Below are 559,813 nucleotides of genomic sequence, written 5' to 3' on the forward strand. Positions count from 1 at the left end.
TTGACACAAAATTAAAAAAGAAGGAAAATGACCTTGAAATGGTTTTCTTAAAAATCTTAGTGTTTAGTTTTAAGATCTTCATTCAACTATTAAGAATATGCAGAAGTTTCTTTGTGTGTATATTTTATAATTTTTGGAAAAGCAATACATGCCCATGGTAAAAAAAAAAAAAAAAAAAAAAAAAAAAAAAGTATTTAAAGGTATATACGGTGTGAACTAAATCTTTTCTGGAGCCTTCAACTTTTCAGTCCCCCTTCTCAGAGAGCAGTATTTTATCTACCGAAAAGAAAGCAAAGTGCAAAACAGTGCCTCTAATATGCCATCATTTATGTTTTTAAAATATGTGTATGTGTGTATATGTCCTGCTTGTAAACTCAAAAACATCTCTAGAGAAACAGGTACAAGTTTCTCTGAAAAGAAGAATGGAACACCAGAAGGCAAGAGGGAAGTAGACTGACCAGTCAGTGGATTCCTTCTTTATTTTTAAATTTTATATCACATGCAGCTGCCAATTTAAAATGCCCATGATATATCTTGGAGGCTGTTCTATATCCACACATAGTTCTGTTTTATACTTTTTTCTTTCTTTCTTTCTTTTTCTGAGACAGACTCTTGCTTTGTCACCCAGGTTGGAGTACACAATCTTGGCTCACTGCAAACTCTGCCTCCCAGGCTCAAGCGATTCTCCTGCCTCAGCCTCTTAAGTAGCTGGGATTACAGGTACCCACCACCATGCCCTGCTAATTTTGTTATTTTTAGTTGGGACAGGGTTTCACCACATTGGCCAGGAAGGTCTTGAACTCCTGACCTCAAGTGATCCACCCACCTTGGCCTCCCAAAGTGCTAGGATTACAGGCATGAGCCACTGCGCCTGGCCTATCTTATATGCTTTTTAATAATAAAAAGGTTCTTTATCTACTTAAAATTATATAGACTCAGTCTTACCCAAAATATTAATAATATTGCTAAGAACAGGCTCTGGAACTAAGCAGATCTGAGTTTAAATCCAGGCTCCCTCTCTCACTATGATACAACCATGGACAAGTTACTTCACTTCCTTCTTTTTATCTGTACATGCATATAATAATAGTCTTTGGGGCTCCTGTGAGGATCTGATGAGCAAAATATGCAAAGAGCCTAATTCTATGCCAGACACAAAGTAACCACTCAGTGAAGTTCAGATTTCTGTCTTTCCTGGATTTTTGGTAATTTGAAAAACTGGATTAATACCTAAAATATAAAGACAAAAGTGTGTTGTTTTTATTAGTATTGTCATTGTTATGTGTAGTAGACTTTTGCTCTGAAAAAATAAATACTGAAGGGTTAGTATTAAATTGTGTGAAATCTAGGATCATGTACCTTTTGAAAAGCAGCTTGTTTTATTTATAAAACACAAAGAATGGGAAAATGAGGAGAAATGAAAGAAGAAAGCATGAAGAAATTATCTAGTTTTATTGCCAGCTAAGCTACCGAATTTGAATAGTTTAGGCCAAAAATAAGGAGGCTATTTGAGACCTTAAACTCTATTGCCACAACTATCAAGAAATCATTGTAGGCTGGGTGCAGTGGCACACGCCTGTAATCCCAGCACTTTGGGAGGCTAAGGCAGGCAGATCACTTGAGGCCAGGAGTTTGATAACAGCCTGGGAAACATGGCAAAACTCCATCCCTACTACAAATCCAAAAATTAGTCGAGCATGGCGGCACACACCTGTAATCCCAGCTACTTGGGAAGCTGAGGCACAAGAATCACCTGAACCCAGGAGGCAGAGATTGCAGTGAGCTGAGATAGTGACACTGCACTTTATCCAGCCTGGGCAGCACAGCAAGACTGTGTCTCAAAAAAAAAAAAAAAAAAAAAAAAAAAAGAATGACTGTTTTCAGATTTGAGCCCCAGCTGAGGTCCAAGGGGAGTGGGTGGCTGTCAGGGGCAGGGCAGGGGGACAGTCAGGGAGCTGGAAGAACACTCAAGAGAGAGCAGGTTGATGGGATATGGCTTTATTCAGCAGCTGTTTCACAGTGTCAGTGTTGCATTTATACACCTCACAAACAATAGTGGCTTAGAGCCAGGTAACGAGCCTCCCCATGTTATGACTACATAGCTAAGATTATAATGCACGGAATTGTGCACTTGTGCTTCAATACCACTGAGTCATACAGGATGTTTACCTCAGCCTGTGCCTGCCTGGCTGCAGCGCAGCCATGTTCCTTACAATTGTAGAACACTGTGCTCTCTGTTACTATTTGCAATGGATTGAATTGTGTCCCCCCTCAAATTTGGAGGCAGGGCCTTTATGGGAGTACTTAAGGTTAAATAAGGTCATAAGGTCATAAATACTAAAGGTTAAATAAGGTCCAATAGAACTTGTGTCCTTATTAGAAGAGGAAGAGACACCAGGATTCTCTCTCTTTCTCTCTCATGGAAGTTTCCATGAGGATATAGCAAGAAGGCAGCTGTCTATAAGCCAGGAAGAGAGCTCTCACTAGAAACTGAATTTTCAGGCACCCTGATCATCGACTTATAGCTTCCAGAACTGTAAGAAAATAAACATCTGTTATTTAAGCCACCCAGTCTGAGCTATTTTTTTTATGGTAGCCTGAACAGACTAATGTACTACTAAAGGATTTTCCCCTTTATCAGGACAACCAGAAAATGTGCTGTTGCTTTTGTTAATATATATGCCCTGTCTTCAATTAAAATTTTTTCTAAGACCAAAAAAAAGATATAGACACTTCAATTTCAGAAAACTTTCAAGTTACTAATAACTCTAACAGTTAAAGTGCTATAGCAGTAATTGAATTGCATCACCTCAATTTTGCAAATTAGAAAATTGAGGCCAAAAGAATACAAGTCAGCTCCTTCATGACTGAGCCAGAACTGGGTTTAATCCAAGTGCCCAGAGCTCTTACCATCACGCCCACTGCTTTCAATCCACAACTCTTTTCCATTTCTGAGGCTATGGGGTCAGGTAAAGGAGAAAGGAAGGGAGAATGTCTAAGAAGAAGCCAAGGATTCAGGGACTCTGTCTTCTCTGAATCAAAAACAAGGCCTTCCAAAGAAGTCTTTATTCTCTCTTATTTAAGAATAATGGATTTTACTCAGTGAAATGAGTGACAGACCATAGCCTACATTCCTTAAACAGTAACAGTCTAGATGGAATGATCAGCTCTCTAAAAGACTTAAAGATGGGAAGAAGTCTAATATTTAAAGTTGGGGTTGATAAATAAGATTTTTAAAAAGAATATATCACCATCCTTAAAAGTAAAATATATATATGATGGTCTTAAATTTCTCCTTATACTTCTATCTATCTACTTATCTATTTATAGAGACACATACATACCCCCACAGCATGATGAAGATTAAGATTCCTGTGACGAAGACTGTTGCCTATACAATATCCATTCTGCCATTCTTCCCAGATAACGAACCCCCTATTTTGTTGATTGCATATACATTCCCAGGTTTAAATCTATATTTCCTTTCCCAGGCAGATGTCCCAACTTGCAGATACAGTTGGGTGAGGTTTCCAAGAAAGCTAAAATTGCTGACGCAGCAGACAGGTTTGCCTTTTGCCTGCACTTCCCTCCTTCCTGTTGCTGGGAATATGGACATGATGGCTGGATCACATCAGCCATTTTCTTGTCATGAGGTGACCCTGAGGATGTAAGCTATAAGTTAGGGCTCAGAGAGGAGAAATAATGAAGGAGTCAAGATCCTTATGACAGTGGGGCCATCAGTGGAGCCCTGGATTGACTAAATCAACTTATTTTACATGAGAGAAAAATGTATCTATTTTTTGAGCCTCAATTATTTTGGATTTTTATCATATAGTAGTCACTGGAATGTATGCTGCATGAGGGTAGAAACTGGTATTGAAGCATTCAGGAAACGTTGAATGAATGCAGCCTAACACAATGCCTAAATGATCACGGTGTTTTTCGTAATACTACAAAAAGTAACCTGGAAACATTCTGGAGTTTATTGAAATGCTAAATAAGTGTTAATAAAATATTAAAGTAAGCAAACATAAAACAGCTGGGACCTTGGCAAAGAGTTGTATATGAAGAGTTATCCAATCTAAGCTAAAAATAGTGTGGTCTCTCTCGGAAGGACAGAGGCTGGTTCCAGCTGGGGTAAACTGTTTACAATGACCTTGGACACACACACACACACACACACACACACACACACACACAAATTGAGATATTACCTGCTCCTTACCTAACCATATATGATTATGACATTGTAAAATATTTCATCCCACCTGTGAAGCTTTCTAAACTATAAACAACTAAGCATATAAAAAATAAACCACACTCTTGACCTAGATTTTGAGCATCTTGAAGTAATGTCCAAGTGTAATTTGTTTGTGTCTCCAGCACCCACAAAGTGAAGAATACCCAGTATATAGTAAACACTGCACACATGTTTGACAACTTGAGCTGAACTGGAAAATTAGCAAAAAGGAACATGCTCCTTAGATTCTCCTGGTCCCCTGCCCTTGCTCCACACCCCTTCCTGCACCATACTTTTCCAAGTGGGGTCCAAGTTTGCTAGGGGTATGGATAGAATTGGAGTTAAGAATTGCCTGAAAGGGCCGGGCATGGTGGCTCATGCCTGTAATCACAGCACTTTGGGAGGCTGAGGCAGGCGGAATACTTGAAGTCAGGAGTCTGAGATTAGCCTGGCCAACATGGTGAAACGCTGTCTCTACTAAAAATACAAAAATTAGCCAGGCATGGTGGCAGGTACCTGTAATCCCAGCTACTCGGGAGGAGGCTGAGGCAAGAGAATCACCTGAACCTGGGAGGCAGAGGGTGCAGTGAGCTAAGATTGCGCCACCGCACTCCAGCCTGGGTGACGGAGTGAGACTTTGTCTCAAAAAAAAAAAAAAAAAGACTCTTTTTACTGTCTACTACCTGTTCTTATCATCATTTAGGAGTACTTGGTATTTCCCAACTGAGACAGAAACCGTTTTTCATAAACATTCATTACACCTCAGAATTGTGTAACTTGTAAACTTGGCCAACTCTGTGGAAGGCCTAATAATGTAGGCGGACGTGGCTAGATGTCAGGTTTCTATAAGGATCTACGATTATATTTAAATTGTTTTGTTTTAGAACTGCTATGGTGACCTCATAACTGCAAATATTTACCAACCCACATCATTTTTAAAACTAGTTTATCTTTCCCATGAAGAGAGACCGGAAGTAAAATAATTGTAATATGTGGTATTTCCACACAGGTCAATCATTATCCTAGGTAAATCGACAGGTTGCTATGTTTAAGGCTGCCTATGGTAGTTATGGGAAATAATTCCAGGAAGGGATGGATAATTTCATTGTTCCTTTCAGCTCTGCACAGCATTGTGCTAGGGACCTCGTAAGCCTTTAACCAGCATTTGCTGGAGAATAATGTAATCATCATCCAAGAACTTTAAGCACTATCTTCAAATATATGATGGAAACTTGGACTGATGCACTTTAGAGGCCCTTAAACCTCTGAGAGTCTATAATTATGAGCTAATTGTCTACATTTCTCATTTCATATCATTCATCACTTATTATTTTAGTTATAATTTCTTGTTAAAAACTTTAGAATCTGTGATAATGTAAAATGGTGCAGCTGATATGGAAAATAGGACAGCAATTCCTTAAAAAATTTAACACAGAATTACCATATCATCTTGCAAGTCCACTTTTGGGTATATATCTAAAAGAATTAAAAGCAGGAATTCAAACAGATATTTGTACACTCTTGTTTACAGCGATGTTACTCTTATAGCCAAAAGGTAAAAGTGTCCATTGGCAGATGCTATGGTCTGAATATTTCTGTCCCCCCAAAATTCATATGTTGAAATTTAATCATCAATGTGATCATATTAAGAGGTGGGGCCTTTGGGAAGTAATTAGGTCATGAATGAGATGATTGCCTTCATAAAAGAGGCTGGAGAGACAGATCTCTTACCCCTCCCACCACCCTTGCTATGTTGAGGACATAGCAAGAAGTCAACATCTATGAACCAGAAAATAGGACCTCACCAGACACCAAACCTGCTACTGATGTTTAAATTATGGACTCTCCAGCCTCTAAAACAGTGAGAAATAGATTTGTGTTGTTTATAAGGTACCAAGTTTATCAGAGTTTGTTATAACAGCCTGAACCAACTAAGACAATAGATGAACACATAAACAGTATGTAGTATATGCATACAATGGAATATTGTTCTTTCCTAAAGAGGAGGGATATTCTTACATGGATGGACTTTGAAGACATTATGCTAAGTAAAGTAAACCAGGCACAAAAGGACAAATGCCATCTGATTCCACTTATAAGAGGTACATCAAGTAGTCAAATTGATACAGACGGAAGATAGAATGGTGGTTACCAGGAGTAAGGGGAAGTGGGGAATGGAGTGTTATTGTATGATAGGCATGGAGTTTCAGTTTAGGAAGATGAAGTTCTGGAAATAGATGGTGTTGATTGTATAACAATGTGCATGTACTCGACATCACGGAAGTGTCTGCTTAAAAATGGTAAATTGTATGGTATGTATATTTTACCACAATAAAATTAGAATCTTAACTAGAGTATTAGTTTAGGACACACATTTACTGCACTTCTATGTAGAAGGAGAGAAAAAAATATATGAGTGATTGTTATAATCTGATCATAGTAGAAAATGCTGGGCGAGGTGGCTCACACCTGTAATCCCAGCACTTTGGGAAGCTGAGGCAGGTGGATCATGAGGTCAAGAGATCAAGACCTTCCTGGCCAACATGGTGAAACCCCATCTCGACTAAAAATACAAAAATTAGCTGGGTGTGGTGGCATGTACCTGTAGTCCCAGCTACTCGGGAGGCTGAGGCAGGAGAATTGCTTGAACCCGGGAGATGAAGGTTGCAGTGAGCCAAGATTGAGCCACTGCACTCCAGCCTGGTGACAGAGTGAGACTCCATCTCCAAAAAAATGCATTTAGTCTTTTCCTCTTTTTCTGGAAAGACAGCAACTAACAGCATGGTGTTTAGAGTCAGAGACCTGGGATTGAACCCAGGCCTTGTGCTCTTTAACTTGTGTGATGGAAAGCGTGTGACATCTATTTATCTACTTTCAGCTCTTGGGTAGGATTAATATTTTAGGTGATGCTGCACATGTGCTGACAGCTCCCTGGCTCCCTACATGACTGGATAGACAGGTGCCTCTTCTGTAGGCTCAACTCAGCCAAACAACATGAGGTGTGACGTATTGACTCTTTCAAATCCCAATCCTGATAACATCTCCCCCAAAGTATTGTTGTGAGGATTAAATGGGGCAGGTATCACGTGTAATTGTAAGCCCTCAATTGTAAGCCCTATTATTTTACTTGTGTGCATTCTAACTTGGCTCAAGTATTAAAATTACTTCTTCATGGCAGAAAATTAAACCCTCCAGTTCCCATTTCATTTTTTTTTTTTTTTTTTTTAAGATGGAGTCTCACTGTGTTACCCAGGCTGGAGTGCAGTGGCATGATCTTGGCTCACTGAAACCTCCACCTCCCAGGTTCAAGCGATTCTCCTGCCTCAGCCTCCTGAGTAGCTGGGATCATAGGTGTGTGCCACTACACCCGGCTTATTTTTGTATTTTTAGTAGAGACGGAGTTCCACCATGTTGGCCAGGCTGGTCTCAAACTCCTGACCTCAAATGATCCCCCTGCCTTGGCCTCCCAAAGTACTGGGATTACAGAAGTGAGCCACTGCACCTGGCCTCATTTCACTCTTGATTCTCTCTCTTAACCTCTTTTACTATCACCAATAAATAAGGATTTCTCAATGCTGTTAGCACTTCACTAATTTTTTTCCTGATATACTTCCTAAAAGAATTGAGAATTATGATGAAGCCCATCAACATTTTAAGTTGCCCTCTAAACTTTTCTCTTAAATTTAAATAGCTGCAAATGACATAATTTCAAGTTTATTGAAAATTAATGTCATTTTAAAACTAAAAATATTTGGTCACTCTTAAATGTATCGTATGGATTCTAAAAACAATAGCCTTTTGGTACTCATCATTATTGTATTAGTTATCTGCTACTGTGTAACAAATTGTCCTTAAGCTTCACAGCTGAAAACAACTATTTATTATCTCACAGTTTCTCTGCGCAGATAAAAGTCTCTCACAAGACTGCAATTAGGGGGCCAACCAGGGCTGCAGTCACATCTGAAGACTTGACTAGAAAGGATCTACTCCCAAGCTTCTTCATGTAACTGTTGGCAGGATTCAGTCTCTTGTGGACTGTAGGGCAGAGGGCCTCTGTTTCTTGCTGGCTAATGGCTAGTGACCTCCCTCAGTTCCATGTCACATGAGGCTCTCCATAGGGTAGTTCATAATATGGTAACTGGCTTTCCTCAGAGCAAGCAGAAGAGAGAGAGAGAGCAAAAGAGGAGAGCAACACAGAAATCATAGTGCTTTGGTAACCTAATCTTGGAAGACTCATCCCATGACTTTTGCTGTATTCGCTTTGTTAATTCATATGCAGCACGAGCGAGGACCAGCAAGGGAGGAGGGCTTACAGAGACAAGACAAAAGCAACAAGCTGTTCATTGGCAGAGGTGTTTCCAGGAAGGAGCCTGGTCTGTGGAGACGTGGGGGCATGAACCAGTGCCAGGCTCCAGCCAGCAGAGATAGCATTTATTTGCAGCTCTTTCAAGGCTAACAGATAGCAGAGAAGCTGGGAACTAAAGAGGGAGTTATTTTCCCAGCTCTTTGGTATTTTATTTCATTTTTTTTCCTTCTTCACTCTCCTTCACATCTGGAAGAGGGAGGAAGAGGTGAAATTGAAGGAGGCAAGGGGATCTCCCCTCTCATTACAAAGGCTGAGGATTCAGGAAAAGCTGATGGGAATAATGCTATGGAATTCATGCAAAGGCAGGTTACAGTAGGTCATTCCTTTCAGACCATGAGGAGTGATTATAAATCTTGGCAGAGGCTATTGAGTTGGTCTGCCCAACACCCCTGACTTCTCTGGAAGCTAACATCTGCTCCATCTACCCCTCACTACACAGGCCTGTGCTTAGGACCGAGCCTCTTCTAATACCTCTATCTAGATGCCACGTGGTCCCAGGATTACATGTCACCCAAGCCACATTCGTCAGAGTTAGTCCCTGGGACTTTTCTAGTTATCTTCTACTTTGTTGTTGTTTGAGACATGGTCTTTCTCTGTCGCCCAGGTTGGAATGCAGTGGCACAATCTCAGTTCATTGCAACCTCTGCCTCCTGGGTTTGAGCAATTCTCCTGACTCAGCCTCCTGAGTAGCTGGGATTAAAGGCTCACACCATCACACTTGGCTACTTTTTGTATTTTTAATATGGATAGGTTTCTGCCTTGTTGGCCAGGCTGGTCTCGAACTCCTGGCCACATGTGATCTACCTACCTTGGCCTCCCAAGGTGCTGGGATTACATGTGTGAGCCACCACACCCAGGCCTTATTATCTTGTACTTTGATGAGAAACTAGCCTGAAAGAATACTCCAAAAATGATAGTTTTAGGATCACCAGAGTATGTACCTTATAAAAGTGCTGTACTATAGTGGAGGTTGTCCCGTCTCTCTTAAATGGACTAAAGGCACCTCTCCAGGAGAGTTGAGATGTACTAAAATCCACCTCCTCATAGTTTAAAAATTTCTGAAGACCATAGGATTTCAGAAATTGCAAATCAAAATAAGCCTAGACTACAACAGTAAAGAAATTGGCTATGTTTGAAAGAAAGAATCCCAGTGCAACAGAAGGCAGGAAATAGATGCTAGATTTTAAATATTCATAAATGTTAAGACTTTGATTTACAGTGTAAGGTAATCTCTTTTACAGATAAAAGTTTCTGTTCTTTCCAAAAAGAGCTTGGAGTGCTATGAATCACACAAACGTATTAGAAGCCTCTTGAATTAGAAATGGTATTCACAGAACTCAGGGCACAAGAATGAGATTTGTATATTCCAAAGACGATGAAACTGAAATTAGAAAGTTTTAATTGGTAAAATGCATAATACACAAGGAACTGGAAGTTGAATAGTTCACCTGAAATTATTTTTAATCCAGAAAGGGTAACTATAAATGCATTCATATGAAGCTAAAAGTGGTGTAAATTAAACTTTTAAAAACAATGTATTTTTTTCTGAAATTAGTTGTAAGCTCAGAAAAAAATGAAATACAACAGGCTATAGGAGAAGAATAAGAACTTCAAAAGGACTTCAAAGATAGGAAATAGGCAAGAAACTTCAAAGAAAGAAAGGGGAAAAAATGGCAGTTTTAAATCCTGTCTAACAGCAAAGACTCTGGTTTTACAAGGATGGGGATTGAACCAACTACTCTTTCTAAGTAAAAGAATAATTTATGAATATTAGTTTCTTTAAAAAAATCTAAATTTGGGTATTTTTATATTAAACACATTTAAAATGTTTAAAGGGATACCATATTCTACAATGAATCAGGGAGATTTAATTTTACCTTAATTTTAAAGGAATATAGTTTTATTATTGGTTTTCTCAGTAATGATAAGCACAGTTACTAAAGAATATAAAACTGGTAATTGAGGCATAGAATGGCTTTGTTGTTTGTTTTTTCATTTTGATTTGTTTTAGAGTCTCACTCTGTTGCCCAGGCTGGAGTACAGTGGTGCCATCTCAGCTCACTGCAAACTCCATCTCTTGGGCTCAAGTGATCCTCCCACCTCAACCTCCTGAGTAGCTGGGATTACAAGCGTGTGCCACCATACCTGGCTAGCATTTTGTGTTGTTATTATTATTATTATTATTATTTTGTAGAGACAGGATTTCGCCATGTTACCCAGGCTGGTCTTGAACTCCTGGACCAAAGTGATCCTCCCACCTCAGACTCCCAACGTGTTGAGATGATAAGCATGAGCCACTGTGCCTGGCCAAGCATGTTTGACTGCATAAGTAAATTTGGAATTGTGTACTAAAATTAAATAGTCACATTTATGTAAATACAATTTTTTTAAGAAATGTATGTCATTTCAAATGGAAGGTATTATGCTGGAAGTATATAGGCACATGTATATTTTGTGAGTTGGTTTTAGCAAGTGTTAGGAAAGTAGAAAATTTCCTGAATCTATAGACCACTTTGATACTGAGTAAAATTGTAATGTTTAGAATTTGACACTTTTTTTTGATATGAGTGATTATATCACTCAGGGATACAGAGAGAAAAAGATATTTATATTAAGGTTTGCTCATGAGATTGTGGAGGCTGGCAACTCTAAAATATGTAGGGTAGGCTAGAAACTCAGTCAGGATTTCTATGTTACAGTCTTGAGTCTTATTTGGGAAACTCCAATCTTTACTCTAAGGCCTTCAACTGATCAGATGATGCCCATCTACATTATGGAGGGTAATCCTTGTTATTTAAAGTCAACTGGGCTGGGTGCAGTGGCTCGTGCCTGTAATCCCAGCACTTTGAGAAGCCAAGGTGGGAGGATCACTTAAGGCCAGGAGTTTGAGACCAGCCTGGCAACATAGTGAAACCCTTTCTTAATATAGGTTTGGCTCTGTGTCCCTACCCAAATCTCATCTTGAATTGTAATCCAAATTGTAATCCCCATGTATTGAGGGAGGGACCTGGTAGGAGGTGATTGGATCATGGGGGCATTTCCCCCATGCTTTTCTCATGAGAGTGACTGAGTTCTCAGGAGATCTGATGGTTTTAGAAGTGGCAATTTTCCTGTGCTCTCTCTCCTGCTACCATGGGAAGACGTGCCTTGCTTCCCCTTTGCCTTCCACCACGATTTTAAGTTTCCTGAGGCCTACTCAGCCATGTGGAACTGTGAGTCAAGTAAACCTCTTTCCTTAATAGTTACTCAGACTCTGGTAGTATCTTTTTGTTATTGTTGTTTAGATGGAGTCTTGCTTTGTTGCCGGGCTGGAATGCAGTGGCTCAATCTTGGCTCACTGCAAACTCCGCCTCCTGGGTTCAAGCGATTCTACTGTTTCAGCCTCTAGAGTAGCTGGGATTACAGGCACCCACCACCATGCCTGGCTAATTTTTGTATTTTTAGTAGAGACGAGGTTTTGCTATGTTGGCCAGGCTGGCCTCAAACTCCTGACCTCAGGCGATCCACCCACCTCAGCCTCCCAAAGTTTTGGGATTACAGGCATGAGCCACTGTGCCTGACCAACTCTGGTAGTATCTTTATAGCAGACTGAAAATGGACTAATACATGTCTCTACAAAAAATTTAAAAATTAGCTGAGTGTAATGACATGTGCCTGTAGTCCTAACTACTCAGGAAGCTGAGGTGAGAGGATCACTTGAGCCCAGGAGTTTAAGGCTACCATGAGCTATGATCACGCCATTGCACTCCAGCCTTGGTGGCAGAAAGAGACCCTGACTCTAAAACAAATAATAAAATAATAAAGTCAACGGGTTATAAATATTGATCACTATAAAATATCTTCACAGCTACATCTAGACTAGTGAAACAACTGGGCATCATAGTCTGGCCATATTGACACATAAAATTAACTATCACAGTTATCCATTTAATTCCTTAATTTAGATAAAATCTGATTTGAAAAAGTTTCTTGGTTGATTTTTGGAGGTTTCGGTTCACAAACCACTAAAATAATAAATATTTATATTTATTCAAAGGCCTTTTCTTAAGTGGAATGCTATACTAGAGATTAAAATTACCTGTAAGTAAAATAAAGGTAGTAGAAATATATATGACATTTTGGCCCATACATCAAAAGAGGATTTTAAACAATCTCAAGGGTAGCTGATATTTATGTGCATTAATATTTCCTATTTATATGGAATTCCAAATACCAATATCATCTTTGATGTCCTACTGGAAAATGAAAGACTGTAAGAGATATTGGGTCAATATATTAATAATTGGGAGAACTGTTTGGATTTATACAAAGCAAACTTTAGAAAATAATAACACATACCCTACTATTATCTAAACTTGATAGAGGGATGTTTTGCCTTTTAAAAGAAGAAAAATTAGTAACTCAGAAAAAAGAGCAAAGTCAATGTAAAAGCTTTGATAACTGGCCAATATTTTGTAAAATTAAAATATTAACAAATATTTAAATGTATCTTTATATATTTATAAACATGTGGGAATTGTGGGAGCTACAATTCAAGATGAGGTTTGGGTGGGGACACAGCCAAACCATATCCCCTTATGTCTGTCTTCTTTCACTTTTGTCCTAACACTACCAGAATTTAGATAATAGGAGAAAGGATAACATTGTTTAGCCAGAACTTATCTTGCTTTTATAATTATACAGTAAGACATTGAAAATGGACTAGGTGATAGTAAGATGACATCCATCAAATCATAGAGTGACAATTTAAGGTTATGCAGAACCTTAAATTGCATGAGTTTCTCTATAATCTCAAAATGGAATATGTAGCTATTCCTTTCATTGTATGTGCAGATGTATAAATATATTCACATCCCTTCTAACTCTATCCACTTAAGTGAACCCCAGAGTTTCTGGCTCCCCTGATGGGATGAACCCAAGAGGCAACACTAGTACTTGAAATATGGCTTCTTATGCCAGTCAGTCACTAAAAGGCATGCATCTCCCTAGAAGGCTAGCCGACTTCATGTTTGTGTCAGGGCTAAACTGAGCCTGGAATATCTTCTTGTACCACAAAGCAAGGAAACTTTCAAAGATTAATGCAGTTGTATCGAAAGGAAATGGGTGCTACTTAAAAAAGGGCTTCATTGGACAAAGCTGTGACTTTGAGCATCAAAAAGAGAATCACGGCTGTAGTTGATTAAAATATATCAAATCTGTGAAAGGTCCTAAGTCCATAATAACATGCCAAAAGAGAAAAAGCATTCTCAATGAAAGTGAATGGAGGAGAATGTGGGATTGTTAATGATCATACTGGTCTTATCTACATAGTTGAGAAAGTAGATATAGAAATTAGTAAATATTTAATTTTACCACTTAAAAGATATTTTTGGCCCAGCACCGTGGCTCATGCCTGTAATCCCAGCACTTTGGGAGGCCAAGGCAGACAGATCACTAGATGTCAGGTGTTTGAGACTAGCCTGGCATAGTGAAACCCCGTCTCTACTAAAAATATTAAAATTGGCTGGTGGCCTGTAATCCCAGCACTTTGGCAGGCAGATCATGAGATCAAGAGATTGAGACCATCCTGTCCAACATGTTGAAACCCTGTCTCTACTAAAAATACAAAAATTAGCCAGGTGTGGTGGTGCGTGCCTGTAGTTCCAGCTACTAGGGAGGTTGAAGCAGGAGAATCACTTGAATCCAGGAGGCGGAGGTTGCAGTGAGCCAAGATCGTGCCACTGCACTCCAGCCTGGTGACAGAGTGAGACTCCATCTCAAAACAAACAAAAAAAAATTAGCCGACGTGGTGGCACTGGCCTGTAATTCCAGCTACTCAGGAGGCTGAGGCATGAGAATCACCAAGGAGGCACAGGCTGCAGTGAGCCAAGATCACACCATTGTACTCCAGCCTAAGTAACAGAGAGAGACTCTGTCTCAAAAAAAAAAAAAAAATTCTGACACAAGAGCATTTCAGAAGAAAGAACCTAGTTGATCCTCCTTCCTTCCCTATGTTTTACTCTTTTCATTTCTAGAAGTAAATACATCTAGAATAATTATGAATCCTTTTTGTCCATGTTTTTCTGTACATATATCTATCCATAAATAATACACAGTATTATTTGGTTTGTTTTTAAAATGGACACTGGTCCTTCTGCAACACACTATTTTTCTCTCAGAGTTTTATTTTTTAATACTGATTCATGTTGATATACATATATGCTTCCTTATATGCACAGGGTCATTTCTGGGTCTGTCCCACTGGGCCATATCTCTGTCTCTGCATTAGTATCATTCTGATGTTATAAAACCGTACTTACCTTTGTAAAATGTCTTGATTTATATCTATATTGAATCTTTCCTTCTTTACTCTTTAAATATTATCCTGGCTAGTCTCAATCATTTAGTTTCATATAACATTTAGGATCTACTCATCAAAAGTTTTGAGTTTTAAGTTGATTGGGTTTGAAATGGGTTGAATTTATAAAATAAGGTTGCTATGAATTAATATATTTTAAGGGCCAGGTGCACTGGCTCACACCTGTAATCTCAGCACTTTGGGAGGCCAAGGTGGGAGGATCACTTGGGGCCGGGAATTCGAGACCAGCCTGGTCAATATGGTAAAACCCCATCTCTACAGAAAATATGAGAATTAGCCAGGTGTGAATGGCCTGTGCCTGTAATCGCAGGTACTCAGGAGGCTGAGGCACAAGAATCACTTGAACCCGGGAGGTGGAAGTTGCAATGAGCCAAGATCACATCATTTAGCCTGAGACAGAGCGAGACTCTGTCTCACAGTAGTAATCATAATATATTTTGGTGTTCATTTTTTCATATATGTTTATAGCAAAACTCTCTAACATTTAATGTTCTTTGAAATCTTTCCAGATTTTTTGTTTGTTTTTATAGTGAAAAAATTTAATATATGCAAAAGTAGAGAGATGACTATGATAAACCCCCATAAACTCATAATCTAGGAAAACAATTATCAGTTTGTGGCCAATCCTATTTCATCTACATTTCCATATATTCTACTACCCTCCTGTTTAATTTTGAAGCATACCCAGACATCATATCATCTATAAAAATTTCATCAAATATCTCTAAAAGATAAGGACTCCTTAAAAATATATTCACAATACAATTATTACCACTGAAAAAACCAATAGGCCAGGTGTGGTAGCTGAGGCCTGTAATCCCAGCATTTAGTGAGGCCCAGGCAGGAGGACCACTTGAGCCCAGGATTTTGAGAGCAGACTGGGCAACATAGCAGGGAGCTTGTCTCTATTAACTGGGTGTAGTGGTACATGCCTGTGGTCTCAGTTGCTCAAGAGGCTGAGGTGGAAGAATCCCTTGAACCCTGGAGGTTGAGGCTGCAGTGAGCAGTGTTCATGCAATTGCACTGCAGCCTGTGCAACAGGGCAAGACTTCATCCCCAATTTTTTTTTTTTTGAGATGGAGTCTCACTCTGTCAAGTGCAGTGGTGCTATCTTGGCTCACTGCAACCTCTGCCTCCCAAGCTTCAATGATCCTCTCACCCCAGACTCCGCAGTAGCTGGGACTACAGGCGGGCCTGATCATGCCCAGCTAATGTTTGTATTTTTTGTAGAGACAGAGTTTCACCATGTTGCCCAGGCTGGTCTCGAACTTCTTGTCTCCAGCCATCTGCCCGTCTTGGCCTTGCAAAGTGCTGGGATTACAGGGCTGAGCCACTGTGCCCAGCCTATTATTTTTTTTAATTGACACATAATAATGGTATGTATTTGTAGGGAACCAATCAAAATAATGAACAAATCTATTATCCTCAAAAGTTTCTTCATGCCCCTTTGTCATCTCTCCTTCATGTGCTCCCCTCCTCCTTCCCTAGATAACCACTAATCTGCTTCATTGTAAATTAATTTACATTTTTAAAGATTATTACAGGCCCATCACAGTGGTTCGCACCTGTAATCTGTGGCTTTGGGAGGCCTGGGTGGGAAAATTGCTTGACTCTAGGAGCACAAGACCAAACTGGGCAACAAAGTGAGACCCCGTCTCTACAAAAAATCAAAAGGTTAGTTATCCAGGCACGGTGACCCATGACTGTGGTGCCAGCTACGTGAGAAGCTGAGGTGGGAGGATTCCGTGAGCCCAGGAGAGCCAGGCTACAGTGATGGGGCCCCTGCACTCCAGCCTGGCAACAGACTGAGACCCTGTCTCAAAAAAAAAAAAAAAAAAAACCAAAGAACTTTCTTTCACCTTGTTTTTAGCTTAATTAGCTTAATTGTTTTTACGTGTATCTGCTGTCCATTATTTTTATTGTGTACTCCTTTTTGTTGTATGTGTATACCGCAATTTGTCCATTCAGCCGCCTAATGGTGGACATTTGGGTTGTTTACAGGTTTTGCCTATGACAAAGCTTTGATAAACATTAATATGCAAATATTTGTATCAATCTGTGCTTTCATTTCTCTTAACTAAATACACCAAAGTGATATGAGTCACAGTGGAAATGTGTGTTGAAGTTTTAAAGGAACTGTCACACTGTTTCCAAAGAGTTCTACCATTTTCTGTTCCCACCAGCGGAGTAAGGGAGTTTGTTCCTCCATATCCTCACTAACACTTGGTATGGCCAGTTGTGGTACTTCAGTGTGATTTTTAGTATGTGTTTCCTCAATGGCTACAGATACTGAGCATGTTTTCCTGTGCTTGTTTGTCTCTGGTGAAATATCTGTTAAAATCTTTTGCTCATAATTTACTGGATTTTTTGTTTTCTTATTGTTGAGGTTTGCAAGTTATATATCCTGGATATAAGCCTTTTGTCAGATATGTGATTTGCAAATATTTTCTTCCAGTTTGTGGTTTGTTTCTTCATTCTTTGAATAAGGGTTTCCAAAGAGCAGAAGTTTTTAATTATAATGACATCCAGTCTATCAATTCGTTCTGTTATGGATCATGCTTTTGGTGTCTTATCTAAGAAATCTTTGTCTAATTCAAAATTACAAAGGTATTCTGCTGTTTTTTTGTTTGTTTGTTTTTTAAACGGAGTCTCACTCTGTCACCCAGGCTGGAGTGCAATGGCATGATCTTGGCTCACTACAACCTCCACCTCTGGAATACAAGTGATTCTCCTGTCTCAGCCTCCTGAGTAGCTGGAATTGTAGACACCCGCCACCATGCCCAGCTAATTTTTGTATTTTTAGTAGAGACAGGGTTTCACCATGTTTACCAGACTGGTCTCAAACTCCTGACCTCAGGTGATCCACCCGCCTTGGTCTCCCAAAGTGCTGGGATTACAGACATGAGCTATGATGCCCAGCCTTCTGCTATGTTTTCTTCTAGAACTTTTCTGGTTTTAAGTTTTACATTTAGGACTATGAAAATTTTGAATTAATTTTTTATAATGTGAAAGGTATGGATCAAAGTCCATATTTTTGCACATAAATAGATGATTGTTTTGTATATGGATATCTGTAGTAATCAGATATCCATACACAAAGAGACTATCCTTTCTCTACTGAATTGCTTTTGAAACTTTCCTCAAAGTCAGCCATCTGTATACATGTACTATGTATCTATTTCTGGACTCTGTTTCATTTCTCTATTTATCTGTCTTGATGCCAATATCACACTGTGTTGATTACTACAGCCTTATAGTCTTAAAATAAGTAATGTTTGTCCTCCAACTTTATTTCTATTTTTCACAGTTCTTTCAACTATTCTAGGTCCTTTCCATTTCAATGAATTTTAGAATCAGATTTTCTACTGGAATTATGTCAAACATATAGTTCAAATTCAGGAGAACTGGCATCTTAACAATATTGCATATTTTCATTTATTGAGCTTGCTTTCTTTCTCTCTCTTTCTCTCCTTCCTTCCCTCCTTCCTTCCTTCCTTCCTTCCTTCCTTCCTTCTTTCCTTCACTTCTCCCTCCCTCCCTCCTTCCCTTCCTTCCTTCCTTCCCTTCTTTCTTTCTTTTTTCCTAAGTCTTGCCCTTGCAGTGGCACAATCTTGGCTCACCGAAACCTCTGCTCCCCAGGTTCAAGCAATTCTCGTGTCTCAACCTCCCGAGTAGCTGAGATTACAAGCACGCACCACCACAGCTGGCTACATTTTTGTGTTTTTAGTAGACAGTGTTTCACCATGTTGACCAGGCTGGTCTTGAACTCCTGACCTCAAGTGATCTGCTGGCCTTAGCCTCTCAAAGTGCTGGGATTACAGGTGCGAGCCACTGTGCCTGGCCGACCAAGCTTTTTCATTTTTATACGATGTCTAGGAACTGCATGTATTTTAATTTTGATTAAATCCAATGTATAACATTTGTATACATTTATGCATATTTAAATAACATTTATATATAAATCATAATTTATTTTAGGTCATAACTAAGACACCTTTGCCTAACCCAAGTTCACAAAAATTTTCTCCAATATTTTATTTTAAATTTGCATCTTTTGCTTTAAATTTAGTCCCATGATTCATTTTTAGTTATTTTTGTGTGTGGCATAAGTAAGGATTGAGGTTTATTTTTTGCTTTGTAGGTATCTGGTTATTCAAAAACTGTTTTTGAAAAGACTGCCCTATCTCCATTGAATTACCAAGACACCTTTATTGAAAAAATTTGAACATATCTGTGTGAGCCTATTTATGGACTCTATGCTTATTCATTCTTTTCATATTGTGAGGTTACCAGAGCTTTATAAAAAGCAGTATAAGACCTCCTTTCAAAATCATTTAGCTACTCAAGTCCCTTTGCTTTTCATATATTTTTATATGTATCCATATCCTTTAAAAGTATATTTTAGATGTAGCTTATCAATTTCTACAAAAACAAGCCTGCACAAATTTTGCTTGACATTGCGTTGAACTTTTAGATCATATTTGGGAGATCTAAATTGGGACTTCTTATTAGTCCTGGTATTTTTTATTTTTGGTGATTTTGTAAAATGTTCTACATATACCATCATGTCTACAAATAGAGGCAGTTTTACTTTTTTAGTTCCAATATTTATTATTTTATTACTTTTTCTTGCCTTATTGCACTAGCTAGGACTTGGATACTTTTTTTTTTGAGTAAGTATAATTAACTTTTTATTCTAATTTTTCTCTTAACAAAGTAAAATGTTATATATTAAATAAGACCTTGAAATAGATGAAAGACATTAAAGTGAAACTGTCTAAAGTGAAATAGTACTGAAAACAGCAAGAGAACATTTTATCCAACAACAGTAGAATTATTGGGTGTTGTTGGGTGGAATGTTTTAGAATTGAATAGAATCCAATCCTTTCATTTTCTAGGTGGAGAAACCTGAAGTCATAAGAGAAGAAAGGATTTCTCCAAGGTCTTGCAGTGAATTGGTTCCAAGTCCCAGACTATTCCTTGGGTCGTAACCTAGTTCTGTTCCCTTTCCATTGTGCCAGATTTTGTACTAGCTGTAACAATAAAAAGAACAATACATTTACGCCATCCACTTATGTGTATTCCAAAATTCTCTAATCAAAGGATCAAATGTTTGCTTAATCTCGAAGCCATTATTATTTTAAAAGGTGAAATATTTTATTAAATAAATGCAATTTCTTAAAATATACATCAACATTAGAGAGCTGCATAGAGCTCATTTTAAAAATTAGAGTGTAATATTATAGAACAAATTTTCTTCCTGCCACCTTCAATTATTTATATACATATATATTTTATATATATATATATATATAATATATATATAATTGCATTTTAGGTTCTGGGGTTCATGTGAAGAACATGCAGGATTGTTGCATAGGTACATACATGGCAATGTGGTTTGCTGCCTCCATCCCCATCACCTATATATGACATTTCTCCCCATGTTATCCCTCCCCAACTCCCTACCCACCGCAGTCCCTCCCCTAGTCCCCTACAACAGACCCCAGTGTGTGATGCTCCTCTCCCTGTGTCCATGTGTTCTCATTGTTCAACACCCTCCTATGAGTGAGAACATGTGGTGTTTGATTTTTCTGTGTCAGTTTGCTGAGAATGATGGTTTCCAGGTTCATCCATGTCCCTACGAAGGACACGAACTCATCATTTTTTATGGCTGCATAGTATTCCATGGTGTATATGTGCCACATTTTCCCTGACCAGTCTATCATTGATGGGCATTTGGGTTGGTTCCAGGTCTTTGCTATTGTAAACAGTGCCACAATGAACATATGTGTGCATGTTTCTTTATAATAGAATGATTTATAATCCTTTAGCTATATATCCAGTAATGGGATTGCTAGGTCAAATGGAATTTCTATTTCTAGGTCCTTGAGAAATCGCCACACTGTCTTCCACAATGGTTGAACTAATTTACACTCCCACCAACAGTGTAAAAGTGTTCCTGTCTCTCTACATCCTCTCCAGCATCTGTTGTCTCCAGATTTTTTAATGATCGCCATTCTAACCGGAGTGAGATGGTATCTCAATATGGTTTTGATTTACATTTCTCTAATGACCAGTGATAATGAGCATTTTTTCATATTTTTTGACCTCATATATGTCTTCTTTTGAAAAGTGTCCATTCATATCCTTCACCTGCTTTTGAATGGGTTTGTTTTGTTTTTGTAAATCTGTTTTAGTTTTTTGTAGATTCTGGATATTAGCCCTTTGTCAGATGGGTAGATTGTAAAAATTTTTTCCCATTCTGTTGGTTGCCAGTTCACTCTAATGATTGTTTCTTTTGCTGTACAGAAGCTCTGGAGTTTAATTAGGTCCCATTTGTCTATTTTGGCTTTTGTTGCCAAAGCTTTTGGTGTTTTGGTCATGAAGTCCTTGCCTACGCCTATGTCCTTAATGGTTTTGCCTAGATTTTCTTCCAGGGTTTTTATGGTGTTGGGTCTTATGTTTAAGTCCTTAATCCATCTGGAGTTAATTTTAGTGTAAGGTGTCAGGAAGGGGTCCAGTTTCTGCTTTCTCTACATGGCTAGCCAGTTTTCCCAACACCATTTATTAAACAGGGAATCCTTTCCCCATCGCTTGTTTTTGTCAGGTTTGTCAAAGATCAGATGGTTGTAGATGTGTGGCATTGCCTCCGAGGCCTCTGTTCTATTCCATTGATCTATATCTCTGTTTTGGTACCAGTACCATGCTGTTTTGATTACTGTAGGCTTGTTGTATAGTTTGAAGTCAGATAGCATGATGCCTCCAGCTGTTCTTTTTGTTTAGAATTGACTTGGCTATGCGGGCTCTCTTTTGGTTCCTTATGAAGTTTAAGGTGTTTGTTTCCAGTTCTCTGAATAGGGTCATAGGTAGCTTGATGGGGATAGCATTGAATCTATAAATTACTTTGGGCAGTATGGCCATTTTCACAATACTGATTCTTCCTAACCATGAGCATGGAATGTTTTTCTATCTGTTTCTGTCCTCTCTTATATCCTTGAGCAGTAATTTGTAGTTGAAGAGGTCCTTTACATCCTTTTTTAGCTGTATTCCTAGGCACTTTATTCTCTTTGTAGCAATTGTGAATGGCAGTTCATTCTTGATTTGGCTCTCTTTAAGTCTGTTATTGGTATATAGGAAAGCTTGTGATTTCTGCATATTGATTTTGTATCCTGAGACTTTGCTGAAGTTGTGTATCAGTTTCAGGAGATTTTGGGCTGAGATGATGGGGTTTGTAAGTATACAATCATGTCATCTGCAAATAGAGACAATTTGACTTCCTCCTTTCCTAATTGAATACACTTTATTTCTTTTTCTTGCCTGATTGCTCTGGCTAGAACTTCCGATACTATATTGAATAGGAGTGGTGAGAGAGGGCATCCTTGTCTAGTGCCAGATTTCAAAGGGAATGCTTCCAGTTTTTGCCCATTCAGTATGATACTGGCTGTGGGTTTGTCATAAATAGCTTTTATTATTTTGAGATATGTTCCATCGATACCTAGTTTATTGAGAATTTTTAGCATAAAGGGCTGCTGAATTTTATCAAAGGCCTTCTCTGCATCTATTGAGATAATCATGTGGTTTTTGTCTTTGGCTTTGTTCATGTGGTGAATTACATTTATAGACTTGTGTATGTTGAACCAACCTTGCATCCCCAGGATGAAGCCTACTTGATCGTGATGGATAAGCTTTTTGATGTGCTGTTGCAATCGGTTTGACAGTATTTTACTGAAGATTTTTACATCTATGTTCATCATGGATATTGGCCTGAAGTTTCCTTTTCTTGTTGAGTCTCTGCTGGGTTTTGGTATCAGGATGATGTTCATCTCATAAAATGATTTGGGAAGGATTCCCTCTTTTTGGATTCTTTGGAATAGTTTCAGAAGGAGTGATACCAGCTCCTCTTTGTACGTCTGGTAGAATTCGGCTGTGAACCCATCTGGACCTGGGCTTTTTTTGGTTGGTAGGCTATTAATTGCTACCTTGGCTTGTTACTGGTCTATTCAGGGTTTTGACTTCTTCCTGGTTTAGGCATGGGAGGGTGCAAGTGTCCAGGAATTTATCCATTCCTTCCAGGTTTACTGGTTTATGTGCATAGAGTTGTTTGTAGTAATCTCTGATGGTAGTTTGTATTTCTGTGGAATCAGTGGTGATATCCCCTTTATCGTTTTTTATTGCATCTATTTGATTCTTCTTTCTTTTCTTTTTTATTAATCTGGTTAGTGGTCTATTTTGTTGATCTTTTCAAAAAACCAGCTCCTGGATTTATTAATTTTTTGAAGGGTTTTTTGTGTCTCTATCTCCTTCAGTTCTGCTCCGATCTTAGTTATTTCTTGTCTTCTGCTAGCTTTTGAGATTTTTTGATCTTGCTCCTCTAGCTCTTTCAATTTTGATGATAGGGTGTCGATTTTAGATCTTTCCTTGCTTCTCATGTGGGCAGTTATTGCTATAAATTTTCCTCTAGACACTGCTTTAAATGTGTCCCAGAGATTCTGGTATATTTTGTCGTCATTCTCATTGGTTTCAAAGAACATATTTATTTCTGCCTTCATTTCATTGTTTATCCAGTCAACATTTAAGAGCCAGTTGTTCAGTTTCCATGAAGTTGTGTGGTTCCGAATTAGTTTCTTATTCCTGAGTTCTAATTTGATTGCACTCTGGTCTGAGAGACTGTTTGTTATGATTTGCGTTCTTTTACATTTGCTGAGGAGTGATTTACTGCCAATTATGTGGTCAGTTTTAGAGTAGGTGTGATGTGGTGCTGAGAAGAATATATATTCTGTGGATTTGGGGTGGAGAGTTCTGTAAATGTCTATTAGGTTTGCTTGGTCCAGATCTGAGTTCAAGTCCTGGATATCCTTGTTAATTTTCTGTCTCATTGATCTGTCTAATATTGCCAGTGGAATGTTAAAGTCTCCCACTATTATTAGTCTCTCTCTTTGTAGGTCATTAAAACTTGCTTTATGTATCTGGGTGTTCCTGTATTGGGTGCCTATATATTTAGGATCATTAGCTCTTCTTGTTGCATTGATCCTTTTACCATTATGTAATGCCCTTCTTTGTCTCTTTTGATCTTTGTTGGTTTAAAGTCTATTTTATCAGAGACTAGGATTGCAACTCCTGCTTTTTTTTTGTTCTTCATTTGCTTGGTAAATCTTCCTCCATCCTTTTATTTTGAGCCTATGTGTATTCTTGCATATGAGATGGGTTTCCTGGATACAGCACACCAGTGGGTTTTGACTTTGTATCCAATTTGCCAGTCTGTGTCTTTTGATTGGGGTATTTAGCCCATTTACATTCAAGGTTAATATTGTTATGTATGAATTTGATCCTGTCATTTTGATGCTAGCTGGTTGTTTTGCCCATTAGTTGATGCAATTTCTTCATTGTGTTGTGCTCTTTACCCTATGGTATGTTTTTGGAGTGGCTGGTACTGGTTGTTCCTTCCTATGTTTAGTGCTTCTTTCAGGAGCTCTTATAAGGCAGACCTGGTGGTGATGAAATCTCTGAGCAATTGCTTGTTCATAAAGGATTTTATTTATCCTTTGCTTATGAAGCTTAATTTGGCTGGATATGAAATTCTAGGTCGAAAGTTCTTTTCTTTAAGGATGTTGAATATTGGCCCCCACTCTCTTCTGGCTTATAGGGTTTCTGCCAGGAGATCCGCTGTGAGTCTGATGGGGTTCCCTTTGTGGGTAACCTGACCTTTCTCTCTGGCTGCCCTTAGCATTTTTTCCTTCATTTCAACCCTGGTGAATCTGATGATTATGTGCTTTGGGGTTACTCTTCTTGAGCAATATCTTTGTGGTGTTCTCTGTATTTCCTGGACTTGAATATTGGCCTGCCTTGCTAGGTTGGAGAAGTTTTCTGGATAATATCCTGAAGAATGTTTTCCAGCTTGGATTCATTCTCTCCATCACATTCAGGTACACCTATCAAACTTAGATTAGGTCTTTTCACATAATCCCATATTTCTTGGAGTCTTTGTTAATTTATTTTTTACTCTTTTTTCTCTAATCTTGCCTTCTCATTTTATTTCATCGAGTTGACCTTCAGTCTCTGATATCCTTTCTTCTGCTTGGTTGATTTGGCTACTGAAACTTGTGTATGCTTTGTGAAGTTCTTGTGTTGTGTTTTTCAGCTCCATCAATTCATTTATATTCTTCTCTAAGCTGTTTATTCTCATTAGCATTTCGTGAAACCTTTATTCAAGGTTCTTAGTTTCCTTGCATTGGGTTAGAACATGTTGTTTTAGCTCAGAGAAGTTTGTTATTACCCGCTTTCTGAAGCCTGTTTCTGTCAATTCATTAGACTCATTCTCCATCCAGCCTTGTTCCCTTGCTGATGAGGAATTGTGATCCCTTGGAGGAGGAGACGCATTCTGGTTTTGGGTGTTTTCATCCTTTTTGTGCTGGTTTCTTCCCATCTTTGTGGATTTATCTACCTGTGGTCTTTGTGGTTGGTAACTTTCAGATGGGTTCTCTGAGTGGACGTCCTTTTTGTTGATGATGAAGTTATTTCTTTCTGTTTTTTAGTTTTCCTTCTACCAGTCAGGTCCCTCTGCTGTAGGTGTGCTGGAGGTCCACTCCAGACCCTGCTTGCTTGGGGATCACCTGCAGCAGCTGCAGAAGAGTAAGGGTTGCTGCCAGTTTCTTCTTCTGTTATCTTTGTCCCAGAAGGATACCCACCAGATGTCAGCCTGAGCTCTCCTTTGTGAGGTGTCTCTTTGGATATAGAGGGGTCAGGGAGCTGCTTGGGGAGACAGTCTGTCCCTTATAGGAGCTCAAGTGCTGAGCTGTGAGACCCATTGTTCCATTCAGAGCTGCTGGGCAGGTACGTTTAAGTCTGCTGCAGGGGAGCTCATAACCACCTTTTTTCCCAGGTGCTCTGTCCTAGAAAGGTGGGGTTTTATTTATAAGTTCCTGATGTGCTGCTGCATTTTTTCAGAGATGCCATGCCTAATGAGGAGGTAATCTAGTCTCAGTCTGCCAGGAGAGGCTTTGCTGAGCTGCTATGGGCTCTACCCAGCTGCTGTGTGAACTTCCTTGCAGTTTTGTTTATAGAGGTATAGTTAGAACTGCCTCAGTAATGGCGGTCTGTCTCTGTAATGGCGGACTGCCTCAGTAGTGGCAGACTGCCTCGGTAATGGCGGATGCCCTTCCCTCCACAGAGCCGGATCGTCCCTGGTCCAGCTGTGCTTGCTGTGAAACTCTGAATCCAGAGAGTTTCAGACTGTTGGTCTTTGTGGAGGTGGGACCGGCCGAGCCAGATCACCTGGCTCCCTGTTTCAGCCCCCTTTTTTTTCAGTAGAATGGGCAACTCTGTCTCCCAGGCCTTCCAGGTGCAAGTTGAAATGGCCGCCCAGATTTGTATGAGTTTTTGTGCGGAGACCCACTGCACCAGCTGAAGCAGCTGTGCTGGAGACTTGTGGCACTTTTCTGCCCAGGAATCTCCTGGTCTGTGTGCAGTAAAAATTCATTTGGAAATGTGGTGATCATTCACCCTCTGTGTTCTCACTGGGAACTGCACTACAGAGCTGTTCCTATTCGGCCATCTTGGATTGACCTCAATTTTTTTTTTTTTTCTGAAACTAGGTATAACTTTATCACCCAGTCTGGAATGCAGTAACATCATCATAGCTTACTGCAACCTTGAACTTCTGGGCTCACGTGATCCTCCCACCTTAGCCTCCTGAGTAGATTGGACTACAGGCACATGCCACTGCGCTGCATTTTTTTTTTTTTTTTTAATTTTTTAGAGACAGGGTCTGGCTATGTTTTCCAGGCTGGTCTCAAATTTCTGGCTTCAAGAAATCCTCTTGCCTTGGGCTCCCAATGTGTGACGATTACAGGCATAAGCCACCATGCCCTACCTAAAAGTTATTCATCAGGCTAATATACTATTAAATAAATATATTTGTCCTTGACAAATATACTTGCATAAAGGATAGGAAAATGAGTTTTGAATTTACAATTGAACTTCTTGGAGTTCCACACCCAAGTGTGGCAGCATGGAGAGAGTGACCTTTCTTGCCATCTTTAGCTCTGGAAGAATCTTATAGACATTTTTGGAGACATCCTAGTCTCAGCAGCCAAACTCCATCTATAGCCCACACAAACAGTCTCTGAAAATGGACTTGACAATGCTTGAGCAGTTAATCCCTGGGTCTGGGGTCTCCAGAGGGCAAATTGGAAGAGGGGGATTTTTCTGTGGGCTCATACCTCTGGTTCGCTGAGAAAGGGACATGGGTGAGCCCTCTAAAACATAGGGCCCAAAGGAGGGGCCTCTCTTGTCCAAGCAGTACTGCAGGGCAAACTGAGTCACTCCTACCCTGTTGTATTTCCATCTACAGGCCACTTTCATAATGATTTACCATTGCTGTTTCTTTCCTTGGGGTGATTGACCCTCATAAGATTTCTTTATTAGCCACAAGCTGATTCTCCTGGAGGACTCTTTACTGAGTCTTCCAGATATGCCTAGGCATGGCTTAATTTTCAAAGTAAACACTGTTTAGGCTCTCAATAGAAACACTCACCACATTAAAATAGATAATAATTAGACCGGGTGCGGTAGCTCATACCTGTAATCCCAGCACTTTGGGAGAGTGAGGCAGGCAGATCACAAGGTCCGGAGTTCGAGACCAGCCTGGCCAACATGGGGAAACTCTCTCTCTAGTAAAAATATAAAAATTAGCTGGGCGTGATGGTGAGCACCTGTAATCCCAGCTACTCAGGAGCTTGAGGGAGGAGAACTGCTTGAACCTGGGAGGTGGAGGTTGCAGTGAGCCAAGATCACACCACTACACTCTAGCCTGGGCAACAGAGCAAGACTCCATCTCAAAAAAACAAAAACAAACAAACAAAAGATATTAATTAATACCAACAATTAAAGCCACACCATTCCACTATTTGAGGTTATGCTTTGCAGTTTATTCCAAGTAGACAGGTTTCGGGTATAACTCTATAAGATAGGCTTGGCTAGGCCCAGTGGCTCATGCCTGTAATCCCAGCAGTTTGGGAGGCCGAGGCAGATGGATCACCTGAGGTTAGGAGTTTGAGATCAGCCTGGCCAACATGGCGAAACCCCGTCTCTACTAAAATACAAAAATTACAGGTGGTGCACACCTGTAATCCCAGCTACTCAAGAGGCTGAAGCAGGAGAACTGCTTTAACCTGGGAGTTGGAGATTACAGTGAGCTGAGGAGCTGAGATTTGTGCCACTGCACCTCAGCCTAGGCAAAAGAGTGAGACTCTGTTTCAAAAATAGAAAATTAAAAAGATGATTTGCAAATTAGCTGGGCACGGTGGCGCATGCCTGTAATCCCAGCTACTCAGGAGGCTGAGGCAGGAGAATTGCCTGAATCCAGGAGGCGGAGATTGCGGTGAGCCGAGATCGCGCCATTGCGCTCCAGCCTGGGAAACAAGAGCGAAACTCCGTCTCAAAAAAAAAAAAAAGATGATTTGCATGAAACTATACAAATGTTCTTTGTGGTCACAATGGAAAAACATTTTTCATGTGAAAATGCTGTCTTACATTATTTCTGTTTCCATGATTTTATTTTATTTAAAATTTTTATTATGAAATGTTTCAGATACATACAAGAGTAGAAAGACTTGCATAATGAACATCCATGTACTCATTATAAAAAATCATTAGTTCAGGGCCAATCTTGTTTCATCTGTATTCTCACTCATTCCTGTACCTCCTACAATATTACTTTTAAGCCAATCCCAGAAATAATTTTACTTCATCTATAAGTATTTCTGTATGAAGTCTCTGAAATATGAAGACTCCCTTTTTAATATACACACAATATCATTATTATATCTTTACAAATTAACAATCTTTTAATTTCAACTTTGCCCTCTTCCACCACTGCAATTTATTTGTGCAAGAAAGTGAACCATTTGTCTTGGTTTCCCACAGTCTAGATTTTACTCATTGCATCTCCAGTGTATTTGACCCTGTTTTTATGACTTTAATATTTCCTGAAATTTGTTGTTGAACCTAGGCCTTGGGTTCTAGGGCTTTGATGAGATTCATGTCCACTGATTTGGGGATGACTACCTCATGGTTGGTGGTGTGTTCTTTCATCAGGAGGCATGCAATAATCTGGTTATCTCTCTTTTAATGATATTAGTGACTATTAATGATTGTTATGTAGGCTGGGTACAGTGGCTCATGCTAGTAATCCAAGCACTTTGGGAGGCTGAGGTGGGAGGACTGCTTGAGTCCAGGATTTCTGGACCAGCCTGGGCAACATGATGAAACCCTGTCTCTACCAAAAATACAAAAATTAGCTGGGCATGGTAGTGTGTGTCTGTGGTTCCAGCTATTAGGCTGAGGTGGGATGACTGCTTGAGCCCAGGAGGCGGAGGTTGCAGTAAGGTGAGATGGAGCCACGGCACTCTAACTTGAGCAATAGAGCCAGACCTTGTCTCAAAAAAATTTTAAAAAGTTTGATATCTGAATCCAAATTCATTAAGAGTTACAAAATGGTGATGTTATAATGACATCAGGCTTTTGCATATATTAGCTGGAATATTTCTATTAAGAGAAAGTTCTCTTGTTACAATTTGGCTACCCAGTGATATTTTAGTTCTTTACATATTTCAGTTCAATATAAGAACTGGTATCTTAACTAAATACTTAAAATAGCACATTGGAGCTTCAAAGGATTTTCAGTTGAATCTAATTCAACACTGTGTTTTGTGGATGAAGAAACAGGCCCAGAAAGGTTAAATTGGATTTCTAATTTCTAAAAGCTCATTAGTAGTTATCAGAGTCCCAATGGGGAACAGGTAGGATAATTTGAAGTGGGTTTATTTACAAAAAGACTAATTACAAAGGTGTGGAAGAGTATAAGGAGGCTTTGAGGAATTGTGCAGGAACTTGGGGCTAACAGCTTTATCATTTCTAGGTGCCGATAAACAACAAAGCAAGGGACAGTGATGAGACCCGTAAGAAAGTAAGTCCCATAGGAGCTGCCACCTTGGGAAGACCAATGACCTCCTGTTGAAGAACACAGCCAGCCTGTGGTGACTCATACAGAGTGAGTCCAGGAGATAAATACCCAGTTCCCAGTCTCCTTCCTCCTGCAGATCCCTGCCTGGACTCCGCATTGACCAAATCTAACTGATAAACAGAAAGGAAGGGAGCCCATAGACTTAATTCATGGCCTCCCAAGACAGAGACTCTGGAGGGTATAAATGGAGAGTGGATCTAGAGGGGAAAACTCAGAAACAGATGGCAAAAATTTCAATTCACATTCTTGCTCCTATTCCACCATTCTATCATGCATTCAAATTTGCTTACATTTACAAATCTTATATTTGTAGAAATGATTCATGGCTCAAGATGATGTCATCTTCCTCTGGAGTGAAATTTGTTTCTCAAATGCAGGGAATTACCTTAACACAATTTTAGGGTTTGAGACTTCTTTCTGGGTTACTCACATGTCTAGAAGCAGGATTGCTGTCTATATATGGGCCATTTAACCTATAGTTCCCTCTTACTTGTAGGGTATATTATCTTTAATTTTGTCATTTTAATTTTATTAAGAATTCAGTCCAGATAAACACAGGCACAAAAATCCTCAACAAAATACCAGCAAACTGAATCTAGCAGCACATCAAAAAGATAATTCACTGTGATAAAATAGGCTTTCAACATACACAAATCAATAAATGTGACTCACCACATAAACAGAATTAAAAACAAAAACCGGATGATTATCTCAATGGGTATGGGAAAAGCTTTTGATAAAATCCAACATCCTTCATAATAATATCCCTCAACAAACTAGGCATCAAAGGAATATACCCCAAAATAATAAGAGCCATTTATGACAAACCCACAGCCAATACCATACTGAACAGGCAAAAGCTGAAGACATTCCCCTTAAGAACAGGAACAAGATAAGGATGCCCACTCTCAACACTCCTAGTCCACATAGTACTGGAGGTGCTAGCCAGAGCAATCAGGCAAGAGAAAAAAATAAAAAGCATTCCAATAAGAAAAGGAGTCAGATTATCTCTTCCCTGAAGAGTCTTTTTTTCTCTTTTTTTTTTTGAGACAGAATCTCACTCTTGTCATCCAGGCTGCAGTGCAGTGGCATGATCTTGGCTCTCTGCAATCTCCATCTTGAGTAGCTGGGACTACAGAATACATGTTCAGCTAATTGCTTTTGCATTTTTAGTAGAGATGGGATTTCACTGTGTTGGCCAGGCTGGTCTCTAACTCCTGGCCTCAAGTGATCTGCCCGCCTTGGCCTTCCAAAGTCCTGGGATTACAGGCATGAGCCACTGCACCTCTTCCCCTAAAGAAAGGACTCTATACCTAGAAAATGCTAAAGACTCCACCAAATGGCTCCTAGAATTGATAAACAGTGTCAGTATAGTTTCAGGATACAAAATCAATGTACAAAATCAGTAGCCTTTCTATCTATCAATAACGTTCAAGCTGAGAGCCAGGTCAAGAACGCAGTTCCATTTATAATAGCCGCACACACACACAAAATCTAGGAATACATCTAATCAAGGAAGTGAAAGATCTCTACAAGGAAAATTACAAAACACTGTTGGAAGAAATCATAGATGACACAAACAAATGGAAAAAATTCCATGCTGATGGATTAGAAGAATCAATATTGTTAAAATGGCCATCCTGCCCAAAGCAATCTAAAGATTCAATGGTATTCCTAGAAAACTACCAACATCATTTCCCACAGATTTAGAAAAACTATTCTAAAATTCATATGGAATTAAAAAGGAGCCTGTAGAACCGCAGGAACAAATTAAATCAAACAAAACCCCAAAAGAACTTGAATAGCTAAAGCCAAAGCCAGAGGTATCATATTACCCAACTTCAAAGTATACCATAAGGCAACAGTAACCCAAACAGCATGGTACTGGTACAAAAACAGACACTCAGACCAATGGAACAGAATAGAGAACCCAGAAATAAGCTGCACACCTATAGCCATCAACAAAGTCAACAAAAATAAGCAATGGTAAAGGACTCCCTATTTAATAAATGGTGCTGGCTAGCCATATGCAGAATAAAATTGGACCCCTACTCATCACCATGTACAAAAATTCACTCAAGATGGGTTAAAGATTCAAATGTAAGACCTCAAACCCTAAGAATCCTAGAAGAAAACCTAGGAAATACCATTCTAGACATCAGCCTTGGGAAAGAATTTATGACTTAAATCCTCAAAAGCAATTTGCTGCAAAACCAAAAACTGACAAGTGGGACCTAATCTAAACAGCTTCTGCATAACAAAAGAAACCATAAACAGAGTGTGGTGTTACGATATATATTTGTTTCCATCTGTGGTTTCTGGCCTGTAACTCCCATAACCCTTGTTATAGTCTTTTGTTATAGTGAGTGTGTTAGGCCTCAGAGGCAGGCCTTTGACCTTTTCCTGCTCTCCCTTTACTTGCTAACAGTCCCTCACCTTTCTTTTTCTATTTTTTCAATTCTTTTTTTAAAACTTTATTTATTTATTTATTTATTTAGAGAAAGTCTCGCTCTCTTGCCCAAGCTGGAGTACAGTGGTGTGGTCTTGGCTCACTGCAACCTCTGCCTCTGTTTGTTTGTTTTTTTTTTTTTTTGAGGTGGAGTTTCATTCTTGTTGCACATGCTGGGGTGCAATTTTGCGTTCTCGGCTCACCGCAACCTCTGCCTCCTGGGTTCAAGTGATTCTCCTGCCTATCCTCCCGAGCAGCTGGAATTACAGGTGCCTACCACCATGCCCGGATAATTTTGTATTTTTAGTAGAGATGGGGTTTCACCACGTTGTCCAAGCTGGACTTGAACTCCTGACCTCAGGTGATCTGCCCACATCAGCCTCCCAAAGTGCTGGGATTACAGGTGTGAGCCACTGAGCCCAGCTAATAGCCCTCCCACCTTTCTGATTGTGGGTTTTAAGATGTTCCCAGGAGAGGGTCCCATTGGATACACATGGACATAAAGAGGGGCACAACAGACACTGTGAATGGGAGGGAAGGAGGGAGCAAGGGTTGAAAAACTAACTGTTGAGGGTACTTTCTTTACTACCTGGGTGCAAGATAAATCGTACCCCAAACTTTAGCATCATGCAATATACACACGTAACAAACCTGAACATGAACTCCAGAATCTAGAATAAAACTTGAAATTAGTTAACAAAACACTATTTTGCATAGCTCAGTGATTTTTAGGAACTCATGTGTGCCTTCATAGTGGAAATGACTGTACTCCTCCCAGTGTGTTTTCTTCATATACTTCTTCAAATACCTCCTACATTTCAGAAACTTCTCCAGATTTTCTTCATATCCTTCAACCAAAACAATATGCTGCAACAGCATGAATGTAGAAGCAGAAAATGAGAATCCACTGTCATCGAGTAAGCCAGACCTTAAAAAGATTCGTGAAAATGCACAACGGTGTCACCATTCTGATTTTTTTTGTTTGTTTGTTTTGCAAAATACCGTTATTTTTCATTAAAAAAAATTCATGGCCAGGTGCAGTGGCTCACAGCTGTAATCCCAGCACTTTGGGAAGCTGAATCGGGCATTTTTCACCTGAGGTCAGGAGTTCAAGACCAGACTGACCAACACGGAGAAACCCCATCTCTACTAATAATACAAAAATTAGCTGGGTGTGGTGGCGCATGCCTTTAGTCCCAGCTACTTGGGAGGCTGAGGCAGGAGAATCTCTTAAACCCGGGAGGTGGAGGTTGCGGTGAGCTGAGATCACGTCATTGCACTCCAGCCTGGGCCACAAGAGTGAAACTCCATTTCAAAAAAAAAAAAAACACTTCAGCCTTTCAGCTGCCTAATTCAGATCTACAAAAATCCCACAGCCAAAGGGAACCCTGACTGTAGGTTTACCCTCTGGATTCCTGTCCTTTCTTCCAGAATCATGCCAGCTAATTCCTCATTATCTCATGCTACGGAACATAAATTAGCTAAACTGTGACTTTTAGGTAGAGGGAGAGTCTCCAGACCAGCCAGAAGCAGCATTTCAGCATTGTATTGGGGTTTGGGTGCCTAACATCAGAAACATATTTAAAGTTAATACATTAAAAAAAGCCAACAAAGTCAGTGGCTCATGCCTGTAATCCCAGCTCTTTGGGAGGTCAAGGTGGGTGGATCATGAGGTTAGGAGTTTGAGATCAGCCTGGCCAACATGATGAAACCTCATTTCTACTAAAGATACAAAAAATTAGCTAGGCGTGGGGGTGGATGCCTGAAATCCCAGCTACTCAAGAGGCTGAGGCAGGAGAATCGCTTGAACCCGGGAGGTGGAGGTTGTAGTGAGCCGAGATCATGCCATTGCACTCCAGCTTGGGTGACAGGGGGAGACTTCGTCTCACAAAAAAAAAAAAGGCAGCAAAGTAAAACAAAAAAATAAAAATTGTGCATGAAAATGTCCCCGAAAGGAAGGAAAGCACACGATGAGAGGGTATAAAAAGTTACAGTTTTTAGAAAATAGCTTTGTATATAATCTCAGATTTTGTATTTCTATAGGAAAATTCCACTTGAGCATTTAGGCATTTTAGTTTTCCTCACACGACCCTCATGGATTTCTAGAGTTTATTATTCTTGGTTAGGATGGAGTGGAGGATTATCTTACTCCTACAAGGTTTTGGAGGTTTGACAAGTTGTTGAAAATATCAAAAGGCACATAATTATTAGTAGCTCGCCAACATTGTTTCAGTATAATTACTGATTCACTAACTACCTATTTACTATTGATATTAATTCCAAAAGCCAACAATCTATGTGGGTCACATAGATTTCACTTTAAATGAAGAGCATAAAGTTTCTTACTAGAAATTTACTTCTATTATTTTACACACCTTTAGAAAAATCTAATGTCACATTGATTCGTTGAGGACATAGTTGTGGAGCTAGCTGCTAGGTGTTTTTCCTCATGACTATTTCCTTTCTTCCTTTAATTCTTTTTTTCAAGATGGGTTATCTATGTTGTCCAGGCTGATCTTGAACTCTGGGCTCAAGCGATCATCCTACCTTGAAGAAAATTAAAGAACTCTTTTTTTTTTTTTTTTTGAGATGGAATTTTGCTCTGTCACCCAGGCTGGAGTGCCATCTCGGCTCACTGCAACCTCTGCCTCCCGGGTTGAAGCGATTCTCCTGCCTCAGCCTCCCAAGTAGCTCATGCCTGTAATCCCAGCACTTTTGGGAGGCTGATGCGGGTGGATCACCTGAGGTCAGGGGTTGGGGATCAGCCTGACCAACATGGTGAACCCCCATCTCTACTAAAAATACAAAATTAGCTGGGCATGGTGGCATAGCCAGGTGTGGTGGTGTATGCCCGTAATACCAGCAACTCGGGAGGCTGAGGCAAGAGAATTGCTTGAACCCCCGAGGCAGAGGTTGCAGTGAGCCGAAATTGCACCATTGCAGTCCAGCCTGGACAACAAGAGCGAAATTCCAACTCAAAAAAACAAAAAACAAATACAAAAACAAAAACAAATTCCACAAAAAACTGTCATTCACATTTTCTTCTGCCTTTTTCACAGGACTCATTAGTCTCAATTGCTGGAGACGGGAAGTACAAAACCTGTTTCTTAATTGTAACTTGCGCTGGCTTTCTTAACACTTACAGCATTCTGGGGTTCTCTGGGAACTTACAAATCTATTCTTTGCTCCCCAGATAAGTACGTACTTTTTGATTGCTCTTAAACAATCTGGGTACTGCCCTCCCTGCCCAGCTTGGTGCAGTTTAAAAATAGAATAAATCACGTAATTCCCCTGTTTCATCTTGCTGATAATTTGTGGAGTTGGGTATAGACAACGTCTTCTATCTTACGTATCTGGCACTTGTAGGGGAATTAAGATCCTAATTGAGAATGCTAAGCTCTTCAGCAGTTGGCACTAATCAATTACCCATTACTGATAACGGCAGGAGCCATTGGAAATTTTAAAAAAGGAAAAGTACATGGGACGACGTGATCAATTTAGCCTGCCACTTCTAGAGTGCCACAGTCACTAATCAACAACCCTCTAGTGTAGGCCCTGGCTCTAGGGCGCTATTTGCTACCTCCTGCCTCGCGCAACGTGGGCCTCCCGGAGCCTGTCCTGCCAGCGCCGTGCGCGGTCCCAGTCCACGAGGCCGCCAAGGGCCGGAGGGGGGCGCCATCGCCGCGGGGAACACTGGAAATGCCTCGGGGGCGGACTCCGAGGACTGAGTATTGGCTGGAGAGACTTTTGCGCCACCCAGTAATCGCTTGCGCTCCAAGTCTTCTTAGGTGGGGGCCGGGTGGGTGAGGACGGGGACGCTACGCCACGCGCGGCACTCAGAGAAGGGCTGGGGTCCGGGGGCCACGGCGCGGTCGGTTCCGTCCGGGCTCGAGCTTCCTAGCAGAGCCCTCCCTGGGGGCGGGTCCTGACTCTCGGGGCCGCGTCGAGTGGGTGGCCAGAAGCTGGTGGAGGAGAGGGCTAGCGGCTGCAAGGATCGACGAGACTGGCGCGGGGACGACGCGGCGGAGGCGATCGGAAGAGAAACGAGGCCAGGCGAGGAGGAGGAAATCCAGCCGATGAAGGGGAGCTGCCGCCGAGGAGGGAGGCGGGTCCCTTCGGCTGCCGCTGCTGCTGTTCCGGGACGCCGCCCGGGGAGCCCGCCCGCCCGTAAGGTGCGCGCCAGGTAGCTCCGCACCCAGGGGGCGCCCTTCCTGGCCCCTCCCAGAGCGGCCGGGACGGAAGGAGCTGCGCGGCGCTGTGCGGCGGGTGGCGAGGGCGGGCTGCACCCCGAGCGCGGCGCCCTTGAGCTGCACCGTAGCGCAGGTTTGCGAGCCGACTTGTCAGCCGGCCAAGAAAAGGAAGCTCCGTCCCTTCCCGCTCACCCGGCTTCCCCACCCCTTGTACTCTAAACCCTGCAGCGGGCGAGCGGCGCGGCCACGGAGGCGCCGAGGAGGAGCGAGCCGCCGCCGGGCAGCGGCGTGCCCTCGGGGGAGAGGGCGCCGGAGAGGAGGCGGCGGCGCGGCGGCGAGGGCGCGGCGCGCGATGGCAGCTGCTTAGCCCGGCGGGCGCGGAGCAGCCCCGAGCTGTGGCTGGCCAGGCGGTGCGGTTGGGCAGGGGACGCCGCCGCCGCTGCATCCCGGCCAGGAGAGATGAGCACGGAGGCGGGCGAGGGCATCACTTTCTCCGTGCCACCCTTCGCCCCCTCGGGGTTCTGCACCATCCCCGAGGGCGGCATCTGCAGGAGGGGAGGAGCGGCGGCGGTAGGCGAGGGCGAGGAGCACCAGCTGCCACCGCCGCCGCCGGGCAGCTTCTGGAACGTGGAGAGCGCCGCTGCCCCTGGCATCGGGTGTCCCGCGGCCACCTCCGCGAGCAGTGCCACCCGGTGCCGGGGCAGCTCTGGTGGTGGAGGCAGCCGACGGACCACGGTGGCATATGTGATCAACGAAGCGAGCCAGGGGCAACTGGTGGTGGCCGAGAGCGAGGCCCTGCAGAGCCTGCGGGAGGCGTGCGAGGCGGTGGGCGCCACTTTGGAGACCCTGCATTTTGGGAAACTCGACTTTGGAGAAACCACGGTTCTGGACCGCTTTTACAATGCAGGTGCGTGTGTGACCCCTTTCCCATCCCGCGCGGTCGGGACCCATGTTTAACCTGTCGGTCTTTGGGGCATTTTATTCTTCTGGGCGGGAAGCATTTACTTCTTGCCCCACTTTGGGGGCAGCGAGCGCCGCTGCGTGACTGCTCCTGTCGCTCGCCGCTCCGGGGACAGCTTGTGTGCTTGTGTAAGAGTCTGTGTGTATTTGTGCGACAGACCCATGGATCCACCCACCGCCCAGCGGAGTCCTGGGTCCTTGAGATCAACCTGAAGAACTGTTTTCCAGCAGTGGGAGATGTTTGCCCCAGTCATTCCTTCTCCATTCAGGATCTCTGTTTCGCTTCTGTTAGGTTGGATCCCTGTTTTCCTTCTGCAGATACCTGTGACCGTTTTCGATGAGGTTCTCTTTTTCTCTGTGCAATTTTGAGAGTACAGGAACGATGACATGCCACACAGCCAGCTGCACGCAGAGTGTAACTATTAATTTGCATGCCATGTCGCGATCTTCCCAACTCATTTTACCTTCAATAAGTTTTAGTAGCTTGAATTTCTCATCTCTCACTAACCTGGACTTTCAAGTAATTACAGTGCTTCCAAAGGTAATAACATCACAACTTACACTGAACTTATGTGGTATCTTTGTAAGGAGTTTGGTGAGAGAACCAGGGTCTTTTTTTTAATTACCGCATATACCATGGTGGGCTAGAAAGTTTATTATTTAACATTGTCTAAAACAGCCATATGCTATCCTAGTAACAACATTAGTTTGACCATTAAAGTAATTGCTAGCATGATCCATGAAAGAAATGTATCTTTTCAACCTATCTCAGATTTCAGAAAATGTTAAGGCAGTTCTAGTAACTGAAGCAATTAACTGCCTGTTAGCAAATGTTAGGACTAATACCATGTTATGGAAATTAACCTTTAGCCCCCTGTATATCCTGTGTTGAGAATATATACATGTTTATGTTTACATTTGTGGGTAAAAACCTGGTTCATTGGTTTCAAAACAATACACTTCTTGCATTTGTGATCACATAAAAGGCTTTATTTTCCAATTTTGTTTTCGGTTCTGATTCTCTTCAGCCTCTTCCAAGCACCTGAAGTAGGCTTATGTCAGTCTTGGAATTCAGCCAAAGCTGAATATTTTAAGAACAACAAGAACTTCATGTTAAAGAAGCCAGACTAAATAAACTAGGACTTTCTGGTTCTGGTATTTTTAAAATAGTTTTGGTCTTCATAACTGAGCATGGATATAATATATTATAGCTTGATTCTTTGGGTAGCTTTCTATAAAAGTTACATCAACGTAACTTTTCTAAAAATTATGGCACTCTTATTTTTGGATTATAATTTGGAAGAAGCTTCAAAGAACTAAGATATGAGAGGAAAATACCCAACTGAACACTTGAGCCTATTTTTATTGCACTGATTGGGTGTTTTTTTCTAGGGATCTAGAAAAAAAAATCTTAAACTCTAAGTTAATTTGAAAGAAACTTTCCTAACAAGGCTTACTTTCTGTTACTCTCCAAACACTGCCTCTGGGAAAGGGAGAGAGAATGATTACAAGGGAGCTGACCATTTGAGTGTATTTCATTGAATCCTCCAAACAAGCCTGTGAAGGAAGTACTTACCTTAGGTGGGAAAACCCAGAGAGCCCTACCTGGCCCTGGGATTCATAGGGAGTAAGTGGCCAATGCAGGATTCTGCTTCAGGTAGCTGACCCTAAAAGGTCATGCTTGGGCCCAGTACAGTGGCTCATGCTTGTAATCCCAGCACTTTGGGAGGCCAAGGCGAGTAGATCTCCTGAGGTCAGGAGTTCAAGACCAGCCTGGCCAACATGGTGAAACCCCATCTCTACTTAAAAGACAAAAACTAGCTGGGTGTGGTGGCACATACCTGTAGTCCCGGCTACTTGGGAGGCAGAGGCAGGAGAATCTCTTGAACCTGGGAAGCAGAGGTTACAGTAAGCCAAGATTGTACCACTGCACTCCAGACTGGGTAACAGAGAGAGACTCTTGTCAAAAAAAAAAAAAGGTCGTGTTTGGCCCTTGCTTCCTCCATTTAGGTGGGCTGAGTTACTCTCAGAATCAAGGAAAGCTTACTATCTTGGAATCAGGTGAGTGAGCTGGCAAAGATCTTACCAGGCATTTAGGTACATATGGAATAGTGGAGAGGGCATGCTCTGGGAAGCCTCTTGTTGTTCCTGGGCCAGCCCTGTCCCTTCCTACTGCTTCTTTCAAACTAGACAGGCCTCAGTATAACCCTCTGCCCATCTGGGTGGCATGAACTCCGAGGATGAGTGCCTTCTTATTCAGCATGAAAGCATGAAAATGTGACAGAATGAAGGTGGTGTATCAGTTTCATCCAAACTCTTTTTTTTTTTATCTTATTTTATTTTATTTAGGGACAAGGTCTCACTCTGTTGCCTAGTTTAGAGTGCAGTGGCATGATCATGGTTCACTGCAGCCTGGAACACCCGGGTTCTAGTGATTCTCCTGCCTCAGCCTCCCAAGTAGTTAGGACTACACGCGTGAGCCACCACACTGGGCTAATTTTATTTTACTTTATTTTTTTGTAGAGACGAGGTCTTGCTATGTTGCCCAGACTGGTCTCAAACTTCTGGCCTCAAGCAATCCACCTGCCTTGGCCTCCCAAATTGGGATTACAGGCGTTGAGCCATGCACCCAGCCTCCCTTTGTTTTTCTAAACTAAGGGCTGTGGAGTTTGATGGTAGTAGAACTGATTTTCTTCTGACTTCTAAGACAGCTTGTTCTTCCTCCATCAGGGGTTGACAAACTTCTGTAGAGGTCTAGATACTAAATATTTCAGACTTTGCAATTTTAAAAAAACCTTTATTTCAGAATCAGAGAGTATTTGTGCAGGTTTGTTACAGAGATATAGTGTGTGATGCTGAGGTTTTGGGTATGAATGAATCCGACACCCAGGTGGCGAGCATTGTACCCATAGGTAGTTTTTCAGCCCCCTCTCTTTTCTCCTTCTGGTAGTCTTCCCCGTCGGTTGTTTCTATCTTTAAGTTTACATCTACCTAATGTTTAGCTCCCACTTACAAGTGAGAACATGCAGTATCTGGTTTTGGTGTCTTTTTGGTAGAACGATTTATTTTCCTTTGGGTATATACCTAGTAATGGGATTGCTGGGTCGAACGGTAGTTCAGCTCTTCGGTCTTTGAGAAATCTCCAAATTGCTTTCTATGGTGGCTGGACTAATTTACATTCTCGCCAACAGTGTGTAAGTATTCCCTTTTCTCTGCAGCCTCGCCAACATCTGTTATTTTTTGACTTTTTAACAAAAGCCATTCTGACTGGCGTGAGATATTATCTCATTGTGGTTTTGATTTGCATTTTTCTGCATTAGAAAAATGCAAATCAAATGCTCATGAAAACATGAGCATTTTTTCATGTTTGTTGGCTGCTTGTATGTCTTCTTCTGAGAAGTGTCTGTTCCTATCTTTTATCTGCTTTTTAATGGGGTTGCTCTTTTTGCTTGTTGGTTTGTAAACCTTTCTTAAATGCATAGTTTGTGAATATTTTCTTCCATCCTGAGGGTTGTCTGTTTACTCTCTTGGTAGTGTCTCTTGTGCAGAAGCTCTTTAGTTTAATTAGGTCCCATTTGTCATTTTTGTTTTCGTTGCAATTGCTTTTGAGGACTTAGTAATAAATTCTTTCCCAAGGCTGATGTAGAAAGGTATTTTCCTAGGCTTTCTTCTAGGATTCTTATGGTTTGAGGTCTTACATCTGAATCTTAATCCATCTTGAGTGAATTTTTGTATATGGTGATAGATAGGGGTCCGATTTTATTCTGCATATGGCTAGCCAGCACTCCTTATTGAACAGGGAGTCCTTTCCTCATTGCTTATTTTTGTTGACTTTGTCAAAGATCAGATGGTATTAGGTGTGCAGCCTTATTTCTTGAGGTCTCTTTCACAACTTCTCAGCTCTGCCCTTGTTACTCAAGAGCTTCCATAAACAGGGCCTAAACAAATGATCGTGACTATATTCCAACCAAACTTTATTCACGGACACTGAAATTTGAACTTCATATACTTCATAAAGTATTCTTTCTTGTTTTATAACCATTTTAAAATGTAAAAACCATTCTTAGCTTGCCAGCCATACTCAAAAACAGGTGGCCCGCAGGATTTGGCCCCTGTGCCATGCTGACCTTTGCTCTACACCCACAACCTGTACTTGAAAGATGATTTTTTATGAGGTGGTGGGAAGAACACTGTCCTGCATATTAGATCTGAGTTTTCATCCCAGCTCTGCTGTGAACCATGTAATCGTGAGAACGGCCCTTCATTGCCTCCAATGGTGTTTCTTTGCCTGTAAAATTGATCGGGGTAGAAGTGAAGGGGGAATTGAATACAATTTTTAGGATTCTCTTATTTAATCCTGTGAATTTACGAAGGCAAGGCGGCATGGGATGCAAGCACAAAGCATTAGAGTAGCATTTTCAAGGTTCGGCTTTGGGTCCTGATTCTTTTATAACTTGGAGCAATTCATTTAAGGTCTCAGAAAAGAGTGGAGTGTTGGAATAATTGGTATCTGAGATTCCATCTAGCTCTCAAATTCTGTACTTTAAAATGACAACATTATTAAGACAAATGAATCATTTCAGTTTGTAGAGGTGAAATGAACTGCTTGTATATATCATATTCCTGCCCCTGAGGAGCGCTGAGTTGGTGGGGAGGGCAGACTCAATGTCTTTGCCATAGCAGTGCCTCTGTGCCAGGATGCCCTGGGCTCTCAGGAAACAGCTTCAAAAATCAGACTGAGGGTGGGATGGGTCAAAGGTAGCTTCTTACACTTGTGTTTTGTTTGTTTGCTATTTTCCTTTTTGTGGAAAACGGGGTCTCGCTATATTGCCCAGGCAGGTCTCAATTTCCTGGGCTCAAGCTATCCTCCTGCCTCTGCCTCCCTAAGAGTTGGGATTACAGGCGTGAGCCACCGCACCTGGCAAGGGGTAGCATCTTAAAGGATGTGACACCTGAAGTGAAATGGCAGGGTAAACAAGGACAGCCTAATGAAGATCTCAACGTTTTACATGGGAAACAATGATGTTTGAATAGCTCTGTCTAATGGAGTGAATAAGAACTTAGTCTCAGCTACTTAGGAGGCTGAGGTCGGAGGATCCCTGGAGCCTGGGAGGTTGAGGCTACAGTAAGCCGTGATCATGCCACTGTAGTCCAGCGTGGGTGACAGAATGAGACCCTGTTTCAAAAACAAAAACAAACAAACAAACAAAACTTAAAGTTCGATAACATTTTTAAAAAACTTTCCTGATCTTTATGTACTGGTGCCTTTTTAAAGAAGAGGTTGCAGTTAAAGGTTTTCACTGATTTTTCTCAATCTGATTTCTATTTAACTATATTTTGATTTCTTCTTTGAACTACACTTGTCATTTGCTTTTTCATTTTCTTTCTGAGGTGAAACTAATGCTGTATTAATGCTTTTATGAAAATTCATCTTATTTACATATACAAGAGACTGTCACTCAGAGACAGCAAAGCCAAGCTGACAATACCTCTTCTTAGCCCTCTGCATTATAGGCAGAAAATTCCATAAAAGCTAAGAGATGTCAATACTATCGTGTTGCCCTGTGTAGGTGCACAGATCCCAACTGGGAAGCTCTCCCAAAAAAAATTTTTTTTTGAGACAGAGTGTCACTCTTTTTGTCCAGGCTAGAGTGCAGTGGCTCAGTCTTAGCTCACTGCAACCTCTGCTTCCTGGGTTCAAGTGATTCTCCTGCCTCAGCCTCCTGAGTAGCTGGGATTACAGTGGTGTGCCACCATGTCCAGCTATTTTTTTTTTGTATTATTAGTAGAGACGGGGTTTCACCTTGTTGGCCAGACTCGTCTCGAACTCCTGACCTTGGGTGATCCACCTGCCTCGGCCTCCCAAAGTGCTGGGATTACAGGTGTGACCCACTGCACCCAGACCTAAATTTTTTCTTTTTTTAATAGACATCAATTCTTCCTTATTCTCTCATTTTGCTTATGAAAACACTGAACCTTGAAGAGGTTACATTCATTCACTCAGGTTAAATATTTGAAGGTTCTTGCTTGGAGCACACTTTTCTTAGAAACAGTATTGCACATGGTGGTCAGATTCTGGGACTAGCCTATAAGAAGCCTGGTTAACACAGTGTATGGAACCATTCACCATTTTAAACATTTGGAAAAATTCTGTTTCTGAAACCTAAAACTGGGACTTTTCCTGTATTAGACCAGTGACTTGCTTTCATCCAGCTCTGGGTAGCATCTTGGCCAGATGTAGGAGAAGCATCAGCTTGGAGTGGTGGCGTTGGTGGCACTGTGGTGAGATAGGGGACAAAGGGAAGATCAGGTGGCTGCAGGGAGATGAGGGATGCTGTGTGAGGAGGAGGCAATGCCTGCAGGAGATCTAAGAACACTTTCACCTCCTTCAGGCTTCTTCCCCTTCAACTTCCTGCCAAGGAAGGAGGGACACCCAGGGATGCTGCTGTGCTCAAGGCCACCTCACTCCCTCAGTGGACACAGGGTAGATTGGCTGCCCGCTTCCAATTTCCTTGCCATGAGCCTTCACATCCGCCCGGGCCTTTTAACTTGGCTCACTGCAGATTGCAATCTCTTACTCAGTCTTTCACCCTGTAGCAATTGTTAACAGGAAGGAAGCACATGCTAGTTGAAATTATAAGAACTTAGCTTTTCTATTTTCATCTGTAGTATGTTCCCACTTCACCTGAGCTTGTGACGAAAGTTGCCCATGTGTTAATATGCCACCTTGCTGGAGAGGCATCTGACCTTGCTGGGCTTTGGCTCTAACTTGCATTCAGCAAAGCTTCTTAGGACTTGTAATCTTATTTGGTAAAACAATAAAACAAAACAGAACATAACCTTGTATCCCATCTATCCTAGATGGAGAAGTTCTTGAAAATTTTCCAGCCCACTTCTGCATTTCTACTTTCAATATACTTTCCAAGTATATCATCTCATATATTTTGAAGGAAAGGGTAAAGTCCATTTTTCCTAAATAATGTTTCCCATGAACCAGTTAAAAAAAATTGGAAGATGACATGTGTTTGCCAACATTTAAATTTTTCCAAGTAAGAGTATTATAAGTAGAGAGAGAGAGTGAGGAAAATCGAGAGAGAGAGAGAGAGAGAGAGAAAGAGAAAGAGAGAGAGAGAGAGAGAAAGAGAGAGGAAAATCAACAACCAGCTACCTATTGCCATGGTTTCCTAAAAAGAAGTTTTATGTTAAAAAAAAATTAGGAGGGGACATAACCTTAGAATAAAGGACAGATCTTTGCATACGGAAATGGATGGAAAAACTCATGACATTATTTATTTTTCCCATTTCTCCATGGATGAGTGAAAACTTTATCACACCAGTCAACAGAGTTGTGTTTGAGAGCCTCTGATTGGAACCGCCCTGCAGCCCCTTCCCACCTTTCAGCCACGCGTCATGTGCAAAACGAGCCTTAGTAAAATTATCAAAAGAGCAAACATACATAAGCTCATAAGGGAAAACTCCGGTTAGGAAGGGATTTTAAAACATCCTAGTGGTGTCCAACACATGGTTTTTCTCTGAGCTTTTCACGTTCCCTGGCACATCATTGAGGCAGCTGCCACCCACCCCACACGAACTGACAATGCTGTGCTGCTTCTTGCTTTCTTGGATAATGGGTCAATTAAGGCAAAACTATAATTTTTAAAAAAGAGCTTAAATAGAAAATTGGATCGAAAAAAGCAGAATCAAAAAGAAAACTCCAGAGCACAAAAATAGATTAGTTTTTAGAGGACCGATTTCTTACCCCACATAATCAACTGCATGTTGTCATGACTGGCCCTGCTTCTTAGGCTTCCGGGATCCCATTTCTTTCCGTAAGTTGGTCACCTTTTGTCTACTTGAGACATTTATCAGTTGGTAGTTCACGCTGGCTCCATCTCTAGGTGAAGCCTATGTATTATATAAGGGCAGAACACAGGCTTGTCTCACCAGTGGCCTTAGCTGGAGCCAGCCTTCTGGGAGTTCTCTGTTTACAGGGCAGTTCCCCTCTGGTGGCTATAAGAACTGTGACCTGCTTCCTGTTTCAGACGTCTGGTTAGAGGGCCATTCAGTTCCTGTTTCTGGTTTGCAGGATAAAAGTGGTTCACACCTTCTTTGGGGAGCAGCGGGAGATGGACAAGCACAAAGTTTAGTAAATGTGCAAGTCTCTCCAGCATGAGGTACCAACTGTGCCTATTTTCCAAGTAGTTCCTCCAAGTGGTCCCTTCAAGCATCATCCCAAGCCAGGAAAGTAGAGAGAAAACCACAGGAAAATACACTGTTGGCTGCTGACTCCAGGGCTGACAGTGTGCTGTGCAATGATGTCCCCTCCCAGGAGCCCATTCCAGGGCCTTTTATCACAGTTCCCCTTTCCATTGACCATGGGACCCTCACTGTGGCTGTAGAACATGCTAGCATTTCCTCCACTCCACCTGGGGCAAGATGAGTGTGGGGAATGTGGTGAGGGCGGGCAGTGTTGCAGGAACCCACAGCTCCGTGGTTATCAGAAGAAACTGGGAACCCACAGCTTGAAAGGTATATCTTGAAGACAGCCTCATCTTCCTGTAATTTGGATATAGGTAGGTGGGGAAACTGGCTAGATATAAGAAAGATACCCTTATTTTCAGGGAGTAAAATTAAACTTGAAAATGCTATTAGTGGCATAAAAGGGAAGTAAAGGAAATCAAGGCAAAATGACAAATTAAAAATTCATTGGTGACTCTAATATATTGGTTCCTGTAGTTATTTATGTATTTATTTTTTAAAGACAGTCTCCCTCTGTCACCCAGGCTGGAGTGTCTTGGCATGATTTCAGCTCCAACTGCAACCTCTGCTTTTTCTGGGCTCAAGCAATCCTCCTACTTTGAGTACAGCCAAGCCTGGCCAATTTTTGTATTTTTGTATAGAGATGGGGTTTTACCATGTTGCCCAAGCTGGTCTTGAACTCCTGGACTCAAGCGATCCTTCTGCCTCAGCCTCCCAAAGTGCTGGGATTACAGGCATGGGCCACTGCACCTGGCCTCATTGTTTTAGTGTATTAGTTTTTCTTTTTGGCCAGAGGTATTGACTAGAGACACTGATGGAAGTATGTGCCAGCTTAGTGGAAAAGCAGGAAGGATACGAGACAAAGCTGATTTTCCAAATCTTGTCTAATTGTTCCAAAAATGTAAAGAATTGAGCACTTACATTTTATGTAAATTTTATTTTGGAGTGTTTTTGGTTTTCCAAAGGAAAACAGAAAAACTAAAAGATACATAATTGAAGCTACATTGTGGTAATTTTCTTAGGGGAAACAGGAGAGAGAATTGTAAATATTAAGAGCATCTCCTCTTTAATCACAGTAGAGCAGATCTGTGTAACTTAAATGCCACAGAAGTCACACAGGATGACAGAAAACAGTCCACTATAAGCAGACGTTTTCTGTTACAGTAGTTCATCAACGATGAGGAAAGCAATTGCCTTTGGTATATGATTCATACAGGAAGTAAGTTATATTCCTTTGTACAGGAAATCTATAAAAATGGTTGAGACCAGTTATATTAGTACTTTTCAAGCCTCTCCTATACCTGTGAACTCTTAAGAAACAGAAACATGGAGGAGAGCTGCCCTAGTGAGCATCAGTCAACATTAGGTTATCTGTCCACTGACCCCAAGCCACATAAAAACAAGCCTTGCCTAAGCCAGATAATTCTCTCTCCTTTAAAAAGTTTTGATTACCTCTTTTTCTTTTCTTTTCTTTTTTTTTGAGACAGGGTCTCACTCTGTCTCCCAGGCTGGAATGCAGTGGCTCAATCATAGCTCACTGCAACCTCTAACTCCTGCACTCAAGGGATTTTCCTACCTTAGCCCCCCAAAGTATTGAAATTACAGGCGTGAGCCACCATGCCTGGCCTAATTACTCCTATTTCTTATTTTTAGAAAGTCATCCAAGGCTATTACATATCAAATACACTTTTTTTTTTTCAGTAGAGACAGGGTTTCGCCTTGTTTCCCAGGTTATGGTCTTGAACTGCTGGGCTCAAGCAATTCACTGGCCACTGCCTCCCAAAGTGCTAGGATTATTGGCCTGTGCCACCGTGCCCAGTCATTCCAAATACCTCTTAATGTCACACTCAAGTTTTCTAATATGGTAATTGTGAAAATATCAGCTTAAAGCTGGGGCAACCAGGACAGGAGTGCTATTCATGCTGTCCAGGGGCCATAGCTTTGGCCTCTAGCTAGATATTTCCCAGTTTATAATTTGATCACTCTGAGGTTTAGGCGATTTTATGCAGCTGGGTCAGAATGATAATGTAAATAAATCAGTTGTTCAATGCTACTCCTCTTCCTTTGATTCTCATACTCTTGTACCCAGGAGGCAGAGGTTGCAGTGAGCCAAGATCGTGCCACTGCACTTTAACCTGGTGCAGTGTGAGACTTCGTCTCAAAAAAAAAAAAAGGATCCTATTTCTTTTTTTTTTTAATTTTTTTTTTGAGTCGGAGTTTCGCTCTTGTTACCCAGGCTGGAGTGCAATGGCACAATCTCGGCTCACCGCAACCTCCGCCTCCTGGGTTCAAGCAATTCTCCTGCCTCAGCCTCCCAAGTAGCTGGGACTACAGGCGCACGCCACCATGCCCAGCTAATTTTTTTTTTTTTTGTATTTTTAGTAGAGACGGGGTTTCACCATGTTGACCAGGATGGTCTCGATCTCTTGACCTCGTGATCCACCTGCCTCGGCCTCCCAAAGTGCTGGGATTACAGGCATGAGCCACTGCGCCCAGCATATGATCCTATTTCTTATAAAAGAAGTAGGCCGGGCAGTGTAATTAACTATATCTTACAGTTGGAAAGGCTATGTGAGTGTCCAGATTAAATCAAGGGGTTGAGTAGGAAGTCTTTCAACTTCCAAACGATACAGGTGTTTTGTTTTGCTATTCTGCAATTTCCACCTGCAGTGAAAAACATTTCAAAACATTTTGAAGTACATGTTCTGTTTAAGAGGATCACTTCTCATTTTGGTCCATGATGGCAGTTATTATTGTGAGGAAGAGTCAGAGTAGTGACACAACTTTCTGATCGCCTCTTGCTAGCAGATTTTAGTGACATCTTAATCAGAAAACTGACTTAGGTTTTTCAGTCTGTGTCAACAAGGGAGCCAACTCGATAGTGACTGCCAGTTGTTTGGCCTTAAGCTGTAAGTTGGGCTCTTTTCAAGCAAGTCTTGGGCTATTTTCTGGGCATGATGGTTACATGGACTGCAATAGACCACAATCAGCATTTCTCTCAAATGATCCAGAGAGCTGGGTTTACGGCACAGCCCGGGGACAGTTCTTTTCTTGTTTTCCTGAGACATGCTGGCTCTGGAGTCTGATGCACTTTCCCTTAATGTGATAGCGTATTCCTAGTAATTAAATTTTGTAAGCATTTATTATTAATTGCCTATAATATGCCTCTTACTGAATCAGGATGTATTGAAGAACTAAGCGGAAGAAGGCATACATCTTCAGGAGTATAAAGGTTTATAACATTTCTTTTTCTTCTTTTTTTTTCTTTTTCTTCTTTTTTTTGTTGTTTCTGAAAAACTGTAAAAAGGTTTATAACATATCTATTTGCATGGGAGAAACATTAAAAAATTTATGAAACACTTTAGTCATAAATAAAGTATATAAAAACTTTGACAGACACTTATACATCTGCATACTACCTAAATAAAATAGCTAATAGCAGTTAAACATTTTGACATACTTGTTTTACTTCTCTTTGTATTTTAGAAAAATAAATAATTCTGGACAAAACTAAAAGCTCCTTTCTACGTCATCAATTTCCCTTCCTGGGAAAATGCATTCTTCATGGGAAGCACCATGTTACAATGTTCTAGGGTATAAGTTACAAAAATCTAAAATAATGACTCTCTTCAAATATAAACATATGCCAAATATTGAACTAATTTAGTATTTAATGAGAAAAACCAGAAAGATATTAAAACTGGTTGAAAGGAGAGTTCAAAGAGCAAATATTATATACACACGCACAAAATCAGGAATGGTGAAATGAACTTGCTAATAGATGCAAAATTAGCTGATATTGTGTAAGGCAATTCTATAAGTATAAATGTTGGAGCCATCTATTCTGAAGGGTGGAAATCAATTGTATCTCTACCAAACCATATTCATTTGTATTGCTGTGGACAAGAAATACTTGCTTTACTATCAGTTTGCACAAGGTAATACTTACCCCGACAGCATTGTAAAATGGCCAGATCACTAGGAGGACAATCAAAGGTACACACCCCTTTAAAATAAGGTAATTCCCAGAGGGATTGCTGCACTAAGCCCAGCCTTCCACTGAAAGGATACTCCCAAGTCTTTGACAACTCTTCCCTGCAGAAGGTTGGTCATTCTCAGCAGGCTCTATGCCTGTCTCTCCAAGTGCTCTGAACTCAGCCTGACTTAAAGGACCTATTGCTGTCTCTGCTACTCTGCCATCTGAAGCTGTTCGCCCTGAGAGGATCCCAGAATACCTTGCTTTAACCAGGTTCCTAGTCATGGTTATTTTAGGTCAGGGAAGAACATGTACAAATTGACAATAGGATGTCTGTCAGTCCCCAAGGTTTTGGATGTGAGAAGAGATACAAGCCATATGGCCATAACCAAACCAGGAATATGCCAGTGGGATGCCTGCACTGTCTGGAAACCCAACTTCCTTCTTATTTTAGGAGATTATCATCGTTAATATTGGACTCTCAGTTTAGACTGCTCCAAATAAGCCTATTTTATGGAGGAAAAAGTTTATATATTTTAGAGAGCTAGCACACTGCTGTAAGATTACACAAACTGACCAGCTGCCTATATGACACTCTGGTCTTATAAATTAAAGCAAGACATAAACAAACAGCATGCATTACTGTGCGTTAGGTGTATGTGCTAATCACTCTATATGTGTGACTTTATTTAATGTTTTTTCTTTTTGTTTTTGAGACAGGGTCTCACTCTTGCCCAGACTAAAGTGCAGTTGCATGATCATGGCTCAGTGCAGTCTTGATCTCCCAGGATTAAGTGATCCTCCGACCTCAGCCTCCCGAGTAGCTGGGACTACAGGCATGCACCAGCACACTGGCCTCATTTTTTATGTTTTTATTTTTATCTTTTATTATTTATTTATTTATTTATTTGAGACAGATTCCAGACTGGAGTGCAGTAGTATGATCTTGGCTCACTGCAATCTCTGCCTCCCAGGTTACCATCCCCTGCTAATTTTTTGCAGTTTTAGTAGAGAAAGGATTTCGCCATGTTGACCAGGCTGGTCTCAAATTCCTAGCCTCCAGTGATCTGCCCACCTTGGCCTCCCAAAGTGCTGGGATTACAGGTGTGAGCTGCCATGCCCAGCCTTATTTTTATTTTTTGTAGAGACAACATCTCGCCATGTTACCTAGGCTGGTCTCGAACTCCTGAGGCCAAGTGATCCTCCTGCATCTGCCTCCCAAAGTGCTGCCTTGGCATTACAGGCGTAAGCCCCTGTGCCTGGTCTATTTAATCTTTAAAACAACTTTATGAGGCAGATAGCATCAGTTGATCAGCTTTTTTGTTTGGGGAAACTGAGCCCCTGAAACTATTGTCAACAGTGGTCTCAGTGTCACATAGCTACTGAGGGGCAGAGTCCGATTTTGAACCCAAGTCTGTCAGACTCCAGAATCTATTCACTTAAAACTTATGTTCTCCTGTCTCACAGAAATACATTTTCTATTTGAAAACATTGAAATTATTATTAATACCATGATTACAGGCATCACATCAGCAGATTTTTTTTTTTTTTTTTTTTTTTTTTTTTGGCTACTTAAAATCTGCAAGATTTCTCTCTAAGGTCTATTTAAAATTAGGTTAAAAAGGTGTAATTTCTGCCTTTTATGATTTTACAGTCTACCAGTTGAATTCAGCAATTTAATAAATAATTGTTGGGAGCCTACAACATGTGGGATTATATAGTGAAAAAGTAATGAATAAGTTAAAAAAATCCAAGGGAATATTTTAAGGACTTCATAATGTAGATCATTTCACTGAACTGTACACTTGAGAACAGTTTATTACTGCTATAAAAGATGTGAAAATGTATCAAAAATGAAAATCTTATGCAATAGTATACTATGCATTAGACCCCCCAGTTAATTTTTTTAATGAAATCAGTATCATAATGAAAATTACTTAGATAAATTCCAAGGTTTTATTAAAAACCTTTCAGATCTCATAAATATAGATAAAATATTATTAAATTTTTCTTCCAAGAGGGGTATTAAGATTCTTTAATTAAGAAGAACTTTTTTATATTGACTCTTATGGAAACAGGTAGTTATTGCCTGAGATTTAGAACCTTTTAAAAAATATATTATTTTTCTAGTAGTGGAATTTGAAGTCCCTTGTATTAATCTTTTCAGCTTGTGAAAAAATCGAGGTTGTTTTAGATAGTTAAAATGTGCCAACAATATAATTTCAATTTAGTATTTTTCTGGCCTGTCTTACATAATAAAATTGTGTTGCTTACTTGATGACACGTAGAGTATTTGGTTCTTGGCTGACAGAAAATTGTCAACCTGAATGCCAAGCTCTTGAATGGCTGGGCCAGAATAAGAATATCAAATAAACGAACCAGGTTCCTTTAGATAATAAAGGCAGATGTAGTGGATGCATTGTCAATGCAGAACCATATCTATATTATGATATACATAAAGCATGACTAAGGCAGAAATCTGGGCTACCTCTGAAGGTTCTAAGTAACATTAATGAATGTATGCTTTATATAATATTTCTTTTTTTTTAAATGTATGTAATATTTCTGATCGTTTTTGAGTCACATATGGTTGATGTGTGGTAGTTCTATCATGACATCTCCTAGATTTTTTAGGATATTGGTCTTGGGAAACTAGCTTTGGTTGATCCAGTGAAAATTCGGGTTTCAAATCCAGACAGTAGGATTTAATTTTTCAAAAATAACTCCTCAGTTTGAGGCTGCAGTGAGCTGCAATTGCACCACTGCACTTTAGCCTGGGAAAACAGAGACTCTGTCTCAAAAAATAAAACAACCAAATACCTCCTAGTCAGTTTCCCAGATATGCTGACCTGGTGTTTACTGTATACATAGAGTAAGAAAAGATTTGTAGATACTCTAGAGGAGCCTGGAGTCTGGTTTTAAAACCCGATATATCTCTTAGAATGTGTATATTATTGCAAAGCAGGGTTGGGGCACAAGTTGCTTGGCTTGACCTAGTGAAAGAGAATAAGGTTGTAGCTTGCACATGAGTTATGACAAGAACAGTTGGCTTGACTTTTCTTGCTGAGCAACTCAGTGCTACCAATATTTTATGTGCTTGAATATGCTTGAATTCAGATTTACCTTGGCAGTTGGTAAATATGAAATAAAATTGAAAAGGAAATACTATCCTACTGTTAACAGAGTTCCAGACTCTTCTTTCCCTTATAAAATCAGTTGTGTAGACAACTCATTTAGCCATTAAATATGACATATGAGTGGGTTACCCAAGGGCTGATCCTGCTGTGATAATTAGAACATAGTTTTGCAGATCTGCATTATTTGTTTCCAAAGTCTGAAAGTAAGGGCTGTCAGCATTAAGAAATTTTTGCAGTCACTTAGGACTGTGACTTGATTACCATTTAACTTACAGGACCATTGTGTTAGTGCTTACTCATCCATTCAGCATATATTCAAATAAAGGGCACATTTGTCGCATCAGTGTTAATTTTGATTAATTTATGTCAGATCAAGTTACAAGTGACAAAAATTCTTGCTTAGGAACGTAGTGTGCTTACAAAGTTCATGTTTTAACATCCTTTTGAAGAAATCTAAGATGCAAAGACATACAAATTAAGAAGGCAGGCTGGGTGCAGTGGCTTATGTATGTAATTCCAGCACTTTGGGAGGTAGAGGCGGGAGGATCACATGAGCCCAGGAATTCGAGACCAGACTGGACAACATGGGAGACTGTGTCTCTACACAAAAATTTTAAAACTTAGCTGGGTGAAGCAGTGCACCCCTGCGGTCCCAGCTACTCAGGAGGCTGAGGTGGAAGGATCATATAAGTCCTGGGCAACAGAGTGAGACTCTGTTTACAAAAAAAGAGGTGAATTGCGGGAGCATTTAAAAGTTGCTAATGTTTGAACATTAGCAGTGTTCATTAGTGACAGGGTTAGGGAATGCCTTACCTGGGGTTATGGGAAGTTTAGAAGTTCAGATAGAATCCTTTGGTTCTTGACTGTGTTTGAGGCAACAGAGGGCAGACAAAGGCAAATAACTGCAAGCTAAAGAATTTGTCGGTGTTTGAGATTTGAGCTTAAGTAAACTTCCAGGAATATTAAGGTTAAATTTATAACATCCTCACCTATGGCTTGTTTGGTGCCCATTTGTAAAATCTTTGAGAATGTTAAACCTTAATAGCAGCTGGGTGCAGTGGCTCATGCCCATAATCCCAGCACTTAGGGAGGCAGAGGCTGGTGGATCGCTTGAGCTCAAGGGTTCAGGACCAGACTGGGCAACATGGTGAGACCTCATCTCTACAAAAAATACAAAAATTAGCTGGTCGTGGTGGTACACACCTGAAGTCCCAGGTACTCAGGAGGCTGAGGTGGGATGATCGCTTGAGCCAGAGGCTGCAGTGAGCTGTAATTGCACGACTGCACTCCAGCATGGGTAACAGCAATACCCTGTCTCAAAAAAATAGAAAATAAAACACAACCCCAAAACCTTAAAAACATACAAGTGACACTCTTCTACTTTAGCCAAATTGTGTATACACTTGGAACTAAAATTACGATGTTGATGTATCTCCTTGGTTTGCCTGGAGAGACATTTACACTGCAGGGTGAAATATAAATAAGTAATGAGAAAGTACAGCCTCACAATTTGCAAACTTCATAGAACTCACTTAGACTCTATACTTAGGTTTTATTAAAGAATAGGTTTTTATCATGTTAAATAGATAATGAACATTCTTCTTGATGGATAATCTCTTGATTATTCTGGATTGGATCTTCTTATTACCTGTTTGTAGGCTGCAAGTTAATTTCTAATTTGAAGTAACCCAAGAAGGGCCAGATCTCATCTTCAAGTGATCCCAGAAGGGAACACATTGTACACACAAAAGCTCTTGCCACTGTGTTGTGACATTGCTTGAGAATTTTCAAGCAAAATTGCACTGTGGTATTTGTATATTGTCATGCCTTAATTTTCCCAGGCCACAACTATTTAATAGGTTTGTGTGTTTCTCTAAAAACATCGTTAGACACATTGCCTAAGTTTGCAGACGTGGATGTATGAAGCAATCATGATCTTTCTGTTTTCAGACTGTATGTTCTTTGGGTTATTCTCCTTGGTTTATTATCAGGGGAGTTAGGAGCATGTTAAGGAGCCTTCTGTGCCAGAGGATATGCCACATTAAATTTGAGGTTTTCAGAGAGCATAGAAGAAGAAAAAGGCTGTGATAGGAGAATTCGAGACTCTCATCTGCTTTCAGTTTTCAGTTACCTGGTCTACGTGCTGAAAGCTTAATTTGAGACCTGGACTAGGTTACAAGCTTCTGATGATTTAATATTTAGTCGACGAGAATTACTTTTTCAAGACTTGTCATTGTCCCATTTAGCCACAGCAGAAAGTATTACCCAACTTTAGAGCCATAGTCTATACCTAATCTGTGGTCACCAGGGAAATTTCTTCCTGAATCCAGCATTGCATACTTACAAGCTTGACCTTAGCGTTCTTTTTCTTTTAAGGTACGAATAATCATGGAACTACTTAACCTTCTATTTTTATTCTCTCTTTAAGATCTGAATTTTTTTTTTTTTTTTTACCGCATATTTCTGTTAGCAGCTCCTATCTATTCCCTCTTGAAATGGTCTCTGAAGGCTGTTAAATAAATTCTGATTCGCTTTAAGGATTCAGTATTCAAATCATGCTTGATTCTTTGGGAGATATAAAAAAAAGCTGTTGCTCCATAGAGTTTGCATCATATGTGATATGACTAAGAAGGAACAACGGAAAAAGTCAAGTCCAATTTACACAACAATGAAAAATCTTTTGTTAGAGGGATCTGACAAGCAGCAGTTTCTGGTCCTTTTTTTTTTGTGATGGAGTCTTGCTCTGTCACCGGGCTGGAGTGCAGTGGGGCAATCTCAGCTCACTGCAGTCTTCACCACCTGGGTTCAAGGGATTCACCTGCCTCAGCCTCCCAAGTAGCTGGGACCACAGGCACATGCCACCACACCCAGCTAATCTTTTGTATTTTAGTAGAGACGGGGTTTCACCATGTTGGCCAGAATGGTCTCCTGACCTCGTGATCTGCCCGCCTTGGCCTCTCAAAGTACTGGGATTACAGTCATGAACCACCACGCCTGGCCAGTTTCTGGTCCTTTAAAGAATTATTATAATATAAGTTCCATGTCTCTTTTTCTGTCTTGTTAACGCTGCATTTCTAGTACCTAAAAGAGTACTTGGCACTTGATACAGATTGGTTGATCGAATGAATATCACACTTTTCCCCCAGTGTTGTTTTGATTATTGGTTTTGATGTCTGCTTTTTCTGCTTAAGTGTGAGTTAAGATCACATTTTATGGTTCTTGACATCCCCCCGGTCTTCTGTATGAGTGTGTGACCTGTAGATGACACTTAATGATGTTTATAGAATATAATTCAATGATGTCATCCCTTTCCTGGAGGGGCTCACAGTCTGGTAAGGGAGATCAGCCTATGAACATATTATATATATTGTGTGAATTGTTTGTTGTTGTTGTTTTAAAAAAATTGAGACTGAATCTCACTCTGTCATCCAGGCTGGAGTGCAGTGGTGCAATCACAGCTCACTGCAACCTTAACCTCCTTGGGCTCAGGTGATCCTTCCACTTCAGCCTTCTGAGTAGCTGGGACCACAGGTGTGTGCCACCATGCTGGCTAATTTTTTAATTCTTTTCTTGTAGAGATGAGGTTTTACCATGTTGCCTAGGCTGGTGCTAATTGTTATATTAGAGGACTATGTAAGGTCCTTTGAGAACACAGATCATTGAGGATTCTTCTGGGAGAGAAGGAAGTGGTGGAGGAGGTTGGCTAAGACATTGGACAGGAGATGACATTTGAACTGGGTTTTGTAGGAAAATGGTGAAAGCTAACATTTATTGAGCACTTAATATGTGCCAGGTATTTTATAATAAATCATGGAAATAAATGAGTCTTTCCATAAGGAAGGGGTAGAATAAAGAGAGGGCCTGTGATAGAAGTAGGAAACACTGGCATTTCAAGATGGGTGGCTGGGCACGGTGGCTCATGCCTGTAACGTAATCCCAGCACTTTGGGAGGCTGAGGCAGGTAGATCACCTGAGGTCAGGCATTTGAGACCAGCCTGGCCAACATGGCAAAACTCCATCTCTACTAAAAATAGAAAAGTTAGCTGAGTGTAGTGTCGTGTGCCTGTGGTCCCTGTGGTCCCAGTTACTTGGGGGACTGAGGCATGAGAATCACTTGAACCTGGGAGACAGAGGCTGCAGTGAGCTAAGATTGCGCCACTGCACTGCAGCCTGGGTCAAACAGCCAGACTCTGTTTCAGAAAACAAACAAACAAACAAATAAAAAAACAGAAAAAAAAAGATGGGCAGAGGAAGGCATCATCTAGTGAGAAAGGGAAGATGGTAAGGTGGTACTACAGATGGAAGAAAGTTCAGAGAGGGAGAGAGAAAAGGTATTAGCTCTAAAAGCGATACAAAGAGGGCTTGCCCGAAGGTCAGTGAAGTTGAAAGTTTCAGAGAAATAACTGGACTTGGAGATTAGGAAACCGCTAATAACTTTGCCAGAGTAGTTTCAGGAAAGCAGGTGGCTGTAGATGTCAGGTACAGTGACTTGACTGATTTCTGGAGAACAACAGAAGGCATATAACAGGGAGTGTTATTTAAAGAAATGTGTTCGTGAGGGAAGCAGAAAGAGAAGGCAGTCTCTGGAAGCGGTGCAGGCTACTCCCAAGGTAAGGCACGTGGCCTGGTCCTGCTGGTATTCATGCCTCGGATGGGATGAGGTCAGCTGGCCTTTGTGGGCTCTGGTGTTAAACAGGGTTTCCATGGGAACGTGGAAGGCAAATTCCCAACCGCTGTCTTACAGGAACAACTTCTGGAGCATGACCCTTTGTAAATGTACGTGTTTTCTTGCTAATTTTAATTGGCTGAAAATAGAGTTGTTTTTCCTTCTGAGAATCTCTAACTTAGATAAATTAGAATTCACAGTGATACAGCTTAAGTTGAGAATTCTTGACTGGTTTGAACTCAGTTTACAGAAGCGTAGGACTTCTTTAGGAAGGGAACGTGCCCATCTCTCAGGCCAGAAAAGTCTTCCATACATCTGTCCCCAATGGCCAGATTTCACAGGCTTTTGGAAGCTCAAGAATAAGAACAGGAACCCAAAATGCCTTTCTTGTTTTCTCAACCACTTGAAACACTTAATTGCTCATAATGCTGGCTGCATAACAGTGAACATGATTCATTTTTAAAATGGGATATTTTTTGCTCAGTTTGCCACCTTACTTTGTAAACTTATAGTGGAAACACTTAACGATTTTTTCAAAACTCTGCTTGTTTTTTTGGTTTTCTTCATCTTAAGCTTCCTAACCCCACCTCAGTGCAGGGCTGCTGTTAGTAGATTACCGAAATAAACCCTGGATTAACCTGCATAGTCTCACTACTGTGTGCGCATTCATTCATTTTCATTGTCTGTTCATCCATTCCAAAAAGAAGCCCCCCACAGCCCCCAACCATCCTTTTCTGAATAGGTACTATTGTGTTTACTGGCACATCTGGGAATGAACTCCCTTCTGCCTTATCTGTATACAGAGAGATGTACAGTATTGACTGCTGATTCTGTTGATACCTTCTACAGGGTCTTCTGTGCCATACTTACCACAGTAGGGTAGGAAGGAACACATTGCATACAAACATTTCATATACTCAACATACTAGAGAATTACTTTACTAGGGACTAAGGTCTCTCTCTCTCTTTATTAAAATAATGTGAGACCACAGGCTGAGCATGGTGGCTCATGCCTTTTATCCCAGCACTTTGGGAGGCTGAGGTGGGCAGATCACCTGAGGTCAGGAGTTTGAAACCAGCCTGGCCAACATGGTGAAACCCCCCATTTCTACTAAAAAATACAAAAATTAGCTGGGCATGGTGGTGCAGGCTTTTAGCCCCAGGTACTTGGGAGGCTGAGGCAGGAGAATCACTTGAACCTGGGAAGCAGAGGTTGCAGGAGCTGAGATCGTGCCACTACTCCAGCCTGAGTGACAGAGCAAGATTCTGTCTCAAAAAATAAAAAAATAAGAGAGCATTATAAAGCCAAATATTTTGAAAATCTGTTTTGAAAATCAGCTCTCAGGTTGGAAACACAAATTTTCCAAAAAGAACATATTTTAAAATATCGGGTTGTTGAGATGGAGCTGCTGCAGGGTAGGTGAGACCTAAAGTGGAGCTTAGCCCAGGAGGGTTCTTGGCTTTGCCCAGGAAAGAATTCAAGGACAAGCCAGAGGTAGAAGAAAACAGCTTTATTGACGAGGCAGTGTTACAGCTCTGTGCCTGCTTCTTCAGGGCAGGGCTACTCAGTAGGCAAAGAATAGTAGCTCAGGGGAGCTTTGCAGTCATATTTATACCTCCTTTTAATTGCATGCAGATTAAGGGGTAGTTTATGCAGAAATTTCTAGGGAAGGGGTAGTAACTGTGGGTCACTAGGTCATTGCCATGGAAAGGGGCGGTAACTCCCTGGTATTGCCATGGCAATAGTAAATTGACGTGGCACACTGGTGGGCATGTCATTTTGTTGTTGAAAGCTGCTTCCGCTCTGGCTCTGTTTTAGCCAATCCTCAATCTGGTCCAGTGTCCAAGCCCCACCTCTGGAGTCAAGTCTTGCCTCCTACCTCAGTACAGAATGGTTTTTGATGACAGTAATAATAATGATGATAATAATAATGAGATGCGAGTAGTAAGTTATCTATTTGCAGTAGGGGGAAATCAGCTAGGTTTTATTCCTTTGGTTCACGTGAAATGAAGAAAATGCCCTTTTGGTTATCAGATAACTCCCTAATACGTACGTGTAGCCCAGACCTCAGAGCTGTAGGTTAAGCATCTGCTCTACTCTCCATACTTGTACTTTCACACAGAAATGGGTTCTACTCTCTAGTTCCTAACATCACATTAAATGGCATCTAGTGTTTAAAACCAGAAATGTGCTTTAGATTCCTTTAACATAATAAGGAATTGTACACATATTATAATCATTAACCCTTTGTTTTTAAAAATTTATTATTTCCTTAGTTTTATGCTTATAGTCATAAATGTTTATGTTTTATATTTTGTTTATATCCCTTTAAGGGGATAGTTTTGACTAATTTAAAAATCTGTCAATTAATTCACATAAAAATTAAAAATCTGCACCTAAAGTGCAGATTCTTGCTTCATACATATATCTGAGAAGTATTCATTTGTATTTTATTTTATTTTATTATTTTGAGAGACACAGTCTCGCTGTGTTGCCCAGGCTGGAGTACAGTGGTGCTTTCATAGCTCACTGTGGCCTCAAATTCCTGGGTTTGGTTATCCTGCTTCAGCCTCCCAAAGTGCTGGGATTACAGGTGTGAGCCACGCACCTGGCCTAGATTTTCTTCTATAAAGTTTAATAGATGTTATTTTTATACTTGACTCTTACCTCCATCTTGAATTTATTTTGTTTTGTGATAGAGGAAAAGTAATATGTCTGTATTGGAACGTACCATGATCGATGAGAGGAAACAATTTGTGGGCTAAGTGAAATTATAAAGTTAACATTTCTTTAAATAACACGTAGTATTTGGTCATGGCATGGTCTGAAATATATGTTATTTGTATGAAAAATATTTTCCCTTGCTTTTAAGGATTATACTGAAGATAATCTAATCTTTTCTACTTTTCTTAGAATTGCTATTATAAACATTGCACTGTTCGGTATGTATTGTATTGTACTGTAATATAATTTGCGAAAGGGGTTTAATGTCCTCTTTTACCATATGCCTCAGTTCATCTCTTAGGGGAGAGGTGTCCCCGCATGGGACAGGAAGAGGCAAACTTAGTAGCGGTCATTTAATCACTTTTAGTGTAACATAGGAGTTACTGATGTATAGAGCCGCTGTCTATTTTAAACTTCACTTTTTCCTTCCTTCCTCCCTCTGTCTCTTTTTCCCTTCCTCTCTTCCTCCTTCTCTTGCTCCCTTCCTCCCTTCCTTTTCTCCTTCCTTCCTTCTTCCCTTCTTCTCTTCCTTCAGTGCACTTTGGTTGGGTTGGCCTCGTGTGCCAGACGTTAGGGCTAGAAAGTGAATGTGACATGGACCCTGCCATAGAATACTCAGTGCTGGTGGGCTTCCCTCTTCCGTCTCCTCACTATTTGTTTTTCTGTTTATTTTTGCCCCCAACCCACTTCTGTGTTTTTAAACTTATTTTAAATTCTCTCTTCTTCTCTTCTACTTTTAAATTTATTTTAAAAATGGAGAAATAATTTATATACCATAAAAGTCACCATTTTAAAGGACTTTATACAATTTGGTGGTTTTCAGTAGATTCACAAAGTGTGCAACCATTACCAATATCTAATTCCAAAACATTTTTAGTACCTCAGAAATAAACCCTGTACCCATTTGCTGTTACTCCCCATATCTCCCTTCAGCCAGCCCTTGGCAACCACTAATCAGCTGTCTCCGGGAATTTGCCTATTCTAGATATTTCTTAGAAGTGGGATCGGGCAATATGTGGCATTTTGTGACTGGCTTCTTTCACTCAGTATAATGCTTTCATGCTTCATCCATGTCGTAGCAGGGATCTGTACTTCATTCATTTTTCTGGCTGAATACTATCCCATTGTATGGTACTTGAACATATTTTGTTTATCCATTCATCAGCTGATGGACCTTTGGATTGTTTCCACTTTTTAACTGTCATGAATAAAGTATGAACATCCATGTCAAGTTTTTGGGTGGACATGATTTCAGCTTGCTTAAGTATATATCGAGAAGTGGAATTGCTGGGTCATATGGTAATTCAATTCTTAACCTTTTGAGGGACTAGCAAGCCATTTTTTTTTTTTTTGACACAGAGTTTCACTCTGTCACCCAGGCTGGAGTGCAGTGGCACGATCTTGGCTCACTGCAACCTCTGTCTTCCTGGTTCAAGTGATTCTCCTGCTTTAGCCTCCCAAGTAGATGGGATTATAGGCGCCTGCCACCATGCCTGGCTACTCTTGAATTTTTAGTAGAGATGGGGTTTTACCAAGTTGTCTAGGCTGGTCTCAAACCCCTGACGTCAAGTGATATGCCCACCTCAGCCTCTCAAAGTGCTGGGATTACAGGCATGAGCTACCATGCATGGCCACCAAGCCATTTTCTAAAGTGGCTGTACCATTTTGCAGTACCACCAACAATGAATGGAGGTCCCAGTTTCTCCACATCTTCACCAATGCTTGTTATTATCTTGTCTTTTATTAAGCTATCCTAGTGGGTGTGAAGTGGTATCTTACTGTGGTTTTAATTTGCATTTCCTTAATGTCTAGTGATGCTGACATCTGTTCATGTGTTTATTGGCCATTTGTACATTTTCTTTGAAGTGCTGTCCATTCAGATTCTTTGCTTATTTTTAAATTCGTCATTTTATTCCTGAATTGTAATTGTCTGTACCTATTCTAGATACAAGCCTCTTATCAAATATATGATTTGCAAATATTTTCTATCATCTTGTGGGTTGTTTTTCATTTTCTTGATAATGTCTTTTGAAGGACAAAATGTTTTAATTTGGATGAAGTCCATATTTATCTGTTTTTTCTTTGTTGTTTATACTTTCATTGTCTTACGTAAGAAACTGTTGCCCAATTCAATGTCACAGAGATTTATACCTATGTTTTCTTCTAAGAGTTAGATAGTTTTCCTCTTACAGTTAGGCCATTGCTCCATTTTGAGCTAATTTTTATCTATCATGTGAGGTAGGGGCCAGCTTCATTCTTTTACATGTGGATATCTAATTGTCTCAGCATCATTTGTTGAAAACACCATTCTTTTGCCATTAGATTTTCTTAGCACCCTTGTGAAAAAATCAATTGACCATAAATGTTTGAGTTTATTCCCATGCTCTCCATTTGATCCATTGATCTGTGCTTGTCCTTATGCCAGTACCACATAGTCTTGATTACTTTTGCTTTGTATTAAGTTGTGAAATCAGGAAGTGTGAGGCCTCCAGCTTTGTTCTTTTTCAAGACTGTTTAGGCTATTTTGATTCTCTTGTATTTCCATATGCATTTTAGGCTTGTTAATTTCTGCAAAAAAGGCAGTTAGATCTTCCTCCTATTTTTAACTGTCCCCGATATTCTTTCTTTTCTCATGACATTTTTTTCCCTTTCTGTTTCATTTACATTTCTTGGTTTTCATGACAGCTGGACTCAAGTTTTGCTTCTTACCTATTGAATACTGAACTCATCAGTGAATTGCAGATTGCAGTTTTCAAGGTTTTGGCATTTATTGTCATTTATCACAGCCCAGCAGTAGGTGGATTTCCCTCCTTGCCCTGTTCTCTTCCTTCCTTCTTCTCTCACCCCTCCTTCCTTCTTCCTTCTCTTTCTCCTTCCTTCTTTTCTTCCTTCCTTTCTTTCTATCCTTTCTCCTTTCTGTCTTTGTTCCTTCCCTCCTTTATGTTGTCTTCCTTCCCTCTTTCCCATGGGTTAAGCGCTTATGAATTGCGGGCGTTAGTAGACTCTGACTTTGAAATAAATGAGAATCACTACTTACCTTGTCTACCTATTACCTAAAACTGAAATATTTCAATGTGGAAAGTCAAAATATTTTGGAAAGATTTATTATAGTGATAAACTTGTCCTTTGTGATTTAGTTTCTTATACAAATATATATACATATAAAACAGAACTTTAGAGGTCATATAATTTATTACCTTATCTAATACATAAATCTACCAAGTGGCTTTTAGATGTACTTTTATTATGTTTCTATATTGCCTTGTAAATGTGATAGTGGAAATCTAATGACTACTTCCTACTTTTTATTAGGATATGGTGTAAAAACTCTGCTTTTTGTAAGAAAAAAGTTATAAAAAATTAATTTTCCTGTAATATACTTACTAGTTCATGCTCTTTCTGGAAGTAATTCCTATCTGTAAATATTTCCAGGGTATATTGTTTAGCATCCTCTGTTTTGCAGACTACATTTTAGCATTAAGATATAAGATGAAGAAATGGAGTTTATTATAGATTTAAATTGGTCTTATGTTGATCTGATATGAAAACTTTTCTGAAATGTTACCTTAAATTTGGAGGTCACAGTGACATGCTCTTTGCTGTGTAAATCCTTTAATGACCTCTGTTCCCAACCACAAATTCTGACTTGTTCAGTTTTGTTGAGCCAGATGTCCTTGTACTCGGTACCCTAAAACCCAGTTGTTGGCTGGCATGTCTGGTAATGAAGGGACTATGTCAGAACTTCAGATAACCTACCCCTCTGTTTGTGACCCTGCGTGAATTCAGATAAAGCAAGCATGAAAGTGTAGAACTGGCAGGGCCACAGCCTTGACCTACTTGGCTGTGGGACCAGTGGTGCCCAGCTATTTTGGTTTTTAAATTATGAAGTGTTTCCAGAGGTCATCCTTGTGGGTGGGCATTTCTTTACAGAGTTATTGCTTGGCCTTGTTCTGAAAGAGAAACTAGAGCTGCAATTCGGAAGTTTATTCTGTAGAACAGTTGGTGCAGATTTGCAGGTGTAGTGTTTATACAGTCAGTCCCAACTTCTCCCCAGGGTGGGAAGTGGAAGTTGGCTTGGGTTCTGGCTTTACCTGCAGCTTCCGTGGTTTTAGGCTGTACCAGATAGATTCTTGCACACCTCATGACCTGTGGGGCAGCTGGGATGACTCATGGGGAGTTGGGACAATTTCTTGGAATGTGTATAATCCAAGTAAGTCCACAAATTATGTCTTCCTAGTGAAGGAATGGAAATGTACATTTTATGACAAAACTTAGACTATGGATGTGGGAGACCTATGGTGTTTAATCTTGGCTCTGCCACTTACTATTTCTGTGTTCTTGCTTCTCTGAGCCTTGGTTTTCTCATCTATAAGATGGGGATAAAAGCAGTTACTGCCGGGCAAAGTGGCTCATGCCTGTAATCACAGCTACCTGGGAGGCTGAGGCAGGAAGATGACTTGTGGCCAGGAGTTTGAGACCAGCCTGGGTAACATAATGAGACCCTATCTCTAAAAATAAATAAATTAACTGTGCAGGGTGGTGTGTGCCTGTAGTTCCAGGTACTCAGGAGGCTGAAGTGGGAGGATGACTTGAGTGTAGGAGTTTGAGGTTAAAGTTAGCCATGTTTGCACACTGCACACCAAGCAGGGTAACAGAGCAAGACCCCATTTTAAAAAATTAAAAAAGAAAACAGTTTCTGCTCCATAAGTATAGGCTTATTGAGAAGATTACATGAGATCATGCATGTAAGGAATTTTGCACAGTGCTTGGCAGGTCATAGATTGCTGGCAGAAAAAGGACTTTAGAGTTTGTATAATCCATCATCTCATCTGATACATGAATCTACCAAGAGGCTTTTAGCTGGGCTTTTATTATGTTTCTGTATTGCCTTATACATTTGATTAGAGGGAATCTAATGATGACTTCCTAATTTTTGTTAGGATACTGCATAAAACATTCTCCACTGCTTGGGCATTAATGGCTAGATGGTAGAGGAACATGATGCTAAAAACACACATGGTAACACTGGTCCCCAAAGCAGATAGATGTTCAGAGAGCTGAGAGCTGACCCTGCAGAGTCACTTCTCCCAACTTCTTAAATGCAGTGAGACAAACACATCAATTAGGGTCAGGAAGCTTGCCCTGAGTTTCAGTTCTGCCTCTTACGTAATCTCTCTGCCATGAGAAAGCTAATATCTTAGCATTGTTTTGAGCTTTTACTGAGAAAATGTTTATTAAGAGAGCAGGCACATAGTAGGTGCTTTGCTAGCATTTATATATTCACAGTGTGAACTTGTGATTTTGGGAGGTCTGTGTTCCATTTTTCTGTTGCAGCATAACAAACCACAGAAAAGTGTAGTCTTCAAACAACAACCTGTTATTATCTCTCACAACTTAGTGGGTTGAGTGGGTTCAGCTGTGTGGCTCTTCTGTTTCACATAAACTTGGGTGGGTCTGAAGCCATCTGGGGGTTTGACTAGGCTGGAACGTCCAATAAGGCTAATTCTCATGACTGGAAGTTAGTGTGGGCTGTTGGGCCTCAGTTCTTTTCCATGTGGCCTCTCCGGTTGGACTTCTCACATGGTGTCTGCATTCTGAGAGAGAGCATTCTATGAGTGAGTGTTCCAAGAAGAAGGACATGGAAGCTATCAGTCTGTTGTTTTGATGTAAAAATTCTCAGAACAGTATTTTTTTCTGCATCCTATTGCTAAAAGCAGTTTAGCACCAGCTCAGACTCAAGGGAAGAGGGTAACAGGATGGAAGGGGGCCTTGTGCATGCAGAGGGGTAAGGATTTGATGGGGGCCATCTTTGGAAACATCTACCATAGTCTGAATGTTCTTGCCTATGTCATCTGGGTATGCACATGTACAGGTGGCTGATCAGAAGGGCAGTGGCTTAGTCCATTTTCTGTTGCTTATAACAGGATTTCTGAAACTGAGTAATATATGAGAAATGAAATTTATTTTTTACTGTTCTGGAGGCTAAATCCAAGGTCAAGGGGGTGCATCTGGTGAGAGCTTTCTTGTTGCTGGGGACTCTCTGCAGAGTCCTGAGGCAGTACCGGATATCACGTGGCAAGGGGGCTAGCTTAGGTCTCATTTCCTCTTTAGTCACCAGTCTCACTCCTCTGATAACCTGTTGATGGATTAATTCATTCATGAGAGCAGAGCCATCATGAGCCGGTCACCTCCTAGGTGCCCACCTCTCAATATGCCCGCATTGGGGATTAAATTTCACCATGAGACTTGGAGGGGACACCTTGTTTAAACCACAGCGTAGCTCTCTGACTGCTTTGCATCCATCAGCTAGCCAAGTCCTAGAGGGAAACTGAGGCCTTGAGAACAGTCATCAGATTTTGAAAAAGTAGCAGTTAAAGTTCAAAATAGAAGATACCTGAATAGATTCAGCAGGAATAAGCTTTACGTGAAAATTCTTTTTTCTATCTGTAAATTTTCAGTTTCTATAGATAGGGTGGATAGAAAACATACAGTCTGAATATTGCACCTGAGACGTTTTGCTAACCAGTCAGAAGAGCATATGCTTGGCTTGTAAACTGACCTGTTTGCCCACATCTTTGGGCATAGTGAGATTAAATGGTTGAACAAAGACAAGGCAGCTAAAGATCTACCCTGGCTGATGTTTTAAGTGGAGAAGGCAATGAACAATCTTGTAAAAATCCTGTTTATAGGCTGGGCGCAGTGGCTTATGCCTGTAATTCCAGCACTTTGGGAGGCCAAGGTGGGCAGATCACAAGGTCAGGAGATCGAGAACATCTTGGCCAATATGGTGAAACCCCATCTCTACTAAAAATACAAAAATTAGCTGGGCGTGGTAGTCCCAGCTACTCTGGAGGCTGAGGCAGGAGAATCACTTGAACCCAGGAGGCAGAGGTGGCAGTGAGCCGAGATTATGCCACTGCACTCCAGCCTGGGCGACAAGATTGAAACTCCATCTCAAAAACGAAAAAATTCTGTTTACACATCCAAGACTTCATCTTAGATAACTAGTTATGCAGGAAAGCAGAGATGGTTGCCTTTTAAAAAGATACACTAGGAGTTCAAGGCCAGCCTAGGCAACATAGTGATACACGATCTCTGTTTAAAAAATGCAAAAATTAGCTGGGCATGGTGGCATGCACCTGTGGTCCCAACTATTCGAGAGGCAGAAGTGGGAGGATGGCTTGGGCTTGGGAGGCAGAGGTTGCAGTGAGCCGAGATCTCTGCCACTGTACTCCAGCCCAGGTGACTGAGTGAGCTCCTGTCTCAAAATAAATGAATAAGTAAATAAAATAAAATAAAATAAACATAATGCTGACATGCATCTGGTATATACTGTTTCATTGCATCCTTGGAAATAGGCAGCATTTGCCATTTTTATCTGCTAGCTGTGACGAGGGTAAGGCAATGAAGGGGTGGATTCACAGAGAGTACAAGGGTAGCAACGGTTCTAGAAACCTCCGGGAGACTGGGAGGAGGAAGCGGGAGAGGCCTTTACCCAGGGACAGTGCAGACATTGGCATGTGGTTTATGGACTGGTTTAATTCGCCTGCAACCTGCCTGTCCCTAGAGGAGCTTGCAGCCAGCATTCTAGTTTCCAGATAAAGACAGAGGACAGGAGGTGTACTTGCCCTGGTATAATTTCGCTCGGTGCTTTACCCTGTTTAATTCCACTTGGCTTTAGAAACTCAACTAGGAGTTTATTTTTCTTTTTCACTTTTCTTGATCTAAGCCCTCTTCCTCCCTTACCCTCACACCCTCACTCTCATTTCTGATGCTGCCCATGGCCGAACCAGCTGAGGCACATGAGCCACCTTCTCTCCCTAATCTTTGTCCATGAACACCCCAGGGTCATGTGCAGACACGGGCAGACAGTTCTTGGCTGTGCATCCTATCAGATGTACTGGTTATATTTGGAAAAAACATGGGTTCCTCTACTTGGTGAACAAAACATTTCCAGCTTTAACCATACAAAGTCAGGAGCTCTGTTTTTCTGTGTGCTCGTTCCCATGCCTTCTCCCTTTCCATTTACTTCTCTGTCTCTTCTCTATCTCTTTATTCCAACTTTTCCCTGGCTAGCCCTCAGGATAGATTTCCCCTTTCTTATTTTTATTTTTTGTCACTTACTCCAGACTCACAGCGTTGTTCTCTGCTAAAATTAGAAACAAAAAATATTTGCATGACTTTCTGTGGAGTCATTGATTTTAAATTTTAAAAGGCTACAGAGTTCATTTCAAGATTATGCTGTTTCCTTTTTCTAATGTTTTGTTGGTGAACAGACACTCTACTCATTTTAATTTTCGGCAGGATTGCTGCCTGGTTAGGAGAATGCCCAGTCCTGCCCAAATGTGTTACAACTGCCTTAAACTTTCAACCTTTTCTGCTCTCAAGTCATTCAGTGGCTTTCCCTTCTTCCCTTCCTTCTCCATCGCTTCTCTGTGCTGTCTGAGTAGTTGCTATGAAATTACTTTCTGATAAGTGCAGTTTCCTGCTTAGAGTTCACTGGGCTCCTGACTAGCTACGGGAGGAAACTAAATTTATTAGCACAGCAGCACAACCTGCCGAGGTTTGGCCCCATCTGCCTCATCGCAGCCCCTCTCACAAGGCCTCCTTTCTCTGACCAGCCCCAGCCTCAGGGTTGCCGGTCGTTTCTCTAATAAAGAGGTCAGGATCTCCTCACGCTGGTGCGTATCTGTCCTTCTGTGCTTATTTTCCCATTTTCCCCTTTCAAGGTCTGTGGATTTATGGTGTTGACAGTTGCTGGAACCACTGATCTGGGACTTGGGAGCGATTTCCCCAGGCTCCCGGCTCCTTCCTGGGCTATGTGGCATCTTGCAGGAGAGCTCTGGGAGCCTTCTCTCCTCCACACAGCCCTGCCCAGACACCTAGCGTCTCCTCTTCTGTCTTCCCACAGTGTCTGCTGCATGCATTCTTGCACTCTGGTGGCTGGCCTCCTGGCTGAGACTGTTAGTTTTGTTTTTTTAAGGTTAGGGTCTGTTTTGTTTATTCTCGTGCCCAATAGTGCTCACATGTAATAGGTGCTCTACAAGTGTTTGTCCTATTCAGTTTGGGCTGCCATAATAAACTCCCATAGGCGGGGTGGCATATAAACATCAGAAATGTATTTTCTCACAGTTCCAGAGGCTAGAAAGTCCATGATCAAGGCATCAGCAGATTCAGTGTTTGTGAGGGCCCACTTCCTCATAAACAGCCATCTTCTCTCTGTTACCCCACGTGGCAAAAAAGGAGAGAGATCTCTCCTCTCTGGAGTTTCTCTCTCTCTTTTTTTTTTTTTTTTTTTTTGAGACAGTCTTGCTCTGTTGCCCAGGCTAGAGTACAGTGGCACAATCTCGGCTCACTGCAACCTCCGCCTCGTAGGCTCAAGCTATGCTCATGCCTCAGCCTCCCAAGTAGCTGGGATTACAGGCATGCACCAAGTTGGCCAGGCTGGTCTCGAACTCCTGAACTCAGGTGATCCACCCACCTCGGCCTCTCAAAGTGCTGAGATTACAGGCGTGAACCACTGTGCCTGGCCTGGAGTCTCTTCTAATAAGGGCACTAATCCAATTCATGAGGGCTCCACCCTCTTAACCTAATCACCCCAAAGCCCTTACCTCCTAATATCATCACCTTGGTGGTATGGATTTCAACATATGATTTTTAGGGAACACAAAATTGAGACCTTAGCAGTATTTATTGAATCAATAAATTAACAAATAATGCCTTTAATTACATTCACTGAACATATGTGAGTTAAGGATTTGATCATTTTCATAAATAATACCTCATGTAAGAGCTTTATTCAGAAAATCTATTGTCTTTTGTTATAGTTGTTTCTTATGGTAAAGAGAGAGCTAATTAATAGATAAGATGGCATATGCCTTGAGATTTATGATAGGATTTACTAGTATTAAATGGCTTTATGTTTGTTGTTTCTATAAGGATAAAAATTGTAGCCTGGTGACAATTATATATATAATTGACTGCTGACTAGTCTTTACTATTTAAGCATGAGATTGCATGTTTATACCACCTTATTGCAGTTGGACTATCCTAATTGAAGAAATTAAAAAATAGTCTATATATCACTCTCTACAAGATGACAGAGGACAAATGAACAAATTGAATAGTACAATGTGCATTCTGTCCTGCTTTCTCTGGTGTCTGTAAGAACAGGATTCAAAAATTATTTTCATTTATCTCTTAAACTAATTATGGACACTTACTATGAAAATAGTAGGTAGAACCTATTCTTTGAAAATAGAGGTCTGGGTGTGGTGGCTTACACCTGTAATCCCAGCACTTTGGAAGGCTGAGGTCGGCAGATCGCTTGAGCCCAGGAGTTTGAGACCAGCCTGGGCAATATGGGGAAAACCTCGTCTTTACAAAAAATTGAAAAAATTAGCTGGATGTGGTGGTTTTGCCTGTAGTCCAAGCTACTCAGGAGGCTGAGGTGGGAGGATCACTGGAGCCCAGGAGGTAGAGGTTGCATTGAGCTGTGATCGTGCCACTACACTCCAGCCTGGGTGACAGAATGATACCCTGTCTCAAACTTTTAACTTATATACGTATATAGTTTAAGTATAAAGGTTATTTTAGGAAACTTTCTTCTTCAAAGATTTTCTCAAGATCATGTTATTCTTAGGTTACAGTGTGGGTTTTTGTTACTGACTCTTGCCTTTTTATCCTTAGTGGGACATGGTACATTCATGAATCAACTTCTTGTTCATCTTTGTGCTATTCAGCCTATGTTCAGGTGCATAATACTTAGTCAATAATTTTTTTTTTGAATGAATAAGAAGGCTATATAGAGTACTTTCAGAAGTCTATCCTTTTTTATTTTATTTTGTTTTATTTTGACAGAGTCTTGATCTGTTGCCCGGGCTGGAATGCAGTGGCACAATCTTGGCTCACTGCAACCTTCACCTCCCAAGTTCAAGTGATTCTTGTGCCTCAGTCTCCTAAGTAGGGATTACAGGTGTTCGCCACCACCCTTGGCTAATTTTTTGTATTTTTAATAGAAACAGGGTTTCACCATGTTGTCCAGGCTGGTCTCAAACTCCTGGCCTCAAGTGATCTGCCTGCCTCAGCCTCCCAAAATTCTGGGATTACAGGCATGAGCCGCCATGCCTGGCCAAAAGTCTATACTTAATACCAGTTTGACACATAGAAACATAGGCAGAAACAAGATTCCTACTGCGAATGTAGGATGTGCAAAAACTCAAAATACATTTTAATTTTCTCAGATGGACTAACAGTTTTAATTAAGGCAGAATACACTGAAACCTAGTAATTGATTATTTGTACATTATTAAAGTATAAACAGAGCTGTCACTTATGAATTTGTCGTTTGCTTCCTGCTAGTCTCTATTTTATTGATTTTTCTAATGCACAGGTAAAGGAGGGGTAAAGATGACTTGCTTCTCAAGTCTAAGAGTCTAGATCGGAATTGACTGCCCAAACTGCAAAAATGATTTGGCATGCCACTTGGAAGTGGTTGAGGGGGTGGGCAAGGTTCATGGATTTTTTTTAAAAAATGGGAAACAAAAGGTTTATTTATGAATCTGAAGTCCTGAAAGAATGTCTCTGAGAGCTATAAATGCAGCGTAAACTCAGAGACTCTTTTCATTTTCATTCCATTTTCATCATGTGTGAAGTTATGAGATGTTTAAAAATCTATCATGGGAACATCATAAAGGATAAAAATTAATCAAAATAATGAAAAAGAAAAACTGCAAGGCTTTGTTATGTAACGATTTTTTGTAGTGCTCTAAAATATTACATAAGAACAAACTTTGCAGGGGCAAAGAAGATTACTTTTAAAAGGCATGAAGATTGTTGAACCTTAAATTTTAGTATGATGTGATGACATTGATTTGCAGTGTATCTGAGAGAAAGTAAAATCAAAATAGCATTTGTTCCTAAATTACTAAAGAGCCTAATGTACTCTCAATAGTTTAACAGAAGTTGTGCATTGGGTGCTGGTATTAAAATAAGCTTTAATTATTTACAGAAAGGCTATTTAGTTCTAATACTTTTATATAACTCTCCTGTTACCACTTTGCCACTTTAAATGGTTTTATTTTTGTGTTCCCTAAAATATATTCAGATATTGCACATATGAAAAGAAGTCTCTAAGATCTATAAAATGAGGCTGGGTGTGGTGGCTCACGCCTATAATCCAGCACTTTGGGAGGCTGAGATGGGTGGAACATCTGAGGTCAGGAGTTTGAGACCAGCCTGACCAACATGGTGAAACCCTGTCTCTACTAAAAACAAAAAAAAAGCTGGGCGTGGTGGTGCATGCCTGTAATCCTAGCTACTCAGGAGGCTGAGGCAGGAGAATTGCTTAAACCTGAGAGGTGGAGGTTCCATTGAGCCAAGATTGCACCATTGCACTCCAGCCCAGGTGACAGTGTGAGACTCTGTCTGAATATATATATATATATGTAGAACACAGGCAATACCCTTAAGGAGCTTCTAGTCTAGTTGGGAAGACATAGTCAAAGAGATCATTTCTGACTTAGCCATGTACCATCCATGCCCACTCCATGAAAATGACTTACATTATGCTTTTTTGAGACAGATCTGGCTCTGTCATGCAGGCAGGAGTGCAGAGGCACCATCTCAACTCACTGCAACCTCTGCCTCCCAGCTCAAGTGAGCCTCCCACCTCCGCCTCCTGAGTAGCTAGGACTACAGGCATGCACCACCATGCCCTGCTTATTTTTGTAGTTTTGTTTGTTTGTTTGTTTGTTGGTAGAGACAGGGTTTCACCGTGTTGCCTAGGCTGGTCTTGAACTCCTAGGCTCAAGCGATCTGCCCATTTTGGCCTCCCAAAGTTGACAGTGACTTTCAAGTACACATTTCTAGCCATTCTTCTCTCCTTAGCTCCATTTCTACCTTCCCACCAATCTACTGAGCATATTTTTCAACTTCCAATTCTGATATCATCATTTTTTCCTTTTGACTTACACCCCTTTGCTTACCAGTGATAGTGTTTTCTCTCTAGTCACCCAGACTGCAAACCTCAGTGTCATCTTTGACTCCTTGCTCCTTATTCATCTGTTCATCTAATGAGTACCTTCTGTATACAAGGCACTATTCTAGCCCCTATAGTTACAGTAAGCACTTGTCCAGGGAAATGGTCATTAAAAAGTAGCTTTTCAACTTTACCTTTTTTTCTTTGGAGACAGAGTCTCACTGTCATCCAGGCTGGAATAGAGTGGCAAGATCATGATTCACTGCAGCCTTGACCTCCCAGGCTCTTAGCTGTGACCACAGGTGTGTGCCACCATGCCCAGCTAATTATTTCATTATATTTTTTGTGGAGTCAGAGTCTCTCTGTGTTGCCCAGGCTGGTCTTAAACACTTGGGCTCAAGTAATCTCTGGGACTGCAGGCGTGAGCCACTGCACCATGGCTGCTTTTCAGCTATTGAATTACAAATTACGTGCTCAAAGGGCAGTTTAGAGGGCTGAGAGAGGGGCCTCTTGTCTGAGGGCCTGTGTGAAGAGTTGGAGGCATTTCTTTGGGTGGGGGAAACAGGGAAGAACTGAGTTGTACCTGAGGATCTAGGAGGAAGCCAGGGGGCAGAAGAGAGGAGGTGGATGTGGCTGGAGAGGGAGGCAGGAACACAGTTAAGTAGGGCATTAGAGACTAAAGTGAAGGGTTTTCAGCCTCTTTCTAAGCCATTAAAGGTTTTTTTTTTTTTTTTTTTTTTTAATGCAAGAGAATGCCATTATCAGCTTAGCATTTTTTAAAAGAGCAACATGAATTTTGCGTTGTGAATGGAGTGGAGTGGCATACGTTAGGAGACCAGATGGGCCACATAGATGGAGAGGAGTAAATAGACTCAACAGGAAGTAGAGTTGATGGGACTTCATGATTCAGTGCATTGAGGAGGAGACAGCAGCCTCATATTTCTGGAATGAGCAACTGCGTGAATAGAATAATGGTTTCCCTAACATCCGAAGCATCCAGATCTTGTCAGTGGACCTCAGGAATGTGCCTCAGCCCTGTTTCCTCCTTTCCATCTGCACTGCCATCATTCTTCCCTAGGCTGCTGAGGACCTCCCTTGAGGCGTCCTCTGCAGATTTTCTTCCCTCTAGTCCAGCATGTGGGTATTCTATTCTTCCCAAAGCATTTTTCTGGACATTTTACTGTGCCCTTGCAAAACCTTTGATCAGTCTCCCTTTTCTGCAGATTAAGCATAGGGTGGGGGAGTCCTACAAACCTTCAAACAGGATTTTCTTTCTTTTTTTTTTTTTTTTGAGAGTGGGCTCTCTCTGTTGCCCAGGCTGGAGTGCAGTGATGCGTGCCATCACGGCTTGCTGCAGCCTTGACCTCCCCAGATCCAGTCTTCCACTTGCCTCAGCCTTCCGAGTAGCTAGGACTATAGGCATGCGCCACCATGACTGGTGGTTTTTTTTGTATTTTTGATAGAAACCATGTTGCCCAGTTTGATGTTGAATTCCTGGGCTTAAGTGATTCCCCTGTGTCAGCTTCTCAAAGTGCTAGATTACAGGTGTGAGCCACTGCACCCAGTCTGGGATTTTCTCTTTTTTTTTTTGAGACCAAGTCTTGCTCTGTCACCCAGGCTGGAGAACAGTGGTGTGATCTTGGCTCACTGCAACCTCCGCCTCCCAGGTTCAAGCGATTCTTCTGCCTCAGCCTCCCAAGTAGCTGGGATTACAGGCACCAGCCACCACACCCAGATAACTTTTGCGTTTTAGTAGAGACGGGGTTTCACCATGCTGCCCCAGCTGGTGTTGAACTCTTGAGCTCAAGCGATTCCCTCGTGTCAGCCTCCCAAAGTGCTAGATTACAGGCGTGAGCCTCTGCACCCAGCCTGGGATATTCTAATACTCCCTCTCTTCCACGAAACTGAATGCCTTGCTGCTTCTCACAAGCACCTTTCAGTTTCCTGCATCTCCCTGACATGCACTCATCATTCAGGGCTGCATTCTCCCTTTATGTCAAAGCCCAGTGTGACACTGCTGTTCTCCTTGTGCTGAAGCACCATCTACCCTCAAGAGCATCCTCTTCACCTGTCTTGTGGCATTTGGAGCTTTCAGACAGGCCTTAGCATTATTTATGATGATAAGCTACCTGAGGTCTGATACATCTTTGTATTTCACTCAGACCTAATACAAATGCCTGAATGAGACATGATGGAATATCCATGGAGAGTGAATAAGTATTCAGTGGATACTTTTTCACCTGACCCAAGAATAATTAATTTTCAGGTAACTTAGAGTCCATCAATTCATGCCTTGCTTTTTAAAGTATTTTAACAAGATTATCAAAATACTTTCTGGTCCTTTTAGATTCAGGGAAAAAATACTATCTGTAGAGATTGTCCCCTGTCACCATAGAATTTCCCTTTTTATAATTTATTTTTTATTTTTTTGAGACCGAGTTTTGCTCTTGTTGCCCAGGTGGGAGTGCAATGGTGAGATCTCGGTTCCCTGCAACCTCCGGCTCCCAGGTTCAAGAGATTCTCCTGCCTCAGCCTCCCAAGTAGCTGGGATTATAGGCACGCGCCACCATGCCCAGCTAATTTTGTATTTTTAGTAGAGACGAGGTTTCTCCATGTTGGTCAGGCTGGTCTTGAACTTCTGACATCAGGTGATCCACCTGCCTCGGCCTCCCAAAGTGCTGGGACTACAGGCGTGAGCCACCACGCCTACCCCCTCTTTCTATAATTTGTAACATGGCAAGGCCAAGAGAGATTCATGCCCCATCCGTATCATTCTGCATGCTGTACCCAAGGTGTTTTCATCAACACCATGGGGACCCACACTGTTGCTGCCTAATGCTAGGTTCATATACTTTTGTGGTAAGAGAAAGTAGGGAATTCTTGTATTCACAGGAAAAAAAGCAATTAAAGGCCTGTTATTGTTTAGATCGACAATGCCGATATATTTAATACAGGCTTCCCGTGTTAAAAACAAAAGTACTTAAAGTGTAGACATTCTTTTTTTATAGCATCTGTGGGTCCTAAAGTGTGTCTTAGAAAATGTCACTCAATAAACAGGCAGAGAAATAAATTAATAGTGGTTCCCTATTGGAATAAGTACCAGGAAGGAAAGATAAAGCATTGGAGCGCACAGAGGTAGGTTAGAGCTAGCGATTGCAAATTTGGGGGTGAAGTATGGGGGCAAGAAGTATGAGGTGGTGGTGTTGGCACCAGGCCTGAATGATGTGAAGGAGCCATGCAGAGATCTGAGAGGTGCATGTACCAGGCAGAGGGAGCAGCGTCTGCCTTTACACCTGACCTTTGCACTTGAAGCCTGACCCATTCCTCCTTCCCCTCCAGCCATTGTCCCAGCCACGCTGAATTTCTTACCTTTCACAGCTCTGTGCTTTCGCATAACTGCCTTTGTCTGGAGTGCCCTTCATCTTCTTCCTGGAGTAAAGTCACACTCAGAACCCAGCTAAAGGCTGGGTGCAGTGGCTCACGCTTATAATCCCAGCACTTTGGGAGGCTGAAGTAGGCGGATCACCTGAGGTCAGGAGTTTGAGACCAGCCTGACCAACATGGTGAAACTCGTCTCTACTAAACATACAAAAATTAGCTGGGTATGGTAGAACGTGCCTGTAATCCCAGCTACTTGGGAGGCCAAGGTAGGAGAATCACTTGAACCCAGGAGGTGGAGGTTGCAGTGAGCCGAGATCATGCCATTGGACTCTAGCCTAGAAGACAGAGCAAGACTCCATCTCAAAAAAAAAAAAAAAAAGAACCCAGCTGAAATGGCAGATATGACCCACGTGCCCACCCACCTCCCACCCCTCCTCCTCAGGAAGAGCTGGGCTCTCTGACTGTGTTGCTTCCTCGGTGCCATCCCTGTTTCTAATACAGCCCTTATTTATTTGAATGGTAGGTGGTTTGCTTAAAACTCTCCTCCCCCACTAACTGTAAGTCCTTAAGAACAGGGACTATGACTTGATCATCTCTGTAGTGCCAGGGCCTAGAACCTTGCCTGGGACAGGGTAGGTTCTAATTCATTGTGGAGTACTTGAATGAATGAGGGAGAGAGGGAACAGGGGAAGGAGGCATGGAAGTAGGAATGCAAGGAGGCAGAGAACGAATGTAAACATTTTTCTTAGAACTATGAAGCATGCTGAGAAAAAGGCTCTAGAATGAAAAGTAAACTAAGATGAAAAAAAATACTAGAGATGTTTCTATAAATTTAACTAGAATTCAACTGATTGCTGTGGTCACTGGGATTCTATCAAGCCGTAAATCAAACTGAAAGTTCACCTATGCTTCAAGGGTGGCAATCTTCCGAAAGTAGGAGTGGCTTGGCTTCGTTCTTTCAAGTTCATGTGTTTTTGATATTTTACATGTTTGGTGGCTTTGATTACAAGAATGCAAGCCGAAATCTACTTTCTGTATAACCACATCCCTTTAGCAGCCTGCCTTGGCAAATCATACTTTGGACCAGAAAATTAGAAGCATACCAATGTGCTGTCTTCTTCTTAAGCAGTCTTCACAGTTTTTCTAGGCTGAGGTCACATCTTTAAACTTCATAAAACATTACTGCCTGATTGTTGAGTGGGATGGGAAGGGAGTGTTTAATTCAGCACCTGCAAGCTGCAACTGCCAGCAGACTTCTGCGTTCAGAGGCATTTTGGTGTTTGTGTATGCATAGGATAAAATGAAGAAATAAGCAGGTCTTTATGTATCAGTATGTTCTTTTGTAAAGATCATTACTAGATTTGACCAAAGTCCTCGTAACTATGGTTAACAGTCTATCAGTGCTTTCTGGAGTGTTTCCGTAATGCTAGTAAATTCTAACTCTCATAAATTCCCATGGGCTACAGCAGTGCCATCTGGAATTTAGTTCCTTTTACTAAGCTGTGATTTGAATATCAGAAAGATATTGTCGTAATCCCCAAATAAACACTTAACATGTGTGGGAAGATTCATGATGATGGGCCTTTTGATGACCTAATAAAAAAAGGAAGATGGTGAAATCATAATCCAAAAAAGAAACCAGAGCCCACAGAGAAGCAAAGATGATGAGCAGATTTGTACAGAGAAATCTGCATTAGAGCAAAAGAATGTTGCTCCAGGATGGAGCGGTCAAAAAGTGGGGAAAAAACAACTCACTGGGGTTATAAGTCATGAGAAAATCTGACCTCAGAAGGGTCCGAAAAGAGAAGAACATATTCTCTGGTTAGTCATTCTCACAAGCCGAGTTGAAAAGTTATTTCAGAAAAATTTTCAGAAGAAGCACAGAACTTTTAATATCCTCGAATAGCTAAGTAAGAATATTCGTGGAATACTTTGCATTTTGTAGTTGATCCTTAGGAGCAGGAGACAATTGTGTAAACACACTGCAGGACCAGGACTTAGAATGACTTTCTTCAGAAGGAGGAAGATGAAATGTGTGAGAATGACAGGATTTTCACAAGTTTAAGACCTTTCTCCCTCAATTAAAACCAAGATAAATTGGGGGAAAAGACTGAACTTTTTAAATCTAGATTCAGAAATACTTTAAGAAAGCAAAACATTCTAAATCTATCTAAAGATGCTACATGATCTTGTCAAAAAGGTAATTTGACATTATTTTTTGAGACGGAGTCTTGCTCTGTTGCCAGGCTGGAGTGCAATGGCACGATCTTGGCTCACTGCAACCTCTGCCTCCTGGATTCTAGCAGTTCTGCCTCAGCCTCCCAAGTAGCTGGGACTACAGGTGCGCACCACTGCACCCAGCTAATTTTTGTATTTTTAGTAGAGGCAAGGTTTCACTATGTTGGCCAGGATGGTCTCAATCTCTTGACCTCATGATCCGCCCACCTCAGCCTCCCAAAATTCTGGGATTACAGGTGTGAGCCACCGTGCCTGGCCAACATATTATTTTTAACAACAAAAATACTCAAGTGTGACATGAACAATTCTCCCCTTCACTGTTGAAGAGAACTGTTGGTTCTCAGCAGTCCTGCAAAGCACCTCACTGGCCTGAGAATAAGTATTTATGGTCTTTTAGAGACCTACAGGAAATCTTTTTGAACTAATTTGTATTAACTACTAAAAAACTGGAAGGACAAGGCAGGGAAGCGGGGTGGCTCAAGCCTGTAATCCCAGCACTTTGGGAGACTGAGGTGGGTGAATCACTTGAGGTCAGGAGTTCGAGACCAGCCTGGCCAATATGGTGAAACTCTGTCTCTACTGAAAATACGAAAATTAGCCAGTTATGGTGGTGCATACCTGTATTCCCAGCTACTTGAGAGGCTGAAGCAGGAGAATTGCTCAAACCCAGGAGATAGAGGTTACAATGAGCCAAGATCGTGCCACTGCACTCCAGCCTGAGCAACAGAGTGAGACTCCATCTTAAAAAAAAAAAAACAAAAAACTGGAAGGACAACAGGCCAATGGGATGTGGAGAGAGGGTGACCACACCTTGTATCTAATTTCTGCTTTGATGAGTACCTTGGGCGAGGGCATTTGGATAATGACTGGTTATTTGCAGGTTTATACGTTGGAGGAAGACAAATTTGAAGGCAGCATCAGTAGGTGGTTTACTGATATAGCTGCTCACCATGAACATTAAATACTGGGTGGACGAGTGTTGGAAAGCACAGCCTGCCCCAGGTTCCTCCATGTGCCTCCTTCGTCCCTGGCTGCTGACTTCCAGCCTTATTCATCCTGGCCCTCAGTCATTCAATCGATGTCCATGTGGGCTTGTAGATGTCAGATGAATTAGACTAGTCCCCTACCTGAAAATTCACATTCTGTTTGACAAGACTGATAAATAAACGACAGATTTTAAGTTCGTGGTAATTGCAAACTAGACGTGGTGCTGTGGGTGGCAGGAACTCTCACAGGAGGTGATGTTTGAGCCCTCCCTTTTGGGAGATGAGTGAGCATTCCCTAGGTGCTGATGAGCATTTCATTTTGAAGAAGGTTATCTAGCCATGGGTGTGACAGTGGCCATATTGGAGTCATATTAGACAGCAGCACCTGCCAACAGAGTATCAGAGTATTATGGAGGCATTGTATTTTCACTGGTGACCTTAACACACCCTAATGGAGCCCTAATAATTCCTTTTTTCTTTGTTTTTTGGAGACAGAGTTTCGGTCTGTTGCCAGGCCAGAGTGCAGTGCAGTAGCATGATCTTGGCTCACTGCAACCTCTGCCTCCCAGGTTCAAGTGATTTTCCTACCTCATCCTCCTGAGTAGCTTGGAGTACAGGCTCGTGCCACCATGCCTGGCTAATTTGTATATTTTTAGTAGAGATGGGGTTTCACCACATTGTCCAGGCTGGTCTCAAACTCCTGAGCTCCAGTGGTCCGCCAGCGTCCCTGACATTTTCTTCTCCAGGTTACAACAACTTTGGCCTCTAAAAGTACTGGGATTACAAGCATAAGTCTCTGTGCCTGGCCAGCCCTAATAATTAAGGCAATGTGACTATAACTTTTGAGCATATTAAATAATTTTCTTGTTTGTTCCAGTTTTATTTCTTAACTAAAATCAAGAATTTGTGTATAACTGTATCTGAAAGATGCTGAGTAAAACAACAGCCACTGGCTGATTTTTTTCTCCTTAATTATACAAAATAAGTTGCATATGCATGTATCCAAGAGCCTTAGTCAGGGTTAATCTAGTTAAAGCTATCTAGTTAAAGCTGTTGTAAAATATTTTACACTCATTTCTTAGAAGTTATTCTCTTACCTTTGACCACAATTTCTACAAAACACATACTTCAACTTTTAACTTTTAAACATTTGCCTTCAATTTTTAATTCTTTGTCTCTAAGATATCTTACTGCACCATGCCAACTGTTAAATTCTGTAATTTAATTGTGTATTTATTCTTCAAAAAAACTAATCTTATTGCTATCTTGTAGTCTTTTATATATTTTCTCAGATTTTATTTGCCATAAGACTTTCCTTTGAACATGTTTTGTGAAGAACACTCCCCAAGTTTTTTCAGAATAATTTTTCTTCAACTTTTTTCTGAACAGATACATATTTGTGCGAGCATACACATGTAGACATTTTGGGGGATTTTAACCCATTTATGCCTGAGGTTGCAATTTTTTTTGAATTTTTGCAATCAGACCTTGGCGATGACCTTGAGCAGTAGGATATAAATAACTCCCACATGCCTGGTGTTCCAATAATGGAACACTAGGCATAAATATGAATAGTTACAAGGTTCAAATGTGGCTGTGTAGTGATAAATATTGACATTTTTTCAAGTGCCTCCTTTATCTGAACACATTCAAGAAGCTTGTCAACCAAGATATCCACACCCGATTCAGAAAGGTGGGATTAAGTCAACTGGATAAGGATGTGAAATGGGTAATATTGTACACTCTGTGCCTACATGGACACATTCACAGCTCTACAAATGACTCAAGGAATACTGCTTTATTTAGAATTTCTCACTTTAGGGCAGAAAATGGAAATGTGCTTCCTTTAGAGATTTGGCAGTTTGAAGTTTCTCTCTTAGATCATGGTAATAAACAATAGCCTCCAGAGAACCACCATATATCTGATAGACCTGGGTTTTTAAATTCAGCAACATTTGCCCTGGTGGCTAGAGTTGGCTTCATTGTATGTTAAAAGCATTCCTTTTTACCCTGTTTATGGATTTACAATATGTCTGCTGCTTGGAGATCACTTGACAATAGTCTACACCCTTGCTACTCAAAGTGTGGTGGCTGCGCAGCTGTGTGGGCATCACCTGGGGGCTTCTGAGAAAGGTAATCATCACCCCTGTGTCATGCAGCTCAATGAGAATCTGGTTTTCGACAAGATATCCTGGTGATTCATATACACATTAAATTTGAGAACGCTGGTCTGAACTCACTATTTTTGCCTCATAACCTCTCATTTATTTTTCAATCCATTGTTTTTAATCTGCCAATCTTGTGAAAGACACTCATGACCTGTTAATAGCTAAACATGTACAAGGTTTCTGAGCCTTTTCTGTACGTTTCCATCATATACTATTGTGGTAAGTTTTTGGTTCTGTTGGTTCCCTTTAGAGTTATACTTCGTTTCGCCCCAGAAAATTCTTTTAATGGTCATTGGCTCCCTGTACATTCTTTGGCCAGCGTGTATCCAGACAGCAGACATATTAACAGGACTAGAAGCCCTGCTGCCCTATGAAGGGATTAGAGATGTTGTAACCTGGAGAAGAAAATGTCAGGGATGCCAAGCTTGTTGTTCTTAAATATCTGAAGACTTCTAGAGGAGAAGGAATTTGATTTTTTTTAGTGAAGTTTTAGGAAAGCAGAAAATAGAAGCAATGGGCCAGACCTGGCACCTAACACTTTGGGAGGCCAAGGCAGGAGGATCACTTGAGACCAGGAGTTCAAAACCAGCCTGGGCAACATAGCAAGCCCCTGCCTGTAGAAACATTTAAAAATTAGCTGGGCATGATGGCACATGCCTATAATCCCAGCTGCTGGGGAGACTGAGGTGGGAAAGAAAGAAAGAGAGAGAGAGAGAAGAAGGGAGGGAGGGAGGGAGCAGGGGAGGGAGGGAAAAAAAGAAAGAGGCAAGGGAAGGGCAGGGAAGCAGTGAAAGAGTAGAAGTTAGAGAGAAACAGATTTTACACTTGCATAAAAAATATTTTTAAAGAATTTGAATATTCCGACAAGAAGTGTAGTTCTTCCAACTGTATGTAGCAAATTGACCATTCTTAGAGCACAGAGGGTGTCCAAACCAAGGCCACCAGAGGTACTGAAGAGTAGGGGGTTAGAAAGAGGACTGGAGGATTTCCCCTAATCTTTCTCACTAATCCTCATTGCTTTTTTATTGCAAAAAGGAAAGAATGTCGTGCATACTCAAATTATTTTTTCTCTCTTAAACCATGATTATACATAGATTTTGTCTCCCTTTCATGGGTATTGGAACCCCGCATGGTTTTCTCTGTTGTGCAGCCATAGCTTTCTTCTAGGATATTTATTAGGGTGCATACCACTTTCGATTATGTATCCCGTATTCTTTCCGTGATGTTCAGTGCCTTGCTAGTCATTTTCATTTAAAAAGACCCAAATACCTCCATGGAATGGTACATAGAAATTCCTGGGTCAATAACTAAGTTGTAACTAATAACTCATGGTCAGATATCTTGTTATTATAGGTAAGATTATCTTCTACCTGTATCATTTTTCACAGACCTATAGACACAAATGTATTTGTATTTTCCTGCCTCCCCTCAAAATTTTATGAGATTTATTTCATTTTGTTCCTTTATGTGTAGTTTTTTCATTCTGTAAACCTAGAGAATACTTATTAACTTGAACATTAAAATTAAGCCATAAACCTGCTGTATTTACCAGAGTTGGTATTTGTTCTATTGGGGAAGTCAAGAGTTAAAATATTAAATCATTTTAAGTATCGGATGCTCTTCCAAAACTGCTACCATCCTAGTTCACACATCAGCATTTCGCATCAGGTCCCATGCAGCTGCCTCCTAATTTGTCTTCCTGCTTCTTCCCTTGACCCTGCTTTCAGTCTATGCCTCCTGTACCAACTGACATCCCATAGGCAGATGTTACAGAATCAATCTGGGTTTGAGGGAGAAGCAATGTTAGACATCAAGCTAACGTTAGGATGTGACTTTGGAATGTGACTAAGAAATCTCTGGTCTGGGTGCAGTGGCTCACGCGTGTAATCCCAGCACATTGGGAGGCTGAGGCGGGCAGATCACGAGGTCAGGAGTTTGAGACCAGCCTGGCCAATATGGGGAAACCCCATCTCTACTAAAAATACAAAAATTAGCCAGGGGTGGTGGTGCACCCCTATAGTCCCAGCTACTCAGGAGGTTGAGGTAGGAGAATCGCTTGAACCCTGCCGAGTCTGAGAGGCAGAGGTTACAGTGAGCCAAGCCTGGGCTACAGAGTGAGACTTGGAAGGAAGGGAGGAAGGGAGGAAGGGAGGGAGAGAGGGAGGGAGAGAAGAAGGGAGAGAGGGAGGGAGAGAGGAAGGGAGAGAGGGAGGGAGGGAAGGAAGGAAGGAAGACAGGAAGGAAGGAAGGAAGGAAAGAAGGAAGGAAGGAAGGAAATCTCTGGGTTCTGCTGACTCTCCTTGGAATTATATAGATAAAATTTCTTGCTATCAAAAAAGACATAATCTATGCCTTTATTGAAAATATTGTTGAGTAGCAGATGCAGATGGGAGCTCTTTTTCATGCCCATGGGCCCTTTTTCTCTGTGTGTAGCTGGAAAGCTTTGAACAAACAAGCAGCGGAAGCATGCAGAATGCCTGCAGAAAAATTGAGGCACAGGCAGCTGCACAGAGATTTTATTTTTAGAGTCCACCCTGTGAACAGGATTTTGTGATGTTCATGGGCAGGATGGTAGGTGTGCTGGGAGTCACTGCATTCCTCTACTCCCAGCTCAAAGAAGGGGAGAAAGAGCCATTCAGTGAGGAGACTTCCCAGCATCCTCCTCTCTCCCACAGCAGCCAGAGGCGGGGAGCTGGCCGGCCTTTCCTTTAACTCTTTGAATGCCCAGACGAGACCTCTTTTCTAGGTCACATCAGTGTTCTTGTATTGTCAAAAAGTGTATTCGTGTGTTGAGAGTTGAAAATGCAGGGAAAATTGATTTTCTTCCCAACAATTTGTGTGTTGGTGAAATACATGATTATAATGATATTTATCCCATTTTTAATACTCTGATATAGGAAAGGGAAAAATAGTCATCTTCATCCATTTACCCAGTTTAAAGGAACTTTTCTAAACAGGATACATAATAGATGCAGAAGCTCCAATTAAGTTGCTAAAAAAAAAAAAGCACTTTAATAACTGCCAAGTGTATGCCCACTGCTGCCCCGTCAGCATTCTGAACAGAAAACACTGTGTTCCAGCCAAATACTACTTACACTGGTCTTCATTTTAAGAGCAATTTATTTCCATTAATGTGAAAATGAATATTTGTTGCCAGAATTTCTAAGGAGCATGATAACGGATCAAAACGCTGAAATAAGCAGCCCGTGCTCTGAGGCATGGTTGATGGATGGGTGTCTTTAAATCAGCTTCCAAATCTGTGGTTCTTAGTCTTATTGCAAATTAGCGTCACCTGATTCCAAAAGTCCTGATGGCCACCCTACCCCCCGAGGCCAAGTAAATTAGGATCTCTGGGGTGAGGACTCAGACCTGCTGCTTTTCAAAGCCCCTAGGTGAACACAGTGTGCAGCCAAGGCTGTGGATTATTCTTTAAATGACTAGGCTTTGCAGCTGCACTTCATCGAACCTTGACTTCTCTAATCAGAACTCCTGGTGTGGGGGTTGGTGAGGGATGTGCAAGGTGTGGGTAACTATCCACATTGGAGTGCATGGGGTTGGAGGTTCTACGTTCTGCTGCTGGATTGAGAGCTGCTGATTTCCAACCTGTGGTGGCATGGACTAGATCTTCCCTCCAGCACAATCTCAAGATATCTGTGGGAGCTCTTTGGCTTCCATTAAAGTGTCAGGAGCCTTCCTTATAACCCTGACACAATGAATAAAGACTTTTTTTGGCAGGGGAGAGTCAAAGGTTCTTATATAGAGAGAAATAAAATAAAATATATATGTATTACCTGTGGTTCCACATCCTCACTGGCATTTGATGGTGTCAGTGTTTTGGATTTTAGCCATTCGAATAGGTGTGTGGTGGTATCTCAGTGTTTTAATTTGCAATTCCCTGATGACAGATGATGTTATCTTTTTTCTTTTTTTTTTTTAGGGACAAGGTCTCACTCTGTCACCCAGGATGGAATGTGGTGGCATGATCATAGGTCACTGCAGCCTTCAGTTTTCTGGGCTCAGGTGATCCTTCTACCATGACTCCTGGCCTTAAGTGATCCTCCTGCCTTGACCTCCCAAAGTGCTGGGATTACAAGTATGAGCCACTGTGCCTGGCTCCATGAGCATCTTTTCATATGCTTACTTGCTATCTGTATGTCTTCTTTGATGAGGTATCTGTTCAGGTCTTTGGCCCATTTTTTAATCTCATTGTTTTCTTGTTTTTTAGTTTTTAAGTATTTCTTGTATATTTTAGATAACACTCTTTAACAGATAGGTCTTTTGCCAATATATTCTCTCAGTCTGTGGTTTTTCTTCTCATTCTCTTGACAGACTTGACAGTGTTTTTTGCAGAACAGAAATTTTTAATTTTAATAAAGTCCAGCTTATAATTCTTCTATTATGCCTATGGTATTGTATCCAAAAAGTTATGATACCCATGATAATTTAGATTTTCTTCTACATTATTTTTTGGAGTTTTATAGTTTTTCATTTTACATTTAGGACTATGATCCATTCAAGTTAGTTTTTGTGAAGAATGTAAGGTCTGTATCTTTTTTTTTTTTCATGTAGAGGTTCAGTTGTTCCAGCATCATTTGTTGAAAAGATTATCCTTGTTTCATTATATTACCTCTGCTCCTTTGTCAAAGATCAGTTGACTGTGTTTATATGGATCTATTTCTGGGTCCTCTATTGTGTTCTGATAATTTATTTCTGTAGTCTTTCACCAATACCACGTTGTCTCGTTATATAGCTTTATAGTAAGTTCTGAAATCAGATAACGTCAGTTTGTTCTTCTTCAATATTGTGTTGGATCTTCTGGTCTTTTCCCTCTCCATACAAACTTAAGAATCAGTTTGTCAATATCACCAAAGAACTTGTTGAGATTTTGACTGACATTGCATTGAATATAGAGGTCAAACTGGGAAGAACTGACACCTTGACAACATTAAGTCTTCCTATCTATGAACATGGAATATCTCTCAATTTATTTAGTTCTTTTTTGATTTCTTTTATTAGAATTTTACAGATTTCCTCATATAGTTTTTATCCATATTTTGTTAAGATTTATACCTAACTACTTCATTTTTGGGGGTGCTAATGTAAATGGCATTGTATTTTTAATTTCAAATTCCACTTGTTTATTACAGGAATATAGAAAAGCAATTGTGCATATTAATCCTGAATGCTGAAACCCTGCTATAATTGCTTATTAATTCTAGGAGGGTTTTTGTTGTTGTTGATTCTTTGGGGTTTTCTACATAGATGATCCTGTCATCTGTGAACAAAGACAAGTTTTATTTCTTGTCTCCATCAGTATACTTTTTAATTTTTTCTTATTTTATTTCATTAGCTGCAATTTTCAGTATGATGTTGAAAAGGAGCGGTGAGAGGGGAAATTTTGCCTTGTTCTTCACCTTAGTCGGAAAGCTAGTTTCTTACCATTGAGTATGATGTTAGCTATAGGATTTTATTGTAGGTGTTTGAACACTTTTATTATTTTTATCTGACAGCAAATAATGCACATAATATTCAGGCCTCTCCAGCTGTGAAGTTAGCAATTAGAAGTGGTTGTGATTGATACATTATCTATAATTCAGTTTTGAATTAATAATATATAAACCAATAATTTGAATTTTGCTCCTCTACCAAATGAGCATGTATATTTTTATTTGTATGCATAATAAATTGCATAGGGAAATGCTTAGAGTGAAGTACCAAAATGCTTGGTATCTCCGTGTGTTAACTAATAACAGGTCATTTTAATATGTGTATTTCCTTTATACTGAGGACTACATATACTACATTTTTGAGGGGGTGTCAACCATTAAATTGTTTCTCACTTGCCTGGATATAGTTTCACTATTTCGTAAATTTAGTTCAGAGGCTCACATTGCTAGTGTCATGGTCTATATCGACAACTAAGCCAGCCTTATTGATAGAAAAGCAAGTGCATGTATTATAATGAGATGTGGTGAGAACTACTGGGAATTCAATGTGAAGAAGTAAATAGTATCTCCAGGAGTGAAAAAAATTCACCATCTTAATGTAACCCTTATTTTCAAAACAAGTAAAAAACATAGCTCTTGTACAGAGTAGTAAGATCCAATTAAGTGGCAGAAAATTGCTCCTTTGTTATTTAGCACTCAAGCTCCTTCTCAGAAGTCTGGTTTATTTATGATGACAGGCACAAAGGGAAGATTCGGAGGAATTTAAGAAAATAGCTTGTGTAGTACTTTTTCTAAAAGTAAGCTAACATAAAAACTCACTGGAGAATCCTAGGAAAAATGTCATTTGGTTGATGGTGGGATTATGGATGGTAGAATTTCAGGTGACATTTCTTTATTAAAAAAAATCTTTCTTTTTTTTAATTGTCTCAATCTTGCTCTTAAATAAATCACACAGAGGTAGAAAGAGCTGGGGAGAAGTCTTTTAGATATGGCCACCTGGTTTGAACCAGTTTCCAAAGAGTATTTGGGACTTTTAGTCCAGGACTCAGGGGACTTGTGGTCTGCATTATAAAACCAGCTCTGGCTTGTTGATGTCTAAAAGGAACTTGACCTGACGTGAATATTTTCAGTAAGAAATCATAAGGAAACAGCAGAAACACAAGAAGATGAAGATTAGCCCTTGGAGGAAAATGTAGATTCCAAAAAGAGAAAACCAAGATGAAAGGTGAAAGAGGAACAGGTAAAAAGAAGAGAAAGACACCTCACCTTCCCTTGTCCCCAGCCCCGCTGTGCCCACTCCCACACAAGCACAAAAACATGACCAAAGAAAAGATGAAAAATCACAGCAAGATGAAATGCAATTTACCGGGAGGAGCAAGGGCTGGCGTTTAAAAGCTGTCTGATTCTACTGCATGCCGTTTGTAAAATTTCCCTCATTACCTTGGCCTGGGAGATTTGGAAAAAGCAGCTTTTGTCTGAGAATAATTTGAAGAACACGCAGGGCTGAAGTCTAAATCCTGCAAAAGCCTTGGGGCCAAACCTCCTAGAGTAGCAGCTGCAAAGAGGGGCTCCTACTGAGTTTCTTGGCTGCTGCAGGCCTCTGCTGCCACTGCCCATGGAAGGGACAGCTAATGGTGTGGGAACTGGCCCTGACTCAGGGCGCAACCAGGACACTTTAGAATGAAAGGGGGCATCTACTAGAAATGATAATGGGATCATACACATCACAGGATAACAGACATTCAAGACTGTTTGGAGCAAACCAGAATATGTGTTCAGCTGGACAATTTCTGCACCTTCTAAGAGGCTTGCTGTTAGCTGCCCTGGTCTGACCCCTTCAAGCCCCCATAATAGTGACTGCAAATGTTGGTTGTGTCCATATGGTCTAGGATGTCTCTTGAAGATGCTCTTTAACTAGAAATTCTTTTTTTTTTTTTTGAGACAGAGTTTCACTCTTGTTGTCCAGGCTGGAGTGCAGTGACGCGATCTTGGCTCACTGCAACCTCCGCTTCCCGGGTTCAAGTGACTCTCCTGCCTCAGCATCCCGAGTAGCTGGGATTACAGGCATATGCCACCATGCCCGGCTAATTTTGTATTTTTAGTAGAGACAGGGTTTTTCCATGTAGGTCAGGCTGGTCTTGAACTCCTGATCTCCCAAAGTGCTGGGATTACAGGTGTGAGCCTTTTTTAAGGAACTAAAGTGTCTGTTGAAAAGAATGAAACTCATCTTACTGATTTAATACCTCCTGTTTATTGAATAGGAAAAGTACAGGAAATAGGAAAAATGCCTCTAAGTGATTGATAGTGCCCTGGAGTGGGAGTAAGGGGTGAAGGCCCCTCCTGAACCATGGCTCACTCTCTAGTCATGGCTGATGCTCATTGAGGGCTCTTTGTTGTTAAGCCCTTTCGGTGACAGGGACTATTGTTGTTGTTGGTTGACAGGTGAGGAAATGGGCTCATGGCGTTCAGGGCTGCACAGAGCAAGTGTGGACTTGGGCAGTCTGACACCAGCCAGCTACACCCAGGCGTAGCAGGCAGGAGCTACACCGTGGTCATTTGTAATGCTTGGTCACCACTGACTACTGATAGGCCACATTTACTTCTACGTCCCTTTATTTCTGAATCTCTCTCGGACCCCATTACCTTTTCAGGGGTGCTCCACCAAATCAATTCTCTTTGCTGTACAGTTCAAAATGCCCCATGTCATGTCGTCAGCACACTTAGCATGGTGTGCATTTGTGTTTGTACGTTTATTTGATTGTTTCTTCTCCTGCTAGATCATCAGCTTTCTGAGGGCAAGAACCCTGTGTGTGTGTGTGTGTGTGTGGGTGCGTTTCTGAGGGTTTGGATGACTTTTGTATCCCTTAGACCTGGCACTTAGTAGGGATTTCATGAACACTGGCTGCACTGATGACGGAACTCGTCCCTGCTTTGGAGCTGACACGGCTACAGGTTTCCCAGGTCATCAGCCGTCTGGTCCAAGTACAGCTAGCTGTACATGGTGCCTTGACTGTTCTTACCAGTGTTTTAACTCATTAGCTCTTTCTGTTTCTGATGGTTAATATACATATAGAAGCAAATGCTGCAAATTCAGCTCATATAGCTCTCCTTGAAACGGATGAATTTTGCTAATGCCTTTGGCAGATCTGCATTTTGTGCTCCTCATTGCCTCCAAACACTGTCTGTTGCTGTGGTGATGATCTGTGGACTCTTGGGCTGAGTGCCAGTTGGAAGACTCTTATATTATTATTCAGAAGCCTTTCCCACAGGTTGTCTTCTGTTTGTTTGTGTCTCATTTTAGCAATGTGAATTAGCAGCTGTCTCCTTACCATCAAATCCTTCTCTGCCGGCTATTTCTGTTAAATGGTCAGGTCCCTTGGACTACACAGACAAGCAGGTACACAGCTGTAAGATCTCGAGTAGACAGACCTTTACCAGGAAGAGGGACTGAAACTCCCCTTGGACCAAGGAAGTAGGGGATCTAAGTGATACGTAACAGGAGATGATACATGTCATTGGGCACGGTAGAAGGCATAAAGACATAAGAAAAAGGAAATTTATCTCTCCCTAATAAGAACACTTTTTACTGAAAAGTTTTCCCAAAAAATGATTGTGAAATTTTTTTCTTCCTGTAAACTTCCTGTGGAAAGACCAGCTGGGCAGAGCGATAAGCCATTTCTCATTCAGTGGATGGTGGCGTACATATTCATTCTTAGGTGGTGGAGCAATTTTTCTGGTAAAAAGAAACCCCTATATTATGCAATTGCAGAGCAGCTGGGAATGTCCCTTCTTCCCAGGCCCTGGGTCCTGAAATTCTACTTCTCAAGGCTTACTGTGAGGCTGTTGCCCTGAACTGCCTTCCCTGTTACTCCCATAAGAATGAGTCACTCCTTGTCCTCTGCTCCCATGGGACATTTACATCTATGTCATTTGACTTTGCACTTCTGCCGCTCACATGTCCAGCCATTGCACTTGAAGATTATCAGCCTGTGACAGGCTGGTGCTGATTTCTTTGACCCCTTCACAGTATTTTGCACAGAAGAGACCATCAATGTGTGTTAAAATTAACATGTATGAGAGCCAAATAAAGGGAGTTATTACTTCTACAGTGCTGTGATGGATGGAAACTGAGGCGAAGAAACCAGAGCATCCTCGGCAGTGTGATAAGAAGCCATCAAAGGGTTCCTTGGAGGGACTTAGTATGTGATACCTGGTGGGGGCTGCCCTATCCTTTCCTTTCTGGTCTATTGTCTCTATTCAGCAGGCTTATCTCATTTTCTCCATTGCGGGGCTGGTGAGGGTCTTTCGTTCCTATCTCTGTGTGGCTGGTCTTTTTTTCAACTTTTATTTTAGTTTCAGAGGATACATGTGGAGGTTTGTTACAGGGGTGAGATGAGTGACACTGAGGTTTGGTGTACGAATGATCCCATTACCCAGACGTTAGTGAGCATAACATCCAAAAGGTAGTTTTTCAACCCTCACCCCCTTCCCACCCTCCCGTCTCTAGTATTCCCAATGTCTATTTCTGTTTTTATGTTCAGATGTACTCAATGTTTAACTCTCATTTATAAGTGAGAACATGCAGTATTTGGTTTTCTGTGCTTGCAGTAATTTGCTTAGGATATTGGCCTCCATTGATAGCCCTCTTTTAAAGAGAAATTATATAATCACATTTAAGTTTTTTTATATATATATAAAATTAATTTGTCACATTAAAAAAAATAACACGGCTGGACACAGTGGCTCATATCTGTACCTGTAATCCCAACACTTTGGGAGGCTGAGGTAGGAGGATCACTTGAGCCCAGGGGTTTGAGACCAGCCTGGGCAAATTAGCAAGACACTGTCTCTACCAAAAAAAAAAAAACATGTGTAAAACATTAACTGAGAGTGATGGTGCATGCCTGTAGTCTCAGCTACCTGGGAGGCTGAGGTGGGAGGATGACTTGAGCCCAGGAGTTTAAGGCTGCAGTGAGCTATGATCATACCATTGCACTCCAGCCTGGGTGACAGAGTGAGACTCTGTCTCTAAAACAACAAAAGCATTAGTTTTCCTAAAGAGTATGTGAACTCCTTTACTGATAGATTTAATCACTTGGAAGAAAGAAAGAAAAAAAGAAGTAGACTATTTCATTATAGTCGGCAAAGTCCAGCCACCTGTCAGTCAGCAGTTAAAAGATAAGTTAACAATGAATAGTTTTAATCCTACTCATTCCCTCTAATCATTCTCAAGAAGGAAGTCTCAGCCCCGTTTAAATGGATTGTTGGACTCAAATGGTATGTCAACACATAAGCTAGGAATGAAACTGGCAGAATCATATTTACACATCTGTTATGTCGACAGAATTACAGATACTATTAGAAGAAGTAAATTTGAACAAAAACTGTTGTACATTTTGAGTAGATGAAGTTATTTACTAGGTGTTGAAGTGAGTTCAACATCTCTAAAGGAAGGGCGTGGCATCTTTTAGAGATGTTGAATCCCGACTGTGAGAGTTTTCCATTTGTTGACACATTAAGAATCTTGGAGCACTGTGGAGCTCCCAGGCACTCACCCATGCTTCTTAAATCCAATTCAACTTCAGAGCACAAGGGATGACAGTCATAAATGCAAGGGGAAAACCCTCCACACTGGCTTGCTTACCAGAGTGAGCAGCAATTTCTGCCTATAAGTAGTATGCAACTGGATTTCATTTAATTTTGTTTCTACAGCAGAAAGAAAAAAAACTACTGATTTTCTTTCTGTAACAATAATGGTTTGTGTTTATTGCTTACAATTACATTTCTATGGTATGAGAAATAATGCTTTTTCTGATAAGGAATGCATATATCATGTGGTGCCAGATACTAGCATTCTTTATTTTTTAACATAGGATGAAATTACCATGCTGTTTTATTTTTTTTTTAGAGATAGGTTCAGGCTCTGTCACCTGGATTGGAATACAATGGCACAATCCTAGCTCACTGTAACCTTGAACTCCTGGGCCCAAGCCATCCTCCTGCCTTAGCTCCCAAGTAGTTGGGACTATAGGCACACACCACCACACCCAGCTATTTTTAACACTTTTTATAGAGATGGGGTTTCACTATGTTGCTCAGGCTGGTCTCAAACTCCTGGACTCCAGTGATCCTCTGGCCTCAACCTCCCAAAGTACTGGGAATTACAGACTTGAGCCACCTCACCCTTAAAATAATTCATTTCTTGATATCATCAAATATCCTGTTTTCAAAATTTTAATTCCCTCATAAATGCCATGATTTTTTAAAGTTTGCTTTTGTAGAATCCAACTAAGGTCCATACATTGCAATCAACTATGTCTCTTAAGTCTCTTTTAATATCCAGCTTCTACTTCCATATCTTCTCCTCCCCTGTGATGTGTTTGTTAAGGAATTCAGGTCATTTTTCCTGTAGAATTTTCTAGAGCCTGAGTTTTGCTGTATCACTGTTACACTGCTTTAATAACTATTAATGTTTATGTCAACATAACTCACATAAATGACAGTTATTTCTCTAGCCAGAGTGAGAAAAATCTCCACTTAATCAGAACAACCTCAAATGTGTGTCAAACTACCACAGTTATTTTTGCTACTGAACATCATCAGATAACGTGAAAGTTCTCCCTGTCCTCTTTCTGTTTTCCATTGTAAAGGTATAGGACAATTAGTTAAGAGTAGATCACTCGGCATCCATATCTACAAGGAACAGTTGGATTTTCTTCAAAAATTATCACAAGTCAACTCCTATAACCTTATGTAACTTAAGCAAGTGCCAATTAAATGAGGCAGATTATTGGTTTGGGTTGTGCGGGAGGATGCTCCCATAAGAATCTTACAGTTACAAAGGGCTGCTCTGTGTGCTTGGGGAACTCTGCTGAAGCATAAATGAATGAAGCTTTGATGGTTTAATTAAAACTAAATATGAGAGACCAAAAAAACAAATGACATAGACCTTAACCGCAATAAAACTATAATAAGCTTTACAAAAGCCTGTTCATGTATTCATAAGCAGCCTTTTCAGTATCTAATTAAAATAGATATCTAAATAAAATAATTACTTATGGACTGAAACGTATTATACAAGACGAGTTTATAGAGATCTAAACTTATGCATATAGACTCAAACCCAGCACACCTTCACGAAATAGAACCATTTCAAGGAGAAAAATAGTTTGCCATGGTGATACAGAAATTTTCACCAACAGAGTAGCCTCCTATTTCATTTCTATTTATAATGTAGCATGTCCTCGTCGCATAATAAACCTTACAGTTCATTTTTACTTACATTTCTTACATACTCTTTATAGATCATTGATCTGTTGTATTGCTGTTACTATAACATTAAAACAGAAATTTTTGAATGGATACACAAAGCCTGGAGGACTTTTAGGGCAGAGGATTTTTAGGGTATTATACTATCATAGTCTGTATGATACTATAATTATGATACCGTAGTGGTAGATACATGTCATGATAAATTTATCCAAACCCAAAGAATGTACAGTACCAAGAGTGAACCCTAATGTAAACTATGGACTTTGTTGACTATGATGTGTCAATGTAGGCTCATCAGTTGTAAGGAAATGTACACTCTGGTGGGGGATGTAGACAATGCTGGAGGCTGTGCGTGTGTGAGGGCATCAAGTATCTTTGTACCTTCCTCTCAATTTTGCCCTGAACCTAAAACAGCTTTAAAACAAAGGTGGTTTTTTTTTGTTGTTGTTCTGTTTTTTATTGTTATTGTTGTTGGTTGTTTATTTTTAACTTAAAGACAAAAAAATGTTAAGGCACAGATCAGGCTCTGTTTTAACTTGGAAAGAGAATACACTTTTTTTGGATAGGACCTATTTGTATTTTTCTAATAAGCAAAATTATGTAGGGGACTGCTATGCTTGTACCAGGAAAATATCTCTTTATAAAGTACTTGGTATGTACCAGAAGATATAAATTGTGATTTACCCACTTTCTTTGTGAAGTGATATGAGGTATTCACTTGAAGACTGAACCCAATGACAGTATTTGCAGGGCTCCCTTAGTAGCGCTTACTAAACTGTCATCGAAGTGCTGTGTGCTTGAGGCTGGGCCTGTCGTGGCTCATGCCTGTAATCCCAGTACTTTGGGAGGCCAAGCAAGGAGGATTGGTTGAGTTAAGTAGTTCAAGACCAGCCTGGGCAACACAATGAGACCCCATTTCTACAAAAATTAAGAAAATCAGCTGGGCATAGTGGTGCATGCCTACATTCCCAGGTACTTGAGAGGCTGAGGTGGGAGGATCACTTGAGCCCAGGAGGTCAAGGATACAGTGAGCTGTGATTATGCTACTGTACTCCAGCCTGGGTGACAGAGCAAGACCCTATCTCAAAAAGGAAAAAGTACTATATGCTTGAAACTGGATTTTTTGTTAGTCCAGTCCATTCCATGACCAAGAACATTCATTCATAAGATTGGGATTTTAATGTCTATTTAAGGCTTTTTCCTATGGCCACTAAGGAGAATAAAATTGAAATCTAGTCTAGATGTTTCCTCTTTTCATATTTTTCTTCACCTTTATTGTAGGCAGATAAGAGAAAAATGGTGTTTTTGATTCTTATGAGGCTTACATCTTGCTTCTGTTGCTGAGGTCATAAGCATTGTTACTATCACAAATAGAAGGAATGCTAAAATAAATTCCTTTTAGTGAAAAAGAAGATGAATTGGGGTCACAACCTGCAAAAGCTCAGGTAGTGCTACTTTCAGGCACATTTCCAGTGATGTCACTCAGGCGTGTTTCAGCTCTCCCTGGACAAGGCTTCCCTCTCTGTTGGCTCCCTGGCTCTCTATCAATGAGTCACCACCTGAAATGAAGGAAGATCAGTGTTCTTCCTTTTACCCTATCACTTCCTGGTCTTTGCCATTAACTACTTCTCTCCTTGTTGTTTTTTTTTTTTTTAAGAGGGAGTCTCGCTCTGTCGCCCAGGCTGGAGTGCAGTGCTACGATCTTGGCTCACTGCAATCTCTACCTCCCGGGTTCGAGTGATTCTCCTGCCTCAGCCTCCCTAGCATCTGGGACTACAGGCACCCACGATCATGCCTGCTAATTTTTGTATTTTTATTAGAGACAGGGTTTCACCATATTGGTCAGGCTGGTCTTGAACTTCTGACCTCAAATGATTCACCTGCCTTACCCTCCCAAAATGCTGGATTACAGGCGTGTGCTACCACACCCAGTATTTCCCTCCTTCTTGCCTTTAAAGTATCCCTTTTTCCCCATGGTCAACTTTTCTGTCATAGAACCCAACCCATCTGTTTTATCTAAAAATATAGAGATCGCCTCCATTAATTAGCACCCCCTTTAAAATCTATCTCTTTTCTTTCAGCTTGATTTCAAAAATGTGTAAAATCTTGACACTTTCTAATAATGTCCAAATACACCATTCTAACACCAAAAACCTTTAGATCTTTCTGCCCCATTACAGTACTGCTCTCCTTACTGATTGTAAAAATGCCTACCATGGACCTTGGAAAATGTTAACCACCTTTTGTTCTTCGCCAGTCTTTGGAGAATCCTTTGTGCTCATTCCCTCCATTCTCTCACCTTATATTCAGCACCTTTCATTCTATTGTACTCACCTTTTTTATCGTGCAGCTTCTTTATAATCCTTGTGGTAAGCTAAAATTTGTCCATCACCTCCCCTACCACCCTAATATCTATGTCAAAACTCTGGAAACTGTGCATGCTACCTCATTTGGAAAACGGGTCTTTGCAGATATGATCAAGTGAAGGATCTTGAGATAAGATAATCCTGGATCATCTATCTGGGTGTGTCCTAAATGCCATCACAGTGTCCTTATAAAAGAGGCAGAGGGTGATTTGACACCACATGCATACACACCACAAACCAAGGCATGCTGAAAATGTAGAATCTTGAAGGGGCAAGAAACTGATTCTCTCCTAGAGCCTCTGGAGGTAGCATGGTTCCAGCCCTGTCTACACCTTGAATTTGGACTTCTGGCCTCCAGAACTGTGAAAGAAGACATTTCTGCTGTTTTAAGGCCTCAAGCTTGTAATGATTTGTTACTGGCACAGGAATCTAATACGATTCTCTTTTACCATTCTGGGCAAAATTATTGATCAGATATGAATTAATTTTCACAAGGTGAACATGCCTGAGTAACCAGCACCTAGATCTAGAAGCAGAACTTTACCAGCACCCCAGAAGACCCTTTCAAGCCCCCTTTAGCCATGGTCCACCCTTTCCAAGGTGTGCGCTGTTGTGACTTTTAATATTGCACAATTGCACTGTGCCTAGTCCTTTGTATCTGGATTCCTCCTCTCAACAATGTTTTTGTGAGATTCATTCATGTTGTCACGTGTGGTTGTATATTTTTCATGCTCATTACTATATAGTATCCATTGTCTCTACATAGCATGTTTTTTAATTTCTTCTGCTGTTGATGGTTTACAAATACTGTGGCTATGAACATTCATTACAAGAGCATATATCTGTGTTTCTACTGGGTTCCATACTCTAAGTTGACAACCTCATCTACATTCGCTGTTTCAGTGATCACTCATTGCTGTGACTTTTACATCTTTCTGTTTTTGATCTTTCTGCTGAGATTCAAAAGGACTGCTATCAGTAATATATTCACACCCCACCCCCCAATTTGGTGTGTTCCAATTCAAACTTAAGATCTTATGGAAAAAAAAAAAGAGTTTGGCCCAGTGTGGTGGTTCACGCCTGTTATCCCAGCAATTTGGGAGGTCTAGGCAGGTGGATCATTTGAGCCCAGGAGTTTGAGACCAGCCAGGCCAACAAAGTGAAACCTTGTCTCTACCAAAAAAAAAAAAAAAAAATTAGCCAGGTATGGTGGCATGTAACTGTAGTCTCAGTTACTCACAAGGCTAAGGCAGGAGGATTTGCTTCAGCCCAGGAGTTAGAGGCTGCAGTGAGCCATGATTGCATCACTGCCCTCCAGCCTGGATGACAGAGTGAGACTCTGTCTCAGAAAATACCACAAAACCTCCCTTGCATCTTTTACCATGTTAATGGCAAATCATTATCCTTAATTATCCATGTTCAAAGCAGAATCATCTTTAATTCTTTCTTTGCCTGTATCCACCAAATCCCTGAAGCCTGTTGAGTCTCCCGTATGTTGTCTGTTGATTGAGACACACACACTCTCTCTTGGATGACTCCCACACGATCTCTCAGCCTCCAGTCTGTGTAGTCTATCATTCATCCACAAATTCTAGGTTTATGTTTCCAAAGCAAAGCTTAGATCCTGACATACCTCTTCTCAAAACTCGTGGACATGGATAGATCCATCCATTGATTATAGGATCAAGTCAAAATTCTTTATCTTGGCTTTCTATGTTTTCATAAATTTCCCTTCAACATCATTTCTATGAGAAAATACTCATATAAGGCTTTATCAGGAGGTATTGAGTTGTATAATGGCATTATCTTCAATCATATTTTTATGATACATTGTTCTAAGGGTCTCCTCTGGGTATTTCTTGTCCTGGCTCCATGTGATTACCATTTGTAGTGAGTTTACTGTGCCTAGCACACATGTAATACTTACAACAGTTTTGTGCGGTAAATACCTATGTTGTTATTCCCAATTTATTGTTGAAGAAACAAAAACTCAGAGAATTTGAGGTATTGTCTGACATCATCCATCCAGAAACGTAACTGGGATTCAAACACTAGAAGTCAAAGAACAGCTTGTCTGTTATTTACATGTTCATTACTCTTCTGGAGATGGGAGTGTTTCCCTTCCAGCTCTTCAGCTCTGTGGAGTGCTTTGCTGAGGCTGTGTGTCCTCCTGGCAGAGAGCTGTGGCTCTAGGTCCTGACCTTCTGGTCTGGGCACCTCCGAGGGATGTGTGCTTTCTCTCCCTTCACATTCTCTAAAGCTGAGCTCTTGCAGCTATTGCCTGGGCAAGGAGTCTTCAGTTCTTATAAAACCCATCTTAGTTTTGCACCCCCCTCTGTCTCTGTTTCACTCCTCCTCCCTCTCCCTCTTCTCTCTTTCTCTTCTGTCCCTTCCTCCCCACTGGATTTCTCCCTTTTCTTCTCTTCCCTTTCTTTTTGTAAGTGTAGTGGCTCTCAACTCTTTTTAAGGCCACCCTCTGGAAGTGCAAAATATCCCTCTGATTACCTGCCTACCAGGCCTCACTTTTCAGATCAACAACAACAACAACAACAAAAAGCCAGCAAAACACTTCAGTGTAATAAAATGTCACCAAATAAGAAAATTAGGGCTTGGTTGGGGAGGTTAGGTATAATTTGCTTTAGCAATATAAGAATGATTCATGTTTGAATCACCATGTGTATATTTATTAGAGTTTAGTGATGAGGAAATTATGGGCCAGAATATACGTTGATAGAAATTTGCATCATTTTACATGGCACAATTAAACAAATAACATACAAGAAATTAAAGAGAGGCTGATGAAACTAAAAGAGTAGTCATTTATAGTAGGGATTGCCAAACTGTGACCAATTCAATACTATGATGACAGATGATTCTTATGTCTTTCTTGAAAATTTCAACAATCCTGACTGTATAACAGGAGTTTTGCAGTATCCTGATGTTATCTATCTGTCAAACTTTAGAAACCTGACTTAGAGTCTTTAGGAGATTCTACCAGGACACCCAGGACACAACTTTTAGGTCAAATTTCAGTAAATACCAATTAACATCTTTCTTTGGCTCTTCTCTTCACAAGCAGCAGCAACTCATGTGAGATATTTAACTAACAGACATTATTATGAAGGGAAAATTCAATTTAAAAAAGCCCACAGACTACCAGCCACTGCCGTTTGATGACCAAAATGCAATTAAGCTCAATAGCTTAATGTTGTTACCCTAAACACTTTATTATGCTGTAATAAACCCCTGGTAAGCCTCATTTTATACTCCATTTAACATTAACTCAGTCGGGACAAGGAAACAAATTATACCTTAGGTAAAAATGTAGGAGATGTTTGTGTCTTTGTCTATACTTTTAAATGACTAACTTTCTTAAATTTCTAAATATGACAGTTTTACTCACAGTATTGCAAAAACTCAATTAGATAATTGTTAAGTGCATTTATTCATGAAATACACAATAAGAGGAGTATGATTTGATCCCCAAATCTGTTTTCACATCTCACTTGTGTTCTGAGCTTGTGAATTTCTGTCTCCTGTAAGTTTAGGCTGTGACTCAGTTCAGAGTTAAAAGAGCTTGGACTCTAGAGCTGGATTGCTTGAGTTTGAATTCCGGTGGCAACACTTTCTAGCTGATCTTTGGTAGGCACTTTCTCTGCTTTAGTGTCCTGAAATAATAATATCCATCACAAAAGGGGTATTAGGAAGATTGAGTTAATATTTGAAAAGCATATAGTACCTGACACATAGTAGGTACTGACTATGTGTTTATGAAATGAAATGGATAAACTGTTCCCCCTATAAATGGGGTTCAAGAATTGTGGAGTATCATGTGTTTGTTTAATTTATTATAATTACATAATCATTTGCATTTTTAATATGTCTTAGGATCATTTTACAAGGAAGATAATTTTCACCTATTTATCTTACTACTTCTGGAGGGTACCCAGCAGAGTCAAAAAGTAGCCACAGATAATATTTTTCTTAGTTAGATAATGAAATATAACTGCTTAAAAAGTGCTGTGTTACTGGAAGTCCTAGCGCATATAACAAGGCAAAAACAAACAAAAAACAAAAGGCATACAAATTGGAAAGGAAAAAACAAAATCACTTGTAGTTGCAGATTACATGACTATTCATGTAAAATAATATATATGAAATAAGCTTCAAGAACTTATAACTGAGTTCAGTTAAATTTCAGAATACAAGCTCACCTACAAAAATTATTGTATTTTTAAATACTAGCAATGAGCAATTGCGATTTGAAATTTAAAAAACCATACCATCTACAATAACACCAAAAAAAGGAAACATTTAGGTATAACTTTAACTATGATCCTCCTGTTGAAAATTACAAAATACTAATGAAAAAAATCAAAGAAGACCTAAGTGGAGTAAGTGGAGAGAGATTCCATATTCTTTTATTTATTTATTATTTATTTATTTATGTTTGAGGCAGAGTCTTGCTCTGTTGCCCAGGCTGCAGTGCAGTGATGTGACCTTGGCTCACTGCAGCCTCTGCCTCCAGGTTCAAGTGATCCTTGTCCCTCAGCTTCCCAAGTAGCTAGTATTATAGGCATGCACCATCACACCTGGCTAATTTTTTTTTTTTTTTAAAGATGGGATTTCACCGTGATGGCCAGGCTGGTCTTGAACTCTTGACCTCAGGTGATCCACCCACCTCAGCCTCCCAAAGTGCTAGGATTACAGGCGTGAGCCACACGCCCGGCCTACACCTGGCTAATTTTTGTATTTATAGTAAGACAGGCTTTCACCATGTTGGCCAGGCTGGTTTCGAACTCCTGGCCTTAAGTGATCTGCCTGCCTCAGCCTCCCAAAGTGTTGGGATTACAGGTGAGATATTCTGTATTCATGGATTGAAAAACTCAATATTGTTAAGATGTCAATTCTCCCTAAAGTGATTTTTAGATTCAATACAATTCCAATCAAAATCCCAGGACTTTTTGATAGCTATCAACTGATAGCTATCAACAGCCAGATTATTCTCAAATTTATATAGGAAAGCAAAGAGAATAACTAAAATAGCCAAAACAAATTTGAAAACAGAATAGAGTTGGAAACAGAATAGAGTTGACCTACCTGATTTCAGTAGCTACCATAAAGCTCCAGCAGTCAAGGCAGTGTTGTGTTGACAAAGGATAAATACATAGATTAATGAAATAAAAGACAGTCCAGAAATAAACCCACAAAAGTGTAGCCAGTTAATCTTTGAAAACAATGCAGAGGCAATTCATTGGAGAAAGGAGAGTCTTTACAAGTATGAACCTTGACCCATGCCTCACACCATATATAAAAGTCAACTCTAAATTGTTCATAGACTTAAATTTAACATAAAGCTATAAAACTTCTAGAAGAAACCTTGTAGGAAAACTTTTGTGACCTTGGGTTACACAAAAATTTTTTCAGTACCACACCTGAAGCACAATCCAGTAAAGAAAAAGTTGCTGAACTGGACTTAATTAAATTTAAATACTCTTCTCTTGTTAAAACACACTTAAGGCATAATCTGACAGTATCTGCAAATCGCATATTTGACAGAGGAACAATATTCAGAAAATATAAAGAATATGCAAACCTCAACAATGAGAAAACAAACTCAACACTAATTTTTAAAAGGGAAAAAGCATTGAGTACCTAACCAAATAAGATATACAGATAGCAAATAAGCACATGAAAAGATGCTCAACCGTATTAGTCATTAGGGAAATACAAATTAAAACCATAAAAAGATACTATTGCATACCTATTAGACTGGCTTTAGAAGAAAAACTGACTACCAAGTGCTGACAGAGATGTTGGACAGCTGAAATCCTCCTCATCCTTTGCTGGTGGGAATGCAAAATATTTCAGTCACTTTGGGAGAGCTTGGCATTTTCTTATTAAGGTAAATATACCCTTACCTATGACCTAGTAATCCGACTCCTAGGCCTTTACTCAAGACAAATGATAGCATGTGTCTATATAAAGACTTATACATGAATAGCAACTTTATTCAAAATTGCCCAACCTGGAGACAACCCAAATGTCCTCAAACCTGTGAATGGACATCTGTGTATGAATCTCACATGCATTTTGCTAAGTCAAAGAAGCCAAACCCAAAAGGCTACATACTGTATGATTCCATTTATCTGACATTCTGGTAAAGGTAAAACTTTAGGGACAGTAAACAGATCAGTGGTTGCCAGGGGTTGGGGTTTGGGGAGCAGGGAAGACTAACCTCAAAAGGACAGCATGAGGGAGATTTTTGGGGTGAAAGATCTATTTTGTATCATGACTATGGTGGTATATATGCATTTTTCAAAACCCATTAGACTGTACATCAGAGGCAAAGAGAATGAATTTTGTTCTATGACAATTAAAAAGTAAATTTAGAAAAGAATAGAAATGTCTTAGAACAAGTCACTCATTTGAATTTGAAATAGAAAAAAGTCAACCTTTTTCTGAGTTACCAAACTGTATTACTGTATTTTAAAATTATACCAATAAGCACCTTTCAGTGTTCTTTGTAGCATCCAGAAATGGATCTGTTCCTGCTTAGATGTTCAGAGGTAATGCATATACCTTACTTTACTTGCACCATTTATTGTAAATATCTAGGCTGGGCATGGTGGCTCACACCTGTAATCCCAGCATTTTGGGAGGCCAAGGTGGGCGGATTACCTGAGATCAAGAGTTTGAGACCAGCCTGGCGAAACCCTGTCTCTACTAAAAATAGAAAAATTAGCTGGATGTGGTGGTGTGCACCTGTAATCCCAGCTACTCAGGAGACTGAGGTAGGAGAATCACTTGAACCCAGGAGTCGGAGGTTAGAGTGATCTGAGATTGTGCCACTACCCTCCAGCCTGGGAGACAGAGCAAGACTCCATCTAAAGAAGAAAAAAAAAGTCTAGTTTCTCTTCTTAATCTGAAAACTTTTTACGTCTTTTTATTTTATTTTAGCATCTAATTCCACAAGTCAGTACTCTGGAAAAATTTCTCCCCTCCTTTCATTACTTTAACTTAGCTAGTATTTTTCTTTGCATGTCTCTTATTTTTCATCAGTAAGTGTTTTATTTGGTTTCTTCCAGCCCCACACTACACAGCTTCTTGATTTTAAAGCAATGTGATTGACTGCTGAGTGGCTGGCACCTGTGGGAGGAGGAAGCCGTGTGGGTGCAGGAGGCAGCTGGGCTGTGTGGGTAGGATGCAGTGACTCACTTTTGTCATGTGTTGATTTTTGATGTAGAAATGTTAAGGACCCCAGAAGAAAACTCTTTATTTGTATTAACGGGTCCTTAAGTCATTTTTAGCTTTGAGGTGGGGAAAAAAACGTCTGAAGCTCCTTTGACCTGTCTTTCCATTTCATAAACTTCTTCTGTGTCTTTTACCTCTGTTTCATCTGATTGATTTCTCATTCACCAAAGTTTAATGCTAATTTCATGCTCATTAGACAAGGAGGACTCTGCACCAAACAGCTTCTCAAGCATCTGCAGTATTTTTATGTGCTGCACTTTGCTTTTACATCCCATCACACAGGTCTTGAATGTTGTTCATTTTATATTTTGATAGGTTCCTAAATTGTGAAAGTAATCAATGTTCGTAATAGAAATTGTGGGAAATATAGAAGGCATGAAATACAAAAATAAAATAATCCATAATCCCTGTAACACAGCTACCACCAACAAAAGTTGGTGTCCAACTTTCAGGTATTTCTTATACACATGGATATATACATAGAATGTAAATATCATAATGCACTCATAATGTATACATTATATTTTAATGTATGTTCTATACATAGCAATGTATATATTATATTTTACTTTTTTATTTTTACTTAACATAGTTCGAATTTATCCCTTGTTGCTAAGTGTTCTACTTTTTTGTTTTCCTTTGCTTAAATTATATCCCATTGTTTTAAATTATTAGATACATATATGTCATTATTACATATATACACATATATATAACCATTTTCTTACTGATAGGTATTTAGACATTTTCCATCATTTTATTGTAAAAAATAATATTTCAGTGGACAGACAAGTAAATCTATTCACATTTATAATAATTTTCTCAGTGTGAATTCCAAGGAATGGAATTATTGGGTCAGAGTGTACATAATTTTTAGGTTAAGTCTCCTAGAAAGTTTACACTTGGCTGGGGTGTAGTAGCTCATGCTTGTAATCCCAGTACTTTAGGTGGCTGAGGCAGAAGGATTGCTTGAGGTCAGGAGTTTGAGACCAGCCTGGCAGCATAGTGACATCCTGTGTTTACAAAAAATTTTTAAAACTTAGCCAGGCATGGTGGCACATGCCTGTAGTCCCAGTTACTCAGGGGGCTAAGGCTGAAGGATTGCTTGAGCCCAGGATTTGGGGGCTGTGTATATATAATGAGCCCGATTTTGTCACTGCCCTCTAGTCTGGGCAACAAACTGAGACCCTGTCTGTCTTAAAAAACAAAAAGGAAAAAAAAGAAAGTATACTCTTCCCCCAGCTTGAAAGAGTGTCATTTCTCCGCATTTTCATCAACTCCTTTACTTTGCCCACTTCTCAGGAAAAACAATTGGTATTTCATAGTTGATTTAGTGTGTATTTATTAGAAGCACAATGGAGAAAAATTTCTCATGTTTATTTACAATTTTAAATTTCTGTGAATTTGCTTGCTGTTGTCTGTAGTGTGATTTCTAATGTAATGTTTTTATCATCGCTGAGTTATTTTAAATTAATCATAAGAGATTATAAAGATATTAACATTTCATCTCTCACAAATTGCATACATTTTAAACAAATTATCTTCTTTTAAATGTGTTATATATTAACATTTTCATTGTAATTATGAATGGCTTCTGTTTTATATTTCCCAAATGTTTATTGCAATTACAAAGGAATCTCTTTGTTTTCATAATAATTTTGCATCTTGATGCTTTACTAAATTGTATTACTACTTCTAATAGCTATTCAGCTAAGTCTGTTGGGGTATTTGGTTGACAGCCACAACATCTGCTAATAGAGATAATTGTGTATTTTATTTTCTAGAATTATATCTTCTTACTTTCTAGAAATCTTATTGCAGTGGCTGGGATATTAAGAAAGCCACCATATTGTTTTGGGAATAGTTGACAGCCTTTTGTTTCTGATTTTCATGGGAATACCTAAAAGCACCAAGTTGGAAGTTGTTATGAAATGTATATTATTCTCTATGTTAAGGAAATGCCCTTGTATTTTTAATTTGCAGTTATTATTTTTTAATTTTAAAATTTTATTCTCGTTAGAGATAGGGGTTTTGCTATGTTGCCCAAGCTGGCCTCAAACTCCCAGCCTCAAGTGATACTCTCACCTCAGCCTCCTGAGTAGCTGGAATTACAGGTGCAGGCCACTATGCCTAGCTCAGCAATTATTTTTAATGAGAAATGGATTTAGAATTCTAATTAATGCACTTGGAGCATATTTGGAGAAGCTGATGACTTTTTTCCATTGAGCTATCCTTGCATTCCCCAAATAAATTTTAAACTCATGATCTAGGTTTTATAACACTTGGTACATTTTGTTAGTTTTTCTTTTATAGTTTTGTTTATAGCCATAAAGGAGTTTTAGACTAAATTTTATTTTTGTGACATTGTCAAATTTTGATATCAAATTTCTACTGCCTTGTTACTGGTCATCTTTGAGCCTTGGATGGATTTGCATCTGTGGTTATATTCCCCTTAGTTTTATTTTCTATACATTTTCTCTCTCTCTCTCTCTCTGTCTCTTTTTTATTGATTATACTTACCAAGGACTTACTAGATATTAATTATTTAACTCTAAAACCTAGTTCTGAATTAACTAATAAGCTTACCTATTTTTTTTTAATCTCATTTTACATGTGTTACTGATATTTTTTATCAATCTGCTTTTTAAAAAATTTTCTTATTTGGAGCCTTAGTAACTTTTTTTAATGTTGAAAGTTAAGAGAGAGCATTAGCCCCTGCTTCCCACCATTGCAAATTCTCCTCGGTTTCCAGTAATCATATGATCTCCTCCTTCTTTAAAAAAATGCGGGTTTGGGCCAGGTGTGGTGTCTCACACCTGTAATCTCAGCCTTTTGGAAAGCCAAGGTGGGAGGATTATTTGAGGCCAGGAGTTTGAGGTCAGCCTAGGAAACATAGGAAAACTCCCATCTCTAAAAAAATTTTTTTAAAAAATTAACTGAACATGATGCCACATGCCTGTAGTCCCACTTACTAGGGAGGCTGAGGTGGGAGGATCATTTGAGCCTAGAAGTTCAAGGCTGCAGTAAGCCATGATCATGCCACTGCACTCCAGTCTGGGTGACAGATCAAGATCTTGTCTTTTGAAAGCAGAAAAAGGAGGTTTGTTACATTTTATAAAACCACTTCCAGGTAGAGCTGCAAATTCTAAATTCAGTGATAAATGAAGAGGGAAAATCCCTATCATTTCTTTATTTTCTGTTTTGAGTACTAAGATAATTGAAACCAAAGTGTGCTGATTGGGCATTATTTGGGTGTCATCCTTTGGGGGACTTTGTTTTCTATTTGCAGATATCGCGGTGGTGGAGATGAGTGATGCCTTCCGGCAGCCGTCCTTGTTTTACCACCTCGGGGTGAGAGAAAGTTTCAGCATGGCCAACAACATCATCCTCTACTGTGATACTAACTCGGACTCTCTGCAGTCACTGAAGGTACCTCCCTTGTTTACTGAATGTTCAATTTTAGCATCAGTATTTCAGGGATACTCTTTGCCATCCAAAACATTTTAAGTTGATATTTGTGAAAGGATGTCTATATGTATGGTCAGTATGCACCAATTACTAGTCAACTTGGGAGGTTTATCGAGAATTCACTGTAGAAATTTGATGACACAGGTAGCAAAAAAGTTCACAGTGAGTTCTGAGTTTCAGTTACGGTTGTAGCGGAGGAGACTGTGTTAATAGGAAGTCATCAGTGCAGACGTGGAGAAAGGAGATTGCATAAGGTATGGTCCAGCCTTCATGCTTTGTCACTTTTGGGAGCTTTATGGTGCCCTCTGGTCTCCCAACTAAAAGTACACTTCCTACTTGAAAGTGTTCTAGGCTCGGCACGGTGGCTCTTGCCTGTAATCCCAGCACTTTGGGAGGCCGAGGTGGGAGGATCACCTGAGATCAGGAGTTCGAGACCAGCCTGACCAACATGGAGAAACCCTGTCTCTACTAAACATACAAAAATTAGCCGGGTGTGGTGGTGCATGCCTGTAATCCCAGCTACTTGGGAGGGTGAGGCAGGAGAATCACTTGCACCCAGGAGGTGGAGGTTGCAGTGAGCTGGGCTTGCACCATTGCACTCTAGCCTGGGTAACAAGAGCAAAACTCCATCTCCAAAAAAAAAAAAAAAGTGAAAAAGCAAGTGCTCTGAGAAATTATCTCTGAGTACACCAAAATAGTTGTCATCCTCTTTTACTAGGGTATAATTTAAACTAAGATGGGAGAAGAGGAAGAGAAACTTAACTATGTTTGTCTACAAAATTCAACCTGTCTCATTGTCATTCTGTCCAGTAAATAGGAGCTTACTGCTATAAAGGCATTTCCTCCATCCAAAAAAGTTTGCTAAAATGCTTTTTGCAAGGCCAAGTGATTTTACACTGTGTGATTCTTTGAAAAGCATCCCACAGTTCAGTGAAACACATGCTGAGCTTGCTATCATCCATTTCCTTTGTGAAACTTCCAGCTAGCTTCATGTGGCTTTTTCTCGGCTCTGTCTTCTAGTTCCCAAATCTGAGCCAACCTTGGGACATTGAGCCCTAGAATCCTGAACCATATTTCTAATGACTTAGCAATTGTCATATGAGTATTTCTAACCCAAAATTCATGCAAAAAATATCAGTAATATTTTACTTTTATCTGAGCATTTAAAGCATGTGTGGCTTTCTTTGATTAATCTGTAGAACTTCATTAAGCAAACATACCTACTACAGGCCAGGCATTGTGCCAGGGATTGACAGGCATATCCCTTTCCAGAATAATCTGAAACAGTTCTAAGAGATTTGCCCCTATTTGTTCTCAGTGCTTTTTTACCTAGAGTAATCCTTTATCTGGAGCAATCCTTAAGCCCCTACTTAATTTTCCTACAGATTTACCCCTTTAATTAATGCATCGTAAAATGTTGTAACTCATTTTTAATTAATACATTTTGATTTGCTGCTATTTGCAACCCATGTTAGTACTTGATGAAGGAATTAGATTATTTTATTTAGCTCTTTTCATTTTTCTTTGGGTTAAGTTTATATATATATATATATATATGTATGTGTGTGTGTGTGTGTGTGTGTGTGTGTGTGTGTGTATATATGTATGTATTTAGACAGGGTCTTGCTCTGTCACCGAGGCTGGAGTGCAGTTTCACGATCACAGCTCACTGCAGCTTCGACCTCCTGCATTCAAGTGATCCTCCCTCCTCAGCCTCCTGAGTAGCCAGACTACAGTCACATGCTACCTAACCCAGCTAATTTTTCTCTTTTTTTGTAGAGACGGGCTTTTTCTATGTTGCCCAGGCTGGTCTCAAAGGGCTGGGATTACAGGCATGCGCCACTGCACCTAGACGGATTAAGTTTATTTAAGCGGCACTATTATGTTGGAGATTTTTTACTCTCTAAATTTTTTACTCTTGCTTCTACCAGTATCTAGTGATTTAATTTTATGCCCATTCTTTCCTGGGGAAGTATTTTTAAATGAAATAAACGTACATTTGAGAGAAAGAGATAAAGCTAATCTTACCACAAATATGTCTGGGACAAATAAACTGACTTATTGTTTTAAGCTAGCCTTTGTCTAGGAGTGTTATTGGCATTTGATTGACGTAGTTCTTTAAAAAGTTTAATGATGTCTAAACTGTGCTCATTTATCTTGTACATACTATCTGCTTCGTATTGCACACTCACTATGTGCTAGGTGCCAAGCTCTTTACCTGCGTATATTTTCAAATTTAATTCTTAAAGGAGGGTCTGGGTGTGGTGGCTCATGCCTGTAATCTCAGCACTTTGCAGGGCAGAGGCAGGTGGATCACTTGAGGCCAGGAGTTTGAGACCAGCCTAGCCAAGCTGGTGAAACCCCATCTCTACTAAATACAAAAATTAGCCAGGTGTGGCAGCGCATGCCTGTAATCCGAGCTACTTGGGAGGCTGAGGTATGAGAATCTCTTGAACCCAGGAGGCAGAAGTTGCAGTAAGCCGAGATCGTACCACTGCACTCCAGCCTGGGTGACAGAGCAAGACCCTGTCTCAAAAAAATCCCCAAACAAAGAAAAAGAAGAAGAATAGTTCTTAGAAGAGCTCTATGAGATGCATATTCTATTAGTAGTATTTTAGTATCACAAACTGAAGCTCAAACAAAATCAAGCATTTTCCTAAGATGATATAGCCAGGAAAATTTGGGATGAGGTCTGCCTGACTCCAAAGCCTGTTGCCTTTGACCGCTATGCATTATTACCAGTTACTTCTAGTTAAAATTACATCATACATTCCTGCTGAGTGTGTTCATTTAGAAAAACCTATCAGCTATGCCCCCTAAGTTTTCGTAGGTTACATCTTTTTTTCTTTTCCCTTCCCCCATCTATTAACTTAAACTTTTGCTATTTTCTTAGACTATTCCTAGCCTGGTAGGTCATGTGTCTGGTTGCAGAAGACAGAAATATCTGGGATAGGAAGCATTTTTGGCAGACTAGCAATTTCCTGTGAGTCCTAAGAGTTCCTCAGGTCCTGTGCTACTGAAAAGAGTTGGTGTGTATGTGTATTTTTAGTTTTATTCATTTCTCTGCAATTAGAGATGTAACTCTTATTCCTGCCACTGACGAACAGATAGGAAAACTGCAATGAAATAAGCAGAACGAGAGATATTTAAAATAATATATCATGTAAGGATTAACCAAATAAAAGCAAAGCATCTCTCTGTTTTCACATGGCAAAGACAGAACTAGAATGCTATTCTTGTTGTATGTTTAGTTTCACTTAGGTTAATTCTTTGCCCATCTAGAAAGTACCTCTGCACAAGTTTTATTTTCATCTGCTGTTTGTTGAAGACTGTGGTTTCTCTTTGGCGGCAAATTCTCAGGAAGAAATCGTAGAAAAAAAAAATTTTAAGTTTAAGCTCCTGGAAAAATAATAGGAGCTATAAAAGTAATTTAAAAATCTATGTCTGAAGTATCATTTGAAAGGATATTTAGAATCTAGTCATAGCATTTAATTGTAATAAGATTTATATCCATTGTTTTAAATAACAAGTACATTTTATTGTACTAAGAATGAAAAATTTTAATATTTTTTTCAAGAAAAGATGATCATTACACTTTGAGAGAAGGAAGTTGATTTTTTTCTTTTTTTTTTATTTTATTGCAATGGCACAATCTTGGCTCACTGCAACCTCTGCCTCCAGAGTGGCTGGGTTTATAGGCACATGCCATCACACCTGGCTAATTTTGTATTTTTAGTAGAGATGGGGTTTCACCCTTTGGCCAGGCTGGTCTCAAACTCCTGACCTCAAGTAATCTGCCCACCTCAGCCCCCTAGAGTGCTGGGATCAAAGGTGTGAACCACTGTGCCTGGCCGATACTTTTTCTTTTCTTTAGCATTGTAACAACACTTTTTTTTTTTTTTTTTTACAATTTTCTTAAATAAATCTCATGAGAATTTCTCATGTGCACACTAACGTTTATTGAGAGAATATCTATGCCAAGATGTACGTTGGTTTAAAGTAAGAAATGCTAGTAACAATTCTTTCCTGATTTATTTCGTGCATTATGAAATGATCATACTTCCACTTGGGGTCTGTCAGTAAGTGGTGAGTAAGTCTGGAAACTCTTGGTCAATGAGCTATGGCACAGTTGCATTAAACACCTCTGATGGCTTAGGAGAAATGGACAGCTGTTTTGTGTAGAGTGAGGAAGTTGTTTTAATGAACCATCTCTTATCACTAGAAATTCCTTTATAACACCAGCTCTCAGCTCAGCTTCTTGTGATCCTTTCCCCCACTCCCTTCCTCAGCTCCTTCTCTGTGTTCTGAGCCACTCCCCACTCACTTTAAACAATGCTACTTATAAAGCAAAGCAAAACAAAAACGATGAAACATGATTGCACATGCCAGATAGTCAATAATTAAAAGCTCTTATACTACAGATGGCCAGGTTATGGAGAGTGGGAAACCTACACACTGTTGGTGGGAGAGATACTACCTTCTGAAGAGCAATTTGGGAATATCTAATAATATCAAATGAGCGTATCACCAAAACTTAGTCATTCCAACCCTAAATGTATACTGTAAAAAGTCTCTTGCATGCATAAGGAGATACAATCAAGAATGTTTATGTTAACATTGTTTATAATAGCTCCTCCTCCCAAAGAAATTAATAGATACCTTTAGGTGTAATCTTATTTTTTTTGAAATGGTCTTGCTCTGTTGCCCAGGCTGGGGTGCAGTGGCATGATGTTGGCTTACTGCAACCTCTGCCTCCTGAGTTCAAGCAGTTCTCCTGCCTCAGCCTCCCTAGTAGCTGGGATTACAGGCTCCCGTTACCATGCCCAGCTAATTTTTGTGTTTTAGTAGAGAAAGGATGTTTCACCGTTTTGGCCAGGTTGGTCTCGAACTCCTGATCTCAAGCAGTCCACCCGCCTTGGCTTCCCAAAGTGCTGGGATTACAGGCGTGAACCACCGTGCCCAGCCAACTATAATCATTTAAAGGAATATTATAGAGCATTTAAATCAACTGGTGCTTTAGATATCTATGTCAGTATATCTCAAAACGACAGTGTTAGGGGAAAAAACCAAATTACTTATGTACAGTGTCATACTATCTATACAAAATATAATCACATGCACAAGGATGCTTTTATACACACTTGTGTTATAAATGGATAGGCGTGTATGGGAATTATAAACAACATTCAGAATAGTTACCTCTTAGGGGATAGAAATAGAATAAAATTGGGAAGGGAAGATGGGAGTCTTCAATTATACTATAATGTTCTAAATCTAGGTAGTAGGTCATGAGTGCTAATTTTTATAATTTTTATACACTTGAAATATTTAATAATTAACCTTTTTTTAAAAAAAGGAAAAGGTCGCTGTATTCTTTTATTTTTGTATCCACCAGGATAACACATATGCATTTTGGATATTGGACTCCCAAAATAGTTTTAGTTTCTTTTTTCTATGTTCTGGCTGTGGTTAGAAAACTTCAGATATTTGGATATTTCACTTTCTGCACTCAAATAAGCTTTATTCTCATTTTATCCATTACAGAAGTAATGTTTCTCGATAGATTGATAGGCACATCGGTTATTGGTGATGCAGCTTGTGTTGAAACATAATGATTGTGTTAGATTATTTCTTGTTCAAGAAATTTAGTTGTATTTTTATCTTTAACCATTGGCTGAGAAGTTATTTTACAGATGGGATATTCATGAATAGACTATTCTCTGTGGCAACCTATCTACATGCTTACTCCTTCACTATCTCACTTAATACAGAACACATATATGTGATGCTTGAAACCCTTGCTCTGCTTCAGTGCATCAATTATTTTCTAGATTGGGATCTGACTAGCATGAAATCTTATGTGCACAAACCAAAATTTGTAACACTTCACTAAATTAGCCCTTAAGGCCAGGCACGGTGGCTCACTCTTGTAATCCCAGCACTTTGGGAGGCTGAGGCAGGCAGATCACGAGGTCAAGAGATCGAGACCATCCTGGCCAACATAGTGAAACACTGTCTCTACTAAAATACAGAAATTAGCTGGGTGTGGTGGCACACGCCTGTAGTCCCAGCTGCTTGGGAGGCTGAGGCAGGAGAATCGCTTGAACCTGGGAGACAGAGGTTGCAGTGAGCTGAGATAGTGCCACTGCACTCCAGCCTGGCACCTGGTGAAAGAGCAAGACTCTGCCTAAAGAAAAAAATCAGCCCTTAAAACTCAGCAAATTTTAATAACACTGGAGTTCCTCAAAACATTAAAAATATAATTACCACATGATCTAGCAATTCTACTTCTGGATATATATACCCAAAAGAATTGAAAGCGGGATCTTGAAGAGGTATTTACATACCCATGTTCGTAGTAGCATTATTCTTAGTAACCAAAAGATGGAAGCAACCCACATGTTTTTCAACAGATCACTGTCTGCACAACATGTGGTATATACATATAATGGAATATTATTCAGTCTTAAAAAGATGAATATAGGTGGTGCACGCCTGTAGTCCCAGCTACTTGGGAGGATGAGGTAGGAGAATTGCCTGAGCCTGGGGAGGTTGAGGTTGCAGTAAGCCATGATCGCTTCACTGCACTTCAACCTGGGTGACAAAGCGACAGAGACCACCTGTCTCAAAAAAAAAAAAAAAAAACCCTGTTCAATGCTTTATGTATAAAATGTCATTCATCAGCATTCCAGCCCAGTTCAGAGACAGATATCTACTTACAGCAGAGTTCTTCCACCAAGATATACTTATTTGAATATAAAACAAAATTAATAGGAAAAGCAAAGAAGAGAGGCTAGAATTCCTTTTAGGATTACTTTTCAGCTATGGTATAATTTAACCTGATTTTTGGTACAGGTTGTTTTAATTAACAGGTGCTCATATTCAAGAGAAGGATGTGTTCTTAACCCCTGTCATGAATAAGATAGGTGTTAAAGGACTCTGCACCTGGCAGTGCAGGAATTGAGTTGGAGTTTTTGCTTTGGTTTATTGATACCTCCTCCTGTAAAGTACTGCAAGTAGTCTCATTAACTTACTCCATTTGGCCTTTACATAGGACCCAGTGAGACAGACAAGTTAGATATTATTTGGATTGCAGAGATAGAAGATATTTTCTTTTCTTTTTAATTTCTTTCTTTTTTTTTTTTTCTGGACAAGGTCTGACTTTGTCACCCAGGCTGGAGTGTAGTGGTGCCGTTTTGGCTCAGTGCAGCCTCCACCTCTCAGGTTCAAGCGATCCTCCCACCTCGACCTCCTGAGTAGCTGGGTGTATGGGCACATGTAGCCATACCTGGCTAATTTTTGTATTTTTTGTAGAGATGGGGTTTTGCCCTGTTTCCCAGGCTGCTCTCAAACTCCTGGGCTCCACTGATCTCCCTGCCTCTGCCTCCCAAAGTGCCGTGACTGTAGACATGAGCAACCACTCCTGGCCAGAAGATACTTTCTTTACAGAGGAGAAATAAGTCCAGAGAGATGCAGTGACTTGTTTGGGGCACACACACAGCTAGTGTCGCGGCAGGGATAAACCTTGCCTCGTATTCTTTGACTTGTCATCCCATACTTTCCTCTCTCAGTCCGTCCACAGATTTCACATGTTCTGCAAAAAAGATGATTTTCTAGGACTTTTTTTTTAGATTATTGAGGTCTTTTTCTTTTAAAACTTGAGTTTTATGTCGGCATAACATGTAAACACAAAAGTACTTTGTTTCCTTTCTATCTTTAAAGACTGTCACGGCTCTATGCCACTTATGTTGGATTACTCTTTTTGAGTGTGCTCAGCTTGTTTTATCAGTGTGCAAAAAGGGTAAAGGGGGTGTTTCTCCTTCTCAGCAAGGCCCAAGAGGCCCACACAGCCCATCTGATGGTTCCTTGTTTGCCTTTTTTGACATACTGAAATGAGTTAAGAAGATGGAGCTGAGGAGTATGGGGATTATTCTTTTTCCTGACTTTAATGGAAACTTGCCAAGTTCCACTAGATCTTTTTCTTTCACTTCAAAAAGAAGTTCTTCATTGTTTGTTTGGGTGTAACGTATTCCAGCGTATGGAGTTACTAGAGTTTATTCAACCAGTTTTTAGGTGATGGCCGTTTATGTTGTTCTCAGCCTTTGCTATTACAAACAGTACCCCAATATGTGCTAATAGTTCTTTGAACATATCACTCACCTTAAAAAACACATTGACTACCAGGTGCTCAAGCAACCCTTCTGCCTCAGCCTCCTAAGTAACTGGGATTACAAGTGCACACCACCATCTGGCTCGGAAATGATTTTAATAGAGTTTTATAATTTGCATGCACAATCTGCAAGTGTAATCTGAAATGCATGCATTACAATATATGCATAATCTGAAATGAAGGCAGAGGAGACATATAAGAGGCTTATTATTCCAATGAGCAATTCGTAAGGAAGACATAGCATATTGGCACTAAGCCAGTAGTGGCCATTTGCTTTTCTGTGGAGCCTTCTGCTCACTCAGTACTCACCACTGCTCCTTTCCCTGCCACTTCCATTTCTGTGCCTGGTGCATCAAAACCGAGTCAAGGGTAGAGTATCTCCTATGCTGGGGGAGCATAAGGGCGTCTCTCCTAGCAGCACAAGGACAACACTGACTATGAGAACCCTTTAGGCAAAAGCAAATGATGAACACAGCGTTGGAAGAGATTAGCAATCGCTTAGTCCAGCGACCTTAGTGTCACATGAGAGAGAAGTGTAAATGATGCATGGCTTGCTGAGAGCAGAGCCATATCTTATACATAGCTACTCCTAATTCATAGTCCAATATTTTATACATTCATCAATTTATTCATTTATTCCTGCTTTTGTAGTATCTGCTATATGCCATGACATTTGCTAGACAATCAGTTGGGACACAAATGGGAATAAAATACCTGGTCTTTGCACCGCAGGAAGTCATGATGTAGGGCGAGAGAATCGTAGGAACAAAAATGTGCAATGTAGTAAATGAAATGCTATCAGGAAGGTCTGTATGAGGGTTAATGACAGCACAGATAAAGACAGAATCTACTGTTGGGAAGGTAGGTGTCACAGAACACAGTGAAGGCTAGCTTCATGGAGGACAAGTTTCTTATACATTGCACAGAGGATGCTACACAGAGGGCATTTCCTTGTTACTTAGAGGGGAAGAGAGTAACTTAGAGGGGAAGAGGTAGAGTATCTCGCTTGATAGTCTATCAAGCAAGAGCAGTATTTGCAAGGGTATGGTTTGCTACTCTGGGGAGATGCTCCATAAATCAAGTTTGAAAAATTCTGCATCCGTGTTGCTAACTTTGTGATTATTCAGCGTTTTTCAGCTTCTTTGTTTGTGAACCATTGGTGTGTGTGTGTGCAGTATCAACTCTTTGAAACCCCTGCAGGAAAAGCCACTTTCAGGCTTCCTCCACAATGCCACTCATCTGTCCCTTGATTTCCATTCCTGAGGCTCCCTCATTGACCAAGCGCTTATTATGGTGTCTCTGGACTTCTGCAGTAGCCACCTAAATGCTTTTCCCCCCTCATATACCAAGTACTGGCTAGGCATGGTGGCTCACACCTGTAGTCCTAGCTCTTTGGGAGGCCAAGGCAGGTGGATCGCTGGAGGCCAAGGCAGGCGGATTGCTTGAGTCCAGGAGTTAGAAACAAGCCTGGGAAACATGGTGAAACCCTGTCTCTACCAAAAATACAAAAATTAGCCAGGTGTGGTGGCATGCACCTGTGGTCCCAGCTACTTTGTTTGTATGTGTGGTGGGAGGATTGCTGGAGCCCGAGAAGCTGAGGCTGCAGTGAGCTGTGATCACGCCACTGCACTCTAGCCTGGTAACAGAGCGAGATCCTGTCTCAAAAAAAAAAAAATTAACATTAAGTACTATCATCAAATTAGTCTGTGTAAAACTTTAACAAGGTTTACCTTTTATTTATTTGTCATTGTAAGGTAATGCATTCACCTGCTGCAAATATTTAAAAGTACAAAAGGATATATCGTGAAAATGTATTCTTTCACCTTTATCCTGTAGTCAGCCAACCAACTCCACTGGTAACTACCATTATTAGTTTCTTAGACATCCTACCAGAGAGATTTTATGAATTTACAAATTTGAATTTCATTTTTTTCTCTTTTATACATAAAAGGAGCATAGGATAAAAACTATTCTCTACTTTGCTTTTTTTACTTAGGAGATCTGGGAGATCTTTTTCTTTCACTTCAAAAAGAAGTTCTTCATTGTTTGTTTGGGTGTAACATATTCCAGCGTATGGAGGTACTAGAGTTTATTCAACCAGTTTTTAGGTGATGGCCGTTTATGTTGTTCTCAGCCTTTGCTATTACAAACAGTACCCCAATATGTGCTAATAGTTCTTTGAACATATCACTCACCTTAAAAAACACATTGACTGCCAGGTGCTCACAGAACGCTTTATTGTGGCATTCAAAGCCTTCTTCAATAAGTCCCCAAATAGCTTTCTTATCTATTTGTATGTGTCAAAATGAACTTTCTGCTTTAGCCAAATGACTACATTCAAGGTTTTGTTTTTTCTTCCCCAAATACATCTTTAATTCACCCTTCATAGGTCCCCAAATGAACTGTCTTCTTTAACTCCCTGTGATAATATTTATTGTTCCTTTAATGGGCCTTTGCTTTATCTAGCTCTCCCGCCTGGATCCCCACCTCCAGGCTTTGCCTTTGGGGGTCGCGTCTGTCCTTTACAGCTCAACTTGAGTTCTGTCTTCTCTGCTGAGCTTCCCAGACTTTCTCAATCTACAGAAACATTTTTCTCTGTTAAACCATAGCCCTTGCTGTCTGTATCATTCTTTTTACTTTTAGCAGGTGTGCATATACACACGTGTCCATCCAGACTTACATAAATGTTAAATATGCACATGTCCTTTTTTTATTAGCAAGACTGTGAGATATTGAAGAATATCATTTAGTCTTTTTTTTTTTTTTTTTGAGTCGAGATCACAGTGGTAGTCGTAGCTCACTACGGCTTTGATCTTTGGGGCTCAGGTGATCCTCCTGCCCCAGCCTCCCGAGTAGCTGGGTCTACAGGTGTGTGCCACTGCACCCAGCTAATTTAAAAATTTTTTTCTAGAGACAAAGTCTCACCATGTTGCCTAGGCTGGCCTCAAACTCAAGTGATCCTCCGGCCTTAGCTTCTCAAAGTGCTAAGATTTACAGGTGTGAGCCACGGCACCAGGCATTTTTAGTATTTTACATACATCTTCGTGGCTTTTAGAACTACCCAGTGTAATTCCTTCCTCTGCCAATTTTTGTTTTCTCATCTGCTATCCTTAAACATTCAAAAATCTTACATGCTCCTCTACATGAACGCTCCCGTTGGTCCTTCTTTGCCCTACGTGGATTCAGCACCTGGTCCTGGGCTGATGTTGATGGCCACTCAGCCAGGCCTCGCCTGGCCACACTCTTCCTCCCAGATCTGGCTCCTCACCTCAGCCAGATGGACTCACCCTTGAGGCTCCACAAATGCCTTATTATTTGTTTCCATGGCAACATTCATGCCGTCCTTTCCAATATGCTATTCCCTTTTCCCTTTTCTAAATCATGATTCCCCAACCTCAGTGAAGCCTCGATACGACAGGCTTTTCTAGATTGTCTCTCCAGGGTCTGCAGTCATGGTAAGGTCTAGGAATAACAATACTGATAGCTGGCTTATATTGAGAGCTTTTACGTGTCAGATACTGTATAGCTATGTTATTTGTATGATCTCACTCTTTGCAATCTAGAAGCTAGGCACACTGCACACACTGTGTACTTATCCCATTCTTTTTTTTTTTGAAATGGAGTCTCACTCTATCACCTAGGTTGGAGTGCACTGGCACCATCTTGGCTCACTGCAGCCTCCGCTTCCCAGGTTCAAGTGATTCTCCTCCCTCAGCCTCTCGAGTAGCTGGGATTACAGTCATGTACCACCACGCCTGGCTAATTTTTGTATTTTGAATAGAGACGGGGTTTCACCATATTGGCCAGACTGATCTTGAACTCCTGACCTCAGGTGATCCACCTGCCTCTGCCTCCCAAAGTGCTGTGATTACAGGCATATGCCACCATGCCCAGCCACTTATCCCATTCTGCTTCTTAATAAAAAATATGCAAATTATTTTTATGATTTTTTTTGTCAGATGTTCTGATTATCTGTGTGTGGATTTGCCGGTGGCCAATACCCTTTATTTTTACCTGCTCAGGATATAACATGCTGCTTTTTCCCTCCCAGAGTGTGAGGGAGATTGTGCTTAGGGAAAGCAAACTCGCTTTAACCTCCTCCTAAAGAGATTGTGACTGATCAGGTAATCTGCAGAAATTATTTCTAGGTTATTCAGTTTGGGGATTTTCCATGTTTGTGTTGGGTTTTTTGTTTGTTTGTTTTTTAAACCACGGACAACACTTTTGTGTTCTCCTGTCTCCTCCACAGATTGTAAACTTTTTGGGCTGGGCATGATGGCTCACACCTGTAATCCCAGCATTTTGGGAGGCCAAAGTGGAAGAATTGCTTGAGGAGTTTGAGACCAGTCTCAGCAACATAGAAAGATCCTGTCTCTACAAAAAGAAAAATACTAAAATTAGCTGAATGTGCTGGCATGCACCTGTAGCCCTGTAGTCCTAGCTACTTGGGAGGCTGAGGTGGGAGGATCACTTGAGCCCAGTAGCTCCTGGCTGTAGTGAGCTATGATTGTGCCATTGTACTCCAGCCTGGGCAACAGAGCCAGGCCCTGTCTCTAAAATAGATAGATAGATAGATAGATAGATAGATAGATAGATAGATAGATAGAAAACTTTTCAGATGTAGAAACTAAATCTATACTTTTTGAAATTTCTAATTGCTAATATCATTGTTAATACAAATTTTCCCACATAGTTTTAATAAATGTTGTAGAATTACTGAGTTTTGTATTAACGTGTGCTGTATTTTTTTTCTTGTTTTTCAGGAAATCATTTGCCAGAAGAATACTGTGAGTACTTTACTTAACCTCTGAGAGTTTTAAAAAATATTTTCTTTTCCATTAACTAATCTCCATAAATTATTAATTTCTATCCCTGTTATTCCTCTTTAGATTTTCTGATATATCAATATAAATATGGCTATCAGCCAGGCTCAGTGGCTCACTCTTGTAATCCCAGCACATTGGGAGGCTGAGGCGAGCAGATCACAAGGTCAGGAGTTTGAGACCAGTCTGACCAGTATGTTGAAATCCCGTCTCTAATAAGAAAAAATTAGCCGGGCGCAGTGGCATGCGCCTGTAATCCCAGCTACTCAGGAGGCTGAGGCAAGAGAATCATGTGAACTCGGGGGGTGGTGGTTGCAGTGAGCTGAGAACGTGCCACCGCACTCTAGCCTGGGCGACAGAGCGAGCCTCTGTCTCAAAAAAATAAAAATAGAAATAAGTAAATAAATAGATTATCTTATCTAAGTACTTCATTATAGTGAAACTTTATTTTTCATAATGAGAGATGACACTGATACCTGGCTTTTTCTGTATATAATTATGGTTTGGAAGAAACTTTTCATAGTATATTCAGGCCAGGCATGATGGCTCGTGACTTAATCCCAGCATTTTGGGAGGCAGAGGGAGGTGGATCACCTGAGGTCAGGAGTTCAAGACCAGCCTGGCCAACATGGTGAAACTCCATCTCTATTAAAAATTTAAAAAAAATAGCCTGGTGTGGTGGCATACTCCTGTAATCTCAGCTACTTAGTAGGCTAAGGCAGGAAAATTGCTTGAACCTGGAAGGTGGAGGTTGCAGTGAGCCAAGATCATGTCACTGCACTCCAGTCTGGGTGACAGAATGAGACTGTGTCTCAAAAAAAAAAAATGTTTTTTAGTGTATTCAATGTTGTGGAATTCTGAGTGGCACTAAAGCAGCCTATATCTGCACAGAGATCCACACACATATGTGTGTGTGTATATGTGTCTGTAGTATGTGTAAGTTACACATACACAGATATAGAGATATCTATCATCTATCTTCTACTTGAAGAGATTGATTTAAGTTCCTAAGTATTGTAGTCTGCCTTTGAGACTATGCTACAGAATTCCTACCCTCCACACAGAATTAAACAAATGTGAAAACATGAGAAAAGTAAATTTTAAATTTAAAAAATGCCACATGAAGAAGAAATATAATATAAAGTGGAAACAGCCTTGTTAGGCCAGGGGTTGTGGCCAGTGGTTGTACATTTATTTCAGAAAGTAAGCCAGTTTTTAAAAACCTTTAAGCATGTACCTCTGCAACTCGGAGTGAAGATAATATACAATATATTATAAAAGCCTGCACAAGATTTGATTTAAGATGACAAGATCACAACACTACAATTGGTTGTTTCTCTTTAAATCAGAAATTTTAAACTTTTTTTTTGGTCATGATTACCCAACTCTGAAGTAACTTTAAAACTTATGCTTAAAATTTAACCAGGGCGGAGACATATTTCAGCATAAATAATGTTGCCATTATAAACTGTTATCCTTCCTATCTCAACAGGAAATGAGCAATTATTGCTTCATGCTTCACTGCACTATTTTTAAACCCTGTTTAATTTGTTAAAGGTGTGAAACTGTTTAATTTATCTCACAAATTTGATTGAACAAATATTGATTGGACCTGCAGTGTGCGCCAGGCTTTGGGCTTGCTGCCTCAGGGTTCTCACGGGAGGTTGGAAGTGGAAACAGCCACATGTGTAACTGTAGTGTAGACAGAGTCTAATTGGTAGAAAGTCAGTGTACAAAGAAGAAAAAAAATTGGAAAATGAACATAAGGTGGCGTGCTAAAAAGAGGGTAGCCATTATGTCAGGGTCCTTCAGAGAAGGTAGCATTCCCTGAGACCGGAATGGCAGAAAGAAGGCCATCCTGCCTAGCCCACCTTGGACTTGTGAAGAAGCAGGCCGATAAAAGAACCAAATATTAGCCAGGCACGGTGGCTCATGCCTGTAATCCCAGCATTTTGGTAGGCCGAGACAGGCAGATCACAAGGTCAAGAAATCAAGACCATCCTGGCCAACATGGTGAAACTCCATCTTTACTAAAAATATGAAAAAATTAGCTGGGAATGGTGGCGCGTGCCTGTAGTTCCAGCTACTTGGGAGACTGAGGCAGGAGAATTGCTTGAACCTGGGAGTTGGAGGTTGCATTGAGCCAAGGTCACGCCACTGCCCTCTAGCCTGGCAACAGAGCAAGACTTTGTCTCAAAAAAAAAAAAAAAAAAAAAAGAACCAAATATTGTACACTTTGAAGAAATTGCCCACTGACTTAAGAGAGAGTTGCTGTGTTTCAGGTGCTGAATGTCCTTATAAAAAGCTGAATATTTCAAGCATCTATTTCAATACATTTGAATGCTGAGAGCTTGTCTTTCCAGAAGCTCTTTTCATTTTCAACACACACTTCTGTTTACCTTTATGTAGTTTCTAAAAATTGAAAAACAAAATTGGAGTTTTTTTTTTTTTTTTTTTTTTTAAACAGTGAAAATAATTAATTAGGGGCCAGGGCAGTGGCTCACGCCTGTAATCCCAGCACTTTGGGAGGCTGAGGTAGGAGTTTTGAGGCCAGGAGTTCAAGACCAGTATGGCCAACATGGCAAAACCCCAGCTCTACTGAAAATACAACAATTAGCCAGGTGTGGTGGCATATGCCTGTAATCCTAGTTAGCTGGAAGGCTGAGACACAAGAATCACTTTCACCCAGGCGGAGGCTGCAGTGAGCCGAGATCACGTCACTGCACTCTAGCCTGGGCAACAGAGTGAGACTCTGTCTCAAAAACAACAACAACAACAACAAAAATTAATCAGAATAAGACTAGATTTTGAGCTGTGGGATTTTATAGTATGTTTTGTTATTTTATGACCATGCCTTGGTGTTCTGAAATTTAAGGAAACCAGGTCTTTGAAGCAAGTTTACATATTTTAGAACGAGTACTTTATTAATAAAAGGCAATTGTTCCACTTTGCGTGTCTGTTCTTGATCACAAAAGAGTTGTTTTTATTTACTTTGGATTATCAGCTATTTCAAACTATGGGTTTGGTGGCAATCTGTACACAGAAAATACAATAATAACATTTCTAAGTTACATGTGAACCAACTTGGGAAATAAATGTTCCCCTACTATTAGTTTTCATCATTTTGCAAAAGTGCTTTTCTGGGCAGTTGTATCTGTTGAAAAACACAGTGTCACACTTTTCCCCGACTGCACACTCACTGGGCTGTCTCTTAGCTCGGGCCCACTTGCATCCATGTGGCTTCTGCAGCTTATCACCTGCTTTTTCCTGACATTGGCAATGGGAAATTGAAAAAAAAATGATTGCCTTGGAAACATAGGAAAGAAGCTGGTGCAGTGGCTCACGCCTGTAATCACATCACTTTGGGAGGCCAAGGTGGGCGGATCACGAGGTCAAGAGATCGAGACCATCCTGGCCAACGTGGTGAAACCCCGTCTTTGCTAAAAATACAAAAATTAGCTGGGCGTGGTGGCATGTGCCTGTAGTCCCAACTACTCGGGAGGCTGAGGCAGGAGAATTGCTTGAACCCAGGAGGCAAAAGTTGCAGTGAGCCGAGATCGCCCCACTGTACTCCAGCCTGGCAACAGAGCGAGATTGTCTCAAAAAAAAAAAAAGAAAAGAAAAGAAAAAAAAAGACCATAGGAAGAAACTCCAAAGAATACAATGAACCCTAGAACTTGGGAAAACCCTTAGCATGCTTAGGTATTTTCAGCAAAGATTCTGAAGCCTTATACCATGCAGTTTGTTTCAGGAACTGCTTTTCTCTGCTGTTTGCATACTCATTATTCCCCCTTTACCTCTCCCTGTCTAACACACACCCAGACATCTGATAGTCATTCTCTCCCAGGATTGGTTTCAGGTGAAGTATTCCCCACTGCCCCGTATTTCAATAATAATCTCTGATACACTAATATAGGTAGTAAGGATTCAGAGGATACATAATTTTATCCAGCAGCAAAAGAATAATATTCTAAAACTCCGATACCACTTTTCTGCTTTATTGGCTTTTCGGCTCTTTGTTCTCATTTTGTGACTTGGAGGATTCAGATAATTTTCATTTGCATTTTGAGTTATGGTGCTTACCTACAATAGTATTTGATTCTGTTGTTCTTTTCGGATAGTTCTCATGGTGAAGCTTTAGATGCTTTGGCAAGCAGCCTCTTTGGTACCCTTGCCTTTCTTTTCTACTTCAGCAGTAGCTTGGGTAAAAGAATTAAATGGGCGAATGTGCTGTGGGATCTTGGTAACATTTTAGAAGCAGGACATGTTCACTTTCTCTCTTCCAATTGTTGTTTCCTCTTGAGACAGGAACAATTTAGCATACTTGGTTTTCAAATCCAATCTCACCCTCTGGAAGTTCTTGTTTTAACTGGAAGTGAGGTTTGGTTTCTGCTTCATTACCTGACATTACAAGAAGAGCCTTAAAGGATAATATGTTCATAAATAATTAAGTCTGGCTGTAAGGACATTTGGCACCTCTTGTCTGTTTTCTGTGAACAGTCATTTGGCTCATGCAGGGTTCCCATAAAAGATGACAGAATGTTAGAGGACAGGTGTTGTGTCTGCCTGTAAAGGCCACTCAGGAGGGTGCATAACCCCCTAGTGAGAAGGACATGCCATCTAGAGAAAGTCCCTGGGCTGCTAAACATGTCACAGACCAACTCTAGGACCCCTCTAAGCCATACCTGTCTCCTCACTTTTAAAATGAAGGCCACAGCAGCTTCTTTGATAGGTTGTGACCCACTGACTTATGGCTGTTCACACCCTGGTACATGCACATGGTGAACACGTTTGTACTTATTAAGCGCTAAGGATGAGAGAAATGCTGCATTATTCTCCGTATGCTAATATGGCTAGGAATGAATAATCTGGACTTCTTTTGTTCCCCATAACAGCAGTAGTCGGATTTCCCACATATTTCATTCTAGTTCTCAGCCTCTGCCCTTTTCCTTTTTCTTTTCTTTTATTGAGACGGAGTTTTGCTCTGTTGCCAGGCTGGAGTGTAGTGATGTGATCTCAGCTCACTGCAACTTCCACCTCCCGAGTTCAAGTGATTCTCCTGGTTCAGCCTCCTGAGTAGCTAGGACTACAGGCGCGCACCACCATGCCCAGCTAATTTTTGTATTTTTAGTAGAGACAGGGTTTCACCATATTGGCCAGATGGTCTCGATCTCTTGATCTCGTTATCCACCTGCCTTGGCCTCCCAAAGTGCTGGGATTACAGGTGTGAGCCACCGCACCCGGACACCTTTCTCTTTTTCTACGATTTTTCTCTTAGAGGTCTCTCCCATTTGTTTTGATTCAACCATATCCAGTAGTTCTCAGGTCTGTATTTTGGCTTGAAACTGTTTTATGTTTTAGTCACATATTTCTAGCTCTCTTTTGGACATTTTCATATTAGGTGTCCTGCCCCACCTAAATCCCAACCTCTTTAAAAGTGAATATTTCACTCCATTCCACCCAAATTCAAATCTCAACCTTTTGAAGTTCTTCTCATATTTTAACTAGAGTTTAGATTCTTTGATTTATTACCTGATATACAAGTGTCTCGAGTCGTGTGTTCATAAATAACTTAGTCTGGTTCTGCTTTCTGAATTCTCGCTTTCTATTAATGATACCACTTTGTATAGGTAGCTGTACTTATGACTGTAGAGTAGCCTTTGATGCCTTCCCCTTTCTCAAGCTGCGTAATCATTTACCAGGTCCAGCTGATTCCTTCTTCACGTGGAGCACGTTTCTGTTTCTTTATCACCACCTCTGTCGATCTGGTCATGCTGTGTAGCTACCTACCTCATCTCCTCAAACCTTATTCCTTTTTCTTTTAGTGCATCCTGTTACCTGCTTAGGCTGCCAAAATGCACAATTTTGATTCTGTTTCCTTCCTTCCTTTTCTCCTTCCTTTTTTCCTTCCTTTTTTCCCTCCCTCTCTCCCTCCCTTCCTTCTCCTTTTTCTCTTTTTTTCCTCTCTCTTTCTTTTCAGAGTCTCTCTCTGTCACCCAGGCTGGAGTGCAGTGGCTCGTGTCAGCTCACTGCAAGCGATTCTTGTACCTCAGCCTCCTGAGTAGCTGGGATTACAGGTGTACACCACCACACCTGGCTAATTTTTGTATTTTTAGTAAAGACAGAGTTTCACCATATTGACCAGGCTGGTCTTGAACTCCTGGCTTCAGGCAATCCACTCACCTTGGCTTCCCAAAGTTCTGGGATTACAGTCATGAGCCATCACACTCAACTGATTGTGCTTTCTTTCCCACTGTGGGTCCTTCTGTGATTCTGCATTGTCTAGAATTTACAGTCTAACATCCTTAACTTTGAATTCAGTTCCCTTCCCTGAGCTCTGAGCTTCAGTCAGATTGGCTTACTCAGGGTATCCAACTCATTTTCCCCTTTTTACCCTGCTCTGCTTTTGTTTGCACTAGTTTATCCTCACGTGGGCATCATCCAGGAACCAAGAGAAGGTCGGTAAGCCCAGGTTGTAGTGGGTGACGGGAGAGTGGCAGGGCTGAGGTTAGAGAGGGGCAGGATTTGCATAGTCAGGCCCTTGTACATTGCCTTGCAATTTCTTCTTCCTCCCAAGAGCAACAGATGGGGCTTTAAGCAGCTGCTGGAAGTGATCTGAGGGAGGGTGTTAAAAGATCACTCTGATGGCTGAGTAGAAAGTAAATTGGAGGTCAAGAATGGAAGCAGGGGGACCAGTTAAAGCTGCTGACAGTGGCTCACTCCAGGTACATTGGTGCATAGACTAAAGTCCTGGCAGAGAAGATGGAGGGAAATGGACAAATAGGACATTATGTTTTGGAGGCAGGACAGATAAGATTTCAGTAGGATATGGAAGGGGAAGGGAATGGAAGTATCAAGGATAACTTCTGGGCTTCTAGTTTTAGTAGCAGGGAGTGAGCGAGATCTACTTGCAGCATCATCTCAGATGTAGGAAGCCCTTCAGATGTGAGCTCGTAGCATTCTCATATGTGTATGCTGCGCCCTGTGACCAAATTATAAGTTCCCTGAAGGCTGAAGGCCATGCTTTAAGCCACTTTTTCCAACAGCAATAACATAGTGCCCTAGCCTTGAAAGATGGTGGATATTTAAGTGACAGATAGAAACTGTTGCACACTTGTTTTGGTACCATCTGTAAGTCCTAATTATTTGAAATAAGCAATGAAAGGAATTGGAGAAATTTTCATTTTCGTAGGTTGTACATAAGTAATGAGATTTTCCTATTTCCCTTTGCGTTTGGAATTATTTAAAATGAGTAAGACGGGATTCCGTCTGTGCTGCGGCTCCAGGCCAGCTCCCCACCTCCCAGTCCCTCCTCTCTCCACAGATGTGCACTGGGAACTATACCTTTGTTCCTTACATGATCACTCCACATAACAAGGTCTACTGCTGTGACAGCAGCTTCATGAAGGGGTTGACGGAGCTCATGCAACCGAACTTCGAGCTGCTTCTTGGACCCATCTGCTTACCTCTCGTGGATCGTTTCATTCAACTTTTGAAGGTGGCACAAGCAAGTTCTAGGTAATAATTTAAATGCCTTTTGGTGATGATAATGAAGAATAACACTTTTGGTGATGATAATGAAGTGTTATTCTACTTCTTTATTTGTGCCTCTTATTAGGTGCTCCTGAGATATCAGTATACAGCTAAGAACCAGCGAAAATTGTTTATTATCCTCCAAGTAGATAAAATAGATGCCACATAATACATTTTATTCCCAGAACAACTTGAAATCAGCAAAAAATAAAAAAAATTTAAAGTCTAGTAACTGCTTTATAGTGATGGTAGATCTAAAAATATGTGCAAAGCAAGTACAGAGACATTACTGTGATAAATGTCCGGGGACTTTTAGTGTTAGGGCAAGAACACTTTAACTCTTAACAATTAAGAGTTCCTAGTTAACTTTAATTAACTCTTAACTCTAATTGTTCTTTAAGAACAATTAGTTATGTTAATAAATGATGGGTTAAGTCAGAAAGTTAAGGTTATATTATGTTCAAATCATAGGTACATCACGGCTGGGTGCAGTGGCTTACACCTGTAATCCCAGCATTTTGGGAGGCTGAGGCAGGCAGATCACTTGAGATCAGGAGTTCAGATCAGCCCGGCCAACATGGTGAAACCCTGTCTCCACCAAAAATACAAAAATTAGCCAGGCGTGGTGGCACATGCCTGTAATCCCAGCTACTCTTGGTGCTGAGGCAAGATAATCTCTTGAACCTAGGAGATGGAGGTTGCAGTGAGCCAAGACCACGCCACTGTACTCCAGCCTGGGCGACAGAGTGAGACATTGTCTCAAAAAACAAACAAACAAATCAAAAAATCATAGGTGCGTCTATTCAATTTCTACTGAAAACAGTAAAATGGAAAACAAAGTTTTGGCATTTAAAGTCATATTTTGCAGGAAAATTTATTCATATGGAGTAAATTTACCTTTGATTCTTCCTGACAGCAGAGTATTAAAAGATACATTGGCTTCTAAATTTCTTAATAATGCTAGATTTGTAAGATATTTAGGTAACTGAATGGATTGAAAGCTACAAATGCTTTATAGGTAATGCTGCAAATATCATTCATTTCTTTATAAAATGATTGCTTTTCATTGAAATCATTTCTAATGTCAAACTCTTTGAAATGTATGTGTTTTTTCCAGCCAGTATTTCCGGGAATCTATACTCAATGATATCAGGAAAGCTCGTAATTTATACACTGGTAAAGAATTGGCAGCTGAGTTGGCAAGAATTCGGCAGCGAGTAGATAATATCGAAGTCTTGACAGCAGATATTGTCATAAATCTGTTACTTTCCTACAGAGATATCCAGGTAAGAAGATGTTCAAAGTGAAATCTTTGTCATGTAGCATGTTGGAGGGATAAGGGAGTATTAACCTCAAATTTCGGTTAGCTGGTAAGCAGTTCATGTTACTACACGTAATTTTTTATTGGCTCTCTTAAGCTTTCCATCCTATAATTTTATGATGAATGAAAAAGATTCATGTGAGTTAACCATCAGTGATTGTGAAAGACTTGTATGGTAAAGGTCTGACTTTTTCCTCCAAAATAGCAAAAAGAAAAATCTGCTGGCACAGCGAACCTGCAGACACAGTCCTGTTAGCCTCAGCCACACCTGTCAGTGAAAGCTTTGTTTTGGCAAATAGCAGACATTTTTAGAGCTTTCTGGACATACCTTTAATCCCTTGAAATCGTATTGCTTGAAACTGATAGTGCTGAATCTAACTAGCCTGAAGGAGAAAATATGTGATTGATTACTTATAGAAATAACTTTAAAAATATGTAAGATAAAACATACCAACAGGTTATATCATTTTTTGACATGTCTTAAAATTTTAAAAATGGGGTAAGTAGAATAAAATCCTCTCCAAGTTAGATATTTGCTCTTAGGTTTTAATAGTAAAATATAAGTGACATCTGGTTTCTTCTTTCCATTCCTAGCCTTCAGGTCTGTGTCAGGGCTTCATGTGGTCGAGACAGACTCACATCCATGGAGGGTTGTGGCACATGTGGCTAGAATGCTTACTCATGTGACATGAAACTGTGTTGTTACTTACAACAGAAGTTCAACCAATTGCCTCATGTCCTTGAAATTTTTTATTACCCTGAAATTGTTAGAACACTGCATACCAGGAACCTGGCTCTGTGGAGAAATAAACCATCCATATTTAGGCATAGAGCATTATCAGGCTTGGTGTTTTTGTTTCTTTTGCTTTTTTAGTTTTTGTCCAACACGGTAACTCTATATTTCTAATGTTTTTATATATATGATCTAAACCTCTTAGAAAAAAAGCAACAAAAACTGTTTATTCTAGGTTCTTCAAAGTGTTCTGTGGATTCCAATGTATTTTTAATGTGTTTCTTGAATTCAGATATCTGGTTGTCAAAAGACATGTTATTGTCAGAATTTTCTTCTAATGGTTTAATTCTGTGCTATTCTCATCTCATTTGAAAGGACTATGATTCTATTGTGAAGCTGGTAGAGACTTTAGAAAAACTGCCAACCTTTGATTTGGCCTCCCATCACCATGTGAAGTTTCATTATGCATTTGCACTGAATAGGTAAGAATAAAAAGTTCCCTTTCAGAATGTGATAACATATTACTGTGTAACCTGCAGTTCTTTACAGGGCACGTGTTTACTGCAGCATTACAAGAAGGCCCTATTAAAATGTAGTATTAGCATATCTACTTCAACCCCTTGAAATATAGGAAGCATGCCTTCTCATTTTTTTTCTGATTTATTTTTCAGTAAAAAAGTCTCAGCTGGGCGTGGTGGCTCACGCCAGTGCTTTGGGAGGCCGAGGCGGGTGGATCACTTGAGGTCAGGAGTTTGAGACCAGCCTGGCCAACCAGCCTGGTGAAATCCTGTCTCTACCAAACATACCAAAATTAGCTGGGTTTGGTGGAATGCTCTTGTAATCCTAGCTCTCAAGAGGCTGAGACAGGAGAACTGCTTGAAACAGGGAGGCGGAGATTACAGTGAGCTGAGGTTGCACCACTACACTCCAGCCTGGGGAGCAGAGTGAGACTGTGTCTCAAAAAAAAAAAAAAAAAGTCTCACGCTGTTGGCATATTTAAATTCACAATTTTTCTGCTCTGTCAAAGTTTGTATTTGCCATTCATATTTTTTTAGAATTTTAAAAGTTACATGAATATGATGTTATCTTTAAGCAAATATACTCAACACCAAATGGTCCTTCACACAAAAATTTCCACTAGAGTAAGGATGATTATGTCTAGGTGGACATAGTGTTAGGTATTTAGTACAAAAGGAATTTCATGGACAGAAGATTTGAAGTAGTAGTTAAGAATAGAAATGATACCTTTTTATAACAGTTTTATTGAAATATATTTCACATACCATACAACTTACCCATTTAAAGTGTACAACTTAATAGTTTTTAATATAGTAACAGAGTTATGTGACCATCAAAAAACAATAAATTTTAGAACATTTTCATCACTCCAAAAGGAAACCCTGTACCCATTAGCAGCCACCCTTCCATTTCCCTCCCAAATTCTCCAACTCGAGGCAACCACTAATCTACTTTCAGTCTTTATAGATTTGCCTATTCTGGACGTTTCATATAAATGGAGTCATACAGTATGTGGTCCCTTGTGACTGGCCTCTTTCACTTAGCATAATGTTTTTGAGGTCCAAGAAATGATAACTCTTATAGAATTTTTATCTGGTTTTGTGAATTGTCTACACATACTACTTTAAAACATGCTACATAAAGCAACTTCCTTAGATAATCAGTTAGTCACATATAAAAATCAAGCAGTTCTTGGGTTTGATTTGTTTTTTGGTATCATCTGTGAAGACTTAAACTCTAATCTTGTTTCACCAACTTGAACCTGCATATAGGCTACAGGGAAATTGGAAGGATTGTAGATAAGTAAGTACAAATCCATCACCATTATCAGCACAGAAACTCCTTGTTAGACCCAGTAGACATACAATGGGATTTAAAAAAAAAATTAGGTTTAGGAGAGAGGTTTACAGAGGACTCTCAAAATCGAATTGTTTATATCCTGCCAAATTTTTCTAATGTGAATCAGCATATTAAATAGAGCTTTTTAAAAATCATTGATCTATGTTGCTTCTGAAATGTACATTGAAACAACGTTTTCTATCTTAGGCGAAATCTCCCTGGAGACAGAGTGAAAGCTCTTGATATCATGATTCCCATGGTGCAAAGTGAAGGACAAGTTGCTTCAGATATGTATTGCCTAGTTGGTCGAATCTACAAAGATATGTTTTTGGACTCCAATTTCACAGACACTGAAAGCAGAGACCATGGAGCTTCTTGGTAAGTGTATAGGATATAAATGAGCTACTTAATTGGTAAGTCCATGGCATAAAAAAGTATTTGCAAATGAGAGTGTTAAAGTATTATTATCATCCATAAGATTGTGTATTATGAACTAAATCTTGGATTTGATTTGATTTTATTTTTTTGAGATGGAGTCCTGCTCTGTTGCCCAGGCTGGAGTACAATTGTGTGATCTTGACTCACTGTAACCTCTGCCTTCCAGATTCAAGCGACTCTCCTGCCTTAGCCTCTTGAGTAGCTGGGATTACAGGCGCCTGCCACCACACCCAGGCTAATTTTTGTATTTTTAGTAGAGACGGGGTTTCTCACTGTTGGCCAGGCTGGTCTTGAACTCCTGACCTCAGGTGATCCACCTGCCTCTGCCTTTTAAATTGCTGGGATTACAGGTGTGAGCCACTGTGCCTGGCCGATCTTAGATTTTATAACTTTAGTAAATAATTTGATGAAGTTCATTTAACATGGTAGAGTAAATCGGTATAAATTAGATGAAAAGATAATTTAAGAAATACAGTTTTAAAGATATTTTAAATAAGTAATATAAATAATAAAATATAATTTTGTAGAAAAATTTATGTAAAGACATTTTAAAAGACCTGAATGAAAGGAAAAATATACTGAGTTTGTAGATGAGAAGGCTTGATATTTTAAAGATTTTATTTCCCCCCCAGCAGGGGTTTTCATTTGATTTGACAAACCAATTCCAAAATTTATTTGAAAGAATAAAGGACTGAGAATACACAAAGCAATTCTGGAAAAGGACAAGAGGGAAGGACTTGCTCTACCAGTTAACAAGACTCATTTTAAAGCTGGAATGATTAAGATATTGCAGTATGGCTATAGGCATAGACAAAGCATTGGGATAGAAGAGACAGCCTGGAATGAACTGAGATATACATGAGACTAGATTTATAACAGAATCAGCTTCATGAGCTGTAAAGGAAAGGATGGACTCTGTAGTAATGGTACTGAGAAAATTTCTTTATCTGCTTAGAAAAATAAAATTATATTCCCATTTTAAGCCATGCACACACAAAAAAATGAAATCTAAGTGAATTAAAGACCAAAATGTGAAAATATACTTTAGAAAAAAACTTTTAGAATAAAATGTACAAATTATATATGATTTTGGGATAAGCAAAGATTTCTTTCTTTTTTTCTTTCTTTTCTTTTTTTTTTTTTGAGATGGGGTCTTGCTCTGTCACCCAGGCTGGAGTGCAGTGGCATGATCTCAGCTCACTGCAACCTCTACCTCCTGAGCTCAAGTGATCCTTCCACCTCAGCCTCCTGAATAGCTGGGACCGCAGGTGTGTGCCACCATGCCCAGCTAATTTTTTGTACTCTTGGTAGAGAGAGGGGTTCACCATGTTGCCCTGGCTGGGGCAAAGATTTCTTAAACAAGGTTTAAAAATGCCATGCATCATATAAGATTGGGAAAATGTTCTGCATGAAAATTAGCTTCTGCTCATAGTAGCTTTTAGAAACAGCAGAGCAGATTCTATTGCGCTGATCTTCCTGTTGATAACAATTATAAATGTTGGAAAAAAGTTGGAAAGCACCGAAGAGTGACTAAAAGTAGCCAGAAACTGGAGAGGTTTTCATCCTTGGATGAAGGATGCCACATAGGATAAAATCCACATTCAAATTGCTTTTCTTTTGGGGCATTCCCTGGTCTTCAGGGAGCAGGACAGATAGAACTTTAGCAGGAAATCACAGTCTTTTTTTTTTTTTTTTTTTTTTTTTGAGATGAAGTTTCGCTCTTGTTACCCAGGCTGGAGTGCAATGGCGCGATCTCGGCTCACCGCAACCTCCGCCTTCTGGGTTCAGGCAGTTCTCCTGCCTCAGCCTCCTGAGTAGCTGGGATTACAGGCACGCGCCACCATGCCCAGCTAAATTTTTTGTATTTTTAGTAGAGACGGAGTTTCACCATGTTGACCAGGATGGTCTTGATCTCTTGACCTCGTGATCCACCCACCTCAGCCTCCCAAAGTGCTGGGATTACAGGCTTGAGCCACCGCGCCCGGCCGGAAATCACAGTCTTATTGGCCTGAGAGTGAGTTTGAGGTCCTCCAGTGGACCTGGAAACTGAGTGGGATAAGCCTTTGGTGATTAAGGTGAACCACCAATATTTATTTGCCTTTTATTAAAAAACTAGATACTCTTAAGAGGAGGATAACAAATCCAAGCTCTCTACAGCTTATTATTCAAAATGTCTAATACACCATGAAAAGTACTAAGGAACCTGGGTGTGGTGGCATGTGCCCATTGTTTCAGCTACTCAGAAGGGTGAGATGGGAAGATGGCTTGAGCCCAGGAGTTCAAGACCTGCCTGGACAATATAATAAGACCTGTCTTATTAAAACAAAAAACAGAAAAACCCCAACTACTAAAGAGGTGAAAAAATAGAAATGTGTGATTTATGATTAAGAAAAAAATTAGTCATAGAAATAAACCTATAGATAACACAGAGTTTAGAATTACTAGACAAGGACATAAAAATAACAAGAATAAATACATCAAAGAATCTACTTGAAAAGATTAATATAATGGGTGAAAATATGAGGAATTATAGGAGATATTTGGAAACTGGAAATAACAAATGAGAATTCTAGAACTGAAAAGTACAATATCTGAAGTTGAAATGTCATCAAATCAGATTAACAGCAGATAGGACAGAATATAGTAAAAGAGCAATAAACTTGAAAACAAATTATTTGAAATCATTAAAATTGAAGCAGAGGAAAGAAAAAGAGTAAGCCATTAATAGTTCCAGTGACCTGTGTAATAACATTGAGTATTCTAAACACTTTTTTTAAAGTTTTTTTTTTTTTTTTTTGGAGACAGAGTCTTGCTCTGTCATCCAGGCTGGAATTCAGTGGTGCAATCTCAGCTCACTGCAACCTCTGCCTCCTGGGTTCAAGCGATTCTCGTGCCTCAGCCTCCCAAGTATCTGGATTACAGGCATGCCCCACCATGCCCAGCTACTTTTTTTTTTTTTTTGGGACGGAGTTGAGTTTCGCTCTTGTTACCCAGGCTGGAGTGCAATGGCGCAATCTCGGCTCACCGCAACCTCCGCCTCCTGGGTTCAGGCAATTCTCCTGCCTCAGCCTCCTGAGTAGCTGGGATTACAGGCACGTGCCACCATGCCCAGCTAATTTTTTTATTTTTAGTAGAGATGGGTTTTCCCCATGTTGGCCAGGCTAGTCTCAAACTCCTAACCTTGTGATTTGCCCGCCTTGGCCTCTCAAAATGCTGGGATTACGGGTGTGAGCCTCTGCGCCCAGCCTTGAGTGGTCTAAATACTTTTAATTGGAGTCCCAGAAGGAGAGGAGAGATATAATATTGCAGGGACAATATTTGAAGAATTAGTGATCAAATATTATTCAAATCTGTTCAAACAAACAAACAAAAAACAGCTCACAGATCTAGGAAGCTCAGCAAAACCCAAGAAGCATAAATACAAAGAAATTATCTCTTGGCACATCATAGTAAAATTGGTGAAAAACAGAAATACAAGAAAAGGTCATAAATGCAGCCTAAGAAAGAAGATACATCAGGGGAAAGAATGAGTGCTAACTTATCAGAAGGAAGCCAAAAGATAATGGAATAATGTGAAAGTGCTGAAAGAAAAAAAAAAATCAACTAAGAACTCTCTATCCAGTGATAATGTCTTCAAAAAATGAGGGGTGAAGTAAAGACAATTCTAGATAAATAAAAACTGAGATAATTTGTTGCCAGCAGAACTTCTCTACAAGAAATGTTAAAATCTTTAGGCTGAAGGGAAATGAAACCAAATGAATCTGTAGGAAGGAGCATATAGCACTGGAAATAATAAATATATGAATAAATGTGAAAGATACCATGAACAAAGAAATCACAGACAGGGAGCAATGCATGTAACCAATATAGAATATATATTCAGTGTATATAACTACTCAAACTATCATTAAGAAAAAGAGATTTAAAAAATATGTGTAGGATATGAACAGATTATTCACAAAAATGGAATCACAAATGGCCAATAAACATATTTTTGAAACATATAAAAAGATGATTTTTAGCTAAAACTATGATATACCACTTTACACTATTCAGATTAAAAACTATGATATACCACTTTACACTATTCAGATTAACCAGTATTTATAAATCTGAGAATATCAATTGTTAGCCAGGATGTTAGGGAAATGTGAGCCCTAATGCCTGCTGGTTATGGTATAAATTTCTATATGCGCTTAAATTTGGCATTATCGAGGAAAGCTGAGAACTTCCCTACCCTAGGTCCATTAGATTTATATACCTTAGAGCAAATCTTGAATGTTTCTCTACATAAAAGTTGCAACATTAAAAAAAAAAAAAAAACTTTCAAAAAACTTAAGCAAAGTAAGCAAGTGGCAGAAGGATACAGAGTACAGTATCATTTATAGAATGTTTAAAAACAGTCATAGAGATTTAGTATAAGTATAGATGCACGGATGGGCATCATAAACTCCAAATTCAGTATAATGGTTACCAGTGGGGAGGAAGAAGTAGAAAGAGATCCTGGAGTGATTCACATGCAGTTTCAAGTATATTTAAAATATTTTATTTCTTAAGCTTAGTAGGAAGTATATTGGGGTGCTGCATATATTATTCTTTTGTAGTTCATATTCCTACCACATTCCCAAAATAATCCTTGATTTAAAAAAATATTAAAGGAGACCAACTTAGTTTAGGAGTTCTTGTATGGTAGCCATCATTTTTTTTTTTTTAAGTTTTGAAACAGTTTTTAGCTTTTAGAAATCCTAGATCATTTTCACAGTTTAGAGGGACTGTCTTAGTTCTTTTCTGTGCTTCTAAAACAGAATACAAGAGACTGGGTAATTTGCAATGTATATATATATACTTCTCATAGTCCTGGAGGGTGGGAAGTCCAAGATCAAGGGGCCAGCATCTGTCAAGGGCCTTCTTGTTGCATCAGCCCATGGCAGAAGGGCAAAGAGAGAGCGGGCAAATGGGGGCTGCCACCTTGTGGGCAGGGAAAACGGCAGCAGCACAGTGGAAATTCATAAAGCCCTAACTCCCTGGGACAGAACACCTGGGGGGAAGAAAAGGGGGTTTATGAGTTCGGCTGCTGCAGACTTAAACTTACCAAAATCAGAAGACAGCAACTACAAAGTCGACAGGTGGATAAATCCACAAAGATGGGAAGAAACCAGCGCAAAAAGGATGAAAACACCCGAAACCAGAACGCCTCTCCTCCTACAAGGGATCACAACTCCTCACCAGCAAGGGAACAAGACTGGATGGAGAATGAATGTGATGAAGTGACAGAATCAGCTTTCAGAAAGTGGATAATAAGAAACTTCCGTGAGCTAAAAGAACATGTTCTAACCCAATGCAAAGAAACCAAGAACCTTGAAAAAAGACTTGACGAAATGCTAACGAGAATGGACAACTTAGAGAGGAATATGAGTGAATTGATGGAGCTGAAAAACACAACACGAGAACTTCGCGAAGCATGCACAAGTTTCAACAGCCGAATTGACCAAGCAGAAGAAAGGATATCAGAGGTCGAAGATCAACTCAATGAAATAAAATGAGAAGGCAAGATTAGAGAAAACAGGGTAAAAAGGAATGAACAAAGTCAACAAGAAATATGGGACTATGTGAAAAGACCTAATCTACGTTTGATAGGTGTACCCGAATGTGACGAAGAGAATGCATCCAAGCTGGAAAACACTCTTCAGGATATTATCCAGAAAACTTCTCCAACCTAGCAAGGCAGGCCAATATTCAAGTCCAGGAAATACAGAGAACACCACAAAGATATTACTCTAGAAGAGCAACCCCAAGGCACATAATCGTCAGATTCACCAGGGTTGAAATGAAGGAGAAAATACTAAGGGCAGCCAGAGAGAAAGGTCGGGATACCCACAAAGGGAAGCCCATCAGACTCACAGCAGATCTCTCAGCAGAAACCCTACAAGCCAGAAGAGAGTGGGGGCCGATATTCAACATCCTTAAAGAAAAGAACTTTCAACCCAGAATTTCATATCCAGCCAAACTAAGCTTCATAAGTGAAGGAAAAATAAAATCCTTTGTGAACAAGCAAGTACTCAAGAGATTTCATCACCACCAGACCGGCTTTACAAGAGCACCTGAAGGAGGCACTACACATAGAAAAGAACAACCAGTACCAGCCACTCCAAAAACACATGAAATGGTGAAGAGCATCAACACAATGAAGAATCTGCATCAACCAACGGGCAAAACAGCCAGCTAGCATCAAAATGACAGGATCAAATTCACACATAACAATATTAACCCTAAACGTAAATGGACTAAATGCCCCAATCAAAAGACATAGAGTGGCAAATTGGATAAAAAGCCAAAACCCATCAGTGTGCTGTGTCCAGGAAACCCATCTCACATTCAAGGATACACAAAGGCTCAAAATAAAGGGATGGAGGAAGATTTACCAAGCAAATGGAGAGCAAAAAAAAGCAGGAGTTGCAATTCTCATCTCTGATAAAATAGACTTTAAAGCAACACGTTCCTTATTATTATTTATTTTGTTTTGTTTGAGACAGAGTCTCGTTCTTATTGCCCAGGCTGGAGTGCAATGGCGCCATATCAGCTCACCACAACCTCCACCTCCCAGTTTAAGCAATTCTCCTGCCTCAGCCTCCCAAGTAGCTGGGATTACAGGCATGCACCACCACACCTGGCTAATTTTGTATTTTTAGTAGAGACCAGGTTTCTCCACATTGGTCAGGCTGGTCTCAAACTCCCAACCTCAGGTGATCTGCCAGCCTTGGCCTCTCAAAGTGCTGGGATTACAGGCATGAGCAACCGTGCCCACCCTTTTTTTATTCTTTTTTTTTTGAGACAGAGTCTCACTCTGTTGCCCAGGGTAGAGTGCAGTGGTGTGATTTTGGTTCACTGAAACCTCTGCCTCCCAGGTTCAAAGGATGCTTCTGCCTTAGCCTCCCGAGTAGCTGGGACTATAGGCGTGTGTCACCACACTTGGCTAATTTTTTTGTATTTTTAGTAGAGAAGAGGTTTCAGTATGTTAGCCAGGATGGTCTCAATCTCCTAACCTCATGATCCACCCGCCTGAGCCTCCCAAAGTGCTGGGATTACAGGTGTGAGCCACCACACCCGGTGGGGCACATTCTTTTATAAGAAGCCCAGTCTCTCTATATGGAACCAACTTCTGATATAACAGCATTAATCCTTTCATAGGGATGAGCCCTCATGGCCTTTCATTGGGCTCTACCTCCTAAAACTGTTGCATTGAAAATTAAGCTTCCAACACATGCTTTTGGGGAGAAACGTTCAAACCATAGCAAGAACTGAAAAGTAGGATAATGGCAAGCGGGGAAAACACTTAGGGACAGTCATTTTCTAGATCCTTTAGGGAAGCTTTCGTTTGGACTTTTAAATTTGTACTATAAATTTTTATTATACTGCTAAGAATTTCACAGTTTATTTTAGTCAAATTTATTTTTTAAACTTTTATTTTTTAAAAACAGCATCTCGCTCTGTTGTCTAGGCTGGAATACAGTGGCACAGCCATAGCTTACTGCAGTCTCGAACTCCTGGGCTCAAGCAGTCTTCCTGCCTGCCGAGTAGCTGGGACTACAGGTGCACGCTACAACACCTGGCTAATTTTTTAATTTTTTGCAGAGACATGGTCTTGCTATGTTGGCCGGGTTGGTCTTGATGAACTCCTGGCCTCAAGTGATCCTCCTGCCTCAGCCTCCCAGAATGGTGGGATTATAGGTATAAGCCACTGTACCTGGCCTTAACCAAGTTTTTTTTTCTGCTCTTACAAAAGAGGAATGTAATTCTGCAGCCCTTTTATTACTCTGATGTTTACACTTTAGGAAAATTCTTAATTGTAGGAGAATTCAAATCGGATATTTGAGAAGCATTATGCCTGGTATAAATGCTTTGATATGGTACTGGCAATGAAATGCATAGATAATCCAAAGAGGCCTGGTTTTCTAGGTCAATGGATTGAAATAGAAAACGTCTCCTATGAAGTTAGAGTGCATTGTGTACAAGGACAAGATAGAAGTGTTTTTCCATTTGAAAACAAAATAACTTAGAAGACGGAGAGCTTTCAAGTTCTCATAAAAGTTCAGTTAAGGAGCAGAGTGTTTTCTGGTTTTGTTTTTGTTTCAAAATTCTGGCTCTTTTTTTTTTTTTTTTTTTTTTAATAATTCCCACTTAGCCTAGGAACATTAACTGCCTCTCAAAAGAGCTTTGTGTTCAAGGTCTTCAGGTCAAACTGAAGATGTCAGGATTTTTGTGATTTCATTTTAAGCTATCTATTTATTTTCTGGTAAGAGCAGGAAATGCCGTTAGAGCTCAGAGACTTCCAATGGGTCAGTCTTCAGGAGTTGATCTTGCACATGTCACTTACCGGTTTATTTACTAATGTAAGAATGCCACTTTTACTGTAGAGGACCTATCCATAACCTGCCATTTTTGTCATTATATCCATTTGTCCTATTTAACAATAAAAGGTATTCCCCACTCCCCAGTCTTAAAATGGACACTTTTTCATGCTCTTGTTTATAAAGCTACTTTGGTATTTCTTAGCGTTTTGCCCAGCTTCCACTGTAGTGCAAACATACACTTATTTGTCTTGGCATTGTCTCCAACCTCTCTTTCTGTTAGAGCTGAGAAGGAAAACTGCCCTGTCAAGGTGCTCACAGGGAAGAGGGCTGCTGAGGTTGTCGGGCATCTGGCCACATGTACCCGGGATTACACCTCTCCTTAGTCATGGGTCCCAAAGGGATGTTTCGACTAACTTTTTTTTTTTTTGAGTCATAATCCCCTGGGTTTTCATTTCTCAAATGCAGGTGCTGGGATAAGGAGTGAGGTGTTAGGGCAGGTAGTCAGTCCTTTGGGCTTCTTTCCAGGAACTGAATCATTTTCTGTTGACTTGAATAAACAGTAAGCTACTGACCAAGGAAAGTTTAAGAGCTCCACCTCAGTGGAAAGAGAACCCCAAGCAGTTGTGATTGCAATGGCTCATCGAACTCTTTCTTGCAATTTTCCTTTTTAATAAGGTTAATAAATGTTCCTGCCCCACAGTAAAGGGAGGAAGTTTTACTCTCCTGGGCATATTATCTGATTCAAGTACTGTACATGGCAGCGTTTGACTGCTACAGAGAGCCTCTACTGTGATCCAGTTTCTGATAGCTTTAGTTGAGGGTTCAGAATGTGAAAACAGAAAATAGGGGAAAAAATTGGTTTAGGTGTTTTTTTTTTAGAACAGGATCTTGCTCTGTCATCCAGGCTCAAGTGCAGTGGTACAGTCTTGGCTCACCGCAGCCTTGAACTCCTGGATTCAAGCAGTCCTCCTGTCTCAGCCTACTGAGTAGATGGGACTACAGGCACTGCCACTACACCCAGGTCATTTTTGAATTTTTTGCAGAGACAAGGTTTCCCCATGTTGCCCAGACTGATCTTGAACTCCTGGGCTCCAGCAATGCACCTGCCTCACCTCCCAAAGTGCTGGGATTACAGATGTGAGCCACCGCACCTAACTGGTTTAGATTTTTCTAATTGTGCTGAATTACAGTATATTGTTGAAATAAATGTTGATTCTTGACTCTTATCTGAGACAGAGAGTGAATGGTTTGAATGAATACATCCTAATTTAAGCATTAAAAAAAATAGTCCTCTAACATTTGATGTTTTGCGCTGTCATTTCCTTAGTTATTTTTATTCATCCCAGCTCTTGAGAATGGCTGAAATAATGCAGTTTTTATTTAAAAGGTTGTAGCTTTTTTTTCTCATAGCTTTTCAATATAAAGATTTAAATAAGTGAAAGGCAGCAGTGGTCCCCATCACATGTGCTAGTTAGAGGACGACTTGAGCTGTAGGAGAAGGAGCAAGATGACAGCAGAGAGGGTGAGAAGCTAGGAAGAGAGCCAGATTTCAAACAGTGAGAATTTGTGACTCAAGAGCTGAGACTTACATCCTAAAAAACAGCCACCAAGTTTCTGAAGTGACATACTTAACCCCTGGAGATGATCCAAGGAAGTGTTATTGACAAATCACCCTGCTTTAGAGGACCATGGACGTTCTCATTGCCAGATGACCTCCACAATTTCTTTTTAAAGCCAATCTAAAAAGAAATAAGCATGAAATGGTTATGCCGAATTCCTATGCAGTATGACTTATTTAGAAAATTTTGTTATATGCAGTATTTGTTCACATAGGTAGAAATATTAATAATAATTGACCCTTAGAGTTCACAGTTTCTGTGCATGTTGCTAATGAGGGAGGCTTACAAGAACCTTGTGAAGTGGGCAAGGCTGACATTTTTATTCCTTTTTTTTTTTTTTTAATTGAGATAGGGTCTCACTCTGTCACCCAGTGCAGATCACAGCTCACTGCAGCCCTGAACTCCTGGGCTCTAGTGATCCTCCCACCTCAGCCTCCCAAGTAGCGAGGACCACAGGCATATGCCACCATGCCTGGCTAATTTTTTATTTTTTGTGGAGACAAGGTCTCGCTATGTAGCCCAGGCTAGTCTTGAATTCCTGGAGCAAAGTGATACTTCTGCCCTAGCTTCCCAAAGTGCTGGGATTACAGATGTGAGCCACCACACCTGGCCACTTCTTCCCATTTTGCAACTGACAAAATTGAAATTCAAAGAAGTCAAGTGAATCTTGTGATGCCCTATGGTTAATAAAATTTCAAATCTAATTTTTTCAGATCTAGTGTTGTTTTTACTGTATCCTAGGCCCTCTTTCCTGGAGTTTCCAGGAATAGACATTTCCAAAAATGTCTCGATTTCAGTTTTGTTGAAGAAGTATGAACTAATGGAAGACTGACTAGGGATTAATGTTGACACAATACTTGGAAACAGTGTGATCTTGAGCAAATTACTTAACCTTTAGAAAATTCTATACTCTTGCTTAAAAGAAATTTAACACTTGTTTAGATGAGTTAGAATGCTCTTGGCATATTGCAAGTAACAGAACACCTTACTCCAATAGGTTTAATCATAAGAAAATATATCTCCTAAAACATGAAGTTCAGAAGTAGGACTGGCTCAAGTGTAGCTTGAACCAGCAGCTGAGAGACATCAGCTCAGGTCCTTTCCCTTGCTGTGATCATGGGCGTCTCTGACCTTGGGCTGCCCTACTCAGAGTTGCAAGGTGGCTGTGGCCATTCCAGGATCCATCCAGATTAGCTACGCCAGTGTCGAGGGGAAACGAGGCAATCTTTTCCTGTATTTTTCTCTTAGGACTGAGAAAATATGCTCATAAAAACCTACTCCCGACTTTCTTTACACCTTCATGCTTCTAGTATTTCATCAGCCCTAAACTACACGAATCACTAGCAAAGAGGATGGGATTATTACAACCGGTTTAGACTAATCTCTTTGGGATGAGTGCTTTGTGGTGAGGATTAAGTGAAACAACATATGTTAAAGTCTTGAAATTTAGTAAGCATTTAGTGTTATATCCTTGGTGTATAATGTATCCTTGGTATATAATTTTGTATTTTTTCCACCTTCCCAATTTTCTATTTCTTTACATATTTGTTATATTTATCCATGTCAAAATAGACATTGACTATATTAAATTTCCTTTGTTCTAAAATACTTCTAAAGGTCCTCTTTTATTTCTTTCTGGATCTAGCTAAACATTTTAGCTAGCGAGGGAAAATGTATAGGGTCTATAATTTTTACACAGGCCCTGTCTGAATTTCACGTATCAGGGATATCGTGGGGCCATGTAGGATAGGCAGTACTCAGCTTGAAATCACATTTGGCTTTGGAGAAAATGATTTTCTCATTCTTAAGGGAAGATATGAAGTCATTTTGAGAACTTTGAAAGGAAATTAGGTGCTTGTACTGTATTAGCATAATCATGTCTTTCTTGTTATAATGCCAAAAAAGATCCATAGCCAGGAAATTAAAAGCATTAAGTCTGTTTTTAGCATTAATATGTTCATTTTTCCATAGTAACTTGGGGAAGAACAGTGAGCCTTGCCTTATCAACTAATTTTCTTTTACGTCAGTGACAGTGCTAGTCAAACAGTAATATGTGCCTAATAAAGATTTAGTTTGTACATTATTAATGGGGTTGGCTCTACTTTGGAAGAGTTATATAACAAACTAATCAACAGACAAATAAAGACCAATGTCAATTTTCCATTTGCCAGATTAGCCTTGTTTCCTTTGTCTTGGCTTCAAGTTATCTTTCTGAATGTTCTCTTCATTCTACCACCCTCCTTCCCCCTCTTTCCCCACCTGCAGAGTCTTATCTCACCGTTGTTACAGTAACATTATTTTTGCTTAGTCCTTTATTGTGTCTATTATATGAGTTCCCAAATTTTGGATGATTTTTATTTTTAGAACAGAAAGCCTGAAGAGTTCTTAGTAACTCAGCATGACACCAGCTCATTGGTGACCAGATGTTCATGGTTCCTAAGGGGTCAGTAGTTCCAGGATGACCTAGGAACTTGGGTGAAACACACAACGTGTCTATAGTAGTTGCTTTGTAAACAAGTGCCCTGGAACATCAGTCTCATGCTTTGACCTTGATTAATACCGCATTCAGCAGATGATGAATTGGATGAAGCTGTATTATGGTATGACCAACTCGAGGTCTAAGAATGAGAATTTTTTTTTTTTTTTTGAGACAAGATCTCACTCTGTTGCCCAGGCTGGAGTGCAGTGGTGTGACCATGGCTCACTGCAGCCTCAACCTCCTGGGTTTAAACTATCCACCTGCCTCACCCTCCAAAGTATCCATGACTACTGATGTGTACCACCACACCCAGCTAAGTTTTCAAATTTTTTCTAGAGATGGGGGGGTCTCACTGTGTTGCCCAGGCTGATCTGGAACTCCTGGGCTCAAGTGATCCTTCTTCCCCAGCCTCCCAGAGTACTGGAATTACAGGCATGAGCCACTGCACATGGCCAGGATGAGGGTATTTACTATGTGTCTGTAGAGGTTTCATAATTGACTAACAAACATGGAGCACCTAAGGAGAGGAACTAAGACTTGCTTTATGTAATTCAGTTATTAGAGGAATGAGTGAGAGAACGACATATTTGCCAGGCATCATACTGAAAGGGAAGGAGAATATAGAAGAATAGGAGTGATCTCACATAGTGAACCAAAGCAATTGTTTGCGAATCTGGCTGCAAACATCAGAATTGCTTAGGGAATTTTTCATCAATGTGCAATTCTTTGTCCCTGGAGATTCTGCTTTAGTGGATCCATCCTACAGTATAGATTAATCATAATTGATTAATGTGACTATTCCCCTTGTATGAAATATTTAGATTTTCCCGATATTTGCTGTCGCTCCCTTCCTCCTAAAACTTTACAGTTCTACATAGCCTTAAAGATTATATCTAAACCCCTAGCTCCACCCCTGCTTCCTCTTCAGAGCTCTTCCAAATGTATCTCTTCCCAAAATGTATCTCTTCCCATCTTTCCAGCCTTCTTAGAATACGAGTTTGCATTTTTTTGAAGAATTGGGGCAGTTATTGCAAGAAGAATATGTGTACATGAGTCATAAACATATAAAAACTATTCACCTTTAAGAGTGATCAAATCAGAGCAAGTTAAAATCCTGAGCTATTCTTTTTTGTTGTAATCAATTAGCAAAGATGGAAAGAGATGAAAATAATTTATTTTGGCATCGGTGCACTGTAAAAGTCACTCTCCTACACTGCTTTTGAGAATGTGAATTGGTAAAGACCTTTCTGGAAAGCAGTTTGGCTTTGTGCATCAAGAGCTTTGAAATAATTCGCGTTCTTTGATCCGGTTCTGTCATTGGGAAACTATCCTAAAGAAATGGTAGATATGGAAACAAAGAGCTGCAGTGGCATTCACGACACTGAATTTTATGCTAACAAAAGATTGGAAGAAATCTAAATATCCAAAAATAGAGAAATTATTAAGCAAAAGATAACATTTCCATAGAATGGAATATCATTCATTCAAACTTTGGTGGCAAAATATATATAACATAAAAGTTACGATTTTAACCATTTTAGGTGTACAGTTCAGTGGCATTAAGTACATTCATGTTGTTATGCAACTAGCATCATCATCCATCCACAGAAAATTTTTTTGTCTTGCGCAAATGAAACTCTGTATCTGTTAAACAACTTCCCATTCTCTCCTTCCCCCCAGCTCTGGGCAACCACCATTCCACTTTCTTTCTATAAATCTGTCTGAATTTGACTACTCTAGATACTCATGTAAATGGTATCATATTTGTTTTGGGGTATGTGTGACTGACTTATTTCGCTAAACATAAGGCCCTCAAATCTTCATTCATGTTGTAGCATGTGTCTGAATTTCCTTCCTTTGTCAGGTTGAATAGTGATTTTGTTGTATATATATATATACACCACATTTTGTTTATCCATTCAGCTCTTGATGGACATTTAAATTGTTTCCAACTTTTTTGGCTATTGTAAATGATGCTTCCTTAAACATTGGCATATAAATATCTCTTTAAGATTCTACTTTCAATTATTTTAAGTGTATACCAGAAGAAAATGTGGTTTTGAAAAATGTTTAATAGTAACATCATGATATTTCATCAGTTGAACCACAGATCATAAAAATAGTGTGATTCTCTTTTTTTGGAAAAAAAAAAAAAGTATGCATGTGGTCAAAGGACTGGAAAAACATAGTTAGAATTTGGGATTCTTTTATTTTGTTCCCGAGTTTTCTATTATAACAAGATAGTACACAAATAAGTAGTTTGAATTGGAGGGTTGTACGCCCATCAGCAGATCACAGCTACAGGGTGAGTCAGCATTAGTGTCTTCACATGCTGTACTGCTTTGTTTCTGAGTTATTTTATGAGCGATAATTTCAGAAATATCCCTAGAGATAGAAAACAACATGAAATTCTAATTTAATTACCTTTGTGTCTCATAGAAAGAATCACAACTGTTACATCACAGACAAGGAAAAATAGCAAGAACTTGACTTGAGCTCAGTGACTTCTTTGTTGGAAAGTAGATATTCCAGCTAGAAATAATCAATTCAAGAATATTTCTTTTATTTTTGATTTTTGTTGAACGTCTCAGTACAGATGCCAAAAGTAAAAAGTCTTTCTTTTTTTTCTTTTGCAACAGAGTCTCGCTCTGTTGCCAGGCTGGAGTGCAGTGGGGGCGATCTCGGCTCACTGCAACCTCTGCCTCCTGGGTTCAAGCAATTCTTCTGCCTCAGCCTCCTGAGCAACTGGGACTGCAGGTGTGCACCACCATGCCCAACTACTTTTTGTATTTTTAGTAGAGACAGGGTTTCACCATGTTGGCCAGGATGGTCTCAATCTCTTGACCTTGTGATCCACTCACCTCTGCCTCCCAAAGTGCTGGGATTACAGGTGTGAGCCACTGTGCCCAGCCAAAGTCTTTCTTGTGAAGACTTCATTACTCACTCTATAATCAAGGACTTAACTGCTTTTAAGTTAGTTTGCAATCAGGTAACAAATACAGTACTAATGATAAGACAATCCTTGAACAAAAATCTTTTGCTTTGAAAGCCTGAAAGAGAAGTTTGCATCTTCTAAAGGAAATAATTAATTAATGAAATCAAATTATTTGCTCCTTTTTGGCTGGGTATGGTGGCTCATGCCTGTAATTCCAGCACTTTGGGAGGCCGAGGTGTATGGATCATCAGAGGTCAGGAGTTCAAGACCAGCCTGGCCAATGTGGTGAAACCCCATCTCTACTAAAAATACAAAAATTAGTTGGGCGTGGTGGCATACGTCTGTAGTCCCAGCTACTCGGGAGGTTGAAGCAGGAGAATCGCTTGAACCTGGGAGGCAGCGGTTGCAGTGAGCCAAGATTACGCCATTGCACTCTAGCCTGGGTGACAGAGTAAGACTCCATCTAAAGAAAAAAAAATTATTTGCCCTCTTTCAACAAATGTTTAGTGCTAAAATAAATTAAAAAAAAAAAAAAACAGGAGTGGAAGTAACTTCATATGGTTACTCAAATATAGTCACTAAATTTCTTTTAAGATGTAAATGTCCAGTTTCCTAAAATTTATTTCCTTCTTGAAGTCTTATCTAATTTAGCTTTATGATTTTATTTCTCTATCTTTATCGATAGTTTTGCACTATTAATCATTGTTTATAGATTTCTTTATGTATAGACATATATTGTTCATATTGATGTATTCTCTTGGTAAACTGTGACATTCTCAACAATATAAACCTCTTCTTTGGTGCATTGTTATGGGTGCATTTCAATAGTATTCTCATGTAAGTCTTTTTGAAATATTAGTCTTTTGTGTTATGAGACTGATCAAATATATTTTGTGAAAAACATCATTTTTTTCTTAGAATATATCAATATCCGTTTCTGTTGTATATAGAATACAAGCTTTATCCTTAATATAAAAGCAGTTCTCTTATTTATTTCTCATTTTTATTTTTCCTGTTTCATTCAACTCCCTTTTACTAAAAACAAAAACAAAAAAAATGAGAAAATAATGAGAAATAACTACAAAAATCGTTAGTACAAACCAAAGGGTAGACAGAGCAATACAAAGAAAAGGGCTTAAGCTTGGAATCCAGCAGAACTGGGTAAGGTTCCTGCTTGACTACTTCCACACTGCATAACTTAATATTCCTGTGCTTTAATTTCCTTATTGGTAAGGAATTCCTCCTAAAGAGTTGTCAGAATTAGAAGTATTATGCCTGAAATTTCTCATTCAATGCCTTGTACCTAGTAGGTCCTCAGTAATCAGAGGCAGCTACTATTGATTCTTTTACCCTTTGATGTTGATCACAGCTTTCTTTGACAGAGATTATAATCTATGCTATATTGTATTGTTATTATTGTTAGAAATGCACTGTCCTCATTTGTAGGAAGATTAAATATTCCCACCCGTGACACCAGACTTGATTGATGAGCATTCTCAGCAGAAGCTTTGAGAGCAGTTTTGTGTTTGTACCACATGTACTTTCATGTACTTTTTCCTTGGCCATTCCCCCGAGAAGGCTGCTCCTTCAGGCTGGATCCCAGATGGAAGACAATGTGGAGCAGATCTGAACCACGATGCAGAGTTCAGGACACAGACATGTGGCATGATAAGGAGTCGGAAGCCACTGGGATTTGCAAGTTGTTTGATACTGTGGCACTCTTACCCTAAATGTCTGAGACAGCATCTTCAGTTAAAATGCATATCATCATTATGTTAACATCTACGTTTGTAAAATGAAGTTTGAGTCTTAGAAAACCAACAGAATGATAATATGTATATGAAAATTAACACAAAGAAACTAGAGAATGTAAATATGGCAGTAATAAGGATCGATATGCTTGCTATGACTAAGCTTCAAGCTGGTATGCTATTTAGTAATAGAATAAAAGAAACAATCATATACCAATTCCTCAGAGGAAGCTAAACTCTCCCTAGCTAAACTCTCCCTAGAAATTTAAGGGAATTTCTCATGACAGACCCAGTGTAAATAAAATCTACATGAACAACAATCAATCAATAAAAGCTATATAAATAACATTATCAATATTTTTATTGAAGTCATGTACTCCAATAACATTAAGATGCAACACAGTGAATAATGGAACACAGTGAAAGTGATTCACAATTTACTTGTTTGAGGGTGGTCCAGGGATGTAGTTTCTAGTAATATAGTTTTATCAAGATTAGAATTTAGACCACGAAAGGAAGTTAAAAGATTATTTGCATGTTGTATGAACTGACGTATTTACCAGTGATCTCAGCCTGGTTCTTGGTAGGAAGTAGATGCATTCTTTCTTCATTTCACGAGTATTTCATAATCACCTGCAGTGTGTCAGGTATTCTGATGATTCAAGTACCAGAGAGTGATTGGTCAGCAAGGCTGATAAGGTTCCTGCTCTTACAGAGCTTATATTCTCTTGGAGCAAATAGACAATAAAAAGAAGAATTTCAGATTATTATAAATTCTGGTAACAGATATGGAGCAATTCAGAGTTTCCATTTTTTTCTTGTGTCATGCTTATATGTGATTTGAAGACTTTTTTTCATTTCATCCATGTTGTTATATTTATCGGCATAAAGTTATTCCAAATATCCTTTACTTTGCTTTTAATGCTCATGTCATCTGTACTGATGCCCCTTTTTTTGTTTATGAGGGCTTAGCAGTAATTTTTATCTCTCTCCCTCTCATAAGAACTCTGCCTAGGAGTTTATCAATTTTATTAATCTTCACAAAGAACCACGTTTTGACACTATTTTCTTTATTGCATGTTTGCTTTTTATTTCATTGATTTCAGCTATTTTCTTTATTATGCCCTCCCTTCCACTTTGAAGATGATACGCTGTTTGTTTACTAGATGGAAGCTTGGAGCATTGATTTTTCAAACTTGCTCCTTTTCCATTATCTACATTTAAAGGTGTAATTTGTTCTGCATCCCAGACATTTTATATATTAGACTTCCACTATCTCATATATAACAACATATATATATTGTTCAGTTTAACTACCTTCTAATTTTCAGTATGAGTTCTTCTTTGACCCTTGGGTTATGAAGTGAGTTGCCCAATTTCCAATTATATCTTTCTTTTTTTTGAGACAGAGTCTTGCTCAGCCACCCAGACTGGAGTGCAATGGTGCATTCTCCACTCACTGCAACCTCCACCTCTCAGGTTCAAGAAAGCCTCCAGCCTCAGCCTCCTGAGTAGCTGGGATTACAGGCACATGCTACCATATCCAGCTAAGCTTTTTGTATTTTTAGTAGGGACAGGGTTTTTCCATGTTGGTCAGGCTGGTCTCAAACTCCTGACCACAGGTGATTTGCCTGCCTCGACCTCCCAAAGTGCTGGGATTACAGGCATGAGCCGTGGCGCCTGGCCATATCTTTCTTCATTGTTCTGTGATTTAATTCTATTGTGGTGAGAGAACACATTTTTCATTATTTCAGTCCTTTGAAATGTGTTGAGAAGTACTTTATGGCCCAGAATATGGTACACAGTTGTTAGGTGTATTGTTCCAGATAAGTCAGTTAGATTAACTTGGCTAATAATATCATTCAAATCTATATCCTCACTGATCATTTTTGCTTTATATGTTTTGAAGCCATGCTCTTAGGTACATTTGGGACTATGACATTTTCCTATTGAATTTATCTCTTTACCATCATGAAATGTCCATTTTTTTCTCTTATAATAATTTTTATCTTAAAGTCAATTTTGTCTGATAATATTTAATGATAACATTTAATATTTGGATGATACATCTTTATGGATCATTTCACTTTCAACATACCTCTGTTCTTACACAGGTTAAGTACCTCTTACATAAAATGCTTGGGACCAGAAGTGTTTTGGTTTTTTTATATTTTTGAATTTGGGAATATTTGCATTATAATTGCTAGTTGAGTGTCCCTAATTTGAAAATTGGATATCGGAAATGCTCCAATGAGCATTTCCTTTGAGCATCACGTTGGCACTCAAAAAGTTTTGGATTTTGGAGCATTTTAGATTTCAGGTTTTTTGATTAGGGTTATCAACTTATATTTACAGTGTGCCTTTTTAAAATGAATATAATTGCATTTTTTCCTGTTGTTCAGTCTAATTTGAAAAATCTCTTTTATTAGGAATGATTAGATCATTTACATTTAATGTGGTAACTGATAGTTGGTGTTATATCAATAATATTGACTATTTGTCTTATTTATTTTCTATTTGTCTTATATGTTTTTTGTTCCTTTAGTCCTCCATTCTTGCTTTATTTTTATTAACACTTTCTCTTACATTAGCACTTTAGTAATTGTTTTCATATTATTCTTTGAGTGTTCCCTAGAGATTACAACCTGTATCCTTGACTTTTATAGTCTGCCTTACATTTTGTATTTTACTGCCTCCTGAACAAGGAAAGAAACTTGGAGCAGTTTAAATAATCAATAGATCTTAAATAATTTTTATATCTAATCACATATAACTCTTTCTGATGCTCTTTCTTTCTGCTGTTCAGTGCTTCCAAATGAAATCAATTTTCTTTAGTCTGAAGCACTTATAGTATTTTTTTGTAGTTCAGATCTGCTGGCAACTAGTTCTCCCAGTTTTGATCTGAAACTATCTTTTTTAGACTTTTTTTTTCTTTTATTAATGTAAAGATGTCACTATGTTGTATTCTGGTTTCCATAGTTTGCATGGCAAAGTCTACTGTCAATTTTATTGCTCCTTTGAAAGTAATGTATCTTTTTTCTCTGGCTGATTTTAAAGGATTTTCCTCTGTGTTTTTGGCTTTTGGTTATGTGTTTTGGCATTTAGACTATAATTATCTTATTTTATCCCACTTGAGTTTTCCTGAGCTTCTTGAATCTGTGGGTTGATGTTTTGATCAGTTTTGAAATTTTTTATCCATTATATCTTCACACACTTCTTGTGCTCCATATTCTCTTTCTTCTCTTTCTGGGGCTATAATAATGCATAGGTTAGACCATTTAACGGTGTCTCCTCTGTTTCTTATGCTCTGTTGTGTGTGTGTGTGTGTGTGTTTCTATCTCTCTACTTCAGTTTAGATACCTTCTATTTGCATACATTTTAGTTCACCAAAACTATTTTTCCACTCTGTTGAATTAACTTGTAAGCCCATACATTGAATTCTGGTTTTTCAAGTATTGTATGTTTTGGTGCTAGATTATGTGATTTCTTGATTCTGATTCTCTTTTGAAGTTGTTTATATATTTTATCCATTTTGCTCGTTCTCTATTTTGTTTACCATATTTGTCATAATTATCTTAAAGTCCTTGTCTACAAACTCCAGTATCCGAATTATCTTTAGGTCAGCTTTTCTTGTCTGTGTTCGCTCCTGTTTATTGGTCAAAACTTCCTTGCTCTTTGCATGTCTTGTATTTCTCTATTGTATTGCAGACATTTTGTATTGAAAAATTATTGAGACTTGGAGATGATTTTATTTTCCCTCACAGAGATTCTCCCTGTCCTCTGTTAGCCAGATAGGGTAAGAAGGTAATTACTTCAACAAATGCAGTTGAGTTGGGTTGGGTCTGGGTTTTAGTTTTCATTGACATTGTCTGTTTCTGTTTTGCCTCTGTTTCTTAGCTGTGACCCTCTTGTGCTTCTAATTGATAGGAAGGCAATAAATATTGTGGGAGATTTCATATCTGTCCTTAGAAGTTTTGCATTTAGCGCTTTATTCTCCAAAATTTGGTAATTTTTTTTTTGGCGGGGGACAGAGTCTTTCTCTGTTCCCCATGCAGGAGGGCAGTGGTGCAATCTTGGCTCACTGCACCCTCCATTCCAGAGTTCAAGTGATTCTCCTGCCTCAGCCTCCCGAGTATCTGGGACTACAGGCACATACCACTATGCCTGGCAAATTTTTGTATTTTTAGTAGAGATAGGATTTCACCATGTTGGCCAGGCTGGTCTTGAACTCCTGACCTCAAGTGATCCGCCTACCTTGGCCTCCCAAAGGGCTGAGATTACAGGTGTGAGCCACCGTGCCCAGCCTAAAATGTGGTAAATTTCTTAAAGGGGAGACCTTTTTCCTATAGTTGTTGTAAACTCCTTTCCCTAGTGGGACTTTTCTCCTAAATACTCAGGAAATTTTACTCTGTCATCCCAGCTCTACTCCACCCCACAACCTCCTATACAACTCAACATTCAGTGAATGTCCTGTGAAGAAAACAGCCACACATGCCAGGTGTGGTGGCTCACGCCTGTAATTCAAGCACTTTGGAGGCCAAGGCGGGCGGATCACCTGAGGTCAGGAGTTCAAGACCAGCCAGACCAACATGGTGAAACCCCCGTCTTAAAAAAAAAAAAAGAAAGAAAACGGCCACACATTTGGGGCTCCTTCAGGTTTTTTTTTTTTTTTTTTGAGACGGAGTTTCGCTCTTGATACCCAGGCTGGAGCGCAATGGCGCGATCTCGGCTCACCGCAATCTCCGCCTCCTGGGTTCAGGCAATTCTCCTGCCTCAGCCTCCTGAGTAGCTGGGATTACAGGCACGCGCCACCGTGCCCAGCTAATTTTTTGTATTAGTAGAGACGGGGTTTCACCATGTTGACCAGGATGGTCTCGATCTCTTGACCTCGTGATCCACCCGCCTCGGCCTCCCAAAGTGCTGGGATTACAGGCTTGAGCCACCGCGCCCGGCCTCCTTCAGGTTTTATGCTCTCATGCCAATCCTTGCATTTATCAAGAAATCCACTAGTCTATCTTTTTCCTGGTAAAGTTTAAAATAGGCAGAGTTTCTCTGCCCATGCCAAGCCCAAGCCTAATCTTAGGGTCAGAATCAGCAAATGCTCCCATGAAAGACAACAGCAATTCAGCTTATCTTGGAAGGTCACTTCCCTCTTTGGAGTTTATTTCAGTGATTTTTTTGTTGCTTCCATAGAGCTCCAGTGTCTGTGGACACAGAGCAAAAATGTGTTTTTGATAATATTCTTATTTCCCCCTAGTTACTGAAGCAGGAGTGATGTAGACAACTACATCTTACTTGGAAACACAAGTTTTCCCCCCTCACGTTTAATATTCATCCACAATATAAATGGCTATGTAGCTTCCCAACATTTGTAATATATTTATTCCATATTATACTTTATAGTATTATTGGAAATTTAGAGTAATTTTTCGTCTGATAACAAATGCCCTTGCAATGAAACTTCTGATTACACATTTAATGTTTTTGTTGGTATAAATTTGTAAATATATAATTGTTATGTTAAGAGGTATACATAGTTTTTTAAAAATTTCTATAGTTTTGATATTGGCAAATTTCTGCCAAGAATACTTACTTCTTTGCTTTGGGGGAATTCCCACTTCCTGTAGTGGTATACTAATGATATCAGGATTTTATTTATTTTGTAATATACCTATGTGCTCTTTTAATCTCCAGAAAACATTAAGACTTTTTCAATACAGTACTCAACTTATTATCATGGTTTGAGGGGAGCTCAAGAAAAATGTGAATTATTTGTTTTATTGGTATTTATATTTTCATTTAAAAATTAGTATTTGTATATTATTGGTATTTATATTTTCATTTAAAATGCAAAAATGTATATTGTTTGTGGTAACAGAAAAACAGATATAAACCCAAATATTCATTTAGGTTGTTTTGGCACGTAGGAAGTATTCAGCCAATATTGATTGATTATTGATTCATTTGGATATGTCTTTATTTTTACATCTTCCTTTTCATATGTTTAGGAGAGACATTTCATGTTCTTTGGTTTCAGGGAAAATGAGTGTATTTAATGAAAAATATTCCGTATCTTCATGTGAATTGGTTAGAAAGGGAAGTGTCTACTTATTTCTTCTAAATCCTTTTCTGTTGGGACACTGTACTTGCCTCTGAACAAAGACAAAGAACTTTGAGAGTCATATTAGTCTAAGACTTGTAAGTTGTGACTTGCCTTGATATAGCTTCGAATATCTGTAGTCTGGGTATATATACTTTTTTCATTTTAGGACGGAAACATATACTTCTAGAGAGATTAAAAAATGCCTTTTAATCACCTACAGTGATACAGTGGCCTTTTTTTTTCATATTCCATAGGTGCATAACCATCAGAGCCAACTAGTTAAGATTAATACTTATTTTTGTTTCTATTCAGAGATGCTTATTCTAAAGAGCCAGATCTTAAAAAAAAAAAAAAAGACATGGTCCTCAGTATTCAGAAAAATATACTTTTTCTTTTCATTTGATGTTTAACTTATTTTAAATTATAGAAAATGTTGAGTATATATAAAGGCCAAGAATATATACATATTGTGCCTGTAATATACACTATTGTGCCTTTCACCATATTTACTATTCCTGTTTTTTATTTACACAGTTATGACTTAGGTGAGAATGCTTCTATCTTAGAATTGTAATGTACTTTTTCCCACATAACCATTTTTTGGTATCGTCAAATGGTCATTCATTAGATATTTAGTTCTTATGTTTTCTTCAGCATGATTTTTTTAAAAATAAAAGTTTCATTTTTCATGCATTGGCCTCAGGCAGTTCCTCTTAGTCACGAGGGCATTTATTTTGTTTTTCTCATTTTACATGCCCTTGAGTGAAATTATATTGGATATTGTTGCCTGTTTAATAATGCATGTAAGGAAACCCTTAAATGTATCCTAGGAAGTATTACCTTGAAAATGAAGTAAATATTCAAGCACTGAAGTCCTTTTAAATATTGAAGTGTTTTCAGAGGTTGATACTCAGTTTTGTGCATATTCAGAAAAGACTTTTTATGACTCTCTGAGCCAATTTCATTAGTATGCAGAGGCACAATCTCTGCTTAATTTCATCTTATAATTGACATTATTTCATTTTATATTGTTCTTATGGAATTGATCATTTTAGTATTTTACCTCCTCAATGCTCTGTATATTTTTAAGAGTTTTTAAAAACTACTTTTAAAAATATGTGCAGGGTTCTCATTTTTAAATGTTTATTGCACACACACACACACACACACACACACCCCCCAAATGGTGGCTTCCAAGTAGACTACTACATTTTACTTTGAAACACTAGTTTTCTTTGGACATTTAACATGCTTCTACAACATAAGTGACTACATAGCTTTCTAACATTTGGAGTATATGTTATTTCATATTACACTTTATAATATTATTGGATATTTAGAGTAATTTTTCATCTTGTAACAAATGCCCTTGTAACTAAAATTTCACATTCACATACTTCTGGTTGAAGAGAGGATTTTTTTAAAAAGACTAGGGTTACTAGGTGGAGGGTGAGCTAAGTGGGGGAATGCAACAGAGCTGTGGACAAAGATAAGCAGTTTCTGAAGCGTTAAATCCTAATAGCACACCAGATTCTGGGGTGAAGGCCAGTGCAATATTTTAACTTGCTCAGGCATTGGAGTTATACAAACAGAAGCTATTACACACCCAAGGTTTCATGATTGAGAAAGTTAACTTGTACATTTGTGTTTTTTTATAGGTTCAAAAAGGCATTTGAATCTGAGCCAACACTACAGTCAGGAATTAATTATGCAGTCCTCCTCCTGGCAGCTGGACACCAGTTTGAATCTTCCTTTGAGCTCCGGAAAGTTGGTAATTACAACTTGATATTTTACATAGAAATCAAGAAACTGGACCCAACTCGGTGAAAAGAACAAGAATCATGAACAGATAGATCTTTTGCTTTCTGTCTCTTCGTACTTCCTGAAGAAAAAAAATTAGCTTATAATATCTCCTTGTTTGATGTTTCATACTGTTGTACAGAATCCTGATATTAGGACATAATTCATAAAAGCCCCCCGGTTAATATTCTAGCTCAAACTCATATGAGGATATGGTTCTGCATTCAGCACCCAACTCCCAATAAGGTTAGTGTTTTGTGAGACATCAGGAATATTTCCTATTTTAGATTGTGCTTTCACAGTGCTTTATTCAAAAACCTCTGCTATTTCCTTTATCTGTGTCTTAAGCATACCTGTCCTTATAATTTCACTGGTACTGGGGGAAGAACCTCCCAAAGCCCCAGGAGCAACCAGGTCAAGCAGATGGCAGTCTTGGTAGGAACCAGGCTCCTCAGACCATCTTTGAATCGTAGCCATTGATAGAATGTGCTTTTGTCCCTTTTATGTGTAGACATTGTTTCATCTGCTGCCTTTTCCTGGGAATTTAAAGAAGTTAGGGCATCTCAGTGAACACAATTCAAGTGCTTTTCTTGGTTTTGGCTTTGATCACATTTTTAAAGATTCTAGACACTGGAATCCTATCTATGGGAATCAGATTTTGCTCTGTTGGGTGTCTAACCACCTCCTTTCAGAGAACCTTTCCAACTATTTTAGGAGTTATTACTACAGACATAGAAATATTCAGCCTTATTTTTCACAGGGAAAAAATAACACATTCATATTAGTGAAGCTATGAATTGTAGAAGAAATTTTTTCTTCAAGATAAAAAAAATGTTTTTCTTTTTTTTAGTGACTAGGTCTCACTCTGTCACCCAGGCAGGAGTGCAGTGGTACGATCATAGCTCACTGCAGCCTCAAATTCCTAAGCTCAAGTGATCTTCCCATCTCAGCCTCCCAAGAAGCTGGTACTATAGGTGTGCACCACCACACCTGGCTAATTAAATTTTTTTAAATAGAGACCCTAGGGCCACACTATATTTCCCAGCCTGGTCTTGAACTCGTGGCTTCAAGCAGTTCTCCTGCCACAGCCTCCCAAAGTACTGGTTTTACAGGCGTGAGCCACCACACCTGGCCCACTTTAACTTGAGATTTTTTTTTTTACTTAAAGAGAAATGAATCCTAGACTTAAAAAAAAAAAACATTATTCTGGAAGAGCTTATATCTATATGTAATGTTCTGGAAAATCTTTGAAGCTAAATAAAGTCAGAATATTTATTTGTTTATTTTTTTAAAGACCCAGACTAAAAGAATGATAAAATATTTATTATTGTAGGATAGCTGTGATATTAAAGGCATAAAAATCTGTTTGAAATAATTCTTTATTTTTCTTCTGAGACGGGATCTCACTCTGCTGCTCAGGGTACAGTGGCACAATCACAGCTCACTGCAGGCTTTTGCCATGTTGGCCAAGCTGGTCTTGAACTCCTGGCCTCAAGTGATCTGCCCATCTCAGCCTCCCAAAGTGTTTGGATTATAGGTGTGAGCCACCACTCCTGGCTAAGTGTACAGCAACTCTTAGGAAATATTCTCACCAAAAATGTTTAGCCTGAACCTTAAGATCTAAAGTTTGCTTAATAGAAATTACAAGGTCTAGAGAAATAAGTTAAATAATCCCAAGAAGTCACATCAGACAGATCAGAATGTGAGAACACTAGAGCAGCGGTCCACAACCTTTTTAGCAATAGGGACTGGTTTCGTAGAAGACAATTTTTCCATGGACTGGGGAAGGGGAGTGGTTCGGGGTTGATTCAAGTGCATTACATTTCTTGTGCACTTTATTTCTATGATTACATTGTAATATATAATGAAATAATTATACAACTCTCCATAATTTAGAATCAGTGGGAGCCCTGAGCTTGTTTTCCTGCAACTAGTCAGTCCCATCTGGGGGTGATGGGAGACAGTGACAGATCATCAGGCTTTAGATTCTCGTAAGGAGCACGTAACCTACATCCCTCACATGCACAGTTCACAGTAGTGTTCACGCTTCTATGAGAATCTAATGCTGTCGCTGATCTGACAGGAGGCAGAGCTCAGGTGGTAATAAGAGCAATGGGGAATGGCTATAAGAACAGATGAAGAAGCTTTTCACTTGCCTGCCTGCCACTCACCTCCTGTGTGTGGCCCCATTCCTAACAGGCCACAGACCAGTACCTGTCCGTGGTCCTGGGATTGGGGACTCCTGCACTATAGGACTCCTTGTCTTTTCAAAAAGTCAGTGTCATAAAAACAAATGTGTAGAGGGATTGGTTAGATTAAAAGAGATTTAGAGGCCAAACGCGGTGGCTCACACCTGTAATCCCAGCACTTTGGGAGGCCCAGGTGGGCAGATCACTTGATGTCAGGAGTTAGAGACCAGCCTGGCTAACATGGTGAAACCCCATTTCTACTAAAAGTACAAAAATTAGCCAGGCATGGTGATTCACACCTGTAATCCCAGCTACCTGGGATACTGAGGCAGGAGAATTGCCTGAACCTGGGAGGTGGAGGTTGCAGTGAACAGAGATCATGCCACTGTACTCCAGCCTGGGCAATACAGCAAGATTCTGTCTAAAAAAAAAATTTTAGAGACATTAAAAACTAAATGCAATTAATGTTTCTTGATTGGCTTCTGGTTTGGGAAAAAAAAACTATAAGAGACCTTTGGTAGTCAATCCAAGAATCTGAATCAGGACTAGATATTAGACAATAGCAGTGAATTGTTTTTGTTAGGTGCAGTAATGGAATAAGATATATAGGAAGATTTTTTTAGGTATATGCTATAATATTTCAGAGTGAAATGTCATGATATCTCCAGTTTAATTTGAAATGGTTCAGCAAAAATATTCAGGTAGGTGAAGCAATAGCAAAAATTTTAACGATTGTTGAAAATATGGTCATTCATTTTAGTATTTATTTTGATGTATGTTTGAGATTCTTCATAATTGAAAATTAAAATGAAAAGCATCTATTCTCCACCACTTATGAGGTGTATGGCTTTAGACACGTTGCTAAACCTCTCTGGGATTTGTTTCCATTAGCACAAAAGGGAGATAATCTCTAACTCATTGTGGTGATGTATGGATTGAGAGAGTTACCATTTTCAGTACACACAGTGCTAGGCATCTGAGAATTCAGTAAAGTCTCCCATTTTCCACTTAAAACAGCCTTGAACATAGTAACAGCTGCAAAGTGATAAAACTATGATAAAAACTAAGCTGTTAAAAAATGTAAGTCAACCAATTTTAATGACAGCATTGTCAGCATTTAAATTGCATAAATAGGCAACTGAATCAAATAGTGAACTGGTTGTTAACACACCAATGACATACTGCTCATTGCTTATAAATTCAATCAACATGTTTTTAAATAGAGAAAAATATTGATCTGGAAGGACTTGGTTAAAATGGTACAATTGAACATCACAAATTGTACTTTATTAATTTGTCCCTATGGATCAAGAACCTAAAAAATATTGTAGTTTGGAACCAAGTCTAACAGTACTCCTGAAATTCTATCCTATGGAAAAAAACCCTAAATACAAAACAAATTTTATGCACTAAGATATCTGCGTATCTGTGTTTGTATGAGAGTGAGAAAGAGAAAGTGGGGGGGAGAGAGAGAGAGAGAGAGGACGGACTTATAAAAAATTAGAGCCATGTTCTTAACTCCATACTTAAAAGATGAATGTCTTCATGTAGAAACAAGTTTGTGCAAAGAGCATAAATGCTGATTCACAAAGGAAATACAAATATGGAAAGATAGCCAATCTCAGTGGTTAAGAAAAGGCAATGTTCCTTTTTTCCCCCTGTCATATTGGTAAAGATGAATGCATGTGATAGTCCCCCTCACTGGGAAAGGTGTGGGTAAGAGCTTATTGTCAGATGCCTCCAGTGAAAGTATAAATTGGTACAGCATTTTCTAAGGGCAATTTGACAAAAATGCATCAACACTAAAAATGGGCATGTCTTCTGTCCCTAACAAATCCATGTTTAGAACTTTATTATAAAGAAATAATTGAGCAAATATGCAAAGCTATGTATACAGCAATGTTTAGAGTAATAAAAATGGCCACCCATCTCCATTTGTGTAAATAAATTGTGATACGTCCATAGGTCCCACTCAGGGATCTCCTGGTCCCTGCTCTTCTGGCTTCTGCTAGGAGTGTGGAGACTTCTGGCCTTCTAGGGGGTGGAGACACTGAGTTGTGACTGCATCTCTGGGGCTTGAAGACCCAGACTGAGAGGCCTGGGTTCTGGCCCTTTCACCTGCCAGGTAACTTCAAGCCACATCCATAGGTGTCTGGCCTCACTGCTGTACCAGCTGGTGGCCTGCCAGGACCTCAGACTGGACACCAGGCAGCTGTCCCAGAGCAGTTCCTGATGCAGGCCCAGGAAAGCAGCTGTCAGGAAGGGGACCCGGGAGGCAGCCCTGTCCCCCACACCACCCTCGGATTGGAAAGCCCTTCCTGCAGATGGGGTATGGTTTGGAGCGGCCCCTGTCCAGCCCTGCTTCACCTGGGGGCCAGAGAGGCGTGAGGTGCCATGGCCTGGCTTCTCCCACACGACGCCTTTTGGTTATGTCTCAGCTCTCAGAGGTAACAGCAGACACCAAGTGAGAGAACTGAGTGGCCTCCAGCTCGCTGCTCAGGAGGTGAGGCTTGTTCCAGGCCAGGCGAGTTGCCTGTTTGAGCAGAGTCCCGGTGTCCTTGCATTCAGAGCAGACATGGGTAGTGCCCATACTGCAGTTGGAGGCAGGAAGTCCATCCCCTGCCCCGACACGTGCCCTTGAGGCCTGGCCCCAGCTAGTCATGAAATAAGTGGAGAACACCAGCCTCGAGCCTCACAGTTTTATTTTCTCCTCATTATCCATCCTTCCTTTCAGCACCAGTAAGGAAAAAGAACACCTCTCTTTTCAAAAAAAAAAAAAACCACTAGTTGACGTCAAAAATATACATTCTTTCCAAATGCTGGCTGGGTGTGACGATCATGTGATAAATGCTTGGCAAGGCCAAAACCAAGTATCACCATCACAAAATGAACTTCTGAGGTACAAGAACACATCTGAAATTTTATTTTAAAACTATTATTGGGGTATAGTGGCTCATGCCTGTAATCTCAGAACTTTGGGAGGGCAAGGCAAGAGAGAGGATTGCTTGATCCCAGGAGTTCAAGATGAGCCTGGCCCACAGAGTGAGACCCTGTCTCTACAAAAAAATAAAAAGTAAAAACTACGAAGAAATTTAAAAATTAGCCAGTTGTGGTAGCATCTGTTATCTCAGCTAATGGGGCTGAGTCAGGAGGATCACTTGAGCCCAGGAGTTCACCTGGGCAACATGGTGAAATCTTGTTTCTCCAGGAAAAAAAAAAAGCCCAAAATTAGCTAGGTGTGGTGGCTCATGCCTGTAGTCCCAGCTACTTGGGAGGCTGAGGTGGAAGGGTCATTTGAGCCCAGAAGTTCAAGGCTGCAGTGAGCAGTGGTCATGCCACTGCACTCCAGCCTGGGTGACAGAGTGAGACCTTGTCTCAAAAACAAAAACAAAAAAAAGTTATCTCCAGATAGAAGATCTTGGATGTTGTCCTATGCATGTGTAATTTATTTTCATCTTGTGAAACAGCAGTGGCAAAGCTGTTCTCTCTTTAATTTGCCCTCACAAAATGTGAAGAATTCCCAAATGGACATTTTCCTGAAACACTTGTGGTTTGAGTGGAATTATATGATAAAAAGTAACATGAAAAATTTTAAAGGTTATTTTGTTTCATTCACATATAATTTTCAAAAAGGTAAAATCACGACTCAGCAAATATAAAATGGCACATATAAAATCGTGACTCTCAGCAAATATTAAAATGGACACATAAAACTATTTTATTTAACTCAACTACTATGGAAACTAATAAGATGGAATGTCCAATTCAAAATATATTTATATTCATAGACAACAAAGAAATGTTAAGATTTCTGAGTGTGAAGAAAAAAAAAGCTGGTTTATGTCCAACAGGCCATAAATCTTAAGAATTTATCCGTTCCGCTCTACAGAAGTTTATGTCTCTACTGGACAAAAATCTCCAAGTTAACAAGTCAACTTTTGTAAGTCTGGGATCTTTAATAAGTGGTATATAATGAGATGAACTAGCATTACTTTCCCGAGATGGTCCTTGAGTGGCCTGATGCCCCCATATGATATTGAAATGGTACATCCTACCTTTTTGCCTTATTCCTAAATTTCAGGTGATGTTCCCAACAATTTAATGTGATGGATATTAGTGGCACCAAACAATGCTACAAAGATATAAGCTTTTTAAGCAAACAAATATGAAATGCAAAAATAATACAAGACGCAGTAGATATTTGAAAATCTACTTTATATATTTGAAACTATATAATGAAACATTAAGAACACAGAAGTGCCAAAACAGTGTTGAAAAAGAACAAAGTTGGAGTATTTGTATTACCTGATTTCAAGACTTTTAAGACAGTCACATAACAAGACAGTATTATCTGTCAGTCTATTTCCTTTTTTTCTAGATTTTTAAAAAATTTTTTAGATTTTTTATTTTTTTTATGAGACAGGATCTTGCTATGTTGCCCAGGCCAATCTAGAACACCTGTGCTCGAGCAATCCTCCCACCTCAGCCTTCCAAGGTGCTGGGATCACAGGTGTGAGCCACCACATCCGGCATATATCCTTATTTCTTTAACATTTTATGTATATAACTTTTTGTGTTTAAAATTATTATTATAGCATTTTACTCTTGCAAAATATATATACTGCATATATTTATACTTCAACTGATAGAATTTCAGCATAAAAAATGTGAGATTTCCCTCTTAATTTAATTAAGAATCCATGTTAAAAAGACAAAGAAGGAGGTTACACAACAATGTTTGTATTATCACCTTTTAATTTATGCATATACTGACATATATAAAAGTTCTAGATTTATGTACATTAAGGTGACCATAACAGTTATCCTTGGTTTTCAAATTAAAGGGTAATTTTCACTTTTTTCTGTGTACCTTTCTGGTTAGTCTGACTTAAACTATTTTTTTTTTACCAAATTTTTTATTGTGATAAAATGTACATAACAAAAATTTCCATTTGAAGTACACACTTCAGTGGCATTAAGTACATTCACATTGTTATGCAGGTAACACTACTGTTCATCTCCAGAACCTTTTTATCTTTTCAAATTAAAACTCTGTACCCATTAAACAATCACTCCCCATTCCCTTCTCCCCCCAGTCCCCAGTAACCTCTATTCTACTTTCCACATTTAAGAATGTGTCTGTGCTAGGTACCTCTTGTAAGTGGAATCACTCAACCTTTGTCTTTTTGTGTCTGGCTTATTTAATTTAGCATGTTTTCCAAGTTCATCTGTGGTGTAATTGTATGTATCAGTGTTTCATTCCTTTTTATGACTAATTTCTTTTCACAGTGAACTGAAACCACCTTAATAATCAGCAACTTAACAAAGCTATTTTAATCCAGAAAGAGGAATGAAAGCTTAATTTTGCTTTTTAGTGAAAACCTGGTTCTGCCTGTCTGGGGTGCGTTTGTAACATTCTACTTCCTGTTTGCATTCTAGGGGTGAAGCTAAGTAGCCTTCTTGGTAAAAAGGGAAACCTGGAAAAACTCCAGAGCTACTGGGAAGTTGGATTTTTTCTGGGGGCCAGTGTCCTAGCCAACGACCACATGAGAGTCATTCAAGCATCTGAAAAGCTTTTTAAACTGAAGACACCAGCATGGTAATAATCAGCTATTATATGTTGATACAATTATTTTTAATAAACAGCTCCATATTGGTCGCATATTATATTTATTGAAGTGACAATTAGATGATTTTATTTGCTTATAAAATGAAATGCAGAATATAGAGGAAAATTGTGATATTCACAAAATGTGTTGCATATAAGTTCTGGTGACTTTGGACGTAGGTGATGTCAGCAGGTTCCTGACTTAGCCTTTCCAGCACATTGACCAACCCACTGACCCAGGTTGGCCAGTGTCACTCATGTGAATCATGCAGAAGTCACGCATTTTGCACCTGCAAATATAACTTACATTCAGGGCCTGAGACCACATTTCCGTTTCAGCTCTTAGACCTCTACTCCAAACCTAGGCCCTCCGTTTCCTCTGTGATCTAATCTCATTTAGAATTTTCATTCTTGATTTACTTTTGTTTTTACTTAGGATTTGACTGACACATTTGAGCATTTCCTGTATTTGTGTGTTTTTCTAATTTCAAATAGTTCTTGGAGTGCATCCAAATCTCGTTATCTATGTGGCAATTGGAGAGATAGAAACAAAATTACCTCTGCATTTAGAACCATTTTGCAAAACAATGTTGGCTGGGCATGGTGGCTCACACCTATAATCCTAGCACTTTGGGAGGTCGAGGCAGATGGATCACTTGAAGTCAGGAGTCTGAGACCAGCCTGACCAACATGGTGAAACTCCATCACTACTAAAAATACAAAAATTAACTGGGCATGGTGTCAGGTGCCAGGAGAATCACTTGAACCCGGGAGGCAGAGGTTGCAGTGAGCCAAGATCACGCCACTGCACTTCAGCCTGGGCAACAGAGTGAGACTGTCTCAAAAAAAAGAAAGAAAGAAAGAAAGAAAAACAATTTTAATTAGCATCACATGTAGCGATTGACCATTAGCTGTAAAGACTTTAAAAGGCTAACCATAACATGGTGAAAGCATCTTTCCAGAGGCACTCTGAGCTCAGGCCACTTACTTGGCTGTTTTCGTCACAGAAACCATGTGAGGAAGAGACCACTCAGGCCTTCATGGCTTTTTAAATAATTTTTCTCATGTTCAGGTCTCCTTTAGCCAATCCTCCCCAGGGATCTTTCTAAAGATCACAATGATCTTTCAAAAATGCACATCTGACACTTCCCCTGCACTGAAATCCTTAAATCAATATAGTTTAATTGTTCCTCACAGCGTAAGGGATAAAGTCTGTCATTTTGTCTTAGCAAACAAGATTTGCCCTTAGCCATTAGCCTCAGCTCTTGTCACACCCCTGAGTTTGCACTGCTGTCTCTTCATACCACACTGCCGGTTTCACGCGTGAGTATCTGAGCATGTGCTGAGCATGCCTCTCACAATGGACACATTCCCCGGAGAACACTCATCCATCACACCTGCTCATAAAGCTGACCTTGACCTATAGCCCTTCCTCACACCCAAGTCCCTTCTTTAGTGTTTCTGTCATTCTTTAGTTCTGCCTCTCTTGATACTGAGTGTATGGCTTTTTAAGTTGTCTCTCTGTTTAATCATATCTCCATGGATATTTATTCATGATGTTATAACACCTTTTAATGTTTATCCCCACAGAAATGTACAGCAGCAGGCATGCAGCAAATGATATGAAATAAAGGAACCAATAAATACATGCATGATATTCAGTCACATTTCCTATTTCTTTGCAATGACCATTCCGATGGCAGTATTTTAGGCATCCTGGTTCTGTTAACAAGAAAACAGCCACTATTCTATACAATGGTACTCACAGCTGCAAAACAGTGCCTTAAGGTTCCACTAACTTAATTTTTATGGAATGTTAACTTCCATGTTTATAGTCCACAAAGCGCCTGCATAGCCATTATCGCCTGTAATTATCTCGCTCCTCATTTTTCCTAACTTTTTCCTTTGAGGCACCATCTGTCTTACTAGGTTTGAGGGTATTTGTATAATATATAAGCTGAGTTGCTTCTGAGCTAAATAATGATGTCTTATGAAGGGTCTATTTAGGAAAGCTTCTTCAAAGAAGCATATTTAAAAACAAATGCATTAACTGCTTCCTCAAATAGAATATAGGCATTTTAAAATTCACGTTTTAACCAGATGTATGGCCCTAGTCCAAGTTACCAAGCCCTCTAAGCCTGTTTCCTCATCTCTAAAATAGGGATAAAATAACCTATGTTATTGAATTTTTATGAGATAGAAACGAGATAATGTGTGAAAGCATGACCGGGCACAGCGGCTCACACCTGTAATCCCAGCATTTGGGAGGCCAAGGCAGGTGGATCACTTGAGGTCAGAAATTTGAAACCAGCCTGGCCAAGATGGTGAAACTCTGTCTCTAGTAAAAATTCAAAAAATACCTGGGCATGGTGGTACACACCTGTAGTCCAGCTACTCGGGAGGCTGAGGCAGGAGAATCGCTTGAACCCAGGAGACAGAGGTTGCAGGGAGCCAAGATGGCACCACCGCTCCCCAGTTTCGGTGACAGAGTGAGACTCCATCTCAAAAAAAAAAAAAGAAGTGTGGTCAGGCACAGTGGCTCACACCTGTAATCCCAGCATTTGGGAGGTCAAGGCAGGTGGATCACTTGAGGTCAGGAGTTCGAGATCAACCTGGCCAACAGGGTGAAACTCTATCTCTACTGAAAATACAAAACTTAGCCGGGTGTAGTGGTGCACACCTGTGATCCCAGCTACTCAGGAGGCTGAGGCAGGAGAATAGCTTAAACCCAGGACAGGGAGGTTGCAGTGAGCCGAGATTGTGCCACTGCAGCCACTGCACTCCTGCCTGGGTGACAGAGTGAGACTCCGTCTCAAAAAAGAAAAAGAAAATGTGAAAGCACATGATGTGTAACAAATAATGAATAATGTAATGAATGTGTAACTGTTAATGTCATATATAAATTACATTACAGAATTAGATTGGGATACATGGGAACAGGTGGTTCTAAATTTGTCTGTTATATGTTTTATGTCTTATGTCTTTTACTTCTCAGGTACCTCAAGTCTATTGTAGAGACAATTTTGATATATAAGCATTTTGTGAAACTGACTACTGAACAGCCCGTGGCCAAGCAAGAACTTGTGGACTTTTGGATGGATTTCCTGGTCGAGGCCACAAAGACAGATGTTACTGTGGTTAGGTTTCCAGTGAGTACTCTTCCTTTAAATCTGATTACATTTTTTAATTTAAAGAACATCTTGTACTGTGATTGTAACAGTGCTTAGATGCTGATTTTTGTGCCCTAAGACTGCAGTCACCTGGTTAATATCTTTATTTCCTGCACATTGGTTTGCTTTAGCTTACTTTAAAAAATAATTTCTCAGAATCAGAGAAATATTTTTATGTTTTTGCCCTGGAATTTGGCTGGTTCCTTTTGATAAATGGTGAAGTGTACTTCCTAAGCAATGCAAAGATTATCTCTTGGTTTAGCTTCAGCAAGACTGATGGATGCTTTTCCTTAATCCTGCAGTCGTGTTGGCATGGTCTTCAGTATTATCTCCTGTATTGGGGTGAAAAGTATCAGGCTCACCTGCATTGTTATTCCATCCCCACCATCCGTTACCCAGCTGGGTCAGAGTTAGATGTAATATCCCCAGTCCCTATTTATAACACTTTAGACCATGGGAAATAATGACTTGCAGTTTTTGGTCTGCAACTCATTTTGACTGGTCTCTAGTGGACTTCAGCTATATAGATTTAAATGTATAACATACACACACACACACACACAGACACACACACACACACACACACACTCTTAAAAAAATCTATTGCTCTTCTCAGATGGTGCCATCCCCCTCCTGATAGTTCTTAATACTGTCCAGCATCCAATTCAAGAATTACTGGCAACGGTTGAGCACAGTGGCTCAAGCCTGTAATCCCAGCACTTTGGGAGGCTGAGGCAGGTGGATCACGAGGTCAGGAGTTTGAGACCAGCCTGGCCAACATGGTGAAACCCCGTCTATACTAAAGATACAAAAAATTAGCCAGGCATGATGGCACATGCCTGTAATCCCAGCTACTCAGGAGGCTGAGGCAGGAGAATTGCTTAAAACCCAGGAGGCAGTAAGCCAAGATTGCACCATTGTATGCCAGCCTGGGCGACAGGGTGAGACTCTGTCTCAAAAAAAAAAAAAGAATTACTGGCAATTCACTGTGTGTACAAATTTCTTTCCACATCAAAGTGATGACTGTAAGTCTCTGTTTGAGCTCTCTAATCTCTATCTTCCATTCTCAGAGGCGGTGACAGTTCTGAATTCTTTTTGTGAAATCTTGTTTTCCTGTTCTTGTTGATAGGATCACCTACTTCACTTAATTAAATCTATTGCTGACATGAGCATGCTTTACTCTTGCTTCTAGATGAAGCCTTGAGCTCAGCAGGGTCCTTAATCGAAAGCCTTTTAACTGAAACACTTCACTTTATTTTCTAGCCTAGATAATGTGTAGCCTAGGAAAATACTTATCTTCGAATGAGCTGGCAACTTGCCTCTAGCTGGTGCCCTGAGTAGCAGTAAATGTAGTGAAAGAAGAGAACATAGAATTCTGGTATTTAATTGACTGTTAACTTGATGGACTAGAAAACTGGCTATGAAAGTAAACCATTCAAATTAGTCACTTTCAGCTCATTTAAATTAGTTTAATATGAATTTGTCTTTCATAATATAAATAAAAGTTAATATAAAGAATATTTGACAGAATTTGTCATAATATAAATACAAATAAGTGAATATAAAAAATAAATCAGAAAATATGCAATGAGAAGTTAGGAGAATATAGGTATAATCGCCTGTTGAGAAAGGCATCCTTAAGCAAGAAAGGAACTTGGAAGTCACTAAAAAGTTGATATTTTTGTTTGATTAAAAAAAAAAAAACACCATGAGCATGCCAAATAGAAACTGCTAGAAGGAGAAAATGTTTTATAAAAATTTGCAAAATAGTCAGTTTAGGTAATATGCAAAAAAAATCCTATAAATTGATAAGCAAATAGAAAAAGAAAAAAATAATATGAAGAGATAATTAACTTCTGGTTAGTCAAGAAAATGCAGATTAAATGAGACACTATTTTTTATGTTTTACAGCAGTTGTCACTGGTATGGAGACGAGCATTTTTAGAGCCTGCCGGTGGGCATAGCAATTGCTGAATATTCTGGGATTCTGGGAAATTCTCTGGGAAGGGGATGATAGGATTGTGTAAAGGATCCCGAGGACCTCAGCTTTATTTACAACATTTTATTTCTTTAGAAAACATTTTGAAGCAAATATGAAAGTATGTTAACATTTAGTTATCTGCGAGTGGTAGGCGCATAGGTGTTTGTTATTATCTTGCCGACATGTTTATGGCATATTTGATTTTTCGCAGCAATCCATTTCCTTCTTGAAACTTTGTGGCTTGTTTGGGGTCTTTTTGTGACAAACTCAGCTCTAAATACTATTCCTACATCAGAATTCATAACTCAGGTACTCAAAATTTCTTTTCCATAGTTTGTTGTTACACAGAGGGCAACATTGTACACTTTTGTAGTTCTTCTTGAGTGTTCTTACAGCGACTTCACCTGTGCGATTTACAGAAAATGCCAGTCTACCAAGAAGCTCCAAATTTAATGGAAATTGCTTTAGGATTAACCACTTGAATGTTTTCTTTTCTTTTTTATTTTTTCCGTGTTGGGGTCTTGCCCTGTTGCCAGGCTGGAGTGCAGTGGCATGATCTCGGCTCACTGCAACCTCTGCCTCCTAGGTCCAAGTGATTCTCCTGCTTCAGCCTCCTGAGTAGCTGGGACTATAGGCATGCACCACTATGCCCAGCTAAGTTTTGTATATTTAGTAGAGATGGGGTTTCACCATGTTGGCCAGGATGGTCTCAATCTCTTGACCTCGCGATCCACCCGACTTGGCCTCCCATAGTGCTGGGATTACAGACGAGAACCACCGTGCCTGGCCAGATGTTTTCTTCTATTTAAGTGTATGATGAAGCACTACAGAAACCACAAAGATATTGTTTTAAAAGGTAATGGAAGCCATATGGATCATTTTTAAATCTCAATGTAGATGATAGCATAGCAGAAAAACAGGACCAATATTTGGGTAATAAGTTGTGACCGCTTTTGGAATTTGCCACCCATGCTCTCCCTCATAGAGAAAGGCAGCCTTTTAGTACCTGTGGGGCTCTGTTGGTCACTGCAACTTGTCACATCCTTAGCATCACAACGTCCATGGCTCACACTACAAAGGTTGCAGTAGGTGTTGATTAGGATGACATTATCCTTCTTTTGAAATGCATCTAAATAAAATCCAGGATGGCCTATTTTAGAAAATATTATTTGATTGTTTTTATTTATCTCAATACTATATTCATTCTAATTTCTCCAAGAAATAACTGTGGCTCTGGGCAAAAGAGACTTGAAAGTTTATCTGGGAAATGATTTGAATAGCACCATCATTTATCATTTTGATTTATTCTTTTTTTCTTACCTTTCTTCTTGGTATATTTTCTTTCCTCCTTACATTGAAAAGTCTAGAGACCATGAACTCATTATCTAATGTCAGGAGAGAGGCAGAAGAGAAATATTGTACTTAAAAGGCTGTAGAAACCTAAACATCTGGTTAATATCTATTCTTTATAGGCCTTGCAGTCTTCCTTTTTTATTCAGATACATGAAATTAGCAGTTAATTATAATGTTAGCCTAAAAACAAGAAACTAAAAGTAAGAATATATAAACTCATAAGTGAGTTATATCTAGCGTTAAGGCTTTGGCAAAGTGCCTCCACTTCCTGGTCTTTTTTCCAGCCTTTCTGTGACCTCTGTAATGTGTGCTACAAATTTCTCACATTTTGTCATTTCAAGGGTAAAGCAAAGGGCTCAACAAATTAATTAGACAGTGCTAGCTACAACCTTGTTTTTATTTCCTGTCTCAAGTGAGGGACACATAGTTCAGATTTTATCTATTAGAAATATTGAGATGACAACAAAGACATAATTTTACAAGAGCGGAGCTGGTGCTGTTCTTTTCTACTGTTGAATATAATAGTGTGCCCACATCATTTGGGCACAGGGCATATTCTCACTTGTCAATGAAGAGAGTTGGATGATGTTTTGGGAAACCCACCTTTTATTCTCTATTGTTTTGATTTCATATACACTGCAATACTCAGAAATGAGAGCACCATTTCTGCAAAGTTTAGTTGGAAAGTTGATTTTCATTATTTATTATTCATCATTACCGCTTGTCTCCCTATTGATTAGAATTAAGATTTTGATTCACTGGGTGAGTTTCTTCCTGAGTCAGAATCTGTTCCCTTCTGGACTCTCACTGTGTGTGTATTTGTGGTATAGACCATCTTATTTTCACAGCTAAAGCCTGACTGAGAATTCTTTTAGCCCTTAACAGTTTTAATGCCCAGAGTAAAGAAAAATTGGTTTTTCTAGCTCCCTTTTCCTGGTTACCTGTACCTTAAGTAAATGCACTGTAAGGGTATGTTTAGAGTAAAACAAATATGCCCAGATTCTTGTGCCTTCTTTCTGAGGGTGTGTTTCATGTTTTACTGTATAATGAGTCTGTAATTCCTTATTAATGGAACCTTCTGAAGGGGTTTTCCTCCACTTTTATTTGGAAAACTTGCTTGATTCAAGATTAGTTCTAAAGGTAATCTTCTTGAGTGTTAAACCAGTAGAGTAGAAAGACTATTCCAGTTTCTCTACTATTTAAGTATTGACCTTTATTTTTTTAAACATTCCTAGTGAAGTTTGCCTAGGAAATTTGGGCCAGGAAGATGCCTTTAAGCATCTCTACAAGTAGATAATGAATCGTAGCGCCTTTGAAATCAGGGCATATGTATCATTTTAGTATTATTCAATGGTGAGATATTAGTAATAATAGACTACTTCATGCAGTCCTTTGATGGAGATTCTCAACTCATTTATCACATACCCCTCATAGAACTTTAAAATAGGAGCAAATTTGACTTCTGTTTTTCTCTTACAAGGCTTAATATATCATTATTGAAGATGCCAGTTTTATCCGAAAGACAGTGCAAAAAATGTGTTTATTATTTCATATAGCTAAGTTTGTTTCTTTGGTTTATATATAAAACTCTTTCAGGAATAACCAAAACCATTTCTAAATTTATTTACATGGGTATGAAAACCATACTACTGCATCTGTATGATAAAGCGTGATAGCAGAAAAACTAAAATAAGTATGTGACATTCTATGTATGGACCTTTTCTGTCTGTCTTTGACACATTTATATTTATAGAAATAGCTTATGTAGTACATGATAAAATAGAAGATTTTTTAAAAGTTAATCACTAGTAGATTTCCTGAGGATAGCTGAACCAATATATGGGCTTCAAAAATGTATTTCTAAGTTTATTAGCAATACAAGATGATGCATTATTGAACCTTATGATCATTGATAAATACTGTAAAATGCTTGAAGGATTTATAGGAAAAACAGCAATCAGACAAACTGAAATGGTTTACTCCAGAAACAGATTCAGAGACTCATCCAATAATCCTCTATGTTGGTGCTGAGGGTTACAGCAGTTCTAAGTGGTTTCAATCTGAAGTCACTGATACTAGTTTCTTTGCCTTATCTTTTCAAGGTATTAATATTAGAACCAACCAAAATCTATCAACCTTCTTATTTGTCTATCAACAATGAAGTTGAGGAGAAAACAATATCTATTTGGCACGTGCTTCCTGATGACAAGGTAAATTGTGCAATTATTAACACAAGAGCATTACTAACAAAGGACTTTATACCCTTCTAGCATTTACACATTCCAGCAAATGTCTGTGTGAGTTAAGAAGAAATAGCTCAGCTGTGTGCCTATCTTGGCATAAATGCATTCTGTATTATAAAACTTGTTACATTTGAATTATGAATTTTCATCAATATTAATAAAATATCATTGAACTATTTGGATTTTTATTATAGATGGCATTCTGTTTTGTAAATTCATGCTGGAAGTCATGCACCAAAGAACTAATACTTAAAATACATGATATAAAAGAGGCATATGTTAATTTTAGGAAGCCTGTCAGAATGATGCCACTTTTAATCTTACACTGGCGCTATTATAGTTATCATCGCATCTAGCTGTTTGGTTATCTAAGTAGTTGCTAAATCTCGGATTAGCCACTGACTCAGTGTGCTGTGTACAAAGTGAGGTGGGCTGTGCGACCACTTATTTTGAGAAGGATCTTAAAACAGTCTCACTTCCGCTCATAAGAGTCATGCGGATTAGCCTTTCCACTTCTGTATTCATCTGTTTTAATGCATGTACAAATCATCCTACTATTTTTTAAAAACAGACATTTTCAGGATCTGACTTCAGTTCACAGGATAAACCAACAGAAACAAGAGAAATCTTGTGGAAAAATAGTTCATTTATTTTCTTTCTTGTAATTGTTTTCCAGAATGTCCTTATAATTTTATTTAACCATCATTCATTGACTTACTCATTTAATAAATGTTTATTGAGCACTTACTCTGGTCCAGGAACTACCAGGCATGATGTTAGACGCTCAGGAAACAGCTGTGTCCAAAATAAGTTAAATTCCTGCCTTCATGGTGCTTGCTTTCTACTCAGAGAGGGCAATAAATCAATAAAAAAAAAAAAAAGGTATATTCAATGATGAGAAGGGAAAAATAATGCAGGAAATGGAATCAGGAAGTAAATTTGGGATGGGCTTGCAGGGTTTTTTTTGTTTGTTTGTTTGTTTGTTTTGAGACGGAGTCTTGTTCTGTCGCTCGGGCTGGAGTGCGATGGTGCAATCTTGGCTCGCTGCTACCTCTACCTCCTAGGTTCAAGAGATTCTCTTGCCTCAGCCTCCTGAGTAGGTGGGATTATAGATGCATGCCACCACACTTAGCTAATTTTTATATTTTTAGTAGAGACAGAGTTTCACCATGTCAATCAGGCTGTTCTTGGAACTCTTAACCTCGTGATCTGCCCGCCTTGGCCTCCCAAAGTGCTGGGATTATAGGCTTGAGCCACCACACCCGGCCACAGTTTTTGTTTTACATGTAGACTTGAGTCAATAGACCTGGATTCAAATCCCACCACTGCCCTTGGGCAACTTGGCATCTCCAAGGTATTGTGTCCTCATATGTAGAATGAGATAATAATGTCCACTCAAAGGTTGTTGTGAAGGTTAAATGAAGTAATTTGGTAGAGTGCATTTCACAGAGCCTGGTATGTAATAAATGTTCAATATATCTTAACTACAGTAACAACAAAAAACTATAAATCACTGCAGTGTACATATTATGTGGACTAAATCCTAACTTTGAAACCCCAGAGTTTAACCCTGCTTTGCTCTTTAAATGCCATGAGAGTAATCATTTGGGAGGTTGTTGGTGTTGAATTGGGGTGTACAAACCTGGCTCTGCAGCAGAATTATCTGCAATACCCTGGATTCCAGGAGACCGGCTGAGTTGGAATCCTTTATACTTAGAGCGAAGCTTGGACACATGCATTTTTATGAAGATTTATTCATGATTCTGATGTGCAGCCATGGTTGGCAACAACTTTAATAGGGATATAAACATACTAAATTACTCAACTGTAGTAGCTCAAGAATTATTACATCCTTGGCTTTATTGCTAAGCTGGTTCCTGGGGATGGTGCTTTTCAAGATGTGGTTCCCTGGAACACCAGCACTAGAGTCACCCAGGGAGCTGGTTTAATTAAATTCCATATTCCAGCTGGGCACAGTGGCTCATGCCTGTAATCCCAGCACTTTGGGAGGCTGAGGCGGGCGGATCACTTGAGCTCAAGAGTATGAGACCAGCCTGACCAACACGGTGAAACCCCGTCTCTACTAAAAACACAAAAGTTAGCCGTGCGTGGTGGTGCGTGCCTGTAATCTCAGCTACTTGGGAGGCTGAATCAGGAGAATTACTGAAACCTGGGAGACAGATGTTGCAGTGAGCCGAGATTGTGCCACTGCACTCCATTCTGGGTGACAGACCAAGACTCTGTCTCAAAAATTAAATAAAAATAAAATAAAATAAATTGCAGATTCCTAATCTGCACATCAGACCTACTGAGGACAATTCTATGAGGTAGACTCTCAGACCTCACATATGTGAACCACCATCTGAGGAAGTTCAACAGGAAAACAACACAGCAAGTCCATGATCTAGCAAGAAGGATGTCCCATGCTATGATGTGTCCAAGTCAGCTGGGAGAAATCCTTCCTGGATGTCAATCATGGGCAGGCCCTGTGACCTCTGTCAGAGTGGCAAGAAATCGCTGGTCCCAGTGCTATAGTTTCTTGGAAGGGCAGTGTCTTGTGTTTAAAATGAATAGATACAAGCAGCACCCAGAATGCATGCTATTCATATTTTAATTTGTTCCATGTTTAGATAAAGTTGGTCATGTTAAGTCTTGTAACTTAGTATTTTAGCAGGCACACTAAATGTTGGCAACATAAAATTACATAATAAGCATGGAGAAAACTCTCCAACATTCTCAACACCAAGTCCATCTAGTAGCACTGAGGAATACCCGTAGGATCTTTCAGAACAGTGGTCCTTCTCCAATCCCAGTTTGTGAAACACTGTCCTGGCTAACACTTTTACAAGACAGTTTGGGACTGGCTGCACCTGAATTTTAGAGACCCTCTACTCATAGGTTGTGTTAACTTAAGGATCTTCACCCAGCAAGCCCCAAATTACACATGCCAGTATTTGCCACTATGCGCAGAGTCAGAAGCTTGATTCTTTTTCATTATTAGGAGTGCCAATTGTATGGAGAAACACTTGAAAAAGTTACTTGTGATATTCATTTATTCATAGCAGAAAACTTCCTTGATAAAGGACTTTGAAGACAGCTTTCTGCTAAGACATAGCTTCCCATGAGACCAACTTCGACGAGCGAAGTGATAGAGGGAAGACTTTGAAAGAAGTCATTGCCCTAGCAACCCATCAGCAGCATTTCTAATGTGTTAAAATGCATCATGCTACACCCGAGGAAAGCACTGTGGAGATGATAGTAGGGCCGATTGATCTTCCAGCATTTTTCTGAGTTCTGTGGACTTTGGGCCTGTGCTGGTTCCTATAGAGGACGCTATGGGTTCTTGGTCTGTGGCGTTCAGTGAGGAGGAAGACCAGGGAGACATGGAGTCCTTTGAGAAGGCTTCCTAAAGGAAGTGGAACCTGGACTTCGGCTGTAGGTAGAACTAGAAGAGATGAAGGAACACGAGGAGACAAACTAGATTAAAAGAAGAAGGCAGAATTCCAACCAAGGCACCAAAGTGAAAGCAAGCGTGGGACATTCAGGGGCTGGAGAGCCTGACTCATTCCACAAGGGGAAATGCATTGAGGAGGTGGGAGGTACAGTTGGGTAGACAGGATGACATCAAACTCCAGAGTGCTATGTAAGCTAGGAAGGAGAATTTTAAACATGTCTTGGTAGGAAACAGGACATCGCTGCAGTTTCTGAAAATCTGAGAGCTGGCATGAAGGCAGAACAGAATGTGAGTTATGAACCCAGGGTCAGCATCAAAGTGCATAGGTGCGAAGGTTGACATTAGCTCTTGCGTGCTTTGTGGCCTAGGCATCTGCTTCAACTCTTCAGGCTTTAGTTGCCATATATGTAAGATAAGAATCACAGTATCTCATAGAATTGTGAAGATTAAGTGAGAGGATGAATGGAAATCATTTAGCACAGTGCTAAATGGCTTGGAACAAGCGCTCCATAATGGTTGCTAGTGTAGCTATAAGATTGTTCTGGTCTTGACATTCGATTTCTGAAGTCTTAGGCTCTGGAGGGTCACAGAGAAGACTATTAGAGGAGCTAGCTAGATACAAGGTAGGTAGAGATCCTACAGTGGAATAATATGATTGCGACTGCAAAGGGACAGATGATTTGGAAAGAAAAGTGTATGACTTAATCACGAATTAGGAAGAAGGACTAAAAAGGAGGAGTAAGTGTTTTGATTGCATCAATAAAGGTGGTAGGATTGTTAGAAGGAAAACCTGAGTTGTAGAGGAATTATGAGGAATTTCATTTTGGATGTGTTTCGTGGAAGTTGATGGCAAGACTCCAAGTGGAATCATCCAGTGCCAAAATTGGGAATAATCAATATAACTATCTACATATGTGTTAGTGATATTGCTTTAAAGTGCAATGCAATATTTACATTGTTTTGCATGTATGCGGGTATATGCATACATGTTCTCACAAGCTAAGATATAGTAATCATCTGGTGGAAAGTACAAAACCGAAGAGAAGTTAGGAGACATGAACATCGTGGAGAAGAGAGCAGGACTGGGAGAGGAGATTTTCAAAGGCTTGATTGGAAAGAGTAAGGTTGTCCAAGGACACTTGGAAACAGAGTGGGGCTAAAGGAATTAGCAATTAGCAAGGCCTAGAGAATGAGTGGAGAGCCAGAAGAATTTGGAGACAGAAAAAGAACAGAAAGTAAGCCAGAGATTTTTGGAAAATGAGTACTATTTCCAGCTATTTGATATTGTTTTCTCCTTCCTGGAGGTTTTTTGCTCAGAAAAGTCAGCGTTGTATTAATTCTCTTATGTTTTGTGGCAATTATTGAGACCATTTTTATATTATGCTAAGAAATATTAGGATATATATTAGGATATAAACAAGTGCATTAAATAGGATTACAGATTTAAGTTGTGAACTGTTCATTTTCCGTTTTCATCATCTTTTGATCAGGAAGAATTATATTTATGTTGCCCTAATTTCCTGTAACTTTTAGTGCTAAAAATTCTCCTTATTCAAAAGTTGAACCTTTCTTATATCAGTTTTCATTTTGAATTTATGTCAATTTATTTGCAAACCCTCATTCTATCCATAGTGTATTCATTATCACTACCATTTCCTCTATTTTTTATAATAGAGTTGTAAAATTGGAAGGAGGGCAAGCAATAAAAACAAAAACTTTATTATTACCGTGTTACTTTAAAACAACTATAACTAACAGAGAAGCAATCAGTTTAGTAGATCTTATGCTAAACTAGAAATGGGTTGTTTTTAACTATAGAATATTTACAAATTCTTCCTAAAATTAGAATAGAGAATGTAGCTTTTCATTTATCATGTTTATTTCTTTAGTCACTCCTTCTCTCACTATTTTTATTCTAAAATGTGGAATGAATAACTCTGTGAGCTAGTATATACTTCATAGTTTCAAAACTTTAAGCGTTTTATATACCAATTCCCAGTTCCCAGGGACTCTTAGCCATTGTACATTTGGGGTAAAATTAATTGAAATCCCCTTTTAACAGTTCTCTCTTTGTTGAATGAATCGTTGCTGATTAAAGTAAGTTAGTCCTTGAAGAAAGTCTGCATGTGTACAATAAAAGAAAACCTTAGATTGAGGAGGAGAGAAGTTATTTGCAAAACGTTTTAAATGGTTATTTAGATTTTCTCCCCCTTTTTGGGGTTAAAGTTTGGGCACCCCCGGCCTATCTCGTGAGTTTTCAAGCAAAACAGGGGTCTAGTGGAGGACTCAGTACTGACTCTCCTCCCTCACTCCAGCTCCAGCCAATGGCCACTCACAGAAGGCCCAGGAAACCTATGAGGGAAGATTCTAGATTAAGATGATTTGATGCTCTCATCCACTAAGGATGCTTTCTGCTACAAACTCCCAGCTAAAAAAACAGCCTAAATTAAAGAAATGGTATTTCATATTACAAGAAATTACAGCCCGAGCATAGTGACTCACACCTGTAATCCCAGCACTTTGGGAGGCCAGAGCAGGAGGATTGCTTGAGGCCAGGAGTTCAAGACCAGCCTGAGCAATGTAACAAGACCCCCCCTCCATCTCTACAAAAATTTTTTTTAGAAATTAACCAGGTTTGGTAATATGTGCCTGTAGTCCCAGCTACTTGGGAGGCTGAGGCCGGAGGATCACTTGAGCCTAGGAGATCCAGGCTGCAGTGAGCTATGATTATACCACTACACTCCAGCCTGGACGAAAACATAATCAATTTTGAGGTGGGGTGATTCTGAAGGTGACTTCAGTATCAGAATTCTGAATTCTGGCTTCTCTGCATGCTCTTGGTTTTCCTCTCATGTTCTTAAGTAGCTAGCTAGTCCAAGCATCACCTCACACGGACAGCGTCCCGGGGAGGAGGGCCAAGCCCTCTCCTTCATACCATGCCTAAACCCATCCCCAGCAAGGCAAATGGACTTCCCGTGGCCAGTTTAGACTAATCAATTTCACCATCCATAAACATTGCCACCTGAACCTGGGCAAAATGTATTTTTCGTTAGCAAAGGGGTTGGAGTGAATGATAGTTGCCTAGGGACCTGCCAGTGCCTCCTTCAGTCATTACAGTATTAACTTCCAGCTCCTATTCTGACCCTAACTGGGGTCTGGGATCTGAGGCTAACCAGTTCGTAGAAAATGGTGCTTGTGCTGATTAAATTAGGTTGAGTGTTGGTTTGAGGCCTGCTGAGGCTAATTATCGCTGTAGGGCTGCCTTTGGCCCCGCCCTTTTCCCTGATTCCCAGACAGGTCCCAGGAGCCTTTAAACTACCTGTTGGCTTTGTAGCTCATCAGCGCCTCCTTGTGGTGGGTCCTACAGGTAGGTGGGGACAGAGGCCTCCTTCACCTTCCATCCCAGGGCTTGGGCTTTACATCACTGAAGTGGAACGTTTCCTGGCAGCACTGGCAACCTTTCAGGAACCAAGCATTCTGGAAATGCTCCACTCCTTTCCTACAAAACCAGTCCAGTGAATCTGGAAAATCTCTACTTGGCTGTTCCCAGAAAAGGATTGTTAGAAGATGGGTTTTTACCAGTGCTCTTTTGTTAGTATTTGCCAGTTGCTGTGTTCAGGGGCAGGTTTGCACACTGGCTCAGCTCTGCACTCACTTCCCACTTCTGCTCCTGGACATGATCTTGGAAAGCAGCTCAGCTGCAGGCTCTGAGGATAAGGCTGCATTGTACGAAAGTACAGGTAACAGCTGCAGCTTCAGGGTCATATATATATTTAGAAGTTCACCTAAGACCAACAGGATTTAGAAGCAACTTTCCAAATTACCAGTTGAGGCTCCAGGCTGCTATTTTAATTTCACACCCTCTGTACTCTGGTTCAGAGAGACACCATGTGCCATGAGTACCTCTTTATGGTATCTTCCCTCCTGGACTTCATGCAACAAAATTTGCTCTGTGTTCATTCAGGTCACATCCTCATGACCTGACTGATATGTAGTGAAACTAGCTTTTTAGTAAATTCACATCTGACTTGAGAGGATCTATTTTTATTTTAACTTGCATGGCCCTAGCGAAGAATTATGGGCTATAGATATAAATTGTGGCTTTTGAATTTCTTTAGCTAAAATGAGGGTTCTAAGCCACCTCAGAGCCAGAAGGCTGTGTCTCCCATCTCATTCGCCCAGGCAAGACCTCAGCTTCCTGCCAGCGGATGGATAAGAACTCCTTTTCCTGGTTGTTTGAAATTTATGGAATTGAATTTCAGTGTCAGTTTATTGCTGTACTGTACTTGCTCAACTTAGACACATGGATCAACTACTTTATTTCTGTAAAAACATTTATGCTATTAATTTTATATTGTCATGCAGTTTAAAAGGGAATATGAAATATGATCCATTTTGTAATTTATTTAATTTAGGAACATATGAATTTGATAATTTTAACTTAGCTTTAATAATAAACTCAAGAAATAAATTCCCACATTTTTCTTCACCTTGGGTCTGCAAATCACCTATGTTTATAGTATGACAATCAGATTGTTTATGTTCAAACTTTATTAGCATATTGAAATTTGCATAAATTAGGTAGCAATACCTTGTAGTTATGATGTGCACTGTATACATGAGTGTTCACATACATTCTTTCTGTACAACTTTCTGAAGAAATAGAACTGCCTATTTTGTTGGAAATCTTAACTAAAGATAATGCAGAAATAATTATCTTTAAAACCTTGCTATTATTCAAATTAATGCTTATCTTTCTCAGAAAAGAAATATTTCTCAACAGTAATAACTTCATTACCTTGATCATTGAGTTTTTTTACTTAAAAATTAACACACAACAGTTATTACTAAATAACAAATTTTCGAATTTAATGAGACTAATTCTTTTAGGTTCTTTTGGAAGCTGTTTTATTGAAGTACAGGAATTATGTAGAGTAAACATTGCCTTTATAACTTGAGAATGAATTGTGCTTTCCATCCAGATAATTCTTCCATGAAAAATAGTGTGCCAGGAAAAATGGCTGTGTATATTACTTTAAAAATAATTAAACAAAATTATTGTTGTTATGTTATTTTCCATTTGGATGACTCACTATTTTGTTGTTGTTGTTCTAGAAAGGTATACATGAGTGGAATTTCAGTGCCTCTTCGGTCAGGGGAGTGAGGTAAGTTTCCTCGGTACATTTTGTTTACTTATAAGACATTTTCTGCACTATTCATCGGCTGGTTAGAACTTTTAATCTTGATTTTAAAATACAAAGAATGTCAAGAATCGTTCTGGAAATGCCCAGGCTTCCTCTGTGTCACTATCTCCATTAGGAAAAGATTTGCAACAAAATGTTCACTGCTGGTTGAACTGACTCTGTGCTTGTGACCTACTTAAAATATGGCAACTGTGGGGGTAAATGCGAACTGTGGACCAGAATCAAAATGTAGATAAAACTGAGTCTCGTGGAGGTCCTCTTTAGCTGAGCTGTTGGTTTGTTTAATAGGATGATTTTCTGTCCTTTTGGTTTACCAGGAACTCATCTCCCCTTGCATGGATCCAAAGCACACATGCCATCTACTAGCTTGTGTCCTGCAACTAATTTTATCTTACTTTATTTTATTTTGTGAGACAGAGTTTTGCTCTTGTTGCCCAGGCTGGAGTGCAGTGACCTGATCTTGTTTCACTGCAACCATCACTTCCTGGGTCCAAACAGTTCACCTGCCTCAGCATCCCAAGTAGCTGTGATTACGGGTGCCTACCACGATGCCCAGCTAATTTTTGTATTTTAGAAGAGACAGGGTTTCACCACGCTGGCCAGGCTGGTCTCAAACTCCTTGGCCTCCCAAAGTGCTGCGATTACAGGTGTGAGCCACGCTGCCTGACCCCTCCCACTAATATGAATGACTTCGGATGATAGGGAGTCCATTTAAAAAAAAAAAATTTCCTAAGGTCACTTTCCTGCACTGATCTTGAGATTACAGTGGTGAACTGCAGTTCTGACTACTATCACAATGCCAGTAGCTCAGAAAATGCCATTTCTTAGGATTTAGAAATAAGAATTTTTTTTAAGACTCAAGAGTGAGTGGTGAAGTCTTTAAATAATTGTTGTATTGAAGTTCATGCTAAATCAACTCTTGCAAGTTTCAAACCAAATTAGATGTGCTTACTACTATTTATCCCCACGTCATAGCAATGAGAGATAACAGATTTTTGCAGGCCGGTTATGCAATATCCTGTTGCTTTTGGAATGATAATAGTAATTGGTTTTATTGGAGCATAAATTGGTAGAGCAGTCTGAGTCACTGATAATTGGAGTTCTCCCAGTAAGGCTACCTGTTGCCTCATGAATGATTTGAACAGAAACAAGCAAGATGATGGACTGACTCATTATGCATCTTTCAGTCAATACTTTTCTCAAATAAAGCTGTACTCTCAATATTTAATTTTTAAAGCCAGTTATTAGCAAGACACTCATTATTTATTGCTGAATTTTTAAGCAATCCACTTAAGAAAGTATGGAAAATGTAAATTTTACTTTATCATATCTGTTTTCCAATGAATTAATTTTCTTTAATTAAGTGTGGTAGCTCTACATAGCAGTTGTTGTGATTTATGACCTATACATAGGCTGCTAGTATCTGGTGATTTTTGCTGGCTTATGTACTGAGAAACTTGAGTTGTAGTCTGTAACTTCAAAGAGAGCTCATTTTTCCTGGCCTCCTCCTCCATAAAGAAGAGATGACAAACTATGGAAGAAAATCCAACTAGATCAGCAGCTTGCCTTGCATCTCCTCGGAACATGCACAGCTCGAGTTAGTGGGCATTAACTGAGCACGAGCTGTGTGTCGAATGTTGAGACCTGTTCTGCCGAAGATACAAAAATAACAAGACATCAACTCCTCTCTGAAAGAGCTCACAGCCCAGCCGGGAGAGGAACAGACATGTAACAACTCATGACAATACAGTCTGAGAAGAGCAATGAAAGAAGTATACTCAGAAGACACAGGTGCAAGAGGAAGTCCTTCTGTTTAGGGCAGAAGTAGGGCAGGGAGAAAAGGTAAGGTCTAAACTGGGCCTTAAATCGTGAATAGAGTTTTTTTTAAAAGTAAAAAACGGCATGCATTCCAAATTGAAGGAACAGCAGGCACAAAGGCATAAAATAAGGGTCGACAATCTGTGGCCCGTGGACTACATCTGGTCCCCTACCTGTCTTGTAAATAAAGTTTTATTGAATCACAGCCATGTTCATTCATTTATGCATCATCTCAGGCTGCTTTCATGCTTCAGCGGCAGAATTACGTAGTTTGGCCTGAAAAGCCTAAAGTGTTTTACTATCTGGCCTGTTACAGAAAATGGTTGCCAATACCTGGCATAAAACAGCATGGTCTCATGGGTCCACTCAAAACTGCTTTATATTGCCGTAAAGTCAGCCACCCGCTGAGTCCTAACCAAGTGCGCTTGCACGTAGCTTTACTCCTCTAAAATCTCCATAACAAATGAGGTGCTTTTACTGCATCCACAAATTGCCTGCCTGGCTTTGGAAACATTTCATCGTTCTACAGATTGCATAGGGCCAGAATCACTGAGGTCAGCCAGCCAGTTGGTATTTATGCTTTTCCTCCCAGCACACAGAATAGTGTAGTAGGCAGGATGCCTCTCCCTGCTCTGTTGAAAGGATGTGTGGTTTATGTGTGCTTACAACTCCCTAGAGCACCCTCCTCTGCACACATGAGAAGGACAATACTTCTCAGAAGAGCAAATAATTCTTAGTAGTGTGTTGCGGGAAATATCACTTTTTAAAGTGCTATTTCTAACTTCTTGTTATAAACAACATTGATATCAATGGGACTGAATTTAAAACATATTTCTTTTTCATCATAGGACCATAGAAGAATTGATAGTTTTCTGAGTAATGCTTTTTTGCTTGTTTGTTTCAGCATTTCTAAGTTTGAAGAAAGATGCTGTTTTCTGTATGTGCTCCACAATTCTGATGATTTCCAAATCTATTTCTGTACAGAACTTCATTGTAAAAAGTACGTATTAGTCATTGTGTGTGAAAAAGATTCTTCTTACCTGATGATTATTTTCAACTAATGATTGAACATGTACCTCCTGTGAAGAATTCATGGCTATGTGGTTATATAAATATTTTATTTGGGCTAATATTTTATAATTATGTCATAAATTTAACAGATTTTGGGGCAGTTCTCTTTAATAAGTCAAACTTTATCTTAGTCATAACTTATTTTCCCAGATAAAACATTAACCAAGACTTATTGGTTAATTGTTAAATATTATAACTCATATTTCAAGGGCTCACCTACTATATATGATTACCAGAATTTTCATCCTCAAATTATTTTAAATCATTTCATTATTATCCACAATAGTAGCTCTTTACCTTGGCTTATGTTAGTTAGATTCACCTGGCAAGCTTTAAAAAAATACATGGCCCCCACCTCAGACTAATTACAATGGATGTTCTGGTGAGGGTGAAGCCTGAGTTAAGAGCCAGGGATCTGATCTACACCAATAAAAGAGATCATGCAAAAATCCATGGACTGCATTGTATGTTTATGTTTTTCTCCATTGTATGTTTCTCTTGGGCTAATAATTAAATTCTTCTTACGTCTTTAGAACACTATGATTGACTATGGGAAACTAGAGAAGTGAGTGATAATTTAGAAGCCAAGTGTAGATGAAAGTTAGTTTGGACTCAGAATTTTGCTGCGGATTATTCTTATTTAAATAATTACTATTTGACTTCATTATAAATGACTGATATGCTAACTACAATATACACTCATTCATTTTTATCTTGATGTGAAAAAGAAAAGGGTTTGTTGAATCCACAATTCTTGGCTCGAGCTTTATCTTTATTATCATAAAACATATGGTAAGGGAAAAAGAAAACACTTGGAAATAAGAAAATTCCTAGCTCTTTTATGGACTAATTTTCTACTTACACTTAAATTCTCAAGGCCGTTGACTTGTTTCTATGATAATTGCAGCCAAGATTTATGAAGTGTGTGCTCCAGAACTAATATTTGTTTTACTCTTCAAAGAAACCCTATTAAATGGGTAGTATTAATATCTTTATTGAAAAGAATAAAAAAAGTAGTCTTAGAGAGTGTACCCTAAAATCATGTAGTTAGTAAGCATAAAAATCTGGGATTTGAACCAGGCACAGGAGACTTCAGAATGCTAGTTCCTGAAAATTACACTATGCTACCATCCCACTGTTGAGTGTTAGATTCTGCCTCAAGATGTTCATATTGAAAATTTTTACATTAGTGACTGATGCAAGTCTTTACCCTAGATCTTAAATCATGTCTGTAAGGCCAGATTTTTTTTTTTTAGATCTTTCACTTTATTCTTCCTCTTGGTTGAACTAGCTTTTCTCTCTCACTCGTTGTGCTGTTTAATCATCATGAGCGCATGCTGTTATTTCAGTCAGGCTTGGAAATTTTTTTTCTTGACATGGACCTCCAAGAAATGTGTATAGAGACAGGAAGAGTGAAAAAGTTGGCACCATATAGGAACTCCATAAATAGGGTCCAAATTCCAAGATAGACTTTGTTCATCATCATGTTCTCAATGGCCAGAACAGTTCTTTATCCTAGTAGACACTCAATGAGCATTTGTTGAATGAACGGATGGATGAGTAAGAAAGGTTCTGAGATGTGTTAGGTAGACTTTTCTTGTCAAGCCATAACCTGCTCTTCCCTTGGGCTGGCATCACATAGCATGACCTGCCTGTGGGATCATCAGCCCTTGTTCACAGGGCTTCCTGGCTTTGTCTGTGAACCAACAGCCTCTTCTCTGAATGGACTAGCCATAGCGAGCAGGCTGCCAATCTGTTTCTCACTGTCATGACTTTGCTTGTCTCTGAAATGGTCTCCAGAAAAAACACTTTACAGGAAGAGTTCCTGAAGAAAAATGTATTTGAAGTGAGGCATCAGGTTAGAAATTTCTAGAAAATCCTACAAACCTGTATTTTCTTTTTGAAAAATTATATTTTTCACGTGATCTTGAGAGTGTGTTTATTGCCTGGTTCTAAGAGACTCTCTTAGCTCTCAGTTTTGGTTCTGAAGCCACTTTGAGATGTATTTGCTTGTATTTACTATTGTATGTGTTATGAAGCTCATGTGCTAACTCGTATTGTAGGTTTTTTGAGATGGTGAACACCATTACCGAAGAGAAGGGGAGAAGCACAGAGGAAGGAGACTGTGAAAGTGACTCCTTGGAGGTAATGACTTAGGTGTCCATTTACTTTTACGGGTTCATTTTGAAACAAACTGTTTAAAGCCTTACTGAGGCAGGAGGCAGGGTGGGTTGATGGGTGTGTGAGGGGTAGGAGACTGTCTTTAAGCTTTCCTTTAATGTTAAAAGCACCTTCTGGAATTTCTTTGGTAAAAAAGGGCTAAAAAGTAAACATGGGAGAATTCTTATTCCGCAGCACTGAGCGTTAGCATTTTCCTTACCTGATAGCGAGTAATTATGCTGTATCTACGACAGTGTCAATGCCTGGGCCACGGTGCCCTTACACATTTTCCACTCTCTTCTGAGATATGTACAGTTCAGACAAAGAAGATTCAGTGAAGATTCTGGTTGATAGCACCCTCGTGGCAGGCATTAATATGCTACACAGAGAACCTGAAACCATGGAAGATTAATGGATTTAAGAGAGGAGGGAATAATGATGACTTCAAATGTTGTTCCTCTCAACTGGAATCCTTTTACTAATGTCTAGTGGACACAGAGCACTATGGATAACTACTTTCATATGATTTTTATTTTTATTTTGGTACAGACTTGGTCTAGTTATGTTGCCCAGACTGCTCTTGAATTTCTGGGCTCAAGCAATTCTCCCACCTCAGCCTCCCAAAGCACTGAAATTATAGGCATGAGCCACTGCACCTGACTGTTGGGTACCTACTTTTAGTTTGTGTCCATTTTCTCTGCCATGTCTGCTGTGTGAAGAAGAGCCTTCCTGCACTGCAAGGACCGATGCTGGAGTGTGCCAAGAATGCTGACTCCAGCATCTTCAGTGTCTGAAGGATGACACTTCTTCAGGCTTGACACATGGCCACCATTTTCTCCAAGCCCTTCCCAGTGTTTTACTTGGGAGGGAACTCTGAATCCAAGTATCTTAGTCCATTGGGCTGCTATAACAAAATACCGTAAACAATGTGACTTATAAACAGCAGATGTTTATTTTCTTATAGTTCTGGAGGCTGGGAAGTTCAAGATCAAGGTGCTGGTAGATTCAGTGTCTGGTGAGGGCCTGTTTCTCATAGAAGGTGCCCTCTGGCTGTGTCCTTACATGGTAGAAGAAGCTGGCTAGCTCTCTGTGGTCTCTCTTACAAGGCCACTAAAGTTACTCTACTCTGCCTTCATGACCTAATCGCTTCCCAAAGGCCTCACCTCCTAATAACTATCTCCTTGGGCTTATGATTTCAACATAGGAATTTGGGGAAGACACAAATATTCAGCCCATAGCACCAAGCCACGCTGCTGTATTTTTAATGTTATTATATTTTTAATGTTAAAGTGAAATCGAAGAAACTATAGCTCACCAGTCTAATTGGCACACTTATTTATTAGATCACTTTGATAATGTCATCTCATAAACTTAAATTTTTGCAAAAATCAGTAAGGTAACAGTTGAGAAAAAATTTTAATATAATTGTTTGTTTTTTGAGACCAGCTCTTGCTGTGTTACCTGGGCTGGAGTGCAGTGGCACAATCATGGTTCATTGTAGCCTCCTGACTCCTGGGGTCAAGCAATCCTCCCACTTCAGCCAAAGCATGCCATCACACCCAGCTAACTTTTTTTTTTTTTTTTTTTGGTGGAGACAGGGTCTCACTTTGTCGTTCAGGTTGTTCTTGAACTCCTGGGCTCAAGCGGTCTTCCCACCTCAGCCTCCCAAAGTGCTGAGATTATAGGGATGAGCACACACCTAGCCTATAATAACTAGTTGTTAACTCTGTCTGTAGTTAAGTTCTATGATTATCTGGCAATTGTATCGCTTTGATATTTGTAGTTAAGCCTAAGACTCTTTCATTGAAGTTGTAAAAAGATGACAGACCTAACTTGGAAAAAAGAAAATTTCCTATGCATTAGCTTGCTGTCTATAGATGTAATAGATAATGCTTATTATTTATATGTTTTAGATGTTACAATTTTTTATTTTCTTATTCAAGCAATTGTTAGGAATTAGCTTTCTTGATTCCTGCTTCAGTACTCTTTTGATTATACCTTGTTATCTCTGTTTTTGTGTTAAATTTTGCATCACTTGATAAGCAGCAATTTGCCAAGGTAAAACTTAAAGAAGTTGACAATGAAACAATTCTGTCAATAATATAGAATTGTGAAGGAGATGACTTCATAAAGTCTGCTGCAATGTTACAAATTTATGGCCTTTTCTTAAAAAAGCCAGAGATAGCTAGCCTTTGTTTCATATCCTCCTTTCAGGAACTAAATGCATCTAACTAAACATACACATAGCCAGCCAGGCTGTGGTAACCATATTACAAAAGGTTGGTCTTTATAGCCAATTGAATCAACAGTTCACACGCTCTACTCTGGGAACTACCCTAAAAAACATATGCATAGCTTAATACAGATTTAATTGCCTTAAAATATAGTTCGCTGATGTTTCGAAGCCCCAGGTTCCTATAATGTAAAGGAGAAAAGGGGTGAAGACTTTTCAAAGAGCTAGAGGGGACCCAGTCCTAGATCCCCTATTCTGTATGCAGTAGTATTTGGGGTGAGCTTTGTGAGAGACCCTTCCTAATTAGGCAATTATTATGCAAGCACTGTGAACACTCTCACCAACTGAATAAGGAGAGAGGGAACTGCTAAGGATTCTTCCTAGTAATATCCACAGGGTTTTAGTCAGTCTCTGTCCTCACAAAACACAGCTTATACCATATTGCTGTGTTTCATGAAAGTGCTCCTAACAGCCTTTTCAAGTAAGTACCGGGATTCTATTTTAACGTTAGAAAACATTCTGAGGTCGGGCACAGTGGCTCACGCCTGTAATCCCAGCACATTGGGAGACTGAGGTGGGTGGATTTCTTGAGGCCAGGAGTTCAAGACCAACCTGGCCAGCATGGTGAACCTTGTCTCTACTTAGCTGAGCATGGTGGTGTGCATTTGTAATCCTAGCTACTTGGGAGGCTGAGGCAGGAGAATCACTTGAACCTGGGAGGTAGAGGTTGCAATGAGCTGAGATCACACCACTGCACTCCAGCCTGGGCCACAGAGTGAGACTTGATGTCAAAAAAAGAAAGAAAGAAAGAAAGAAAACATTCTTACATTTCTATCCTTTACATTTCATTAAAATAACGTAAAATTTCTGACACAGAATGGCTTCTACAGTATTCTCAATGGACTTTAGATCCTATAGGAAGAATTCAAGCAGACTGGTTTCAAGAATCTTCGCTTAATTTGCTATTGTGCCAGCTGGTGATATTGCTGATGTTTTCCTGGGTGTTCTGTTAGCATCACATGAATGAATGTGTGTTTACAGGGATGCTCTGGGCTGGAGGATGCTGAGATCCATCATGGCTCTCCCTCTCCCTGAATGTCCTTTCCTAGCCAGGGCACCTTTCCAATATGAATTATTAAACCTTAACTTACATTTTTGCATATTATAACTCTCCTTTATATATTTAGTTACATTTCTTAGATGTTTTCAACATTCTTCATTAAAGTTATTTTATCAGCATCCTGCATACTTGATTAAAATGAATTCTTTAATTTCATTACTATAACCTGAACTCAAACTTCAGCCCATGAATAACAAACTAAAAATAATTCCTCCACTTCCCATTCTTTACAGTGGAAACAAGAAGAATTACTGTAGAGATCATCTTAACACAGTACTTAAGATTTGTATGCAGAATAATTATTTTCTGATGTTTACCTCAATTGAGGGTAGAATTAAAATTGTTTCAATATTATGTGTCAATTATTCCTGAAGCCTTTGGCTACCTTGGCCCAGAACAAAATAAAAATGTTGGAAAGGTCAGATGATGAGGTAATGCTACTTAGTATTTTTAACTTCACTTAGGATGTTGTCAGCAGTCAGCAAACAGTAACTATTAATGTGGTTCTATAAACTACAAATGTGAAACCAATTCCTAGAATTTGAAAAACTTCTTAGAAGCCCAAGGGAAGATCTGCTGCTTTTCGTTCTGATTGGAACAATAAGGTTCATTTGAAGCAGTACTGCTGTGGGAGGGATTCAGCCTCTTTCAGGTCACCAGCCCCTTCTTCCTTCTGACTCAAGCTGGATCTACTAAGAACTCCAGGCTGGGGTCAGGAGCCCTGGGTTCTGGTTTTGACTTTGCCAGCAGTCAGTTTCATAACCCCGGAGAAAGTTCATACTCCTGCTGGGCTAAGATGACTTCATTCCTTAAGTTATAGTTGAAAAGAAGAGTTTTTTCTTGGGGTTGGGGGGTGAGACAGAGTCTCGCTCTGTCACCCAGGCTGGAGTGCAGTGGTGTGATCTTGGCTTCTGCAGCCTCTGCCCTCTGAGTTCAAGCAGTTCTCCCACCTCAGCCTCCTGAATAGCTGGGATTACAGGCACCCACCATCGTGTCCAGCTAATTTTTGTGTTTTTAGTAGAGATGGGGTTTTACCATGTTGTCCAGGCTGGTCTTGAACTTCTGACCTCAGGTGACCCACCCGCCTCAGCATCCCAAAGTGCTGGGATTACAGGCATGAGCCACCACGCTCAACCAATAGCAAGAAGATATTTAACATCCTTTCCTACCTCTAATTTTTAATAATATTCAAGATTGGTATAAATTGTACAAGGTTATTTCAAATATAAGGCAATACCACTTCTCAGAGAAGGACTTTTCTGTCTTTTAACAGAAAGAAAATCAATTTCTTTTGATTCAAGGCTATGTTTTTTGATTCAAGGATGTATTTTGACATGGAAGCATCATGAACCCAAATCTTAAGTAATTTAATATGTCATTATTATAATACATGTATATTGAAATCATCAAACAAGTGATCAGAGTTAACCAGCCTAGGTCTCCATTGTTCTTCCTGCCTTCCATGTCTTCAGTAAGAGTAAAGGCATCTACCCAGTAACCCAAGCCAGATAGCTGAGAAACCTCTACCCAGTCCCCTCGTAATCTCTCAAGCCCGTTCTCTCCTGCGGCCCCTTCATTTCATCTTCTCAGTCACTCCCCTGATCTCAGGTCCTCATCCTCTATCGTAGCCTAACCATGTCTCATGCTTTGTCTCTGTTATCATCAGAGAAATCTCTCATACAGATTTAATCCTGTGACTCCCCAAATTAAAAAACTTTGATGCTCCTTTTTTTTAAATTTTTATTTTATTTTTGATACAGAGTCTCTCTCTGTCATCTAGGCAGGAGAGGAGTGGCGCAATCCCGGCTCACTGCTACCTCTGCCTCCCGGGTTCAAGCGATTCTCCTGCCTCAGCCTCCTGAGTAGCTGGGACTACAGGCATATGCCACCACACCCAGCTAATTTTTTGTATTTTTAGTAGAGATGGAGTTTCACAGTGTTGGCCAGGCTGGCCTTGAACTCCTGACCTCAGGTGATCTGCCCGCCTCGGCCTGCCAAAGTGCTGGGATTACAGACGTGAGCCACCGCACCCAGCCAACGCTACTTTTTGTAGACAGAGGTATTTGCACCGTCCAACGTTCTCACTCCCCTGGCTGTAATTTCCCCTTTCCTTTGACCCTGTGGTCCAGCAGTGCCAAATTCCTTTCTACATTCCAGTCGGCCATGCTTCTCCAGCCTCTGGGCTTGGCATGCAGACACCTAACCTTGCAAGCTTTTCTGCTCTGTCCCACTTCATGACCAGAGCATTATTTTTTCAGATCCAGGTCCTGTGTCCTTTTCTCTTTGAATCATTTCTCAACTCCCCTTCTTGCTTTTATCTGTTCTCGTGTCATTTTGGCCCACTCCTCTGGCCGAGCTCTTCTCAGTGCATTGTAATCTGGTAGCCTGCACTGGACTGGACTGTTAACGTTCCATGGCAGGACGGTGGCTTTATGCCCTTTTTTTTTTCTGAGATGGAGTCTCACTCTGTTGCCAGGCTGGAGTGCAGTGGTGCAATCTTGGCTCACTGCAACCTCCACCTCCCGGGTTCAAGCGATTCTTCTGCTTCAGCCTCCCAGGTAGATGGGACTACAGGCATGCACCACCCCGCCCGGCTAATTTTTGTATTTTTAGTAGAGATGGGGTTTCTCCATATTGGCCAGGCTGGTCTCGAACTTCTGACCTTGTGATCCACCCGCCTCAGCCTCCCAAACTGCTGGGATTACAGATGTGAGCCACCGCACCTGGCCTATGCCCTTTTCAATCACATGACCTCACATGGTGCCAGGTGTCCAAGCAGAAGAGATTCAATCTGAAGGGTTTGAAGCTAGGCAGTGACAAAACCAGAGTTGTTTTAATATTAGGTTGGAGCAATAATGGTGAAAACCACAATTACTTTTGTGTCAACCTAATATCTCAAACTGGGAGGAGAAAGATATGGATGGAAGAAGGCCTTTAATCCATGTGGACTTCTCTGCTTGAGCCCGAGAGGTCAAGTCTGCAGTAAGCTAGGATTGTGCCACTGCAATCCAGCCTTGGCGACAGAGTCAGACCCTATCTAAAACAATTTTTGTTTGACTCAAATATCTGCAGGATGATGAAAGACCTTACTATTTTCTTCTCTGATGATTGGCCTCATATACCTTAGCAATTATAGTTTAAAATTTGTTTCAATCAGTTTGGAATCATCATGTAGCAAACTTTTTTTTTTTAACATCCTATATCTATTTTTGTACAGATATGAAGCTGAATACCCACAGTTACTTCTCTGCCTGAGAAACCACATGACTTATAGTGTCATATGATATGAGTGTCAATTTGTTATTCATTCATTCATTCTGTTGGGAGCGGGGAAAAGTCTTTTTCCTCTACCAACTTACATTCAGTGGTCAGGGGCCTGCAAATTCACTGACAAAAGACAAGCTAAGAGGAGAATAGACAAACTTTATTCTTTCGTTTAGTTTTGTTTTGTTTTTGAGACAGAGTCTCGCGCTTTCCCCCAGGCTGGAGTGCAGTGGTGCGATCTCAGCTCATTGCAGCCTCGATCTCTTGGGCTCAAGTGATGTTCCCACCTTAGCCTCCTGAGTAGCTGGAACTACAGTTGGGCGACACTACACCTGACTAATTTTTGTATTTTTTGTAGACACAGGGTTTCACCACGTTGCCCAAGCTGGTCTTGAACTTATGGCCTCAAGCAATCTGCCCGCCTTGGCCTCCCAAAGTGCTGAGATTACGGGTGTGACCCACTGTGCCTAGCCAAAGCATATTCATGTAGTTAACACTACATCAATCAAAGTGACTTACTCAAAGAATTGGCTCCTTAAACAGCTAGAGTTCATTGTTTATATATCATCTTAGTAAGAAAGAGGGCTAGGACTTTAAGGGAAAGTATATGGTGGGAAAGTAGTGAAGTAACAAGTGGGGAGGTTGTGTTTATACAGTATCTCCTCTAGGTGCAAGTGGTCTGTATCTTCTTTGGCCATTAACCTCCTGGAGAGGAAATACATGACTGATGTATTTTAGAAGGCATTGCTTATGTCAGCAAAAGAAGTGGTTTTTTCCTGCTGCTGCTGTTCGTTCTGATGTTTTCAGCTTAAAATCATCTTCATCCATATCAGTGGGTCCAAGTAGATCTCACTAATGCACTCACATATTTTTCAAACACCTATTGAATGGAAGGCATGATTCCAGGTGTTGGGGAGATGGAGGAGAACAAAATGGAGAAAAATTCCTGCCCGCACTGAGCTTACAGTCTCTCATCTAAGTCCTAACCAGGCCCAATCCCGCTTAGCTTCCGAGATCAGAAGAGATTGGGCGCACAGGGTGGTGTGGCTGTGGACTGAGCTTACTCTCTAATGAGAGACAGGCAATAAACACAAATAAGTAAAATACCGTCTTGTTAGATGGTGATCAGTGTTAAGGAGAATAATAAACCAGGGAAGGGTTTAGAAAGTCACAGTGTAGGCCGGGCACAGTGGCTCACGCCTGTAATCCCAGCACTTTGGGAGGCTGAGGCGGGTGGATCACCAGGTCAAGAGATTGAGACCATCCTGGCCAACATGATGAAACCCCGTCTCTACTAAAAATACAAAAATTAGCCAAGTGTGGTGGCACATGCCTGTAGTCCCAGCTACTCGGGAGGCTGAGGAGGAAGAATCGCTTGAACTCTGGAGGCAGAGGTTGCAGTGAGCCAAGATTGCACTACTGTGCTCCAGCCTGGCAACAGAGCAAGACTCTGTCTCAAAAAAAAGAAAGAAAGAAAGAAAGAAAGTAAGTAAGTAAGTAAGTTACCGTGTAGCAGGGACATGCAATTTCAGACAGGAAGGCCCGAGAGGCTCATTAAGAAGGTAAGATTTAGGCTGGGCATGGTGGCTCACACCTGTAATCCCAGCACTTTGGAGGCTGAGGCGGGTGTATCATTTGAGGTCCGGAGCTCGAGACCAACCTGGCCAACATGGCAAAACCCCATCTCTACTGAAAACACAAAAATTAGCCCAGCATGGTGGCAAATGCCTGTATCCCAGCTACTCGGGAGGCTAAAGCAGGCAAATCGCTTGAACCCAAGGCACTCCAGCCTGGGTGAGAGAATGAGATTCTGTCTCAATAAATAAATAAACAAAAATAAGAAGGTGAGATGTGAGTAAAGATCTGAGAGAGGAGAGATCCATCACACTAGATGTTTGTACCTGCAGTGTTTTGGCATTCTATTAATGTTATTAGTTATTAATGTTTTGGCATTTACATATTAAGAAGGCAATACAGACTGAACACTAACAAAGCTGCCATTTGGGTCTTCGAGGTGATTACTCACCTCGTGGTGAAGCCCCCCTGGAAGTGCATGGCTTTTTATAAGGTGGCTGTTTCACTGTAGGCCCCTTGACGGGGCAAGGACTCAGTGAGTCACCACTTCGTGGTTTGGCCTTGTCAATGATGTCTTCCTACACTGATTCTCTTACCACCACCAGTTTAGATTGTTCTGGGCAGACAGCAATAAAGAGATGATTCTAGAAAAATTCTCATGATTGTCTCAAAATGAAATTCTTGTTTCCCTTAGCAACAACCCGATTTGCTAACCTATTGCCATAGAAATAGAATGCAAAATATATAAGCAGTGTAATGTTACCTTTTATTTTTTAAAACCCTCCTTTTCCCCCCTCCACTCTTTTTTTCCGTATTCGTCATTAACAGACCTTGCCTTCTTCTGTTTGTGGTCCAGACTCTCGTCTACTATTTCTGGCCATTGCATAGATAATTCTCTGTCCTTCTAGGCTGAACCAGTCTCTTGTCTCTTTCAGCTTTCTTCCAAAACTGCCATTTCAATTTCTACCTTTATCACACTGGAATAGAAAGGGGAGATAAAAAGACAAAGTATCAGTTACCCACAGAGATGGTTTTACACAAATCACGCTGGTCTTTTTACAAGTTCTTTTCATTTTTACTATCACCATTTTGCTCAATAGGAGTCAACTTCTATATCTAATAAATAATCTTTTAAAAAAATAGTCTTCTGATGCCTTAGATTCCTGAGGGAAATGAAAACTTTAGCAGCCTCATTGAGGTTTATGTACTCTTCGCTCTTCTGTATAAGCATACCTGTTGTAGAACTGGACCTGGTAATATGTACCTGAGTCCCAGCTATTTGGGAGGATCACTTGAGCCCAGGAATTTTAGTCTAGCCTGGGTAACATAGCAGAATTCCATCACTTTAAAAAAAATGCTGAGTATGATGGCTCCCACCTGTACTCCCAGCACTTGGGAGACGGAGGCAGGAGGATCATTCGAGGGCAGGAGTTCAAGGCCAGCCTGGCCAACATAGGAAGACCCCATCTCTACAACAAATATAAAAAATTAGCTGGACATAGTGGTGTACACCTGAAGTCCTAGTTGTTGAGGAGGCTGAAGTGGGAGGATTGCTTGAACCCAGGAGTTCAAGCTTGCAATGAGCTATGATGGCACCACTGCACTCTGGCCTAGGCAACAGAGCAAAACACTCTTTAAAAAAAGGGAAGAAGATTGTAAATATATCTATTGGAAAAATGCTTTCACCCAAAAATAAACCAATAATGACTCTAAATGTTTTGTTTTAGGACCTAGCTCTTTTTTAAAAAAGTTCTTATCACATTTTTCTATAACTTGATTAATTAATTAAGCAAATAATTACTGAGCATCTACTATAAGCCACATGCTAAAACTGGGGATAGAGTAATTAAGGATGAAGCCCCAATTCTCAAAGAGCTCAGTGTCCAGACAAGGATGACAGAGGCAGCCATAAGATCTTGAAGGACACTGTCTTCGTCCATTCAGGCTGCTGTAACAAAATGCCTTAGAACTGGGTAATTTATATCCAATAGAAATGCATTGCTCACAGTTCTGGAGGCTGAGGAATCCAAGATCAAGGCACCTGCAGGTTCAGTGTCTAGTGAGGGCCTACTTTTTCTAGGTGGTACCTTCTGCTCACATGGCTAAAGGCTCAGCCAGGCTCCCTCAAGTCTCTTTTATAAGGGGACTAATCCCATTCATGAGGGCTCCAGCCTCATGACCTAATCACCTCCTAAAGGCCCTAACTCTTAATACTATTACATTGCAATTCAGTTTCAACACACAGATTTTGAGGGTGCTGAAGAGGAGAGACACAAATTTTGAGGGTGCTGTGCTAGGGAGTTTGGATTTTATCTGGAAAGTAACAAGCTGCCAATAAAACAGATACAGTGGCACTGACATGGAATGCTCACGTGGAACTTTGGACTTTGGAAAGTTCACTATCAACTTAATGGAGAATAAATTGGGAATGGAGCAACAGGAGAGGAGAAAAGCCTCTGAACTTCGTTTTGCAGAGAAGTGCTTTTCTTCTATGCTACTTCTACAGAGATTCGAAGCAATCACACTGAGAATAAGGAGGTAAAATTGATTTGTGAGATTTTAAAAAGAAAAATCTGAGAACACTTGGCAATAAATTGGAAATACGGAGTAAGAGAAGGTAAAAAACAAATTCTAAGAGGACAGTGGCTACCAGATGTCTGCTTGAAAAAGCGAATGGGGCCGGGTGTGGTGGCTCACACCTGTAATCCCAGCACTTTGGGAGGCTGAGGTGAGCAGATGACAAGGTCAGGAATTTGAGACCAGCCTGGCCAACAGGGCAAAACCCCATTTCTACTAAAAATCCCAAAAATTAGCCAGGTGGCATGGTGGCGCGTGCCTGTAATTCCAGCTACTTGGGAGACTGAGGCAGGAGAATTGCTTGAACTTGGGAGGCAGAGGTTGCAGTGAGCTGAGATCATGCCGCTGCACTGTAGCCTGGGCATCAGAGCAAGACCCTGTCAGGAACGAGGGAGGGAGGAAGGGAGGGAGGGAGGGAAGGAAAGAAAGAAAGAGAAAGAAAGAAGAGAGAAAGAGAATGGACATTCAGTGGATATTGACAACATACTGTAATATCTTTATAATATTGGTGTTTGGAAACAGAACTAATAATCACCCTGTAAGCTCTTATTCTATGATAGAAGTTTCCCTAAAGCATAGGTAGTGGAAAGGATACAAAATCTAGAATCTTACAAGCTGATTTCAAACCCCAACTCTGACATATTTTCACTGGAAAAAATCATTTCTGATCATTTGTAAATTGAAAGTAATCAGAAACCTACTGTGACACACAGGCTTATTATGATAGTCAAGTGAGGTGGGCTATTGAAAGTTTTTCTTTTTCCTTTTAAGTTATAAAGCATTGTAGTATAAAATGGTGGTGGTAGTGGATTCAGTGTATAGGTTTCTAATCCTTTGAGAGGGCACATTGGCAAAGTTGAGCTTCTTTACTGACGGTCCCTGTCCTACCTCCTGCTGGCTGGGTCCCGCTGGTAGAATTCCAGCGTGGCAGGCACAGCATAGTAGAAGTCTAGACCACAGGAACTGAGTATGGAGACTTGGGCTCCTTCAGGTGGCATTGTTTGGATTATGCTTCCTGCCTCCTAGCAGGAGTCCAGTTTTAACTGTGAGTTAGGGCACGTTGCTAAATGATCCCTGCTGCCTGTTCCTTCACTCTGACAACCTACCTGGTCATCTGCCCTGGACCAAGACAGCCTTCAGCTTTACGTTAGGCAGCGAGGATAGGGCTATTCTCTAATGTGTCACTGGATACTTGGCAATGGGTAAGTAGTCATCTCCCTTCCAGAGCTTGGCCTCTGTCCTGAGCCAGAGAAGGGTCCATGCTAAGGAGGCCAGTGCCCACTCTAGCCCTGGCATTATTGGCCGTAATTTTCCCCCAAAGACACTACCAGACTATCTTCTATAAGGGCTTGGAAACCTGTTGGAAACAAATAACCTGGAGCTGGTAAGGACATGCCCCACTTCACTCCCATCCTCTTAAGTCATGCATGTGTACCCAAGATTTTGCAGAGTGATCTGATGAGTTACCTTTGTGGGTAATGTGTCTTTTTATGATCTTTTTGTCTTTCGTATTTTGTAATTTCCCTACATCATATCTGAGTGAATTTATTTTTCCTATTTAGGGCTGAATTTCTAGAAGCTGTATTCAATTCTCTTTCAAGTCTGTCTGGCCGTTTTTAGAATGTCTTCTTTTCATTTTGAAATATCTTATTTTGTATCTTTCTGTTAAATGTACATATTTTATAACTATATCATTTCTGATTTAATGAAGTCTTGAGGATTGATATTTGTCATATGTTTTCACTGATGTTGAATTTTTTCCTTATATATTTTATATTTTTTGGATTGTGAGTTTAATGTTAGTGGTGCATTATCAGTAAGAATTCTGCATAGCAAGCTTCAAGGTGGGTATGCCATTAAAATGTTTTTGCTTTGTTTCTGTCAAGCACTCCAGGGACATCCCAGGCTCAAGAGCAATTATGAATATTACAATAAGTGTTAATCTGAAGTTCAAACAACACCAGGATCAGCAGTGGTTGAAAGTGTTTAGAGAAGACCTGTTTTTGCTCATCCAGAGCTCAGTCTTAAACTAGCTTTCTTTTTGTTTCACAGTGTAGTGGGCCAACTTTTCTAATCTACCCTTTCATCAAGGGCCTGGTTTTGTGTGTTTCTGCTCTTTGCCTGGCATAGGACATTAGGCTATATTTCCTATCCCCTCCTGGGCATTAAGACCCAAGCCCCAGGTGATGAGAGGTCAGCAAAGTATGGCCCTAGGATCAAATCCAGCTCACTGTTTATCTTGGTAAATAAAGCTTTAGTGGAACACAAGCACATCCCTTTGTTTATAGATCAGCTGGGCTGTTTTCACATCACAATGGCAGAATTGAGTAGTTGCTACAGAGACTATATGGCCCTCAAAGCTGAAACATTCACTATCTGACCTTTTACAAAAAAAAAATATGCAAACTCCTGCCCTAGATTAATGAAACTGAAAATCCTGCCTTCATCCCCACCTTTGGGCTGCAAAGTTCTTTTGATTACCTGCTAGAATTCCTTTCCTCTTCATTTCTAGCTTCTACAGTCACCTTTACTCTTTAGTAAGCCCAGCGAGACATTTAAAAGTATGTCTGTTTTATTTCACGTATGTGTTTTTAGTGGGAAGGTTTTCAGGTGTCTGGTCTACCATCTTGAAAATCCAGAGCCTCTCTTCTGCTGTCTTGGTAGCAATATGTTATTCTTTTTCTGTTTCCTTGACTTGGCCATTAAACTTATTCATGTTAAATTTTTATTTTCAATTGGGATTTTTTAAGACCATGAAATTTTTTATGTACCTAACTCCACGTCTGTGGTATTTGATAAATAATGCTTTTCTTTTCATTTAAAAAACGATCGTGTAATTCCCATGGCCATTTCCTTTTTAACCCATTGATTATGTTAAAATAAAGTAAAATATACTTTTGGCTATCATATTTTTAGTCTTCTGTGCTCAAAGATCATGGTCTTTATGATATCAGTTCTTTGGAATTTGTTGAAATTTTTCTTTGTTGTCTAATATGTGATCCATTATAATATATTTTTTATATATGCATGAAAGGAATTTGTATCAGGGTGCAGAGCTCTCTCTGTAGATGTTATATCAAACTTGTTCACTGTGCCATTAAAATCTGTCTGCTATATACTTTTGTAAAAGAGTTCTGTTAAAATCTATTGTGGTTGATATTTGTGTATTTTTCTTTGAAATGTTATCAGCTCTGCTTTATATTTCAAGGCTTTGATGTTAAAGAGCATAAAAACTCATGATCATTGCGCTCTTCATAGATTACTCATCAGTATTAATGTTAAGTTTGTTGACTTATACATGTTAGAAATCTCTTTTTTTTTTTCCCTTTGAGACAGAGTCTCACTCTGTTGTCTAGGCTGGAGTGCAGTGGCACGATCTCAGCTCACTGCAACCCTCTGTCTCCCGGGTTCAACTGATTTTCCTGCCTCAGCCTCCTGAGTAGCTGGGATTACAGGCATGCACCACCACACCTGGCTAATTTTTGTATTTTCAGTAGAGACAGGGTTTTGTTGGCCATGCTGATCTCAAACTCCTGACCTCAGGTGATCCACCCGCCTCAGCCTCCCAAAATGTTGGGATTACAGGCGCGAGTCACTGGGCCTGGCCAGAAATCATTTTTTTAATGGCCAACTCAGATCCCACTATGAATCTAACTATGGGCTGCCAATTTTAAACTCCAGCAAAATGTAGACTGTAGGAAAAGCTTGTTCTATTGTTCTCTCCTGGGGTCTGTAGTTTTACGCTGGGTTTCTACAGGGACATGCCTTGATCATTTGATGGCCCTAAATCCTTTAGTTCTGGTCCAACAGAAAGGATGTGGCTTTGGGGTGATGCCTCCAGATCTGAGGAGTTCTCTACTGAGTCCTTTCTGTAGATCCAGTTTTCCATATTTGGCTGACACACTTGAAAGTTTGGAGTTTAGAGCTATAGATATTTCCTTTCTACATCAGAGATCAAAATTTACCTCCATTTCTCATTTTTTAAAAAATGTTTTTGGGTCTTGGGGAATGAGGGTGGGGGTGAAGTGAAATAATCCTTACTCTATTCTACCATCAGCAACTGGTAAGATGTTAAAATTTTCTTCTTACCCAAAGCCTTTCAGTGGTTTTATTCTCCTGGCAGTGTGAAATGCTTTAACAGCATCAAAAGCTGAATAACAAAAGGAAGATTAATTAGATGTGATAGATACTGTTAGATGTTGATGCCAGTTATACACTGTTTCATTGATCTCCAGAATCAATGAAAAACAGGACTGAGTGGGTAAAAGAATCCGCATGGCTCCAGAGAAGCACTTCTACGAAGTTAACTATGTAATCCCCACTGTATTTGTAACAGTTGTGAAAACATCAGCACAATATCTGCTTTACATTGGGAGCGTTTATTTGTTCATTCTTGAAGCTGCTTCTTAGAACTTCAGCCTGGTAATGCCATCTGATAAGGAATAATGCTCTTGGAAAAAAATTGATGTTTGAAATGTAGAATGAACTAATGTTTCGATCTTTTCTCCGTTTTCCTTTTGTAGTATGACTATGAATATGATGAAAACGGTGACAGAGTCGTCTTAGGAAAAGGCACTTACGGGATAGTCTACGCAGGTCGGGACTTGAGCAACCAAGTCAGAATTGCTATTAAGGAAATCCCCGAGAGAGACAGCAGGTACAGTAACTGTGGCTACTAAAAGCTGTTTCTAAAGGACTTACGAGTTGTTCATAGCATTTTGGAAAACACTTGATGAGATTCTAATGAATGAAACTGAAAACTTCATTGTGTGAATTAGCTCCTTCTGAGGTTTAGCTGCTAATTCAGTGTTTGAAGTGCAAGACTGGTGGGGAAGAATGGGGCTTTCAAAGACTAGAAAAGAGAATGGCTCTGTGTGTGTTGGGCTCAAGTTGTCTTGCATAAAGCTGGATGTATTATGTGAGTAGATGGGGAATAAGCACTATCAGAAATGGTTTAGGTTGGAACCAGAAGTTCTAGGTTCCCATCGGGCATGCGAGGAACTTGGAAGTTGGCATTTCATCTTAACAAGTGGAAACCTGAACAGACTGAAATCAATGTCTCTTCTTGGATCCATCAGAGAAGTGAAGTTGCGAGGGAGGCAGCTGCCCCTGAAATTGGAGAGACAGGCGAAGTGAGAGACTCATAACTTTCTGAGCAGAAATTCATGATCAGAAACCTCTGTGGCAACCAGTGCTGGGCTAGGACAACCAAACTGTAACTCACAAATCTCTAGAGGCCCAGTGTGAAGTCTGAGTTAAAAACTCCAGCGGGGGCTGGACATGGTGGCTCACGCTGGTAATCCCAGCACTTGGGAGGCCAAGGCGGGCAGATCACAAGGTCAAGAGATCAAGACTATCCTGGCCAACATGGTGAAACCCTGTCTCTACTAAAAACACAAAAATTAGCCGGACATGGTAGTGGGTGCCTGTAGTCCCAGCTACTCGAGAGGCTGAGGCAGGAGACTCACTTGAACCCAGGAGGCGGAGGTTGCAGTGAGCCGAGATCACACTATTGCACTCCAGCCTGGTGACAGAGCAAGACTCTGTCTCAAAAAAAACAAAAAATACAAAAAACTCCAGCAGGACCCAGTCACTAGAGAGTGGGGGTGAGGGTCACATTTTCATGAGTTTTGGAGCTTTATCAGGTCCTCACAGAGACCTGAAATGAGAGAAATCCCATTGTACTTCTGTCAGCAAGAAAGGAAAAGTCACCATTTTTAAATATGCTAGAGCATTCGTTCTTAACAAGGCCTGTCCTCAAGAGACTCTATTTTACCAGAGCCTAACCAAACTGGGGAAAAGGGAATACCAAATTCAGCCCAACTCTAGCTGTCCTGTCCTACCTAAGGGGGCTAAAACTAAGAAGCACTTGTAAAATTCACAGCCCAGGGGCACAGGCTCACTAAAAGACAGAGACCTGATCATAGACCTATAGAACTCTTCGCCTCCCTGACTGCTTCCCACCACATCACTAAAGGCTTGTTTCCCGCAGTACCTTCACCTAGGACATCATGTCCACCTTTCTTATTTTCTTTTTTTTTGAGACGGAGTCTCGCTCTGTTGCCCAGACTAGAGTGCAGTGGTGCCATCTTGGCTTACTGCAACCTCTGCCTCCTGGGTTCAAGTGATTCTTCTGCTTCAGCCTCCTGAGTAGCTGGGACTACAGGCACATGCCACCACACCTGGCTGATTTTTGTAGTTTTAGTAGAGACAGGGTTTCACTATATTGGCCAGGCTGGTCTCGAACTCCTGACCTCGTGATCTGCCTGCCTCAGCCTCCCAAATTTACGGGCATGAGCCACCATGCCTAGCCCATGTCCACCTTTCTATAGAAAACTATAAGTCATACTAAAAGATAAAAAACACAGTTTAAAGCAATGTAGCAAGTGTCAGAACCTAAACCAGATATGACAGGGATGTTAGAGTCATCAGATTGGAAATCTAAAAGAACTACGATTTACATGCTTAGGACTGCCATGGAAAAGTAGAGACTGTGCAAAAGCAGATGGTAATGCAAGCTCAAGAGATGGAAATCTTAGGAAGAATTTAAAAAATGCTAGAGATCAAAAACAGTAATAGAAGTGAAGAATGCCTTTGATGGCTTCGTTAGTAGACTGGACACAGTTGCAGAAAGAATCTCTGAGTTTGGGACTATATCAGTAGAAACTTTCATAACTGAAAAAGCAAAGAGGAAAAAGACTGAAAAAAACTGGGACAATATCCAAGAACTGTGGGACAACTACAAAATGTATAAAATATACATTTTTGCCTTTAAAAGTAATTAATGGCAGAAACTGTGATTACTTTTGCACCAAGCTATGCTTGAAGAAATGAGTTGAACCTTACATAGTGAGGCCTTGTGGAAGGTGGAATCTTTTTTAGGGACAAAAATGTTCAGGAAACTGAAGCGCCCTGGTGATAGGATTATCTGTGGCCCCCTGCTCTAGTGCTCTGCCTTATGGCTCCAACTAATAATTCTGTCTTCTCTCAACCTCATGATTTCTGCTGCCTCATGGCTTCCCCTTCATCTCTCTGTAAGACAGTGCTCCTATAATCAGTGAAACACAGTTATAGTGTATGACACAGAGTCGTGTGTCTTGTGTATTCAAAGTCTGAAAGAGAGAGGATTGGATTATTTAATGGATGGTTATTATTATCCTTATTTGGCCAAGCTTTAATGCTGGGCTACATCATGGGCTGATTCTGGCTGCCCTTGAGTCCACATTCTGTAGCTGTGGTAGGGGGCCATGTGATCAGCCTTCCTTGGGAAGGACCCGCCCCTGAGCTTCCCAGGTCACCTGTCCACCCCACATCTCCAATTATAGATCTTAAAGGCCTCTCAAGGTTAACATGACCAAAACTGAACCTGGATTTTTTTCTTTTTTCAACTTTTATTTTAGAATCGGGGGGTACATGTGCAGGTTTATTACAAAAGAATATTGTGTGGTGCTCACGTTTGGAGTACAGATGAATCTGTCACATATACCCAGGTAGTGAGCATATTACCCAATAGTGAACTGCAATTTTATTTTCATTTATTTTTATGAGACAGAGACTCACTCACTCTGTCATCCAGGCTGGAGTACAACAGTCCCATCTCAGTTCACTGCAACCTCCACCTCTGAGTTCAAGTGATTCTCATGCCTCAGCCTCCCAGATAGCTGGGATTACAGGCATGCGACACCATGCCCAGCTAATTTTTGTGTTTTTAGTAGAGACGGAGTTTCACCGTGTTGCCCAGGCTGGTCTTGAACTCCTGTCCTCAAGTGATCCTCCAGCCTCAGCCTCCCAAAGTGCTGGATTACAGGCATGAGCCACCATGCCCAGCCGTGAACCAGATTATTATGCCCCAATGTTCTCTCCAGAAAGTACTCCTTGTGTCAGTCCCTGTCTCTCCATCCATCCAGCTGCACAGGCTAACCCCCAGGATTCATTTGGATTCCTGTCTTTCTCTTGTGCTCCACATCTACTCCATCAGTAGGTCATACTGTTTGTTGTATCATCCTCTGCTATATATTCTGAACCTCTCTACTCTTTCCAGTCACCACAGCTGCACCTCTAATCTAAGCCTTCAGGCCACTCGCCCAGACTCCTACTAGTCTGTGCAGTCACCTCCTAACTGCTCTCTGCTTTCACTCTTTTCTCCACTACTAGTCCATCCTTCTTTGAAGAGTCACAGAAGTCTTTCTGAAGTGAAAATCAAATCATGTAGTGAAAATCACGTGTCAGTGGAGGTCCATCAGTTGTAACAAATGGACTACTCTGGTGTGGAAGGTTGATAATGGGGGAGGCTGTGCATGTGTGGGAACCAGGGGTGTGTGGGAACTCTCAGTACCTCCCTCTCAATTTTGCTGTGAACTTACAAACTGCTCTAAAAAATAACATCTATTTTTAAAAATCACATCATGTCACTGCTGCCTAAAACCCTTCACTGGATTCTTACGGCAACCAGCATGAAACCCAGAACCCTCACTTTGAATCACCAGGCCATAGGCGATCTGCTTCCTCTGTGGCCTCACCTCCGCTCCAGCCATACTGGTGTCTCTCTATTGGACATACCAAGATCAGCCCAGACCTTGGCAAGATTGCCTCATTTTCATCATTTCAGCTTTAAGTCAAATGTCAAGCCCTCAGAGAGGTCTCTGACTGCCGCAAACTGAAAAAGACACCCCCTCCCATGCAAGCGCTGTGCCTGGTCCCAGCTCTTTATCCTTAGTGTTTGACTTTCACACTGCCTCCAGGCTCCATATGTCATTCCAGAAGGAAAAGGAAATCAGAGCTTTCCAGAACTGCCCAGTATACGTTCCCCTCTGCTGCACTGGCCCAAAATACCTACCCCTGCTTCCAAGGAACTAGCAACTCTGGCTTTTTAGCCAGCCATTTGTTTCTCCAAATGAAGTCCTAGAAATAGGGAAACATAGATATTAGGTAAGCAAACAGCTGTTGCTGCCTGCCACATGTGTAGTTTCATTCAGTGTCTTATTTGTTGGGTATTGTTTCAGAGTTTCCTCTTAGTTAATTCTTGAGACATGATTATGGATTCTTATGAAATGATAATAGAAATTACTCATTAAATACCTAGGTAATATATATAAAGTTGTCATCTTAAATTTTTTCTTTTAGTCCTACAGGTTCTTAAGGAGCGTAGATATAGTGAAGACTTTGAACAATATGAAATTTAATGAGGTCACCACTATCAAATTGCTGCAGCCAAATTCACTAACCTTTAGCCACAGCTCTTCTCTTCTCCCCTCTTGATAGATCTAAGTGGACACTTGGAAGAAACCCACTTTTAAAATCACTCTGAAGTTTAAGTTTATTCAAATGCTGCTATACACACACAAAACACACCAATACCAGCAAGATGTTTCAGCTCCTGTTCTGTAACAGTGGAGTTGGTATATGTGACTTGTGCATGACAAGCCCTTATCTTGAATGGCTGGTGCAGGGCATCTCCTTGTTAACAATATAAAGAGATTACAGACAAGTCTGTTATTGTGAAGATACAGCAAACAAAGTTGTCCTGTCCATGTGCCCTGGAGGAGTGTGGATGTTCCCTTGAAAAAGATAGCCGTTATAGTTACAAAGGATAATTGCTAAAGTAGTATGATGTGAATAATGGATGATACAACCTCAGTGTATACTAAACTACCATTGTAAACTGCCATCAGAGCAACGGAAACAGTTTCTCCTACGTGTTTCTTTCATGTTCTTAAACCACTGTTAGAGAATCAAAGTGGTTGTAAGAGAGAAGAGGTAGATTTAGTATGTTCTCATCATCTACCCCCAACTAGTTGTTAATCTCAGGTTGGCTTTTTTTCTGATATTCTACATACCATGAACTGGTTATTTCATTATTTTATTTTATTTTATTTTATTTTATTTTTGAGATGGAGTTGCATCCTGTCGCCCAGGTTGGAGTGCAGTAGTGCAATCTTGGCTCACTGCAACCTCTGCCTCCTGGGTTCAAATGATTCTCTTGCCTCAGCTTCCCAAGCAGCTGGGATTACAGATACCCACCACTATGCCCAGCTAATTTTTATATTTTTAATAGAGACGGGGTTTCACCATGTGGCCAGGCTGGTCTTGAACTCCTGACCTCAAGTGATCCACCCACCTTAGCCTCCCAAAGTGCTGGGATTACAGGAGTGAACCACTGCACCTGGCTGTGGACTGGTTATTTTTGTATCATTCTTCACCAGCTGTATATGAGAATCAGCAGGGGAATTTTTTTGTTTTGTTTTGTTTTTTAATTGTACTTTGGACTCTGGGGTACATGTGCACATTGTGCATTCTGCAGGATTGTTGCATAGGTACATACATGCCATAGTGGTTTGCTGTCTCCCGCCACTGCCCCCCTCCGCTGTTGCCTATATCAGGCATTTCTCCTGGTGTTATCCCTCCCCATCCTCCCTGCCCCCTGCTATCCCTCCCCTTCCTTCCCCTCCACCCCACTACCTGCCGCAGTGTGTGATGTTCCCTTCCCTGTGCCCAAGTGTTCTTATTGTTCATCACCCGCCTATGAGTGAAAACATGCGGTGTTTGGTTTTCTGTTCTTGTGTCAGTTTGCTGAGAATGATTTACAAATAGAGCCAAATTATGAGCAAACTCCCATTCACAATTGCTACAAAGAGAATAAAATACCTAGGAATACAACTAACAAGGGATGTAAAAGACCTGTTCAAGGAGAACTACAAACCACTGATCAAGGAAATAAGAGAGGACACAGACAGATGGAAAAACATTCCATGCTCATGGTTAGGAAGAATCAATATTGTGAAAATGGCCATACTGCCCAAAGTAATTTATAGATTCAGTACTATTCCCATCAAGCTACCAATGACCTTCTTCACAAAACTGGAAAAAACCACTTTAAACTTTATATGGAAACAAAAGAGAGCCCACATAGCCAAGACAATCCTAAGTGAAAAGAACAAAGCTGGAAGCATCAGGCTACCTGACTTCAAACTATACTACAAGGCTACAGTAATCAAAACAGCATGGTATTGATTACTGGTACCAAATTGGTACCAAAACAGAGATATAGACCAATGGAACAGAGCAGGGGAGTTTTTAAAAATACTGATGCTCAAGTTCTACTTCCAAAAATCCTGGTGTGGTCCTGGACAGTTAGAAGCCCTCTAGGATATGTAAATGTCCAGTCAAAGTTGGCAACCACTGGTCTAGATGGTTAGCAGTAGGGATTTGACTCAGACAGGGTAGTCTGGAGATACCTATAGATTAATATTTTTGTCAAAACCAAGTATATAAGTATCTCTGATTATCTAGGACATTTCTTCTTTCCCTTCTTACAAGTAATTGAGAATAAATATTATTTTCTTATAATTCTTATAGACAAGTATAATGTGTTGATGTTAGCAAATTATAATTCCATCCTTATTTAATGCTTGGCACTTACACTTAGTGAAAATGCTGGGTGTTTGTAATATTTTTTATATTGGAGAATAGTGCTTGTCGTTAGCTAAGTTGAATTCTGACTATTATTGCAAATTTTGTGCTATCTCCTTAGTTTAAATAATGAGGTAAGAATGTTGCTTCTCCAGGATCTTAAGTTTGAGCACTGATGTTTTAATTTTCAGTAGAGGATCAGGAGGTGAGAGCCTTTTGATTAATAATTAACTGAGGGCCCAGCATGGTGATGCATGCCTATAATCTCAGCACTTTGGGAGGCTGAGGCTGGCAGATCACTTGAGCTCAGGAGTTTGAGACTAGCCTGGGCAACATGGTGAAAGAAAAAAATACAAAAATTAGCTGGGCATGGTGGGGCATGCTTGTAGTCACAGCTACTGGGGAGGCTGAAGTGGGAGCACTGCTTGAGCCTGGTAGGCTGAGGGTACAGTGAGCTGTAATTGTGCCACTACACTCCAGCCTGAGTGACAGAGAGAGACCCTGTCTCAAATCATCATCATCATCATCTGAGTTAGTTGGTTGTTTCAAATATTTTTTCTTCATCTCTCAACTCTGTAGAATACAGAGGCACAGTATTTGCCACTAATGCATATCAAGAGCAGTTATGAGGCAGGTTTGGTGGCTCATGCCTGTAATCCCAGCACTTTGGGAGGCTGGGGTGGGCAGCTCATCTGAGGCCAGAAGTTCGAGACTAGCCTGGCCAACATGGTGAAACTCCATCTCTACTAAAAATGCAAAAATTAGCCAGGTGAAGTGGTGGGCACCTGTAATCCCAGCTACTTGGGAGGCTGAGGCAGGAGAATCACTTGAACCCGGGAGGCAGAGGTTGCAATGAGCAAAGATTGTGCCATTGCACTCCAGCCTGGATGACAAGAGTGAAACTCCATCTCAAAAAAGAAAAAAAAGAAAAAAAAAAAAAAAAGAACAGGCATGAACTAACATCAAAGTGTTTTTAACTCTCATAGAAGAAGCAACTTGTAAATGCCTGTATAGTTGAGAGTCATTACTTAAGTATCTTATTGGTAACACTATATATTGGTATTATTTCTAGTGTTATTTCACTCAAGAAATTTTGGAAATGTTTTTGCTATCTCTAACTGATATACTATTAAAGTGCTGATTTTAATACCTGCCCTTCATAGTTCCTAAAGCAATTCTAAATAAAAAAAGAATAATAGATCTTAAAAATACAAGTCTTTTTGATACTGTTATTGTTATTGTTGTTGGCTGCTTTCTGGAAATATTATACAGATAATAAAAAATTATTTAAATTAAATGAATTTAGATTTTTATAAATTAATTGCTTTACCTATAGCACTTACTCTGAGAAGCTTATTGAATATAGAATTATTCAGTATTAACCAATGGATTTGTCAGTGTAAGATCTGAGGATTTCCTACATGTAGGACTGAAGCAAATGAGAGACATCAGGTTTGCACTAATATGAATTAGTAGTTAGTGTATTTCATACCTGTAGCCTCCATTATAGGAGAGATATATGTACAGATTTAATTTAGATTATATATATATCTATATCTCAAGGAATTGCTTTGAGTCTGTATTTATTGTTGCTGACATCCTACCAATATTTAGCTTCTTCTTTTTTTTCTTTTGAGATGGAGTCTCACTCTGTCACACAGGCTGGAGTGCAGTGGTGTGGTCTTGGTTCACTGCAACCTCCACCTCCCAGGTTGAAGTGATTCTCCTGCCTCAGCCTCCCGAGAAGCTGGGACTACAGGCACATGATACCACACCTGGCTAATTTTTTGTAGTTTTAGTAGACGGGGTTTCACTGGGTTAGCCAAGATGGTCTCGATCTCCTGACCTCATGATCCGCCCTCCTCAGCCTCCCAAAGTGCTAGGATTACAGGTCTGAGCCACCAAGCAGGGATTTAGCTTTTTAAGTAAAATTTGAGGCTACTGATTTGGAGTGAGCTCCTGCACTAGGCTTCAGCAGACCAGCCTGTGGAACCAAGGTAGAGTTCCACGTCACCAAACCAAAACTAAGCAGTTTACTTGCAGATCTGACCTTCTAGGAAATCAGGAGAGATGATAGCCAAATTCCCAAACAGGCCAGTTTTCGAAACCGAAAACAAAACAGGGTCACAGGACTGATCAGATGGCACCTAGCCAACCTGAGCTGGCGTGATAAGGAAGTCCCCTCTGCTTTAACCCCTGCAAGGGAAGTAACCTGAACTAACCTAACGTTAACTACTTGGTTTTTGCTTATGTTGTTTTTGTGTCTGCTCAAGTTACCTTAAGAAAGAAAACCCACTGTTTTGCCATGCCCAGTGGACCTCCTGTTTTGATTAGATACTGCTCATGAATCATGAATAAAAACCAATTTGATTTTTAAAACTCAATTTGCTGAAAGTATGTTCTTTGGCAAGCAATACAGTAATTACATTAGGGCTACATTAAATTCAGGGTGGTTAAGAGTCTATAAAGCTTTACAGTACTTTCAATAATCATCAACAGTGTTCTGCTCCAGAAATACGAAGTAACTTTCATAATTTGATACAGCAACATGTATCAAGTACGTAATTTTGAAGTCACACTTTCAGTGTGGAGGCTTCATTAGGGTTGGGTAAAACTCATTATAGAGTAGAATTAGTGGACACAGTAAGGTGAAGATTTTGACGTAAGGAGCTCAAAGAGATTTGAGATAAAGTGGTTTTATGTTTGCTATTGAAGAATTGACAGGCTTTTTAGGAAGTTCTGGAATGTACATTAAAGTTGTTTGCGAGTTTTGTCTTCTTGGTCAAGAGTCTCCTGATTAATAGTAAATTGTAATAGTAAAGTTTTACAGTCAATAATAAAGTTGTGTTGATGAGGCCAATGGGATAGAAAGTCATGTTAATATGTTGACTGGGCGCGGTGGCTCATGCCTGTAATCCCAGCACTTTGGGAGGCCAAGGTGGGCAGATCCCGAGGTCAAGAGACCGAGACCATCCTGGCCAACATGGTGAAACCCCGTCTCTACTAAAAATACAAAAATTAGCTGGGTGTGGTGGCACATGCCTGTAGTTTCAGCTACTCAGGAGGCTGAGACAGGAGAATCACTTGAACCCTGGAGGCAGCAGTTGCAGTGAGCCGATGTCATGCCACTGCACTCCAGCCTGGAGACAGAGTGAGACTCTGTCAGAAAGAAAGAAAGGAAGAAAGAAGGGAAAGAAGGAAGGAGGGAGGAAGGGAAGGAAGGAAGGAAGGAAGGAAGGAAGGAAGGGTGGGTCATATTCATATGGAGAGTAAACTGTGTGGATGATTTCAGTTCTCCTGGGTTCGAATCTTGGCTCTGTAACTAGCTTTGGGATCTTGAGCAAGTCAGTCATCCTCTCTGAGAGTCAGTTTCCTCATCTGTAAAATGAGTATACCAATACTGCCTTCTCATGGAAATGAATTAATGTATACAACTGGCTTTACCTGACACATTTCTCCTCAGATCCTACCACACCTTCAACCCCATAGAATTTAGAATTTACCTTAGGAGAAATAAAGGCCTTAAATGGTTGTTTTGGTTTTACATATGGACATATATTTGGCTGACGTTTTCTATTTGTATTGTTTAAATTTATACGGTAAAGTCTGCTACATAATTAACTCATTGACAATTGCATGTCTTTTAGATACTCTCAGCCCCTGCATGAAGAAATAGCATTGCATAAGCACCTGAAGCACAAAAATATTGTCCAGTATCTGGGCTCTTTCAGTGAGAATGGTTTCATTAAAATCTTCATGGAGCAGGTCCCGGGAGGTAAGAGATATTTCTTTCTTTAAAACGTATGAATTTGTAGAGCCTTGAAGGGGAGTAAAATTGAATGAGATTTACTAGAGTACAGGTCTTAATCTGTCTAAACTGAAAGAAAAATTGGACATGTGATATTACCTCCGGTTTGTTAGGAGATGTCAACCATAAATGATGAGATTTAGAAAATATCCTAATGTAAAGAGTTCATTCTAGTGCAAAGCTTGAGGACAGCCACCCAGGAAACACAGACTCCAAAAGAATGGGCCATTGTTCCAAAGTGAGGAAGCTCATGTCTCACTTATATAGGTCAAAGACCAACAGGGTGGCAACATCTTCTACACAAGGTCATTACTTTAAGTGGTTACAACTTGCTATATTCCAAGGTAGATTGTTTTAATATTCCATAAGGAGGTGTGATGGTCTCAAGGGATCTTATCTTTGGCACCATTCAGTCTTTCCCAATCATTTACATGACAAAAATGAGGAAGAGATTTAGTCTATAATCGCAGAAACAGAAATTACAACTGCATGCTGCATGACTCAGGCCACAAAGTCCCATTCCTTAAATAATAATAAGGCTTAAATAACTTAAAGTTCCAAAAGCTTTACGTTTGAATTATGTAGTTTCACAGAGACAGTGCATAAATATGGGAACCATTTCAGTATCAGTCATCATGACTTGAATTAAGGTTAGCAGTTGACACTGGCCTTTTACTTAGACGTACTTGGTAGCAAGCATCTTCAGAGTAGGGCTATTTACAAATTCATGGTTGAGCCCGATATCTAGTACAGCTCCTGGGCCACTGTGAAGAACCAATGCATGTTAGCTCAAATTACTGTTACGTTATTAATATGCTTTAAAGAGCTCATTTCAATGAGGTTTTATTTACTATTTATTCCTACTTTACAGGAAGTCTTTCTGCTCTCCTCCGTTCCAAATGGGGTCCATTAAAAGACAATGAGCAAACAATTGGCTTTTATACAAAGCAAATACTGGAAGGATTAAAATATCTCCATGACAATCAGATAGTTCACCGAGACATAAAGGTAGGGTGCACCAGGATTCATTTTCATGAGTTCTTTCTTCGCTGGGTTATTATTTTACTTGCAAAAGTCATATTGTGTTATGAATGTTAATCTAGAATGGTGAATAAGTAATTCTTAGAAACAGCAGAAATCTAAGCTATCATTCGCCCCTGAATCAGTTCTTTATGTTCATGTCTTATCGCTTCTGCTCAAGGAACGAACTGCTTAACTGTTCAGCCAACAAGATTGTGCTCCCACTACGTGATGCTTCCTAGGGGCTCTGCAGGGTGGGATGCAGTTGTCTAAAGTTAAACAGGAGATGGGCCCTGGTCCTGAGGAGCTTACAGGCTGGTTAATCTTTGTATCCTTTTCCATAGTAGCTACTCAGTAAATACTTATTGAGTCAATGGATGAATGGTTAGAAGGAAAAAAAATTCCTCTTTTCTCACAAGTATCACATATTCATTGATTGAACTATAATTATAAGGTATAGATTCTCTAAAATTAAAATAATAACTTTACATTCTCTTTTTAAAAAGAAAATCCCATTTATCTGTAGTGTCCCTACATGTTCCAGGAGAAGAAGTAAAGAAACATAGAAAAGAAAGTAAAGTAATCGGAAAGTTATGAAAATCATAATTTAATTATACATATATCATTACATATCTGTAAATAGCAGCAAGCTCTAACCAATTAGGAATCATATTTGATCTTGTGATCTGAGTAATAGATTGTGAAGAACTTATAACCACACAATGAGTTCATCTTGCCCGCTGACCAGATAGAGCTGACTTCTCAAGACATAGGAATTGCAATAGAGAAAGAGTTTAATACACATAGAGATGGCTAAAACCAGATACTGGAGTTTTATAATAATTCAGATCAGCCTCTCCCAAAATTTCGAGGCTAGGGTTTTTCAAAGATAGTTTGGCGAGCAGGGGGCTAGGGTACATGTGCTGCTGATTGGTTGAGGATGCAATCATAGGGGTGTGGAAAATGGTTCTTGTGCGCTGAGTCCACTTCTGGGTGGGGGCCACAGGAATGGTTGAGTCCAGAGTCACAGGTCTGGGTGATGCCATCTGGTAGTCAGAAATGGAGAAGCCTGAAAAGACAGCTCAAAAGGCCAGTCTTGGGTTCTACAATAGTGATGTCAATTATAAAAACGATTGGGGAAGTTGCAAATCTTGTGACCCCCAGAATAATGAGCTGATAATCATGTAACTATGCCTGCATCTTAGCAGACTTCAGGCCCCTCTCATCCTCCTAACCTGGTGGCCTTTCATTAGGTTTACAAAGGTGGTTTAGTTTTGGGGAAGGGCTATTATCATCTAAACTATAAACTAAATTTCCCCAAGTGAGCTTGGTCTACACCCTGGAATGACCAAGGTTTGGAAATTTAAGGCAAAATGATGGTGGTTAGATCAGATCTCTTTTACTGTCATCGTTTTCTCACTGTTATAATTTTTGCAAAGGTGGTTTCAAACTGATAATATGTAAACAAAAAATAGTATCAAAAATTCACTATTGAGATAAACTACTAATGAAGAATACAGAATTAGTGTCATTGGTTGCTGTAAGGACAGCTTTTTTAAAAATTGGACTTACCAAGTCAACAACAGACAGTATCTGAAGAAAGATAACATTTGTGATTAAAGTCCTCTGTTCTCTAGGGTGACAATGTGTTGATTAATACCTACAGTGGTGTACTCAAGATCTCTGACTTCGGGACATCAAAGAGGCTTGCTGGCATAAACCCCTGTACTGAAACTTTTACTGGTATGTTTTTGCAATGATGATACAGATCTCATGTAATTAAAGAAATAATAATTGCTGAGTTTGAACATAATGTGAGAGAAAAATTCAGTTGGTGTTCTCACACACAGTAATGTTGGTATCTTTTCTCTCTTTTCTTTTTTTTGAGACAGGGTCTTGCCCTGTCACCTAGGCTGGACTGCAGTGATGTGATCATTGATCACTGCAGCCTCAAACTCCCAGGCTCAAGTGATTCTCCCGCCTCAGCCTCCTGAGTAGCTGGGACTGCAAGCATGCACCACCATGCCCAGCTAATTTTTTTTGTATTTTTGATGGACACAAGGTTTCACTATGTTGCCCAGGCTGGTCTCAAACTCCTGGGCTCAAGCGATACACCTGTGGCCTCCACAAGTGCTGGGATTACAAGCGTGAGCCACCACACCTGGCCAATATTGGTATCTTTCGATGCTCACTGAAAAATGTGTTACAGAATTTGATTTGGCTCTTTTCTCTTCCTGTATTTATATGACTTCTTAGTTAGTCTCCTGCTTAATGCCACTAAAGTTGTTTTTTTTTTAATTCTCAACTTGTTATTTGTTTTTCTTTTCATGTAATTACTTCTCTCCTGGTTGGCCTACAGTAACTCCAGCAAGATTTTTTTTTTATTAAACATTTCCTTGGCCCAACCTCTCTGTGATTCTTACTCATAGCCTAATCACTTCCCATTTGGAGGATGAATTCCCTCTTTTACTGTTTACTCTCTGTTGTTGACTGCCCTACGCCACAATATAAATAACCATAGGATTTCAATTCAGAAAGAGGAAGTGACTCACGGACTCAGAAGAGGGGAGGGAGAGAGCGTTCCTGAGACATTAGGCAATGCAGCCACTGAGCTGCCTGTGGTGCAAAGTCCTGAGAGGGTGGAGAACAAGTGTTTCCAAAAAGGTAACAGTAGCCAAGAGGAAGCTCAGACTCAAGAGATTCATGACTGCTCAACAGTTATAGGGAGGGTGTGTGGATTTCAAACCTGATCTCCACTCTAGGTTCTTATCACTCCATCATGCTGATTCTCATGAAGTGTTAAGTTCTTCTTCTTATAGAGAGAAATTTAGCAAAAAAAAAAAGAAAGAAAGAAAGGTCGAGGGGCGGGGAGAGAAAAAGATCATGAATAATCTTTGGTCTAATATGAAGCAACATGACCCCATCTCAGTTCTGTGAGGTAGGTGGGAGTACCTCCATTTTGCAGATGAGGAAATTGCCTGGGAGAGAAGAAACGTTGCAACCAGAAGTCAGAGCAGGATGTACCAGATAGAACTTAGATTGGGTTTTTTGTTGGTGGTGGTTTTTTTTTGAGACTGTGTCTTACTATGTTGCCCAGGCTGATCTTGAACTCCTGAGTTTAAGCAATCCGCCCACCTCAGCCTCCTGAGTAGCTAGGATGTCATGCCTGGCAAAACTCAGATTTTTTTTTTTTTTGAGATTTCTTTTTTTTTGAGATGTCACCCAGGTTGAAGTGCAGTGGTGCAATCTCTGCTCACTGTAACCTCCTCTGTCCCAGTCTCAAGCGATTCTCATGCTTCAGCCTCCCTAGTAGCTGGGACTACGGGCACGCACCTCCACGTCTGGCTAATCTTCTGTATTTTTGATAGAGACAGGGTTCCACCATATTGCCCAGGCTGGTCTCAAACTCCTGACCTCAAGTGATTCACCTGCCTTGGCCTCCCAAAGTTCTGGGATTACAGGTGTGAGTCCCCTGCCTATCTAGAACTCAGATTCTGTATCTACCGTTTGCTCTTTGCTTTCGCTTTCTGGCTCTAGTCCATCTCTCTCTCTACCTTCCTGCAGGAGGAGAGAGAGAAATTCTGTAAGTTTTTTCCCCAGAACATTCAGTCAGCAATACCCCTGGCCCAGGTTCCTCCTTAAGGCGATGGATATTTTAGGGTACAGAATTAAACAGATTTTGAATATTTTTTCTGAATAAACTAAATTCTGACCTATTCATAACTTTAAATGTCTTTACATTTTTTTCTCATACTCTTAACTTGGCAAGTGACAGTTTCAGTGCTGTCAAGACTCAGTAACTTCTGAGATGAAAATACCTACTTTCACACACTTTGTGGGGCAGGATGTTAATACAGTATCTTCTGCTGCTAATCTGGGGAACCTCTTTTTCGTAAAATCTCCGAAGGAATTGTAGGAAAGCAGTCCTCACAGAGCCCTTTGCTTGGACCTCTTCCCCCGGTGTCACGTGAGAGTGATGTGTGTCACTAATGTACATAGATCCGTCCCCAGCACTGGTCCTGAGGGCCAGGGTCTGCAGACCTGGATCCCTGAACGTCGTAGGCTTTAAACATGAACTTGGTGGCACCAAGTCACCTGGGTGCTTAGTCAGCTCTGATGAGTTAAAATAAATTGGTCTGTGTCACCTCTTGGCGATTTTGATGAGGGAAATGGCAGCAATGATCGCCATTTATGAAATGCTTACTGTATACCTGGTTCTGCACTAAGTGCTTTACATACGTCGTTTCATTGAAATTCATACGTCAGCCTTAATCATTAGGTATCATTATCCCAGTTTGTGGTGAGAAAATGAAGCTTCAAAGAGGTTGAATAACTTGCCCAAGGTCACGAAGCTAGTTAGTAATAGAGCTGAGACTCAAACTAGACTTAACAGGTCAAAGGGAATTAATTATCTTCTCCCCAAACCTGTCCCCGGCACACTCTTCTGTCTCAATTGGCAGCCGCTCCAGACTTAGCCTTATCCAGGGCGCTTCTCTCTTCTCACACTCCAGCCCAATCCACCCAGGAAGCCTGTTGGCTCTACCTTCAAAACGTGTCCAAAATTGGATTGAGTCTCACCACCTCCACTGCTGCCACTCTCATTGCGCACCTGTGTTTCCAGTAGCTTCTTCCCTGTGCTCCTGCTTCACTTTTGCCCCCTACTGTCTACTCTCGGCACAGCAGCCAGAGTGATCCCTCTAACTCATAAACCAAGTCTTCTTGCTCAGAGCCCTCAGTGGCTTTTTTTTTTTTGCAGAGTAAACAAATGCCAAAACCCTTATAATAGGGGACAAGGCTCTGACTGATTCAGAGTCTGTTCCCTTTCAGACCTCATTTCCTACTCTTCTTCTCTTGTTTACTCTGTGCCAGAAACATGGACCTTCCTGCATTTCTCCATGACAGCAGGCAGGGTCCCGCTGCAGGGCCTTTGCCCAGGCTTTTCCTCCTGCTGCTACCACACTTCCTCCAGTGTCTGCAACTCAGACAGTCTCAACGCAGATGTCACATCTGCAGTGAGACCAACCATGAACACCCTATTTACCATGGCACCCTTCCTGGGCACTCTGATCCTCTTCACTCAGGTCTGTGTTTTTTTGTTCACAACATATCACTTTTCTAACATGCTGTGTAATTTACTGACTATGCTGATAGTTTATTATCTGGCTTCTACTGCAAAAACTTAAGCCCAGGTATTCCTGTCTGTTTTCTCCACTGCTGTATTCTAAGTGCCTACAACAGTGCCTGGCCCATAGTAGGCCCTCAGTGTGCATCTGTTAAATGAATGAATGAAATGTGACTTAGAGTTTAATTAACCACTAAGCTGTACCACCTCCCTGGGCAGTTGCAGTGGCAAAGAAATTCTACAATAAATATTTCAAAGTAAGTTTTTAAAAAACCTTTAGAATGCAGATACATGAGAGTTTTAGAGTTAATGCTCTCATTGATTTTCCTTAGGCCGATGTTCAGGTTGGCGTGCATCTTCATTATCCAGCTGCATAAATTGCTTTGTTTAAAATATTATGTGTCATGTGTTTGTGGAGTAAAAAGAAGAGCAGATAAGAACACATGACTCAACCTGTTTCTCTGGCACTTGCTCAGTGGGGGATAATTAAACACAGTTGGCAGATGGAGCTCTTTGAAATATTATCTGACAAATCAAATATTGCATAATTTGTTGTTGACATTACTTGAATTGTCCAATTTATGATGTTTAAAAATTTTAAATTTCCAAATTTTGATCTGCTATAATTCCTACTTAGCTATTAGTGCAACTTAAATTCTCTCATTAATTCTAGTCTAGACCCAGAGACAACAGAAGGGGGTGGTAGGCTTCAACACATTTTCTAAAAGACCATTTGAGCTTATTTAAATCATACAAAATTATCACTTGTGGAAAAGCTACGAATGAAGAGAAATGACACCAATGTTGTACTATGGGTGGGCGAGTCTTCGGGGAACATGGTTGCCTGGTCCTTGGTCAGGTGAAAGGCTTTCTGAGAGCAGACATGCAGTTGTATGTGAACGTGAACATGAATTACTGCTATGCAATGATGAGGTCTGCAGGAAAAACCTGGAAAGATGGCAAGACTTAAAAATGATATACTTTTATTTTCGTAAACAACAGCCCACCTCTGCCTGTGATAGTGGTTTTCAGAGGAACAGTTTGCATGAATTTTACATAATGGTTTTCACCTATAAATCATGCATGAGACTTTCCTAAAAGGTGTCATCTGTATTTATCAAAATGTCTGTCACTTTGTTATGAATCAGAAAATACTGAAGCAGCTCTTTTGGCAAACACCTCATGATTTGAAGTAAGTCAACATGGCATCTTGGATGAGTTCTTGTTTGCTGACTATATCATTCGTATATCAGAAGCGGAGTGTATGGTGATACATTCCTATTCATGCTCCTGACTCATTGCTAGACTTATTCGAAGTTCAGATCCAGCCTCTCCTTTGGGTTAATGAGGTAATTGTAGTTGAGTGTTTACCTGGGATATACCAGGCCAGGAGCAGACAAGGGCTCATGGCCCCTGCACTTAATCCTTTCCATTATAGCACACTCTCCACCTCTCTGATTTCATGGAGCCCTAAATCCCTTCCCTTTCTCATTCTATACTTAGTCACTGTATCTGATGATATGTCTATATGGATGGCTCATGGCCTGTCTTTGTTCTCTTAAGCCTGTTAGTCCATGGACCACAGACATACAGCAGGAGTCATGTATATTTGGTTTACAGAATAGGGCACACCAGAAATTTATTTGCATTCTTTTTCACAATGGCTTTCAGAATCTTCATGCTGTCACGATTAAGAAGTAAGAATGACAACAGAAGAGCTAAAGCATTCGATTTAGGAACTGAGAAATATAGAGCTAAGGAAACGGATGAATGAACTAGATTTTTTTTCTGGAAAAGATCAGCAGTATACATAGTAACAGTCTTCATGCATTTGAAGAAATGAGTGTTGATGTATTTACTATTCTCAAAAGACTAATTGTTAGAAGTTTCTAAGAGGCCCAATGAAATGATACTTCAATTATACTCCACTGTCTAGGGAATGAGAGCATACCTATTCACAACCAGTTAATATTGGTAAAGTGTTTTTATGTCACTGATGAAATCAACTATAAAAACTGCTATTTCCACTTTTATTAATAGCAGAGAAAACTGGAACTCACAAAGGACGTTAGGACTTAATCATGTTCTTACAGTTGTCTCATTTCTGTAAAAAAAATTGAAACTGCCATTAGATATCCATCTGTTTTATCTTTTTAAAATGGGGAAATGTGTTTGAATTATTTCCAGGTACCCTCCAGTATATGGCACCAGAAATAATAGATAAAGGACCAAGAGGCTACGGAAAGGCAGCGGACATCTGGTCTCTGGGCTGCACAATCATTGAAATGGCCACAGGAAAACCCCCATTTTATGAACTGGGAGAACCTCAAGCAGCTATGTTCAAGGTCTCACTTCATTTATCTTAAAAACAAATGGATAAAGCTTTTTGTAGCTATTGGATGTTCTATGTGTGTGTCATTTTTATTAGATAAAAGGAGCTAAGTAAACACGAACTGAGAACACATTGAAGGTCAAGATTCTCTCTCGTTAGAGTCAGTGCCGGTGCCTCACACAGTGGATCTCTCTGCGCCTTAGTTTTCTCAGCTATAAAGTGAGATTCGATGTAACTTCTATTGCCCACCTTTTAACCACACAGTATAAATAACACATGACTCTACTGAAAATGATTTAAGTTCTTTGGGGAACAGTCTGAAAATTTTCCATGGAGGAGGCTCTAAGAACATTTCTTTTACTCATTTAGCAATTAAATCAAAATTAATAATTTCCTTTACTTCTCTACCACAATAGTTTGAAGGCTCCATTTTTTTTAAAAAAAGAGCATAATTACAGTTTTAAGTAAATCAGTCTTACTCTCATATAGCTACTCCTCTAGCTTTTTTTTTTTTTTTTTTTTTTTGAGACAGAGTTTCGCTCTTGTTACCCAGGCTGGAGTGCAATGGCACGATCTCGGCTCACCGCAACCTCTGCCTCCTGGGTTCAGGCAATTCTCCTGCCTCAGCCTCCCGAGTAGCTGGGATTACAGGCACGCGCCACTATGCCCAGCTAATTTTTTTTTTTGTATTTTTGGTAGAAACGGGGTTTCACCATGTTGACCAGGATGGTCTCGATCTCTTGACCTTGTGATCCACCCGCCTCGGCCTCCCAAAGTGCTGGGATTACAGGCGTGAGCCACCGCGCCCGGCCTTCCTCTAGCTTGTTAATTTGCCCATCAGTAACTCCTATGGGGGTAGAAAGAAGCCCCACCTTTTGTAGGAAGGGGCACCTGATCATAGAAATACGCCTGTGAGAACACAGGTGCCAGCATTTTGGAATCTGGGGATTGGGCATGGCTATGACCTGCCTCTTGAGTCCCTGCAGGCCTTCTGCCCGACTGCCAGGCCAACGAGAAGTTTGAAATGGAAACGTGCTCCCCAAGAAGTAAAACTCACATGTCTCCTATTCTCTCAGGCAGAGGACTTTTAAAAAATTTTTTTACTGCTTTTTGTTCTCCTCTGTGGAATCCAAGGCAGAGGACTTTTTTTTTTTTTTGAGACAGAGTCTCTATCTGTCACCCAGACTGGAGTGCAGAGGCACAATCTCAGTTCACTGCAACCTCCGCCTCCCGAGTACAAGCAATTCTCGTGCCTCAGCCTCCTGAATAGCTGGGATTGCAGGCGCAACACCACCACGCCGAGCTAATATTTTGTATTTCAGTACAAACAGGGTTTCACCATGTTGCCTAGACTGGTCTCAAATTCCTGAGCTCAGGCAATCCGCCTGCCTTGGCCTCCCAAAGCACTAGGATTACAGGCGTTAGCCCCCAAGCTCGGTCCGAGAGGACTTTGATGGTAATTGTTACTCCTCTCCCTGCTGCAGGCCGTGTTTCTAGCCTGTATTCCATCTGTGCACAGCCTCCTGTGAGGGGCCATGTGTTGTTACAGGCTTTCTGCTTTTGCGCAGAGCTTGGTTTTAAGCTTGAAGACATTCTGACAGGACACTGCTAGTAGAAAAATGAGTAGTGTGACCAAGCCTGAACGACCAGTGACATGTGCCAAGAGAGGTGCCTTTCTTGCCATCAGTGGCTGTCTTTCTCTTCTTGGCCAGTCTTTCAGGTTTTCTCCAATGTCTAGGACTTATCTGAAATGCTGCTTTATAATTCGTGAGTGCAATGATTATTATACCATGTGTTTTTGTCACATTAGGCCAGTCTAAGCTGTGCACAGAAGAGAGATGACATGACATGGACTCTGGCACCGTGCTTGATTTTACAGTGTGTGAATCCAAGCTCCCACATGGTCAAGATACTTGAGACTTTGGGCAAATTATTTAACCTACTCATGCCTCAGTTTCTTCATCTATAAAATTGGGATAAAAATGGTACCTGTTGGCCAGGCATGGTGGCTCACGCCTGGAATCCTGGCAAATTGGGAGGCCAAGGTGGGCAGATCACCTGAGGCCAGGAGTTTAAGACCAGCCTGACCCAACTTGAGGAAACCTTGTCTCAACTAAAAAAAAAAAAAAAAAAATTAGGTGGGCATGGTGGCAGGTGTCTGTAATCCCATCTACTCAGGAGGCTGAGGCAGGAGAATCACTTGAACCAGAGAGGTGGAGGTTGCAGTGAGTCGAGATTGCACCACTGCACTCCCACCTGGGTGACAGAGTGAGACTCCGTCTTTAAAAAAAAAAAAAAAAAAAAAAAGTACCTTTTAATAGTTTGTTGAGGAGTCAATGAGGTAACATGTACCAAGTACTAAGAACTGTGTCTGACACGTAGTATAGGCTGTATAATTCTTACAAATAATTATATATTGTTTACATAACAATGAATTTACATAAGCTATATAAGAACAAAAGGATTGCTTTTGAAAATCAGCTTTGTACTAAAAAATGAAAACACCATTAATTTTTTTAGAATAGCAGCAATAAGAAGTAAATTTGAATTGTTATAAAAATATTGTTTGTTTAATTTTAAAGTGCTTTTAAATATCTCTTTTGATGTAGGTGATTTGAGACAGAGCAGACGGTCACAAATCAAATCATGTAATAGGGAAAAGAATATAGGCTTTAATCCAAACAAATTCAAGTTCAAATCCCAGATCTCCCTTTTCTTAACCATGTCACCTCATCCCTTCTAAGCATTATTTTCCTGATTGGTGTAACAAGGAAAATATTTAATCCACTGGGTTGTTGGAAGGATTTGATGAGATTCGTAAGTGGAAAAATCCCAGCACAATGCCTAGCACTTAGCTATTGTGGGCAACTCAGTGGTCTCAGCTCAGTGGCTGAGGATGGTGGCTCATGCTGTAATCCCAGCACCTGGGAGGCCGAGGTGGGTGGATTGCTTGAGCCCAGGAGTTTGGACCAGCCTGTGCAACGTGGCAAAACCTCATCTCTACAAAACATACAAAAAATTAGCCAGGCGTGGTAGCATGCACCTGTAGTCTCAGCTACTCAGGAAGCTGAGGTGACAGGATCTCTTGAGCCTGGGAGGTCAAGGCTGCAGTGAGCTGAGATCGCACCACTCTACACTCTAGCCTGGGCAACAGAGTGAGACTCTCTCTTAAAAAAAACAAAATCCTTTTTCCAGCGTACCAATGTGTTCTAAAGCTTTGAAGGACTAAATTATTACTCCATAGTGCTATCTACTTTCTTCAACCAATTATTCTGCCTGTGCCGTTGGTAAAGGTACAAAGGCACTCCGTAGACCTTCTACAACCTACAGTACAGCTGTCTTCTCTCCCTTTAAGAAAAGCCATGAGTTTGTGTTGTATGATAAAGGACCTTGTTGCATCGGGGGATCAAGTTGTGGGAGCTGGGGTTCAGGTGCTGAGGTGTTCACTTAGAAGAGTGAACTTTTCATATTTTATATTTATATCTTAGGTGGGGATGTTTAAAGTCCACCCTGAGATCCCAGAGTCCATGTCTGCAGAGGCCAAGGCATTCATACTGAAATGTTTTGAACCAGACCCTGACAGGAGAGCCTGTGCTAACGACTTGCTTGTTGATGAGTTTTTAAAAGTTTCAAGCAAAAAGAAAAAGACACAACCAAAGCTTTCAGGTATGTGGTTGCTTTGAAGAGGATATAGTCTGAGTCCCTAAATCCCAAGCTTTTAAGATGGAAGAATTTTCCAGAAGTAAACTAACCTGTTTACAGATATCACTGGAAATTGGTATAAATATTAGCACAGTGTTCTCAGGCATTTGGTTCTAGTATCGGAGAGCTGTGTTCCATCAATTTCACAAATGCTGGTACCAACAGTCTTCAATCACATAGTAGGTAGTTAATATGTCAGCATCTATATCAGTCTAGCATTGTGGATATTAAGGTCCAAGTGTAAGAGAGGTTAAATTTAGCTTTTAGAGCTGAAACCCCAGATCACCACAAATGGGCTACAGAGCCATTATAGAGCTGTTGAATTTCCAAGCCCTGTAGGTAGTATGTTCTTTTAATTTTAGGTGGTAGAAAGTACCTGCTGCCTCTTAGGGTATAGACTTCTGAATAATTATACCCCAAAAAAAGGAAAGAAAGAAAAAAGAAAGAGAGCAAAGGTTGCCAGCTACAAATAAAACAGCAGTGTAAAAATATAAGTATATTACATTTTTGCAAAAATTGGCTATAACTCAGAAAAAAAAAACAAGTAAAGGTTCCAATTGTTCTTGGCATTTTTTGGTGTTTATATTGGATGAGAATGGGCAGATTGAATGTTTGGAAAGGACATTGATCCCATTTCAGGCATTCACTTTTTGTTGATTTCTCAGTTTAACAGCAAACCCAGCATGTGCTTATTCATAACTGTTTGCCTTTCTTTCCACAGCTCTTTCAGCTGGATCAAACGGTGAGTTTGTTTTTACTTTGCCCATTGAGCTGAGACCTGGAGTCTCGTGTGATAAACTCTAGACTTCCCATCAAGTAGCCTCATCCTCTGCTCCCAGCTTACATGGGGCCTTCTGGGTAATATAGGGATGTGTGCAGCTATAGGCCTGACTGGGCTCATTCCTTTGGGAACCCCTCATTTTTTCTCTTTCATGAGTGGGGATGGCTTAAATTTTTTCTTCCTGAAAGCAAGATGGTGACTGTGTTTTTGACATCTTCAATTTGAGTGAAGTAAATGCTTCCTTATCTAGGAGCCAGTTGTTTACCTAATGGATTTCTTGTGGAAAATTTCAATGCCGGATACCTTCCTCTGTCATCTTTGGGGTGATGCATTGTACTTTTAGTGGCCAGGAGTTATTGCGCCTTTGTTTTCTAACATTGGCTTTTGTGGATCATAACTAGGAAGGTAGAGAAGCTAGATTTGCTCTAGGAAGATCCATTAAAGCATTTCAAAGAATAATAAAGAAATGAACATGAGGCTGGGTGCAGTGGTTCACGCCTGTAATCTCAGCACTTTGGGAGGCCAAGGTGGGTGGATTACTTGAGCTCAGAAATTCAATACCAACCTGGGCAATATGGTGAGACCTCATCTCTACTAAAAATACAAAAACATAGCTGGGTGTAGTGGTACATGCCTATGATACCAGCCACTCAGGAGGCTGAGGTGGGAGGATCGAGTGAGCTTGGGGGCGGAGGTTGCAGTGAGCTGTGATTGCACCACTGCATGCCAGCCTGGGTGACAGAGAGAGACCCTTTCTCAAAAATAAAAAGAAACGAACAACGTGGTGTTAGATTTTCCTAAGTTGGATGAGTGGTTAATCCAGTAGTTCAGGGGGCTTAATGTTCGTTCATTGTGCATGGTTCTGCAGGCCAGGGGCAGGTTTTTGCAGGTTCCTCAGATGTCCCAAAGCCAGTCGGCCCAGAGCAGAGGCCTGTTAATTGGGGTTTCCTGGGTACAGCCTCTCCACTTTTCCTTCTTCCATTTCTTCCATTCTGAGAATCTAGGGAAACTCTGAGAAGAGGAAAGACACACCCCTGTACCTCCCCGCACCTCTTTTCTCCAAGACAGCCTGGGCTCCAGAAGGCAGCCTTGCATTGTCACGAGGTCGGCCCTGCAGTGCTTGGCAACCTTCTGACCAGCTTGGCTCTGGTGTCCTGACGTGAGCACTGACTTCAGAATTACACAGAAGTAGGTTATGATCCCACTGACCCACTTTCTAAATATGGGCCATGCAGCAATTTGCTTGTTTCCTCTGTCATTCTGTGCTGGTAACATTACTTACTTTGCAGATTTGGTTCTGAGAATGAAATAAAATAATATCCTAAAAGAGCCTTGGAGCTGTGCCCGGAAGTTTAATCCATGATTGTTTTATCCCTTCCACATGGTTTGAATTTTGTTTGCAGGGAATAGGTTCCCATCTCACACACGCATTTAACTTCTGTGAACTCAACTATACACACTTGGCAAGAGCGTGCATGTGAGAGAGACGGGGGAGGGTGGCGAGAGAGAGATCATTTAAGTGGGCATTTCTGCCCACGTCTTCTCAGTGACCATGTACCTTGGAGTGAGCGTGCAATGGAAGGTATAAACCTGCTGAACTCTAGACAGTCAGTTCTCACTGCCCTTTTGCCCTTCATGCTCACACAGGGACTTGGGCCTAGAAAAAGGGATAGTCCCCAATTCCCCACATGATTAAACTGTTCAGACTCTCAGCTAAAGCAATATCTTGCCTGGATATGACTCTTCTCTCCTCCCTAGGAGAGAAGGGCAGATGTGGTAACCAAACTAGGAGCTAAAATACACCCCCTCCCCTTTTTTTTTAAGGTAGAGTCCAAGGCTGGAGTGCAGTGGCACAGTCTCGGCTCACTGCAACCTCCACCTCCCAGGCTCAAGTGATCCTCCCACCTCAGCGTCCCAAGTAGCTGGGACTACAGGTGCCTGCCACCATGCTTAATTTTTGTATTTTTAGCAGAGATGGGGTTTCGCCATGTTGGCCAGGCTGGTCTTAAACTCCTGGCCTCAAGTGATCTACCCACCTCGGCCTCCCAAAGTGCTGGGATTACAGGCATGAGCTATCATGCCTGGCCTAGAATCCCATTTGATTGTTCCCAGGTATTACAGAAAATGGCATGCCTCATGTTAATTGAAACAGTTAGCTAGTCTTACTCTCCTTCTAGATGAATACAAGATACAGGCCTCTTCCTTCCCCAGGTACTTTCTCTAGGTCGCATATGTGTTTCTGTCTAGAGTGCAGGCCCACCTGAAGGTTCTCTACCTCCCATAACTGCACTTGGCTTCCCTCAAGAGGGGAGTAAGAGGGTGGTGACGATGAGACCCCCTTCCCCTTTAGAGAGAGATATGACTTGTCTCATCCTGACTGCTCTCCCTTGGCCACACACAGACCCAGAGATTTAAGTAATTCACTTTAACTTAAATATTAATTGTACAATTACTGTGTGCATGGGAAATGTGGTAGGCCCTTGGATGTATAAGGATGATAAAGACAGAGTTCCTGATTTTAAAGAGCTATTGACCTTCCAGGAGAGAAACACTGGAAAAAATCATCTCTACTATAGTATAATTTAGTCTGTTTAAAGGAGTCAAAAGGGAGAGAAAGTGATTGAAGTCAGTCTGAGAATGCTGTTTCAAGGCAGACTTTCCACTGGGGTGCACCTGATGAGTCAGGACAAATGTGAACTCAACAGGTGGATGGGGAGTGGAGAGCCAGGGGAGGCTACTCCTCGCATGAGTTAATGCCAGAATGTGTGAAACTTTACTGTGTGTTAAGGGAGCCTTGCTGGCTCAGCAGCACTGGTGCTTACAGTAAAAGGGGAGGAATGATGCTGGACTATGAAATGCTAAGGAATCAGCGAGGATGGGTGGAGAGCCGGGGAACATTTTTATCTGAAATAATACAGACCAGCACTGGACCCAGGATTCTGCAGTAAGAGAAATGTCCTGTATCTGCCCTGTCCAGTACATGAGCCAGTAGTCATATGTGGCGATTAGACACTCTAAACATGGCTACCACAGCTGAGGCACTGAATTTTTATTATTTAAATGTTAATATAAATAACCATAGGAAGGTAGTAGCGACCATATCGGACAGTGAAGCTATTGATGGATCATTCCCATAGCTGTGTAAGGATGATTTATTTAATAACATTTATTCCATAACATTTTTAACCCTCTGCTGTGCACTTAGCACGAGACACTAGGAATATAGCCATGCCTCAGATGGTCCCAGATCCTGCCTGCATGGATCTCTTGCGATGCTTGTTAAAAATTAAGATGCCTGGCCCTTCTCAGAATATAGAGGTGCAAGGTGGAATTCTGTACTTTTAAGTAAACCCAGATGATTCTTGTAATCACTGCAGTGTGAGAACCATTATTCTGTGTTTGGTCAATTGGAGACTGGAGGCAGGATGACCTGTTAAGAGACTCTGCGTTGTGGCCGGATTTTGCTCCTAAACTGTTAGGAGAAGGGGAACCATGAAGATTCCTGGTCATCATGAATAGCTGTTAGGATCTGAGGCCACCTCACCCTTTAGAAGATCCCCACTTTCCCAAAACAGGAATGTATCTAATTCCTTAAAGGTCACACTACCTCCCTTCCATAGATAGGAGCTCCCAACAATCTAGAGTCCGTGGAGTGGCCTGTCACTCCTCCCAACTCCAGCCTATTCTACTCTCCTGGCCTCTTGGTAAAGCCATCTCTTTGGGGCTCACACCCCTTCCCATCAGCCCCTGGAATAGGCCAATAAGAATCATCTCCCTAGAGACATCTTTGACATGTCCTATCCTCAGAGTCTCATTCAGCCTCTTTTAGACTCTTCATGGACAGCCCCATAGTGGAGGGCTTCTTAATTCCTGGTGAGACATCAGCAGTAAGGCTGCCCATGAGTGGAAAGCCTGCCAGGCTCCTCTCTTGCAGCCTGGGGTCCCTGTCACTCACGTGTATGAGCTGATGTCAAGGAACTTGTAACCGCCGTGATATCTGGAAACTCAACGTGCTCTGCTGGAAATAGTTATACTTGAGCTTCTTCCCTTTTACAGTGACACAGAAAGGCACTACGCATTCTCACTTGCCTGGAAATCTTCATGACTTAAGAAGCTAGAATCTCAGGCGTGGATTTGATCATATTTCCACCACAAACGTATAAAGCGATCTGTCTCAGCAGTCTCGCTCTTTCCACTTCTTACAACAGAGAAAACATCCATTTTCCTACAAAAGGCCAATCCCTGACAGTTGGGTCCTGGATCCCACACCTCCCCCGCCCCCCGTGACTCCTCCAGCTTCTGCCTCTCCCCAGTGTCTTTTTATTTTTGAGATGGAGTCATACTCTTTTGCCGCATATGTGTTTCTGTCTAGAGTGCAGGCCCACCTGCACATGCTCTAGTGTCTTCTGTCCTAAACCGGTCCTTCCCCTGATCTACAGTGGCCTTATTGGCTGACACCACCATGGTTTTGCCCCCCATCACAGCTTTCTGTCTTCAAGTACAGTGTCTCCAGATCTCCACCTCTTCCTTCCCGCCTATGTAGCGTTTCCCCTTCCACGTGATCACGGAACCTGCTCTGGCCAAGGTCTAATGACATTTCTTTAGCCAAATCCAACAAATGTTTTTCCCAACCTGCTCAACTTCTCAGTGGCCCTCGGATGACCATTCTCTTACTTTCGCCCTCTCCTGTGTGGGTTTCCATGACACCCCATTTTCTCTGTTATCCTCCAACCTCATGGCTGCTCCTTGTCACTCTTCTTGGCTGCCTGTTCATCCTTTTCATTTCCTCCAAATACTGGCATTCTTAAGGGCTGGGTCTATGCTGTCTTTGTATCTTTCCCCAAATTATGTCATCCTTTAAACGCCATCTCCAGCCAGTAGGCTGCTGAGGGTCTATCTAGCCCAGTGTTCTGAGCTCCAAACTCATATCCAATTGCCTTTCTTTCTTTTTTTTTTTTTTTTTTTTGAGATGGAATCTTGTTCTGTCACCCAAGCTGGAGTGCAGTGGCATGATCTTGACTCACTGCAACTTCCACCTCCTGGGTTCAAGCGATTCTTCTGCCTCAGCCTCCTGAGTAGCCGTCACTACAGGCACACACCACCATGTCAGGCTAATTTTTGTGTTTTTAATGGAGGCAGGGTTTTGCCATGTTGGCCAGGCTGGTCTCGAACTCCTGACATCAAGTGATCCTCGGCCTCCCAAGGTGTTGGGATTACAGGCTGAGCCACCGTGCCCAGCCCCCGAGTTGCCTTCTTCATTTTTCAAACTGAGCTGTGAAATAACACCCCTTATCCACTAAAAAGTACTTTCCTTTTTGGCCTGTATTATTTCTCATCTTAGTATATAAGTACTACATGCATCCATTCAGTTTCTAAGGCCAGAATTCTACTTTGGGGTCATTTTTGAGTATTCCTTTTCATACCCTTCACTCCAGTCCATCAGCAAGTCCTGCTGGCTACCTGACAAATAGTCAGTGATCTGCAACTGTATGTTGGATGAATGAACGCAGGTGCCTAACAGAGAAGGGAGCTCAATCCAGAATCAGGTTCACTCATTTAAAATCAAGCAGGCTGGGTGCAGTGGCTCACACCTGTAATCCCAGCACTTTGGGAGGCTGGGAGGCTGAAGCAGGTGGATCACTTGATGTCAGGAGATCGAGACCAACCTGGCCAACATGGTGAAACTCTATCTCTACTAAAAATACAAAAATTAGCCAGGCGTGGTGGCACACACCTGTAATCCCAGCTACTTGGGAGGCTGAGGCAGGAGAATCACTTGAACCCAGGAGACGGAGGTTGTAGAGCTGAGATTGAGCCACTGCACTCCAGCCTGGGCAAAAGAGTATGACTCCATCTCAAAAATAAAAATAAAATCAAGCCAAGGAGGGAATCAGGGCTCTGCACATAGAGCATGCAGAATATCTATAAGTCCCTTTATTTCCTTAATGAGCCATAGTGACAGGCACTGGGTTCCATCCTAAAAAAACATATACAGTTTTACTTCATTAGGCCTCCTTTTAGGCAGTCGGTAGTCACAGCAACATTAAAATTCACAGGTATGACACAAGCCCTCTCATTACTGAATAATCAAACCCCATGATATGACCAAAAAGCCAAAATACAGGCTAATTCAGGTCCTTACTCCCTCTCTAGATACACATACATGCATCTCTCTCTCTCTCTCTCTCTCTCTCTCTCTCTCTCACACACACACACACACACACACACACACACACACACAGAAACACATGATAGGAACGCCTCATCTGATACTATTCTAGATAGGATTTAATCTCTTTACTACCAAGAAACAACAATTTTGTCTTTGAACTATGAATGATGCACATCTCCATTTCTGAGTGTGGCATGCATCTCATAAAGATGGGCTGCTGAAGAAACTTTCTCCAAGTCTCAAGGATCAGCAGTGAGTTCCACCCCTCCTTTTTTTTTTTTTTTTTTTGAGACGGAGTTTTGCTCTTGTCACTCAGGCTGGAGTGCAATGGTGCGATCTTGGCTCACAGCAACCTCCACTTCCCTCCTTTAAGCAATTCTCCTGCCTTAGCCTCCCAAGTAGCTGGGGTTACAGGCACCTGCCACCACGCCTGGCTAATTTTTGTATTTTTAGTGGAGACGAGGTTACACCCCTTTGGACAGGCTAGTCTCAAACTCCTGAGCTCAGATGATCCACCCACCTCAGCCTCCCAAAGTGCTGGGGTTACAGGCGTGAGCCACTGCGCCCAGCCCGTATCCCTTCATATAAAGAGATTGGCTACTCAGTAAAGCCAAGAGATCTTCCTTCAGCTGTATTCTTCCACCAGCAACATTTAATTTTAGGGGCTTGACATCTCATATCAGTGAAACTGTTTCTCCCAAGCAGCTGTTTTTTTCTGTTCTGAAATCTGTTCCCCCTAGATAGGGCTGATGTTGTCTCTAAAGTGAAACAAGACACACTATAGACCTTGACTTTCCCCAGGAATGACTCAAAAGTAGTTCAGTGTTTGGGCCCCCTTACAAACCTTTCTACTCTCAGACAACCTTACTATTATCAGCAAGGAAGAGGTCACCCACTTCCTTCCTGCTGTAGCGGCGCTGCCTAAAATATGGTCTATGAAATGCTAGGCCCATGAGCTGCTCCAGAATAAAGGGACTCCATGGTCAGGTATACTGGGGCAACACAACATGCCAGGCATTTCCCCTGCCACATATCATTTGCATACTGGTACTATATTGGTCCATTCAGCAACTCTTTGTGGCTTCATCTTGCTTCCTGCCTTCTAGTGATTCAGCTACAGAACTATTTAAATAACAGCAGATAAGTCAACCATTCATCCTGGGGACACTTTCCAGTTACTGACCAGGAAGTTGTTTTCCCCTGAAGTCAGCTGTTCCTGAAAGCTGCATATACGTCCCTCTTTCTCCCTACAGCTGAAACCAATGTCAGGAGTCCCCTGCTATCCTTAAGATCAGGACAGTTGATTCAGTTCAGCCCAAGAAGAATTCAGTAAAAAAAAGATTCCAGACAACAGTGGATTTCCTTTTCTATAATTTTATACTTTCATTCTTTATTAAAAGACTTTTGTAGCTTTAGGATGTGTGTTTGCTAAAGATGTTCTGGCAAAAACTACTTTCTTTAAAACCAATGTTTGTGGAAATAGAGGCAACTCCACCATCTCAGTCTCCATCCAAACAAAGAAGAAGCTCATGTCTACTAGAGAATCATAGTATCTGAGAACAAGGAAAGACCTAAGAGATCCTCTAGTCCATCTGTTTCCAAAATTTGTTTTTAGTGTTTTTATATGAATCCTTAAGCAGAACTGTGATATATGACAGTCATCATATTTGCTCTGGTTTCAGGTAAAACAGGATTGGAACCTGTGGTCTAGACTTACAGCATCGCACTCACTCATCCCAACAAAGGCAGCCCCGAGATGCTAACGTAGACCCTTAAGCCCCTGAAGAACAAGCTTAAAGATGATCAATCTGACCTTGAATTTTATAAATATGAAAACTGAGACCCATAAATAGAAATAGTCAGTTGTCAGCAAAAATGAGGGGATCAGACCCGCTGAGCCTGGTGCTTCCTTGACTGTTTTGATACCCTGGAGATATCCCTCCCAGGGCCTGGGAGGCCCTTTCCTGGCTGCCCCACTGTATGGGTTATGCTGAACAAGGGGGGGCAGTCATAACACATGACCATCCCCTTACATAGCATAATTATGCTGCTCATTGCAACAAGATATTTGGCAAAGAATATGGGTCTCTTTCAATGGGTGTTTCAGTATGTGTACATTTTTTAAAGCATCAATTACCTTTTCCTTCCTCTCATCACAAGCAGAATATCTCAGGAGTATATCCTTGCCGGTACCTGTGCTGGTGGAGGACACCAGCAGTAGCAGTGAGTACGGCTCAGTTTCACCCGACACGGAGTTGAAAGTGGACCCCTTCTCTTTCAAAACAAGAGCCAAATCCTGTGGAGAAAGAGACGTAAAGGGAATTCGGACACTCTTTTTGGGGTAAAGACCTGACTGACTTGGGGCGAGAGAAGTATGTTGGTAAGTGTGTCATGTTATAAAGGAAACTGTGATTTATGCAGCATAAATTTTCTCAGCATTCCAGATGAGAATTTTGAAGATCACAGTGCTCCCCCTTCCCCTGAAGAAAAAGATTCCGGATTCTTCATGCTGAGGAAGGACAGTGAGAGGCGAGCCACCCTTCACAGGATCCTGACAGAAGACCAAGACAAAATTGTGAGAAACCTGATGGAATCTTTAGCTCAGGTAAATCCACTCCCAGGTGCTTCATTTCCCAACCTTTACTTGCGTATTTTACCTATGTCCTAACCGCCTGCAGCAGCCACAGATGACGTGAAAGGCAGGAGGAAGCTGTAGTGCTCATGATGATAAACAAACCTACCCCAGGGGGAGAAGAAAGTAAACCCCTACATTAGGGAATATATTAATATAAACATAGGAAAACAATTTTTTCACTGCATTTTTGAACATAACTATTTTTAAGAAGCAAATTTTTCACATTGGTGACATTCCAACTAGTCCCTACAGGCCTCTTTTACTCTTCATTCATTTGTTTGTTCATTCCATCAATAAACACTCACTGAGCCATGTGAGTTGCTGATTCCGACATTAGCATGAGGCTACTTGCCAGTTGCTCCTCTCAGCATTTGGGAAACATCAGCAAATACAACAGAACTCCTGAGCTTGTGAGGCTATATTTAGATGGCAGGTGAAGGGCAATGAGAAGTAAATTGCAGTAAGTCTTCACTTAATGTAGTTGATAGGTCCTTGGAAACTGTGACTTAAGCAAAATGACATATAACCATACCAGTTTTACCACAGGCTAATTGATATAAACAAGAGTTACGTTCCTACGGCATATTTATGGTCACAAAAACATGAACAAACTCCTAAATAAAGATGAAAACACTTCTAATATTCAATATTGAAATAAATGTGAACTCTATATACATTTAAGAAAGATTAATAAAAACAAGATAACTATTTACCCACTTACCCCACCCAGTTCAGGGCCATGGGTGGCCAGAATCTGTTCTGGCAGCTCAGTACCAATTGGGCACCTGCCCTGGACAGGACACCATTCCTCTGTAGGGCACATTCACACACACACTCACAGTCACTCACACTAGGACCGTGGAGACAAACCAATGAACCTAACTTGCACATCTTCGGGATGCAGAGGAAACTATATTTATTAGCCTGTGCTCATGCTACTAATAAAGACATACCTGAGACTAAGTAATTTATAAAGGAAAGAGGATTAATTGACTCACAGCTCCACGTGGCTGGGGAAGTCTCACAATCATGGCAGAAGGCAAATGAGGAGTAAAGTCACATCTTACATGGCAGCAGGCAAGAGGCAAGTGTGGGAGAACTCCCATTTATAAAACAATCAGATTTCTTGAGACTTATTCACTATCATGAGAACAGCATAGGAAAGACCCTCCCCTGTGATTTAGTTACCTCCTAACTGGGTCCCTCCCATGACACATGGGGATTATGGGAGTTACAATTCAAGATGAGATTTGGGTGAGGACACAGCCAAACCATATCACCAGAGTACCCAGGGAAAACCACACAGGCAGGGAGAAAATCTGCAAACTCCACACAGACAGTGGCCCCTACCAGGAATCAGTTTTTTTTTCTCATCAAGGTTATAACGAAGCAACATTGAGCAAAACAGTGTTATTGGAGGATCTGCTGTATATAATAGGTTAGAAGGCCATATGTACTCTGAAAAAAACCAACCTTGTCAGTGAAACTATCGCTCCTTGGTATACTAGTTTGCCAGGGCTATATCTTAGTCCATTTTCTGTTGCTATAACAGAATACCTGAAACTGAGTAGTTTATAAAGAAAAGAGGTTTATTTGAACTCATGGTTCTGGAGACCTAGGAAGTCCAAGATCCAGTGGCCCATCTGCATCTGGTGAGGGCCTTGTGCTGCTTCAACTCATGGCAGAAAGTAGAAAGGCAGTGGGGCATGAGTGGAAAAAGAGGGACAAGGAGAGCCAACTGACTTTATGACATCTTGCTTTCCTGAGAACTAACCCAATCTCATGAGAATTGCATTAATCCCTTCATGAGTCTCATGACCCAAACACCTTTTGAAGACTCTACCACCTCTCAATATCATTACATTGGCCATTAAATTTCAACATGAGTTTTGGCAGGACAAATCACATCCAAACTATAGCAAGCAACCATAACAAACTATCACATACTGGGTGGCTTAAACAACAAAAATTTATTTTCTCACAGTTCTGGAGGCTGAAAGCCCAAGATCAAGGGGTTGGCAGGTTTAGTTTCTCCCGAGGCCTCTCTGCTTAGCTTGCAGATGGCCACCTTCTTATCATGCACTCACATGGTCTTTTCCAGTGCACTTGCAGCCCTAGTGTCTCTTCCTCTTTTGATATGGATACCAGAAACATCAGTTCAATTGGATTAGGGCCCCACCCGATGACCTCACTTAGCTCTAAGTATCCCTTTTGAGGCCCTATCTCCAAATACATCCCATTGAGTGTTAGGGCTTCAGCATATGAATTTGGAGGACACAGAACCATAATGACTGGGAAAATATACTCCGTGGAATTCTGCGTACAGATACAAGGAATAATCCCTTTCCCAAATCTGCACCAGGAGAAAAGAGAATTTCCCTCAGCCCCAAGCTTCTTATGGATGTAACCTCCCACAGACACGCTTAGTACCTGGTATGACACTTCTTGTCCTCTTTGAGTTCTGTGGATACCAGGAACTCATCCACCTGCCTCCCTTGCCTGTGGCCTCCACCTGTCCTTCAGATCACTACGGACTACTGCACATAGCTTCTTTCCTCCCTGTGTCCTGAGGAAATAGCTACAAAGAGGTTGGGGCTGGAGGAGTCCAGCCAAGTTTTTAAAGTTTCTTAGTACAACAGTTTACCTGTTCTCATCTTTTATTGAGATGTAAATGGAGCAGAGCTCTCTCTTGGCTCTTGCTAAACAATCTCAGCCTGTCTCTGTCTTGAGAACCTCACCATGCTTCTTTGCTGAACATTCCATCACCTTAGGAATTCCCTAAGGTTCACCTCTTTAGATCTCATAGAAGGAGCTGAAAGGCCATATATGTGCCAGTAGGGCCTTGGTACAAGGAAAACTGAAATGAGCATCTTCTACACACTCTCAAAAACCCTGACTTGGGTCCTAAAGGAAAGCCGTCTCGAGCAATTACTCTGAGGGCCAGAAAGAAGATTTTCTAGAGTGAGGATAGCTGGCCTCTGAGTCGGGGGAGGATGGGTGTTGTGCATGCTTTGTGGCAGTGCTGGGAGATGCAGTGGAGACAGGAAGTCTCGAGCCATCAGCCTTCTCTCTGGGCTTTCCTTTAGCTCACAGTTGTCATTCAAAGACTGAGAACAGGACTGGGTTGACCCAAGAAGAGGAACCAAGCTGGATGGAGAGAGAAGCTGGGCAGCACTTGTAGTTCATTAATTTATTCAACAAATACTTACTGAGTATCAACCAGAGGCCAGGCACTGTACTAAGTGCTGAGGATACCATGGTGAACCAAACAAAAAGATCTGCATCCCTCTGAAGTTGACATTCTAGCAGAAGAAGAAAAACAGACAAATATATATATATATATATAAAATGTATAGTAACAACAGCAAACATTTTCTCTGGACCAGGTACTATTGTTAGTATTCCATGTGTATTGCTCATTTAATCTTCATGACAGTAGTACTATACCAATAGTTCCATTAGCATCCTCATTTTACACATGAGGAAACAGACACAGAGGACTTGAATAGCTTGTCAGAGTCATGCAGCCCTAAGCGATGGAGTTAGGATTTGGACCCAGGCAGTTTGGCTCTGAAGTTTTTGCTTTAACCACCACATTGCTCTGCCTCGCTGGTAGGCCCAATGGTGACAAGTGCTGGGAAAAACATACAGTGGGGTGGTGGGGAGGCATTGGAGGTGGAGAAGGAAAGTAAATCAGCATTAGCCACTGCGGAGTGAAGGGCTCTCTTGTGGACCTTCAAGATGCTTGATTTTGGTCAGAAACACATAAAACCCAGGAATTGCCTAAATCTCTAATCACCCCCAAAGAATGTGCTTTCCCAGTACAGAAAATGCCAGCTTGTTTGGGGTCTGTTCTTTGTCTCATTGCTGGACCATAGCTCCATCAGGGCTAGGACTGCCTCGACCATCACTTCTATGACTGTGCTGGAATACTTAAATGCTAGAGTGGTTAATCATATTCAATTGTTTGGTACCTCCTAGTTTTAAGGTACCATTTGAATGTTCTCTGTAAAGGGAGAAATGAAAGAAAATCTTAAAAGCAACCATCAGAGGACGTGCCTTAGTGCACCAGCATGAAGCTACCAGTGAGAATCCAGAACTGCTGATCAGAATCGCATGCTGAATCCATAATGGCCACATGATGGTGAGGGTCCTTCTGACTGTGCTGCTAAGGATGTTGGGAATCCTTTCCTGTGATGTCAAGTGGTGATTCAGTGGTCGAACAGGTTCTGACCCAGGTTGACAGCTACTATTACAGGTCATGGGTATAGTAGAATATAATGGTTAGGAGCTTGGGCTTAGTTTGGATTTCCCTCTGTTTGAGGCCTGGTTCCATCACTTAAAGGCTGTGCAATTTGGGCAACTTAGTTAACTTCTCAGAGCCTGAACTTCCTCATCTATGATAGTGGAGTCGACTTCATAAGGTTGCTAACTGAGATTGTGAGTGATTTAAATCATAACAAAATATTCCACAACTGTTAACTGTTATTGTTGTCATTATCAAGCAGGCTAATAGTAGTTATCTAATATATTTCCTTTTTTCTACAATCAGATAGAAATAATTCTTGTCATTGTATTATTTCTAGATACATATTTACATTAAGCCTATACTTTATAACAAAACCAAATCTAGATGTTGGTCAGGTCCTCAAATCCTTACACCGTGAATAACGTTTTAATCTGTAAGATCCTTCTGAAATCCACTCCTGGTTTTTAAAGAAGTTTAAAGGATAAAAACTGGAGAGCATCTTTGCAGAAGACCCTGTGTATTAGTCAGGGTTCTTTAGAGGGACAGAACTAATGGAATATATATATTAAACATATAGTATGGGAGTTTATATATGGGAGTTTATTAAGTATTAACTCACATGATCACAAGGTCCCACAATAGGCCATCTGCAGCCTGAGGAGCAAGGAGAGCCAGTCCGAATTCCAAAACTGAAGACCTTGGAGTCCCATATTCTAGGGCAGGAAGCATCTAGCATGAGAGAAAGATGTAGGCTGGGAGGCTAAGCCAGTCTCTCTTTTCACATTTTTCTGCCTGCTTATATTCTAGGCACACTGGCAGCTGATTACACTGTGCCCACCCAGATTAAAGGTGGGTCTGCCTTTCCCAGCCCACTGACTCAAATGTTAATCTCCTTTGGCAACACCCTCACACACACACACAGGATCAATTCTTTGTATCCTTCAATCCAGTCAAGTAGACACTCAGTATTAACCATCACACCCTGTTACTAGGAGTGCAGAAGATGCATACTGTCTAATCTATGCTGACACTGAGTCAGGCTCACCAGATACTAGCCAAGATGCTTGTTTTTGAAGGCACATGAATGAGTTAACATGGAGAGACTGGAGTCAGAACAGAAATAAACTATGACATAAGTAGATGAAGAAGCCTGAATAGAAAACATTTCCCAGAGTAGAGCATGTTCCTTTGTAGGACAGTGACACACATAGCAAAAAAACAGAAGCAGCATGTTTTTCTGTTGTAAAAACAAAGTTAAATGTCAAAAAACAAGTTTACTATTTGAACTATTGGCAAACATGTAACTGATTTTTTATTCAAAGAAGCTTCCAATTTCTGCATAACTCACATTTTTTTTCTTGAACATATTTTCATGGTGTTATGATTTTGTCTGTGAATCTTTACCTTGGATGCAATTTAGTTTGTGGTAAGGGAAAAAATCTAGCAAACTTTATAATGGTTCCCAGTCTGATTTTAAAATATTCCTTTAATGACAGCCTTCAAGCTTTTCAATATAATCTTATCTCATGAAAACATAAACTTGAGACCGAGCTTCCAAACAAAAATATATTAAGAGAAAGAACTCAGTGGCGCATTTCTTTTTTATTTTAATAGACTCCTAGAAATTATAATTTTCACAGCCCAGCTGAGGAATCTTAATTTTAATGATACAGTAAGAAAATGTACAGTGTGAACTAAAAATGAGCATGATTGTTTCTTAAAGTTAAAAGGGAATAAATAATATCCTATTGTACTTCCTTAAAGAAGCAATGTGGGCCAGGCATGGTGACTCATGCCTAAAATCCCAGCACTTTGAGATTACAGTACCCGGGAGGCTGAGGTGGGCAGATCATCTGAGGTCAGGAGTTTGAGACCAGCCTGGCCAACATGGTGAAACCCCGACTCTACTAAAAATACAAAAGTTAGTTGAGCATGATGGCAGACACCTATAATCCCAGCTACTTGGGAAGCTGAGGCAGGAGAATCACTTGAACCTGGGAGACGGAGGTTGCAGTTAGCCAAGCTGGCATCACTGCACTCCAACCTGGGCGACAAAGCAAGACTTTGTGGTTTTCTTTTTTTTTTTGAGACGGAGTTTCGCTCTTGTTACCCAGGCTGGAGTGCAATGGCACGATCTCGGCTCACCGCAACCTCTGCCTCCTGGGTTCAGGCAATTTTCCTGCCTCAGCCTCCTGAGTAGCTGGGATTACAGGCACGTGCCACCATGCCCAGCTAATTTTTTGTATTTTTAGTAGAGACGTGGTTTCACCATGTTGACCAGGATGGTCTCGATCTCTTGACCTTGTGATCCACCTGCCTCGGCCTCCCAAAGTGCTGGGATTACAGGCATGAGCCACCGTGCCCAGCCAAGACTTTGTGTTAAAAAAAAAAAATAGCTCACATCTATAATCCTAGCACTTTGAGAGGCCAAGGTGGGAGGATCACTTGAGCCCAGGAGTTTGAGACCAGCCCAGGCAACTTACCAAAACCTAGTCTCTACAAAAAGCTTAAAAAAAAGTTATCTGAATGTGATGACACATGCCTATAGTCCCTAGCTACTCAGGAGGCTGAGGTGAGAAGAGAGCTAGAACCCAGGAGTTAGGGGCTGCAGTGAGCTATGATTATGCCACTGTACTCTGGCCTGGGCAACAAAGAGAGGCCGTGTCTCTTAAAAAAAAAAAAAAAAAGAAAAATTCAATTTGAGTGAGAGCATTTGTTTGAACATTGTAATATATTTTAGTATAATATAATAGTCCATCAGCCCATTCTTACAAGCAATTGCCTTATTGATGGGTAAGGAGTAGTTTCAGGAATGAAGTCTGAGATTAGCCCCTCTTGGTTGCAAGGAATTGACACACTATAAGGACAATTGAAGTACCAAGGACATGTTGTAGATAGACACACATAGCAATAAGGGAAATAGACTCAAGGCATTCCAACCATAGTGCCTAGCTGAGTCTCACAGACACTGAAAACAGAATATGAGCCCAAGGAAGTTTGCACATCTTTTCTCTGGCTTGGTTGCTGTTGACCCTCTTGGTACTCATTTCTGCTTTCCTCCACTTCTCCTCTCCCTCCCTGATATGGTTTGGCTGTGTCCCCACCCAAATATCATCTTGAATTGTAACTTCCACAATTCCCATGTTTTATGGGAGGAACCTAGTAGGAAGTGATCGAATTATGGGGACAGGTCTTTCCTGTGCTGTTCTCATGATAGTGAATGAGTCTGACAAGATCTGATGGTTTTAAAAACAGGAGTTTCCCTGCACAAGCTCTCTCTTTTTGCCCGCCACCATCCATGTAAGATGTGCCTTTGCTCCTCCTTGCCTTCTGCCATGATTGTGAGGCTTCCCCAGCCACGTGGAACTGTAAGTCCATTAAACCTCTTTCTTTTATAAATTGCCCTGTCTCAGATTATGTCTTTATCAGCAGCGTGAAAATTAACTAATACACTCCCTGTTGTCTTTCTCAGTTCCGTTACTTCTGCTTCCTTTCTTATGGTTGGACATATTCATGACCCTGTATTATGACTTCTCTTTCTAGGCAGACTTTCAGGTTGAGATCCTATGGCTTATTGCCAAAATCTCTTTTTAGTTCTCAATTAAAATTTCTGAAAGAATCTTATGGCCTCAGTCTGCTTGGACAGAGCTTTGTTATCTGACTATATTGTGGCTACTGACCAGCATGTGGGGCCGGTGCCTTTTCTCTCTGATTATTTCATGGGGTCGGTAGGAGGAGTGAAGAGGAGCCATATAGTTTAAAATATGGTCTTTCCTCTGGAGACATTTGGAAGTCCAGTTCTTCTCAGAATGGGATGTGGGAATTGGATGGGCATGATGGCTCACGCCTGGAATCCCAGCACTTTGGGAAGCAGTGGTGAAAGGCTCACTTGAGCCCAGGAGTTCGAGATGAGCCTGGGCAATATAGTGAGACCTTGTCTCTACCGAAAGCACAGAAAGCAGGGACGGGGGTATGGGGATAGGATTCCTATGGCTGGTCTATCCAGCACAGATTGACTGAAGGATTGTTGTTTTTTATTCACAGGGGGCTGAAGAACCAAAACTAAAATGGGAACACATCACAACCCTCATTGCAAGCCTCAGAGAATTTGTGAGATCCACAGATCGAAAAATCATAGCCACCACACTGTCAAAGCTGAAACTGGAGCTGGACTTTGACAGCCACGGTATTAGCCAAGTCCAGGTGGTGCTCTTTGGTTTTCAAGATGCTGTAAGTATGATATTTTGCCAGCATTTCCCCACATGCTAAAATTAGCTAGAAAAATAAGTTAAAACATAAATGCTGTTATTTTTCTTTAAAAATTCCAATGAACTCTATTCTTTTTGGTAGAAAAATAAGAGATATTTGCCTCTCAGTGTGCTTCTATCTAATTTGTTGTTTTGTGTGTCTGCATTCCCCACATTAAAAAACACATAAAACCAAGTCACCATGGACAATAACAAAACATTTCCCATGGCTAAACTTTGTTCTTATGAAATTATGTTGGGTCACTATTTACTTTGATGACTTTGGCAACATAACACACTTTAGTCATCCATTTTCTAACGCTGCATGAGAAATGCCATCTAGTGGCCATTGAGAAAAATTTAACAGTACAGATTAAAATGGTCACTGCTGAATAAAACCGGTAATTTTTTTCCCAGTTTTTCTCTAGTTTTCATACAGAACACTTTTAACATATTTGTTTCATAAATACCTCTTCTGTCCTAGCCAGAAATATACTTCAGTGTACAGAGCATCACTGATTAAAAATTAAACCACATGATCTAATGAGAGATTGCTGAGAAGTCGTCTCTCTAAAATTGAGTTGCTATGCAACACAAACCAGAAGCTGGTCTTCTGAAACGGATTCAGAACCTTCTGTGTTATTCTTGGGTGAGACTTATCTGTGGAACTCAGTGCCAAAAAAGCCTCAAGTCATTCCCAGAAGACCCTTAACAAGATGTGAGAGACTGAAATAAGTGGGTTCTTGATGGTGCTTGTGGTATAAATATGGAAGTATAATTTTATTTAAATTCCAAAAATTAATTCAGCCCTTAGTGTGTATTGCTCCTATATAGAAGGTGTCTTGACAATTTCATTTGCAACATCAAATGATCCCCAATTTAAAGCCAAATTGAAATCCTTCAATAACTATCATTCTCTGAATACTAGCATTTTCTGAGACACTGGGTAAGCCACTTGGTCTTTATGCTATATTGTGGGCAGGGACAAGAGTCCTGACTTGATTGAGGTCGTAAGAAATTAAAGCAACTGGCAAAGGCTATCACTAATATTAAACGCTAAAAGCATGCTTATGCTGCAACTAGGGAAACCCAACTGCCTGCAAATAGAGTGAAATAATTTGACTAATTTGCACTTGCCCACACATTTGGCTTCTAGCCTAGAGCTTGGAAAGCAAGTTTGCTGTAGAATTCAGACTGAGAGCTATTTAGTTGTACTCCTGGGCCTTGGGCCAGGTCAGACACACACACACACACACACACACACACACACACACACACACGTGTACATACACACCTGCTCTTGCTCATTCACTGTCCAGGATGGGGATGAACCCAAAGTATGGGCACTATGTTGTAATTTGCTATGTAATAAAGAGTTGAGAGGTCATGGTTGTAACAGATTCCTCTTCCACCTAATAAGCATGTAAATTGTAAATTCTTTTTTTCTTTTTCTTTTTCGAGATTGAGTCTCCCTCTGTCGCTTATGCCGGAGTGCAGTGGCACAATCTCAGCTCACTGCAACCTCCCCCTCCCAGGTTTAAGCAATTCTCCTGCCTCAGCCTCCCAAGTAGCCAGGACTACAGATGCCTACCACCATGCCCAGCTAATTTTTGTATTTTTAGTAGAGATGGGGTTTTGCGATGTTTGGCCAGGCTGGTCTTGAACTCCTGGCCTCAGGTAATCCACCTGCCTCAGTCTCCCAAAGTGCTGGGATTATAGGGAATGAGCCACTGCACCCAGCCAGCATGTAAATTCTTTAAAGAGATGAAGATACCAGGACAAACTCAGTCTGGATGGATTTCCTAGGACAAGTGGGAACCTAGCAAGGGTTCACTTCCTGTGCAGCTACTATGAGGAAGTCCTCAAACTGACTCTCTTCCAAACTAGGGGATATTGATGAAGATGGACCAAGGACAGGCATGAGCAACTGGAGCTCCAGCTCTTGGCCTGGGTTTGTGGCTGAGTCACCATCTCCCCAGCCACAGTGGGGATGGTGATTAAATTTTTGGAATTTAAATAAAATTATACTTCCATATTCATACCATACACACTCTGAAGGGTCTAACCAGAGCCCTGTTGTGGAAATAGCCTCTTTTCTTAGAGGTCTGTGTAAGCCAGCAGGCATTAGAGTTAACCCAAACATTAAGTGAGCTTGTCTTAGTTTTATGCTAAAAGGTTGTTTTTAGAAAGGTAATGTACATGATATACACATACAATGAGATATTATTCAAGCTTAAAAAGGAAAGAAATCCTGACACATGCTACAACATGAATGAAGCTTAGAGGTGTTATGCCAAGTGAAATAAACCATTCACAAAAGGCCAAATACTGTAATTCCACTTACATGAAAGTAACTAGAGTAGTGAAATTTATAAGAGACAGAAAGTAAAATGCTGGTTTGCCAGGGCTGTTGGGAGGGAGAAATGGGAACTTACTGTTTAGTGGGTATAGAGTTTTAGTTTTGCAAGATAAAGAGATCTGTGGAAGGATGGCAGCGATGGGAGCATAACAATGTGGATGTACTTAATGCCACTGAACCGTACACTTAAAAATGGCTAAGATGGCCAGGCATGGTGGCTCATGTCTGCAATGCCAGCACTTTGGGAGGCTGAGGCAGGAGAACTGCTTGAGCCTAGGAGGCACAGTTTGCAGTGAGCCATGATCCCTCCACTGTGCTCCAGCCTGGATGACAGAGCAAGACCCTGTCTCCAAAACAAATGAAAAAATAATCATAATAATAATAAATAATAATTGAAAATAATGAACAGTAAGAACAGCTTTTATTTTCATTTAAAGCCTCTTGTACCCTGTCTTCCTCTTTTACCCCCTCCCTCCATCCATTCGGCAGACATTATAAAAGCTAAAAACTGCAGATTTTGAGTCCCAAAGAAGCAATATTCTCATTTGAACCAGACTTCCTTTTACTTAAATAACTTACTTGCTTACATGGGCCTCACTAAACTCATTTGAAATAGCAATTTTTACTTTGTTTACCAGTGACATAAAAAAATTCTTTGTAATTCAAGGTGAAGAAACTTTTTAGTTTTTTTATAAATGGAACTTCATCCAAGTGCTTGGATCAGGTAGGTTATTTGCAATTAAAAATTAAAGTAGGCTAAATGTCACTCTCTCTCCAGGTCAATAAAGTTCTTCGGAATCATAACATCAAGCCACACTGGATGTTTGCCTTAGACAGTATCATCCGGAAGGCAGTGCAGACAGCTATTACCATCCTGGTTCCAGGTCAGAGCTATTTAATTACTCTGCACATATATAGTGATTGGATATTTTAGATTACTGTTCATCTGTTATTTCTGATATCTCCTTAGTACTTTTAAAGCCATAATACCTTTTTTTAAAGAGAAATATAGTAGTCACGAAAATATAGTACACCAAATAGTACATATAGTATGGATAATGGTACGCCAAGCAAAATGTTTAGTAAGAGTGAAGAAGACTTGCTTCCCTGTCTTTTTTTTTTTTTATTGTGCTTTAGGTTCTGGGGTACATGTGCAAAACATGGCAAGGTGGTTTGCTGCCTCCATCCCCCTATCACCTATATCTGGCATTTCTCCCCATGTTATCCCTCCCCAACCTTCCCACCCCACGATGTCCCTCCCCTAGCCACCCCCAACAGACCCCAGTGTGTGATGCTTCCCTCCCTGTGTCCACATATTCTCATTGTTCAACACCCGCCTGTGAGTGAGAACATGTGGTGTTTGATTTTCTGTTCTTGTGTTAGTTTGCTGAGAATGATGGTTTCCAGATTCATCCTTGTCCCTGCAAAGGAAAGGAACTCATTGTTTTTTATGGCTGCATAGTATTCCATGGTGTACACGTGCCATATTTTCCTTGTCCAGTCTATCATTGATGGGCATTTGGGTTGGTTCCAGGTCTTTGCTATTGTAAACAGTGCCACAGTGAACATACGTATGCTTGTGTCTTTATAATAAAATGACCTATAATCCTTTGGATATATATTCAGTAATGGGATTGCTGGATCAAATGGAATTTCTATTTCTAGATCCTTGAGGAATCATCACACTGTCTTCCATAATGGTTGAACTAATTTACACTCCCACCAACAATGTAAAAGTGTTCCTATTTCTCCACATCCTCTCCAGCATCTGTTGTCTCCTGATTTTTTGATGATCGCCTTTCTGACAGGCATGAAATGGTATCTCAATGTGGTTTTGATTTGTATTTCTCTAATGACCAGTGATGATGAGCATTTTTTCATATGTTTGTTGGCCTCATATAGGTCTTCTTTTGAAAAGTATCTATTCATATCCTTCACCCACTTTTGAATGGGTTTGCTTTTTTCTTGTAAATCTGTTTTAGTTCTTTGTAGATTCTGGATATTAGCCCTTTGTCAGATGGGTAGATTGCAAAAATTTTTTCCTACTCTGTTGTTTGCGTGTTCACCCTAATGATTGTTTCTTTTGCCGTACAGAAGCTCTGGAGTTTAATTAGGTCCCATTTGTCTATTTTGGCTTTTGTTCCCAATGCTTTTGGTGTTTTAGTCATGAAGTCCTTGCCTATGCCTCTGTCCTGAATGGTTTTGCCTAGGTTTGATTCTAGAGTTTTTATGGTGTTAGATCTTATGTTTAAGTCTTTAATCCATCTGGAGTTAATTTTAGTGTCAGGTGTCAGGTGTCAGGAAGGGGTCCAGTTTCTGCTTTCTGCACATGGCTAGCCAGTTTTCCCAACACCATTTATTAAACAGGGAATCCTTTCCCCATTGCTTGTTTTTGTCAGGTTTGTTAAAGATCAGATGGTTGTAGATGTGTGGCGTTGCCTCCAAGGCCCCTGTTCTATTCCAGTGGTCTATATCTCTGTTTTGGTACCAGTACCATGCTGTTTGATTACTGTAGCCTTGTAGTACAGTTTGAAGTCAGTTAGTGTGATGCCTCCAGCTTTGTTCTTTTTGCTTAGAATTGACTTGGCTATGCAGGCTCTCTTTTGGTTCCATATGAAGTTTAAGGTGGTTTTTTCCAGTTCTGTGAAGAAGGTGATTGGTAGCTTGATGAGGATAGTGTTGAATCTATAAATCGCTTTGGGCAGTATGGCCATTTTCATGATATTGATTCTTCCTAACCATGAGCATGGAATGTTTTTCCATCTGTTTGTGTCCTCTCTTATTTTCTTGATCAGTTGTTTATAGTTCTCCTTGAAGAGGTCCTTTACATCCTTTATTAGTTGTATTCCTAGGTATTTTATTCTCTTTGTGGCAATTGTGAATGAGAGTTCACTCTTGATTTGGCTCTCTGTTAGTCTGTTATTGGTGTAAAAACATGTAGAAGCATAAAGGCTGTTGAATTTTGTCAAAGGCCTTCTCTGCATATCTATTGAGATAATTGTGGTTTTTGTCATTGGTTCTGTTTATGTGGTGGATTACGTTTATAGACTTGCGTATGTTGAAGCAGTCTTGCATCCCCAGGATGATTGCTTCCCTGTCTTTAAGGAATGTGTTTGGATATGAAGAGAAAGAAAAAAGTGTGCAGGTGACCCAAGTAAATATGCATTTCAATATATAGATATCTGGCCCACAAAACACATCCCTACATCTTTTATCCAGTGGTTCCCAAATCTGCTAGTGCATTGAGCAATTTAAGGAGGTATTGCATAGCTCATTACTTTGAGCAATTTAATTGTCTTTAAAATTAATAGCTTTCAGAGCCCGATCTCAGGCCAAATAAGAATCTGCTGAGAATAAAGCTCAGGAATCTATTTTTTTTAAGACTAGTCTTTTAGAGCAGTTCAAGGTTCACAGCAAAATTGAGCAGAAGGTACAGAGATTTTGCACATACCCCTTAGCCCCACACATGCATAGTCTCTTCCATTATCAACATCCCCCACAGAGTGGTATATTCATTACAGTCAATGAACCTACATTGACACATCATTATCACTGAGAGTCCGTAGTTCACATTAGGGTACTGTTGGTGTTGTACATTCTCTAGGAATTCTACATATATAATAACATGTATCCACCATTGCAGTATCATACAGAATATTGTCACAGCCCTAAAAGTCCTCCATGTCCCACCTGTAAGAATCTGAGTTTAGTACAGCTCCCAAGTCATGTTGATGCACAGCCAAGTTTGGAAATCACTGGTCTAGACACAGCCCCAGCTATGTTGGCAGTGAGGTACAAAAGGGGTAGTGTTGATGAAACAAGGCTTTTTGGCATAAGGGAGGAGTGTATTCATACTCTAAGGCAAAACCTCCAACGTGTTTTGATAGTCAACCTATTAATAAAAAATTGTAAGCAAAGCTCTTCCACCCTGTGTGTTTGTTGGTGTGGTGGGTGGATACATGGATGCATGGGTGAGTATGTAGGTAGGTAGAAAGAAAGAGCAGTTGATCAACTGATAGATGGATAGATACAGATTTATATATATTTATATAAACAAATTAGAAACATGTTCTGTTGTACCAATTTGTACCTATATTATAAAGCATTCTGAAATAGAAATTTAAAAGATAAGATCAATATGAAATATTTTCATTTTAGTTTTCTTTCTTTCTTTTTTTTTAAGTAGATACAAGGTCTCACTCTGTTGCCCCGGCTAGTCTCAATGTCTTGGACTTAAGCGGTCCTCCCGTCTCAGCCTCCCAAAGTGCTGTGATTATAGGCGTGAGCCACTGCACCTGGCCCTGAAATATTTTTAAATTAAAGTTACTTATAAATGGTACTACAAACTTTTATTCATGTCAACCCTTCTGAGTTGTGGAATTCCCTCTCTTTCATAGAACACTTGAGTGTTTGACCTGAGAGTGAGAGCATCCGTGTCAATCTTCATGTTAAACATTGGTCAAGATTAAGTTATTTCTTATGTAAGAAAGAAACAATGTTACCTCTACCTGGAACACACCTCCAACCCACGTCTCTCCTGTCCTGTGGCTTGCACCTTTGCATTCTTCAGGCCACCGAGAGTCTGGACCTATCACCAAATCTAAAGTAGGCTCCCTCTGTTATTCTCTCTCCTTGGAAATGGTTTTCACCCATTTTTGAGACCACAACCTGAAACTACTTTTGTTTCTAGTTTAATGGCTGTTAGCCTCACCAGAGCTGAGCCTAGCATACTGTCCAGCACAGTGTCTGGAAAACAGTGTATCTCTGATTAGTATTTGTTTGAAACAATAAGTAAATGAGTTTCACCTGATTATAACAAATTAGGGTGGAAAATTTGCATAGTGTAGAAACTTAGAAAAAAATTCTAGAGAGGCTTTGAAGCACATGATTAGTAGCTGGATGTGAACCTAAGAAATTCATGCTCTAAGGAAGTCAAACAATACTTATATTCAGATGCTTTATCGTTAGGATAAGGCTGGTTGTAGGGAATGTACTATAGAGGGGTTAGATATTCAAAAGACCTATGGGATGAAGGGGGAATAGTGTGTATCACTGAAAGGAAGAGGTATGGACCACGTGTTAAACACGGTAGCAGCCTAAATTAAGGATGCTTAAATGAAGCAAGGAAAAAGAGAGTATATTTTGAAACAATTTAAATAGCATATAGATGATCTGTTTACTTAATTAAAAAAAATTCCTTTTAGTAATGATTACCTAATGTAATATGGTATCCGGAATAGAAAATGAATATTAGTGAAAAACTGAGAATCTGAGTGAAGTCTGCAGTTTAGCTAATAGTATTATACCAATGTTAATTTCATTGTTCTGAAAAACATGCCATAGTTATGTAAGATGTATTAGGAAGAGCTGTGTGGATGGTAAACAAGAATTCTTTGTACTATCTTTGCAACGTTTCCATGAATCTAAAATTCTTCCAAAATAAAAAGTTTAAAAAGCAAAAGTAAGTGTAGGTGAAACTCTGTTAGGTTTAGGGAAAGCAACAGGGAGGTTGCAGAGAGGGAGCTGTCCTTGCGGGAGTGTCCCAGGGGTGGGCAGTGATCAACCATGTGCAGAACACGGCACATTGTTTATTAAAAGTGTTTGCTAAAGAAAGGACTTTGTCCTTTCACCATGAAATTGGTTTCTTTGAGGCCTCTAGGAGATTATGATTTCAATGGAAGTTACTGTTTGAAAACATTTATTTTTGAAAAGTGGAAATTTTAGAGGAGAATTACATGGAGACTGTACTTTTTGTATTTCCTTCAGGATAAGAGAAGTCCATATACACCGTATACTAATACATAAATGATGAAATATGTGGACAAGATGAAGTGATTTAGTCATTTAACAGTTCCATCAAATTTCCAAATGTCTGAAAGATTTCGTTATGTAATTAAGATATAAAGAAATTACACTAAAAAAAGACGGTCTTCAAAGGCCCCTGATAAAAATTCCTTTTAGATGTAAGATACTACAATTAACCTACCATTTCAGAAGACACACTAAAGAAGACCACAAATTTTAAAAAGTCTGCCATTGCTGGTACAATCGTGCATTGCTTAACGACAGGGCTGTGTTCTGAGAAATTCGTCTTTAGGCAATTTTGTCATTGTGTAAACATGATAGAGTGGACTTACACAAACCTAGATGGTAGAGCCCACTACGTGCCCAGGCCATATGGTATGGCCTGTTGCTTCCAGGCTACAAATTTGTATAGTGTGTCACTATTTGAATATTGTAGGCAGTTTTAACACAGTGGTAAGTATCTGTGTGTCTAAACATACAAAAGGTATAGTAAAATATAGTATTATAATCTTACGGGATCACTGTAGTACACGCGATCCAGCCTTGACTGAAATGTTATTATACTGCACTTGACTATACATTCATTTCCTATATCTGTCTGCTGAGAAGACCCAAATCATGGTTTCTAAATGCCATTCCTCAATAAAAGGAATCGGGTCTCCTTGGAGAAGTGGTTGATTCTGGGCTGGGGGCAGGGGAAATTAAAGATAAGATTATAGCTGGGCATAGTGTCTTACCTCTGTAATCCCAAAGCTTTGTGAGGCCAAGGCAAGAGGATCACTTGAGGCCAGGAGTTTCAGACCAGCCTGGCCAAAATACCAAGACCCTGTCTTCTAAAAAAATTTAAATAAATTAGCCAGACATAGTGGTGCATGCCCATAGTTACTTGGGAGGCTGAAGTGGGAGGATCACCTGAGCCCAGGAGGTAGAGGCTATGGTGAGCTATGATTGCAGCACTGCACTCCAGCCTGGGTGACAGAGTAAGACCTCATGTCATAAATGAATCAATCAATTAATTAATTAAATTTACAGAGCGAGATCCCATGTCATGAATGAATGAATGAATGAATGCCTGGAATACCTTGTGGTGCCAGGAATAAGAAATTGTCAAAAAGGATGGAGATTTATTGAAAGGACACTAGAGCCAACCTGAAAATTTTCCAAACAATCCAAGCCAGAATAATCTGAACAATAAAATAAAATAATGATCATATTGGATTATAGATTATAGAATAAAATAAGCATCCGTAAGTCCATATTAATATAAATAATTGAATAAATAAACATATGGAAGAGAAAGGTCAGTTTTTTGTTATAGTAGAATTTCGATTGATAAATGAAAATGAATGAGAAAGACAGAAAATCCCCATTAGGCAAACACCACAGCAATAATTATTGCAGGCAAGGACCATCAATGACTGCTAAAGTAGGCAAAAGAATGAGGAGAAACAGGATATGTGAAGGGTTTTCAAAGTGTTTCCCTGCAAGATGTATACTAACTACAAAGAGAAAACAGTAATTTTACAGTGAAGCAATGTGGCAGACATCCCCTTAACCAAATGATAAACATAAGCATCACTAGTAAGAAGACACGTCAGTGTCATGCACCTCCAGATGGGATGCCCCGAGAAGGACACGGCATCACACTGTGGTGCTCTCACCAAAAATGCACAGCCTCAGCCCAATCACAACAAGACATCAGTGAACCCCAAATAAGACATTGTACGAAAACCTGAACAATACTCTTCAAAAGGGTGAAGGTCATGAGAAACAAAGAAATACTAGTTACAGATTAGAAGAGACTAAGGCGACATGACAACTAACCGTAATGAGTGATTCTCAATCAGAAAAAGGACATTGGTAGGAAAACTGGTGAAATTCAAATCACTTCCATAGATTAGTTAATAATATTGTATCAAAGCTAGGCATGGTGACTCAACATCTAAATCCCAGCACTTTGGGAGGCTGAGGTGGGAGGATTGCTTGAGACTAGGAGTTTGAGATCACCCCAGGCAGTGTGGTGAAACCCTATCTCTACAAAAAAAATACAAAAATAAGTCAGGCATGGCAGTGTGTGCCTGTGGTCTCAGCTACTAGGGAGGCTGAGGCAGGAGGATCAATTGAGCTTAGGAGGTCAAAGCCACAGTGTGCTGAGATTGTGCCACTGCACTCCAGCCTGGGAGACAGAGTTGAGACCCTGTCTAAAAAAAAAGAAAAAATAGTATTGTATCAATGTTAATTTCCTGGTTTTGATAATAGTGCCAAAAGTATATAAACTGTTAAGGCTAGGGCAAGTTGCTGAAGGCTATATAGGAACTCTCTGCCCTATTTTTGCAACTTCTCTGTTATCCTAAAATTATTTCAAAATAAAAAGTAAAAAAAAAAAAGTATCCAATTTTTTTTCCAAAAGGAGTACACAGAACAGAGAGTACTGTACAAGTCCCTTAAGAATTTGTTTTTCTCAGACTATTTTCTCACTTGTCAAAAAGGATCGGCCTTTAGATTATTGGCAGCATTAAATATCTGTCATTAGTCTTCTAGTACAGTCTGCTTGTAGGTGACCAGATGGAGTAATGCTGAGCACAGAGACTATGATGGCAGTGCTAGCGTGAGAGTATTGATCATGTAAGCATACTTCCTATATTAACAATAATTGTTAAAAGCTGCTTCAAGCACTTGATATTACCATCAATTGTTAAACTGAATCAAGCACATGCTCCAAGTTCACATTAATGTGATTGAACAGCACCGTGTACGTACAAGGAGCTTCACGCAAATGTGATACACTGTACTCACAAGTATGATCTTACTAAGCAACAGAAATACCCTCTGTAAAAGAAACTCAGTCTAGGACAAGCGTGGTGGCTCATGCCTGTAATCCCAGCACTTTGGGAGGCCAAGGTGGGTGGATCACATGAGGCCAGGAGTTTAAGACCAGCCTGGCCAACATGGTGAAACCCCATCTCTATTAAAAAAAGTAAATATTAGCCAGGCGTGGTGGTACGTGCCTGTATTTCCAACTACTTGGGAGGCTGAGGGAGAAGAATTGTTTGAACCCAGGAGGCAGAGGTTGCAATAAACAAGATCGTGCCACTGAACTCCAGCCTGGGTGACAGAGTGAGACTCTATCTTAAAAAAAAAAAAAAAAAAAGAAAAGAAAAGAAAAAGAAACTTGATCTAGTTATTTTCCTCTGGGGAAGTAACCCCTTTGAGTGGGAGAAGTTTTGTTGTTGATCTCATCATGCTGGTTTGGAAACATGCACTGGATCCACTTGCCCACACATGGGCTTAAGGGCCCCCTTGAGTTCCAGTCTTTCTCCTGACACATGGCTCTCTCCTGACAGTCCCCTCTGCTTTACATTGTTCCCAGAGGGTCCTGGGCCACCATTTGAGCTTCCTTCTCTCAAATACCTCTTCTTCTTTCTCTATCAAGCTAAGGCTCCCCTCCTCCAGAACTCTGCGTAGGCCCTTCAGCCTCCATGAATCCCTCAGTGAGTGAGTAAACTACCACTGGATTTAGACATTGCAAATGTACTTTATTTACCCCTTAGCGCTCTTACTACATGTACATGTTAGGGTTCTTCAAAGAAACAGAACCCGTAGGATATATAGAGGTATATGAGAAGATTTATTATGGGAATTGACTCATGTGATTATGGAAGCCGAGAAGTTCCACCGTGTGACATCAGCATCTTCTTTACTAACTGCATTGACTCAAATGCTAATCTCTTCTGGAAACACCCTCACCCTTCGCAGACACATCCAAAATAATGTTTTACCAGCTATCTGCCCATCCTTAGCCCAGTCAAGTTGACATATAAAATTAACCATCTCAATGTACATGTGAATTATATATAACTAGGTCTATATCTGAGATAATCTAAGATAATTGTAGCTGTATTAATTTGTACTTATAATTTTATGTTATATTTGCATGTGCTCGGCACTCTTCTATATATTTGCCCTAGTTCTCCTTTAGATTGTCATCTCTTTGAAAAAAAGGACCAGATGTTCTATGTCATTTGCATATTTTACAATTTCTAATCTGATGACATGTACTCAGGGAGCCACCATGAAAGACCAAAATAACAAAGCACTGCATTAGCTTACAGTTTTCTACTTTTTAAAAACTATTTCAGAGAATGTTTAAGTCATATATACATACATAAAACGATGATTTAAAGTTTACAGAATTAAGAGGATATTTAAATATAGGATTAGAAATTTTCCATCCCTAAAAGTGAGATTACAGTCAACAGGACTACAAAGCTTTTTACGTTATTTAAAAATTTCAGATTAGAAATCATAAAAGAAATTTAAGAATTCAGAAAGTTTTAAAAGGCCTAATCTTGTCTTCTAATTTAATCTAGAATCACACTTTCTTGAATTATTTTAAAATACAAATAACCCTAGTAGGAATACTCTTACATTCTGCCAACAGTTTTTGAAAACCGAATTTGTTTAACCCCTGCAATCAGTGTTGGGTTTACAAAACTAAAACACATGATTTTAACTTACTCCTACTATCAATAAATTAAGAAACAGGATTTTGGAAAGAGAGATGAGACAGAGTAGAGGTGAAGTTTGGTTAGCCTTAAGAGGTAAAGCGTGAGGACATGGAGAAATTGGAATCCTTGTACACTGTTGTTGGGAATGTAAAATGGTACAGCTACTGTGGAAGACAGTATGATGGCTTCTCAGAAATTAAAGATAGAAGCGAGCACCCTTGTGAACCAGCAATCTCTCTTCTGGGTATATAGTCAAAAAAACGAAAAGAAGGATCTCAAAGAGACATTTGCACATTCATATTCATAGCAGTACTATTTACAATTGCCAAGAGGTGGAAGCAACCCAAGTATCTAGCAACAGATGAATGGATAAACAAAATGTGGTGTATATATACAATGGAGTATTATTCAGCCTTAGAAAGGAACGACATTCTGACCCATGCTACAACATGGATGAACCTTGAGGGCATTATGGTAAGTAAAATAAGCCAGTCACAAAAAGACAAATAGTATATGATTCCATAATTTTATTGGCTATTTTGCTCCTGTAGTTCAAGTGTGAGGGAGTAGCACCCAGTGGCTTCTTCTCTCCCATCATTCGGCAAGTGGGAGTGAGTGTTACAGCTCTTTTACTCCTGCTGCCCACAGCTTGGCAAGCAGAAGTACTACAGTTCCTTCACTCCCACAGTTCAGTGAGTTCTGAGTTCTTGTCCCATGATTAAGAGGAATAAGGTAGCCGGGCGCGGTGGCTCACGCCTGTAATCCCAGCACTTTGGGAGGCCAAGACGGGTGGATCACGAGGTCAAGAGATCGAGACCATCCTGGTCAACATGGTGAAACCCCGTCTCTACTAAAAATACAAAAAATTAGCTGGGCACGGTGGCGCGTGCCTGTAATCCCAGCTACTCAGGAGGCTGAGGCAGGAGAATTGCCTGAACCCAGGAGGCGGAGGTTGCGGTGAGCCGAGATCACACCATTGCACTCCAGCCTGGGTAACAAGAGCGAAACTCCGTCTAAAAAAAAAAAAAAAAAAAAAGAGGAATAAGGTACACAGACACTGGAGAGTGAGTAAAGCAGAGTAGAATTTTATTGAGTGACAGAATGAAAGTTCTCAGCATTGAGAGGGGACCCGAAATTGGGTAGCCATCTGTGAGGCTGAGTTTGGGGTTTTTATGGGCTTAGAATGGGGGAGTATGTGCTGATTGGCCCATGGGTGGTCTTGGAAAAAGCACCATTTGATTGGTTAAAAGGCATCATTCACAAGGAATCAACTGAGAGAGAGTGAGTATGATGGAGAAAGAAGGTCTCACTCTGGTTGTGGACTCTATCCAGGACTGGCAGCTTGGTTCTCAGGCATTAAACTGTCCTTGGCTTGAAGGTCAGGTTTCACTGGAGACTGATCCCTGTCTGCCTAGGAATTTGTCCGTCTCCTGTCACTATCAATGTGAGGTATCTAGAGTAGTCAAATGCATAGAAACAGAAAGTAGAGTGGTAGTTTCCAGAAACTGAGGAGAGGGAGTAATGGGGAGTTGTTGATGGGTAGAGTTTGAGTTTTGCAAAATGAAAATGTTCTGAAGATTGGTTGCACAGCACTGTTAGTATACTAAACACTACTGAACTGTGCCCTCAGAAATGGTTAAGATGGTAAATTTTCTGTCATGCAGTTTTTAAAACCACTATACTAGATTTTAAGAGAGGGATAAAAAAAGCCAGGTCTATGTAAACCTGGTCTTGAAGGAGGACACTCTGGTTTTTGTTATGATCAACAGATGATGAGTTCTCTTTAGACTGTTGAATTTAAGTTGCCTACCCAACAGTAATGTCCAGGAAATTCTAGATGTAACAGGAGTGGGGCTAGAGGTGTAGAGTTTGTCTTCCACATATCAGAAGTACTTAACCTTCATGGAGTTGAATGAGCTCATCTATAGAGAAAAAGTAGAAACGTTAAAAAGTGAAGGATAGAATCCCAGGTTCCAGCTTAAAAAGGGGGCAGGTAGTAGATAAAAAGGCTCTGAAGAAGAGAAACAGCAGCCAAAGATTTAGAGGAAAATACTGTCCACAGGTCAAGTAGGGTGAAGACAGAAAGTTACCTACAGGATTTGGCTGGCAGGCCTTTGGTGACCTTGCCAAAGTGCCCACATAAGAATGGTGGGATGGGGTCCTCCATTTCTCCCACTAGACTCCTCTCCTCTACACAGGGGCTCTTAACCTGTGATTCATGGACTTGGGAGAGGCTTCAGGGAATCTGTGCAGATATAGCAAAATCTAGGTAAAGTCAGGAAATCTAGGCAAAATGTTGCATGAATGTGTTTTTCTTTTAGTGAGAGTTTTCGTGACTTTCATCAGATGTTTAGTAGGTTCTGTGATCCAATAAATGTTTATGTGCCAAAGCATATGGAATCAAGATCCAATGTTTCTGCTACCCTGATTTCACTTAAATTATGACTGGAATTCCTTTGTGTGGACCAATTATTTTCTTATGGGAAGATATCGTTGACAAAAAATGGCCAAACTCTAAAATATTTAAAGGTTTATTCTGAGCCGAATATGAGTGACTATGGCATGTAACACAGCTTCTGGAGGTCCTGAAAACATGTGCCCAGGGTAGTTGGGTCATAGCTTGGTGGTATACATTTTAGAGAGACAGAAGTTACAGGCAAAGATAAATCAATATATGTAAGGTATACTTTTGGCCCAGCAAGGCGGGACATCTGCTGGGGATTGGGAGGTGGGGAGGTGGTTGGGGTCCCAGGTCATAGATTCAAAGATTGGCAATTGATTGAAAGAGTTAAGCTTTGCCTGAAGAGTTGAAGTCAGCATAAAGAAATGCTTGAGTTAAGATAAGGGCTATTGTGGAAGCCAAGGTTCTTGTTATGTAGATGAAGCCTCTAAGTAACAGGCTACATACAGAGAGAATAGATGGTAAAATCTCTTACTGGACCTTAAAAATAAGACTCTTAGTTGAATGTCTACTGGATCAGGAAAAGACCTGGAAAGAGAAGGAGATTCTCTACAGAATGCAGATTTCCCCCACAAGTGATGACTTTGCAGGACCATTCCCAAATATGTCAAAGAAATATATTTTGGGGCAAAATACTTTGATTTCCTTTATGGCCCATTGTTTGTCATGGGATGCTATCCTAGAGTCAGGTTGGAATTTAGCATCTTATTGCTACAAAGCGTCTGTTTTGTCAGCCTTATGATCTTTATTTTAATGGTAATGCTGTTTGGTCAGTTGTGCCTAAACTCCAAAGGGAGGAGGGTATAACAAGGCATATCTGACCTTTCTTCCCATCATGGCCTGAACTAGTCTTTTCAGGTTTTCTTGGGGATCCCCTTGGCCTCGGGGTAGGTAGTTCTTCAGTCAGTTGGGGACTTAGACTTTTATTTTTGGTTTACAATATCACCCAAGTTCTGAAGTGACATGCAGATGGCCTCATGTTATACAATATGTTTAAGTTGGAGACTTGTAACTTTTATAGTTTAAATTTCAATGGTCAGTCAACAGATCAGAGGAGAACACACACTAGAAATCAGTCTAATAGTCAAAGAGAGATAGTCTTACTAACTTTGAGTATCAGACTGTGTGTGGCGTTTTCAGCACCTGCCCTGCATCCCCTTACATTTTGGATGTTACAGGAAGAAAGCATTCTGTATACTCTAGTGTGTTTATATGATCTGTTTCCTCAACTGTAAGTTAATAGTTGCCAGATATTATGTAATCTGAAAATGAACTTTCCTTGTATAAACACTTTTAAATATTCTTAAAAGGTTTTTTACATCTTTACCTTTCTTTCAGATTTCTAGCATTTTCCCCACATATGTGCAATGTGAATATGTATTGATCATTCAATACATATGTATTAATCATTCTTGAATTAGATCATTCTGTTTGAATTAGATCATTCATTCTTTCTGTTTGAATTAGATCATATTGTGTGAATTTTGCAAGTTCTATAGAAGAACAAATCTGAATGAATTCACAGAAATCCATCCTCACTTTTGGAAAAGGAGTTTGGGATATTTATCTTATTGATAACAGGCATGAGGGGTGGCATTCATAGCTTAAGAAATTAAGGTAGTGAGTCATATTTTATAAACACTACTATTGATATTATGCCAAACAGAACTAAGGCCACATTTTAGCCTTGCATCTGAGAGTGATACTGCCGATCAAGAAGACTTGGATGTAGAAGAGGACCATGAGGAACAGCCTTCAAATCAAAGTGTTCGAAGACCTCAGGCTGTCATTGAAGATGCTGTGGCTACCTCAGGTGTGAGCACGCTCAGTTCTACTGTGTCCCATGATTCCCAGAGTGCTCACCGGTCACTGAACGTACAGCTTGGGAGGATGAAAATAGAAACCAATAGGTAAGGCATACGCTGACGTGGGTTGGTTTCTTTTCTTTTACTTTTACTGAAGAGCATGTGTTTTTGGTCTACAAAATATGATACCCTTATCCCATTCATGGAAACTTGATTGAATGCCTTTCTTTATAAACAAAAGAGGTTTAGTTTAGTCTCTTTTGTCAAATACCACTTTCTGCCTCTACCAATTTAAGCCTTCTTCAGCAGCATTTATTACTTCTTCATCTGCAAGTGCCCTGAGATTTTTCTAGTAGCTTCATTGTAGCCTCATAGACTAAGAAACAGGCTCAGAGCACAATGTATCTTCCAGTAGATAGCTGAAAGAACAGAAAGCTCAGTTCTTGAAAGCCCAATCAAGTTCTTATGGGGAGGAAGATGACGAGGTCGAGGGAACAAAACTAATTAATGGTGCTAAAGATTTCTATTTTAGAACCTAAAAAGGAAGATAGTTGACCACCTTTATGATTCTGTTTTATTTTTGATATGCTGTACCATATCTGGAGTATAACTTGCCTTTGATAATTTGGTAGTATAGAACCCACAGGATCCGATTATTAAGTTAACAGCAAATGTTTCCTGTTCTTCACAGATGTTGTTGATACAGTTCAAGGTCTGAATTTTTATAACTTCCTGTGCTGCCTACATTTGACATGTGGGAAACTGACTTTATGACTCTGGGTTTGCATTAAAAAACTTTTTTTAAGTTAATCAACAAAAGTTCAAATATTTAGAAACTTTAATTGAAAACTCTAGTTGTTCACCAGGGAGATTAAAAATATCTTATTTCCAGTCATAAAGTTTAGATTTTTAAAGGCAAGCTTGTATATCAAAATGACTACAAGTAGTAAAAGCTCACCCTATATTCAGAAACATGGTTGCATGGTTAAGTAAATAGTATAAGACACATCTTCTATGATGTGCATAGAGCAGTCTTTTTTAATAAAGGGAGATTGGCTCTCTGACTTTCATATCCCAATTTTGTCCTCTGAAACGCAGCTCTTGCCATCTCTACTGTTTAATGGGAAAGAACCTGGGTCTTTTCTCTTCTAAGACTTCATGGAAATCTTGGTCTCCCTCATTCCTCCTCTTCTCAAGCAAGAGCCCAAGGATAACACCCCATTCATTATGGAAGATGTCCATGTTAGTCACTTGCCTCTAAGTTACTCGCTGTTGCCCAGTCCTGAGTGGTGGTGGTGTTTGGACTCCTGCTGTGATCTCTGGACGAGGAAAGTTCACTCATTACTGTTTTGGTTGACCCCTTCCCGCCCATGACTTCCGGTTAGAATTATACAGATAGTAAAGCTACTTTGTTTACCAAAGAGCTGGTATATCTGCTTTTCTGGCCCTGAAACCTCCTGTCTACACACCTGGCTTATGTCAATAGGACCTGCCTCTCCTAATGCAGCCTAGACACGACTCTTTTTCCTTCTCTCCTTGGCCTCTTTGGTTAGCCTGTGCTCACCACCCTGTCGCCACCATCTGTCCACCACCCTTGGGCCATCTGCAGTCCCTCAGGGCTTCCGGCCACTTTCTTCACGGCTTCCTCTTTCTCTTCTAAGGGTCTCTTGGTTCTAGCTGAGGGCCTGCTTTTCACATCTGCCCATCTCTGTTGAAAAGACTGGCATTTACTCACATTTCTTTATTACATAATTTAGTTTGTACAACAACCTACACATTTACACTTTTTCCTCTACATATTTACATTAGAATCTGGAAATCTACAGATAATCAGCCTCTTTTTTCCGTTTTCAGTAATATCTTCCATGGTCTCCATCACCTGCAGAAAAGTGAGATGAGAGACAACATTTGCCTCACATATGATTTGAAGAAAGGGCAGCCGATTTAGTAGAAAAACCAAGTGATTGAAATAAGGGACCCATCCTGTCCATATTGGTCCTTCTCATCTTCACTTGAATACTACTTGAAATACAAAAGCATACCTACTACAAAATGAATCTGGAAGAAATCTTAGTGTGTTTTTAGGAAAGGTTGCTCTCATATTAAAAATCGTAAGCTTAGAATATTTAGGATGATCACTGATGAAAGGAAATCAGGTTTATTCAGCTTGGAGGATCACTTGAGCCCAAGAGGTTGAAGCTGCAGTAAGCCATGATTGTACCACTGCACTCCAGCCTGGATGACAGAGCAAAACCCTGTCTCAAAAACAAAAACAAAAAGCTAACTCAGGAGGAGCTGCCTGTTAATCTAATTTCCCCATCCTGCATTTCTGGAATTACCCACCAATCCACCTCACCACTCCCGCCCATCCAAGGTTAAAAATTGACCTTATGGCAGATCCTGCCATACTCTTCTGGAACAGAAAAGCTGACAGTTGCCTTGATTTCAAAATATTGCCCTACTAACTAAATGAAAAGTACAGATAAAATTGATGGACTGGATTGTTGTTAAGATACATACTTCTAAGACCTGGATTTGGAGCAAATGAGGTGGACTGTTAGTACTCTGCTTCCAATGTTAAAGTTCTAGTGTTTAAGGTGTTAAAAGAAAACTTCAGACAAATTAAATTTAACAGAGTTTAATTGAACAGGAAAAAAATAATTTGCAAATCAGGTGGCTTCCAGAATCACAGCAGATTCAGAGAGACCCAGGGATGCCTTGCGGCCAGAACAAATTTATAGACAGAAAAAGTAAAGTGATGTACAGGAATCGGAAGTGTACAGAAAGAGCTGGATTGTTTACAGGTTGGCATTCACCTTATGTGAACACTCAGCAGTGTATGAGTGGTTGAAGTATGGCTGCTGGGATTAGCCAAGACTCAGCTGTTGTTACAGACGCATACTCCTAAGTTAGGTTTTCAATCTTGTCTGTTAAGTTAGGTTATCGTTCGTCCACGAGGACTCAAATATGCAAGTTCTTAAGAGTCCTTCACAGGCCATATTTCATTCGCTTTAACAAAAGGTCAAAATAAATTACATAGTCTAGACAAACATAGGTTAAACTCCAGAAAATGTAACTGTATTCCTTGAGAAAACAGTAAGACGATGCCATCACTATCCTATATGTATAAATGAGCAAGAAGGACAAAAATACACACCAGATCAAAAAACTACCAACTTAAACATTCACATGGAGCTCGCTGCCCATTTCTTTGGATTGCATTTGTTTTGGAGTAGATAAGAAGCCTCCCTCCAGCCCTCCGCTCCCTCTTCTACCTTTCAGTTCATGCTGCTTCATCCACCTAATTGTGCACCACACTTACCCTGCAGCTGTCTTTGTTAACCTGTCTTCCTCCACCCACCTTCTCTGTCTATCTCTCATTGTGTTTTACTTTTTCCTGCCTCTGCTACCTACTCTGCTGGGATCCCTTCTCCTATGTAAGGGTCTCATCTTTATGTCCTGTAGGAATCGGGTTGAGCCTGGGGGTCCAGGAAGGTTTCCTTCCCACTGAGCCCTGGAACGGCTCTTTTCCAGGGACTGAGGCAGCAAGGAAAAGAATAGTCCTTATTAAAGGCCAGGCACCGCACTTGGTTGGCCCTCTACCTATGCTGTCTCATTTAATGCTCACAATAATCTTTTCTGGAAGCTTTTATTTTTTACAAATGATTTGAAAACTAATTAGGTAATTTATCCAAGGTTAACACAGGAAGTGCAGGGCTGAACCAGGACACAAGCCCAGATCTGTCTGTCAGCTGCACGATGCTGCCTTCAGAGTACGTTAAGTGAAGCAGAAACAAATTTTTCCATGGAACATGGTCTTGAGTTAAACCTATCAATACTCAGAAGAAACAAATAGAGCTTGTGAAGAGCTATAGGTTATGCAACAATTTATCTTGGTAATCTTAATAATTATGTATTTTAAATTATTATTTCTGAATCCAAGTTCCACTAAGATACTTTTCTGAAAAATTAGAGCATTTCTTTTCATAACTTGGAATGTTTTCTTTGAGAAATTCTATTGGAAATGGTGAGTAGGTTACCAATTGGCTCTCAGTTGCATAGCGAACCTTCTATGGGTAAGAACTTTGGTATGAATATCACAGTTTTTCCTTGTTTCTTTGGAGACTGCATCAGATGCCAACTAGGAACTGAATGTACCAGGAGCACAGCCATCCTTGTACCCGCTTCACCCCCACCCCCTTAGAATCGAGAAGCATGATAGTAACAACAATCACGATTATAGCAACAACCATGAACGATTATTGAGAATTTGTTATGTGCCAGATATTCTAGGTGACCTCACCTATGACTATTTCTCAAATTTTCATACTTTAAGAAAAGCGATTACCTTTCTGATTTGCATTGATTATGATATTATGCACATTTGCCAACTTTTTTGATGGGGGTCTATACATGTAAAATATAGGTCTGTTAATACCTGTATCCCATATTTATATTTTTGACATTTATGGTTGTAAAAAGAAATAGCAGAACACATCTCTGAAGATTCTGGCAGACAATCTGTGGTGGAGGTTTTGAATTCTTGTCTACAAACACAGAGTCTTCCAGAGCTTTGCTTCTGGACATGGGGGTCTGTGGACCTGCAACATCAGTGTCACCTGGGAGCTCGTTAGAAATAGTCTCAGAACTCACCCCAGGCACAATGGACCAGAATCTGTATTTCAATAAAATCAGGGGTGCCTGTGCTTATTATAGCTCATGTCTAGAAGGTTACCCTAGACTGGGCACAGTGGCACATGTACACATACAATCCCAGAGCTTTGGAAGGCTGAAGTGGGAGGATCATTTGAGGCCAGGAGTTCAGAGACCAGCCTAGACAATGTAACGAGACTCTGTCTCTTAAGAAAAAAAAAAAAAACATGAGCCAGACATGGTGGTGCAGGCCTATAGTCCCAGCTGCTTGGGAAATTGAGATGGGAGGATCACTTGAGTCCAAGAATTTAAGGCTGCAGTTAGCTATCATAGGGCCACTACACTCAGCCTAGGCAACAGAGTGAGACCTTGTATCTAAAAAATAAAAATAGAAATAGAAGATCACCCTGCGTTACTACCTGTCAAGCAATGTAATTTTCTTCTGCAGATTACTGGAAGAATTGGTTCGGAAAGAGAAAGAATTACAAGCACTCCTTCATCGAGCTATTGAAGAAAAAGACCAAGAAATTAAACACCTGAAGCTTAAGTCCCAACCCATAGGTGAATAGCAGTAAATTTTCTAGTAATATTGTTCAGCCAGGCTGCCACAAAAAGCCAAGAAAGCCAACAAGAAGTTTTAATTGTGGCTAAGTCAGCATTTGTCTCTTCTGCCATGACTGCAAGCAGGAATTGCTTTAAAAAAAAAAAAATCCAATTTTTAACTGTAGCAAACTCATTTCTTATAAGTGCAGTAAAAATAGATTATTCATAATCATTTTTTCCTGAGATTATGTATTACTGAGGTATTTAGGGCTCTCCATGTTTTTGGTCTTTCTTTAAAGATTTCACAATGAGATTACTATAATAAAATAATACTAGTTTTTGTCATTTTGCATTTATATTCTGCATATTCTAGCTCTTTTCCTCATAACTTGAAGAGGCTTGAACAGAATAAAGATGTAGTAGTAAAAAGGCCTAGGTCGGGAGAATCTTATTTAGCCCATTTAGAGGAAAACAGAATTCATAGTTATTTGTCTAAATACATGGCTCTTCCATAGTAGAAAAAGAGATTGTTATAATTATATAGTTCTCTGCTAATTGTGTTTCTTTATTGCATGAAAACACAAAGTATAATTTTGGTACACAGAGTTTATTCTAAGAAACCATAAAATTGATATGAAAGTATAACGTAGGAGTATCATTTTATTATTGCTTTTGCTCCTTGTTTACTAGTAAATTCACTAGTCTGAGTTTTATTCATATTATCATTTATACTGTCAATTTCAATTGTTTCTATGAACTATTCTCTGATAGAGCAAAATCTTGTAAAGTATCAGTAAATGTTTGTTGATAGTGAGGGTTGTTGGAGGAAACTAAGAATATCTTCCCAAAATTCTGTTCTAGAAATTCCTGAGTTGCCTGTATTTCACCTAAATTCTCCTGGCACAAATACTGAAGATTCTGAACTTACCAACTGGCTGAGAGAAAATGGAGCTGATGAAGACACTATAAGCCGGGTAAATAAAACTGCCTGTGGGACAAGTATTCTTTCACTTCATTTCATAATGTTGAGTGCCTGCTACAGGACAGGCATGGGGATACATGGGTGAGCAAGTCAGACCCAGCCCTGCCCTCCTGAGGCTTATAGACCAGGGTAGGCACGTGATAATCAGGTAACTCCACAAATACAGATGTGATTCGACACTGGCAAATTCTATGAACAAAAGGGTTATCAGGTGTTATTAGACAGGGAGAAACAGGCTGAGGAAGGTTCTTGAAGAAGGGGATGAATGGGGGAATAAATAGGCCAGTTGTATGTATGTTCGGGAGCGGTGTGGGAGGGAGGCAAGGGAAGAACCTTGTGCAGGGGGCTGTAGTATGTGCAGAGACAATGAGGCAGGCAAAAGCTCTGTGGTCCTGAGATCCTTAGGAATTTTATATGTTTGAAATGAAAACCAGAAAGAATGGGGGAAAAAAATCAAGACAGAACTAACAGAAAAAAATTCTTGTTTCTAATTCTTTGTTAATTCTTATTTGTTTGGGAGACGAGATCTTGCTCTGTTACCCTGGCTGGAGTTCAGTGATCATAGCTCCCTGCAGCCTTGGCCTCCTGGGCTCAAGTGATCCTCCCACCTTAGCCTCCTGAATAGTTGGGACTACTGTCATGAACCACCATACCCAGCTAATTTAAAACAAAATTTTAGAGATGGTGTCTTGCTATGTTGCCCAGGCTGGTCTTAAACTCCTGGCCCCAAGCAATTCTCCCACCTCAGCCTCTCAAAGTACTGGGGTTATAGGCATAAGCCACCATACCAGGCCTGTTTGTTAAATGTTTAATTATTTTCAACATTATTAGACTCCACTGGGCAGCAGCTATTTTATTGCTACTTAATAAAATGAATCTAGTTGAACTTATTTCAGAACCATTTTCTGTACAAACCATATTATACCTATAATAATCTAATTCCTCTCTGCTCCATATAGACTTTCTGTTGTTGTTTTTTGAGACAGACTCTCACTCTGTCGCCCAGACTGGAGTGTAGTGGTGCAATCTCAGCTCACTGCAACCTCCATCTCCCAGGTTCAAGCAATTCTCCTACCTCAGCCTCTTGAGTAGCTGGGATTACAGGCATACGCTACCACGCCCAGCTGATTTTTTGTATTTTTAGTAGAAACAGGGTTTCACCATATTGGCCAGGCTGGTCTCGAACTCCCGACCTCAAGTGATCTGCCCGCCTCAGCCTCCCAAAGTGCTGAGATTACAGGTGTGAGCCACTGCACCCGGCCTCTATAGACTTTTGTAATGAGCATGAATAGCATTTGTTTGTTTTAAGATTATATGAACACATAGGCATACATTAAAAGGTTGTAATATTTAATAGAAAGGGCCTCTTAATACCATATTGTTTTAATTTGTTTTATATTTAAATTTAAAAAATAACCAAGAATAAAGATATCTCTTCCTTTGACTTGATACTTTATTGATTAACTAAATAGAATTTTGGGCCACCTTAGAAATCGACATTTAACAAGTTAACAGCTGAATAAATTTAAACAACTCCAGAATATACATTCTTCTAACTTAGGCTCAAATCCCAATTAAGGAATAGTAATTGATAATCTACTAAATATTGCCCTTTTTATTTGATTTAAAAATAAAAGCTTCAGGCTAGGTGTGGTGGCTCATGTCTGTAATCCCAACACTTCGGGAAACATAGGCAGGAAGACTGCTTGAGGCCAGGTGTTGGAGATCAGGCTGGTCAATACAGTGAGACTTTGTCTCTCTCTCTTAAAAAAAAAAAAAAAAATTTAAAAATGTAAAGGTTCAGTTTAAATTTAGGACTCTGCTTTTATGATGAAGTATAGTCAAGTGCCTTTGCTTAACCATGAAAAAATAAGTTCGAAAAGTAAGCATAGACTGTACCTTTCCAGGAACACTTTTTATCCACTTGAGAAAAAACAAAGCTACATAGTGCTGAACCTCTTAAATACAAGCGTTTGCTTTTGAACAGCAGATGTGATTACAAGTGAGTCTCATCTGTTCATTAGCAGACCATTCAGCAGTTCAGCGTCACTTGTAATCTTTTCGCATTTGGAAGTCAATATGGATGCATTTCTTGTTTGTTTGTTTGTTTGTTTGTTCGTTTGTTTTGAGACAGAGTCTCATTCTGTTGCCCAGGCTGGAGTGCAGTGGTGCAATCTCAGCTCACTGCAACCTCTGCCTCCCAGGTTCAAGCAATTCTCCTCCCTCAGCTTCCCAAGTAGCTGGGATTACAGGCACGTGCCACCACGCCCAGCTAATTTTTTGTGTTTTTAGTAGAGACTGATTTTCACCATGTTAGCCAAGCTAGTCTCCACCTCCTGACCTTAGATGATCTGCCTGCCTCAGCCTCCCAAAGTGTGGAGGTTACAGGCATGAGCCACTGCAGCCGGCCTGGATGTATTTCTTTGTATTTATTGAGTAATAGGGAGGCCCTTCCCCTAATAATCCCGGAATATTATGTTTTTAGTAGATTTCCTTCTACATTTATTTTTAATTATAGTCAATATTTACATTATGAATAGAGTTTTGCTATAAAGTTATATAAAACATCTTACTTTTGTGCGTATTCTACTTTCTCTACAGTTTTTGGCTGAAGATTATACACTAGTAGATGTTCTCTACTATGTTACACGTGATGACTTAAAATGCTTGAGACTAAGGTACCACTTTTCTTTCTGTTGTCACAATGGAAAGAGCACCAGGCTAAGATCAAGAAAAATGAGTACCTACCTAGGCTGGGTCTCTAATTAGCTTTGCAGTTCTGCATAGAGCTCACTAGCTCTTAGCTGCTCTGAGTAAACTGAGTTAGTTGGACCATACTATTTTTGAGGGCTGTAATAACCAATATTTCTGTATTAGTAAGTGAAAATCAACTGGAAGGTTTTTTTTAGTAATATGCAGACTAAGTCCATGCGAATATTGTAAAGCTGCCTTAAACAAATGCTTTTATTTAGTTCATGATAATGTTATATTTAATAAATATTTTGAGGAGGTGCTGATTTTTCCTCCAAAAACCTTCACTAAAATATTAATTAAGGCCAAGCATATAACTATTATACCCACTATTATAAAGACAAATTTCAAAAATGTTGAAAATCTAAAATGATGGTTTGGGACATGGCACTTTGTGGGAGTGAAAAGGGAAGGAACGGAGGGATGATGAGAAAATATATACAAAAAGAATACATAATGACTGATCAGACTTTGGGATCTTCATGTTCTGACCAGAGCAGATGAAAGCTAAGAAGTCACTTTTCTGTTTCAAGGGCAATGTTTCCAATGAAATAGTCTCTTCACCATGTTCTTGTGTCTTTCAACAGGGGCGGGATGCTGTGCACACTGTGGAAGGCCATCATTGACTTTCGAAACAAACAGACTTGACTATTGCTCAATTTAATCTTCAATGGAAATTCTCAAAATTAATACAGAGCTGATCTTCTTGGGGGCGGGAAAATCAAAGGGAGAGGAGAAAGGAGCTGCACTTTACATCCAGTATTTGTTTACTCATGTTAAAAAAAAAAACAGACAAAACACACTGAAATTTCCTAACTACTTCTATTTCTATAATTTTTAAGGACTCTTCATAAGGATTCTCAAAATAATCCTGAACATTAGAACCCTAATGTTCAGGAAGATTTTAATCTCAGCATTTTTATGGAAATATTTTTAATGCAGCAGCTATTGCACTTCAGCCAAATGTTTATTTCACACAAAACAGATATAACATTTCATGTGATTGTGCACCACTGGAACAAAACCAAAATGTGACCATAACTTTTTAGGCTTCTGTGTGTTTGTAAGATGCTCTAATAATCTGAGTAGCAATGCATAATTTCAATTACTGTATAAAGTTTATGTTTTTTTAAGTGTGCAGAATCTGAGATCAATGGTTTTTACTTATCTGTGTTGGTTGTAATATTGACTATTTTGTAAGTTAAGTTTCTGACCTATAGTACATTTGTTTGAGTCGTTTATGTACTACTGAACTGTACCAGTTGCACATGCCTGAACTGTAGTAATGTTAGCTTGTTCTAAAGCTATCCATTGTGTCATATTCACTCTAAAAATTAAAAAGACGCTCAACATACTGTTTTGATAACTTCTAAAGAATTCTTATTTTGTGTTGACAAACTAGATAATCTGCTGTATTAAATTTCCAGTCATTTCTCCAGCTGTAACATGAAGTAGAATCTGTCTTCTATTCAAACAGTCAGACAGCTAACATCCAGGTTGTTCCTTGGGGGAACAGAGGTTAAGAAAGATGGTAAGCCTGGGCAACAAAGTGAGACCCCATCTCTACAAAAACTTAAAAAAATCTGCTGGGTGTGGTGGTGCACATCTGTGGTCCTAGGTATATGGGAGGCTGAGGCAGGAGGATCATGTGAGCCCAGGAGGTTGAGGCTGCAGTGAGCCATGATGTGCCATTGCACTCCAGCCTGGGCAACAGAGTGAGACCTTGTCTCAAAAAAAAGAAAGAGGATGAAGAAAAAAAAAAAGAATAAAGGAACATCAGTATATTTTTCTCAATGGCCCAGGTTATCTTGGATGACTATTGTGTATCTTAAGGGTTCTGCAGAGACCATCTTAATGGAGAATACTGCATTTTTTGTTGGTTGTTTTTTGTTTTGTTTTTGTTTTTTGTTTTTTTGAGACAGAGTCTCGCTCTGTTGCTCAGGAGTGCAGTGGTGCAGTCTCAGCTCACTGCAACCTCCACCTCCTGGGTTCAAGTGATTCTCGTACCTCAACCTCCTGAGTAGCTGGGATTATAGACGTGCCCCACTACACTCATCTAATTTGTATTTGTAGTAGAGATGAGGTTTTGCCATGTTGGCCAGGCTGCTCTTGAACTCCTGGCCTTAAGTGGTCTACCCACCTTGGCCTCCCAAAGTGCTGGGATTACAGGTGTGAGCCACTGTGCCTGGCCAATAATACTGCATTTTTCTATCTCCTTAATTTTCTCATATTTGGATATTTTTATTTATTTTAAGCTGAATAGTATATTATTATGACCCTGCCCATATTAATCAGAGGAAGTCTAATGCTCCTAGATAGACAAATGAAATACATTTTCTTAAATACAAAGGAACCTATTTATTAGGAATGATAGAAATAACATAGAGCTGTTTATATATCATGATTTCACTCGTATGTAAGAGTCTTTGACAAAGCAAAAGTCATCTTTATTTTGATGTGAAAATCAAGGTACAGTATATATTTTATATTGCATTGGAGTATTCAAAACATTCTCACTAATGTTTTCTGATTGATTGAGACAGGGTCTTACTCTGTTGCCTAGACTGGAATGCAGTGGTACGATCACAGCTCACTGCAGCCTTGCCCCCCTGGGCTCAAGCAGTCCTCCCACATCAGCCTACAGAGTAGCTGGGACTACAGGGGCACACCACTACACCCAGCTAATTTTTAAATTTTTAGTAGAGGTGGGATCTCAGTATGTTATCCAGGCTGGTCTTGAACTCCTGACCTCAAATGATCCTCCTGCCTTGGCCTCCCAAAATGCTGGGATTATAGGTGTGAGGCACTGCTTCTGGCCTCTTTTTTAACATCCTAATTTGGAGGACAGAGTTGCCTCTTGTATCCTGTGTGGATACTCTGAAACAAGTGAGGTGTAAATTCAGTGATGTCATTTGGCTCATACTGAAACACAGAGAATGATCTTTATTAAGCTACAGCTCATCATCTTCCCAGTTCTAATGGTGAAGTGTTTCTTTTGACTGTATGTGGATCAAGCTACCCATCTTAAATCAAATCTTCAATGATACACTCTTTCTTCCTTGGTGCCTTCCTCTTACCCTGTCTTTGTGAGCAGATGAGCCTCTGTCCCTACATGGTTCATAACACATTCCCAGGCCAACACCATTAGCCATTTTGTCAGAATTTTGGGTCTCAGGCACAAAAGAAGACAGTTCCGTTATGGAAGGCTCCATTATGGAAAGGTTCGCATTTGAAACACTTTTAGGATCAATCTACACCAGTGATTCTTAACTCAGCTTCACATTAAAATGACTTAGATGCTTTTCAAAACTATTGATGCCACCACCTTGGAAAAACTGGGTTTTTGTTCTTGTTTGTTTTTTCTTGAGACAGAGTCTCACTCTGTCACCCAGGCTAGGGTGCAGTGGCACTGTCATAGCTCACTGCATCCTTGACCTCCTAGGCCCAAGTAGTCCTCCAACCTCAGCATCCCAAGTAGCTGGGACTACAGGCGTGTGCCACCATGCCTTGCTAATTTTATTTTTTGTAGAGACAAGGTCTCACTATGTTGCTCACTCTGGTCTCAAACTTTTAGGCTCAAGTGATCCTCTTGCCTCGGCGTCCCAAAGTGCTGGGATTACAGGCATGAGCCACTGTGTCCAGTTGGGAAAATGTTTTTACTGGTCTGGGGTGGGGCCCAGATGCCCTTTTCAAAAATTAGTTTCACAGGTGACTTAACATGATCAAGCCTCACCTCCTTCTTTCAGGTGACAGCTGGAGAGGGAAATGGAGAGCCCCTTTCCATAGAAGGAATAGCAAGATGGTTAACATTCACCATTTGTTTATGTAGCAGGAGGCTACACACATAGGCCTGAAGCAAAACTGTAACTCAACTTGTGACCTGGGACAAATTAATTAGCTTCTCCAAGTCAGTTTCCTCACCAGTGAAATGGAAGAAATGATGTACCTTCATATAGGGCTGTTATAAGATGTAAATAAGAAAATGCAGGCCAGGCGCGACGGCTCACGCCTGTAATCCCAGCACTTTGGGAGGCCGAGGTGGGTGAATCACTTGAGGCCAGGAGTTCAAGATCAGCCTGGCCAACATGGCGAAACCCCATCTCTACTAAAATTACAAAACTAGCCAGGTGTGGTGATGCACGCCTGTAATCCCAGCTACTCAGGAGGCTGAGGTACGAGAATTACTTGAACCCTGGAGCCAGAGTTTGCAGTGAGCCAAGATCATGCCATTGCACTCCAGCCTGGATGACAGAGCAAGACGCTGTCTCAAAAGAGAAAAGACAATGCAGGTGAGGTGGTCAGTACAGTGCTTAGCATATAACACACACTGAGATATGCTTGGTATTGTCATCACTTACCCTTCATTCAAAAGTATGTATTAAATGCTGGGTACTACATATTGTGCACCAACAAGATATGCTTCTTTCCCCTGAAGTTTCTCGTCAAGGAATCAAGATAAAGCAGAAACAACAGTGGCGCAGTCAGTACTATAGTTACATTTACTGTTAGAAGGGGTCAAGGAAAGCTTTCGAGAGGAGCAAAGGTGCAGAGCTGAGCCTGCAAAGATGGTTTGGAACAGAACAGTTATGCAGGGGTGGTGGCAGAAGTGTTATAAGAGAAATAAAACAGGAATTTGCTGGGAGAAGTAGATCTAACGTTCCCTTTCAACTGCATTTTGATCTCTTTCTCCAAATTACGTCATTGGATACTTGGTTTCATTCATCCCTAGGCCACCACTTAAAAAAGTTGGCATTGAGGAATTATTATTAACCCATATGAATGCCCACTGTATGTGAGGCACGGTAGCAATGCAGAAGACATATATACCATGCCTACCAAGTTCAGAATGCAGGCAGTGCACATCATGTCATCAAGAACATCTGCAACTTGTGAGCAAATAAAATAACTGATAGTTCTAGACTTTAGGAACACCCTGTAGAGAAGTAGAGGACAAAGTCCCTACTACCAAAAATGTGCATCAGATTGAGGAGACAAATTTGCAATAAATCATATTTTAACAGCTGGACAAGTAGCAAGCCCAGCAAGCCCTGGCGAGGTCCAAAGGACGGGCATGCTGGGAGCCAGGGCAGGAGGAACAGGCTTCATGGAGGAAGCAGACCTTAACCTGGGCCTCGGAGGGAAAGTATCGTTAAATATGTCAGGATTAGGGAAGTCACTTTGGGCAGAGCGGCTTCAAGAACAAAGGCTAGAAAGCAGGGATTTGAAAGGTGTTCTGGAGAATTAACAACTCCATTGGCTAGAAATATGAGTTACAGAGGTGAAAACTGGAAATGGGTAGTAGAGAGCTCAGGGCCCAATTAGGGGGTGGTGGTGGTGATGGTGGAGAGGTGGAGTTAATATTTAATTATGTAGGAACGGGGAATCTCTTAAAGGTTTTTCAGCAAGGGGGACTTGTGTGTAAAGTGGCTGTATATTGCAAGATTAATCTGGTTTGGAACATACTGAATTAACGGCAGGGTGTCTTGATAGAATTATGCAGAAACCATTCGGAATGTATTCGTGAAAGTCAGGAGTGAGCTTAAGGGTATATGTTCTGGATTTGAGAGTCACTGGGATCCAGGATGGAATAGTAAATGAGGGCTGTGAGAGAAAGTAAAGATGGAAAGGCTGTGCTTGCAATTTGAGGATGGCAAAAATATCAGGGGAGTTAGAAGGAGGAAGAATCTGAGTCAACAAAGATGAAAGGTCTGTTACAGAGGAATGAGAAAAACCAAGCCAATGGTAGACCAGGAGAAAGATGATTAGAGGATCAAGTGCTGAAGAAACCCTAGGGGCAGAAAGTCTAGGGGAACGATGGATTTAAAAATACATAATTTGATTTGTATATATAGGCAAGAAAAAATATATAGCTTTTTTTGAAAAATAATGGCACCGAAATCCACATTTCTTTTTATTACCTTTGATGAACAAAACATACAACAGATTCGGGAGGGTGGGAAGTTAAATAAAGGACATTTTCAGAATCAAAGAGTCTTGAATGTGTTTATTGGGGTAGAGCCCCCTGGGTACAGAAACATTTAGGGATTAGGTAGAAAAGGGGGATGATGTTTTGAAGGAGGCAGGAAGGGAGTAAATGGTGTCAGGAGGTTCAGCTCCTCCCCTGGAATGGGGAACCCTTAAGATTTGGAAAGATTCTGAGATAGATGTGGGAGCTCCAGACAGATGGCTTCCATGTTCCAAGTAAAGTACAACGTGATGGTGTCTGACATTTAACAGATGTCACCCATTCACTGCAGAGTCACTCAGCAGCCTGCCCTGTTGTAGACACCTGCTCAGGTTTGGAACACACTGTCTGTCTATACAGGGCCTACGTGCAGGATTTTGGTGTATTTCTTATTTCATTTATTTTTGTTTAACTTGTGGCAGACAAATATAGGTTATCAAAGGAATAGGACAATGAGTAAGCACACACCAAACTAAACAAAACAAAACAGAAACATCACAAGTCTTGTTTTTTTTGTGTTTTTTTTTGGTCAAAGAAAGAACTCATTGGTTGATTTAAGTCGGTGGTAAATCAGAAGGTTGAAAATAAATCACCTTCCTTCTCCAGGGTTCTTCCAGATAGTTCAACTCTCTAAATTCAGCTGTCAGCTAAGAGAGTATTTCTGATGCTCAAAGAAAAGTGTCTTAAACTCTCTGATGTTTTAACATAGGAGGAAAAAAAAACATCTTTGCTGAGGCCCAAGCTGAGGTCAAAAACTACCTCTGGTCACCTGGTGCTTTGTTTTTATTTATTAGAAGTCTCTGATAAGACTGAAATGAATGTGATTTAGGAATATCACATTCTAAATGACCAGTTTGCCTATTCCGTTATAGAAAGGGCACTACGGGAAAATTCATCATCAAAGACCATAGCAGAAGTGTTCTTTAGTTAAATCTCTACCTAGTCATCCAGAAAGCCAGTAAGTAAACCAAATAAAAATAGTTCACTGATCTCCGAGTGGCAAGTTTTGCATGCAAAGATCGTGAAACTTGTAACCCTAGCAAGAAATCCAATACTGTTCTCAGACTCTCCTGGGCGTCCAGTGCTGCTGCAGTCCTTGGGAGAGTTTGAAACTGTTTAGATCTGGCTGGTTATCTTCCACCAAGCTAGAGTGTGGGAGTGCATTTTAGTATCACCATGCGGAACTGGTCGCTGCTTGATTTTGTTCAGTATGTTTCCGTTTGTGTAGGCTTTTTCCCCCTTCAGCATTTTGTTGCTTATCCTTGAGAGCGAGATTGGTTTTTCCTCGGCTAATAATCTGTTTCTTTAAACAAAGAAAAATTTGTTACCTATTGCTTTTTTTTTTTTCTGGTCTTCCTGAGCAAGTCAGAAGTCACAAGGTCGTTTACTAATCGAAAACCAAGAAAAAAGTCACATCAGCCGGCACAAGTCTAACTTGTGTGCCTTGAGGCTCATCAGATACGAACCTGGTGACAAGACAGGGTCGCCCACAGTGGCTTCCTAAAGCGCAGATCCAGGCCGGCTCCCGGCGTGGAATCCGACCCGTGTACTTCGTCTCTCCACGTGGCATCAGATGCTCCGCTGGCTGTCACCGTGAACTCCAGCTCTCGCGGAGCCGACACTGACCTGGCTGTTTCAGAGCTCGGAGGGGAATAGCGTCCCGGTGCCCTTGCCCCACCTGGGCTGCTCCTCGCGGACTCCCCCTCTTCCCAGGCCCTAGGAGGCGCCACCAAGCCTCGCCGACCCCGCTCCAGATCTCCGGGAGCCGGCAGGGGGTCGGCCGCGGCGACCGGAAGCTCCGGACTGACGTGCAGGTTCCGTCTGCTGCTCTTCCAGCCGAGACCCAGCCGCGGCGGTCTGAGCGGCTGCCACGCCGCACCTGCCCACGAGGGGGCGCGCCCGGCCCAGGCCGCCGCCGGCCGCCGCGCTCTCTGCCCCCGCCCTCCGCTGTCCCCTGACTGCGCTTACCTGTCTGGGCCTCGGGCCCAGGAGGCGGGGGCCCGTGGGAGCCAAGCCGAGGAAAGGGCGGAGCGGCTCTCCGGGCGCGTCATCGGAGCACCATGGCGGAGCTAGGAGCTGGTGGCGACGGTCACACGGGCGGCGACGGCGCTGTGCGGACCGAAACAGGTAACCGTGCAGTGGGGATAGTGGGGGTCCCATGTGCGAGGGCGGGGGACGGTTGGCCGGGTCGGCGGGCTGGCACCGAAATCACCCGGCGCCGGCGGCCCCCTCCCCGCCCGTGCGGCCGCGGGCCGGAACCGCCGCGCACTCGGGCTCCGAGAGCGCCTTTCCCCGCCCTTCGCCCCCGCGCCACGTCCGCCCCGCTCGGCCCCGGCCCGCCCTCGGGCGTTCCACCGAGATTTTCCCTCAACAGGTGGAGGGGAGCCGGGGGGCGCGGGCTGGGGAGGAAACGGAGAGACCTGTCCGCTGCTCTCCTCGCCGCGGGCTCGAGTCTAATTCAGTTGAATGGGAAGTCTTAACCCCCCAGACCAAACCAGCGTCCAGAGTCGTCGGCCAGGTGCGACTGGCAGGAAGGGCAGTTTCTGGGCACCTCCTCCCGCCTTCCCAGGTCGCCCCGGATGCCGGGGGCTCCTCGGCGGGTCGGTGTGGGGCAGAACCGCGGGGTGAGCGGCGCTCGCCCCCCAATGCGGTGTCCGCAGTGGCAACGACCCTCGTCCGAGGGGACTGAGCTCGGGAGGGCAGGGGCCCGGTGCAGCACGTTGGGGCTTTGCGGGAACGGGCTTGACGGGATCAGAGATTCGTTGACTTATTAGAGTTCTCAGACTTTTTTGTTTTTAGTCTGTGCATTCTCAGACTTTTTTGTTTTTAGTCTGTGCAGGAGCCCAAAGTAGGATCGTTGGCTCTGCAGCCCGGGATTTGGTGGTCAGGCCTCTTGTGTTGAGGATACCCCTCCCCCACAACCTCCAGGGGTACCCTTAGGGACGGGGGATCACATCCCCAAGACCAGCATCAAGGCTTCCCACCCCAACCCATCTCTCCATAGTATGAAGCCGATTTTTCTCCCTTGTGATTTTTTTTCTCCAGAGTCTGTCTTGCAAATCCGTCCCTCCCCACCGGTCCGCTCTTCTATTCCTGGCCCATAAGCTGTTTCTGTAGCTTCCTACACTTGGGATGGGGGCGGTGAGGCAGTTTCTTACTTTAAAAAGAAATTCAAATCTTAGACTCCCCAATTGCAAGCTGTTTTCCACTTCCATACACTCACAATCGGAAGCAATTGTTTCCGGAATGTAAGAATCACTGTTCCCCCACCATCGATTTAAATAGTATGTTTATTTTAACGTGAAAGGGCCAGAGAGCTCTGAAATAGTATTTGCAAATTATGTATCTGCTGTTGCTAGGAAGAGGTTGGGTACCTAAAATCTAATGACTTAATGCCTTCAGCCAAGATACCTGAGGTTAAGACTGACGAGGTGTCTTGAACTTGTTTATTTTTAAGTCATGCTCCTTCCTGTAGGGTGTTTTGTCTTAATGTATTTGCAAGATTGGTAGATCATTATTTTGGTTTGGGGTGGAGAAGAGATGCCTTTGTAATTGCTTTGGGGAATTTGATAAGCTGGGATCGCTGAGATGGGGCTCCCCCAAGTGAGGGCCCCGGAAGAGCAGCATCCTCATTTGTAAATATGCGGCATGATTTTGGTGCCTAACCCTTCCCGAGTCACTGCTTGTGAAACAAAATTTTTCTAGCGCGCTGTCAGTCTGTGCTCAAAAACAAACTTTCTAGAATCAGCACATGAACAACTTGTTCAGACATAAGTGAACTATAAACTGTAGCACATTCAGTGCCTGAGCATGTTAATAATAGGCCATGCTGCCAACAATTAATATACAAATCAACCATGTGCCTGTCAGTGTAAAATTTCTTTTATTTAAAAAGGGAGTTAAATTGGCTCTTGTCTCCTTCATAGAAAACATTTCTTCCACACTTTTGCCTAAAAACTTTAATTTCCAAAGGACACATTTAATATATGGTCTTGAATAATTATACTTTATAATTTCACTGAAAACTTAATTTTGGCCTCAGATCTCTGTCCTATTTTTCTACCCTGCCCTGAGGTTACTATTAATGTTTTTAGTCTTCAGCAGCATTTGTGTCAGCAGGTGCCAAAGAAAGAAGGAAGGTGTAAATGTATTTTTTTTAAATCTAGGTGACAGTATTTTTAGAGAACAAGTGAGATTGTTTGAATTTCAACAACTTAAGTTATTACATATATTTAAAATACATGACATATATTTGAATATGAGACTTTAGTACTTTATTCTGGTGAACTTATTTCACATTATACACATCCAAATACTGAAAGTCTCATTTTTTTTTTTTTAACAATCAGAGGTTTGTATGGAAATGGCAGGGGGGGAGGGGAGTGGACAGAGAAACCTGTATTACCGTCAAGAGGTGAAAATTGCCACCTTAAATGGCAACATTTCTTGCGGGATTCATTTTCTTTTTCTTTTTAGATCTCATTATTATGAGGTAGAGCCCACTCTTAAGTAGCTTTTAGTTTTTGTGTCTCTGTGCAAGACTGGTCTAATTTTAGGGCACTTCAGATTAGAATCTCAGGTTATTATAAAAATAATATTTGTAATGTGTTCAGAATTATATGCATGTGTGTGTGTGTGTGTGTGTGTATCAAAAATGGATTGACAATGGTGTGCCGTGTATGAAATGAGACTGTTCTTAAGCATATTGAAAGGTATTATATAAATCCAACATTTAAAAACCGTATTTCTGTGGGTATATATTTATCTTCTACTCAAAGTTGGTCAAATCACATTCCTTGTGGTGAAAACGTTTATTTTTCTTGAGGATGAAAAATTCTTCCAATATAATATTTTTCTTATCAATAGCCAAAGTTAAGCAAGAGCTGGGAAAAAAATTGCCTTGGAAACAAGTTTAAGACATCACCACTAGAGGATGTCAAGTACTTTTTCAGGCTTTTTTGAGTAGTTGACTTAAGATGGGTGATTTTCACAAAACTGCCTCGACCCAAGCTTTGTTTATTTAATTTTATGCTCATGTTCAAGAGCTGTGGAAAGCAAGTGTATAGCACTGATTTACCAGTTTGATAGCCTTTTTAAAAAACCTCCTGAACTAAAAGCAAATTTAAAGCTGCTTTTGATTAATTCCTCAAGCTTTGATGCACAAGAGAATAAGTTAATACCAATGACCTGTCAATTCTGTTGCTATTTTGGGAAGTGAGTCATGACTTAGAATCTGGAATTGGGCATTTTCTCCTCTTTAGCAAACTGTGTGGTGAACATGGCTTCCTTTGTGACTATCCTTTCATGAACTTTTCCAAATCAAAAAGTGATCTTGTAGGTGTCACTTAACTCCAAGGGTCAACATTAAATATCTGCAATTAAAAACTGTAAGATACGGGCTCAGACTACAATTTGGTATTGATCTTGTCCCATTTGAAAGAGATGCTCCATTCACTTAGCTAGATAGCTTTTCTCCCATCCTATATGGCCATTACCTTTACATCTTGCTAAGTAGGAGGAAATGTTATTATTAGACTAGGCATTTGTGCTCAGGAGCATGCATTTATATGATATTGATAGGTGTGTGTGAAATATTTTTACACAGTTTAATCATTTGGAGGAGTTTTTAAAAACTCAGGCCTCATCTTGATGTAAGAATTGAAATATTGAGGCTTAGAATAAAAAATGTGTACCTTCCGTATATTCAGCATTATGATGGTTAGAAGGATCATTAGAACAAATGATCCTTGAATTTAGCAAGGAAGACAAAATCCACCAACGAACAGTTGCAGGTTATGCGTTCAGTGAAGGAGGAATCACTTCCAGCTATGATCAGCAGAGACTACATACCGGATACAGCACTGAAGTTAAATTTTAAAAAGTAATGGAACTGGAGATCATTATGTTATGTAAAATAAGCCAGGCACAGAAAGACAAACATGGTATCCTCTCACTTATTTGTGGGATCTTAAAATCAAAACAATTGAACTTATGGACAGAGAGAGTGGAAGGATGGTTACCAGAGGCTGAGAAAGGGAGTGGGGAGTGGGGTAGAAGGTGGCAGGGAGGTGGAGATGGTTAATGGGTTAAAAAAAAAAAAAAAAAGGCCAAGAGTAGTGGCTCACACCTGTAATCCCAGCACTTAGGGAGGCTGAGGCAGGCAGGTCACATGAGGCCAGGAGTTCGAGACCAGCCTGGACAATGTCATGAAACCCCATCTACTAAAAATTTAAAAACTAGCCTGGTGTGGAGGTACATGCCTATAGTCCCAGCTCTTTGGGAGGCTGAGGCAGAAGAATCACTTGAACTCGGGAGGTGGAGGTTGTAGGGAGCCAAGATTGCATCACTGCACTCCAGCCTGGGCAACAGAGCAAGACCATGTCTCAAAAAACAAACAAAAAAAAGATCTATTTGATAGCACAGCAGGGTGATTATAGTCAATAACTTAATTGTATATTTTAAAATAACTAAGAGTGTAATTGGATTGTTTGTAACACAAAGGATAAATGCTTAGGGGATAGATACCCCATTCTCCATGATGTAATTATTTCACATTGCATGCCTGTGTCAACATTTTATACACCTAAATATATACACCTACTAGGTACCCACAAAAATAAAAAAAAAATTTAAATAATTTTAAAAATAAAAAAATAAACTTTTAAAAGTGGGTAAGTGGGATATAAAATTGAATGGAGGAGAGGGAGAAAAACAAAGGTGCAGATGAGGAAAAGAGCAAAGTTTTGGTCATATTGACACGTGTAAAGCTCAGAGAAAGTCTTGGATCAGCTAGGAATGATTGTTCATTGAAGTCAAATTGTGGAAGGCCTGAAGGCCAAACTGAGAGGTTAGTACATTTTTCGGGGGTGGAGTGGGGGAAGTGTTGAGGAGTCTTGATAATAAAGGATATTGATTAAAGCATGAATAATCAGGTAGTCTGTGCCCATGAATCTTGAAATCTTGATTGCAAATTCTAACAAGAGCTCACCTGTACTTTTAGCTAATGAAAGCAAAGTTCCTGCCTCTGGAAAAGTCATTCTCTTCTGTTGATTTTTTTTTTTAATGCTGCTTTGGGAAGGGTGTGCCTATAGTGATGAACATGCATAAGGAACATCTTCCTAGCCAAATTAGCTAAATCTCTGGAGTGATAGGTCTACTCAGCTGGACCTCATTTCAAAGTAGGAATGCAGACTAAGGGGTGGAGTGAAGAAGAGTTCAATGACATACAGACCAACTTTGAGATTACTGCAGAAATCCAGGCAGTCATTAGCATGGCAATAGGAAGAGACGATTAATTTAAGATTCTGCAGGAGCATGTATCAAAGGATTGCAGGTAAAAAGGTGACTTATGAGACTTTTTTCCAAGTTTGAGTTTGGCTCATTGACTTATTGGAAAATATTCATGAGGAGGACTTGTTTTGTTTTTTATCCAAAGCTGGGGGTGGGGGGGATCTTGCTTTGTTGCTCAGGCTGGACTTGAACTCCTGGGCTCAAATGATCCTCCCAGCTCAGCTGCCCGAGTAGTTGAGACTACAGGGATGCACCACTGTGTCCAGCAGAATCAGGTTTTGGTGGGAGAAACAGAGGAAAAGAAACCCTCTGCTTTAGACATGAAAATGTGTGGTACGACAGAGATCTGTAATTGGAAATGTTCAATAGGCAGCTGGAAGTATGGGACTAACAGAGAAAAACAGAGGTCAGGACTTTGGGATTCAGTCCATAAAGGAATAATGATTGAAGGTTTGGGAGTGAGGAGAGCTCAGAAAGAAAAACCACAGAGGGGTGAGAAGACGTGTAAAGCGTGGGAGGAAGAAGAGCCAGCAAAGCAGACAGATGGAAAAGCACAACTGACCAATGTCATACCTGCTGAGAGGGACGGAGAGGCCAGGGATTCTAAGACTGATGAAGACATTTTACAAAAAGCCGTTGGTTTGGTTAGAGGTAGTCACTGACCAATCCCAGAAGAGGAATTTCAGTTGTTGGTGTAAGAGTTGGGGCTACATCAGATTATAAGCGATTATTAGATAAGCAGTTTGGGAAGGAAAGGTAGCCAATTTAATAGACTCTCCCATAAAGCTTGCTGGTGAAAGGAAAAGATTACAAATCCTGGAATAGGCAGAAGGATTTTTAAAATTTTATTATTTTGCATACAGGCCAGAGCGTGGCGGCTCACACCTGTAATCCCAGCACTTTGGGAGGCTGAGGAGCTCAGGAGTTAGAGACCAGCCTGGGCAACAAGAGGGAAACTCCTGTCTCCAAAAACAAAACAAAACAAAACAAAACATAAACTCAAGGTGAAATTCTAGAAAGGAGCCCTTCCTTTAGCACCTCCACTCCACCCCTCATCATGAAGCCTCCTTGGTGGCAATAACATGCACAATAATTGGCTGTAAGTTGTGTTTCTGTAGCAAAACTTTTGGCTGCTTCTCAATTTTGAATTTGGGCTTCTGGTTCTCAGAAGCTCTTGACCCAAGTCTTTTGGGTGGCAGGCACACCAGACAGGACCTGGTTGCCTACTTCTTGCATTCCAGCTGGATTGATTTCTATTCATGGTAGATGCTACAGATTAGTTCAGTGACACCCTTCACCACAGCCCTGGTGGGTTCATTTAAATATGGGTCACTCCTTGACCCTAAGGTTATGTTATGAAGTGTGCTGGAGCATCATTGATTCACATCATTGGCTCGCAATCTTGGCAGTGATTTAAAATCAACTGGAGACCATTTAAACATCAGGATGCCCAGGTGGCATCCCAGGTAATTATCTGAGAATCTTGCAGGATGGGAGTCAGGTGGCAGTGTTTTTAAAACTCCCCAGATGGGCCAGGCACGGTGGCTCACACCTGTAATCCCAGCACTTTGGGAGGCCGAGGTGGGCGGATCACGAGGTCGAGATTGAGACCATTCTGGCCAACATGATGAAATCCTGTCTCTACTAAAAATACAAAAATTAGCTGGGTGTGGTGGCACGTGCCTGTCATCCCAGCTACTTGGGAGAGTGAGCTAGGAGAATTGCTTGAATCCAGGAAGCGGAGATTGCAGTAAGCCGAGATTGTGCCACTGCACCCCAGCCTGGCGACAGAGTAAGACTCTGTCTCAAAACAAAAACAAAAACAAAAAACAAAATTCCCCAGATGGTCCAGTGTGCAATCAGTGCTGAGGACTACTGGTTCAGAACCATTTCCTATTGTGCTCCCTTCCATTTGACCATTGTGGTGGGTGGCGTCAAGTGTGTGCACCCTGCTTATGGAAACTATATGGAAAATCATAATAGCAATTACCCTAAATCTAGTGAGTTTACTCAAGTTATCTCTTATTTTGCCCAGGACTTGTTTGAAGGAAATACAGATGTGAATACAGGTATGAGTACAATTGAATAGCTAAATATGCACACATATACTCATGTACACATGGATGCACTTTTCTGTATGAATATGTGCAGTTAGACAAAATACCATTCCACTTTCTTTTTTTTGACTTTTCTTAGCTCCCACATTGCCTTCCTCTCCCTCCTGCACCTCAAAACCAGGAAAGGTTAATTTGGGATAGATATTAAAGTATTTTGTAGAAAATTATATACTTTTCCCAGAGATCTTTCTGGTGACCCCTGACCTCTAATCACCAGGTCCCTGGCTCTGGAGACTGGGCCTTGTTTCTTCTGTCTATAAATAGTTGACCCAAGTATGACCTTCTCCCTTCCGTGTGACCGGATGCTAATACCCTTCAGGCTAATCTTTCTTTCCTTCATCTCCCTTTCTCCCCACATGCGGCTGTGCCCGAGGTCCAGCTGGTAACCTCTGCGGTTTTTACTGTGCATTTTTTTCTCAGCAGGATTATTCACCTTGTGCTTTGATTATTATCTCTGGCTCTACACACTGAAATGTCTACAGCCACTTCTGGTTTTTGTTTTTGAGACAAGTTCTCACTCTGTCACTCTCAGCCCAAGCTGGAGTGCAGTGCCGCAGTCATGACTCACTACAGCTTTGACCTCCTGGTCTCAAGCTATTCTCCTACCTCAGCTTCCTGAGTAGCTGAGACTACGGGCACATGCCACCATGCCTGGCTAATTCTGTTTATTTTTTGCCCAGGCTGGTTTCAAACTCCTGGACACAAGCAATCCTCCCACCTCAGCCTCCCAAAGTGCTGGAATTATAGGCATGAGCCACCACACCCGGCTTACAGGCACTTCTGAGTTGTGTTTGTACCTGCCCCTGAAGTTTTATGGTGCCATCTTTTGTGATTTGAAGCTTTTTCAGGAAGGGCTTACCTTTGGCAGCATGATTTTCTGTTCTTTTCTCCTCTTTACAGCTAGTGTGTTTCTAACTGTGAAGTCCAAGGCTAAAATGAAAAGGTCATTAGGGGATGTTGGATGGGACTGATCCCTAAAAAGGAATATCTTCGATTTCTTTTTAAGATTATATGAAAACTGAGCATGTGTGAGGCTGTGAGGTCTGAAGCTCAAAGCTAAGACCGATTGTATAGGAGTAATTCTAACCAACTGTTTTGTGCAAGGTCTCCGGAGTCTGGCTGCCTGGGTTCCAATCTCAGCTTCACCACTGGGTACCTGTGGGATCTTGGGCATGTCACATAGCATTCTCTTCCTCAGTGTCTTCCTTTTTAAAATGGATATTGGTCATATCCTCACAGGGATTAAATGAGTTAACTAACGTTCTTAGAACAGTGCTTGACAGAACGTAAGCACCAAGTGTTTATTACAATTCTTGTCCTGATTACTGAAGATTAGTACTGCATTACTGTGAAATGACGGGCATACCCTGGCATGCTAAGTTTCTTCCTTAAGCCATTTTTTATTTATAATACTAAGTTTTCCATAATGAAGGCATCAGAATGTAATGATGATTCAGGCCTCATTGTAGCTGTGTGATTATGCTGTCAGAGGCTTGGCACTGGGATCAAAGGCATCATTAAAGCACTTTGGATGATGGTTTTTACCTGTCAAATGTTCATAACTTAGTAAATCTGAAAATACATCACTTCCTGAGATGGGTCCTGGGTTTAGATTCTCCCAGCAATGCTCCCAGATTGTCTTTTTGTGTACAGTAGCCACTGTGGAAACTGATTAAACAAGTGTTCCTTATGCCACCATTGACATATTAAAATTTTTTATTCAGTAAAAATAGAACTAAATTATGATGGAAAATAAGTCATGTACAGATTTACTTAACACTAGGAATAAACTCATCCCAATATCCTGGTGAAGATGCCCTACTTAACACTAGGAATAAACTCATCCCAATATCCTGGTGAAGATGCCCTCCCTGTGTATGTAAAAAGATATATCCATATGCTTTGTGCAGTGACTGTATAAGGTCCAGATAGAGTATAGAGATGTCTCAATAGTGGAAATAAAGTGTTGAAAGAAATTGAGAAGAGGGAAGCTATTTTTAGTCTAGGAGACCTATGAGACTCAAACAACTTTGGATAGAAAAACCCCGTAATCTTATAATCCAGTGAAGCCTCACAAGGAAGAGCCCTAGGTTGGCATTTCAGATTCAATCCTCGGTGGCCTAGTTGTGTCTAAAACTGACAGATTCGAGAATGTCATTTCTTCAACCTATTTACAAACTAATCAGGTCCAAATATCTGTTGCTCACTGAAAACAGCATCAAGGTTAAAAAATAAAATAAAATAAAAAGGAGCAACTGTGCAACGCAAATCTAAACCATGTGTGTGATGAGACATACATGTTATTGTGAGTGTTGCAGGACCCATTAATGGCACCCACAGTAGCAAGTAAGTCTTCAAGAAGGCTTTGAAAGAGAGACGGCATATATATGAAATGCCAGAAGGAAGGGGTAAAAGGTTCAGAATTAGGACTCTGGGTATGGAGTTCGGACACCTGTGAATTGGGCATTCTGAACCATTTGTGCAATGTGCAAAGCTTATTTTTTTTCTTACCATAGCACAGTGTTGCTTTCTATTACAGATATGCCTATCTGGAAACATGTTCACTCAACAGTTTGCAGAGTTGCAGTTAAAACAAACAGCTTTTGGTTATTCAAACCTCCCTCTTTTTATTGTAAACACGGTCTTTTTCCAGTATGCTGGATAAAGTCTGGCTCTGGGCAGTAAAGGGACATAGCTGTTGCTTATTTCAGGAACTTGGGGGCAAGTGTCTTCATGCTTGTAGAAATAGGAGCCAGCTAGTACTATTTCCAGCAAAAAATTTTAGAGAAAGGAGAGATTATTATGATTTTGATTCCTTCACAGCAACATTGCATGTGTTTGGAGAATAGCCATTATACTTCATGAAAAAGGCAAAATGCTCATTTGGGGTGTTTTAGGAAGTTTGCCAAAAGGTTCCTTTGTCATTATAATCCTTCCTAAGCTGCCATCCATGGGTTTAGGTCATGGATATGAAAAGTGTAAGGGTTTTAGAGATGAAGTAGGTGTCCCCTAAGTGCTTACCAACCTGTTAATTTTTGAGATGTTAATTTTTTTCATGTAGAGCCCCCTAAAATCTTGATGCCTCTAGGTCAGTCAAGCCTAAGAGAAGATGTATTTATCAAAAACAAAAGAAAACAAAAAACCTTACTGGATTACTAGTAATATCTACTTCTGGGAAATTAATGCTTCATATTTTTTACAAAGTTATTGATGCATTAGGAATATTTTTTGCTTAGCAGTTACAAATTTTAAAAGCTTCCAAACTTGCTACTCGATCCTAAATGTACCTATATCTATATAATTTAGCTTAAAGGCTTTTGGTGTTCTGGTTGGTTATTGACAATTCTCAGTGTGGCTTTCACAGAATGAAAATGGACCGGCCTCAAACTGACCCACCACAATTGTATAATTTGACATTTGTGTTAGCTGCTTCCTTCCTGTAGGTTAGTTTCAGAACTATGCTGGAAAATTGTATGTAATTTATTTTCTTTTGTCAGAATTGGTGTCTTAGGCATTTTTGTGTCACTTAAACACCTGACGCTAGGTCATAAAGAGAAAAGGTTCAATTGGTTCAGGGATCTGCAGGCTGTGCCAGCATGGCACTGACATCTGCTCGGCTTCTGCTGAGGGTCTCAGGAAGCCTACAGTCATTGTGGAAGGTGAAGCGGAAGCAGGCACGTTCACATAGCAAGGGGGTGGGGTGAGAGGAGGTCCCAGACTTTTAAACAACCAGATCTGATGTAAACTAACTGAGGGATAATTTACTTATCACCACAAGGATGGCACTAAACCATTCATGAGGGATGCACCTCTATGATTAGTCACCTCCCACCAGGCCCCACCTCCAACATTGGGGGTTACATTTCAACATGAGATTTAGAGGAGACGAACATCCAAACTGTAGCAACTGGTTTCAGTTAAGAAATAAACCAAAAACTAAAGTTTAGTGCCTCAAACCTTCATACACTCTTCTCCTGAAAAATGTTTTATCCAACCCTCTCTCCACCTTCATGCACTTATCTATGTACTTTAGTTTCTTCTAATTGAGAAAGTGGGGTTACTTCATTATAATAGAGAAGAATGATTTTTTAAATTTACGTGTCTGTACTTTCTGAATCATTTAATGTTCAGATGAACAGGTTGCTTAGTTCTCATTAAAAGATTTTATTTGATAATGCTTTTAAGCTCACCAGTGCTTGATTCTCAAAGGGTGATGATTAGTGAAAATAAAGAGGGATTTAATAAGTCTAAGATGTCCTGACCCCAACTGTAGAAACTATATTAATAGAGCATTACAGTATTGGAAAATATCTGAGTAAATAGTCCCACCCTATTCAGTGAAGGTTATGATCATTGATACATAAACCTTTGACTTTTGAATGGCATGCTTTTGTTCGCAGCATGTTGACTTGAATGTGGGAATGGAGTATCTTAATCTCTCTGAGGTTACTGACTGATAGATAATTTTAAGTGTCAACTGGGGTCAGCTGTGGTGTCCAAACATTAGATGTTACTGTGAAGTTATTTTGTAGCTATGATTAACATTTACAATCAGTTGACTTTAAGTAAAGGGGATTATCCTGGCCAATGTGGGTGGGCCAAGTCCAATCAGGTGAAGGCCTGGGAAAGAAGAAGGAGGAGGAATTCTGCCTTAAGGCCAAGACATGGAAATCCTGCTTGAGTTTCCAGCCTGCCAGCCTGCCAGCCTGCTGCACAGATTTCACACTTACTAGTCCTCACAGTGGCAGCAGCCATTATTCTTTAAAATAAGTCTTTATATACAATATATTTCTCTCCAGAGAAACAGAACCAAAAATACTATCGGTTCTATTTCCCTGAAAGAATCTTGACTGATACACTGACCCTCAGGACGAAAATTAACAGTTTTCACCCAGAATCATGCAAATTATTTTAATTATTTTTTTAAGAGATTAAATTTAAAAAATCTTTCCTGATTTTTAAAGGTAAAAACAGGATATTAAACTTTTAGTAAAAAAATGAATGTCTTAATTTCAGGGGGTTTTAGGAGAAAGAAATGGAAAGAGTGGCAAAGTAGCAAAGGACAGCAATTCGGTTTAGATATGGTTACATGTTGAAATATGACATCAAGTGTTGGAGGTGGAGCTAGTGGGATGCAAATGGAAAGCCGAGTTATATAACCAAGACAGAACCCTCAGGCAGAGGAAAAAAGCAAGGCCGAGATAAAGCCCTTTCCTTTGCTGTTGCTGTTACCTCTGCATTTACTGACATGGCTTCATTTTGTAAGCAGCTCTGAGTTGCTGATCCCTCGTGAATGGCTTGGTATTCTTCTCATGGTGTTGAGTGGATTCTCATTCTGTTCGTTCATTTGAGAGCTGGTTGTTTAAAACAGCCTTGCATCTCTCTTGCTCCCTCTCTTGCCATGTTCCCCTTTCTCCTTCCATAAGCTTCCTGAGCCCTCAACAGAAGCAGATAGCAACACTGTGCTCCTTGTACAGTCTGCAGAACTGTGAGTCAAAATAAACCTCTTTTCTTTATAAATTATCCAGTCTTAGGTATTTATCGAAACATAAAACAGACTAACACAGACGAGATTGAGGAAAAGTCTCAAAACATTCTGAAATGAATGTTCTTCACCTGTCCAATGCTTTGCTGGGCTAAAGACTTAGTGCTATCATTATACTTAAAGCGCCCATAAAGTCATACACTGAATTGGTTTTCTGTTCTTTAGTATTGCTCTTCGTTCACAGCGTTTTAGATTTCATCTCTCAAGTCACATAGCTACAGGGATACACTTATAACAAACTGGCTCATTGAAGGAAAAGCTATCTTATTCATCTTTTTGGTTAGGTTTTCATTACATTGTGGGTGAGAATGTGTGAAGTCTGGAAGCTGCAGGTGCAGAGATCAGGGTAGTGTGGCCCTCTTCTAACCCAAACACCTGGTGGAGGTTCCGTTGTTTCTGTTATTTAGCATCAAGGCTAATAATCTCAGGGCCATCAGTTGAATAAGTAAAATAATGAAACTCAGAGTTGTTTACAAAATGAAACCATGTCAGTAAGTGCACAGGTAACAGCAACAGCAAAGCAAAGGGCTTTATCTCAGCCTTGCTTTTTCTCTCTGCGTGAGGGTTCTCTCTTGGTTATATAACTTGACTTTCCATTTGCATCAAGTCGTGGAATCTCAGGATCTAAGAAGCCTAGAGATAAAAAAATTCCAACCTGTAAACAGTGCATTAATCCAGCATCATCATCCCAGATCAGTGTCTGTGCACACTGTCTTCAATGGCAAGAAAGAGAACTTTTTACATTCTGGTAACTTCCAGTCACTGGTCCCAGTTTTCTCTTCCAGAACTAAATTTACACTTCCACTAAAAGTGTAAATTCTTCCATATGTTAACCTTTAATTCCATTATTTTATTTCTCTGGAGTCTTGTCTTATTTTCTCCTATGTTATGGCCTAGAATATTTATGCTAAGTCCTAGGTCACTCTGTTCTGAATGTGTTCTCATTTATCATCCTATTTCAAATATCTTGCGGAACCGTGTGGCATAAGGACCAGAAAACAGAGGACGCTTGTCCTCGTATTCAGCACGCTGGTGTCTGCTGACTCCGCTGTGACACTGTTAGGGTTTTTACTTCCTCGCCGCGCTGTTGATGTTGAGTGAGCTTGTTGTCCAAGTGCTCTCCTTGTTTCTGGTGCAGCTTGGGTAGGTCTGCATGTTGTATCTGTCCAATTGAACTTTTTTTAAACATGAAAAGAGATGTTTATTCCTACTTAATTAATAAGCATATAGCCTATTCAGTAGGAATAAACTGAATTAATAGGCTGTATCCTGTTTAAGTATAGCTGATTATTGCATTCTTTGAGATCATTTTGGACCTGAATCTATCCATGTCCAAGCTTTCTTTTATCTATGGATATAAAGTGCTTGTTCTCATATAAATCTTTAACTACCTTTCTTTCCATTGCCCACTTCTCTTTCTTTTGCCTGGACTATTGCAGGAGCTTGGTATTCATGTTCAAGGCTATGGATAAGTTATTCACACTGCCTGCAGAGGAGTGTCTGTTAAAAACACAAACATAGCCAGAAGCGGTGGCTCATGCCTGTAATCCCAGCACTTTGGGAGGCCAAGGTGGGTTGATCACCTGAGGTCGGGAGTTCAAGACCAGCCTGACCAACATGAAGAAACTCCATCTCTACTAAAAATACAAAATTAGCCCGGCATGGTGGTACATGCCTGTAATCCCAGCTACTGGGGAGGCTGAGGCAGGAGAATCGCTTGAATTGGAAGGCAGAGCTTGCAGTGAGCCTAGATCTAGCCATTGCACTCTAGCCTGGGCAACAAGAGTGAAACTCCGACTCAAAACAAAAACCACAAGCATGATTGATTCTCATATTCCTGTTTTTACCCGCTATCCCTATGGCTACCACTTGATCCCTGTTTTCCACTTGGACAAAGTAGGTACATAACTAGTCTCTGTCCTGTCTCTCTCCTTCTCACTGCAAGTTCATCCTGGCCTGTCTGGATCACACATTTAGCTGTCAGTAACCTTCAGTGGCTCCCCATTGCCTCTGTTTGGTGGAAGAACATGATGCCTTTGGCTCTGTATCCTCTCTGAGGGCATGCCCCAAAGCACCCCATCTGTCATCCTTGACATGATTTTACCACTCCTGAAGTAAAGCAAGTCAAGGAACCACAGTTTCATTTTTTTATCTTTCAAATGGTGTGACTCAACAACAAAACTAAATTAAACACTAAATTAAACTGCACACAGACCCTCAGTGAATTAAGTAACTTACAGAAACACAGTCCAGGCATCTGTGTGAATCTTCTGTTGAACCCAGGGACTGATTTCTTTGCCTCATTTGGAATGTATAAATTGGATTTGTAACCTAATTATCTGAGAGGAGAGGGCAGTCTGCACATTTTAACTTTTGTCAGGTAATTCAGAAGTTCATGTAGTGCACATCAATAAAGTATTGTCAATGAGAATAATGAATAAGAGAGCTCAGAGGCGTTCTAATATGTGCTACTGGGTTAAGGTTAATGTGGCATTTCATAATATTTGCAACTTACCTAGTGACACCTAACGTTTAGGAAAGGGTTTTCAGGAAAGCTTAGTATCCACACCTTACATTTGTATAAATGAACCCCCAGAGTTTGAAATTTGTTTATGATAGTACAGACGTGGGAAAATGGACTCTGTAGGCACCATGAAGTGTTTTGCAGTGAAGATTTATAGAAATGTTATAAAAGGCACCACAGGGACCTGGTACTTCCTGGCTGATGGCATCACCAACTACTAGGGCTGTATTTACTGTTTTTCTTACACGCCTGTTAACAAAAAGTAGTCAAATAAAGAAGATCAAAGCAAAGCTGCCTTTTCCTTTCAAAGGGTTGATATTTCGTTGTGCAGTATTTCTTTTTCTAGCCTGTTGGACGCTATGCATGATGCTGCAAGATGGAAGAATGTTGTGCCTTTATCACCACAAGAAGCATCAGTAAGTGGCATAATTGTAGGAAACTCTGAGGCCACCCTTTAACTTCAAGGATAGCGTGGCAAAGAACCAGCTGGGACCCTTTTTCCTTAGTGGTTGTTTGATTCCATGTCAACCTGTGCTGACTTTGTCATTTTCAAAACCATGCAAGGTTTTTAAGTTGCATAAAAATATTGTTAAAACGCCTGTTATAAGTAAACTGCAGTTAATCTTGGGGAGATGTATTAAATACTTAAAAGATTACTGAAGTCTGGTAGTTTTGAAGAATTAACCATCACCTTGAATGCAGAAACATGGAAAGTAATATTGGCACTTCTGGACCTGATGAGAAGTAAAAACTTATGTATACATGGAATTTGTAATTTACTGGTGACAGGCCATTCAATCCAGCAGTAATAATTTCTGTTTTCAGCTGCAGCCCTTGAATAGTACAAATTAGGGTCTTTTTCTTTCATTAATGTTTTTTAAAGCTCACTGGGCTTTTAGAAAGGGAAATTTTAGGTATGTTTCTTACTGGTTAAGCAGATTTCTTGGATTCATTAATGGAGTGTGCTGTTTTCCAACTTTATGGTCACACAAACCTAGGAAGCATAAATGTGAACAGAAAGCTGACTCTGTGTGTGCATATGTGTATGCATGTGACTACATGTTAGTCTTTTATATAACATTGTGGCAGCCAAGCCCAAGTCATGAGCTTCCTTCCCCCAAGATCAGCAAGTTTGACTCTGCTTCATATTCATCCAGCTCACAGGTTGGACCCAGGCCAGAGATGCCAAACAGCCAGGGTAGGAGGACAAAGACGTAAATTTATTGTGGACTAAGCGGGTGAGGACAGCAGTTGCTTAGGGGCCTGTTGCACTGTTTTAGTCATAGTAGCTGAGTGATAATGTTTTTATCCATAAAAGTGAATACATTTTAAAATTACACCACAGAATATTTTTATACAATATAAAGCCAATCTAGTGGTAAAAACTACCCTTTTGCACTAGGCAGTGCCTCACTTCTCTCAAATTTGTACAGAGTCTCTATTAATATAACATTTATCATTTCAACAATTTAAACAAAGTAATTGCAAAACCTTACTGTCTATTGGAGGGCTGCATGCCCATTTCCCATTGGGACTGATTTAAGCCTCTATATCTGCATATTACATGCAAGGATAGTTGTGCCACATCTAATTGAAAATGCTCCTTATTGCTGGAGAAGAGTTCAGGAGGCCAAAGTAGGTGGATCACCTGAGGTCAGGAGTTTGAGACCAGCCTGGCCAACATGGTGAAACCCCGTCTCTACTAAAAATACAAAAAAAATTAGCCAGGTATGGTGGCCGGATGCCTATAATCCCAGCTTCTCAGGAGGCTGAGGCAGAGAATTGCTTGAACCCTGGAGGTGGAGGTTACAGTGAGCTAAGATCACACCACTGCACTCCAGTCTGGGCAAAGAGAGCGAAACTCCTTTGGGGGATATTTAAATTTAAGGTCTTACCATCTCCCTTTCCATATTTACCTTTGTTTTGGATCAAAATGTAATAGGGAATTGGGAGAAGATGGTACTTGCATCCCTATAGGGATCGAGCCACAGTATTCCTGGAATTGCCCAAGAGCTAACCCCTATGTCCATTAAAGATTGGGTGTGAACATTTAAGAAACTAATCTCAAATGAATTTATGTCTTAAGTGAAAAATGTGTCCTTTATAAGGGGAGGAAAACATCCTTTATTATTATTATTTGATCTTGTTGCTGTTTGCTTTTCTGTGACAGTGACACAGCTAGTTGATGTTGGAGTCAGGATTTACAAGACAGCAGGATGATATCATCTTGACTCGGTGGAGATGATCTATTGGTTATCAGAGCGGCAGCTAGCTTTATTTGGAAGCTGTAAGCTTTGTTTGGGTGACAAACATTTCTAAATGAAATTAGTCATTTGCTTAAGACATAGATTTTCATTTTCTTTACCAAAAGGCAGTTTCAACTATGCTCATTTTGTATGTGGGGTTTTTGTTATTATTTTGCTTTTTGTTTTATTATACTTTTGCTATTGCAAATACTGACCTGATTGTCTTGAAGTAGAGGAAACAAGCTAATGTGGATTCAAAAATATTTTCATTTCCCAAATAGTATGATATCGCTATATGTTACACCTATGTTTATTGATCATCTGATTAAAGAAAAATAATAGGAAATAACAAAATTATGTCTCATTCAAGAATAAAAGTTTACAAACAGAAAATTAGGGAAGTATGTTACATTTATAATTTGCATCCATTTTTTTTTTTATTTCTTAAACAATAAGATCTTGAATATTGGAGGTACGCCCCCTCCCTTTCCTTTCATCTCCACCGAAGTTGGAGAGAGATTTAGGACTCTGAAACATCTGGGTCAAACATCTGTCATCAGGAGAAGCACTGGACTAGGAAGAAGATGGTCTAAATTTTAACTGTAGACTTGGTGCCAACTAACATTTGACCTAGGCAAGGAATTTCACTTCATGAGCTTTGGCTTCCTGGCATGTAAAATGATGCTGACTCACTTGCTTTCTCAGGCCCATTCAGCTCTAAGGCTCCATTCTATTTTATTCCAAAGACCCATTGCACAGATTGACACAATTTTAAATAAACTCTAAAACTGAAGTTTCCTGCATTTCTTCAAGCCAGAGATCTAAATACATGTGAACTTAATTAAATCCACCAGCCTGTGGAGGAAAAGAGTTCTGAAGACTCATTTATTTTTTTCAGCATGTGTTTGCTCACCATTTAGTACATCCCCCAGCACCAGGCTGGACAATAAGAGTAAACACAAAGAAGTACTTCCTGATGGAGTTGATAGTTGAACCAGAAACACCTTGAAAATAATTACAAAGCAAAAAATACTAGTTACATCAAATATTGTAAAGTATAATAATAGTTGGTATTAAGTACTTCAGGTTGCTAGCACTACACTCATTTAATCCTCACTCTAATCCCATAAGGTAAGTGATAGTCATCACCCCAATTTTACAGAGAAGACTGAGGCACCAAGAGAGTTAAGTGAATTGTCCAGTTACTCTTCCATGCAAGAGATTTAGAGAGGATATTTTCCTTGCCTTAAACTCCCTTGGATCCTCTCTTGGATAAGGAGGGTTGAGTATTGAGAAAAAAGTAAGGGAGTCATTCGGGAATGGGAGTTGCTTTTGACTTGCTAAGCAGACTTGATTTTTATTAAAACGCAAAAGCAAAATTTTCTTAACTTGGCAGTTGATAATGTTTTACTGTCATTTACTGTAAATTTTTGCATACAGCATACATTTTAAGCAGTCTAGAAGTGGAAAGTCTTGTCTTATTTCAGGAGAAAACAATAGTCACATGATTCTGTGCTTTGGAGAAAAGATCCAAAAAAGAACTAAAATTGGGTCAAGTGTTGAGCATTGCTCAGCACTGCTGGTCCTGACTGCCCAGAGTGGTGGGGATTGGGGGTGGGGGGTGTGCTGGGTGTAATAGAGGCAGGTTTTTCTCCTTTGGAGAATTCCCGAGCATAGGTTCTGCCCTTTAAACTTGACTTGCAGTGGAGACACTCCACATTGTGATGTCTGTGGTGGGAGCTGGCATAGTTCTCCCCTTGCCTGTCTTCACCGGAGGGTTTCAGGGACATGGCACTGGTGACCCTCGTGACTGATGCTGCCAACCCTGTTTTTATACATGCTCTGGGGTGGTAAGAATGTCAAGAAAGTAAAGTGAGCTGCTCTGCGGGTACCAACCATGCCTTCATTCATCCAGGGGCTTGCAAACATTGTTAAGATAGACAACCTGGCCCAGAAAAGAAGAAAAAGCCTTCCTTCCTCAGGCCCCTCTCTCCATACTGAGGAGTCTACTGCTGCTTTTGCAAGCAAAACTCTTTCTCCTCCCATCCTGCTGCTCTGCCACTGAGAGGAAGAGGGAGCTGCCCAGCGTCCTCGTGCTGTAACCCTCTGCTGATGAGTTCCCAGAACCCAGCATCCTGCAAGCTGCCGCTTCTCGGCTGGGGAGATGGAGCCGCTCCCGGCCCTCCTTGATTAGGATATGTCAGGGTTGTCAGGGCAACTGTTAACAGCAGCGGCAGCGTATCATATTTTCCCCTCTCTGCTGTGGGCTGAATATTTTACTGTGCGGTAGCAGGAAGAAGATTGGAAAAAGGTGCTGCAACAGGAAGGAGAAGCTGGGATCTGATTGAACAGGTTAGGCAGTAGTGGGAGGCATCTGACCCTGTGTGTCTTTAGTAGGACTTGGACTTTTCTGGAAGCAGTGTGTGTGTGTGTGTGTGCGCGCGCGTGTGCATGCATGTGCCCGAGCAATCACCAGCGCATGTGCCTGTCGGGGAGTCAGTGGGAGGGGGCTGGTAGGGGAGGTGGGAGAGCTGCTGCTAGGTGAGGGGAACTGCAGGGCCTCAGTTGCCAAGAGGCTGGTGGTATCTGTCAGCTGTTTGCAAACTGTTTACCCATAGGGGATCTATTACAAGTGCTCAAATGAACAGGCAGCTTAGGAACTAGCAGCTTCCTGGGAGCTGCAATTACATAAGCATATATTTTCAATATAATAATAATTTTAAAAAAAAGTAGCAGCGGTATGCCTGGATCAGCTACAGCTCTCCGACAAGAGAGACTGAAGAAGACCAATGCAAGGCCAATTCCCCTTGGTTTATTCACCATTAATGAGGAAGATGAACAGCAAAAGAATGGAAATTCCAGAAGACCAAAAGGTATGCATTAGCTCCACCCTTTGATTGGAGCCAGATTCAGCCCTTGTTCCCTACACTGCCTACTGCACGTTTTATAAACTGTGCTCGTCGTGCATGCTCCGGGGAGTGCTTGTGACCTCCTAGCACAGTTTGCCGGTAGTGTTTACACCCTCTCTAGGGCTGTGTATGCATGAAATTGGAAACAGTTTTTGTAGATTTAGTGTATTTCAGATCAGTTGCCTTTTTTGACTTAAGCTCCTTTCTTGACCTAGAGATCTTTAATTTTCTTGTGCTCACTTAAACAGTGACCAGTCACTCTAGAGGAGGAAACACTGTGTTTCCAAGGTTTAAATGAACATCTTCCCACCTACCTTAGGTGCCTCAGATAATTTTTGCTTACTTTAATTAAGTGAGTTTCTGCTTTAAAGGGATGAGTTAAAGTGACCCAAGAATGCAACCTTTCCTAGGCAGAAGATCAAAATGTCACTTCCCTTTCTATACTAAAATGCCAAGAGTGAAAAGGAGCACAGTGAACATTGAGGGCGAATGTAGAGGGTGAAGCTAGGGAGCAGGGAGGAGATCATGAGGTTGTATAACTTCTGATGATAACTTTGTCACTGAATGTGTGTATGGCAGTTGAAACTCACAGGGTACAGAAAAGGGAAGTCTGACTCTTGTGTTGTTCTTTCATGGCGATGAAAGGTGCAGCAGCTTGCCGGCTTCTTGAGGGCCTGTGTACTGCATCATTGTCAGCATTGTCTCATAGCTGCCCTCCCAGGGCTGTAATTATCAGCCAGAGACGGCAACATCAGGCATTTTTGAAAAAGGGGCTTTACAGCTTGCATTTTACGTTTTCCAGCATCCTAAGTCTTGCTACCCCTTCCCCCAAATATAGAAGCTGTTCTTAAACAAATACGTTATGAGTTTTCTTGCTTTTATGTGCTGATTAAATTTTAGCTTGCACTCAAATTATTCTGTCACTGAGATATCAAATTTTCTTCTGTGGTGCAGAGAGGTAGCATGACAAAGTAGAAAGCAAATATTTAAGCAATGATAGAGCGAAGAGTGCTTAAATAGAATCCGGTGTCTGAGGACTCCTGGTTTTCTTTTTCCTGGTTCTTGAATGAATCTTACTTTGCTTTTCTTAAATAAAATTGAAACTGTCTATGTTAAATTCAAAAGCATATTTTTGTGAAATTGTACACAGGGAAGTCCTAATAAGTAGAATCTTACTACTGTAGTTGATTTTTATTTACCATCAGACCTGGCTTCTGTCTGAGAACCAAATGACCTCAGAAATCAAATGATGCTATGACTGGAAGGTGACTTAGTGTGATTCTTTTATTTGCCTGTGAATTCGATCGTTGAACCGGAGTATGTTGCTCTCGATGAAAACTCAGTACTTTAAATTTTTAGCAGCAAATCATTTTGCCTCTGAGCAGTTGGTAACTTTTAGAATTAGCGTGGATTTGTTGAATTGTTCCCATGGGGTATTTTTGGAAACATTCTCGATTTGTGGTACTTTTCCTTGGGTGTCTTGAACAGTAACTTAGGATAGCCATCCATTTTGTTCTTAATAATATTCTGGAATTCCTCTTCCTGTCGCCTGTTGTGTTTGTTCAGTTGTCTTTTAGTATTTTTTAAAAAGAAAGAGAAAGGGGAGGAAAGAAAATGCTTCTAAAAATCGACTTATATTTGGCAATTAATGCAGCTTCTTGCTTAAGAGAGACTTAATGAGGGAGTTTCTGACCCCCAACCATTTTTCTTTCTATCCCTGCCCACAGTGGTGGGGAGGGTAAGGGTTGGTATTGGAGAAGGACTGGGAGAAAAAAAATCCTGTGCTGATAAGGATGTTCAAACTTTCTGTGGATCACCAATTGTCTCTAATTTATGACACATTCAGTAAAATAAGCAGATAACCCTGGGTATCTTTAATTATGCTCAATGAATAAAACTATTGGCTTTGACTGAAATTTTCATTGGGTCTATCTTAACAATAGGAATATTCCCTTTGTAGTCCAGCTTTGTTCCATGGAAAAATGATGGAAATGTTCCGTATCTGCATTGTCCAATAAAATAGCCATTAGCCACAGCTGCAGAGCTTCAAATATAGCTAGTGCAACTAAAAAACGAAATTTTAGTTACATAGCCACATGTGACTACTTTATTGGACAACACAGTCTAGTCTGTAGAGCTGTTACGTTCTGAATTTGTGTCTTCTCTGGTTTGTTCGTCCTTACTGCTTCCTGGTGTCGGATATGGTTGGGTCCTGAAATGAATGTGGTTATTAAGAACATCAGGGAGCAAACAGCCTCTTTACTGCATGAGAACACAGAAACCTGGATGTTTTTCATTTTTTCTTTTCCACTTAAATGTTATTGCACTGTTCTGAATGTTATTATTACCAGTCACTAGTTGCCTGCATCATCCATTACACCTTTTAATGGATTCTTTATTTTATTTTTTTCTTTCTCTCTTTTTTTTTTTTAGGGACAGGGTCTTCCCCTGTTGCCCAAGCTGGAGTGCAATGGCATGATCATAGTTCACTGCAGCCTCCAACTCCTGGGCTCAAGTGATCCTTCTGCCTCAACCTCCTTAATAGCTGGAATTACAGGCACATGCCACCACACCCAACTAATTTTTTAAAAAATTTTTTTGTAGAGATGGGATCTTGCTGTGTTACCCAGGTGGTCTTGAACTCCTGGCTTCAACTGATCCTCCCACCTTGGCATCCCAAAGGGCTGGTATTACAGGCATGAGGGATTACAGATGTGCCTGGCCATCTCTTATTTTCTAAATTATTATTTCCAAAGCATCATAGCAAGATGACATACAGGTTATCTTTTGTGTGTGACTATGAAAACACATAGTCAGAAACTTTACTTTTCCCACCCCATGGCCTAATCTGCCAACCATACTCAAACCTGGTATCCAAACCTGGTTTTCATGCTTGGTATCTTTTTTCTACCAGTAATGAAGTTTACCATCTAAATTTTATGAGTTGAATGTTTCTGTGTAGGATTATCCTGGCTAATGATGAGTACCATCTTTTCAGGTACCATACTGTTGGGTAAACATCAATGAACTCAGTAAGAGTTAACGTGGAGATTACCATCTGGGCTTCTATGGTGGCTTCATAGTTATTGGTGGGGTGACAATAGTTTGTTTAGATGATAGACTAGATAATTCCTAAAGGAGTGATTACTCTTCCATGTAATCAATAGGAGTGCAATGTTTTACATACCTTACTATTATTACCATAGTAATTAAATAGTCACTTGGAGCGAGCTGGGCTTATGCTGATGCTCTTATACCTCAGAACCTCAAGCCTCCTTGTAATGCTGACTTCAGGACTGGCTTCGGAGAGACTGTTTAGGTGCTGCAGTAATGAAATGCCCTTGGACAGGTTTCAAGGCAAACCTGCCTCATGGTGAATTTTGCTGAGCACAGTGATTATTAAGTAATAAGGCATTTTCTTCCTAAACAAGCATTTGTTAAATGCTCACTCTGTAGCAGATTACTCTGCTAGGGTTTTGTGGAAGCAATGCAAAGATAATTGACATGGTTTCTGCTCACAGTGGAGGAAGAAAAATATGTACAAATAATGCAAGAGTATAAATTGAAATCAGGAAAGGGAGAGGATGAGAGTGGTGGAAATGTTAAATATATGCCAACCGTGAAGCCATTAGCCTGAAGATTTTAATCTGAAACAGAGAGTTTAAGGGATGTAGATTCCTATCCCATCTCAAATGTCTGGCTGAGGTTGGAAGCTCACACAGACTTTAAAGGCAGGAGCGTAGAATAATGGGCAAAGCTTCTTTTGAATGCCGTTACAGAAGCTAGACATCCACACAATGTTTTCCTGCAGATAGACACTTCTAGAGGCTTCATGACTATTACACAATACATTTTACAACTTCTGTTTTATTATGGCCTCCTGACCCATTCTGTGCACTGCCTAAAGCAGTCATCTCATTGACTTTATACTCCTGTCTTGTTTTATATAAAATCTGATTGATATCCAGCTCGAACACTAAATTTACTCATGACACTTGACTCTAAATGACTTTTACTTGCTTTTATCAAAAGTATCATCTTCCTCAAAAGATGAAACACTCATCACTCTCTAGGTGGATCATGGTCTTCCTTCTTGCAGCCTTTCCTCTTTCCAACCCATCCTCCATAGCATGCTACTATGACATCTTTCCAATGGGCATATCTGCCCATTGGAAATAAACTTCCCAGGGGTATTGCTTCCACTGAAACAGAGGTCTTGACTAGGAGTCTTGGAGCCATATTTAGTCTATAGCTATGTTTATTTGTCCCCTGCAGGTGTTTACAAGCCAACATTTAGAAACTGATTTTTTCATAATCTGGATTTCAGCTTCCCTTGAAAAATTGGAAGACACAGCCACCCTTGTCCTCTTTCTTCACAGTAGTCATCAGCTGGAGCTAAGTAGCAGTTGTCACATGCCATAGATGGGTCATGCATGCTCCAGTGCCCCTCTTCTAGCATATGCATTACATGGCCTGCCTCAGTTATCTACATTACTGTAGTCATTGCTTTTGTGACCCCTGACCTAAGGAATAGGCCAAGCCCCTTAGCATGGCACCTAGACTACCTACCGGCTGGTCCCTTTTTCCCTCTCCATCCTCCTTCCTGCCACTCTTCGCACTTTGTGCTCCAGCAGCACCAAAGTACTTGCATTTGCCTGCTCCGTCATGCTCTTGCATACCTCTGTGTCCTACTCATGCTCATCTCTCCATTTTCCTCGCCTTTCTTCCTCATTTGGGTAACTCTGACTTACTCTGTAGATTCAGGTCACATGGCATCTTCTCCAGACTCACCTTGGGTACCATCTCCAGAAAACTTCCTCTCTTGCTCCCAGCCTCCTCATTCCTGGCACAAAGGGCAGCCCTCACTGTGCTCCTTTGGCACTGTAAGTCCTGTACTTACTTCAGTCCTGATGCTTACTTCAGTGTAATGAAATCATCCATGAACACTTCCATGCCCTTCTTGACCTGTAAGCTTTGTAAAGGCCAGGACTCGCTCCTCTTTATATCCTGTACCTTCCAGAGTACGTGGAACATTATGAAACAAAGGTAAACTTAACACCTAAAATAACTTTCACAGGCTCTGAAGGTCTTCATAATATAGAAATTCTAACAAATGTTGATAGCATTAGAATTGTCTTTTCAAGGTAACTACTTTGAAAGAGACAATTCTGTGTTTGATATGTCAATCATATTGCTCTCTACCAAACTGCGTTTGTCTAATGGTATACCAGAGATTCTCTTTTTCTTCTTCTTTTTTTTTTTCTTGAGGCGATGTCTTGCTCTGTCTTCCAGGCTGAAGTGCAGTGGTATGATCGTGGCTCGTTACAGCTTTGAAGTCCTGAGCTCTAGTGATCCTCCCTCCTCAGCCTTCTAAGTCGCTTGCAACTAAAGGTGCACACCACCATATTTGGCTGGTTTTTTTTTTTCTTTTAATTTGTAGGGGCTGGGTCTTGATTTGTTGCCTAGGCTGGTCTCCAACTCCTGGGCTTAAGTGATCCCCACACTTTGACCTCCCAAAGTGCTGTGATTACATGAGTGAGCCACTGAGCTTAGCCCTATTTTGTTGTTTTCTGTCTTGCTATTCATTTTTCTTTGGTGGAAAAACGAAGGTATATAGTTAGAAGGTGCTATTAATTGACCACTTTGTTAATATCAAGGTTAATAATGCTTTCTGTCCCTTTTGTTAGTTAATCATAGATTAAATTGTAAAGAAATACAACTTCTCCTTGAAATCAAGACACAGTGGTTCTGAGAAACTGTACCCCCACCCCCATTTTGTTAAAATGTATATTTATGGAGCCTGCAGTGACTTCTCCTCTTTTGGCCTTTCCACTGTAAAGGTAGAATTTCTGCCAGTTAAGGTTTCCAAATGAAATATAATCTAATGTTTACCATTTATATTTCTATTGGATAGGTGATGATCTAGCGACTGTAATGTCCTTTTCTGAGTCATCAGTCTTTTTGTTTTCCAAGAAGAGTCTTAGAACAGGAAATGTGAATGTCTCTATAGAGTCATTCTCATACATGTCCTTATTTCTTCTTTTGTTCTATAAGGCTTGCACCATTTCTTTTCCCAGTGTCTTTATGTGTGCCATTTTAAGGCTAGGTAAATGGTTTCAGCTGTTAAATTTAACAGCTAGGGAGGCAAAAATATGTTTTAGAACAACAGTGTCAAAGATCCTTATTATGAGGAGGAAATCTTGAGGTCAAATTGATTGGCATAACTTTTATTTGCTAAAGAGACCTTAAATATAATATTTTATTCAAAATATATAAAAATAATAGGGGATGGGGCAAGGATCACATCCTCTAATGTATGTCTTGTACTCATTGGATTCTCTGTAACTATTTGAGTAAATGAATACAACTGTTCCCCAGGCATTCTGTGTTATATAAGTAGAAATTACCATATGTGTCACTGTGTACAAGAGGAACATGATTTAACCTGTGTATAACCAAAGTTTTTGTATAGTGAGGTACAATATAAAATGTAATTTACTTGCTACATAAAACTAAAAGACTTAAAAATTCTGTGCCTGTTTCCAGAGCTAGAACTGATGGAGCTAAAAAAGCTGACTCCTCCAATCACAGGAACCAAACACAATTAAGTATTTGCTTAGAGTCTCGCAGCTGATAACTCTTAGATATTATTTATTAGAAGATTGTAGTCTGAGTTTGAATTGAATATCCATTTCCATTAACGTCTATGTGTCTCCAATAGCAACTTTAATTTGTTGTTACAGAAATTCTCCAAGTGGCTCCAGGCACCTTGACCATGTTTTTCCCTTAGTAGAAGCTTAACAGCAATTGGCCAGGCATGGTGGCTCACGCCTGTAATCCCAGCGCTTTGGGAGGCCAAGGCAGGTGGATTACCTGAGGCAAGAGTTCAAGACCAGCCTGGCCAACATAGAGAAACCCTTTCTCTACCAAAAACACAAAATTAGCAGGGTGTAGTGGCACATGCCTGTAATTCCAGCTACTCGGGAGGCTGAGGCAGGAGAATTGTTTGAATGTGGGAGGCAGAGGTTGCAGGGAGCCGAGATCGTACCATTGCACTCCAGCCTGGACAACAAGAGTGAAACTCCATCTCAAAAAAAAAAAAAAGAAACTTAACAGCAATGAAGGTGATTTTATCGAGAGACTCCATCTTAATTCTCAGGTCATCTAGACATTTAGGAAAAGCCCACTTTATGTTGCACCTTCCATGTGTTATGTTAAGTTTATGTTCTAGTTTCCCAATTTCAGAAGGTAAGTCATACCCCATATACTCCAGACCCAGATTCAGAGGCCCAAAGTGTGTCACAGATGGACATAAGACAGTGAAATATTTACCAGAGCACCATTTGACATTTATGCCAACTGTAAAATGCAAGTCCTGTTTTTCAGGCTATCTGCCCAGCAATGGTTTGTTAGTAAGAAAATTCTCATAGAATCTTTCTAGATTCCAAAGAATTTACAATCCTAGGTTGGAAATGAAGTTCAGGAGTATAGACCAAGAAAAATTATATTAACAGTTTTTCTCTTGAATATATATGGTTTTGGGGACCAGATTTATTCTAAGTTAAAGTTGTAGGCCTAATAAAGTAGTAAAAAGATATTAAAATACCAAGATTCAGCAGAACCTGTCATTCTAATACCGTTATTGAGAACAACAGTCTAGAGGCTGGTGCCACCTCTGTACTCCTAAGAGAATTGCTTTCAATGTCAGTGGTTGAGTGCATTACCAAGAGTTGTCTTGGAGTTGGGCAGGAGGAAAGAGAGTTGGAATCTCTATTAGCCCCTTTTAAAAACTTCCCAAATAATGTAGCTTAAGATCTTAGTAAAAATGCAGCTTTAAGTTACCTCCTTCAAACCAGTTGTCACCTCTGAGCCCCGATGTAGAACTATAGAAATTCAGAACCAGCCACTGTTAGGGGATATCAGTTTACATAGTAGGAAAACAGGATACTAGAAAGGTTTCACCATGTTCACTAGTTGTGAGTGGCCACAGGTCCAAGTTTGCCACAGTTATTCGAAATCCAGGCTATATTTGGTGTGAGAGACTGTGAAAAAAAGTGCTTTGAAAAAAGTGATAGAAAAAGTGCTACGTGTGGAAATATGCACATTACTGTTATTTATATTTAACCTTTCTAAGCCTCAGATTCTCATCTGTGAAATGAAATGAATTAAATCATGCTCACAGGTGATAGCGAGTATTAGAGAGAATACATAAGCACTTAGCTTATTCTCTTGAAAATAATTGGAGCTCATTATGTGACAACTATAATACTGGTAATATATAACCAAATGTCTCACATTTTCTGCTAGCTTCTACTGACATGTTCTGTTGGAAAAATAACCTGGTGGAAAGACCATCATGCTGTCTGTGCTGCACCTTAAGCAGTCTATTTTTATGGAGATATTTTTCCTAATCTAATTTCCTTCCTTCACTTGCTTGTGAGTGAAAATTTCTAGGAAGACTGCCTCCTTTCTTGTGCCATTTAGTCACTTTCCTGTCATAGGCACATGTGACTGGATCCTCCTGTGTTCATGTGGATCAAAAGTCCTAGCTGCCAGGTAGATTGCTCATGCAAGACCCTGTAATTTTGTTATGTTAAATGAAGGAAATGTATTGCCACTATGTCAGATCACCTTACCTGTTATTTTAAATACAGTTAAGGGAGTGTACCTGCTATTCCTTGGGATTAATGGAAAACTCTGATCTACCTTGATCAGGAAACAATAGCAATGATCCTCTGTCATTTTAAATGCCAATTCAACGGGTTTTTTTTTTTTTATTTGCGAGGTTTTTTTTTTTTTTTTTTTTTCCTTTTGATTTGGGGGGTGTGTGTGTGCTCATGTGCATGTGTTTGTGAATTGCTTGATGGCAGTGTCCTAGGCTAGCGGACAGGTTTCTGCCAGTGGTTGAGATTATGGATGCTTACATTTGGGTATGCCAAATGTATCCAGGCTTATTTTATGCAGGCTTATTTTCAGCACCAAGACTTCTTATTCTGCATGTGATTAGCCATCTTTTATTTCAATACATCTTGTTTCTCTGTGGTAGTCATGTTTTGTTCTCTAGTCACTTGGAAGTAAATGATATGAACACTTATGGTAGAGAAGGCAACAAATGCAATATTATTTGTTGTTAGAATTGAACATATATGCCAGTGGATCTGTGTCCTGATGGAGTAGATACTGTCTCGCTTGGAGCTCTTTCCTCTACCCGGTATGTACTTCGGCTGCTTCTCCTCTCTCCACTTCACTCTACCTCACTTGTCCTTTAGTTTAAACATCATTTCCTTGGCTAGGCCTGGTGGCTTATGCCTGTAATCCCAGTGCTTTGGAGGCTGAGGTGGGAGGATGATTTAAGCCCAGGAGTTCAAGAACAGCCCTCGCAACAGAGATCCTATCTCTACAAAAAAATACAAAAATTAGCCAGGTTTGGTGGTGTGTGCCTGTGATCTCAGCTACTTCAGAGGCTGAGGTGAGAGAATCACCTGAGCCCAAGGAGGTTGAGCCTGCAGTGAACCATGGTCGTAGCACTATACTCTAGCCTGGGCAACAGAGTAAGACCCTGTCTCACCAAAAAAAAAAAAAAAAAAATTGCCATGTCCCTAAGGATGTCCCCATACCAAGCTAGTCTCAGATTCTGGGCCCTTTCTTACTCCAGGCAAATTGTGTATTAAGTGTTTGCTGAATCGTTTATTGTCTCCTCAACTAGACGAAGCTTCCAGAAAGCAATGACTGTGTCTATCAGATTCACACTGTGCCCCCAGCACCTATACGGCGTGTAGTATGCACATACTTTCTTTTATTGTGCTTCACAGATGCTGCTTTTTTTTTTTTTAATTGGAGGTTTGTGGCAACCCTCTATCAAGCAAGTCTGTTGGCACAATTTTTCCAACAGCATCTCTGTGTTGCATATTGGGAATTCTTGCAATATTTCAAACTTTTTCATTGTTATTATATCTCTTATGGTGATCTGTGATGGGTGATCTTTGATGTTACTATTGTAATTATTTTGGGATGCTGCAAACCATGCCCACATAAGATAGCAAACTTAAAATATTGTGTGTGTGCTGACTGCTCCACCAACCCAGAAGTTTCTGTCTCTCTCCCTCTCCTCAGGCCTTCCTATTTCTTGAGACATGACAGTTTTGAAATGAAGTTAACTCGTAACCTTATGGCCCCTAATCTAAGTGCAAAGTGAAGAATTGCATGTCCCTCACTTAAAATCAAAAGCTAGAAATGAGTAAGCCTACTGAGGGAAGGCATGTTGAAAGCCTGGATAGGCTGAGAGCTAGGCCTCTTGCACCAAACAGCCAAGATGTGAATGCAGAGGAAAAGTTCTTAAAGGAAGCAAAAAGTGCTGCCCTGGTGAACACACAAATGATAAGAAAGTGAAACAGCCTGAATGCTGATACAGAGAAGGTTTGAGTGGTCTGGATAGAAGATCAAACCAGCTGCACATTCTCTTAAGCCAAAGCTTAATCCAGAACAAGGCCCCTAACTCTCTCCAACCTTATGAAGGCTGAGAGGTGAGGGAGCTGCAGAAAAAAAAGTTTGGAACTAGCAGAAGATGGTCATGAGGTTTAAGGAAAGAAGCTGTCTCCATAACATAAAAGCACAAGGTGAAGCAGCAAGTGCTGATGTGGGAAGCTGCAGCAAGTTACCCAGAAGATCTTGCCAAGGTAATTGATGAAGGTGACTACACTAAATAACAGATTTTCAATCGAGTTAAAACAGCCTTCTATTGGAAGAAGACAGCATCTAGGACGTTGATAGCCAGAGAGCCAAAGTCAGTGCCTGGCTTCGAAGGACAAATTGAATCTCTTGTTAGGAGATAATGCAGCTGAGTCATTGCAGTCATCGACTTGGAGTTGAAGCCAGTGTTCATTTGCCATTCTGAAAATGCTAAGGCCCTTAAGAATTATGCTAAATCTACTCTTTGTGCGCTCTCTCAGTGGAACAACAAAGCCTGGGTGACAGCACGTCTGTTTATAGCACGGTATACTGACTATTTTAAGGCTGCTATTGAGACCTACTGCTCAGAAAAGAAGTTTTCTTTCAAAATATTACTGCTCATTGACAATGTACCCAGTCACCCAACAGCTCTGATGGAGATGTACAAGAAGGTTAATGTTGTTTTCTCTCTGTCTCTCTATTTTTTTTTAAGAGTCTCACTGTGTCACCCAGGCTGGAGTGCAGTGATCTCAGCTTACTGCAACCTCTGCCTACTGGGTTCAAGCAATTCTCCTTCCTCAACCTCTCAAGTAGCTGGGATTACAGGTGTGCACCACCACACTTGGCTAACTTTTTGTATTTTTAGTAGAGACAGAGTTTCGCCATGTTGGCCAGGCTGGTCTTGAACTCCTGACCTGAAGTGATTCACTTGCCTTGGCCTCCCAAAGTGCTGGGATTATAGGTGTGAACCACCTCACCCGGCCACAAGGAGGTTAATGTTGTTTTCATGCCTGCCATCACAACATACATTTTTGCAGCCCTTGGATCAAAGAATAATTTTGACTTTCAAGTCTTATCACTTAAGAAATATATTTTGTAAAGTTATGGCTGCCATAGATAGTGATTCCTCTGATGGAGATGGGCAAAGAAAATTGAAAACCTTCTGGAAAAGATTCACCATTGTAGATACCATTAATAATGTTTGTGATCCATGGAAGGAGGTTGGTGTGCCAAACCCCTATTGACTGCAGTAGGGATGGCACCAGGTTCAAGAGGCTGAAGAAGAGACCCAGAGCCAGCGAATGAGGCCTAGGTTTTACTGGGGACTTACACACAGATGAGAGAGTCCAGTGGTGGCAGGCTGGGCAAAACCACCACCACCATTTGCAGAACGAATGCAATTTAAATAACATTTTTACTTAACACCCTCCGCCTAGCAACCTCCACTTGGCAAACCTCAACCCAAAACAATGAGCCTTGATCCCCTGTATGGCCCATGTTCCACAGGATGCATCTGGGGCTCAGGTGTTCCTCATAGACAAGGAATGGATCTCTGGGTTGACCACTTCTGGATTCCTTAGCTCAGACTTCTGAATACACATTCAGGTGCCTCTGCTATATAGGGTCAGTCTCAGGTAAACTCGAGTCACATTTTCACTGTCAGGTGCGTCTGCCATACAAAACTCAAAATATCAGCATTAACAGGAGTTTGGAAGCATTGATTCCAACCTTCACCAATGACTTTGAGGGGTTTAAGACTTCAGTAGAGGAAGTAACTGCAGATGTGGTGGAAATGGCAGAGAACTACAATTAGAAATAGAGCCTGAAGATGTGACTGAATTGCTGCAATTCCATGATAAAACTTGAACAGATGAGTTTCTTCTTATGGATGAACAAAGTAAGTAGTTTCTTAAGATTGAATCTATTTGTGGTGAAGATGCCATGAACATTGTTGAAATGACAGCAAAATATTTAGAATATTACATAAACTTAGTTGATAAAGCAACACCAGGGTTTGAGAAGATAGAGTCCATTTCTGAAAAAAGTTCTGTGGATAAAATGCTATCAAACAGCACCTCATACAACAGAGAAATAAATCTTTCATGAAAGGAAGAGTTCACAGACTTGGCAAATTTCATTGCTATCTTATTTTAAGAAATTGCAGCTGGGTGCAGTGGCTCACACTTCTCATCCCAGTGCTTTGAGAGACCGAGGCAGGAGGATCACTTGAACCCAGGAGTTTGAGACCCAGCCTGGGCAATATAGTGAGACCCTGCCTCTACCAAAAAACAACAGCAACAACAACAACAAAAACTAGCTGGGTGTGGCATCACAAGCCTGTAGTCCTAGCAACTTGAGAGGCTGAGGCAGAAGGATCACTTGAGCCTGAGAGGTCAAGACTGCGGTGACCTGTAGTTGTGCCACTGCACTGCAACCTGGGCAACAGAGTGAGACCCTTTCTCAAAAAAAAAAGAAAGAAAGAAATTGCCACAGCACCCCAACCTTCAGTGACCACCATCTTTATCAGTCAGCAACCATCAACATGGAAGCAAGACCCGCCACCAGCAAAAAGATGACAACTCACTAAAGGCTCCAATGATTGCTCGCATTTTTTAGCAATCAGGTATTTTTTAATGAAGATATGTACATTGTTTTAGGACATAATGTTGTTTTACTTTTAATAGACTACAGTGTAATGAAAACATAACTTTGCATGTACTGTGAAACCAAAAACTTTGTGTGATTTGCTTTATTGCAATATTTGCTTTATTGGGGTGGTCTGGAACTAAACCAGAGTATTCTGAGGTATGCCTTGTTGAGACTTCCTAAATCTTCATTACATTAACAGATATCACAACCTAGATAAAAACTTGACAAGAATACATCCAACAGTTTTTTTACATTCGTAATAGACACTTTGGTATTTCATTTTTCCACCGAAACAGTTCTCTTTTTCCATTGAGCTGTTCTGTAGAACTTGAAGGAAATTATTTCTAGGTGCTGATTCAAGACCTCTTAGTCCATGGGTGCTAAGCTAGATGGCAGAAGCCCAAATCTGGTTCCTCATGAGATAACTGATTAAAGGCAACACACTCTGGCTCTGCCGGCCGGAGAATGATGCAGTACAGCTGGAGAGGCAATCTGTCTAGGCTTTTGAACATTCTAAGGTCCGAGACTTTGCTCTGAATCTAGCAAAGGCCTAGAGATACCAGATCAGTCATCACCCCGCCTGGTGATAATGACAGTGACTTTTGTATTTATGACCTTTGTCCACTAGCCTTCATGTAGGGATGACTTGTTTGTTTTCAGCTAGGACATTGGTTTGGAGAGTCCGCAATGGCTTACTTGCATAAAATTCCAGTGCTAGACCATTCCAGAAGCACCTTCTACCATCATCTGTCCTTGAACTCCCAGAACTTATTATAAAATGTTCATTTTGAGTTTGTAGTATATCCTCATTACAGCCATTTTTGAAGTATTGTAAGTATTTTCTTTCCTTTTGCACAGTTGAAATTCAGTTACCATGACCATATTAAGTGTAAGCCAGGGAGAACTTACATACACAAATCCTTAGTGATTTAAACTCCCACTGAGCTCTTGACTAGTAGTGTCCCCACCTCCGCTCCACCTGCGCCTCTGTGGATTAGGAAAGATCTTGGAAAGTGAACCAGAGCTGTTGCTAATCTAACAAAGTCCACTGTGTACCTAGCCACATTCCCACTGGTTCTCCACCTATTCAGTGCATCTCATTAAGCCACCCTCACAAATTTCCTTTTATGCTTTTGTTTTATAATACCATCTCCACATCTGCCTTTTTTTTTTTTTTTAAGGCCCACTAAAACAGGTTAAGACAGGTTCTTTGTGGGTAGACAGTTCCTGGTACACACCTTTTATTCAGCGCTGTGAAGATGCAAAGTAGCAACTGAGATGTTAGGATTCAAAACCTCAGCACTCTGGGTTTTCACCCTGGGCTTGCTTGGGGAATCACAATTTCTTTTATGAATTTGCTACCTCTGATTCTTCTGTGACATACAGTAGAAAATCCTATCCTAATTCTTAATGGTATTGTTCAGAATCCTACAATTTCCCCTTACCCATCTAGTAGCGTAGAATACCATGACATTAAAATTGGTATGAATTTTGAATGGAACTCCAAACTGACCTCTTATATCAACCAAATTTTCTCACAATCCAAGTAATTTCAAAATTATTCTCACTCTACTGCCCTAAGTTTCAGTGACACACACATCTACTTTGATGCTGCATGACCTTCACTTGAACTTCATTCAGCCAGCAGTGTAGGTTTATGCTGGGACTTGTTTCCACGCACCTGTGGTATCATCAACTCAGAAATTCCCCTAGGTATCCACAGACTTCAGATTCAGCAAACAGTGATTTGGTGCCTACCCTATGTTAGATGTCCCCATACACAGTAGTCTCCCGCTTATCCTTCTAAGAGCCCCAGTGGATGCCAGAAACCTCAGATGGTACTGACCCCTATATGTATATACTATGTTTTTCCTATACATACCTGTGATACAGTTTAATTTATAAATTAGACACGGTAAGAGATTAACAACAATAATAAAATATAATTATAGCATACTGTAATAAAAGTTATATGAATATGGTCTCTCCCAGAATATCTTGTTGTATTGTACACACCTATTTTCAGACTGTAGTTGACTGTAGGTAACTCAGAATGCAGAAAGCAAAACCAGCGATGAGGGTGAACTGCTGTGTGTGAGCTCATCCTCCTACTTGCAGTAAAGCTTTATACCTTCTGAACCTTCATCCTCACCACCACCCCCAGGCTTCTGAATCCCCTGTGTTCTCACAGTTATGAGTCCTCCCCACTCACTGCTGTTTGTCAAGCCTGGAACTCATGGGTAACCATTTCAACGATGCACTTGCAGTGATGCCTGGGCCTTCCTTGCAGGCTCAGGTATCCCCTCATAGCCTCCTGTTTCTTTTTTAGGTCTGTCGAATATTAGTGTGAGACTCCTAAAAACCAGCTGCTTGGGTCAGTTCCACTTTCTTATTCTCTCACCATCAGCTGAGCCCAGTTTGCTGCTGGCCAGTTGTCAAATCACATCCCAGGGGTGCTCACCCCTCTTGTCTACTGTACATCATTCTTTTGCCCAGGCTGGAGTAGAGTGGCGCGATCTTGGCTCACTTCAACCTCTGCCTCCCGGGTTCAAGCAATTCTCCTGTCTCAGCCTCCCAAATAGCTGGGACTACAGGCGCATGCTACCACACCCAGCTAATTTTTGTATTAATAGAGACAGGGTTTCACCATATTGGTCAGGCTGGTCTCAAACTCCTGACCTCAGGTAATTCACCTGCCTCGGCCTCCCAAATTGCTGGGATTAGAGGTGTGGGCCACCATGTCCCCCAGGCTGTACCTCATTCTTAACATCTAATATTTGCTGTGAATATTGAGGATGTTTTAAATTAGCTTTCAGGCGGGGCACTGTAGCTCATGTCTATAATCCAATGCTTTGGGAGGCAGAGGCAGAAGGATCTCTTGAGTCCAGGAGTTCAGCACCAGCCTGGACAACATCATGATAGCCTATCTCTGCAAAATTTAAAAATAGTGTAGCATGGTCGTACCTGTATGTATTCCCAGCTAACTCAGGAGGCTGAAGTGAAAGGATTGCTTGAGTATGGGAGATTGAGGCTGCAGTGAGCTGTAATTATGCCACTGCATTCCAGCCCATGCAACAGAATGAGACCCTGTCTCAAAAACAAAACAAAACAAAACAAGACTGGGTGCAGTGATACATGCCTGTAATCTTAGCACTTTGGGAGGCCCAGGTGGGAGGATTACTTGAGGCAAAGAGTTTGAAGCCACTCTGGGCAACATAGCAAGACCACATCTTTACAAAAAAACTTAAAAGAAGGAGCTTCTACATCATAATTTACTCTCTTGACTAGAGAGAAAAAATAGATGGAAAGACATATAACCTGTATTATTCTAATTAAAATTCAACAGGAAGGAGAGGAATGAGGAACTCTGTTTTCTTTTGATATGATTTTGAAGAAGGAAGAGGTTAACGTTTAAAAAGGATGAACCTGGAAACCATCATTCTCAGCAAACTGACACAAGAACAGAAAATCAAACACCGCATGTTCTCACTCATAGGCAGGTGTTGAACAATGAGAACATGTGGACACAGGGAGGGGAGCATCACACACTGGGGTCTGTTGGGGGGAAATAGGGGAGGGACAGCAGGGGATGGGGAGTTGGGGAGAGATAGCATGGGGAGAAATGCCAGATATAGGTGAAGGGGAGGAAGGCAGCAAATCACGCTGCCATGTGTGTACCTATGCAACAATCTTGCATGTTCTTCAGATGTACCCCAAAACCTAAAATGCGATAAATAAAAAAAAGGACTGCTGGCCACTGACATTGGATTTCAGTAAGTCCTGAGTGTCAAAGGTAATTGCAGTTATGTGGCTAGTGACATGGTTTTTGGTGAAGCGTTATAGAGAGGAGTAAATTGAATGCTCCAGCCCCATCTGAGGATTTCTTGGTTATTTATTGTGGGTCATTATAACTACAGATGCTTCATGAGAGAGTTAATATAATTACTGATCTATATCTTTTTACTTTAAGGGAACAAAGTTAAAGAATAAGTCCATTACTATTTCAGGTGATATGTTTAGAAAGCAGAGCTTTATTTCAGGACTTAAATGGTATTAAATGGTGTTTTTTGAATTCCATTCTTCTGACAGTTACTGTCATAATCATTTGTAGTGAAACCTACTTAGTCATTCTCAGTATCCTGGACTTGGTTTCTTCCAAGATTAGATACACTTTAATGAGTAGGTTAATTTTCTATTTCAGGTTCTCTCTAGTGTATTTTATCTTCAAACTTGACTGTGATATTTTAGTGTGAACATTAAAACAAAAATTAAATAAGAAAACCATCCTGGGTTGCGACTGATGGTTCATCCTGGACCGGTCTACAGTATTTAGCATTATGTGTTTCTTTCTTGGGGCCCTGAGACTTAGCATTCATGAGACTTAGAAGTTGACTGAGGATAAGCAGGCATCCCTGCATGAAGCCATAGTAGGTATATCACATCAACACAAAGCTTGAAACAGTTAGACTCACAAAAAGTTTGGTGCCCAAATTCAGGATGCTTGATCTCTGATAAGTTAATATTTGATAAAAAATTAATTTCCTTATCCTGAGGCTGATGAAGATCTCTTCTGAGAATCACAGTGATGCTTCAGGACTGATAATGATGTGACAAGTCTTTGTTACTGTGGTCTCTGATGACAACCGAATTTTCTTTTCTTTCTCTTTTTTTTGAGACAATGTTGCCCTGGTTGGAGAGCAGTGGTGCGATCTTGGCTCGCTGCAGACTCCACCTCCCCAGGCTCAAGTGAACCTCCTACTGCAGCCTCCCATGTAGCTGAGAGTACTTGCACGCGCTACCATGCCCAGCTAATTTTTGTATCTTTGTAGATACAGGGTTTCACCATGTTGCCCATGCTGGTCTCAAACTCCTGAAGCAATTCACCTGCCTCAGCCTCCCAAAGTGCTGTCATTACAGGCTTTCACCACTGCATCCAGCCTGAAAACCAAATTTTCTAACAGGCAAAATGGGCAAGTTAGGTTTTAATGTACTAGGAGTAGCTCTGAAATTTTAAATTCGGGATGTGTGTCAAATAATATGTAGAATCGAGGGAGCTCACAGTGTGTCGTGGTGTCTTCGAGGCCATACGGGGTAGGCATTAAAACGTGGACTCTGGAGCCAGTCCAGAGCCCATTTGTGCCTCCTCCTAAATGTATGCTTTAGGAGGTACTTACAACTTCTGTGCCTCACTTGCTTTATCCACAAATCAGGGCAGGTAGTGACACCTATCTCACAGGGTTAGTAAGGATTAGGTGAAATCATATCTAAAACGTGCCTGTAACTGTGCCTAATCAGGTACTATTCAGGCAGCTGTAAATGGTATCGAATGTTAATATTTGGAAAGTTTTCTTAGTTCAATGGCTTTATCTTAGTAGTTTTAAGAAACCGGCATTTTGTTAAGATGTCTAAATTTTGTTTTTTTTAAAATATGTTTTTTCTTAAATTTAAAAAGAAAAGAATTATTTAAAAAATAAAATTTGTTTTTTTCTTTTTTGGGGAATCCTCTCCTGGAAGGATGTCTAAATTTTGGAAGACTTGAAACAAGTTAAAAGTAATGTGTATCTGATCTGTGAGAAAATTGAAAGCAGTAATTTTGGCTTTAGGCAGATTACTACCCTGCTTCCTGTCCTTCTCTCTTGTTTTCTGGATCTTCTTGGCCTCCAGGAGTCCAGAGAGAGAACTGTGGGATTCGAAGACTCATTAGAGTCACATAAGGTATCCTTTAAGCCCTCCATTGAGATTGACCCCCACTTAAGTACATTTCAGCTCGAAATGCTGCCTTCCCCCACTTTTCTTGGGAGCAGGGATTGCTTTTCTTGTAGCCCCTCTTAAAAGAAAACTTCAGACAAGTTAAATTTGATGGAGTTTAATTGAGCAAAAAAAGAGAATTCGCGAATCAGGCAGCCTCCAGAATCACAGCAGATTAGGAGACTCCAGGGGTGCCTTGTGGTCAGAACAAATTTATAGACAAAAAGGGTAAAATGATGTACAGGAATCAGAAGTGAGGTACAGAATTGGTTACAGCTTGGTGTTTGCCTTATTTAAATACAGTTTGAACACTCCGCAGTTTATGAGTGGTTGAAGCATGGCTGCTTGGATTGGCCAACACTCCGCTGTTGTTACAGGTGCATGCTACTAAGTTGGGTTTTCAGTTGTCTGCCTATTAAGCTAGGTTACAGTTTGTCTACGAGGACTCAAATATAGAAGTATGAAGTGTTCAGGCTGTAGTTTGCTTTAACACCCCCGTCAAGCTTCATTCCTTTTTGGAGGTGAAAGGAATTTATCCAATATTCTTGCACCTCAGTGAAGGAAACCTTTCCAATAAAAAGGAGTCTGTTGACCTGCATAGGTGGGACCAGTTCCAGTATCAGCCAGGGCCAACTCCCAGTACTGAGGCTGGAAGGGCAGATGCCCCCTGCTAAATAATCTTTTATTGAGTCGAGAAATTTCCCAAAGCTTATAAACCTTAAAATATTCTGAAATCTCTACAGTTGTGAATTCTGTCCTCTTAAAAACTCCTGAACCAATGCCCTTCCCTTTCCCTACCCACATTTCCCTTCCCTACAGGTGACCCTCAAGTGTGGTTTGTGTAAAGTATTATTAATTCCAGTTATTTAGTGACCTCTTCTTTCTCAATGAAACCTAATACCATCCACAGAAATAATATGCATGTCTTTAGGTAAGGATTAACTTGCTACAAGTTTTCTTTGATTACCACAGTCATCTTATGTATATTCAATTCTCCTTATTTGATGTTCTATTTACTTATATACAGTATATCAGTGGCAAGATGTGTTGAATTGAGGTGATGCTGTTAAAAAAAGGTTTTCTGGGAGAACATAAATTGGCATTTACTCTTAGGAATTTTCTTTAACATTCTATTCAATTAAAATTCAATTTTTTTTGTTGCTGATTTGACGAACAACAAAGAAATTTCTCAAGGCTTAAGTAAGTTATTAAACCTTTTTACCAATCACTTTGCTTTTGTTACATCAGCATGTCTATAAAGGTTTTCTGAAGGAAAAGATTATATCAACATACACTTCATAGGCAACGTCTACTGGTAGTTTTTCCCACAGTGGAAAAGATATTGTGGTTACATGGACTACATTTAAAGTTCCTTAATTTTTCCTACTTGCCAGTTACAAGTCCTATATGAGAATTATTAAATTTTTCTTTTTTTCAGACTTTTAAGTTCAAGGGTACATGTGCAGGTTTGCTAAAGAGGTAAACTTGTGTCGTGGAGGTTTGTACAGATTATTTCATCACCCAGGAATTAAGCCTGGTGTTCATTAGTTATGTTTCCTGATCCTCTCCCTCCTCTGGTAGGCCCCGGTATCTTGCTGTTCCTTTCGATGTGTCAATGTGTTCTCATTATTTGTCTTCTACTTCTGACTTTTTATAACTTGAAAATAACCTCAGATGCCTGGTAATTGTCTAACTATAGCAAATAGTTTTATTAGAACTTATTATCCTTAAGCCGGGCGTGGTGGCTCACGCCTATAATCCCAGCACTTTGGGAGGCTGAGGTGGGTGGATCACGAGGTCAAGAGATCGAGACCATCCTGGTCAACAAGGCGAAACCCCGTCTCTACTAAAAATACAAAAATTAGCTGGGCATGGTGGTGCGCGCCTGTAGTCCCAGCTACTCAGGAGGCTGAGGCAGGAGAATTGTTTGAACCCAGGAGGTGGAGGTTGTGGTGAGCCGAGATCGCGCCATTGCACTCCAGCCTGGGTAACAAGAGCGAAACTCCGTCTCAAAAAAAAAAAAAAAGAAGAACTTATTTTCCTTGACAATCACTTTGATAATAGCATTGTGAGCCAAATAGTACTTTCCCATCAGACACACAAAACTGGGGACACTAAAATGAGGACATTATGGCTAATGTTCATCTCTCTCCCCCTTCCTTTCCCTGTTTCCCTTCCCAGGGAGATAATATGTACCTTTGCAGTCAATTTCTGTAGTTTTACTACATATATATGTCTATCAATAATATATACATTACATAGAAATGTAACGTGTAATTGAGTTCTTAAAACAGTGTTCAGAAAGATACTACTTTATGACTTGCCAACCCAGCTTATTTCACTTTATACCTTGTTGTAAAATTATATACCTTTCTCAGTCCTTTATTTTATCATCTGTTTGTCCCTAAAAAGTAGAACTCCTGAGGTCAGGAGTTTGAGACCAGACTGACCAACATGGTGAAACCTCATCTCTTCTAAAAATAGAAAAAATTAGCTGGGCGTGGTGGCACATGCCTGTAATCCCAGCCAGTCGGGAGGCTGGGCGTGAGAATCGCTTGAATCCGGGAGGCAGAGGTTGCAGTGAGCTGAGACTGTACCACTGCACTCCAGCCTGGATGACAGAGTGAAACTGTGTCTAAAAATAAAAATAAAAATAAATATTATATATTAAAAGCTATATTTATGGGAAATGGTCCGGGAGCAGTGGCTCATGCCTGTAATTCCAGCACTTTGAGAGGCCAAAGCAGGTGAATCGCTTGAGGCTAGTAGTTCGAGACAAGCCTGGCCAAGATGGCGAAACTCCATGTCTACTAAAAATACAAAAATTTGCCATGGTGGCGCACACATGTAGTCTCAACTGCTCGGGAAGCTGAGGCAAGAGAATTGCCAGAACTCAGGACATGAGGTTGCAGTGAGCCAGGATTGCGCCACTGTACTCCAACCTGGGTGACAGAGTGAGGCTCTGTCTCAAAAAAAAAAAAAAAAAAATTAAAAAATTAAAAAAATACATATATACATATATATCCACACACATATATATATTTATGGGAAATACAAATGATCATGGCTAATGTTGTTTCCTGTGTGTCCTTTCATGGTCTCGTCTCCTTCCATCTCTCTCCCCATTTCCCTATTTCCCTTCCCTGGGAAATAATATGTACCCTTGCAACCCATTTCTGTAACTTTACTGCATGCATATACCTATAAATAATACATCATTTGTTGTTTAAATTGACATAAATTATGTTATATTAAAATATCAATTTGCCATTTGTACTCCCCCTACTCAAGTTTTAAAATACCCATCCTAAGTGATAAATACAGTTTAAGTGCTGCCTGGAATTCTGTAGTGTGACTTTACTGCAGTTTATTTACTATTCCCCAATTGATGAATGAAGAAGTTGATTGTAGTTTTGCTTTTTCATTTTGTTGCTACTACAAATCGGTGCTGTGGTAACTTCTTATAGTCTTCTTTTCTAGCATATGTGCAAATATGTATTCCTAGAAGTGGTATGTGCTATGCGTTTTCACATGTCAAACTGCGTTCTGAAATAGTTTTATCAGCATACTTCCGCCTGCAGCTCATGGCAGTCCCCATTTCCCCAAACTCACTTCCACTTGATTTAGTAAGACACTTGGATTTTTGAGAATCAGATGGCTATAAAATAGTATTTAGTTTTAATTGCAAAACTAAACATTGGTTAATGTAGATTTTTTAAATGATGGAAAGGACAGCGCCATTTAGCCATTTAAGTGGTTTTTTTCTGCCTTAGAGGAAGGCAAGAGAAACTGCTTCATCAATCATCTGGTATAAAGCTAATTGTTTTTGTAAGGTATGCCGAGTCGCTTGGGGAAGAAACAGATGGTACCAGCACTGTGCGGATCTGTGGGAAGGGCAATTATCATCTCCATTGACATGGCAGGTCAGGGTTACAGCAGGTTTCAGTTACTTCTTCTTTCTCCCACCCCCCTTCTTTTTTTTCCCCTCAGAAATCCTTGTTCACACAGATTCTTCTTTTGGAACTGCATTGAGTTTACAGACTTGGGTTTTTGGTTTTCTCTTCTTGCTTCACTTCCTTTTGGTCATTCAGCATCAATACTATTAGGTGGGCAGAGAAAAAGCAAAGTACATAAAAAGTTTGCCGCCTTCTTTTAGAATAAAGGAGGGAAAGGGAGAAGGCAGCATTTGGGGAAGATTTCTGCAGAGAGCGCGTGTTGAAAACATTGCTTAAGATCAGATTTGGTAATTATTTGTGGGCTTCCATTATTCATGTAGTCCTTGGGCCTGATTAGCATTTGTAAAGTATAAACTACACATGCAAGGCATTAGCATGAATAATTAAAAGGTAGGGAGTTAGCTATCCATGACTGTGGGTTTTCTTTTATTATTGTAGAGGCTATTTCAGTTAACAAGAGGAAGCTTAGACTTGCAGACTGCTGGTCTAGCAACCTCAATTTTGCTTTCAGCTCAGCCACATATCATGATGCATTGTATGGCTGCCTTATTTTCCTGGAAAAAGAAAGTTACTTTGCTGGGAAAAAAAAAAAATCAGTATTCTGTGTACTCTTATAAGGGTACAATCTGAATTCCTGGGAGGAGAGCTCTACTTAATCATATCAAACTAAATGTAATTATTATTGTACTTATAATTTAAAAATACCTTGGTCGTTGTTACAACCCATCGATTCAGGACCCATCAGCCCCTCCAAAATATCACTCCCCAAATTTTGGGCATTTCCGGGGGTATCTGAAGTGCTCACAAACCTTCCCGCTGGTGCTGTGTGCCACTCCACTACTTATGTCATGCAGTTGTTTCCCATACTGGGATTCCACAAGTCACTCCTTGTGCAGGCCCTTAATGGTGTGCTAACAAAAGAGAGTTTCTAATTCAGGTAAATCTGGAAAATATATTTCACTACTTTTGAACTTGTAAGAGCAGGAAAGAAATGTAGTATACTTATCTGGCTAGGAAATAAGTCTGTGTGGGATGTCTATATGTGTCCACTTCAGGAAATTATGTAGCATGTGTATGTGTTTGCGTGTGCACACACAGAACACTTCTTAAGAGATTCTTCATTTGCCCCTCCATGATACCAAAGCTGTGAGCTGGGTCTGTTGTTGCAAACGGATGAATTACACTTTTAAAATGGCTTCTGGTAGATTCCTTTATAAGCCCTGGTGTATCTGATTTTCTCTTAAAGTCAAAATTGGACCCCTGCTACATAACAGAAATCTACAAATCTAACTTGGCTGTTGGTGAAAAATGCACAAAAAGTCATCTCAGCATTTTCTGGGTCTTGGTTTGGAATCTAGTGGCAAATACTACTACCTCTGTGAGTGCCAGGCTCTGGTCCATGAAGCTATAGCTGCCTATGGCCCTCTGAATTCACAGGAGGAATCTTCCCTTATTCTACAGCCTCACACCCAGACTATGATCCTCACCTCCTACTCCAGATGTGCCAGTGAGTAGAGGAGAAAGGAATACTTGTGATGGGAACTTAATTGCTTCAACTGGAGCTTTATCTGAGAGCTGCATGTGAGCAAACCCATGGTGGATCTGTTTATTTTCTCTGTTCTGGAAGGATAGATGCAAGGAAAGTTGTCATGCTGTGATCTGATCATTGTGTGACTTATGTTTGACATATGCAATATATCATAAAAGGCATCTGGGCATAAAAATTGGATAAATAACTGGGGTATAATAAATGATAAATAAGATAAATGAGACAGGAGAAGAAAGGAAGATCTGAAAAAGTTTCCATTTCCATCTTTATAATTTTTAGTTAGTAAGAGAAATGAGAACCGCTGTCATGAATGGAGCACTTACTGTGAGAGCCCTGAGGGGTACTTTTCCATGTGTTCTCTTAAGGGGGATATTTACCCTATTTTACACAGTGTAATACGTAAACCTCAGGGTGAAGTAACTATCCAGAAATACACACAGCTAGCAAATGGTGGAGCAGCATTCAGGCCCCTCTTTCTGACTCCAGGCCACCTACTGGCCCTGTGATAAGAATATAAGAACTGGAAGGGAGGCAAATGCTTTGCATTCCCAACCTTCAGCTCACAGTGAGGGAACAGACTGACGGTCTGTTGCCTGAAGCTTCAGAGTGACTGGTCACTGTTCTGCTTCTCTGGCACTGAATTAGTGTGAATTAAAATAAATTGTCAGATGTGGCAAACTATTTCAACATGGAAGAGAATAAGGGAAACATTTCAGGTTTTCAGTTCCACTTTGGAAATAATATTATTTTTCTTTTCTCAAAAGGTGTATGTGATTATGTGTTTAGAGAGTTTGTAAAACATGAAGTATATATTGAAATGAGGGTAACACAGTAAGATTTTTGGAAAACTCCCGTTGACATGTGGATGTATTTTTTTCTGTGCATCTTCCCAGTGATTTGGAAATTAGAGGCTCTGCTTTAAAATCTACTAATGGTTATACCATCGAAGACTTTTCCCCAAATAATCTTACATTACCTGGCAGTGACAAAAAAAATTTTTATTTTGCTTTGTAATGGATGAGCTTTTTCCTCTTCTTAAAAGAAAAAAAAATAGAGAAATAAGACCCGGAGTATGGGATTACTCATAAATCAAAGCAGATGTTGAAATACCTGATTTTTAAGAAGCTGTTAGAAGTTGTTTTTTCCCATTCAAATCCCTTTGGGAGCCAGGTAGAAGCACTTAGTGTAACCGCAGTGCAACACTTTGCTACTTCAGCATGCCTACATTTAGAGGAAGATAGTATGTCTATGTTACTACAAAAACTGAAAAGAATTTGATTTAGAGTTACTTCCAGAGTGATTCAAGATCGGTGAAAAGATTTTTATTAAACTTAAGGCAGTTCTAGGCAACAGCTAGACAGATCCTCCATAAGTATACAAGTGCACCTAAATGTTGAGATTGATTGAAAAACAAGTTAAATAATTAACAGTATGTTCCATAAAGAAGGAATTGAGAAGGGAAATTCCATTTGAAGAATCAATGTAGAGATTGTGAGCACCAGTTTTCCTGGGCTGGGATGCCAATGAAAACTGTAGAATTTGGAATTTTTATTGGGATAATTGTTTATAATAATTGCCAGTATTTATTGAATACTCGCTATGTGCCAGGTGCTTTGCATAGATAATTGTAATCCTCACAATAATCAGATGATAGATAAAGGCAGCTACTATAATTTCTTTTATATATGACTAAATTGAGACTCAGGTTAAGTAACTTGCTCAGGATCACACAGCTAGGAAGTGCTGGAATGAACTAGAATACAGATCTGTCTGACTCAAAAGCCCACTCTACCCTTTTTGTTTGTTTTGAGAAAGGGTCTCCCTCTGTCACCCAGGCTGGAGTGCAATGGTGTGATCATGGCTCACTGCCACTTTGACCTCCCAGGCTCAAGCAATTCTCCTACTTCAGCCTCCTGAGTAGCTAGGACTCCAGGCACGTGCCACCATACCCAGCTCATTTTAATTTTTGTAGGGATGAGATCTCTCTATGTCGGCAAGGCTGATCTCGAACTCCTGGACTCGAGCAATCCTCCTGCCTGGGCCTTCCAAAGTGCTGGGATTACAGCTGTGAGCCAACTGCACCTGGCCATTCAGGGTTTTTTAAAACTATAAAAGGGTTGTAGAAACAAAACACAGAGAAGAATGTATGACATACTTGTGGCCCAGAAGCCTTAAATATTTACTGTCTGGCCCTTTATAGATTACACTTGTTGACCCCTGTCTTAGCGCTTTCTCTGTCTGGGGAGATAAGTAGTGGAGTGATCAAGGGTATTAGCTGTGGAATTGGAGGGCTCTGCATTGGCTTCAGGCTGTTACTGTCATCAGCTGTGTAACTAGTCATGTTAGATAACCTCTGAGCCTTTTTTTTTTCTCAAACCCTGTAAAATGGTGATAACAACAATACTTACCTTGGGGTTATCGGATGAAACTCCATATTAGTTAGGATTGTAAACAGTAAATGAAATTATTGGCACGTGTAAATGATGTGTCCAAAGGAGGTGGGTGAATTTTCTTTCTCTTTGGTAGTGAAGGAGTCACAGAGCCTCAGGGCTGCTGACCCAAAGAGAAGGCCAGAGCTAAGAAATCTCAGAGAGGCCGGGAGGTGTGGCTCATGCCTGTAATCCCAGCACTTTGGGAGGCCAAGGCAGGAGGATCACCTGAGGTCAGGAGTTCACGATCAGCCTGGCCAACACAGTGAAACCCCATCTCTACTAATAATACAAAAATTAGCAGGGCGAGTCGGAGCACACTTGTAATCCCAGCTACCTGGGAGGCTGAGGCATGAGAATTGCTTGAACCCAAGAGGCAGAGGTTGCAGTGAGCTGAGATCATGCCACTGTATTCCAGCCTGGGTGACAGAATGAAATTGTGTCTCAAAAAAAAAAAGAAAAAAAATCTCAGAGAAATGGAGCCAGTATCCTGATGACTTCCTGAATTTTTAGGTCAAACTGAAGCCTTTTCTACTTTTGGGCCTTTCGGTTGTGAATGCTTATAAATTTATTTGTTATTTAAGTCAGCTTCATTGGGTGTTCCATATATATATATATACACACACACACACACACACACACACATTACCATATAGGTAAAACTGCCCAAGCCAGCTGTGACCAAATGGCTTGTGGGATCTCTTGGCGCACACAGTCGTTCTTCTCCATCTTCCATCTGTTCCCTCTTAGCTGATGTTGAGACTCTACCTTTCATCTCCCTCTAACCACCAACCATTCTCAATCCCTTTCTTCTGCACAGATAAGCATGTTCATTTAGATACAGGTGCATGTAAACACCTGAGACTCAACTCACAGAGACTTCTGGTTTTCATTTCATTCTAGAACCAGGGTCTGCACTATGTTGTCCAAAGTCAGTTGGAAAGAAAAGTGCATAAATTTGTGACTGTTTCTTCTTTCATCTCCGTTCCTATCCATGAAGCAGGCAGGTCCTCATGTTCCCAGTGTCCTCAGTTACTTGTGCTACTCTATGTATGGGCCCTGTTCTCTCTACTGCCATCCTGTCACCATGCTGATGATGAACACCACAGTTTTTAAGTGTTCCTCTAAAAGGCAGATGGATTTAACTTTAGAGTATGCAAATCTAAGTATAGGATTCTTTCTTTGTATCTGAAGAGGGATCCCCTAAAACTTTTAGGGCCCACAAATTATATATTAAGTATCTGTCCTAATGTGCATTTTTCTGGGGAAAAATTCTATAGCTTTCATCATCTTCTCAGAAGGACACATGACCTAAGAAAAGGATAAAGTCTCTCACCTTTGTCAATCAAGAAAAATGACAAGTCTCAATCATTTTAGGAGGTTTATTTGTCAAAGTTAAGGACATGTGCTCAGGAATCAGGTCTATGCCTTTCTCCAAAGATGATTTTGAGGGCTCCAAATTTAAAGGGGAAAGGGTGGGATATTGAGAAGTACACAATTTTTCATGAAAGAGGCAGGTAGGGAAAAACAGTCATTTATACCTTTGGCTCAATGAATCTGCATTTTTTTTAACATAAGATGACATAGACATGGGGCAGAGGAAAAATGCAGGGAATCTGCATTTTACATAACATAACATAGATAAAATGAGACGGAGTGGGGGTGGGACAATCAGATTGCCAGGCTTCAGGTGGTGCGGGGAGGTGGCTGCACCTGTAAAAAGATAAGCTATCAATTTACATTGCCATGGTGAAATTTTAACAGAAACACCTTGGAGTAAAGATCTTGCAGCTCACTAGGAATTTTCTTGTGGGCAAAAATATTGGGGAGGGGTGTAGCTTTTTATCTAGTAGCCATCTTATTTAGGAACCAAAAATAGGGAAGCGGGTTTGCATGACCCAATTCCCATCTTGCCTTTTCACTCTCACTTACCTTCTATGTACCACAACTTGGACTACGTGCTGTAATTTTTTATTTAATTCTTTCCAGCATTTATTGATGTGATGGGAAGCACTCAGGCTTTGAGAAATAGCTAGACCCAGATTTGAAATCTGGTTCATTATTTTCCTCTGAGATCCAACTTGCCTATAACCTCTGAAACCCATTTTTGACGATTTGAAAATGAGGTTAAGACCACTTACTAAATTGAAGGTTGGGATTATTTATGGAAATTTTAGGCATGCAGCAAATAATATCAAATATATTATTATCATATTTCAGAGAAGGTAAGATTGACACTTGGGAGCTGATTAGAAAACCAGAAGGAATAGGGGCTGGCCCTGAGGTGGGTTCTCAGGGGCTACTTAGCCAAGAGTTTAGCCCCAGTGGTTCCACAGTCCTTTCCTTTTGAGAGTTGGCTTTCTCTTCTTGCGCCCGAGGTTCTGACAGCCATCACTGTTGCTTTGGAGTTAGAGGAAGCTCTGTCCTCAAACAGCAAGAGAGAGACATGTTGCTGGTAGCTCGCGCTGAAACTTTGGCCCAGGTAAATATCGCTATATGATGGCACAGAAGGCAGTACTTTACGGTATAGGTTAGTTTATGGATGAAATGGGCTTTATTTTATTCATTTATTTTTTTTAAGATGGAGTCTCGCCCTGTCACCCAGGCTGGAGTACAGTGGTGCGATCTCTGCTCACTGCAGCCTCTGCCTTCCAGGCTCAAGCAGTTCCCCTGCCTCAGCCTCCCGAGTAGCTGTAATTACAGGCATGTGCCACCACTCCCAGCTAATTTTTTTTTTGTTTTTAGTAGAGACAGGGTCTCATGATGTTGGCTAGGCTGGTTTCCAACTCCTGACCTCAAGTGATCCACCGCCTCAGCCTCTCAAAGTTCTGGGATTACAGGCATGAGCCACTGCACCCGGCCTCAAATGGGCTTTAATGGGTCAGCCTAGGAGCCAGGTTAACATATGTAATATTGTTTCTGTTGGGGAAATATTTTTAAATGCCAGTTAAATGCCATGTTCACATGTCAGGGACTACCAATACTGGTATATATACATGTATAATGGTATATGAAAATTAATAGAATCTTGAGGAATAGGATCTTAAGTAAAAAGATAGAGATCCAGAGAAACGTGACATCGACAAATGTTTACACTGTTTCCCATTGTTTATCGAGCGTTAACTGCAGGTTGTTTTCACGTGAAGCTCATCCTACCCATTTATTAGTTGTATGACATAAAGGAATGAGGAACATGAAAGGAAGCTTAATTGTCTGTCCTTTTGTGACAAATAAGGCTTTTCTTCTTTTCCAACCACAGGAGCTGCTACTAAGAGGAAGCTTAAACGGTATCCCTCAGTAGATATATATATATATATATATATATATATATATATATATATATTTTTTTTTAACTGAGTCTCACTCTATCTCCAGGCTGGAGTGCAGTGGTGTGATCTTGGTTCATTCACTGCAACCTCCGCCTCCCGGGTTCAAGCAGTTCTCCTGCCTCAGCCTCCCGAGTAGCTGGGACTACAGGCATGTGCCACCACACCCAGCTAATTTTTGTATTTTTAGTAGAGATGGGGTTTCACCATGTTGGCCAGGATTGTCTCGATCTCTTGACCTTGTGATCCGCCTGCCTCGGCCTCCCAAAGTGCTGGGATTACAGTCATCAGCCACCACGCCTGGCCAATATATTTTCTTCCCCTGGGGGAAAATACCTAACTTTTTTTTGTAAATCATTGATTTCCCTTTGCCCCTACCCTGGGCTAGAAAGAGATGGGTCCAGTATATTCATATGGCAAAAGTATATCTGTCAATAACATAACATATGGTTTAAGAATGTAAGTTATGCCCTTTATAATTTGTAGCATAAGAAACATCCTGTTATAACTTATTTTAATTGTTCCACAGACTGAAACATTCCTTACCAGTTAAGCCCTTCTTAAGCCTTTATTTTGAGGGGACTTTCAGCTTTCTTATCAATATCTTCTTTTTCCAGTACTTAATTTTTCTTTGTTTTGATATGTATAAATAAAATTCAAGAGAAAAATTCAAGACCTGTGATCCTTAATGATAACCATAATGTAAACTTGAAAATGTTGTTTTCCTAGAAAAATCTATAGATTTTGTTGGTATCTATAGATTCTGTCCAAAGGCATATCCTTTTTCACATTGAAGACATGTGGACCTATAGAAATCCCAGTAGAGAAAACCTTTCCAAGAAAGATTAATATTGCTATCAGGAATACATTTACAAAAAGAAAAAAGTTATACAGGGTGAATATTCCTAATCTGAAAATCTGAAATCCAAAATGCTCCAAAATCTGAAACTTTTGGAGTACCAATGTGACTCTCAAAGGGAATGCTCATTGGATGGAGCAGTTTGGTTTTTTGGTTGCTCTACCTGTATATATACACACACATATATATATATGTATATTCATGTGTGTGTGTATTTTCACACTTCTCATGAATATAAACCTGTGTATTTAAACCCAGAATCTCGAAGACAAGAGTTCAAGGATGAGCTTAAATAAGGTATGACCGAATTAGAATGGCCCACACACAATCACCCTCATGTGTATTTTTCTAAGAGGACTCAGAGCTCCTGGTCTTCTCTTAGAGAAAGTTTTAACACCATTTAGAAAACATTTTTGTGGAGTAAATTAGATAATGGACTTAAATAAGGTCTTTCTCCTCTCCTTGGAAGAACCGTGAATTTTCTACACTTTCAAGCTTTCAGGGTCTTAGAGATTCAATAGGAAAAGACGGTGCTGGATATAGGTAGAAGACAGTAACGGTAAAGATAAAGAGGGTCAGTGCAATTACAAAGGCCAAGTAGAGCGTCTGCTAGACCTCATTTTGTGTTTTGAACAGGTTGGTTCTGCTGTATAAGAAGTTTTAGTGGTGACCTTAGCTTTATAAAATGAGGTATCATGCTGTCTCTCACTTATCTCTATTTATGTGTATTTGTGATGACCTTTCATCTGTGGTCTCTATGGACACTCATGCTCTGTATTGTTGGATCCAAAGGCTCTCAAGGAAATATTCCGTCCACTGATTTGATGCATAGGATTTGATACAATGTGAAATTTTCATCTCAAGTTTAGTTTTTAGGTTCCTTCTTAAGGAGAGAGATGTCTTATCTTTTGAGGCCTACTTTTTTTCTAGTTTGTCTATATCCTGTCAATATAAACTTTCATCTCGTGTAGACATGACTTAATAATGTGGGATCCCTATGGATTAGTTGTAGCCTCAGTGTCCATGAAATCAGAGAAGATAATGGTTAAGGATTTTTTTTTTAATCGTGGTAACATAAACTTTGCCGTTTTAAACATTTTAAATGTATAGTTCAGTTGCATTAAGTACAATTACATTGTTATGCAACCAGAGGATTCTTTTAACAATGAATTTTTCTGTGCAAATATTTCTACCTTGCTTAGTCAGAAATTTCTCCCCAGAAAACTATATATCTTACCCCAAGGACAATATAAAAGTAAAATGTGTTTGCTAAAATAACTGATCACATCAATTTAAGTTTTTACAATAAATAAGACTCAATGTTACAACTGCCACCAAATCTGTTACTAAATCTGTCAGAATTCTAATTTAGCTACTGCGTATCACACCCTATGAATGCAGCCTTTGTTGTGGCAGATCTTCACGTTTCTCATTTCTGTTTCCTAAGTAACAGTCTATTTCTAGGTAGGCTGCAAGACTGATGGCACTTACCTCAGCACACTTGGTTCTACTAATTCACTGCAATGATACTGATTGCCTGTTACACGAAGACAGGCTACTTCTAGCTATCTTCCATGTCATACATTTCAGCCTCTAAAACAGAAAAGTGGTTTTATATGGTACAAATAAAAATGGTAAGGTATTAAGAACTCTAAAGGTTTTAATTACTTATAAGCCAAGAGGTAGATGTGTTGTGCCTTCCCCGTTTTACAGACATGAAATCTGAAGCTCAAAGCTTAAATAATAGTTTCACATTAGAGCTGGATTTCAACTTATGTTGCCTTGCTAAAGAGTACTATAGGATGTTAGAGTCTAATGCCATTCTTAGATTTATGGGGAGATAAAACTGCAGGTGAGAAGCCTTTATCACATATGTTTGAGAGTTTTGAAAAATAATTGAATCCCAAAGAGACTGATATAATGCTCTCAGTATGGGTTTTTCAACATGTTTCATAGGAATTACTTTGCAAAACTCTGAGATAATCATTGTAGAATTGTGACTTGTAAGGGGCATGTTAAACTGACAAATGGTCTCTTAGTTTCTCTTCTTCAAATGTTTATTTTAGAAAAGTTGAAGATAAAAGCCAGGTGTGGCAAGTGTGCACCTGTAGCCCCACCTAATCTGGCGTCTGAAGCAGGATCCCTTGAGCCCAGGAAGTCCAGGCTGCAGTGAACCATGATCAAGCCACTGCATTCCAGCCTAGGGGACAGAGTGAGATCTCTTTTAAAAAGGAAAGAAGAAAAGAGCACACAAAAAATTGAAAAGAGACATTGCTTTCACATTGTTTCTTGGCACTATTAAGTATAACAGTTTTATGGTTTATATTATTTTCTTCAAAAGAATATTTCCAATTTGGTTTTTTCCCCCCAAACAATTTTTAGCTCTAGAACATAGGATTTATTAATTTTACATAATAAAAAATTATACAAATATATGTATACTATTTCTGTCCAGTGCGTTTCTTCCATCCAAGTAGACAGACATTAAGTACTTTATTTAATAATACTATAACAGGCCTTGGTGTAAGCCACTGCCTTTGCTCCTGAGAATACTTTGAATGAATATATCATTCACCATTTCTTTATTTCTTGGTTTTCAGGAAAATTTCTTGAGTTCATTTAGCTAAGTTAAGATACATAATTTTATTTTCATTACTTTTCTGTATTTTCTTCTCTTATGGAAATATTGCCCTTTGAACTGTAATTTCAAAATCATTTAAACTCTACTGATGTAGCTCAGTAATCAGAATGAATCATCCAATTTTCAAATGAAAAAAACCAGACAGCAGAGAAATATAACTGCCTTTTTCCAAACTCCCAAAGGAAAACATTAGAGCTAAGATTATATTTACATGTATTTTTAAATCATGTACTTTTGCAACAAATGACACTTATTTGGAAGAAAGTTTTCCTTTTCTCTTCATTCATCAGAAAATTATGTGGGAGAGTGCATGGTTCCAGGAGTTTAAGATGAATATATGCTTTGAGTTCAAAAGTACTTAGTAGTCACTGTTAAGATACTAGGTGCACTTCTGGCTTAGAAATAACTGTGTTTATATTACTGAATCCAAAGACTGTAAAGAAGTTATTGCAAGTGTGTTGTATTTACTGCCCAAAGTACATATATATTCCGTAATGTCTGTGCATTGCAAGGGATCTAGGTTGTGCACTCCTTATGAGAATCTAATGCCTGATGATCTGAGGTGTAACAGTTTCATCCTAAAACCACCTCTGCCCCCAAACCCCACCCCTGGCCCAGAGAGGGGACCTCTGTCTTGCACTATAGCTGTTTGTTTACATGTCCTAACCACCTTCTTTTGGAATATAAACTCATGGGTTGGGGAGCAAGACGGAGAATATGTCTTTTCCTCCCACTCTTCCCAATTTCCCTATAACTTAGCTGAATGTTGAGATACAGATGATTAATTATGTAGAAGCTCTGGATGACTATTTATTATGTAGACTTAATGCATGTATAACATGTTTATTCTGCTGTCTTCCTGTAAATGCCATTCTTTCAGATCAGAATCTGAAACCAAAGAGAGCCAACCAATCATGTGGGCAAGATTATAGGGGCATCATTTTAATGTATTGGCTTTTTGGTCTATTTCTGTATTTAAATCTAGGATTTCCATTCAGTCTATATAACCCACTAATTGAATGTTAGACTCACATTATAAAAATGATTTTGAAAAGAAAATAAGAGGGGAGAGATTATAGTAAAGCCCTACTTTTATTCTTCAGTTTTATTCCTTGCACAGGAATACAGGTTTGCCCATAGGGTGGTGGTTCTTCATCTGTGCTACTGTGTGAGTAATGGCCGCCTACCATCTGAAGTAGTTGTCATGATAAACTGGGTGATGCCATTGAATAGACTGGCTTTGGGCACCAGAGGGTGAGAAATCTAGGTCACTAGTCATAAACAGCTTTGTCCTAGCAACAAGAGGCTTGCTGATTGTCATCTGTCTTTGCACAGACAGCTCATCCTGGCACTTAAAATCATTGGCATAAATTGGGTCAGATATTAGACTGAATTATATGAAATTGCCCTACTTGACTATTTTTGACCTAATATGATAATTTCATGTTGTTCAGCTTAACACAAAGTACAGTGAAGAAAATCTGTTCAAATTTTAGTCTCTTATGGTGTAATTTTTACATTTTTTTGTGGTACAGATAATATTTATTATTACCTGTTTTTCTTTTAATTATTATTATATTTTAAGTTCTGGGATACATGTGCAGAACATGCAGGTTTGTTACATAGGTATACATGTGCCATGGTGGTTTGCTGCACCCATCAACCCATCATCTACATTAGATATTTATCCTAATACTATCCCTCCCTTAGCCTTCCACCCCCGGCAAGCTGGAAACCATCATTCTCAGCAAACTAACACAGAAACAGAAAACCAAACTGTATATTCTCACTCATAAGTTAACAATGAGAACACATGGTCACAGGAAGGGGAATTTGTACATTTTTTAATTAAAAAAATACTACCAGTTAAAAACAAGTTCAGTAGTCTGTGATAATTTATACAGTTAACATCTTTCATTTTCAGAAGCATCATTATTCTAGGCAACAATGACATAGAAGGGTAGAGATGGATTCTAGGACTTCATAAAAAAGTTAAAAGTTTAAAGACATCACAAAGTCCTAACAACAGTAATGCTGAAGTCTTTGCACCATGAAGTCTGCATCTAAAAGAGAAGTGATTATGGGGAGAAGGAAAGGGGATGTTTGGGGGATAAGATGAGCTCTGGAGGGGATGTAGGATGAGAGTCTGTAGGCAAGGGACTATCAGGCAGTTCTGTAGGTATGAGACAGCCGGAACTCCAGGTCCACAGAAGCAGTGAGAATGGGAATATACCTTAGTGCCGAGCTTGGCTTATCTTCCAAGCAGCACAGGCAGGTATCTGGGGAGACAGGCGCATATGTGTTTTCACTTCCACTTATCCCAAAAGGATGAATTCAGACACATACCCTGAAAGTTCATGCTATGTGCTGACGTCTGGAATCAGGTACCTGAGGAATCCCATTTTTGCTTTGCTACTAGAGAAGTAAATTCAAATGTCCGAAAAAACAATTCATCCCTTGGTTGATAATATTGAATTGTAATCCACTTAATAATTAGGGTGAGAAAACACTCATCAGATCCTTTGGTGACTTGGATTATTGAGAAAAGGGCGTAAGAGCATACTGAATCAAAAAGGTGTAATGTGAGTTGTGAGAATAATGTGAGAGCATGATAACCAGCTAAGTTTAATTAACTGAGGTCATACTATATCTTAATGACATCATTTGGCATATTTGTGTCATTAAAACAATATAATAAGTATAATGGAACTAGCTTTTCCTTGGATCCTATATTTCCCATAACTAAACTATATTAGAATTTTATCCAGCTACTGAAGAAAATCTTCCTGATGGTTTCTAAGTGTGATGCTCCTAAGTCTTATAATAATGATTTTCTATTCTTGACCCTTTGGGTTGCTTCTGCCACTTCTATTTTGAAAGAACTTAATAATAAGCACAGGGTTAATAATTACAGCATGCGATTATTGAAGGCTTAATAATGAGTATTTTCTTGTGACTTTTCGTGTAGACATAGAAGGATTTTTACTTTTTACAAACTCACAGGCTGTCTTGTGCCAGCTTATATATATCTTGAAGCGGAATAGTATGTATTTGGCTGACTCCAGTTCACAAGTGTCTTACGAATCTTTGTGGCAAATAGATACATCCATCCATGGTAGAAGGCAGGAGACTGCCATGGGGACTTGTCTCCAGGATCCTCAAGGTCCACAGTATAAGAAACCTGATGTTACAGGCCAGGCATGGTGGCTTTCACCTATATTCCCAGCACTTTAGTAGGCTGAGGTGGGCAGATCACCTGAGGTCAGAAGTTCAAGACCAGCCTGACCAATATGGTGAAACCCTGTCTCTACTGAAAATTACAAAAATTAGCTGGGTGGCTATCATGCGCCTATAGTCCCAGCTACTCAGGAGGCTGAGGCACAAGACTCACTTGAACCCAGGAAGCAAAGGTCGCAGTGAGCTGAGATTGTGCCACTACACTCCAGCCTAGGTCACAGAGCAAAACTCCATCTCAAAAAAGAAAGAAAAAAGAAGCCTGATGTTACAGAGCATTGTAATGAGGTAAGGATTTCCTAGAGTATATTGTTGCCAAATTAATAGTATGAAGCGGTAAGGCAAAGTTATAGGCCTAGACAAGAATGGAAAAGAAAAAAATGAATCATTAATGTTGGAGATAAAAGGACAGATATTAATCAAGTATTTGCTGGTTAATAGCAAAAGAAACATACTTTTTTTCTAGTTGAGGATTCATGAGTTGTTTTTCAGGATATAAGTGAATTTATAGAATTCCTTACTTGTCAGTACAACATGCATTGGTCCTCCTTCCCCCCACAGATGGCATGGTGAATTGTGAAATTTCATTGAAAAAAATACAACTGGTCTACTCTTAGAAGTAGAGATATGTCCTTATTTGAAATGGCTTGCAGTGTTTTTCAAGGAGATTAGCACCTACTGGACTCTTTGTGTGCCTATTAAAAGCAGAAATCGTAGCTGGATGTGATGGGGCACCTCTATAGTCTCAGCTACTTGGGAAGATTGCTTGAGCTCAGCAGTTTGAGGCCAGCCTAGGCAACATAGTGAAACCACCATCCCTAAAAAACACATTTTTAAAATAATAGAAATCAGAAATTGGTAAAAAACAAAACAAAACAAAAAACATTGCAAAAAAGAGGGATGGTGAAGGTAAGCATAGTCTGTTTGAGGATTGACAGATTATGCCTAAAATGTTAAGATTCCTAACTATGACTTGCATGTGTTTCCTGTAATGTGCTATTAGTTATTTTCCATTGCATCTAGGAACTTTATTAAGAAGTACCTAGCATGGCAGATAGCGAGAATCAATGTTTTGTTGCTTTACTGGAGGAGACACTATTATTTTATATTTTATAAACAAAAATAGAATTTTGTGTGATAAGTTTTTTCTTGGAGCATATTCTCTTCATAAAATAAATGTGGAAAACATATTGTCATCTTCTGCTACAATTGATACCCAAAAAAAGCTTTGTGAAAAGAATGCCAAGATAGTTGTCACTACTATCATAAAACTTTAAAAAGTGATTAAAAATGTGAGAAGCTAATACTTAGCATATGGTTTTTCCCGAAACTGGAAAAGCTTGTATAAGAATATTATCTAGAAACTATTTAAAACTTTAAAAAGTGATTTTGAAAATGAAATCATTATCGAAATGTTATGATTAGCTAAATGTGAACATAATGTGAAAGTAAATAAAATGTAAGCTGCCCTTTTGCAATAATGCTGTCTTTCTAAAATTTTTTTGAGAGACCTTTTTCCCAGAATAAGCATGACTCTTAACAGAGGACTTTCAGCTCTGTTATATATTAGCATATGAAGTGCATGCCCATGTTAATGGTCCAACCTCAAGCATCTTTTGTGCCATCACTAACAACCAGAACACAGAAAATTGTGAACAGAAATCACCTCTAGACATCTCTCACTTGTCACTGCCTAAATATTGTAAATGTAACATGCATTTTTCTGATTAGAAAAGTAATAAGTACATTTTTTTTTTGTTTTCTGGAGATCTAGTCATGCTCTGTCGCCCAGGCGGGAGTACAGTGGCACTATCATAGCTCACTGCAGCCTCGAACTCCTGCGCTCAAGCAATTCTCCCTGCTCAGCCTCTTGAGTGTCTGAGACTACAAGCACATGCCATCATGCCTGGCTAATTTTTTTTTTTTTAATTTTTGTAGAAACAAGGTCTCACTATGTTAACCCAGGTTGCTCTCAAATTACTGGCCTCAAGCAATCCTTACACCTTGGCCTCCCAAAGTGCTGGGATTACAGGTGTGAGCCGCTGAACCTGGCCATATTTATTTAGAAAATAAAAAATTTAAATGGTTTCTAAATCATCTATAATCCCTACCATCTCTGTATAACTACGTTAACATTTTGGTATTTATTATTCTGGTCTTTATAAACGAACGTATATGTGTGTTTACAAATGTGACATATCGTTACATTGTGATTTTACAACGCGTCTTTACAGCTTATATCAGAAGCATTTTCAAAACATTCTTCTGCAATGGTTAAGATGGGTCTCCTCTTATTTAGGATTTTTTCATTGAGGATTCAGACATAATTTTCCACCTCCCACCACCACTTGTCAATGTCATGGATAAAGAAATGGTGGTTTATTTTATGTTTTAGATTGTTCAATCCTGCACCTTCCATAGGTGGTTTATGTTTTAGTCTGCATTTCTCTGATTATTGCTGATGTTAAACATTTTTATATACTTGTTAGCATTTTCCTTTCTTTTGTCAATTACATATTTCTTTGGACATTTTTTATTGGGATGCTTAAACTTTTTTTTTTTTTTTTGAGACGGAGTTTCACTCGTTACCCAGGCTGGAGTGCAATGGCGCGATCTCGGCTCACTGCAACCTCCGCCTCCTGGGTTCAGGCAATTCTCCTGCCTCAGCCTCCTGAGTAGCTGAGATTACAGGCACGTGCCACCATGCTCAGCTAATTTTTTGTATTTTTAGTAGAGACGGGGTTTCACCTTGTTGACCAGGATGGTCTCGATCTCTTGACCTCGTGATCCACCCGCCTCGGCCTCCCAAAGTGCTGGGATTACAGGTGTGAGCCACCGCGCCAGGCAAACTTTTTATAAATAAAATATATTTACCCTTTTCTTGTCAAATGTATTACAGATAATTTTCCATTTTAACATTTGCCATTTGATAGCATTATGGGTTTTGTTTATTTAAATTTTTATCGTTTTGAGAATGATGATTTCAGAAATCTTCCTATTACAGAGAGTTGATTTTGGGATAGCTTTAGGTGGTTTGGTCAGATCTGCACCAAAATGATTTCAAATACCCAAGTGACCTATAAACTGTAAATTCACAAGACCCAGTGAACCCTAAGGTCTGAGCTCTGGGACATAACCACAGCCTCAAAGCTAGGGCAGGATTAAGCCAGCTCAGATGCACTCAGCCTGCAGAATCTAACTAGGTCAGTCTGCCGTGGCTCTCTCAGATTGCGGGGCTATTTTTGTCAGTGTCTCTTCTGCCTATGAAAATTAGAATTGAGGAAAGTTACAGATGCTTTCCATATGGTTGCTATTAGTGAAATTATACACAGAGAATTTAATTTGAAAACAGTTGATAACACTCACGTTATTTAGAGACTTAAAGGTTTATGAAAGATACTTCTAGCTATCACACCTGCAACTCTCCTGTTTGCAAAGAGCCTTAATCTTATATGTGGTAGCCTTCTGTCTTGTTCTTGCTTTTGCCAAGGAAGGAGACTTCATTCTGGTGTTCATGATTTTGCCGAGCATAATGTAGTTCTTCATTAAGGATTTAAACATAATTTTTTTCGCCTTTCTTTCCCCTCCCCACACCACTTTTATTCAAATATATAGCTCCTAGGTTTTTGCATTGACTTTAGTAGACTGAGCAGATAGCTGCTCTAGTTCTTCCTATATCTAGGATTTAGAGAATTTTCATTTGCAATCAGTTGCGCTTGTTCTTACAACAGTTTGTGTGGATGCAGCAGTGATGGTTTATCACTCTAATTGGTCCATGAGATGTACTTGATGTTTCACAAAGTTCTAGGAAGAGAAAAAAAATGTTTATCCACATCAGACTTGTGGAGCCTACTAATGGAGTTTAATATCTATTTTTGCCATCTGTGAAAATGCATTATGGGTTATATTTAAAGTATTAAAAAAAAAACTGAAGTAGAATTGATCATTAACTTTAGTTACTGTCTACTAAGGCACTCAGGTGACCCTCTAAATTTGATTTCCCCTAAGTTTCCAATTAATGTGCTTATCCTGGTACTTTTGATTTACAAAGAGAATTTACTGCCACATGATATTCATTTCATGGGAAATGTCATGTTGAAACAATATCATGTAACTATATCTTTTAAAGAAAATCCTGCATTAATAAAACAAAGAAACACAACGTAATGACATTTGTAAAATGTGTCTCAGAACTACCTCCAGATTAATAAATATTGAGGAAAAGCAAAGTCCTCAGTCAAGTAAGTTTAGAGACCTTATTGAATTGCTTGCTTTACTGTAAGATTCCTCAAGACATTTAGTATATGTGTTATAATTCTCTAAAAGAGACACAATTCATACCATTTTTCAAATACATTTAATATCAGAGACTTTCATTTCAGAAGAAAGTGCCACTCAGAGCATACTCTTGGTAAATCCTGAGCTATAGTAGAAGCCTTGGAATAAGTGATTAAGAATAGTGTCCTTTGTGGGGACTTGGATGAATCTGGAAACCATCATTCTCAGCAAAATGACACAAGAACAGAAAGCCAAACACCGTATGTTCTCACTCATAGGTGGGTGTTGAACAATGAGAACACATAGACTTAGGGAGAGGCGCATCACACACTGGGGGCAGTTGGGCGGGTAGGGGAGAGACAGTGGGGAGGGAGGGGAGGGTGGGGAGGCATAACATGGGGAGAAATGCCAGATATATAGTATGTACCTAAAGTTAAATAAATAAATTAAAAAATGAATAAAAAATAAAAATAAAAGTTCTGCATATTTAGCCAAAAAAAAAATTAATATTATGATTCACAGTTTAAGAATTGTTGAACATGGGTCTGGGCATAGTGGCTCATGCCTGTAATCCCAGCACTTTAGGAGTCTGAGGCTTGAGATCACTTGAGGCCAAGAGTTTAAGACCAGGTTGGGAAACATAGTGAGACCCTCGCTCTACAAAAAAAATTAAAACCTGGCCAGGTGATACTCTCCTGTAATCCTAATTGGGACGCTGAGGCAGGAGGATCACTTGAACCCAGGAGTTTGAGGCTGCAGTGAGCTATGATACCACCACTGCACTCCAGCCTGGGTGGCAGAGTGAGGACCTTGTCTAAAAAGAAAAAAATATATCAATATTATGATTAATAGTTTAAGAATGATTTAACAAATATCTGTATTCAAGTACACATATACAGAAAACAACCCCCAATTGATTAAGAAAATGACTTCCCAACTCCAAATTCTGTTGTGCAAGACACTGTTGAAGAAAGCTGAGGAATTCTACTTAATGTCTAAGAGTTTAATAATTTAGGTGGCAAAGGAAGCATTAAATAAATACATCTACATCATACCAGAATGACCATGGCAGAGAGAAATGAGACTCTTTTCTTCAATTGCAAATGGCTCTCACAACAATAATGATGGTAAGTTGTACCAGGATCCAATTAAAGTAGCCTTTATTGCATAATTCAAAGTTATTGTACTTTGCTCTTTATTATGAGAATGTTTAGTTAGCTTTTATTTTACTTTAAGGGAAAAAGTATGAGAAATATTTCTTTTTGCTTTTGTGTTTAAGAATAGTGCCAGATTTTAATTTGGCTCAGGCTGCCCAATGTGAGTTCTGCCCTGGCCCTGGGAGGGGAATGCTGGACTCACTTGAGATGGATATTTCAGGGCTTCTCTTGAGCCAAGAATAAGAATCTCAAGTCAAGTGACGTGTGGTCTCATGAAATTGCTCCCAGAAATTCCCCTAGCTCGGTGCCTGCTGCTCCAGATAAGAGAGATTCCATCACCCTTTGCCACACATAGCCAGCAAGTTTCACCTTCGAATTGCTCTTTGCTCAATTTTCATATTTATTTCTGGCCCGTTTTAAATTAGGCATCTGACAGTTTCTTCCAACTGATCACATCAAATTGATTATTTTTTTCTGTTGAAAAAAGGTTAAAAATATCTGAAGGTAGGCCACTATGTAAAAGAATCTATTTTCATATTTTTGCTGAAGTTTACAGCAAGACAGTTGTAATAGAAATGGAGGAGGGAGTAGGTAAGAAGTTTACTTTCTTTTTGTATCTTTTGCCTTGGAGAAAATGTTAGTGTATTTTTAGAAAAACTTTTTTGTTGTTGTTTTGGTGTGTTTTATGTTCAGTTTTTTTCCATTTTAATTAATGTTCCTGTGAGTATAAAGGAGCCAAATGTTGCATTCATTTTTTTATTATCAATAATAAATAGGGATTTAGTGGCCTTGGGTTAAATATTTTTAAATTTAATTTTTTAAAAACTTTTATTTCAGGGGTACATGTGCAGGTTTGTTATATAGGTAAATAAAGTGTCTCCAGGGTTTGGTATTTAAATTATTTTATCACACCAGGTAATAAGCATGGTACCCAACAGGCAGGTTTTTAGTCTCACCCTCCTCCTGCCCTTCACCCTCAAGAAGGCCCTGGTGTCTATTGTTTTTTTCTTGGTGTCCATTGTACTCAGTGTGAGTGAGAACATGCATTATTTGGTTTTCTGTTCCTGCATTAGTTCACTTAGGATGATTGCCTCCATCTCCATCCATGTTACTGCAGAGGACATGATGTTCTTTTTTATGGCTGCATGGTATTCCATGGTATATATGTACCACATTTTCTTTATCTCATCTACTGTTGATGGGAATCTAGGTTGATTCCATGTCTTTGCTGTTATGAATAGTGCTGTGATGAACATATGCATGCATCTTTATGGTAGAACAATTTATATTTCTTTGAGTATATACCCAATAATGGGATTGCTGCATCAAATGGTACTCCTGTTTCAAGTTCTTTGAGAAATCGCCAAACTACTTTCCACTGACCAATTTACATCCCCACCAGCAGTGTATAAACACTGCCTTTTTTCCACAACCTCACCAGCATTATGTTATTTTTTGATTTTTTAATAAGAGCCATTCTGATGGGTGTGAGGTGGTATCTCATTGTGGTTTTAATTTACATTTCTCTAATATTAATCTTTTTAAATTTTTCACATACATAATGTCAGACCTACAGAAAAGCTGAAGAATTGCAAGAATAGTACAAAGAATTCCCATGTACCCTTCACTTGGATTTTTCAAATGTTAATAATTTAAAAATATTTTTGGCCAGGTGCAGTGGCTCATGCCTGTAATCCCAGCACTTTGGGAGGCCAAGGCAGGTAGATCACAAGGGCGATCACAAGGAGACTGAGACCATCCTGGCTAACACGGTGAAACCCAGTCTCTACTAAAAATACAAAAAATTATCCAGGCGTGGTGGCATGCACCTGTAGTCCCAGCTGCTCAGGAGGCTGAGGCAGGAGAATCACTTGAATCCAGGAGATGGAGGTTGCAGTGGTTGCAGTGAGCCAAGATCACCCCACTGCACTCCAGCCTGGGTAACAAAGCTATACTCACTCTCTCTCTCTCTACATACATACATATATATATATATATAATGTGGGTGTCTAGTAGCTATATATATTTATGGGGTATGTGAAATATTTTGATATAGATATATAATGCATAACAATCACATCAGGGTAAATGGGGTATTCACCTCAAACATTTATTCTTTCTTTGTGTTACAAACAATCCAGTTATACTCTCTTAGTTTTTTTGTTTGTTTGTTTTGAGATGGAGTCTTACTCTGTCGCCAGGCTGGAGTGCAGTGGTGCAATCTCAGCTCACTGCAACCTCCTCCTCCTGGGTTCAAGCGATTCTTCCACTTCAGCCTCCCAAGTAGTGGGACCACAGGTGCGTGCCACACCTGGCTAATTTTGTATTTTTAATAGAGACGGGATTTCACCATGTTGGCCAGGATGGTCTCGATCTCTTGACCTCATGATCCACCTGCCTTGGCCTCCCAAAGTGCTGGGATTACAGGCTCTTTTAATTATTTTTAAATGTACAACAAATTGTTGACTGTAGTCAACCTGTTGTGCTATCAAATGCTAGATCTTATTCTTTTTCTGTACCCATTAACCATCCCCACTCTTTCCACCCCTATCACCACTCACACTACTCTTCCCAGCCACTGGTAACCATCATTCTACTATTTATCTCTATGAGTTCAGTTTTTTAATGTTTAGCTTCTACAAATCGGTGAGAACACACAAAATCTGCCTTTTGTCCCTGACTTCTTTCACTTAATGTCTTCCATTTCCATCCATGTTGTTGCAAATAGCAAGATCTCATTCTTTTTTATGGCTGAATTGTTCTCCATTGTGCATATGCACCACGTTTTCTTTATTCATTTATCTGTTGATGGATACTTAGGTTGCTTCCAAATCTTGGCTGTTGTAACTAGTGCTGTAATAAATATAGGAGTGCAGATATCTCTTTGATACATGTGATTTCCTTATTTTGGGTATAAAGCTAGCAGTGGTAATCTTGGATCATATGGTAGTTATATCTTCATACTGTTCTCCGTAGTGGTTGTACTAATTTACATTCCCACCAGCATTGTATAAGGGTTTCCTTTTCTCCACATCCTCACCAGCATTTGTTATTGCCTGACTTTTGAATAAAAGCCATTTTAGCTGGGTCGAGACGATATCTCATTGTAGTTTTGATTTGCATTTCTCTGATAATCAATGATGGTGAACACCTTTTCATATACCTATTTGACATTTGTATGTCTTTTTTTGAGAACCGTTTATTTAGACCTTTTGCCCATTTCAAAATCAGATCATTACATGTTTCCCTATAGAGTTGTTTGTGCTCCTTATATATTCATTATTAATCCCTTGTCAAATGGATAGTTTGCAAATATTTTCTTCCACTCTGTGGGTTGTCTCTTCACTTTGTTGATTGTTTCCTTTGCTGTGAAAAGCTTTTTAACACAAAGTGATCCCATTTGTCCATTTTTGCTTTGGTTGCCTGTTCCTGTGGGGTCGTATTACTCAAGAAATCTTTGCCTGGGTTAATGTTCTGGAGAGTTTCCCCAATGTTTTCTTTTAGTAATTTCATAGTTTAAAGTATTAGATATAAATATTTAACTCATTTTGATTGATTTTGTATCTGACAAGAGATGGAGTTCTAGCTTCATTTTCTGCATATGGATATCCAATTTTCCCAGCATGATTTATTGAACAAACTATACTTTTGCCAATGTATAGTCTTGGCATAGTCTTGTCGAAAAGGTATTTAATATAGATTATGGATTTATTATTGGGTTCTCTTCTGTTCCATTGGCCTGTGCTTCTGTTTTTATGTGAGTACCATGCTATTTTGGTTACTATGGCTCTGCAGTATAATTTGAAGTCAGGTAATGCGATTCTTCCAATTTTGTTCTTTTTGGTTATTGGGGTCTTTTGTAATTCCAAATAAATTTTAGAATTGTTTTTCTATTTCTGTGAACAATATCATTGGTATTTTGATAGGCATTGCATTGAATCTGGGTACTATGGACATTTTAACATTTTAACAATATTTATTTTTCCTATCTATGAACATCTTTCCAATCTTTCCTTTTTTGTGTGTTTTACAATTCCTTGCATCACTATTTTACAGTTTTCATTGAAGATATCTTTCCCTCCTTTGGTTAAGTTTATTTCTGGGCATTTTATTTATAGCTACTGTAAATGGGATTACTTTCTTGATTTTGACTGTTTGCTGTTGGCATATAGAAATGCTACTGATTTTTGTATGTTGATTTTTATCCTGCAACTTTACTGAATTTGTTTATCAGTTATAATAGTATTTTGGTGAAGTCTTTAGGCTTCTCCAAATATAAGGTCATATCATCTGCAAACAAAAATAATTTGATTTCTTTCTTTCCAATTCGGATGCACTTTATTTCCTTCTCTTGTCTGATGATTCTAGCTAGGATTTCCAGTACTATGATGAATGGCAGTGGTGAAAGTGGACATTCTTGTCTTGTTCCAGATCTTAGCGGAAAGGCTTTCAGTTTTTCCTCATTCAATGTGATACTAGCTGTGGACCTATCATATATGGCTTTTATTATGTTGAGGTATGTTTCCTCTATTCCCAGTTTTTGAGAGTTTTTATCATGAAGGGATGTTGACCTTTACCAAATGCTTTTACAGCATCAGTTGAAATAATTATGTGTTTTTTTATTCTGTTGATATGATGTATCATATTGATTTTGCATATGTTGAACCATCCTTGCATTCCTGGGATAAATCCCACTGGGTCATAATGAATATCTTTTTAATGTGGCATTGAATTTGGTTTGCTAGTATTTTGTTGTGGATTTTTGTATCAGTGCTCATCAGGGATCTTGGCCTATCATTTGTTTTCTTTCTTTCATCTTCTTTTTTCTTTTCTTTTCCTTTCTTCCTTTCCTTCTTTCTTTTTTTTTAATTTTTTGATGTATCTTTGTCTGATTTTGGTATCATGCCTCTTAGAATGACTTTAGAAGTACTCCCTCCTCCTCTATTTTTTTTGGAATAATTTGAGTAGGATTAGCATTAGTTCTTTAAATGTTTAGTTAAATTCAGCAGTGAAGCCATGGAGTCCTTGGCTTTTCTTTGCTGGGAAACTTTTTATTATTGCTTTGATCTCATTACTTGTTATTGGTCTGTTCAGGTTTTGGATTTCTTCATGGTTCAAGTTTGGTAGGTTTGTGTGTCTAGGAATTTATCCATTTCTTCTAGGTATATTATTGGTATATAGTTGCTCATAGTAGCCTCTAATAATCCTCTGAATTTCTGCAATATTGGTTGTGATGCCTCCTTTTTCATTTCTGATTTTATTTGGATCATGTCTCTTTTTTCTTATTCTGGCTAATGTTTTATTTATTTTATCTTTTCTAAAAACCAATGCTTCATTTTGTTAGTCTTTTGTATTTTTTTTTTAAAGAAGTTATGTTTCTGTTTTTGTTTGGTTTGGTTATTTGTCTGCTTGTTTTTGTTTTTTGGTGTAGACAGGGTCTTGCTGTTTTATCCAGGCTGGTCTTAAGCTCCTGGCCTCAAGCCATCATCCCACCGTGGCCTCCCAAAATGGTGGGATTATAGGCCTGAGCCACCACGCCTGGCCAATTTTATTTATTTCTGCCCTTATTTCTTTTCTTATATTAATCTTGTGTTTGGTTTGCTCTTGCTATTCTCATTCTGTACAATGTCATTAGGTTACTTATTTGAAGTTTTTCTGCTTTTTTTTATGTAAGCACTTAGTGCTATAAACTTTCCCTTTAGTACTGTTTTCATTGTGTCCCGTAAGTTTTGGCATAATGTATTTGCATTTTCATTTGTTACAAGAAATTTGTTAATTTCCTTTTTAATTTCTTCATTGATCCACTGGTCATTCAAGAGCATATTGTTTAATTTCCATGCATTTGTGTAATTTCCAAAAGTTTTCTTGTTATTCATTCCTAGTTTTATTCTAGTTAGATCAGAGAAGGTCCTTGATATTATTTAATTATTTTTGAATTTTAAAATACTTGTTTTGTTGCCTAACATATGTTCTAGCCTTGAGAATGATCAATGTGCTGAGGAGAAGAATGTGTATTCCACAGCTGCTGGATGAAATGTCCTATGAATACTTGTTAGATCAATCTGATCTACAGTGCAGATTGAGTGTGATGTTTGTTGGTTTTCTGTCTGGATGATCTGTCCAATGCTGAAAGTGTGGTGTTGAAATTTCCAGCTATTATTGTAATGGTGTCTTTCTCTTTAGCTCTAACATTTGCTTTATGTTTCTGAGTGCTCCAGTGTTGGGTGCCTATATATTTGCAGTTTTTATATCCTCTTAATGAATTGACTCCTTGGTCATTAAATAATGGCCTTCTTTGACTCTTCTTATGATTTTTGCCTTGAAATCTGTTTTATCTGATTTAAGTTTAGCTGCTCCTCTTTTGGGGGTTTCCATTGTCTAATCTATAGACCTTATAAAGATTTAATCATTTGTCCCAATAATGTCTTTTCTAACAAATGAAAATCAAGATTACGTATTATGCTATTGTGTCTCTTTAATCTTTATCACTTCCTTTGAGTCTTTGTAGTTCATAATATTACATTTTTGAAGCATTCAAGGGCAGTTATTTTGTAGGATGTCTCTCAGTTTGGATTTGCCTGATATTTCCTTATAATTAGACTGAGATAATATATTTTTGGCTTGAATGCCATGGAAGTGATTTTTTTGTTCTCCATGTATCATATCAAGAGGCACATGTTGATTTGTTCCAGCTTTAACCTCCATCACCTATTTGAGGTGGTGTCTGCTAGGTTTCTCCATTATCAAGTTACTAATTTTTTGTTTTCAATTAATAAGTATCTTGTGAGGATTTATTTTGAGACCATGTAAATATTCTGTTCTTTCTTATATATTCATCCATTAATTTTAGCTTCAATGATTCTTGCCTGAATCAATTCGTATTATATTGGTTGCCAAATAGTGATTTTTAAAAATTCATCATTCCTTCTACATTTATTCGTTGGCTTTCTACCATAAGGAAGAGGTCTCACTTCTCTCGTTTGTATCAGTGTAGACTCATGAATATTTATTCTATGGGCTATAATTCTTTTTGCTAATTACATATTTCGATGGTCAAATTGTCTCAGATTTGTATATATATATACACACATATACATACACATACACATACACACCTAAAATGTATGCAGATACTCACTGGTCTTTGCTTTTAATGTAACCGATTCCATTTCTCTTTTATACAGTGGCAATCCTGGAACAGGTGTTATAGATTATGAATTGTATGTTATGGTTCTGCTCATCTATTCACTAATCATACAAACTTGAACAAATCTCTTATATCCTTTACTTCAGCTTTTTCTGTGTTAAAAATTAGGAAATAAATGAAGGTGATCTACAAGAAGCTTTCATTTCTGAAATTCTATTATTTAATGAGTTAAAATATTTGTAGATAAAATATTTTTGCAAAGTTTACAGAGGGTCAAAGCACCTTAAAAAGAACTTCAAAGCCACAAAAATCATTAGAATTTAGTTTTAGAAGGTACTTTAGAAATTATCTAAACCATGGCTACTGCAACTAATAAACTGAATTTTTAATTTAATTAGTTTAAATTTAAATAGGCACATGTGGCTGGTGGCTACCCTGCTGAACAGCACAGCTCTTGAGAATAAATGACATGCCCCATGTCACATGGGTCCTAGTGTCAGGAGCAAAGCAGGATCCCTTTGGATAGTGCACAGTCCAGTAAATTAACTAAACCAGGCTAGGAAGGAGACAAGGGCACTCTGCGGGATGCCTTACATTTCTTTGATGTACAGAAAAGATTGGGCCACAAAGATCACTGGATGACAATCCATGCTGAATTGTTCCATAAGCTTTCTACTTAATGCCATGCTTTCAAAAAAGAATGTACATGTGGAGTTGGTAGTATTTAGGCAGAGAAAGAGTGCAAGATACAATTTGATGCTTTTATAGAAGGTATGTTTCAGCAGAAAATGATGAAACATACGTACCATCAAGAAGCAGCAGGCTGCACTCATAAAGGAAGGGAAGTATACCCCTTCACTGCCACTTGGGCAGAGAGGATCCTAGACCCCGAGCAGAGCTGCTCCTGATGGCTAGAGGCTAATTTTCATGTTCTCTCTTCTCTACTGGGAAGATTGTGTATTGAAAACTTCCTTGTCAAAGTATATAAAAATAAAGGATTGCTGCATCCTAAAAAATATAAAAATTAACTAAACCAACTTTCTCATATACCTTTCATAACTAATTATAATTTTGATACTAAAACTCGGTCATATTTGTCTATCAGCTTTGTAGCAGATTATTTAAATCACAGGAGGTGGACCATGATGTTGTGTATCAGTATGTTTATTATTTTTAAAGATCAACACATCAAGAAGACTGATCTGCTCTCAGTAGTTAATAATAAGAGCTGTAATCTGAGAGCGTATTCTGTGTAACTATTTTCAGTAGAAATGCCTTTGTTAAAGAATCTATCATACTACTGGCAAAATTTATATTAAAATGGTAATATATTCTCCAAAAATGCCAATTCTCCTGTATGTTCAATTATATCATTTATGTTTACAACCTTTTATAAATACTATACCAAGATTCGTGTTTGCTTTTAATGAGACTATGCAGTACATTTAGATAGCAACTCACCTACAATGTTGGTAAGAGAGTAACTTGGTAAAACCTGTCAGGAAATTATTTTGGGTGCCAGGTGTTAAAGCCCTAAAGCTATTCCTACTTTTGACCTACTAATTCCCCTTGCAATCTAATCTGCAGTTAAAACTTTATGTATAAAGTCATAGTAAAAATTGAAATAACTTAAATATGCAGAAGGTGAACATAGCTAGCATATTTGATACATCTATGAAGAGCTTTTATTGACATGGAAAGTAATTATAAAAATTTTAGATTGGCCAGGTATGGTGGCTTACGCATGTAATCCCAGCACTTTGGGAAACTGAGGCGGGCAGATTGTTTGAAGTCAGGAGTTCAAGATCAGCCTGGGGAACATAGCGAAACCCCATCTCTACCAAAAATACAAAACTTAGCCAAGCATAGTGGTGTGCATCTGTGGTCCCAGCTACTTGGGAGGCTGAGGTGAGAGGATCACTTGAGCCCAGGAGGAGGTTGCAGAGAGCTGAGATTATGCCACTGCACTCCAGGCTGGGCGACAGAACAAGATGCTGTCTCAAAAAAAAAAAGTTTTAGATTGACATGAAGCATAGAAGACAATATTTATAGAGAAAACAATGTAAAATGTAGAGAAACAGTGTGATCACATCTTGGTCTATCATATTGTCACAGACTTTTACCTTTTGATGCATCTTCTTTTTGTTTTTCATTCTTTTCCTCACACTTGTTTGGTGCTCAGGCCATTCTGTTGGAGTAGTACTCAGCCAACTGCCAGATGTCATCCAGTCCATTAACAAGCCCTGTTGGCACTACCTCCAAAGTATATCGCAGCTGGTATTTATGTCCATTTCTGGTCCAAGCCATTATCTGCTCTCTCCCACATTATGACATCAGTGACTGAAGTGGACTCACTGCTCCACACTTGCCCCTGACAAGGACCTCCAGTCAGTCTCTACACGGCCGCCAGAGTCACCTTTTAGACTAGTAGGACAGATTTTGTCACTCCTCTTCTTAAAGCTTTTTACCTGCCAAAGGTTTCCCATTGGTGTTCATATAAAACCTTTAACTACAATTTCCTGCATTTGTTCTTTCTCACCACATTTTAACCCAGAGTGACTTTCTTTCCACCCTCTTAATACTCATTTTCACTCCGGCCTCAGGGTCTTTGCTCTTACTTTTCCCTTTGTCTGAAGCACTCATTCTTTGGCTTTTGGAATTTGTGGGTCCTCCTTAACCTACTTCCTCGGAGAGGCCCTCCCTGACCTCCCCTATGAACATCTCCTCCTCTCACCTGCAATATTGTTCTCTTCATAATATTGATCTGGTTTATTAACCTGTTCTCTTATATATTGTCTGTCTCTGTCCAGTGGATGTAAGAGTCTTAACAGCTCCTGGAACACAGCAGGCATATGGTAAATGAGAAGCTACTACATGAATCACCACCATTAATCAGGATGAAGCAATAAGGGTTCTCTTTGGCAAAATGTATCACAATTCTTCTTAAATGTTCCTAACCAAAGATTTAGCAATTCCTCTTGAGGAATTTACACTTGGATATTGATAAGGTTTGTACAACTCTATAGGCAGCCTTGCTTTATAATATTGAAAAATTGGAAAGAGTCTAATTTTGGGAATCTGCTACATTAGTTAGTGTTTTCTATACTTCAGTATTATGCAGCCACTAATAAAGGTGTTTTAGAAACATACTTTTCACATAGAAGATATCAGCTATCTAACAGATTCTAAAATAGTATTACATGGAAAAGCCCATTTTTATATTGTACACATGCACATACTTATACTCAAAAAATCTGCAAGACCAGATACTAAAATAATTATAGCAGTTATGTTTGAACTTTGAGATTGCAGCTTGTTATTGTATCCCAGTGCCGCTGGAACTGACTCATACTGGAAGGTAGGCCATTGCAGTTTAGGGCGTTTCTTGAGCTGTACACAGAAGCCTTTCAGGGACTAAGCAGATGAGTCTGATAACCCTCTTCTTCTGCTGTAATGCTGTTAGAGAAGGTTAATCAATGTGTTTGTAGCTTCTATAGAGAGAAGACAAGCACTCCTGTTTGGGCAAATTGAGATGTCCGTTAGGGAGTGTGAGGGTATGTGCTTTGGCTCTTGATGTGTTTGGAAGATTTAACAGAGATGATTGAAGAGACATTTCAGGTGGAAAAAAGAGCCAGCATGAAAGAAGGAAATAGAGAATGAAATCATGAGTCATGTTAAAGGAATAGCAATTGCATCCATTCTGTAAAAACCATGGGATATCTGGAATGGGGAATAATTCTTGAAAAGTAGATGGAAAGACATTGCAGTGACCTTGATTTAGTGGGCACTTGGAAGATATGATCTGAGGAGGGGAATGATGAGCTACTTGAGCTGTTTTTTTTTAGGGAGATGAATCTGACAAGTTACAGGAATGAGTTGGTAGGCTAAAGCCAGAAGCAAAGTGGTAACACTAGTTTGAGGCTAGGCTGTTTGCCCAATATGTCAAGTAGGCTGCATGCAAATTAGGTTATGAGAGAAGAATTTCTTCTTTAGGGTATGTTATACTTGCCTTTTTCCTTCCCTCTATTCCCCAACTTCATTGTGGCATTGCTGGCTGCTACTCACTGAGGAGAGTGTAATGTCTAGGGCCAGTGGTTGGGAGCAATGAATGAATGTTCATAGCCTGGGATATACTGAAAAGGAAACATCAAATTATATGTGTTTTTTAAAGTCAAAGATATTTGTACAAGAATTTCTTATACATATGGATAATATGTTTTTGTTCCCTATCATAACATAGGTATTTTAGCCCCATATTCTGAAGGCAAATAACTGAAAGATTACATCGATTTGGTTTAAGGAAATTAACAAATGTCCCTATTGAAACTAGGTCAAGTTCCTTATTTTAATTTCTAATCTAACATCAGACTCCAGCTGTCAAGCTCTCCCATTAATCCTCTGTATCAGTGAAATCCTCTCTGAAATACATTGTAATTAATTTGTAGGAATTGACAGCAAAAGGTAGAGAGTTCAGAAAATATTTGACTATAAGTTTCCTTTGTGAAAGGGGACAATTAAATCTTCTAGAAGTTGTAAAAAACATGCTTGAGAAATAGTATTTTGGCAGAAATTCTTTCCATTGAAAGAAGCAATTGACTCTTGGTAGCAACTGACTCTTGCTAGAAAGAATCTAGCATTTGACCCAAACTGGGTTTCAGCCCCAGTAATCCAGACTGGGCAACCTGATTTTGCTGAAATATTCCATAAGAACTTTTGCTCAGTCATAAACATTTAAAAGTGACTTCATTATAATTATCCTTAAACAAGTATGAGTCTCACAAGTGCCACAGAAAAGCCAGTTGTAGCTGGTGATATGCCTGTAGTAAGTATAAGAAGAAGAGTGGGAAGGCTTGATTACAGGCAGAGTAGAAAAGTATTAATATAGAAAATAAAAGCATCTCTTGTTATAGTTTTGTCTGCTTTTGTGAAGTTTAGATGTTTCTGCAATTGAGGACTGCGTGCAAGATTCCAGGGTAATGTAAATTCAGATTTTGAGAAACAATCACATGCAGGGTATGTCTGTAACTGAATCGAGTGAGTATCTCCTAAATAAACAGCATGGGTGGCTTTTATCACTGTCCAGGGTACTATAAAACTGGGGCTAAAAAATACACCCCAGCAACTTCCTTTTCCAGCATCTTGAAGAATGTATCCTCTAGAGACTCTCTAAAGAAGAAAGAAAAGAGAATAAGATAACTATTGAGATGGAAAGTAAAACCCAAGTGCCAGATTACATCGTAAATGTTAAAAACAAACAGTCCCCCACTGCCAAAGCTCCACCTATTTTTACCAATTTCTGATTTCTATAATTTAAAAAATGTGTTTTTTAGGGATGGTGGTTTCACTATGTTGCCTAGGCTCCAACTATTACTTTTTGAACACAAAAGCAATGGAAAATCAAGAACTATGATTAAGAAGGGAGTCCAGAGCAAGTGATGTGTTGCAGTACCCCTGGGTTGCCATTGGGATTTGAAGCAATTCAGATGTGTTTAAGTAAGACTCACCATGAACAAAACTAGCTTGCAGCAAATAATAGTGGGTGATCTGGGTCCTTTAATAATGTATACTATATGTGTGCTTTTAGCTTTCAGCAAAAAAAACACAAACTTCTTTATAAAATGAATCTCTGCTTTTACTTTTCTGTAACCATAAATAAAACATAAGTGAAATCTGTTTCTCAGCATTTCTCTCTTAAAATAGCAATAGCCAAGCTCCTCAGCATTTATGTTAGATAAACACAATTCTACCAAACCCCAAGAGTTTAAACTGTACCATTTTGATAATTATGATAATGAAATTTAGTCTATGTGATTCTAGTGTAAAATTATGAAAGTCTGCAAGAAAAAACATTTTAAATTCTTGTAAAAAATGAGAATGCACTGTAAGTGCAATTTTTTTTTTCAGACGAAGTGCTTAGCCTATCCATATGCTTTCAGTTATCTGGTAGAACAACTAGATCTTCATCTTTCTTTTCTTTTTTTTTTTTTTTTTTTTTTTTTTTTTGAGACAGAGTCTCACTCTTGTTGCCCAGGCTGGAGTGCAGTGGCGCAACCTCCACCTTCCGGGTTCAAGCGATTCTCCTCCCTTAGCCTCCCAAATAGCTGAGATTACAGGCACCTGCCACCATGCCCGGCTAATTTTTTGTATTTTTAGTAGAGATGGGGTTTCACCGTGTTGGCCAGGCTGGTCTTGAATTCCTGACGTCAAGTGATCCAACCACCTCAGCCTCCCAAAGTGCTCGGATTACAGGCATGAGCCACCATGCCTGGCCTCATCTTTTCATTTATACATTCACTGTCACACATACATGAAAACACGCACACACGCACACACACACACACACCCCCTCTACCACTCCCACCTCCTATGTGGTCTAAGGAATACAAAAGAATGCAGGAGGACACAATTCTCTGTGGAATAAATCTTTGTTAAAAGCAAGCAGAGGAGGGTGCGGAAAATGAGATGTTGGCCAAAGGGTACAAAATCTCAAGTAGGACGACTAAATTCTGGAGGCCTACTGTGCAGCATGGTGACTATCATTAACAATATTATGTTTTATACGTTGAATTTGCTAAGAGAGTAGATCTTATGATCTTACCCCAAACACAAAATGATAACTATGAGAAGTGATGGAAGCGTTAATTAACTTGTTTATGGTAATCGTTTCATAGTGTATAGGTAGAGCACTTCCTTATGTTGTACGCCTTAAATATATGCAATTTTTATTTGCCAGTTATACCTCGGAAAGCTGGGGTGGAGACAATAAGCAGGAATGCTACTAGATATCTCAACCTCATGGAATTCTTGCTGCAACTTCAAAGTTCCTGTTTTACAAAAACCAGTTTCTCTATTAGTAGCCAAAAGTTAAGAGGGAGAAACAGGAAAGAGGAAAGAACAAAGCGGAGCAAGGTGTCAGATTGCAGATTTGATGAGAGAGAATCAGGAAGGATGTGAGCAGCCTCCACGTGTTACCAGGGCAAGACAAGGCTTTCTTCAGTTTCGAGGGTAGCAGCATAGACTTAAGATTGGAGGAAAGGGCTGGTGAATCATGAACTTGACCAGAGAGCAGGGTTAGAACGACTCTAAAGAAAGCAGGTAGGCGGTTAACAGGAAATGAATCAGTGCACAAAAGGGGAGGACGTGGCTCCTCAGAATTTTCCCCAAACTCCTCTGTAGTCAAGTTTATAATTCACCAACTCCCACTTAAAAAAATGTTTATTGTATTTTATATTTGTTAGGGATTATTGTGTGATCTTGACTTGAACAAATTTTTATTTCCCCTTGATTTCCATTTCTTTACATTAAATTGTAAGTTAGCAATTTGGACTTCATCCATCTGCTAGTATCCAGCACTGATGTAGCTTTGCTATACAATATATTGAAAATGAAACCAGGCCAGGCTCACACCTGTAATCCCAGCACTTTGGGAGGCTGACACGGGAGGATCACTTGAGCCAGGAGTTTGAGACCAGCCTGGGCAACATGGTGAAACCCCTTCTCTACAAAAAAAAAAAACAAACTGGGCATGGTGGCATGCACCTGTGGTCCCAGCTACTCAGGAGGCTGAGGTGGGAGGATCACTTGATCCCAGGAGGCAGAGTTTGCAGTGAGCTGAGATCACACCACTGCACTCCAGCCTGGGTGGCAGAATGAGACCTTCAAAAAAAGAAAGAGAAAAAGAAAAGAGAAAGCAAGAAAGAAAGCAGGAAGGAAGGAAGGAAAGAAAGGGAGGGAGGGAAAGAAAGAAAAAAAGGAGAATGAAACCAAAAGTAGAGTGATAAGCTGATGCCTCAGTCTTGAGGAAAAGATGTGTGGATTTAGGATCACGCCTCTTTCTACGACAGTGGCCGTGCAGTGTACAGTTTAAGATAATGATAATTGATAGTACCCACTGCTCCATGCACTGGGACAGAGAAATTGGCTTGAGCCACTTGTCATATACAAAACCCTTAATTCTCTTTTCTCTCTTGTTGGCATTCAGCTGTTTTTCTGGATGAATTCATCACCATTAGTTAAAAACAACAACAACTCTTTTTCCTAAGGGAAGAGTAGTACATTGTCTCCACACAATGTCCTCTGTCTTTCCCTGCCTTTCTTCTCTACTTGTGGTACCAGTCATTTCCCATCAGCAGGCAGCACTGGCCTGAATGCCTTTGTTGCTCGGAAGTGAGATGTCACCTCCTTACTTAGAGGGAAGGTAGATGCTGCAGTGGAACATAGTGCAGCTGTTCCTAGCTCAGGAGTCTTCAGCTTTATGATGGTGTGAAAGTGATATGCGTTCAGTAGAAAACACACTTTGAGTACTCATACAACAATTCTGTTTCTCACTTTGGGTACAGTATTCAATAAATTACATGAGATATTCAACACTGTATTATAAAATAAGCTGTGTGTTAAATGGTTTTGCCAATTATAGCTTAGTGTCAATGTTCTTAGCACATTTAAGGTAGGCTAGGCTAAGCTATGATATTCAGTAGGTTAAGTGTATTAAGTGCTTTTTCAACTTAGGATATTTTTAACTTACAATGGGCTTATCAGGACATAACCCCATTGTAAGTCGAGCAGCATCTGTATAGGAATTAAGAGTTTGTCGCTTATCATCCTCATCCGTAAAACTGGCGTCAAATAGGGTTGTTGTGAGATTAGACGAGTTCATATGTGTAAAAGCCCTTAGAATAACATCTGACATATAATAGATGATCAATAAGTTTCAGCTGCCACCCACAACAAGGAATTATCCAGTGTAAAATGTCAGTATCAGTACCTTAAGAGAGGAAAAAAAGAAAAAAAAAGGTAATACCAAGATGGAGAAGCCCCGCCCACAATGTGTTGCCCATGTCTATCTAGGCTACTTTTGAAAATGGAGTGGGTGGGGAATGGTGATCATACATTCTGATGCTGGGTCCCTGGGGCTGTAGGAGTGATGCTGGGTTGGAACTGGCACTCCACTGGCTCCTCCTAAGGAGTCTGTAGTTCCTAGGGTATTAACAAGGTTAGTTGCCAAGTCCAGTGCACGCGCTTGACTCTCACACATCTTAGAAACCATGAGTGGCCAATCTCTATTGGGTCAGGTCCAACTTCTCAAAGGGGCTAGTTCGGAGGGGCTTGGAAGGTTTTATTTTCATCTAAAAATTTTTTGCAGTGGGCCCACTGCTCACCCAAACTCATTAAGTTAATTGGTTTTAATCAAAGTTTTCTGGTCCCCAAGTCACATGTTTTTCAATGCTGTGAGGGCCAGGCAAGGGTTTAACCTGATCCTTTCTCCTCAGTTCCCACCCTATGACCCTAAACAAAAAGCCCTTTTAAAGATAATTCCAAGTCAAAAGTGTGGTAGACATGTTGAGTTCACAGTTTACAATGCAATATATCACTGACTAAAAAAAGATAAACTCTGAGGACCTATGTTTAATGCATATAGAAATAACTTCTAAAACTTTAGCATTTAAATTCACTGTTTCTTCCTCTCCCCTGTGAAAGCCTTCGAAATTATTCAAAACTTGCTAAAGCAAGTCAAGTTTTTGGACCTTCAGAACAGGGCAACTAAATGTCATTCCATACACTTTCTCAGTGACTCCATGTCTGTTCTCAGCAGTGAAGGGAGAACAGAAGTCACTCTGCCTGACTGATTTTAAACGATCGCCTTTTTCAGATGCTTTTGGTATGGGAACAAAATCAGCCATAACCTTCAGGGTTTTAAATGTCATTGTTAATGCATCAGAAAACCCAAAGACAAGAGAGTCTGGAGAAATTGTATTTAACGTTTAGATGATTTTGGTAAATAATTAAGTTTTTAGTGTATGTTTAATGTGCATTCTGTTTGGGGCCTCTGAGTTTGAATCCCTGAGACCGAGCTGATATTTAGCAACCATTTCTTAACCAGGAAAAGCCTCCCCTACTCCCAGCCCATAGCTATTTGAGCTTCACTGGCTTTTTTGAACAGAAGCCTTTCTCAGTTTGTGCTTGGTTCAGTGAACATGGTTACTGTTTAAAAACAGTGGCTGTCGAGTTGTATGTCTCACCACCCTTTGCTCTTCTTCTGAGCTACCTCAAGCTGTGTGAGAGATAATACTTGGCATGATTAAACTGCCCCTTCACTGATATTTGGTCTTTGCCTGGCTGAGGACGCAAAGCAAGAAGAGGAAGACATGCAGATATGTTGCAGGATATTCAGGAAAGAAGGATTTTAGCATGGAAGACACTAAACTGGACTGTAAGTTCTTGGGCTCAAAATGTGTTTTGAAAACCTTAATAAGGACATTTAAGAATCAGGCAATCTTTAAATCCATTTTGACAAATTAATACTTGTAACAAGTAGAAATACAAAGTAGGAAATCTTCTAATAGATTTTTTTTAAAATCTTTGTTTTAATGTTCTTAGGAAAAGGAGTGGGAATTTAAATAAAATGATCTTTGTTATATAAACTATGTATTTATACTTCTATCTTCATGTCCTAGAGCCATATGTTAGTTTCCATGAAAATTAAAGGCAAACCATCGTCATTCTCTCTTTTCTGTATTTCTTTCTTTTTTTTTTTTTTTTTACAAAAACACAGTTAGAAGCTGAACAGTAGCAAACTATACAAACATATGCAATTATGCTGCTGTCCAAAAAAAATTTCAGTATATAATTTATTCATAATGTTTTAGCCCTCTTAATATTTGTATCTAGATCAGATCAGGATTTTTGAAAAATGATTGCTTTTCTATTTAGAGAGGTGTATTTGGGGAGTGCTGTTGTTTGCTTACTAAGAAGAAAGATCACATTTTTTTTATCTTGCCTACTTATTGGTTTTTTATTTTGTTTTGTTTTTGATCAGAAACATTATTTGTGCCACCCAGTTATGTCTTTCTTTCCCAGAATGCTTTCATTTTCATGCTATGTAAACAGTGAGTCACATGTGGGCTTTACAGAGAAAACTACAGGCATTGGAACCTTATAGACTACTTTTCGGAGATTAATTTTTATTACCTTATTTCCTTTTCTATAAGTTTCTTTATGTGGGTGTTTTATTAAGTTTAATTTTTAGAATAATAAAGTTGCTTTATTCACTAAATTATTTGCCTTTTAAAAATATAAATCTTTATTTTCACAGATAATATTTGCAAATTTGTATTATAAAAACAGATCTCCTACATCTGATATAGGAAAGATACATGAGTTATATATAGTTGCCAGTATCCAGCAATTGTTAGACGATGGGTTAGTGTGAATAAGTGGTTTGCTTTTAGTATTTTATGATTATAAAATATAGAGTCAGGGCAGCAAATTAGAAATATCGAGGGGATTGGATCTGAATTTTCCTTTCAGCTCTGACATTTATTGGTTGTGTGATTTTAGACAGGTTATTTATATTCTGTAAGTGTGTCAATATCATCAAACAATGGAATAATCTCAAATGTTCAGAAGTGTATATACATTAAAGGAGAGTAAAAATGTCTTGCCTAATATTTGTTCAACCAGCTGACTTTCCGTTTTTGTTTTTTTACCTTTAATGATTCTATTTTATGGAGGTGTATCTTTCTTTGCAGAAAGCATGTTTACATATGTTTTTAAGTATTAGAATAAGACGTAGTTGATGCATAAGCACTGGGTTTCATGATCATTTGGATGTGATAAAATAGGTCTGCTTCTATAAGATGTAATAGCGATTACTCAGTAAGGAAACTGGATAAATGTCCGATAGAGAAATTTAAAATTGAGGGGAGAATGTTTTTAAAATCCAGATAACTGGTCAGAAACTCTTAATTAAGTGGCTTAAAAATACTCAATTTCCGTATGCTTGATTTTGGTTCTAGTTTTTTAATTTCCTGCAAAAGTAGAAAACATAGTAGCTTCATGTTTCCATAAATTCAAATTTCAATGTAAAAACCATACTTTCTTTGGAGTGGAGGTGCAGGGGGAGCTGTCCTCTGCACACTTAGCACCTGTGTGTATACTCGACCTATGGCAGCTCTGCCACTCATTAATGAAAGTCCACACAGTTGTGGGAGCATAACCTGTTTTCACCATCAAGCCACTGTGGAATAATGAACAGTAAGTTACACGTGACCCCTCCTAGACAAAACGTGCTCTCTGTCATTGCTTGGCCTGACCTCAGCACTTTTCACTACCTGATGCTTTAATGTTTATTGTCTTTCCTCACACTAAAATATATGCTCATTGAGGGCAGTGAATGTTTTCTGTTTTGTTCATTGATGTATCCCAAGCACCTAGAACAGTGCCTGGCAACCAGTAGGCACTTAATTATCAAATTAATGAATCCATCCCTAGTTTTCAATAGGACAGCAAAGTAGGAGAGACCACAGCTACTCTCTTTATAAAAAGACAAAACAGGCTGGGCGCGGTGGCTCAAGCCTGTAATCCCAGCACTTTGGGAGGCCGCGGCGGGTGGATAACGAGGTCAAGAGATCGAGACCATCCTGGTCAACATGGTGAAACCCCGTCTCTACTAATACAAAAAATTAGCTGGGCATGGTGGCACGTGCCTGTAATCCCAGCTACTCAGGAGGCTGAGGCAGGAGAATTGCCTGAACCCAGGAGGCGGAGGTTGCAGTGAGCCGAGATCGCGCCATTGCACTCCAGCCTGGGTAACAAGAGCGAAACTCCGTCTCAAAAAAAAAAAAAAAAGACAAGACAAAATGACAAAAAAGGATACAGTTTTATGTAAAATCAGGAGTCTCACTGCCATAGAACATGCTAATTGTTTTCGTACAGTTGTCCTTCCACCCGCGGTTCCACAATCCTCAGTGCATGCCTGAAATGGTGAATAGCACTGAACCCTGTATGTGCTATGTCTTTTCCTATGCGTATACACCTATGACAAAGTTTAATTTATAAGTTTGGCACAGTAAGAGATTAACAACAATAGTTAATGATAAAATAGAACAGTTATAACATAGTATAATAGGAGTTATGTGAATGTGATCTCTCTTTCTCTTAAAAATATCTTACTGTACTGTACTCACCAATTTTCAGACTGTGGCTGACCACAGGTAATGGAAACCTCAAAAAGTGAAACCATGGATAAGTATATCTACTGTAGTTGACAGACCACTGCTGATTTGTTCTAACTTTTGGAAAAGAAAATCAACATGCAGTGTTAATATCTTCTGTTATCATAGATGATTCAAACAATGTTTTGAGCAGAAAAGAAAAAATCAGGAAGTTTTCTTCCTACTGGTTAAATTGAGTACTCTAGAAAGATAATTTCATGGTGAAATGCCAGGTCACAGGCTGAATAACGTCTCTCCTTTTCTGAAGCCTGGGTAAGGCCAGAGTTCTGCTCAGCCACCTCGGGAGGGGCAGCCCCTTCCACATACACTATGAAGGTCATACTATGTGGCCACCTCAAGCTCCTTTACCAGGAATTTTATGGTTGGCATATTTTTTAGAAGCTGCAAATCTTGTTAAGCAAAGTACTTGAACACTAGCTGTTCTCAAACTTACATTGCCTCTGTACCTTTACCAAGAAAATGGAATATTGTAGTTGAAAGTCAAAAAACCAAATTTCAAAACTCAGCTCCAACACTTAATGTTTGCCTGACCACAGCCAAATCCCATTTAACCTCCCTGAGCCTCAGTCTCCTCCTCTTTAAAATGGCCTTAATTTGAGATGATCAAGTGAGTTATGCACAAGAAAAGGATCTATATCCCATAAAGCAAATTATACAGTGTTACTCACGTATAAACTAAAAACAATGCAAGTTCTTTCCTTAATAAGATTGTAAGTTTCGACTTTCTAGTCAGTATTTGCCAAAATATCACTAAAGGGGAAAAACACCCCAGCAAAACAGTGAAAAGACCAAAGTAAATTTTGGAAAAAAAAAAATTATTTGGAAAACACTGTACCATAGTAGTTAGGATAATAGATTTTAAAGTCAAATTGATGTGGATTTTATTCATAATTTAGCCATTTATGTTGACAAATTGCTTCTTTGGGCCTCAGTTTTCATTTCTGTACAGTATGAAGACTATTTCTTAACATGCGGTCTTTATGCAGTCTTAGTGTCAGCAATAAATTTAATGAGACAAGGTATTTAAAGCACTTAATACATTCTGAAACATAGTAGATATTCAATAAAAAAAATTGTATTTCTGGTTAGTATTTTAATTCTTCATAAATATCATTGTGTGTATGGTATGCCTTTTAAATGATATAGGACCAAACTCTTAAGATGTATTAATTGGCCACAATTATGCTGCATAAAAATCTGGTGGAAATTTCCTCAAAGAAAATGATTCTTTGATTTCCAGTAACTTTTACTTTTCTGAGCCTTATGATATTTAGAATAAGTCATCTTCGAAACATGCATCAATAAAATTAAAGGATTTTTGTTTTTGTTTTTGTTTCTTTGAGATAGTTATCTTACTCTGTCACCCAGGTTGCAGTGCAATGACACGATCTTGACTCACTGCAACCTCTGCCTCCTGGGCTCAAGCGATCCTCCTAACTCAGCCTCCCTAGTAGCTGGAACTACAGGCATGCACCACCACGCCCAGCTAATTTTTGTTTTTTAGTAGAGACAGGGTTTCACCATGTTGCCCAGGCTGGTCTCAAAAGTCTGAGCTCAGGTGATACGCCTGCCTCAGCCTCCTAAAATGCTGGGATTACAGGTTTGAGCCATCACGCCCAGCCTGTAAAATTAAAGTTTTAAATACCATCATCCACTCATCAAAACCTCCTGAGACCTTGAAGTACCTTCAGTTAAATGGAGTTTAACTTCCCCTCCACATAGATATTCACAGGCAAAAGTACACTGGCAGGGGCATATTAAGGATAGAAGTTGATTCTTTTTCTAGAAAATGTGTTGCTTGTGAATCTGCTATGCTGTCCAGGCAGAGTTGTTCAAGTTTAAACATAAAAGTCTGCTGTGTATGTTCTAGAAATGAGATAAAATGAAAGAACTGGGAGAAACTTAAATCAGGAAGGATATTTTGATGGTAATACATACTGTCACACAACCTAAAAATGCTCAAGTTCTGAGATTTACCATTTATAGTCTAAGATATAAGTAATACATTAAAAGCCCCAGTCCTTTCTCGTAGCATTTCACTGAGTCATTCTCTAGTGACTAGTCTCTGAACTGAGATTTTTGTCCTGAATTGCAAGCACTGGTATACCATCTTTTTTTTTCTTTTTTAAGAGAAAGATCTTACTATGCTGCACAGGCTAGACTGGAACCCCTGGGCTCAAGTAAGCAGTCCTCTCACCTCAGCCTCCTGAGTAGCTGGGACTACAAGTATGTGACACTATGCCTGGCTTGATACACCATCCTAACAATGTAATTTATTTGTTTTTAATCAGAGCCTGCAGGTGACATAAATAAATACATTTTAAGTGAATTACAAGCCAATTGGTCTTTTAAAACCTAATGTTTTTAAATATGTGAGCATACGGGCTTGAATCATTAGCATATGACTACGTATCATAAATAGGAATTTTCCTACTTTTTAATACCTAAGGCAGTTTGTTCACCAAAATCTAAAACTCCTAATAGTGTTTAGAGAGGAAACCGTAAAGCATATGAGTAAGTTTCACTATATTTCAATTACATGTGTTGATCTGTAGCTTTCTTCAGAATACCCCAAACAGTCCTTAAAAGCATCAGTATTCTCAGAGGATTTTTTTTTGCAAGGCATATTCTATTTTGAAAGATAATGCCTTAATCCATTTTCTGGATTATAACCCATTAGGTTATATAAATGTGTTTCTAACATCTTATCACAGACAATAAACTCACATGACCTGAATAGCAAGTAACATGTGATGAAGGACCAAGGAAAATAAATGTTAATATTTAAGCTTTCCACTTACTTGATCCAATATTAGCAATGCAAAGGTTTCATGATTCTCTTTAACACAACAGTTTTAAAATAGTCAAAGATCAACATTTTTATACGTTTTATTAAGCCTTCTTGCTTTGAAAATTTGAAATTTGTATATTTACTTTTCTCATAAATGAAATACACAATTTATGTAAGTATTCAATAATAACGTTTCAATCATGGTCAAGGTAAAACATAAATGTGTTATTCAGGATTTTTGATTGGATTCAAATCAGTAAGTGCAAAAGCTGTTTCCATACATGAATTGTAGCTATATGTAAGTGAGAATTCTCTTAGTTATAAAACATGGTGTTTGGAGTTTTCTTAAATACTTCTTAATTATATTCTTGACTGTGTATTTTCTTAAATATTGTTAAAGGTATACAATGGGTGTTAGGAATAAGATGGAGTATTCTCAATTATGTCAACTGTATAGAGGGTTTTAAACTTTTTCTATAAGTTATACTCTATAACCAATAGCAACTGAGTTGATTGAAATCCTGTTATTGGAACTTAAGAGTTCCATATACCTTAGGACATGCATAATGGAAATGTTGTGTTCTCATTGGGTCTGTGGAGGGCTGTATTTCTCAGGAACTATTAAGTATACTATGGGTTTAAAGCAGTTAATTAAAAAAAAATCTTCAGATGCACTTTGGGTGTTGCTTCACTGTGGTGTTTATTTTGACAGCAACTTCACAGCTACCTCAACCCAAAGGAAGAGTCTAGTCCCAGGATGGCAGATGAGACTGCATTCTACAAGTCACAGCCCAGGAAATTGTAAATTTGCTTGTATTGAAGGATAGGGGTGTGACAGAGAACCTTTCTAACCTAGAAGAAATCAGTCTTTCCAAATGAAAAACTGTAGGGCAGACTTGTTTTGTTTTGCTTTCTATGATATGTTAACTGTTTTAAACCAATTTCAACTAACAAAAATGTCTGTTTTCCAAGTAGCTTTTTATAAACAGTGCTTCGTGTATATAATTAGTAAATGTGTTTATTTTAATGATTCAATTTTAGCATTACAGAAATTTTGGCAAAAACAAAAAAGAAACATCATCCATAATCTCTTCACCCTCATGCAGCTTCAGCAATTTTCATGTTTTTCATGTATTCCCTCTCAGCATCAATATGCATGTTAACAATCTAGTAACTTTTATTAAATATCATATTATGAGCAATTATCCATTGTTACTGCCTTACTTTAAATACTTTTATTTTCATTGGTTAGATAACAATCCATGGAAGGAATAGTCCCTCATTGAGTATTACTGCTTTTGATTTTTTACAGTTACATGTGTTACTTTAATGGATGTCTTTAGGTGTAAGACTTTTTCCATATCTTACAACATTTCGTTAAGTTGGTGCCTCAAAAGTGGGATTATGGAGTCAACAGTTTTGAACTTTTTCATGACAATAGATAAATATTGCTAAATTACTTTCCTAGAGTTATGCCAATATACTAATATACTATAACTGTTTTGTTCATTGTGGTAAGAATGCTTAACATGAGATCTGCTCTCTTAAATATTAAAGTGTATGATACAGGATCATTAACCATAAGCACAGTGTTGTACATCCTATCTCTAGAACTTACTCACCTTGCATAACTGAAACTTTATACCCATTGAATAGCAACTCCGCATTTCCTCCTCCCCGTGGCCCATGGCAACCACCATTTTACTCTCTGCTTCAGTGAGTTTGACTGTTTTGGATACATGCAGAAATAATGCAGTGTTTGTCCTTCTGTGATTGGCTTATTTCACATAGCATAATGTCCTACACAAATATCCATATGGCAGGATTTCCTTCTTTTTTAGAAAAAGGCTGAATAGTGTTCCCTTGTACATACATACCACCTTTATTCACTTGTAGATGAACAATTAATTTGTTTCCATATCTTGGCTGTTGTAAATAATATTGCAGTAAGTATGTGAATGTATATATCTCTTTGAAGTTCTAATTACAGTTCTTTTAGATAAATACCCAGAGGTGGGATTGCTGAATCATATGGTATTTCTGTTTTTAATTTTTGGAGGAACCTTTATACTGTTTCCCATAGTGGCTGCACCATTTTACATTCTCAGTAACAGTGTACAAGGGTACCAGTTCCTCCACATCCTCACCAACACCGGCTATCTTTTGTGGGTTTTATTTTTTTTGATAATTGCTATCATAACAGGTGTGATAATAGCTATCCTAACAGCTCATGAAGGTTTTAATTTGCATTTTCCTGATGATTCTTAGTATTGAGCATCTTTTCACATACCTGTTGGCCATTTGTATGTTGTCATTGGAGAAATGTCTATTCAGTTTCTTTGCCCATTTCTAAATTAGATTATTTGGTTTTATTGTTGTTGAGTTGTAAGAATTCCTTGTATTTTAGATACTAACCCCTCATCAGATAATATGGTTTGCAATTATTTTCTCCCCATTTTGTAGGTTGCCTTTTCACTCTGTTGATTTCTTTGCTATGCAGAAGCCTTATAGTTTATGTCCTACTGGTCTAGTTTTGCTTTTATTGCATGTGTTTTTGATGTCGTGTTCAAGAAATCATTGCCAAGACCACTGTCATGAACCTTTGCCCTATGTTTTGTTTTGTTTTGTTTTGTTTTTTAAGAAGTTTTATATTCAGGCTTCACAGTTAGATGTTTAATCAATTTTGAGCTGATTTTTGTGAATAGGTCCAATTTCTTTCTTAATCATGTGGATATCTCATTTTCCCAGCATTATTTGTTAAACAGACTGTCCTTTCCCCATTGTGTATTTTTGGCACTCCTGTTAAAAATCAGTTGACCATATATTTGTGGGGTTATTTTTGAGCTCTGTGTTCTGTTCTCTTTGTCTATATGTCTTTATTCCATTACCTTACTGTTGGGATTACTATAGCTTTGTAATCTATTTTGAAATAGAAAAGTGTGATGCCTGCAATTTTGTTCCTTCTCCTGATCATTTGACTATTCAAAGTCTTCAGGGTTTCATATGAATTATAGGACTGTTTTTCTATTTCTGTAAAAAATGCCATTGGGATTTTGATATGGATTGCATTGAATGTATAGATTCCTTTGGGTAGTGTGGACATGTTGACTATATTAAGTTTTCCAATCCATAACCATAGGATATCTTTTCATTTATTTGTGTCTTTTAAAATTTCTTTAATCAATGTTTTATGATTTTTCAGTATACAAATCTTTCATTACCTTACTAAGTTTATTCCTAAACAAATTTTGATGCCATTATAGATGACATTGTTTTCTTAATTTCCCTTTGGGGTAGTTTGTTGTTAGTATGTAGAAATGCAGCTGGTTTTTGTATGTTGATTTGGTATCTTTTAACTTTACTGAATTCCTTTATTAGTCCTAACAGTTTTTTTGTGGATTCTTAAAGTTTTTTACATATAAGATCATGTCATCTACACAGACAGTTTTACTTCTTCCTTTTCAGTCCTTCTTATTTTTTTTTCTTGCCTAATTGATCTGGTAAGGATTTCTAGCTCTGTGTTGAATAGAAGTAGTGGTAAGGATTTCTAGCTCTGTGTTGAATAGAAGTAGTGAGAGTGGGCATCCTTGCCTTGCTCCTTATCCTAACACTGTTAGTTTTTCACTACAGAGTTGATGTCAGCTATGAGGTTTCATATATGCCTTTATTGTTTTGAGGAAATTTTCTTCTATTCCAAGTTCATGGAGAGGTTTTGTCATGAAAGGATATCAAATTTTATCAAATTTTTTTCTGTAGCTGTTGAAATGGTCATGTGATTTTTTTTTAAAATCTGTCATTCTGTTACTGTGGTATGTCACATCTATAAACTTGTGTATGTTGAACCATTCTTGCATCCCTGGAATAAATCTCATTTGTTCCCTTAATATACTGTTGAAATCAGATAGCTAGTATTTCGTTGAGTATTTTTGCATCTGTCTTCATCAGGGTTATTGGCCTATAGTTTCCTTGTCTTGGCTGGCCATGTCTTAGGCTATGGGATAAGGGTAACACTGCTTTGAAATTTGAGTGCAAGAGTGTTCAGTCTCATGGAAGAGTTTGAGAAGGATTGGAATTAATTCTTCTTTAAATGTTTGGTGGAATTCACCAGTGAAGCCATCTGGTCCTGGGCTTTTCTTTTGGGGGATTTTTTTAAATTCCTGATTCAATCTCGTTACTATTTAAAAGTATATTCAGATTTTTTAATCTCTTCATCATTCAATATTAGTAGGTTCTGTATTTCCAGAAACTTATCTCCTCTTTTTAGGTTATCCAGCTTGTTAGCATATAATTGTTTAATTGTTCATAGTAGCTTCTTTTGATCCTTTTTATTTCTGTGGCATCAGTTATAATATCTCCTGCTTCATCACAAATTTTGTTTTTGTCTTTTTTTTCTTTTTTTGGTTAGTCTTGCAAAAGGTTTGTCAATTTTGTATTTTAAAAAAAAGAACTTTATTTAGTTTTTCCCCAGTCTTTTTATATTCTCCTTTTTTTTCCTGCTCTGATCATTATTACTTCCTTGTACTAACTTTATCTGTTCTTCTTTTTCTTGGTCTTTGGAGGTATAACGTTTTGCTTGCCTGCCTGCCTTCCTGCCTTCCTTTTTCCCTTCCTTCCTTCCTTCCTTCCTTCCTTCCTTCCTTCCTTCCTTCCATCTGTCCGTCCATCCCTGTGTCCCTCTTTCCTTCTTTCTTCCTTCCTCCTTCCTCCTCCTCTTCTTCTTTTCTTCTTCTTTCTTCTTCTTTTTGAGACAGGGTGTCACTCTGTTCCCAGGCTGGAGTGCCATGGCATAATCATGGCCCACTGCAGCCTTGACCCCCTGGGCCCAGGTGATCCTTCCACCTCAACCTCCCAAGTAGCTGGGACCACAGGCACATGCCACCATGCCCACCTAATTTTGTTAGTATTATATGTAGAGATGGGGTCTTTCTATGTTTCCCAGGCTGAACTTGAACTTCTGGGCTCAAGCAATTCTCCAACCTTGGCCTCCTTAAGTACTGGGATTACAGGCATGAGCCACCATGCTTGGCCTTTTTCTTTATTTTTAATGTAGGCATATATAGCTATAAATTTTTCTCTTAGTACTGCTTTTGCTGCATCTTGTAAGTTTTGGTATGTTGTGTTTTTGTTTTTATATGTCTCAAGATATTTTATAATTTCTCTGTAAGGAAGGCAAAAAGTCTTTTTCTTTACTCATTTTAGGTTTTTCAGCTGGACCTTATGGATTAGACTGGCCAAAGACAGATTAACAACAGAAAAACAAACAGAAGTTTATTAGCATGTGCATGATGCATGTACACTTGGGAGCACACAGCTATGATTAACCTAAATGGGTGGTTAGAATTTGAGCTTAAGTACTGTCTTAGACTAAAACGAAGGAGTGGAGGCTTGGGGCTTTGGGGTTGGGTAAACAAGTTATGGGAAAGTGACCAGAAAAAGTATAATAAACAAAGTTTATTTAGTAAGGTTTTGTATGCACATTTAAGTTGATGTCTTCTCCATTGATATGAGTTAGGAGTCATCATATCCCTACTGGGATAGAGGGAGGTATCTCTACAAATGAAATTTCCTATATAAATATAAATTTCCTTTACAAAAAGAAAATTGTGCTCCGATTTTAGAGCTTCATATTGAGTCTTTCTGAGTGGCATTTGGCTCAAAATCCATAATATAAAGATTATTTGGGGTAACATATTCAGACCCATTTGTTGGTTGTTAAAGACCTATTCATTGGTTATTTAAGAGTATATTGTTTAAATTCCACATATTTGTGAATTATCTTGTATTCTCTCTGCTGTTGATTTCTATTTTAATCTTGTGGTTGTCAGAATAAATACTTGGTGTCATTTCAGTCTTCTTAAATTCATTCAGACTTGTTTTGGGACATATCCTGGAGCATGTTTCATGTGCACTTCTGCTGCTATGAGGTGAAATGTGCTCTATATGTCTGTTAGGTCCATTTGGTCTATCATGTTTTTAAAGTCCCCTGTTTCTTATTGATTTTCTGTCTGGTTGTTCTAGCCATTATTGAAAGTGGGGAATCCAGATTTCCTCCTACTATTGTATTGTGTTTATTGCTTTCTCCAGTTCTGTCATTGTGTGCTTTATATATTTAGATAACCAGATATTGAGTACATATGTATTTATAATTATTTTATCTTCCTGGTGAAATGACCCTTTTATCATTATATAATGTTGTTCTTTGTAACTCTATTTTAATATTCACATACTGCTATTTATACCTGTCTACTCTTTATATTTCTAGAGTTTTCATTGCTACATTTGGAAGCACATGTCTAATATTCCTCTTCAGAGTATACGCTAGATGAAAGATGAGGGATTGTCTGACCATGGATCCAGAAAGGAATAGTTCAGCTATAGGTGAAGGTAGTTCTAAACTCATGACTATGTACGATGTAGTCTTTAAGTAGTAGCATAAGTTCAAGGCAATTTTTGTCTCTAGGTGTCTCTTCTATTGGCCAAATTTAACATCTCAAGTAGTCCTTTAGATGAAAGGTAACTGCAGACCTCACCAGGCTTTTTTTTTTTTTTTAAGAGATGGGGGTCTTGCTATGTTGCCCAGGCTGATCTCGAACTCCTGGGCTCAAGCATTCCTCCCACCTCAGCCTCCCAAAGTGCTGGGATTTCCGGCGTGAGCCACCGCACCTGGCTGTTTGCTATTTAAAAGACATTTCCAAGCCAAGTTCAGTGGCTTATGCCTGAAATTCCAGCACTTTCGGAGGCTAAGGCATGAGGATCATTTGAGCCCAGGAGTTTGAGACCAGCCTGGGTAACATAATGAGACCCATCTCTACCAAAAATTAGCTGGATATAGTGTCATGTGCTTGTAGTCCCAGCTACCCGGAAGGCTGGGGTGAGAGGATCTTTTGAGCCCAGGCAGTCAAGGCTACAGGGAGCTGTGATTGCACCACTGGACTGCAGCCTGGGAGACAGAGCAAGGCCCTAAGACACACAGACACACACACAGACAGACAGACAGACAGACAGACAGACAGACAGACAGACAGATCATTTAGGTAGGGTTAAGTCTTCATGAGCATTTAAATACAAATTAGCATTTTATTAAGATGGGCTTAATAGGTCAGATGATGAATGAATTATGATGGGTGGGGGCTGGCTCATCATTTGTGGTTTAGAGTTGGAACTGGGTAAACCCTACTAAAAATCTGTTTTTGGAGTGTTTGGCAGTTTGGGAAGAGTCTGAGCTCTGTGTTCCTGGGTAGACAGAGTACCAAGAGGTTGAAATATAAATATGGAGATGAAACATTGAAAGAAACAACTTTACTAATATCTTGCATAATTTCAAAACTAACAAAAAAGCACTATTAGAAAGACTAATTTCTCTTAGTGAGCGCTTACAGTTAAAATTAAGTGATCTGCATTTGTTGATAAAAGTCAGTAATAAACAGCTTTGGCTGAATACTTTGAAGCTATTTCTTCAGTATCCAGGCAAGCACTCAGTTCCTTTTTTTAATAAAATTTCATGTCATTTTACCAAACTAAATCAATATTTTATCCATTACCTCCATATCAACATAAGGAAGAAAACCCAATTAAATTATCAAAATTTGTTGGGAATCCTAATGGTAAAAATAATCATAATTACAAAATTTTCTACCCATTTGTGTCTAATGGAGGAAGTCTCTTTATTCTAACATGTATTCTAATGATGAGAAAAGCTCCTCACTGTTAGGGAAAGTAATCAGATAGCCTGACCACTACCACAACCCTTAAAGTCACTCACTGAACATTGACAAGATTGTTCTGTCCAGAAGGCACATTATGACAAGTGCAAATAAAGGAGTTTAAAAACTGTCACCATTAGCTAATTACCACTGGGACAGAATCTTAAGTAGTGCATTTGAAAACTCTGAAACAGATTGGATTTATTATAAATTAATGACATAGGATGTTCATCAATTATTAAGCTTTGTTGAAATACACTGAATGTTATACACAGGTTTTACAGCCAATAGGCCAAGAGCTGCCATCAGAATGTTTTGATATTATACCCATGAGAAAAATAGAAAAGTTTTCTCTCCATTCATTTCGAGTGGCTTATTAGTCTTAGCATGGGGGAAAATATAACTTTTCCCAAGTTCTCAGTCGGGAAGAACACTTGTGACAAACGTCAGATTAACAAGAGAAAACTAACAAAAGTTTATTAACATATATACTTCATGTATGCATGAGAGATGCCTAGATAATACCTACTGAATCTCCAGAGTACAGGCATACCTTGTAGATACTTTGGGTTCAGTTCCAGACCACTGCGATGAAGTGAACTTCACAAGGCAGTCACACTAATTTTTTGGTTTCCCAGTGCATATAAAAGTTATATTTACACTATACTGTAGTATATTAAGTGAGCATTATATCTAAAAAAACAACCTACATATTTTCATTAAAAATACTGGCTGGGCATAGTGGCTCATACCTGTAATGCCAGCACTTTGGAAAGCCAAGGAGGGCAGATCACTTGAGGTCAGGAGTTTAAGACCAGCCTGGCCAACATGGTGAAACCCTGTCTCTATTAAAAATAGAAAAATTAGCTGAGCATGGTGGTACACCCCTGTAATCATACCTACTTGGGAGGCTGAGGAATGACAGTCTTGAACCTGGGAGGTGGAGGGTGCAGTGAGCCGAGATCATGCCACTGTATTCCATCCAGCCTGGGTGACAGAGGGAGACTCTGTCTCAAAAAAAAAAAAAAACAAACAAAAAAAACTTTATTGCTAAAAAGTGCTGATGATCATTTGAGACTTTAGAGAGTCATAAGCATTAAGATGGCAGTGAAGTTGGTTGCATCAATGGACTCTTTCTTTCATTTCTCTGCAGCATACAATGCTGTTTGATAGCTTTTTTTAATTGATAGCTTCTTTCAAAATTGGGGTCTGTTCCTCTCTAAGTTTGTGTAATATTCTAAATCCTTTGTCATTTCAACAGCCTTCATAGTATCTTCACCAGGAGTAGCTTTCATCTTAAGAAACCTCTTACTTTGTTCATCCATAAGAAGCAGCTCCTCATTCATTCAAGTTTTATCATGAGATTGCAGCAATTCCGTATTTAGATTCCCCTTCTAATTCTAGTTCTCTTGCTGTTTTCTACTACAGCTGCAGTTACTAACCTCCACTGAAGTCTAGATCCCCTCAATTATCCATGAGGTTTGGAACCATCATCTTCTTAACTCCTGTAGATGTTGGCATTTTGACCTCCTCCTCCCATGCATCAAAGTATTCCTAATGGTATTTAGAATGCAGAATCCTTTCCAGAAGGTTTTTAATTTACTTTGCTCAGCTCCATCAGGGGAATCATTATTTATGGTAGCTATCACCTTAAGAAATTTACTTCTTTTTTTTTTTTAGAAATTTACTTCTTAAATAAGACTTGCGAGTCAGAGTTACTTCTTGATCCATGGTCTGCAGTATGGGATGTTGTGATAGCAGGCATGGAAACAACATTCATCTCCTGGTACATCTCCATCAGGGCTCTTGGGTGACCTGATGCATCATCATTGAACAGTAATATTTTGAAAAAAATCTTTTCTTCTGAATAGCAGGTCTCAACAGTGGACTTAAAATATTGAGTAAACCATGCTGTCAACAGATGTGCTGTTATCCAGGCTTTCTTGTTCCTTTTATAGAGGACAGGCAGAGTAGATTCAGCAAAATGCCATAAAGGGAAGTGCAATTAAAGGTATGCCTGTAAATGTCTAGGAGGTGGCTTTAATACATGTCTGCAGAAACAAAGGAGTTGTAGAGAAAACCTGTTATGGGGAGATGATCAGGTGTTTAGGTATCTAAACAAGAGTAAGGTTTGTTGCACAGATTTAAGTAGGTGCCTTCTCCATTGATAAGAGTTTCTAGTTTAGATTTAGAGCTATCCCTTTCTTTCTGGTACAGAGATGGAGACACCTTTATGGATGTAAATTTCTCTTACAAAAGGGTCTTATTTTCTATTTTCAGAGCTTTTCCAGTTTCTGCTGTTTCTCAAAATAATCCTTATGCCAGAAAGGTATATTTGGGGTACCAAATTTTTGTCTTCTACAGTCATATTTTGAGGTAGAATTCCCTAAGCCCCATCAGCAGTGACCTTCAAAAAACAGAAGATTGATTTTTATGGTATTCGGTGTCTCCTCTTCCCAGAAATGTATCTACTTTCTATAAAAAGTGTGGTATATCTTTTTAAAGAATAAAGAGAGTTATTCTTTTTAATGAATAACCTTTAAAGAAATGATAATTTAGTGTTTGAGAAGCTTATTTTATTCTGAAGTACTAGATTATTTACATTTTAGTTTTTTAATATTAAAATTTAAATATTTAATCTGGTAGAAATATTCTGTGCTGGGAATTCTGTTTAAAAATTCAGTTAAAAAATCTACATTTATGATATTGTTAGTGGGAAATTGCTATTTTAAAATATGTGAAGAAATCTTGGAAATGTTTGGATTCTAATTTGTTTTAGTTAGTTATACCTTTCTACTTAGAATTGTGTTGGTGAAAGGATAAAAGACTTAAATAGCAGCCAAATACAATTTTTTTTTTTTTGAGATGGAATTTTGCTCTTGTCACCCAGGCCGGAGTGCAGTAGCACAATCTTGGCTCGCTGCAGCCTCTGCCTCCAGGTTCCAACTGTTCTCCTGCCTCAGCCTGCTGAGTAGCTGGGATTACAAGCATGCACCTCCATACCTAGCTAATTGTGTATTTTTAGTAGAGATAGCGTTTCACCATGTTGGCCACCGTTGGTCTCGAACTCCTGACCTCAGGTGATCCCACTCATAATCCCAAAGTGCTGGGATTACAGATGTGAGCCACCGTGCCTGGCCTCCAAATGGAATTTTAAATACTTGCATTTATTGAGGTTCCTTTGTTGTGTTCCTTCAAGAACTGTGTTCTTCCCTCTCAGAGCCCTTATCCCAGTTGCTCATGTAAGTTCGTTAGTGCCATCCTTGGCTAATGCCTGCATCCCTGTGGGCAGAGCCCCTGCATACTTCTGTCCCCCTTTAAATTAAGTTTAGCCTGAAACTGGCTCCTTACATATTTTAAGTTTGGCCTAAAGGTCTCCTGGTACATAGTGAACTGTGACCTAATTGGATGTCTAGACAGACAGTAGGCAGACCTAATCTCTCAGCAATCACCAAGTATCAGCCAATCACAGCAGACAGCTGTTCAAACAATGTTCAAATAAGGCAAATGTGAGGCTATAACCAATCCGGCTGTTTCTACACCTCACTCCCATTTTCTGTGTATCAATTTCCTTTTTCTTTACATAAATCTTCAACCATATGGTAGCACGGAGTGACTCCGAATTTATTCTGGTTTGGGGAACTGGACGATTCTGAAATTGTTCTTTGCTCAGTTAAACTCTGTTAAATTTAAATTGCCTTAAGTTTTTTTTGTTTTGTTTTGTTTTTTGCATGAACACCCACATTTGTGTCCCTGGTACCTAGAACATTGTATGCAGGCATGCTTTAAGTGGGGAACAGATGCATTGATGGATGGGGGAAGGATTCTTCTAGTCATTCTAACAGTACATGAGGCTTTTTCAAAGATAATAAAATATTAATAGTTTCTTTCCCCCACTTTCTTGGCAACTGATAGAAAGGATTGCTTTATTACTTTCTCTTCTTTTTCATTCTGGATCTTGTATCTCTCAGGCATTGCTATAATGCCATTTTGTAGAATGGGAGTCCTTTGTAAGAATTCATAGTCATTAACCATAGCCTTTTAAAAGGCAAGACTCATGATAGAAGGGTTGTTGTTGTCTTTTTTTTAAATAATCATGTTGCTAAAAGGACCTTATTGCTAGTTAGGTTCATATGTAATGTTTTTCCTGCACAGACACGAGAGCATTGTTACCTGATTCCCAGGACGGACTTACTCCTTCAGAGTCTTTAAACAGCTTCTTATTTCTAACTGCTTGAGCATGCTTGCTTTTTGGGAAGAGTTGGCATTTTAATGTTATGGTATTTTAGCAGCACAGTGTCATATGAAAGTCATTGCTTAAGAAAAGTTTTAGGTGATGACTTTCAGGATAAACTGATATTGATACAAGAGGTTTTTTTCTTAACTTTACCAAGTACTTGACATTATTTTGGAAAAAACACCCACTTATTCAGACAATCATTGAGACTTTAAATTTTTCCTTAAGTATTACAGTTTAACATGTGTTATCATAAAGTATAAATCTTAATTCAAATAATATTAAAAGATTTTTCCTGTTTTTCAAAAAAATTTGGGCCAGGTGCGGTGGCTCACGCCTGTAATCGCAGCACTTTGGGAGGCCGAGGCGGGCGGATGACGAGGTCAAGAGATCGAGACCATCCTGGTCAACATGGTGAAACCCTGTCTCTACTAAAAATACAAAAATTAGCTGGGCATGGTGGCGCGTGCCTGTAATCCCAGCTACTCAGGAGGCTGAGGCAGGAGAATTGCCTGAACCCAGGAGGCGGAGGTTGCGGTGAGCCGAGATCGCGCCATTGCACTCCAGCCTGGGTAACAAGAGTGAAACTCCGTCTCAAAAAAAAAAAAAAAAAAAAATTTGTGATACTCTTCATTGCTCTAAAATTGTTTACAAGAACAGCTAAAGGATAATTCAGTACCATAAATTAGAAATATTTGAGAAAGAAAAAAAGATGAACCAGAAGTTCGAAGATAAAATGGAACAGGAAATAATGCACTTCCAAAGGCAAGTCCTTTGAGTGGATCACAATCGGCCCCTAAGCTTTCAAACTGCAGTTACAAATGGGAAGCCTTGCCAGATGTTCAACTCACTTAAGAGAAAAGGAATCGGTTACTTAGAAGAAATACAATTATTCTCAATACTATCACTGTAAAGTAATTTCTATGTAATGTTCAGATGTAACCTCAGCAATATCTAGGCAAGAGACACGACAAGCTTTAGGGGGATGAGTTTCATGTTTCTTAGATTAAACCTCAGTAGAGGTTTTTATTGTTAATACCATGATACAGATTGAAAAGGATAGTCTCGTTGCATATAGAAATAGAATATATTCCAGTGGCTACTCGTGAAGTTGTATAACTTACCCATGGACTTAGGATGTCAGGGGAGACAAATTTTATACCCAGAAATGTTTGTGGGGGAGATGTTTTTGTTTAAAATAATTTGGTCATTACCGTATAAATGCTTAAATTTAAAAAAAAAATTATCCTGGACTGTTATTCTGTGTAGAAATTATTAATAAAACATTGAAAGCAGACTGAGCATTCAGTGTTACAACACTGACTTTTTCAAATATGGGTGTCTGATATGCTAACTTTGTTGATTAGCCTTAAAAGCAGATTGTGATATTGTGAAATACTATTTGTTCTTTGTTCCCATTTTTTTTCTGGCATGCAAACTTCTGAAATCCTTGGAATCTCTAAAATGATGTGTGTTTTTGTATGCGAATGAGATTCCTGGTGGCCATCAGCCCCTAAGTAGCCTCAGGTTGGAGCTGGTCACAGGAAAGACTAAGGCAGGATTTTCAACCCCACTCCCACCTCCCCAACTTCTGGGGAGGAGAGAAGGGATGAAGGTTATCACCATAAGGCTTCCATAAAAGCTCAAAAGGACTGGGTTGGGGAGCTTCCATAAGGTTGAACATGTGGAAATTCCTGGATGGTGGTATGCCCCTTCTCTGTGCCCTCTCCACCTCTGATGATCTGGTGTTCATCAGTATCCTTTGTAATATGCTTTATAATGAATCAGTAAGTGTGTTTCCCTGAGTTCTGTGAGCTGCACTAGCAAATTAACTGAACCATGAGGAGGGGTTGTGAGAACCCCAATTTACAACAGGTAGTATCAGAATTGAATTGATTTAGAGGATATCCAGCTGGTGTCTGCTGCAGAATTCATTGCTGGTAGGAAAAAATCCCCACACATTTTGGTGACTAGAAGTCACAGTAAGTGCTGTGTGTTGATTGGGTTGTGAGAGTATAGAAGAAACTCAGTTTTTGTTGTATCTTTATATACATATAACAAAATCTTGTTATATCTTTTTACAGAGACAATCTTATTCATTACACAGCTCTTAGTTTGGGATAGATTTTGGAAAATATCGATGAATGTGCCTCTTGTATGTCCTCCATAAATATTGCTTCTTGGAATTGAACTTTTGCTGGCCATTGAGTGACAAGTTCAAGATCTCACTTCTTGGCAAGTCCGTGGAAAATTAATAGGTGTTTGTGAGAGGCTAAAAGTCACCTCTACCCATCTTAGTTCTTAAGTGGGATTTTTGGCTGGTTCTAGGAATCAAATTAACATAAGACAGATGAACAGGAGAAAAGGATAGAGATTTTAGAAATTTTTACACGTACATAGGGAGTACAAGAGAGTAAGGATTCAAAGAAATGGCCAAAGCAGATAACTTTTGTACTTTTTGGACAAGGAATAATAAATTTGTGAAGAAATGACAGGACAAAGGGATCTGGGCTGGGGCAGTAAATTCTAGAGGTCACTAGGAGATCTATTGTTGGGGGGTGTAAAGCTAGTATAAGATAAGGTTTCTTCAGTAAGTTTATTTGTACAGGTTCATTGCAGCAGCAGTTTCCAATCTCTGGCGATAAAAGTTATTTTCTGTCTCTAGTGGAGGGAAGGCATCCTCAAAGGAATTTTTATGGCTTGCCACCTTAAGAAAGGACAGATCAGAAAGGCCTTTCTGCAATTAGTTTCTCAAGTAGTTTCAGCTTGAAATAATAAATATGCCAAATTGGCATAGTGTGGGATGGCTGGTCCTTAACTCCTTCATTGTCAGTTACTAGTGGAATCACATGCTTTAACCAACAATTGAACTCGTTGGAGAGATGTAACAAAGGTGTAGCCTTGAACAGTCTGCACATCTTACCTCTACAAAGTAGAGAGTAGCAGGGTCAAACCTCTTTAAGAATAATTTTAAACTGAGACATTTGTTGAAGTTTTATGCATGGAAGGCCCAAAACTCAAGCTTCAAGTAGCATGATTAATGTAATTTTAGCCTAGAAAATTTTTTAAAAGCTTAAAGCATCCATGGAATACCAAATGCTTGGAGCTCTAACACTTCTTTCTGATGATAATTAGATAGCAGAGCCTTTGTTTAATTATTAGTTCACATGGTAGGGCCATGTTTTTTTAAAAGGGAATATTTGCCTCCCTGTTCTATTGTGGGCTTGTTTACAGCTTATCCAAAATTGATATCAAATTATAAGGAACAGGTTAAGGAAAACATCACTATTCTATACCACTGAAAATGACTAAGTGATGCACCAAGAGATGGTTTCTATTGGCATTGTCTTTGGTCAATTCCCATCAAATTCTGAATAAGCATCAATGTCTTGTGTTGAGTTCGTATCATTTAGCTTGTAACAAATGCCTGTCTATAGATTGAAAGGATAAATATGGGTCCGGAAAATGGCTGAAACAATAGTGTCTGGAAGATTTAACAGCAAAGCAGTACAGTAGCATAGTGCAGTGGTTCTCGACTTTGGTATACATCAGATTCAAGTATGATTCTTGTTTCAAAGTGCCAATTCCCAGACCCAATCCTAGAGATTCAAATTTCGTACATCTGAGTTGGGGCATAGGAATCTGCATTTTAAATAAATACCCACGGTGTTTCTGATGAAGGAGGCTCATGAACCTCCATGTCTCCGAAGCTGATTTCTCATAGGCTTTGAGAAATGTTGGTTAGGCTTCAAACATTTTTGTTTTCACATACCATAGAAAATAAATTTCTAAAACATACAATGGACTTAAAAAGTGAGGAAATTTTGATATGGTATAACATGGAATAAAGTCGAATAATACTGTAAATCAAACCATCGTAAGTTGCAGACTATCTGTATTAATTTGTGCCTTTTGACAATGATGCATTAATACAAAGAAGACAGAAACCTTTTCACCTGCATAAAACAAGGCCCTGCTCCCACAGTATTTCTTGTTTTGCTCTTAAAGGCACTTCTACAGGAGCAGGGCATTTTCTCGTTTCTTCAGTGACACTTCAGAGGTTTTAGCACTCCAAACAATAAACCACGTAATATTCAAGATGCATAACAGGTGTGCCTTATGAAAGTAGAGGGGGCTGGGCACGGTGGCTCATGCCTGTAATCTAAGTACTTTGGGAGGCCAAGGCAGGCACATCACTTGAGGTGAGGAGTTCAAAATCAGCCTTGCCAACATGGTGAAATCCCCCTCTACTAAAAATACAAAAATTAGCTGGGTCTGGTGGCATGCACTTGTAGTCCCAGCTACTAGGGAGGCTGAGGCAGAAAATCGCTTGAACCCAGGAGGTGGAGGTTGCAGTGAGCGAACATTGCACCACTGCACTCCAGCCAGAGTGACAGAGCAAGACTCCATCTCAAAAAAAAAAAAAAAAAAAAAGTAAAAGGGGAATGTATGTGAGAAATAAGATATAAAAGGTTTTAGGAAAGAATCTGGAAACTGATTGCTTTATAACCCCCCACGTACACATATTCCCTTAAAGTAAGGTTTTTAACTCCAAGTGTTTGTGAATTTGGATGAGGAAAATAATTTCATCTTTTTTTTCCACTAACTTCACCTAGAAATTGAGCATTTCCTTTAATTACAAATGTAAGCAACAAACCTAAAGTAGTGTGAGCATCAACGGAAGTCAGATGTTTTCTTATCACATTACAGTTGTTTCAGATATCTCAAGAGGTGGTTTGAACTGATCACTGCTTTGAAATTATGACAGTTATTAGACATGCCCCTAGATTTTACTATTTACTGAGTTAATAAAAGAACACATATATTTCTAGAGTATACATATTTTAATGTATTAAAATATGGATTAAATTTTAACCATATTTACGTATAACCATATTTAAACTATAGTTATCCTGAGTATGGTTATATTTTCTTGCTAATGCTATTTTGATTTATGCATTTAAAAATATTATCCTGAGAAGGGATTCAGCCTGACTTTACCACGTGCCAGAGGAGTCCAAAGCACAAAAACTGTTAAAATCCTTTGTATGGAAAGCCTCTCGGTACCCTTAGGAGCACACATATCCCAGTTTGAAGGCAGCTGGTGTAGGGGAAGGCTGAAGCCTATCAGCATCTCTTAAACCATTAGTTCAGGAAACCCAGAACCTTGGTGTTTTGCCAAGCAGTGAAGAATGTGAAAAATCACTTTAGCACGTGGGAGATGATTCTAGTTGAAATTCTGTGAGTCAGTGCTTCTAAACCAGGGATGTACATCAAAATCCTTTAGGGAGCCATTTAGAAATACACAGCTGAGAGTAGTGCCTCAAGATTGCAGCTCAGCTGGTCTGGGTGGGACTTGGACTACACAGTGTTAAAAGCCCACAGGTGATTTTCATACAAACCGTCAAATAAGGACCACTATTTTAAACAGAAGGGCTTTGAAACTTTGTTTTATAAGAAGTATTTTAAGTATCACTTTTTTTTTTTTTTGAGACAGTCTTACTCTGTCACCCAGGCGGGAGTGCAGTGGGTGATCTCAGCTCACTGCAACCTCTGCCTTCCAGGTTCAAGTGATTCTCCTGTCTCAGCCTCTCCAGTAGCTGGGATTACAGGCACGCACCACCACGTCGGGCTAATTTTTTGTATTTTTAGTAGTGTTGGGCTTTCACCATGTTGGCCAGGCTGGTCTCAAACTTCTGACCTCAAGTCATCCACCTGTTTCATCCTCCCAAAGTGCTGGGATTACAGGCGTGAGCCACCATGCCCAGCCATCAGTATCACTTTTTAAAAGTTTTATGTTTGATCCAAAAATTCGTGGTGGGAAATTGGGAAGATTTACTTTGTAGTTTGAAATTAGTTTGTTGTTGTTCTTGTTTTGAGACAGGGTTTTGTTCTGTCACTCAGGCTGGAGTGTAGTGACATGATCACAGCTCACTTGCAGCCTCTACCTCTACCAGGCTCAAGCGATCTTCCCACCCCAGCCTCCCAAGTAACTGAGACAACAGGCTTGCACCACCATGCCTAGCTAATTTTATTTTATTTTTTTGTAGAGAAAGAGTCTCCCTATGTTATCCAGGCTGATCTAAAACTCCTGGGTTCAAGAAATCCTCCCACCTTAGCCTTCCAAAGTGCTGGGATTACAGGTTGGAGCCACCACACCCCGACCTGTAGTTTGGAATTTGTAACTACTCAAAGCATCTTCTGTCATCGGGTGCCAGGGGAGAGGGGTTCTTGACCATCTCTGGGGACCGCGAAACTCTGAAGTTTCATACCCTGATCTTCAGCTTAAGGGGCTAATAGCAGAGTTCCTAGATTTGCAAAGGTATGCATGATCAAAACAGGGGAAGGAAGAATAGCAAAATTTAATGGCAAAATGAATAAAAAGATAAAATCATTAGACATACTAAGGAAACAGTTACTAAAACACCATTAATTTTATGAGAGAAGTAGTGAACTGTAGCTCTAATTATTTGATTTCATGAACGTTTTCTGCTCTATGTTACTATTTCCTGAACGTCTTTTTTGCAATATAAACACAGCACCATAGGTAAATGGGGTTGCAATATAAACACAGCACCATAGGTAAATGGGGTCCACACCAAAATGGAGTGGTTTTGATGGTATATATTAGGAGAAAATGATAAAATATTAAAATATACTGCCTCTTAATTCAAAAGCAAAATTATCTTTAAAATAAGACTTTAAGCTTATGTTATGCTGGTGGGTATAGGTCTGCCAGAAATGAAATCAGCATGTGTTAAAGAGATCTCTAAACTCCCATGTTTATTACAGCACTATTCACAGCAGCCAAGATATAGAATCAACCTGTGTTCATCAACAGATGAATGGATAAAGAAAATGTCATAAGTGTATATATATACACACACACACACACACACACACACACACCCAATGGATTAGTATTCAGCTTTAAAAAATAAGAAAATTCTGCTGGGCACGGTGGCTCATGCCTGTAATCCCAGCACTTTGGGAGGCCAAGGCAGGTGGATCACGAGGTCAAGAGATCAAGACCGTCCTGGCCAGTATGGTGAAACCCCGTCTCAACTAAAGATACAAAAATTAGCTGGGTGTGGTGGCATGTGCCTGTAGTCCCAGCTCTCGGGAGGCTAAGGCAGGAGAATCGCTTGAACCTAGGATGCAGAGATTGCAGTGAGCTGAAGTTGTGTCACTGCACTCCAGCCTGATGACAGAGCTAGACTCTGTCTCCAAAAAAAAAAAAAAGAAAAAATCCTGTCATTTGGGACAACATGGATGAACCTGGAGGACATTATATTAAGTGAAATATGCCAGGCACAGAGAGGTGCCGCATGATCTTGCTGTTATGTGGAGTAAAAAAGCTGACCTCCTAAGTAGGGAGTAGGATAGAGATTACCAAGAGACTGGGGATAGAGGAAGTTAGGGGAGGTTTTTTTTTTGTGAAGACTTTAAAAAGTTTATTTTAAAATAATTTTATACTAATACTGGGCTCTCTGGCATTTGAGAGTGTTGTGTCCTTGGACTTCTCTCCTCTGCTCATTGTCATAATTCTTAGATCTTAATTTTTATTAAAGTTTTATTTTCATCTTCTAAAACTACAAAGCAGTAAACATGTAATGTACAAAATGTATCATTTCCCCCTTGCAACAAATGAGAAAAAATTCTTATTTTAACAAAAAGCATTTTTAAGTGAGTAAAGATGCAATTTTTCATTTACAAAGAAGTTAATAGGTTTTCTAGTTGAGTTGATAAAAAGCTGATATGTATCCTCTTCTTTTTCCCTGTGACTGATGGCATAAGTTCTGCTTTTGTTTATGATGCCCTCTCCTTGGCAAGGGGTGCCCCCCACTCACATGCCTATTCACTCTTTAGGGTCAGCCCAGATGTCCCCTATTCCAGGAAGCCTCCCTTACCTGTCTCTGTGCTTCTATGGAGATCTCTATCGTGGTACTTACTAGATTACATTTTAATTATGTATTTCTATGTCTATCTGCTTTTGAAGACTTTAACCTCAGTACGATTATCTTTGTATTATTAATGCCTAGAACAGTGACTGCTCATTAAATATTGTGCTGAGTCATATTCATAGTCACCCGGCTCACACCTCCCACCCATTTGTCATTGTACTTGTCTGTGATCATGCTACAGAATTCTGTTGTGGGTGAACTCAGACAGGGCTGGTGCTTTGACCTTCAAGCTCCTGCTCTAGCCAACCAAGCTAACCTGCCCAGCTTGGCCAGCAGCTCATTGTAGTAAATTGAGTTCAAATGGAACCCAGCACTATTAAACTAGCCATCAGCCCAAGTGTACCCTTCAAAGGAGCTAGAGCAGACATGAAGCGTGCCACTGAACCAGCCACTCCCTGTATAAGTCTGTACTTCAGCTTCTTGCTCTCTTTTCACTGCATTTTTATTGCTCTCACCAAGGTTTCCTTTCTTCCAGGCCTTTACTCTTAAAGGAAAAAAAAGTTGCTTAGGTTTGCTTAATTATTAACATAATACTGGCTTAATTCTGAACTAGAAGATCTCAAACTCTTTATGACAGCCCAGTGAATAAAATGATCAAGTGGGAAGCAAAATGTAGAGGGTCAGAAAGTGACTGCATTTCGGTTTGTAAGATAAAGAAAGGGGTAAGGGTGGCTGGCTCATGTGACTGTAATTACTAGAATATAGGAGCAATGTGGCCTTGTTCACCTAAGTGCATCCTAGAGATTTTATACATTATGCACACATTTTTCAGGTGTTGTCTTAGAACGTTTGTGCTGCTAATAACAAAAACTTGAGACTAGATAATATAAAATCATTTTATTTTCTTGAGTCTAATCAAGACGCTGGCCTGTAGTGTCTGGTGAGGGCCTTCTTACTGCATCCTCACATAGTAAAAGGGGCACAAAGGACAAGAGGGCCCCATGATGTGTCCTCATGTGCAGAAAAGATGGGCAAAAAAGAGGCCTACCTAGCACCCTCGTGCCCTTTTATAAGGTACTAATTCGAGCCTTATGACTTAATCACCTGAGGGCCCCACCTCTTAGCACTATGGAATTGGGTCATAGGTTCCATCATGCTAATTTTGGCAGATACATACATTCAAACCATAGCAGGTAGTAACCTATCAATAGTGCAGTTGAACATAAAATTAAGATCTCACTTCGATGAAACACAAATTAATACGATTTAAAACAGTTGTACATTGTACTTTCTGAACACCTATATTCTGTAGCCTGAATTTTGGCAGAGAAAGCCGTTGAAACATTTATCTTTTATCTACTATTAAATTACCATGATAATTGTTTATTGTTCTCTCTTCACTTTATACCTTTTAATTAAGCTGGGGGTTGGGGAGAAGGGAGGTGAGAAAGAAAAAAGAAGAAAAATACAATTTTCGTCGCAAGTGGATTTTGTATCATTTTCCCGAAGGTCTTACTTCTAGAAATTCTGTAGTCTTGGAGACCTGTCAGTTTTTCTTTATGACTAACTGTGACTTTATTGTGTCTTCATCAATATTATGAAATATTATGAAATAGTAAAACTAGTCGTGACTGTGCGCATGCTTGCCCATGCATGGCTGAACTTTTACAAAGCAGTGAGGGAAGTTCTCCTAGGGTCAGAACAGGTCATCATGGGCACAGCACCTCTTGTTGCTTTCTCTCATCAGAAAAAAACAAGTGAAAGGAAAAAAAAAATGCACCTGCACTCAGGCTCCTGAACCTCGTCTCAGTCTTCTCCAGATAGCCCAGCAAGTGAGTTTGTCTAATCCCTTTCTCAGGAATGAGCATGATGAATGAAAACCAAGCAAATTTTGGAGTCAAACCAGGTTAGATTCAGACCCTTTCTGACCACTTTTAATTTCTGCCTCTGTGTTTTCAGTGTTAAATGTGGATGCTAATCGCCTGCCTTGCTAGGTGTCTATAGGAATTACTTGTGATTATGTAAAGCTTCTAGCACAATGCCTATTATGATAAATGATTTTCACAGTTGCTGCTGCTGCTGTTACTGTTACTATATTTTTTCTCTACAGTAGTTTTGTCTTATTTTCCTTGGAAAGCTGGAGCTGTCTGTGTTTCTTCTATTTTATAGTTTCCATTGAAGATTTTTAGTGGCGTTTTGGTGTTGTAGAGTTATTTCTTATCTTAGCTTTGGCTCAGGCAACTTTTCTTAGAGAGTTAATCTGTAGACCTTCCTAGGCAAGTTGAATAAGTATTTGAAATTAGCACATACATACATGGACACTTCTAATTAGAATATGAAGCATGTATTTAGGTAATCATAAAGGTTTACAATAATCTAAAACCAATTATAAAGATGTATAACTAACATTTTTGAACATTGAGTAGTATTAGAATAGTTTTTCTAGCTTTTAAAATCAGCCTTAACTTTTTGGTAAAGTTGAGTTTTGTTAATGGGTGAAGATTTTTTTTTTCCCTAATGAAATGAGAATTGGCAAACTTTTAAAGCTGGTTTACAATAATTTACAGATGAATAGAAACTAAAATGTATTATCAGCTGATGTTTCATTGTAGGTTCCTATGAAATTACTGTGAATTCTGTCTGTATCCCTAAAAATTTAGATGAAATTGTCATTCTTATAGGTAATCTTAGCTAAGTGACCTCAGGTTGATGTAAATTAGATCAATATTGGTATTTTTATAACTCCAGCATAGATAGTTCTTGTATTGATCATTGTAAGTAGCAGGGAGCTTTGGGGAGCTGCTGGCAAGATGGTGTTAGCTCTACCCTAGGGAAAGAATTATGCAACACAGTGATAAGTCAGCTAACTAAATTCATAGCAACAAATCTATTTGGCTTCTAGGCATCTCTTTGAAGTGGGCCAAGGGCTTGGGGATGAAGGTAGGAAACCTGCATTGGTTCCTACTGTGGCTTCTGCCAACTCTGATGGAAGAGCCTCATGGACTAGCTGAGATAGAATTGCTTCTCCAGCACCTTCGCTGGATAAGAAATAAAGAAGCGAAGCTAAAGGATGGAAGAATACTTCCTGGCCACCTTCATGCCTGCTTCAAAGCCAGGGTCAGGGGGCTGTTCCACCAGGGAGTGCTGAGAAAGGCAGAAAGCCGAAGCTGCTCCTTCCTCTGTTAGAAGAGGCAATGAAAAACTGGTGAAGTGGCCAGTGATGCCCGCAGGGGCGGACAGCACCGACTCCTGCTTTGTGGACTCTGCACAGATGCTATATTAGAACTCAAACTGCTAGCGACTTTCACATTTGTATCATTTTTAATGTGGTCACATTAATTTGACCATTCTGCAGGACAGTGTTCATGTATTACTTTAATGTGATTTTTCTTATGATCAAAATCTTCTAGAATCGATTTGGTGAGCTATAGATAGAGAAGGTAAATTTTCCTTGCGTGAAATACAATTCTCAGTAATAAGACTGGTATTAGCTATTTGAATCTTTCCTGTTCGTCAGAAATGGCTTTGAGGTTTAATAAATGCTTGTCTACAGTGATTTCATAAGATTTTTAAAAACTCATCTTTTAGGATGGATGTGGTAGCTCACGCAGTGCTTTGGTGGGTGGGTGGCTTGAAGCCAGGAGTTCAAGACCAATGCTGGTTTCCTACCTCCATCCCCAAGCCCTTGGCAACAAAGTGAGACTCTGTCTCTATAAAAAATAAAAATATCAGCTTGACGTTGTGGCATGCACTTATAGTCCTAGCTGCTAGGGAGGCTGAGGCAGGAGGATCACTTGAGCTCAGGAGTTTGAGGCTGCAGTGAGCTATGATCACATCACTGCATTCCAGCCTGGATAACAGAGTGAGATCCTGTCTTTAAAAAAAAAAAAAATCATTTTTTAGAAATATTTTAAAAATGAAATTTTTTTCAGGTATGAGTAGTTACCTTATTTTTGCTAACAAATATTTGTTACAAACTCAAGTTTAGCCTACCAGAAAATCTTACCTAAAGAAAATTGAATAGTTTATCCAAAAGTACTAATTGAGGAACACAGGTGTGATTATTTCTAAGACATTTTAAAAAATCTAGATGGTTAACTACACATATTAAATGAACTTCCTTTTCCAACTAGCTCTAAAATATGATTACCTATGACCCTTTCCTTATACCTATTTGCCATACTCTTATAATGTTTGTTTTTTTAAATAATAATTCCTAATAGTAAATGGGTTATGTTCCAAAAGTTCATATATGAATTAGCTGTTTGAAAGTTGGGACACATTTGCACATTATAGAAATATTGCATGTGTAACTGATAACTCACAAAAGCCTATTTAACCTATTGGATAGTAATGTTATTCTAGAATCCCTATGAAAATATATGTATAGTTATCCACTCAATTTGTGTTAAACATCTCTTCTGCTTTAACGATGTAACGATCTACCTTCAAATTGCTCAGATTCTGCTGTTTCTAAAGGAGGTTTTCTCGCTTCCTCAAATTCCTCTCCCTATCGTGTCCTCATGTCCTCACCCAACTATAATTTTCTCCTTCCTTAGTCTACCTGGAAATCAAACTCAGTATCAAAACCTCTCCCTACTTACTATTTACGGAAAGCATATATCCTTTTGAAATTTTTCTAAGGTTTTCCACTTCTGTAAAATAAAGGACCTAGGATAACAGAAAAACGTGTCATGAAGTTTGGGGCATAGCCATCATTTGTAAACTAAAAAGAAAACATATTGCCATGTTACTTCCTTAGAATACTCCTAATGCATCTAGGAAAAGTGGCAGTTTGAGGGGACACTCGAAGACTGAAATGAGATCTACTCACATTTGGTTAGAGAGCTCAAACAGTTCTTTAGACATCTTCCTTTCTGATAATGATTCCCCTACAATTCTGAAAACAGGACTAGTTATCTAGGAGCAGGTGTTTGGATAGAGAAAAGAGTGGGGAGATAGGCCAGGCCTATGACAACCATTTGCCCCCTGGATTGCCAGAAGAGTAGCTCAGTTCTGCCCAACTTCGCTTAGTAATTGTTGGCTTCTTTTTTTCCTTCTTCTAGGAGAAGGTATCTATATGGTTTACCCATTCAGTCTCTCTCCCCCTCCTTCTGGCTTCTCCTACCACTGTAGGCACCAGCCACCAAGTGGATGTGGTAAAGTCCAAAATGGTCACATAAAATGCATTCTAAAAGTATTTAGAAAAAAAGAGCCCATTTGTCAGCTTAGTGTTAGCTGAGCTCTTCATGGCCCCCAAAGGGCCTGTAGCTTAGGCAGATTTAGAATTTGTAATTGGATTCTCTTATTTGAAATGGATGTGGCATACTTTACTTACTGGAGAGCAAGCATGTAAGTTGCAGTCTGTGGACTCTTCAGCTATTAGTGCTCCTTTATGGGCTGCTCAGTCAGCCTTTCCTTCTGACCTGCTACTGTTTGCCAGGTTGTGGTGCCGGCCACACAGCACACTTTGTGCCTTTGAGAGTTGGCAGAACTTGTAAAGCCACTCTTTTGTTTCGGTGCTTTTCAGATTGGGATCCTTTCCATTTGTTTGTTTTGTTTTTGCCTTCTTACTACATTTAGATATTCAGTAGGTTCCAAAATTTGAGATCCCTTATTTGGAAACATATTGATGTGGCAAAATTAGAGATTGAACAGCTCAAAAAAAAAAATTCCATGTCTAGTAGAAAGATGATTTAAAAAAAAAAAGGAACATGTTTTTCATCTCCATTTTTCTTTCCCACATGAGATAGGAGGAATGCTTCATGATTTCAGTCCCTTTTTCCTGGCCTGATACTGAGTCTCTGCTTGTTACTCTAAGCATACCAAAGACCTTGCTTGGTCCTGTTTCTTTGTTCTCCAGGATGATAGTCTTAATTATTTAATAGATTCAATTGTATTTTCAGACCATAGATTACCTGTGAAAGTCACTAGCAGTTTGAGTTTTTTTTTGTTTTTTTGTTTTGTTTTGTTTTTTGAGACAGAGTCTTGCTCTGTCGCCCAGGCTGGAGTGCAGTGGCACTATCTCAGCTCACTGCAACCTCCGCCTCCCAGGTTCAAGTGGTTCTCCTGCCTCAGCCTCGCTAGTAGCAAGGACTACAGGTGCCCACCACCACCCTTGGCTAATTTTTGTATTTTTTAATAGAGACAGGCTTTCACCATGTTGGCCAGACTGGTCTTGAACTCCCAATCTCAAGTGATCCACCCCCCTTGGCATCCCAAAGTGCTGGGGTTACAGGCATGAACCACATCCAGCCAGTTTGAGTCCTGATATAGCATCTGTGCAGAGATCACAAGGTGGGAGTCAGTGTTGTCTGTCCCTGCAGACATCATCAGCCGCCTTCAGTTTTTCATTGCCTCATGCATCAGAGAAGGAGCAGCTTCAGCTTTCAGCTCTTCTCAGATACTCCCTGGCATAACAGCTTCCTGATTCTGGCTCTGAAGTGGGCATGAAGTTGGCCAGCAAGTGTTCTTCCACCCTTTTGCTCCACTACTTTATTGCCTATCCAGAGAAGGTGCTAGAGAAGGAATTCAATTTCAGCAGCTCATGGTGCTCTCCCATCAGAGTTGGCAGAAGCCAGGGCCTGGAACCCACAAAGATTAGGCTTGCAAAACTAAGAGGGGTAGAAATGGTAAGAAATGGTAAATGTATCCATCTGGAACAAACCTTGCTTTTAAGCCTCTGATTCAATCCTGATATTGTGACTCCTGAAGGTTCCATTCCTGCTTTTGTTCACTGCTATGCTGTGTACCAGGAAGCAGAGCCTCCTTGGAGTTTTCATTGTCGTTATTTCCTTGGAAGTAGCTGCCTTTTCCAGTTGAATTCAGACTGGAAGAAGCAGAGAGGCCTCAAGTGCAAAACAGTAAGATACCACCTCTGGGAGCAAGGGGTCAGGAGTAGATGCTGACAGAAGAAGGTAAATAATACTCAATCAGGACTGTGGTCTCACACATCAATGAAGATTTAATAGAGCACTTACCAGAAGATAAACCTAGAATATCTAATTCCTGTAGCCACATATTGAAAATGGTGAAATTAGTTGCAATTAAGGAAGAGCTTGAAAAGTAGACTAAAACAGATTACTAAATGAGAAAAGAAGGGCAGAAGAGTAAATTGTTCTGAATAAATGGAAAGCAAATTTATATATTTATACAGACAATTTTTTTCATAAAGGAAGAAGGGAAATACTTTTACCTTTCATTTTATAGCTTTTTGTACTTTTTTGACTTTCCTAACCACATAACAGACATTTCTTTCTTAAAGCTGGGCACAGTGACTCACGCTTTTAATCCTAGCTACTGAGGAGGCTGAGGTGGGAGGGTTGCTTGAAGCCAGAAGTTTGAGACCAGGCTGGGCAACATAGTGAGACCCTATCTCTTAAATAAATGAACAACAGTTCCTTTATAAGATAAAAAGAATAAATGGGCTATCTGGGTCATAGAATTATGGACCTTTTAGATGTTATCTTCATATTCTTTCTGTAGTATAGAAAAACTAATAAATAAAAGTAAAATATTTACTTTTTTTTATAAGTAAGTGTGCAATTAATACCGATCTAGTATTAAAGGTTTATTTGTAGAATAGTTGATAGAGAAGGTAATTTAAACCTTCTGTAGCCAACCTGTGAGTTGCACTTCATATAGAACCTTAGAATACTAAGTATTTGAGAAAAGTTTTGGCTCAGGAATTATTAGTAGCTATTTGAGATTACTGGATTTAATTGGGAAACCCTTCACATTCTTTTTAGAATTCCACTGGCTTCTAAGGTGTTTGAATTCTTGTGGAACTGATTTCTATTACAAACGTTATTAAAACTTGATGTAGCATCTTTCACTCATTTTGTTCTCCTAACATTTCTCCTGCTATTTTCAAATCTAAAGCTACTCTGCTTTAATATAATGAACCAGGACCTGTTTCACTTTCTGACTTTTGGAACAGGTTAGATTACGTAGGATTCATGATGAACCAAATAAAAAAGATGCTGAATAAGAAATAAGACATTTGCAGGTTGGGTGCAGTGGCTCATGCCTGTAATCCCAGCACTTTGGGAGGCCGAGGCAGATGGATCATGAGGTCAGCAGTTCAAGACCAGCCTGGCCAACATGCTGAAACCCTGTCTCTACTAAAAATACAAAAATTAGCTAGGCATGGTGGTGGGTGCCTGTACTCCCAGCTACTCAGGAGGCTAAGGCAGAGAATTGCTTGAACCTGGAAGGCGAGGTTGCAGTGAGCCGAGATCGCACCACCACATTCCAGCCTGGGCGCCAAAGCAAGACCCATCTCAAAAAAAAAAAAAAGAAAGAAAAAGAAAAAAAGAAATAAGACATGCGGAAGGCTAAGATGCATGGACTTCATTCTGTAGCCAGTAAGATCTCTGTGTCAGTTTAGGGTTTGTTTTTAAATTTATGAGGACAGAATTTCTTAAAGCAATGATTTTAACAAATTGGGAATTTTCTTTTCTCTAACCTATAGGGAACATAGAAGTGAAGAGTTGCTGGTACTAGACCAGCAACTTAAAGATGTCAGAGCCTGAGTCTCTGTTGTTCCCTTGGCCTTTCCTTCCTGATAGCCTCCTGGTCTCCAGATGGATGCTCTGCCTTAAGCATCACATCGGTATTCAAGGCAGGAAGAAAGGAGGGGTGAAGAGCAAACAGGTTCACACACCAGAGTCTGCTGCGCCTTAAATATCATTCCCATAAACCTCACCAAACAACTTCAGTGTTCAGTTTTTTGGCCAGATCTCTGTCCAATGGCCAGTCAGGATTCTCTTAGAAAAGAAGCATCAAGGCTGGGCACAGTGGCTCACGCCCATAATATCAGCAGTTTGGGAGGCCGAGATGCGCAGATCACCTGGGGGCAGGAGTTCAAGATCAGCCTGACCAACATGGTGAAACCCCATCTCTACTAAAAATACAAAAATTAGCCAAGCATGGTGGCACATACCTGTAGTCCCAGCTACTCAGTAGGCTGAGGTGAGAGAATCACTTGAACCCGGGAGGTGGAGGTTGAAGTGAGGTAAGATTGTACCACTGCACTCAAGTCTGGGCAACAGAGTAAGACTCTGTCTCAAATAAACAAACAAACAAACAAACAAACAAAGCATCAAAGAGTTGATATTTTTTGGGTAACCAGCATGGAATGGAATGATATAGCCCCTTCCCTGTATGCAGACTTGTAGTATGCATTTTCAAGAGAGAAATGCTACATCAGGTATTCACCATTGTGTTTTTTGTTTTGTTTTACTGTGGAGCACATTTTTTGTTTTGGCTCTCATGGGACTCAATATTTAGAAATTTTGGAAGCATACATTCTGAAAATGATACAGGATAGAATGAAATCAAATGCTAAATAGTATGGGACAGATTCCATGGGAGTGCAGTAGAAGTCAGAGAAAGAAATGTGTTGGTAGTAGGAATAGTTTAAAAAGATTTCATGAGAAAGTGAATTGAGTTGGACTATAATGGATTGAGTTGGACTATAAATGGATTGAATTCTACATGTTACTACATGGTATGTACGCATCACTATACATTTATGAAGCCCTCATGTAAACTATGGACCTTGGATGATGATGGCGTGTCAGTGTCGGCTCATCAGTGGTAACCAATGGACCAGTCTGGTATGGGATGTTGATGGTGGGACAGGCAGGGGCGGGGCTACACCAGCGTATGAAACTTCTGCTCAATTGTGCAGTGAGCCTAAAACTGCTCTAAGAAAGAAAAAGAGATTAGATGTAAATAGTTGCAAAGATGGTGAGGGTGATGTTCCAGTGAGGGAAAAAAGAACACAGTCACAGATACAGAAATGACTGCAGCACAGGATAGCATGGGGAGAATGAGCTGGCCCATAATTTTAGACAACCTTTAAGTTAAGTGTTCAGTGGTCACATGAAATGCAGTGCCTACCATATCATTCCTATTAAATTTTACAAAATTTATGTAAGAAATTTAAAATATTTTACTATTATTTTCTACAGAGGAGAAATGATTCATTTTTGGTATTTGACAGCAGTGTATATGTGTATTTATTTCACTGATTAAACTCAGTTGACTATATTCAGGATTAAAATTACATGCAAATTTCTTTACAAAACTGATATTTAAAACTGAGTCCACTGTTTAGGACTATTTTTAAGTATTGTACATTTTCTGCTTAGATAACTATACTTTGTATGTAAGTATGAAAGCTTTTTTGTGGTGAATAGTAATCATTGTGTAAAATACTGGCATTAGCCATTTTAGTTTTCCTTAAAGTAAATCATTATCCTATTAAAGTAAAAATACCCTCTTTTCAGTTCATTGTTTTAATTAAGTGAAGTATAATAAAGTTGAGTTCTAATTATTTTTCTTTTCTACATTATTTAAATAATTTCTTCTAATTACACATGGAGTTTAACGGAATTGGGTCTAGTTTGATAAACTCCATTTCCAGCTGTTGAAGTTCAGATGGATAACTGTAATCTCTGATTTGCCATTTCTCTGCATAACTGGAAAACTTTAATATGGTTAGACTTTGCCCTCCTTTTTTTGTACTTTGCCCAGTCATAAGCATTATTCACATTGTGGGGCAGGGATAATGCTTGTAGAGTAGCTAGCATTGTGACTGGTAGTAAGTCACCAGCGGAGATGAAAAGGCTTGCCTTCTAATCTGATTTATATTAACGCAAGGGGAAAATACATCATTTTCTATTCTGTTTTTAGTGTTGCCATCTGACTGAAGGAAAGTTTTTGTCTTATTTACTTATTTTTTAGATAAAAGCCTTTTGGTTGAATTTAAAGTGTGTAATGTTTATTCCTGTCAGTGCAATGTGTCAGAAAGCATTTGTAACACTAATCGAGAAGCTGCTTTTAGTGAGAAACAAAAGAGCTTAGTGGATGATTCCCCCCAGTTCCCACAAGATATATGGAACATGTGCTTTTCTGAAATATCCCTTTCCTCATGTTTAGCTAGGATGGATAATCTTTGGCTACTTAACTAACATATTATCAAAATAAATTTATTAACTGTTTTGGGAAAGGGTTGGGGTTTTCAAATTTCCCAAAGTTGAGATGCTTGTCTGATGTTATCAGCGGAGGCTGTAATGTTCGCATGCTTTCCTCCATGCAGTATAAGCAGTAACAGCTTGAGTATCCCTTATCTGAAATGTTTGGAAATGGAAGGGTTTCAGATTTCAGGTTTTTGAATTAGTGATGTTCGACCTGTATTCTTTTGTGTTTGCAGAGTGTCACTCTAATTCCCAAGATTCTCACCGTAGGTGAGACTGGGCACTCCTCTCTATGAAGTGGGGCAAAAACATCCATTTGATTTTGAGTCTTGCCTAATATAATGTTGAAATGATCCCAGAATAACATGAGATATTTTTTCTCTTCTGATGTGAAGTAGACATGACCTTGATCTGACAATTCTTTTTGTCACCCTTTCTCTACAGTCTTAGCAGTCATCAAAAAATAAGAAAATGTATTTTTTTTCTTTTTACTAATCATCTTATCATCAATACTTTTTCTTTCTGGACTTTGGCCACAGTGTTCCACAAGGCACACATCCACCTTCTAATCCTTTCTTGCCCTTCATCAAGCATTTGTTCAGTGTCACATAGGTGCTAGGTAGTGTGCTAAACACTAGATACAGAGATTATAAGGCTGAAAGGCATGGCCCCTGCCCTCAGGTTGCTCTGGTCAAGTGGAAAATTATTATAGATCTGCACCTGGCCAGATGTCAACAACTGAATGCCAATGTGCCATTTATTTGGAGACTGTTTGTTTAAGCTCAGATCATGATGGCTGTGATTAGACATCAGCTCCTTGGAAGCAAATGGCCCAGTCCTATCCCTGAGGAATATTTTGATAACCTATTTTGATAGAATTATCTTTTGCTGTTATATACATGATATTAATATCTTTCCTATTACATGTTAGGTTTTTTATTTCAGAAAAAGTTGATTACATCAGCATTTATTTATTTTGAGGCGGAGTCTCACTCTGTCACCCAGGCTGGAGCGCAGTGGCGAAATCTCAGATCACTGCAGTCTCCACCTCCTGAATTCAAGAAATTCTCCTGCCTCAGCCTCCTGAGTAGCTGGGATTAATTATAGGCATACAGCACCATGCCCGGCTAATTTCTGTATTTTTAGTAGAGACGGGGTTTCGCCATGTTGGCCAGGCTGGTCTCAAACTCCTGACCTCAGCTGATGTGTCCCCCGCTTGGCCTCCTGAAGTGCTGAGATTACAGGCATGAGCCACTGCGCCCTGCCTATGTCAGTATTTTTTATCATCTCATATATAGACCTTGACAGTTCAATCCAACTGCCTCAACTTCTCTTTGGAAGTTGAATTAATATAAATTATTAACAAAGACTTATGTGTCTCTGTTCCATTCTTCATGTCTTAGTGTATGTTATAGAAATAAGGAGTGATACCTGTGGTAGATTCTGTCCCCATGTGTCATATAACTGTATACCTTTTTAGACTGTATTTATAAAGTCAATGTCTTTTGTTGGGTTTGTACTATCTCTTTATTGAACAAATTTATTTCCTTTTGGTTTAATATCATTTTCTAACATGGACATACATTTTAAGGTTTTTTTCCATTATGAAGAGATGGAGAAATCAGAAAGTGACTTTCAGTCACTGTCATTGCTGAATGAGCTACCCCAAGTTGTAAAGCCTCCACACTCTTACCATGCTCTAATGAAGTCTACCATAGCCACCAAATCATAACTTTGTGTTCTGTATAGTTGTGTGAAATGCAAAGAAAAAATAGATCTTAATTGAATTGTTTCTGTCAGCAGAGTAGAGAGGGTGCTGTGTATAACTATAATGGTATAAATATATATCATTATCATATGGTTCTACTTAGTTGCATACGTTTTGGAGACAAGAATTGAGCAATAGAGTGAATAAATGGTTCTTGTTGTTATTTCTGTTTCAAAATGTCAGATTAAATGAGGCTAGATGTTGCACCATACCATGAAATGGGCTTACTCTGGTGTATATAGGAGAGCAAATGAGACTCTGCACTATTTTTGACATTTACAGTTACTTAAATTAGGATAACACAATACCCATAGGCTTGCCCCGTGAAGCAGCTGCTTTCCCATTAAGCAATAGTCTACAAAAGATTAATAACACCAGTTTCCCATATTTTATCTTCTTCACCTCCCTGCAAAATGGCCTTCAGAAATATGCCCTACCTATTTCCCAACAGGCCCTTTTCCTTATCTGGCCTGCCGGCCGCTCATCCTCCCAAGAATTTGTGGCTGGAATACCGTTTCCAGTGGAGGGTCCCTGTGTGGTGCTATGCGACCTGCCCTTGGCTTCTTGTAGGGTGACCACACCGACTCTACTCTTCCCCTATTTCTTGTTTCTTCAGCGACAGACATAAGTTTCACCATATTCATTCATGTCACTTTTTACCAAATAGTTATCTCTTAATACATGATACGGGTAAGTGGAAGAACCTGACTAGTTACTAAATTATATAGAAAGCAGAGTTCTTAGGATGTCTGTTTTTAATCTGATTTCCTTTTATTGTTTTCTTTAAGATGAAATCCTTTTTAAATTCATTTCCAAGATCGAGACCATCCTGGTCAACATGGTGAAACCCCGTCTCTACTAAAAATACAAAAAATTAGCTGGGCATGGTGGCGCGTGCCTGTAATCCCAGCTACTCGGGAAGCTGAGGCGGGAGAATTGCTTGAACCCAGGAGGCGGAGGTTGCGGTGAGCCGAGATCGCGCCATTGCACTCCAGCCTGGGTAACAAGAGCGAAACTCCGTCTCAAAAAAAAAAAAAAAAAAATTCATTTCCAGCAGGCTTGTTAGATTTCACTTTTCATTTATACAGAATCTATTGAAGGTAAAGTAGTTCACAGCTGGAAGTTCCATGTGATATACTTCAGTGACTTTCCATTGCCTTCATGAAAAAGTCTACACTCTCGGAATTCAAAGAGGCATTGACCTTGGCCTGTTTCTCTTCTCATATTTTCAGCTGCCTCTCTTCCTAAACCTGATGTTCTGACCAGACAGTCCCAATTGTCTCTCCTGTTTCTTTGCCTTGGTAGTTTTGCTCATACTCTACCCCAGTAAGGGAACTTCTCCACATTACTCTTCTCTTATCCAGATGCTTTCTGGTCTGCAAGCTCTTTGCCCAGGGACTCCTGTTCCTTGTGGCTCCTTCTCCCACCACCAAATTCTTGTAACATTATCTGTATTATTTATTTGGTGATTAAACCTCTGTGGTTTATGAGTTTTTTAGAAAATTGAATCAGTCTATTGTTGCAATTTCATGTATGTGCACACTGTCTCCTCCAAAGGATGATAAGCATCTTGAAAGCAGATGCTATGTCATATGACCTTTGTATTCTCACTGCATAGCACAGTGTCTGGCCCATGGGGATATTTGTAATTGTTTGTTAAAAAAAAAATTCTTAACATTTCTGAGCCTGGGAATATGGTGTTTCTGTTGATAGTGACAAAGACACTGACATTAGGGAGCTGGCTTTTTTGTATGAGGATGTTCAAGTGATAGCAGAAATATTCCCTAGAGGCTGAAGACGGGCACTTTATTGAGAGTGCATATTTATAAATGCATACTCGAAGGTGACTGATGTACAGATAGTATTTCAGGACATAATGGGAGATGACTTTTTGAAGAAAGGAGATATTATTGGAAGAATCAGAAGCTCCAGAATACAGTGTAACCTAGAAACATAGGACAAGAAAAGGAAAAAGAAGTGGTAGAAGGATACATTATACACCTAATAATATTACTTCCAGCATTGAACTCAAAGTGTCCCATGGAGTAGGATACTGTCTGAATAAATGGAAGTAGGAAGAAAACTGAGGTAGTGTGGGAAATGAAATCCAAGTCTGATGCTAACTCTCATGAGCTTTGATCATTGCTACCCAACTTCACTTATAATTATGAGGAATTTAAACTGAAGAGAAATTCTCTATTATGTGGAATAATCAGAAAAGTCATTAGGAGCAATGCTGTTGCTTTATTTCTTTCTTGTTCTAATGCTAATTTTATAAGCCACATTGGATAAAACACTTCATACATATGATTCAAATGTTACAATACTCCTGGCAGGTATATTTGAATAAATAAATATAAGGAATAACTATATACAAAATAAAGGACAGCAGTCTCAGGCCTGATATGATAACTCTTTTCTGTACAGATTTATTTAAACTATTAGATTGAAACATACAAAATTGTTAATTTTTAACCATTTTTTACTACATAAAAGACTGTTTCATGTGGTTCAACCTCTGGTTCTGTGTTCTAGGTCACTTCCCCAAAGCTGTTTCCTCATAGTATATTATGTCTGCAAAGGGGCTGTATGCCCACAAAGTCCAATTGAAGACTGTAGCAGAGAAGCATGTATACAGTAGTTCCTCCTTGTCTATGATTTCACTTTTTGAGGTTTCAGTTACAGTCAGTTGTGGTCCAAAAATATTACATGGAAAATTCCAGAAATAAACAATTCATAAATTTTATGCTGTTCTGAGTAGTGTGATGAAATCCCGTGCCCTCCCACTCTGTCGAGCCTGAGATGAGATGTGAATCATCCCTTTGTCCAGTGGATCCACACTGTAGTCGCTGCCCACCTGTCAGTCACATAGGAGCTGTCTCAGTAGATCCAAAAAAAAATAGCCTAGATAGGATTCGTTACCACCCACAAATTCAGGCATCCGCTGGGGATCTTGAGAACCTAGTAGTCCCCCATGGATAAGGGACTATGCAGAGCTGGGAATTGAGTTTAAGCTTTTGCTGTTTCCCAGCCCACATTCCAGATTTTATTTTATCCTTGTGGATGTCAAGTCCACATATTATTCAGTGAGATTTAAACTCAGGATGGTGCAAAGGTTGTAGTCCTAAGTGTCTCAGAGCAAGTGTTTTGACTAAATTGACAGGTCATTTGTTGGACCAGTTATTTTGAGCAGTTGAGAGAAGACTTTATATTGAACCATACAGCCAAAAGTAGAAACAAAGCAGTGAGAACGCCAAGGCCTTTGTGGGGAGACATTGCAAGGAATCAGTGAGTGGCAGAGGATGTGAATTGTACAGGCACATTGGAGCACTTACTAGAGCTACAGAATTTTCACTAGATGAAGGCTCCAAATGTCTGATGCTTCTGTATTTTATTTCAGAGTATGTTGGAAAGAGAGTTCCAGGCCACAAGGGTGCTTGTCTGTATCCTTCCTCGTTTTTACTTTAACACTCATGTGACACTAATGGAATACGCTTTCAAGCTAGCGGGAAGATCAATGAAGATTTCATAAGGCTAGCAAAGACTTACCAAGCATCATAATATATGGCTTAATTTTCTTTTTTTTTTTTTTAAATGAAAGATGAGAGATTCAAATAAATAATACTGGAAAGTCATCTGAGTCATTTTAATTTTTTTTCCATGAGAACTTTTATAAGGGTATATGCAATCCTATCTGCTAGTTAATGAGGATTTTCAGGTTTTTAAATTTTGGAAATCAGAAAATGAATAAATTCCTGCTGTCATTGTGTTCTTAAGCAATGAAATTCCCTGTACTTTGTTAAAAACAAAACAACAAAAAAAAACCATCTGTTTTATTTTCTCATTGTTATTAATTTTTTTTTAAGGCTCACATTTACTTAATAAAATGAAAGGCATCAAATCTTAGAAAACTTTCATCTCCCCAAACCCTGAATCAGAAAGACTAATTATCTCTTCCCAAGCCAGGCCATACCCTAACAATTATACCTATAAGTTCACTCTACCTGAGAGCCCCCAGGAGGTATGATTGTGGCTGACCTGAAAACCTCTGGAACCAACAGCTGACCCAGACCTTCCTGCCACATTAATCACTTGCCCCCAGAACCCCTGTTACCAAGTTAACAGGTTTGCTTTCTCACAGATCCCTGAGGAACTAGAAGCCTAGTTTCTTGAAGAGAGCTAAAAATACTTTCTACTATTTATCATGCCTTGCTGTGGGCCAGGCAGTGAACTACCTTTCTGTACATTATCTCATTTAATTTTTACAGCTCTGAAAGTAGATGTTTTCCCTTTTTACAGATGGGGAAATTAAGACTTAGAGAGGTTAAGTGACATGCTGAGGATTCAGCTCGTAAATGGCAGAGCCAGGTTTACTGACTCCAAAACACACTAACCTGAATGGGTGCTGTGAGTATGGGATGCTCAGGGCTCCATGGAAGAGCACAGAAGCTGGGAGAAAGGGCCTTGAATACTTGTTAAACACCTCCTATGTGCCAAGGCTTATGGTAGATTTTTAACACATATCTTCTCAGTTAATACTTCCAACAACTCTGTGAGTTACGCATTATTACCCCATGTGGCCTACTTAGAGAAGCCAAATAACTTTCTGGCCATTCAGCTGGTTATGTGCCAAGTCTCAAATTTGAACCCAGGTCTGTCTGTGTCTTTTGCTGTTACAGTGTTCACCAAAGAAGTTTTTGAAGAAATATAGACCCTTAAACAGTGGCAGAAGAGAAAGACTGATATGAAAGCAGAGAGATGGCCTGAAAACTTTAGAAATACATCCAACCTAACAGTTAGGAATTCACAATATATAATCTTAAACAACCTGGGAATTTTCAAAAATTATTTTTATTTTACTAAATTTAACCTATTGTTACTAATGCAAAAGGCTTATTGGAAAATAAAATAACATAAAATTAACCTTTCAATTTTACATGAGCATAGAAACATTTTCAGATGGATTTTGCTTTTGTCTCATGGTAAATATGACCCAGAAGGTCTTCTGGGATGGAAATGAATTCCCGACATCCAGACAGATAAAGTGGGCAGACAGGCCTCTGTTGTTCACTTAGAATGGATTCAGTAAAAGTTAGATGTAGATAAATTAGAGTGCAAGTAACCAGAACTCCTGTTTAATTGAATGTTTTTTAAGTTGAATTTCAGCATAATAAAGCAAACTACAGCCTCCCTCCAGCACCCCACTCCCAAAAGCATTTATCAGGGCTCATTCAGAAAAGTGGCTTGTACTGAACATATGTTGAAGTCTTTTTAATCCCCATGGTCTGCTGTTACATAATATTTAGTTAGGGTTGATGTTTGTTGTCAGGACCTGGGGCTACTGCAGAGACTCAATAACCCCAGAGAAAGATTAAATGATGTTGAATATACCAAAGCAAGAAAGAAATTAATACATTTGAAATGTATTCTAAGCCAATGGTGCTTTTTAAGAACTCAGATCAAAGACTCTAGGCTCCAGTCGTGCTTCCACGTGGTTGCTTTATGTGTAAACTGGAACAGCCACAGGAAAGGCCCTTCATGGCCCCTTGAATGTGCCACTTCTATAATATTGGTCACTCAAGCCAAGTTGTTTATTTTTTTTTATGTGTCCTTCCTACTCCTTGAGGGCACGGATTATAACTATTTCATCTTTTCATTTCCTGAATCTAGCCTGAGTACCTGATACAAAGGTTAACAATAAATGTTGAATAGGTAAATGTTTCTGAAGAAATTTTAAGAAACTAAATGTGTCTTTTCTCTTTTATCTCATTTCTGTAGCGCCCGACAGCTATAAAGAACAAGATAAGAAAAATGCCTCCAACCGCCCTGCCTCTGCAATTTCAGGACAAAATAACCACCACTCAGGAAATAAACCAGGTATGATGCATTTGCATTTACTGTGGGAAAATAAAGGTTATCTTTTATGCCCAAGGCATGCTGATAATTATAAAGATTTAATTTGTTTAAATTCAGTTCCCACAAAACTAGAATTTAGGAGAATTTAGAATTCAGTCCTGCCATCAAACACACACTCCTACTGGCTTGTATGATATTAAGTCTGAGAACCTCTCAAAGCCAAGCCTTGGTTTTCTCTCTTTAAAATGTAGATTCAAACACATGGCCTGCTTACCTCTTAGAGTCATTTTGACAATCAATGACATGGTGTATGTGGATGCCCTCATTTAAGATCAAGCAGTTTAAAGTGGTAATAATTTTACTATTCTGTTTCAAATGATAGGACACAATTTTTTATACCTGTATGTCTAACAGGAATTATTGCATATCTCTTTTGTGACTTTTCCAAAAACTATTTCAAGAAATCTATACACATAGCAAAGCTTGTATAGAATTATGGTTTTGTTTCCCATTCCTTGCAATGATTATATGCCTACACAGTAATTTCATTTAATAGCCTCTGATTCAGAGTCCCTTTCATTCAGTGATACAAAGAAGCAAACAGTCTGTAAATATAATACAAACAATTGAACTGACAATGCAGTTGCTTCCACATATCCAGTAACCATTGTGTGGTCTGTGGGAGGAATGAATGTACAGTATGATAATAGGAGACAATCAAAGGAAAGGAAAGCAAGCCAAATACCCCACGAGGTTTTTGGAAACCTACTTCATGCTGCATCCAGGACTGAAGTCGCTCAAGCACAGTGAATCAGTGAGAATAAAGATGGAAATAACTGAGTCTGACCTTATAGAAAACATTGTACTGTGTTTAGTTTTGTGATTTTTTTTTCATATGGAAAAGGTCTTTAACACAACAGATATATGTGGCTTGTCACTTAGAGGAAAGACAATAACAAGTATTGTTGAAAATATTGTTTAAGCCGCCATTAGTGGAAAATGATGAGCAGTGTCAGAGGAGATTTAATTAGCAAGCAGAGATTTCCTTAGTCAGCTTGCCTTGTCATTGAGTCATGTATCCATTTGTCTAGCCACCTACCTTCCAGCTACCCTCTAATGTTTACTGAGTTCTTCTATGCCCGGAAGCATGAGAGACATACTGTATGAGCAAACAACATGGACCCTATCCCCATGTAGCTTATTGTAGCAGACCTTTATTTTTGTATTCAAGTGTGTCTCCATGGAGGTAGAAGTTCTTTAGCATGAAAATCACATCTGTTCGGCTGATGGTGGAAATGGACCTGGTAACTGAGTTCCCCTGGCCTCCCAGTGCTGCATGCTGGGCTGAGGTTATGGCACGCTTCGCAGCTGGGGGCGCACAGGGCCGGCAGTTGGTGTTGGTCACGTCAGGCAGCACCAAGGTCCCACTGGAAGTGTGGCTGGCCCTTCTTCGATGTTTTACCTGGCTGCGGCCATGTCAGATTTCTATGTTCCTGTCTCTGAAATTCCTGAATACAAGATCCGGTCATCAGGGGGCCCACTTCAGATAACAATGAAGATGGTGTCAAAAATGCTTCTCCTTTGGTTAAAGATTGTGCTCCCAAAGCATTTATAATTTCCTTTAAGTTGGAGACTGACCCCTCCATTGTAATTAATCGAGCTTGGAAGGCTTTGGAAGTTTATCAGCGTCAAGTGGTGGTGGCTAATATCCTTGAGTCACGACAGTCCTTCATGGTTATTATAACCAAAGACTTGGAAACCAAGTTATTGCTCTCAGGGGAAGAAATAGAAAAAGACATAGAGATAGACAAGAAGATAGTGGATAATCTTCAGTCTTGACACACAGCTTTAATATGTGACAAAAACTGAAGTAAAAAGCCCTTACAGGTTCAACAATTGTCCAGGGCTCTTAAAGATGGTGAAAATTATAATAAAACCTTGCTTTCATACGGACAGAGAAAGTGAAGGAAATGGAAACAGCAGTGGTGTGCAGGCAAATATGGTTTGGTATCTGTCTGTTAATGACACGTGATACATTCACCTGAATGTCATCTTGATTTTGAAATTGAACATGAGAACTGTTTCTCACCTTGAAAAAGAATAGCTTATTGGGAATTATTTATTCCTTAAAATACACATGGGGGCCTGGATATCAGCCTTATTTCTATTATAAAAAGAGGACCATGGATGCATGAATGGTCATGCTTTGGAAATCAAATAATTGTTGAGTGCCTATTGTGTGTCAGGCACTGTGCTGAGCCACAAGGATTAAAAAGATGAATAAACATCTTTTTTTAAAGCACATTTGTTATACAGTGAGAATTTAACATAGCTTAATTGTTGGTGCTGTATTTCTCTGGTTCTCCCCATCCACCACTGCTTCTAATTGCTACCATTGTTTTTACTGTGCAGTTTATACTTTTATACCCTGAAAATTCATTTATTCATCTAGTCTTAGCATCATGAAGGTACTAGGAATATATTATTTATTTCTTTATTTTGAGACAGAGTTTCACTCTTGTTGCCCAGGCTGGAGTGCAATAGCACCTGTTGCCCAGGCTGGAGTGCAATAGCACCATCTCAGCTCCCAGGTTCAAGCAATTCTCCTGCCTCGGCCTCCTGAGTAGCTGGGATTACAGGCATGCACCACCACGCTGGCTAATTCTGTATTTTTAATAGAGACGGGGTTTCTCCATGTTGGTCAGGCTGGTCTCGAACTCCTGACCTCCGGTGATCCGGCCACCTCGGCCTCCCAAAGAGGAATATATTATTAAAAGACATAATCTCTGCCCTCCAGTTAACAGTATGATGGATAAACCAATATGCGAATAGGTCATTCTAACACAGAACTACCAGTGTGATGAGAGATTGCACGGTATATAGAGATCAGAAGCCCGAAAAATCTCTTCCACCCTAACTGGCCATGTCCTTATATACAGTCATTTCATTTACATTGCATAAATCAAGTTAAATAGGGAGACATTTCACTTCTGATTTTGTCTTTTTGAGCATCCCTGTGTCTGTTTTCTCGTATATACAGATAAGCCAACCTATATAAAATGCTCTTGATGCTAAATCTCCTTTCCTCTTTTACCTTCTAGTACTTAAACTCATTAGAAGGCTCTAGAACATCTCTTTGATTTAGAAAACATTTATTCACATTAAAGTTGTGACTTTTATATTTAAAACACATTATGGCTGGCCGGGTGCCGGTGGCTCACACCTGTAATCCCAGCACTTTGGGAGGCCAAAGCAGGTGGATCACCTGAGGCCAGGAGTTTGAGGCCAGCCTGGCCAACATGGTGAAACCCTGTCTCTACAAAAAATACAAAAATTAGCCGGACATGGTGACATGCCTATAACCCCAGCTACTCGGGCAGCTGAGGCAGGAGAATCACTTGAAGCCAGGGGGCAGAAGTTACAGTGAACTGAGATCCACCACAGCACTTCAGTGTAGGCAACAAAGTGGGACTCCATCTAAAAAAACAAAAACAAAAACAAAAACAAAAAAACAAATTTCAGAAGTCCCTTGTGGTGTTTTAGTACTATAAGCACATTACGTTCCATGTTATGCTGGAAGGACTATTGCTCTCAAATGTGAATACTTGCACCCAGACCAAAAAAGACAGTTTGTACAGTCCGAAGAAGTAGGAGATGGTTCTTCCAAACTCCAGCTGCCTCCAAATAATTAATAGTTTGACTTCCTACGAAAACTTCATGTTTTCATGGACCTAAGAAAAGCAGATACCCAAATTTATTAAAGATCCCCATAAATTTCTATCTCTTTGCTGTCCCCCAACACAAGTCTTTAAAAGAGCCACTGAAACTTTATTCTGCCTTATTGTTCATAAGTAAATTGCCCTCATAGAGGAGTGCGTGACTTAGGCTCTTGCAGCCCTTCTCTGATGCTACATTGTGCAGTTCTAGTGACTGTAGCTGTGGTGCATGGATGGGCACAGGACTGAATTAGAGATCTGATGTTATGCCCTCACTCTGACACATATCTGTGCTGTCTTCATTAGTCGTATCTATTTCTCTGAGTTTTTTCATTTGAAAAAAAGTCATAATAACTCTTCATTGAATACATAAATGCTTGGCTAACTCATAGGATTATTGGGAAGGATAAAGTGATAAAATGTGAAAGTGCTTCGTAAAATACAAATTGCTAACAGAAATACAGAAGTATTTACCGTAGAAACAGTAGTTGTTACATGTAAGTCACGGCCTAGTGAGTTCTTGAAAAAGCCTTGTCAACTTTGAGAGCTCTTTAGTAGCATGACCATACTCTCAGATGTGTGCAAGGTGATCCAGGTTTATGCAAGTTGTCACACGAATAGACACAGAATTTTAATGGCACTCCCTTTCACCCTTAACAGTGCCTCAGGTTAGATGTCACCCCACACTTGAAACATTGTAGGTGGGAGGTTGAATTGGAGTGCAACTGCTATCTTACTTAAACGTAAATTCTATTCCTCTTAAACCCTTTTTCCTTGTGAGAATTAGTAACTTAATTTTATTCTAACCATGTTAGATCCATTGGGAAACAATATGGAATATATATTATTTTGTTTATTTCAAGATAGGACCTCACTCTGTCACCCAGGCTGGAGTGCAGTGGTGCGATCATGTCTCACTGAAGCCCGGATCTCCTAGGCTTAAGTAATCCTCTCACCTCAGCCTCCCGAGTAGCTGGTACTATAAGTATGTACCATCACTCCTGGCTAATTTTTTAAATTTTTGGTGGAGATGAGGTCTCCCTTTTTCAAATGAGCCTGGGCTGGTCTCAAACTCCTGGACTCAAGCAATCCTCCTGCCTCGGCCTCCCAAAATGTTGGGATTACAGGTGTGAGCCACTGTGCCTGGCCTATACATAATTTTTTTTTTTTTTTTTTTTTGAGACAGAGTCTTGCTCTGTCGACCATGCTGGAGGGCAGTGGTGTCATCTTGGCTCACTACAACCTCCACCTCCCAGGTTCAAGTGATTCTCCTGCCTCAGCCTCCCAAGTAGCTTGGATTATAGGCCTGCACCATCGCGCCTGGCTAATTTTTGTATTTTTAGTAGAAACAGGGTTTCACCATGTTGCCCAGGCTGGTCTCAAAACTTGACCTCCCAAAGTGCTGGGATTACAGGTGTGAGCCACTGCGCCTGGCTGACCTATACATAATTTTAAAGTATTTTTTATACCTTACTTTTGTTTCAGGGAAAAATAATGTAGGGGTGGAAATGAGAAGGGAGGCAATGAATTATAGAAAATTCACTACTAGAATTATTTAATTGTACTTTTTTGAAAACCCATCTTTAAAGATAAATTTTTATCAGTTTTTTGTTATATTTAAATTGCTAGCATTTAAATATTTTACTCTGTTATCAGGTACAAGATTGCTCTTAGTTTTTCCCATTGGTGCATCTTAATAAAAGTTTAAAGACTCTGAGAGTTAGCTAAAATTGTTTGTTGTTTGTTTGTTCATTCATTCATTCAACAGATACCTATTGAATATCTTTTTCTGCCAAGTACAACCCTAGGCATTGAGAATGCAGCAGGGAACAAAACAGTTAAGACTCTGCTCCTGCACAGCCATCTTTAATCTGCCACAGGTGTTAATGACATTCTAGCACCCAAGAGACTTTGATATTAATGGAAACAGAAGGATGGAAACAACCTACACTGAATAACTTTTTCACTCTACAATTCAATATTTTCTAATGCCAGGTCTCCAAACAAACCAAAATCATCTAGTATATCACAACCACTATATGTCTTGAACTTTACATTTCTTTACTTCCTCAAATCTATTTCCAGATAGGTAGTAATTGTTTCAGCACTCATGTTGATGGAAAACCAGGAACTATTGCTTTCCTCCTAAGCATTGGCCTTATTTACAGCATTTAAATGTATAAAAGTTTGGTTTTTTTACATATGAACTTACCAAACAAGATGCAGTTTGTTACATGTGAAGAGTATAATTTTCATATGAAATGATAGCATAGAAATCAGGGAAAAACTAGCACTTCTTGCACTATTTTCAGGATATACATTCAAATATAATGTTCACAGGGAAGCATTATGTTGCATAATTGGGCATTGCCTCATTACTGCAGGAGCACCAGTTATTACTATAACTTGGGGCTGTCAGGGTTGGTGTAGGATGCCTGGGGGTGGCATGTGTCCCATATGTTATTAAAGCCTTCTTTTCAAAATTTTGTATGAAATTTGACATGTACTTGAAAGTAAGCTAGACATGTCACATACTAATGTTGAAATATTGTCTAACAGAATTTGTCAGTGGAATTTTGAAAGTAATTAAACCGTCTGTTTTACAGACTTTCCATAATGTGCTCATATGGCTTTTACAAAGTTGATTTTCAACTTTTATAATTAAATAAATGTTTTTATGAGGCTGGGTGTGGCAGCTTATGCCCATAATCCCAGCATTGTGGGAGGCTGAGGCAAGAGGATTACTTGAGGTTAGGAGTTCAAGACCAGGCTTAGCAACATAGTGAGACCCCCACCCCCCATCTCTACAAATATTTTTTTTCTTTTTTCTTTTTTTCCTAGCAAAACGGTTAAATGATGCTGCTGAATATAAAATTAAAAAAAAAAAATAGCCGAGACCAGACAGGGTGGCTCGTGCCTGTAATCCCAGCACTTTGGAGGCTGAGGCTGGTAGATCATCTGAGGTCAAGAGTTTGAGACCAGCCTGACCAACGTGGTGAAACCCTGTCTCTACTAAAAATACAAAATTAGCCAGGCCTGTTGTCACATGCCTGTAATTTCAGCTACTTTGGAGGCTGAGGCAGGAAAGTCACTTATACCTGGGAGGCAGAGGTTGCAGTGAGCCGAGATCACACCATTGCACTTCAGCCTGGGCAGCAAGAGCAAAGAAACTCTGTCTCATTTAAAAAAAAAAAAAAAAAAAAAAAAATTGGCCGAATGTGGTTGTGCACATCTGTAGTCCCAGCTACTTGGGAGGCTAAGAGGATAGCTTGAACTGGGGAGATTGAGGCTGCAATGAGCCATGATCACACCACAGCATTCCAGCCTGGGTGGCAGAGAAAGATCCTGTTTAAAAGAAAAAAGCCAGGCGCCATGGCTCACGCCTGTAATCCTAGCACTTTGGGAGGCCGAGGCAGGTGGATCACGAGGTCAAGACATCAAGACCATCCTGGCCAACATGGTGAAACCCCATCTCTACTAAAAAATACAACAATTAGCTGGGCATGGTGGCACGTGCCTGTAGTACCAGCTACTCAGGAGGCTGAGGCAGGAGAATCACTTGAACCCGGGAGGCGGAGGTTGCAGTGAGCTGAGATCGCACTACTGCACTCCAACCTGGTGACAGAGTGAGACTACGTCTCAAGAAAAAAAAAAAAGTTTACATGAGGGAGTAAACCTCTTATTATTTAAGGAGTATTAAAGTGATAAGGGTCTTTCTTTTAAGTGGCAAAGGTCTTTCTTTTAACTTCATCTTGACTTTTGCCCCAAGTTCTTTCTTAAATGCCATTTTGCTATGGCCACCATTTTCTTTCACCAAAACAAATGACAGCAAACACTTCCTGTGGATGGCTCTTAATAAATTACCTGAGAGGATCTACATGTCCACTCCATTTTCTCGTTTCCAAATTAAACCTTTTAGGACCAGGAGCCATATTTTCCTATATAAAAAATATGTGGAACTTCATAAATGATTAGGAGATCTGACAAATATTTATCATAATAGGCTATTGAGGGGTCCATTTAACCAATTTTTAAAAACCATCTCCTAGTCTTGTTCATCGTCCACACTGCCTGGTTTATGCAGGCTCCTAATGGGCTTCTACACAGTTTTATTTTCTTTAAATGTACAAATTCTGTAAATTTCAAGAGACATTTGGCAGCCTGGGCAACATGGCAAAACCCCATCTCTACAAAAAATACAAAAATTAGCTGGGTATGGTGGTGCACACCTGTGGTCTCAGCTACTCAGGAGACTGAGGTGGGAGGATTCACTTGAACCCAGGAAGTCGAGGCTGCAGTGAACCATGATCATGCCATTACACTCCAGCCTGGATGACACGAGACTCTGGCTCAAAAAAAAAACAGAAAAAAGACATTTGGGTTACAGGCCTTTAAGTTTTGCCAAAGCACTACTATTTGTCTCTACTGTATTTTTTTTTTTTTTTTTTTTGAGACAGAGTCTCACTATGTCACCCAGGCTGGAGTGCAATGGTGCAATCTCTGCTCACTACAACTGCTGCCCCCCAGGTTCAAGCAATTCTCTTGCCTTAGCCTCCTGAATAGCTGGGAATATAGGCAGGTGCCACCATCCCCAGCTAATTTTTAGTAGAGACGGGGTTTCCCCATGTTGGCCAGGCTGGTCTTAAGCCCCGGACCTCAGGTGATCCACCTGCCTCGGCCTCCCAAAGTGCTAGGATTACAGGTGTGAGCCACCGCACTCATCCTGTCTCTACTGCATTATTATGTAGAGTCCCATTTTTAACACAAGATTCCAAAAATGTCAATATCAATTCTAATGTCATTTTAGTAGAGAGAAAAAGAAACCTAATTTTAAGTGTGATTATTATGATGATCATTTTTATTATTTTGTTTTTATACGGCAGCAGAGTGAGCCTGTAAACCTGCAGAACTCCTCTTTTCCACCCACATCTCACTCAGAGTATAATACAGGGTCCTCACCTTGACACTTACTCATCTCACTCTTCCAGTCCCTCAGATCTCCCTCTTGTTTCTGGAACATATTAGGTCCTTGCAACCTCAGGGCCTTTTACTTACTTTCTATGGAACATCATCATCACAGTGAGGCCTTCCTTGGGCTCCATCTAAAAATTTAAACATCCTTTTCCTGACATGTCATAATCCCCTTCATTTCTTTGTTGTCTCCTTAACATTTATCTCAGTCTAATATTCTCTGTATTTTTCTCCTTTTTTCATTCCATGTATAGTACTTATTTATCTTGTCTATCAGATTTTTTTCCCAAGTAGAATGTAAATCCCATGAAGTCTCAGGTTTTTGTCTTTTTTGGTGACTGCTGTCTTTTCAGTATACAGAACAGTGCCTAGCCCATAGTAGATGTTCAGTGATTTACTGGGACATACACGCTACACACTCTACTAAGAGTCATTATAACAATGCGAGATAGATTCTATTGTATCCTTATTTTACAGGTAATAAAGTACACCTCATAGCTTGAGACTTAGGTGGGTAAGTACCTTGGCCGGCGACGAGTGACAGGGCAGAAACTAAATGCATGTCTGTTGGACTCGGGCACTTCACCTCTAAGTGGCAAACATTTGTTCAGTATAAAGCCACTTGAGGATTCTGTTGGTCATTAAGGAACAGACTTTTTAAAGCATAAAAATAATAGAAGTTTGGTAGCTTAGGAACATAAAATATCATTTATATTGTTAGAAGAAAATAGCCAAAAGCTATAGTTATGTCATGATTTTACATAATGTTTTCAAATAGAAAAAAAATGCTTGGAAGTCCTTAGAAAATTTCTAATAATTGAGTGGATCACTGTAACTCTAGTCACGTGTACTTATTGTTGTAAAGTGTAGCAGTATTTTATTCTTCAGATTTACTGGATATTTATCAATGTGAATTTTTTCTTTCTTTTAATCCACTCTTCTTCTCATTTTTTTTTAATCTCATTTTCAGACCCTCCGCCCATGTTACGTGTTGATGACCGGCAACGGCTGGCCCGGGAGCGACGTGAGGAACGGGAGAAACAGCTAGGTACCCCAGGCCCTGTATTCACAGCACTGATTTAGATGTTACTATAATACCGTGATCTCTTGCATACCTTTATGAATTTTGCAGGTGGATTATGAAGCGGAATTTAGTATGTGTTGATACAATATAAACATAGGGCTAAGTTTTAAGTAACAATAAACTCTAGCCTCAGGATTAGGGTCCTTTTTTTTTTGCAATCACAGTTTAATGTGGCACTGGAGGGAAAGATATATGAGTGGAGTGATGGTACAGCTTACATTTTACTACCAAGAAATGCAAGGACAGTAAACATATGGTTCTTTTTTACGTGAAAAGTTATGAGATTATACACTGCTAGGGCACTTAACTGCCTTCTCTGCTAAAATAATGCTGCCATTGAACTTATAGACAGGTGCTACCAGGCTGCTACGATGAAAAGCATGTGTTGAGGTGTCTGATTTTTCTCTTATTACCTAAGGCTCTTGTAAAAGATTAGCAACTGTAATATTTGCCGTATAATCACTGGAACCTGGGTCACAGGACTAGCTTAGCAGGAAGCTGAAACTAGAGCACTTAGAGATTGTACAGTCATTGTCTTCTAGAACATTGGGCAAGGAAGCAGGTGCCAACCCCTCCTTTACTTCGATGTCCATTTATGTAAAGTTGCTGAAACAGGATACTCTCTCGAAATATACCTGAATGATGTACCTTGAAAAGATAAAATGCCTGGTCAGTATGTGTGTGTGCAGAGTGCCTGGTATTTTAAAATTAGACTGACTTAGGGTATCAAAATTTTCCCCACAGATGACCTGTAACTTCTTAAAGTAGAACTATATTTTGTAAGAGTTAATGTTTCAATTGGGGACTTATATCTAATCCCTTTATTATTCTTATTCCAAAGCCCAAATGTGTGAAATGTAGTAGAAGCTGGTTTTTAAGTCTTTTGCTATTGTTTACATCCTTTCAACTCTTCTGTCCTTTGCTATAATGGCCATATGAGGTCATTTCTTTTGCTTCTGAGGATTTTAGGCACAGATTTCAATTGGGAGTGAACATGCTCTGCTGTTCTTCTGTGCCTAGAGTTTCCTCCCCGGCCTGACAGGCAGGTAGGTTCTTGGGGAGCAGGTTGTCTGTGGTCATCAGGGCTCTCCCTTCCTCCTGTGAATATGCCCATTGCTCTCTAGTAGGGTTGCTTTGACAAGTGAACCAGAACTCTGAAAGAGGGTGAAGGCAGAACTGCTGAAGCTGGAAGATGAGAAAAAATAAGAAACTGACTACCATGTTAGGGTGGCTGTTACTTACACTCTGTTTTCAAGTCCATGACTGTGTCCTTTCCCCCTCCACTCCATCAGGTCTCATACTTGGAGATCTCTTTAGTTATAGTGTGGATTCATATCTGCTTGAATAGAAGGAGTTCCTAGGTCAGGAGATTATTCCTTTATGGTTTAAATCACTTTGTGAATTAGCTTTTCCATACTTAACTCACATCTTTCCATTTGGGTTTCTTTATCTTACAAAACCAATCATTAGTTTCTTGTGGAAAGCATGAATATGCTGCTGGTGAAACAAAAATGTCTTTACTTATACTATAAAGATGTAAGACTTAAGAGTTTTGAGCTTGCAGTTCTCCCTAAAAGTTGCCTAGCTTTGTATATTGTGTGACTAGATTTTTTCTTAATGTACAATGCCATGTTTCAATTCATATTGATAACAGAGGACATGACTCATTAGTTTACATATTCAAAAACTGTATATGCCATATATTGTATTTAAAAGATGACAAAAAGATGAATAAAGGTTGACACCCAGCCTTCTGGAGCTAGGTGTAGTCTAGTGGAAGGCAGATAAGCAATTAGCAACTAGTAATATAATACAGAGCAATGCATCCACTGTGAATGGGTATGCGCCAGGGGTATTGAGAGCCTGTAGAAGTGCCTAACCCAGCCCTGGCTCTGCCAAGTGTCACCCAAGTTCCCAACTAAAGAATGAAAGGAGCCATTCAAAGGGTTAGAAGTGGGACTACAGGGCAATATGCAAGAACAGGTGGAAAAAAGGCATTTGCTGAGAGACCCAACATGCTTTTCAGATTATTATATGATTATATAATATTTAGATGATTGTATTTTATTATTACAGCTTAACTTTTTTGGTGAGCCAATAAATGATATACATAGTTTTGCTCTTCTCTCTCTCTCTCTGTGTCTTTGAAATGGGATCTTGTTTTGTTGCCCAGGCTGGAGTGCAATAGCTGTTCACAGGTGTGATCACAATGCACTGCAGCCTTGACCTTGGCTCCGTTGATCCTCGTCAGCCTCTTTAGTAGCTGGTACTACAGAATCACATCACCACACCTGGCATTTTTCTCTTTATTTTTACCCCTGCCATGAAATATCATAATTTTTAAAAATTCGATCTCATTTCTTTTTTCAATTGTCAGTCATAATTTTAAAGAAGATATATCAATTCTAATGTTTTTCTTTGCATTAATTTTATTTTCTTTGCATTTTAAAGCTGTGCCTTTTTGCCCTTTTTTTTTTTTTTCATTTAAACCATCATAGTTGGAACTAAATCTTGAGAGGCTCCTTTCAATCTTCATAAATACAGGAATGAGCATATATGCAAATATACATGCATATATGTTATACATCTGTAAAACAGCCATTTAAAATTCAACATCTAATTTCAACTGTGCTTTAGAGTACATGAGGGTGATTTCTAAAAAGTCTTCACTACCAAAAGAATATCAAAGGGCACACCTGATCACTATCTATAAACTGTGCTTTATAGAAGCAATGACAGCAGTGGAAATTTTTTTTAAAAGAAAAAAATTTTAAAAGCTGCCACTTAATAGGAAATCTTTGGACTGTGCTTAATTTGAAAACAAAATACAGTTGGTAATGTCAGCTCTTACCGACTTTCAAACTTTAAAGTTTTCAAGTTAAAAAAATTGGACACCATTCCACAAAAGCTGGCAAAGCAAAGTTTAAAATGGATAGCCAGTGAGATTGGTTATTTACTGTTGGATGTGGGTTGAAATTAACATTGAAATCATTAAAGATTGTTTTAATCCACATATTTTAAAAAAACAAGGTAGAGAGAGGGAGAATAAAGGTCTGATTATTTTGTTCTTGGTGGTATGGCATGTTTGTACTATTTTGCAAACAGAAAGGACCTATTAATAACTTCCTGTGGGTTAAATCTCTGAGTCATGCTTTGATGCTTTTATAGTAGGATTATGTCATGTAGGCTGCTCTTTCTGCATTATCCTTCAATTTTTCACAAAATCAGGCATAATTCTTCAAGTATGAGATTATTCTGTCAGTTTCATTGGGCACTTGTACTCTAAAAGCTTTATTTTTCTTTTTTAAAAGCTTTGTACGTAGTAAAGTCTCTAGCCACCCTATTCCATCTGATTCTATCCCCTCAAACTATCTCTCTTGCCTTCTGCATCTTTTTCACTCTCTCTCTTCTAAGCTTTAATTTTGTGTTTCCAGGAGTGGCGTGGGGAATCTCATTTCTCACAGGTTCACTCTCCTGTTTAAATATGGATTCCACATGTCCAGCTACTTGTAAGGCAGTGGATGCCTCCCTGTTTCCTGAAACTCTACATCTATACAACTAAATTATTCATTATCTTTCACTCCAAAATAGACTCATCCTGGTAATTTCTGTATCCCAATTAATTGTACCAATTAATTTTTGACCCTAAGACATTATTTCTTTCAGCCATTTTTTATGCTTCTGCTAGAGACCCTATGTTCTTTCTGACTAGCAGCTTAGCTATTAGATCTTTTGCAGAATAAAACATTCTCTTCCTTGGCTGACCCAGTGCTGTCCACTGACTAGTTAGTCCCTATCCTGACATATTGGGGCACTTGTAGCTACCCAGTGGTCAGTCTGGACTCAGCTTATTTCTCTAACTGGAGCCTCAGTTATCTACTGTCAACTAGCCCAGTAGGTAAGTAGAAGTTGACATACTCCATCCCTGAATCCATTTAGTCAGAAATCTAGCAGACTCTTATTTCAGATAAGAGTCTGTGCCATTATATTGGCTGCCTCTGCCATTATCCTAGTTTGGGCTAATACATTTACTGCCCTGTTGTTCTTATACTTCTTGCACTATGTCAAAATTAGTGCCAGTCCTTCTCTTCTAAATTCAGTGAAATAATAGCAATAATGATAAACAGTAGTTATTGAGCACTAACTATGGACCAGGCAGTGTCCTAAACACTTCACTATATATTATCCCATTTAGCAACAAATTAGCATGGTGGTTATCCTTCTTATTGTGTGGGCCTGCCATAATTGGCAATGTAAGTTATTTAGTAGAATGTCACTTACTTTATTCATAAAATACTGTAATGATTTAGCCAAAGAAAATAACTGAATCTCTGAAAGATGAAATAGTTAATAGACCTTTATTTTTCCTGCCCTATAAGCTTTTTTTTTGGCGGGGGTGGGTACAGTCTTGCTCTGTCACCTAGGCGGGAGTGCAGTGGCATAATCTCGGCTCACTGGGACCTCTGCGCCTCAGCAACTGGGATTACAGGCATGTGCTACCATGCTCACCTAGTATGTCAACTTTTGTATTTTTATTAGAGATGGGGTCTTGCCATGTTGGTCAGGCCAGTCTCAAATGCCTGGCCTCGAGTGATTTGCCTGCCTTGACCTCCCAAAGTGCTGGGATTACAGATGTGAACTACCATACCCAGCCCCCATTAGCTTTTTAAGCATGTTTTTAGTATGTATAGGATCACCACAGTTCCTGTTAAAATTCATCCAGTAGTGGTGATACTGTTAAGTAGAGAGAGATCCCTGTGCTTTATTTATGGGTGATGGAGTTTTCTGAAGTTTCAGGAGTTGGACAGGTGTCCATCCAGTTGTCTTGGAGAAAGGGTTATTCTCTTTCCTCATGGAAGTATTAATAAGATGCATAGGGGCTACGTTGACTCCCATTTGACAGAGGTTAAAATGTAAGTGTTGGAGCAGATTCTGAGATCGGCTTTGAGAAAACATTATGGCATTGATCAGTTACTATCCTTTGAGTCCATTAAGAGTAATTCTGTCTTTATGAACTTCGAATTGATCCTGGTTACCAATTTCTCTTCAGAAACCATTACTAGGACTAGAGTATATACAATTTATGCAACAATATAAATTTTTTACTCAGAGAGCTTAAAATAAAACTAACCATCTCCCTTTTAAAAGCTATTTTGTGTTATTTTACTTCCTATATTCATTCAACTAATCTTTAATGTGTAGATAGTATTGAGCCAGGGATGCTGGAGTATTGAAGTGAAAAGAATAAATTTCCTAACCTTCTAGAATTTATATTCCAAGCATGGAGTAAGATAATAAAAAAATCAAACAAGATTGCCTAGCATCTTAGCTGAAATTTCCCACACATCCCATAACCAATGCATCCGCAAATACTCTTTGCTGTACCCTCAAAACATACCCAGAATGTAACTACTTCTTATAACCACCACTGCTGCCACCTTGGCCCAAGACAGTAGATCTTTCACCCAGATTCTGAAATAGGCTCCCAACCAGTGTCCTCATTTCCTCCTCCTCCTCCCACAGAATCTATTAACACAGCAGCCAGAGTGACCCAGTTGCAATATGGCCTGCCAGGCCTGCCTCTGCTCCAGACCTTCCAAGTCTTTCCATCTCACTCAGAGTACAAGTCAGAACCCTTACCATGCCTCAGCCCTGCTACCTGCTAACATCCTCTCCTTTGCCCTCTGTCCTCCAGCCACGCCGGCTCCTTGCTGTTTCTTATTTTTATTTATATATTTATTTTTTTTTTTTTCAGGAGTCTCGCTCTATCGCTGAGGCTGGAGTGCAGTGGCACGATCTTGGCTCACTGCAACCTCTGCCTCCTGGGTTCAAGTGATTGTCCTGCCTCAGCCTCCCAAGCAACTGGGACTGTATGTGCATGCCACCATGCCTGGCAAATTTTTTGTATTTTTAGTAGAGACAAGGTTTCACTATGTTAGCCAGGATGGTCTTGATCTCCTGACCTCATGATCTGCCCGTCTTGGCCTCTCAAAGTGCTGGGATTATAGGTGTGAGCCACTGTGCCCAGTGCTTGCTGTTTCTTAAACACAACAGGCTCAAGCACTTCACCTAGAGTGTTTTTCCCAAGAAGTCCACATAGTTCATTCCCTCTCCTCCTTCAGGTTTCGTTTAAATGCCATCTTCTCAGTGAGGTCTTCTCTTACCATCTTACTCAAATTTTCAGCTCCCTCAAACCAGACATTCTTTATTTTTCTCCTTAGCTCTGTCAACATCTAAGCATGTGGATATTTTACTTATTTGTTAATTATCTGTTGGCCCCCACTGGAACATAAGCTCTGTAAGGGAAAAGCTTTGTGTCTTTTTTTGATTTCTGTAGCTTAGTATCTAGAACAGCTTGGCACATATTCAGCGTCCAACAACTGTTAGTTTAATGGTAAGTGGAGAATAATGCGGGAGGTATTGCCAATTAGTTGGAACATGACCAAGTTGTCGTGTAATACCTGCCCTTATAATAGTTCAATCAAGCAAGTATTCAATTCTTATTAGCAATCATTTTCTCAGGTCAACAAGAATACAGAGATAATCTATTAGGATAGTCCTTAAATTATCCTATGGATCTATTCTATTATCTATGGATCATCTATTAGGATATGCCTTAAATTTTCTTCTTCATATGTTATATAATAGTTCTACAATATGTTGACAAGAAAGTTCAAGAGAATGTTTAAGGACTGTGTAGCAGGCAGACAGTACTCAGAGACATAGAGCTTTTCTTTTTCAAGATGATAATGAGTAAGTTTAGAGTATTGATTGTGTTTAAGTTTTGTTTAAGTGCCTTGGCCCATATTAGGCACTCAGTAAACATGTAATTATTTAGTCTTTTTCTGAAACCAAAATTTTTATGTGAATAGAGTCAAATTCCTAATTGGTACTTTTGGGGATCCTATAAAATCATGAAAGATTATCAGAGAATGTATGATGGACTGACATAGCTCTTGAAGAAAAATGTCAGCTTACAAATCTGTAATTTCATTCATTCATATCGGGTTCTGTAGCTAAGTTCAAAGCTAAGATGTATCCTAATGCAATGTTTTAGGCAGAATAAGACAATATAAAAAGAGTTTTAATCTTTGAACAAACTTTGGTTTAATTATGCCTGAGGGACTTTTTTTTTCTAGATAATTTCACTGGGCTTCCTTTGCTTTCTAATCATAGCTTTCTTGCCGTGCTTCCTTTTCTCTCTCTCTCTCTCTCATCTCAATGTGTTGTCAACTCAGTGAGTGACAGCAGTACTAATAAGAGTAAGGTCAAGAGATAAATGGTCATTTCAACCCAGTTTAGAATGTTCATCCCAAAAATACTGATAGCAAATTCGTAATAATTAGAAAATAATAATGCTGTACTGCTGATTAGAGTTGGGAGTGAAACTCCCCCTGATTTCATATTTCACATTATTTGATTTGAATGATTGTTGTTTTTGACAAGAGACTTTCCACTTCAGAGACTGTCCAGGAAAAAAAGGGGTTGGGGGGAGGCTTTAGGGAAGTAATCTTTCTAATCTAAACTTCTAATGGATAAACTTCAGCACATCTGTCACCAGTCTCAGCATCTGCATCTCCTAAAATTGTCACTTAGTAAATATAGTGTACAAAAACTCATGAGGCTGTCGGGCAGGTTATTAACAGCTGAGGGACTAAATGTGTCTTAGTGAGAGGAGTATGGATGTTAGCACATACCAGAGCAGCTGTATCATGAGTCATGCTCAGGACTGTAAAGAATAAATGCTTATTGCAGCATGGATTAGGTGAGCAGAAACTGAAGCCTGAACATAAAATGAGTCATTATGACAAAGCAACCATTTTTTTTTCTCCCCAAATTACTTTGCCTGTAAGAGTGAAGATAAAAAAGTCTTAAAACCTGAAAGGTAAGGTGTCTTGTAAACAGATGACAGTAGAGGCTAAGAGTGACATTGGAAGATCAGGACCTTCACATTTGGATGCCCAGCTCTTTCTTGCTAGTATAGAGAGAAGCTGTGGTTTTGGGAAAGTGTTCCAATTCGTGCCTTTTAGCATAATGGCTCATTGTTTGCTTCTAGAGTCAGACAATCCAGAGTTTGAATGCCAACTCCATCACTTATTTGTTCTGAGACATCAGGCAGGTTACTTCACTCCTTTGTATCTCAGACTTCTCATAGTAAAATAAGTTTAATAGCAGTGTCTGTCTCATAGAGTGGCTACGAAGACAATGCCTATAAATCACTTGCGTCAGTATGAAGCAAGAGCTGACAACATCTCATCATGATGATGGTGGTGATAAAGATGAGGATGGCAGGTCATATAATTCCACAAATACTGACTTAGATTCCTGGAATTAGAGAAGCTTAAGGAGTAGCAGAGAGAGGTGGGGGATGCCTGTACCTCCTGGTCCATTAGGGTGGGGCTAAGTAGGACAGCCTCAGGTGAAAAGAATGGCAACATTCTTTGAGGCGTGAAAGTACTTAGGGTTAAGGCAGTAACAGAAAGATTCCCAGGACAACCATTGCCCTATTAAGCAAAACTCCTTTTTTTTAGTGAAAGCTAACATTCCTTTAAGCCTCGCCCTGAGACAGTAAGTCCTTTCTTACCTCAAAAATCATTCATATAAGAAAAGTCCGTAATCTCCACCTGTGTAACTACGATTCTAGCACCTCAGTCCCATTAGCCCACCACTGTGTGCAGGGACAGGGCAGAGTGGGAAGGACCCTCTATGCAGGGGCACTGTGTTATGGGGATCCTCCAAGGTCACACTTCTTATCAGGCAGCTCTCCACTGAATGATTTCAATGGCAAGTTGAGAAGGCTTTGAGTTATCACCAAAGCCCAGTGTGAATCACTGTGCTTGGACATCACTCTGTCCTTTAACTCTTTAGTTCATTTATTCAACTATATTTAACCATTTGCTAGACTAGACATTGTGGGTATAGGGAAGAATTCACAAACATAGAAGAACAGAGTAGCTACTGTCTGGAATGTAAGTGCTATGAGGGAGTCTGAATGCAGCTAGCAGCTGGGACCCCTATGCTGTGGTTGTCAGGAAAGGCTCCTCAGAGGAAGGAGCCTCTGAGCTAGGACTTGAAAGACAGAAGTTTGCCAGGTGGAAGAAGGCGTGTGTGAAGGTTCATGATCCTATGGCCAATCCAAGGGTTGGACAGGGAACAGTAGGAGAATGAACAGGTTTGAAGTGAGAAAGGAATGAGAGTTTAAAGTAGTAGCAAAAAGATTGGAGAGGCTACAGCAGATTCAAGTGATCATTTTGTTTTTCTAGTTTTTTAAAATAAGAGACAGGGTTTCATTCTGTCACCCAAGATGGAATGCAGTGGTACAATCATAACTCACTGCATCTTCAAACTCTTGGGCTTAAGGGACCCTTCTGCCTCAGCCTCCCACATACCTGGGACTACAGGCATGCACCAACAAGTCCAAATAATTTTTTAAATCTTTTTTTGTGGAAATGGGGATCTTGCTGAGTTGCCCATGCTAGTCTCAAACTCCTGAGCTCAAGCAGTCCTCCCACCTTGGCCTTCCAAAGTTCTAGGATTACAGGTGTGAGCCACTGTGCCTAGCTGAGAGATCATTCTGATATAACAACTGATGGGGCCAGTTATATGGATGTGTTCAGTTAGGGTGCGCCATCCATGAGGGAGACATTGTGGAAGACTTGAAGTGACTAACTTTGTAGAACATTTGATCTCAGGAATCTGCTCTCAGAATATGGAAGACAGAGCAAGTTCCAGTTTAGAGCAGGGAAGAATGTGCAGATAATGAATAAGATTACATGATGGATCGGACTGTGAGAAATTCAGGTGGAAATTTGAAGCATGCAGAAGTGAATATAGAGGCAATATTATAGAGTAGCTGAGTACAAGCTTTAGAGTCAGAGCTGAATTAAAATTGCAGCTGTTTCTTTTAGACCATGTGATAATCTTGGAATTTCACTTCTTTGGGTCTTTTTCCTCATTTTATCTTCAATTCCAGTTTTTCTGTTAGTAATATTCCCGTGGTTATTACATTTTTGTTTTCATTGCCTGATAGCCATTTGCCCATGAATTTTGAGTGTTGACACTTTGTTTTAGTTTTGTTTCTTTTAAACAACATAGCTGAGTGTTTTTGTTTTTAACCCATTCTAAAAGTATTAATCTTAATAGGCTTGGTTTTACTCCTTCTAGCTTATTTTTTAAACTTTGTTTTTTCTCTCTCTTTTAAAAAAACACCTTTTTGTAGGAGGGGCAGGGCTGGTGGTATGGAACTAGGGGGCGGTTTGATGAAAGTACCATTCATTCCATGATTATTTTTAATAGTTTGAAAGGTGTGCTAAACTTTTCCATTCTATTAGTGGTTACATTTTCATTCCTATTTCTTGACTTTTAAATGAAACTACTTAGTATTTCCTACACAAATGCTCTAAGACCTATAAAATATTTTTACTTCTCCATCTTTTTTTTTTTTTTTGCTTTTCTTTATTTTTTATTTATTATATATATACAGTTGCACTTTAAGTTCTGGGGTACATGTGCAGAACATGCAGGATTGTTGCATAGGTACATACTACATCTTTAGATGTTATTTTTTTATTCTACAACTCCCTTCTAAAATTGATGAGCCCAGGTTAAGCCATTAGATTCCTTTTTAAAAAGAATTATTATTCAGCACATATATTTAATCAGTATATTTATAATAATATGAAAATGACATTTATTTGAATATAATCACAACAAGTATTAAGAAAGCATAAAGGTTAAAATTTTAACACTCAAAATCAAAACAAAAGGAGACTGGACCAGGCAAACTGGCTCATGCCTATAATCCCAGCACTTTGGGAGGCCAAGGCAGGAGGATCGCTTGAGCCCAGGAGTTTGAGACCAGCCTGGACAACACAGTGAGACCGTGTGTCTACAAGAAAAAAAAAAAAAAAAAAAGGAGCCAGACATGGTGGCATGTGCCCAAAGTCCCAGCTACTCAGGAGCTGAGGCAGGAGGATCACTTGAGACTGGGAGGTCAAGGCTGCAGTGAGCCATTACTATGCCAGTGTACCTCAGCCTGAGTAACAGAGCAAGACCCTGTCTCACAAAAAAAGAAAAAAAAAGTAAAGGAATCTAATTGTAATCCCACACATATCCTCAAAGGTAAAAACAAAAAATCAAGTCATGGGAGTTAATTAGAAGAGAACTTGGAGATCATTTTGTATGCTCTTTCTGAAAAAAAGAGTAGGAGAGTTTGGCTAATTTTCCCAAGATCACACAGAATTAGTAGCAGACTCAAGACCCAAACTCAGATGTTCTCGTCACTTTTCATTTCTGACTCTTCATGATATTACTGGCTATTCTGGTAGCCAGTGTTACCCATAATCCTTCTGTATCTTAATATGAAACTGAGACAACAGGTCTATATGTTTCAGAGGTGAAGTAATAGTATTGCTCTAGTCTCTGAATGTCACCTTTTCTTTTCTCTCATACAGCAGTGAAATATGTGCTACCCTGATACAAAAGTAAGCCTGTTCAGAAGGACCAGGCTGGACTCTAGATTGTTGAATGTGATGACAGGGGCATGTGGAGTGGTACACACAACCCATGAGTGTTCTGAGTTCACTGTTCTACCTGAGTTTCTTTCTGTTAGCTGCATGTTCTATGTATTAGTCTGTTTTCACGCTGCTAGTAAAGACATACCCGAGACTGGGAAGAAAAAGAGGTTTAATTGGGCTTACACTTCCACATGGCTGGGGAGGCCTCAGAATCATGGCAAGAGGCAAAAGGCACTTCTTACATGGCAGTGGCAAGAGAAAATGAGGAAGATGCAAAAGTGAAAATGCCTGATAAAACCTTCAGATCTTGTGAGACTTACTCACTACCACAAGAACAATATGGGGGAACCGCCTCCAGGATTCAGATTATGTCCCACGGGGTCCCTCCCACAACATGTGGGAATTATGGAAGTACAATTCAAGATGAGATTTGGGTGGGAACACAGAGCCAAGCCATATCACTCTATGTGGCAATAGGACAGGAATTATCGATGATCATAAAGGCTATTATCTGCATTTATTGAATCCCTGCGATGTACATGGCACTATGCTAAGTGCTTTATATGTTACTGTGAGCCACAAAACAACCCTGTCAGGAAGTTAGTACCATAGTAACTTGAGGGAACAAAGCCACAGGAGTCAATACTTGTTCAGTGGCACATAGCTTGTAAGTGGCAAGACGGGGTGGGCCCAAGTTCCCATGAAGCCAAAAACTATCCTCTATCCACCACAGTCTCCTGCTTTTCATTTTTAATTCCCTTGTGTACAGAGTCACTGTGTATTTCTACATGGAGTCTAGATTGATAGTGGATTTCTCCTTTATATAGTACTGATATACTGTTACAGTGTCATTAAAAATCTTGGTGTCAGCAGCTCAGGGATGGGACTGACTCGTTGGTGTCCAGTATTTCAGGGGTTACAGTGGGTTTTCATTTCATTTTGTAGTGTGATCCCATAGGCCAGGGATAAATTGTGACTTCAGAAGAGTAAAAGTTAATATTAATCACAGTTCATTTTTTGGACCTACTATTCTTTTGCAGAGCTGCTTCTTTATGAAATTAAGTGATTGTTAATGATTTAAATACTGAATGAGTTGTATGCAACTACTAGGGATGCCATAATAAAATACCATAGACTGGGTAGCTTAAACAACAGAAATTCATTTTCTCACAGCTCTGGAGCCTGGGAAGCCCAAGATCAAGTTCAGCTTCTGGTGAGGGCTCTTTTCCTGGCTTACAAAGGGCCACATTGTCCTCACATGGTATTTCCTCTGAATCTGTTAGGTTGGGATGCCACCCTCATGACCTCATTTAATCTAATTACCTCCTAAAGGTTCTGTTTTCAAATGCATTCACCTTGGGGGTTAGGGCTTCAGCATATGAACTTGGTTGGGGGGCACAATTCAGTCAATAACATTTGCCAAATTTTTTCATGTGTTCAAAATTCTAATTTCTTAATGAGAAAATGTATAACCTCAACATGATCTATCATCCATAGGGAATATTTTAACCCATTCTAAAAGCCTTAGTCAAGCCTTAAATAGACTTGATTTTACACCTTCTAGCTTATTTTTTAAAACTTTTTTTCCCTTTAAAAAAAAAACTTTTTTTGGAAGGGCATGTATTAACATATTAAATCTCTTAGAATAAATTAACTTTCTTTTTTTATTAAAATATTGAAGTATATGCTATATCCTTCCATTTAAAATATTGCATGACCTATGTTTAGCAATAATCCTGCACTCACCAGCATGCTCTGCAATAGAAAAGTATTGTTTAATTTGCTTATTAGCTGTGTGACTGCTTAAAGAAGGCACCACATTCGAATCTGCACTTCCTGGTAGAAAATAGAAGTGAAATTCAAGTTGGATAGACAAAGAAATATTGTTCCTTTAAAAGATTATTTGGGGGTAAAACTAATTATTGTTGTAATAATGTTTAGCCCTGTTGTGATTTATAACACAACCTTAAGAACTACCTTTAATTTTCTAAACTGAAATTACAGTGATGATGACAAAAACAACAATAATAGCTAATATTTATTGAATGTTTACTGCATGCAGAAAAGTATTCTAACCATATTAAGTGTAGTTATTCTTTTAATCCTTACAGTGAATTTATGAGAAAGATCCTCTTTTTACCCACATCTTGTCCTGACAAGTTTCTCATATTTAGCACCCCTAAATATGAGAGGTGGAACCCTGGAATCTGCATTTGAAATAGACATTCTCACTTTCCCCCACACAGTTCTAACAATAATTCTGACATGTATTACAATTATGAGTATGCCTTCTTAGAGGATGAATGTATGGATAAAAAAATGATGGCAGTTTTTCCAACAGGGCAATCAATAACAGAGACAAAGATCTGGGAGAAGCGTGGTTTGATGGGAGGTGCATTAAGGAAACAGGATCTAATTAGAATGCAGACGCTATTTTGGAAAGCAGTGGAGAGGAAGGATATTAAAGCCAGACAAGGATATTAAAGCCAAAATAGGACTGTAGAAATCAGAGGAGTTTAAATTTAGTGAAGAAATAGAGCCACATGTTAATAAGTAAGAAAGCCTGATGAAAACATTATTTAAGAAAAATTGATTTGCGAATTAACTTATTTTACAAATTTATCTTGCCAGCTTTTAAATATTTTCTTAATATTTTACAAACATCTTTATTTCTTATTTTCTCTTGTTGGCTTCTGGATCTCTTACAAAAGAGGAATATATTATGTTCATAAATGTCCTCAAAGAATTTGAAATTTTCCTCAAAATGAGGTATAAAACTCAGACTATGTAGTTTGAAGGCTAAAAGTTAAGAAATCGATGTATCATATTGTATATCTCAAGATACATATCTGATTCTTCTGCCTGTGACCATCATGCATCGTTGGTAGGTGTATAAATTGGTATGACCTCCGCAGAGGACAGTATGACAGTATCTGTGAAAATTTTAAATCTATATTCCCACTGATTCAACTGTTCTACATGGACATGCTCACACATCTACATGGAAATTTACGACAGCACATTGGTATTGCTCAGGGTCTGAATTCTTTATCACTCAATAGGTAACTGGTTATAGAAAATAAGGTATAGTATATGGACAGTAAAATACATGGCCATGAAAAAGATTGTTAGATTCATATTTTATGTGTTGATACGGAAAAGTCTCTAAGATATATTTTAAGTTAAAAAAGCAAGATGCAGGCTGGGTGTGATGGATCGTGCCTGTAATCCCAGAACTTTGGGAGGCTGAGGCAGTTAGATCCCTTGAATTCAGGAGTTCAAGACCAACCTGGGCAATATGGCAAAACCCCATCTCTACTAAATGCAAAAAATTAGCTGGGCATAGTGGTGCACGCCTGTAGTTCCAGCTACCCAGGAAGCTGAGATGAGAGGATCACCTGAGCCTGGGAGGTCAAAGCTGGAGTGAGCCATGATTGTGTCACTACACTCCAGCCTGGGCAACAGAGACCCTGTCTTAAAAAAAAAAAAAAAAAGCAAGATGCAGAGCAGTAAGTGTACTATGGTACAAGGTGCATAGTGTACATTTGTCAAAAAGTTGGAAGTGGAATATAACAGGATCTTAGATTAGAGGAAGACAGCTGTTTTACCGTTTATTATTTTGTGTTTATGCTTTGACAAAAGTTATCAGTGTCAAAATTTATCCACATTTTTAAGTGAATTAAAATGTTTAATATCATTAAAAGCCTTCCAGTTAGGTATTTCCCTGTAGAAAATCCAAAAGGTATTGTCTGCATGAGTGTGCGTGAGCAAAGTAAGTGCATCTTAAAATATTACAATTATGTTCTCCTTCTGTTAACTTTTAAGGTGTGTTCTCACAGGGGCCTTTATTTTTTCCAGCATTCAGTAAATACTTATTGTGTATACTATATGCTTTTTATTGAAGTAAATTTTTAACTTGAGCCTGAGAATTTCTTTAGAGCAATGAGCTTTGAAAATTGGTAGGAACGTTGAAGACCAGTGTCCTCATTTCAAGCCAAAGACAGCTAAAATCCAAATGGACATGTCTGAGATCTCAGCGCCAGTTAGTGGCCTGACTGCTGGGAGAACCCGACTCAGTTCATTCCACACACCACCGTAAATGATGCCAGGAGGAAAAAAATCACCTTGAATTTGTCCTCATCCTTTTATTTCACTAAAATAAAGTCAGTTTCAATCACTTTGAGTAAGTAGATTTAGTCCTCTAATGACTAACTTTGGAAAGATTTAATGGTATCAGAAATCAATTCTTTAATATTAAACATTTAGAGGAAAGTAAAATATTCTAAATTTATGTTTTCTCTTTTATTTATTTTTTTTGAGATGGAGTCTCACTCTTACCGAGGCTGGAGTGCAGTGGCATAATCTCGGCTTACTGCAACCTCTGCCCTCCCAGGTTCAAGTGATTCTCACACCTCAGCCTCCCAAGTAGCTGGAACTACAGGCACACGACACCACACCCTTTGGATTCTTCTCTATAAAAAATAATTCTTATATTTTTAGCAGAGGTGGGGTTTCACTATGTTGGCCAGACTAGTCTCAAACTCCTGATCTCAAATGATCTGCCCACCTCAGCCTCCCAAAGTGCTGGGATTACAGGCATGAACCACTGCACCTGGCCTGTTTTTTCTTTTAAAAAGTATCTATCATTTTAATTTATATATCATGTAGTTTTTACACTCTAAATATTGTTTGAACACTTTCCTACAGTATTAATAACTCATAGATATTTTTAGTTATTACCACTGAAGGAAGTAGCATATTGAAATAGCTTTGAGGGGGCATATCTTTTCCTAAAACGAGGAAGGAAACTGTATTATATAAGGAAGAAAAAAATGCATCCTATTGTTGAATGATATTTTTGGATTGTATTTTCCATCCAGCTTTTGGAACGATGAAGTCTTACCTAAGTAGATTGTGAGCTCCTCAGACACGAGGCCTGCTTGTTCGGTCTCTCCCATCCCTGAGCTGACTCAGTGTGATACACCTGTAAGGCACTTCAGACGTCTTTTATCAACTAATTATCTTCTCCCAAATCCTTTTAATACTCACAGAGAACCAATGCCATGTTGGAAAAAGTGTAGTCATAGACGGAGGATATCACATTGTTTTATAATAAAAAAGAGAGACAGATGGTACTATTGATTTTTCAGGATTGAGACTAGAACATGTGATTTATGCCTTATTCTACATACAAACTAGAGGGCTGCTTGTGTTCCCAGAGAGACGCAAATTCAGTACATCTTCAACCTCATTGTTAGCATATTAAATTATGCTAAAAATTAACAGTAATGCATTTTTCTTGGAAATTTGAGGGAAGCAAAGGCCATGCTTGGTTAATACAAAACCAAAGAACCCATATTTGTTCATTGTAGACCACTTAATACAGCCCTAACTATTCAAGTTTGCAACCTGCCTGTATTTGATTTCCCTTTTTTTTCCACCCTCTCTCCAAAGCTGCAAGAGAAATTGTGTGGTTAGAAAGAGAAGAGCGAGCCAGGCAGCACTACGAGAAGCACCTGGAAGAGCGGAAGAAGAGGTTGGAGGAGCAGAGGCAGAAGGAGGAGCGGAGGAGGGCTGCTGTGGAGGAGAAGCGGAGGCAGAGACTTGAGGAGGACAAAGTGAGCCGCCCCCGGGAAGAATATGAGAGGCTCCTCTAGTTCAGACATGCAGCAAACTTTCTGTGAAACTTTGCAATCAGGTGCAGGGTGCAAAGCAAAATGGCTTCAGAGTGATCAGCTTTACAGATGGCCACAGTTTCTAGGGAAGTCGGGGTATGAGAGGCAGGTAGTGGCTGGGCTGATGATTATTATTGCCATAGAAACTCTAAAAACCCATTTTCTCTGGTCCAAACCTGTAACTTATGATGTGCAATTCATTGGTACTGAGTATTAAGACCACTCCAAGTAATCGAGTTTCTGTAGTCTTGACCCTTTGCAAACATTTACACATAGATTATCTCATTTAACTCTTAATCCTTTAGCATGCATTACATGTCAGCTTGTACAAAAATAGAAATTTAGACTCAGAGTGGGTAAGTTACACAAGGTCGTACAATTCAATAAGTTATGGGGTCAGGGTTACCCATGTTCTCAGATTCTGAACTGTTTTTAAATGTGGTGCCATATGTGTTAAGCATCAGTTGAAGCTAAGACCTGTACTACCATGCTTATGTGTGTTCATGAAAGCATCACACCCTAGTAGTAAGGGTCATTTATTTGAATGCCTGTTCTTCACCAAGGGCTTTGAACTGGGACCTAGTGACTTTAGTGACCCTCCCAGATTGACACTAGTTTTACCTCAAGGTATAGAAGTTCAGCTATAGATCAAAAATAGTAGGGTGGAAATTGAAGTAGTATTCCTTACTCCATTCTGCCTTAAATTGAAGAAGCTTCGAACAACCAGCTGGAATCTAATCCTCAGCTCTTCTTTTCCATTTAAGGAACGCCATGAAGCTGTTGTACGGCGTACAATGGAAAGGAGCCAGAGGCCAAAACAGAAGCATAACCGGTGGTCGTGGGGAGGCTCTCTCCATGGGAGCCCTAGCATCCACAGTGCAGGTAAACAGTGACCACTTTCAAAATTAGTCTTTTTATTTTCCTGAAAGTGCATTTCCTTCTTTTTTCTAAATCTATGTTTGCGAAACAAAAATCCTGCTGAAATAATTAAACAACAATTAAATGATGCTTTCACTATTTGAGGATAAGAGGGTGATAGAGATAAGTAAGGGTCTCTCCCTTAACACAGGCTGATGTTCTCATGTTACAAAATTCCTTAAAGGGAGAAATCTATGCAGCGTTTATAAATAAACATGCTAGTTTCAACACTACCATTAGTCCTCCATTTGCATTAAGGTTTCAGGATTATGGAATAAGTTAACTAGTTTTATCTTTTTCTCTGGAAGGATTATAGCTATATTGACTGACCAGAATCAATACTATGAGATTGTGTATTCTGACCCTAAAGTATATGCAACACTAATGCTCTGTAAGAAAATGCATAGGTTTATTAAGCTAGAAATAGTGAATGGCTAAGCCATTTTCCCTTTTTTTTTTTTTTTAACGGACATAAAATCATATTGAAATTTGGATTTACTGAAAGGCTTTATTTTTGTACTGTAAATTCAATACACCTTGAATTTTACATAGTGTGTCAGTTTTGTTTTGTTTTTTTTTTTTTTCATTTGTGTGAATCTGATAACCTTTTTTTTTTAATTTACTTTGAAAAAATCATTGTTTTACATTCTGTCCCCAGGTGGTTTTGTTGAATCATCATTCTCCTCTCTCGATTTAGCAGGCCTGGACCACCACTTCATAACTTTTGGTGGTACTAGAAAAGCTGGTACAGACATCCCTGCAATTGCTGATTGCCTGACCTGTAGCTAGCACCTCAGACCTAGGGCCGATGCATCAGTAGCTGAACCATCACCACCTTAGTCATCACGCATGCTTAATACCCTAGCACATAGATGTAGATCTGGGCTTGGCACAGTGTTTCTTAAGTGTGATAATATGACTCAGGTGACTTAAAGGTGTTGAAATAAAGTAATTACATGTGGAACATTTGCTTTCTCTTTCAATGATCATTTTGGTTTTCTATTTAAATTTTTTATTTTTATTTTTTCAATATCAGGATCAAACCTTTTTTTTTCCTTCCTATGCAACAAGAATTTCAGTCAACAGGATTAAACCTTTAAAAAATTTTTTTTGGCTAAAAAACTACCTGGGATCAAAGTACATCCAATTTAGCTTTTCTCCCCCTCAATCATTACTGCTGTTGCCACTTTTAGTTTTAAGTTAAATAACTGTGGACCTCTCTTTGTTTGCTTATTCTATTCTCTTTCATTGTTAAAACATTCTGTAGATCTTTTATAACTCCTTTATTTTTTAAAAAAAATCTAGGACCAGGTGCAGTATATCACACCTGTAATCCTAGTGCCTTGGGAGGCTGAGGCAGGAGGATTCCTTGAAGCTGGGAGTTCAAGAGCAGCCTGGCCAACACAGTGAGACCCTACCTCTACAAAAAATTATTTTAAAAAATTAGCCAGGCATGGTGGCATGTGCCTGTAATCCCACCTACTTAGGAGGCTGAGGCAGGAGGATCACTTGAGTCCAGGAATTTGAGGATACAGTGAGCTAAGAGTGTGCCATTGCACTCCAGCCTAGGCGACAGAGTGAGACCCTGACTCAAAAAAGTAATTTAAAAAATAAGAAAAAATTTAAAGTCTAAAAAATATCACCACAACTTACTTTCTTATGACAGTGAACCAAGTATGAAAGTACTTCTGTTTTCTTGGTTCTTCATGACCCAGCAGTAGTTGATGGGACACATATATAAAATCTGTTATACAGATCATTTACATATGAGATTTTGTTGATGGGATAGTTTTGTACATACCTTTCATACAGGAAAGCTGGCAGGGTATATGTTTTTATAATCATATTTTGTTTTACCTGGCTTCCTGCTTTACATGTATATGGCAGATATATACTGTGGAGATGTTAAGCTACTTAGCTTAATTTTTTGCATCCACACTCAAAGCTTACTATATTACTTTTGTTTCTGCCACTCAGAACAAGAGAAACCACTGTGGCATTTGCGAGCTGTTGGGTAAAATTCATTTTAATACAGGTTGTGAATTAGAATAAATTGTTCCTATACTAGAACAGAGAAGTTTGCCTAAAAATAACTGGGATTTGCCAAAGTTTTCAAAGACCAGAAAATGATCTACTATGATCTTGAAAGCAGCAACCAGGTCTTACTCATTTTGAATACCCTTTACTTCACAACAATACCCGATGTATGATGGGTACTCTATCACAGTTTGCTGACCAACAAACACATCCCAGAACCTGTCTACATTAAAATTCCTGTCTTGGTCAGCTGGCCGTCAACTAGCACTGGTTTGTAAAACTTGATACGTTCAAAACTTATTATTTTGTGAATTTGTTTTGTTCAGTGAGAAAAGGAAATGAATAAAAACTGTCTTATGTATTAAGTAATATAACAAAGTCATGGAGTGCCTTCATAATTTTAACAATTTATGACAGATTTAGATGCTTTTCTACTCAATGGTACTTTTTAGGGTGGGAGGATCTACTGTAGCTCATTTGTTCTATTTACTCTGAAGCAGAACTAAATATTTTTAATAACCTGTTGAGAATCTGCCTGAGGATAGGCCTGCATGTGGACACAATTTTCCCCCAACTAAAGCTTAACATATAAAGCAATATGAGAAAATGTACTGCTATAAAATCACCTGGAAATGACTTTCGTATTCCTCTTCCTACCCTGTACCTCACATGTCATCACTAGATGTTCCTTTTGATGTTTGACTCTAAATCTTTTATTTATGTTTGGATTGCCCTAAGAGTCCATCAGCTAGGTATAAATGTGAGACACAGAAATGGTGTGGTTTTTTTAAATAATAAAATTTCTCCAACCATTAAAATGAATCCCAGGTGAAGATAGAAATGCCTGATGTTAATCAAAGACTTGCTTATTGCCAGTGCATTATAAATAGTAGTCAAAAATATCTGGGGAAAAGTTTGCAGCAATTTTTTTTTACTGCCAAGGTTAGTTAGATTAACGAGTACTGAGTTTTGGAAACATCTACTACAAGGAATATTTTTGTTTTAGTTTTAGAAGCAGCTAACAAAAATAAAATACAGTAAAACTGCTTTCACTTTGGCTACTATATCTCAGAACATCCACCTGCCTCCTGGATAAATATAGTAATAAGATTGTTTAGACTTTCATTATATGCAGTGTTATTTGAGGAACACGATTTATCCTAATGAGCATGATTATAAACTGGGTCCACTATTCCAACAGCAGGCTGCTAATCTTTACCTTTTATATGGTCATTTCCCTTCTGATTTGAGTTTAAGAATTATTAAATTATGCCAGGCACAGTGGCTCATGTGTGTAATCCCAACACTTTGAGAGGTCAAGGTGGGAGGATCACTTGAGGCCAGGAATTTGAGACTAGCCTGGGCAACATAATGAGACCCCCATCTCTACAAAAAAAAAAAAAAAAAAAAAACTTAAACATTAGCTGAGCATAGTGATGCCTCCCTAAAGTCTTAACTACTTGGGAGGCTGAGGTGGGAGGATTTTGAGCCCAGGAAATGCAGGCCACAGTGAGCTATGATCATTCTACCACACTCCAGCCTGGCCAACAGAGCAAGATCCTGTCTCAAAAAAAAAAAAAAGGAATTTTAAAATTACTCGACTACAGGATGAACAATACTATTGTTCATGAGTGTGTTTGCTAATTCTACATTTGTAGGCCACACTAACTCATAGGCACAGAGGTGTGGTTCTCAGTAGAATTTAGTAAAGAAAAATTTTTTTAAAATCCTTTCTACACTTAGAATTTTTTTTCTTTTTTTAAAAACAGCAACAACCCTTCTTCTATAATGAACTTTAATGCCCTCGGTAAAATGACCCTGTAAGCAAAGTTATCAGCAGTTACACAGAACCTGGTGTTCTTTTTATCCCAGTGTTTGCTTTCTGTACTACCAGCATGTTACCACTCCCTTGTTCCTCCTTTTGGAGATTTCAAAGGCATTCGCTTTTATGATCCTCTTTTGCTTCATAGGGTGCCTCCGCTATTCTGGAAACTCATCGCTGGCCTTCCTTTTGTCTTCATCCACTTATATCCTTGAATTTCCATGGCTGACAAGCTGGTGAAATGAATATTTATTTTCTCCTTTAAGAGAAATGAATTTTATTTCTAAGCCTTTAAGTTACCTTTAAAATGTCCACTTAGAAAACTGTGTTATTATGACAGATCTAGAAATAGAGCAGAAAGCATCCCATCCTAGTTTTTCCTTCCATCAGTGAACTAGGAAATTGCAATCCTGCATGTTGGCTGTCAATTAGCATTATCTCCATTTGTTTTAGATCCAGACAGGCGGTCAGTTTCCACCATGAATCTTTCGAAACATGTTGATCCCGTCATTAGCAAGCGGCTCTCCTCCTCATCTGCAACTTTACTTAATTCTCCAGATAGAGGTACAGTCCAAAGGAAAACAAAAAAGTATCTGTTATTTACATAATGCTTTTTTTTCTGGATGTTTACAGATAAAAAATAAGCATCTGAAGTTGCTTTCCCTACGTTTCTTAAATAGGAAGAAAAAAACTTCAGAGTAAAAAAGCAATAAACGGCTGAGCAGCATTTTCCTTGCGAGAAGAACATTTCTCATTTTAGAACTTGGCTGAGTGATTGCATTTAGCAGTGACGAAAGCGATGCTTCTCTCAACTTTTTAGTAAATGAGTTTACAGCTCCAGAAATCACCCACTTATCCACCAAAATGCAAATAATCTTTGTTATGAACATTTCTTTTACTTCAATCATACTGTCTTTGGCTTTTCATCTGTACTTCGGGAATTCCAGGCTCTGACTTTCTTAAAAACTTTTTAAATGATTCATGTTGGTAGATTTTATTTTGCCAATTTATTTCTCACTTAACCAAATTATTTCTTACTGCATTTCTTATGTGTGCTGTTGGTTTTTTTCGGTGTCCATTCATTAACTCTTGAGGGATCTGGCCTAACTTCAAGAATATCATCATCATTACAGCCTCCTGAAACATTTAATATTCATAGTCCTCCAATTAACATCCTATTTGAATTTTGAGTTTTATTCATCCCATGGATTTACAGTACATCAATGTTGAGTTATTTATAAAGCGGAAGTTTTGTTTTACGTATGTCATAGAACGAACAAATCAAGCTTTTAAGATAAGCTGCTTGTTTTTTACATAACTAAGATGATTTTAAATAAAACCAAAGAATTGTTGTGTAATATGAAGCCCATACTCTTTAAAAGTAAAAAATTGTGGTTACTTTGAGTACTTTATTAAGAAACTGATTGGGAAAGTTTCAGTGTTTATAACCTTTAAAAAAATGTAATGTGTGCATGTTCTGTATGTGTGTATGTATATTTATCTATTTTGTATTGTATAAAAGTTATGGTGTCATTGTAATGTACAATATTCTATGAGTGTTGGAGTTATTTTATAACTAATCTCTTACAAAAGTAAATGTTTGAACAACTTTACATTCTTGCCTTTTAACCAAAACCATTTCTTTTTGGTTTTTTAACCTAATTTGCCTAAACCATCAATATTAGACTTGTAGTCAAATTAGGGGCCTTTTGTAAATATTATGAATTAAAATTTCTTTCATAAATATCCTTTATTTTCAAACCTATTACCTCAATATAAGACAAAATACAACTTGTGAATGTTATTCTTACAGTTGTCTATTCATCTTTTCTTTGCAGTTGGTCACTTAGCACTTTAGTTTCAAACTTTTATGAACCTGGGACAAACTACAATTAATATTTTATAGTACTTTAAAACCTTATCATCTTCTACAATCCCACAGCTGAAATTAGGGTAGGGTGGGAGTTGGGAGCTGGACAACAAACTGGGCAATTTCCTGTCCACGCTGTGGAATGACATATTGAACTGTCTGTATCAGTTAGAAAGATGTGTTCTACACTCTGCGCAATAGTATTCAATTAGACCGTCTTAAGGCAGTAGAATCTTGGAACCGAGAAAGATCTACTGGACAGATCACTTACTCTAGTTGGGGTGGTAGAATCCCTAAGAGGTTGTGAGCCTGTCTTAATATCCTACAGGCTAGTTGTTGCAGAAGGGCGACTCCTTACCCATGTGACTGCCACACTCCATCCTCAATTCTCACCTTCATGGGTGTCCTTTCTTAGATTGACTCTGACTCCGTGCAGTGTGTGTGTGTGTGTGTGCGTGCGTGTGTGTGTGTGTACATACAGTTAGAAGTGGTAAGGAATAGAGAATTAGGACATAGGACATCAGTGTTAAGGGAAGTTCAATACCCAGTGGTTAGGTAGGGCCAGAAGACTGCCCCTTGAATCATGGTAGAGGCCCAACTAAGCAGAAATAATAGGACAAGAAGGAGAACACTAGATTTGAGAGTTCTGCTTCTCTGCCTCCTTACGGAAGAACTGTCAACCAGTTCCTGGTCTAACAGGCCAGGTCGGCCTGGAAGAGGTTGCCATATATTGTTTAGGAAGGAATTTTTTTCTCTGACTTAGGCAAAACCCTCAGTAGAACAGTGAGAGGCTTAGGCCTTTTATTATAGTAAGAATTTTAAAACTTCTTCTGAATTTGAATTTCTCTAATTTAAAAATCTAAGGCCAGGCACAGTGGCTCACACTTGTAATCTTAGCACTTTAGGAGGCTGAGGCGGGTGAATCACTTGAGCCCAGGAGTTTGAGACCAGCCTGGGCACCCGGCAAAACCCCGTCTCTACAGAAATTACAAAAATTAGCCAAGAGTGAGGGTGTGCTCCTGTAGTCCCAGTTACTCAGGAGGCTGAGGCAGTAGGATCACCTAACCCTTGGGAAGTCAAGACTGTGGTGAGCTGTGATTGCACCACTGCACTCCAGCCTGGGCAACAGAGTGAGACCCTGTCTCAAAAAGAAAATAATTAAAAATAAATAAAAGAAATTTAAGTAATTCCATTAGTTCTTTCCTGCTGTTTTTAAAAGTTCGTTATGCTTCATTATCTCATTAGAAAGCATTCTTACCAGATTGTTTAATTAGAGTACCTTATAAACAAATATGTCAAGCCGGTATATACATCATTATTAGATTGTTTGAGCTTTCTCAGTCCTAAGGCATAGGCCTTAAAGCTGAGATTAAATTGAGGCTCTGATAGCATCAGGGCTCATGTTCTGCTGGAATGTATCCAAACAGCTCTACTGGTTATTAGAAATAATGAAATTTTTTCATATCACTTCTCCAAGATGTGCTTCCCCAGGCCCTCCAAAGCCAATGGAAGCCAGCTATTAGCTTAGTATCTGTGCCTTGTCAGTTTTTAAATATTTTAATTATTACATCTGAATATAGTGTTACATGGACTGATAAAATTAGTTTGGTTAAAGGAAACCTCTGATTATGAAAGGTGTCTGTAACTGCTGCAACAGAATGTTGCCACTGGAAATTTTTACCTTAAAAGTATATACTGTTATCTTTAAGTTATCTTTTTAACCAACTTTTTCTCAAGAAAGAACATTAGGAAGTTGGAAAAGAGTAAGAATGAAATTGTCTATTCTTTGCTTAAAATCCATCAATACACTTTTTTCCCAAGAATCTCCATCATAGGACTCAGAGGTGAACCTCAAGCTGAATTCTGCTCACAGGCTTATTCTGTTTTACCTGAGCAGTGTGTTTGTTCTTGTTTTAATTAGAATTAATTGCCAACACATAAAATGTAGACTACTTCATATAACATTTTGATTTTCTACTTCTAATGAAAAAATCAGGACCTGGCAACATGTGTCTAATTTCTTCATGGCACCTATTACCTGAAACGGAATAGTGATGTCACACTTATGGGAAGAAGTGGTAAGGCAGATATCCATAAAGTTTGTTTAGCCCCGATCATTTATTTATGTTAACCTGCATGGCCCCCGGAGGCCTTTGAGTTTGCCCCTCTTCATCTGAGCGGTCTATGATGGAAATTGTCAGTATCTCAATTTTAAGTGCTTAAATAGGATCGATGCCATAGAGTTGTTCCGTAAGAGTTAATAGCTCTCCCTTTAGTTTTGCAATCTTAAAATCAGACCCCTCTAGGTGGAAAAAAAAAAAATACACCAACTCTCATTTATTAACCTTTACTAAGAAGTTATTTTTACAAAGCTCTATTTCCATCTTGGTCAAGGGATAGTTATGAATGTGGTGGAAGTGGAAATGGGTTTCTCCTAGCAGTATGTTTAGTTCACGGTATCAGGAGATATAAAACTAATCTCTCTGAATTTGCTTTACATGCGGTTAAAATGGGTTTTTAATCATTTGAAACAAATTTTTTTGTCGATACCTTCAGACTCATGGAAATAAAGTAACTGAACTTAATGGAGAAAGCGGACTTATTTTTTCACTGACAACCCATCTCTGCAGTTGTAAGCCACAGTCATCATACAGTTTCTCTAAGAAAAGGGTTTAACTTCCCTTCTCATCTCTTGAAAATAGTTCTGTTGAAGATTTTCAATTAATCCCAATCACCTTTTCCCCATTGACTTTACCCTGTAAATGTATTATAATTTTAGATTGCATTCTGTTCTGTTGTTACACACACTCACACAGCGGTACATAGCTTATGATAGTACTTACCCCATGGTGCTTTCTACATTGTAACTAATGCAGTAGTTTTAATAACATGTCTTTTTAATTAATGTCTTAATGTCAGATAATATTTAATTTAACCGTGAAGACTCTTCTTATACACTCTGACAAATGATTCATTAATTCTTAAATTCACCCGAGTCTGATCAAAATAGCTACTCTTTTAAAATAGTCACATAATTAAGATACTTAATGGAAGTTGATACTTCATTCCAAATAGAAGCAACTATCTTTAAGACAGTGTTTAGCAGTATATGGCTTTTATTAACTAAAGCTAATTTCCTAGAATTTAAATGCCATTTAGTTAAAATATTTATACATATATATATATATATGATAGTTATATAGAACACTGCTCCGGAGGCAGGGGAGACTTGCACCTGCTGATTGTGGAGCAGAACAGAAGCAGCCTTGTCAGGTGTGGACAGTTTAAAAGACTTTTAATTCAGACACAGTGGCATGCACCTGTAAACCCAGCTACTTGAGAGGCTAGAGAAGAAGGATTGCTTGAGCCCAGGAGTTCAAAATCAGCCTGAGCAACATGGCAAGACCCCTGTCTTTAAAAAAAAAAAAAAAAAAGAGAGCGAGAGAGAGAGAGATAATGTAATCACTTTACTTCAGTGATATTTGTAGAATTTTGCAAATTTTACTGTTATTTTTGGAAAATAGCTTCTATCTTTTCATAAGCCATCACTGGAAGCCTAACCATATAAGCAAAGTACTTAATTTATAATTGGCATGCATTTCCTAACTATGGCCTTGCTAAGCTCCACTATAATTTGGGACCATACATCATTGCATTATGTTAAATTTGTTTTCCAGATTTCTTAGGCACCCACACTAGTAATCGCTAGGATTATATTTATATTGGATTTTAGCTTTTCTGTTTAATTTTACCTTGCTTCAGCCATAGCCTTGTCCTCAGCCAAATTTTTTATGTTGTTGCCAAAGAGAGACCTGAAAGAACCTGGCTTGCCAAATGAAAAGGTTAAAAGGATTCCCATACAGAACTTTGCATGAGTCTTCTTTCATTTTATTAAATCTAATTCCCACACACATACTCCCATTGCCCAAGTAGCAATTCATGGAGATTTTGCATAATTTACTGGGGCCCCATTCTGTCTTTTATTTGACTCTGATCTTCCATTAACCTGCCAATGCCTCTATTGGGGTTTATTATTCAAGGTACTTAGGAAGCCTTTAGACTAAGGAGTGTGCCATCAGTCTGCTGCCCATCCCAATGCCCATCAGTACCACTCTGGAGTTACAGATACACACCAAAACAATAGCTGAAATGTTATTTTTATTTTATTGCCATTTGACTAGTAAAAGAGGGTGGTTAGCAAAATTTGCGTCTGTAAAATTAATTTAGAGCCTGCTACCAACATAACATCTTGAAGAAAATAAACCTTATGGAATAACAGCTCCCTCTGCACAGGGGTCCTGTTGCCCTGACTCTTGGCCAGCCATCCTCCCTGCAGAGCCTGGTCCTGTGAAGGCCCAGTGTATGGAAGTGATAGGTATGATGTATTATGCCCTCTTGTCTCTGAAAAGAATTCTTCTAACATCTTGCTTATGTGGTGACGTTTAGCTCGCCGCCTGCAGCTCAGCCCATGGGAGAGCAGCGTTGTTAACAGACTCCTGACGCCCACACATTCGTTCCTGGCCAGAAGTAAAAGCACAGCTGCCTTGTCTGGAGAAGCAGGTAAAACTGTCCAGGTAGAACTTTCCCTGTGAGGTCAAGTGCTCATCTAATCACATCTCACTTTTTCCTAAAGTGTGCTTCTCTCTTCCCCTGGTGGAGATGTCTGTCGGTGTTGGTTTCATACCCCTGGCATTGTTTCCTCTGGGCACCCACCTTAGCATCTTATCTGGACACCAGACGCCAGGCAGGCTGAAAAAGCCGTCCCTGGGCTCCGATGGCTTCAGAGGCTTCTGTCTGTTCATAACATTACCCGAAGAAAGTATTCCTTCCCTGCCTTTCCTTCTGCCTCTGTCTCTGAGCAGATAATCCAAGGTAGAAATAATTTAACATTTAATACTAATATATGAACTTGGGAATAAAATCGAAGCACAAGTCTGTTATTTAAGCATAGAGTTTTATAATGTGGCTGTGGCATAGCTACTTATTCTCCCTGTGCCAGGCTTTTATATGTAATCTAGGAATCATACCCTTCCAGAATTCTCAGAGTTGTGGAGTAGGCTAATCATAATATCCTTATTTGTTACATACTTTGAAATTATATGAAACATGCTAAGTACCAGTTATGATGATTAGTTATAACTCCTACTTTTTTGAAATGCAAAACATACCTGAATTAGCCAGTTAACGATAAGTTAGTATAGAGCCTCCATCTAGTTGGTAAGAAAGGTACATATTAGACTTTGGGTAACATCTCTCATCTTTCCTGTTGGGTTGATTTAGGTTTTCTCAAATATCTTTGGAGACAATTGGGATATTTATATAAACAGTCTACCAGCCCACATTTTTGGCTCTTTAAAAGTGCTTTGCCCTTGCAAGCCTCTCCACATTCATTAGCCTCCTTTTAAGTAATAATTGTTAGTGGATTTATAGTGTCTTTAATCTACAGTGCCCAATGAGCGCATGAATCTCAGTCCTAAATCTCATAGTACCCCTGGGAGACAGTCACGAAGGCAAGCGTGGGTATTCCCGCCACCTTCTTATGGAAACCAAGTACAGTGACAATAAGTGACTTACACCAAAACCACTTAGAAAATTGATAGGATCAGAGATGTGTTTACCCCTCCATCCTCAATGCCCTGAGTGATGCTTTATGAGCAGTGATACAGTCAGCTAGCTGGACTACAATGTTCTGTGTTCTCTGTAAAGTCACTCTCCTGTCAGAGCTGTCACATTTGCATCTGAAGTTTTTCTGGAGGAAAAAGTACAGCTTATTTCAATTTTTTTTCTATGCCTATAAATTTCACACTTTCCACAAGTCATGAGTTTTTCTTTATATCTAGCTAATTGAAGAAGCTTTAAACTGCTTTTCAGTCCTATTTTCTAGCATCTAGCTGGGTTATGACTGTCATCCTTCTGAATCTCCCCTTGTGTGCTATGTTGTGCTAAAGGACTGCCTCTCAGCTGGGAAATTGTCTTTGCTATTTTTGTCATCACTAACCGTTGTCACTTATTTCACTCTTCCTCTAGTCTTTTCCAACGCCGTTTCCTCATTTTCCACCCATTCTACTTGCCCATCTTCCCCTCTTCTTTGTTGTTATGCTCAACCAAGCTGCCTTTTTTATCTGCAGACTGGCTCTTTACTTTGACACTTTTCCATTCTCCTTTTCACAAGTTGACATGTTTCTGTAATTTATTTTAGTGTCCAAGAGTGCATAGCCTTTACTTGAGCTGCCTGTTTTGTCGATACGTTGCCTACTTCATTGTTACCTATTTCATTGATTCAGCTTATGTTTAATGAACCAGAACTCCTGGGGTTTTTAAATTTTCACTTGGAATTATATATGCAAACATCTCTTCCAGTTATCTTGTCAAAACCACATTTTCCATCATTTTTATTTTTCATCTACTGTCCTTGATTATTCTTTCATGTTTTTTCATTTTAGTGTTGTCCCTTGACCTCATCATATTCCTAATTGTCATTGGCAAGAAGGTAACCTATAGTATGTCCTGTGCTGGGTTACATTAGCAGATTAAATGGCTACTTTTAGCCCTAGGATGTACAGTGATTGCAAACTCTCCACACAAACAGCAGAGTAGTTGAGAACTGGCACTCAGTCTCACACCTCTCATTTGTAGCCACTGCTTTGGGTTGACTTTTCTATACTTTTTTCCCCCAGGAGATTCAAAATACATGTGATTATTAGAGCTCAGGATTAAATAATGTATATTCAATGCTTGGACTAGTGCCTGCACATAGTAGGCTCTCAGTAAATGCTAGTATCATATTATGCAGTTTTTCTTTTTGCTGTGCTACAGTTCAACCATTTGAACTGCATTATCTTTTCTTTGCACCCATTATTTCATATAGAAAATCTTGAATGAGTTAAATTAATGCATACGTATGACTAAGAGTAGGATGAAATACATATATTGTGGAAGACTTTCTCAAAGACATTTTCATGAGACAGTGTTCATGTTTAATTAACTACTTGGGATATGAAGTGTACTCTGAGAAAAAATAACTATATATTGTTCTTACTATTTCTTCAGAAGGGCAAGATTATTCAAATAATTGACTTGAAGATTTCAGGTTTTTCAGTACTTGCTGTGAGTACAGCGATGAATTCCATGAAATCTAATACCCTTACAAGTAGTTTATGTTTATTTTAGCCAAAAGATGTTCTTTGGACTAAATTTGAGGGTGTTTTTCTATGGACTATACTAGATAGGTTTAAGGATATTTTCAACCCATATTTAGTATCACCTCAACATTAAGATAAAGAATAAATCAGAAGGCCTGGTGATATTGGCTTATATCCATGATAGCCTCAGGAAATGCTCCATAGATACTTAATGAAATTGTTATTTTTCCACTCGAGGGAAAAGAAATCATATTTCTGTACTTCATTCCTTTTTCAGCATCAGACCCATGGCCTCCAAGCAGAGCTGTTTTCTAGGGTTTCTTGATCCTTAAGCAAGGTGAATGGCCTCTGGCTGTGCCCTGGGCAGTGCGTGACTCCCCCACCCCTCCCCGTTATTAATCTCCATAAGTGCCTTGTGCCAGGATGTGATTCCTTAAATGCATTTGATTGGCTTGGAAGAATTTTGTGTTAGTGAACTCTTTCTCGTCTGGAAAATACAAATGCCTTGTTGTGGCACTTGAGAAAAGGTTACTTTCAAAGAGTTCTTCTTGTGATCACAGGCAAAATGACAAGAGGTTCCCTTCCTTCACAATACAAATCCTTCCTTCTCCATTAAGGCTGGAAGTAAAGCTTTATGTCAGTTTCCAAGTAAGACACACATATATTCTTTTAAGGAAAACTGAAGAAATTGAAAAAGTGTTTTAATTTGTCCTGAAGAAACAGAATTCTGCTTTCAAATGTTGGGAAAAAAGAGTGCAGTTTCCAATCTCTTCACTGTCGAGGTTGCAGTGAGCTGAGATCATGCCACTGCACCATAGCCTGGGCAACAAGTGAGATCCTATTTCAAAACAAAACCAAACCATCCAGTGATAGCCAGAAGATACTGTCAGGCATTTAATGAAAGAGAGTGCATTAATAAAGATGCAATCTGATTGAATTTCTGCTATAAATTGAACCAAAATGCAAATATTTTTTCAACCCTATAATCCTGAAATTAAAATCACCCCAAATTTGTCTTGTGAACTTTTGAGTTTTTAATTTATTAATCCTCTTACGTTCAGCTGGCATAATGGTTTATTGAAAGGATTACTACAAAGGCTACAGCTGAAAAGTCCTTTTATAACTATGTCCAAATGCATAGTATTCTCTATAGTTGTGTTTGTCTTATTTTTGCTGGGAATTAAAATTTCTGATTGAGATCTGAAAATAGACCTTAGAACCTGAACATTCACACTTCTGATACCTATGCAGTGTTATATGAATTTCTTTAAACCCACTGTTGTTCACAATAACTTGACTAATGACAATGTTCCTTTGAAGGTAAATGGTCAGAAGCTATGTGGTTTTTCATAAAATATTCCATCTTGAGTAAAACTCCCAAGGTTCTTCATGGTTCAACCTTACATTTAGCAGATCTAACATATTTATGTTCTTTTCGACATTTTAAATAGTTATAGCTAATCTCCGCATATGTTCTGCTGCTTCTTATGAACTGTCAAATGCCTTGGGCTTTTGGGAAAACCCAGAAGCATGCATTTGGTTTGCCTGTAAATAAATAAGACATATACAGAATATTTTTCTGGAAAAGTATTACTTATCCTTATGACAAGTCTTAACACCTGGTAAGACTTGTTCATTTAACATTTTTTGTTTGGTTGCTTTTTTCCCCTGCTGGCTGTTGAACTTGAATCCTGAAACAGTTGTAGTGTATCTTGCTTGCCTGCTTGCACACTTCCTCTCTTTCCACCTTTTATTCCATCTTAAAGCTAATTTAGGAAAAGTCTGGTAACCTAGTCTTTATATAAAAATTATCTTTTATCACTAATGTAGTGTTTTTTCCAGAACCATCAGCTAATAGGAATATAAAACCATTGCTCTCCATAATTACTGGATAGCATCTACATCTTTCATTAGTATTTAAAGAGCCAAAACTAACAGTATATTCCAGATTTTTTACGTGGACATGCCTTCCTTTTGGACTCGTCATAAATTCATAGGACTGTAAGGACAGTTGAGTATGATGGTTCTGGGCACCTTTAGGTAATAACATCTTCTTCCTACTTTTCTCTCTATCTCTGCTTTGCTCCTTTTCCTGAACCTGCTTTTGGCTTTCTTCAACTGCTCCTCTGGCACTCTTGTGTGTAAAACCAATCACCTGCACCCTAGTTATCCCCATTTGTCCTCGTTCAGCATCTTGCAGCCCCATCATCATGCCCTACAAAGCTGCACACTCTAGAAATTCGATGGATCGACCAAAACTCTTTGTAACACCACCTGAGGGCTCTTCTCGCAGGAGGACCATTCATGGCACAGCGGTGAGTAGCTGTTGGGAGCAGCTGGGCAAGTCTGGGAGCCAGTGCTGTTCCTGTGCAGACTGGACATGACCCTGAGGTGCGGTGTGGGCGTATGACGGGGAGACCGTGACATCCACCATCCCATCTCTCCCATTGATCATGAATCTGGCTGGCTGGGCAGTAGTGTCCCCCCACTTCCTCTTCACTTGGGGATTTTGCTCTCCCTAAACATTTGACTTTGAAGACAAAAGCTGTTCATTGTTCAAGCATATATGAGTGGACGCCCTACCCTGCTGAAGCATCCATATGCATAAGTGCAATGCCAGAATGCTTTCATTTTTGAAAACAGGAAAACCAAATGGCCTTTGGAGGGGAAGTGGGCTTGGACTGCTGCCTTGGCATTTTATTCCAACCATATCCAGAAGCTGGCTGAACTCTAAATGTGGTTCACTCAAAAGCAAGATAAAGAATTTTTATCTTGCTTGGCTAATCCCTGTCAAGGCCCAGATCTTAAAATATAGTCAAAGAAGTATTTTGAAAACATTAGTCATTTGCTAAACCACCAATTCCTGAAAGGCTGTTAGGCTATGCGATTAACTCAGAATTTGTAAGTGAAAAATATAATTTGTACTTGTTATTACTGGCTGATGTTATGTTAATTTTCACCATGCCATAAATGCAATGAGGTAATTTGTGTGTCTCCAGGAATCTTTCTTCTTTGTTTTAAATCCTGTGTTTATCAGTTGAAAGATAGAAACCTTGTTCTGTGGTCTTCAGACATTGCGCTTTAGTCTTAAAGGACTCACCAGTCAACTAGAAGATCTCATTGCCTCTCTCCAGGATAACAGTATGACCCTTTTAATGAAAGGCTGGAACAATTTCTTGAAATCATAACTTCCCAGAGCAATTCAGATTTATATACCTGATGGACACTTAAAAGGATTTGGCTTAAAGGATAATTCAGGGTTGTGAGAGCTTCATGGCTTTGCCTACAGGCTGTTTTTCTTTCAAGCTCCTTCAGCCTTTCTGGAATCAGTGTTTGATTCATGATTGAGTCAGGCTTCCAACCCTCTAAGCCACAGGTGAAACAATCTTTGATGTCTGGGAAGTTTTAATTTATTAGAGTGTTGGTGTTTCAGAGATCCTCCTTAGCTGTGGACAAAAAGCCATAGTTAAACAGAACAGTTTGGCCCCAAAGTTGGGTACTCACTGGACAGGGGAAAAGAGCATTTACCATGGAAAAAATATCTTGTTCTGGGTAAAACAAAAATTAACACTCCTTGAGAGAAGGTTGAGGGTCACCTGTGGCTGACAGGTTAAATGAGAGGGATTTGTCATCACATGATCCAGAGCCTTGTTTTGTTTTGTTTTTAATGCCTTCTTCTTTCTCTGTTTAATCACTTAGCTGTCTTTTTACCTCTTTACAACCAAGTATTTAGGCAAAAACTGCCAGAAAACGACTCAAGGAGTCATTTATACCCTGGCGCTGCACTGTGGAACTCAATAGTGACTGGCCACAGTGAGCACCTGGAAAGTGGTTAGTGAGACTGACAAGCTGAATTTTAAGTTTTTAAAAAACATTTAATTGTGGTGGGAAAAAACCACATAACATAAAATTTAATATTTTAACCATTCTAAAGTTCAGCAATGTTAAGTATATTCATATTGAAATGCAACCAATGTCCAGAACTTTTTAAGTCCTTTAGAACTCAAACTGTATACCCGTTAAACAACTTCCCATTTCTCCCTCCCCCCAGCCCCTGGCAGCCACTGTTGTACTTTGTTTCCATGAATTTAGCTGCTTTAGAGACCACATAAAAGTGAAATCATGCAGTGTTTGAATTTTTGTCCCTAGCCTATTTCACTTAGCATAATGCCCTCGAGGTTCATCCTTGTTATAGCTTATGTCAGAATTTCCTTCCTTTTTAGGGCTGAATAATATTCCATTATATTTGTATACCACATTTTGTTTATCAGTTCATCCGTTAGTGAACATTTGGGTTGCTTTCACCTCGTGGCTTTTGTGAATAATGCTGCTATGAACCTGGGAATATAGATATCTCTAGAGATACTTCTTTTAGTTTCACTCGATATACAGGGACTGCTGGATCATATAGTAATCCTATTTTCAATTTTTTGAGGAGTCTCCATGCCATTTTCCATAGCAGCCGTACCATTTTACATTCCCACTAACAGTGCACAAAGATTTCTGTATCTTCACACTCTCGCCAACAATCGTGATCTTGTTTTTTGATAAGATTAAGGACTGTGAGGTGATGTCTTGTAGTTTTGGTTTGCATTTCTTTAATGATCACTGATGGTGAACGTATTTCATATGCTTGTTGGCTTTTCATGTATCATCGTTAGAAAAATTTCTATTCAAGTTCTTTGCCTACTTTTCAATTGGGTTGTTTCATTATTGTTGAATTATAGAGTTATTTATATATTCTGGTGGTCATCCCCTATTAAATATATGACTTGCAAATATTTTCTCCTATTCCATAGGTTGCCTTTTTACTCTGTTGTTTTCTTTGATGCATAGAAGTGTTTCAGTTTGATATTGTCTCATTTGTCTATTTTTACTTTGTTGCCTATGCTTTTGGTGTTATGTCCAAGAAAGCAGTACCAAATGCAGTGTCATGAAGTTTTTTACTTCTGTTTTCCTCTAGAGGTTTTATAGTTTTAAGTCTTACATTTAAGTCTTTAATCCATTTTGAGTTACCTTTTGTCTATTGTATAAGGCAAAAATCCAACTTCATTCTTTTGCATTTGGATATCCAGTTTTCCCCTGCATCATTTGTTGAAGAGAATGTCCTTGTTTCATTGAATGGTGTTAGCATTTGACCATATACACAAGGGATTTGTTTCTGGTTTCTGTATTCTATTCCATGGATCTATATATCTTTTTTTTTTTTTTGAGACAGAGTCTCTCTCTATCACCCAGCCTGGAGTGCAAGAGTGCAGTCTTGGCTCACTACAACCTCTGCCTCCCAGGCTCAAGCGATTCTCATGCCTCAGCCTTCTGAGTAGCTGAGACTACAGGCATGTGCCACCACGCCCAACTAATTTTTGTATTTTTAGTAGAGAGAGGGTTTCACCATGTTGGCCAGGCTGGTCTTTAACTCCTGACCTCAAGTGATCCACCACCTCGGCCTCCCCATGTGCTGGGATTGCAGACATGAGCTGTAATGTCCGGCCCTATATATATGTCTTGATACATTACCACACAGTACTAATCACTGTAGCTTTGTACCGATTGAGTATCTCTAATTCAAAAATACAAAATACAAAATGCTCCAAAATGTGGAACTTTTTGAGTACTAGCATGACACTTAAAGGAAATGCTCATTGGAGCATTTTCAGATTTCCAGTTTTACGGATTAGGGCTGCTAAAGCAGTAAGTGTTAATGCAAGTATTCCAAAATCTGAATTCTGACACGCTGCCATCCCAATCATTTTGGAAAAGGGATACTCAACCTGTAATATGTTGTGAAATCAGGAAATGTAAAACCTCCAACTTTGTTCTTTTTCAAGATTATTTTGGTTCTTCAGGGTCCTTTGAAATTTTTTGTCAATTTTGGGTTGAATTTTTATATTTCTGCAAAAAATAAAAATTATATTGGGATTTCAATAGGGAATGCATGGCATCCTAATAGTATTAAATCTTCTAATCCCTGTACACAGGATTTCCTTCCGTTTGCATTGTCTTTAATTTCTTTCAGCACTATCTTCTAGTTCTCACTATGCAGGTCTTCCTCCTTTGTTAACTTTGTTCCTAAGTACTTTATTCCTTTGGATGCTATAGGAAATGGAGATGTTTTTCAAATTTTCTTTTCTATTTTACTTAATCTGAATTAATTTAGATTTAAATTCAAATAGGCAAATGTGGTTAGTGGCTAGATTTAGAACATGTTCATCATCACAGAAAGTTCTATTAGACAACACTGCCTTAAAGGATCTGTGAATCGTCTCTCTTGGGAGGATATTTATACTGTATTCTAAACTTACCTTAATTATAAAATTAAAGTCTTTTTCCTGGTGATATGTTGCCCAGACCTTTGACTTGCCGAGCATATGTTCCCCCTCAGCATTGTGGAAAATGTTAATAGGAAAGATGACTGTATAGACGGTGGGCTATTAACTCAGATCAGGTTGAGAATCAAGAGTGCCTTTACATGTGTGGTACCCAAATGGGTGGTTGGATATAAGAGCAACGACAGGACTAAAGGGTTAGAAAAGTATAGAACAGAAAAAGAAAAGAAACAAAACTCTCCCTGCTTGGGAGGGTGTTAAGTATTGAGTGTTTTTCCTAACCATTCCTCCTCTGCTCACCTACCCCTAGGTGATTAAAGGAGATCACTTTTAAAAGAGAAAGAAAGAATTGGTTCAAAGGCACTGTAATCTTAAGAGCATATACCTTTATATAGGTTCATTCCCTGATCCCTGTATTATCAAGGCACAGATAATAATAATCCCCAGGCCCTCCCCGCCCCCACCACCACCATCAAAAATTGTCCCTCTTGAGTCTTTTTCCCATTTAGGTTACTCACTGATCTGATGTCAGCCAAATCAAAATGTTTTGAGAAAAATTTAAAAAAGAAGGGCTACTCAAGATACTTAACCCCAGTCTCCCCTGTTAAGAGCCCTGGGCCTACCCTGTACACCAGCCAGGAGCACCCCATATGGTGGCTGCAGCTTTTGATACCCAAAGCCCATAGCAGCTCTGTGAGGCCCCACCTCCTACTTTGGGGGACCTAAGATGGGAGAAACGGTGGTTGAGCAGCTGGAAATGATGGAGAGCTGCCACATACCTTATGAAGCTCTTCTCTGCCTCTTTCTTCATTTTTTCTGTTCAGAAATTCCAGGGAGACAATGAGCATTATTTGACCCTTCGATGTTGTTGCTTTTCTGATAGCCCAGTCCATCAGCTAGGATGCTACTTAAAGAAAATAGAGAGAAGCCATTAAAAGGGACACTGAAGGAAATAAAAGGGAAAGGAAGGAAGAGAGGAGTGGATGCTTGAGCCAGGCAGGAGAGAGGAAAAGGTATACTACTGGTTTATGTGACCTAGGACAAGATAGTTTTCTGCCCTTTCCCATGCACGCTTGCAGTCTGCCCTCCTGACAACTGTTCATGTGGGTGCCTCCAGCACATAGCCCCTCCCACCCCAGGGCATCGTTAGGTTTCAGATACTTGGAATGGGTCTGTTTTGCTCTGTACATTTTTTGTGTGTTCCTTTTGGTCTTGATTGACTTTAGGGTATTAGAACACTTCTCTGGGCTTCCCTTTGCCCATTTAGACTTAGGATAGTGTCATCTCTCTGGCTGAATTCCTAGTTGGCAGTCAGGGAGGGGTGATGTTTTGGCCCACCTTCAGATTTCAGCTTTATTCCTGGTAAGGGAGAGCAAAAAAACAAATAGCTGAAATTCCTCACTTTAAACCTGACTTTCCTTCAAAATCACCTGTTGTATCAGTTATCCATTGCTGCAAGAGGACGCTAGGTGAGGAAGGACTTGGTTCTATTATACAAAATCAATATAAAAGAAAAAATGAGTTTATGTCTAATATAGCAGTCATATAATTTTTTAAAAGACTGAGCTATATGGGGAGGGATAACATGGGGAGAAATGCCAGTTATAGTATGCACCTAAAGTAAAATAAATAAATTAAAAAAAAAAAAAGACTGAGCTATAGTATGTTTGGTGGGGGAATGCCAAAGAATTAAAAAGAAAGATGTGTTTTAATTAAAAGTTTTTTAAAAATGAAAATAACATTTGACATTTGTGTGGGATAAACCAGTTTCAGAGGTTTTGTTTCAGGTAATTAATTTTTAAACACAAAGTATAGGTGCTTTCTAAAAGTATGTATATACGAATGCTTTTTTGACAAATATGACTCCAAATCACACATCCAGAGTGACCTTATTAGTGTCACATTGTGTTAATTCAGTTATACTGTTCAGTTTTAAGCTACCAAGGGCCTTTTGTTGTGATGGAATGGGTATATGTGACATAGCTGAGAAAATTTCTTAAAAGTCATTCAATGGTTTCTAGCTCCACTGTTGAGTACTGTGAATGTGATTGCCTCACTCATCAAAAAAATCTAACTATTGAGTTTCTCTGAACTTAGGGCCATAAAAAAGAAAGAGAGAGAGAAAATACACCCTTCCTCCTTACATCTGGCACCCGAAGGGCTGTATCTCCATCTAATCCCAAAACAAGACCGCCAGCTTCCTCCCGACTTTGGTAAGTGAAATGTAAGTGGCTGGCTGGGTTGTTCCATGTTAGTGAATTAGTAGCCTCTCTCCTCTGAAAGTGAACCGTTGTCCTCATGCTGTTTGGCTTTGACTTTGGGAATAACATTCTTCCTGAAAGGAAAGAAAAAAGAGAAATTGGAATGGCATCTACCACATAAAAAACATAGCTAAATATCTGCATTCTTTTTTTTTTTTTTTTTTTTTTTTTTTTGAGACAGAGTCTCGCTCTGTTGACCAGGCTGGAATGCAGTGACACAATCTGGCCTCAGCCTCCCAAGTAGCTGGAGCTACAGGCATGCGCCACCATGCCCAGCTAATTTTTTTGTATTTTTAGTAGAGATGGGGTTTCACCATGTTGTCCAGGATGGTCTCAATCTCTTGACCTCTTGATCCATCCGCCTCAGCCTCCCAAAGTTCTGGGATTACAGGCATGAGCCACCACGCCTGGCCAATATCTGCATTCTTTTCCTTCGAGTCATGTTCTAAGTTCTGGCAAACCTGTTCTCATGTGTCCCCTTCTGTCTGCCTTGTTGGTTTGTGACCCAGGCTTCCGTCCAAGTCTCTTCCTCACTTGCCTGGGACACCCAGACCGACATCCTCATTGCCACCCGGCACAGTCAAAGCTGCTCCTGCTCAGGTCCGGCCCCCATCCCCGGGCAACATCCGCCCTGTCAAGAGGGAAGGCAGAGTGGAGCCTGAGAAAAAAGACCCTGAGAAAAAGGACCCTGAGAAGGAACCTCAGAAAGTTGCCAATGAGCCCTCACTAAAGGGCAGAGCACCTTTAGTGATGGTGGAAGCCACCACAGTTGAAGAGGGGACACCTGCCAAACCAGAAGCTGGCCCTGGTAAGAGCGAACTCACCTGTGGTTCGGGTGCTCTCTCTTTTTCTCCCGCACTGCTTTGATTAACCTTTTTTTGTTTTCCTTTTCTTCTCTTATTGGAAACTTGGAAATATTACTCTAAGGTTAAGTTTAACACCTTTCCTTAAATATACTTTTTTAACTTAGGGTTGCTTAAAAATAGTTTTTTACTTAGTAAAAAATTAAGTAAAATAATTACATGGCAATGCTATTCCTATGCATACTGGAGTTTAAGGACCCCCTGGCTTAGCCCGTGAGGTTGATAGAGGTCAGAATTTTTTCCAGAAGGACCTACTGGTTTTCACTTCTGCCAGGCTAACCAGATGCTACTTAGAAATATAAAATCACCTGGAGCTAGAAATTCAATATTTCTAGTTGAAAACTGTCTTCATTCAGAAGTTTTCTACTTAAGACTTAATTTGAAGATAGAGGGCGGGGCAAGAAAGAAGAGATATTCAAGACAGGTGAAATGTTAGAGAAAGGAGGAGCCCAGTGTTTGCTTCCATGGAAAAGGAAAGAAAGGAAAGGAGGGCCATAGTGCATCATGATAGCCATGAAAAAAAAATCTGTGGAAGCAGAAATAGAAATGTAAATCTCGAATCATACCTCCAAAAGCCTATTGTTAGAGCCACAAACACATGAATTCAGGTGTAGCTTCTCAGTACTTTTATTGGCTAAGTCCAGTGTTTCACAAAATGTGTTCAGAGCACCCGCATCAAAATCACCTGTTGTATTTGTTATCTATTGCTGCACAATGAATTCGCAGCTTAAAACAACAACAAACATTTATCATATCACACGGATATTTGGGTCAGGAACTTGGGAGCAGCTCAGCTGGGAGATTGCAGTCAAGCTCATGAGATTGCAGTCAAGCTGTCCGCTAGAGCTGCAGTCATCTCACGACTCACCCAGAGCTGCACAGTGGCTTACACACAAGGCGGGAGGCGGGTGGCCTCAGTTTCTCTACACATGGACCACTCCATATATTGCTGAATGTCCTCATCTGTCTGCTTGCTCTGCTGGCTTCCGCCAGAGTGACTGACCTAGAAGAAAGAATGAGGAGGAATCTACAGTGTCTTTTATGACCCAGTCTCAGAAGTCACACACCAATGTTTCTGTCACATTCTGTTAAGTAGAAAAGTCACTAGGTGGAACTCACACTCCAGAAGACATAGTCTCTACCTTTTGAAGGGGGAGTTTTCAAAGAATGCATTTTAAGAGTTCAGCTCTGTATTGAACTTGTTACAAAAGAGGTTTAGTGAAAAAGACCAAAGCCCATATCCTCCTGGGACTCCTCAGACTCTCCTTACTTTGCTTCTATTTCTTCCCCTCAGCTGGAACAGCACTGGTAGAGGAGGCAGGACCTCCTGCTGGTACAGCTCCACAAACTCCTACGTTGCAGATGAGGCTCCGCATGTCATCATTGGCCGCCTTTGCCAACAAGCCAGTCCAAAAAGGTTCAACAGTTACACCAGCTACCTTTATTTATTTATTTATTTTTATCCACATTCACCAGCTACTTTAATGAAGGCATTGATCTTATCCTCCTTGACAGTCACCTGACCCTCATGCAGAATGAGGGCTGAGCCTCATGCAGAATGCAAGTGAGCTCAGAAACAGAGGCTGTGGTGTGAGCAAGTGTGGGGCTGGCTGGAACTGCCAGACAAGGTGCTAGTTGCCCGATGAAGTGAGGGTCCCACTCCAGCGTGGCCCTAGATTCCTCAGAGGGACTGAGGGCACCTTGTCAGCAGCTGAGGAAAACTGGAAATATGTTTAAACCACCACATCCATAATGTTTTGAAATACAGACCCTTGGCTTTACCTCAGACTTACTGAGTCAGAATATGTAGTGGTGGATGTGAGGACTCTGAAAGATACTAAGCTTGTCAGTAGATGCCTAAACATGGTTGCCAGATAGAACACAGGGTGGCCAGTTAAATCTGGCAACGCTATTCCTGTGCATAGCATATTGCAGTTTAAGGACCCCTGGCATAGCCTGTGTGCTTGATAGAAGTCAAATTTTTTTTCCGGAAGACCCACTGGTTCTCACCTCTCTCAGGCTAACTCAATACTTTTAGAAATTTAAAACCACCTAGATCTGGGAATTCAATATTTCTAGTTGAGAATTGTCTTTATTCAAAAGTTTTCTACTTAAGACTTAATTTGGAGACAGAAGGTGGGGGCAAAAAAGGAAGAGAAGATTTGAAACAGGTGAAAATGTTAGAGAAAGGAGGAGTCCAGTGTTTCCCTCCATGGAAAAGGGAACTAAGGGCTATGGAGCATCAGGATGGCCAAGAAAAATCTGTGGGAGCAGAAGTAGAAATGTGACCTTCAAAAGGAGGGGCTGGAGCAGCCAGGTGCCAGAACTGGCACTCGTTGTGGTGCAGAATTGGGAGTGTCTGTGTGGGGCTTCTGCTACACCAGCACTATAGGTCATCTTCCTAAGTCCAAGTAAGGCCAGAGCACTTCTGCTCCCATCTTGCATCTTGGCAGCCTGGGATGAATAAGCGGAATGAGCACCAGCTCCCAAAGAGGCCTAAGCTCCTCTCATCTCAGACCTAGAGGCAGCTCTGGGGAAACAAAAGAGTCCCCTTCATAGGGTGTCATCTTCCCAGTCTGAATCTGGACTCGTGGCATGGATGCTGAGCATGCTGCTCTAGTAATGAATGGTTACCAAAGAGTAGGAATTTTCAAATGCAATGAAAGACAAATGGATGATCTCATCTTCTTTTTGCTCAGTGTATAACTTCCTACAGACTCTAACATGAAGCTCTATACACATTCAATGTATGTTGTTAACTGATTTCACTGGTATAAAAATAAGAATTGGTGACAGAGTGTCATCTTTTTGGATGTCTCACTTACACATACTGATTTTTTTTATCTGTTGCTTGGTTACAGATAGAACACAGTGAAACCGTGAGAACACACAGTAATAAACATTCCCTTTTCTTTTATAAGAGTGAATTCTAGGCCTGGGATGTGGGGAGTGCCAGTTTTGGTTTTGTTCTTTGGATTTTGTTTCCAATTGCTTTTCTCCTTGTATCTATTTGTGCAGCTGCTCCAGCCACGGCGCCAGCTCCAGCCTCGGCCCCAGCTCCAGCCTCAGTCCCCATCCCAGCCATGGTCCCGCCACCGTCATCCACTGTGACTGTCAGTGCTTCTCCTAAGCCTTCTGCAGGAACCACCGACCCAGAAGAGGCCACAAGGCTGCTAGCTGAGAAGAGGCGGCTGGCCCGAGAGCAGAGAGAAAAGGAAGAAAGGGAGAGGAGGGAGCAGGAAGAGCTCGAAAGGTAAAGGGGAGACATTGCTCAGCACCATGGTGTCAGTGATGTCAATGATACCTTGGATTAACTCATCTCCCCTCCGAGAAGGAGGAGGTGATTATACTGATGAAGGTGAATGGATTAGTTCTTTCAGGATTATTTCCTTTGACTACCAAGCAATTTGCTTTTTAAATCATGTTTTCTTCTTTTTTTTTTAATAGAAATGGGGTCTCACTATATTGCCCAGGCTAGTCTCAAACTCTTGGGCTCAAGGGATCCTCACACCCAAACCCCCCAACGTGTTGGGATTACAGGCATGAGCTACCATGACCAGCCACGTTTTCTTATTTTAATTATAGTACAACAACATTGATGGAGAAAAGTTTAAAGAAAAAAAATCCATAATCATATCACTTTTCAGTAATTGTGTACATTTGGGTGGTCCTTTCTAGTCTTTCAACAGTATGGGAGTGTGTGTGTACAGATACATACATACACATTTACATAATTATAACCACAGCAGAGGTACAATTGTACAGTCTGCTTTTTTACTTAACACATCTCCAATCTCCAGGTTTCCTCTTTATCTTTGTAATTATCACATTAAGGCTGCATAATACGGGTTCATGTTTTCTCCTTTCCAGATAAAACTCCTCTCAGAGGGTAGCCAGGTGGGATCTTGACACACCCCATGATTACCTGCCTGGCGGTATGCCAGAGACAGTTTGCTTAATTGGTCACCTTCTGGGGCCAATAAGACTAATGTCAATATAATTGTTCTTCAGACAAACACAACTGTACCCTGGGGAAGGATCTCATGCCCCGCACTGGGCCGCCATCTTGGGCATGCCCTGCCCTTGGCTCTAATAAGGAAGCTTTCATCCTTGCAGACCAGCTGCAAGGTTACAGGGCAACATGACCATCCCACATGTCCTGTGACAGAACACTATGACCCTTATTTATTTACAAAGATTTCCTTTGGTGGGGGTGCTTCAAATTCATTACTAAGAAGTCACATTATTTGAATTAAACAAGTCTGAGCCTCTAAAAATAGTTAAATTCCTTGCAAAAAGCCAGCTCTCCCCAAGATATTGGTGGTTACATGTTCCTTCTGCTTACCATGGATGGCAATGCAGCTGGCAAGTTGGGGGGAAGACTAAGGGTGGCCTTGCGTATTGTCCCTTAGCAGTGCTGAATGCATCCGGTGGAGATTTTTCTGCTGGACGCCTGAAGGAACTGCCCCTACACAACCACCAAGGCAGGCCCCTCTCCAAGGGTTTCCCCTCAGGTGTCTTTGGTTTGGGTTTTGTCTTTTTTTTTTTTTTTAATTGTACTTTGGGCTCTGGGGTACATGTGCACATCCTGCAGGATTGTTGCGTAGGTACATACATGCCACATCTTCCCCCCGCCGCCCCGTTGGCTACATCAGGCTTTTCTCCCAGTGTTATCCCTCCCCATCCACCCCACGACCCACTGTCCCTCCCCTCCTCTCCCCTCCATCTCCTCACCTAGCCCAGTGAGTGTTGTTCCCTTCCCTGTGCTCAAGTGTTTTCATTGTTCATCACCCGTCTATGAGTGAGAACATGCAGTGTTTGGTTTTCTGTTCTTGTGTCAGTTTGCTGAGAATGGTGGTTTCTAGATTCATCCATGTCTCTACACAGGACAGGAACTTGTCATTTTTTATGGCTGCATAGCATTCCATGATGTATATGTGTCACCTTATCTTTGTCCAGTCTATCATTGATGGACATTTGGGTTCATTCCAGGTCTTTGCTAATGTAAATAGTGCCACAACAAGCATACGTGTGCATGTGTCTTTATAATAGAACGATTTACAATCCTTTGGGTGTATACCCAGTAATGGGATTGCTGGGTCAAATGGAATTTCTATTTCTAGATCCTTGAGGAATCGCCGCACTGTCTTCCATAATGGTTGAACTAATTTACACTCCCACCAACAGTGTAAAAGTGTTCCTTTTTCTCCACATCCTCTCCAGCATGTTGTCTCCAGATTTTTTAACGATCGCCATTCTAACTGGCATGAGATGGTATTGCAATGTGGTTTTGATTTGCATTTCTCTAATGACCAGTGATGATGAGCATTTTTTCATATGTTTGTTGGCCTCATATATGTCTTCTTTTGTAAAGTGTCTGTTCATATCCTTCGCCTACTTTTGAATGGGTTTGTTTGTTTTTTTCTTGTAAATCTGCTTTAGTTCTTTGTAGATTCTGGATATTAGCCCTTTGCCAGATGGGTAGATTGCAAAAATGTTTTCCCGTTCTGTTGGTTGCCGGTTCACTCTAGTGATTGTTTCTTTTGCTGTGCAGAAGCGCTTAAGTTTTAATTAGATCCCATTTGTCTATTTTGGCTTTTGATGCTGTTGCTGTTGGTGTTTTAGTCATGAAGCCCTAGCCTGTTCCTATGTCCTGAATGGTGTTGCCTAGGTTTTCTTCTACGGTTTTTATGGTGTTAATTCTTATGTTTAAGTCTTTAATCCATCTAGAGTTAATTTTTGCATAAGTGTAAGGAAGGGGTCCAGTTTCAGCTCCCTGTATGTGGCTAGCCAGTTTTCCCACCACCATTTATTAAACAGGGAATCCTTTCCTCATTGCTTGTTTTTGTCTTTTTCCAGACAAAAGAGAGAGGAATTGGCTCAACGGGTGGCTGAAGAGCGGACTCGCCGTGAGGAATCCCGCAGGCTGGAGGCAGAGCAGGCCCGGGAGAAGGAGGAGCAGCTGCGGCGGCAGGCGGAGGAGCGGGCGCAGCGCGAGCGGGAGGAGGCGGAGCGGGAGGAGGCGGAGCGCGCCCAGAGGCAGGTGCGGCGCGGTCCGGCCCGGCCCCTCAGGGAGGTGCCCAGCCCAGCAGAGGAGTGTGGCGGTGCTCCCGCTGTCCACACCTCCTCCATCCGCCACCTCACCCCCACCTCCAGGAGCCCCCTGGGAGACCCGGGCAGGCCGCCTGTTTGTCAGAGGCAGACGCTGACTTTCTGTTTTCAGAAAGAAGAAGAAGCTCGTGTTCGTGAAGAAGCAGAGAGGGTCCGGCAGGAACGAGAGAAGCATTTCCAGAGAGAGGAGCAGGAGCGCCTGGAGAGAAAGAAGGTAGCTGCGTCTCAGCACAGAGGCCCGGGACGCAAACTTACAACCCTCAAAAGACCCAGACACTAGCCCTTGCCATCGGAAAACGCGTGTTCTTCCCTCTCCACATAAACTAGTAGCCCCCTCAGTGATGACAATCTCCTGCAAAGAAATCCCTCTCAGTGTTTTAGCCCTCACCAAAAAACAGTTACCTCCACTTCACTTAGCTTAAGGCACTTCCAACTTTCTTGGATAACTCCAATTAAGACACAGTAGCAAGGCCAGATGCGGTGGCTCATGCCTGTAATCCCAGCACTTTGGGAGGTCAAGGCAGGCGGATCACCTGAGGTCAGGAGTTCAAGACCAGCTTGACCAACATGGCGAAACCCCGTCTCTACTAAAAATACAAAAATTATCTGGGCGTGGTGGCCGGCGCCTGTAATCCCAGCCACTCGGGAGGCTGAGGCAGGGGAATCGCTCGCGCTCAGGAGACAGAGGCTGCAGTGACCTGAGAGCTTACCACTGCACTCCAGCCTGGGCGACAGGGCAAGACTCTGTCTCAAAAAAAAAAAATGCGCATTTTATTTTTCCAAAATAGCAGACCATTTTTAATAATCTATTTCGTCAGTTAAATGTGCCAGGCTGGCTTTTTTTCTGTGTCTGATCTTCTTGCTCAATTCTTCCTTTCTTATAGCGGCTTGAGGAGATTATGAAAAGAACCAGGAGAACAGAAGCTACAGATAAGGTATCCGACATGGCCGTTTTCTAACTCTTCTTGTCTGCTTTTATCTTTTTCATTTTCACTTGTAACTCTAATTTTTTAAAGTCGTCTTCTTTTCTTCTTGGTAGAAAACCATTGATCAGAGAAATGGCGATATAGCCAAGGGAGCTCTTGCTGGAGGAACAGGTATTTCTATCAATGAACTCAAACCAATTCGTATATAAAATGTCTGAATTGACTCTCCAGGGGTGAAGATACTCAGGAGTTGATGGAGAGAAAAAAGGTCCAGTACTCACAGACTCATGGAAGCTTAGGGCTCTGTCATCTACTCCTTCCTCTTATGTAAAACTCTGTCTGGTGTTTCTGCCAGATACTTTTCACATTTGTTTATACTCTAATGGGTTGCTTGATATTTTAAATCACCTTATGTAATACATATTTATGCATATATGTGTACATACTTATGCATATGTGTATACACATACCTTTAGAAGAATTTCCTTTGAGTTTATAAAACTAAATTTCATTTGTCACATACTGTCTGCCAAAGTAGTATATATTTATATTTCCTCTTAAGGAAGGACTTTAAATTTATACATTTGACAACATGTATTATAGGCAGTTCTCAGAAACATGATTTAAATGTTATTTCTCTTAGATCTGACTTCAAAATAAAGTTAAAATTTTGTTGAAATTCTTGTTTTTTAATTAACAAATAATTGGGCATGTTCTTGGGCTCCATAGTGATACCATACATATAATGTACAGTGATCTTGAAATTGCATTAGAGAGTTACTTATATGCCATAGGCTTTGGAAAGAGATTACTGATTTTTTTTTTTTTTTTTTGATGAGGTGATTATAAGTCAAATGTATTTTAAATAAAAGTGAAAATAACTTTAATACTCAGATTAAATTAATATTGATTAAGTGCCCTTTTTGTATCAGGTACATCTTTCATACATAATTTCTACTGCCGCCTTGTGAGGTGGTTACTTTGCTTTGTCTTGGAGTCAACAAGCATTTTTGAAGCTCTTCTATGTACAAGGCTGTGTTATAGGGCTGGGTTCAGTGTGGACAAATAGGCAAGGTCCCTACCCACAGGGGCTCTCAGATCCAGTGACAGGCCAGGCTCACGCAGCTGGGGCCCAGGTTCCCCAGCTCCTGATTCTACGCTTTGAGTGATCGCACATGGTCTTCATGATGGTGCATGCAGGTGGTTAGGAGATAGCTCATCCTTGTCTTCCTCTTTCCTCATGTGTGATACCAAAATGAAAAGAAAATACCACAGGTACTGCAGTTTCTATTTACAAACGAAAGCAAAGGCTGGAATACCTTTGGATCAAAGATCAAAGACAGAACATTGCCTGTAAACATTAAGGATTTTCAAATGTAAAGTATTATTGGTATTTTGGGACTTAGTTTTATTTCAATAGAAGCTATTTTGGTTTCTGTATGTCATAATTCCTTTATAGTAGGGTTTTCATGCTCTTTTAAAGATGCCCTAATGTATGTATGTGTATGTTTGGAGAATAGTCCTAATGGATAACCCTGTTGCATTTTTAGCATGCTGTCTTCAAGAATATTATAACAGACATAAGCTGTAAGCAGGCATAGTACCCAGTAGTTGTCATGAGTGATCAAGTTAGGCTGTAACTTGCACCAGCTCAGGATTATTTGAGGGGCTAATGCTGTTTGTCTGTCTTCATTTTCCCTCTTCCTGCTATTCCTTTACCTGTTCTTTCAATATTCTTTATAATTCAATCCAAGAATGAAGAAAGGCAAGAGGGAAGGTGAAACTTGCTGATTGGCATAGCTGTGTTCGTCAACACTCATATAAATTTGATTTGAGTTAAAACTGCTAAAAAGAGGCTTGAGGATTAGCTGTGCCTAACAAATATTCCCCTTCTCCCAGTCACACATCTGATTGAGGACTGACTGGTGTCACCAGTGCTCCAAAGAGAATTCTAAGGCAGGTAAGCAGGCAGGCAAGTTTACAGACCTATCAGATGTTTTCTCAGGAGCTGCCTGTTACCAGCTTTGCAAATTTGGGCAGATTTGAAATTATCCCTTACTTTTTGCCTTAGTTATTCGATCTCTTGTACCTCTGGCAGCTTTATTGAATTTGTGCCAGGTTGTAAAATAACACTGTCTTGGAATTATTTCAGGCCAGGTGTGGTGGCTCACACCTATAATCCCAACACTTTGGGGGGCTGAGGCAGGAGGATCACTTGAACCCAGGAGTTCAAGACTGGGCAAGATCCTGTCTCTACAAATAATTTTGTTTTTTAATTAGCTGGGCATAGTGGCATGCACCTGTGGTCCCAGCTACTTGGGAGGCTGAAGCAGGAGGATTGCCTAAGCCCAGGAGGTAGAGGCTATAGTGAGCCATGATCACGCCATTACACAGCAGCCTCAGTGACAAAATGAGACCCTGTCTCAAAAAACGCAGGGGGCAAGGGGTGAGGGGTAGGAATTATTTCAGTTATTCTTTCACATCAAGCTGAAACCATAAACTACCATAGATTATCTGAAACTCCAGCCTGTATGAAAGTTTACAAGTAACCCTGTCCTGTATTTTAGAGGCAGTCATCAATATTGTTAGCTTAAAGTAGGCTGCAACATTGAGCTTTGATAATGAGGTGGAATGTTTAGGTACAGTACCCTGCCTTTCCATTTGTGAAATCCTCATCACTCTAAGTGTGCATAGGACTAAACTGAGTTTTCAAAAATATTTTTAATACTTATGGTGTTCCATGGTGATTTTCTCTGAATCCTTCGTAAAGATATTTAGTGTCAGCTTGATCAAGTCAACATACTGCTATCTTTATCAGTGGCTTTGGTTTCAATATTATATACTTACTGTAACTTTAGTGCAAGAAAAGCTAATAATACTTATTTTAGCGCTTACAACATGCCAGGCACAGTTCTAAGTCCTTTACTTGTGTTAATGTTAATACATTTAATTCTAACAGCCTATGAAATAGGTACTGTTACTAATGAGGAAACTAAGGCACAGAGAGTTTAAGTGATGTGCCCAAGGTCTCACAATGGGTAAGTAGCAGAGCCAAGACATAAATCAAGACATTCTGGCTCTTGGAGTTTAGGTCTGATAAAAGAATGTTAGTAACCCTTCGTTCTGTCTCCTTTGCTATGCCCAGAGGTATCTGCACTTCCATGTACAACAAATGCTCCGGGAAATGGAGAGCCAGTTGCCAGCCCACATATGGTTACCTCACACCAGTCAAAAGTGACAGTGGAGAGGTGAGTTTTCACTGACATCCATTGAAGTAAAGCATTACTGTTTTTACCTACCAGCTCCACCAGAATTTCAAAGGCTTAACTAAGACTTATTATTCTGGGGGCGCTGCATTGATTTTTGGTTAAGCTAGTAATTCTGTACTCCAAGAAAGTGGAAATATCTTGTTTTTGAGTCTTTAAATGTGATGATGATGGTGGCTGTTCCAAGAATATTACTACAAGTGGCCATGTGCAGGACTCATTCCTGTAATCCCAATACTTTGGGAGGCTGAGGAGGGAGGTTTACTTAAGGCTAAGAGTTCTAGAGCAGCCTGGGCAACATAGCAAAACAACATCTCTACAAAAAAAAATAGAAAAAATAGAAAAACTAGCCAGACGTGTTAGTGTGTGCTTATAGTCCCACCTTGGGAGGCTGAGGTAGGAAGATTGCATGAGCCCAGCAGGTCAAGGATACAGTGAGCCAAACTCATGCCACTGCACTCCAGCCTGGGTAACAGAGTGGGTCTCAAAAAAAACAATGCAAAAAAAATTGCAAGTAATAATCTGTTAGTTTTCTTTGTATATATTTAGCCTGATCTGGACCATATCCACATTGTTTAATGATATATAACAATTGCATTTTAGCCATACATAATATTATGGTGAGTCACATGTTTGTTCCATATAAAAGTCATGTAGATGTCAGTATTTCTTATATTATTAATAGCAGAGCTTCTTATTGAAGAACTAAACAGTTGCTAAGAACAGCCTAGAAAAGAATGTCTCTATTTAAGAAAGATTGCCTTTCCCTTCCCTTGGGATTATATCAACAGCATCATGTAAACATTTTCAGAAATGAAAAATAAAGGTAATCATAGCCTCTACCTAAAAATCCAATCATAGAGAACTTGCAGAAATATTTTTTAATGTTCAAAAAATTTAGCTATCACTTTTTAAATCTGGAGAATCTACTTAATGTCTGAGTCGTTCTGTCTTTAACGCCATTCTCTGCTGCCAAGAGACAACTGCAGGTCCTCAAATTATTTTCTTAATCTGAGAACACATAATTGTTTCTTGGCCTTTTGGCTAAAATAAGTACAATAACACAGATACTGCATAACATTTTGTAATGCAATTGGCAGCCTTCAAAAGGTAAGTCATGCTACTATTGTGTTGCTATCTTCTGGGACAGTGGAACTTTTATTTATTTTTTGCCTACTATAATACCAAAGAGAATATTTTTTTGCCGAATATAATACCAAAGATAATTTTTATTTATTTAACTTTTGCATACTCTAATACCAAAAAGAATATCCTGAGAGATCTTAATAATTCATTTCCAATTATGCTAATAACTTTATTGTCATATTTACCTAAGATCTATATTAAATGGCATTTTTTCTTAGTTTTAATTAAATTTTTAAAATTCATTCCCTATAACTTAATTATGTTCAATTCATTGACTTCAGAGACTTTTTTTTTTAAAGAGTAAAAGATACTACAGAGAGAATCCCATTATTATAGGGAACAGACAATGCCTACCATAGCTTCTTTTATTTATTTATTTATTTTTTTGAGATGGAGTCTCACTCTGTTGCCCAGGCTGAATGCAGTGCTGTTATCTCTGCTCACTGCAACCTCCACCTCCTGGGTTCAAGGAGACACATCCAGCTAATTTTTGTAATTTTAGTAGAGACAGGGGTTTTATCATGTTGGCCAGGCTGGTCTTGACCTCCTGACCTCAAGTGATCCACCTGCCTTGGCCTTCCAAAGTGCTGGGATTACAGGCATAAGCCACTACACCTGGCCTACCATAGCTTCTTAAGCCACTGATTATTTTATCTGATCTATAAAGTTAGTTTATGCATAATTTGACTCTCTTCAAAAGTAATATCACCAAGCAATTAATCATTACATAAGAACCTGAAAAATAATTTTACTATATTTGATAGAGATAATAAAATTTTATTATATTTTAGCCTTTTCCACACACAGAAAAGCAAGAGTTTGTAATGAAATCAAAATGAACTTACTGGTGTCATACATCTTTGCCCAACAAATAGATTGTCCTTTGTCATATATATAAGATGATCCCTGTCAAACCATTAGGAGAAACATAAGCAGAGCCTTTGTCTACTTTCACCTGACAATATAGGCAGGTCCAGATGAGCATTAGACATAAACATCAGAATATAAGAATAAGCCTAACATGAAATCCATTGGCCATCTACTCCAGAGGGTCTCTCCTTTAAATGAAATATATCTATATATGTAGAGTAGATTCTGAGTTACTTGTATTATTTTTACAAATATTACAGAAAAATAGGTTTAAACATTCTTTAGCCCTTGTTCATTTATAAAGGCAAAACAACAAGTGACAAATTTACGTAAATAATAAAGCCACTTTCAACCTTCCCCCACAATGTTACCCTTCTATCCCTTAATTTACATTTCTAGGGCATCTCCATTGACTAAGCCCTTATTATGATGTCCCTGGACTTTTGCAGTAGCCACCTAAATGCTTTTGCTCCTCAAATACTAAATACTAGCCTGGCAAGGTGGCTCATGCCTGTAATCCCAGCACTCTGGGAGGCCAAGGTGGGCAGATCGCTTGAGTCCAGGAGTTTAAGACTAGCCTGGGGAACATGGTGAAACCCCTTCTCTACAAAAATACAAACATTAGCCAGGCATGGTGGCACTATAGCCCCAGCTACTTGGGGGGCTGAGGTGGGAAGATTGCTAGAGCCCGAGAGGTCAAAGCTGCAGTGAGCCTGGATCACAACACCACTCCAACCTGAGTGACAGAGCAAAATCCTGTCTCAAAATAAATAAATAAATAAAGCTTTAAAATCAAGAACACTGAAATTATTGTGAAGAATGATGTTTTTCTGAAATTAAGTGGGCAATATACATATGGTACTGATTGATCCCTTTTGCATTAGGGATAACCATGATTCACTTCACTCACTCCTTCTTCAGTGTGCCATGATGACACTTGGCTTTTACATGGCACTAGCATATTTATTTAGCAGTTCAACTGGTTCATGTAATTAGCCCTTATCAAATAAGCTGGTGCTACCTGATATCAGCGTGCTCTGAAATACACCTGTAAAATGGAGCACTGAAATTATGTAGTAAAACCCAGCTTTGTGATAATCAGTTGGACAGATTCAGACTGTGTATATTTTTTTAAGTTACCTGAGTAAAAGCATAAATTTTTAAAAATCATGTAAAGAACAGGACCCCAGTTTGAGAAACAGTGCATTTCTGAATGACACTGACCTGTAGGAAGTGTTTAATGTGATGTTAAGTTTGGTCCCCATTATATGACACAGTTTGTGATATGTAGCCTATGAAATTCTGCTTCCCTTATTTTTAGATTTGTCATCCTTGAATTTATCCAGATCGATCTTGAAACAATCTGTATTTTTGCCTTGTATTACCTCTTATAGCAACAAGTACAAGAAAAGAAGGGCATAAAGAAGTACTTTTATTTCTCTTATAGCTAGCTACTCTTCGCGATTTCAAAGTTAGGACCCATAATTATAAACTAGGTTTTAGAGAATGTCATTGTTCATAGTTTCCGTACTCTTTATAGTTTTATGGGTTTTATTTCTATTCCCTATCTACTCTTATCTTATAAGCTGAATACTCCTATTAGGTTTACCGTATCAGTAGGGTTTAATCAGAAGGAGAAAAAGCATAGATTTAAACCAGGGAAAGTTTGAAGAATAACTATGATTAGGATTGGAGTAAGTAGGATGGAGTAACTATGATTTTTGGTTTGGCTTATAAGGAATAAAGAGAGCTCATGGGAATAATAGGGAAAAAAGGAAAAAAAGAAAGAGAATTCTGAAGAATATAAGGGCCAGGTGTGATGGCTCACACCTGTAATCCCAGCCCTTTGAGAGGCCGAAGCAGGTGGATCATTTGAATCCAGTTGGAGACCAGCCTGAGCAATACTGCAAAATCCCATCTCTACTAAAAATACAAAAAGTTAGTGAGGTGCAGTGGCATGCACCTAGAGACCCAGCTACTCAGGAGGCTGAGGTGGAAGGATTGCTTGAGCCCGGGGGGTCGAGGCTGCAGTGAGGCGTGATTATGCCACTACCCTCCAGCCTGGGCGACAGAGTGGGACCCTGTCTCAAAATATATTTTGCAAATATATATTTTGAAAATATATTCAAATATACATTCATATATATATATGAATAGCAGATACAAGAAGTAGTCATATCCCCTAGTGTTCCACCCAAGAAAGAGCCCCAGGGCTGTAATCCAGACCTTGTTAAAGAGGATATAACTGTTACTCACTGGACGCCAGAGAAGTTGCTATGGTTTCTTGCCAGCAGAGCTTGCCAGAGATCCACCCTCTAGAGTGCTGTTCACTGGGAAGTGTCTCCCCAGAAGCACTCTACCATGAATCTGCCCCAGTGGAGTGCTCGGGGGAGGCTGCTGGTCACTGTGCACTGCAGGAGCCAGACACTGGGAAAGGCAGGTGTATGCTAAAGAAGCCTGCTGAGCAAGCAGACGCCAACCAGGAAGCAAAACTCTTCTGCAGTGTTATTTCAGCAGTGGCAAAGGATAATCATTTAATGGGCCCAGATCCAGTTTCACAGAACAGGAATGATGCGTAAATTTGGAGCTAAGAGGCAATAAATCAATAACTAACTCATTTACCTTATCTCTAAAGACTCCTTCTTCCGCTGTGTGATTATTTCATTCATATTTCTTTAGAGATTCTTCAGCATGAACATGGGGTTGAGGAAAAAGAGCTTCAGAGCCAAAAGTTCCAGGCTGGATCCCTAGTTTTACCTTTGAGAAGTTCAGAAACTCTGGGATTAACCTACTTAATTAAGTCTTAGTTTTCTCATCTGGACATGGAGATATTTTCCACACAAAGTATTGGGAGGTTCAGTGAAATGGTGTCTGTGAAGGAGTTCTGAAAACTGTGTTGTACTATACAAATGTTGCACATCATTATCCTCCTAAAATGAATGCAGTGTCCAGAAAACACACAGTGCGCTAGGTTTAGCTGCAGTGTGAATGTGGCATAATGCTTTTGGTTTGTTCCTGTTATCCCATCTTCTCCTGCCTAGCATTTTATTGGCTTTTTTTCAACCATCAAAACACAAGGAGTCAGTATCACCAAGGAACAGTTTGCAGTGATTCCAAAATGTCTTAACCTCCATTGTGACTGATCGTTCTCCATCTTTTAAGGATCGCTCAGCTGACAGTTTTCTAAACCCACTTCTTTTACAGACTGCCTACCTTGTCACTCATTTAATGATTTTTCCTTTGTCCTTGAGGGACAATTTTTATGGCTTGCATTTCTAAGAATAAACATTATCTGCATACTTAAATTTTATCCTGCTTGTCTTCTGATTATTATAAAACTAATCCTAGCACTGATCCCTCAGGCTCTCTGCCACTTACACTCTTCCATTTAGAGAAGGGCTTGCTTATTCCTAACTTTATTTTATTTTTATTTTATTTTATAAGACAGGGTCTTGCTCTGTCACCAAGCCTGGAGTGCAGTGGTGAGAGCATGGCTCACTGCAGCCTCTGCCTCCCGGCTCAAGTGATCCTCCTACCCCAGTCTCCTGAGTAGCTGAACTACAAGGCAAGCCACCACACCCAGCTAATTTAAAAAATATATATTTTTATAGAGATGAGGTCTCCTCCCTATGTTGCCCAGGCTAGCCTCAAACTCTTGGCTTCTGGCCTCAAGCAGTCCTCCCATCTTGGCCTCCTGAAGTGTTTGGATTACAGGTGTGAGCCACCACACCCAGCCTATTCTTATCTTTAATATCCATCCCCAAAGCTTCCCATTCATGAATAAACATTCCCTTTGATGCAATGGAAACTCAAGTTTTTAAACAGTTTTACATCTGAATCCTGTTAAAAACTTTAAATGACAAATCACATCCATGAATATTTCCTTTCACTCCTAGTTTCAAATCAACCTTAAAATGCTTATAAAATCTTTGGTTTTCATCTCAGTGCATTATTTTTAATGAAGCATTTCCTGATCCTTGTGATAGGTCAGCATCTTTATTAAATACCCTACTCTGCACCTCAAGTAGAGTTATAGATCCCTCCAGCTTGCCCACTGTGAATTAAAGCACTGATCAATGGAAATGCTCAGAGACCCTCTCAAAGAAGATGCTGTGGGTGAAACTCTGTGAAAATCCATCATGACAGATCATGCAAGTATAGTGGTAGAATTTGTTTTTACTAGAAAACTCCGCTGCTCAGAATGACTATCTTTTAGTTGAGATTGAGAGAGAAGTATCACTTCTCCTAATGTGTTTAGTACCTAATGCATTGGTAAGTAAATGAATGCTGTGAACTAAATTACATTTTCCCCTCTCCACCTTGATATACATCAGCAAACTGTCTAGCAGCACCCCAGGAGGATGGCGACTCCCTAACGTTACTTTTCCTAGCAGCTAGGACTGAGACCCTTCGTTATAGAACAGCTCTGTACCAGAAGCATCCTGAACCCTACTCCTCGCCTTACTCCTGAGCGAGATGCCTGGCTCCTTTGCTGCCCATCTCCTTTCCTCCTAACAGCTTCCCCACTGAGGTTAGTTAGAATGGAAAAGAGTTTGAGTTATCACAATTCTGGCCAGCATTTAAAGGTGTAAAGAGATATGTGAAAATGCCAAGTGTGGTGGCTCCTGCCTGTAATCCCAGCACTTGAGCAGATCTAGGCAAGCAGATGGCTTGAGCCCAGGAGTTCAAAACCAGCTGACAACATGGCGAGATCCCGTCTCCACAAAAAATACAAATATTAGCCGAGGGCAGTGGCATGCATCTGTAGTCCTAGATACTCGGAAGGATTGCCTGAGCCTAGGGAATTGAAGCTGCAGTACGCCATGATCGCACCACTGCTCTCCAGCTTGGGCAACAGAGTAAGACCGTGTCTCAAACTAACAAAGAAATATATGAATATATATTCATAACAGATATGTATTTTATAAAATTTTATAAATGAATATATACATTTTCCTATATAAGATATACGAAGTTTATAAAATGTATCTTTATGAAATATGTGAGTATTATATATGCCCTTGAGCGGATCATTCTTGCTCAAAAGCCATGTTTGTTTCTTGAGAGAGTACTTGTGGAGGGACGCTCCCACAGAATTGAGCAAAGTATTTGTTCATGATTAGGAAACTTGCTTTGGAACAGGAAAGAAAGGATACAGATCCATGTGAGTACAAGTCAGGAGAGGACGGGATGAATATCGGAATGGGAACAGAGGAAGTTATCTGCAGTTTCTCAGGTCATTCTGAGATGTTCTTCCACCCCCAGCTGAGAATCTCTAGTCCAGAGGCTAAGAAGCTCTGCTGCCTATACAGCTACTGCCTCACTCTCCTAATACTCCAGAAGACGTTTTGTGTTTGTTCATAGCCCTAGGGGAGCTGTCTCTTTGTAGGTTGTTCCCCTTTTTTTAAAATAAGGAGTTTTTGGTAATTTTGGTGTCTGACCCAGTCTTTTTCCTCCAAATCTTGAGTTCGTCATTGCTCTTAGTTTGGCCTAAAGGAAAAGTAACATTCCCAAGCCCCAGATGTATCCCTTTTAATTTAAAAGTTGCTTAAGATAATTAATAAATATCAAGAAAAAATAAGGTTCTGGCTTTTATAAGCTGTGTGGACTACAGATTCCTGCCAAGGTCCCAGCTTCTCCCTGTACACATTTTGGACTGGAGCAAAGTGTGCAGTCTTCAAAAGTCTTACATCAGCCTTCAACTTTCAGAAGGTAGCTGAAGACGGGGAATTCAAAAGCTGGTGCTCTTTTCCTGAGAGGACATGTGGATCCACAGATCCATAATCCCTAACCCCAGTATTTCAGTTTCAGTTTTATAGTGTCTACCAGTCCCCATGTCTCCTGAACATTTCATGATTTGTCTTCCAGTGCATATGGCACAATTATTCGTCTAATTGCCAACCATTAGAATGGGCGGTGGTGGGAGGGGAAAATGAAATCTGATTGTGGCTCAGGCCCGAGGTTAGCCATTGCAATTATGACTTATTAGCACACGCAGGCCTGGAAGGTGACAGGTTAAGGTTGCCAAGGAAAGGGGGCTTTGGAGATACGCTCCTGTTCTTTATCCTTTGCCAGAACTTCTATGTAAATTCTCTCTGGATTAAGAACCAAAATGGTTTCCCTGGTTACAGAAAGGTTATTGGTGTTAGGCAAGAACAGGAAGAGGGGTGTGGCAGCCCAGACACTTAGAACAGCAGGTGTTAGGCGTGCGTGTGCTCATGGGACTGGGAGGGGTGGTATGCATGTGCACATGTGTCTAACTCTACTCTTATGCAGACTTATGCCTAGTGGCCTCACCTTCCCTTCTTGGTAAAATAGCAGAAAAGCATCATCATACTGTATAATCTTTCTCTATAAAATTTTAGGTTATTTTACAAATAATATTTTCAGTGTATTCTGCAGTGCCTTGTGAGACACTTAGGACAGGCATCTTTATTTTTTCCATAAAAAAGAAGGTTTAATAATTTTAAAAATATATAAATATTCAAATCAGAAATGCTTTAAAATGTGTTCAACAAAATGAATACTTCTCACTCAGTAGAGGAAGTAAACTGTTTTGGCCGAATGTGGTGGCTCATGCCTGTAATCCCAGCACTTTGGGAGGCCGAGGTGGGCAGATCACAGAGGCCAGGAGTTTGAGACCATCCTGGCCAACACGAAGAAACCCTGTCTTTGCTAAAATTACAAAAATGAGCCAGGCATGGTGGTGTGCACTTGTAGTCCCAGCTATTCGGGAGGCTGAGGCCCAAGAACCACTTTAACCCAGGAGGCGGAGGTTGCAGTGAGCTGAGATTACATCACTGCACTCCAGCCTGGGCAACAGAGTGAGACCCTCTCTCAAAAAAGAAAAAAGAAAGCGAACGATTTCTTCAATAGGGTGAAAAAAGCACAGTATTTTTAAAAAAGCAATGGAAAGGTTGTTAGCTTTGTTTTACAATTTGAGAAGATAAACTGACCTGCTAATAATGTCCAAGCAGTTGGCATTACTAAGACTACAGGTAATTTGTTGAGCATTGAACAAGTTATGAAGCTTGCACATATATGTGTACTGCTGCAATCAAATAAAATGGTAGAATTAATTTAGCACTCATTTGACACATAGGCATTATTTGGCTACATTGTAAAGCATAATAATAAGCATATAACATAAGAGGCTGCCAGTCTGGTTGGAGAGATTGACAATCTAAGACAGACTGTAGAAGATTAAGTATTTGGGGCCAAGTAAGTATATCTCAAAAATAAATCCAAGATATAAAGCATGAATTCATAAGGATCAAGATGAGGTCAGAGATTTAAGGGGCAAAGATAAGAACATTGATCTTCAAAAATGTATGAAATGATGCAAGTGCTTTTGGAGGCTGGAGATATCTAGGACGTGTGCAAAATGGCTTAATGAGAAAAACGCAAGACCAGAGTTTAAGAGATCATGCATTTAGCCTCAACTGTCTCTCAGTAGTTGTGTGACTTTGTGCAAATCATTTACTTCTTCCTCCAAATTATAATCTCTTCATCTTTATCAGACATATGTAAAAATGCCTGCAGCAGAAATCGTTAAATGTGTAGAACTGCTGCTGCTGCTGCTTTGTTTCTATTGATGATCCGTTGTAATTGGTAAATTGTTTTATTTGATAACTTTTGTAACAAAAGAACAGATTTAAATTTTTTCTGTGGTTGTTTAGAGACAGAATCTTACTCCATAGCCCAGGCTCTAATGCCATGGCGTCATCATGGCTCCATGACACCTCAAACTTTTAAGCTCAAGTGATCCTTCCACCTCAGCCATCAGAGTAGCTGAGACTACTGGTGTGTGCAACCACACACAGCTAATTTTTTTATCTTTTGTAGAGATGGGGTCTTGCTATGTTTCCCAGACTGATCTTGAACTCCTGGCCTTGAGCAGTCCTCCCGTCTCAGCCTCCCAAAGCTCTAGGATTACAGGCATGAGCCACTGTGCCTGACCTAGATTTTTTAAAGTAAGAATTTAAAATACACTACAATTTATTACATTTATTAGTAATGATGTGACTCATCAGTCTGATTTTTTTAATTGTAGATTTATAAAATTATTCATTATAAAACACTTTGGTTTTCCTAATAATGTGTTTTCCAGTACTAAGACTAATTTATTTCTATTTTTATTTTTCAAATTGCTTAGCACTCCCGACTTGGAAAAACAACCAAATGAAAATGGAGTATCTGTTCAGAATGAAAATTTTGAAGAAATTATAAACTTACCCATTGGATCTAAACCATCCAGATTAGATGTCACCAATAGCGAGAGCCCAGAAATTCCTTTGAATCCAATTTTGGCCTTTGATGATGAAGGGACACTTGGGCCCCTGCCTCAGGTAGATGGTGTCCAAACACAACAGACTGCAGGTAAGCTTGCCTCCAACTCCCTTCTGTAGTCATCAGAAATACCTGACACCAGGAGGACACGAGCTGCTGCCTTCTACAGTGTGATTGTGGTAACACTTTGTTCTTCAAAGGACCAAGTAAGACACAATGGAAAAGATTGTGCCTGGCTCATAGAGATTGAATTTTGAGTTGGATTGGAGAACTTCTAAGGCCTCTCCTATTTTCTCAGTCACTGCAGAAATCCAATTGGCAGCACCCACTGGGTGTCTGTCAGCCTCCCTGCACAGAGCAGCACCGCAGCACCCACTGGCTGTCCATCAGCCTCCCTGCACAGAGCAGCACCCACTGCCCAACATCACACATGGTCAGAACGTGCTTTGTAGAAAGACAAGGCTGCCTCCCCATAACCTATGGACCATCTGGCCTAGTGCTGCCCACTGGAGAAAGATTTGAGTTTTTTCCATCTTTCTCAGGTCTTCATATATTTGCAGACTGCCATCATGTTCTCCCACCATTTTTCTCTTACTTGGGTTTGGCGACCTGGGTAATAAATTATTGTCCTTTTAAAATGTGACATGATGGATACTTATAATTTAGGTGATGAAACTAGTTCTCTGAATGGGATCACACTGAGTCTAAGGATCTTTCCTTGTTAAATGATTTTGTTGCTGTTGAAACTGCCTGTGACTTTATATCTTATACAATGTCTCTTTGACCCACACTTGACCTGAAGTCTTTGTACAAAAAGTACAATCAGGACCCAAAGAAATAAGGAGTAATATCAAATATTACTAACTCAATGGTCATAGCAGCTCAGCAACTCAATCCCATCAGTCTCAGGAATTTTCAGGATAATCTCAGCTTCCTATCTCTTCAAACCTGTTTCAATTTTGTTGACTTCTCTTCCCTGCAGATGACTTTCATGTATTGACTAGCATCTCTTTATACTTACTATGAAAAGAACTGGCCAAATTCAGGATATGCAAATGAAGACAGTATAGAATTATTTGTGGGCAAATTGTTTTGCCTTTTAGATTTCATCAGTGAATCTGTAATAAATCAACTTTTAATGGGGTGAAATAGCCAATGTGAACCACCCATCCAAAGGAAGCCACTCTTCTCTTCTCCTCTAATGTACTGTCCTTGGAAGTGGAATTTCACGTTAGTGAATGAACTCTACTTTTCTAGAATTTGAAAGGAGGTTGTAAGGGCCCTTCCCTGTCTGACTTTCTGATTCTTAAGCTTTTGGGAACAGTCCAACTAATGGTATGTTGGTGGAAACATGCCCAGTGCAGCTTCCTGCTTATGTTACAGATTTACAGGAAGGGAAGAACTTCCAGATGATTTATCAACATTTATTAAACCTCCAACATGTTTAGAACCCTAAGCATTGGGTACTGAGGATACAAGAGAAAATGAATGTTTAAACCCCTATCTGAGAAAAGGACAGTCTGTGTATGCCACTTGGAAAAATGAAGGCTATGGCCTAAGCTGATGTAAAGAAAAGAACATGTGTTTCCTATGAGTAACAGAATTCAGCTAAATATAAGACTGTGAATCCTAACAAAATTGCCTGTTCTTATATAAGTGTATATAACAGTATAGTAAATTTTAAAAATTTAAGGTATTACTATAGTATTCTTGAAATAAGATTTTAGATGTCATATTAACCTGTTCTTTTTCTGTCTCTTCATATAGAAGTTATATGAGTATTTCTTCTGAAGAACCAAAGCTGAAATTTAATGAGAATTTCTACAATTAATGGAATTCCTTTCATGCTATAAAGGAGCATCCCCTCCTCCAGTTTTCTAAAGAGTTCTTGACCATCATTTTGAAAAGATTTATTAAAACTAGCTAAAGACAACAGACAATAGCTTTTCTAATAATTTTCATCAATAGAAAAAAGGAAATACTTCTCATTCTTCAATACTTTCAAATGGCTTTTTCCAGTGTGCTCCTTCTTAGCAAATCAATATTTTTCTGCATTCTTTAAAAGACAAGAGCATTTGGCTATAAAAGAAATGGGCTGACTAAGCATGATTTTTTTGGTCTTAAAAGCTTAACATGTAAAATTGGCAAAAAAAAAAATTACCTTTTATAATATAATACTTGAAAAATAAGTACCTCTTTGCTCTACAAGTAGAATGAATAGGGGAAGAGTTTAAACCTGTTTGTTTAAATATTATTGCAAAGAGCTCTATTTGTAGAGGCAAATTATAGGCAGATTACCAGGTTCTTATAAATACAACTTGTACATGGACATTCTGCAAACTAAGCTGTCACATTTTTCTTGCAACTCCTTTTGCAAAAGCATACTAAAATGTTTTTAAATGTGAAAAAAAAATTATTTTTTCAGAGCAAGAAAATAATTTACTGTCCTCTTAATGTATTTATAAAGTTTTTCCACATGAACTAATCAAATAAGTTAGAACAATGTGACAACATTACAAATTTAATTTGTTGGATGCATTCCTTCTAATGTTACATGAGAGAATGTTACTGATGATTCAGGGCTATTTCTGAAGTCTGTATGTTGCTGCTGTCCCCAGTGATGGTGGACTTATCTTTGCCTTACCTGATCACGAATTATGTTGGAGAAAATACAGATTTAATATTTCTTTAAATAAAAAAAGAATTTGGTTTTGCTCGTTTAAGAGCAATGAAAAAAATGATGGAATGTTGACTGTGTTTGGCACACAGGACACGGCCCTTCATGGAAGTCCTTGTTCTGCGTGGCCTCTGTCAGCTTTCACCTTTCATTCTTATTCTTCACTTTTGCTGCTGAGCCTGGCTGTATAAACTTGCACTTTCATTTGCTAATATAAATTCAATTTTATTTTACCATATTAGAGACTACTAATGATTAAATGTAGAAGAAGAGGGTGCACGTGTTTTTATGTGGAGTGTTAAAAGTAAATTTATACCACTGTAATGTGCAGGTTTTATTAAAAGAGAAATTGGTTAAACTGCTAGGTTGAATGAGACTTTATCTATTGGACTTTTTTTTTTAATCCAAGCATATGGTCTTTAGTAACAGCTTGTAATTTGTTAAAACATTCATTTGGGGGTTTTCCTATTTTCAGTTGTCCATGTACACAGTCATTATATTAAAAAAGAAATCTGTTCAACAAAGTTGTTTTATTTGTTTAAATCAACGTAGCATGAAACACCAAATAAAATGTTGACATAGTTTTACTTTTAGGTTTCTCATATGTTATAACTTGATTCAGATTGATTCTTGAGTCTTCAAATTGTCCTTCATTTAACTCAGTGGCATTTTCCCAGCCTCCTGTCGATTTAGCATATAGGATAGCTTTATTTAAAATTTAGAGCAGTAGGTCTATTTTGGCTGTTTTTCCTTTTCATTTATGTTTTCAAACTTTTGCAATCATTAGCAAACTGAAAGCCTTCTAAGTAATCAAGTTTTCATTAGAAGTGATATAAAATTCTTAATTATATTGTATTAAGAGCAATGCTGCCACAGAATGACGCTGACCTTTACAATGGCTGGATTGCTTTTTGGCCAGCACTTGGAAAACCTGTATTGACCGGCAGACCTTAAAGAAGTCATCGGTATTCCCACTACATTAAGTGGAGGCGCTTAGGAATCAAATATGCCCCTCAGCATGAAATGAGAGTGAATGGGCTTTTAGTTTCCTTTCTACACCATTGCAAACTATCTAGGCCAATTTAGTCACCAATCACAAGGCCGTTTGGTGGTGCCTCTAGCTGTTACAGGAAGATTGGGCTGTATGTGTCCTCCCTCCTACATAACCTCACCACCTCGTGGTGTGTTACAATAAAAGCAAATCTAAAACAGTTATCTTACACGACAAGTTTATTAGCAAGCAGCGCTTCTGGAAAGCTTGGGAAAGTTCCTTCTCTGCTCTTATGTAACCCCACAAACACCTTGACTAAAAGGTTTACAGTGAAGCAGAAGCAATGATATTCTGAAAGCAGAATTAAGAAACCTAATTGCCTGATTGGATCAGGCAACAATCATAAATGTGTGTGGAGTCCTGGAGGGGGAAGGTACAGAAGCAAAGAGATCTCTAGTCCTGAGTACTATCAAAAGTCATTATTTTGCAGGATCTGTCAGATTCTTACGCTTCATTGCATGCATTTTGCCTCTAAAAGTGTAGATAACCACCTACTTTTCAGGCTGCGTTCACCAATGAAAAATTACTATAATATCCCTTATGCTGATGAACACTCTGGCATATATTTAGATAAGTGTTTAAAGCATCTGCCTAGCCACCTGGTTGGGGTGCTTCAAATAGTATGTAACTTACCCTCAGAACAAGATTGAAGTTATATTACACAACACATATATATTACACAGTTTATATTTAAAGCATTTTAAAGTACATTATTGCATAATAAGTAACAGTCAACAATAAATTCTTCCATCTTTTGCATTACTTTTTTTTAAACCTGATTAAAATGGATTATTGGCCTACATCCAATGTTAAATGTTCTGTGCATTGAACATTTAAAGGCATGGTGGGGCTGGGTTCAGTGACTTACACTGTAATCCAGGAGGATCACTTAAGGCCAGCAGTTCAAGACCAGCTTGAGCAACATAGCAAGACCCCCTGTCTCTACTGCCAAAAGAGAAAAAAAAAACATGATGGAATAGCTATTGGATCAGGTTACAAAAAGCAATTTTTAAAAATAAGCTAACATCTAAGAAACATCATTTTGCCTTTACTCCCTCCCCCAAAATCCTGTTTTTTACTCAGTAAACACCTAAGCCCACTCAAAAATGTTCTGGATTGTCATTTTCTCACATCCTTTAGCACCTCCTTAGTTTTGGGGAGGAGATCTGAAGGCCTTGCAAGAAGTGGGAGAGAAAAGGACCAGCATGTGAACAGAGGGACAGGTTTTTTTTGTTTGTTTTGTTTTTTTTAAGACAGAGTCTTGCTCTGTTGCCAGGCTGGAGTGCAGTGGCGCGATCTTGGCTCACTGCAACCTCTGTCTCCCAGGTTCAAGCGATTCCCCTGCCTCAGCCTCCCTAGTAGCTGGGTCTGCAGGCGCACACCACCATACCCAGCTAGTTTTTTGTATTTTTTAGTAGAGACAGGGTTTCACCATGTTGGCCAGGATAGTCTTGATCTCCTGACCTCGTGATCTGCCTGCCTCAGCCTCCCAAAGTGCTGGGATTACATGTGTGAACCACTGCGCCCTGCCTAGAAGGGACAATTTTATTATAAATATTTTGTTAGTAATTAGTTCCTTGGTGACTGACTCTCAATTGGGTTATGTTAGTTTGATTAAAATATTAGAGATAAAAAGTAATTTTAGAAACTAAGGCCGGGCGCGGTGGCTCACACCTGTAATCCCAGCACTTTGGGAGGCCGAGGTGGGTGGAACACGAGGTCAAGAGATCGAGACCATCCTGGTCAACATGGTGAAACCCCGTCTCTACTAAAAATACAAAAAATTAGCTGGGCATGGTGGCATGTGCCTGTAATCCCATCTACTCGGGAGGCTGAGGCAGGAGAATTGCCTGAACCCAGGAAGCAGAGGTTGCGGTGAGCCGAGATCGCGCCATTGCACTCCAGCCTGGGTAACGAGCGAAACTCTGTCTCAAAAAAAAAAAAAAAAGAAACTAAAAAATACAAAAATTGGGCATGGTGGTTCGTGCCTGTAATCCCATAGCTGCTCTGGAGGCTGAGGTACAAGAGTCTCTTGAACCCGGGAGGTGGAGGCTGCAGTGAGCCGAGATTGTGCCACTGCACTCCACCCTGGGCGACAGAGCAAGACTTTCTCAAGGAAAAAAAAAACTAATGCAAAGATTTATAAAGTTCAAAAGAAGTTTTAAAATTCTGTTTGAAAATATACACAGGTCAGGCATCATGGCTCATGTCTCTAATCCCAAAACTTTGGGAGTCCAAGGTGGGAAGATCGCTTGAGCCCAGTAGTTTGAGACCAGCCTCGGTAACGTACGGAGACCCTGTCTCTACAAAAATTAAAAAATGAGCCAGGCATGATCATCCATGTCTGTGGGTCTCAGTCACTTGAGAAGCTGAGGTGGGAGGATCACTTGAGCCCAGAAGGTTGAGGTTGCAGTGAACTGAGATTGTGCCACTGCACTCCAGCCTTGGCGACAGAGCAAGGCCCTGTCTCAAATAATAATTATATATATATATATATCGGGAAGGCAGGGATTTGGAGGCCCTTGTTTGATGGGAGGGTCAGGAAGGGCATCGTTCGGTGTTTCTCCTAGTTTCAGAGTCATCTTTCCCCCTCAGCATGATTGGCAAGGATTTGCCTCACTCTGAGCTGCACCTGCCCTACACTGTCATTCAAGCTGTCAACTGACATGACCTCTGGCTGGTGGAATATCAGTGTCCCAGGCTTTTGGGTTTGGGGAGGGTTGGAAAGGCAAGTGGGGACCCAACATCAATGACTGCTATCATTTCGCCATGGTAGGAACAGTAGAAATAAAATGACACTCAAGGGCATTCTTGGTAACCTGTTCCCCCAGGCTGTACATCCCACATTGACATATCTGAGGGCTCTTGTCAAAAGCCAGCCCTGCCCCAGTATGTGGTGGCCAGAAGTGCCAGGGAATTAACCCCTGGGAAGCAGCTTTCAACCAGTGACAGTCTGTAAATATGGCCCCCGCTCCTGCCTGGAGTGTGCTAACTCTTACATGTATATTTACACTCTTGCCCAGAGCTTCTTCACCAGATCAAGCTTTTGTCCATCACAGTGGTAGCTGACTTTGTAACACTTAATTTTTTGGATACATTTCCTCACTGAGGTTCCCTTTGCCTCCCAGATAAACTACTTGTACTCACATCCTCATCATAAGGTCAGCCTCCTGGGAAACCTGAACTGAGGACTATCAGGATAATTTCATAAAACAAGTAGTATTTTATCTCTTAAAAATAACATCGCTCAGGATTTTTTAAAAAATGAATAAATTTAACTTGAAAAACTCTTAGTGTTCTGTCATTTTGTCACAGATATGCACCAGCCAGTGAATAATGTTTTCAGCATAATTTCAGTTCTTCTTGGATATAAATTATCACTGGTGAGTGTGTGTTCACTACCACATGGCCTATAAACCTGTGACCATCTGTTTCCTTCCCTACGCTTTATGTTCTGGCTGATAGTTCTCAGCTGTTGAATTCTGTTCTCTTCCTTCATACCTCTGTCCCTCTTCTCAGTCCTGAAGTCTAATGGTGTAATCACTCCTAACCACTCAGCATTGCCTCTGTGCTGCGGCTACCATGTCTGGAAGAACTGGAGTGTTGAGTTTGCAGCATTTTCTGAAAATCTCGAAAAAATCCAATAGGCAGTCTTTCTAACAACATGATGAATTCAGAATACTATGCAAGTTCTTTTTAAAATAATACATTCCTCTTATTACTCATACAAATTGCTAGTTTGGGGCAGGGGATATGTTTTTTCATATATTCTCATAGGATTCAAATGGACGTGGTTAGGAAATCTGAATAGTCAATAAAATAAGACCTGTGTTTTGTAAAGAAATGTAAAAGCTATTAAGATGTTACATTAAAATGCACTTAAGATGCCTAAAATGTACTCAGCAGCTTGTTACAGCTTGCATGTTGTAATTTTTATATCAAAATGCTTTCTTTACATTGGAAGAGAAATTTCCATTACAAAATAAAAACATGATAGATCATTTCAAAATAGTATTTTGTAGCTAATTTTTAAAATGTAAATTTGGAGCACTATTATAAACACAAAGATGACTCACCAGTTATCTCATAATATTTTAAGTACTCCAGATGTAAATATTTAAGTCTATGATATTGATATTAAGGTAATGTTTTTAGAAGTGGGCATATAGGAAATACAAGGCCAAAAAATCTTAGAGGCCCATTTTCTCATGGAAAAATAATCTGTTGCTCATGTTTCCTCAACAGGAAGGAATGAAATGGAAATGTAGCAGAGTTTAAAAATCTCTCTGGAGAAATGCACTAGAGATGGAAATGGTATTTTATACTAAAGACATCAGCATTACTGTTAACTTCTAGGCTTCCTGCAAAGAATGGATGTTACCACTCTCTCCTTAACTCCTTGACTCTGTCCAGAGAAGGTTCCTGTTTCCTTCAGGTCTCTCATCTAGGCTAGGAGCACACCTACGTACATCTGTGCTTCACAGTCTAGAAAACCTGCTTCCCATAGCCCAGCCACTGCTGTTGGCTCCTGGCTTCCAGTTTAGGAGGAAACCATTTGTCCAAACTAAGATGCTGTCCTGAAGGCTCCCAGCTCGCTGCTGCTGGTCCACGCTTACATTCACTTGCAAACTCCAGTCCCCTTGTTTCTTTCCTGCTGTGACACCCTCCAAGGCTGCAACTTTCATTCGTAATGGATTCTTTTACACTGGGAAAAGAATTAACTTGGTCCAGGTTCTCAACAACAATGGGACTAAAACCCAGAGGTTCACAGAAACTACGAAAGTCACCCTGAGACAGGCCAGTCTTCCCAGAGCTTGGCCTGCAGGACCGCCCACAGCATTTGGACGTCAGGCCTCAGCTGCATCTCTGAAGCGCAGGCAAAGGCGCCCTGGGGAAGGTTGAACACCAGCATCTCTACTGACGCTCTGGGGTCCTGCAGAACCCTGACTGTGCCACAGACCTTCTGTACCGTGTCCGTTTCCATATAATCTAATACATCCTTCTTACAAAGGAATCCTGAGTTACTCTCTTTTGGCACCAAGGAGAGAGAAAGGGAAAAGTCTAAAATTTGGTTTAGGATTCAATCCATGCCTGTATGCTGCCCTGCCCCAACTCGGGACACAAATCACCAAATCCTGGTGCCCACTGCAGCCTTGAACTCCTGGCCTCTAACAATCCTCCCACCTCAACCTCCCAAAGTGCGGGGATTACAGGCATGAGCCACCACACCCAATCTCTTACCACCGAATGCATGGACCCCTGCTCACAACCTTCTGTTGTTTCCCCATAGCTTTCAGCTCCTGGAGGCCTTTAAAAGGAGATCCATCAACCGATTTTGACTCAAGATAGATGAATACTCGTGATCTAAAAAGAAAACAGAAAAGATTACATAACATCTAACACTGTCTTCCTTTTATATTCAACAGAGACTCAAAAAATGCGTGTAAAATTTTTGAATAGTCAGTTTTTTAATGTGAGTCAGAGTTTCTTTCTCTTACGTGGAGACATGAGTAATAAGAATGTTGTTTTATCTCTAAGCTTTGATGAATTTTGAAGCTTAGTGGTAACTGCATTTGCACATTTGTATCCTGGCTTAGAGAGTTCTAGAAAATCTCCTATATTCTATAGAGAATACAATTATAATAGCTGTCATTCATTGTATGTTTACTATGTGCTGGCCACTGTAGCTGAATATGCATAGCTCCTTTAATCCTATTGTGGTTATTATCCTCTGAGACTAAAAGAAGTAAAGGATTTTGCGAATGTTGCAAAGCCCCTAAGTATGTGGCCAGGACTAGAGCCCATGTCTGTCTGCTTCCAGACCCCAAGCTTACAACCACTGCTCCATCTGTGATGTGACCTCCAAAATAAGTTCATTGAAATCCATGTGCTCTGCTACATATGAAGAGAATTATTGCTTTAGTTTAACAATCAATTCTTGGCGGGGGGAGCTGGCAGTTTTAATTAAACACGGAGACTGAACAAATAAGCAAATATATTGGAGATAATTGGAGTCAGGTTTCTCATTCTCAGACAGTGTAGTTAGAAATATGGAAAGAGGAAAGGCTAATATAAACCCCATAGTGTTGAACTGGCTTTGCAGGGATTGATGTGAATGCACAGTTTCTAACGGATTGATGTGTACACATATGTGTATGTATGTATTTCTCTCTAAGCTCTATCTACTGAGAGGGCCTAGAAGCAATGACGATCTCTAGGAAAGAACATACCTAGGGCCTAGATATTGATTACTGAATAACATCCTCCACCAAAGGAACCAGGGCTCTTTGGAGAAATGGCTGATGATAGACTGGGAGCAGGGAAAGTATAAGATGGATTTGGTCCATCTTATGTCCCAGAAAGTCAGAGAGTGCCCCCAAAATTATGAAAACATGTCAAAATGACACAGGAACCAGTGTAATAGGTCTTCTAATAGCTGAATCTAGGACAGATTGAGCACCAAAATAATATTGATAGTCATAGATTGTGACTCATTAATAAAAGACAATCTTTGAGACCGTACCAATATAATTAATACATGAATTAAAAAAGAGAAGAAGGAAAGGATCTAATTCACAATTAAATTCCAGGTAATAAATATAGAAAGAATGATGTAATTTTAAAATTACCTTTTGCAATTACACTAAAATTGATTCCGGCAATAATCGTCAATGAATTCCACAAATGAGTGAGTGAAAATTTGATGAGAAACAGCATGTGGATGTTGTCTTAAAGTACCTTTCCACAAAATAACCTTTATTTATTCAAAAAGCACAAAATACTTACGAGTTAACTTTAAAGTAAAGGAACTTGGCAAATATCATCTTAACCAATGGATAAATGTTAACCCTAGTCCTAGTCATGGGACAAAGACCCACGTGTGCCCTCTCATACAATACACTGAGAAAACATGGCATTGTGGTGTTCCTGCCAAAAATTCATAACCTGAATTTAATGATGAGGAGACATCAGACAATCCCAAAATAAAGAGCATTTTATAAAGTAACAGGCTGGTACTCTTCAAAAATGTTAAAGCTATGAAAGATAAGGAAAGACAGACATTTCCAGATCAAAAGTGACTTAAAAAAAAACACCACCAACAACATAAGATCTAATATGACATATACTTCTGGGTTGGCTCCTTTGCCTATAAAAGACCGTATTAGAACAAAAGGCAAAACCAATGAGGGTCTGTGAATTCACTGGTAATGTATCAATGTTAATTTTCTGATACTCAGTTGTACTCTCATTAGTTGGGAGGATGCTCTTATTAGAAACTACAGACTGAAGATTTTAAGTTTTACTTTAAGTTCTGGGATACATGTGCAGAACGTGTAGGTTTGTTACATAGGTATACATCAGACTGAAGTATTAAGGGGTATCAGGGTATGTCTGTAAGCCTCAAATAACTTAGGGGGCAGTATATATAATATACATATATTATACAACATATATGTATGTGTACATATGCACATGAGGCAAATGTAAAAAGTTAACAACTGGCAAATTTGTGTAAAGGATATATGCAAATTCTTTGTGTTGTTCCTATAATTTTTCTGTGAATTTGAAGTTACTTCAAAATACAAAGGTTTTAAGAAACCGTATGCACACAAGTTTCAGATGATCTCTGTTCCTTCTGCCTGCCATTAACACAAAAAATTAAATGACAATTATGGCAGTTTAAGGAATCTAGTCACAGCTATGCCATATACCAGAGCTATGACATTCAGCAGGTCAAATAGTAACAATGGTGTGTGTCTACTGAAGTCTTAGTGTGTGTGGAAGCAGTGCCCAAATCACTTTATAAACATTACACCATCCTCCCAACAAAGCCAGGAGGCTCAGGGCGCTAAGCACCTTACCCAGGGCCACATACAGCTATTAAGGGGCGGGGCAGGCTGTGAATTCAGGCCCATCTCACGCACTGCTCAGGCTAACTACCTCTCTGTTACACTAGTTTGTAGCCCTAGATGACTGCTAATGCTGGCACAAAGATTCTATAAGATACATTTTCAGGTTTCTTTTCTGGAGACTGTGATTCATTTGGTATGGTGGCAAGGGAGGGCTTGAGAGTCTATGTATTTTTGTTGTTCGATTTTTTTTTTTTTTTTTTTTTTTTTAGAGACAGAGTCTCACTCTGTCACCCAGGCAGGAGTACAGTGGCACAATCATAGCTCACTGCAGCCTCCCAAGTAGCCATGACCACAGGTTTGCACCACCATACTGGCAAATTTTTTTATTTTTTTTAGAGACAGGAGTCTCCCTAGGTTGCCCAGATGGTCTCAAACTCCTTGGCTTAGGAGATCCTCCCACCTCGGCCTCCTACAGTTTTGGCATTACAACCGTGAGCCACCACGTCTGGCCTAAGATTCTATATTTTAACAGTTCTCCCAGCTGATTCTTGGATTCAGGCCTCTCATTTGCTGTGGTCATGTGTGTGTGTGAAGCCTCGCTAGGATTAATTTGTTGAGGTGACATATGAACCCCTCACCTGATATTTTCTATTAATCTGTGTGTAGGTGACCAGTGTCATCTTCTTAGCTGTGTTTTGTCACACAGCAGCACTTCTGGTTCTAAAACATCAGCACTGCTATCTTAAGAGGGAACCAGGAAATGGTTTTCTTCATCACTTACATGCAGTGACTTCACATCCCTGTTCACCTAGAACAGTTCCCAGTGAGGCCAGCTCTCCTGCAACAAGTATTGATAGCATCCCCTTTTATTCTTCAAAGGGTCTCTGTTTGGATTATACCAGGCTGCTGGAACCCCCACTCCTGATGCTAGCTGTCCCGGTCTCCCAGAGGCGGTCTGTCTCCTATGCGCCCTCTGATTTGTCCCCATCTCTAATCAGCAGATCACTGACCAGACCATGGCAAACTTTGTGCCCAAGACTTAAAAGAACCACCAGACCGTGAGAGCCATTTATAGTCTCACTAAACACCAGTACAGAACTGCCTGGATACTGAAGTAGCTTCATGCATTCTATCCCTCTGAAAATCACATACACACCGATGCTGCTCTTCATGTGAAATTTTCAAGCCCAATTGTTTCCTTGTCAAAGACAGTGTATTTTATGTAAAGCCTAAGCATCTTATACTGATGGCCTCTCTCTGTGTCATGATCATTTGACTGTGAAATATAATTCTCTGTAATCTTGCAGCTCAGACAGGTTCTCAGCCTGTGCCCTCATCCTCTCTTGATAATGACATCATCACTCACCCTCCAGCTGGAAGTGACAAGGGTTGTCATGACAAAACAAACAGGCAGAGGCTTTTGTGTGTGGCTGTGCGTATCCTCTGAGTCTTTGGCTCTCATGGCCGATGAAATCGGCCCGTCTGACATCCTGGAAAGAACAAAAAAGTTAAAAAGTCACAGGCAACATGTCGAGATGTTTTAAAAACACATATGAGGGCAAGAAGGCCAGGAAAACGAGGTCCTTATTCATGCTTCTTAAGCCTGAGGAATCCAGATGTTTAATTACGTAACATTTTCTTCCAATTCAAGATACAAGCTCTACTGATGACATTGAGCTCTGCCAAAGAATATGATTTTTCCTTCTGTTCCTTATCTCCATTTAATTTTTCTGTGAATCAAAATGTGACAAGAACCATTTAAGTGAGCAGAGAGTCAATAATAATATGAATAATAACCATTTGTTAAGGACCAAGCCTGCACCAGACTCGGGGACATTGTATGAATCATTTTGAATCCTTCCAACCAATGGTGATATTGAGCATCGTTATTCCTATGTTAGAGGTGAAGAAATTGAGAACTGAAGTAATTAAGGTAGGTTAGTGCCAGAGCTGGGATTTAAATCCATGTCTCCAAAGCCTGGGCTTTGGGCTTATTCTTATGGAGACAGGAGTCTCTACAAAAGAGACTGTATTCCACAGCTAATCCTCACTGCTTGTGCTTAACATTTTAGGGATGGGTTGGAAAGAGAATGTTAAAAAAAAAATGGTTTCGTACACTCCTGCATTCACCTCAGCCCTGAGATAACTTAATGAAAAAAGCCAGCACATAAAATCAGCAGGCATGGGCTATAAATATTAACTTTGTTCCTCATTTTGTTCTCCCATGCTGTTCCCATGGAGACATAGCTCCTCCACGTATCTGGAATTCAGGCCGCCCGGGGGACATGACCAAGAGCGGCGAGAGAGGCCCAGTAGACGGACCAGCACTGTGCAAAGCCTCCACGCCCTGCCTGAGTGGACTCCTTCCTCTTCCTTCTCATTCTCTTTTTTCCCTTTCCCATTTTCATTAGAAACTGACAATCAGATGATTTTGTAATGAGATATGGACTCAAAAAACTAATTCTTCATTTGCAAACATTTTCAAGGCAAAAAAGAAACCTCTTCAGGAACCAGCCATTTGTAGGCGGCGGCAGCAGCCATGGCTCTCAGCAAGGGGGATACTCTCAGGGCCAGGACGCAGCCCTAATCTGGCAGACATCACTGATACTCATGGGGTCTAATGAGGCCTTCCACACCTATGCTTGGCACTTGCTTAATTAAAACATTTATGCCGCAGTTTTAACATTGAGATATATTTGATTTCCCGTAAGCAATGGGGATTTTCTTTTTCTTTCTTTTTTTTTTTTTTGAGGCAGAGTTTCACTCTGTTACCCAAGCTGGAGTGCAATGGAGCAATTTCAGCTCACCGCAACCTCCGCCTCCCATGTTCAAGCGATTCTCCTGCCTCAGCCTCCCAAGTAGCCACTAGCATTACAGGTGCACGCCACCATGCCCAGCTAATTTTTGTGTTTTTAGTAGAGACGGGTTTCACCATGTTGGCCAGGATAGTCTCGATCTCCTGACCTCATGATCCATCCACCTTGGCCTCCCAAAGTGCTGGGATTATAGGCGTGAGACACTGCCCGGCTGGGGATTTCTGAAAAACAGAAATCATCTTCAGATAAAACACTGTGATCCAGTGTGCCCCCAAATGCTGCCTAGCATTCTACCCCAATGGGGATTACCAATTTGGCCAGTCTGGCAGTATTTTATTCCTTGTTTCTAAAGATAGATACGGGGAAAAAATGTTTTAAACTTAGGTCAAAAACTCTGCTCTCTCTCTCTCTCAAAAAACCAATACCCAGCGTAGAAAAAACTTCCGATAGAAAATGTAATGACTGTGCTACTTGGGAGGCTGAGGTGGGAGGATCACTGGAGCCCCGGAGTTCCAGGCCAGCCTGGGCAACACAGTGAGACTCCATCTCTACAATTTTTTTTTTTTTAATTCGCCAAGCATGGTGGCACACACCTGTTGTCCCAGCCACTTGGGAGGCCGAGGCAGGAGGATCACTTGAGTCCAGAGGTTGAGGCTGCAGTGAGCTGTGATGGCTTCAGCCTGGGTGACAGAGTGAGACCCTATCTCAAAAAAGTAATTAATGAATGAAAGGGAATATATCTAGGATGTTCTCTCCTGACATAATAAAGCGTCTGGCACAAAATAACAAAACAAAACTTAGCTCTCCTTCCCTCAGGGACAGTAACTTAACTTGTATGAGAAAGTTCCACCAATTTCATTATATTTTATTTTATTTTATTTATTTATTTATTTTTTTTTGAGACGGAGTTTCGCTCTTGATACCCAGGCTGGAGTGCAATGGCGCGATCTCTGCTCACCACAGCCTCCGCCTCCTGGGTTCAGGCAATTCTCCTGCCTCAGCCTCCTGAGTAGCTGGGATTACAGGCACGCGCCACCGTGCCCAGCTAATTTTTTGTATTAGTAGAGACGGGGTTTCACCATGTTGACCAGGATGGTCTCGATCTCTTGACCTCGTGATCCACCCGCCTCGGCCTCCCAAAGTGCTGGGATTACAGGCGTGAGCCACCGCGCCCGGCCCATTATATTTTATTTTGTTTATCTATTTATTTATTTGTTTTCAGACAAAGTCTCACTCTGTCGCCCAGCTTGGAGGGCAGTGGCGTGATCTTGGCTCACTGCAACCTCCACCTCCCGGATTCAAGCGATTCTCCTGCCTCAGCCTCCTGAGTAGCTTGGACTACAGGTGCAAACCACCACACCCAGCTAATTTTTGTATTTTTAGTAGAGATGGGGTTTCACCATATTGGTCAGGCTGGTCTTGAACTCCTGACCTCAAGTCATCCACCTGCCTCAGCCTCCCAGATTGTTGGGATTATAGGCGTGATCCACCATGCCCAGCCCATGATATTTTAATATTGCAGCTCCATGGGCTTGAAAGTCTCCTCACCACAGGCTAAGAAATGCTGTGGGAAACTGGCACAAGCTGTTCATTGCGAAGCTCTCTCCCTCCACCAGACACCTCCTTCCAGGGCTCCCTCTGAGCCCTAATCCTATTCAAGGCCACAGAAAATGGGATTAAACAAACAGCCAGCAGAGACATCCTAACCTTCATTTTAACACTGGGCATTTTCTGAACACAACCTATAATCTTTGTTAAGTACTGTATGCCCTGGTCACGGCTCTTCTGACACCGAGATTTATCCTCCTTGAATGTATAACAAAGGGTAGAATGAGAAAGAGAATATAAATGGACTAAGTCCATTATTCAAGCTTTCAACCTAAATGAAAATCAATCAGGCCTCCGCAATTACATCAGGTAACACTGGCTATGTAGAATCACGTGCTATGTAAACATGGATTTTTTTCAAAGACCGGAGCTGTACTATCCAGAGGTCATGTAAGACCTTTTCGTTGCTGTTTTGTTTTAGACAGGGTCTTGCTGTGTCCGCCAGCCTGGAGTGCAGTGGTTTAATCTCAGCTCACTGTAGCCTCAACCTCTAGGGCTCAATATGGGTTTCGCCTCGTTGCCTAGGCTGATTTTGAACTCCTGGGTCCAAGCGATCTGTCCACCTCGGCCTCACAAAGTGCTAGGATTACAGGTGTAAGCCACCAGGGCCAGCCCTGTAAGACTTTTAAACAAACACAATATAGTTCTAGTCATTAAGAGGATCTCAAAGTACAAAAAGCCAGTCCAGTATGGGCACTAATATCTCTCAGCAGTTCTGTGACATGGCTTGCTGTCGGCTGGAGTATATTTCGCTTTCTGACGGTTATTTCAAATGAAGAATCTGTGTCCTTTATCCCTGCAACCATGTCATCATCATCATATTCTCTTCCTTCTTTTCTCTCCTCTTTCTTATACTTGTCTTTCTCTTCCTCCTCCTCCTACTCTTCCTCATCTACCCCTCAAATTGTATTTACTTATTTTTTTAGAGACTCGGTCTTACTCTGTTATCCAGGCTGGAGTGTAGCAGTGTGATCATGGCTCTTTGCAGACTGGAACTCCTGTGCTCAAACGATCTCCCCACCCCAGCCTCCCAAGTAGCTAAAGCTATAGGCATATGCTGCCATGCCTGGCTATTTTTTTAATTTTTATTTTTGTAGAGACAGCGAGTGGTGGGGTGGCAGTGAAGATTGGGAGGGATGTCTCTCCATCTTGCCCAGCCTGGTCTCCAACACCTGGGCTCAAGCTATCCTCCTGCCTTGGCCTCCCAAAGCGCTGGGATTATAAGCATGCCGGGCTAATTTTTTTAAATTATTCTGTAGATATAGGGTCTTGTTATATCTTCCAGGCTGGTCTTGAGCTCCCAGCCTCAAGTGATCCTCCTGCCTCAGCCTCCCAAAGTGCTGTGATTACAGATATGAGCCACTGTACCTGGCCCTAACTTAGATTTTATATAAACAAAGTTACTCTGCTTCTCTGTCCTAACCAATAGTGTTACAACCAACAAATCCCTTCCACAGCTTTTCACTAGGTACTTGAAACAGGATTCCTCTTTAGACATAAGTAGAAAAAAAACTCAATTTATGCCGGGTGCAGTGGTTCACGCCTGCAATCCCAACACTTTGGGAGGCCGAGGTGGGTGGATCACCTGAGGTTGGGAATTTGAGATCAGCCTGGCCAATATTGTGAAATCCTCTCTCTACTAAAAATACAAAAAAATTATCCAGGTGTGGTGGCAGGTGCCTGTAATCCCAGCTACTCAGGAGGCTGAGGCAGGAGAATCACTTGAACCTGGGAGGCGGAGGTTGCAGTGAGCTATCATGCCTTTGCACTCCACCCTGGGTGACAAGAGCAAGACTCCATCACAAAACAAAACAAACCTCCTCAATTCATGCCCAGGAAAAAACGTTAACCCCAAAAGTTCAAATTCTCATTAAGTTTCAGCAGATTTTCAACACTAGAAACATGTCTATAGAAGTTTCAGTGTTGACCACGACACAGGTTTCTCATTAAACTTTATTTTAATGCTTCTCAAAATTCTGTGGCAGATTTTTTGCCAAGTTGTTTCCACTTATTTATGTATTTATTATTTTGAGACAGGGTCTGGCTCTGTCACCCAAGAAGGAGTGCAGTGGCACAATCATGGCTCACTGCAGCTTTGACTTCCCTGGGCTCAAGTGAGTCTCCTGCCTCAGCCTCCCGAGTAGCTGGGACTACAAGTGTGTGCTACCACACCTGACTAATGTTTGTGTGTGTTTTATGTAAAGATGAGGTCTAGCTATGTTGCCCAGGATGGTTTCAAATTCCTGGGCTCAAATGATCCGGCTGCCTTGGCTTCCCCAAACGCTGGGATTACAGGTGTTAGCCACCATGCCCAACCTATGTTGTTTCTATTTAAAAGGACTGATTTTAAAAACTAATAACTTAAAACTGACATACACACAAACACACATACACACACATTGTGTGATGTGTGGTCTACAAAATATTCTCCTTTCCTTCTGAAGGTTTTACGGTGCATTTTTAATCATCAACCAGTCTTTTACTATCAAGCTTAAATGGCCTATTGAGACAAATAATTCTGAGACCATTCTTCCACCACTGGGGGCAGGTATGAGGGATACTGTATTCACTTAGCCTGTTGAGCTTTCCGGGCAGACTCAGTGACTTTGCCAGCTCTGGCAGGCTTCTTGTGCACTGCTTTGATGACACCCACAGCAATTATGTGTCCCACATCATGAACAGCAAAACAACTCGGAGGAGAATAGTCAGAGAAGCTCTCAGCACACGTGAGCTTGCTAGGAACCACATTAATGATGGCAGCATCAGCTGAGTCCAATAATTTGGGGCCATCTTCCAGCTTCTTCCCAGAACAGCAATCAGTCTCCTTTTCCAGCTCAGCAAACCTGATATCGTGCCACCGCACTCAGCCTGGGCGACACAGCGAGATTCCGTCTCCAAAAACGAAGGTGTTTGCTGTAGATCTTTTTGTGAGTAACCTTTATCAGATAAAGGAAATTATTTTCTAGTACCAGTCTCCTAAAAGTTTCTGTGATGAATTGATGGTGCATTATTGTAAGAGCCTGAAAGACACAGCCTTGTACTCATAAAGATGTAGAAAGTAAAACAGAGACCTGTGTAAGTATGTGAAAGAAGGCACCTTTTTACTTTGTCCTTAGTTGAAAATGGTATCGACTACAGATCACAAAGTATCTATTCTATTTTTAGTGACAGGGTCTCTCTGTTGCCTAGGCTGGAGTGTAGTGGTATAATCATAGCTCACTGAAACCTTGACCTCCTGGGCTGTAGCTAGGACCACAAGTGCTCACCACCACACCCAGCTTACTTGTAAACATTTTGTAGAGGTGAGGTCTTGCTTTGCTGTTCAGGTTCAAAATATCTATTTAAACTGAACAAGCCGAGCAAGAGACTCTAGGTACCAGTTATCTGTTTTCCAAGTAAATGGCATTAAAAAGAACATAGTGTTTTTTAAATCCTTCAAGCTGCAATATCTTGATAAGATCTTGGTTGTTTTTATCCTGATATTAATTTCCAATAATAAGAATGGTGAAAGGAAATTATAAAGCAAACTGTATCTAACAGCAGCACTACCATGTCTCCAAATCTCCAGAAGGTGGAGGCAGTGAGCCACTGAGATTTCAGCCCAACAGGTTTTTCTGCCTTCAAAGGCCAGTAACCAACTTGCATTGTGCGGAGAAGTTGGCCTATCTAGCCATTTTATCCTCCTTCAGTGATTTAATGTGTAGCACTCTCAGGCAGAAAGAGTCCTCACTAAAGCAGTGTTTTGTAAGGGGCGCTTCTTCCCTGGTTTTGATCTCACCGGTCTACAATGCTTAGATAGGATCCACTCAATCCATGTAAATATAAAAATATCTGGAAGGGCTCTTCGCTTTGGACTCATGGCAACAGGATTCATTTGAAACAACTAACCTGACACCATTGAATGAATGAGTAAACATGTAAGTATAATGCTATACAATCGCCTCAGTCTGTTCAGGCTGCCATTACAGAATACTGTGAACTGGGTGGTTTAAATAATAGAAATTTATTTTTTCACAGTTCTGGAGGCTGGGAAGGCCAAGATCAAGGTGCCAGCTGATTCAGTTCCTGTTAAGGGCTCTTTTCCGGGCTTGCAGATGGCCTCTTTCTCACTGTGTCCTCACATATTAGAGAGGGAAAGAGAGCAAGCTCTCTGGTGTTGCTTTTTATAAGGGTACCAATCCCACCATTAGAGCCACACCCTCATGACCCCATCTAACCCTAATTACCTCTCGGAGGCTTCATCTAGAAATACCATCACATCAGGGGTTGGGCTTCAACTTATGAATTGAGAGAGGGGAGAATAAGTGTTCAGTCTATAAAAACAACTAACCGCAAAGATGTACAGAGGGTTGCTTAGGAAGGAGCTGGCAAAGCTCTTAGCTCTAATGAAAAGAATTGATGTATTTCTGGTCCAGTGGGGATTCTTTTCTTCCCTCATTCTCTGCTGTGTGTCTGAGCCTTTTTCTGTCCTCTGCCATCTGTCCTGAACCTGGAGAATTCCTTTATCAAGTTTCTTATCCTTATAACAAAAAGTTTTTAATCTTCCTTCTACCTACTCTCAGGTATCACTTTAAACTCAAATTTTAATCACACTGTGGTTAAGTGGGTTTACTTATTTCAGAAACTTTGCAAAATCCGAACCACCTGCTTTTCTTGTTTTTCACTGAATATTAAAGTTCACTTAATTATAATCCTTGGTCACAACTCACTCTTTTTCTTTTTCCTTTTTTTTTTTTTTTTAAGATAGAGTCTCACTGTGGCCCAGGCTGGAGTACAATGGCTTGATCTCGGCTCACTGCAACCTCTGCCTCCTGGGTTCAAGCAATTCTCCTGCCTCAGCCTCCTGAGTAGCAAGGATTACGGGTGTGTGCCACCACACCCAGCTAATTTTTGTATTTTTAGTAGAGATGGAGGTTTCACCATGTTGTCCAGGCTGGTCTCGAACTCCTGGGCTCAAGTGATCTGCTCACCTAAGCCTCCCAAAGTGCTGGAATTACAGGTGTGAGCCACTGCACCTGTCCAACTCACTCTTATTATTGACTCATGAATGTCCATTTCTTCCCCTCTCTCTCTCTCTTCTCATCCTTGTATTATTATTACACAGTAAGCATCCATGAATCCATCTTTCATTATAAACACTAAGACTTTGGCAATATCTTACCTTTACTTATGTTCTCTTTCCTCTTCTCCTTTCTTGCCTTCCTGGGGTACCACAGTCCAAAGACCAGCATTCATCATTCTGTTGTTTTCTTTCTATGCAGTTTCTTCACTCAACTATATGGATTTCTAAAAAATATACTTTCTCATTTTATGAAAAGGATAGTATGCTGTGTGTAAATATGCTAAGGCTTTTTAAACTTCATATTGATATGATTCATCCATATTGTTGAAAATTCATACTGTCATCACATTCATCCATATTCATCATTATATCGTCCAAATTCATCCATATTGTTTCATGTTGCTATATTTCATTCATTTTGGTTGCTTTATTCAAGGCTGCAGTGAGCTGTGATAGTGCCACACCACTCCAGCCTGGATGACAGAGTGAGACCCTGTCTCTAAAAAATAAATTAAAAAAAATTCCCTGTATATGTTTTATGCATGTTTTGCTAGAATTTTTTTCTAGACTCTTGATATTCTCTGAAGTATTACAAATGATGTCTTCTTTCTAATTTCAATCTCTAGCTGTTCATTGCTGGTCTTTGGAAATGCAACTGTCTTGCTAATTTGCTAACCTTTCCTATTTCTAATATATCATCTGCAAATTCTTTTTCTTGCGGGGGTGGGGGCGGAATAGGATGTGTTCTTGCTCTGTTGCTTGGGCTGGAGTACAGTGGCACTATCAAAGCTCATTGTAGCCTCAACTCCCGGGCTCAAGAGATCCTCCTGCCTCAGCCTCCCCGGTACTTGGGATGAGCCATTGCATTTGGTTAATTTTAAAATTTTTTGTAGAGATGAGGTTTTGCTCTGCTGCCCAGGCTTGCCTCAAACTCCAGGCCTCAAGTGATCCTCCTTGATCCACCTGGATGTACCTCCAAGTCTCAAGTGATACTCCCAAAGTATTAGGATTACAGGAGTGAGCCACCATGCCTGGCCTATAAATTCTTTTGTTTGCTCTGTGGAAATAATAATGCCATCTATAAATAAAAATGGTTTATCTTTATGATTCTAATTTTTTTATTGCTATTGAGGAGTGGTAAGAGTGAACATCTTGTTTCATTCTTGTTTTAAAGAAAATATTTCTGGTGTTTTCCCATATAGGATGATGTTTGCTTAAAGGCTTTTTATAGAATTTTTTGGGTTTTTTTTTTTGATTCGGATCTGTTGCCCAGGCTGGAGTGCAGTGGCACAATCTTGGCTCACTGCAACTTCCTGAGTTCAAGCAATTCTCCTGCCTCTTCCTGAGTAGCTGGGACTACAGGCCTGCACCATCATGCCCAGCTAATTTTTGTATTTTTAGTAGAGATGGAGTTTCACTATGTTGGCTAGGCTGGTCTCGAACTCCTGACCTCGTAATCCACCTGCCTCAGTCTCCCAAAGTGCTGGGATTACAGGTGTGAGCCACCGTGCTCAGCCTTATAGACATTTTTATGAAGTTAAGGGAATTGCCTATATTTCCGATTTGCTTAAAGTTTGTATTATGAATTTATGTTGGATTTTATCAACATAAACCTTGAGATCATTACAAATCTTCTATTTTCTTAATATGCTATTATGGTCAATTATAGTTACGGTTTTTCTAATATTAAACTAACATATGCCACCCCGCGAGTGGCAGGCACGAAAACAAACTCCCGAGGGTCCCACAAGGGTTCGAGTTGTCATTGCTGTGGTTGTTCTGTCGTGCCAGGAGGCTCTCTGAGATTGGGGCTCGGTCACTACCTCATCGGCTGGTGCGATGGCGTTTCTCTAAAGCATGTGGAGGGTGCTGAGTGCCCTGGGAAGGTCTGGAGCGGAGCTATGCACAGGCTGTGGAAGTCGACTGCTATCCCCCTTCGGTTTTGTGTATTTACCGAAATGGTTTTCATCTGCTTTGGCAAGTTATCCAAAGAAACCTGTAAGTTCTTACCTTCAATTTTCTAAAGAACAACTACCCATGTTTAAAGCTCAGAACCCAGATGCAAAAAATACAGAACTAATTAGAAGAATCGCAGAGCGTTGGAGGGAACTTCCCGATTCAGAGAAGGACATATACGAAGATGCTTACAGGGCAAACTGGCAGGCATACAAAGAAGAAAGAAGCAGAATTCAAGAACAGCTAACTCCAAGTCAGATTACATCTTTAGAAAAAGGAATCAGGGCCGGGCGCGGTGGCTCACGCCTGTAATCCCAGCACTTTGGGAGGCCGAGGCGGGTGGATCACGAGGTCAAGGGATCGAGACCATCCTGGTCGACATGGTGAAACCCCGTCTCTACTAAAAATACAAAAAATTAGCTGGGCATGGTGGCGCGTGCCTGTAATCCCAGCTACTCAGGAGGCTGAGGCAGGAGAATTGCCTGAACCCAGGAAGCGGAGGTTGCGGTGAGCCGAGATCGCTCCATTGCACTCCAGCCTGGGTAACAAGAGCGAAACTCCGTCTCAAAAAAAAAAGAAAAAAAAGAAAAAGGAATCAGGCACAAACATTTAAAAAGAAAAGCTATAATAAAAAAGAGAGCATTAACACTGCTTGGAAAACCAAAATGACCTTGTTCAGTTTGTAATGTTTATGTAGCTGAAACCTTCCAAGAAGCTAAGGATGGTTCACTGCGGGCAAAGCTGAAGACTGTAAATGAAAACTGGAAAAAGATCTGTCTGGTTCTCTAAAGAAAGTATATATTCAGCTTGCTAAAGATTATAAAATTCGTTATTATAATGAAATGAAGTCTTGGGAAGAGCAGATGATTGAAGTACGATGAAAGGATTTTCTACATCACAAAATAAAGTGATCACCAAAAGATGACACTGAGCAGTGTTAAAAGTAGAAGATTGAAATGTGTTCACAATGAATAGGCACAGGAAACCAGTTAGGTCTCCATTCCTGAAGCTATTGGAAACTTAGAAAGGATATAGTTGGTAAACCTTTTATATTCAACTTCTTTTTCTTCAGCTCATGGACTTCTGCCAGTATAATACTTGCTTTGGAAAACCTAGATAAAGGTTTATGCAAAATTTATTTTGTGTTGAGGAACTACTGAGGATCAGAGTAATCCATGTAAATGTGAATCATTTTACCTTTGATAAAGATAAATCAGACTATGAAGTTTTTTTTTTTTTTTTACAGAGGATGATGACTATGGAAAGAGCATTCTTGTTTCCTTATATTTTGGAGGCAGGAGTTTCCTTTTCAAAATTGCTACAAGTTATAGAAGACTCAGTGTTCTGTGATATAATTGTGCATTTTTCAAAAAGCAGCCAGAACTCATCTAGGTAAATTCCAGTTCCTAGGTATAATTCATATTATATTCAGAGTTGATGGTTTTACACACAAGTGATTGCTGGTTTTAGTTGCAACTGTTTATAAAAGGGACTGAGAAATTTATAAACCTTTTTCTCAGTGTCTTTTTTCCAAAGTCAAAACTAAGAAATTATGTACCAGATCTATGCATATTATTTTATGTTGCACAGAATAACAATTTTAATCTTTAATTTTACATGTCCTAATTATGTATTTTAAGATGAAACATTTGTTTTACAGCTTTTCCCTTCTTGTAAGTAAGGAGTTATATTTTTTCTGAATTATTTTCTCTCACATGAGTATATTGATCCAGAAAGAAAACTTATATTGTACATATTTTAAAATGAGAAATCTAAAAAATGAAAAGTCTCCACAGTCTCTGGAATTTGAAACATTTTGCATACGTATAAAAGCCTGTATAAGAGACAGCCAACTATGGCCTATGGACCAAATCCAGCCTGCTGCCTGCTTTTTATGGCCTGTGATCTAGGAATTGTGTTTATAATTTTAAATATTTTTTAAAGACTTTTATGATACACAAAAATTAACATGAGTATTTTGTATTCATAAATTAAGTTTACTGGAACACAACCAAGATCAATTCTTTTACTTGTTGTCTATGGCTGCTTTTCTGTTACAGTGGCAGAGTAGCTCCCATAGAAATTATAGCCCACACAGCCTGATATTTACTGTCTGTCCATTCACAGAATAAATTGGCCAACCCATGGTCTATAGTATAGTGTGATATGACTACTGTTCCAATGTATTGAGGTATCGGGTAGTTTTTTCAACTGTTTTCAGATGTTTTTGTTTTAGAATCATTGTCACCTTTAAGAGGAAAGAGGTCATCACTACATAAGCTAAACAAATTGTTGCTTCTCAGTGTCTGCAAGGAAAATAATCTAGTTTCAAATTACATTGCAGTATAATGACAAAGATCCATAGAGTGTGGAATGAGATTCTTTTAAACTTATTTATTATGGCTTAGTAAAATGTACCTTTTCCAGTTAGCACATGTCACAAAAACCTCACTGTAGTTGAAAGCCATCTTTCTTTAGCATTTGTTTATCCTTTTAGGAGAATCAAGCAAAGGTTTTCAAAATCCACACCATCTGTTTGAGCAGAATAATTCATCTTTCATCATCAGTTCACAGGTATAGGATAACTCAATTTATATGTACTTTATATGTTATGCAAAATATTTAGAAATTATAGATTCTAGATCTCCAGAAAGACTTTGAAGACGTTGACGTCACAAAAAGATGACTTGTTATATGCTGAGCTTGACAAAGGTAGGAGTGGAAGAGAAAAATTATAGCTTATGAGGAAAGGTGAAGCTTAAATATATAAAGTTGGATGTTTTAGAATAACTTTTCCCTGCACTGCTTCTCGATCTGGGTGCAGACAGGACAATGTCAGTCATTGGTGAAATAGATAGGATGGGTTTGAGGCTAGAGCAGTTTGGGAGTAGGGGCAAAGAGAAGGAGGTAGGCTAGTGTCTATCGCAGGCTTTCTCAATTAGGTTTTCAGGAGAAAATTCATAAGTTCCTGTGTCATCTAGAATGGTACTATTACGTACAATCCTTAGGACAATGGAGAAAATAGTAACTCAAATCATTGACTCAGTTCTGTTCTGTTCAGATGAGCTCAGAGAGCACATATGAGCACAATATGAGTGTTTGTAATGAGTATTACGTAATGAGTGAGATAGAGGAATGAGTTACATGAACATCTCAGGACAAATGCAGCCTAAAAAACATCTTTGTAGTTACCCTGGAGGGAAATTTCCTCTGAGCTCTGTTAACATTAACTACCTGTACTATTTTACACTTAACATTCATGTCATACCCTCCCAAATATACTGGGAAGTTCAATGGTAAATATGTTTCTCAAGGACTTCAACTTAATATAGGGAGGTAAAGTGTAAATAGTGAAAAGAGCTAGAGCAAAACTATTATATGGTAATATCAAATTATATTTGGTTTTCTGTTCCTAAAATAATGTAATTTTTAATATTTTAAATAATAGGATAATCTGGTTTCCAAGCCTTTTTTCTCCCCCTGACCTCCAGAATACACACTGGATCCAAGTCTTTCTTAAACTTCAGTACATGTGGAAGTCTGGCATGCCATATACCAAATGCCATTTAGCTGTAACAGTATACACAGATTTTCTGTTATAACGAATAAGAACATCAATAACCAATAACCACTCATATAAAGCCTTATTATTGTGTGTGTGTGTGTGTGTGTGTGCGCGCGTGTGTGTGTTACTATGTTGCTGAGGTTGGAAGGCATGGTGTTATCTTGGCTCACTGCAGCCTTGAACTCCTGGGCTCAAGTGATCTTTACAAGTAGCTGGTACTACAGTAGGCATACATCACCATGCCTGGCTAATTTTTGTATTTTTTTGTAGAGATGGAGTCTTGCTATGTTGCCCAGGGTGGTCTCAAACTCCTGGCATCAAGCAGTCCCCCTTCCTCAGACTCCCAAAGTGCTGGGATTATAGGCGTGAGCCACCATGCTTGGCCATAAAGCCTTACTATTTTTTTTTTTTGAGACATAGTCTTGCTCTGTCCAAGCTGGACTGCAGTGGTGAGATCATGGCTCATTGCAGCCTTGAACTCTGGGGCTTAAGAGATCCTTGCATCTCAGCCTCCCAAATAGCTGGGATGACAGGTGCAAACCATCACGCCTGGCTATTGTTTTTTTAGACTTTTCTTCCAACGAAGTAGTTGCTGTAGGAGTTGAGTGTTAGAAGGAAAGATCCTGAAGAAATGAAGTAAAGCAGGGTGTATACTGTCATGAGTAGTCATACAGTAGTTTTTATACTTTTGTTCTTTGGGGTACCAATATTAGGTTTTACAAAAGTAATTTAATGAGGGGAGAGAAGGTTGTTTATTTTACTTTCTGATATTTACTTAAATAATATTGTGTACAAATTCAGCTTACTATAATTCTGTAATTATGCTATTGCTTTTGGCTGACTCCTTTTTGGAAAAGTCTTTTGTTTGTACAAGGCATATGTTATTTTTTTCTAAGTGCTCTGAATGTGTATATTTAGATTTCTGAATTGAAAAAATTATAGTAGAATACTATCAGTAGATTTAAAGTAATTAAAAAACTATTGATTTTTCTGATGTTTTCTGTACCTAAAATTTATCACCATCAGGTTGTGCTAAAACAGCAGGAAGTTTTTATATAGTGAGTGACAGTACCCATTATTTCTCTTAATTTTACTGACATTTACTATAAAAATATTCTCTCCCTCTTTTCTCCACTCACAGCTACTCTCCCTTCTTCTCTTTATAACATCAAGCTATCACAGACAAATCTGAAAATGTTACAAGCACAGACTATGTTGTATGTTTTGAAATTTTAAAGCAGTAATGTTCTTTTAAAAATTGAACTTCTGGAAAGAATAAGAAAATGAATACATTTATGACTTTAAATTTGTAAAGCTTTCCAAACAGAAAGTAAAATCATACAAAGCTAAAACAAACCAACAAACAAAAAACATATGCATGCCTGAGATAAACCCAACTGGGCAAGGGTATTACCTTCATTGTGTGTTGTTGAATTTGATCTTCTAATTTTTTAAAGGATTCTTGAATCTATATTTATGTGTAAAATAAGCCTATAGCTTTCTATTCTGATAATGTCTTTTCCTGGTTTGATAACAAAATTATGCTAATCCTAAAAAAGGGTTGGGATGTATTCCGCTTTATAGGACAACAATAAATATGTATTTGTATATTACATATATGTTACTTCCAGTGTTCATGTTGACAATAGTTATCAATTTGATTCTTGTCCCATTGTATGTGATACGCTCTTCTAGCGAGTAAATGAGGAGGAGCCCCTTCTCTAAGTGCCAGCTGTCAGCCTTGGGGGTTTGGCCCAAAGTGTGGGGAGGTGACAATTCCAGGTAGTCATTCTTTATCTGTTGTCCTCAGTTACCATCCCTTCAGGGTTTGTGCAGGCGACTGATTTTTCCCCTGAGATCACCTGCAGCAGCAGTCAGAGTCACCACAGGTGTGAGACAGGCACTGACTGAAAGAAAATGGAGGAGGAAAAGCGGTTTTTCTCTTGTTCTTCTCTCTTTCCCATCCCTATTTTTTCTCCATGTATTTATTTATTTTCTCCTCTCTTTCCCTGAAAAGTAAATGCCTTTTAGATGCTAACAATATTTTCCTGACCATGGTCTATCAGGAAGCATGCTGCATCTTCGAATCCCATCAGGTTCTCTAAATTTAGCATTGCGTGGAGAATCCCCACCCAAGAGCCAGAGCAGGAGGCAAGTTTCCTGACAGGAAGTCAGCTTTGATTCACCATCTCCGCCTGGGTATCTCTGTTGAATCCCCAATGCCACTTCCATGTAGACTCTAGGGAGGCTTGATGCACCTACAGATACTGCGTAAGTCCTTTAAACCTCTACTGTTGTTATTCATTTCTTTTAGTTTGTGTTTGTCACTTTATTGACTACTCCTACAATTTACAATAATAGTAATGATAATAATAGTTATGGAGGTAGTAGTACTATTAATAGTGGTAGTATTACCCCTATATTATTATTGTTATTTTGAGACAGGGTCTCTCTCTGTTGCCCAGGCTGGAGTGCTGTGGCACAATCTCTACTCATTGCAACCTCTGCCTCCTGGGTTCAAGCATTTTTCATGCCTCAGCCTCTGGAGTAGCTGGGATTACAGGTGCCTGCCACCATTCCTGGCTAATTTTTGTATTTTTAGTAGAGACGGGGTTTCACCATGTTGGCCAGGCTGCTCTTGAATGCCCACCTCAGCCTCCCAAAGTGCTGGGATTACAGGCATGAGCCACTGCGCCTGGCCAATGTTACCCCTATATTACATTGAGGGGCTAGTCTGTGCCAGACACTATACTAAGTGCTATACATGGAGTATTTAATTCATATATATGTATGAATTTAGAACTTTTTGGATTTTAGTAAGGTAATATATTGTATATACTATATAGTATGCAACACAATCAGCAGGGTCTATATGTAACAACTTATAATCAAGTAAATGTGTATATTTGTAGCGAAATGTGTGACTATAATAAATTACACAGAGACTACAAGTAGCAGCAAATCATTTCAGATCAGGTCTGTGACCAAATGAATCCAGGTAAGATTGGGTTTTGGCACCAAAAGTCTTAGAGAGAAACTTGCGGATTTAGAGAATTTTGGATTTTGGATCCACAGGTAAGAAATTGTGGACCTATAGCATAATCATTTCACAGATGATACAATGAAGACCACAAAAGAGCAGTGAAGATCAGGAAGTAGTAGTAATCAATCGAGGTTTATTTCTTTTCCATGTGTGTAACCAGTCATGCAGCATCATTTATTCAAAAAGACTTTCTTTTCCCCATTTAACTGTCTTGGTGACTGTCAGTTCTAGGCTGTTTATTCTGTTTATGGATCTGTCTGTCCTCACCCCAATAGCACACCATCATAACTACTGTGGTTTATAGTGAAATCTGAAATCAGGTGGTGTCAGTTTGTTTTTCTTTTTGTTTTGGCTTTTCTAGATTCACTGCATTTTCATATAAGTGTTAAAATCAACTTGACAATTTCCACAAAAAATGTATTAGCTATTTTTGGATGATACGATGGTGTGCCTAGAAAACCCTAGAGAATTAATGATAAAATTAACTCAAACAATTGAATAGAATAGCAGAATATAACAATACTATGTGAAAATGAATAACTTTCATATGCACAGGCAGGAACCATCTAGAGATACAATGATAGAGAAAATCCTCATTATAATAGCAACAAATAAGATAAAATATTAGGGATACACTTAATAAGAAATGTGCAAATCTATATGAGAAAAACTTTAAAACTCTGCTAAAAGAGACAAAATTAACTTTGATAAAAGAAAGAAAATCTCATATTCTGATAGGATGACTTACTATCATAAAGACGTCAGTTCCCCCTAAATTAATTTGTAAGTTTAACTTAGCCTCCACTTCCACTTCAAATTCTCTTTTTTTCATGAACCTAGACAAGTTGATACTTAACTTCATATGAAAAAATAAACATGCAATAACAGAGAACACTAAAAACAAATCTTTGAGAAGGGACGAGCCTAGTAGCCCTCCCAGACTGAAAACACACTATAAAGCCTTTATAATTAAAACAGTATGGTACTGGCACATGATATACAGGGACACCAGTGGAGTAGAATAGATAGTCTAGAAAAAGACCCAAACTCATATGAAACTTTAGTACTGTAAATGATAAAGGTACCATTTCAAGTTACTGGGACCAAGAAAGAATTTTAATAAATGGTGTTAAAACAACTGGTTAACCATTTGGAAAAAAAATAAAATTAGATTTATATTTCACATATATAAGAATAAACTTATTTCCCATATAAGAATAAGCTCCAAATGGATCAGAGATCTAAATGTGAAAAATGAAAAAATTTTAGGCTGGGCATGGTGGCTCACGCCTGTAATCCCAGCACTTTGGGAGGTCAAGACAGGTGGATCACGAAGTCAAGAGTTTGATACCAGCCTAGCCAAGATGGTGAAACCCCATTTCTACCAAAAAAAATACAAAAATTAGCCAGGTGGGGTGGTGGGTGCCTGTAATCCCAGCTACTACGGAAGCTGAGGCCGGAGAATCACTTGAACCCGGGAGGTGGAGGTTGCAGTGAGCTGAGATTGCTCCACTGCACTCTATCTAGCCTGGGTGATGGAGCAAAACTCTGTCTCAAAAAAAAAAAAAAAAAGAAAAAATTTTTCATTTCATGGGTGTCATCTTTACCTTGGGTGTCAGGAAAGACTTTCTCACTATGACTGAAAGTCCAGATGTAATGAAAGAAAAACAGACAAATGTGATTACATAAAAATAAAAGCTAGCCAGGAGCCATGACTCAGGCCTGTGATCCCAGCACTTTGGGAAGCTGAGGCAGGAGGATCACTTTACCCTGCACTCCAGCATGGGTGACAGAGTAAGAACCTGAAGAAAGAAGATGAAAGAAAGAAAGAAAGAAAGAGAGAAAGAAAGAAAAAAGAAAAGAAGCAAAGAAGGGAGGGAGGGAAGAAGGAAGGAGAAATAGAAAGAAGAAAGAATGAGAGAGAAAGAGAAAGAATTTTTTTAAATTTTTTTGATTATTATTTTTGATATATATTTTATTGCATTTTAGGTTTTGGGGTATACATGAAGAACATGCAAGATTGTTGCATAGGTACATACATGGCAATGTGGTTTGCTGCCTTCCTCCCCATCACCTATATCTGGCATTTCTCCCCATGTTATCCCTCCCCAAATCCCCACCCCCGCTGTCCCTCTCCTAGCTCCCCCCTACAGACCCCAGTGTGTGATGCTCCCCTTCCTGTGTCCATGTGTTCTCATTGTTTAACCCCACCCATGAGTGAGAACATGCGGTGTTTGATTTTCTGTTCTTGTGTCAGTTTGCTGAGAATGATGGTTTCCAAGTTCATCCATGTCCCTACAAAGGACACGAACTCATTGTTTTTTATGGCTGCATAGTATTCCATGGTGTATATGTGCCACACTTTCCCTGTCCAGTCTATCATCAATGGGCATTTGGGTTGGTTCCAGGTCTTTGCTATTGTAAACAGTGCTGCAATGAACATTCGTGTGCATGTGTCCTTATAGTAGAATGATTTATAATCCTTTGGATATATACCCAGTAATGGGATTACTGGGTCAAATGGAATTTCTATTTCTAGGTCCTTGAGGAATTGCCACACTGTCTTCCACAATGCTTGAACTAATTTACACTCCCACCAACAGAGTAAAAGTGTTCCTATTTCTTCACATCCTCTCCAGCATCTGTTGTCTCCAGATTTTTTAATGATCGCCATTCTAACTGGCATGAGATGGTATCTCAATGTAGTTTTGATTTGCATTTCTCTAATGACCAGTGATAATGACCATTTTTTCATGTTTTTTGGCCTCATATGTGTCGTCTTTTGTAAAGTGTCTGTTCATATCCTTTGCCCACTTTTGAATGGGCTTGTTTGTTTTTTTCTTGTAAATCTGTTTTAGTTCTTCATAGATTCTGGATATCAGCCCTTTGTCAGATGGGTAGATAAAAAATTTTTTCCCATTCTGTTGGTTGCTGATTCATTCTGATGATTCATTTTTTGCTGTGCAGAAGCTCTGAAGTTTAATTAGGTCTCATTGTCTATTTTGGCTTTTATTGCCAATGCTTTCGGTGTTTTAGTCATGAAGTCCTTGCCTATGCCTATGTCCTGAATGGTTTTGCCTAGATTTTCTTCTAGGGTTTTTATGGTGTTAGGTCTTATGCTGGAGAAAGAATGTTTTAAAGAAAGAGAGAAAAAGAAAGAAAAGAGAAAGACAGGAAAGAAAGAAAGGGAGAAAGAAAAAGAAAGAGGAAGGAAGAAGACAAGAAAGGGAGAAAGGGAGAGAGAGAGAGAAAGAGAAAAAAAGGAAAGAAAAGGAAAGGAAAGAAAGAAAGGGGTCGGGGGCAGTGGCTCACACCTGTAATCCCAACACTTTGGGAAGCCAAGGTGGGCAGGTCGCTTGAGCCCAGGAGTTCAAGACCAGCCTGGGCAATATGGTGAAACCTCATCTCGACAAAAAAAATCCATTTGCATGGCAAAAATACCATAAACAAAGTCAGGTTGATAAACTGGGAGAAAATATTTGCAATATCATAAAGGTCCAATATGTCTAATATATTAAAAACTTATCTAAAAGTGAGAGGAAAAAACATTTAAAAATATGACAAGACAATTAATTAAAGGAAAGATACAACAACAGGCTGGGCATTGTGGCTCACGCCTGTAATCCCAACACTTTGGGTGGCCAAGGTGGGCAGATTGCTTGAGCACAGAAGTTCAAGACCAGCTTGAACATGGTGAAACTCCATCTCTACAAAAAATACAAAAATTAGTCAGGCATAGTGGTGTATGCCTGTATGCCCAGCTACTTGGTGGGGGTTTTGAGGTAGGAGGATTGATTGAGACCAGGAGATCAAAAAAAAAGAAAGATATAACAACAGCCCTTAAACGTCTCACTTCTGTTTCTTTTCCTCCTTCTCCTCCTCTTCTTCTTCTACCTCCTTTTCATCTTCCCTTTTTTTTCATGGTCAGGAATGTCCAACTCACCAGGTCCTCTGCCATTGGTCCTGTGCCTTATCTAGAGTGGTGAGAAGCTATTTCCCTCTACACTATAGATTTTGATGTAGAAAAGATAAGTGAATCTGCCATTTCATAATGACTCTTTTTGAGCAAGAATTTCACTAGACTCAAAAGTGGTCTCTGCAGAACCTCTATTACATTAAATTTTAGCAAAATTTAAAGTTTTTTACATATTCAGTGGAGAGCTGTGGGCTTACTGCAAAACCAGTTCTCCTAGATTTGAAATTCTCTAGGAAGGCAATGATCTGGAATCTTCTATGTCAACATTTTTCCATGTTGCCTATAAAAATGGTCAGTCTTCAAAGGGGTCCTCTCTGTCTCTCTTTCTCTCTCTCTGTTTCTCTCTGTCTCTCTCTCTCTCTGTCCTTTTAAGGGACAGTGTCTTGCTCTGTTGCCAGGCTAGAGTGCAGTGGCACAATCACAGCTCACAGTAACCTCCAACTCTTGGGCTTAAGCAATTCTCCTACCTCAGCCTCCCTCTAATTTTTTAAATTTTTTGTAGAGCTGGGGTCTTGCTATGTTGCTCAGGCTTGTCTTGAACTCCTGGCCTCAAGTGATCCTCCCACCTCGGCCTCCCAAAGCACTGGGATTACAGGCATGAGACACTGTGCCCAGCTGGTGTGTACTCTTAAAAATTATTTATCAAGTATTTTGAATATCTAATACATAGTTTGAACATCAAAAATGAACGTGAGGCCTACCTACTTATGCTGCCACCCACATGCCCATAATAATAGAAAACAAATGGCTGCAATACACTCTTTTCAGAATATGCCAAGTTTTTAGAGCTCCCAGCATTTTCCACCTAGGAAGAATTCAAGCCCTAAAAAATATGGAGTAATAAACCAGACTTCATACTGAATGAAAAGTTTAGTCTAAAAGAAGTAAAAAAAAAAAAAAAATGCAGGCTATATGTCAATGTGTGTTTGTAAGGGCACCTGTGCATGAAGTCCTGCATCTGTGTATGTGAAATGTGAGAAGTGGGCTGACCCAGCAGACTTGATTTCAAAGCGGGAAGTAGGGGCAGAGGGGACTTGTGGATCTTTACTGTGGCTTGTTAGTGCCATAGGCCTGCTTTTTAAAAATAAGTTGATTATCAGTGGCTGAGGATGAGGAAATGGGAAAGTCACGTGGAGATGGACGACAAACGAGCACCTAGTATGAAGTAGTAAGAAGCCATCAACTGAAGATGCCAAGCAGAAGGCGGAGCCATTGTTGAAAAAAGGCAAAGAGGCATCTTAAAAATCAAATATTTCCTTAAATATAACTGACATAATCAAAATTTCTCATTATTTTGGGAAAATGAATGTTTAATGTAGTTTTGAAGTAAAGAAAAAGCAAAATAGGCAAGGAGAGGTAGATATTCTACTTTATTCTGGTAAAAATTGGGGCATTTACTAGTGAGTAACAGTAGTACAAGTAACTAAAGTCCTTGCATTGATAAAACAGTCCTAAAATGGAGGGACTGTGGTGACTTCCAAGAGTTGAGTCTAAGGCAGGGCCAGCATATTCTTTCTGCAAAAGGCCAGATAGTAAATATTTCAGGCTTTTGCAAGCCATCTATTCTCTACTACAATTACTCAATTCTGCTGTTGTGTGACAAAAGTAGACTTGTGTTATTATACCTAGATGAATGAGCCTGGCTGTGTTCCAATAAAACTTTATTTACAAAAACAGGCTGCAGGTTAAATTAGGCTCATGGGCTACATATAGTTTTCCCACCCCTGGTTTAAGGCAACATTTAGCCCAGACCACTTAACCTTATGTGTGACTATTACTTTTTTTGTAATTTTCTTTTCTTTTTTTTTTTTTTGAGACAGAGTCTTGCTCTGACGCCCAGGCTGGAGTGCAATGGCGCAATCTTGGCTCACTGCTACCTCTGCCTATTGGGTTCAAGTGATTCTCCTGCCTCAGCCTCCTGAGTAGCTGGGATTATAGGCATGTACCGCCATGCCCAGCTAATTTTTGTATTTTTAGTAGAGATGGAGTTTCACCATGTTGGCCATGCTGGTCTCAAATTCCTGACCACAGGTGATCCACCCTCCTCGGATTCCCAAAGTGCTGGGATTACAGGCATGAGCCACTGCACCCGGTCTAATTTTTGTATTTTTAGTACAGATCGCTTTTCACCATGTTGGCCAGGCTGGTCTCCAACTCCCGATCTCAGGTGATCTGCATGTCTCGGCCTCTCAAAGTGCTGGGATTATAGGCACGAGCCACCATGCCCGGCCTTTATTGGAATTTTCAATATGCTTCATTTCATTCTAGTCCCAAGAAAGTCTAATATGACAAGAATTGTAACAACCAGGCCATGCCTCCTTTCTAGAGTGCCCCATCTACCTTGAGTTATCACTGTATTTCAGAGCACATTACTCTCCATGTAGTGGGAGGGGCTAAGCCCTGAAACAACAGAACTATTGAGTACTCAGTTGGCAAGGGCATTAAGGCAGTGCTTCATTTGTTCCACTTACTTCACAGAGAACAAAGACATTGCTATGGACAATGGTCGGTCAGAGGCAACTGTCTGATGGCCGTTTGGGTTAGTTGGCTGTTGAATTTTCAATTTGAAGTGTGAGAGGGAGTGAAAAATTCCTGCCTGATCAGAAAGCAGAGCTGTCTTTCCAGGATGGAGTGCCACTACACCTGTCTTCTCAGAACGAATGATAATGACATTCTGAGCAATGGATTTTTACTGTAAAATCATCCCTAAATCTGCATCAATTAGAATAAACTGGGATTTGCAACTTTTGTCTCACCTGCCCTTTAAGCCACATGCCTCAAGTCTTGGAGCATTTCTGCTTTGCTTCAGGAGTCTCTCTTTATTCCAAATATCCTCCCACTGGCCACCTAATCTCTTGCCCATAAGCCCTTAACTCCGTTTGAAGCTCTGCTATTTTTCAAGCTCAGTGTGTGGCCCCCACGCTGCCTCTGCCTCTCCTTACTGGAGAACTTGCTGGTATAGATAGATGTTTGCTTATGACACTACCTCTAAACCTTGGTGGATGCTGGCAGTGACTTTCCCCTTTTCATACTTCATTGATTCTAAAGGAAAGAAGGGAGGGCTTCCATTCAGATGTCGGGAGGGGAGAGGAGGAAGAGGATGGCAGATTTCAGCTCACTTCTCGCCATCAGTGGAATCCTCAAGGCCTCCCGCCTCATGTTGCAAAGGGACACACAACTGCCACTGCAAATATTAATTGTTTCCATTTTCAGATTCATCATAGTCCTCCTGTTAAAATGACCATAATCCTGTCAAATAACAGCCCTAGCCTATTGTGTAAAGGGACATTTGACTCTTCTGCTTATTTACAATATAAGAACCGTTTAATCAACCAGGAAGGGGTCTATTACAGTGGTTCTTAAACTTAAGTGTACATTACAATCACCTGGAGCGTTTGTTGGATCATGGAATGCTTGGCCTCATCCCAGAATTTCTGATTCAGTAGTTCTATGGTGGAGCCTGAGAACTTGCATTGCTAACAAGTCCCCACGTGACACTGTTGCTGCAGGTCCAAGGACAATTTCCTCTATTAGAATTACCTGGGATGAATGGAAATACCCTCCCTCTCCTGGAAGAAGGAGGAAGGACTATCTCAGTTCAGCCCACTGGTATTAAGTCACATTGAAAATGCTGTACCACTCATCAGTATGTTAAAACAACAGGCTTAAGTATCACTGTAATAAACAATTTAATGAAGGGAGGATATAGATTAACTATCACAGAGGCAAAATAATCCACTGGGCAGAATGCCAGCATTAGTATCTTTCCTAAGAGGCAATCAGATCTCTTTGAAGACCAGCTCTTGAAAAATCAAATATTTCCTTAAATAGAACTGGGATAATCATTTCCTTATTCCCTTATTTTTCCTGAAATATGCAATGACAAAGAGTGATGTTTCAATGAAATACAGATTATACCAGTTACTTGATGTGACCCTGGGTTTCAATGAGATAATTTTCTGTTATTTATCTGTCATTAGTGTATAATACTTCATTTCTTCAAAGGCACAATTTATCAATAAATATTTGTTGAATGAAGAATAATTATTCAACATTATGACAATGAATATAATCTTGTATAACACTGTCAAATAAGCAGGAAGAATGACATAGTCCTAGGAACTCCAAGTAGCTGAGGAATGAATAATAAAGTAATAGGTGCTGAGAAGGAAGGGTGCAGTGAGGAGAGGGTGCAGTGAGGAGCTTCTGGCAGGGCCTCTGCTGTGCCAGAATGCATAGCCAAAGGCTCAAATAGGGCGGAGCCCCAGCCTGCACTCTGCTCACCTGCTCTTCAAGCCATATGCCTAAGCGTGGGGATGCCACAGCCTGAGGAAAGGGTAGGTTTGTCTCTTCTCAAAGACATCTGATGAGCTATTGGCAGCTCCACTTACCTGTGTCTTGATTTTTCCCCAGGAGTCATCAGTCATGAGTCAGCCTGTAAACGCTGGAAGGAGCAGAGGATAACTAGTTTTTTCACAGGCCACTGCATTTATGGAACCACATCATGGATTTTCAAGTCTTTCTTGTCATTCCCCATTAGCAGAAGTCTAAGATCTTTTCTGAAAACTTTCTGTGAACATTGTGGGACAGCTTTACTTTGTGGATTCAGGGTCCTGAGAAAGCATAAAAAATTATGCCCATAGGAACCCTACCCTATTTAACAACTGAAGCTTGACATTCCAATTTAATGTAATCTTTTTAGTTTGATGATGTTGAAATTAAAGTACTGTGAATGATTTTGCCATTAGCACATTGCTTTTAGCACTCTGTGTAAGTAAGTCACAGAACGTAGTAGCGATCACTGCATGGATTTACTTAGCAGAGTCGACCTCAATATCAGATCTCTGGAAGCAGGGTGACTGTCAGTTCAGGTTGAAAGAATGAATTGCCATAGGTTGGGTGGCTTACAAACAAAAGAAACATTTCTCACTGTTCTAGAGGCTAGAAAGTTGACATCGGGTGCCACCATCGTCCAGTTCTGTGAGGGTCTTCTTCTGGGTCGCAGACTGCAAACTTCTCCTTGTATCCTCAAGTGGCAGAAAGTCCAAGGAAAGGGTAGGCTTGGCTCATCTTCTCAAAGACATCTGAGGAGCTATTGGCAGCCCAACTTACCTGTGTCTTGATTTTTCTCCAGGAGTCATTAGTCATCAAGATAACTAATTTTTTCACATGACACTGCATTTATGGGACCACATAAATGATGGTTCCATAAATGCAGTGTTCTCTAGAGGGACAGAACTAATAGGATAGATGTATACATGAAGGGGAGTTTATTAAGGAGAATTGATCACAGGATCACAAGAGGAAGTCCCACAATAGGCCATCTGCAAGTTGAGGAACAAGGAAGCCAGTCTGAGCCCCAAAATCTCAAAAGCAGGGAAACTGACAGTGCAGCCTTCAGTCTGTGGCTGAAAGCCTGAGATCCCCTGGCAAACCCCTGGTGTAAGTCCAAGTGTTCAAAAGCTGAAGAACTTGTAGTCTAATGTTTGAGGGCAGGAAGCATCTAGCACAGGAGAAAGATGAAGGCCCGATGACTCAAGTCATCTCCTTCCACCTTTTTCTGTCTGCTTTTTCTAGCTGGGTTGGCAGCTCTGCTTAGATGGTGCCCACCCAGATTGAGGGTGTGTCTGCCTCTCCCAGTCCACTGACTCAAATGTTAATCTCCCTTGGCAACACCCTCATAGACATACCCAGGAACAATACTGTACATCCTTTAATCTAATCAAGTTGACATTCATTAACAATCACAGTGCATTTTCAATAATTCTACCAAAAGCTAGCTAGTTCTCTGGGCTTTTCTTATAAGGGCACCAAGACACTTATGAGTGCCTCACCCTCATGTCCTAATTACCCAGAGGCCCTGCCTCCAAATTCCATCACATTGAGATTAGGGTCTCAACATAGGAATTTTGGGGGCAACACAAACATTCAGTCCTTGAGGGGGTCATGTCATATTTTTGGCAGTCTCATTTTCCCCAGTACTTAGTACAGTCCCTGTTACACAGTAGACCCTCAGCAAATGTTCACTGGACAAATGAATAAATAAATAACAATAATCCTATCCCATTCTTTGTTCTATGACTTCAGGAAAATTAAGACTTTATGTTCATAATCTTATAACATTTATTCATTCTTAAGGAAGACTGAAGAATAATTTGATTTCTGTTATTTCTGATCTAGATGCTAAATCCAAATCAGTTCTTCACATCTTCAGATCTACAAATATCTTATCATTTGGAATAAAAATTCACAACATTTTTTTTGTTACCACCATCTGTTTCTTAGATTCCTTGTGTTTATTTTCCAAAAGAACCCTAAGATTCTATTCTGGCAGATATTATTTTCACTGCTTTTCTTAATATTTTGGGCATTCGCTCTGGTACTATCTATCAAAATAGGTCCTCCTGTCATATAGAGCAAATGACAGTTTACCCAGGAACCCTATTTGCCATTCTCTATTGCATCAAGATGTGTCCATGTTTATAGCAATAAATGTGATCAGAAATGTCTGCTACTCCTAGGTCAAGGACATTAGAAGGAGGTATGCCTCCTGCCTATTCTGTCCTCCATTTGCCAGATAGTACAAGGCAACAATGAGGCCATAGCAAAGGTTAATCTTATTTGTACCATGCATGGATTGTTTGGCACACTGAACAATGCTCTGCATCCCTTCTCAGAATAATGCTTTATTTTTTTACATTTTAATTTGTATTGTTTTAGAGACAGAATCTCACTATGTTTCTCAGGCTGGCCTCAAACTCTTGGCAACAAGTGATCCTCCTGCGTCAGCCTCCCACATAGTTGGGATTAGAGGCATAAGCCACCATCCCTGGCAGAATAATATTTTAAAATGCATAAAATAAAATAATAGAATTGTAAAGGAAACAACTTACACTGAATACAATGATAAAACATTTAGAAAGTGATACGATGATATATGTATATATTAGCTCTCTATTGATATATAATAAATTATCTCATACCTTAGTAGCTTAAAATATTTACTCTCTCAAGTTCCTGGGGGTCAGGAATCTGGGAACAGCTTAGCTGGGTGGTTCAGACTCAGGGTATCTCACAAGGCTACAATCAAGATGCCAACTAAGTAGGTAGTTATCTGGAGGCATTACCTGGGGAAAGGTCCACTTCCAAGCTCACTCATGGCTGTTGGCAAGCTTCAGTTCTTTGTTGTATTGACCTCTCCACAGAGTCATGGAGTCACTCTCCACAACCTCTCAGTTATCTCAGGACAAGGCAGTTCTTCAAGAGAGGGCACAGAATCTAGATTCAGTACAGTTAATCCCAGAAATGACATCCCATCATTTCTGCCATATTCTGTTCACTGGAAGGGGATTACACAAGGGTATGAATGCCAGGAAGCCAGGATCACTGGGAGTTACCACAAAGGTTGCTTACCATAATATGCTTTCAAAAATATATATTAAAGTAGAGCTCTAGAAGTGAGTATACAACTACTATAATTTTGAAAGCATTCCAAGTAGAAACGATTCTATGAAAGATCTGCAAAATAGAATGTTTTTTTAAACGGATGATTTTTATTTGTTATGAAGTCAGAAGTACTGGTAATACTGCTGTGGTTTTGCTTACATTCATAATTAAGAGAAATGATAAATTTCAATTTGAAACAGGGATGTAATTTTTTTTTTTTTGAGACATCGAGTCTTGCTCTGTTGTCCAGGCTGGGGTGCAGTGGTGCAATCTTGGTTCACTGCAACCTCTGCCTCCCGGGGTCAAGTAAATCTCCTGCCTCAGCCTCCCGAGTAACTGGGATTACAGGCACCTGCCACTATGCCTGGCTAACTTTTTTGTATTTTTAGTAGAGATGGGGTTTCACAATGTTGGCCAGGCTGGTCTCAAATTCCTGACCTCAGGTAATCTGCCCATCTCGTCCTCCCAAAGTGTTGGGATTACAGGCGTGAGCCACCATGCCCGACCCCAAACAGGGATGTAATTTTTCCCATACAAATATAGTGACATATGGGAGGTTGGGAGGGGTGTGAGGGATATAAGAATATCATGTTGGGTACAGTGTACACTGCTGGGGTGACGGGTATACTAAAATCTCAGAATTTACCACTGAAGAATTCATCCATGTAACCAAAAACCACTGGTACCAAAAAAACTACTGAATTAAAAAAAAAAAAAAACTTATAATGACAGCTCTGGATTCTATCCATGGATTCTTTGGGAATTGCTAGACCCCCGAGTTCTATCCATGGAGTCACAAGTTGGCTTAGGGCCCTGAATCACTGCATAGAGAAAATACTTACCAACTTAATTCAACTGTCTTGCACTGTTTGAGAAAAAGCTTCTATTGCATGTAAGCCATTATGTATTTTGTAGTCTATTTATTACCACAGCCTAGTTTATACTACCTTTGCCAATATACATTTGCTAATTAATTACTGTATTATTACTACTGTCTTCACTTGGTCCTTCAATGTACACTTTTGAGTAAAATTTCAATTTCCCTTTGTGTTAAATTTCATATATGTATCTATTATTATAGAGCATCTCATACCACTAGCAAGTAATGAATTGAATATGTATCAAAGACATATGGAGACTAAATTATATTTTTCCAGTGACTTTTACTCATTTTTTCTTCCAAGTTTCAGTTTTATGCACCAGATGGTTGCCAGCTGGATCCCTATGAATAAATTATAAATGACCAATAACAATAAGTATTTGTATAGCTCTTGCTCCTGAACAATTATTAAGCATGTGAATGAATTTGTTTTCAAGCACTAAGCATCTCATCATGGGGTCAACAGATCATCTCTTATGCCATTGATAGAAATATCTCCCTGGAATATATAATGGAGAATGAATGTATTTAGGTAAAGCTACTGGATGGGCTTGTGTGGGCAGAAATTAACCTCATTACAATACAAAGTTAAGCTTAATAATATAGATTTAAAAAGATAATGGCACAAATGCTAGAAAAACAAAGTCAGGTCCGTGCTTTTACTATACTCTCTAAAATGCAGCTTTAAAAATCAGCCAGTGGTGCTTTTAACCAAATTAGCCAGACTCTAATATGACAAATTGAATTTTGAAAAATAACTGTCTTGCAAAGAATTAAGCCATTTTTAGGCATATCTATCACAGTTGGTTGAAATTCAGTATACACGTTCCTTTTAAATGGAAGCAAACCATTTTATGTATATTTTTCTCTTGTTGAATGAAGTACTCCCCTTCATTGCTTGACAGAAGATTCATACAGCTAAAAGAGGACTATAGGGCATGCTAAGAAAAAAAAAACCCAAATCCCACAAAAACAAATCTAAAAGATTCTCTCTGAAAACAAATATTCTTCTAGAAGCAGTTTACAATTAGGCTTATCAAGATTGTGATTTAGTAATAGGTATTTTATTACATATATATGTATGTATGTATTTTTTAGAGACAGGATCTCTCTCTGTCACCCCAGTTGGAGTACAGTGGCTCACATAGTTTGAACTCTGGATATAAATAATCCTCCTGCTTTAGCTACCTAAAGTGATGGTATTACAGGCATGATTACACCCATCCTTATTATTCTTTATTAAATGAGAGCTTTAACACTTGATTTGGAAGAACCATACACAAAAAATATTTTAAAAGCCTCTCAGTTTTTAGGTTTCTATTACCTTACACAATTCAAACAAAATTCAATGGTCTACATTTTAAAAATTTTTTGGGAGGCCAGGCATGGTGGCTCACATCTGTAATCCCAGCACTTTGGGAGGCCAAGGCAGGTGGATCACCTGGGGTCAGGAGTTCGAGACCAGCCTGGACAACATGCTGAAACCCTGCCTCTACTAAAAATACAAAAATTAGCTGGGTATGGTGGCATGAACCTGCTTGCCACCAGCTACTCAGGAGGCTGAGGCAGGAGAATCGCTTGAACCTGGGAGGCAGAGGTTGCAGTGAGCCAAGATTGTGCCATTGCACTCCAGCCTGGTCAACAGAGCAAGACTTCATCTTAAAATAAAAACCAAACTTTTTATGGTATTAACATTATAAAAGGAATTTTTATCACAGAAAATTTTAGAAAATACAGAAGAGCAAAGGAAGAAAATAGTTTAAAAATTGCCAATAATGTGGCCATTCAATATAAACACTGATCATTATCATTTCGAGGTTGATTTTTTGGTCTGTTCCTACATAGACAGACAGATAGATAGGTGGATAAATAGATAGATAAATTTTTAAATGAGATTTTTTAAATGATTTATTTATTTATTTTTAGAGATGGTCTCCCTATGTCGCCCAGGCTGGAGTGCAACTTCAAGGGACCCTAAGCCAGAACCATCCAAACAATCACTCTCAGATTTCTGACCCACAGAAGCTGTGAGATAGTAAACATTAAGCTGGTAAATTTGGGGTCATTCTTTATGCAGCAGTAGATAACCAATACATTTGGTTTCACTTATTTCTTACTTCACAGGCTGTTCTCAGTCTCCTTTACTGGCTCCGCCTCCTCTTTTAACACATCTGTAAATGTTAAGATTCTTTACGGTTCAGTCCTGAGCCATCTTCTCTTGTCTCCCTGTATTTCTTATCCTATAATCTTATTTTATCTTTTATTTTTTGAGAAAGGGTCTTGCTCTGTCACCCAGGCTGGAGTGCAGTGGTGCAATCATGGCTCACTGCAGCCTCAGCATCCTGGGCTCCAGCAATCCTCCTGCCTCAGCCTTCCAAGTAGATGGGACTACAGGTGTGTACCACTATGCCCAGATAATTTTTTTACTTTTAATAGAAACATGGTCTCCCCATGTTGCTCAGGGTGGTCTTGAACTCCTGAGGTCCCAAACTGTTGGGATTACAGGCATCAGCCACTGCTCCCAGCCTCATCTGATAATTTTGAATATAGTCTTTTTGCTTTATCTCTTGGCTAGAACTCACCTCTTAACCACGAATGCATACATTTAACTTCATACCTTGCCTCTGTATTTAAAAGTTTCACACACATATCAAACCTAATATATTCAAAATGGATTTCCTTCCCTTTTCCCAATCTACTCCATTCTTCCCTTCCCTATCATTCTCTCCAATCTTCTCAATGATTATAATGGTCTCAAAATCCACCCAGTTCATCAAAGCCAAAATCTAGGTGGCAACATTATTTTGCCTTAAACTCTGAATCCAATCCATCAGCAAGACCTTACAGTCCTATTTCCAATATACATTTGCAATTATCTACATTTTCTCTTTCTCACCAGGATCATCGTTATGTTACTTAAACTACTAAAACAACTTCCTAACTGGTCTCCTTGCCCATTATCAATCCATTTCTCATACAGCAGCTTCAATGATCGTTTACAAATAGATCATGTCATAGCTTTTATTAAAACCTCTCAATAACTTTCTATTACAGTTGGAATGAAATGCAAACCCCTTCGATGCTTTAGAGGCTTTGCATAACCTGCCCCTTTCTATCTCTACCCTTATCTTCTTTATTTTTTTTATTTTTGAGACGCAGTTTTGTTCTTGTTGCTGAGGCTGGAGTACAATGCTGTGATCTTGGCTCACTGCAACCTCCACCTCCCAGGTTCAAGCGATTCTCCCTGCCTCAGCCTCCCAAGTAGCTGGGATTACAGGCATGCACTACCACACCTGGCTACTTTAGTACAGATGGGGTTTCACCATGTTGGCCAGACTGGTCTCAAACTCATGACTTCAGGTGATCCACCCACCTTGGCCCCAAAGTGCTGGGATTACAGGCATGAGCCACTGCGCCTGGCCTCTGCCCTTATCTTGAACCACTTTCCTCCTGATTCATTATACCCGCTACTACTCTTTCCATTCCAGAAATGAGATATTTAACTCACTCAGGTTGAATTAAAGACTTAAGTAAAACTCAAAACTACAAAAACCCTGAAAGACAACCAAGGCAAAACCATTCAGGACATAGGCACAGGCAAAGATTTCATGATGAAGATGACAAAAGCAATTGCAACAAAAGCAAAAATTGACAAATACGATCTAATTAAAGAGCTTCTGCACAGCAAAAGAAACTATCAACAGAGTAAACAGACAACCTAGGGAGAAAATTTTTGCAAACTATGCATCTGACAAAGGTCTATAATCCAGCATTTATGAAGAATTTAAACAAATTTACAATTAAAAGCATAAAAAATGGGCAAAGGACATGAATAGACACTTTTCAAAAAAAGACATACATGCAGCCAACAATCATATGAAAAAAAGCTCAACATCACTGATCATTAGAGAAACACAAATCAAAACCACAATGAGACCATCTCATAGCAGTCAGAATGGCTACTCTTAAAAAGTTAAACAAATAAATGCTGGTGAGGTTGTGAAGCAAAGGAAATTCTTATGTACTGTTGGTGGGAGTGTAAATTAGTTCAGCCATAGTGGAAGGCAGTATGGTGATTCCTCAAAGATCTAAAGACAGAAATATTTGACCCAGCAATCCCATTATTGGATATATACCCAAAGGAATATAAATCATTCTATTATAAAGACACATGCACATGTACATTCACTACAGCACTATTCACAATAGCAAATACATGGAATCAATGCAAATGGCCATAATAATGAACTGGATAAAGAAAATGTGGTACATATACACCATAGAATACTATGCAGCCATAAAAAATAATGAGATCATTTCCTTTACAGGGACAGGGATGGCGCTGGAGGCCATTATTCTTAGCGAACTAACACAGAAACAGAAAACCAAACACCACATGTTCTTACTGATAAATGGGAGCTAAATGATGAGAACGCATGGACACACTGAGGGAGACAACACACACTAGGGCTTTTAGGAAGGTGGAGGATGGGAGGAGAAAGAGGACGGGCATAAACAACTAATGGGTACTAGGCTTAATACCTTGGTGATGAAATAACCTTTACAACAAACCCCAGGATGCAAGTTTACCTATGTAACAAACCTGCACTTGTATCCCGGCACTTAAAAGTTAAATAAATAAATAAATAAATAAATAAGATATTCTTTGATTTTCCGTCACTTCCTGATCGATAGCAGACTTTGTGTCTGCTTATGTGCGTTGCCTCCCTCACAGAGAGGCAGTTTGCCTGGGAGCAGTGTCAGCATTAGATTTCATCACTGCTCCATCCTGAGCACCTGGCTCAGTACATGTAAATGGCATATGTTTCAGGCATATTTGCTGACTAAATAAACAAATGAATAAATGACGGGTGAAATCCCACTCTTAAAATGCTAGTTATTTCCCTCTTTTACCATTGGCACTGCCTCCCATGTAGATCTGATGTGGGGAGTTATACCCTATCTCTGCTGGATTTTGAGTTACAACAGAGAAGCAGCAATGATGTCTCATACTGCTTTGTCGTCTGTAACAGCAGTCCCCAACCTTTTTGGCACCAGGGACTGGTTTCGTGGAAGACAATTTTCCCACAGATTGAGGGCAGTAGAATGGTTTTGCGATGATTTAAGTGCATTACATTTATTGCACTCTTTATTTCCATTATTATTACACTGTAATATATAATGAAATAATTGTACAGCTCACCATATGCAGAATCAATGGGAGCCCTGAGCTAGTTTTCCTGCAACTAGATGATCACGTCTTGGCATGATAGGAGACAGTTACAGATCAGCAGGCCTTAGATTCTCACAAGCAGCCTGCAACCTAGATCCCTTGCACGTACAGTTCGCAATGGGGTTTGCGCTCCTGTGAGACTAAGGCCACCTCTGATGTGACAGGAGGCGGAGCTCAGATGGTGATGCAAGTGATGGGGAGTGGCTGTAAATACAGATGAAGCTTCGCTGGATTGATGTTCACCTCCTTCTGTGCAGGCTGGTCCAGGAGTTGGGAACCCTCGGTCTGTATATCTAGAATATGATGGGTGTTCAACAAATCAGTAGTTCTAAAACTTTAGTGTGTATGCTTACCCCAACAGATTCTGCCTCAATAAATGTGTAATGAAACTCAGTTCTCCTCTTAAAATAAACCACCTAGGTTATTCTTATGAGTTGGCTTTTCTATTACACTTTAAGAAAACCAGCATCAGGGCTCGTCAGTATCAATGGTGACTCCCTCTCCAGGCCAGGCTTAATTCTTAGTTCTTTTAAAATAAGCAATGAGGCTGAAATTTCAGCACTCCAAGACATCTGGAGAGGCTCCTCTACCTCATTCCTACCTCCAATACTCTATGCTCTGTATTTCACTACTTTTAAATATTATCATTGGTTACAGCCCTTTGCTTAGGTGATTTTAGCCTTCTGTGAGATAAATTGTTTTTCTGGATAGAACTGAGCTTTTAGACTTTTTAAGGGGCACACAGACATATTTGTTGGCAACTGGATAACCGCTTTAAAAGAAGGAGGTGTTCTGTTGCTCTTGTAACCTCTCTTAAGGAAGAAATGATTTCTGGGGATGAATCTCATCATAATTCTGTTGCCCCATTTTAGGGGAGTTCCCTCTTTGTTCTTCAGTAGTTACATTAAACAGCAAGCTAGCATAATTTTGGGGCAAAGATTTCTTAGGAAATCTTTGAAAAAATTTAATGTTCCATTTGTTTCCATCTTCATGAGAAAGATGCACATTAATCTTGGTGGAACTTAGAAACAATGATTAACAGTCACATTTTGGTATTTTTCTGTTAGTTTGTTTGACAGTCTTGCTCTGTTGCCCAGGCTGAAGTGCAGTGGCACAATGTTGGCTTATTATGGCCACTGCCTCCCAGGCTCAAGCAATCCTCCTACCTCAGCCTCCTGAGTAGCTGGGACTGAAAGTGGGAACCACCACACTCTGTTAATATTTAAATTTTTCAAACAGATAAGGTCTCACACATTGCCTAGGCTGGTCTCAAACTCTTGGCTCATGTGATCCTCCTACCTCAGCCTCCCAAAGTGCTGGGATTATAGGTGTTAGCCACCATACCTGGTTCATTTTGATATTTCAATTATTTTTTTCAAAATGGAGAGATGGATATTAAAGGAACATCACTGTAAATACATAATTCTTAAATAAATTTGGTAATTTAAAACCAAAATAATTAAAATTGAAAAAATAAAATTAAAATATTTTAAATAAAATAACTACATTCTTAGTATGTAAAAGGGGATAGAAAAAGAAGGAAAATATCCTAGTCAATTTATTCACCAGTAGGAATGAAATTTCATTAGTATAGATCTAAAAAAATGCCAGACCATTTGGAAAACTGGCCTCATAAATAGGACCTGCTTCTACTCAAAACTGTGACATGAAGTTCAGGGTTCTTAGCAAACAATAGAAACCAACTCTGATTAACTCATCAGGAAAAGAAATTTACTGGAAGGATATCAGCTAGCTCAAAGAATCAATGCATATTTTACCATAATTAAAATCAAAAAAAGAAATGAGCACAAAGCCTGGAGAGGGATATGCACACATGGAGGCCACGCAGCAGGAACTACAGTCAAAGTCCGGCCCCATCGGCACCCTAGTTAGGGAATCTCTGTTGGTCACATTTCCTCTGCTGTCTCCTCCTCACTACTGCTGTTGTTCCCAATGCCAGTCAACTTCAATTTCCCCAAATAGGAAAATAGTAGAGGTTCCACCTAAGAAGATAAACAAAACAAAACCGGTGAGGTCTTGGAGCTTGCCTTCGTGCTAGACTTCCAACTCCATTCTCATTCCTGTCTTGTTGTCTTTGTCCTTTTCAGATATTCATCCTTTTCCATTTCTCTTTTTCCTTTTTTTTTGAGACAGTTTTGCTATTGTTGCCCAGACTGGAGTGCAATGGCACGATCTCGGCTCACAGCAACCTACACTTCCTGGGTTCAAGTGATTCTCCTGCCTCAGTCTCCTGAGTAGCTGGGATTACAGGCATGTACCACCACACCCAGCTAATTTTTTGTATTTATGGTAGAGACAGGGTTTCTCCATGTTGGTCAGGCTGGTCTCGAACTCCTGAACCCAGGTGATCTGCCCACCTCGGCCTTTCAAAGTGCTGGGATTACAGGCATGAGCCACTGCACCAACCTCTTTTTCCTTTCTTTTCTGTCTTTTTTTTTTTTTTTAGCTATGGTCTTGCTCTTTCACCTAGGCTGGAGTGCAGTGGTGCAATCTTGGCTCAAGGTGCAACTTCCACCTGCCCGGTTCAACCAATTCTCCTGCCTCAGCCTCCTGAGTAGCTGGGACTACAAGAGTGCACCACCATGCCCGGCTAATTTTTGTATTTTTAGAAGAGATGGAGTTACACCATGTTGGCCAGGCTGGTCTCAAACTCTGACCTCAAGTGATCCGCCCGCTTCAGCCTCCCACAGTGCTGGGATTACAGGCGTGAGCCACCGCACCTGGCCCATTTCTGTTTTTCAATGATCTTAAATTAAAATCAAACCAAAACAAAAGCAACAACTCTCAAGAAAGAGTTTTATAATCATATTCACAATAACATCTCCATGACCTATAAATTAAAATTAGCTTGCCAGGCACGGTGGCTCACGCCTGTAATCCCAGCACTTTGGGAGGCTGAGGCGGGTGGATCACTTGAGGCCTGGACATTGAGACCCGGCTGGCCAACATGGTCAAACACTGTCTCTACTAAAAATACAAACATTAGCCCGGCATGCTGGCGGGAGCCTGTAATCCCAGCTATTCAGAAGGCTGAGGCAAGAGAATCGCTTGAACCTGGGAGGCAGAGGTTGCAGTGAGCCAGCATCGTGCCACTGCACTCCAGCCTGGGGGACAGAACAAGACTCTGTCTTAAAACAGAAATTAAAATCAGCTTACTAATTTATCTCAGCATTCTTTTTGTATCTTCTTAGCAAGTTTGGTCATTTGTTTACAACTTGTATTTCTTCTTGAGATAATGTTCTATTTTTCTGCAATGCCCATTTGTTAAATGTGCTCTTTTTCTTCTGCTCTTTTCAGCGTTTGTATTTTAATACATATTTTTGTTACAAAGAATGAATCTGTAATAGTGGAATTTCAGGTTTTGAAAATAAGAATGTGCATAAAACATCTAAATTCAAGAACCTCCTACTTTGGAGATAGGGGATCTAGTTCAACAGAAGTCTGGATAACTTCCATCCACTGAAGGCTTTGTTCCAAAGAATCTCCTCCCTTGTTACTACCTCAGGTTATGTAAATAAAATCATATTCAGTTATATTGTCTAAGATAGATGATGACTTCATTTTCAACACATGTGCAATAGAATTGCAAAGGGAGGTTCAAGATAATATCCTAGCCTGCAATTTGGTGTATTTTGAATAAATGAATAAGTGCTGTCAGCCCTGAGCGCCGCAACTCCCAATACATGCAGAATAGCAGAGGTGTATTGACCCCTTAATTTTTTTTTCCTTCATTAAATATAGTTCATTCACTCAACATTTACTGAACACCTGCAAATGCTTGGGACATCAGGACACAACAATGGCCAAAGATTCCTGTGTCCACAACCTGAGGTGGTAACAGAGTGAGGGACAGACTGTACAACAAAAAACTCAGGATTCATTCCGTGAAAATGATGTCGGTTTTCTAGCTGAGCTGGTAAATTGGGTTGTGAAGAAAGAATGCCCTAAGAACAGTGTGAAATTCACAACTAGGGCTCAATACTAGATTCCATCACTCACTGACACCCTGGTTGCTAATTACAAGTCTGAAATCCATCAAGGTAGTTAACATCCCTACACATCAAAGTAATAGCGGTTTTAGGCCTCAAGGAAGAAAGTGCAGCCCAGGGAAGCATTAATAGAAAACGTCCTAAGGCTGTTAAATTCTACTCAAAGCGAAGGTGGATTGCCTATCTATAATCTTATAATTCTGGCCAGCCAAGCTACGTTAGGCTGTGTTCCTCGGCGCCACAAATCGTCACAGGCTGAAAGCTCGACTGCTTCGTGCTCTTTATTTTTTATGCCTATGCCAACGTTGCCGATGTGGTAAAGCTGTCACCACGCCGCACGGAGGGCGGCGCCAGCAGCCTAAGCGGCTTCCGGCTGCTGCGGCGGGAGCTCCGATTTGATCAGACGCCACTCAGGAAAGGGATTTAGATCGTGGCCATTTTTCGACTAAGTGCGTCTGGCGCATTTAATAGCACAGCAAAAGCTACTTTCTAATCTCCAGTTAGGCGTCCAAGAGGGAGAAACGTGGCGCTTGCTGGCTGAGGGAGCAGCGGGTCTCCAATCACAGCCGCGTCCCGCCTCCTGGTCTTTTCCTCAGCGTGGGATTGTCTTTTTGTTTTTGCCCGGTCTGAGCTGGCCCCACAGAAAGAATGGATAGACGGGCTTACTGAGGTAAATAAAAAGTGGGGGCGGTGCTGAGGTCTAGGGGGGTCTCCTCAGAACGAAGCAGAGACGCCAGCGAATAGCGCCGTGTGACCAAGCTAACTCGGGGCCTAACAAAACACCCGCCCCACTCTACCACCTCTTGGGCTAAGGCTGTAGCTAAGGGCCAGAGGGCGAGGCCGCCACATCTTCGCGCGAGACCAGCCACGCGATTTCCCAGAAGGCCTCGGGAAACAACTTACTAGCAGCCAGGGAACCGGTCCCGGGCGGAACGGTGGGCGGGGCTTGCCCGCATATTTAGCGGCACCCGAGGCCACGCCCCAGATCGGAAGTGACGGAGGCGAGCTAGCGCGTCGAAGCTACCTCTATGGTTTTCCTCGCGTTCTTGAGTCGGGAAATGGCCGCTGTGTAGTTACAACGGAGATAAATCCCGGGAACCGCGATTCGGCGTGTCAGGTAGGCCTCCCGCTGCATTCAAGTTACTCAAAGGGCAGTGAAGAGCGAGGACAGGCCATATTTTTGACTCTTTTGTGTGTGGTGACGGGTTGGCGGCGAAAGGAGAACCAAGGAGACGTTGCGCCGTTATTTATGCGTTTTTTCGTCAGCTTCCCTCAGGTTTTCGAGGCACTACAGGCTGAGAAGGTAGAGGGGTGGGCTGAGGAGTGCTAATTGCGCGCGGGCGCGTGGTTGCGAACCTGGCTCGAGACCCGGAGCCCGCGCGGCCTCCCGTGCGCGTGCGCGTATCTTCCTCTTCCACCCTTCCCCCATTTCAGTCCAGACCCCTGCGCGCGCCCGACTGAACACTCCGCGCACGCGCGCTTCTTCCTTTCTTTCCCCGGCCTACGGCGCTGGCGGCGCAACTTGTGTCCGCCTCTCATTGGCTGGGACTGCCACCTTTCTTCCTGGCCTTTGGGCTTTGAGAAAAATAACTGCGACCAGGGGCAAAGTGCTTTGGGAGGTCCGCCCGTTTCCGCGTGGTCTTTAAAACTCCTCCCGGCTTGGGACTACCCATCAGTTGATGCCTCGTTTTTATGATTCTGCTCGGTTTTAGGGCTCTGGTCTGTCCCTCGGAGGGTTCTCCGGAGTTAATTTCTGTACCCCTGGCAACCGCTGTTCTGAAGCGAGCGCGCGTTGTTGACTTGTGGTGGGTGCCTAGTTACGGTTCCTTAGCGAGGGGATCGGGTCTTAGCTGGTGGTTCTGAGCGTGGCCCTGCCCCATCCGGCTGAAAGTGCGGTTCTTCATGAGTACGAGCGAAGCCGAGTCTTTAAAGCAAGTGATTCAGCCCATTAAATCGTGTCAGAAGTGTTGCAGCCACAATTGGTAGACAGCTGCTGTGAGAAGTGGGTGGGAGTGGCGAATTGGACTTTGCCTTCATTTTAAATTCGTGAGTTGGCCTGATTTGCTTTTAAGATTTACTTTTTCAGAATCAAGTCGAAGTGCCAGCAACTACTTTGCTACCTCAGGTTTTTTTTTAAAAGCATTTTAGAATTGGGAAAAATTAAGACAAATTGAAAGCTAGTATGGCTAACATTGACGAAAAAGATGAGCTGCTTCAGACTTTGTACACCGTTCCAACAGCGTCTTTTAAATTTTTTGGTATTACAAAGCAAGACAAAATTTCTTGTTCCTCGTGTGAATTTTCATTCCAGTTTGACTCTATTTGGAATGGTTAGAATACTCTTTAGGCAGTAAAGAACCTTTACGTAGGAGAAACTGCTACAAGGGTTTTGCATTTTTTATCATAACCAATTCAGGTTAGTTTCATGGGAGGGATTGTGTCTGAAGTAGCTCCTTGGCGGGAGTTTGAGGCTGCTCTGAGCTATGCTCGTCCCACTGCAATCCAGCAGGGGCAAGAGAGTGAGACCTTGTCACTTAAAAAAAAAAAAGCTCGTGTTAAACAACCCTGGAGCATCATCTTTTAGGGATTTCATACTTTAACCACTACATTGTGGTAAACACTGAAATATCTTCTTTAATTCAGGTAATTAAAATGGTGGCAAAGGAAATTGCTTAGCCAGAGCCCATTCTTTACTTTGAAGAACAATAGTATTAAAAGACTTGGTGACAGACTTGTAAAAAGTCCTACTCACTGGTAGGCTCATGTGTGGTTGAATTATTTATTTATTTATTGTTATTTTTGAGATGGAACATCACTGTGTCCCCCAGACAGGAGTGCAGTGGCCGGATTTTGGCTCACGGCAACCTCTGGGTCCAGGTCCGTGCCCGGGTCCAAGCGATTCTCCTGTCTCAGCCTCCCCAGTAGCAGGGACTACAGGCGCCCGCCACCGTGCCCGGCTAATTTTTGTATTAATGGAGTCTCGCTCTGTCGCCCAGGCTGGAGTGCAGTGGCCTGATCCCGGCTCACTGCAACCTCCGCCTCCTGTGTTCAAGCGATTCTCCTGCCTCAGTCTCCTGAGTTGCTGGGATTACAGGTCCCCACCACCGCACCTGTCTAACTGTTGTATTTTTAGTACGGATGAGGTTTCATTCACTATGTTTGCCAGGTTAGTGTCGAACTCCTGACCTCAGGTGATCTGCTGCCTGCCTCAGCCTCCCAAAGTCCTGGGATTACAGGCATGAGCCGTCACACCCGGCCAGCCTCATGTCTTTATCCAGTTGATACACCAACCAATGAGGAACACAGGATAAAATAAAGCAGGTTTTATTTTTAAAATTAAATACCTAAACAGAGCCTGTCTTTCATGAAATAATACATAATGACCAGCTAAAACACAAGTGATCAGAAACTAGCTAGAAAACAATTGATGGGCATGGTGGCTCACCCCTGTAATCCCAGCACTTTGGGAGGCTGAGGCTGGCGGATCAGCTGAGGTCAGGAGTTTCATATCAGCCTGGCCAACGTGGTGAAACCAAATGTCTAATAAAAATACAAAAATTAGCCAGGTGTGGTGGTGCACACCTGTAGTCCCAGGTACTCCAGAGGCTGAGACAGGAGAATCGCTTGAACCCAGGAGACGAAGGTTGCAGTGAGCCAAGATTGTGCCACTGCACTCCAGCCTGGGCAAGAGTGAGGCTCTGTCTCAAAAAAAAAAAAAAAAAATTGATTAAAGCAAAAAAACTGGGCTCAACAAAATACCCAAGACAAAGCCACCCAAAATGAATTATTTAAGATTACCATTGCAAGCGTACTTGATGCCAGTCTTCATTTTAGCAGAGTCAAGGAGTTTGGTCCTCAGATTGTTGTTAACAAAATAATGCTATTTCCGTCTTTTCAAATCCTAAAAATGTAGCCCATCATGACTATTCCAGTATACTAGAATCAAATCTGGCTCAGCCATTAACTAGCTGCCCAATACTGAACAAGTTACCTTAATCTGTCAGCTTCAATTTCTGCAGATGTTTAAAAAAAGGCTACTAATGGTACTTCCTTACAAGTTTAGGATTAAATGAACTAATAATGCATGTAAACAGCTTAATGTTTGGCCCATGGTACACAATCTAGCATTAGCCATCGTTATTGGTAAACCTTGTTTAGGCAGCTTTTCTGCAAGCTGTCCACTAAGTTTACTTAAAATGATTCTTGCATGTAAGTGTACCTTAATATTTTTGATACAGCGTTCATCAGCATCATTTAAAAGTCTTTCCAGACATGCTTAATAAAATGGGCTGGGCACAGTGGCTTATGCCTGTAATACCAACACTTTGGGAGGCCCAGGTGGGCGGATGACCCAGTCAGGAGTTTGAGACCAGCCTGGCCAACATGGCGAAGCCCCATCTCTGCTAAAAATATAAAAATTAGCCGGGCATGGTGGCAGGCGCCTGTAATCCCAGCTACTCAGGAGGCTAAGACAAGAGAATCGCTTGAACCCGGGAGGCAGAGGTTGCAGTGGGCAGAGATCTGCCACTGGACTCCAACCTGGGTGACGGAGCAAGACCCTGTCACACACACAAAAAAAGAAAAATTAGCAAGACATGGTGGTGAGCTCCTGTAGTCCCATCTACTTGGGTGACTGAGGTAGGAGAATTGCTTGAACCTGGGAGGCAGAGGTTGCGGTGAGCCAAGATCGTTTCATTGCACTCCAGCCTGGGCAACAAGAGCGAAACTCTGTCTCAAAAAAATAAATTCATATCCAACAAGTACTCAGAGATGTTTAGCTTAATTCTGTCATGTACTTATTTGTTAAATAACAAATCACTTTAAATTACACAGCTGAATTCACCTAGTGTTCAACTACTGATTTCCACCCCAAACTTTATGTAGAACTGATAAAACTCTCCATTTCTGAGTTCTATCATCACATAGTAAACCTAGTACAGCTTGCTGCCCGCAGAAGTTGTTTAATAAATTTAACTGGCTGGGTGTGGTGGCTCATGCCTGTAATCCCAGCGCTTTGGGAGTCCGAGGCAGGCAGATCACAAGGTCAGGAGTTCAAGACTAGCCTGACCAACATAGTGAAACCCCGACTCTACTAAAAATACAAAAATTAGCCAGGCGTGGTGGCAGGGACCTGTAATCCCAGCTACTCAGGAGGCTGAGGCAGGAGAATCGTTGAACCTGGGAGGCGGCGGTTGTAGTGAGCCGAGATTGTGCCACTCCACTTCAGTCTGGAGTTTGAGGGAAACTCCGTCTCAAAAAAAAAAAAAAAAAAAAAAAAAGATACTTGAAGCAATTTATTCCTTAAGTCTGTATACAAGTGGAATCTATTAGCAAATCATCTTGGTTGTAATAAAGATTAATTTGGCATTTTCAGTTCTATATTTGGGTGTTGGCCATATCAGGCACCTTCTAGGGTATTGAAGAGAGAGCACAGGAGTTGGAGTTAGGAGATTTCAGTCAACTTTTGGGTTAACCATTTACATTCCGACTTTGGGCATAAAAAACGGCAAACACATCTTTTGTTTTCTCCCCCAAAGTTGCCCTGTTCCCAGATGCTTGAACCTAAAACCTAGAATTTAGGGGCACTAGTGATTGATTTTTCCTCATTCTCTGTACTTCACACCTGTAACAATCCATTAACAAGGCATTTTGATACACCATATCTTGGATTTGCCTTTTTTCCATTGTTGTTTGTCTTTTATATTGCAACCATCTTAAAATGTAAGTCAGATGAATGACTTACCCAAGCAAGCCCTCTAAGGATTTCTCAACGGAGTAAAATCCTGACCCCTTTTGCTGATCTACTAGATGCTATTTGATCTGGTCCATTTCTTCTCCTCCTCCCGTTAGTTCAGACCCTCAGCTCTTGGTAACATTGCCTCAACCTTCTTACTGGTCTTTCTGTCCTGAATTTGCTAAGTTTGTGTTTTCTGCCTAGTATGCTCTTCCCTCTGTGGATCTTTGCAGTGTTCCTCTCTTAGACCCAAATGTTACCTCCTTAAAGAGGGCCTAGGACCCACCTAAATAGTCCCCTGCCCACCTCTGCATGTCAACTTGTACTTTTCCCCACTTCTCCGATGTGGTACTTACCACTATTTGATGTTTTCTTGTTTTCTGTCTTCCCCTCTCTGAAAGCTTCAAGAGAGTAGAGAACTTAATGTCTTACTTAAAATGTTGTATCCCCAACATTAGAATAGTAGTACCTGGTGTGTAAGGCACTTATTTCAAATTACTTGGAAAGTTTAGAGATCTCTGTATTTGAAAGATGGGATGAATATGTAGCTCGAGAGAGATTATCAGGATCAAATATGAGATTATTTAAAGTCGCCTAGTAGCGCAGTTATTGGCAAATGGTTGGTATTCAGATGTTTAGTTTACTATGATTTGTTGCTGATATCTATTCTCGATTTGGTTTTTGGAAGGCAGGGATCACTTATATAGATATATTTCCTATAGTAACTAGCATTGTGCTTTGTATATAAACTTTCAGTTTTAAAAAAATTAGCTGAACTAATCAGTCTTTGGTGCTGACTGATATATTTATTGTATGTTACGTTTTGTGTGTCATTTGAGTTCTTGGTGTGGATACCTGAATATAGATTGTGAACAGGAATGTATATCCACTGGTCTAACAGCCTATGTTCTCTCTTCCCTCAGTTTTTTATATCTAGTGTTTATTTTCTTTGAACTTCAAAATATCATGACTTGGAGTATCTGGCAGTTGAGTCTTGTGGATATATGTAGAAATTAAAATTAGCCTTTTGGAACTGTTTAGGGAAGCATTAGCTAAAATGAGCCTCGTACCATCTCTAGGAGTGAATCAGTAGTATTGACTTTCCAGGTCAGAATAAAGTTTTTATAACAGTACTCCAGTTTAGAAGATTGCCATTTTCTTTCTCTGTCCACTTGGGGTTTTGATATTTTAAAACCTAAACTTTTATGTCCTTGAGAAATCCTTACTTTTTTTTACCCAAACTTACTTGGCTTTTTGACTTTGCTACCTTTTTAGTATGTTTCCCTTAATAACTAGGTTTGGATTCCTCCTTCCTAGCCTGAACCTCAAATCTCTCCCCAGTTGTAGGGCCATAGATATTTTAGGAGACACTATTTTTTGTATTTATAGTACAGATGGGGCTTCCCCATGTTGGCCAGAATGGTCTTGATCTCTTAATCTCGTGATCTACCTGCCTGAGCCTCCCAAAGTGCTGGGATTACAGGCCTGAGCCACCGTGACTGGCCCTGGGAGACGCTATTCATGATTCACCAGTTTAATCTTACCATTTCTTCTTTGTATTTCTAATCTCATTTTATTTTTAAAATTGGATCTTGGTAAGAGTTACAGATTTCCATTTAAACTTGTTCATGAATTATTTGAGGGCTAGCATATATAAATCTTGTATTCCTTAGTTTCTGTTCCCCTGGTGGTTTTTTACTATCCTTTGCACACAATTGATGATCACTGAATATTCACAAAGCTCAGCTTTTCAGTATTGGTAACTTGAATATTTTATGCAAAGTTTATTTGGAGAGTAATGATAAATTATTTTAGGAAGAATATTGATTTTCAGTAGATAAGTTGTTTCATTCCTGACTTTTTATTTGAATGTACATGTATCAAGATGCTTTTAGGCACAGAATTTAAAGTTACTGTGATGGCTGTAATGTGGGTTTTAAAATCAGTTTCACATGAAACTAAATTGTATGATAGGAAGTACCGAATGCAAATAAGTAGTAGAGCATTAAACTCATATTTTAGATGTTATAAAGTAGAGCATTATCAAAATTAACTACAGATTGCTTGTGGCCCCCCCCACCCATGGAGTCTTGCTATATTGTCAAGACTACAGTACAGTGGCTGTTCACAGGTGTGATTACAGTGCTTTGCAGCCCCAAACTCCTGGGCTTAAGTGATCCTCCTGCCTCAGCTTCCCAAGTAACTGGGACTACATGATGTGCTACCTTGCCTGGCCACTAAGGTGGCATTGTTTATCTACCTTGGAATTTTCTGATGGAACGACAATATATCATACGTTTATTATAGCTTTGATAGCTAAAATTAAAATTCAAGTAGTTAAAAAGATGCTGTCAGTTTCATTATACGCTACTGCATTGTGATTTACAAAAATTTGAGTTTTAAGCTTTTATGATTAAAAGTTTTCTATTTCCTGAATTAATTTTTCCTTCCCTGAAATCATAAGTGTGTTTGTTAGAGTTTATTGCAGTGCCAATTATATGCATTGTAAATAATGGTTATTTAACATAAATCAAAATAATATATATATTTTTATCTTTGCTAGGAATTTGAATTTAGGGTTTAATTTCGAAGAGCATTCTCTTCAGGAAGAAATTTTACAGTATCTCAGACACTTCACTTGACTATTTCATCCTGCATAAATCCAAGGTAAGGAGCATTCATTTTTCTAGTTTTCACTTTTGACTTTCTTGAGGAAATGTCACTGCTGAACTGATGATTCAGATGGAGTGATTAAAAATGATGTGGTCCGAAGCTTTTTTGGTTTATTTTCGTGGCTTGTATGAAGTCAGTCAGATGTTGTTAGTTTTAGGAAAAAGATCCTTTTTCTCTCTCCTTCCAGATTGTGTACCTGCTTTTTCTGTTTCTATAAACACATCTACTAAAAGATTCAGGATGTACGAAGTATTTAAAACAAGGTAGAAAGACTCTGCTACTTAACCTGTCTTCCCTAATATAAACAAGAGGAGATTTCATAACTTGTTTCTCCCTACTATAGGGTTTAGGTAATTCAAATTGATTGCTGCTTATGTATTAATTGAATTAAGTGTATCAACTCATTAAGTCCTCTACAAGTCTGTGAAGTAGGTACTTTTTTTTTTTTTCCACTTTACAGTTGAACAGGATCAGAGAGCTTAAGGAATTTGAATTCATGTAGTTTAAATGCAGAGGCCATATTCTTCCTTTTTTTCTAAGTGTATTTTTGCAGTAGAGCAGAAGGTAGCAATTCCATTTCTTTTGGACTGCTAACTATTTGATAGGTATGCTTTCTTTCCGTTAGTTTTTGAAGTTTCAGGTGTAGCTGTTAAAGCAAAATGCAAACCTTTAAAAATAAGCTTGCTGCTTTAAAAAATATCCAGGTTCTGGGGAATGCATTCATTTGATAGTTATTTATTAAATACCTATTGTGCCATGCCACATGCCCAAATACATCCTGGTGAGAGGAAAAGCCTGCAGAATTCCTGAATCCCTTAACAGAAATTATCCAAATAGCCTCAAGAGCCAAGAACAGAGATTCTGGAGATAAAGCACAACACAGCATCTCTACGTCTTAGTAAACTTAAAGTGTTTCTTTTACCTACTGATTAATACAGTGGAAAAGAATGCTGCCTTATTGCTGGACTGGATCTCCAAAATCATTTGCAGCTCTGGTTCTATAGTGTGTCTGATTATCTCAGAGTGGAATAAAAGTCAATATCTTGAAGTAAATTCGATCCCAATGAATGTAAATTGCTTGTGTTCTTTAAAAAGTTTGGGAGGGACAGAATTTTGATCAGATGGCAATAGAATGTCACAGTTCCCAGTGGCCTCGATTCCTTACTTTACAGGCTATCAATGTGGTTTTTGCCAGTTTCGTTATGTTGTCAGAACTACAGTTGCTAAACCAAATTTGTGTTCTCCCAGGTATTAGATCTCCTTATATTGATGCTAAATTTACTTCATATGTGTTGTGGAATTCTTATTCTGCCGTTTTGAACCCTGAACCTATGTTTATTTCTGTCTTTATGTATTTCTTGCTCACTTGGGATTGAGAAGAAGAGTGAGAATAGACAAAGGTGGTAGTCTGTTAGAGGATAGTTACGTTTTGAAATGAGCATTTATGTCAAAACATGTTGAATTTGTTATTTATATTCTTTGATGAGGAACTATCCAAGTATTACCATTGCCTCTTCTGTAACGGAACTCATCTTAGTACCTCCAAATACGATTTTATTTTATACTGAACAAAGTCTAGGTAGGTAAAATAAATGCTTTCAAAAATATTTGGTTGTAGGAGATATTTAAGTATTATGGGAATTGCAAGCTGTTAGAAGTTTAGTAAGTTGATATTTATTGAAATGAACACTTTTTGAGTAATTGGAAGTCTGGAAATAGTTAATATGCAGCAAAAACAAGCTTGAGAGGCTAAGATACATTCTCATTAATCATTAAAAAGTTGAAAATATGACATTTGGGATGTATGTGCAGTGATTTGCTGTGTATTTTTTCAATTTTGTGAAGAATAGATCGTATAAATCAATTAGTTCTGACAGTTACTGATTTCTGTACCCATTGAGGTCAGTTATAGTATTGGATACCATGTAGTGTTTAGAAATTTTACTGGTGTCTAAGTTTTTTTTTCTTGTAGTTCTGATATATCTTTCTTGAAGTAATCCTTCCAATTCTTTATCTTTTATTCTTTTAAAATCTTCCTACCAGAAAACTTCAGGGTGACCTAGGCATTGTCACATAAGTCCACTTTTATTCTGGAGTCATGAGTACTGAGAGCAGAGCCATGGCTCCAGCTGTTCAGAAACTTAGTGTCCTGTATTATACTAGGATGTTATCTAGTACCACTTCAGACCGTATCGTATATATGGAATGGTCAGTTCAGTCCCATTTTCAAGGCCATAAAGCACTGTGATGACAGCCTGGTAGGTTTATTTTTTTTGTTAGTATTGTGTCACTTTATTTTCTTTATGTCATTTGCCTTATCTGTAATACCCTTATTATTTATCTTTCTTACAGAAGAGGTAGGCATTTGTATTGGGCGTGGAATAACACATAACATGCTGCAGTCTGATCTCATTGCTCTTTCTGGCTTCTGCAGAAAGCAGAAGTGCCTTTTTGGATTGAGGCACCTAAGTGGGGCAGTCCATAAAAATCTTCAATTGTATCTTAAATCTACAGTACCTGTCATGCAGGTGAAGACAGTTTTAGTCAGGAATAATAGACTTGTCTTCTGAATACTCATTTGAGAAGGATGGTGAATGATAACCTTTGAGAAACTTGTAAAAATCAAATTTTATCTGAAATAAATGTGAAATTTTAAAAATCATGTTGTAATTTTAACCTTTTTGCCCTTTCATTTCACTAGGAGAAAAGAAATGGGTCGCTCCAATTCTAGATCTCATTCTTCAAGGTCAAAGTCTAGATCACAGTCTAGTTCTCGATCAAGATCAAGATCTCACTCTAGAAAGAAGCGATACAGGTGATTTAATGTGCTTTAAATTTTTAAAATAATTATATCAGTGATATTTGTTGAATGCCTGTCGTAAACACAGTGCTAAACCCAAAAATGTGTTTTATTCTCAACCCTGTGAAGTGGGTCTATTGTTGTCCTTATCCTTAATCAATAAATTGAGAATGTCCAAGTAACAAGCTCTGATAAATGTCAGTGCTTGAGTTGAAATCCAGTTAGTCTGACTCTGGGTCTCAAATTTTTCTGTACTAATATATGTAGGTTTCTATGTATTTATCCACAATGTTAAGAGTTGAATTGGATAATGCAAGAATTATTTGACAGTAAACAATCTCTGCATATTGTTTTATAGTTTCTCATTTCTGACTTTGATTCTTTGAATTCTAACAAAAGAAATCTTTTTGTTAAAAAATTAAAACTTGGCTCACACCTGCAATCCCAGCACTTTGGGAGACCAAGGCAGGTGGATCACAAGGGCAAGAGATTGAGGCCAACATGGTGAAACCCTGTCTCTGCTGAAAATACAAAAATTAGCTAGGCGTGGTGGTGGGCACCTTAGTCCCAGCTACTCGGGAGGCTGAGGGAGGAGAATCACTTGAACCTGGGAGATGGAGGTCACAGTGAACTGAGCTCTCTCCACGGCACTCCAGCGTAGGTGACAGAGCAAAATTAACAACTCTGGTTATTTTTCTTGAAATAGTAATACATAGCATAAAAAACAGAAACCAGAAGTTGAAAATACAAGTGACCATAATCCCATTAAGAATTAATAGTAGTTGATGTTTTTTCTTCTTTTCCCCCCAGGCCTAACTTAACATTATGTATGTATTTAATTAATAGTATCTCACTGATACAGTTTTGTGTAATCTTTTCCCCCATTTAAGTATATCTTATGCCATGCCATTAAGTATTCTTTTACAATATCGGTTTAAGTGCTTGCCTAGATGTACTACGATTTGCTAATATGTCCTAATGTGTGATGTGTATATATATGTGTGTATATAAATATACACACATATACATACACACAGAAAAACACGTGCGTGTGTGTGTGTTTTGTGCCTTCATTTCTAAGGTCTTTAATGTATTCTCAGTATTTACCTTAGTAGTGAGGCTTTTTGATTGGAAACCATAAACCTTTGTACAGATGAAGTTTTTAAAAAAGTCTAATTTTACCTTTACAATTTATTTAAATGTTATATTCAACCAGCGTATTTAGAATGGTAGGATGGAATACTTTTATTTTTCTTGCATTGATATTTATTTCATTTTTAGTTCTAGGTCTCGTTCCAGAACATATTCAAGGTCTCGTAGTAGAGATCGTATGTATTCTAGAGATTATCGTCGCGATTACAGAAATAATAGAGGAATGAGACGACCTTATGGGTACAGAGGAAGGGGTAGAGGGTATTATCAAGGAGGAGGAGGTAGATACCATCGAGGCGGTTATAGACCTGTCTGGAATAGAAGGCACTCTAGGAGTCCTAGACGAGGTCGTTCACGTTCCAGGAGTCCAAAAAGAAGATCCGTTTCTTCTCAAAGATCCAGAAGCAGATCTCGCCGGTCATATAGATCTTCTAGGTCTCCAAGATCATCCTCTTCTCGTTCTTCGTCCCCATATAGCAAATCTCCTGTTTCTAAAAGACGAGGGTCTCAGGAAAAACAAACCAAAAAAGCTGAAGGGGAACCCCAAGAAGAGAGTCCGTTGAAAAGTAAATCACAGGAGGAACCAAAAGATACGTTTGAACATGACCCATCTGAGTCTATTGATGAATTTAATAAGTCAGCCACATCCGGTGATATTTGGCCTGGCCTTTCAGCTTATGATAATAGTCCTAGATCACCCCATAGTCCTTCACCTATTGCTACACCACCTAGTCAGAGTTCATCTTGCTCTGATGCTCCCATGCTCAGTACAGTTCACTCTGCAAAAAATACTCCTTCTCAGCATTCACATTCCATTCAGCATAGTCCTGAAAGGTCTGGGTCTGGTTCTGTTGGAAATGGATCTAGTCGATATAGTCCTTCTCAGAATAGTCCAATTCATCACATCCCTTCACGAAGAAGTCCTTCAAAGACAATCGCACCACAGAATGCTCCAAGAGATGAGTCTAGGGGTCGTTCCTCATTTTATCCTGATGGTGGAGATCAGGAAACTGCAAAGACTGGGAAGTTCTTAAAAAGGTAAAAACTAAAGTAGAATCTACTAGATTATAATATCGTTTTTGTTCTTTGAATTCTAATTGGAATTGTAAGATACAAAATGGTTGATACGTGTTTAATTAGTGATTTTTACTCTTGTCTTCCTTCATTTTAAGATGATTCCAATTTGTTTTTACTCTTTTCTGGTGAATTTTGAAAGCTAAGTGTTTTAATAAAAATTAATTTATCCAGCTACTCAGGAGGCTGAGGCGGGAGGATCTTTTGAGCCCAGGAGTTCGAGGCTGTGGTGAGCTATGATTGCACCTACTGCACTCCAGCCTGGGTGACAGAGCAAGACCCTGTCTCTTTAAAAAAGATCAACAACACTAATTTCTATTCCTCCTTAATTTTACCAGTTTCGGTCAGTCCAGACTTAAAAGTACAGATGAGGAGAAGTTGAGTAGCTTAGAGCATAACTAATGATATATGTTGTTAAAAACTGTAAACCTTTTAGAAATTAATTTTGTTAGAGCATTGAATACTTATTTTTTTCTTTTCATTATTAGAATGTGACCTATGTACATAATGCAGTTATATTGCATGTTCTTATGTGGCATAGTCTGGCTGTCAGTATTTAATGATTTCTGCCTGACTGTACAAAAGATAATCATGTTTCTCACTAATGACATTTGAAATATACTTTGTTTAAATTTTGATTTCAAGTGTTGCTGAAAGTTTCTAACAATGAAAATTGGTTGCTTCATGTATTGTGATTTGACTTAAAAGTGAGGACATAGAGGAAACATGCTGTTTATGGGATAGCACTGCACAACCTAGAATTTATGATTAAACTGATCGTTAGTTTCTACGTAATAGTGCCAGAAGCCATTATTTTCTAGAGCAAGTATATATGAACTGTTTTGTGATTTTCATAAAGAGTACTAAATTACTGCAACGGTATTTAAATTCTTTGTGTGAACTCTTTATATTAATGAATAAGTGAAATAGTTTATATTAATAGATAAGTGAAATATTCTGAAATTTGGGTGATAATTATCAGAATTCTAACGTAATGTGTATTATCAGTGGTTCTTAGCTTCAAAATTAATTTTTAATTAAATTTAAATTAATTAAATTTAGGCTATCTCTAGAAGTTCATGTTAGTGCAGAATTGTGGATTGTGACTAAATAGGACAGGTTTTTGAAGTTGGCTTTACTTTTTAAACTTAAGAAGTCAAATAGTAAATTTATTTTAAAAGTCAGTACTTAAGTTCTATATGGATGCTTTCAATGATTTTTAAAAGTGGAATCTGAAAAATCACTTTCAATAGGGTTATTTTCTCTCTTGCTGGTCCTGAGGGATTGGGCAACACATTTAAATGTGGAAGCGATCTACAATGAATGCAATCCAGAGTTACTATCCTCTTCTTTGCTTATTCACAGGTTCACAGATGAAGAGTCTAGAGTATTCCTGCTTGATAGGGGTAATACCAGGGATAAAGAGGCTTCAAAAGAGAAAGGATCAGAGAAAGGGAGGGCAGAGGGAGAATGGGAAGATCAGGAAGCTCTAGATTACTTCAGTGATAAAGAGTCTGGAAAACAAAAGTTTAATGATTCAGAAGGGGATGACACAGAGGAGACAGAGGATTATAGACAGTTCAGGAAGTCAGTCCTCGCAGATCAGGGTAAAAGTTTTGCTACTGCATCTCACCGGAATACTGAGGAGGAAGGACTCAAGTACAAGTCCAAAGTTTCACTGAAAGGCAATAGAGAAAGTGATGGATTTAGAGAAGAAAAAAATTATAAACTTAAAGAGACTGGATATGTAGTGGAAAGGCCTAGCACTACAAAAGATAAGCACAAAGAAGAAGACAAAAATTCTGAAAGAATAACCGTAAAGAAAGAAACTCAGTCACCTGAGCAGGTAAAGTCTGAAAAGCTCAAAGACCTCTTTGATTACAGTCCCCCTCTACACAAGAATCTGGATGCTCGAGAAAAGTCTACCTTCAGAGAGGAAAGCCCACTTAGGATCAAAATGATAGCGAGTGATTCTCATCGTCCTGAAGTCAAACTCAAAATGGCACCTGTTCCTCTTGATGATTCTAACAGGTAATTCCATATTGATGCCCCACAAATACTCTGTGGGTAGTTAATATTCCAGTTATTATCTTATTTTCTGAACATACCATTTTTATATTTAAACCAATGGCATATTTTGTGTGTGTGTGTTATCAATATGTTCCAGACCTGCTTCCTTGACCAAAGACAGGCTGCTTGCTAGTACACTTGTCCATTCTGTCAAGAAGGAGCAAGAATTCCGAACCATCTTTGACCACATTAAGTTGCCACAGGCCAGCAAAAGCACTTCAGAGTCATTTATTCAACACATTGTGTCCTTGGTTCATCATGTTAAAGGTACGCTTAGTATGTTTAGTATTGTGAATTAAATTTCTCTTGCATGCAGTTTAACAAATGAATAATTAATTATACTTAATAATTTGTGTACCCCAGGGCTAGCAGATATACATCAATACTGTTAAAACTTGGAAAAGTAGTTTCATAGAAGAGTCCCTAGTCTTGCTGTCAGTGAAACTCATGAAGATAGTTAATAAAAACTGATTGAAATGCTGGAGAAATTATACTCTAAAAATCTGTATCATGATAGAACGTGATGTAGATTTGTTGAATGCTAAAAGTGTTTAATATGTCATTGTAGTATATTTGAAGTGCAAAAGGCTTACAGATAATCTTTCATTGCATGCCTATGACGTGATAATAAATCTTGGCATAGATTTATAACAGTATTGTTATTGAATATTAGTATTTCAACTTTAAAAAAAATCAAACTGTGGAAAAACACTTTTTTTGTGCTTAATTTTTTATAAATAAAAATCTTAAAATGATAAAATTTATCAGGATTTTTAAAGGAAAAAAGTTCAAGAAATTTAGGAGTATATTATATAAATACTGATTACGTGAATAGTGACTAATTAGGATCATGATGACATTTCTTTAGGTCCTAAAGATAAGGTTGTTTATTTCTACTAAAGTAATGGTGTTTTTATTTTTACCAGTATGTAATTACAATTTCAAAGTTACTAATAATTTTCAGAGGTTTTTAGGTATGTCTTTTGGGCAATTAGATTAAGTTCTGCTTTTGTGTTTAAAAAGCAGCTTACTATGAGACAGGTTCTTTTCCAGGAATCTCAAAGGCTCTTGACTTTAAAAATTACTCCCCTATCTGCTTTTAAAAAATTTGTCTTTTGACATGAGAACAGCTCATTGTAATAGATGAAACATGCCTCTAGCAGTTCTTTATGCGGCTGATATAGCAGAACAGTGAATATGAAATGAATTTCTTTTTGGCTGTAATTATTTAAACATGATGAGACAGTTTTGCTATTTGGCTCTAAGTAGGTTTGTGAACCAGTTGATGATCGTATTACTGGTACATAAAATGTGAACCATTAACTTTTCAAAAAATTTTTTTTTACCTTTTTTGAACTACCTCCACATTTTACAGTTGCTGAATTTTGAGATCAGGTTTTGATAAATTTTTTCCTTTTTCCTTTTTTTTTTTTAAAGAACTGTAGTTATGTTTCATAATTGGTATTGTGCAACCGATCTGAACAGCTCTTACTTTATATAGAGCTGAAAATGCCCAGTGATGTTTTCTTTTTCATTGTAACTAGGTCCTGGAATATGTTTTGAAATGGCAAAATCCATGTTTCAAAGTAAAATAGCTGTTGAAAGATACAGGCAAAGTTGAATCTTCTGTCTTCCTGGCAAAAATGGCATAAAAACTGAGTTGCTAGCTCAAATTCCGGGGTTTCATGGAATTATGATTGAGGCTCTACCCTTGTAGTTGCCGTTTCAAGTTTTAATGATTGGTTATGAGACATGTGCTGGATATTGGGCGGTAAGTTGACACAGATGTATGTTGACCTGTTAAGCAGATAGCTTGCTTCATATTGTGACATTTCATAGCTCATGACTTTATGCGTCTTTCTATTTTACATTACAACATATCTTGAACTGGTTTTAAAAATAGTATTGATATTACTAGTTTGAAAATTGTTTAAAGAGAGACAAAACAGCAATATCAAATGTGCTGTCGAGTTTGCCAACATGCCAGATTTTTGGAGTAATTATTGAATGTTAATTGATTTTAAGATATTTTTCCAATTTGAATGATAGTATTCAGTTTTTTTGTAAATCCATTTTTGTTGATATGGCAGCATAGTCACTGATCAAATTTGTTTACTCAAACTAGCTTTTTAGTTAACTCCATATTTTCCTGTTAATTTTTGTTTTCTCCAAATGATTACTTGAAGTAACATCATTGGTTCATATTGGGAAGGTATTAGAACATTCATATATGTTCCTTTTTGTTCTGAGGAAGTACTATACTAATGAAGTGGAATTAGGGACTCTTGATTTAATCTGTTAATTGCTGTTGGATTAGATGTATTGACAGGGACCTGTGAGTAACTTTGGAAGCACTTTGCTGTTGAGGTACAAGAAATTAAAAGAGAAAGGGTAGGAATTCCTTGTAACACTTGATTCTCTTTTGCTAGGTTTCTTGAGTATTTTTATTTTCTTTTCACCTACTACATCCCCTTCTGTCACAAACAAATCTCGTAAGGTAAAGTTAACTAATTGTACAGTATTTCTCCTAAATCAACAGAGCAATACTTCAAATCAGCTGCAATGACCCTAAACGAGCGGTTCACTTCGTATCAGAAAGCCACTGAAGAACATAGTACTCGTCAAAAGAGCCCTGAGATACACAGGTATGTACCCTGCTGAATTGGCATATAAAAATGTTGTTTTGATAGGAAGACACTGTTAAAACAAGATTATATTGGAAGTTTGCTATTTGTCATTGATACAAATATAAACTTTGATTGTATTCCTCATTTATACTTTGAATAAATATATTTCTAAGTCTTGAAAATTTTACAGTTCTCATTTTCTGCTTAGTTGAAACTGGTTGTTAGAACTTGAAATATTAACTCTGCAGTATGGAAGTAAATAGTTATCAGTGTGTTTGGTTTTTGGAAGGGGTGGAGGCCTAGAGAGTAACCTAGAGTAACCTTTGAATTTCTAGTAAGTTTGTGAAATAAAAAAAGTTTGGTGAGAGGTAGAACTGTTTTTCATGAAAAAAGCATGAGCATTGAAGTCAGATAGTTGTATTGAAATCTTCGCTGTATCTCTTCATTGCATTGTGATAAACAGGTTACTTAATCCCTGGATATCAATTTTTTCATATGCAAAATATGGATAATCATGCCCATTTTGCAGGGTGGCGGTGACAGTTAGTGATACTGGCTATGAAGTATCTAACTTGGTACTTTGTACACAGTTGGTATGGTTTTGGTGATGACTGCTAAAGAAGCACTGGATAGTTGCGATCGATAACTGACTTAAAAAGGAAAGATGCAGAATAAAACCAAAGGTGCATTGAATATGTAAAAATACTGAAGACAGGAGCAAATCCTATTCATATGTGTTTGTTGATGCTTAACATGATACCTAATCAACATATTTTTTCTATTTTTGATGGCTAAAATAAGTTTGATGTTTTAAAGGCCAGACTTTAATTCTATATAGAAATAATCTGGTTGGAGCATTTTAATTCATTCTTAATTGTGTATTAGGAATTAGATCAATAGTCTTGCTGTGTTAAATTAATTGATTGGGAGAGACATAGCTGTCTTTTACTAAAATGGATAATCATGTGGATGTTTCTGAACCGAAAAGTTAATAATATGACTAAAGATACACTTTATTTTACATTAAGGAGAATTGACATCTCGCCAAGTACCCTGAGGAAGCATACCCGTTTAGCAGGGGAAGAGAGAGTTTTTAAAGAAGAAAATCAAAAGGTATGTTTTTGAATGTAATTTTTTTCATGTTAAGTTCAGCTTAGTTAATGATATTTACCAAATACAATTTCTCAAGGCAGAAGTGTTGTACTTTTAATTCATAACTGCATCGTGATAGTGTACATACTGTTCTTTCCTGGAAGAAATTAAGCTGATGCTATACTAAATATCTTAAATTTAAATGAGGGGTGTTTTTTTCAAAATGCTAATGAAAGGAAAAAAAAATAACAGTCCTAAGAAAAGTGTAAAGAATCAGTTGGTAGACAAAGGGAAATTATAAAATCAAATATACAAATTAGAATTTTGAGATGAGCTTGATGAGCCAGAGTAAATATTTCTTGATTTGTGTGTCTAAATATCTCTAGGTTCTTCACAGATAACAAGTAATCCCCATGCTACTGGGCATATTTGATGTGGATTAAGAAATAAACATTCTAAGAACTGATTTACAAATGAATGTTTGGAACAAAGACTGTTGTCACTCTTGGAATATTTGGGGATTGGGAGTTGGGGGAATATATTTTAAACATGAGAAAGGAGCCTGTGAAAGACATGGAGGGGTTTTGCTGAGAATGGTTGAGGGGACTCCAATATACTCCTGACAATTCAAAATGACCTTTGCCACGTAGACTAGTCTGTATCTGGCCATAAAATGTCTAGTAGTAGAAATGTGGGGAAAGGTAGAAAGGGAGCAACTGTTTTGAAGAGATTAGGGGACTTGGAAGTACTATTTGGTTCCAATTCTGCCTGTCACTAAGTACTATCTACATGATATTTGGAAAATAACCTCTTGAACCTTGCTTTTCTAATTAGAAAAATGAGAATGCATCTGTTTTGCAGAGTTGTTGAATAATTGGGTTATTTTGAAAACATAGGCACATTTGTTACTAGAAGCTGTCATGTACAGTGGTAGTATACAAGTTGTCTAATAGGGCATGCTATTAAATTACTAGATGTGGAATCTAGAGCTTACAAAGGTGTTTTTCTGTTTTTTTTTTTTTTTTTTTTTCCTCATGGGGCATGTTGATCTTGAAAGAACAGATTCTGAGAAGTGCATACTTTTTTTGGTTTTTAACTTAATACCTTGAGATCAAAGTTGTTAATTTAGCTTTCCCATGAGATCAAAGTTGTTAATTTAGTTTTCCCAACAATTTAGTCTATCCTCGAGCTCTGACAGTGAGTATCTTCTCCTCGTTACTTAGACCAGATTTTGATCCAGAGGAGAAAAAGTAGAGATAACTGATGAATGGACAAGAGGATATGACATTGGTTTTTACCCTTCATCTTCCTGTCTGATTGAATAACATGTTAATATGTAATTATGTATATATAATTTGTAATTTACAAAGTCGTTCCACTTACATTATTTTGTTACTTGTGGACTTGGTAATACTTAGGTGAATAGGAAGTTTTTTTTGCTCTTGATTAGATTTTTTTCTTTGTGACTCTGGGAACAAATAGGTGAGTAGTTGATATCATTTGTAGATACATACTTTCAGTTTTATGAATGCTTATGAATATTATAGCCAGACTTCCCAGAGTAAATACTACTTAATGTTGAATACTAGCAAGGATGTCCACATTGCTTAGCATCTTACTGATGTATAATTTCTCTTCATTCCTAGATGCCTCTTTCCATCTTCCTAAATTATATAGTATTTGAAAAAGCAATGGAACAAGAAGGAGGTGAATTGTGACGCAGTTAAACTAATGTCCGTTGCAATACCTGAATTGAGAAAGGGCAGTATATGGCCCAAGATACTGAGTACAGGATTGCGAATATCTTTCTGGCTTTGTTTCTACCCTTGTTAAATTTCAGTTGGTTTCATTAATCATATTCCACGTGCATGTTACGGAAATTATAGAATTCTTTTTAAGTGTTTTTTTTTAATTGGGTTGATCAGATTATTTGGGAAGAGCTTGATCATAATGAGGCTTAAGTAATGAGAACCATTATGTTAGGATCTCTTTAACTTTTTAGGTAGAAGGCTACATCACAACTACAGATTATAACCTGTCATTGTTCAGCTATTGAAAATAGCATTTGGAAGGATGAGGGATAATAATGAGGGTGTGCTGAGTGGAAAAAATATTTGTATCATTTACTGTACAAAAATTTATTATAGATTGTTTTGGATAAAAACCTGTAAAATTCTCAATATAATTAGCTTTTAATAATTTCCCCAGTCCCACTGCACTTTGTGTACACAAATGTTAGTAAAAATAATCAAGTAAATTTTTAAACAAAAACTATATGATGGTATCTTATATGATCCATTCTTTCCTAATACTAAAATGCCAATTTAGAAACTGGCATAAAACTTAACTCTATAATATGTGTATATATATTATTTCTTTTTATCCCCTGAAATCTGTATTTTACATCTGTCTTTTATAGGGAGATAAAAAATTAAGGTGTGACTCTGCTGATCTTCGGCATGACATTGATCGCCGTAGAAAAGAAAGAAGTAAAGAACGGGGAGATTCCAAGGGCTCCAGAGAATCCAGTGGATCAAGAAAGCAGGAAAAAACGCCAAAAGATTACAAAGAATACAAATCTTACAAAGATGACAGGTAATTGTTCAAACTGACTAAGATAGGTTTTAGCTTCTAATTAGCCTTTAATAATTGTCAGCTTAATTGCTTTCAATTTTGACTGTGTAATCGAATGTTTAAATTTAAACAATTAAAATTATTTGTTTTACAGCAAAAATGTATTTGTCTTTTACACGGCTTATGGTGGATGAGGACAAAAACTTTGGAATAGCAAGCTAACACTGAAAAAAAAAATGACAAATTAATGTGTCCTATTATCCAGGCTACATCAGGAGGTTGGACTTCAATGCAGTGCATTTCTAGAAACAGTTTGTGTAAGAACTTTGGTTCGTTATGCTTGATTCCGCACTTTTTCAACTCATAACACCCAGAGTACAAGAATTTTTAAACTGATATCTAGTGGTTTAACATGGGCAAGATGGGGGGAGGAAGGACTAGAAATAGCAATGTGTATTAGTCTTTCAAAATAGTATTTCCATGGAAACTGTTAGCAGTGGTAAGAGTTAACCACAGGTATGACCTTTTCGGATGTTGCATTAAATCTTGTAAATTTGATCATTATAGAGTCAAGTAAATAGGAACACCAAGTATTATAGATAATCTTTTTCCTTGCTATTCATTAGGTAAATGGTGGATTTTGTGTTTAAATTTATGACTGTTATTTGTAATGTCATATGCTTGTAATTTGCTATAATGGTACTATAGCCCAAACCATACCAACTATTTTCACCCAGGGTGTACAAACTGCAGTCATTTTGAAACTTGGCCTTAAGAACATTCTTACTTTTTCCTACTCTTCTCTTCCTTTCGTTAAAGTAATAAAAGATGCAAGTTCATTTAAAAATATTAAAGAACTGAACCTTATTCTTGACCTTTACAGACTACTATTTTCTAACTGGCAGGCCCTAGCATGATTTCATTATTGATGTAAAACACATACTGAAGGAGAATGGAAACAGACTGTGTCAAAGTTTAACACCCAGTTATTTTACTTACATAATAATTTCATTAGGGGATAGTGTTTTTGACTTGAAAAATATCTCTTCTATTGTAAGATTCAACAGGGTTTTTATCTTTTTAAAAGTAGCACATTTTTTGTTGTTTTCTTTATTTTGCAGTAAACATAAAAGTAGAGAGCAAGATCATTCTCGATCTTCATCCTCTTCAGCATCCCCTTCTTCACCCAGTTCTCGAGAAGAAAAGGAAAGTAAGAAGGAAAGAGAAGAAGAATTTAAAACTCATCATGAAATGAAAGAATACTCAGGCTTTGCAGGAGTTAGCCGACCACGAGGAACCTTTGTAAGTGAATAAATTATCTTTGATTGTTTAGTAGTTTATCTTAGAGTACTGTACATAAGGAAGGTCATATACATGATTTAGAGATTATCTGTTATGTGTGTCATTATTTCTAAAGTCAGAGGTAGTATTGAAACATAAAGTGGTATTTGAAGTGCTGTCTTCATTGAGAAATGCCATTTTGAGATCTAGAAGCATCTGTATAAACTAGGTACTTTTCTTGACTTCGAGATCAATAACTGTACCTAGTATTTAAAGACCCAAGAATCAAGGAAAGTTAATGATTGATATAACATTTCTTTAATCACTTAGTTTTTGAAAAGATACTTTAAAACTTTAATAAAACCCCCCTGTATGTTCATCTCTGTATTAGAGTTATATTCATTTTGCCTGCTTCTTCAAATCTTTGCTTATATGGGTATAAATCATGTAAATATTCTACATAGCGTATATATTATCCCCATGTTTCTGTAAGTCGTTACAATTATTAATATAATGACTTTATGATAGCGCATCTTCTTACCTCTTTAATTTCTAGTTCACACTCCTACCTTGAGCAAGTATCTAGTTGGCTATTAGTAGAGTTCATTAATTAGATAATTTGGGAAGGAGAAGAGCTTTGCTTATATGATGATAGGTATGACTGAATACTTGGGGCTTCTATGATAATTCAAAGAAATTAGACAGCTTTCGGCTAGGAAAAAGGAAAACCAACCTGCTTATTTAAAAATATTAGTTCAGGCCATGAAAGTACAGTATTCTAACCCTTAGGTTGATCATTTCTTCTTAACCTACTCAACTTTTAGTTGGCAGAATTTTTTGCCTATGATATAAAATGGCCATCCTTTTCATCCTCAATGGCTATGAGATTCAGATAGGAAATTAGGGCATATGTTTTTTGTTACTGCAGTAAAATTAGAGTTTGCATGTAACTAAATACCTTTTGATTGCATCACTAAACAACTTTGTTAATGTTAATCAGTTTCGAATTAGAGGCAGAGGAAGAGCCAGAGGAGTTTTTGCTGGGACAAATACTGGTCCAAACAACTCAAATACTACTTTTCAAAAGAGACCGAAGGAAGAGGAATGGGATCCAGAATATACCCCAAAGAGCAAGAAGTACTTCTTGGTGGGTGTTAGACATCTGTGTTTATTTGGTTTGCATTAATTTTCAAAGCATACTAGGTGAATACATTTGAGTACAGATATCCACTATAAGAAGATTCACCGTTATGTGGGAAACCTTTTTTGAAATAATTACCCAGATGATTTGAAGTTTTGAAAATGTGGGTCCCTTTAGTCCTGTTCATACTTTTTTGCTATTAGGCTGATCAGGGTAAACTAAAAATATACCTGATTTGTTAGCCACATTCAGAGAACATTATATTATAGTTGAGCTTAATGTTTGTTTTCTATCTGTCTATAAGACAGTGACAGTTGTAAAAACTTCACATTAAGGTGTATCTTCCATCATAGCTATTTGTTTAAATGAAAGGGAGAAGAATTTTTTCAAAGCACTTATAATTAAGTATTGCAGGGAGGCTGTCAACTTTCATTGGAGAAAAAAGTTGATGAAAAATTACATTACGGAGAAATTGCTGATAGATAAACTAATTTGGTGCTTCCTTGTGGCAGAGATGCTTTTCCCTCTGAAATAGTTTTTCAAGGATGAAGCTAGAGGTGGTAGTTGAAGGATTCTCTAAAGATAGGCATTTTTGGCTCTTTGGCATGGGGAAGAGGGTCCCTCCTGCCTTACAGAGGTGGACAAGAACATACCAAAACTATTTTCGGAAGTATTCATTTTTTTGTCAAGACTTTTCAGAGAATTGGTGTTTCAGAGACTAGTTCTGAAAACTAGTTGCTTTCATGGAGGAAAATTGTATTGGACTTGAAGAATTGTTGACTTTTTATCAATATACTTGAATAAGCCTGTGAATGTCCATGACATACCTACTTAGTTAGAGCTTATAGCCATGTTTTGAAGTGGATCTCTATTTTGTCTGGAGAAACAGTATGTTTGTTTCAAAAATACATTTCCATTTGCCTCTTTTTTTGGCATGTTAATGACCAAGAACCAAAAAAAAAAAAGTTACAGTGCATTATGCATAATGTTTTCTCAGTTTATGCTTCTTGAGTGGCTTGAATTGACATTCTGAAAGTAAAAGGCATTTGATTGAGGTATGGAAAAATTTGAAAGATCCATCTACTTTGTGGTTGAAAAATTTATGTATTAACAGACTTATGTTTATGCTAGGTACTAAGGATGGAAAGACAAGTAGGATGTGATTCCAATTTTTGACTTAGAGACTAGTAGGAGAGAAACAAACATTCTAAATATATATGGTGGCTTTTCCCATAGAAGGAATAGGTGGATTTTTGCAAAGGAGAGACAGTGATTAGGAGAGATTTTTGTAGAGGAACTTCACTTTAATCGTGAGGTCGAGAGGTAGGCAAGTGTACTGCACATAGCAGAAGGAGTGAAACAGCATGATATAGAGAACTTTAGTACTCACAGAGCTAAATGGTTGGTATAAGTTTGGGAAAATTGAGTACAAGGAGCCACAGTGTGAAAGGTCTTAATGCTTTATTAAGAAAATAGAGTTTTAAGCAGAGTTTACAAAAAGCATGATTATTAAAAGTTAAATTGTTTGAGAAATATTGAGTCCCTAAACTAAGGGGCTAGAGTTGAGAAAAGTTGAAGTAACATTTATAGGGACTTGATTTCAGGGATGTTAGTAGTGAGAGGAAAGAATCTAAAGGAATCTATAGGAAAGAAGCTCCTTTCAGAAAATTAAGTTCTGTTCTCAACAGGTTGAATTTGAAGTGCCTGGGAGAAATGGAACTGTCCGGTGGATAGTTGCTAATTCAAATTTAAAGAAACAAATACCTAAGTGCTATCATTTCATAGGTCACCATTAAACCTGTGATAAGATCACAGAAGAGATAAAAAGACCAACATTTAAAAAGTGGGGTGAAAAGTGAGAGACAGTAAAAATGTCAAAGAAGTAGACCAAGTATGATAGGTCAAAGAGTTAGGAGGGAATGAGAGGTGAACAAGTAGATAGTAATTGTTTACCACTTTTAACAATTTAATAATACAAAGTTTAGGCCATTTTTCTATGGCATTCTCTTAAGAGTCTGCTCTCCCTTAACTAGTACAACTCATTTTGGGTTGGCTTTTAATTAGGCAGTAGTTTCATTAAGAAGAGTGTCTTATTTTAAGAATTTAGCCATTTATAAGTAGGAGTAATATTTTTATGTGTTGTTTTTCTGGGTTATATTTAAAAATCTTGGTCTCTGTATAAAACATACAAATTGATTTGCCACAGACTGATGATGTTCACTAGAATATCAAGTAAAATTAACACACTTCTTCCCTTATAAATCAATTCCCAAAGCAAATTATTTTGGTCTACTTAGGAGCCATTAAAATGGCAACTTTGGTTTTCACATGGATAGTTGAATTTAAAAGATTTTGTATCTTATATGTAAAGGAAACTTTCAGACAACTAACGTTGAGGGAAAAGAAAGAAAAGTACAATTCAGGAGAAAAGAAGTCTAAAACTAGACATTCATTCCATTAGGTTCTTTCAGAACAATTGACCAGTGTAAGAGTTTGCTCATATGGATGAAACATTAATACTTAGTAATAATAGATAACATTTATTTAGCATTAGGTTCTATGCAAGGTGCTGTTCTGAGTGTACTGTATATATTAATACTTACAAAAGCCTTTTGAGTTGGGGCTGTTATTCCATTTTTATGGATGGAAAAAACTGAGGTACAAAGGTTGAGTAGCTTAACCAGAGTTATGTGGCTAGTAGCAGTGGGGTCAGGACTTAAATCCATGCATTGGGCTCCAGAGTCAGGGTTCTGAAAGGCTTGTATATTTGTTATTTAATACTGAGTTATAGTAATCTTTGTTGCATTCTTTTCTGAAATTTTCTGTCTCTAAGCTTTGTTTTATGCAAAGGTATGGTAATGTTTTCAATAATAAAAATTCTAGGAAAGATAGTAGTTTTAGTTAGAACCCAAAATTCTATGGAGGGGTGAGTGTGAAGAGTTATAGCAAGTGGGAAAGTACTAAAGTGGGCAGGTTCTCAGTGTTGAGTTGCTGTCTTCAAAGGAAGAGGAAATCCCTGGTTGGGAAGGAGGTTCAGGATTGGAGTTTTGATAATTAACCCATTGAAACTTGATCGATCAATGGAGAATAGATGATTCAGAAGGTCTTGGTTCTAATACAGACTCCTTTGTTAATGAGCCTAGCTGTATATAAATATCCCACTTCTGGCTATTTGTAATCTGAGATAATTAAAATTTAAAAACTTTAATAATGAGATTGAAATCTTTGATATAAAAATTTGAGTATGCAGAGTATGTTTAGCATGAAAAATCTCAAGTAGCTGTCAGGATACCCTATGAAAGACACAATTTATTTAGCTGCTGTTGTCTTTACCAAGTTTCAGATAATTGTATATTAAAAGCAATGGCTAGTTTAATCCTAGTGTCTAGCTTTGCTGTTGGCTTTTCTATTTCTGCTAACTCTTAGCTACCTGGTGTGGTAATCATATACTGCCACCAAGGTATCTGGGAAATGTGTTTTATGGGTGACGGTCACAAGGGGTAGAAGAAAGGGCTAGCTTTGTGACCTTGGGCAAGTTACTTAATTTCTCTGTGCCTCAGTTTCTTTATTTCTAAAATGGGGATAGTAACAGTATTTTAGAGGGTTGTTGTGAGGTTTAGATGAAAAAATACATGTGAAGTGTTCAGAACAGTGCCAGACCCATATTAGGCACTATAAAAACATTTTTTGCCACAGTTTATTGAGTGCTTACTTGTCAGACACTGGGCCAGGCACTTTGTACTGATCTGTGTTCCCTCAAGGAGCACATTATTAAAATAAGGAAGTAAATTCTAAGAGGTTGCCCAAAGTCGTTACAGTTTCTGATAAGATTTAATCTCATGCTTCTCCAAAACCTAGAATCCATGGAGTATTACATAAATATCATAAAAAAACACACACTTTAAAGTTGGGTATGTTAATGCAATAAGGAAGCATGAAATTATGTAGTTGAGTGGGAATTATTTTTAGTGGCAGACTGTTATAAAGTAGTTTGTTTTGGGTTTGTAATAAACGCTCTGTCTTTAAATTTACACTTTTGATAGTTCCAAAATTCATTCATTACAGAGTCATGTACACCTCTACCTAGTAAGATTTCATTGGTTTGGTGGATATAGATTATTAGCAGTTGGTAAGTTCTCTTTCATATGGTCTGTTAGTTACCCATATAATTGAACTTTTCAAGCTATGAAGGGTAGGTTAATCAGTTGAGTATGTCCAAAGGCACATTCTATGTTTTGAAAAAAAATACTCATCACATACTGATGTATGTAAAAAAAGTTTTAGCGGCTTTGGATGGTTGCTCACTACTAGTACTCCATAGATTACACAACATTTTGTTAGCATTATACCCCCTTTTCTCATAAAGGGTCATCAGTGTGCTTTATTTCCCATTTTTTGTGGGTGACAAAGCCAAAAAATTATTAGCAGTTAATTAAATTACATATAGGACTCCTTTTTGACCTTTTGTATGTATAATACCCATCTCTACTCATCTACAAAGTCAAGAACTTTACAGTTTTGCAGATTGTTTTGCTTAATAGAACAATTCACAATTTGGGGAACATCTGTATTTGAATACAATTAATGAATAATGAAAGCTGGAATGTGATAACACTTCAGATGGATGAAGAAGAGCTGAGTGGTGTTAACTCTAGGGACCATGTCATGATTTACCACTGAAATTCTGTAGCCCAGAACATTGATATGTACTATACATTGATCTAGATTTAAATCTCAGAAGATTTAAAGTCTACTTTTATATGTAAAGTATAAAATAATAACACCGGTTTTATTTAGTGACTGTGTTTATAATGTAATGATATTTTTGTGACTTTCTGCATTTTTATGACTAAGGTAATTTTGTTGGGAAAAGCTGGTTATCTTATCTCATTGCATATGGCCACATGCAATAAGATAAAAAAATAAGTGGACTTAGATTGACATAATAATAGAAAAAAAACAAAACTCAGAATTCCGAAAATGGTCATTTAGCAGTTGAGATTCTCCAAATGATTGTCTAGGTGACCCTCAGTGATTGGGTTGCTAAGTAGTAAGATGTAGTTATTCTCTTGATGATGGAATATATTTTTGTTGAAAAATTCAGTTTTACTGGTTTTGTTTTATTGTGTTTTAGAATATTACCAATCTCATACACCCAGTCTTCAGAAGATTAATACTATGATTTATGATTGGAGAAATGATCATCATCTTTATAAGAAACACATTTCATTGACAGTTGTTTTTAACCTTTCTGTAGCATGATGACAGAGATGATGGTGTGGATTATTGGGCCAAAAGAGGAAGAGGTCGTGGTACTTTTCAACGTGGCAGAGGGCGCTTTAACTTCAAAAAATCAGGTAGCAGTCCTAAATGGACTCATGACAAATACCAAGGGGATGGGATTGTTGAAGATGAAGAAGAGACCATGGAAAATAATGAAGAAAAGAAGGACAGACGCAAGGAAGAAAAGGTATAAGATTTCAACTTGTGATTCTGACAGATATTTTTGGTATAGGTTTGGTGGGCGAATTAGTTAATTATTTCATTTTTAGGAACAGTTACTAATATGGTTCCTTTTTACTCTCCACATCTTCTGTTAATCTTTAATTTTTCTCTTTTAGGAATAATAAATATGAAGTAAGATTGCAACAGAGAGCAGAACTTGCACCCACCATTTTTTACCTGAAATTTTGTTTTCAAATAAGAATGTAAGCATTTTACTTAAATTTTACTGTTTGCAACTAGTCTATAGAAATTTTGTTTTAAGTCTTCAAATATCTTGAGAAATAGTAGACTGTATGTTGAAAATCGTACTGAAATAAAGTAGAAAATTGTTACGTACCATATTTGTAACTATCAACTTTAAAAAAAAACTTTTAACGTTTTTGTTACATGCATTGTAATTCTGCTTTGTCTATAAGATATGGTCAAGTACAGCTCTGTGAAAGTTCTGATTCTCTTCCTTCCCTGTTTGTTAATGTTTTATTCTGAAGTAAACGTTAGCTCTGCATACAAATCCTGGAACAGAAATTGTTTATAGAGACTACACTAATTATTTTAACTGTATACATCTGTTTAATTTGAACACACTACATTGTAGGGTGACTAATTTTTGAAGTACACCACAGACAAAAAGTTGATACTTTGGTAAACTAAGCTAGTTTAGAACTTAAGCAAATGCTTAAGAAGGTATAAAAAAAGCTTTGCCAATAACTAAAAAGTACAAGCTATTAAAAATTAGATTGAAAAGTTTGAGAAAATGTTATTTTTACTGAAAGTAAGCAGTGGCCTATAAACATTCTTAGGAGCCTTTTCTATTTGCGTTCAAAATTGAGTGTTCTTTTTCTAATTTGATAGTTTGAGTCATGGTCTTAGATATTAGCTGTTTGCGAGAGGAAACTGGTTTGTAATAATGCTGCAAATAGAAACCCCATTCCTACTGAACATCTTAGTTTTAAACAGAGCAAAACCAATCATGGGGTTGGTATGGAGGAGGTTTATTCTGCAGAATAAGTTGATACATTAGTACCTGATTTTATATCTTACATATTTATTTGAGCTGAACATTAGTTTGTAGTGCATCTATTAGTAAAAATAGAGAAACATAACATACTGTTCATTAATAGTATTTTAAGTAAATTGTTTTTCCAATGTCACCAATAAAAGTTTTGGCAGGACACTTGTTGCCACATCGATCTAATTTGGTTTTTTTTCCTCCCGTTTCAGTTGCAGTATGTAAAATGGCTTTTTCTTTTTCTTCTTAAGGGTTCTATTCTTCAGGTAGATAATTTTTCAAATGTGAATTTTATTTTGTGTCTATATGATAGCTCTTAAAGAAGTGAAAATCTGAAATAGTAAATTTCAATGTTAAGTCTGCTTTATGGGCATATATAGAACTAGACACATTTTATTTGTTAATTTAGTTGTGTGCGTTAAAAGGAGCTAATGCTTATTCTGTTAATGTAAACTTTTGAAGATCTTAAGTATATTGCTTTTTCATCTTAAACACTTTTGAGGATTTGCAATGCATCTAGCAACCTGGATTTACAGCCAGGGACATTGGTTAAGAGCTGAGCTGTTGGAAACAAAACTAAAAGCATCCTCAACATACGTGATGTTTATGGCCCTCAGCTCCTTAGTATTGTGTGATTTCCCTCCTTAACATGTCTTTCTGAAATTGTCTATTAAAGCAGAGGAAATACCTGCCAAAGCAAGTATGTATTGCATTAATCAGGACATAACTAATATTGTCCTGTTCAAAATAATATTTATGTGTGAAAGCAACATGGATGTAATCCCCAACTCAGAATTTTCATGACCCTTATGTATACAAATAAATACATAAGAGTTATTTTGTTAGACATCAAATCTGTGTGCATGACTATGTGTTTATCTACTTAAGACAATAGGTAAAAGATCTGCGAAATTAATAGGGAATGGGAATAAAACTACTTAATTCCTGTGGGCAGGTTATATTTTAAGTTCAAATGCATTTACTTTAACCTTTGGTTGCTTTCATTCTGTTAAACAAAATTGAGGAAAGATTATGATACCAGAATATAATACTAGGCTAGGGTGATTGTGAGAACTCTGTAATAGAATGTCATTGTGGATGTTACCTTTTTCAGATCCAAGCATATAAAAAGTAGCCTGTATATTTTTTTAAGCCACAGTTTAACTCCACACTTTATGACATTATAAAAGTTGAATGGTTCCTCTTGGTAAGGATATTTGCTAACAAGTGCTAGGAAATAACTTTTTGATACCTGCATTAACAGACTTTGTTTTGCCTAGAGAAGGCAATAAAAATGAACCAAAGGATATTTCCAGAAAGGATTAAGAAAGCTGTTTAAGAAGGCCATGACTCTTTAGGTGTGTATGTGTATCTTTCAGCATCCTAGGAATTTTTATATTAAAAGCAAAATGTTTTTCCAATTACAGTCTACTTCAGGAATTACTATTGTTCCTTTTGTCACAGGTAAAATCAGTGTTGGGAATTATAACTTGAGAAAAATATTACCCAGTAAGATTGAATGTAGACGGCTAAAACGATTCTTACTCAGTGTCATGTATAATGCAACAGGGACCCTTGTAAATTGTCATATGCCAATAAAATGTCATAAGTAATAGCGGCTGTTGTTTTTTTTACCTGTGTCTATTCTATACCACTTAGTTCTATGGCCTGTTTCTAGATTTTAGAATATCAGCACATCTGTTAGGAAGATTACTGGTGTGGTAAGGCTTGATAAATGCCTTATAAAATTCCTCAAACCTCGTTACTGATTTTTTTTTTCTCTTGGTTCCCCTGGAAAATGGGAAATTTTACAGTTGGCAAATCTAAGTAAGCCATTATTTTGAAATAGAGGAATTCTAGATTTTTAGTTTAATCCTCTTTTTCTTAAGTTAATCTGGGACCTTATCACCCATAATAATATGGTGATTACTTCTCTTTCTAAAAACATAGTAGCTAGTGAATAACTAAAAAGACTTGTCCTTTTACTCACTTTGAGTAAGATCTGATATAATTCTTACCATGTGCCATCCTGTCAACTTTAACAAAGCATTTTCATGGAAATTTGTGTGCTAAGACAAACTGACACATTTTGACTCATACAAATGGCAAATTATCCCTTAAAAATTTTGTGAGAGAGCCAGGTGTGGTGGCTCATGCTTGTAGTCCCAACACTTTGGGAGGCGGGTGGATCACAAGATGAAGAGATCGAGACCATCCTGGCTAACATGGTGAAACCCCATCTCTACTAAACAATGCAGAAGTTGGCTGGGTGTGGTGGCATGCGTCTGTAATCCCGGCTACTCAGGAGTCTGAGGAAGCAGGGGTTGCAGTGAGCTGAGATCGCACCCCTTGCACTCCAGCCTGGTGACAGAGTGAGACTTCGTCATAAAAAAAAAAAATTGTGAGAGAAATAACTGTATGTATATGTGCATGTAAAGTGTTGTGTAAGATCATTGGTAGCTTAATTATACTGGATAATTGTTACATAAAAATTTCTTACATAAAAGTATGCTACATTATTAGGAACTTTTAACTTATTTTTCTTTTTCTGGGTTTCAACTGGAATCCCTTAGGTGGGGCTGTACCTTAAGTTTCCTTGTGGAATAATACACTTTTACATCCAGGAAGAGAAGTACAGAGGCCTTTCTCAGTTGACAAAGTTGCTGAAGAGGGAAGGCAAATGGAGAAATAAACTTCATTGACATTGGGATTAATTTGGCTAGACTCAATCTGTTGAATATACTTTAAAATTAGAAAGTAATATCTGTTATATGTTTAGAGTTCTCATGTAGTTGAAACTATTCTTAAATCTGTTTCAAATTTTATTGGGGTTGATACTAAAAATTAGTACACTATTCTAATGAAGTTTAAATGAATAAATTTTAAATTTCTTAGGATTCAGGAATGTGTGGAATCTAGTATTTTAATTGATTTGAGAGCCATGGAGATTGTGTTGATATATGAGCTGGACTTCTTTTGTTTTAGAAACTTGTACTAATGATTAACATATGTCAGTGATGGTAATGAAACCAAACTTGTACATTTAATTGAGGGTGCCAGTTTTCTTTATGTTACCAAATTATACCTTGAGCCTTTAAAAATGTATCTCACTAATTAAAACAGGAATTGTTAGGACAGCATTCCACCACAACTAGAAAAATTCAGATAATGTGTCTTAAGTGTAATCGGTATATAGGAAAATTTTTCTTACGGATACTTCTGGTGTTTTGCCACAGTGAACTGATTTGTAACACTTAGAAAGTGCAGAAGGTAATACTGAAAATAGAAAAGGGTTGGGTGAGCAGGCTTTTATGCTTTTCCCCCAAGAATCTGAATTGAATTTTTCTTAATCTTTTGGGGTTGGCTAGCTTCCAGATTATTAATAATGAGCTCTCCCTTTTATAATAAAAATACATGATAGTAGGGACAGTTCATTTAGGTGGTGTGAAATGATTTACAATCACAGCATGAACTGTGTATTTGGCAATGATAACTCCTTGGTACTGTCATAGTGATTGCAAATTTCATGGACTGCGAAGAGCCACAATAAATAAAAAGCACTCACCCTCCAGAATAGTAGTTTACTACCTTACTGAGTCCCTCACTATGGAAAATATTTCAGTCTCTCTTGTACTTGAAGGGAAAACTAAACTTCTAAACTTTCGGTTGAGTTCTCAGGATACTTGTAAGGTTGCCGTGAAAAGGAATGTTAAATGCACCTCAGCCTCCTGAGTAGCTGGGATTACAGGTATGTGCCACCACACCCAGCTAATTTTTGCATTTTTAGTGCAGACAGGGTTTCACTATGTTGGCCAGGCTAGTCTTGACCTCCTGACCTCAGGTGATTTGCCTGCCTGGGTGTCCCAAAGTGCTGGGATTACAGGTGTGAGCCACCACCCTGGCCAGAATTAATTTTTAATTTAGTATGCTTCTCACACATCCAGCCGGCAGGATTAATTTATTTTTAATTATTTACTTTGCCAAAAGATTTTCCCACTCCAGAATTTTTTTTTGGAAGAAGTTGAATATCACTGCCAAATGTACTTGGGTGTGGTGTCTCATGCCTGTAATCCCAGCACTTTGGGAGGCTGAGATGATCACCTGAGGTTGGGAGTTGTGAGACCAGCTTTGCCAACATGGCAAAACCCCACCTCTGCTAAAAATATAAAACTTAGCAGGGTACGGTGGTGCATGCCTGTAATTCCAGTTACTTGGGAGGTGGAGGCACCAGAATTGCTTGAACTCAGGAAGCGGAGGTTGCAGTGAGCGGAGATCACGCCACTGCACTCCAGGCTGGGTGACAGAGTGAGGCTCTGTCTCAAAAACAAAACAGTGATTAACTGATGTCAGCATACTATTATTAAAATGGCTTGAAAAAAACAGACTAGTGGAGTAATACCACCTCAACATGTAACTGATGAATCAGATTTCTGAGTAGTCTAGAGTTCATATACTGCAGTTAAGGGGATTTGTCAGCTGGGAAAAATGACTACCTTTTAGAACTTAATATGTACTGTTAATTGGAAAATGGGATGTAAAAGTCATGAAAGTCTTTGATAGAACTTGGAGTGAAAATTGGATGGCTTCTTATTTGAAAGGAAAAAAGTAATTTCATTCATGACTTACTGGAAAAC

At 39.5% G+C, this 559,813-nt stretch overlaps 3 protein-coding genes, 1 long non-coding RNA gene and 2 pseudogenes across 19 annotated transcripts; 5 read left to right on the forward strand and 1 right to left on the reverse strand.

Moving 5' to 3' along the window:
- The first annotated feature begins 36,767 nt into the window (after window positions 1–36,767).
- MAP3K5 (mitogen-activated protein kinase kinase kinase 5) lies at window positions 36,768–271,542 on the forward strand. 2 transcript variants are annotated; one of them, XM_021670832.2, is made up of 30 exons: window positions 36,768–37,535; window positions 107,732–107,871; window positions 120,844–120,867; window positions 128,228–128,421; window positions 129,554–129,722; window positions 130,866–130,972; window positions 132,555–132,725; window positions 157,682–157,794; window positions 165,452–165,611; window positions 168,616–168,769; window positions 174,227–174,334; window positions 182,937–182,986; window positions 185,748–185,843; window positions 187,978–188,059; window positions 203,367–203,500; window positions 213,900–214,027; window positions 214,932–215,068; window positions 216,718–216,823; window positions 222,390–222,547; window positions 226,023–226,200; window positions 226,958–226,978; window positions 235,353–235,530; window positions 235,626–235,794; window positions 244,118–244,303; window positions 247,458–247,563; window positions 261,120–261,363; window positions 266,360–266,472; window positions 267,316–267,428; window positions 270,038–270,114; window positions 270,775–271,542. In XM_021670832.2, the coding sequence occupies exons 1-30, from the start codon at window positions 37,088–37,090 to the stop codon at window positions 270,833–270,835; spliced, it is 4,125 nt and encodes a 1,374-aa protein (XP_021526507.1). In that variant the 5' UTR covers window positions 36,768–37,087; the 3' UTR covers window positions 270,836–271,542. The 2 variants fall into 2 exon arrangements, with proteins under 2 accessions (XP_021526507.1, XP_021526506.1); XM_021670831.2 differs by having other exon boundaries at window positions 37,088–37,535; window positions 128,210–128,421.
- A 4,543-nt stretch (window positions 271,543–276,085) lies between these two features.
- On the reverse strand, window positions 276,086–277,835 carry LOC110568273 (uncharacterized). The gene is made up of 2 exons (XR_002478572.2): window positions 277,619–277,835; window positions 276,086–277,455 (listed from the first exon to the last, which is right to left on the reverse strand). It is a non-coding gene; the product is annotated as an uncharacterized LOC110568273 (long non-coding RNA).
- Window positions 277,836–278,203: 368 nt separating this feature from the next.
- Window positions 278,204–476,535, forward strand: MAP7 (microtubule associated protein 7). 11 transcript variants are annotated; one of them, XM_012474402.2, is made up of 20 exons: window positions 298,027–298,226; window positions 298,608–298,747; window positions 402,385–402,483; window positions 412,120–412,197; window positions 429,204–429,367; window positions 430,189–430,306; window positions 431,001–431,087; window positions 434,655–434,765; window positions 440,518–440,631; window positions 445,380–445,528; window positions 451,637–451,752; window positions 452,310–452,608; window positions 455,682–455,916; window positions 458,523–458,706; window positions 458,887–458,988; window positions 459,659–459,709; window positions 459,814–459,871; window positions 462,846–462,948; window positions 473,138–473,361; window positions 475,039–476,535. In XM_012474402.2, the coding sequence occupies exons 2-20, from the start codon at window positions 298,615–298,617 to the stop codon at window positions 475,047–475,049; spliced, it is 2,436 nt and encodes an 811-aa protein (XP_012329825.2). In that variant the 5' UTR covers window positions 298,027–298,226; window positions 298,608–298,614; the 3' UTR covers window positions 475,050–476,535. The 11 variants fall into 11 exon arrangements, with proteins under 11 accessions (XP_012329827.2, XP_012329833.2, XP_012329828.2 ...); XM_012474404.2 differs by lacking the exons at window positions 298,027–298,226; window positions 298,608–298,747 and adding an exon at window positions 278,204–278,279; XM_012474405.3 differs by lacking the exons at window positions 298,027–298,226; window positions 298,608–298,747 and adding an exon at window positions 278,578–278,670.
- Window positions 403,916–404,331, forward strand: LOC105732376 (phosphopantothenate--cysteine ligase-like; annotated as a pseudogene).
- Window positions 476,536–496,102: 19,567 nt separating the features above from the next.
- LOC105732340 (transcription factor A, mitochondrial-like) lies at window positions 496,103–497,175 on the forward strand (annotated as a pseudogene).
- A 28,256-nt stretch (window positions 497,176–525,431) lies between these two features.
- Window positions 525,432–555,945, forward strand: BCLAF1 (BCL2 associated transcription factor 1). Of its 5 annotated transcripts, none has more exons than XM_012474389.2 (13): window positions 525,434–525,564; window positions 532,745–532,848; window positions 535,556–535,669; window positions 536,936–537,844; window positions 539,246–539,911; window positions 540,048–540,217; window positions 542,490–542,595; window positions 543,606–543,690; window positions 546,089–546,264; window positions 547,365–547,545; window positions 548,525–548,671; window positions 553,923–554,135; window positions 554,287–555,945. In XM_012474389.2, exons 3-13 carry the CDS (start codon window positions 535,566–535,568, stop codon window positions 554,290–554,292), a joined length of 2,763 nt encoding a protein of 920 aa, XP_012329812.2. In that variant the 5' UTR covers window positions 525,434–525,564; window positions 532,745–532,848; window positions 535,556–535,565; the 3' UTR covers window positions 554,293–555,945. The 5 variants fall into 5 exon arrangements, 4 of the variants coding, with proteins under 4 accessions (XP_012329814.2, XP_012329815.2, XP_012329812.2 ...); XM_012474390.2 differs by having other exon boundaries at window positions 536,942–537,844; XM_012474391.2 differs by lacking the exon at window positions 548,525–548,671 and having other exon boundaries at window positions 525,433–525,564.
- The last annotated feature ends 3,868 nt before the right edge of the window (window positions 555,946–559,813 follow it).

The sequence above is a fragment of the Aotus nancymaae genome, unplaced genomic scaffold (assembly GCF_030222135.1).
Source record: "Aotus nancymaae isolate 86718 unplaced genomic scaffold, 86718_ANA_hifiasm-v0.15.2.pri h1tg000040l, whole genome shotgun sequence".
Taxonomy (NCBI): Eukaryota; Metazoa; Chordata; class Mammalia; order Primates; family Aotidae; genus Aotus; species Aotus nancymaae.

What these genes read in the sequence shown, in the direction of transcription:
- MAP3K5 (XM_021670831.2), top strand. Translation starts at nt 37,088, where the DNA reads ATGAGCACGGAGGCGGGCGAGGGCATCACTTTCTCCGTGCCACCCTTC. An exon ending in TAGTTCACCGAGACATAAAG is followed by an intron (nt 215,069 to 216,717) that starts GTAGGGTGCACC and finishes TCTGTTCTCTAG; the next exon opens with GGTGACAATGTGTTGATTAA. An exon ending in TCTTTCAGCTGGATCAAACG is followed by an intron (nt 226,979 to 235,352) that starts GTGAGTTTGTTT and finishes CATCACAAGCAG; the next exon opens with AATATCTCAGGAGTATATCC.
- MAP7 (XM_012474402.2), top strand. Translation starts at nt 298,615, where the DNA reads ATGCCTGGATCAGCTACAGCTCTCCGACAAGAGAGACTGAAGAAGACC. An exon ending in AGAGACTTGAGGAGGACAAA is followed by an intron (nt 429,368 to 430,188) that starts GTGAGCCGCCCC and finishes TTTCCATTTAAG; the next exon opens with GAACGCCATGAAGCTGTTGT. An exon ending in AGCTCTTGCTGGAGGAACAG is followed by an intron (nt 459,872 to 462,845) that starts GTATTTCTATCA and finishes TGCTATGCCCAG; the next exon opens with AGGTATCTGCACTTCCATGT.
- BCLAF1 (XM_012474389.2), top strand. Translation starts at nt 535,566, where the DNA reads ATGGGTCGCTCCAATTCTAGATCTCATTCTTCAAGGTCAAAGTCTAGA. An exon ending in AAATCTTACAAAGATGACAG is followed by an intron (nt 546,265 to 547,364) that starts GTAATTGTTCAA and finishes TTTATTTTGCAG; the next exon opens with TAAACATAAAAGTAGAGAGC. An exon ending in AGAGCAAGAAGTACTTCTTG is followed by an intron (nt 548,672 to 553,922) that starts GTGGGTGTTAGA and finishes ACCTTTCTGTAG; the next exon opens with CATGATGACAGAGATGATGG.